Source organism: Lissotriton vulgaris, chromosome 12 (genome assembly GCF_964263255.1).
Source record: "Lissotriton vulgaris chromosome 12, aLisVul1.2, whole genome shotgun sequence".
Lineage (NCBI taxonomy): Eukaryota > Metazoa > Chordata > Amphibia > Caudata > Salamandridae > Lissotriton > Lissotriton vulgaris.
This window is the reverse complement of record NC_141700.1, coordinates 754,559,390-755,135,239: the sequence shown is the minus strand read 5'-3', so window position 1 is coordinate 755,135,239 and position 575,850 is coordinate 754,559,390. Positions and strand designations below refer to the sequence as shown.

The window sequence follows — 575,850 nt, the reverse complement described above, 5'->3', positions numbered from 1 at the left end:
CACTCGCTGCCCCATCCTGTGCGGCAGTCGTAGTGGGTAATCTATCTACCCTGGCTCGTAATTGTGAATTCTCAGCCCTTGAGGCAGCTACCTCTCTACTGGAAGCTGCCAGCTCCACCTGAACTAAAGCCAAAGCAGCCAAGACATCTTCTAAGGTAGTCATGGCGGAATCCCAGCACTGCCAAGAAGAGGCAAAATTCTTGGGCCGATAATTCTATCAGGCTCTGCTTTCCGTCTTCCTCGGGGCAGTGCTGAGAGTCCAATACCCGCCCCCTCTGAACTGCCTCAGAGTCCGAACGTATAATACAGACAACCAAGACAATTCAGACGTCGCGGGAAAGGAAGGGGACAGCGGGGAGGGAGATCTGAAATGACAAATAACAGGGAATTAGAACACCCTACCTCCCTTATCCTACAAGTGTCACCGTCCTTATGTTCTTTACACAAAATCCCCAAAGGTGATTAGGCTATACCTGTAAAGGAAAATACAACGGACCAAATCCAATGGAGACAGTTGCTTGAGGAGGTATTTGGAACTATACCCAACTGTGAATATAAAACAATACACATTCAAGATTCTCTGCTAATTATAGACAAGTCCAGACTCATATGTGAGGGTATAGTACACATACCATTTACTATGCATCAATTCCCTTAGTATAGGTACTTCACTGTTCCAATACTGCAATAACCCTCATGTCTCCTGAATAAACGAAATAAGGAAAGAATAATGAACCCTGCATATATTAAGAGGCCACAGGAAGAAAACAGTCGTGTAAGGTCCTTCGTGCTAGCGTATTGTATTACTCCATACAATGGTTTACTTCTCCCTGTGTAACATGAACACACAATAGTTCTATGTGCACATGCTCCGTTTTTGATGGACTGCGAGGCTCAATATTACACTCACACTTATGAGTCCTATCGCACCACTCTTCTCCTCTTTTCTATACAGTAAACAGTAAATATATATGATCTTTGGTCAAAAGCACGTTTCGCCGGGTGTTGCCACCAAAACAAGGGTCTCTATCCCTGTGGCCGGAATGCCCAAACAAAACCTCTTGGTAAGTCCACTGCTAGTCTGGTAACCGTGTCCCTCTCAGCCGAGAGAAACCCCAAGACTAAGCAGCAGGTGGGGTGCGCTGTTGGGATCGGTGGTACCAACGCCTCACACCCCAAACAGAACAATGTATTCACGAAATATGTAGGACTTGGGAAAAACAAGTCAGGAGTCCTACCGCGGCTTACTCCAGAGTAGACTCGAATTATCGGCGTTTCACCGCCGCTCACAGCCGCCCTTTATTTCCCGGTCTGCGCGCGCACCTCACGTTGTTGCGTGACGCATGCATGGCCTGCTGGGAAATGTAGTTTTTTGCGCTGACAGCCTGTGTTACCCGATGACCCCACGCCACCGAGGCTGCAGACCTTGACATTGTTTACCTAATCTCACCATAGCTGCATGCATTTCAAACATGCTTGTGAAAGCAATATGTTAAAGGAAATCTGTGAAGCTTAACAAGCATGGCAGGCTAAACATAAAAAGAAGCACTGCGCAAGCGCTGTGCTTTTTTTACCTAATCTCCCCGTGGCTGCATGCATTTCAAGCATGCTTTTTGAAGACGGTCTGTAAGGATCCCCCCTTTCTCCCACAGCGCCTTAAGACCCTCAGAGGTGTTTAGAGAAGCTTTATAAACCCCTGATTGATTGATTGAAACACTCTTAAAATGCGTGCAGCCCTGGGGAGATTAAGTAAACAAGCACAGCTCAAGTGCTGTGCACGCTGAACATAAAAAAAACATTCAGAAAAGTCCACTAATGCAGATGAACACAGTACTTGGACCTCAGGACACTGATAAGAGCAAAAACACGAGGAACAACAGGAAATAGTATGCTACAGCCAATAGAAACTGAGTATAAGTAAGTGGCAAGCACAGGAACCAATGAAAAGCAAGGGGGTGGGATGTAAGCCCCTTTTAAGATTTATATTGAATACAATAGATTTAACAAGTGCGCTGTGCAGGTGAAACCTAAAAAGTACCCTCCTTAAAGCCAAAATTATACATTTCACTTTCAAATAATGGCCAACCCATGCAAATTGTAGGTAGTTGTTCACGTTGTATATTTTTCCTGTTTATACTGGGCTATTAAAATAGTTTAAGATCATTTTGCATCTATGTGTAGTAAAGTACCTCCACTCTGAGATAGTTACCCAAGATAGATACACAAAGCATTAAAAAAAAAAGTAATTAAAAATAAGTTAATATCTAGAGGCATCTGTTTACGATAGAACACTTTGAAGTACATCTGTGCTATAACAATTTCCGAAAGGCAAAAACCTCAAAAAGAACCTAAAAATTAGCCCAAAGGGGGTCCGCTATGCCAACCGTGGTATCTAGCAGTACAAATTAGTTTGGGGGGTTGTTCAAGTGCTATCTGATGTGGGTAAACATTAAGTGCAAATTGCAAGTAATAAATAGTCTCTAAAATCATTAAAACGTGAACTCATCAGAGATCACCCATGGGGTGAGATATTTGCCCCAATCTTACCTCTTATATGCCAAATTGAGCGGAAGAAAGTGGAGACTGAATAGACAATGATACACCTATTGTCTGACTTACAGATTCTCAGGGCTGTATGTCAATTATCAATCTCAAGGAGTCAACAAAGAGGCACAATCCAGAAAGCGCGCTAGTTGGCATTTGCATGGCAAAAGAATAAAACATGTTCTTCATTTTCCACAGTTTGACAACTCATGTGACATAGGTCATTTGAAGTACCATTGGTTTTGCTCCATGAGCAAGTAAATTAAGCAATTGGCAAGGTCCCTAGCCTAAATTTAATAACTAGGGATCTTATGCATGGGACGTTTACATAATCCATACATTTCTCAGATTTTGGTGCACATTTGTGGGACAACTATAAATCAGTCAGCCTGCTAGAGCATACAGTCGATATTCTGCTTCAGTTAATAGCATTCCAGTAGGACAATTTAACTAATTCTTGGGCGCCTTTTGATATAGAGGCGGGGTTCAGCCAATATTTAGTTAACCCTAGCCTGATCAACCAGTTGTTTACATGGAAGACCTAGGGAATCATGGAAGCTGAACAATTGACCACTTTCTCCTGGAGGTGGTCTTTATACGGGACCAGATCCTCTGTCGTCCAGAGCCTAATCCAATATAGTATGGGTTTTAAAGAGGCGGTGTCTGAGATTTGTTTGAGATTTATATCAAACTTCAGTGGTAGTAGTGAGATGCTTTTCAGTAGGCTCAACAAAGATTCAATAACGGTATTTTCAGTTCAGTCAAGCTGGTCAAGGTTAGAGCAACCCCACAATTCAGCCCATATAGGGCTGCCCCGCATGCTTGGGCCTTGTATATCTCTAGTGCAGGAGAGGTTGGGTATGAAACTGCCCTGTTAGCAAATCTTAATCTTTATTTATGCATGATCGCATTATTGTATACGTCATTTTACATTTAGGCATAGTAAACTGTGTGAATCATATGTTTTCGATTAACTTTAGTTAGAAAATGCATCTTAACATTAGCATGAGTCGGTCAAGGTGATCTACTCCATTTTAAAGTTAAACATTGCATTTCTGCCTGCTTTGCATGATTTGTTTTTGTTTCAGGAAAAGATTTATTGTGTTCTTGCTAGAAATGTGTTTTTGTTAGCTTTTAGCTTGAAGGTCACAGAGTAGCAATTAACTGGCCTAGATAATGATTCCCAGCACATGTCTAGGATAGGAGACAGAGGAGGTGAATACTCCTTTGTGTGATATCGGGAAAGCTGAGCCAATGGAAGAAGTTGGTAACTGTGTTACCTAAAATATTTAATTGGGAACGCTGGTTTTTGCTTGGTCCTCATCTGCTGGGAACCTGTAGAATGTAAGAGGGTCTGCGATGGGTTTGTTTATTTTCAGAAATATGATGGCGCTCAACAGGTAGTGGATCAGTTGATGGTTATACTCGGCGAGACCCGCCTCCAAGTCAGACCTGAACCTTCGTCGAACCCTAGATGTGACCCGCGACGAGCTTTTCTACCCCACGGCTTTACCCGCCGTTTTCCTTACCTATCTACGCTTACCCAGACGTATCTGCATATTTAAGTGTGCCCTGTGGTAACACCCGAATAGGACCGGGTCGGAAGTATCACCGTTCAACCGACCCCGCTCCTCATGCCCTTTTGACAGCCCTGAAGAGTCACGGGTTAACTCCCTGCTTGACGAAACACGTGTCGGCTGGTTTCATGTTCTAAATATATATATCAAAAATAAACGACGACACAAAAAGAACACATCCGTGGTATTTCTTTCTCAACATCTGTTGGTGATAACTCATATCACATTGAATTGTTGTGTGCATTGGCTTTCCGCTTACAACCTGTAGAATGTAACTTTTGGATGAAATTTCATGTTTAATTGTTTGAAAATGACCTCAGTTAGTCTTGCCTTGAGAGTTGCGTTTTCCCTGTCCATTTTCCAAGTGGATGACTCTCCCCCTCTTCTGAGACTCAATGCTCCTTATACTTTAGCTCATAGCTTTACTTACTAGAGCAAGTACATTTCTCTTTTCCTGAGTTGAGCCTTCACCAGGTTCTATGTGAGATTCTATCTCTACTCACACCAGCTGCTTATGAATTCCCCAACTTTAATTGTCACTTAGAATAGCATAGGTATTTCTCGCAAGGGAAAATGTATCTTTATGTAACCGATTCTGCCTTTACATATCTGCATTTTGCACTGTTTTTTTGAAAATGCCTGGCTGAGTTATGACTCTGCTGTAATCAGGGGATTATTGATTTATGACTGAATTCACTGATTTGAGATTGCAACTCTACTAATGTGCTAATAAACCAGTATGTTTTGAAACGCATTCCTCTCTGTCATTACTGTGGGGCAGAATATGCCTCACTGTGATTGAAATGCTACATCTGATGATTTCAAGTCTTAGTTCAACACCAACGTCCATCTGAGTAAGTGGAGCGCGGACTGGAGTTTGCGCCTAGTTTGCGCGATGCAAACACCATCCTAATCATTCAGCGCCATCACATCTATCTATGTTCTCTTCCATGTGCGTAAAGCTTTGGGGTCATATTCTTTTGACTTTGATTTTAGTCATCTTTATTATGTTGGGGGAAGAGGAGAGACAGTCAGGGAGTGCGATGTGTAGGAAAGTAGGATCTTCTTATAGTTACCCCCACTTTTTGCTTGATGTTACACTGTTTTGACTACTCTGACTGGGATCCTGCTAATCAGGACCCCAGTCTATATGCTTTCTCCTTAACATGTTATGCCATGTACTTTGGTACACTCCAGATTGGATACTGGGTTATCTATTGCTAGCCTATGACTCTGAGGTAAAATTTTGACAGTTGACAGGCCACCATTTTGTGAGGGTAACTGCTCTACCTCCATTTTAAATGAGCACCTGCACATCACTACCAATAAGTGTAAATAAGGCGCCCAGAGACTTAAAAGTCAACATCCAGATACAAAAAAATATATAATATATAGTGGACACCTAAGTAAAATTCAGAGGCCAAAAAGGGGATAAAAAATAATACTGAGGAGGGACCACCCAAAGGGCTGACAGGTCTAACACTTTGGTACACTCCAGATTGGATACTGGGTTACACTTATAAGTCCCTCTATACACATGTACCCATGGCATTGGTACTCCAAAGGCCTCTCCTGAGCTGAAGCATGTATTATGCCACCCATGAGAGGTCATGCAAAATGGAATTACAGGTCTGCCATTGCAGCCTGTGTAAGCTGGTGCTTGCATCGCTTATTTTAGATATAGGTTCACTATATCTGTAGGTCACTACACGTAAAACATATAAGTCTCCCCTACAGCAGGCCTTACCAATTCTGAAGGCAGGGTGCTGGGTTTTACGTGAGAGGGTACTCCTGCATGAGCAGAGCCCCTCTGATGCCTTCGGAGACCATTCTCCCGGGTTGTCTGTGACTGAGCCAGACATATAGGTAGAGGTGCATTATAACCTTGCGGTAAATGCTATCTCGAAAATCGCTGAAACAAAACATGTCATGTTTGGTATCAAACACCTTGGAATCATACCTCTACACTGGTAACCGGTGTGGGAGGTATGATTCCACCCTTCTGAAGCGAGCTACATGGGGTCACTGGTCTTTCCATTGCCAGCCTTCTCGACCCAGACAGCACAAAATGGATGCTGCTGACCAGAGACACACTTCTGCCCACTTGCTGCTGAGCCGAGCTCAAGTAGAGGAAGGTAGCACAATAGACATCCTGTCACAAGGAGGTGTGACCACCTCCCAGATAGGCTTTAGTGTATTGGGGCTGGGTGGGTGCACTTTCAAAGTGCCTGAAAGTCTGCATCTGGGGCACACTTGGTGTCCCTATGCATAGTCTACCTCAAACCAGTTCTGGGAGCCATTGCCTCCTGCTTTGTCGCAAAACTGGACAAAGTACATGGGAGTAACCTTACCTCTGTCCTGACCCTCCCCTAGGAGGGTCCCCATAATCTGTACAACCCTCTCCCGTGGGTACGTAAGGGCTTACCTGGCTGTAGGACTTAAGATTTTACATGGACAATCTTCTGAAACAAGAAACCTCTGACCATCTGGACACTCAGGACTTCGCTGGACTTCGACTGGGCCCAACTTTGTCTCCCTCTCCATCCAAAGCATTGTCTGTGCCCTTGCCCCATACTTGCACTGTGCAGGACATGTGGAGCAGTAAGTACAACTGAAGAATCTCCCTTGGGGTGAAGGAGTCATCCCCTGCATCTGCAGGCACTGTAACACAACTGACAGGTCTGCTGATCCTGAGCTCCTGCAGACTCCAAAGGCTCTAGCAACACAGGAGGTGGGTTCCGAAGCTCCTTGACGTTGTGCTGCCCTCTCACCGAGTTTGAGGCCAGTATCCCTCGTGGGGACCGCATAATCCGTACCCCTGTGCACCGCATATTTTTGCAAGAGTATATGCTTGTTGGAGATTCCTGAGCTTGTGCATTGGACTCAGTGTAGTCCTGACCCTGAGCAGTATCTCCACCAAAGAACTCCGGCCTCTTTACACCAAGTTCTCCTTGTGCTGGTACTTTATGATCTTGCATGAGGTCCCCTCGCGATTCCTGGTCATTCGACCTGTGGGTCCTCTTGAAGGTCATCTTGGTTTCTTTTGGGCTTCCCTGGTTGCTCCAGATGTGCCCTGACTCCCCATTGCTGGTAAGTCTCCTGGACCTTGCTGGTCCACACCGTACCTGCTTGACCTTCCTGCATGGGTTGCTGTTACCAAGGCTTGTTGGTGCTCCCGCCGGACACTGACCCCTCTGCACTCGACATCCTTCGTGGGACAGCTCGTATCCAGCTCCTGGTCATCCTCGATGTTTCCTGGACCTCAGGGCTGCAGAGTCATGCATCCCTTCTTCGCATCTGAAGCACCTGACATTGGTGGGCATTCGTCTACCGAGCCCCTGGTCACCCTGAAGTGAACCAGGCTCTGTCCCCTCTGCTTTCAGGTTCCTTCCATCACAAATTCATTCTTGGATTCCAATGGACACTTTTTTCCTTCCCGGCAGCAGCTCTTCTTTGAAGCCCTCCATTGAAAACGACGACTGTTCCCGACACCACTCCAGACCTATGCATCCAGCTTCTCTGGGATAAGGAACTCGGGTACTCCGGTTTCCACGGGTGGGGTGGCTCTCCAACCTCCTAAGTTCCAAAGGGTTTCCTCGAAGTCCACCGAGAAAGGTCCTTAAACTTTAAAATTGTAACTGCGACTTCCCCATAGAATTGTACGGAGCCCGCAGGAGTGTTAGCACACTGCACCCATCCTACGTCCGGTCCTTTTCTACTCACCTTGGGTTGTTCCTTGGGGTCCCAGCGATTCTACGCGTTCTAGACACGGTCTCGACTCCAGTGGTGGTTCTTATACCACTATTTTAGTAATTAGTTTGGTCCCCCCTGGAGCCCACTGTGTATTGCGCTACTTATAACTGTTTCTTTGCTAAAGTATTGTGTGCTTTGTGTTGTAACCTCGAGTAGAGGATACTAGAGTGTTAAATAAATAAATACATATTTTCATAACTACTGTGTGGTAAAGGTGATATTCAGATAAAACAAGCTGCTTTACATTCCTTCAAGATTAAGCCTGAAGGCTGCTCTCCAAAGCTACCACTCGAATAGCGTTCTAAAGGTTATCTATGACCTCATACATCATAAGGGTCATTCAAACTGGTGCAAGGTGCCCACTTTAATTAGTAGACAGCATATACCAGGCCAACTGCTCACATGATCTGGCTGCGATCAGCTTAGCAAACACTAGGAGATGATGGATGGAGCGCTGAAACTTTTCATACATTCACCCCCAGTCACATATCTGGGTAGAATACATCATTCATGATTGTTCATTAGCTCACTTCGCCAACCCAGTTCAGACCTAGCCATATGCAAATCAGTTTTGACGATGTTCCTCATGGGAACAGTCCAGCCTGAACTGCCAAGCCAGGTCTTCTCTGGACCGGTAACAAAAATTCTGGGATCGGTTTGGGGGCAACACCCCTCATCAGCCAGGCTAGCTTGAATCCAGAGGCACAGTGAGCACGGAACCCACGTCTGGGCATATCCTTCCCACTTAGGGTGACAAAAGCAAAAAGAACAGTGATGGATGGAATGCTGAACCTGTCCCAGGATGCTTGTTTCCGGTCCAGGGAAGACCTGGCTTTGCAGTTCAGGTTGGACTGCTCCCATGAGTGACCGGGTCAAGATTGACTTGCATATTCAGCTGGGTCTGAACTGGGGTGGCGAAGTGAGCTAAAGAACGATGATGGATTCAACCCAGATCTGTGACTGGGGGGCGAGTGTCTGGAAAGTTTCAGCACTCCCTCCATTATCTCATTGTCTTTGCATTGTACACCCTAAGTTGGCAGGGTATGCGGAGACGTGGGTCCCTTGCTCACTTTGCCACTGTTTTCAAGCTTGCCTGGCTGATGAGGCATGTTACCCCGAAACTGGTCCCAGGATGCTTGTCTCTGGTCCAATACCATTGGAATTGGCAGAAGGCAATGTAAAACAAGCATTTGCAATGCAATAGGTCTCGCATTAGGAAAGTTTGATCTATTGGTATTGTAAATGGCAAATATTGTATTTATGTGTTGGTTTTGTTGAAAATAGCGTAATTAATAGCTTTGTCATTTACAATGCCAATATTTTTAACTTTCGCAAACGTGACACCTATAGCATTTATAATGCAATATGTGTTGTATTTACATGACTTAGATATATTAAGGTTACAAATAACAATGGCTTTTATTTTTTTTAATAATTAATACTTAAATAAAAGTTATTGTAATTTATAATGGCAATAGCTTAAATTTTTGTAAATAACTTTTGGGAAGATTATGTTAATTGTATTTTATTGTGATGAAAATTAAGCAGTGAAATATTAACATCTTTTTGTGACATTTGTAATAAAGCTTGAAACATTGAGGAAACATATTAGAACCAGTTGTTGTTGAATGGTTGCACAGAGTGATGCTGTGGCGTTCAGTGGTGCTGAGAGATGCTGTGGCCTTCAGTAGTGCTGAGTGATGCTGTGGCCTTCAGTGGTGCTGAGTGAAGCTCTGGCGTTCAGTGGTACTGAATGATGCTGTGGCATTCAGTGGTGCTGTGGCGTTGAGTGGTGCTGAGTGATGCTGTGCCGTTGAGTGATGCTGTTGCGTTGAGTGATGCTGTGGCATTGAGTGATACTGTGGCATTGAGTGATGCTGTGGCATTGAGTGATGCTGTGGCATTGAGTGATGCTGTGACGTTGAGTGATGCTGTGGTGTTGAGGGATGCTGTGCGCTGAGTGGTGCTGTGGCATTGAGTGGTGCTGTGGCGTTGAGTGGTGCTGTTGCGTTGAGTGGTGCTGTGGTGTTGAGTGGTGCTGTGGTGTTGAGGGGTGCTGTGACGTTGAGGGGTGCTGTGGCGTTGAGTGGTGCTGAGTGATGCTGTGGTATTGAGAGATGCTGTGGCATTGAGTAATGCTGTGGCGTTGAGTGATGCTGTGCGCTGAGTGGTGCTGGGGCATTGAGTGGTGCTGTGGCGTTGAGGGGTGCTGTGGCATTCAGTGGTGCTGAGTGATTCTGTGGCGCTGAGTGATGCTGTGGCGTTGAGAGATGCTGTGGCGTTGAGTGGTGCTGTGGCATTGAATGGTGATGTGGCATTGAGTGGTGCTGTGGCGTTGAGTGGTGCTGTGCTGTTGAGTGGTGCTGTGGCATTGAGTGGTGCTGAGTGATGATGTGGCGTTGAGAGATGCTGTTGCATTGAGTGATGGTGTGGCGTTGAGTAATGCTGTGGCGTTGAGTGATGCTGTGGTGTTGAGGGATGCTGTGGCATTGAGTGGTGCTGTGGCGTTAAGTGGTGTGGCATTGAGTGGTGCTGTGGCATTGAGTGGTGCTGTGGCATTGAGTGGTGCTGTGGCATTGAGTGGTGCTGTGGCATTGAGGGGTGCTGTGGCATTGAGGGGTGCTGTGGCGTTGAGTGGTGCTGAGTGATGCTGTTGCATTGAGTGATGGTGTGGTGTTGAGTAATGCTGTGGCGTTGAGTGATGCTGTGGCGTTGAGTGATGCTGTGGCGTTGAGTGATGCTGTGGCGTTGAGGGATGCTGTGGCATTGAGTGGTGCTGTGGCATTGAATGGTGCTGTGGCGTTGAGTGGTGCTGTGCCGTTGAGTGGTGCTGTGGCATTGAGTGGTGCTGAGTGATGATGTGGCGTTGAGAGATGCTGTTGCATTGAGTGATGGTGTGGCGTTGAGTAATGCTGTGGCGTTGAGTGATGCTGTGGCGTTGAGGGATGCTGTGGCATTGAGTGGTGCTGTGGCGTTAAGTGGTGTGGCATTGAGTGGTGCTGTGGCATTGAATGGTGCTGTGGCGTTGAGTGGTGCTGTGCCGTTGAGTGGTGCTGTGGCATTGAGTGGTGCTGAGTGATGATGTGGCGTTGAGAGATGCTGTTGCATTGAGTGATGGTGTGGCGTTGAGTAATGCTGTGGCGTTGAGTGATGCTGTGGCGTTGAGGGATGCTGTGGCATTGAGTGGTGCTGTTGCGTTAAGTGGTGTGGCATTGAGTGGTGCTGTGGCATTGAGTGGTGCTGTGGCATTGAGGGGTGCTGTGGCGTTGAGTGGTGCTGAGTGATGCTGTTGCATTGAGTGATGGTGTGGTGTTGAGTAATACTGTGGCGTTGAGTGATGCTGTTGCATTGAGTGATGGTGTGGCGTTGAGTAATGCTGTGGCGTTGAGTGATGTTGTGGCGTTGAGTGATGCTGTGGTGTTGAGTGATGCTGTGGCGTTGAGGGATGCTGTGGCATTGAGTGGTGTTGTGGCATTGAATGGTGCTGTGGCGTTGAGTGGTGCTATGCCGTTGAGTGGTGCTGTGGCATTGAGTGGTGCTGAGTGATGCTGTGGCGTTGAGAGATGCTGTTGCATTGAGTGATGGTGTGGCGTTGAGTGATGCTGTGGCGTTTAGGGATGCTGTGGCGTTGAGTGGTGCTGTGGCGTTACGTGATGTATTCAGATAATGTATGTTGCAGTCAGTCCATGCCACCTCTTTCTCCCACCAACTCATATATAGGTTGGCGTACGTTGGGGCCAAAGATGCCCCCAGTGCCGTACCCTGTTTCTGGAGACAGATCTTCCTATCAAAAAGAAATATGTTACGAGTAAGGCAAAAAAAACAGCACTGCTAAAAGCATGGTAGTATGTTGAGCATATGCCAGTCATCGAGATCTCATAAAATACCGACATGCCTCTATGCCAAATTGATGTATTATGGACGCATATAATGAATGAGCTCACATCCATTATAAGTATGATGTACTCTTACGCCATGGTATATTGTTAATCTTGCACAGAAAGTCATTGGTATCCTGTATATACCATTACTACCCCTACAGCCCACCCACCCCTGAAACCTAAAACCCCTTACTACCCCTACAGTCGATCCATCCTTGAAACCTAAAAACCCCATACTAGCCCTTCAGTCTAGCCATCCTGAAACCTAAAAACCCATTGCTACACTTACAGCCCATCCATCCCTAAAACCTAAAAATCCACACTACCTCTATACTCCAGCCACCCCGGAAACTTAAAATCTCCTTACTACCTCTTAACTCTACACACCCTTGAAACCCACAAGTCCCTTATTCTCGCATACACCAGCCATTCCTTAAACCTAAAAACACCTTGCTACCCCTATTTCCCAAACATTCCAGACATCTAAAAATGTTTACTACCCCCTACAGTCTACCCATATCTGAAACCTAAAAACCCTTTACTACCTGTGCAGCCCACTCATCTCTGAAACTTAAAAACCCAATACAGCCCCTTCAGTCCACCCCTACCTGAAACCTTAAAAGCTCCTACTACCCTACAGTCCACCCATACAGGAAACCTAAAATCCCTTTACTGGACCTACAGCCCTCCCACCCCTGAAACATAAAAAACCCTTACTACCCCTACAACCCACCAATCTCTGAAACCTAAAAATCCCTTACTAACCCTACAGATTACCCATCCCTGAAATCTATAAAAACATTACTACCCCTACAGCTCACCCAACCCAAAACCTAAAAAACGACTACCCCTGTAGGCCACCCAGCGCTCAAACCTGAAAAAACCTTGGTACCTCGTGAACTGTATACCACCCACCCATTAGCCCCAAAGCATCCTTTTTACCCTTATGCACTGCCCATTCATGAACCCCAGAACCCTTATGCACTACAGATCCCTCAACTTTAAAAACCACTTGCTATCCCTAAACTTTACCTATACCTAACCACCTTATTATTCGTATACACCACCAACCACCACCCACTCACCCTTAAATGTGTTGTAAATGTAATGAGTTGTAACTTGTCTCATTGTGGTGGTAAATGCATTATTGTAGATGCACTGTAGTGGTCGCTCATTGCAGCAGATGTGTTGTCCTAGTGTACTACCTTCCCATGAACTTGGAAATAGAGGACATACTGCTTTTCTCAAACTGGTTAACATGCTGTGATTCTGAAACTGGTGAGAGCGCCAGGAATGTAAAACTAGCATGCTTTCTTTGATTCCGGAACTTGAGGGCTTCCTTTCATTCTGGAATAGGTGGCCATGTTTGGAGTTTAGAAACTATCAGAAAATTGAGGGAATGCCAGGATTCTATTAAAAGAGAGATTTGGAGTAATTATGTAACTTGGACAACACACAATGATTGTGAAACTAGAGGAGCATGCAATGATTATGAAAATAGGAGGATATGACATCATTGTGAATCTTACATGCATGCTATGTGTCTGAAATGGGCTGAGTGGTAGCAGTGGCACCCAGACCCAGGGAAACACATGCCTCTCTGTAATCTCTGGAATCACAGGATGTTAAGCTGATGCCGAGATTCGAACGTAGCTCCCCAGCTCTAAAGTTCGCAATTCTAGAACTTGTGGCAGGAGGTGTGTCTAAAAGTGTATGTCGGTGCAGGCCATCAATGAGAGAGACCTGTGCATTTTTCAAATCGGTGGTGAAAAAATATGAGTATGTTGCTGGAGATGTGGGCCGCCGTGCCACCAATGTACTTACCGGGGGAGGGTAAACACCCATTATTCCGCAACTTTTTTTCCGCATACCATCACTCCACATACTTTCATTACGAAAGTACCATGACTCCGCAATGCCATTTTAACGCATGGCATTACATTTTATATGCTTTTACCACTCATACATTTACAACGAAATTCGATGTAAATGCATGAATGGTAAAAGCATGTTTTTTTTTATCTTTGGATAAGGTAAGTATGGGTATAGGGGTATATGTTTTGGGGTACTGAGGTATATGTTTTGGGGTGTTTGGGTATTTTAAGGGTTCAGATATAGTTTTGGGTTATGGGGTACAGGGGTAGTTTTAGGGTTTAGGGATAGGTTTGGGTTTTGAGGTACAGGGGTATTTTTAGTGTTCTGGGCTAGGTTTGGGTTTTGGGGTATAGGGGTATTTTTAGGGTTCAGGGGTAGGTTTGGGTTTTGGGGTACAGGGGTATTTTCGTGGGTTCAGGGCTAGGTTTGGGTTTTGGGGTACAGGGGTATTTTAGGGTTCAGGGGTAGGTTTGGGTTTTGGGGTACAGGGGTATTTATAGGGTTCAGGGCTAGGTTTGTGTTTTGGGGTACAGGGGTATTTTTAGGGTTTAGGGATAGGTTTGGGTTTTGGGGTACAGGGTATATTTATAGGGTTAAGATGGGTTAGTGTTTAAGGGTGTTGGGTTATTTTAAGTAGTAAGGGTGGATTATGATTATGGGGTGCAGGAGAATTTAAACGGAGCAGGGGGGACACCCGGAGCTGGAATGTACAAACCTGGGAAGAAAAAACAATGAAATATTGGGCACAACGCTCGCTTTTTTTTCCGTAATCCCGCGCCCCGCACATGCCCACGCCCCCAGCACACGCCCACAGCACATGATATGAGACATGGCATGAAGGGCGGAACGAACCACACGCCCCCGCGTTTGTCACGCCCCCAGCACACCCACAGCACAACGCAGACACGCCCACAAGGGACTACTTTGCTGACACGGTTCTTTTACCTTTTAAATGTATATGGTAGGCGTCTGCATAGCCTATGTCCTTCTGCTGCAACTGCCCTTTTCAACGCTGTATTAGGTGTTGTGATTGGTGCTGTGGTTCCTGAGATTACCCGTCTCAAATGTTTGGGCTCTCTCTTTATTATATTAGTATAGATGACTGCCAATGGGGGCGGAGCTGTAATTCGGGCTTCTAAGCAGGGGCTGATGAATTGTCTAAGCCGCTGGACCGCATTTTGAGTTGCGCAAAGGTATGTATGCAGTGCTTAATTTGAGCCCGTGGTTTCAGGTGCTCAGCACCAGCACTTAATTATCAATCGCAGCACTTATGGCAGTCTGCCACATGGTGGCACTGTCTGTTTCATTTTGAGATGGCATCAAAACAGCTGTTTATTAATTCAGTTTACATTAAAAAACGACTATTAACTGTCACCGAGCCATTCTTGCGGCTTTGTGGGCCTGGGAAAGTCTGAATTGTGCCATTAGTAAGAGTGTGATGGTTCTAAGTTGTGTTGTACTGTCAATGACAACGCTGGCAGTGAAAATCGGTTTTGCAAGCTGCAGTAGCCTCCTGAGGAGGGCCCTGGCACTTATTTATTTTTTTTACAAATTAAACACTTTAATATCGAGGTATCGTACGCCTGCACATAAGTCAACTCCAGAATATTGACTGTTGCCAGTGGAATAAAACCTCCTGACACTTCACCTTACCTGCGATTGGTTGTTCAGAGCGGAAACAGGAAGAGCGCAGGATGGACACGTGAACACGAGGTTTGTTGAGATGACCCCTAAGTGCTCCGGATCGCACCTTCCCTCGCCCCCTTTCTCTCAGTTGGGGGACAGCAGAGATGACACTTGAGCTCCGCATTCCCTTCGTTTCCAATTGGCCCTTTTTACTGCTTAAGAGTTATTTATCTGGTGCGTGTCTCTTTCAGACAACGTCTCTTGACTGCTAACCTGACATACTGCTGAAGTGATGTACATGTGATTAACAAAAAAATCAAAAAAAAGTTATTGTTTAAAAACAATAAAATAGAGCCTGTCATGATTCTGAAAGTGGTTGACTTGTACGCATCACGACTCTGAAACTTGCTGGCAATGCTAGGCATCTGAAATTGGTGGAAATATTATTCCTATAAAACAGGTAGGCATGCCGTGTTTTAAAAATAAAAAGTATAACGTGGAAGTCGACAATTATCGTGACATGACAGAAAGTGAGAAATGTTGTGGGGGTGGGGGCTGGGCACAATGTGAGGGCAGAGCACAGCGGAGCGCTAAGCTGCTATTTGTCCAGGAAAGTAAGCATCCATGCCCCAACCCCGAGGGTTTAATATCTCAGTGAAGGGAACGCAGGCGTCAAAAATCTGTTTACCCGGAACTTTACAGTTTTCAATCCAAGTAAAACAGCTCAAGGGGTGAACGTACCATGCAGGGATCTTTGTGCAACGAACGCCAATAGGATAGTTTAGGACGTAGAGCACTTGCTGCTGGCGATCGGGGTGTAACCTTTGAGTCACAAGTAGTTCTGGGATACACTGCCCTTCTCACAGAGAACTGTGTGTAACCTACAGGCTTCAGTTCCAACCCAAGATACCTGCCTCCCCAGGAGACCTGCTGAATCATTCACGACAATAAAGTTATGTAAATTGCAGTCTCTGCGTCGGATGAACATCCTATGATTCTGGGTAAATCACGTAATCTCCCCAAGCCCAATAATATGAACGTGACGTTGTTTAATGTAAACACTTCAATACTTTCGGCCAAGTTCACGCTTTATAAGAACTGCAGAAAAATGCACAAAGACGTAAAAAAAATCGTTAAAGGAATGACAAATAGATATCCATTTAGTAGCTTATTTGTACAAAGTAAAACCAGAAAACCTGGCTAATTTGCAGCTTCACTGCTTAAACTGTGTGATTTTAGGCACATTTTTTATTTTACCAAAACTCCTTTTTGTTCAATATTGTGCATGAACGCACTTTCAAATATGTAAGTTCAGAATTCCAGTTGTACGAAAACCTATTGTGTGTGATTTAATACACTATAATGTTGCTCAATTCAGTGTGCATCTGACTGACATTCTAATGGTAATTCAAATTGCCAAATGTTTGACCGTCAGTCTACACACTTTGCAGGGAAGCTCTGAATTAGAGGAGTGTGTTGTCAAACTGAGAGGCACTGTGAGAAATGTTCAGTAACTTCAGCCTCAACTCCAGAATTACCAATCGTGCACCATCACGCACACCCACCCTTAAACCGAACCTATCCAGATAACTAGAGGCGACTCTTCACAGTATACACTGTACAAAAGTCAGACGTTGCATGAAATGTAACGTGGATTACTATAAGGAAAGGTTTTACCATCATACTGAGTGCTCTGCAGAGAGGCCAATGATTGGATGAGCATATGGTCTGGCCACCTGTATGAGCCACCAACAGGCACTGTGAAAAGCTCCCACTGCTTTTATCCTCAATCCAGAGACTTCAATCGTGCTCCATTATCGACACCACCCATAAAATGAACTTACGGCGACATTTAGAGGCAACTCAGTTCACTTTTCATGCACTGTACGAGAGTCCTATGTTGAATGGAAATATACAATAAAAACACATGTGGTAACACTGTATGTTCATCTGCAATGCAAGAATAAGTAAAGCAGGGTCGGACTCGGAAATAAAATAGGCCCAGGCACCAAATTAAAAGTGGCCCTAGTTAGCGGATCAAATAGCTCAAAAGTGGCTCACATTTGCAAGTTGGAGTTGTTTTGTACTTGCAAAGACACTCTGAAATGGGTGTTTTGCAAGAATTGCGAGTGCATGCATTTGAGCTTGCTGCAGGCAATGTTTGCGGTCAGGCGCACAGCGCCCATCGGGGTTAAAGGACTTCAACCCACCGCAGTCCCCGCCAAGACCGTCAGGTTTTTTACACAGGGCTGCTAGCTTCCAAAGTTGGTAACTCTGGGTGTTACGCCACATCCACTCACATCAGTTAAGAGAGTGAAAGCTCAACTTAACTTACTGACCGGTCTTGTTACAGTAATGTTATTATTATTAAATCGGTTTTGTACAGCGCACGGTTACCCTAGAGCATCCCAGCGCTTTGCCAACAGAGAATATCAGAAGTAGCAAAGACAGAACAGGTTAGCAGAAGAGGAAAGTTTTGAGTTGTTTTCGAAAGCGCCGAAGACAAGGTTCCGCGCGTAGACCTAGAGGGAGGGCATTCCAGAGGGTGGCGACATTAACGGAGAATCTCCTTCCTCCTGATCGGGCCTTTTTTACCCTAGGGACAACAGTGAAGGGTGGACCAACAGCAGCAACGCCCATGAGAACAAGTCCTTGCTGTGGTAGCAGCAGCAGAATCATGTCTCTTCTGTATCGATTCAGCCATATTGGGAAAAGCCTGGTCGCGAGAAGTTGAATTTACAGCAGGCCAGCCCACCCTTGGATTGGAGAGTCTGTCTTGTGTCTCTCCCCAGAGACAAGCTGATTATTGTTTCTGGATGCACGGGCAGAAACAATGCACATACAATGTGACAAACTGTACCCAGAGTAGGTTTGCATGGTATCTCAAGTCACCTCTCTGGCCCGGCTCAATCAATCAATCAATCAATGTACTTGTAAAGCGCGCTACCTACCCGAGAGGGTCTCAAGGCGGTAGGTCTTGGGTCTGACGAAGGTGGGTTGGAAGGGTGTTCCAGGTTTTGGCGGCGAGGTAAGAGAAGGATCTGACGCCGGCGGCCGTACGCTGGATGCGAGGGACATCTGCGAGGGCGAGCACTGCAATAGGATTAAACAAAAGAGAACTGGCTGCACTCAAGCCCCACTCAAAGCAAAACACCTTAAGCAATGCTCAGAGGAGCTAAACATTTGTGGCTAATGCATTTTAGTGTAGGAATGCGGTGAGCTGCGCTAAAATGAGTTACAGTAGCCCCTGATGAGTGATATTTAGCAGTGCTGTCTATAATAGACTCAGCCAGGGCTTTGAAACTTTTTAGATGCACAAACCACTTTTTGGAACAACAAACTTTCGTGACCATCTACCTTTAATGGACATGTGGAAGGAACGATTTTTTAATGTAATAGTAGACATGCTATCAAAATGCTGTGAACTATCAAAATAAAATAATTTTTAAAAATATTTTGCTTTCCAGTAATTCTTTGTAAATGTCGCAACCTTGACCACGCCCTTTGATATGTCTTTATTGGATTGTGGTCAAGAAATTGATCTGCCCAATAAAGTAGCAGATGGTGAACTGCACTGGAGTTGGAACACTTTTCAAGGTAAGGCCTGTGGCATCTGTTCACTAAAATGAATCACAAGGCTTCTGAAAAATCTTAGTTTTGATACCAGTGATTTTAGCAAATTTGAAAAACCCCATCTGCAGTAGAGTATAGGGTTAAGGCCTCACATCCATTTCTGTGTTAAAACGAGACCCAGTAGTGAATTTTGGACTACGTGCATAAGGTCAGAGTCAATTTATTTTAAGCACAGAAGAGTAAGTGGTTTGCCCAGAATCAAAGGATGTTGAGCCAACACTGGGACTCAAGCATGGTCCCTCAAATCCAAAGTCAGCAGCTCTGCCCGTTAGGCCACATCCATGTTCAAAGTCATACATAAGTAGGATGTAAATGTAAATGTACAGGAATTTATATAGCGCAAATCACCGAGCGATTTTTAAGCGCTTGCTTAGGGAACCCGTCCTGGTATTCCCCTGTGAGATAACCCCAGCAAGGTATCCGCAAGGTGAAAGCCAGGCATCCCGCCGCGAGGGGCCGTTGTGGAGATTAAGCAAGCTATTGCCCAGAGTCGCAGAGTGTGAACCCGTGAATTGAGTAGGCACCGGAGCAAGAATTGTCGAGACCATGGACATTTTTAGGACTCAAGACCCCGCCGAGCCGGGAATTGAACCCTGGTCCCGGGCTGACCTCTGCTTCCAGGTCTGCCTCCTCTAACCAGTGAGCCACACTTCTCCATGACTGTGCATGATCACGTATAGTGAGCACAATGTTGAAATGGCTTTGTGAAGTTGAAAAAAAAGCAGCAAAAAATACTGGAAGGTTCACCTGGGTCCCGGAGCCTTGCTCTGGAATACCTACAAGAGTTTGTTTTAAAACTGGACTTAGGGTCATAGTTCAGCACCTTCCCACCAGTGGTGCTGGAACAATTTTCAGAGTGGGGCGCTGACATCAATGTTACATCTCTGAAGTCATAGGAATTGTGAAAAATCCTAGATTCATAAAAAGTGTTGTAAATGTACTCAGCAGTAGAGTAGTAAGGGTGCAGTATGTAGCTGATGGTGCATTTTGGAGAAAAGTATTGTAAATATATTACTAAAACATTGTGTGGTAGTGCATTGTCATTTACAGGAAGCACACTTTTCACTGAAATGGGCACTAAATTATCACACGCATACACTTTTATTAATCAAACTAAATAGCACACGAATAATAATGTGCGGAAATCGTGTTTCAGTGAATATTTATCATTTGTGCAACAATTACCAAGTAAAAGTGTCTTGGTTGTTTTAAGCCTATTAAAATCTTTGTTTCCATCACACTTCAAAATTACAAATAAATAAGCTTTGTTTTCGCTTTTCTAACTGCTGATTTTTTCTGGAATGTGTGCAGTTTATTTACAGGTATTTACATTTTGTTGTGAGTTGATGATATTTTACAGTCTTTCTTTTCACTCTCAGCATACCAGCAACACTGTTCACAAAGTTCATTTTATAAACTCCTCTCACTTTGTAGTCAGAGAAAGAAAAGTAAACATCATTCTCGATGTTAAAAGAATAAGAAGCAATTTGTTAGAAAACACAGCCTGACATTTGACCTCTGTCTCTGAGGCACAGCAAATGTGACAACATAAATTCAAAATGTAAAGGTATCTTTATTAATTGGTCTTCTGTGCCCCACCAGAAATTGGCTGGTGACGCACCAGTGGGTCGCGACCCACGGGTTAGGAAATTGATCTGGGCCATGTACGGGATTTATGTGACAACTGTCTTGCCTCATAGTTCACTATTGACACAGTCACCAGCGTGTCAGCAGGGGCAATAATGGTTTTAAGTTCACGTTTAACCCCTTCCATGCGGCCGCGATTCTACGCCTGTGCGGCAGAATCGCGAGTGGGCGGGTTTATGACGGCCCCCAGCCGTCATCAGCACACGAGCACCGTAGTGCATGACGGCTGGGGGGCGTCATCAGCATGCAAGGGGTTAAAAACTTTTAACAGGTACTTCTCAATGCAGTTCAACAATGTGACGTTCTACAGTCAAAGCTTCCACATGTTAAAGAAATATATATATTTTTTAATTTTGGGGAGGAATGAAATTCCCACAATGCCTGTCCTTCTAATCTGTTGCCCAATGCTGGTATGTAGTATTTAATTTATTATTAAATTGTCAGAGGCAAGGCACAGGTGCACGCACTATTCAAAATTACAAACAGCGTGATTAAAACACATAACATGTCCATGAACATCACGAAACGGCTGAGAGATTCAGTAAAGTCTCTTCCTAGCAGCCACATGAAAGAGGAAGTCCCCACGACCGCTCCTAAGGACGGTATTATTCATTCAGGGTGAAGGGTGAAGGCTCTCTCCATTGTGCCACCCTGCAGTTTCCCTTGAGGCCATTTACTGGAAGTGTCTTGTCCAAGTCGCGTGACCTGCAGGAAGCTGAACGATGCCTATAATTACCTTCAGACCACGCGCTCACTCCGCGGCGGTGGCCACGTGCTCAGCCGGCCCGCTCCTGTCCAGGGCTGGCGGCGCCGAGCCGCGCTGACGTCAGACGCTGGGCCCTGCACGCTTTGCGCAATAGGGCTGGAGGGTGAAAAGGAGGGAAATGGCCTTTCCATACAGTGAGAGCATCAATCAGAGTTTACAAGGACCGAGAGGCCTGTCAGGGTGTTTTGTGACTAAGGCGGCTCCATCCGAGTTACTAAGCGCTCTATCAATGCAATTGCAATGCAATTAAACCTTAAATAATTTAAAGTGGTCAATAAGCCCATGGTAAATGGGGCTTCATATCTATAATAACAAGGTCCGGCAGCTGAATCAAAACATTTTGGGCTGGAGCATTGGCAGCCACTCCCAAGGCTGAATTTTCATTTGTGACTTGGAGGTGGAAACAGGCTATTTCAATATCAGCAGCAGAACAAAAACGTCAGACCTGTTCTCTCAAGGGTGCAATGCAGCAGAACATTTCCCCTTTTCTATGGCATTTCCACACATCTCTCGAAATGGGTTTTTGTAGTTCAGTTGATCCGTGTATGTGATATGTGGCACAGGGCCACGTGTGACGTGACCAGAAGGCCAGTCTGGCACTGAAGACTTAGGGGGCGTTTCGATCACTAGGCCCTCCTTTCTTCTAGAACACTCCATCACAGAGCCTGGCAGACATTTTCCACAAGTACCACTCACCCAAGAACAAGCTATAATGCAGTGGGGGATGGTGAATTTTGAAAGTGGTGGGGCGAAAAAACCTGGCCCTAAAAGCTTTAAGCATGCTAGTGAGCCTCACGTTTTTGTAACCGTGTTTAAAGGAGTTCTCCACAAACGTTAGAAAAGACAGGGCCTAACTGCATTTCTAAGCACAATTTCTTTATAAATTGCCTAAGAACAAGAGATTCTCCAGAGGCACGAATAAATATTCCAATCATTTCACTTTGTGCCGGGCAGGCTTTATCCAGCACAATGTATTTGGGGATTCAACCTCCCAGCGAAAGCTTTGAAATAACTGTGACAAACTTTATTTTTACCATACTTTCTGAAAATTGCCAGCATATCCTAGATCAGTCTGTGATTTATGACTCGTCACGGGAATGGTTTTATTCTACTTTATAACACTCAAATGATTGGGTTTGCTATTTTTGTTCTGCTCTCTATAACTTTATACTTCCATGAAAGTACAGCAACTTTATAGACACAGCACCTGGCACCCAAATTGTACAATGCACTTTTTTTCCACTCTTCCAGCATATGCATCTCATTCTGAGCCAACAATGTGTTATTTCCACCAAGTCACATTTAACCCCTCAAGCATCTTGTACCCTTCCTCAGAACACTCACTTGTTGTCTTGAAGCCTTAATGAGACAGTCATTCCTTTGCTCAGCTACATTCGTGTTTTTTAATTTTACACAGTGATTGCATATTTGCGCACTTCGCTAACGCTTTGTGTTATTTTATTGTGTTATTTCTCTATGTGATTTTACGCTGTTTTTACGCTGATTTAATGATGTTAATGTCTATTTCATGGTGGTAGGATCCACCCTTTTATCATTTCAACAAATCAAATAAAGTATTATTATCTAAATTTTAAAGACATGTATGTGTTATGCCATATTGTGTGTATTTTTAGAGTACGCTATCACCTGTGAGGATATTCTAGCACTTTGTGGGTGTGTGAGGCCAGTCTTGTGGGACATGTTTGAAAAGCCAGGTCTTCAGCTTCTTGCGGAATTCAAAAAAGAGATGAGGAGGCTCTGATGTGCTGTGGAACATCATTCCATGCTTTAGGAGCGATGTGGAAGGCACGACCTCCTGATTTGCTATGGTGGTTTTGCTTCACGATCTTCTATCAGGCAAGGAAGACTGTGGTGATGTCTAGTGTTGATGCTGTGGCCAACCATGTTTCGGTGAGGAAAAGGTCTGTGGAGGCAGTGGTGTCCAGTAGGTCCCAGATGTCAGTAGCATGTTTGCTGAGTGAGCAGGTGTTGGGGAGCAAGCACGTTAATGAGCAGCAGGGCTTGTGTTGGTGTTGGTTCATGTGTGCTTGAGCATGTGGGCTGTTGGGGCCTGTTGGTGTGGTTGTAGTGGGTGTTGGAGCGGTGGCTGACACGGTGCAGGTGAAGCAATAGGAAGCTCAAGTGAAGGCTCCTTCCATGTTGCGTGGTGTGGCGTGGCGGCAGCATGGCGAGCTACGGCTAAGGTTGAGAGAGTGGAGGGACGCAGTGGGGTAGTGGTGTGGTGGGTAGGACCAGGGTTCCTGATGCTGGGCACGGTCCATACATGGACAGGCAAGGATGGGTTTGTTTTGGACATGCTTTTGGTGCACCAGCGGCTCGCCTGCTGCATGCATCCACTCGGTGCATTCACGCCCTGGCTGCCATTAAATAGCTCCAGGGAGGGTTGCTGAACCTAAGGGTAGTGGTCGACGTGGGAGGCGGAAAAGGGCGAGCAGCGACAAACAGGTAAGGAGCAGCGGAGAGGAGGGGGTGTGCAGAAAAGGGAGGAAAGGGAATGGAGGCAGGAGAGAATAGGCAAACAAGAAAAAAGGGCAGTAACAACACAGGCACAGTTACAGAAAAAGCAGCAAGATTAAAAGGTCACAACAAGAGAAAAAGGCAAAAACAACACTGGCACAAATGGAGAAAATGGGTGAGAACAGCGAAAAAGCAGGGAAAACATGGACACAAACAGAAACAAGCATTTACAATGCAATGGTCTCAGCATTATTAAAGGTAGAGCTATTGGCATTGCTCATGACATTTTTTTTCTTTTTTTTTGTAAACATAAATAAATGGTATTATCATTTACAATGGCAATAGGTGAGCATTAGAGAGTAGTAGAGAGTATTCGCGGACACAGAGCCACACACACAGAAAGCCACACACAGAGAGCCCCACGCACACACACAGAGCCCCACGCACACACACAGAGAGCCCCACGCACACACACAAGCAGCCCCACACACACACACACAAGCAGCCCCACGCATACACACAAGCAGCCTCACACACACACACACACAAGCAGCCCCACATACACACAAGCAGCCCCACACACACAAGCAGCCCCCCCACACACACACAAGCAAACCCCACACACAAGCAGCCACACACACACACACACACACAAGCAGCCCCACACACTCACAAGCAGCCCCACACACACACAAGCAGCCACACACACACACACAAGCAGCCCCACACACACACACTAGCAGCCCCCCACACACACAAGCAGCCCGCCACACACACACAAGCAGCCCCCACACACACACACACACACAAGCAGCCCCCCCCACAAACACACGCAGCCCCACACACACGCAGCCCCACACACACGCAGCCCCACACACACGCAGCCCCATACACAAGCAGTCCCACACACACAAGCAGTCCCACACACACAAGCAGCCCCACACACACACAAGCAGCCCCACACACACACAAGCAGCCCCACACACACAATCAGCCCCACACACACACAAGCAGCCCCACACACACACACACAAGCAGCCCCACACACTTAAATCTGAGCTCTTGCTCTCACAGCTCTTGTTTGTAATTTAAAATCTGTTTGTTTACTGCCAACACATCAAAGAAAATATGCCGCTTTTGGTTTATTCAAAGCACACATTGTGATATGGAAATCGCGTTTAGCATGTTTTTTTAGATGCAATAAACACTCTCAACTGAATCAAATAGGAAGACAGGACTGTGTTGCGGGGAATCTGCCTTTAGGGCCCCGGGCTGTTGACACGTTGGGGTCTGGGGTACTTAAACATTAGCTGCTCATATTTAAGACAATACTCTTTAAAGGGATCCCCTGAAGATAGCACCTCTTGGAGTAGCGGCGCCATTTAACTCATTGCATCTGTTAGTAGCAGACAGTCATAGACATAAGGAAGGAAGCCTGCTCGCGAGACAGTTTATTTGGTATTTTAGCCTCCGCGTCAGTGCTCTGTTTGATTTCTCCGAGAGTAAATCACTCAGTCGGAAATAGAAATCTGTGCCAGCGGTCCCATAAAACTGCCTCTCGAGCAGGTCTTTTAGTTTGTGAAGGGCAAAGCACCTGCCCCAGTTGCAAAAGGACCCCAGGTGGGAGCTGGCTCGGTTCCCACTGCACTTGTGACTAAGCGGAATAAAGCGCAGCTAGAAAATTAAATTGCTCCTCTTAAAAAAAAACAGAAAGAGGAAACAGTGGGACTTGCACATTTTCGAGAAGGGAGCACAACACTCCAACTCTGCAGCGTGCCTGCTCTTCGTGCACAGCAGTGTTTTAAGAGCTTTACACCCAATAAAATGTAATAGAAGAGACTTTACTTGGGATATGAGGCAAGTAAGAGGAAACACAGCCGAAAATAGAGCCCACTTTTGAGGCCCTTCAAAAAAAAACTGGGGGGGCTCATCCCCCCCACAGACCCCCCCCCACTTAAAGCCCTGCAGCTATGTATCAGTCACATAAAACGGTTATGCGGTTTATGGACATGCCTTCGTAAGTGCAGCCATGTCAAGATTCCCAGGTCCATGTGTGATGTGCTGCATCAGTCCAGGTATTTCCTTTGAATTCTGGGACTTGCAGTCTTGTTCATTTCATTATAAATCAGGACTACACGTCCCAGAATTCAAAGGAAAAAGTCTGGACTGGAGCAGTACACCCACACGGTCCTAGGAAACTTAGCAGCTGTGCAATTGAGTCCCGTGTAACTATTTGGTTCCATGTATGTCTAACACATGTTCGGGGACATGCATCACTGGATTTAGTGTCATGCACATTTCTTTGGGGGGGGGGTCTTCAGTGGTTTAGCCCCTTATACATTTTTGGCGTGGGGGAGGGCGGAGCGGGATGGACTGGAGTGCAGCTGCTGTCTCTCCTCTCTGGTCCTCGTGTTCTGTTCTCATAGAGACGGGAGAGTGGGGGTGGTATCACTATTGTGACCCATGGTTGTATTAGCGGGTCTCGTTGGTGGGGGCCCTTTAACAAATGCCCCCCTCCTCTGGAATGGGGCTCCGGCAAGCCACACTCGCTGGCGCTGTGTTCTGGATCCGGGGTAGAGGGCGTTTTCCCTGGACAAGAAGAGAGGAAAACAGTGAAGAGGAGGGAGAGATATTCTGATACATATATTTATGGGAAAGGGGGGCCTTGAGAGGGGAAGAACTGGTGTACACAAGAGAGAAAGACAGCGATAGAGCGGCGGGAGAGTAGTAACATACAGGAGGGATGGGGAACTATGCATAGGTGGAGGAGAGAGAGACACATGAAATGTGCAAGGGGAGAGAAAGGAGAGATATTGACACATAAAGTACAGGGTGGAGGAAGGTCAGAGGGGAGACACAGGAGGGTGGAACATTGATACATAGATAAGAGGGAGTTAAGTGACAGGGTGAGAAAGGTCAGGAAAGAAGGGGGCACATAGAACATAAATAAGAGATATTTGAAATATTAATATATAGCGGGGAGAACGGTTGAAATGGTAGTATATACTAGTGGGGGGAGCTGGGTCCAGAGAGAAGGGGAGAAAAGGAGGAGGGGCGACCATATCATAGATATTTATATAAAAGAGAAAGAGGGGGCAGACAGGGAAATATACATGGGAGATAGTGTCAGCCAAGAAGATATAAAATATTTTCGCGATAGTATGGAGAAATAATGTCTGAAGAAGAGAGAAAAAACAGGGAGAATTATTCATCTAAACGGCAAAGAGTCACTGGGAAGACCTATAAAGAGAGGGGAGGTAATATATAGGAGATAAGAGACTAAGAGATGCGAAATATGTACAGGAGAGGGAGACGCGAAGAGGCAGAAAGAATGTAAAATATATGGAGAATATAGCAAAAAGACAGAAAACCCTTGAACAGGGAGCAGAAGGAGGGAAAATATATACAGGAGTGCAAAAAGCGGGGGAGAAAAGAAGGAGAGAAACGGAGAAATGTTGATGTGAGATGCAGGGTAAGAGTGAGCGAATAAGAGAGAGTAAAGGTGAAGCGAGAGGGGGCCTCACTCAGGGCAGCGAGAGGTGGGGGTTAAATATTAATACAGAACGAAAGGGGAGCAATTAATCCCGGCAGTGGCGGGAGAGCCCGGCCCTCACCAGGCGGAGGCCGAGCCTGCGGAGGGAGGAGAAGGAGGAGGGCCGGATCTGGCCGCAGGAGGAGAGGAGGCAGCAGCAGAGGCCGGAGCAGGAGCCCGGGCCGGGGCCAAGCACCATTCAACCCCCGGGGCCGCACAGGTGGGTGCCAGGGGCCCTGAGGGGCCGTGGCGGGAGGCGCCGGCACCTCTGTCTCCCACGCCCCCGGCAGGACAGGTCGCTGCTGCGGGGGAGGGGAGATGCGAGAGGCCCGGGGACAGAGATGCGGGGTTGTGGGAGAGGGACTCTGGGAGCCGGGGAGAGGTAGGGTAGCAAGAGGCGAGCCCGGGGGTCGGGACGCTCGGTGGTGGCACTGGGAGCCGGAGCCTGGGGGGGCAAGAGAGGGGGCTCTGCGGAGTCCGGGGAGATGGGGGGGGGGGGATCTGACAGCCAGAGAGATCGGGACCCTGGGAGTTGGGAAACGAATGCACAGCCCGAGATAGTTACCTCATGTCCGACGCTGCTCGAGCAGCAAAATGGCGGCCCCAAACATCCGAAAATGTCGGATTCGGGTGCGTGTATTTGTTGTTTTGAGTGACGGATGACGTCACTGTCGAAAGAACAGCAAAATGTACGCCCCCAAATCCGAAAGAGACGGAGCTTTATTGGAGTGACGCCCCTCTCCTCCAATGGCTGGCCTCTGTTTAGGTAGCCAGCCAATGGAGGAGAGACCGAGGAGAGAGGCGGGTTCAAACATCGTACTAAAGAACATTAATTCTCCTCCCGGAGACTGCCTTCTCGGTCCTCGACCTAAAAAGCAGTAAGAACTAGGCAATAACACAGGCAAAACAGGAGCTAAAGACTGACAGAATATCTAGAGAAAAAGTAGTAAAACACAGGCACAATTTGAGAAGAGGCAGTCAGAACAGTGAGAGGAAAGTAGTAAAAAAATACAGGCACAAACGCAGAAAAAGACTGAGAACATCAAAAGCAAATGCAGTAAAAATACAGGCACAATGAGAGCAGGAAGCGGAGTGGAAGAAGGTGGTGAGACAATGGCACAAAAGAGATGTAGTGGTAAAGACAGAGGGCAATGAAGAGACAACTGTGGCATGAAAGAGAGAGAGAGAGAGAAAGAAAGAGAGAGAGAGTGTTGAAAGCCTTGAAGCGCTAGAGCAGTGGGTGCCTTTAAGCGCTGGAGCCGGGTCTGAAAGGGCCTTAGCCAGCTAGAGACATAGTCCCAGGTAAATTGACAGCTAGACCCGTACGCCTGATTGTGTACATAACATAACATGAATCTTAAGCCCTTTGCACACTGAATGTCTTTAAAGAAAGCTGTCAAAAGAACTGTAAGGTCTATAGAGCCTTTCACAGACAGCACATCTCACACTTCATCAATATATTGGGTTTTAGACAAATGTTCCAACAGCCCTCTGCAGATCCACTGCTTCAATGAGCAGAAATAGCACCATTACCTAGGAATTTACATAGCACCTCACAGACAGCCCCTCAAAACCATATCTAAAATACCTTACAAACAATACCTTTCACAAAAATTGTAAAGCATTTTAAAGAAACAGCAGCTTTCAAACTGCTTATGATCTGCTGTGGGTTTGGTGTGTACAGGTGAGAGGCGCTCAAACAGTGCGAGTAGAGTATGGTAATGGAAGATGATTAGATAAGACGGTGCAGACAGTATAGAGGAAAACCCTATAACCTCTAACTAATATTGAGGCGTGAGGTGCCTGAACATTATAGAACATACAAACAGTTACTGTGCACACGTCAGGTAAGTAAATTGGTATACAAGTACTGCAGGACAAACGAAAATGAAGCTGTTGGTTTGATGAAAGCTTTATGTAATTCTTTTTGGGAAATATACAGACGCCAGCCAGACGCCAGCCGACACGTGTTTCATCAAGCAGGACGAAGCCTGTGAATGATCAGGGCTGTATATGGCGTGATGAGTAAAAACTGGTAGGGTAAAGTATTGTGCTTAGTAGTCAGCGTACTTGGAGTACCGGGAAGTGTTGTCTTAGAGGAACAGTCGGGTCAGACTGCGGGCGGTAACCTGAAATGCAGGGTCGCGAGTTCGCTCTGTGAAGGGTGAAACGTGTCGGCTGGCGTCTGGCTGGCGTCTGTATATTTCCCAAAAAGAATTACATAAAGCTTTCATCAAACCAACAGCTTCATTTTCGTTTGTCCTGCAGTACTTGTATACCAATTTACTTACCTGACGTGTGCACAGTAACTGTTTGTAGCTTTCAAACTGCTGTCAAAGCACCTTTCAGAAATGTAATATTCACATACACTGAAACGAAATCACACCGTTCTTGTAAAATGTGTGAAGCACGTTACATGCAAGGTGATGGCTCGAAGGCCTTCCACCTGCACCACAGCTCCAGAACGGTATGTGTGCGTCTAACCATTCCTCTTACGTGGCAGCTCTCTACCTCTTGAAACATGTGGAGGCAGTGCAATGCTTGCAAGTGTGGACAAAAGGCTGAGAGCTCGCAGGGCACCAGTCCTGGAGAGGGACAGATCAGGCGGCCCCTGTACCTGGGCCCAGAAGCAGGTAACACAGACAGTAGGCCCTGGCACCTGATTTACGCTCTCTTGCTTAGCTCCAACCTCCTTCTCATATTGGCTGACTGACTTAAAGATCAGCCAATGTGAAAAGGGAGGAGGGGTCTAAAAGCCTCAGAATAGGCTCCACCATGGCACAGGGCGAGTCCAATTGCGAGCCCTGAGCAAGGGAAACCTGCAGCTTTTGCTAGTGCCTCCCTGTCTTCACTGGGGCCTAATAAATACACAAAAATAAGCTCTCGCAACTACATGTATGTTCATCAAAACAAGGTACAATGACCAAAATTAAGAAAGAAGCGCAGAAGCAGGTTCTTTGGTGTAAGTCCTCTTGTCACAGCAAGATGTTTAATTTTCTCCAGACTTGAGAATTACGTCAATCGCCGACACGTGTTTCGTCGTGTGCGGTTGAGTCACACGACTCCTCAGGGCTTCCACTCCAATTCCATTGTGTGGTTGGAGTAAGTCTGGGTCTTTTAAAAGCTCAGTTTCAAGCTCTCAATGGGTATTCTGTATGTATATGAAACAGTCGATGCTGTTTGACAAAGTAATTAGTTGCAGTATATGGATAGAATTATCGTATCCCACTGGTAATTTCCGTTTGAAAGTATAGCGCTGTGTTTCGCTATGCTGTAAAGCGGGGAGCCGGGAGGGGATTCTTATTAGCGCCAAATTGAGGAAACGAGTACGTGACCTCTGCGGTGGTGTGCCGCTGCAGGCAATCCCTCCTCTGTTGGTTCCCGGCGGTCGTCTCTCGTGTACCACACACGACGAAACACGTGTCGGCGATTGACGTAATTCTCAAGTCTGGAGAAAATTAAACATCTTGCTGTGACAAGAGGACTTACACCAAAGAACCTGCTTCTGCGCTTCTTTCTTACTTTTGGTCATTGTACCTTGTTTTGATGAACATACATGTAGTTGCGAGAGCTTATTTTTGTTAATTTGCCTTGTCTTTTGACTTGTTTGGACGGTTAAGGGTGTTATTCCGTCTGCTCTTCACGCACTACACAACGACACTTTTGCTCCTTACACACTCTGTAACGTTTTAACCCAGGCAGCGCGCCCCTATAGTCCTAATTTTCTAAAAAGCCTAATAAATACACATTGGGCATGTGTGATAGGTGCAAATTTGAATTTGCCCACTCTTGCATGTCCATTGTGTATCTGAACACTAGTTTGCTCCATACTTACTGCTGTGTATGCCAGTAAGACTGCAGCAGACCAGTTTGCCAATCTCCCACATGATGGGTGAGGCTCTGCCCCAAAGGCCCTTACGGAGGAGCCCCTCTGCTAGGGGACCTCTGTTATGGCCTGGATCGACCTAGCATCTAAATGCCTGCCTGTTTCTGCCCTCAAGGCTCTTTGGCACCTGCATGACAGCACCATGGGTCTAACACTCCCCAAAGAAATCCTTCTCTCACACCAGGTTCCCTTAAACAGACAATCTTTCTGTGTTATAGTTGGAGGGCAGCCCATGCCTACTAGAGTCTGGAGCCACTCAGGTTCGAGATACGTTATTTATTTCATGTTATGCTCATAGGTTACAGCAACGGCAGGTAGTTCCTGCCAGGGCTCCATCCTCCCTCTAATTGTGTCTGTCTTCTAAGTCCACTCCACATCATGCACCATCATTCTACTACATTGTTCACTTTCAGCACTTCAGTCACAAGCTCACACACACCTCCCTTTCTTAAATCAACAAACCAAAGAGTCATTCCCTTGCGCCGACAGCCCAAGGACAAACATTCACACTCACTCCATCTCCAACAAGTCCAGGTTACACATTCACCTGAAAACCTGTTGAACTCTAAAACACCCTCACAGACTCTCATGGACAACTAACATTCCATCTCCATACCTCATCAAACAAGAAACGGAGACATCTAGGTTGTGATTAACATTGCACAAAAGGCTCGAGATCTGCAAGTTTTGCAACCTGCTCGGACATAAGGCCCAACCCCCACATGTCTGCAGCAGCTCTCTTGCTATGCTTGCCCGCTTTGTTCGGTTTGGGGCTTGTATTAAACCATTTTTAGGGCTGTTTGTGGTCAAAAGAGTACAATGCTGCCAAAGAGGGAGTTCTGAGTATTTGTGCCAAACACTAAACTCCACTTAATGTCCAGTTACTGTTGAGCACTTGGATGTTTTTGGATGCTGCAAGCCTTCTATTTCCATTGGTGTTGAGCTGGTTGTAGTATATTTTGTGTCCCCTTTTCCCTTTATGTCTGAGCTGGCCTCCCAAGTAATGCGAGTGAATGATATAATATACATTTGACGTTATTGCACTAGCATCAGTGCTTGAAATGGAAAAATAGAAATGCCGGTACTCTGTAGCAGAGTACCTGCTTGTTTCTGAAAAATAGAAGTGCCGGTACTCTCCAATTAAAAGTATAGCATTTCTCTTGAGAAGTGTGGGTACTATCCCTCCCAAAATAAAAAAGTGCCTGTACTCCGTACCGGCCCATTTAAAGCACTGACTAGTATTGGCGCTATATAGCTTAGGTGATGTCATTTGACACCAGTTTTAGCGTTGATATGATATCACTGCCCCTCTACAGGCAAAGTGAGAGCTTTTAAAATTTCCGGATCTAGTCTGACACCTGGGATTATTCTACAGATGAGGAATTTTCAGGTAGAAGTAATCGTCAGAAAATAAGTTATTTTAAGCAAATCCTACAACATTAATATGTATTAAGCCCCTTTACCCTAAAAACAAGGGAAATTACATTACACTATTGAAGCAAACAAAACAATAAGCCATTTTAAAATGCATGAAAATATAGTTCTAGCTCAGACAGGAATAGCCTTGATAATTGCAACATGCTAGCAAGTATCAACATAGTTTCCTACTAAAGCACAAAGACAGATACAGTCCAAGAAAACAACACAATTAAATGAATCGCATTTCGACAATTTTATGAAAAAGAAAAACACAGAAGCCAAACATACAAACAGGATACCAAGGCTGCGCAGCGTCCAGTCCACCTCTTGTCTCTCTAACCCACTTCAAGACACTCCCTGCCCCTTTATCTCACTCTTGCAGGTTATTGCTTCCTCCCTTTGAGACATTTTTTTCGTTTTTTTCTTCCTCCTTCTTTACCTTGCGTGTATTTTCCATCTATTTCTCTCTGGAAATGTCGGATGACATCAAATAAGTGCAAGTTCCAAAAGATGAGTGTTGTGGCCCCCCATTGGCTCAAACTAAGCACTGTAAATAAACATTGTTTTCTATCTGATTTAGACAACTCAATAATGCCGTGTTTCCAGTAGATAATAAACTCTGCCACATACAGCAGAAAACGAAGACTGCAAGGTATGCTACTTTAGGGACGTCTTCATCATTGTGGAGAAGTGTGGCTCAGGGGTTAGAGGCGGCAGACCCAGAAGATGAGATCGGTCCTGGACCAGGGTTCAATTCCCCACCTCGGCGGGTCTTGGGCTCAAAAATTCCACGGACTCGATAATTCTCGTTCCGGTGCCTACTCGACTCATGGGTTCACACTCTGCGACTCTGGGCAATAGCTTGCTTAATCTCCACTACGGCCCCTTGAGGCAGGATGCCTGGCTTTCACCTTGTGGATACCCTGCTGGGGTTATCTCACAGGGGAATACCAGGACGGGTTCCCAAGGCAAGCGCCTTGATGCCTTCGGGTGATATGTGTGCTATATAAATCGCAATACATTTACATTTACATCATTTGCTATAAATGTCCCCTCGAACTTCACCTTCTGGAATTCAATTGATCCACTGCTTATGGTTGCATTTAGGGTTGTCACCTGGCCGGTTTTATGCTGGGATGACCAGCATTTTTATTAATGTCCTGGCCGGTACACAAATTAGAACAAGCATTTACAATGCAACGGTTTCGCCTTTGCAAAAGTTAGAGCTATTGGCATTGTAAATGACAAAATTTGTATTTATGTGTTGGTTTTGAAAACAGATAAATGGCATTGTCATTTACATTGCCAACAGCTTAATCTCTCGCAAATGTAATACCTATTGTACTCTACTGGACGAGCTCATCAGACAGCAATTACTACCACACACACACACCCAGAGCCACACACACACACACACCCAGAGCCACACACACCCCCACACACCCAGAGCCCCACACACCCAGAGCCACACACACCCACACACCCAGAGCCACACACACACCCACACACCCAGAGCCACACACACACCCAGAGCCACACCCACACCCACACAGCTTTAAGAGGTCACTCAGAGGTCGCCAGTGAAAATTACCTGGGGCAGCCTCTGTTTTTACCTTTGCGATCCCACCTCTGATAACACTGTTAAAGGACACTTGAAGTAAGCCGTAATGCATTAATTAGTAGAACATACCCAGAAAAGCCGGTGATGTAGCCTGGTTGATTAATGCACCCATCAGGGAGCTCTATGTGTAACCTGGAGCTACTGTATCGACATAACCTTTGGTTGAGTTCTTCCATAGTATTTAAAGAAAATGGTAGCTTTAATAACGCTACTGAGGATTTGATAGTTCCACATAGATCGTCATGTTATATTACCATTAGGACTCCCCCCCCTCCTCAAGGAAGACTGGAATGCATGACTGTTTACTTATTGCTTTGCTCTCCCAATAGTTCAGAAATCAGTTTCCTCAATGCACTTTACTTGGGGATTGAAATTCACTTTCTAACGTTCTATGAGGAGGATGGCACAATATGCATGAAAAGTTCTCTCAGCAATACACATTTCACACTTACTTTGTACTAAACTACAGAGACTTTAATGTTGCTACTTTTATAGCTTTTAAAATAACTTTCTTAATTTTGTTTACCTTAACATGTGCATTAAAAGCATATTGCAGCTTTAAATACGTCAGACACTTTAAGAGCAACAGACCCAAGGCCGAGCAGCAGTTTAAAACTCTGAGAAACCAATGTAAAGTTTTGTGATTTTTAACAGAAAGTCCAGCAATACAGCTCGTTCTCAAAGTGTAAGAATCTAGAAAAAACAAAGTACATAGGAGTTAAACCCGACTGCCCCACTTTAGACTGACATAAAGGGATTTCATGGCTATCCAAATCTCACTAAGAAGGAACATGGGGCACAGCGAAAGCTGGAGGGCTCGCGTGGAAGCAGAGTGGTCAGTTCTCGTCCTATGAGCTTTAAAGGGCATTGTGAACGAGTACATTTCCAAGGACTGCTCAGAGCGAGGCGGCCCACGCAGCAGCTACTAGGAGGCCTCACCCTGCCTACCAAGAGACGGAGCGCGCAGGAAGAGAGGCCATCTGCTCATACTATAAGCGGCTGGCAACTCCCCCTCACCTAGCCGGGCCTCTCTGCCCAACGGCTGGGCCAGACCGCGGACTCCTCCACAGAGCGCACCCTCCTGCCTCACACCGGCGCACGCCAGCTCTTTTTTTTATGAATGGAAAACGCTGTATGCAAATGAAGACGACTCTAGGAAAAAAATGGCCAACGCTTGCGCTTCCATTTAACGCGGGGGGGGGGATGTCCCGAGCCTCGGCCGCCGCAGGCTCGACAATGCAGGGGGGGCGGGGAAGGCTCAGAAACGCCAAAGTGTAAGGGAACGCTGTTGACACCTAAAATCTAAAGCACCCCCCCAAATGGTCCGTGCCAGGGGAGGGTGTCCCTGCCGAGACCGGGGCAACCCCGTTAAGTCCTGGGTAGCAACTGACGTGTGGCCGCCAGCGCGAGCCCTGCAGAAGTAAACACGGCTGCAGGGGGGCGTGCAGCAGCTCGCGTGAGCCCCTCAGGCTGAAATCCCATGCACCAACCACCTACCCCCACCCATAACACACAACCCATTCCTGCCTGAGCCCCCAACTCACTCGTCCGGTTGTTCTTCCTCGTTCATTTTCCTCCTCAGTGGCGGCCCGCAGCAGCGCCCTGCGGCTCCGCGCTCCACATCTTCTTGGTCACATTCTCGGACCTTCCTCAACTTTTTATTATGTTTCAATAGTTATCCGCGATAAGTCGAGGGGGGGTTGTCTCAAAGTAAACGAAAACCAAGGTGTAACTGCAAAAGAAGGGCCGTCCCAGAGAGAGCTGCGCAGCTCGGCCGTGTCAGAGCGCCTCTGCGGCAAGCTCCCGCTTACAGGCGCCGAGTGGGGAGCTGGGAGGGAGGCTGGCGGTGGCCCTGTCCGAACCCCATGGCTGCAGCCTCAGTCCATGTTGGATTCTCACCGCCGAGGAGAGGAAGTGGGGCGGAAGCGATGACGTCATCCTAGCAACCAGCTGCCAAGCTGCAGCACTGGAGGGAGGGGAGAAACCAGACACCGACAGCCGAACGCCCGAGAGCCGAACGCCCGCCCGCCCCTGTCACAGCTCGCAGCGCTGCCAGACCAGTCACTAGACGAACGGCGGACGCACAGTTACTACAATAGCATAGACATACTCCAGCACAGGCATTCAGCCGCCGTACCCCACCGTCTCCAAGCGACTCTAGCGGTTCATAGCCCCCCGTTAGACTTTTCAAGTTAGGGATCCGTGGCAACATACCAGTGCTGCATGTGTGAGGTGAAGACGCCCCAAGTGTTATCTAACATTTTGATATTTCGTTACTTTATCACCTTATTTTAAAACCCATAATTCAATCGCGAGGCAATTTAAAAACAAGTCAGGTCCCGGGCCGGCCAGCCAATCAGAGCGCGGCCCGGGAATGACGTCACGGGGGTGTCCCGGGCCGGCAGCCAATGGCAGCGCGGCCCGGGACAAAGGGGCGGGGCTTAAAAAAAGCACCAGAAACGCCCCCGAATCGCGTTTTCGAGAGAAAGCGCGATTGACAGCCTCTGCCTCCCAATGGCTATCCTCCATTTATGGAGCTAGCCAATGAGAGGCAGAGGCGGGGCCGACATCCCTACTGAAGACAATAGTTTTCAAACTGGAGGGGCACTTCGTGCCCCTCGCCAGGTTCGAAACCTAAAAATCACCTAACGCTGGTCTTAACTTCCCTTATCAATACATACTTTAAATAGAAAATGTGAGAAGGAAACACTATCACATGTGTTCCACAGCTGTCTTAATGATTTCTGAGTGATAATTAATTAGGGACACAAAAGCCATGTTAAACAAGAAGACAGACGATTTCATATACATTTCTACTAAAGAATAATTTTTGGTCCTTGTTTGCGAGATGTAAACGTGTGACTAGATGGTGGTGTTTGTCTCCGAGAAAGCAGACCACCCTAGTTGTTTTGCACCTGTATGGCAAGAATGTACTCCAAACTTCAAAATGTCCTGCAAAGCACTTGACACTTTGAGGGAGGTGTTTCCACCAACTAAATTTACACACTGCATCCTAAAGTTGGAGACATGTAGCTTGTGCAAGAACTATAACAATTGGCAGTTATGCAAGAGGCGCTTCCTGCTGGGATGTATTGACCTGATTCTATAGTGGGAAAGTCCCACTGACATTTGTAGAAGTCAGGGTGCTTGCAACAGACCACGTCCGGTAGAGTGAATCAGGCGACTGGGGTGGTGCAAACCGGTTCCTAATGCCTCCCTGGGAGCACAATGCCCACAGACAACACTTCAGGGCACAAGGAGAGGCGTGTGGTGGGATGGTGCTGAAGTCACACGCTGATTGGCTTGAGGGCCGGCACATATCTTCTTCCGATTGGTTCATCGTTTCTGGTGCGTCATTGATGCTCTACTGTTTCCTTCAGGTGAAGGATGCCTGCTCGCCCCGTTTCCATATCATCTTTACACTTGCTTGACAACTTAGCTCCTGTCCGGACGGCTTCGCTTCTTGTCTGGTCGGAAGATATTTTAAAGGAACCTGCCGCGACCGGCTGTCCGACAGTTGGACTCATCGGCGAGCGCCTGGCCGTACCCGTACGTCTGCTCCGCGTGCCTCCTTGATTGTGGTCTCGCGCTCGTCTCCCATTGGCCCCTGGCGGGAGTACGACAGTTGGGCTCCGCGAGCTACGCTGCTGGTGGTCTCGCGCTCGTCGCCCATTGGCCCCCTGGCCGGTCTCCCCTTGCCTGCGATTGGATGGATTTCCTCCTGAGCGGGGTGGCCGCGAGCGGCGCCTGCCTGTTCTCCAACCCGCTGGAGGTGGTGAAGACGCGGATGCAGTTGCAGGGCGAGCTGCGCGCGCCGGGCACCTACCGGCCGCACTACCGCAACGCCTTCCAGGCGGTGGCAGCCATCGCGCGCGCCGAGGGCCCCGCGGCGCTGCAGCGCGGCCTGGCCCCCGCGCTGCTCTACCAGTTCTTCATGAACGGCGTGCGCCTGGGGGCCTACGGGGCTCTGGAGAGCGCCGGGCACACCAAGGGACCCCTGCGCAGCACCGGCGCCGGCGCGGCCTCCGGGGTGCTGGGGGCACTGCTGGGCAGCCCCGTCTACCTGGTGAGATGCTGAGGGGCGCCGAAGTGGGCAGAGGTGGGGGGAAGGCGGGTGTGGGGTTGAAAAGTGTGTGAGGGTGGTGGTAGACACTTAATACATCTAATGTTTACGGTTATTAGAGGTTAAATTAAATTTGGGTGGGATGTGATGTAGTTTCAAAGAAGTTAAATACCAAAGTCTTTGAAGAAAAAGTGACACATGCAAACCCGCTAGATGTTGTGTTAATGAATACGGCGCCCTTAATTCATATTGTTATAAAAAAATGTGTTGCTGTGTGTTTGTGCAAACTGTCACTTTCAGTTTTTCCGCTTGGTTGTGCTATTTTTATTTTTCAAGCTTTCGATGCTGCAACGCACGCCTAGGGAATAAACAAATAGAAGCAGCAACACAAACTTGAGGGTGTGAAAATGACAGACAGCTTAGAAAGAGGTTACCCATTGTAGTATCGCACAATCTGCACATTTCTAGGTGCATAGGATTACGCATTACCCCAGACCTGCTGGCTTTGTCTGTGCTTGTAGTCCGCGGGTATTTAGTTCTTTGTTGTTTTCTATCAAAGAAGACCATGTTGTGTCTTCGTGGTAAGATAATAGTTTGTAGGCTAAGCAGAGACAGATTTCCATGAATGCAGTGGAGCCAAGGTCACAGACTGGGATGGGAGCGAATAAATAAATTACATTGGAGACGGTAGACCTACCGCCAAGGAAGCAGCTTTCATGTTATAAGTGGGAGAGGGGTTCGCTGGTTGAGAGGAAATGATTCTTTTGAGGTTGCCTGAGTAGAGTTCTTTTTGTTTAAACCCTGGAGCTTATGGTAGTCGGGTGATTTGTGGTCACAAAGTATTCAAGTATGTTGCATTACAGTAATGATTGTAGAAGAACACTGCCGAGTATTGGGCGTGATGTACATTTCGAGCTCCTCAGGGCGTGGGTGTGTCAACGGAGGATGGCAGGGAGGACAGAACCGGGAAAAGTGTGGTTTGCACTTTGTATCATGTCATGTCGGTAGTGATCCAGATTCTGTCTGTTTCCAAGAAATAATTTTGAGGGTGTGGATAACAATTAGTGTTATGAACTTGTTGTAAAGAAGTATGAAGTGAGTAATCTCAAACATGAATCATGCCTATGGCAAGGCCTTTTATGCTTTTGTTTGGGGTGGGACCAAAAGATTTGTTGATTGTGGGTGGCAGTATCAAGGGATGATGGTGCCTCCTGGGAGGGGCGTGGGTTTAGTCCTTCATGGTATTTTAGCCTATACACTGAATGATTATCCTTATTCTAAGTTATGGCCAAACGTCCCTTGATTCATTGTGGCATTATGTTGTCTGGCTTCGTTCCTTGAAGTGGGGGGGGAGGGGGGAGTGGAGTATGTGGCTGATAATCGGAAACTGACAAGAGGGGAGGAGGTGTAACTAGCAGTGTTGTAGTAGTGTGGTAATGAGCATTGTAGCAGTATTAACGTCTCTAGCCCTGGTAGCAACTTCTTGGAGCTTCAAAGTATTACATTATGTGGTGAAGATACGGCGATTAACATCTGAGAATTGGATTATGACCTTTCCATTTTCATTGTGGATGATGCAAATTCTCGTTTTCATATTTTTGGTTATGTTAACCTGGGATAGTACTTTTTGTCTGGAAGGGATTTCAGTATTCTTTGACACTAAGAAGAAAAAGCAGCGTGTATCAGTCCAGGAGATTAAAAAAACAGTTGGTCGTTCTCAAGGAGCCCTTTCTGAGATTGCCACTAATTAAAATTTCCAAAAGGCACTCGGGGTTCTGTGTGATGATGTTTGATGGTACTTTTGGGTATGGTGAGCACCTCTTTCCAAGTCTCCAATTCTGAAGTTTTGCGTCATGATTATCCAATTCATTCTAAGTGTTGAAATTTGCTTTGTTTCCATTGAACTAATTAGAATAACACACCTGCCAAAAATGATTTGTACTTGAAAAGTTTAGGACTGGAGATAGTGGCCATGATGAAGTGTGTTAGTCATCCAATTTTTGTGTTCAAACCAGGCCCGGTTCTAGCGGGTGGGCCGGGCCCACCCAAACTTTGGCCTGGCCCACCCAAACATAACCCTTGGCCCTGGCAGTGACATCAGCAAGGCCAGCAGAATATGGCCACTGCAAGTTAAAACGTTCTTCGAACTTTATCTTTCTTTAGGAGTTGCGTGATTGGGCCTGGGTTCGCACCCTCAATCACGCATCTCCTATTAGGCAGGTGGGCTGTGTCCCCGTCCACTCGTGCAGGTACATTAGGGGCACTGCGAAGAGGACAAAGCCTTTCGTTGGAACTGGATTTGTGGATAATTAATTCTTTTCTGCTGGTAAAGAGGAGTTTGTTTTGCCGTTTCGTTTTCCTGACCTTCCTGACCCCTTGAGCCGTTTGTTTAATCGATCCGGCTGTGACAGAGTTCATAAGGAGTAGGTAAGAGAATGTGTGGCTATTGGGTTTTTTAAATCTGTGAGAAAGACATACTTAGAACGCCGTGTTTATTTCATTTACATCGTGTGTTTAAATCGTTGGTATCATTCATGAGTGGTTCTGCAAGGATGCACGACAACTAAATGTCCAAATAACCTTGGGGATTGTTGATCTTGCTGGAGAGCGTTCTTTTTTTGGTTTGCAGTATTTAAATGCAATAGAACTGTACTTAACGTGGATAGCTCAGTGGGTTACTGCCTTTGTCACAGAGATCCTTTGATACATAGGACAGTGTGATCAAAGACGTGTATACAAACCAGAATGGTATAATTAGATTTTTTTTTTGTATTGCTAGTTAGTTCGAATTTTCCCAGTATTTCATTATTCTAATGTTGCAATACAGAGTTTGGGCAGATATAATTTTTAATCAGTACAGCCAACCACTGGGGTATGCTTTAAATCCTGTGTTTGTGGCTCTCCAGACCCAACCCTCTTAATAAATATTGCCCAGCAGCATGGATGAGATGTGATTCCTACACCTGGTAATCTTCATTAGTTTATGTGACATTCCCTATAGGCTGATTTGGATACTTTTATGAATCATTGTGTCTGCATAATGTGTGTGTGATGTACAGTACTGTAATACCCTACACTACGAGTAGCGCTATACAAGAAATAAAATGCATATGAGAGAGGGGCTATGGAGTGATGATGGCCTCTGTTGGAGGGTGACAATGAGGGAATCCGAGGGGGGCATCATGAGGGGTGGAGATACGGAGAGATGGGAGGCACTGGTGGAGGTTGTTTGTGAGGGAGTCTGAAGAGGAGGTCATGGGGGAGGGGCTTTGGAGTGATGAGAGGCACTGGTGGCGGGTGGTAGGAAGGGATTATGAGGAGGAGGTCATAAGGGGGAGTTGCTTGGAGTGATGATGGGCACTGGTGGAGGGTGGTAGGGAGGGAGTCTGAGGAGGAGGGCATGAGGGGCACTGGTGGAGGGTGGTAGGGAGGGAGTCTTAGGAGACGGTCATGAGGGGGTTGCTTTGGAGTGATGGGCACTGGTGGAGGGTGGTAGGTAGAGAGTCTGAGGAGGAGGTCATGAGGCAGAGGGGCTTTGGAGTGATGAGGGGCACTGGTGAAGGGTGGTACGGAGGGAGTCTGAGGAGGAGGTAATGGGGAGGGGCTATGGAGCGCTGAGGGGCACTGGTGGAGGGTGGTAGGGAGGGAGTCTGAGGAGGAGGTCATGAGGGGGGTTGCTTTGGAGTGATGGGCACTGGTGGAGGGTGGTACGGAGGGAGTCTGAGGAGGAGGTAATGGGGAGGGGCTATGGAGCGCTGAGGGGCACTGGTGGAGGGTGGTAGGGAGGGAGTCTGAGGAGGAGGTCATGAGGGGAAGAGGCTACGGAGAGATGAAGGCCAGTGTTGGAGGATGGCAATGAGGAAATCCGAGGAGGGGGAGGTCATGGGGAGGAGCTACGGAGAGATGAGGGGCACTGGTGGAGGGTGGTAAGGAGGGAGTCTGAGGAGGCGGTCATGAGGGGGGTTGCTTTGGAGTGATGGGCACTGGTGGAGGGTGGTACGGAGGGAGTCTGAGGAGGAGGTCATGAGGCAGAGGGGCTTTGGAGTGATGAGGGGCACTGGTGAAGGGTGGTACGGAGGGAGTCTGAGGAGGAGGTAATGGGGAGGGGCTATGGAGCGCTGAGGGGCACTGGTGGAGGGTGGTAGGGAGGGAGTCTGAGGAGGAGGTCATGAGGGGGGTTGCTTTGGAGTGATGGGCACTGGTGGAGGGTGGTACAGAGGGAGTCTGAGGAGGAGGTAATGGGGAGGGGCTATGGAGCGCTGAGGGGCACTGGTGGAGGGTGGTAGGGAGGGAGTCTGAGGAGGAGGTCATGAGGGGAAGAGGCTACGGAGAGATGAAGGCCAGTGTTGGAGGATGGCAATGAGGGAATCCGAGGAGGGGGAGGTCATGGGGAGGAGCTACGGAGAGATGAGGGGCACTGGTGGAGGGTGGTAGGGAGGGAGTCTGAGGAGGCGGTCATGAGGGGGGTTGCTTTGGAGTGATGGGCACTGGTGGAGGGTGGTACGGAGGGAGTCTGAGGAGGAGGTCATGAGGCAGAGGGGCTTTAGAGTGATGAGGGGCACTGGTGAAGGGTGGTAGGGAGGGAGTCTGAGGAGGAGGTAATGGGGAGGGGCTATGGAGCGCTGAGGGGCACTGGTGGAGGGTGATAGGGAGGGAGTCTGAGGAGGAGGTCATGAGGGGAAGAGGCTACGGAGAGATGAAGGCCAGTGTTGGAGGAAGGCAATGAGGGAATCCGAGGAGGGGGAGGTCATGGGGAGGAGCTACGGAGAGATGAGGGGCACTGGTGGAGGGTGGTAGTGGGGGAGTCTGGGAGGAGGGTGGCAATGAGGGAATCCGATGAGGTCATGGGGGAGGGGCTTTGGAACGATGAGGGACACTGGTGGAGGGTGGCAGTGAGGGACTCAGGAGGGTGTCAATGGGGGAGGGGTTATGGAGCGATGAGGGGCACTGGTGGAGGGTATTTGTGTGGGAGTCTGAGGAGGTGGTCATGGGGAGGGGCTTTGGAGTGATGAGGGACACTGGTGGGGGGCAGGTAGGGAGGGAGTCTGATGAGGAGGTCATGACTGAAAGGGGCTAAGGAGAGATGAAGTGCACTGTTGGAGGGTGGTAGTAAAGGTGTCTATCGAGTAAGAGGTCAGTGGTGGGACACCAATAAATACTTTTGCACCGGCGCTATAATAGACCCTGTAATGTTTTTGCTATTTTAATTAGCAGTTGGGTCATTAGGGCCACCGTGTAACATATTTTAAAGTGTGTGCTAATTATATTTACTCTTATATTCAGGGTTTTCAGTTTGAAGGTGATTTTACAAATCTTTTTAGTGGGATTATGGAGAATGAAACCAGGTGGTGCCTGATATGGGGCTGGGGACCAAGGTTAGCTGTGAGTTAAGGTGCACTGTAGAGAGATTGTAGAAAATTGATGATCAGGCCTGGAAGGGAGTGTACTGCAGAGTCTGGGGTCAGATGGAGGTATTAATGAAGAGATATTCTCTCTGAAGGCTGGCAACGAGGCAGGCTGAGTAGTGTTACTTGCCTGATACTCCCACCTCAGAAACCTCTTCTGCCCATCAAAAGGACCTTACATGGGGATCAAAACACTTTTTGAGAGTGTTAACGATTAGAAAGAGATTTGGAAAATAATGGAGGGCCCTGCATCTCCTGTTATCCCCTTCTATCACACGCAAGAGTACAGTTTTTTCTATTTGTAGGCTACCTCTAGAAGCGACACATTGAGCCCGCAGTGGCCCACCCAAATGCGCCCTTGGCCCACCCAAACAAAAATTCCTGGAGCCGGGCCTGGTTCAAACGCACCCTAAATGTAACAGCACAAGGGCAGACAACGTTCAGGAGCACAAATCATATTTTTGTGCAAAATTACATTTAGTGGTGCAAAATCACTATGAGATACTATCGCATTTAGATTTAAAAATGACATTGAGGTGCAAAGTTACCCTTGATGCAGCAACTCCTAAAAGAGAGTATAAAACTTTTAGGAGCAGCAATCATGTTAAGCTGCAAACTCACCCTTGGTTTGGCATCAGCATGAGGATAGGGACTCTTTTTGGTGCAAAATCATCCTGGATGCAAAGTCATCATGAATATGGCCTCACATTTTTATATAAAATCAGTCAGGACTGGAAGAAAATGCAGAGTTAAAGTTAATTGTAAAAGGTGCAACGTCATGTTTGCTTGACAGCACATTGATGAGCACAAACAATATGAGCGTCCCTTGTAAGGTCAGTTCTCAAAGCTTTTTTTTCAGCCCCCACCCCAACACCTTCTTGGGGCTTGTCCTCGTGGACCTCTCTTCCCCGGTCAATTTGGGCTTAAGTAGCTTTTTGGAGGGTTTCCTTATAGTTTTTGAGGGGTTTTGGTTCACTGGTAGCCTCTTTTTTTCCGAATTTCCTTCATAGTAGACTTATTTGGTCTGAATCCTGTGATAGTCTTGGTTATTGGATCCTTTGTGGTTTCTCCCATACTCATGATTGCTATCTTGAGCTCACTGTGGACCTCCACACAAACCTTTACACAAAATACATTAGTCTGGATGCAATTACGCTTGGGTCGTCATTTAACTCCACTAGGCTAACATCAAGTGGTGCTCATTTGACACCTTTACAAGGCAAGTTCACTTTTGATCTCTGATAAATGGGGCAAAAAATTGCAAGGTGCTTCGGCGTAGGGCCCTGCCAGGCTTTTAAGAATATGTAATGTGAGATGTATATGACGCTGGAAATAGTGAGGGAGAGGAGGGTGCTGTTGCTGAAAATAGCCTTTCACCCATCCCTCTGCTCTACCTGCAGAACTTCTTTTAAACATTTTTTTTTTTTTTTTACAGTTTGACCATTGCCCATCACAAATAAAATACTAACATTTGTTGCAGTGAGTGTCGGTGTGGCAGGGGTAGCAATAGGGTTAACAATGTTGGAGGTACTTACTGACGTTATGGAGCTGATCAAATGTGGTTGGCTCAATTCTAGTTCTCCTTTACCCAGAATTAACTTCTTTCTCAAACCTCTTTGATGGTGCAAACTTAGAAAGAGCGGGCTAAGTAGTCTATGGAAGAAAAGGGAGAGAACATCCTGCGATAGCAAGTTTTGACCAACTTTGTTGTGCAACAGCTGCAACAACTTCAAAAATGGATCTCCCTGTGCTGGTCGTTTTCCTGGTGTCTTTGAACACTGATCATCTGCGTCCTCTTGGTAAATAGATTACAACTATTGGGGCGCAGGGAGGGGGTAATTACACTTGGTAGTGTTTGACCATGTCTGCATTACAGATTCAGTGGGAATCAATGTAGTGTTGCAGGGACACAAGGACTGGCAGGTAGTGGAAGAGCTTCAAGACTTGTTTCCTGTCGACTCAGAAAATGAGTCTACCTAACCCTCTGCCCATGCAATGAGGTGGGTTTGCAGTTAGTCCTATTGACATGGCATGAAATAAAGAGTTGGAATCCTACGCGTTTCTTCTGGTTTTGTCTTGGGTATCTTTAAGTACATTAGTTAGGAGTATGGCTGACATTTTCCCTAGACTCATCACTCATTAAGCTATGTTTTGCTATGCTGCAGCCATGTGTATAAGTGCACGTTCACGTGTAAAGGTGTGTCTCAAGCAAGCTGCTGTTGTTCCCAGCGTCCGTTAAATGCTCACCCACCCCTTCAAGCGAAAGCGCCTTTCAGTCACAGCATTTTCCCCAAAACTGCTGTTATCGTTGCAATGTGTACTATAGCTGTTATCTTGCTAAAGGACGGGCTTTTGATTTAATGACAAGACCCCTGGGCTGCTTGTACACAATCCTCGTCCACCCTGTTTCTGGGTTGAGATCAATCTTAAGGGCCTCACTCGGCCTTTTAATCCATTGCATGCTATGCTGCTGACTCCGTGTTATCCTCGCTCTTTTCCCCAGGTGCTACCATGGGGTGCTGTGGGACCCTCTACCATGAATGCAAATGGGCCTGTCGCTGGGACTCAGCCTGTTTCTCCTGCCCTGCTGTCTTCGCATGCAGGTTGGAGATGAAATAATTAACACAGCTCCTACCTGCTACCTCCTTTTATGTGGAGCAAGAAAAGGTGTGAAGGTTGCATTGAAATTTCACGGGTACTATCTATATCTATTCTATACTACTATTATAAAGAGAGAACTGGGAACCTTTGAGGCGGGTAAACTCAAGAAGTACAGCACCAATCATAACACCCAATACACCATTGTAAAGAAGAGTGAAAGCAGATGGACATAGGCTATACATCTGGGCACCATGTACATTAGAAAGGTAAAAGAACATAGGGGGGTAAAGTAGTCCCTTCTGGGCGGTGTAAACGACAGTGGGCATCATTGGGGGGCGTTGCTTGTGCTGTGTAATCGACCCCAAACTTCTACACCTTCACTACAGTGAGCGGATTGTGTGCGTCGTGGCGTTATGGTGCATGGGTGTGTCGTCGGCGTCATTGGGGTGCGTGGCGTGTGCTGTCTCATCGACCTCAAACTTCGCCACCTTCACTACAGTGGGCGGATCATGTGCGTCGTGGCGTTATGGTGCACTACAACTACATTCTATTGTGGCCGTCAATATCGTGTGCATCAATAATATAGCCGGATAAATGGCCTGCCGCATACTAACATTACCATACAACGATGTCCAAACAATAATTCAGCCACAAGTTTCATTATATACCCATAAAAATCTACGCGTACTTACTTTCACATTAAAAGGAGTGCGGCTAACAGCCAACGTACGCTGACTGACTTGCAATAGCAGGAAGTTGAGAAAAAAATCGGCGCATTACTAAAATATGGACGATACGCCTGTATCGGAACATTTCAATGCTGAGGTAAACACTTGCAGAGTTACACATAACGGCTCCGTCACACGGCTAAACCTAGGCAGCCAGAGTAGCAAGGAAAAGGAGAAATTAAAAAATCGTCGCATTACAGAAATATGGACGATACGCCCGGACCGGAACATTTCAATGCTGCGGTAAACACTTGCGGAGTTGCACATTACGGCTCCGTCACACGGCTAAACCGAAACAGCCAGAGTAGCAAGGAAAAGGAGAAATTGATAACATTAAAACAAGCACAAGCAAACAGTCACACAGGCAAAAATTGACATTTCTACATTCAACACGAACTAACAACTACGCTGAGGCAGTGTAACAGGCACTCAACAACGCACATTGATGGCACAAAAATACAAAAACGGACAACGTGCAGGCACAAACAAGGACATACAAATACAGTGAACAAGCAGCAAATAAAAGCAGCCATCAGAAAGGTGCACAAACACATCAGCAACAAAGTGAATAAAAATACATTTTCAACCCTGGACAACGTCGGGACGGCTGCTAGTTGTAAGAATATTGTAAGAGTGCAGGCTTTTAACAAAAGTGACGTTGTTGTGCTTTTTTTTAAATGTGGGATCTCTTGAAGTTTCTGATTAAAGTTTTTTAAACGGCTATAACCCAATATTAAAGTCCATAAAGAAGCCAAAAAAGTTCTGCAACCAATTTAATAAAAGAGAACAACGTAATCAGGCAAAGGACACCAGAGTTTTAAAGTCTAAAAGTGCCAAGAAATTACAAAGCATCCATGGTTGAGTTTGACCTTGTCCTACTTATGGTTTCAGGCTCTTCGGAATGGAGATGGGATTGTGTAGGCTTAGTGCCTCTTATCCGTCAAGAGTTTGACATTCTGGCCTAGTCTTTACCCTTCAGCAGAGCAGTAGCCACCAATATACTCACAAAGTTGCAACTCCGATTTTGGGGTCCTTCTTGAACCTTTTTGTTTTGGCACCAGATGCTCCAAGAGGGACAACATTTCAGCAGACCTGCTCTACCCTCAAACATCTCATCAAAATGCTCTTACCGAGTCAAATCAGCTAATAATGACTGCCAAGGGTGTCTTTTTTTCAGGGAGTCTCACAGTTGAGCCTGTCCTCATTTATGACATTTTCTCTTCACTTACGGCAAAAGAGTCTCAGAAAAATACTTCTAAGATGGCTAAGAAGCCTGTTGGTGTGCAAAGCTCCGATTCCCCATCCAAGGGCTGCCTTCGAGAATTGAGGTGTCTTTCCTATAAGACCTCTCTTGGCTTGTTCTGAGGCCTGGTCAATTCTACTGTGAAAGGAGACCGATTGGGCGGAGCAAAACGGATTCTAATGGATCCATACAGCACTGTTTCCATAACCATGCTACCATAGAAGGTTCCAGACAGTTCTGCTCTTCATTTCCCAATAATTAATAGTGGATTTCATGTAATTAATTAATTCCTCTCTGCCTTCTTCAAGGAGGCCAAGATATTTCACACTTCGTCAAATAACTCATTATTTACGGAGGAGAAGAGAAGGGAGTACCTGGTCAGAAATGAATTTACTGTTGAGGTTTTCAGGCAGAGGAAAGCACGCTTTATAAAACCAGCCTTGCGACATATTTAACAAAAAAATCAGTTTTTACCACTGAATTAGCTTGTTAACAAATATTTGAACAACATGCAGTACACCTCTACAGATATTTCCTAACTTGACTTATTGAAACATATGACTTGGGCTTTTACCGTAGGAAAATGTTACAACAACCTATACAGCCATAAGTAAGAATCTTTAATAGTGGAGATATTCTAGTCTCAATAGTAGGTGTCCTATTTGCATACTATTGCAGACTTGGCTGGCTTCAAGGAGCCAATTATAGGTAGCTTGGCTAATGTCAAAGGTAGGCTTTTATACAGGTTGAACGAGGTTTCCTAATGACAAGTGATACGAGTGATACTTCTAAAGTGACTAATGGATGGTTAAGTCTACACTGGAGCCAACATGTAACATCTCACTGTTAAATCACAGGTGCGAGTTCGAAACAATTGTACATTGACCTTACCTAAAAGCTAGGCAAGCTAATCGGGGTTAGCCAGGCTTGTTCCATGTTTAGAGGTGAGGCTCATGCCTGTTTAGTTGTTTCCCAGTGCCACTAGAGAAAATATGCCAGTAAGTCCACTGTCATAAAAGCAAAACATCTGGGGCACCTTTATAAAAAGTCGAGTTACCTTCAGAAACACCAATTTCTGAGTGTCTGACTTAAGAACTGCAGGGCTTTCTTAAACTTGGCACAGTGTATCACGAGGTGAAGGTCAATTTATGACCATATTTTTTCATATTCATTCTTTTCGAAATTGTCATTTTGTCTTGGGGGCTCTCCTTCTAAAACAAGAAATTCACATTCATCTTGTCTGTTTTATCTTCCCTTTTAAGTAATCACATGCCGAAATTCTGTAATTATAGGCTACTAAGTTGGGGACATTTTAGGTAGTAGGTCAACTTTGATCCAGGTTAATGAAAAAGGTGACGGCAGAAATCTCAGTCATCTTTCTTTATTTGTTGCTTTTGTGTTCATGTACAACCTAACATCTGTTGGCCAGTCTCACCTCACAATAGATAGAGTAACCACGGCCTACAAGGTGAACATGCCAAGGGCGTTAAAAGTAAGAGGAGTTGCTTCTCGTACAACCTTGTTGGTATAGTCTGTTGCAAGTGACTCCGATTACATCATGAACTGTCGAGTCACATAGCAAAGGAAGGCCATGGGCAAGTCTTTGGAAGCCGCTCTTCTACAGCATACATTCACCTTCTGGTCTGTCTGGATTCCTGGACGTATGCGATTTTGGTGAAAACCTTAGCTGACTAAACCCTTTTGTCTAACCTATATGTTTTGATTTCACAGCTTAATTTACGTTTACTGGCGTGACTAAACCAGCCAAGTGAAATCTGTATTCCGTGAAATATTTATGGTTAGTCTGTTTTCCTTCATCCTTCTGCTGGTTTCTGGCGTTCCTTTCCATTGGGAGGAGCGCACTGAAGCCTGAGTGCTACAGGCCGGGGTCAGTACGGCAGCAACCAACATTCGGAGTTTGTGCGCCCTATGTGCCTCAATTTATTCTTATGTTTTGGAACAGCAACTTGATAGTGATTGTGCTTGGAATCTCTGTTTGCTCTTTCCTAAATCGTTTTAATGAGGATTTATCCTGTTTTTTTAAACGTAACGTTTAACTCCACGTCTGATCGTTTATAACTTGGTTTTAAACGCCACGCTTGTATTTGCACTCTAAAATCTAAAACGGTATGAAACCTGGTTAGGAGATGGCTCCGCCCCAGATTTGATTGCAGCACTCCCTGGGGAATTTGACGCTTTATGGCACAACAGGGAGGACAATGCCAGAGGAGGTGGAGTGGCTATCTTTTATTTAAATGTCTACGGGAGAGCTTTGAGAACGCAGACACTTTAGTGTTAAAATCTCGAGAAAATCCTCCTTCATCACACTAGTAGTGGCATACTGCCCTCCACGTCCAACTCCTAGGTTCAACAAACTCTTCTCTGAGTTAGTCAGTGATCTCTGCTCACGTGACTTTAACTATCACTGGGACGAAACTCCCAGAGAGTCGCAGGCTAGCCAATTCGAGATAGCCATGTGCTCTTAAGGGCTTTACCAACTGGTGAATACTCAAACTCACATTAAGGGCCACATACTCGACCTCATCTGGACTTCCCAGCGACTAACCAGGCTTACACATATCAGTACGTGCACCTGATCAGACCACTCGCTGATTAGGTGCTGGGTCCTGCTGGATAGCCTCCCATTGCAGCCCTCACTTGGTTGGAAAATTGTGCGCTGCTGGAATAGGTTTGAGGCAGATAATCTGGTGGGTACCTTACTCAGACTCCCCATAAAAGCACCCACTCCAGGCAACCTGGACTAGGAGTGCGCTGCCCTCACCAACACGCTTAAGAAAGCCATTGATCAGGTAGCATCGGCATGGAGGGAGAAAGTTAGAGATAAATGAAAGGGTGCCCCCTGGTTCAATGAAGAACTGGGGGGCAGGAAGCAAACCCTCCGCCAAGCTGAGAGAAGGTGGCGGAAATCAGACAGCCAAGCCGATCTCGTTGCCCCCCAACTCTTGCTTAGCTCATGTAAAAAGGCCATTTTGACTAGGAAGGCTGAATACTATGAGGCAAGAATCACGGGCGCAGCCAATAAACAGAAAGAGACTTTTAAAATAGTAAAAGAACTCAGCCAGAAGTCAACACTAGGATCCACAGCTTCACCAGTAGGCTGCACTACCTTCCAGACCTATTTTCTGCACAAGGACACGGACATCCTAGCTGAGATTAAGAGCACCCAGACCCATCGGGCCCCGCAGAACAGCACCCCATGCCCCTCACGCCTGCTAATCAGATCCCCTCTTTCCCTGATTTAGATCCTGCCTTCCTGTCAGGCCTGATGAGCCATATCAAATCAGGCTCACCATGCAGACCCCTGTCCTCCAAGGGTTTTTCGCATGGCCCCTCCCCGGTCTTGAAAGACAGATCCTCGCCCTACTAAACCGCTCCTTAGAGACAGGCTACCTTCCCTCCGGCCTGAAGGAAGCCAGGGTCACTCTTAAAAACTACAAATCAATTTCCCAGCTTCCCTACCTGGCGAAAGTCATAGAGCAACACATCCTAAAAACACTCTGTCTTCTTGGAGGAACATCAGTTACTCCAAGGGCGGCAGGCGGGCTTCAGACCCCACCACAGCACTGAGCTGGTAATGCTATCAGTACTTGACGAGCTCAGAGTTATGGCCGACAATAAGAAACCGTGCCCCCAGGTGCTGTTAGACCTGTCAGCAGCCTTCAACACGGTCAATCGTGCGCAGCTTCTAGCCCGCATTACCGAGCTGGGCATCTGCTGGGTGGCCCACCAGTGGCTTGAATTCTTACTTTCCGGGCGGTCGCAGAGGGTCCAGCTTGGGGAGCAGGTGTCTGACAGGGGCGCCCTCACGTGTGGCATCCCCCAGGGCTCAGCACTGTCCCCACTCCTCTTCAACATTTACCTCCAGCCACTAATAGCTGCCTTGGCGAGCATGGACTGCCAAGTCTTTCTTTAACTATGCGGATGACACGCAGCTCATCCTCCAGATCGACAACTCCCAGCAGGCCTCCTCATTAATTCAAAACATTCTTAGATACACCGTGAACTGACTGACAACCAACTCTCTGAAGGTCAACCCAGATAAAACTGAGGTCCTAGTCATCCCCTGGAAGACAAACCCCTGAAGTGACCATCTCTGGCCCCAAGAGCTGGGCGCAACCCCTACGCCGGTCACGACCAGAAAAAGCTTGGGCATCAAGACAGATGCTGACCCCTCTATGTCCAACCAAGTTGCAACCGTGACTGGCACATGCACCGGCATGCTAAGACGGATGCGGAGACGTGCCCCCCCTCCTCTCGACCGCATCTCTACAGATGATAGTATCAGCCACCATCCTGTCCAGATTAGATTCGGGAACGCCCTATATATTGGCCTACCGGAAAAACTAACCAACAAATTACAGGTAACCATGAATGATGCAGCTAGGCTGATCTTCAGGCTTCCCCGAAGGGCACTTGCGACCCCTCTCTTGCGCAAGCTTCGCTGGCTCCCCATCAAGCAGAGCGCTAAATTAAAGGGCCTTTGCATTGCCCAAATAAGGAATGGCCAGGCCCGACCTACATTAAAGAGCGTCTCCAAAACTATGTGCCAGGCCAGAAACTCTGGTCTGCCGAGAGCTGCCTGCTGGCAGTTCCCCTGTGTAATACGATATCTAATGGAGGCAGAGCCCTCTCTGTCGTGCTCCTGCAACTCTGGAATAAACTACCCGACGGCCTCCGCAAGGAATGCGCTCTCCTCCCTTTCAGGAAACTCCTCAAAACGCTCCTGTTCAGGGAGGCGTTGGACACTATCTAAATCATCTGTCACGCAGGTTCCTGGGGACTGCAGTGGTTATCAGACCCCTCTCTCAAAGCGCTAAGAGACCTAATGGTGATTATGCGCTGTAAAAGTAGCAGTTAACATTAACATTGTGAAAACCCAGCTTTCTTCTAGGAGCACACTGTATGAGACGTACTTACTTCAGATCTGCACTTTCTCACTGACCTCTATTATTAATGCGGCCTTTCTGTTTATTTTGTTTATCTCCTATTCTTAAGTGTGTTGCAACGAGGTATGGCCTCTAATTGACTTGCGCACTTGCTCTTCGGCAGGGCTCCTTAACCACATGCGCGCTGCTCTTATTCTGCTGGTATGCTGACATTTTAAAAAACCCATTGTTCATGACGAGCTGGGCTCGTCATCAGTGTGCGAGGAGGCTACACCATGACGAGCCCAGCTCGTCATCAGCCTCGAAGGGGTTAAATGTGGTATTGTGGGGCAGGAGGTGTTAGTTTTCTTTCATGCAGTTGTAGACCGTTAGCAAACCTGACGGAACAGATTACAGTAAACACTTAGGGGCACATTATGATGGCGGACGGACCAGAGTCCGTCCGCCACCATAGAGTAGGAGGGAACCTCCGCATGGGCTGCGGAGTTCCCTCCTGTGCAATTAGGATGTGACCGCCACCCTGGTGGTCACATCCTCTATTGTTAACATTGCGGCGGGTGCGGCTTCAAGCTGCACCCGCAGCAATGTTAAAAATGCACGCATTGCATTTGTATGTAGAAAGTGGCAGGCACCGCGCGGTGCCTGCCGCTTTCTGCATACAAATGCAGGGGGTACCATAGGTACCCCCCATGTGCACCCCCCACCCCCCCTTTCACCTACGGGGCCCATAACGGGCCCCCGCAGTGAAGTTACACATGCTTTTCCACGGCGGAAAAGCCGCCGCGGAAAAGCATGTTTCAGAGCCCATCCTAATCTGGTTGACGGTGTCTGAGAGACACCGTCACCATATTAGTGCTTTTCCGCCGTGGTTGTAAGCCAACCGCGGTGGAAAAGCTGCGGACGGAAACCAGGACCCACCAGCCATCCTAATGTGGCGGTGGGTCTTTGGTGTGTCCGCAGAGGATTTTCCGCATCCTCCGGGCCGGCGGTGGATTCCGCCGGCCCGGAGGATGTGGAAAATCCTCCATCCTAATGAGGCCCTAAGTCTTCTATCAGCTATAATAAACTCATGGCAAAGACGATGCTCTCTGCTGCATTTTGAATAATAACTTGTGGAGCAATGAATGTTACAAATATAATTACATTTTGCTGGATCCGGCCCAGCGCATGCCCTGGCCTAGCTCTTCGCACACCTCGAGCAGGTTCCTCCCTGGTTTCTGTCATCCTCACTAAAGCATTGCTTTTTAAATGTGTTTTCTAGCTGCCTTCTCGTTTCCTGTAAATCGACCTCTTAAACTAACACTGGTTACCGGACCAAGGACAAAGTCCTAACCATTTACTGAAATATAAACACTGCCCTGGTAATCACGAATGAGTTTTTTATTTAATGAATTATCTGAGTTGAGTCTTCAACGTGTTGGAAGATACATTGGTTGGCAGGATATTTCTGTATAGCCAAATAAGAAAAAAAGACTGACACTTACTGCTAAATCTCAGTATTAAGTACACAATTTAAAAGTGGAGAAAATAAGAATAGCAAAAGAACTTGCCAAAGTCACTAGTCTACAAAATGTATTCACCACCACTGTATTATCTGTCTCTCCCTATCCATCCACACACACCCTCCACATCAATCAATTAATCAATAAATATAACTTTATTCGATCTGATTGGAAATAGACCATAAAAGTACATAGAAATATTGCACATAGCCGTAATCCCACATAAAATAAAAAAAAATGATCTTGCGTTAAAGGGTAAAAAATATATATGTACATAAACAGCTTTAAAATTCCTCAAGTGCAAGCCGTAACAAAAATTTAAAACACCATTACACTCATACAGAGAATGGCTAAGATTGAAAAGGAATGTGGGGGCCTCTTATCGGGCCTCCTATGCACTCCTACTATCTCCCAAAATTAAGCCAAAACATCTTCATATATTAAACCATAATTCTAGCGGATTAATTTAACATGGATTTTCTAACCCTAATGGCTCCTTTCAAAAAGGCACAGACACTGAAAACAACTTCAGGTAAATTCAGAGATTGTAAATAAAGGAGAGCTGGTCTACAGCGCCGGAAACTTAGCCTCCCTAACAAAGGTATTAAAATGTGCGTTTGTGCTAGGCTGTGCAAATTGTAGAAAAACATAACGTGCAAATAGTGATTGTGCAGAGTTATTGTCACAACGACAAGTGCAAACTATATTTCCCTGTTGGTCTAAATATTTTTCCAGAATAAGGACCAATGCATTGACCTGTTCTGAAGCGGAAGAGAAGTGACCGCTCCCATCTTAACAAGTCCAAAGATAAATATAAGGGGGATTCGTCTTTGTGTAAAAGACTATAATAATGTAACGACGAGAGTTTAGATAACTCGTTTTTCAGTCTAATGTTTGCACAATAGTCTTTAAATAATATATTCACCTCCTTCTTGGCATTTTTGAGGATACAACTAGGATCAGTAAACCAAGAGAATATACAGAGGGATTCAAAAGTGTCCCGTGTGTAACTCTGCCACCGTATGAAATAGGCCTTATCCAAAGTCAGGCAATCAATATAATGTCTTTACAAAGCTTAGTTGCTGGGTTCAACCAGATAATGACGCATTAAAACGTGGCGCCAGCTGAATCTTGTTTTCTATAAAGCCCTGGTTCAACTTGAAGTTGGTAATGAGATTAGAGGTGGATGGCGGTAAGCTCAGCAACTGTTGCAAAAATCGGTTTTCATCAACCTGTAAAGATCATTTAGTAAAACCCCAAACTCCTGCACCATAGGTGGCTGCGCTAATGCACTGGCACGTATGTACATTCAGTGGAGGAGAGGGAACACAGTCCCCAGAATATCTGGTCTAATAAGATTGCAAACTGTGCCGGCAATTTTATTTCATTTAGCGCAAGCCTGAGAAAGTTGGGGATTCCACGACCCTGATGAACTAATGGTTAACCCTAGATAACAACAATTATCAACACTCGTGCCCGTTGATACTAATTTTGTTTAACCTTAGTTTGCCCAGGCCACAAGACATGACGTGTGACTTAATATAATTCGTTTTTAAGTTTAAGTTATGCAAAAAAGAGGCAAGGCAATCCACCTGATGTCTCGGTGCGTTTGGAGTAAGGGCTAGCAACACTGCCTTGTCGTCATACAATTTGGCAGGAATTGGGGAGCCTGCGATTCTAGGTATGTCTAGATGGGAGGAGGTTAAATGAGCTGATAGACCATTAATATATCAAATAAAATAATAAGGGAGCCATTAATATATAAAATAATAAGGGTGCCATTAAACACCCCTGCCTCACTCCACTCTTCAATAGAAAATCAAAAGAGAGCTCACAGTGAGAGTTTAAACTAACTCGAGCTGAGCGGTCTGGCTGTCCAAGCAGTAGTGCTTTGTGAACGTGTGGAGGGTCGCCCACATTAGTCGTGCAGGTGTTCAGGACTGGCACCAGCGCAGTGGTGGCAGCCTTTGCTCTTGTGGGATGAATATGCAAGCCTTCCGTAGGCTGTATTTTGTCTAGACCATAGCAGAGCTTAATAAAGTAACAGTCCACTGAGATTTGGTTCTTTTCTGCTTTTCCCCTTTCTTTGCTCCAAGGAAGGCCACAAAGAGATGATCGCCCAGTTGGTCTCTGGTCTGATCCATGTTATAAGTGAGAGCTCTGTTAGGGTCCTTACGGTAGAGCTGTTCCTTCTCCTTAGATGGGTAAGTGGAAGTGTAACAAGCATTGGAAATGCAATAGGTCTCGCATTAGGAAAGTTTGAGCTATTGGTCTTATAAAACATTTTTTTTATTATTTGTGTTGTTTTTTAAAATAGCTAAAATAATAGCTTTGTCATTTACAATGCCAATAGTTATAACTTTCGCAAATGTGACACCTATAGCATTTGTAATGCAACATGTATTGTATTTACGTGACTTAGATGTATTGATATTACAAATAACAATGGCTTTTAATTTTTTAAAATAATTAATACTTAAATAAATGATTTAATTTGTAATGTCAATTGCTTTAAGTTTTGTAAATAACTTTAGTGAAGATTATGTTCAGTGTTTTTTATTGTGTCGAAAATCCAATAACAGAAGTGAAAAATTAGCATCTTTTTGTGATTTGTAATAAAGCTTGTAAACTGCTTGAAACATTGAAAGAACATATTTGAACCAGTGATGCTGTGGTTGCGCTGAGTGATGCTGTGGTTGCGCTGAGTGAACCAGTGTAAAGGTGATGGGCCACAGCCCCCACTTACTTTTCAGCGAGAAATAAACACAAGGCCCTCAGAACATTTATCTATTCCTGAGGCAGAGTGAAATTTCAGGATGTGTAAAAATGATTACTGACTGCCAGGAGCAGGATGAATAGTTGGGCCAATCCACCTATTTGAAAGCTGGAGAAGGAAGGACGAATGCACTGGGCGGGTTCTCTGGAAACCAGGCAGTGAGCCCCAAGTTATCCTGCCTGGCAGAGTTGGTGGCTGCCCTGGTTTGACTGGCAGGGCTAGTGACTGAGCTAAAGTTCTGCCCATAGGTTTGCCCTAATTACGCCTACCACAGCTGGGAAATCTCCTCTGGTCCTGTGTTAAAGTCCTAATTCTATGAACTAACATATTATTTCTGGTCCCTCAGTCTTTACCCACTATTTTGCTTTAATAATATGCAGACTTTATTTAAAAACAAAAGAAAAAAAGCAGAATAAAGTGGCTCGCACTGTCATCTGTTATGTGTTTTTCTTAGTGATGTAGATGCTTCTCTGATTTAGGAAAGCTGATATGGTAGCAATGAGGAATTACTGCCACTGTTGTGTGTGCCAGACTGGGGGATCAGGAGTCACAACAAGGGATATTTGCGCTTATATGCAGCTTAACTGGAACTAGTCATGAAATGTATCTAACCTGCTTTTCAGATATACTGCGGATTAATCCACATTTTATCTTTACTTATTTTTAAGTGCCAAGGGATAATTCAGCGTTGGGTGTGCTGGACAAAAGGTTTAAACTATGATGGAACATTGGTGGGAGAGTTTCGCTTCAAGCCAATGCTACCTTTAAATATAAGGCTGAACGTACCCTGAACAACATGTTTCTTCTTTTCAGGTGAAGACCCACCTCCAGGTCCAGTCAGCCACCGAAATCGCTGTGGGGCACCAGCATTCTCATCGCGTACGTATGGATTTGTGGTGACTTCTCTCTGTGTGATGGTGGGATAGTAAAGCAGAGCGTGACTACCTGCATTTCCCTGGGTCCTTGCTCTTCAGAACCTATGCTCAATGCAACACAAGCTGCTTACCTGACTATCGCGTAACTTTCTTGTAGTGTATGAAACCATTCGACTTCCTCCTATCGCTGCTAAGATGTCAGCTAGGCCTGAATTACATATTTTTACTTGCAGGGCGGTGCCCTCTGTCTCCCGTCAGGAGACGAGGCCTGCCTGCTCCCTCCCTCCCTGTCGGGGACAGCTCCCACATTTTGCCACATCTCCTAGAGATCCGCAGGTGGCTGCTTCTTCTGATACCACCCAAGATGAAGCTAGAAAAGGGAGGTGCTCTGTGCGACATGGAGAGTACGGTGTAGGATTACTCTTCTACAATAGGGTGCATGGCCCACGTGAGGGCTGCCAGCAATGGGAGATTCCCTGGAGTTTGCACCACTGGGGATTAGAAACTGCAGGGATCACGCCCCCTTGCCCATGGTGTGATTCTTGAATCCGCGTCGAGTAACGTGGAACCGGCTGCTTTGCCAGCCCAGTCCCCTCCTTAGCCTTTGTTTTCAGCGACTTGAGCAGTCTGTTGCCAATCCTGGGAGTTGCAAGAAATATTCAAGCTTTGCACGGTTCCAATGGCCTCCACTGACTGACGGCTGATCTTGGAGAACCTGAGAGTACGATCGTTTGTGTCTGTGCTAGAGTCCAATAGACGCCAAAGTCTTTTTTTTTTTTATTTAATAAATTTTTAAAGATACAAAAAATATAAGTGGAATATACATTTGGCAGTTTCTGAATACAGTCCATTTGTGAATACGCGCTTATCTTTGGTTTTTCCCCAAGTGAGAGGGGGGAAAGGAAAGAGAGAAGGGGGGGGGGAGGGGTTTGCTGGGCTTTCTTCAGCTGCTCGACGAGTGGTTTCCACATGCGGACTTTTGGGTTGTGCTCCCTTGAGAGTTTACCTGTGATGTTGTCTGCTCCTCTTAGGAAGGTGACCCAATTAATCCATGTTTTAAAATTTGCTTTGGCAGTGTTCTTCCAGTTTGTCAGGATTATTTTTAGGGCCGCAGTGAGGAGCAGGTCTAGTAGGTCTCTCTCTTCTCTGCTGTTTAGGCTTGCAGTCACGTGTTCTGTTGCTAGGCTTACAAAGCTAATTGTTAGGTCTGCTTTGAGCATGTCGTTTAGGAAAGTGTTAATCTGTGTCCAGAACTTCTTGACTTTCACGCATTTGAAGATGAGGTGCTCGAGGGTGCCCTCCTCCTTTTGGCAGTTCCAGCAGTTGCCGGAGTCTGCAATGCCGACCTTGTGGAGCCTGGATGGGGTCCAGTAGGCCCTGTGGAGGAGCCAGAATTTAGTTTGTGCTAGTTGTGGGGTGACTTTGTTTGTTGTTGCTGAGCCCCACATGTTTGCCCTTTCTTTTTCATTTAGCTGCCTGCCTAGGAGTGTTTCCCATGTGTTGGTTATTTTCTTGTTCTGCGCCAGCGTGGAGGGGCTCAGGAGCTTATAAATCTTTGCAGTTTGGTGTCCTGCTGAGTTGAGCATTTGCATATATTTGATGATGCTTGGCTCTTCTCTATGTAGGTTTGCTTTGGTTATTGCTGTCTTGATCTTGAGGAAGTTGTAGAGTTCTTGGTTTGAGAGACCTGTAGTTGCTGCAGGTTTTGAAAGGTCAGCGGCTTCTGCTTGGTTTCCATCTGTTTGGGAAGACTGATTCCTTTCTCGATCCATGTGTCATTGTGCATTGTTGCCCCTTGGTAAGTTACTTTTGTGTTGAACCAGATAGATTCCCATGCTGTGCCTTTCAATTTCCGCATCATGCGTCTGTCTATTTTCATCAGAGCTTCCCTGGTGTGTTTAAGTATTGGGTTGGATCTTTTGGGGTGTCTGTTTGCTGTTAGAAGGGCTATTGGGTTGAGGCCTCCTAGGATGTCTTTCTCCACTTCTAGCCAGATTGGTTTATAGGTTTGGGTGTCTTCTAGCCAGGCGATGCCTTGCCTTGCCAGGCATGCTGTTTGGTAGGTTTTGAAGTTTGCAAGATTGAGGCCTCCAAGGTCTTTGGTGAGTCTAAGTTTATGTAGGCTGATTCTGGGTTTTGAGTTTGTCTAGTTTCTTGTGGAAGGCTTCTGTCATCGGGAGTGGCAGCATGCTTAGCGTGTAGTTGATTGCCGGCGTTATCATCATCTTAATCGTTTCTATCCTTCCCCACCAGCTTATGTATTTTGGAGACCATCGTTCTAGTCTTTCTTTTATTTTTTTCAGCGTTGAGTCCTCGTTGTGTTGTAGCGTGGACGTTAGGTCTCTCCCAAATTGCCGGCCTAGGTATTTGAGTGGTTTTGTCTGCCATGCCAGGCCTGAGTCCCCAAGGATTTCTCTTGTGGCGCCAAAGTCTTTCAATAACCTTTCCGCCCTGTGCCGTTTTAGCTTCATTTTGTTGAACAATCGGCCACGGGACCCTGTTGATATCCGTGCTCTGGTGAAAGTGACCATGTACATTTGCACAGCATCCTCTTTGTGCCATATTAAAGACACACTGTGTGCACTTGGACGGCTGCGTCAGCCCTCACCTCAAGCCACTTGTTTCAAACAGGAGACTGAAAACGCAGCTGTGTAGCTTATGCAATGCAAGCTTTTCTTTAATGCATATGGACAGTTTAGCTTTGTATTTTTACATTGAAATACATTTTCCCAAACTCAAATGTTAGGCACAAAAAGTATTTGTCCCTTAGTCCATTGATGCAAAGCGTGGGGCATATTATTTATTTTTCATGTGGTGGAACCGCAAAATACAGACCAGTTCCATTAATCGAGATCTGGCAGCTGTCGAAGTATGGCTCCGTAATTTAGCAAGTATTTTCATAAAGTTTCATGATAAAACCCTGTTTTCCCCTCTTGTACAGTTTTTACGTGTGTGGGTGTGTTTTTTTTTAATTAAAATAGCTAGATTACACTTTGATTAGCACTCTTATACCATGGGAACCAAATAAGATGACCGGGGCTGCTAATAAATACAAGGATGGATGACCGGAGTGTGACTGTAGTCTGAATTACCCAGGTTACACATTTATTTGTATTCGTCTAAAGAAAAGTGTAGTATCTTAGGTTGTATTTAGCTATGCTTGTTCTCCTCTCTGTCTTAGAGTCCTAGGTTGCCAGTGTTCTATGTGGTTCAGCTGCGCTGAGTATTCCACTGTGGACAGTTGGTGATCTCTGTCTCTACCTGGACTACGGATGGTCTGTTCTCCGCTTGGGTTGTCAGCTTATACAATAAACCTACGCTTTAAACATCATAGCCTGCTGGTGTTTACTACATCTATTTTTGGCGACGACGGCTGCTGAACAACCCACACGAACCCACCACTTCTCAACGCTTTCGGCAAGCTACTGGCTGTTCTACAATTTAAACCATCACCTCGTATCTTTCAGCACTGCGGCATTGACGATTTTATTACCGCACATTGGAGACACTTTCCAAGTATCCTCTCATCTTCCGTCATCGAAGAAACATCGTCTCATCAGTGTTTCCATCAGCCGGTACTCCTCTAGATGGTAGCTGTACTGCGGTAAGCCGCGCATGCTGTACGCTAATGCTTATTGACTATTTGGAAGCGGGGAACTGGATTTTTCTGTATATTTTTATCCAATGCGCTTTGTACTGCGCTGGAACGCAAGGCCAGCAGGTGCGTTCCAGCAACTGAAAATCTAACGTGACGTACGCACCGTCATTTGCGTGACTGTGACGTTGCGTTTCACCTTGAAACGCATCGCTCGCCCCACGTCATTTTAGCCAGAACGAAGCGCATCAGCTGTTCTACTTCACGCCGGTGTTCCATTGTCTACGTCACAAAGACACAATACTCTTGTTCAGAGGAGAAATTTCACGGAACAGTTCTATTCTCAGAGTACAATGCTGTGACATCATAATTCACACCTTTTTCAGTCAGGCAAAGTCACTCACACAAGACTTTGGCAATACAGTATTGATTTTTTTTTTGTTTCTTATTCTGCACCAGCTTTACCTCACGTTTAGCTTCGACTTTCCTTACAATTTTAATTCGTTCTCTAATATTTCTGGATCCATTCACTATGTCCTTGCAGGGAGTTCTACCACCTGCTCCCTTTCTAGAAACACCTGGAGATCCGCCTATCAAGTGGCGCAAATGGTTTGATGGATTTGAAACTTATATTGGCGCAATTGGAGCGTCCAGATATCGTGCAGAAAGAAAAAAGTACATCCTGTTACACTCACTTGGATTTGAGGGCAGAGAGATCTACAAACATCTTCCTGAGTTAGTACTAACTGAGGGAGAAATTCTTGATGAATATCAACAGACATTAAAAAAACTTGAAACTAGATTTGATGTCCAACCCAGCATTGTAGTTCTACGACACAATTTTTTCAAGCGCACGCAAAATACTGGTGAGGATGTTGACAACTTCATAACTGCACTGAGGGCACTTGCTTCAGACTGTCAGTTTGAAAATTTTACAGACCAGTTGGTAAGGGATCAGTTCATAGCGAAATGTACGGACAGGACAATCAAACAAAAACTGTTGTCCTTGGGAAATCCTTCCTTGGAAGAAACAATCAGACTAGCGAAAAGCATAGAAACGTCTCAAATCTCCGTAAAAGAGCTAGAAGAAAAGAAGAATGAGACTGTCACAGCAGTACAGTTGAAGGACACAAAACCCCCGTTCAATAAGTTTCCAGATGGACAACAGTCTACCGACAAGCAGAATTCTTTCTTTAACAGAACAAACATTTGTTTTCGTTGTGGTAACCGACCACATGGTTTGAATGGGAGGTGTCCTGCAAAATTCGTTACTTGCAAAAATTGCAACAGAGTAGGACACTTTGCTAAAGTGTGTCAGATGGGGAAGAACAAAGTTTCTTTTAAGTCGAATCCTGTGAAATGTGTGATTGATTCTGATATATCACAAACGGAAGATGAGTGTGTAACTAAAGACTTGTGCAACATGGTTGTAGTTGTAAGAGATGATGGGGTCATTACAGGTGATCCCGAGCTATGTGTAGACCCTTATGTAAACATACTAGTAGGTGACCGTGTTCTTTACCTCTTAGTTGATTCTGGTGCACGCATTTCAATGATCACTCTGGATCTTTTTCGTACCACTTGGCCAAACAAGGTTCTCCTTCCTCCTGATAGAAGAGCAGTCTCGTATGAAGAACGTGAGATTACAGTAGCTGGATATTTTGAAGACATTTTAGAATTTAAGGGGAGGAGGATTTTTGGGAAAATATATGTGGCTGAAAAGGGACTAAATATATTAGGTTGGTTCCACCAAGGCCTGTTTGGCATGCAATTAAGGCCTGGTACTAAGAATCAAGTAGTTGCCGTGAGAGACAGTCCTGAATTGGAGGCGCTAATAAATGAATTTCCTCATGTCTTTTCAGGAGAGCTAGGAAGAATAAAATCTTTTCAGCACAAAATAATTTTGAAGGATGGTGCCTGTCCTGTTAAACATAAACTTAGAAACGTACCTTTCAGCATTAGACAAGACCTAGAGAAGGAGTTAGAGACATTGCGTGATAAGGGGATCATTGAACCAGTAGAGTCCTCACTGTGGTTGTCTCCTTTGGTGGTTGCCAGAAAACAGAATGGCGAACTAAGAGTTTGCGTAGATTTGCGCTGCCTAAACAGGGAAATTTGGGTTGATTCCTTTCCCCTTCCTAACATTAATGAATTGTTGGCTAGTTTGAAGGGTGCCAAGCTCTTCTCTAAGTTGGACTTGGCATCCGCATATCATCAAATCAAACTTACACCTGAGTCCAGGCCCCTCACTGCCTTTGTGTCACCCTTTGGAACCTTCCAGTACGTACGGATGCCGTTCGGGCTGGCCTCAGCGGCGTCCGTATTCCAAAGAGTCATGACTGAGATGCTGAGGGGTATTGATGGGTTGTCAATTTTTCAAGACGATGTACTTATACACGCTCCTGACAAGAACACTCATGATACTATCTTAAAGCAAGTTTTATCTAAGTTTCAAGAGGTTGGGGTTGTGTTACGGCGCGACAAATGTGTCTTCTCTACTAGTGAAGTGGATTATTTGGGGCACATGATAAACGAAAAGGGTATCTTCCCAAAGTCCAGTCTAGTGGAGTCTATCACTAAGGCCAAGGCTCCGTCTGACAAGAGTGATTTGAAGTCCTTCCTAGGATTGTGTGAGTTTTACTCTAAGTTTATAAAGGATTTTGCGACCAAATTAAGACCTGTGACACGTATGTTAATGAGTGGTGTTCCTTTTGAGTGGAACAAGGAGTGTGATGAGATTTTTGCGTGGGTGAAACAACAACTGATTTCCCCGAATGTTCTAAAGCATTTTGATCCCTCGTTAATGTGTACCCTGACTGTTGATGCCAGCAATGTGGGGTTAGGTGCTGTCCTGTCACAGAAAAAGGATGGTGACCTCAATACTTTGGGTTTTGCATCTAGGGTTTTGTCCAGTGCTGAAACCAAGTATTCTGTCATCGAAAAGGAGTTACTAGCTTGCTGGTGGGCTGTAATGAAATTCAGGAACTTTCTTTGGGGGAAGAAATTTTGCATCAGGACTGACCATAAACCCCTTGTGTCTATCCTGAGTGGGAAGAATGTAAGAGGATTCACACCGAGAATCGCACGCCTGTCTTCCAAGTTACTTCAGTTTGACTTTTTGATGGAATATATCCCTGGGAACAAGAATGGGTGTGCTGATTTTCTTTCTCGTTCCTCTGTTATGACTGATAAGGATTTAGATGCAGATCAGGATGATAAAGACCAATACCTGGTCGCTTCTATTGATCTGCCCCAGTTGTGTGCGGTGACCGAGGATGAGTGGAGACAAGCCCTTCTTTCGGATGTGATGCTACAGAAGGTTGTCACCTTTATCAGGAATGGTTGGCCTAGAGAAAGGAATCTCACCTTTGATCTCAAAACGTTTTTGCAAGTTGCAGATGAGCTTACGCTTGAAGGTGGGTTGATTTTAAGAGACGACAAATTGGTTCCTCCAGTGGTCCTGAGGGAAAGGTTGATTAAGTGCGCACATGAAGGGCATTTAGGTGCAACATTGACCAAGAGAAGAGTTCGTCTTTCCTTCTGGTGGCCATACATGGACAGGGAGATCGATGAATTTGTTAAGCGATGTGTCATCTGCTCTAGCTGTGATAAGGTTGTAAAGCTACGTACTCAGCCCTTGTCCCCCATTGAGTTTCCTCCTGCACCTTGGGTGAAACTTGGATTGGACATTGTCGGTCCTTTCTATGCTCTTGATTTTTCCTCTAGGTTTGCCCTGGTCCTTATAGACTATTATTCTAAATGGCCGGAGGTCAAGTTTGTCAGAGAGGTCACTGCCAAGACTGTTGTTGACTTCCTTTGTGATGTCTTTTTGAAGGAAGGGTTTCCAGAGTTTTTGGTCACAGACAACGGCACTCAATTTGTCTCATCTGAGGTTGAAAATTACTTGGCCAGGTGTAGTATCAAACACCTGAAAAGTTCCCTGTATCATCCGGAAACGAATGGTCTCGTGGAACGGATGAACAAAGTCCTTGGGGAATGCATTCAGTGGGCTCTGAAGAATAGCTGTGTTGTCAGTAGCTCTGTAAGGAGCATGTTGTGGTTTTACAGGACCACACCTCATTCCACCACTGGGGTCTCTTCGTTTGAGTTGTTACGCGGTCGGAAGGCTTCCACCTTGTCCTGTCCCGGATGGATGTCCAGGTGGGTGAAAGGTGGGTGTTGGAATGATGAAGATGTGCGTTCCAATGTTGAGTCTGTTCAGTCTAAACAGAAGGCGTATTTTGATAAGAGGAAGAATGTTATGGTGACTGATCTTGCCCCGGGAGATTTCGTCTCCATTAAAAAACCTGTTCATGTAAAAAAAGGGCATTCTAAATTCTCTTCTCCTGTTCAAGTGTGTGAGGTCAGAGGGAACTCAGTTAAACTGACTAATGGGTGTTGGTGGAATAAGAGTCGTTTGGCCAAATGCTCCTTGCTAGGACAGCCTGGTTGTTCCTCTTCTGTCACCAATGTGTTACCGGCTGCACACAGTAGTTCCACCTCTCACACAAGTTCCTCTGCCGCCAGTCTACACCAAGATTGTACGGGACAAACGGTCCTGAGGCGCAGTTCTCGCACTAAGTCTGTTCCTCATAGATATAGAGTTTAAGTTTTCTCCTATTCTCAATGGTTCAGTTTCTGCTCGCTTTTTCTTCTTTCCTGTTGTTCTCTCTCTCTCTCTCTCTCTCTCTCTCTCTCTCTCTCCCTTTCCCTTTCCCTTTCCCTTTCCCTTTCCCTTTCCCTTTCCCTTTCCCTTTCCCTTTCCCTTTCCCTTTCCCTTTCCCTTTCCCTTTCCCTTTCCCTTTCCCTTTCCCTTTCCCTTTCCCTTTCCCTTTCCCTTTCCCTTTCCCTTTCCCTTTCCCTTTCCCATTTTCCCTCTTGCTCTGTTCCCCTTCTGTGCTCAAGTTTCTTTCTTAAGGAAAGGCATATGTAGTATCTTAGGTTGTATTTAGCTATGCTTGTTCTCCTCTCTGTCTTAGAGTCCTAGGTTGCCAGTGTTCTATGTGGTTCAGCTGCGCTGAGTATTCCACTGTGGACAGTTGGTGATCTCTGTCTCTACCTGGACTACGGATGGTCTGTTCTCCGCTTGGGTTGTCAGCTTATACAATAAACCTACGCTTTAAACATCATAGCCTGCTGGTGTTTACTACAAAAAGGCCATACCGGGGCAAGTGGGAGGTAGGGGGTTGAGGAGCTAGGGTTGAAAAAAATCTGATACTACCCAGATCTCTGGTCAACTGAAAAATAGCTAACTGAAAAAAACACGCAATAAAGTAAAAGCATCAACCTTGCACTACAGGTTAGTCTCAGCACCAAGTGACTGATTCCTGCATTAATCTGCTCAAATATTTACTTTTCGTTTGCCCACTTTATAGGTCTGTAAACACCCTGGGTAAAGGTACATCTCAACCGTCTGCGGTGCCTCGGTCTGCTCTTTCTCTGTGGTTGGTTAGCTGAATTCCCCCATTATTTTCCTCCTCTTCGAGTCTCTCTCTACTCTTATAAATATTTAGGTTTTCCAAAAGGACTTTGTAATGTCCTCAAGTCTCATGTTACTGTAAGAAATATCTTTGGGTGTCCCTGGTGTAACTAGATAGAGTGCAGAATGGCGCCCGCCGCCCCACTCGCAAAGAAAAAGGACATTTTTAGTCCTACCCGTTAAGTCCTTTTTAAGTCCACAATATTTTGATTTATGTTCTTACAAAATCACCATTTACCACTGCATTTGTCACCATATCCTACCATTCACACCTGCTGGTCATCTGTACCAACGTAAAGGGGCATAACATACTGCATACACGGCATGTCCCCTCTGCTGCCATTCTGGATACAACCCTGCTGGCGTGGCGCCTCTGGTTTCACTTTACACTGAAAAATGTCTGCGTTTTCAACGGATACTTTTCACTCTTCTCGAGTCCTGCTCTGCCTGGTACTTAAAGGGTACCCCCTTTGCCAGAGCCTCGTGTTAAATGTTGTAGGAAGCATATCAACAACGCCCTTTCCCCCAGAAGTAAAACTCATTCAAATGGGACCAGCTGCGAACAAGTCACAATTTAATATGACCCAAACCATACAACCTTTTTCATAACGCCTGCTTGGACACCATTTCCTCAGTGGGGAATAAGAATCATCGTTAATCCCTGGGTGTTGTCCTTTTTATCTTTTATCCTTCAGAAAATATTTGAATCAATACTGAGACTTTATTTGCTTACTTTTCCAACCATTATTCGTGGCAGTAAAAGTTATTGTACAAACCTTTCCCCGCAGTTCTTTTTCACTCTGGGGCTGTCACCAGCACAGCTCTTTTTGACAAATCCTTCTCCTTCAAGGTGGTTGTGTTGCAGTGTTTGAGATCTTCAGAGAGGAGTCCCCTGCTCAGAGGATCACGATTCCTAGGAACCAAAGGCACTGGCTGTCCTCTGTTCATTCTGCAATCACTCTGACACCGCTCAGTGTCGCTTGGAGGAACGGCCCATTGCAGCGGCACTTCATGGTCCATGTTAAAACACTCTCCAGGAATCGGCGGGCCATTTTTCACGGTCAAAGTGTTTTTGTAAATCGAGCGTATTGAAGACTCCCAACAGAACCAGACAGGGCGCCCCAGTCTCTGGCAGTTCTTCTTGTTCTTCCACCTGTCTATCCTTCTGGCCCTCCTTTCCCCGCTAATACTAGCAGACATCACGCCGGATCGAAATATAGAAGGGCCAAAGCAGAGGGGTATAGCCGATCCCCACATTATAGCCATACATTAGAAAGATCCAGGGGCTCGCCTTATTGAAGTCTTCCAAGGAGGTGTCAGAGTGCAGGTTCAGAAACAGACTGAATAGGATTGCATTTTCACCCTCCTCTTCAGGTTCTTTTTGCCATAAGGACCCCACTCTTTCATGGCATGACTGTGTCCTCTGATGTCTTGAATCGATATGTTAAACTTTTACAAAGTGATGCCTATGGTACTAATTCTATAAATCTTTATTAAGACAGATACCATGAATTAACTGTCTTCAGTTTTCCAACCGATATTTTTAGAATTAATCTAAATGTCACTCTATCTTGCCTCATCCATTCGCTATCTAAATAACTCAATAAATCAAATACAAAAAAAGTTGGTTTTTTAACTTCTTTTAGTCAACCTAAGGAATGATGAACATAAGTATAAAAAGTTCCCTTGGTAGCCTGCTCTTCTAGAGTTTGAGAAAGAACCCATTTTCAATTACCCAAAAAAGAATTCGCAGAAAAATGTTGCGGATTGTAGTGACATACCAATACAAGGTCTTGCAACTAGGCCGCAGGCCAGTTTCCCAACTTTGAGTGCATATTGTGGTAGTGGTCCAAAATAGGAAGATGAACATTTATGAAATCTTTGTTTATCCTTGGAAGTCCTGGAAGTGTTGTCTTCCTGGAAGGTTTTCTCTCTGTGTGCTAGGCTACAGAAGACCAACTTGTCATCCATCCATATTACCAGGACAGAGTCCTACATATGCAACAATTAACAGTACCACTAGGTGCGGTATTCCCGGCTCTTATATCTATACCACGTGTTATGCGTGCATAGTAAAGAGTCTTATAATGTGCCATAAACCCTCAGCTGTTCATCCACCAGCAGGGATATGAGGCCAGTACAAAAGGCCCAAGTCCTAAAATAGGAAGGGTTGCAGCTCATTCCTGAAGCTACCATAGTATGCAGCATCCTAATTCAAGCGCTTAGAGACCCCCGGGTGATAATGCGCTATATACATTTAAATAAATAAATAAATAAAATTATAGCTGGAGTGTATGGCACTCATTGCTCCACATTACATGAACCACCTGCCCTTCCGTGTGTTTTTTTTTCCTCCTAAAGGTTGTTAATCGTGACTGGTCTTATAATCTCAGTGCAAACTTTGCTCGGCACAGGATCTGCATACATCTCCAATTGTCAAAATGAGTCTTTCTTAGATCTGCACTGGAACCCTTTTACCTTCCCTTTGTTCAGTTCTTTCTCTTTCTCCCCCACCTCTTTTTCTTCTACCTCTCCAACTTTTTCCTATTACCCTCCGTCCCTCAAACTAACTTCTTCTGTCTTTTTGTGTCTTTGTTTTCCGTATCCTTATACTACCTTCTCTTCTCTCTCCCTCCTTTATATTTCCACTAAACCGCATTCCATCTCTAATTTGTATCTCCTTACCCTGGCTTTCTCTCTCTCCCTCCTTTCTCCTGCTCTTCCCACTCCTCTTTTTCCTATCCTGTACACTGGCTTCCTGTCTCACTTTCTATTCTCTTGCAGAGACCTTGTACTTCTCTTTCCCTTTCTGTTCCCCATACACCTCATACTGGCTCCTATTTTTGTCTCTCTCTCCTAATACAACTTTCTATTTCTCTTTTATTCCAGTCTACCTTTACTTGTGTTCTTCCCACTTCACTTTTACTCTGTCTCGCTCACTCTTTCACAGATCTATTCTTTCCTTCTCCCCCTATATGGGTTTCCTGTCTCTTATTCCCATTTCCTCCAACACTAGGGATTCTTCTCTTTCTCTTCCATTGCCACTACAAAGGTTTTCTTTCCTCATCTTCCTTATTCTCCTGTAGACTTGCTTGACCCCTCTCTAGCTTTCCTAACCCGGTGCATACATAAAGCGCAAACGTGTATTGAGTTCTGTAACCTCTTTTTCTTGTCTTGGGTGAAAACATGTGGGCTATATCAAGAACTTTCAGTGGGCTTAAAGCCTAGCCATGTCCCTGGTTGTACTTGATTTAGGGGAGGTCTCCTCCATTAGGAAGCCTCTCCCCCGTTACTTAGGCACCCAAATATATCACTCCCTGCAATCTCCTTGAACTCCTTGAACTAAAACAATCCAAGCCCTTAGAACGCAAATAGTTTTCGGAAAATCTTTGACCTTGTCGATTGCCAGCTGCTTAACTCCCTCAGAAATGATCCTCCTTTACCACTTTGCCAACGTACCTCTTTTTCTCACTAGCAGGATCTATTGAAACTTGCGTTATTTGCTTGGGGATCTTATGTGGCGCATTGGGACCCGTGGAGTTGCACTCATGTAGCTTCACCTCCCGGTTGACCCCTTGGAGGCCTTGTGCGCCCACCTTCCTCTATCTGGCAAAAAAATTACAGTTGGTCTCCTGCTGTCGGGTGTGAGAGACCTTGAAGTCCTTTCAACTAAGGGTGGTGACTGGAGCAGCCGCACCCTTTGCAACCTCTTGCTCCCAAATTGTCGCCTCCCCCACGAGGCACCCTGTTTTCTGATGGTAGTGCTGCAGTGCTACTCTAAAATTCTCGACATCACAGAACTACTGCCCAATATGCTCCCGCCGTTCCCCTTCAGGGGTTCCTCCAGATTTCAGGGCAGCAACGTAAGCCGCGACCTCCATCAATGGGATGAGACTGGTGTCACAACCTTGGGGGACTTGTTTCTAGACAGTCGGCTTCTCCCCTTCCCTAGTCAAAGAATTCAGACTACACAAAGGCCAGTTTCTCACATATGGCACCCTTTGCCATTTTTGCATGTGTTACTGTTTTCCTTCTCAAGAGAAGTACTCACCCAGTTGGCCGAGGTCAGTGACTTCCCTCCATTGCAATCAAGGGAATCCTGTGCACTGGGCAACTTTAAGCGCCCTAAGAGACGAAGAACTCTGCGCTCCCTGGATCTAGCACTCTTGTTAGAGAGGCTTGTTATCACTACCAAATGGCACTCTCCTCAGCCCTCCTCTCTAGTGAAGCAGAGATGCGACCTGCTTCACTGGACAGAGGCGGAGGGCATGGCCCACGGTAGAGAGGAGGCCTGGGGTCTTTGCAAACGCCTTATCGCTGCCGACTGGGACGCCCTGTAAATGCCACCCCCTATTATTATGGTTTCCAATTTCCTATATGCCAATGGGGGTGGGAATCTGGTGCAGATTATTGATTAATATTTGACAGTTCAAGATTATTTTTCATCCAGAGTTGCTCTTTGTTGTACATTTTTGGAAAATCCCATTAAAAAATGATTTAAAAAAGAATGGTAACTCCCATTGTAAGCGAGCTGTGTGCACACAAGCATTAGCAAAGCCAAAAGCTCAACGGGTAACCATTAAAGGCCCGATCTGTTTGCTTTGCCAGTGCTTGTTAATTAGTATGGGCAAGTCTTGATTAATTTAGATGGTGGAGAAACCTGATGAAAGTGGGGTCTGATCCAGCAGTTTTTCTAATTCAGTTAGCTCCATTCATTTATGTGTCTTCACTATAGAAGAGCTCTCCTGACCTGCACACCACTAAACAAAAGGGAGTGATGCAGTCACGGGGACTGGTCCTAGTCATGTCAGCACGTTCCACACTGATAGTGGGCAAGCATTCTCATTAACACAGTAGTAGTAGTAGTAGTAGCTCTTCCCTGCATAAGTGTGAGCTTTAAAACCCCTGTATTAGACTGACATTCACAGTTCATCCTGAATTGTGAAATGGAACGTCCATGTGTTACTTTCAACCAAATGTCATTTGATTCAGGCTTAACCATTTCTGTTTTTTTTCTGCAGGGAATGGTCCATGCTTTTATTTCCATTTACAGAGAGCATGGCATCCTGGGACTATGGCGTGGGGCCAGCGCTTCTGTGCCGAGGGTCATGGTGGGGTCAGCTGCTCAGCTCACCTCCTTTTCATTATCCAAAGACATGGTGGCAAATCTCCAGGTGAGAAGCAGATCCGATGTGAATCACGAAATGACCAGGGTATCGGCCCTTGCAAATGTGCACAATTTACAGAACCACTGTTTCACCTCGCATCACGCCCATTTGTATTTGTCATACTTCATTCATTCCTTCCTTCCTCTCCATCACTGCCTGTTCACTCACCTTCTGCATTTATTTCCTTTCATCCCTTCCACTTCACCATCCCACACAGAATAGCTGCATTTTCTTTTCCTTTGGCACTGTCCGTTTTTCGACAGTTGTGTACCTACTTCGCCACTTTCTTATAGAATCGTAAAGACAGTGATGCGTTAAGCTCGTCCAGTGTGCTGTGCAGAGAGGCGAAGGCCTGGGGGAGCATGTAGTCAGCACATGTTATAAGACGCAGGGATTGCCACTGTCAGAAACCTGGATTGCCTTCAGGTGCTTCTCACGAGTTTCCCATCGTGTCCCTTCACGTACAACCCGGTTTGCACTATATGCTTCCGAAGGCTCGTGTGTTGCATGAAAAATAGAAGTAAACCTCTATGAAACGGAAATTTATAGGGAGACACACCATACAGCATAAAGCCAAACATATGGAATGTAGCAGGGACTGCATCACTGACTACAGCGGTTCTTACATTCATTGTCCAGAAAGTGAACAGTGTTTTTGCTTGTAAAATTAAGGATATGAACGTGTGGCCCAATTATGACAAGTTTCTGTTTTAAATCTCACGTATCCAAGGCTAAAGCCTCTAGTGGACCATACCAACAACGTACAGCAAGCTTAGAGCCCACCCATTGCTTACCATTGGCTGGTTTTATTGTCACTGTCATTTACTTGCCTCTTGTTTGGTGGATTGTCTTTTATTTCCTCTTTCCCATATTTTCGATTGGCTGACATATCCTTGTGCTGCTCTCATTCTGGGAACCATTTTTTCTTTTTCACTGCTGAATGAAAACGCGTGCACACAATGAGAATGCATGAGGCTTCTTGCTCTCTTCCTCGTGTGATTGTCTCCCCTCTTCCCCTGCTGACAAATACACCCCCACGCCGGCACTCTGTTCCTCACCACCCCTCCCAGTGTGCTTGTAAAGGCACAGCAATAGGTATGTTTTTTCTAGGGTATGACTTGAAAGGGGACTTTAAGGTTTGTCTTTGTTTTACCCCCTGCATTTCACATACTGCACAAAGCTGAGGCCATGGCACACACAGGCTTCTAGTTCTGGAGAGGGACTAATTTCTGCACTCGCTCAGCTGGTGTTTGAGGGAGAACATGAAATTACAATGGCTGAAAAGAAGATGGCTCTCTCTTGAAGGCCCATAAATCTGCTTCCTGGGCTACGTCAGAGGATGAAATGGCTGGAGCATGTTTTAGGCTGTAGTCATGTATAAAAATAAATTGGATCGTTTTCCTTTAACCCCTCCCCTGCTGATGACTGAACCGCTCCGTCATCAGCTACAGTTGGGCTGTGCTGATGGCGGAGCGGTTCAGTCATGGCCCGGCCGCAGCGCCTGCGCGGCGCTGATTTCGCGCCTGCGCGGCAGTTTTAATGAGCGGGGCCGGTCATGACGGAACCGCTCCGTCACCAGCACAGCTCAACCGCAGCTGGTGACGGAGCGGTTCTGTCACCAGCATGCAGCGGCTGTCCCGCCCCTTTAGCGCTGCGGCGGAATAGCCGCCGCAGCGAAAGGGTTAAACTTCCTTATTGTTTTTTATTCTGTTTAGAGTTTCTTGAGTGAAAAGTATTTTGAAAAATAAACCATGCCGCTAACAAAGAGGGAACATATTTGAATTCAGTGTACAGTTTTGAGAGAACCATAAATATGTTTGCTTTTCTTCCAGTATTTTTAAATATATATATATAGCCGATCCACGGCTTCATAGAATTTGTCAGATGAAATGCGACTGCAAAGGGGTTGCTTAGCATTGGTACTTCTAGTGTTTTAATTAAGATGAAATACTTGTTTATGTATCAGGCAAAATGTGGGTGCAATGCTGATTTAATTATTATAATGCGAACAATGAAATATCATTTCATGAAGTGTTTACATGTGTATATATACATGCGGGATTGATCCATTACGAAATGGTGCTCACATTAGTTAGTGAGCGTTGGTCCTTTCCTTATCTCGATTGAAGCAACACTATTGAAAAACATGGCGTTTCCGATGTTCCGGTAACAAAGGTTCTGCTGAAACGCGTCTGTTGTGGGTCACAAAATAAATATGTGAATATCACCCCGGGAGTGCAATATCTTCTTTTTGCAAAATTGTAGAAGTGGAGCGAGAGATATATATATATATATATATATATATATATATATATATATATATATATATATATATATATATATATATATATATATATATATATACTGGCTTAGCCAATGCTTGTTAATTATTGCTGATGCTGAGCATTGGCAGGACCCACTGAAATCGCTGTCAGAGTTACATTTTGAAGCCCCTGTCTAGATTTTATACAGCTTTTATTTTGCTGTAACCCTGCACCTTCATAGTGATCTATGGAGAATTTGCAGTAGATCTTAGGCGACTGGGGGGGCCCCTCACAAAAGTTTCTCGGTAGGTCATTGGCTTAAACCATAATCTATGTGGCAGTCATAGCTGTCTTTTAAAGAAAGTTTTAGTATTATTGTCAATAAAAATCAAGTAAAAACCCTATAAGGTCATCTCAGAGGGTTGCAAAAGAAAGAGTGTGAATGGTTGAAAGGCTAAGAATGTGACAGACTAGCGACTTGGAGGGTCAGGTCTAGGCAGAGAGCTGAGCACTTGTTTGTGTAAGCATCAATGCAAGGCAATAGTATACAAGACCAGGTATATGAAATTATCATCACACCATGGATTATCCTCTGAATTCTGAAGGGACTGTAAAATGTGACTCTTACTTCTAAATAGATGTTTAGATTTTGATCGAGAAGATTCTAATCCTAGGCATCTGTCTAGGACTGAGGGAGGTTGGGGGGTCTAGGCCCTAGATTTCTTGTGATAGAAACGCGTTGTCTTTTCTAGGCGAGCATGTTGACTTTGAGTCTAGTAGCTCTTTGTTGCGCTTGTAAGATCTTTCTTATGAGATTTGTCTAAACAAGCCTACTCTGTTGTCATAACAGTGGCATTCTTTACACTGAGAGCATTTTCCTAATGAGAACATTGGCGATAAACAAGCTCCCGAAGGGATCTAGTTCATACCTAAGGACTCTTTTGTTCATCTCTCATGGGTATATCTATGTCTAGGGTTAAAATCCTGCCACAGTCGCAACATACAAATCTTCCTGTCTTGTGTGACTCGCTTTCTTTGGTCTTATCTACATAAAACGTAAGCGGAGCGGAGGCAGAGATGTACTGTACACATATAGAATTACAGTGGGGCAACAGTGAATAATGGGGATGCTTTTTGCCGAGGGGTTTTGAGTTACATTAAATAGACAGTGAGAACAAAGCTCAAGGTGTCTGTTTTTTTTTTTTTTAAACATCTGTTTATTGGATTCTCTGTTGCATATACAATATATAATGCCTACATTCATCACAGTATCACATGAAATATAATATTTCCTGCAGCATATAAATTGTGTGCTCATGCCTTTCGAGAAGCATGTGCTTGGTTCTTTCCCACTACCTTCCTGTACTAAGGTTTCTGTTTAAAGTGTCCAGTGCTCATTGGTTTAACAGCAATGTCCATGCTACATTTGTCAAATTTAAACGATGAGTCATGCATTTACAAGTCAGTAGACAGATCAGTCTTTCAACAATTTTAAACATAAAGGTAACAGTTGAGCGATGCAGCAATAGTTTCCCCTTGGATCTTAACCCATCTCTCCACGCCCCCAGTTTAACCTACAATGTTTGACTACAATAAATATTTACGCCCCCATACATACAGACTTGGAGAAAGCTGAGCAGCCGTTCACGTAGGTGACTGGTAGGCTGTGTCGCCGTATGCCTCACCCCACACCATCAGCCAGGTGGCTGCTCTTCCATGATTCAGTTGCATAGATGGAGGAGCTATCAATGGCAGGTTGCAACCACTGGGAGTTCGCTAACTTGGTGGGGTCACCTCGTTTGTATGTAAGGGGGGGTGCTCTGTATATGCCGACCACGATGAAGTCAATCGTATCACCGAGCATGTGTTTGTAGGGTAATACGATAGGCAGTAGGAAATGTAGAATGACTGCCGAAAAGAGCTAACCCCTGAGGGGTGCGCAATCGAGCGCCAGCAATGGTGACTTCGCTCCGCTTGGTTATGCCCGCAAACTCAAATATTTAAGGAGGGAGAGAGGTGGAGACAGTCATGTGTAAGGATTCCCTCCATCACACTACCCCCATCCTCTCAATGCCCCGGAGTAAGGTTTGTAATGTCAACTGCTGGTGCTACCACGACTAGGTTGAGGAGTTCTTCGCTTGTCACCAGGTTGTGTCCCCTGAAAATCATGTATGATAGCCTCCTATTGTGCTACAATTGGCTCCTTGTGGAGACCCTGGGTGTCCTTGGTTCGCAATGCCACTCCTTCCACCCTGGCCCACACCAGAAGCAACTGTCTGCAGGACGATATGGCGGGGGATCAGAGCTCTTCCACCTCTTTGTGATCAAGTGTTTGTCTGTCAGCATACCCATGTCCAAGAAACGGGAGGTGGCTTTCAGCCTTTTGCCTATAGGGTAGAGGTGCAGTATGCATTCCTCCCACATATGTTTTGGGGTACTGCCAGTACATGCCGCCAGAGCGTCACTAACCAGTTGCCAGTAATTGCCCAGCGATTGGCAGGCCAAGAGCATGTGGAGAAGGTCAGCATCTAGTTGATGACACCTGGGGCACTTTGCATCCGCCTGGTTGTAAAATGTGTTTATTTTCGCTGGGGTGAGGTATGCTCTCTGGATCATGTAATGTTGAATGAGTTTGAATCGCTCATTGTGTGGGACATAGGTAGGGCTGCCCAGTACCTCAGACCACTCTCGGTCATCGAAAGGACAACCCCTGATTGCCTTCAACGCCATATGTCACGAGTGACCCCTTGGTGTGGTGACGTAGCGGGTCAGCAAACCATTTAGAAAGTTGCCTACCCCTTCCGATGACATGTAAGTAGTGGATGGTCAGGTGTGTGGACATTACTGTGGACATGTCTCCCCATTTGTCTCTTAGGGCCGCAAGGAGGCAGTGATGACGTAGGAAGTGGCCAGGGGGCAGTCATTTAGTTCTGCGAGTGTGTTATATGGTAGGAGTTCACCATCTTGATATAGCTCCCCCAGCGTCTGCACTCCAGCTTCCGGCCAGGTCGACAACTCTGCAGCAGATGCGACACCACCTTCTGCGAAGTGCTCTGTAGTTGTAGCGCCAGTGCATAGGTCGGTACTGAGCGATTGATGCATAGACTTCTACGAAAGCATTGATGTGCAACTTTAAAGAGTAGCTGCTCGGGTGTTCTGCACTTTGGGCAAAGATGGAATAATCTAAGGATGTATGCCAGTGTCTAAGGTGGGTCATCAGTGGCAGTGTTGTATAGTTGTAGCCCTGCTAAGCATCTTGCCGCCCATTGCAGCTAGGAAGGCCAGGTAATATTTCTCCATGTTGGGGAATGTTAGTCCTCTCTGCCCGTTGGGAGATAAAGTTTGGTGAGTGCTACTGTAAATAAAAAATAAGGGCAAATTAGTAAATCCATAATACAGCCTGGGGAGTACTTCCATTTTCAGTAAAGCTATCTGGCCCGCAACCGACCGAGGAAGTGTGCGCCAGAAGGCCATCTGCAATCTCAGTGCAGTGATCACCCTCCCCATATTGGTATGCAGGAGATCTTTTTCTCTATTATAAATCCTGACACCTAAATAGCTTAAGGTGTCGGGTTGCCACCTAATGCGATCTCCGTTGAAAGTGGGCGCTGGGTTTGGGTGCCCATGTGTGAAGGGGTAGAAGGAGGACTGTAGGAGAGTAGGGTCTGCTTCCTATGGTCATCCCCACTTTTTGCTGTGATTTACTGTTTTTTTTTTACTTTAGTGTGGCTGTGGGTCTGCTAATCAGACCCACAGCCCAACTGTTCTCTCTCTAAATTCATACCATGTACTTTAGGTACATACCTAATTGGGTATTGGGTCACCTTTGTGAGTCTCTGTATAGTGTACCATAGGTACCCAGGGCAAAGGTGCATCCAAGGCCTACCAGGGGCTGCAGTACGTATTATGCCACCCCTGGCTAGCCATCCAAACTGGCACAACTGACTGATCACTCAGCTGGGGCAAGGTCGTGTAATCACCCCTTGCTTAGGTATAGTATTCCTATACCTACTATTATATATAGACACATATATACCTATAATTCACTCCTATGGCAGGCCTTGACAATCCTGGAGGCAGATTGCTTGTTTTTGTGTGAGATGGTGCTCTAGCATGAACTGAGCCTGTCTGCAGCTTTCGAAACCATGTCCTTATAGCGGTTTTATGATCTAGCCATACCATATACTCTTAAGTGCATTATAATCCTCGCGGTTAATGCTAACTTTGGTTTGGCTTTATCAAAACATGTTGTGTAAGGTTTCATACGCTTTGGAATACTAGTCCGTCCCTCCCCCCCCCCCCCTTAAAGTTAAAGTTAAAGTTAAACAGAGCCTCAGCATCACAAAATGGATGCTGCTACCACAGACACAAGTCTGACCTCCTGCTGCTGGATGAAACTCCGGCAGGGGAGGCCTGGACAATAGGTTTCCTGCCTTGGGAGGTGCTAGCACCTCCCCAACAGGCTATAGTGTATTGGGGCAGGGTGGGTTGAAAGAAATGACACTGCCTGGGGCACACAAGTTGCTCCATGCATAGCCCGGTACAAACCAGTTGCTGGGGAACTCCAGCCCCAGCTCTGGCGCGAAACTGGACAAAGGGAAGGGGTGTGACCACCCCCTTCCCAGGTTCCACCCATAGGAGGGACCTAGCAGGTAATCCAGACCCTTAGATTAATATAAAGCTAGGAGCTGTGTCTAGAGACATTAGATTATCCTGAACTGAAACTCTGAAACGAAACTCTGGACCTTCGACATTCTACTGCAACTAGAAGACTGAAGAATCTCCCTTGTGGTCAAGGAGTGACCACCCTGTGCAAACAGGCACCATCAGTGACTTGCAGGTTTGCTTTGTCGACGCTCCCGCCGGAACACGAAGACTCTGGACTTCCAGACTTCTCTGACTCCGACCCACATCGACCGCAAAGCTGAGACCCATGGCGGACACGAGAGACGTGGGACCAGACTACCTGCAGTACCTGCTTTTTGGTAACTGTGCAGCTCCTGAGGTGTTCTCAAAGTTGTGCATTGGGACTTGAAGCCCCAACCCCGAGCCGTAAGTGCATCGAAGCTCAGCCCTCCACACTCCACGAGTGCCGTGTGGGGCCTGCGCCTGCATTTCTCCTCGACGCGTCTTCGCGGTTGCTAGCCCATTGGCTAGTGGCCCTCCTGAAAACATCCTTTTGAATCAACACTGCTTGCCTGGTTGCTCCGGGCTTGCTCCTGCTTTACTGTAAAAGGGAAGCTCCCCAGACCTTGCTGGTCTGAACAGAAGCCGATCTTCCCTTCCTGCATGGGTTGCCTTTGCCAAAACTTGTTGACTCCAATCCGGAAGCCGATACCGCCAACAGCGAGACCCTTCGTGGGGTAGTCCGTATCCAGCTCCTGGTCGTCGTCGACGCCTCCTGGTCTACGTGGCTGCAGAGGCAAGCTTCACTTCTTCACCTGTTTGCATCTCAACATCGCCTGGTTCCTTCCTGGTCACTGGCTAGGGACCCAGACTCTGTCCCCTCTGCTTTCAGGTTCTTCACTACTCCGATCCACCCTTGGATCCAACCGGACATCTTCCTCCTGGTCGCCTGCAGCATCTGTGCCGCTCTCAATAGGATTCAACGACGAACCCCGACACGAAAGAACACCTATGCACCCGGCTTCCCTGGATGAGGTAACTAGAGTACTCCGGTGCTCCCGTGGGTAATACCTATCCAAGTGTCTTAGTTTAACTGGGTTTTCCCGTAGTCCATCCGGAAGTGCCCGAAATGAACTACTTTGTAAACTTTACGTTCCCATTGAAAGTCTGAGGACCCACGTGTGTGTTTAGACCCTGCACACGCATCCTGTGGGACTCCTACTTCCTAACCTTTGATTGTTCAGTGTAGCCTTAGCGATTTTCCTAGGCCCTAAGCCTACTCACCTTTCCTGAAGTGGTTCTTATACCACTTAGTATATGGTTCGTGAGGCCCCTAGGGCAGAATTGTATTTGTGCAACTTATAGTTTGCTTATTGAGTAACTTGTGATGTATCTCGAACTCTAAACTCATAAAGAGTGCAGAGGGGTTGTGTTAGTAATAAATACATATATATTTGATATATACCTTCTGTGGTGTCCTTTCATTTGGTATTCAAGGGGTTATTATTGGTAAAACAATTGGCTTCAAAATGCTCTCTGAAGTATTAGCCTAAGACTGCTTTGTCCATGCTACCACTAGGATAGCTGGTCTATAAGGTTGACTTTACAACCATCACCATAAGGGTTATTTGGACTGCTACAGGGTGCCCACTAGAATAGTGGACATCACATATCAGGCCAACTTCTCACATTGGTGTGCAGCGGTTGGGATAAGAGCTTGCTGATTGTTTTACCATAATATCTTGAGATATCATTTGAAAGATCACATTGAGGTACCTAGAGGTACATATAAATCAAGTCTTAAATACTTAAGTTCTACTGAACTTAGTTGTTGTAGAGCAAAGGGCCTAGCACACCCTGACTACAACTCCTAGAGAGGTTTAGTAGGTCACACTTAGTGTAGGTAGGTGCACACACCACACCTCACTAGATCATGTATCTGAGAGCAGAACCAAGTGGATCTCTCCCAGTGGAGGCAGATCCTGTCCTCTATAATAAAAGGGGCTAGGGCTTGGTCAATACCAAGGGAAAGCCACTTCTCATCGGCTTTTGTTTCATGCTGCGATGAATGCTCTGTGATGCTCTGAAAAGCTTCAACTTAATTGATCTATCCTTTTAGGACATGCATCCTAATAATAATCACACAAAATGTAAGAAAAGAAAAACCCCATGAAAGCCAGGGTTCAGGCCATCAGCACCATCCTTTTGCTCCTCGACCTCATGGAATCTTTCTAGTGATACTCGTTTCTGTAAAGCACTTGTTCAGCCTTCATCCCCAACTATGTCAAAGAGCCCTGCATATCGGTACGATTTACATCCAGAAGGCCAGCTCTTCTCGGACGCACAGCTCTTCCTTCCAGTTTCTCAGCTAATGTAAAATATAGAAAATTATGGCTTTTTCGATTGTCTGCTTTGGAAAATATACCTATGCTATACCCCCTAACCCCCCCCCCTTCTTTGGAAGATTAAGACAGAATCACCCCCTAATTCCTAGTGAACCCAACATGAGGAAGGCATTGTGGATCTGCTGAGCATGATTGCGGACATAACAGTATAATTTGTATCCGAACTCCAACTATTGGCTGGTGAACAAAAGTTATAATTTACCTTTTTTAGTTTTTTGTGTGTTTTTGTTGAAAGCATGACTGCTTGGTTCTTGTGACTTACTTGAGATTTGTAAACTAATTTGTAGACCGGATAGTGCAATATCTACATTAAACATGTATGCACGAAAATAGAACAGATTCTGCAAACATTCAAAGGGACATGATACTAAATTCATAAGCGCATGAATATTCTTCAATTTGAAGCAGGCGAATCTTTTTCTTTTGCGTCATTGACACTTCATTGAGTGGCCTGAAAATTTATATTGTCCCACACAGGATCGTGCACACATTTTTAATGCTTGTTGACCATATAGAATCGAGGAACCCAGAATGAAAGTGTTAAAATATGTTTTAGAGGTGAAGGTACAGGTGTTATCTTCCTTCACTTTTTCCATCGAGGCTCATTCCTTGAAGTGACATCAGGTGGCAGTGGTTGGCATGGGGTCTACATGTTAGCAGGAAGTCACAGAGATGGACCAGATACATTTGGAAGTAGGGGTCATCGATTCTGCAGAAGGAGGAGTTTTCCTTGATATAGGGCCTTCTGGAAGAAGAAATTGCTAGAATTGGAAGAGGAGTCTGGACCTTGTCCTCTTCCAGTATAATGTTTTTAAGGGTCTGAGGTCCACATGAAAATTTTGCTAGTGAAGGTGGTGTAGAAGGAAGTCTATTCTACATTGATCTCCTGTGCTTCAACTACACATGAAATGTTTTGAGACGAAGTGCCACGTCCTCAAAAGGCGCAAATTCGAATCGTGATTTCTTGATGTCTAACGGTTCCTCGATATTGGGAAGGTACATCTTGACGCTGTTGGTCTTAGGTGTGGAAGTGCTAAAGCCTTCAATATCTTTCTTCAGTGGGTGGAGCATATGCTTTGAGTGGTGGTGCTTCTTGCCTTGTCAAAAGTTGTGGCACTGAAGTAACTGTCAGGACGACGCGTGGTGGGTTGGGCAAGCTGCTGGTGCCTTGAACGGTGCAGTGTCCTGTTTTCATCTTTACAGGACTGTTGCTTATATGGCTCAACTTGCCTTCATTTCGCAGATTCTTTCACTGTAGTTTTAAGCAGCAATGTTAAGATAATGCTACAAGACTGCGCTATGTATTTTTGTCTCAGTTGAGCATTGTATTAAAAAAGATAACGCCAGGAATGTGGTAAATCTAGCCTTAGATGGACTACTTTATATTGCTATACACTTGAAATGGATGTGATTTTAACTGTTTCGTTGTGGTATTTGTGTACATATAGTATACTTGTTCTAATGGACTTCAATGGCTATTGCCACAATGCAGAACTAAGAGTACAAGTAACTTTACTTCCTCCATCATAGACTTTCATTCGCTATTCATGAGCATAGATTAGCCAGCTCAAAACTGGAAGGAAAGTCAAAATGATATTGAACACAGCGTAGTACCCATTTTCGAATCGGAGTGCTATAATAGCTCTGCGGAAAAATGTCCTTTACATTTCTGTAATTTGACCCTGGTGCCACCAACCCTTAAAGGCACTGACTTGAAAGTGGCTCCAGTTTGTGAGCCCTAGGACTGGGTAAGGGTATCCATAATAAAGCTGTTTACCTTGGAAACTGTGTCTGGATCTCGAAAGATCCTCTTTATAGAACTGGCTAGACCCTGCCAACTTGTTACTGGTTAGAGTGTGTCAGTGTCCTGGGGAAACCGTTGGGGTGGCAGGTGAAGCCGCAGCTCGCTCCGTCCAAGGGGCATTAAATTCACTATAAGAAATGATGTTGTTGTGTCCCCTCCACCTTCCGCCGTCAGCTCCCAACTAAGGGGGGGGGGGGGGGTTCATTCCTTTAATCTGCACTCCGACTGCTCCCCTCTTCCCTCAGCAAGTGTAACGTTGAAGACAGGCGAGCACTACAGTTCTGTGGCTTCTTTCTCTGACTATTGCTCGCCAAATGTACCACAACCAGATTTTACACTCCTCATTTGCTTTATATCTATCTGTTTGCTGTTCATATGCTTTGTATCTGTAATGCTCAAATTTCTCATGGACTGCAAAAGTTGTATTTCCCCGTGGTTGCTGGAAGTGTTGTAGGCAAGAGCTCTAGTATGGATACCACCGGAATTGTTGACCTTCTAATGGGATGAAAGGTGCTGTGACAGTCTGCTTCACTTGCTGTCCTTTCCTCTCCAGGTCTTCTCTGCGGATAGTTGGCTGGTGGCTCTGTGCGCAGCGATGATCAGCAGTGTGGCGGCGGTGGTGGCCATGACCCCGTTTGACGTGGTCAGCACTCGGCTTTATAACCAGCCAGTAGACCCGCAAGGCAAGGTAAAGAAACAGTGAACTTGTAATGTAACTACATTTCATTTTGGCTCCTGAACCATTTAAGCCCGTACCACAGCTGCCCCCATTGTGGGTGCTGCATCACAGTGCCAGTGAGGAAAGACGGTGCCGTCACCTCTTTACTTCTTTAAAATACATACCTCGGCCTGGGAGGTCATCCGTGTTTGCAAACTGCTGCCTCCTGCATTATCTTCTCCATCAAATGCACATATCGTGTGGTCCTAGCGTTCACTTGGTCCCCTTCGTAGAAGAATCGCTGCTCGAAACGACTTGGCCCTTCACAATGAGAAGATCATCACATCATCTAAAAGTTCATCACAATAATTCACGACGGTCCAGCATGATACTGGAAAACCTCTGACAATATTTTAAAATTATAAGTATATTAAGAAGAAAACTTTTTGTATTTTATAAATAACTTTGACTATGGAATTAGGTGCTGACCCCCCCTCCCCCCCCATATTTTTTTTTTAACTATTCAGCCACAAACGATCCCAAAAAACACTTTTTTTTTTTGCCATTGTTTTCAATCGGCTTTGTTCTCTTTTTTTTCCCCCTTTAACTCAAACTCTTGCAGAGTGTTCTTTCTGAATTATTCAAGTGCCTGCTCTGCTTAAAAATGGGGCAGGAAAGTAAAGAGCGTGCCTTCCTTGGTGCTTTCCTTACTACCATGATGCAGAAGATTGTGAGCAGTGCTACAATTGGAAAAAAGTTACTACAGAAACCAATAAATTGGGAGTTAAGAAGGGGGAAAGGAAAGGAGGTGGAGTCACGAATGGCTGAGCTTGAAAAGCAGAGTCTGATACATTTTTTTTTAAACTGCTGAAAACAAATTGGTAATAAGGATATATTTGACAGTAAAACTGTTATAATTTAATTGGTCATACAGATGTTGCATTTTACATTTTCTTACAGGGTTAAGACACCTGCTGCTGAGATCTTTGTGTGCCCAGCAATTTTGAGGCGATTATAATAGTGGTTAATGGAGTTCTGGAGAAATCTGCGTTTTGTCCAGTCACAGTTTGACTCCTAAATTGGGGCAGAGGGTTAACCCTCTGCAAAGATTAACATGTAACATGCAGATCAGATTTGCACTTTATGTAGAAGTGGGTTATTGCTTTTCACACCGACACAATGTTGTTACCTCCAGTTCTTAAGTTGCATTTCTGCTAATATAGCACAGCGCTGTATTTGCTAGCATCTAACAGCTGCATTCAAACTGTAGAAAGGTGACTTCAAACCTTCAGTTCCTACGCCAATGTCAAAACAAGACTATGCTTACTTTTACAGCCAGGCTAAATGTCCAATGTCCAGTGTAGAATACTGAAATACAAAATGGCAGTATCTTTGTGTGTTTTTGTACAATAATGTAAAGCACAATGAAATTATTTAAGCAAGGATAAAAGATATTTCACATGTGTTAATCCAAATATAAATATACTAGCAGCCAGTCCCGACCTTGTCCGGGAGCAATCAGGCTTCCCCGGCGCCCCGACATTGTCCAGCAGCCCGGGCCCCCGCTGCGATCATTAGTGCCCTTTGTTATTTGGGGTTCTTGGTATTGAGGACAGTGTACTTTTCTTTTGGAGCGATGTGACATTGCTGCTGTTTGGCTCTATCCATGACGTGACCCCCGCCCGCCCCAACATTGTCCAGCAGCCCGGGCCCCCGCCCGCCCTGACATTGACCAGCAGCGCGGGCCCCCGCCTGCCCCCGCCTGCCCCGCCCCCCCCCGCCTGCCCCGACATTGTCCGTGGGTCCCCCGGAGCCTTACCTCAGCCGCCGCTCCTCCCCCGCGCTCCTCAGTTCACCGCTCTGCTGCTCCTCACTGCTCCTCCCGCCTGTCCGCCGCTCCTCACTGCCTGTCCGCCGCTCCTCACCGCTCCACCCCCACGCCATGTCCGCCGCTCCTCCTCGCGCTCCTGGACGCCGCTCCTCCCCGCGCTCCTGACGTCAGCACGCAGGTCGCGGCCGGCGCTACTTCGAAGGGACTACTTTTTTTTAAATGTAAATTTTTTAAATAACGCATATTTGTATAGTTTATATAGCCTATGTCCATCTGCACACCCTGACGATTACAATGATGTATCGGGTGTGTGGAATGGCACTGTGGTTCCCGAGTTTACCCGCCTCAAAGGTTCAAAGTTCTTACTTTATAATAGTAGTATAGATAAATTATGTTCTCATAGTGCTTAACATTTCATTATGTGAGCTTTAATTCCACATTCAGTGTAATATAGAATTTGATTTGAGGTAGTGTGTGTTCTAAAATGGTGAAATGTTAATTGTCTTACACTGTTGCCTAAACAAATCAAATTTGCAGCCTTTAACAGTGATTACTAAATGTTATTGGGAATCAGAAAGTATGTGAGCATTGAGGTCTTCTGAAATTCCTCTGATAAAGTCGATGTTTATTCACAGTTGCTATTTTGTTACCCTGAATTTTCTCTTTCGTTTGCAGGGACTCATGTACCGGGGATTTCTGAACTGCTTTGCCCTGACCATCCAGAAGGAGGGGCTCCTGGGTGTGTACAAGGGCATTGGCGCCGCCTACTTCCGCCTTGGACCCCACACCATCCTCAGTCTCTTGTTCTGGGACGAGCTGCGAAAATACTACCACAGATGACCTGAAGAGGTGCTCCGAAGGAGGCGGCACTGGGGTAGAGGATGGGAGGGCAGAATCCTACCCGGGATTGGACCCTAGGCCTTAGTTTTCCATGACAATGATACTCTGTACTCTGCCAATCCACAAGGGTCTTAAAACTCCGAGTGCGTGTCATTCGCCTGGTGGAGACTGATGGGTGCATGTGGAAGCTGGGGATGACCTTCCTGCCTGGGTGTCCCAAAGTAGGCGCAGGAGAGCCAGACCCATGTCATGCTTTCAGATGTTCTAAATAAGATAAATGTACATAGCATCAATCTAGATAAAACCTCAGGTAGGTCACTTTCTTTTATGTCTCCCACTGACACTAAAAATGATTTATAAACGGATAAACTCTATGAAACATTTTTAAATTATTTCCCTTACAAATAAATTAATGAAACTTGGTAGATACGTAGTAGTCTTACTGAGAGGTGAAACTGTTCATCCCTTTGTTGGGGGGAGGAGCCATGTATGTCTATATTTTTGAGTAACTGTACACTCTGATTTTGTGAATAGCAAGTTACTGACAAGTATAAGAATATGTTACACATGTAAATTATTCACCACGTTTAGATTTTTGGTTACCTTTGTGAATAGGCCAGAGTATGTTTTTGTGCTTTCAGTCCACTGCACTTTTTCTTTTGTCTGTATCATCTAGTATTTATTGAAATGATTTAAAGTAGACATTAAATCTTTTTGCTGCCTTGCCTTTCCCTTGTCGCTGGGGCAGACTGGTTCTTGGCAGTCCATGGTGGGTGCTGTCATTTCCTATTGGTATGCCATGGGTGTACTGTTACATTCCAGTCTAATAAGCAACTTGTGCTCGTTGTACACTTCTCTCCATTAATGACAGACCAAGAAGACTAGACTTACCCCAAAAGATAGCGTGCTGGAACCTCCGGTTCAGAATACTACACCAATAATACCAGACCAAAATGTGCAAAAAGGGCTACATCATAAGAAAAAAAGATCTTTATTTACATATTGGAAAGATGAGGCAGTTAAAATAACTATCGCCACAAAAACAGACCCCTTAACACCTTCTGTTGCTTAAGATGGTACAGTGCTAGCATGGAAATAACAGCCATGGAACACGTTATCCTGTTCTGGTAGGTTCTGAGATTCTCTGCTGTCCTCAGAATCCTTTTGGTCTTAGTTCTCTTACTTAGGCTTTGTACACAGCACTTCAAGACTTTTTGTTTCTTCCAATTTTTTTTTAAAAACAAAGGTTTAAGGAAAGGCAACCCTTAATGTGCATGTTTTCCACAGAAATTTGCCTTTGAAAACTAGAGGCAATAAATAAGGCCGAAATCTGTATTTTGTTTTTGGATACACATGTTATTTGTGTCTGTGTATTCATTTTTTTTCATGACTTTATATGGAATGGTTAAAATAACTTATGATGCAACTTAACAGGAAAGATCACAAACATTCCAATGAGTGCTATGTCCCAGGTTTTACATAAAGTAGTGTTTACCTAGAGTGGTGCTGTGTAGGACAGTCTGAATGGAAATTAACCAGAACTATAACCATCTACTTCCAATAATATAACTTTTATGCCCAAATTACGCAAAGATTTAGCTAATCTGCTAAAGGGGGGAGTCGCCATTTCTTTTGATAATTTATTCACCCATCCGTAGCCTCTCTAATCTCCATTACAATGTGTTTGTTGCTGTCGCTAGCTGATGAAAAAACTAAAGTGACAACTTCCTCATCCTTAATTTGTCTTTCTTTGTTCCTTAAGATGTCATCTGTGTCAACCTCTTCCGAGAATGCTGATGCGTTAGGGATTTCCTTGTGTTTCTTAATAGCATTGGTGTCTGCACACTTCTTTGTCAATTCTGTGAACATGACAGCTGCTTCATAGACAGACGATATCTTTGTTAAGTCATTAGTGTTAAGTGTGTCTGAAACTACAGTGCCCTTCTGTTTTACTTTCCTCAGACACTACAGAGTTTTGTGTGTTGTTCTTCTGAGCGACAATTATTCCAGAGGTTTCAGGTTTGGGGGGGGGGGGGAGAGGCGGCGTGAATGGGCCTCCCCAGGTGGAGGCTCGTCTGCTGTAGAGGGGCGCCCCTTTACCGTTTCAGTTGCCATTCCGCCCGCTTTTGCTACACTGTGCCTCTTCTGCCATTCAACTGTTTACCGCCCGCTCTTGCTTTAAGCACTTGCTTTAGCCGGAAAGTCTGAACATCCCTAGCGTTGGGACTGGTGGGTCAATGGAAAGATCAGCCATTGCAATATAAAGATTAACCGCACACTCAAGCTACTCCTTGCTGTAAAAGCGCTAGATCATGGAATGCAAAAGCACCAAGTGCCATTGAAACTGCCTGCCTTAACCCCTTGCATGCTGATGACGAACCCCAGCCGTCATGCACTACGGTGCTCGTGTACTGATGACGGCTGGGGTTCGTCATGGCCCGCCCCTGTTCATTTGTTTACAGCACAGGGGCGGAAACGGGCCAGCAGTCAAGGGGTTAAAGTTTCACGGTTCAACTTACATATGTAGGACGGAACACGCACGTTTTCCTTTGGTCTTAATATGCACTTTATGGGGTTTCCAGGGACAGTTGTAGCTGCAACTGAGGCACTTTTTTAGTCCCTGTCCAAAATGCAAGAATCACTGGCTATAAAAATGTTGCCCCAATGCATTTAAATGAATCCCAGATAATTTTTATATTTATGATGTTTTTTATAAGAATGTTTCATTTTCTAAAATAAACAAAATATGTGAAGAGAATTGATGGTTTAAATAAAAGAACTACAGTAAATTCCTCCTGTGTCACATTTCTTTGCATTGAGCGGGGTTTCTCACGTTGAGAGCGCTAGGGCAAGAATCTATGCCACAATATTGCTTTTAAATGCAGCATTTCTGACGCTTTCGAATCTTTTAAATACGTTGGGGGCCATGGAAGGATGGTAAGTATTACTTACTTTCAAGTAGAGATGCTAAAAGATATTTCTAGTGAGTACACGCAGGCCATGCATTCCTCCTAAAAACCATCTTCCTGTCTAACCCCCAACAGTAGTGAGACTTGGCCTCCCGTCTCCCCCCTCAGCAAAATCTGATCATCAGCGGGTCAGTTCCACGTTTGGAGCCCTTTATGAACTCGGAAACAATATCAAAGTTGCTGGACCCATCCCTCCAAGCAAGGGCACCAGGGGCCACGGAACCCTAATTATTCCTGTGTTTCACAGTTCAAAAAGCAGCCACAGAGGGTCATTTCCTTCCGTGCAGTAGGGCCCATGACACATTGATTATTATTTTTTTAAATGCAGGAGGAGATTATGTGATTTTCTCAGAATCGCAGGATGTTGAGCACAGGACTGGATTGAAACCTGGTTCCCCAGTTCCGAAATTGACAATTCTAGCCACTAAGCCATATCTCTACATCGGTGTGCCTCTCACTCTTTCATGAGAAAGCGGATTCAGCCAGAGACCTAGACTTTTTCATTTTAAATTGTATTAAAAAATGTAAAAATTGGCTCCTTGGCTACAACCTAAGTTATATTCTCTCTCTCTCCCCGCCCCCCCATGCACTCGTAAATACAAACACCCACTCCCAACCCATCAGTCCTTTAATTCAGTGGTTTGGATGAGTCCAAGGTAGGTTTTATTTGGTCCTACACAGATAGGTCATCTGGGTTTCGCATTCCTTTCTGCAGCACCACCTGTAGCATTCGTTAAGTGTGAGTACTCCCAGGGTGTGTTTGCAGTTCCTGGGGCCTTAACACCCCTGCCCTGTGTCATGTGTTACTTGCTGTACTGCGGGGCCCAGAGTATGCTGCGTATTCATGGCCTCTTTCAGATGGATCGACCCAAGGCCTAGCTGTAGTTCACTGCACTGCAGCAATGGTGGCACATCCGGTCTCAAGCGAGTGGACCCAGTCACATACCCAAGACACTGCGACCTATTATTCTCAAAAGGTTCGTCCTGGCAATCAGTAGTGTTCAATGAGCTGTAGACAATCAGCACCAATCCCGCATCTTTAAATAATGTACACGTTGTCGAGCTTTTGAGAACTAAACGGTATGTTTTCAGGGAATGATGGTTCTGCATTGTAGGATCTTCACTCGTAGTCCTAAATGTTATAATAATTATGCATTGTGTGGGTGGACTGCGGAACACTGCATTTTAAAGTAGTCGTCCATGTAGGTAAACACACTTTCTGTATTATTCCATATGAAGAGAAGCACTCTTTGGAAGCCTATGCCGGGCAAAATGTTTCCAAAATGCTGACTCTCTTAAAGACTGCATTTCTGCAACTGAGGTGGAAAAAGGCTTAAAACCTGTCTACAATACTCCATAGCTCTTGCATAGGGGAGACCTATTGACCTTGCCAATGCTTGTCTTTTTGAGTAATGGCTACCCCTGAGTAACTGAATTTTGTATTAAACGTGCTTCTTTAGATGTTCCTATGTATTTATATTGCATTCTCATGAGTTTTGTTTTGCCAATACTGCATTATAAGCTGATATTGAGTCACGGTTGACGTGCAAAGATTGACTTGGCTCACAGAGAGGGAGAGAACATTGCTGACCTGTTCTTCTCTCATTCCTTTTTAGGGTAAAATGCAGGGATATGGATTGAGTCTGAGATGCCATGCCAGTGGGTGGGTGGCCAGTTTGGGTGGTGGTGGGGGCGGGGGGAGTGGAGTGGGAGAGAAGAGAGAGAGACTGACTACAGTGTGCAACTCATACAAACATGGAGTCCTTACTCAATTTACCCAGGTACATGATTATATATATATATATATATATATATACTTCACCCTCGTATTACAGGCAAGCACATTTTTTGCAGCACCGTTGTCCTAAATGGTGTTTCGACATGTGTGGATACTGCCCTGTGTTATGAGCCCTCAGTATGGCATGGACCTTGGGTAATAAAGTAGGCATTGCATTTTTATTTACTTAGGAGTTTGGAGGGTGGACAATGCCCTGTGGCTAATAAAGTACTATGCAACAACAATAAAAACATAAATATAATCCGAAGAAAAACGTGCAGAGTAACGTTATCATAGTAAGTGCAACATGGCAGGGATATTTAATAAGCCTATTTCCTGGTCTAGAGACGATAGGGTAGATTAGGAGAGTAAGACTGGAGGAGTAATGAGAATAGGAAGGGTATAGGAGAAAGGTTTATCCAAAGATGTACTGTGAGTTGCGAATGGTTTACTTAAGGAATAGACAGGATGTAAAGGCAATAGACAGATTTTATAGAGAAATGAGGGAAAGAGGTGGAGTGTTAGAGAGGAAGGGGAAAGAGATAGTAGCAGGGAGAGCCAGCCAATAGTTGAACTGAGGTGGATACATTCCAGTAATGTAGTTGTCCACAAAGTGAGTAGAATTAAGATGCAAGTTGCTGCCCCATCATCGTACCATTAACACTGAAGATTGCCAATTCCTCCCTGTGAATCCCGCCTGATCCCTGCCTCTGGGATGGTGTAGCACTTTATCCGTTCAATTCACCTGAAACCAGCATAACCCACCAGTGACCACAAACAGGAATGCAGATACTGTAGAGGATCTTTCACCCCTACACCTAAGGACGTCACTCACAGGCCTACGGAATAACCCCCTAAAATCACAAGCTGTATATAATTGAAAAGCAAAGAACCAACAAGATTTCCAGGCCATCAAATGTACTCTCTCAGTCAATACTATGCCAATGTAATATGACTCCCTGAAGCGGACAGAACTGGTGGTACGTGCCAGTCACATCAATGTGGAATGGGACCCAATAGTAAGCGGACTTTGTGGTGTGTTGTTCCTGCTGACACATTTCACCACCTGCCCTACTGGAGGTGGTGAAATGAAATGCCAATGTGGAGGGGAGTGGGGGAACAAGAGGGCACCCCTGTTGAAAGAATAGGCAATCACTACCTCCCTGGTGAGAGTGTCTGCCCAGCAATAAAAGGTCTTCAAGTCAGCCCCAGTGACTTCCCAGTAGGACACTCAACCTGACAGAATATTATGATCGTGGGAAAGAACACATCAAGATTTTATTTGACAATACAAGGATCTGGCACGGGTCAATGAAATCAGGCCAAAGGTACAATGTCTAGAGTTGTCACCACCAATAATCAAGACTTACAGCTTATCACCAATCCGTTTTTAAAAGTTGGAGGACACCCATCTATGCAGACCTGTAAGACATTCATGCAGTGCCCAATACTGTATTGTGACTGATGGATCCGTGCTTAATTTGAGCTGGTGGTTTCTGGTGTTTGGCACCGGCACTTAATTGTCAACCCCGTGTTTAGGCAGTCTACCACAAAGTGGCGCTGTCTGGCTAATCCATCATCTCCTTATGTTTTCTTTGTTCGCCCTAAGTTAGCATGCTATGCCCAGACGTGTGTCTCTTGCTCACTTTGCCACTGGATTCAAGCTTGCCTGGCTGATGGGAGCTGTTAGCCCGAAACCGGTCCCAGGATGCTTGTTTCTGGTCCACGGAAGACATGGCTTGGCAGTCCAGGCTGGACTGTTAACATGAGGCAAAGGGTCAAGACTGACTTACATATTGCGGTGCCTGCACTGGGGTGGCGAAGTGAGCAAAATAACAATGATAGATTCAACTCAGATCTGTGGGTGTCTAAAATGTTTTGGTGCTCTGTCCATCATCCTGTGTTTGCTTGGAACATTAAAACTTCCACATAGAAAAGGAAGCGGTAACAATATTGTGGTTGTGTTCCTGCTCTTACCTGTGCAATGATGAACAGTCATTTCAAGTCTCAAGAGACCACAGGCCTCTTTTGCAGGTGCTAGCTTCCAAGTCGCAACCCAAGATTGTGAAATTGATTCTTCACAAATATGCATTCTAAGTGTCCTACAAAGCCAGATCTAGTAGCACTGTTATGTGTTGCCCCTGTCGTCCAGCCACCAAGAGGGTTGCATAAGAGACTGAATGATACATACAGCTAGTAATGGTAGGGTCATGCCAGCTCCTGATGTCTCTGCAGGAAATTCTGTCAACTACGGAGCACAAAGCCTGCCTACAACTAGCCATACCTGCCTCTCCAGCAGGGATTTGGAGATCTCTTATGTCAGATTAGCCATGGTGAACCACTGTAGTTCTCCAAAATCTTTGGTCCTTCCACAGCATCAGCACTGAACTGTAGGTCACACTGGACTCAATAGCCTGCTATTGTGAGGAAATAATTCATCTATGCCAGCATCTCTTCCCTGCTTACGGGCGTCTTCCACAGCCAAAAAAACAGAATATTATCACTGCCACACTCACCAGGTCCCAGAGCCTCCCGGATACTAGCATGGCACCTGTGCCAGTGGATTCAGAAGCCAATCCACAAAAGCCCCAGGGGAACCTTCCAGGGTGGATCTCCAAAACATCCCTTAACCTTTCTGTTCCTCAGGAGGATATGGGGTCCAGCGCCACTGGTCCTTGAGAGACCCATTCTAGTCCTGGCTGCCAGCTGAAGTTTTAAGAGTCTCAAGGTTCATCCTTGCCGATGTGCAGGGGTCTTCTTCCTTTCAGCTGGGGATTATTCCAGCATTGCAGCCCCAGGTCCTGTGTCTTCTCAAGTGTCCCTCCCTTGTGAAAGGGTTTGGGGTGTATAGTTCTTAAATGTATGCATCTCTGCCTGATCCAAGGGGGCCACATCATCACTCCACCTCTGCCACAACTTTGCTGCACACCCTTCTGAGACATTTCAACATGGCAGCTTCACGTGGTCTGTGGAGAGACTTTCCATTGGAGCCTCCACCCTTCCCCCAACTAACACAGCTGCCTGACGCCTTCCCACCAAAACGTCAAAAGGGAGCCCTCTCCTGAATTTGGCTGCAGAGGTCTGTCAGTCCTCCTTTGTTTCTGTAGACCTGGGGTTGCTTAAGCCAGGTGTGTGTGAAGAGTTATTTAGCAGATGTACATTTCCTCCCCACCCCTCCTGTTGCCAGGAACTGGCCCAATCGCTCTTAAATGGCTCTATTGTATGGGGTGGCCTTGGATCCTCCAGCTGGCCAGCAACATAATTATTGTGGCCAGTAAAGGATAGGGTTGAGGGTTAAAGGCCTGCAATCAGTTTATGGCTGAGCCAGGGACAAATGACAGTTCTCAAAGTGCCATTAAGAGTACAGTTATCACAAACATTGCAAGTGGATCTGTACTCTTTGTACGTTTCTGATACCTAATCGGTATGTCTAGGTTCAGGATATGGCAAAACTGTGTTGTAGAATAAATTGTGCCCAGAATGAATGATGCAGGGATCTACAGCCTTTTAGTATGCACTAAAGATGTACTACTAGGAATGCCCACTTGCTTTAGAATGCCTACACCAGGTCAGCACCAGTCCCTGAAGGGTCCATTTTGTGACGTTCAACCTGTATGCAGACACCAGGCTTAGTAAGACAGCCATCTCAACATGTTTAGCCTGGCTATGTGTTCATATGTAAGTAGCCAAGGGCTTCTTACCCTAGCCTTGTCCAGCGGCCTTATCTTAAAAGGCAGGCCCTGGCAGTTAGCACACTCATTCTAGTGAGAATCACTCACAGTAAAAGTCCAAAACCGGGAAGTCAAAAATCCCAAAACAAAACTAGCGGAATTACATGGAAGGAACTAATTTCCTCCAATTTATAGTTCGTTTTTGATCTGAGGGCATATAAAAAAAAATATTTTGAAACTCACTGCATTTTCTGTAGAAGGGTATCTGTGTTGTAGTCATAATCTTCTGAATAGTCCTGCCGATGTGCGTGGACCCCGGAGCAATCGAAATAGTCTCTTACGTTGTCTTCTTCTGCAGTCCTGCATAGAAATCAAAGACAAATAATGCAGCCTAAAACTACAAGGCTACATTGGCCAGCACTTCATCTTGAAGTGAAAAGGACAGCCAAATAATACTAAAAATTACACCTTTTGCTAAGTTTCACACAGAGTGAAACTCCCCTTCACAAAAATCCTTGTCATGATAGAGAGGAAGGGTTGGACAAACAAGCCCCCATAGGCTGCCATTATGTGTCTGGAAAAGGGATACTTTACATTTAAGGAACTCTCCAGAGACCCTCAGTTTCCCAGGATGCACAGCCAAAGTCCTTTTACTTTCAGTTCTTTTTTCCGGCTCCTGCTAGCAGGACCCTGGAGCATTGAGCTCTACCTTTTTAGGTATTTCTTAAATTTTTGGAGCTTTTCCAGTTATTTGAGAGTTTCACTCGACGTCTGGGGTCTTCCTCTTCCAGTTGCTGTCTTTTTTTTTTTAACCAGTTTTGCCACCTCTACATTGTCGAAATGCCAGCTTTATTCGACAAGTGCCCTGAGTGTGATAGGAAGAAGGCTAAATCTGACCCCCACAGAGTGTGCATAATCTGTCTCCCTTCTACCCATGTCCCTGACTCCTGTGATATCTGTCACTCTTTCTCCAGGAGGACCCTGCGTGACAGGGAGGAGATTTGTCTCCAAGACTGGAGCAGAGAAGACATCAAGAACCAGGTGGGACTTCTGGGCATGGAGGGACTCTGTCATCATCCTCTGCCTCTGCATCGGCCTCTGGAGGGGCTCCCTAGTCAAGTAAAGGCACCGGTCCCGGTCGATGTCGATGGCTTCGACGTCGAGAGGTATGACTGCCATCTGTTCCCCGTCGACCCAGGGCTCTGGGTCGAAGCAACGTCAACGTTCGGTGTCGAGGGGTAGGACATCAAGACCTCAGACGAGGTCGACATCAAGGACATCACCGGTGTCGACACACCATCGACGTCTTGATGAGTCCTGAAGAGGCAGACGCTCGCCGTCGAGGCGACACCGCCGTTCGCCATCAACTTCGATGCGAAGGTCTACGTCGAGGAGAGGAAGATGGACGTTAAGGCAAAGACACTCAACGTCAGGGAGTTCGTCGACATCAAGAAGAGCGACGTTGAGGAAAGAGACGTCTAAGAGGTCGACGTCGAAGAGGAAGTCAAGGCCCAGAATGGTGTCTCGTGCCTCTGTGGCTAGCGTCTCATCCATTATCATCAGTGAGTCACTGGTCACGGCGCCGCTGGCACTCGACCTCCGAGAGATCTACCTCCAGAGCATCCTCTCCGAGGCCTGCTCGTAAGAAGAGGAGAGTTCTTAGGTCACCGGACTCTGATTATTCCCGGACCTATTCGCCCTCAAGGCCCTGGATGCCTATGCCTCCTGCTCTTCCGCAACTACCTCCTCCTCCACCACCACCTCCTCCTCCTCCACCGCCTCAGCCCCCACAACCAAAACCTTTGTTTCCGGATCAGCTTCTTCAGCTTCTGCAGCCTCCTGGGCCGGTGGCTCCTGCAAGGCCCAGAAAGCCAAAGTCAAGATCTAGAGGGAAGCATCGCTCTTGCAGTGAGCGTAGATCTTCGACGAGGTCACGTCATTGCCGGCGGAGGGAAAGGTCACGTTCCAGGTACACGGACTCGTCCAGTGACAGGAGAATTCTTCCACTTTGTCGGACTCTCCTCCTACGAGAGTGTCACCAGTGGATGACATTGTGACCTTCCAGGTTGTGCTGCTGAGGGGGGCAGCAAAGTTGGGGATCACACTGACGGTGCCCACCCCTTCCACCTCTGTGATCTTTGAAATGTTGCAGCGCAGGCACCTCTCTCGCCCCTTTAGTGCCAGGGCAGGAGGAACCGGCCATGGAGCCGTTTCTGACGCCGGCCTCGCTGAAGTCAGCGCCGTCTCGACTTCAGAAGAAGTACGGACCCCCGGATTTGGATCCAGCGTTCTTAAGATCTGATCCTGTCCCGGATTCTGTCATTGTGACAGCGGCCAAGAAGCAGCATTCTACTGCCCCTTCGTCTACGGTCCCTCCCGACAAGGAGAGCCGCCAAATGGATTCGGCAGGAAGGAAAGTCTGTAGTACAGCTGCTACCTCTATGAAAGCGGCGAGTTCATCAGCGCTTTTGGGTCGGTATGACCGCTCCTTGTGTAAGTCCCTGCAGCAATACATTGAGCTCCTTCCGAGGGACAGGAGAGAAGACTTCCAGGAGATATTGAATGAGGGCATGATGGTCTCGAATCAGGTCATCAGTTCGGTGACAGACGCCTCTCTCCTGGCTGCTCATGGGTACTGCCATGGCATAAACTTGAGACGCCATTCCAGGTTACGCCTTACCTCTCTTAAACCAGAGGCTCAGCAGCGGATTGCTAACTTGCCCTTTCTAGATCTACCCTCTTCGGGACTCATGCGGACGAAAAGATGGCCCGCATGAAGGTTGAAGTGGAAACGCTGAAAGCTGTAGGTTTGGAGAAAGCAAACGAACAGCGGAAGTCCTCCTGCCCCTTCCAGAGGCGTTACTCTTCCCAGAGATATCAGCGAGGGCAAGGTCGCCAATCTGGCCAACAGCAGCAGCAACAACAGCAATACCAGCGACAGCCCTTCAAGAAGCATCAGAGGGGCAGAGGCAGCCAGCAGGCCTCCTCGGCGAATAAGGGCCCGGCCTGGTCGAAGCCCTGAGGAGTTACCTCCCCCTCGTCCGTTACCCGCTCCGGTTGGGGGGGGGGGGAGGGGAATGGGGGGATTTGGGGGGGGAGGGAGTGGGTGCTGAATATTGTTTGCAATGGATACAGTCTTCGTTTCGTCAGCCCTCCTCCACCTATTCCACCGGTTCGGTCGCAATACCAGCTGCGAGAACTTCAAGTGGAGCCCGATACCCTGTTAAGAAAAAGGGCGATAGAAGGTGTCCCTCTGTCTCAAAGGGGAAAGGGTCTATACTCAAGGTTCTTTCTGGTACGCGAAAAGGACACAAACGAGTTCAGGCCCATTCTGGATTTGCGACAAGCAAACAAATGGATTAGCAGGTAGAAATTTAGCATGCTGTCCTTGCACCAGATTTATCCTCCGCTGCAGCGAGGAGACTGGCTTTGTGCAATAGATCTGCAGGATGCGTACTTCCATGTGCCCATTGCATGGAAACACCGGAAGTTCCTGCGATTCCTAGTCGGCACCAATCACTATCAGTACACCGTACTACCATTTGGTCTGAAGTCTGCTCCCAGGACTTTTTCAAAATGCATGGCAGTGGTGGCAGCGCACCGGAGAAAGAAGATGTTTGCCTACCTGTACCTGGACGACTGGTTGATCAAAGCCTCCACCTTCCAGGAAGCGCAATTGCATTTCAACAGGACGGCCGTTCTGTTGAATCAGCTGGGTTTGCACATCAACATGTCAAACTCCGTTCCGACTCATGCTCAGTGCCTGCAGTACTTGGGAGCCTCCATCAAAACTCTATGGGCAAGCGTGTCTCCTTCGGAGGAGCAACGCTTATCGATCCTTCGGAAGGCTCAGGCTCTCATGTCTGTTCCATCAACGACAGTGAGGACGGTGTCTTCTCTTCTGGGGTCGATGGCTTCTTGCATCTTTCTCACACCACATGCATGCCTCCACATGAGACCGCTGCAGGAATGTCTTGAGGATCAATGGGACCAGAAACTAGGGAGCTGGGACGACAGGATCCAACTGTCTCTGCACGCTCAACAGTCCCTGAGATGGTGTTGTTCAGTAGAGAATCTCCTCAAGGGTGTTCCGTTTCACAAGGACATTCCCATACAGACTATTGTGATGGATGCTTCTCTCCACGGCTGGTGAGCACATTCGGACCATCTACAGATCCAAGGAACGTGGTCCCATGCGAAATCCACGTACCACATAAGTTTTCTGGAACTCCGAGCTGTTCATTTGGCGCTGAAAGCCTTTCATCCATCCTTCCAGACCAACTCCTTGCTTGTACAGACGGACAATACGACCACAATGTATTGCCTCAACAAGCAGGGGGGCTCGAGATCGTGCACACTGTCCCAGGAAGCGCAGGCGACCTGGCACTGGCTGCTAGCCAGAGGACTGATGATAACGGCTACCCATCTACCGGGTGTGCAGAATGCTCAGGTGGACACACTCAGCAGGCTCGTCCAGGAAAATCACGAGTGGGTTCTAAACTACGAGGTGCTAGGAAACATCTTCGAAAGATGGGGTACTCCAGAAATAGATCTGTTCGCCACCGCCGAAAACAAAATGCAGAGATTTTGCCTCCAGGTTTTACCAACCGGGGACTCTGGGGGATGCTCTATGGATCAGCTGGTCGAACATCTTTCTGTACTCTTTTCCGCCAATTCCCCTGATTCCGGCAGTGTTCATCAAGCTGTCTCAATCCAGAGGTCGAATGATCCTCATTGCTCCGGAGTGGCCTCGACAGTGGTGGTTTACAGACCTGCTCCACCGGTCTCTCCAACCCCACCTGCGGCTTCCATGTCGTACCGGACCTTCTAACCAAGTTCGGGGGCAGATGGTGCACCCCAACCTCTCATCGTTGAGTTTGGCGACATGGCTTCAGAGATAGTACAATATGGACACTTGAACTTGCCTGACAACTGCAGGGAAATACTTAAGGAGGCTAAAAGACCATCCACAAGGACTTCCTATGCCTACAAGTGGAAAAGGTTCTGCATCTGGTGCGCATCCAATAACGCTGATCCTACCTCCTGCATGGAAGATGTCATCCTTCCATACCTCTTGCATTTGGCTCAATCTGGCCTTAATTTCCATTCTATTAAGGTTCACCTCGCATGCAATAACTGTGTATAGGAAATGCCCTTCACAAACATCCTGTTTCCAGATTCCTGTAATAAAAGATTTTTTGGAAGGGTGAAGGTATTTCCCCGTTAGGCGTCCTTCGCCTTCATGGGAGCTGAATGTGGTGCTGTCCAGGTTGATGAAGGAGCCTTTTGAGCCTATTCATTAGGCTTCGTTACAGCATTTATCTTGGAAGGCGGCCTTCCTTGTGGCTATAACATCGGCCCGCAGGGTGAGCGAGATCCAGGCTTTGTGTTGCCAAGAGTCTTATACTGTTTTTCATGCTTCCAAGGTTGTCATGAGAACTCGCCCTAAGTTCCTGCCTAAAGTAATTTCTAATTTCCATGTTAATCAGACGATCACTTTACCTACGTTTTTCCAACATCCTTCTTCTCCGGCGGAGTGGTCTCTTCATTCCCTGAATGTAAGTAGGGTGTTGAAGTTCTACTTGGTTAAGACCAAGGACCTTCGTAGGTCAGACCAATTGTTTGTCAATTATGGTTGGTCAGGACTGGTCTTGCCACCTCGAAACAATCCATCTCTAGGTGGATTGTGTCCTGTATCCAGTAATGTTACCAAAAGGCTAACAAGACCTTAGGGGGTAAGCCTAAGGCTCATTCCACCAGGGGCAAAGCGGCTACAACAGCTTTGCTACGCAATGTTCCCATTGGAGATATATGTAGGGCTGCCACGTGGAAGTCGGTCCATACCTTTGCCAAACACTTCTGCCTGGATTCTGATGCCAGGGCAGACGCTCAGGTTGGGCAGGCTTCATTGAGAAATCTGTTTGCACAGCAGTGGTTTTGTCTGTTTCCTCCACCGCTGGTTGGTTTTGTTGGGATGGGCTTGCCATTCTATTCACAAGATTATGACTATGCACAGAGATCCCCTACTACAGAAGGAGTAGTTTCTTACCTGTAAATCCAGTTTTGTAGTAGGGGTATCTCTGTTATAGTCATAAGCGCCCGCCCTCCTCCCCGGTGGATGAAACGATAATGTACTGAATGCTACAGGCCTGGCTTTATACACCTTAAAAAAGAACTGAAAGTAAAAGTACTTTTGCTGTGCATCCTAGGATACCGAGGGTCTCTGGAGAGTTCCTTAAAGGCACGGTATCCCTTTTCCAGACACATAATGGCAGCCTATGGGGGCTTGTCTGTCCAACCCTTCCTCTCTATCATGACAAAGATTTTTGTGAAGGGCGGTTTCTCTAAGTGTGGAACTTAAAAGGTGTATTTTTTTTTGGTATTATTTGGCTATCCTTTTCACTTCAAGATGAAGTGCTGGCCAATGTAGCCTTGTAGTTTTAGGCTGCATTATTGGTCTTTGATTTTCTCTTGAGTATCTATGCAGGACTGCATAAGAAGACAACTTAAGAGACTATTTCAATTGCTCCGGGGTCCACGCACATGGGCAGGACTATTCGCAAGATTATGACTATAACAGAGATACCCCTACTACAGACTGGAGTTACAGGTAAGAAACTACTCCTTCTCTTGCATTTATGTGTTTAAGTGACTGCTCACAGTGTACTGTACGATAATTGGTTGATGGACATAACCTCTCCATTCAAATGTTTCTGAGAGTTTGGATGCCTTCTGCTGTAGGACAAGTTCTTGAGAGAAGCTGATTAGGTATATTACACACTGTAGTGTTCGAGTTTAAATAATGAAAACAGGATGCAAAATGTAAATTGCATTATGATTCACTGTTTGTAGTCTGTAGGCACATGGGTTTTTAATGTTTATTTTTCTTGTGTGTATCTGTTGGTATGCCTGCACAACCCACTGTTGCTGGACTTCCTCTCATCTTATGTAAAGTCACACCATTCAATCCAATGTTTTATTTCTGGCACAGTACCGGTGATGTTGCCTACTGGGTAGGATGCAGATCTTCAATTCCATGTAGGACCTTCAGCAGCATCAGACATATGAGAGACACTATTCTGCTCCAGATGCACCACAATGGAGCTTACGAGAAGGCCACAGGGTTGTGGGAGCAAAGCTCCTAGACTTAAGCGCAGGGCAAATGGGGGTTCAAGCCAGCTCAAAAGGTGCTCCCTCAGCGGTACTGGGGCGGCCCAGTGCAGAGTGCTGTTTTGGCATCAGGTGCCCTGTAGCTTTCAATGGGGAGTCTCCGGTTTGCAAACACACTACAGGCTCAGGGACGAAGGTCTTCTGGGTGCGACCACCACTTGGATAGGTAAGTTGGGATGCTGGGGGTCGGTTAGGACCCGTCGGCTGGGCTACCCAAGGCTGTGGGGCATCTGGTGCAGGGGTGCCTTTTAGGATCGGCGCTTCTTACCAGCTCCTGGTCGCGGTTGGGGGGGACCTTCTGGTTTGAGGCTGCATGCGTTGGCTGGAGGCTTGAGGCAGGTCAGGGGTCACCGGATCAGAGGTCAGGATTGCCGGGGAGACCTTCTCTTGGTGTTGGGCCACTCGAACATGGGCCGTGGGCGTCGGGTGCAGAGTGGTGCAGACTTGCAGATCCTGCCGGAGCTGGAGTCTGTTGTTGAACAAATCCGGTGTTCACCGTAGACAGTCTTTTCTTTTGAAGGCAGGGCAGGTCCTTGGGGTTCTTGAGGCTGCTGACTGCAGGACACACAGGAGTTTCGCTTCTGCAGGTTCGAGGTGTGGACAGGCTGGTAGGGGTGGGGCCAAGTCAGTAGACATCCTCCTCTTGTGAGCTTCAGCACGGCTGTTCGGTCCTTCTTATTTTCTTCTTGTAGATTCTTATCTGAGGAAGCAAGGTTTTGGGGTGGCCCTAAATACTAGATTTAGGGTCGTTGCAGGTAAGTAAAAGGTTGGGACCAATGGGCCCCTTCCCTGGGGAGGGTACACCCCCTATTATGCCACCCTCCATTGGAAGGCGAGCATATGCCTCCCCCTGGTTGGCTGGGTCCCCCCATCTGCAAGATGGCGGGGACTGAGAGTTGTGCTTCACTTCGCCTCACCCACTTGAGGGGTGGGTTGGCAGAGGTGGGCACACCTCCCTTCCTCACTTGGTTTTCCCGCTGGTTCTCCCGCCCAAAGTGGGGGTCAGAACCGGTGGTGACCAGTTGCTGGAAGCAGCATAAGGCCTGGGAAAGCTCACAAAGGCAGCAAGCCTTTGAAGCTTCCCTTTTTGGAAACCTGCCCATCCTGGGGGAGAAGGCTTGACACCTTGTCCTAGGATGTGCATTGTTTCAGTCCCGCGAGAGCAGCAAGCTCTTGACCCAGGAGTCCAGAAACATGTCTGGTGGTGGCAGCTGAAAGCAGCCACTCACCCTGGACACTAGTGGTAGAATGTTTCACAGGGGCATCTCTAAGATACCCTCTGTGTGCAATTTTCATTAAATCCCACACTGGCATCAGTGTGGGTTTAATGTGCTGAGAAGTTTGATACCAAACTTCTCAGTTTTCAGTGCAGCCATTATGGTACTATGGAGTTAGTAATGACAAGCTCCCAGCACCATATGCTCTTAATGGCAGCACTGCACTTACAATGTCTAAAAATGGACCGTCCTAGACACTGTAGGGATGCAGGGCTCATACTGTGAGACTGTGGGTCAGTCCACTTTTCTTGCAGCTCCCTTCACTCTTAGTGACTGCACAAATCCTAACCACATTGTTCACATGCACCTTAAACAAAGCTCCCTTCTCTTCAGTGGCAAATCTGGTTCAAAGTGTGCATACATTTTTTATTTACCTCTAAGTATCAACTATTTGTTTAGCGTAAACACCTTTTTAAAGTTTATATTATAAAGTGTTTAAGTGGGATTGTAACATTGTAGCTGCATGAGATTTGAGTGCTTCGTTAGCCCCCAACTTTTCTCTCCCACTGGGTATACCGCACCGCAGCTTCGGGGACTCGGGGTTCCATTAGTCCCTGTGCCACCAGATGTGCTTAAGAGGCGCCAGGAGTCCTGCGGCTGTGTAGCCGCCAACGTTTCTCTCCCGCTGGGAGTACTGCACCACAGCTTCGGGGACTCAGTCCCATCAGTTCCCTGCGCCACCAGACTCGCTTAACGGGCACCAGGAGTCCCTTGGTGCAGGATGCATGAGGGGACGTGCCAATGCCAAGGTCGGGCCAGTCCGTGCCCGTCGTAGCCCAGAGAAGACTAGGCTGCCCCCCACCCTCCTCCCCCCCCCCCCCTGACATCTGGTGCTCACTCAAGGCACTATCTTTATATTTTGAGAGTTGCCCTCTGCAGTTCTGCCTGACTGTCCACAGCATTACACTGAGATATGGTGAAGTGGAAAGGGCACACCGAGAAAGTGGGAAGTGGGACTGGAGCCACACTCAACGCATTCTTGTCTAGAGCAGCGAGCGTACTCATGCACAAGATTGAATTAACAGAGAGGCGCTTGTCGCTGGAACCACTCTCGTTGAGAATCTCCCTAGGGGACCCAAATAATTGTCAACACCTTCACTCAGCTCTTGCAATTGCCATCAGCTGCACACTTGGTAACCTCCCCTGTTCCACCAGCCTCCACCGACATACCCAATAGGGAGCCTGACCACTACCCTCTCCCAGGACTCACAAATGTCCCTCCAGCGAAGAGACGTAGAGGCTGTGGTGGCCACAAAGCCGAAGCCCCAAAGAACAACAGAGCAACAAAACTAAAGGGGCATATATCAGGGCTACCACGGTAACTGGCATCACGTGTCCCCCTTAACCCCCCCCCACCACCAACCCTTGACTACTCTAGACATGTCCTCCTCGCCAGGGATTCTTGATGATGCACTGTTGTAAGGACTACAAAAAAATGATGGCCATCTTACTGGATCCAATCCCAGCAAAATTAACCCTTATTGAAGAAAGACTGTCCTGCATAGAGGCTCTGAGAACCTCCACTGAGTGCACCTTTGTACCCCGGGCCTGTACGTCAATCTGCAGAAAGCACTCAATTCCTTTCTTGCACTAACTCGGCTCGAGCCCCTCCTGCTAACTCCAGCATTGCAACCATATCTGCCGCACGGTTGAGCATGCCTAACCGAACGCCCCCCCCCCCCCCCCCCCCCCGGCTATGCCACCACATTAGCAGAAAACCCAACCTCATGACCAACTTGGCCAAGAAATTTGAATTCAGTGTTGGGGGGTGCAAGGACTGATCCTCGACCATCAGGCAGACCGGATAGCCCCATGGTGGGACAGAACTATCACTCACCGCAGGCACTACACCTCCCTCCAGCAGCTTCTCCGCTAGTACTGGTTTTGGCAAATGTACCTCCCCTCCGGGATAACCAGCCTGAATCGACTATGCAACTAATGGACAAACGCATGCACTGGCTTTCATGCAGTCAATTGACTTGGCCAGGCGAGTGGGGTGGCTGGCAGCACTATGAAATCTACTGCGGGAGACTGTGTGGTGATAAACTTTAACAATGCACAGGTGGCTAAAACACTCTTAGGCCAGCTCTCAAAAATCCCCGCAAAAAGTACTCCGGTTATCCCTCTTGCCCTAGAGCACTTTTACACTCGGGGTGGTGCCCACGGAAAGGAACAGAGGGCCCGGGCAGGGAGAGGTTCCCCCTTTGAACCATGGGTTGGGAACTATTAGCACCCCAGGGTTGAGGTTGGATAACTGGTATGCAGACCTCTCAGACCTGGAAGCCTGTGATTGACTAACCCTATCCGCTCCTACCGTTGGTGAGGCCAACCCAGTGCTTCCTATACTGGAGAGCCCTGTAAACTCTTTCACCAGGGGCGAGGCTTGCAGAAACTCGATCAGCTTAGCCTCCTGGAATGTGGATGGTATTACATCTAAGCTAGGAAACAAACAGTGGGACAAACTTTGGCATACACAGGAAATCATCTGTTTCCAAGACACATGGGCCAAGGAGCTCGCCTTTGTTACCGGGTATCACACCGTTCACACTCGAGCAGTGCTATCAGTGTCAGGCAGAGCAAAGGGGGGCTTTTAACTTTAATTTCGAATACCCTCCCAATAAATGTAAGGATGATTGACACTTGGTACACCCACTTTCATATACTTTTGCTAGAGAACACCCGCTTTTAATTAAGTACTACACAACAAATTATGGGTACATATGAAACCAGTGGTAGTAGAACTAAATAGTGAGATAGATAAATTCACTGTGTCCATCAAAAACGATGCACCTAACATCATTTGGGTGGGTGATTTTAAAACACACCTTTGTAAGTATAATGATGAGCGGGTTTGCGGGCTGGAAGACCCCCAGGGTAACCCAGTCCTTCATTTTGCCCATAACGACTATGGAGATCGCCTAAACAGGACCTTATACAATAGGAACATGGGTTTAGCTAGCAACACGAATGTCAGTCAGGTGGGGAAAACATTTAGGTGGCTCAATTAAGAGTCCACCATTGATTTTATTCGAGCTCCGACTCCCTTCATGGTAAAGGTGTCCCGCGTAGACTACGTATTCACAACTTATAGCGACCATGCCATCGTAACTATTCTCCTAAGCCTCCCTTGTAAGGTAGTGGAACATCAACAGAAAGTAGTAAACATCCTCCTATCTGGGATTAATGGGTACCACATAAAGTGGGCTCAAGTTGAGAAGCGAACGCTGGGTCCTGTGATCATAGTTAATATACTAGGCAACCTTTTTAATTGCTTGAATCAAGAGTCTAGTCCTCCACTACTTGTATCACAGTTCAGTGAGCTTTTACCAAAAATAAAAGTGGTCCTCACTCGCGACAAACAGGCATTGGGTTCATCAACTAAGAGTCTTCCAGAAGACCAGAGGGGCCTGACCAATCTCTTCGGTTGCACCCCACCTGTTCAATTGGTGATGCCTGGTTTAATGGCTGGTACAGTACTGGGTGATGGAGAAGACCTGTACCATTTATGGCTTATGTTTATGCTGGTAATATGTATGAGGTGATTTCATGACAACATCTGTGTACCTATAACCTTCACAATCATGTCAGACAATTGGATACTCTTACATCCACTTACTTCAAAAAGATCAAAACATCGAAGAATTTTCATTAAAATTGTATTTATTATTCAATTAAAATATGTTTTCAAACCTTAGATACATATAATGTAGACACTGCTTAAGACTGGGCAAAATAAAAATAAGATGTTGCCTTTAATCAGATGGGCAAGGTAAACCTGGAGTGGGGTGAGCACATTATAAAAACACATCTGGAACAACAGGATCACAGTTCATTTACAATAGCTTAAACATTTAGAAATAATATAAAAAGGAAGATCCAGCCTAAGAAACCCAAATGTATTTTTAAAAGCCCTAAAAGAAAATCAAGCAGGCAATAGCCCAAATTTTATTTAAATCTACTCCCCCAAACCAGATGGGGTGTCAGACCAAACTTTTAGGTTTGGGGGCAAAAGTTCCTGACCATCTTCAAGTTCACTCTACAACATATATATCCTCCTCAGACATAGATATGTAGCTGGCCATGGCAGGAGTGGACTCTCACTGAAAAATTCAATACACCGGGTTGGAGAGAGAAACAACCTCTGACTTATAAGAAAATCATTGCCTCAACTTCAAACCCTTGGGGACTGTTTTGTGCTTTAAAGCTACAAAAAGCATCTTACCCAACCGTCCTTATTGCCAGAGGTATGTGCATCTTACCTTAGGTGATAGCAAGAACAGTCTACCTTAAGATGACCCTATTACCTGGTGACAGAAGCACAGAGCTTCATATGTACCGTAACATCCGGCATGTGACAAGGAGGTTTTGGATGGTTCTGTGTGATGAGCTGGTTTTACTTGAACCCCCCCTTGGCTCCAGAGAACTTCAATTTCCCAAAACCTGCAGTCCTTGAGCAGAGTAACTTCTCCTCAACTACCGTCTTGTTAAAGTTCAAATTTCACTCAAACAAAATACCTCATTACTTTAAGATTAGATTTATGAACAAGGATCTTTGGTTCTGAGTATTGTAGTGACCATTGTGCTATAAATAAACACAGGCGGCACGGTCCTCTTTAGTAGAACCACGGTCAATTAATCAGCTACTCGCCCATGAGGGTCTCAAGGCGCTAAAAAATGGGGTTGTGGCTTTGTAGCGTGCTGGAGTCATCCGAAGAGCCAAGTCTTGAAGTCTTTCCTGAACTGGGTTGTTGCAGAAGCTAACTTCCTGTACCCTGGATAACAAGTAGCAGATTAATCCGAACAAAACAAAAACAAACATAAGCCAGTTGGATGCTGGAGTTTCAACAATCACAAATTAATCAAAGATAGTGAATATAAGTATCTTGGGATTAAGTTTGATACAAAATACACCTACCAGTGGCATAGGGAGCAAATTAAATCCAAAGCCGGATCCCTCCTTGCACCTTTCTTTCTTTACAGAAAAGGATAGAAAGTTATTCGCTTCTCTCAATCCTAGAGGTTATCAACGCAATTCTTTTGCCAAAAATTGACTATTGTAGTGAAGACCTCCAGGGTTGTGACTCCAAGTGGCTGGAAACACTGCATCTCAATCTGTGCAGGCAGCTCTTTTGGCTTCCTCATGATGCTTCTCCAACCCAAATAAGGTTGGAATTTGGGCTCGTAAAACAAATTCATGCACGACATGGAGCCTTTGTCAAACTGCCTGAAACTGTGAAGATCTAAAGAGAACGCTCTTGACTATGGATCTAACTACCAAATAATTCAGGATAAAGCCCTCACAGGGACTACCTACGGTCGTCTTTAGATAACCTGCAAACTAAGTGGCTGTTGGAGCTTCCAATGTCTTCTCAAGTCTTCAAGAAATACCTCAACAAAAGTGTGCACCCACTCTCTCTTCTTGGAGACATAAGCATTTTCTCAAAGTGAGCGCATTCAAGGATCATTCATTCTAACAAAACCCTGCGCCACAGACTTATCTAGGGTCCAGTTGGTCCTTCAGATCAAAACAAAGTGATGCACTTGCGTTTGGGAGATTGTCCAACAATAGATCTGGCTTGTAAAAGGTAATAATAACCTCTGTAGAGGTTGCAACTAAGCCCCTGAAACTGTTGCACATATTATCTGCATCTGTCCAACATTCCTGAATGAGCATCGAGATCTTCGGGGCCACCGCTTCAAACCCTGGGAGTGCGGACATGATGCCAAGCAGTCATCGCACGCTTTGATGGGGAAACGCAAGTCTAAACGTACAGATGATTTAATTCTTGATCTGTGTCGGAAACAAAATTCTCCATTTAGAAATCCAGGTGACGACCCAACCCACCCAGAGAAAGCCAGCCGGCTCCTTCTAGTAACTTAATAGTGCTCAACCGTGTGTTCATCAGAAAAGCCCTATAACTAATCATGCACCTTATGCCCATGGCATCTTGTTCGCCAGCGTCAACGACTACATCGATTCACATGACTCTTGTAAATTTTTATATTGTAATACAAACAACAAATTTGGTTGTGCTTTTTTATAAATTTTTAGTGGCATATTTTATGCAATGGTTTTTATTAACTAAGCATACAATAAATACATTCTAAAATTCTGCTATAAATAAAAGGATATGCTGTCATACTGTACGATCTTTAAAAGTTACAGAGGCAGGAATCATCCAAGAACCTCGTTTTTCCAAATTAGGAAATGCCATTGAATATAATGCACTTGTAATATAATCTAAATCAGGTCAAAAGCCCTGTCCCCAAAACAATACCTTGAGGCGTCTGGTGTGGGTAACTGGGCTCCTCCTGAAGGAAGAGGAAAAGCAAAAAAAGGTACATTATTGACCGTATGGCAGAAGATTCATGTGTGATTTGTAACAGTATCTGCTCCTTTTCACTGTTCACAGGTCATCATTGTGCCACAAATGAGAGACGATGACATGCTTGGAAGTACAACCTAACTGTGGACAAGGAAATCAATGCAAGTAGGAACGAAGCGATCAGGGCATTTCCGATTAAAGGGATAAAGGAGTGGATAAAGGAGCTGTCAAGGCTTGGCGGGACAGAAGGTGGTATTGTTTACCTGCCAGAGACACAGGACCAAAGTACATTCTGATTAAGGAGTACATAGCAGAGGTCTCCAGGTGCAAAGAAAATGCAAGATGGTCAATTACAAAGGATGAGAAAGAGTCTCAAAAATAATTCTTCAAAAATTGAAAATGTTCCTGTCATCTTGGGTGGTGCATGTCTTCTGAATGATCTGCCTTGTCTCTTTCTATTGAGAATTGCTTTCACAATTTAGAGAAAAGATGATGATACCCAGAGCTGACTTGTACTTGCAAGATGCACTTGGATCGGTCAACGACTCCGAAATCCCATAACAGCAGAAAAGACCATGGACCGAAGAGCAGTGCGGATGTGGATAAACCGGCTTGTGCTGGGCGAGCATGCCCCTCACACAAAGAATAATCCTACTTTCACATTTCTTTTGAGCCTACTCACACAGGCATTCTTCTTGTTCACCAAATGCCTCTTGGAGGTTGAAGTTCAGAAAAGGAATGGGGAAATTCTGGTTCTAGTTCATGCTGAGCAGAGGCTCAGTGACTCACAGAAAGAAAGTCTTCCCATGTCCCTCTAAGGGTTAAGGCCTCACTGTATATCTGATGAACTGAAACCATCCATGAGAACTTTGAGAATGGGTTACCTAGCACACAAGAATGAAGACCTTTCTACTCCGAGAACAGCAAGGAGTGATTTAATCAATATTTAGTCAGTCAGTCAAATATCTTTAATCGGTTTATGTGCAAACCATAAAAGCAAGGAAAAACATTATTTAGTCTTCACACTGAAAAATCAATTTTTATCTTTCGCCAACCTTTTTTGTTAGAAAAGGGGAACAAGTAGGGAATCAGTTGGGAAACTTACACGGGAAGAGGGAAGATTCCAGGAAAATCCTGTCAATTTTTGATGATGTAAAATAAATATTAACAGCAAGTGAATACCTCTTTGAAGCTTTTTCTGACTATTGTATTCATTTATATTAAAGGGGGGGGGGGTCACATCCCAGAAGCACAGTAATATTTCTGTAGGATCCTTCCTGATTCCTCCTTTCGGTTTGTAATTCTCGGATGCTGTAGATTCACTGGTGCAGCTGGCTGGAAGGATCCCCGGATGGGTATCTGTCTGATGTTTGTCTGAAATAAAATATATTTTGACAGTGTTTTAAGTTATAGAAATACTTACTAGAGGAGTGTCCCCTAAACTGTTACTAGCAAACCACTGGTGGGTCGTGAGCTGATTTTTGGAGGGTCAGAAAATTCCAATACATAAATACACCTTTAAATCCTGTATTTATCTTAATACATTTGCTGTGATTCAAAGACAAAGGTCAGGCTCTGCCTTCCCAAAAATTGCCCCTTATTTTTTGATACAGGGATCGGAGTTTACAAACTCCTCTCTCTTTACAGATAGAGAAAGAAAAGTAAGGTGAATTATGTGACAATCTTGCTTGGGTACAGGGAGTTTGAATAAAGAGGTTGTAGGATGTAATTTTTTTGTAACAAAACAATGGAAAAACATGTAAATGAGCGGTACACATTCAGCTGTTAGAAAAGCAAAAATGAAGCACTTTTTTTTGTAATTCTGAAGTGTGATCAAAACAAAGTTTTTAATATGAACAAAACAAAATACTTTACTTGGTGATGCATAAATATTAGATATTCCTTAAAACCTGATTTTCACAAACGTGTACAGTATCCTTTTGTAAGTAAAACTCTGTCTGCGCAAATTTAGTCCGATAACGGTCCTAGGATGCTTGTTTCCAGTCCAGTGAGGGCCTGGCCTGGCAGTTATGGCTGAACTGTTCCCATTGGGCGCAGGGTCAAGACTGATTTGCATATGGCTGTGTCCAAACTGGAATTGCATGGTGAGCTAAAAAACGATGGATTTAGGCCCAGATCTCAGTACTGGGGTGAATGTATAACATTGTTCTGCATTCTGTCCATCAATTGTTCTTTAGGTCTCGCCTGTCGATGCGCATGCGCATCGAGCAAGGCGAGAGTATTGGCACTTATCCGCTCTTTATCCACACTGCAAGGAATCGTGGCGATTCCTTGCAGTGCACGAGAAATTTAAGCTCAATGCGCATGCGCATTGAGCTTAAATGCGCGTGCCACATGCCCCCAGCCGCCTGCCTTGCCTACTCTCTCTCACAGCCTCCCCCAGCTCCGCCCCCTCACTACTTGATTGCACGGCCGCTAGGCCGTGCCTCCCCTACTCTCCTCCCCCCTCCTCCTCTCCTCCCCTGCCATGCCCCTGATCTAGATTGTCCCCGTGTCCCTCTAGCCCTCCTCTGTCGCACCGTGTGCCCCTCGGCAGCGGCCTGGTGTCTCCGCCGCCAGCTCTCCCGCCACAATCCGAGCCCAGAGCTTCGCAGGAAGCTGCGGCGGCACCGACTGCTCGGTTAAAATATCCGCTTGCCCTGTTCGAGGATTATAATTAAAAATAACCATTGCCTACGCGCGCAGGGCCGCCTTTGTTCTGAGCCGTCGCTTTGTGTGGCGCATTCCTCTGAGAGGAGAGGACGAGGTCCCACCCCGGGCTCAGGCAGGAATGACAGAAAACAAGTTTGCTCATCCTCTCAGAGAACATGTCTGAGGCGCTGCTCGTGTGAACCAGGAACAGGATTACCAGGCGACTGCGTCACCGCCTGCGCAGCCAGCACAGATTTGCATTTCTAGCACCCCACACTTGCAATGCAGAACGTTCATTTTCGAAGCACTAACTACAACTCCCAGAATGCAATAGATGTTCATATGCGTTCAGGAGTCAGAACAACGTATCCTCAGCTGAATCAGTCGTTCAGACGCAGCGTTAGAGAAGGTGCTGTACTGGCCTTTCACACGAACACAACAGTAAAGTGAAGGGCCTCTTGGCACACAGCCTCCCCCAGCTCCGCCCCCTCACTACTTGATTGCACGGCCGCTAGGCCGTGCCTCCCCTACTCTCCTCCCCCCTCCTCCTCTCCTCCCCTGCCATGCCCCTGATCTAGATTGTCCCCGTGTCCCTCTAGCCCTCCTCTGTCGCACCGTGTGCCCCTCGGCAGCGGCCTGGTGTCTCCGCCGCCAGCTCTCCCGCCACAATCCGAGCCCAGAGCTTCGCACGAAGCTGCGGCGGCACCGACTGCTCGGTTAAAATATCCGCTTGCCCTGTTCGAGGATTATAATTAAAAATAACCATTGCCTACGCGCGCAGGGCCGCCTTTGTTCTGAGCCGTCGCTTTGTGTGGCGCATTCCTCTGAGAGGAGAGGACGAGGTCCCACCCCGGGCTCAGGCAGGAATGACAGAAAACAAGTTTGCTCATCCTCTCAGAGAACATGTCTGAGGCGCTGCTCGTGTGAACCAGGAACAGGATTACCAGGCGACTGCGTCACCGCCTGCGCAGCCAGCACAGATTTGCATTTCTAGCACCCCACACTTGCAATGCAGAACGTTCATTTTCGAAGCACTAACTACAACTCCCAGAATGCAATAGATGTTCATATGCATTCAGGAGTCAGAACAACGTATCCTCAGCTGAATCAGTCGTTCAGACGCAGCGTTAGAGAAGGTGCTGTACTGGCCTTTCACACGAACACAACAGTAAAGTGAAGGGCCTCTTGGCGCTCTGAATAACAAGTGTTCTAACTTCACAGCGATAGACCTAGATAGAATGAATGCCTCAGCCAGGCCTGCTGGGATTCGAGCTACAGTGTGACCAGTGTGTTAGAAACACGGGTTTCTGCAGCATGTGCGCAGCCCACTGAGCTAACTTAATGGCATGTGCTCCCAGGGAACCCCTGTTTCAACTAATTCCCATAAGCGCCTTTTATTTCTGTTGCAACAGCACCGAGCATGCAACTATCTTTCTTCCCTATTTTCCCTCTGTCTCTCTCCCCATCACATCATCTCACTGGTGGAGAAGGCAGCATCATTGCTGTGTGAGGGTCGGAATTCTTGCACAGTCCCTGCCTATGCTGCCTGCATCCGTCGGCCAATCCCTAGGGCACGGAGTATTCATGTATGTAGTGTGCGCAGGTTTCTTCCAGAGCCGGCACCCTAGGCAGCGTCTGTGCTCACAACGCCAGAGCTGCGTTCAGAGGCAGGCACAACTCGCAGCCCTCGATACATACAGCCATGCAGTGACAGTGGTATTGCCAATTTAAAGGTACAGAAGCCTCGCCGAGAAGTGCTAGTACCATAACATTAGATGAACAGTCATGCAAAGTGATATCATTTTCAGGTAAAACGTATATGAGCGTTGCTACGTACTGCCAGTACAGACCCAAAGCCTCAGTATGCTAGCCCCAAGAAGTGCATGTCATGCCTAAGTTAAAGTGTAGCATCCAAGATGAGTAGTGGTGATACTGTGCCTTTATAAGTACAAGCCTTTCAGAGCAGTTCCGGCACTGCCCCGTCAGAAATAGAGCAGCCTTGGTGAAGTGCTTGTATTACATCGAGAAATGCAAACTCTCCCATTAAAAGCAAGCAGCCACGCTGAGAAAATCTAGCACCTGTCCCACTGATGAGTGTGATATACCGGGTGAGAAATGCAAGAACTGTCCAATTTAAAATACTTCCTCGTCGCAGAGAAGCGCCTCCTGTGCCAACAACACAACTAATAAGTGCCGACACTCGTCCCTGAAACCGAAGTGCAGTGTCCGAGCCTGCCAGCGGCTGTCATCTTCAAGGGATCACAACTGAAGAATCTACTTCCTTTTTTCCTTTTTTTAAATAGAAAAACCAAAGTACGCTGTTTTCAGCCTTGGTCTTACCACCAGGAGGATATATAACCCGCTGTCCCCTCACCCTCACTCTCACTCATCCTCACTCACCCTCAACACCACACACTCACTCACCCTCAACACCTCACCCTCACTCACTCACCCTCAACACCTCACCCTCAACTCCTCACTCACCCTCACTCATCCTCACTCAACCACCCTCAACTTCACTCACCCTCAACGCCTCACCCAACACCTCACCTTCACTCACCATCAACATCTCACCCTCACTCACCCACAAAACATCAGCCTCAACCCCTCACCCTCAATCACTCACCCTCAACCATTCACCCTCACTCACCCTCCCTCACCCTCAATTCCTCACCCACACCCTCAACACTTCACCCTAAACACCTCACTCATCCTCAACGCCTCCCCCTCCCCCTCACTCACCCTCACCCTCACTCACCCTCAACACCTCACCATCACTAACACTCAACACCTCACCCTCACTAACTCTCAATCCCTCAATCACCCTTCCCCTCACTCACCCTCAATACCTCACCCTCACTAACACTGAAACCCTCAATCACCCTCACTCTTACTCTCACTCACACTCTACACCTCAGCCTCACCCTCACTCACCCTCAACACCTCACCCTCACCCCCTCAACCCCTCACCCCCTCACCCTCACTCGCCCTCACCCTCAACCCCTCACCCTCAACACCTCACCCCCTCACCCTCAACTCCTCACCCTCAACACCTCACCCTCACTCACTCTCAACACCTCACCCTCACTCACTCACCCTCAACACCTCACCCTCACTCACTCACAATCAATCACCCTCAACCCCTCACCCTCAACAACTCACCCTCAACACCTCACCCTCAACACCTCACCCTCAACACCTCACCCTCAACACCTCACCCTCAACACCTCACGCTCAACACCTCACCCTCAACCCCTCACCCTCAACACCTCATCCTCACTCACTCTCACTCACACTCACTCACACTCACTCACACTCACTCACACTCAGTCACCCTCACTCACCCTCACTCACCCTCAACCCCTCACTCACCCTCACTCACCCTCACTCATCCTCACTCACCCTCAACCCCTCACCCTCACCCTCACCCACCCACCCTCAACCCCTCACCCTAACTCACAATCACCCTCACTCACCCTCACCCACTCTCACTCTCACTCACCCTCAACCCCTCACTCACCCTCAACACCTCACTCACCCTCACCCTCACTCACCCTCAACACCTCACCCTCACACAGTGCAATAGGTCTCAGAGGATTTTTAGTTAAAGCTTTTACAATTGTTTATGGCTTTTTTGATTTGTAATTCTTTAGCATTGGCTACAAAAAATAAAAATGCAAAAGATTTACAACAAAAAACCCATAAACAATTCTAAAAGCACTAACTCTAATGCTGCGAGACCTATTGCATTTCCAATGCTTGTTGCATTTGTCACACTGAGTGGGTCAGGGACTGGTCCTTTTGGGGGCCGGGTCAAGACTGATTTGCATATGACTGGTTCCAAACTGGAATGGCATGGTGAGCAAAAAACACAAGGGATTTAGGCCCAGATCTCTGTACTGGGGTGAATGTATGACATTGTTCTGCAGTCTGTCCATCAATTGTTCTTTTTGCATTCTCAAATGTAGTCGCCATTTCAATGGAAAATACGCTGTCTGTAAAGGCCAGTGCACTACCACACATTTTTTTTGTTCCATTAGAAAATCATTCCCTTTAATGCTCGGTGGGTTATGAACGTTTGTTGTTCTAAAAACTAGGTTGTGGTTCTAAAACGTTTGGGAAGCACAGCGCTTTGGCTGAAAACGGTATCACTTGAGCATAACATGGATGGACATGCATCAAACTGTGCTAAATGCAGCCCAATATTGTTGCTGAATCCTGACAGTACAATGTTAGTAAATAGATTTGTATTGTCACCTCAGTTGGAGAAAGTGATGTGAACACATGGATTATTCCAACTCAAACGTATACCCAGATAAGAGGCTTGTATTATTTGTTAAAGCCCAAGTTAGGATATTCCCGTACTAACCTTGATACTGAGGCAGAAAAGGCGATTGATCGAGTGAAGTGGTCCTTTAAAGAGCTTTAAGAGATCTTCCTTTTGGAAGTGGTTTAATCCGTCCATTTAGGACCATCCACGCCAAGAATGTCTAATGGAGTTTCAGCAGGTCTAGCTCCATGCCGGAATCTGAGTATATGAATTATTCCAAATGTGATTAAGGAAATATAAATTAATCTTTGTGAATATCTAGAAAGACTGGCATGATCCTCCCTGGCCCTACGCTGGAAATCGGGTTTTTAGTACTGGCTCTAGAAAGTCACATACATTCGACTACCCAAACAGCATCATCTGCTCTTACGTACGTATGCGAATGACTCACAAACCGTCTTCAGAACCAATCGAGATCTGGTTGTGTTGATAATCGCTTGGGAGAATGCGTGTCACCTGGACGTCAGTCGCTACTCTCAAACTGAGCTGTGGGCAAACTGAGGTCCTTCTTCTTGGAGGTTCTTCTGAACCAGGGATGTTGAACCTTTTGGCTCTTTGAGCCCTCGTCTATATCATCTGGGTATGAAGATGGAGCAGTCACTCCACTTGCACTTTCCAGCTTAGATTCTTACAGAAATTCTCCCACTGCTGCCCTCTTATACCCTCAAAAGAATACTTCAGGGGGATTTTTCACTTCCTGCCTAGACTGCAGTAGCCCCCTCTACCTATGGTATTTCCATCTATCCGAGCTGCAGTGTTCGGCTACTCTGGGCTGTAGGCTCGGCGCTGCTTTCAGAGCAGGGTGAACATCCACAACCCAACCATGGTCCACGAACCCATGCTGGCCACGGCCTCCTGCAAGCGTTGATGCTTTGAATATTTTTGCTTGGGCTGATTATAGATTCAAGCTCAACCCTTCATCTGGCTCACAAGCAAAGACCCTGATAGGTTGAAGACCAAGAGGCTGCTTTTAGGGGTGAATGGACGGAAGGATCATCAATTGTTCAGCCTGGACAATAGCCCTGAGAGAAAACACATAATTGTCTTGTAGATGCCTATTGAATTTGCCTGATCGCATACGCTTCATTCACTTGGTTCAGTATGCGGGCTGGCATGAACACATATCCAGGGCTGTTTTTAACTCCCCATCCCCACCGCCAAATGGATGCTGACACCCCACTGATTTTAGGTTTAAGGTGCAGCAGTTCCATGTCTTCACACCTTAGACCTATGCGTTGGTTGCCCTCGGTGGAGATGTCTTTTTCGAGGCTATAGGCATCACTTTCAAAGCCCTACCATGGTCTGGACCATTCTTTCCTATGTAAACGTAAGCTTTACTCCCCATCTGGTCAGGGGATCTCTTGACGCTCTTCTTACTGTCTCTCCCCAAATCCACTGATCAAGAATTGGCAGTCCATTCACGCTCCATCAGCACCTATGTGTTGAATGACTCCCGCTCTCCCTCTAGCTTCTTTCAAACTATCGGCACTTTTACAAGTTAATAAAAGTTGGACTTCGAGGTCTATTTATACCCTGTTACTTGCTCTCAAGTCAACTTTGGTTGTCGCGGAACCTCTTTGGAGTACCAGTTGCACTCTATGAAACCTCAAACACAAAACCCATTCCTCACCCTGAAATTCTATGATCATCATAAAGAAACCAAGCCAAGTGGCAAGTAGAACAATTTTTGACAGTTTTGAAAAAAAACTTTGAAGTGGGACAAGTTAATATTAATTGGTAGAGTGCAGTGGGGGAACGCTCTGTTACTTCTTCATATATTATTTTTATTTCAGAATCTAGGGCCAGATGTAGGTAGCTTTTTTGAGGTTGCTAACGGCCCGATTCACAGAATCAAGCCATTCGTGACCGCAAAAAAGCATTTTTATATACAAATGACAATTTGAGATTCTGTAACCTATCACCGAATTGCAAATTGGGTTTGGAATTCGGTATTTGGAATGGGCGTCCCTTCCTAATAGTGACTCTCAGTGGTACGTGTAAATGTTTGACGGAAATGCAAGCTCAAACCTTTCACATTTTTACAGCCTTATTAAAGTAGGTGGTAACCCATTTGCAAACAGGGAGTGGTCCCGAAGGGACCCCTTCCCCTTTGTGGATGTATGTAAAAAACGTTTTTCAAGAGCAGGCAGTGGTCCCACGGACTACCATAAAAAATTAAAAGAAAAAGTTATTTTTTATTTGTTATCACAGCCTGTTTTCCTTTAAGGAAGTCTGGTTGCATTTCAGAAAAAAATCATCTCTTTATTTGAAAGCAATCACAGACATGGTGTTCTGCTGACCTAAACAAGCCACCATCTCTGTAAATTTTTTGATTTTCCGTGGATCACAAACCGAGACCTATTTCATGAATTTTAATGAGCTAGATATATTTGTGACTCACTGTTAATCGCAAAATATGTGAAACACACATTAGTACAATGGATGTTTACGATTCCCAAATAGTGTTTGGCAAAAATGCGCTATTTGGCAATCACAAAACCAAACCTATATACATCTGGCCCCTACTTATTTGTTTATCATTACATATCAGTCAAGAACTAGCCTTTTAGTTTTGAGATGCAAAGCTTTCAGGCTAATTTGGCTGCAATGGATGTGCCCACCAAATACATAATCACATGACTGCAGTGATCTCTTCAGCAAATGTGGCATTTCTCTGAATCCAGAAGCAGTTTACCCTGACTCTGTGACTTTGTGCTGCTTCCGCAAAGTGGTGCCCCAGGTCTCACGCAACATAGCCAACTTGTACCATTACCTTGTAAACTGCACAATGCATGCTTATTCTATTTTGAATCCGTTCCACCCTTAAGAAATCTGTAAACTCCCACTTCAAAAAGAGAGATCCAACTTGAACTGGTAAGGAACAGGAAAGGTGTAAATTAAATCCCACGCCTCAGTAACCACGGGTGTTTGCAGTGGGATCGTCCTTCCCACTTACGATTATAATTCACAGAAGGGTACTGTAATGGAATTTTCACAACAATTCTGTCTTTGAAGCGTAACTTTAATGGCCTAATTACGAGTGGGTCGATATATTGCCACCCGCGTATACCAGTGCTTAATTTAAGCCAGTGGTTTCAGGTGTTTGGCACCAGCACTTAATTGTCAACACCGGCCCTTAATTATCAAAATCGGCACTTGTGACCATCTGCCACAAGGTGGGGCTGTCTGGCTAATTTAGAGGTTACCACAACAACAGTTAATTACTAATTCAATATACATTAGAAATGGTTATTACCTGCTGCAAAGCCATTCTTATAGGTTTGGGGGCCTGAAATAGTCTGAATTGTCACACTTGTAGGAGTGTGATGGTTGGTAGTTGTGTTGGTACTGGCATTGGCAGCATAGCAGGGGCAATGGGCAGTGCAAGCTGCAGGGGCTTTCTGTTGAGAGCCCTGGCACTTATATTTTTAAATACACACTGGTGTGCACGCCCCTGTTTCGCGATTGGCTCAGGTGAGGATAAAGAGGACATTTTCCTGCCATGGCGGCAACTTCAGCTCCAACTTTGTAGAGTGCACTGTTATGATTTTTGTTGTTGAATTCTGACGGTTTCCTTAGCAATGTCACTGCAGGCATCTCTCCCTGACTGATACCAGCAGGGGCAATGATGAGTCAATGGGCGGGGCTTAATTCAAAGGAGCTGTTAGACGGGAACCCGGAGGGTCGGCCGAGCAAGGGGGAGAGGCCTCCTGGCGAGGGCCCTCTCTTTCAATCGTACGGACGAGCAACTACCCCCCCACAGATGGACGCCAGACAAAGATAGGTTCTGTACACTTTTATAGGTATTCTTAGGCAGGTTAAACTTGACGATACAGCAGGACCAAGATACGATGATCCCTTCAATTCTAGTCTCTTGGGAAAGGGGGTAGCGGGACAGTCTCAGTACCGGTCCGGTACAGGGGTAGCTGGTGTATAGCTCTCAATCCTCGAGCTGGAGGGTTCGCAAGTAGGGGCCGCGGCCGCGCCAGCAGTCCAACGAAGATGGTTCACGAGGATGGGCCGCGGCAGCGCCAGCAGGCCAACGAAGATGGTTCACGAGGATGGGCCGCGGCAGCGCCAGCAGGCCTACGAAGCTGGTTCACAAGGATGGGCCGCGGCAGCGCCAGCAGGCCTAAGAAGATGGTTCACGGGGATGAGCCGCGGCAGCGCCAGCAGGCCTACGAAGATGGTTCACGAGGATGAGCCGCGGCAGCGCCAGCAGGCCTTCAAAGATAGTTCACGAGGGTGAGCCGCGGCAGCAGGCCTTCAAAGATGGTTCACGAGGATGAGCCGTGGCAGCGCCAGCAGGCCTTCAAAGATAGTTCACGAAGAGGAGCCGCGGCAGCGCCAGCAGGCCTCCAAGGATGAGTTCGTCTCGGTGTCTCTCGACTCCAGGATACAACTGGTTGCCTGCTCTGGAGCTACCCCAGTTATAGGTCTGGCGCCCTTTGATGTTCGGACCCTCACACTTGGAGGTCGGGGGGTCCGGGATGAGTGAGTCCAGACACCCAGCAGGGGGGTGGAGCCAGCGCCCAGGGAGGCTGGGGGCGATCGAAACCAGGCGGAGGGGAGCCATCGACACTCCTTCTCCCATTGACTCGCCAAGTGGTCGCGTTACCCCCTGGGTGGATGGTGGTGCCTCGATGTCGGGGCCTGGCTGGGCCTGAGGCTGAGGTCGTGGAGGGTCCAAGATGGCGGCTGGGCCGGGGCCGGTGGTTCGGGAAGCGACCCGGGCCAGCCGAATGTTGTGGTTACGAGCCTGGGTTCCGTCGGGGAAGAGCTGGGGGTTGACCCGGCGGGCTGCAGGTGTAGTTCTTGTCCGGGGAACAGGGGTAGTAGAAGTCCGAGACCCGCCATGCGGGGAGGGGTCGGGCATGCCACGAGGCCTGTCCAACATGCGTCCCCCCCAGCTGAAGGCAGGGAGAGTCACCCATCCTCTTGGGTAATCTCCTCGCCGAGGCGGAAGAAGTGGGACAGGCCGTCTGCATTGGCGTGGTCTTGGCCTGGGCGATGCTCCACAGTGAAGTCCATTCCTTGCAGGGAGATGGACCAACGTAACAGCTTTGGATTCTCTCCCCGCATCTGCATCAGCCATTGCAGAGGTCGGTGGTCTGTTTGCACCCGGAAGTGGGTACCGAAGAGATAGGGCCGGAGCTTCTTGAGGGCCCACACCACGGCGAAGGCCTCTCGCTCTATGGTGCTCCAGCGCTGTTCTCGGGCCAGCAGGCGTCGGCTGATGAAGGCCACTGGCTGGTCAACTCCTTCTGTGTTGACTTGGGAGAGGACGGCCCCAACGCCATGATCGGAGGCATCCGTCTGTACTATAAATTCCCGGCTGTAGTCGGGGGCTTGGAGCACTGGGGCGGTGCACATGGCGGACTTGAGGTTCTCAAATGCGGCCTGACACTCAGGGGTCCAGTGTACTTTCGGGGGGTTCTTCTTGGACGTGAGTTCTGTGAGGGGCCCCACAATGCTGCCATAGTCTTTTACGAAGCGCCAGTAGTATCCGGTGAGCCCCAGGAAGGCTCGGACCTCTGTTTGGGTGACCGGGGGCTCCCAAGCCTGAATGGCAGCGATCTTGAGTTGGAGAGGGGCCACCTGGCCACTTCCCACCTGGTGCCCCAGGTAGGTCACGGACCCTTGGCCGATTTGGCACTTGCTGGCCTTGATTGTTAGTCCTGCCCGCCGGAGGGCAGTCAGGACCTCCTGAAGGTGTTGGAGGTGTTCTGCCCAGTGGCGGCTGTATACGGCAATATCGTCTAGATAGGCGGCGCTGAACTCCTCCAGCCCCGCCAATACTTTGTTTACGAGCCTCTGGAAGGTGGCGGGGGCGTTTTTCATTCCGAAGGGCATCACTTTGAAGTGGTAGTGGCCATCCGGGGTGGAGAAGGCGGATCGCTCCTGGGCACCTGGGGTGAGGCCGATCTGCCAATAGCCGGCGGTCAAGTCAAAGATGCTCAGGTAGCGGGCGGCCCCCATGCGGTCGATCAGCTCATCCGCTCGGGGGATGGGGTGAGCGTCTGTTCAGGTGACGGCGTTCAAGCCCCGGTAGTCTACACAAAATCTGAGCTCTGGGGCGACGCCAGGGGCGGCGGCCTTGGGGACCAGCACGACTGGGCTGGCCCAGGGACTGTCGGAGGGCTCGATTACTCCTAGGGCCAGCATCTTGGATACTTCTGACTGGATGCAGGTGCGTACTCGATCAGGTACTCTGTAGGCCCTGTGCCGGATAGGGGGGCTATCCCCGGTGTCGACATCGTGGAGGCACCAGGGGGTGACCCCAGGGATGAGAGAGAACAGGTCGGCAAATTGCTGTAGCAAGTCTTGGCAGTCTTGGTGCTGGGCTGCGGACAGGGCAGCGGAGAGGTGGACTCCTTCCACGGAGCCGTCTTTTTCGAGGGTCCTCAGGAGGTCGGGGAGGGGCTCGGAGTCCTCTTCAGCCCCACTGTCGGTAGCCATCAGGAGGCTAAGTTCAGAACGCACAAAGTGAGGCTTAAGTCTGTTGGCATGGAGGACCCGGAGAGGGTTCCCGGGGGATTCCAGGTCCACCAGGTAGGTGACGGGGCCCTTGCGCTCTACCACCTTGAAGGGTCCTGTCCATTTGTCCTGGAGGGCGCAGGGTTCGACCGGGGACATGACCCAGACCTGTTGTCCTGGCTCGAACTCAATGGATGAGGCGTTTTGATCGTACCAACGTTTCATGTCTTCTTGGCTGGCTTCGAGGTTGGCCTTGGCGAGTTCCCTGACCCGTCGAGTCTGGTTTCGGAGGGTCAAGAGGTACTTGTACACATCAGGAGGAGTCTTCTGGGGGGTCACCTCCCACCCTTCCTTGACCAGGCTGAGGGGACCCCGGACGGGGTGCCCATACAGGAGCTCGAAGGGGCTGAATCCCAGGGACTTCTGTGGGACCTCCCAGTAGGCAAACAGGAGGCATGGTAGTAGTACGTCCCATTGGCGGCGTAGGGGCTCTTCCAGGCCCATGATCATACCCTTGAGGGTGCGATTGAATCGTTCCACTAGTCCGTTTCCTTGCGGGTGGTAGGGGGTCGTAAATTTGTAGGTGACCCCACACTGTTGCCATAGGGACTTCATGTATCTGGAGATAAAGTTCGTGCCCCGATCACTGACGACCTCTCGGGGGAAGCCCACTCGCGAGAAGATCCCCATCAGGGCTCGGCCCACCACGGGCGCTGTCACGGTCCGGAGAGGGATGGCCTCGGGATAGCGGGTGGCATGGTCCACCAGGACGAGTATGAACCGGTGACCTTGCGCTGTCCGGGGCTCCAGGGGCCCTACAATGTCGATCCCTACCCGCTCAAAGGGAGTGGTGACGATGGGAAAGGGCTGCAGGGGGACCTTTAGTTTCCGGCCGCTCTTCCCGCTGGCCTGGCAGGTGGGGCAGGCCCGGCAGTCGTTCATTACATCGTCCCGCATTTTAGGCCAGTAGAAATGGGTCACCAGGCGGCTGTAAGTCTTGTCCTGCCCCAGGTGCCCGGCGAGAGCCACGTCGTGTGCCAGGTTCAAGAGGAAGTCTCTGAATCGGAGGGGGACCAGCAGCACCCGGCTGGCCCCCAGTTCGGCAATCTTTTGCTCACTGTAGAGGAGCCCGTTGTCCCAATAGATCCAGTGGGCCCCCGAGGCATCCCCTGCGCTCTGGGCTATGGCTTGCTGTCGGAGCCCCTCGAGGGAGGGACACGCTCTTTGTTCCTGGCGGAACTGTTCCTGAGTGGGGCCACCTTCTTGGCGCCACTGGGCCAGCTCCGGGAGGTCTTGGAGTGGGTCAGGGTCTTCGTTGTTGGGCCCGGGTGGACCAGGCTCAGGGGTGGTCTCTTCTGTGACGACCGGCGGTGGAGGTTCGGGCCACTCAGGTTCTTCCGTGGTGAGGATGGCGCGGGCGGCCATGGATCGGGTCGTGGCGCAGACCCATTCAGGGAGACCAAGCATCCCCAGGTGCTCTCTTCGCTCAACGGCTGCCCAGGGGGAGCTCTCGAGATCGTTCCCCAGGAGGCAGTCCACAGGGGCATCGTCTCGGACGGTCACTTTCAGCATGCCCGACACTCCCCCCCCACTCGAAGGGGACGCGAGCCATCTGGCACAGGCTTTCGGAGTTGTCCGCAGACCGTACTGGACAAAGTACGTTGGGCAGGATTTGATCGGGGGTCACCAGATGGCAGCGGACTGCGGTCACACTGGCCCCTGTGTCGCGGAGGGCTTCAGCCCGGTGGCCATTAATGGTGACCCACTGGCTGTACTTCTGCGTGTTGGCTGGGATGGGGGCCCGCGGGACCATGTCCCGTTCCCCGAGACATACCAGGGACATGGCTGCGGGTTCCCACTCGGGCTGGTAGTGTTCGCACTCTTCGGCTTCTTCTTCGCCTTGCTCCTCTCCGAGGGCGACGGCGGTGATCTGGCGGCTCACTGGACCCGGGGCCTGGACTGACTGGTTTCTCGGACAGTTTGGATCATTGGTGTAATGGCCGGGCCGCTGGCATTTGTGGCAGACCAGGTTGGAGCAGAACCCCGGTCGCGTCGGAGGGCTTCCTCTTCCGGCCGGAGACGGGGGGTTGCTAGTGGGGGGCACTGGGACGGTGTCCCTGCCCCGACCCTGGCCTCCTCCTCCCCCTCGTGGATGGTGGGGCCCCTGGGAGGCTCTGTTTTGTTCGCCCGGCCAACTCCGGGGGACCCGGGTGCTCTCCCATCGATCCGCTTCGATGGCGAGTTTCCGGGGTTCGGTCAGCTTGCTATCAAGGAGATGCTGACTTAGTTCCACGAAACAATTATTGGAGAGGTGCTCCCACACGATGAGATCGAATAATTGTTCGTAGGTGGTGAACTGGCTGCCTTTGATCCATCCCTCTAAGGCTCGGCTAAAAAAGTTCACATATTCCACCCAGGTGGTACCGGGGATTCTTTTACATTCTCGAAATCGCTGCCGGTACATCTCGGGGGTGAGCCCATAGCGAGTGAGAAGGGCGGCTTTCATGTGTTCGTAGGAGGTCATCTCGGCGTCGGGGAGTTGTAGCAGGGCATCTCTTCCTTCGTTGACGAATCTCCCCCACAACCCGGCTCCCCAGTCTTTTCGCGGAATTCGGTGGGAGATCATGGCTACCTCGTAGGCCTTGAACCATTGCTGGATTTCGTCGTTCCGGTAGTATTCTCGGACGACGTCTTTGGGAATGTGGACCTTGGTGTCCGTAGGGAGAGCGGAGCTCTGGTTCTCGGGGATGCCGAGGTCCTTGTTTTGTCGTTGAATTTCTAGCTCTTTTAGACTGCGCTCGTGTTCGTATGCTAGTTTCTTCTCTTCCAGCTCCCTCTGGCTTTTTTTCTCTTCCCGTTCTTCCCGTAGCCGTAAGTGTTCGAGGGCTATCTTTTGCTCTGCTAGTTTTAGTTCTCAATCTAAGCGGAGTCGAGCCAGTTCCAACTCGTGGAGCTGGCTCCTCTCCCGTTCTCGGGCCTCCTCGGACGAGAGGCCCGCTCTTCTTTCTTCTACGGGGGTTGCAATTGTTTCTGTGGTCTCAATGCTTTCGTTTTGGGGTGGGGGCGCTCCCGTCTCCACCCACGACTCCAAGGCGTGCTTGAGGTCATCTTTGGTGCTCAGTCCCGTGGTAGCGATGCCCAAGTCTATGCAGAATTGTTTCAATTCCTTGTGGCTGTATTCTTCCAGCCGTTCCATCTGAAATTTTGGGGTTGTTCCAATCTCTTTCGTCGACATTGTTGCTGTGCGTCGTGGGGCGAGTTACTCTCCGTACGATTATGCGTCGGCTCGGATCCCGCCGCTGCCACCAATGTTAGACAGGAACCCGGAGGGTCGGCCGAGCAAGGGGGAGAGGCCTCCTGGCGAGGGCCCTCTCCTTCAATCGTACGGACGAGCAACTACCCCCCCACAGATGGACGCCACACAAAGATAGGTTCTGTACACTTTTATAGGTATTCTTAGGCAGGTTAAACTTGACGATACAGCAGGACCAGGATACGATGATCCCTTCAATTCTAGTCTCTTGGGAAAGGGGGTAGCGGGACAGTCTCAGTACCGGTCCGGTACAGGGGTAGCTGGTGTATAGCTCTCAATCCTCGAGCTGGAGGGTTCGCAAGTAGGGGCCGCGGCAGCACCAGCAGGCCAACGAAGATGGTTCACGAGGATGGGCCGCGGCAGCGCCAGCAGGCCTACGAAGTTGGTTCACAAGGATGGGCCGCGGCAGCGCCAGCAGGCCTAAGAAGATGGTTCACGAGGATGAGCCGCGGCAGCGCCAGCAGGCCTACGAAGATGGTGCACGAGGATGAGCCGCGGCAGCGCCAGCAGGCCTTCAAAGATGGTTCACGAGGATGAGCCGCGGCAGCGCCAGCAGGCCTTCAAAGATAGTTCACGAAGAGGAGCCGCGGCAGCGCCAGCAAGCCTCCAAGGATGAGTTTGTCTCGGTGTCTCTCGACTCCAGGATACAACTGGTTTCCTGCTCTGGAGCTACCCCAGTTATAGGTCTGGCGCCCTTTGATGTCCGGACCCTCGCACTTGGAGGTCGGGGGGTCCGGGATGAGGGAGTCCAGACACCCAGCAGGGGGGTGGAGCCAGCGCCCAGGGAGGCTGGGGGCGATCGAAACCAGGCAGAGGGGAGCCATCGACACTCCTTCTCCCATTGACTCGCCAAGTGGTCGCGTTACCCCCTGGGTGGATGGTGGTGCCTCAATGTCGGGGCCTGGCTGGGCCTGAGGCTGAGGTCGACCCGAGGCCACGAGACCTGGTCGTGGAGGGAACAAGATGGCGGCTGGGCCGGGGACGGTGGTTCGGGAAGGGACCCGGGCCAGCCGAGAATGTTGTGGTTACGAGCCTGGGTTCCGTCAGGGAAGAGCTGGGGGTTGACCCGGCGGGCTGCAGGTGTAGTTCTTGTCCGGGGAACAGGGGTAGTAGAAGTCCGAGACCCGCCATGCGGGGAGGGGTCGGGCATGCCACGAGGCCTGTCCAACAGGAGCCTTTGTGATTGGCCCTGGCAGAGGATAAAGCAGACACTTTGCTGCCAGAGTGATGTGACAGTGGCGCAACATAAAGTCCAAAAAGTGAACTGGTCCTCGTGCAATTGTGTCATCAACTCCAAGACCTGGAGGACCAATGGCCACAAATGCTGGCCGGTTTAAATCGAGGCACAAGCAGTGAGCGCTGTAAGGGTGTCGCTGCTAGGGACAAAAAAAGTGCCAAACAAGGGTTTGACACAACTGAAAACAATTGACACTGAGTTCAGCGCTGGAAGTCATTGACTCATTGGCCCGGATTCATCAACAACTTTCACTGGTGCAAAGTCACCTAAAGTGACACATAGTGGGGCAAAGTGTTGATTTGGCATTTACTTTCAAGCACATATCGCGTTTTGTGCTATAAAGTTGACTAAAAGTAATGTAAAGTAAGACTAAGTGATACTTTGCACATCATGGGGGAGAGCACATCATGGGGGAGAGCCATAGGTGGTATATGTGCATGCCGTACAACCATCAATGGTCTTTGACGCAAAGCTCTATCTACTAACATTTGTAAACAGGGCATTATGTCAGAAATGAAGTGTCTTTGAGGTAGGTGATAAGAAGGAGAAAATGTATCTTTTCTCCAAATCTTTCTAATTTTGCACGTGTGCTGCACTGTACAGAACACAAGCAAAGTAGGGAATGTTTAAAAGTAAATCTAAGCATATTATTTTGTACTGGAAGAGTATTCATCCAGTACAAAACCTATGCTAATCCTGTGCATTATTGTGCAAAGGTGAGTGCATGGTTCTAGGCAGCAATAAAGTGCTTCAGCGCTTGGGAAGAGAGCAGCAGAGACAGATTTTTGTAGATATGGTACTGCCCTGTTCCCTCCCTTTCACCCAATGCAGGGCAGCACTTTGGTTCATGCACAGTGTTGTATGTAAAAATAGTCGTTTTGCCTCGAGAGTCACGCGGACACAAGATGTGCATTGGTACGATAGTGGTGTCGTGTCATTTGAAGGGTGGAACCCTTTTGACAATACCTGTCAGACACGCAAAACCTGCGCCAGAATCTGCGCAATGTATCACTTTGGCAGTTTTGGGAACTATTTGTAAGTGATTTAATCTGCAGAATTGAGCACAGCCAAATATCAGACACATAGACACGGTCTTGAAGGGCAGATCATAAACAAATCACACCCGGAGGGCACTCTTAAAAGACGTGTCAAGACTGCAGAATCAGAATGTAGCCGGCAATGAAGAGCACTGCACCTAAAGAGGGTGCAAAGCTAAGAGGGAACATCGAGAGAGACCGTGGACCACAATATTAGAGGTCCTTAAATATAACTCTTCCAGAAGACCGGGGCCATAATAAATGGAGTAGAGGAGCCAACTCGTGCGAAGCTGTTTCGGCTGAACTATGGCCGAATATAGGATCTAATCCTGCAGCCTTTTTCTCTGCGGGGAATCACAACGCCGTCGTTATCACGACCGCGTTGTGATTACGCATACCTTTACTCTGCAAGTCGTAACAACGACTTGCGGAGGGGGGGCGCTGGAAGTTAAAATAGTATAATTTACTATTGCAACTCCAGTCTATGCGGCCAGTAGGGAAGGTGTTGGATTTTAAATCCAACACCTCCCCCCTATCCTCCGCAAGTCATTGTTCCGACTTGCGGAGTAATGGTATGCGGAATCACAACGCGGTCGTGATAACGACCGTGTTGTGATTCCCAGCGGAGATAACATTTCGTTATAAACGTTGTTTACCCTATGGCCCGCTCATATACTCCTTATATGAGCCTATTTGCCCACTCCCTATATGTTGCAGAGAACATTCAGAAGAAGAGTTAAGGACAGGTTTGAGGCAGAAATTGAGAAGGCGGAAAGTAGGATAGGATGCAGCCTTGATAAAGATGGGGAGATTAATGAGGAGCCCCTAATGTATGTCCATGTAATTATATAGGTAGGATCCAGCTTTCTGGGGTTGGTTGCGGTCTCTTCTGGTTTGCCTCCCCTTGCAAAGTTTTGATGTTCCTAATTCTTGACGCGAGGGCGGTATAGACCTCTGTCTACAAACGGTGACTCTAGCATTCCAAGATACTGTGGAGGGTAAACCTTTTGTCAGGGCTTTTTTCAGGGGAATTACGGAAAATGGCAAAGGATTTTCAGTCACTGGCACCCTTCTCCATCTGGCTTCAAGGAAGGCCAATGCCAATGTGATGGTGATTCTTTGTAAATTCAAAGAACACTTGAGGTAAAGCATGGAACACTGCATTTATAGTCAATAGAGTATAATATGGTTTTTGATGGTAAATGTAGGGACATTCTTAGGGAAAAGTGGTGAGGTGGGGGATTTCAGTACACCTTTCAAAAGCTAAACAAGCATTAAATACTCATTAAATATGTAAAAGTGAATAAAGGGGGTCTCGAAACAGCGGGATTGGCCCACTATTTGGGAATGCACTGTACCTGGGCGCCCCACAGTCCACCCTTCAAAAACTCCTAGTGGCTCAGAATAGTGCAGCCCGCCTTCTGCTCCAAATCCCCCGTAGACAATCGGCCAAACCCGCTTTGAGGACGCTGCACTGGCTCCCCATCCGTGCCAGAGTCCAGTTCAAATCCTTGTGTCAAGTCCACAGAGCCATGTGGAAAACCCGCCCAACCATCTTACATTCTCTTATTACGCCCTATAAACCCCTCAGGAACCTCCGGTCTAGCTCAGCCTTTCTCGCCACTACCAGGAAGGTCCGCCAGGACAGATGGGGCGGCCGTTATTTCTCCCTGAATGCTTCCAATCTGTGGAACTCTTTGCCTTTTCCTCTGCGCAGTGAACCCAACATTTTGATCTTTCGCAAGCTCCTCAAGACTCATCTTTTCTGCAATCTCCCTTGATTCCTTCGTCCCTCTTCCGGTAATCCATAGCGCTACGAGGCCTTAGGGTAGAATGCGATTTATAAATATAATTTTCATTTCATTTAATTTCCTTTTTCAGTGTGCACACAGATAACTTGGGGAGGCAATAGCAAACCCACAATGTGTTCTCTAGAAATAACTGAGCCAAGCCCTTTATAATGTATCAAATTTACTACAACTTTGGTTAATCCGCAGTCGGGTTACAGTACACTTACAGATCACTGCAAGACTTCAACAGAGTGAACTAGTTAAAAATGAAAGAGTCTAAGAAAAAGATCAAATCCTTTTACAGGGAGATGGCGTGTTTTTCGCAGCAGCTAGGAAATGTGGAATTTGGCAGATTACGCCTACATGGGTGTGGTGATTGACAGAATGGCCAGACACAAAGCATATTTTGGGTAAGCAAGAATCCAAGACATCTGCTTTCTCACACACAATGTGGCATTTGCATGAGAAATTACCTTGTCTAAAAATAGAACCCCACCCTACCACAATCGGTGCCAAATTCATTCTTTCAATTGCATGCAGGACTATAACGAGAAAAGTTTGAAAGTTGGGTGTGTGGCTCAACGACAACCTACCTGGTTGTCTTCACAATGTTTTTAACGTGATAAAATATAGAACCCTTCCTCATACCTAGTCTTATGCGAGAACCTGCATTTGTAAACCACGTTTTCAATCTTCGCAGTGCGAAATATTCTTCTGTCGAGTAAGTCATTTGGTCCAAAATGTGTGTGTATTTGAGCTCAGTATCCTCTGAGTGATGCTGCTCTTTAACTGACACCCTGCACAAGCTGGGACTCACTCATAAATGGATTTCAAATATTGAAATTAAATAATTTAAATTCCTGCTGAAATAGAGTGCAGCAGACTTTTCGCCAAGGGAGGATATGGTCCACGTGGATAAATCTAAGAGATGGAACTATTTACAACTATTTATTTAGTGGAGAAGTGTGGCTCAATGGTTAGAGCGGCAGACCCTGATGCAGAGGTCTAGCCCGGGGACCAGGGTCCAATTCCCCGCCTCGGCGGGTCTTGGGCTCAAAATTCCACGGACCTGATAATTCTCGCCTCGGTGCCTATTCCAATCATGGAGTCCCACTCTGCAACTCTGGGCAATAGCTTGCTTAATCTCCACAACGGCCCCCACAACGCTAAGGATGCCTGGCCTCCACCTTGATGGTACCCAGGAGTGGACGCCTCACAGGGAAAGCCAGGATGGGTTCCAGAGCGGTATTCGTACAAGTGCCTTGAGACCCTTGCGGGTGAGTAGTGCGCTATACAAGTATCAATTTACATTTTTACATTTACAACCCTGTGGATAGGTAGGTAACCTATTATTTCTCATACTTAGAACCAAAGTATTATCTGGCCAACCCTCCCATTCCTCCCACTTGACTTACATTCCTATGTCCCGCTTTTGGAGTCCAGAATCCCATGGAAATATGTTCCAAGGAACTCTAAAGCATGTGGGTTTTCAAAAGTACATTTATTATATGCTATTGTGTGTCTGTAAAGTTTTCATGTATGACAGACCGCAGTGTTGAGGCCCCTCTTTAGGAACTTGGGGGCTCATTATGATGGCGGGCGGACATCAGTCCGCCCGCCATCATAACGGGGATCGGACCGACCGCCAGACGTGCGGCAGTCCCACCGGCCCAATTAGGATGCGCCCACCATACTGGCAGGCGCATCCTGCCTTTTTACCAATGCGGACGGTGCTGCTGGCTGCAGCACCGTCCGCAATGGTTCAAGGGCATGGACAGCATTTCCCTGCACCACGTGGCAGGCACCACGCGGCGCCTGCCTCCTGGTACAAGGAACTGCAAGTGGGTACCATGGGTACCCCCAAGTGCAACCCCCATAACCCCCCACCCCCTGGGGCCCGCAACAGGCGCCCAAAGTCAATCCCCACCACCCTTTCCATGGCGGCATTGCCGCCATTGAAAGGCTTTGAAAATACCCACATCATAATATGGCTGGCGGTGCCTGCTGGGCACCACCACCATATTACTGCCCAGCTCCGCCCGGCCAGCAATCGGAACGATTGCCAACAGGCAGAAAAGCGGCGGACAGACTTTGCGTCTGCGGCGATACCCACCGCCATTATAATATGGCGGGGGGCTTTTCTCATTACAATAATGTGATGGTCGACACCGCCGGCTCAGCAGTGGCAATCGTTACCCCATCGTAATGAGCCCCTTGGAGTCAGGTGCACCAGGGCAGACCTGGACTGTGTTGTGGAAGAAAGAAACTTTGAAATGGTTAGAATGTTTGTGGAATATATGCAATAATGTAAAATAAATGCAAATGCAAGACTATTTTTTGTGCAACAGAATAAAAAGTTTGAATGAGCTGTTGGGAAGCCAAGTTGCACAGTTCTACAAAAAGGTTTATGCATGACTAAGGCCTTAAAATTCTTAACAAGAATTTAAAAAAAATTAAAAGGGGGTTACGCATTTATGCATTTAATACAAAATAGGATTACACACTCCAAACCACAAATGGATAGGAAAATCAATGAGTTTAACTGGGGTGGGAATATGGGTGTCTGGAGAAAGAATGAAAGGGAGAAAAGGGTTTTTAATTCCATAATTAGAGAAACCTGGGACCACATTAAATGGGTACATTATGCCCCTTTGTCCCTGAGGTAAATTTATGCCTGGTGTTTACCACACACTGTGGAGTAATGCACATGGTCATCATTGGCCTTTGTCTGCAAAGAGCAGTGTAGGAAAGTAGGATCTGCTTTCATGGTTATCCTCACTTTTTGCCTGGTGCTATGCTGTTTCTGATTAGGATGGATCAGTGGCAGTGATCCTCCTGGACCTAAGCGCTGCCTTCGACACCGTCAACCACTCTACTCTGGTCCACAGGCTCGGGGACCTTGGAATTGCAGGAACGGTCCTGACCTGGCTCAAATCCTTCCTAGAGAACAGGTCTTTCCGGGTGGCTGACGGAAAATTCACGTCCAAGCCTACGGCCGTCGGATGTGGGGTCCCTCAGGGCTCCTCCCTGAGCCCGACCCTTTTTAATGTTTACATGTCCCCCCTTGAGAAAGTCGTCGCCCCTTTTGGGATCAAACTCCTAACATACGCCGACGACACTCAACTCGTGGTATCCCTCAGCCAGCAAGATCACTCTCTTCCCAACCTTCAATCCTGCCTCACCGAAATAACTAAGTGGAGAACCTTTCCCACCTCAAACTGAACAACGACAAAACGGAAATCATGATCCTAGGAAACAAATCTCTCTACAACCCCTTTTCCCTATGGCCTCCCACCATGGGCCCTCCCCCCGCCCCGAAACATGAAATTAAAAGCCTGGGCATATGGCTAGATGAAGGCCTCAACTTCTCTGCCCAAGCAAGGAAAACAGCGGGAACTTGCCATGGCCTCCTAAGATCAGCAAGAAAGGTCCTACCTCTTCTCCCTGTACACTCCCGCAAACTCCTAGTCCATGGCCTGGTGCTGTCCCGCCTGGACTACGGTAATGCCTTGTATCTGGGGGCCCCCAAAAAAGTACTGTCTAAACTTCAGACAGTACAAAACGCGGCAGCGCGCATTCTCACAGGAACCAACCGCCGCTGCTCAGCCAAACCAGCCCTAGCTGCTCTACATTGGCTCCCCGTCCAGGAACGAATAAAGTTCAAGGCTCTTTGTACCACTTACAAAATTCTCCATGGCAAGGCCCCTCCAATATTACAAAACTTGATTACACCCCATACTACCACTAGAACTCTCCGCTCCTCTAACTGTAACCTTGCCTCCATACCCAGAATCAGAAAAGCTCGTTCAGGTGGGCGACTGTTCTCATACAACTCATCCAAACTCTGGAACACTCTTCCCCCTAACATCAGAGCCCAACCCAACCTGCTCTCTTTCCGTAGAGCGCTCAAAACATGGCTATTCCCGTAAGACCCCTCTACAGTAGGTTCTTGTCACTTAGCGCTGGGACGCTCACGGGCAGCCATGCGCTCTAGAAATCTGTTAAATTAAATAAATTAGTCTGACTGGAATCCTTCTAATCAGGACTCCAGTCTCTGTGCTTCGTCCCTAAATTGGGAAGCCATTAAAGTAATGGGGTAACCCAAAAGGTGCTGGACCTGGGTATCAATCGGTATTAAACAACAATGGTCCAAGACCTCTATAGTTAGGTAAATTGAATCAATCAGGAATCAATCCCTTGTTATATAAATTTGAGCATATACACATTAATCAGCTCTGTCCAATGTATGCATATATTCATAAAAACATATAAAGGCAACAGCATCCACTTCAGATACAAGGACAATATTTTGTCTCAAGGTCAATATAGTTTGTCTCGAATTACCTATGAGAGAGTTCTTTGTACTAATTGAGTGGCCAGGTTATGCAGAACGGTTGATTGTGGATCCGCTACTGCTCTATACAGATCAATTTGAATTTTATGTCACTTCTTTGAATTTCTTTTTCTTTCTAAACTACTTCACACATCTTACTGCACCCTTTGCTATGCTGCACGCTTTGTTCGGGGCAACCAATATTTTGTATTGAATTATAAACTGAATTATGTATTTTTGCTTGACCTTGAGACAATAGATTAAAATATTGTCCTTGTATCTGAAGTGGATGCTGGGCTAGACCTCAAACAGAACAGAACAGAATGAAATCCAAGCCTCCCCCACTCCAGCCCCTGCAGAAGGCAGCACATCTCAATTAAATTCACTTATCAACGAGCCAAACTCTCTGACGAACGTGAAAGAGCTAAGTGGCTTTATAGCGAAACTAAAGTCTGAGGGAGCGGCCGGGCCAAACGGCATTCCTAATGCAATTTTTAAGTATAACCCAGAGCTGTGGTCTTCCATCCTCACCCCACTCTTCAATGAGATTTCTATTCAGTCCAACATCCCGGCTTCCTGGAGGGGGACCATCATCCACCCCATATTAAAAAAGGGAGATCACCGTAAGCCGGGAAACTATAGACTAATCTCACTGATAGACGTTGAAGCAAAATTGTATACTTCGTGCCTGCTGATCCAGTTGCAAGGTTGGATGGAGGAAAAAAACATTATTCCTAAATTCCAGACAGGATTTAGGCACGGTATGGGTACTATATCCAACTTTGCCACTCTAGCACTTTTGACGGAAAAAGCTCAAAAAAGGAAACTCCGCCTGTTCGCCTGCTTTGTAGACATTAAATCCGCATTTGACAGAGTGAGCAGTAGTCAGTTATGGAAAAAACTCAACAGATGGGGCTTGCCGATCATACTGCTTAATGCCATAATCTCTTTGTATACTGAAACCTGGGCAAGAGTCAAGCTGGGTGATGGGTTGAGTACCACCGCAAGCATCTACACACAAAGCGGCCTGAAACAAGGCTGTGTCCTTGCCCCCAGCCTTTTCAACCTGTTCTTATCTGACATAGCTCCATACATAGAAAAACCAGATTGTCACCCCCCGAAATTGGCCAACGAAACAGTTGCTATCCTACAATACGCGGACAATATAGTCTTGCTGAGCCAAACCCCAGTTGGGTTACAGAGATCAATAAACAATCTAGTATCCTACTTTGACAAGGAACAGCTGGAGCTAAATAAAGAGAAAACAAAAATTGTACGGCTAGTCGATAGCAAAAAATCAAAGTTCAAATGGATGGTCAACGGGTTAATGTTGAAGAAAACAGCTCATACAAATACCTGGGCGTAATAATCCGGCAGGGTACAACGTAAAAAAATGGACTGCCCGAACTATTCCCACTTGCTAAAAGTAATGGCTGCCAAAATCCAACCCAGTTTGTCCTATGGTTTGACCCCTTGGTGTGGCAAAGACTCGGACCTATTGAATCAGTTGCAGTCAAAAATTTACAAAGCTGTCTTTGATCTGCCGAAATGTGCCTCGCCCGCCCAGGTCAGATTGGAATTCGCCCTCCAACATCAGAAGTACAGGGGAATGAGTAACTTTATAAAACTCTGCCACACTCTCCGCTCCTCTGACCCGGGCATTTTGAACAGCCTATGCTAGGACGAAATCAAGTCTCAGAGGGAGCAGGAAATGCCAAACTCCTGGGCAGTTTCCTGAGTAACTCTCTGGTCAAGATGGAACTAGAATCAGTGTGGGACAAAGGGATGGATAGAGGAACTTTCATCAAAATAATAAATGTCGCAGCCAAAAATAAATCTTTAGTGGAGGACAAAATGGCGCTCACCAGGAGGCGGCACGGATGGACAGTTATAAACTCGTACAGGTTTTCAAAGCCACAAGCTTATTTATCCGCCCATTTCAGCTCTTATCTAAAAACGAGCTTCATAAAGTTTAGAATGGGAGTGCATGACTCTAAGGACCTATACCCCTCATGGAAACCAGCTTTCAATTCAGAATCCTGCGACTTTGTGGATTTAAAAAAGAAACCCTAATCCATCTATTATGCGCCTGTCCAGCCATCCAAATCCAAAGGGGACGGTATCTGAAATCCATTTGTAATGAACTGAACATCCGGTCCAGCAGACAAGCAGTGATACGCTGGTTGGAGGGCTCATCATGTAACCTGGCTTGTTGAGGAGTTAAATTCATGAAATTTGTCAATAGTCTCCTATTGCAAGCTGACGTAGACTAAATACAAATTCACGTTAAATCACCCTCACACCCTTTTCAAGGGGTATATTTTGTTAATTTTGCTACTCAAGTTTTAATATCGGTAAAGCAATATTTTTAATAATTGAATTCTATTGCCATGTACTTCTTGTAATATAAAATAGTGACGTATATCGATCCTTTTATTGCACGATAATGCTATTCGCCTAGGCAGCTTTTTATTCCTTTTTCTAGGGGGGTCTTTGTAATGATTTTAACTAATCAAACAATAAAACTTGAAACTGAAAAAAAACTGAAACATTAGATATTTCAAGATGCATTTTGTGACAAATTAATCAAGCCAGACAGATATATGTCTGGAGTGGACGAGGCAGATTAATCAAGCCAGACAAATGTACTGCCCCATTTTTGGGGGGCAAGGTTTTTAAAAATATATGTGCAAATTGACTGTCAGACTCCACTCCTGGTGACTCAGCCCTTTGTGACGCCACCTCCTTTCTGCTTCAACCTTGACCACCATGACTGGTTATACCTTAAATAGTGGGCACTCGCTCGTGCAGACACTCCGAGATGCGTTTATAAATGGCGTCTAAGATGTTGCTTTTTAATTTTTACTAAAATGTGATGCTTTCTCTCCGTAAAAGAACATCCAATTTCTGTTGTCTGACAAACCACCAGAGCAACGGAGTTGTATTCTCCTCAAAGGTAGCAACAACGTTAAATAAATGTTGATCGTATTATTAAAAGTTGTCAGAAAAGGTGATGTACAGTTTTTGTCCACTTGGTGGCAGCATTGTTTCAGAAAAAGTTGTTAAAAACCAGCGCATAGTTATTTCGAGTGGTAAAACAGGCGGAGTACGACAGCTGCCGTACAGTAAAAGGAAAATAGCCCCCATGACCTTAGACACCCGTCTCCACCCTACACCCCTCCGTAGCCCCCAACATGACCTATCATCACCCCAAAACTCAACACAGTATGGCGTGACGACATCAATTCTTTATTGCTTAAATTACTTAGCACATCCGACAAAGGATTTGGTAGCATTCATCCCCCCTCATTCTTAAATACTGTCCACTGTGTACCAGGTGGGACAAAGAGTTTTCTGTGATTATTGAACCTTTTTTGGAGATGACTTGACTTGGGACACAAGCTTGAGATACTTGCTTAATTTGTGCCAGTGTTTCTCTTATTTCTCTAAACCAGCAACACATGGTGGCGCTGTCTTTCTATTTTTAAGCACCATAAATCGGCATAATTTAAAACATATCAATATACAATACAATCAAAAAAAAATTCGATTTTTGGGTGAACAGAAAAGACCAAATTAACACATTTGTTAGAGAGTGATGGTTAATGCACAACAGTGATACCGGCGTTTGGCAGCGCTGGCAAGGGCAGAGGTGATTCAGGTTGCAGGTCCAACTAGACCCTGCACTCTCTCAAAGTCCATGTTTGTACCCTTTAGGTCACCAGGTTACTCTTACACAGTGACTCTGTAGCTGCAAACTCTGAAAGGCCACCAGTTAATGGCCAGAACAAAGAGGCCAGACAAACAGCCACCATCCCTAAGTAAGCATCTCTACAGGAAGTGACATCACTGCAGTTCCCAACATTCATCGCTACAGGAAATGAAATCAATGCATTTCCCAGCATCCATCTGTACAGAAAGTTACATCACTGGTTCCTCGTGTAAACCTTTTGCCTCCTCTACTAGTTGACATCTCAGGATGTCCCACCGCCAAGCGTTCCCAGCTATAGGCAGACACAGACAGAGCATTAAATCTTAGGGCCTATCATGTCGTGTAGTTCCTATAGTACCCATGCAGGACCTGCACGTTTGGATAACATAAACTGTGGGATTGATGGCAGACGAGTGTTATTTGTGTGGGCATGTTAGATCCAGGAAGGGCCTAGAGCCAGAACCCATGCTCAACTGCAGCCTAATTAAGTACCTATCGGGTAAGGTTTCATCTTGAGCCTTGACCAGCAGCCGAGCTATACCCATCCCCACATTCACACCAAGACTTACACCACACACAGCATCCTTATAACACATAGTGCAAGCCGTATACACATCCAGCCAACCACACACCCTCAATCTACTGAACACACACTTCAAGCCATGCTCATTAAAAGCATACTCTGTAGTTCTCTGTGCTCAGACACTGCAGACCTCATCAACTTTCAGAGGCTTGACACACATCCAGCCAACCACACACCCTCAATCTACTGAACACACACTTCAAGCCATGCTCATTAAAAGCATGCTCTGTAGTTCTCTGTGCTCAGACACTGCAGACCTCATCAACTTTCAGAGGCTTGACACACATCCAGCCAACCACACACCCTCAATCTACTGAACACACACTTCAAGCCATGCTCATTAAAAGCATACTCTGTAGTTCTCTGTGCTCAGACACTGCAGACCTCATCAACTTTCAGAGGCTTGACACACATCCAGCCAACCACACACCCTCAATCTACTGAACACACACTTCAAGCCATGCTCATTAAAAGCATACTCTGTAGTTCTCTGTGCTCAGACACTGCAGACCTCATCAACTTTCAGAGGCTTGACACACATCCAGCCAACCACACACCCTCAATCTACTGAACACACACTTCAAGCCATGCTCATTAAAAGCATGCTCTGTAGTTCTCTGTGCTCAGACACTGCAGACCTCATCAACTTTCAGAGGCTTGACACACATCCAGCCAACCACACACCCTCAATCTACTGAACACACACTTCAAGCCATGCTCATTAAAAGCATGCTCTGTAGTTCTCTGTGCTCAGACACTGCAGACCTCATCAACTTTCAGAGGCTTGACACACATCCAGCCAACCACACACCCTCAATCTACTGAACACACACTTCAAGTCATGCTCATTAAAAGCATGCTCTGTAGTTCTCTGTGCTCAGACACTGCAGACCTCATCAACTTTCAGAAGCTTGACACACTCTTCATCACAGGATCATGGCTCACCACCACATCCTAGAGGTCTTTGTTTCCACATGTTATAGCATCCAGATGTGGAGGAGGAAGACATCATCCATAAGGCCTCCTCCTGGTCTGCACTCAAGACAAGCAAAACTCAGCTTCATGGAGCCCATTCACTTGCCACTTATTCTTTGCAACTTAGGGCCAGATGTAGGTGAGGGACATTTACCGGTTCTAAAATACCGAATTTTACCGATTCAGTATTTTAGAATCGGTAAATGCTATGTAGGGAAAAATTCGGTAAGTATTACCGAATCGTTAAGATTCGGTATTTACCTTTCACTAATCGGGACAACCCTTGTGGAGATTTTAGTGGTCTTAGACCACCTTAGAAAGCTCTCTTACTGGTAGTGGTGGAGAGAAGCCTTCAGGCTTAGCCCAGAAGGAGTGTGAAGCAGCTTGTTTTACCAGAACCAATCATATAGTGTAGGTTAAATGAAAAACAACCACACAGTGTAGTTATAAATATAATGTTATTTATTATACACACACTCACACATTGGTATATCTCCTACCCAGAGATACAATCACAATACACACAATAGTAGAACAGGTAAGTAGCACAAATACACAGTGGTCTCCAGGGACAGACCAAGCCATATACTGATAAAGTGGAATGCGAACTGCAACTGAAGTTGTGACTGGACCCAGAAGACTTAGAAGAGTCAGGGACCCAAGGAACCACCAAAGGTAAGTACCCAGGAACCCCACGGATGCCGTGTGCGGAGTGAATATAGAGCCACATGGTCAATAGAAGTCAACGGGATAGTTGCAGTTTTCAAAAAGAAGGACCCTTCCAAGAGGACCCTCAAGAAACCCCGTGGAAGATGGAAGGTTGGAGAGTCACCCGCCCCCCCCATGGGTACCCCGGGAACCAGAATACCTACACCAGGGAAACCGGGTGCATAGGTACGAAGTGACATAGACCACAATGGAGGATGAGAAAAGATGCCGCTGGCGAAGAAGGTGAAAGAGTCTGGTGGAATCCAAGGATGGATTCAGGATGAGAGGTACCTGCAAGCAGAAGGGACAGATTATATGCCACTCAGGAGTGACCAGGAGGCACGGAAGACGAATGCCCGCCTATGTCGGAAGATACAGGAGAGTTGACGCTGACCTTGTCGCTGCAGCAGTGTGGACCAGGCGACGCTGTTGAAGACCAGGAGCCGTTCACAAGCTGTCCCATGTTGGATGTCAAGAGCCAGGGGGTCGGTGTCTGGCGGGAGAACCAACAAGCTTTGGCAGCGGCAACAAACATGGCATAGAAAAAAGGTGCAGTGTTGGAACCAGCAAGGTCCAAGGGACTCACCACGAGCAGGTAAGTCAGAGTAAGCTCCGAGGAAGCAGGGGAGCACTTGGAAGACCAAGAGAACCCTCAAGAGGACCCACAGGCTGAAGGCACAGGACTTGCAAGAGGACCCCGAGCAGCTCACCAATGATGCTGGCCCACGGTGCAGAGGATGTGGTGAGGACAAAGATCTTGATAGCAGGAGAAGATGGAGGCTGGAGCTTGATGGAGCCCAAAGATCTCTGGTGAAGAGAGTCAACAAGCCTTGGTAATGGCAAGTCAACGCCGTGCACAGGGGGCTGTTTCAGCGGTTCCTACGAGGGAAACTGGCCTCAAACTCGTTGAGAGGACAGCACAGGCCTCGTGAGGATTGCAGAACCACCACCTTTATTGCTGGACCTCGGGAAGTTCGGAGGACATCGGTAGCAGCAGACCGGTCCGCTTAGTTATGGTGCCTGCGGATGCAGGGGCGTGACTCCTTCACTCCAAGGGAGATTCCTTTGGGTGTCTTTAATGCCCACAGGCCTACAGAAGAACCTGGATGGATAACAGGCACAGACAACGCAGAAGACTGGCAAGACGACGAGACCAGGAGCAGCAGGAGTCTTCCACTTGCAGTCCCGGTTCCCTAAGCGAAGTCCAACGCGGTCCAAAGTGCGCAGATTGATGAAGTGAAGTAGCTTCAGATCTGAATCCTGTTCCACGATGAATCTGAAGAGCCACCCACAGGTAAGCCCTTAATTACCCTAAGGAAACGGTTGAGACGATTCAGGGGTCTATCCCAGAGGAGGGGCCGCACAGTGGGGAGGATACTCCCACGTCCTTTGTCCAGTTTCACGCCAGAGCGGGAGCCAACGGCTCCCTGAACTGCTTCCAACTCTAGTATGCAAGGAGGGCACCAAATGTGCCCTTCGAAGCAGTCTAGTGGCACTGGGAAGCGACTCCACCCTCGTGCCTTAAAATGTCCCTTTCTAAGCCTTCAGGGTGCAGAGCTGACCTAATGCAGGTGGAGTGACCTAATCTTCCATGTGAGTGAATTCTAATCGAGGTGGAGCAAAAAGGCTGAAGGATTTGAATCACGCCGAGGCGAGGTATCAGAACTTACGGGCACACTGCCGTCAGTTTAGTGCAGATTGAAGGAGGGATTATGGTAAGAGGGTTTTAGAAAGGTAAGGCAAGAAGAGGCGGTTGATAGCCATAAAGTGTAAAGAGATTGTTGAAAGCCCTGTTTTTTGACACTTGAACAATTAAAAATAAGATGAGGCTCTTCAGTGCTTTTTGAGAAAGAACAATATTATGACAGTGCCACCCTTTTAATTGTTGTGTTTGTTTTTATTGTAGCAATGTAAATTCCATTGTTTCGTATCTGAATAATGTGGGATCCATTTAATTCAGTGCATGTGATGTCCCGATAAAGGTGGAGTGAATTTAATGTGACCACTGAAAAGCGCCGTTAATGAGTTATAAAGTTTCGACGACTGTCTACATAAAAGAGAGCAGAATTAATTAAATATATCACATGTTCCTGTTGATGTTTATGTACAGTGTCCATGTGTATGTGAACCAGTATGCTTGTATAAGAACTGCATGTCCTTATATGGATGTAAAGTTTTGGAGTATTTATTTCTTTGACTAACTTTTTTTTTTATATAGTGGGTATTATTGTATGCTGTATCAAGTGAATATATTTCATACATATTTTTTTATACATATGGGTGTCTATCTATGGATATTGTTTATTTACAAAACTCAGTCATAACAGCCTTTTCTATATACACCTCATTAGACAGTTTGTGGTAGCAAGGGGAACTGAACTTGGTGTGCAGAGAGCTACACGGCTTGGTGTCAGTAAGTAGTCGGCGTGTAGTTACGGAGATTGAAGTGGTGTAGGAGGCTGGCTTAGTATATGGTGCACATTTATTGAAGTGGTGCACCTTGCAATAATCCAGGCAACCCTTATGGTGATTGTAGTGGTCTTAGACAACCTTAGAAAGCTCTCTAAGTGGTAGCTGCGGAGAGCAGCCTTCAGGCTTATCTTGAAGGAGTGCAAAGCAGCTTGTTTTATCAGTTTAATTTGTAGTATAGATTAGATTAAAAGAAACCAGCAGTGTTTAGCAAAAATAAGTCTATTTATTACAAAACAATATCATAATCACATTGATATATCTCTTACCCAGAGATATCAACACAGTACAAAAAATACTTCAAAAGCTATCAGGTAAATAGCACAAAATACAGTGGTCTCCCGGAGGAGACCAAACCACATACTAAGAAAGTTGAATATGAACTGCAACGGACGATGGAATTTGGACCAGAAGACTCAGAGGAGCCAGGGACACAAGGAACCACCCAAGGTAAGTACCCAGGAACCCCATGGAGGCTGTGTTTAGAGTGGAAACCCGACCACATGCTCAATACAAGTCAATGGAGAAGTCGGGTTGCAGTTTTGGAGAAGGACCCTTCCTGGAGGACCCCGAATAAACCCTTTGGAAGACAGAAGGTTAAGGAGCCACCCCATCTGTGGATGCCCCAGGAATCAGGATACCTACACCAGGGAAGCCGGGTCCATAGAGGTGAAGTGATGTCGAAACATGCCATAGACAGCAACGGGAGACTTCGAAGAAGATGCCTCTGGAGAAGATGTTGAAGATGTCCAATAGAATCCAAGGGTGGATTTTGGAAGGGAAGAAACTGCAAGCAGAGGGTACAGAGTCTACACCACTCGAAGGTAACCAGGAGGCAAGGAGACACAATGTCCACTGATACCGGGAGGTTCTGGAGAGTCAACGGTGACCTTATCGCTGCAGCTGTGAAGACCAGGCATTGCTGAGGAAGACCAGGAGCCATGCACGAACTGCACCACGTCGTATGTCAGTGACTAGGTGGTCAGTGTCTGGCGGTAGCACCAACAAGCCTTGGTAGCTGCAACTGGCATGGAAGACAAAAAAGGGGCAATGTTGGGACCAGCAAGATCTAAGGGAAAGAAGGGGAGCCCGTTGAAGCAGTAGAAGACTTTCAGGAGGACCCACAGGCCGAAGGCACAGGAGTCGTAAGAGGACCTCAAGCAGTTCACCAATGATGAAGGTCCACGGTGCAGAGGATGCGGTGAGGATGCTGATCTTGGAGGGAAGAGATGCTGGAGGCTGGAGCATTTTATAGCCCGAAGATCTCTGGGGTAGAGTGCCAACAGGCCATGGCAACTGCAAGTCGACACAGTGCACAGTGGTTTGGTCCCAGTGGTTCCGATGAGGGAGACTGCCCTTAAAGTTGCAGAGAGGACAGGTAAGGCCTCAAGGGAGTTGCAGAACCACCACCTGTTTGCTGAGCTTAGGGAAGTCTGTCGGATGACAGGAGCAGCAGGCCGATCATCTCCGTCGCGGTACCTGCAGATGCAGCGGAGTGACTTCTTCACTCCAAGGGAGATTTCTTCGGGTGGCCTTCATGCCCATAGGTCTGTTGAAGAACCTGGATGAAGCAGAGATGACGAAGAAGACTTGAAGGACAGCAAGACCAGGAGCAACAGGAGTATTCCTAGATGCAATCTCGGTTCCAATCGAAGTCCAGCGAAATCCAAGTGTCCAGACAGTTGAAGAGAGACATAGTTTCAGTGTTGAGTCTTGTCTCTCAAGAAATCTAAGGACCCACCCACAGGTAAGCCCTTAAGTTCTCTGAGGAAAGGGTTCAAACAACTTGGGGGTCCCTACCAGAGGAGGGGCTGGACAGAAGGGAGAATACATGTCCTTTTTCCAGTTTTGCGCCAGAGATGGAGCCAAGGGCTCTCTGTACTGGTTCAAAGTGGAGTATGCAAGGACGGCACCAAATGTGCCCTTTAAAGCAGTCTGGTGGTGCTGCAAGGGCCCGAGCCCAATACACTAAGTCCTGTCTGGGCGGTGGTCACACCTCCCTGCGACAGGAAACCTATTGTCCTACCTTCCCCTGCTCGAGCCTGGCTCAGCAGCAGGAGGGCAGGATCGTTTCTGTGGTTGGCAGCAGCACTAGCTTGTTTGCAGACCCTGAAAGGCTGTTACCGGGAGTACAGTGGGGTCTCCTAAGGAGCCCCCCCCTCCAGTATATGAGATCATACTTCCAACACTGGAATTAGTGTTTGGGTATGATTCCAACATGTTTGATGCCAAACATGACCAGGTTCAGTGCAGCCACTATATAGTTAGACACCTTGAATGACTGATCTGTACTATATATATCTTTAAAATGGCTGATTGCACTTACAACGCCTGGAGAATTGACTCCGCAGTTTGATGCCCCTGCTCATGCAGGAGCATCCTCCCACTCTGCCCTCAGGACTGGAGGGCCTGCCCTAGGGGTGACATAGGTTTTAAGGGGAAACATCCTTTACAACGCAACTATAACAACGCACTACCATTACAACGAAACTATTACAACGCAGGATCCATTACAACGCATGCCATTACAACGCAGCTGCTGTTACAACGCATGCCATTACAACGTAAGTATGGGTAAGTATTTAATTTAATTTTAACCCCTACGCCATCCAACACTTACCCTACAATTGCGCCCCCCTGGAGTTAGAATAGTAATTTCAACCCCTACACTATCCAACACTTACACTACTATTACATTCCCATTAATTAAAAAAAAGTACTTACCCATACTTACGTTGTAATGGCATGCTTTGTAATAGCAGCTACGCTGTAATGGCATGCGTTGTAATGGATCCTGCGTTGTAAAAGTTTTGTTGTAATGGTATGCGTTGTGAAAGTATGCGTTGTAACGTCATACATCCGTTTTAAGTGCAGCGACCGCAGATATAAGGAAATGTATATCTGTTGTAAGTTGTGTTAGCACCAGCTCACACAAACTGCAATGAAGGCCTGTAGTCACCGTTTAGGTGGGCTCCCATAGGTGGCACAATACATGCTGCAGCCCATGGGAGACCCCTGGTGTAACTATGCCCAGGATAACTTAGTACCATATACGAGGGACTTATAAGGACACATCAGTAGCCAATTGTGGAGGTACCAAAGTAATTACCGTAACCAATATCGGGGACAAACCACAGTTGCTGGGGTCCTGAATAGAAGGATCCCAGCAGACTAAGTCAGAAACACACTGACACCAGGCAAAAAGTGGGGGTAACCATGCAAGAAGGATTCTACCTTCCTACAAGGGGGGTTATTCATGGGGGCTGAGTCTGCTCATTACCAAGGTATTGAGGAAGGGTTTGGCTGCCTGGTAGAGGAGGCGGACTTCAGAATCTGACCCCTGGCTGCTGTTCAGGAGATGAATTAATTCAACCACATGCTGGAACTCAGCAGGACAAGAAAGTTCCTTGCGAGGGGGGTGGATGTGGCAAAATTAACTTGTCAGGGGGGGGGGGGTGAATGGTATGTCAGGGTAGCAATACCTGAGGAAGCAGGGATATTACTGACCTCACAGTTACAAGAATTAACCATAAAAGAGAAGAACTTCATTCACTATTGATTGTCAATTGCTGCCACTTAGTTAGAAATTCAATTCTGGAGGTGATACAATAGTGATGGAGAAGTGAAGAATATTTGTTTGTCATTGGCAAAACAGTGATATGTGAAACGGAAGTAAGAGATGACATTAGATGGCGTCACTAAGAAATGGGGGTGTTTGGAGAACAAAGGCGAGAAGCTAGTGATGAAACCTGGTGAGATACGTTTATTAAGGGGTGTGGGTGCCGTGAGTGAGGACCCCAGCAGACCGAGAAAGAGTGATGGGAACTACGGGGTGAGAGCCGGATCAGTACTGTTCCAGTACAGCTTGTCTTACACCACTCATCACAGCTTCACAGCTCCCAGCACATCTGCACAGAGGTCTGCACACATGGCAAAGCCATTAGCAGTCTTACAACCCTCATCACAGCTACACAGCACCGAGCACACCGACACAGCAGTCAGCACACACAGCACAGCTCCCAGCAGTCTCACACCCCTCGCCACACCTACACAGCAGTCAGCACACAAGGTACAGCTCTCAGCAGTCTCACCCCACTCGCCACACCTACACAGCACCCAGCACATCTGCACAGCAGTCAGCACACACAGCACAGCCCTCAGTAGTCTTACACCCCTCAGCACACCTACACGCATCCAGCACATTTGCACAGCAGTCAGCACACACAGCACAGCCCCTGCAGTGCTACACCCCTCATCTCATCTACACAGCACCCAACACATCTACACAGCAGTCAGCACACACGGCACAGCATCCAGCAGTTTTATTCCTACTCATCCTATCTACACAGCCCCCAGCACATCTACACAGCACAGCACGACCCAGCCCCCATCACCCATACATCCCTCATCACATCTACACAGCACTCAGATTATTTACACAACAGCACAGTCCCCAGAAGCCTTACACCCTCATTACATCTACACAGCAGTCACCACACACGGCACAACCCTCAGCAGCCTTACGCCCCATATCACATCTAGACTGGACCCAGCACATCTACACATTCGCCACCACACATGGGTACAGCCCTTAGCAGCCTTATACCCCTTATCACAGCTACGGAGCACCCAGTTCACCCACACGTCAGCAGTAATAGCAGCTACCGGGCGGGTGTAATGGGGTAGCTGGAGTGTGGGGGGAGAGGGAGATGTAATGAAAGAAAAGAGAAAAAACTCCCTGTCCTCATCATCTTCCAGTCTCCAGTCCAAGCCGGCAGCAAGAAGCCCCCGGCACACAGGCTCCCCTGAGCCAATCACAACGCGGTAAGGCAGCATTGCGATTGGTCTGAGTGCCGTGATTCAGCTCTCAGACGGGAACAGGGAGTCTGCACATGTTCCTCACCAGGCTTTGTAATGCAAACTGGAATGGGATACTACATATTCCCCTTTCTTATATAACAGAAGCATAAATATGGTACCGGAAAGAAACGAAAACAATGTGAACCAGGGAAAGGAAATACATGAGAGGAACACAAATGCAGCTGAACATATGCAGAGAAGAGAACAAAGAGGAGAGAGCAGAAAGATAGGCGGTAGTAAAAGAAGAGGCAGTAATAGAGAAATATACACAGATATAAACCCTATCCATCCCTTCTATAAATATCACAGAATATTATACAAATGTAGGGCACAAGGAACAATGTGGTAAAAGATAGACATGAACGCACCAATTACTACCACCAAACACACCCACTGGCCAGACAGGCATGCAGGAAGGAAAGACATAGCACAGCACAGACTAAACACTAGCCTCCAACTGACAGGGATGGTGGTCAACAATGGAGAAGTTGCGCAGGTGGGAATGTACAAGATGGTCAAGCGTCTATGTGTGACCACAGATTAGAACTTGCTCGAAATTCTACCCAACGTGCTGCCTTAACTGAGTCTGTCTCTGAAGGAAATTTTTTGAGTGATGTTTTGTCTGGCATCACAATGACGTATTGTTTTTTTATGCGCATTACATTGTTTACGTTATGGTCACTGGGACCTGTTCAGCATTCACTATGTGTTGCGTGGTCTACTGGCAGCTGGATCAGGCCGCATGTGGAAGACAAACACTGTGGTGAGTTTCGTGTATTTTTCCGTTAGCAACCACTGTTGCGGGACAGTTGGGCCGGTTTAACGGTTTGGCAGTTGCGCACTTATTTTCAAACTTTGACTGGGGTGCGGACTCCTTACCATGGCCAGAATAAAATAAAGCTTTAAAAAAACACACCAACAACCAGGTCCCAACCCTGCAAAGTACCCAATACGCCTCTGGGGTTAAAATCCTTGTGACCCTTGTATCTGGTCAACGGGTGCCCGCAGTGGTCGCAAACGTGAAGGGTGGTGAGATGCTACTGTTTTCACAAGAACTCCTACAGTGGATACAGGGTCTTCTTGCATATTCACAACTCTGCCTGGCAGGGTGAGCGATGATTGTTGCAAGGTTGGTCTACTGCAGCGGATTTTTGCAGGGTCATCAAAAACTTTCTTATGTGGCTGTAATAGGACGATGGACGTGACTCAACCGCAGAAGATGTAAAAGTACATTAATTTTCATTCATACAGTGTTTAGTGACACTCCAACATGGTTGACTGCTACTCGCCGGTTCCTTCACCTTTTCTCTTGAAATGGGTTCTTAGTTTTCTCCTCTGGGACAGCAGGTGGAGGATACCCTCGGGGAGGAAAGGACATAGGCCTTACTAATCAGGCTCCTATCAACCTTCCGATCCCAACACCACACCATATTGTGATTGTCTCTCCTCTTCTATCGGACAGAGAATAGGCAGTTACCATTGGTCTATAGTCTTTAGTGCATCAAACCAAGTCCCAGGGTTAGACACGTGACTAACTTCAGAAGATAGTGAACTCATATGTGAGAAAAGGAGCTTGCAGATGTAGTGACCGTTTAAAACCCAGCCACAAAGCAGTGCTTAATTTGAGCCAGTGGTTTCAGGTGCTCTGCACCAGCACTTAATTGCCTGAACCTGCACTTAGGACAGCTGCCACATGGTGGTGCTGTTTGTATGATTTAAAGTTAAGCAGGAAAACAGTTGTTAATTCCATATACAATAAAAACAACTAATACCTGCCACCCAAGCCATTCTTAATGCTTTGGCGGCCTCAAACAGTCTGAATTGTCACACTTCAGTGTGAAGGTTAGTAGTTGTGTAAGTGCAGTGGCAATGTGTGGTGAAAACTGCGGTGGCCTCCTGACGAAGGCCCAGCACTTATTTGTCTGCAAATTAACCACTGCCACAAAGAATGCCCGCCATGTTACACCCCCATTGCCGCTTGAGGCCACTCGACTGACGCCACAGCTCTGATCTAGAGCCGTGGTGGCCTGGTCCAAAACACCTTTCCCCGGGAAGCCGCCTGCTCCTCTACTCCCAATGAACCCAACCTCGCCTTCTCCTGAATTTCTGCCGAAGTCTTCTCGCCTCGCCAACTTCCCACGGTCAGCGGTCTCTTCCTGCTAGCTCTGGACTCCAAAGTACATCAGGAAGGGTTCTCTGGTCCAGCTCTGGTCCTTCAGGGCAGCCTGCCCCCTTTTGCTGTAAATCGCCTCTCCCGCACGCCACTCTCCTCCCCTACTAGATTCTCACTCGCCTTCTTCCGCCGGAACTTCGCCCAGGACTCGTACGTCGCGCGTGGCTGCGGGCTTTTCATCACAGTGACCTCTAGATTTTCCAAAATGCAACTGCATGATTAATTGCCAAAGGCCAATGGCATGCCCATATATCTTCTGCACCACCACTTGCAGCCAATCAAGCATTGAATGAGGGTTAAGGCCCTATGGATTGAGCAGAAGGCATGCAATGCCTAAACGACCACAGTTCCTAGTCTCCAAAATCCGTACCCTGTGTTGCAGTACACATGCAGAACACAAGCCCCATTCTGCTAACCATGCACTCCTGCAACATCAGCCCTTCAGCGCCGTTCTTTCCTGGTCTGGAGCCTTCAGTATCTAGGCTGCTCGTCTCTGGGAATCTCTACCCCTCTGCCTCCTTATACAATTGTACCATCTTGCTCACTGCAAGCAATTAATGGCTGAGGTCTGGTCGCCGGGTGTTTTAGAGTTCGTAGGACGAGTTACTTCATCACAAACATGATGGGTATCCCATCCATCGTATTACAAGTGCCATTAAATATAATTTATTTTTCCCAATTTTACTTCCTGCCTGGTCAGCATGGATTGTATGGAGTCAGTTCAGCCCCAAGAAGCCTTCAGGTAATCAGACATCATACAAAGTGAAATAAATGGATAAAATAAATAGGACAACCGAGGACTTTCCTCCCCACACAGGTCCAGCATCAGCCCCTCAACATTCTAGTGGTGACTCACTAGGTGGTAACCAAGGAACAAGGCTCGGCAACACTAGAACTCTGAAGGAAGCATGTCACTCATCCCCCTTCCTAACTCTTTGCATGAAAAGTAATAGCTTTTATGTTTACACCACCCACACACACACCCACACAATCAGAAAGCACTGCAGGAAAAACTGATAACTGTTCTTGAAGCAACTGTAGGGATGATTGCTTTTGTGCTGGAAGGATGAATGCTCTGTTTGAGGCATGTGCAATGTTTTTGCACACGTCTCTTGGCAGTCACTGTTAGTGGGCCCAGGAGGAAACCTAATCACTGTGTTTCTAGATCAAAGAAAGGATGCCCTGCAGATCCTGGAGAGGAAGGAACCCAGTGGATGTGGCCTAATGGTTAGAGCGGTGGTTAAGAAAAGATTGGTTCTGTTGGGTAAGACCCATTACTTTTGTTATTGCTGATAAATGCAATCATGAACAAGTGCTCTCTGATACACACCTAACTTGAGAAATGAATACTCAAATTACAAAATCGTGAGATCAAATGTTTGTATTGTGTAATTTATAACAGAATTCATTCAATTTACATCTGAATTACTTCATTCAAAAGTAACATACAATGCATGATAGGACTGTCAGAAAAGTGCAAATAGGGGACTTTGAGTGAAGAGTGCTCAATGAGTGAAGGAATATTCAAGACAGGATAAATCCGCAGCTACTGATTTATGCAGCTGGTAGGAGGGACGATGCACTACCTCCCCACTTGATTGATTCCTGATTCATAACCCGGATACGACTGGCCATTGCGCCACACTGACACAGGCTAAGATTCCCCAGTCTGAAACCCAAACTGTCATCAATATTCACCTGTATTCCTGTCTTGAGAAAGACCCGCCGCGACCAGCTACTGGGGCGCAAGAGGGTCGAAATGTCGACGCATGTCATAGGTCCAGAACCACCAGGATCCCAATAGGAACACTAGGACACCTTGGTTGAAAACCAACATCTGGCCAATGAAACACTTGTATATATCTGTATATAGGAAATCCCCTTGCACTGTATATTCCTTCACTCATTGAGCACTCTTCCGACCGGTCACTTTGATAGCACTTCTGGTCGCAAGAAGCACCTGCAGAGGCCCTTTCCAGCGAGCCACCAGGCTCCCTCGCCTCTGAAAGTGCTGTACGAGAACAAAATCCCCGGGTCGGATGGTGTGTTCAGGCCCCTCTTTTGGCGGTGCCAGCGCCTTGTGTATACGTTGATGAATAGAACACATATTTTTAGTCAACTCAAAAAGATAGTCCCCTAACAGTGGGTACTCAATATCTGAGAAGTGTTTCGGTCGAGGGACGCCCCAAACATTTACTGGGTGGCTGAACACAACTTCATATTGTGACAATCCTGTTCTAGTGTGTGCCGTAGCTCTTGTTGACAGAAGAGCTAATTTTAAAACATCTGGCCACTTCAATCCTGTGCTTTCCTGAATTTTTGCCAATTTCAGTTTGAGAGTACCATTGTACTTCTCAACTAAGCCTGCTGATTGGGGGTGGTGTGTGTAGGAGAGTAGGGTCTGCTTCCTATGGTCACCCCCACTTTTTAGGTTTTGACTGGCGATGCGCACGTAGTGCGCATGCGCCAAAAAACCTTATGAGTTGTGTGTGCAGTCGGGTATACGCCCCCTCCTCCCATTGGCTAGCTCCATAAATGGAGGCTAGCCATTGGGAGAGGGCTCTGTCCGTCAATCTCAGACCAGATTCGGGGGCGTTCCCGAGAATTTTTGGCTTTTGGCGACGTCACGCTACGTCAGCCAAAAGCCGAGAACGCCCCCGAATCTGGTCCGCCATTGACGGCACTCGGCACCCCCTCCACGAGTCCTGGGACCAGGTCCGCCTCACCTCGCAGCGCCCGATGGCAGCTTTAGGCAGAAGGGGATGTCCGCTGCACGCCTTCTCTCGTTTGCTTTGTTGCCTGGTGTAGCACTGTGATGTCGGCACCCATAGAAAGGTCTCGCGCAGCCAAAAAAGCGCTGCATTCCAGGAAGAGGCAACACACTGCAACAGAGTCAAGATGGTGAGATACAGGCGGGATCTGTAGAGCTTGGGAGCTGACTGCAGCCCGGCGGGAGGGGACCCAGAGCGCACAGGAAGGCCAGCGAGCTTAAAGGCTGTTCAAACACGGCACCCCAGAGAGAAATATCTTTATGGCGTGTACGATTAAGGTTAGTGTAGGGTGTGGCTCTTCAAGACAGAGGGCAGTACACCGGAGCTCGGCCGACTGACATAGTTGCCTGTTCCCACCCCCTCTCCCGCTCTCCGTGTCTCCGGACCCCGTTCCCACCCCCCTACCGCTGCCTCGCTCTCCGTGTCTCCCCGTTCCCGCCCCCCTACCGCTGCCTCGGCTCCCAGTTCCCGCCCCCCTACCGCTGCCTCGCTCTCCGTGTCTCCCTGGCCCCGTTCCCGCCCCCCTACCGCTGCCTCGGCTCCCAGTTCCCGCCCCCCTACCGCTGCCTCGCTCTCAAACATGACACTTTGCCATCACTGCTACTGCACGTAATGTGTGTTAATTCGCGGCGTCATGTAGAACAGCACTGCATCATTGCAAGAGCAAGTATGCTTCGGCTTCGCCATACTCTCCGACCATGTTCTTGTGGTGATATTCACCCTGCTTGTATTTGCGAGTAGCACAGTAACCGCTATTAATTTAGTCCTTTTGAAGTATTTATAGAGGCCTTTATACGTAGTTGTGGGGCGCTGAGGAGTATTTTCGGACAGTACCCGGTTGAGGAGGTAGTTGTTAGCAGAGTGTTGCATTTGTTGTGAAAGTGTGCGGCGAGTGTTGCATTTATAGGGAGATATAATGTTAGGCTTGTGGATTTTAGCTGGTCCATGTGGTGAAACACTGGGAGGTGTGGCGCGCTAAGTAGGTGTGGCATTCTGAACTCTTCCACTGAAAGCCGGGAAAGTTTAAAGCAGAATTACCTAAACAGTTTGAACACGGAAAGGCTGAAAGGGGTAGCTGTTTCCTAGGTTCTAGTGCTTCGTCGCAGTCGCCTCGTCCTGTGCCGGTCCGTGCAGTCCGACGGTGTTCAGAGCTTGGGGCGGGTGAGGAGCTGGGCCGACCCTGTCCCGAGCTGAGAGGTATCACCAACTGTCGCTTTCTCTCTCGCGAGATCGCCGGTACTTCCGTGAAGATGGCAGCTGCAGGCTGGAGAGTATGTGGGGGCCGGGTTGCCCGCTTGTTCGGCTCTACCCTTGGAAGAACAGGGAGCCGGAGAGTTCTGTGGCCGAAAGCCCCCGTGGTGGGGGGCGTGCTCCTCGGCATGGGGGTGACCTGGTACAGCCTCACGAGTGCCCGCGGCGGGGAGAGCCCGGGGAGGAGAGCCACAGTCCGGGCACAGGTAGGAGGCTGACAGAACTCTACTGAAACCATTGCAATGGTTCGCACTTCACAGCACAAACAAACCCAGTGCACACACTGGCCCTGCAAAACACTGCGGCAAACCTGCCAGCGATACCATACTTTGTTTTTAAGTAGTGCTGTACAACTTCAGCCAGCCCCAACTTTTTAGCCTAACACGCTCTCAGTTTTAAACTATTTTAAAAACATGATGGCGAAACGAAACTGTGTCCTGGTTGACAAACATGACACTTTGCCATCACTGCTACTGCACGTAATGTGTGTTAATCGCCATACTCTCCGACCATGTTCTTGTGGTGATATTCACCCTGCTTGTATTTGCGAGTAGCACAGTAACCGCTATTAATTTAGTCCTTTTGAAGTATTTATAGAGCCCTTTATACGTAGTTGTGGGGCGCTGAGGAGTATTTTCGGACAGTACCCGGTTGAGGAGGTAGTTGTTAGCAGAGTGTTGCATTTGTTGTGAAAGTGTGCGGCGAGTGTTGCATTTATAGGGAGATATAATGTTAGGCTTGTGGATTTTAGCTGGTCCATGTGGTGAAACACTGGGAGGTGTGGCGCGCTAAGTAGGTGTGGCATTCTGAACTCTTCCACTGAAAGCCGGGAAAGTTTAAAGCAGAATTACCTAAACAGTTTGAACACGGAAAGGCTGAAAGGGGTAGCTGTTTCCTAGGTTCTGGTGCTTCGTCGCAGTCGCCTCGTCCTGTGCCGGTCCGTGCAGTCCGACGGTGTTCAGAGCTTGGGGCGGGTGAGGAGCTGGGCCGACCCTGTCCCGAGCTGAGAGGTATCACCAACTGTCGCTTTCTCTCTCGCGAGATCGCCGGTACTTCCGTGAAGATGGCAGCTGCAGGCTGGAGAGTATGTGGGGGCCGGGTTGCCCGCTTGTTCGGCTCTACCCTTGGAAGAACAGGGAGCCGGAGAGTTCTGTGGCCAAAAGCCCCCGTGGTGGGGGGCATGCTCCTCGGCGTGGGGGTGACCTGGTACAGCCTCACGAGTGCCCGCGGCGGGGAGAGCCCGGGGAGGAGAGCCACAGTCCGGGCACAGGTAGGAGGCTGACAGAACTCTACTGAAACCATTGCAGTGGTTCGCACTTCACAGCACAACCAAACCCAGTGCACACACTGGCCCTGCAAAACACTGTGGCAAACCTGCCAGCGATACCATACTTTGTTTTTAAGTAGTGCTGTACAACTTCAGCCAGCCCCAACTTTTTAGCCTAACACGCTCTCAGTTTTAAACTATTTTAAAAACATGATGGCGAAACGAAACTGTGTCCTGGTTGACAAACATGACACTTTGCCATCACTGCTACTGCACGTAATGTGTGTTAGTACGCGGCGTCATGTAGAACAGCACTGCATCATTGCAAGAGCAAGTATGCTTCGGCTTCGCCATACTCTCCGACTATGTTCTTGTGGTGATATTCACCCTGCTTGTATTTGCGAGTAGCACAGTAACCGCTATTAATTTAGTCCTTTTGAAGTATTTATAGAGCCCTTTATACGTAGTTGTGGGGCGCTGAGGAGTATTTTCGGACAGTACCCGGTTGAGGAGGTAGTTGTTAGCAGAGTGTTGCATTTGTTGTGAAAGTGTGCGGCGAGTGTTGCATTTATAGTGATAGTATGTGGGAAGCTTTTTAGGTTTTGACTGGCGATGCGCACGTAGTGCGCATGCGCTAAAAAACCTTATGAGTTGTGTGTGCAGTCGGGTATACGCCCCCTCCTCCCATTGGCTAGCTCCGTAAATGGAGGCTAGCCATTGGAAGAGGGCTCTGTCTGTCAATCTCGGACCAGATTCTGGGGCGTTCCCGAGAATTTTTGGCTTTTGGCGACGTCACGCTACGTCAGCCAAAAGCCGAGAACGCCCCCGAATCTGGTCCGCCATTGACGGCACTCTGCGCCCCCTCCACGAGTCCTGGGACCAGGTCCGCCTCACCTCGCAGCGCCCGATGGCAGCTTTAGGCAGAAGGGGATGTCCGCTGCACGCCTTCTCTCGTTTGCTTTGTTGCCTGGTGTAGCACTGTGACGTCGGCACCCGTAGAAAGGTCTTGCGCAGCCGGAAAAGCGCTGCATTCCAGGAAGAGGCAACACACTGCAACAGAGTCAAGATGGTGAGATACAGGCGGGATCTGTAGAGCTAGGGAGCTGACTGCAGCCCGGCGAGAGGGGACCCAGAGCGCACAGGAAGGCCAGCGAGCTTAAAGGCTGTACAAACACGGCACCCCAGAGAGAAATATCTTTATGGCGTGTACGATTAAGGTTAGTGTAGGGTGTGGCTCTTCAAGACAGAGGGCAGTACACCGGAGCTCGGCCGACTGACATAGTTGCCTGTTCCCACCCCCTCTCCCGCTCTCCGTGTCTCCGGACCCCGTTCCAGCCTCCCTACCGCTGCCTCGCTCTCCGTGTCCCCCCGGCCCCGTTCCCGCCCCCCTACGGCTGTCTCGGGTCCCAGTTCCCACCCCCCTACCACTGCCTCGCTCTCCGTGTCTCCCCGGCCCCGTTCCCGCACCCCTACCGCTGCCTCGGCTCCCAGTTCCCGCCCCCCTACCGCTGCCTCGCTCTGTGTCTCCCCGGCCTCGTTCCCGCCCCCCTACCGCTGCCTCGGCTCCCAGTTCCCGCCCCCCTACCACTGCCTAGCTCTCCGTGTCTCCCCGGCCCCGTTCCCACCCCCCACCGCTGCCTCGGCTCCCATTCCCGCCCCCCTACCGCTGCCTCGCTCTCCGTGTCTCCCCGGCTTTGTTCCCGCCCCCCTACCGCTGCCTCGGCTCCCGTTCCCGCCCCCCCACCGCTGCCTCGCTCTCCGTGTCTCCCGGGCCCCGTTCCTGCCCCCCTACCGCTGCCTCGGCTCCCAGTTCCCGCCCCCTACCGCTGCCTCGCTCTCGGTGTCTCCCCGGCCCCGTTCCCGCCCCCCTACCGCTGCCTCGGCTCCCGTTCCCGCCCCCCTACCGCTGCCTCGTTCTCCGTGTCTCCCGGCCCCGTTCCCGCCCCCCTACCGCTGCCTCGGCTCCCGCTCCCGCCCCCCTTCCGCTGCCTCGCTCTCGGTGTCTCCCCAGCTTCGTTCCCGCCCCCCTACCGCTGCCTCGGCTCCCGTTCCCACCCCCCTACCGCTGCCTCGCTCTCTGTGTCTCCCCGGCCCCGTTCCCGCCCCCTACCGCTGCCTCGGCTCCCGTTCCCGCCCCCCTACCGCTGCCTCGGCTGCCGGAGTTGCAGGAGAACCCCACTGGCTGAAAGAAGATGCTAGGTTTAGCTTTTTTTCTCGTGTCTTTTCTTTTATTGAGCCATGGGGAGGGGTAGGGGGTAGGTGGAGAGGGTAAAGGAATAAGCTCTTTCAGTGCAATGCAGTTCTCTCCAGTCATCCATCATATCTACGCTATCCATCAAGTCAGCCAACTACATTCGAAAATATGTGCTCTGTCCCTGTTCATTGAGGATATCCATTTTACCCGTCATTACACAGTTACCATTGCTTGTCCGTTTCATAGGGCTCTTGCTTATGAAACATCTATCAGAAGTAATCTTCCTGGTCCATGTTTATCACTTCTAGAACAAATAGATAGCCACCCCTCTGTTGACGGTAGAAGACACAGAATAATATCACTGTCCACCCCATTTCTCTGCTAGCTTGGAATACTCCATGTGCATTTTAATGTGTTTCCTGCTGGAACTCGATTCCTACCCTGTTCTGTTTAAGGAAAGCAAAACAAGTGATGGGTCGACTTCATGAAATAATGTCAGCCACCAGTAATCGTGTGCCCCTGTTGCCTGCGTGTGCCTCCGTGTGCCCCTGTTGCCTGCTTGTACCTCCGTGTGCCCCTGTTGCCTGCTTGTGCCTCTGTGTGCCCCTGTTGCCTGCTTGTGCCTCTGTGTGCCCCTGTTGCCTGCTTGTGCCTCTGTGTGCCCCTGTTGCCTGCTTGTGCCTCCGTGTGCCCCTGTTGCCTGCTTGTGCCTCCGTTTTCGTGCCCCTGTTGCCTGCTTGTGCCTCCGTGTGCCCCTGTTGCCTGCTTGTGCCTCCGTGTGCCCCTGTTGTCTGCTAGTGCCTCCATGTGCCCCGTTGCCTGCTTGTGCCTCCGTGTGCCCCTGTTGCCTGCTTTTGCCTCTGTGTGACCCTGTTGCCTGCTTGTGCCTCCGTGTGCCCCTGTTGCCTGCTTGTGCCTCCGTGTGCCCCTGTTGCCTGCTTGTGCTGTGTGGGTGTGTGTGGAGGGCTCTGTGTGGCTGTGTGTGTGGGAAGCTTTGTGTGGCTGTGTGTGTGGGAAGCTTTGTGTGGCTGTGTGTGTAGGAAGCTTTGTGTGGCTGTGTGTGTGGGGGGCTCTGTGTGGCTGTGTGTGTGGGGGGCTCTGTGTGTGTGTGTGGGGGGGCTCTGTGAGTTTGTGTGTGTCATTTGCGAGAGATAAAGCTAGTGGCATTGTAAATGACAATGCCATTTATTTATGTTAAAAAAAACATAAATAAAAATAATGTCAAGAGCAATGCCAATAGCTCTAACTTTAACAAAGGCAAAACCATTGCATTGTAAATGCTTGTTGATTTTGCTTTACTGTTTTCGACTTAGATGTGGCTGTGGGCCTGTTAATCAGACCGACAGCCCAGATGCACTCTCTCTAAATTCAAGCCATGTACTCTAGGTACATACTCAATAGGGAATTGAGTCACCTTGTCAGCCCCTGTACCCTAGGTACTCAGGGCATAGGGGTAACCAAGGCCTACCAGGGGCTGCAGCATGTATTATGCCACCCCTGGCTGGCCACTCAAATAGACACAACTGGCTGATCACTCAGCTGGGGCAAGGTCGTGTAACCACCCCTTGCTTAGGTGTAGTATTCCTATACCTACCTACATATAGACACACAATAACCTATAAGTCACTCCTATGGCAGGCCTTAACAATCCTGAAGGCAGAGTGCTTGGTTATGTGTGAGATGGTGCTCTAGCATGAGCTGAGCCTGTCTGCAGCTTTCGGAACCATGTTCTTATAGCTGTTCTATGATATTGCCATACCATATACTCTTAAGTGCATTATGACCCTCGCGGTTAAACGCTAACTTTGGTTTGGCTTTATCCAAACATGTCGTGTAAGGTGTCATAGGCTTTGGAATACTACCCCCTTGCCAATTCTGGTGACGGGGGTAGCATTCCACACTTCTAGAGGGAGAAGACATGTTAGTTCTGACTATCCCGGTTAAAGTTAACCAGAGCCCCAGCATCACAAAATGGATGCTGCTGCCACAGACACAAGTCTGACCTCCTGCTGCTGGGAGTCCTTCCAGTCACGGAGGTTTGCACAATAGGTTTCCTGCTTGGGGAGGTGCGAGCACCATCCCAGACAGGAGGATGTGTATTGGGACAGGGAGGGCTGAATAGAATCAGACACTGCCTGGAGCACTCTAGGTGCTCCATGCATACCCCAGTTCAAACCAGTTGCTGGGGCACTCCAGCCCCAGCTATGGCGCGAAACTGCACAAAGGAAAGGGGGTGTAACCACCCCCCTTCCTGGTCCCACCCATAGGAGGAACCTATTGACCAAACCAGCCCCCTTTAATTGTATAAAGGTAGGAGCTGACCCATTAGACTTTAGATTAATCCTGGAATCGATTGAAGACGAAACTCTGGACCCTTCGACATTCACCTGAGCTGAAGACTGAAGAAATCTCCCTTGTAGCCAAGAGTGACCACCCTGGGCAACCAGGCACCATCCTGCAACTCGACTGCTTGCTTTGTCCCCGTTCCCGCCAGAACCTGAGCACAGAGCCTGACAAGACCTCGACTCCCGGATCCCTCTGACCCCACTGCATGACTCCAGCACAGCTGAGCCCCGTGGAAGGCGTCGGGACCCGTGGAAGCATTTAACTTGGAAAGTCTTCGACTTGCTAACAGCCCAGCTCCTGAGGCCTCCTCGAAGCTGTGCACTGGGGACTGAGACACCCCAACACCGAGCTCCACCTGCACCGAAGACCAGCCCTCCACACTCCACGAGATCTGTGTGGGGCCCTTCTGCTTGTGTTCTGCTCAACGCGTTGTCCGGTTCCTGGCCTGTTGGCTAGTAGCCCTCTGGCGACGATCTTTTTGTAACTCCATCGCTGGTCTGGTTGCTCCAGACTGGCCCTTGCTTTCCTGCAAAGGTGAAGTACCTCAGACCCTTCTGTGTGTATCCTGCATGGGTTGCCTTTGCTTAGGCTTGTTGGCTCCGATCTTGAAGCCGACCCCTCCATCTGCGAGAACCTTCGTGGGACAGCTCCTCTCCAGCACCTGGTCATCCTCGACACCTCCTGGTCCACGTGGCTGCAACGACAAGCTTCACCCCAGCACTTGATTGCTCCTCGACGATGTCTGGTTCCTTCCTGGTTCCACCCGGTCACTGGCTAGTGACCTAGACTCTGTCCCCTCTGCTTTCAGGTCTTCTTCGACTCCGATCCACCCTTGGATCCACCCGGACATCTTCCTCCTGGTCGCCTGCAGCATCTTTCTTCACAGGCTCCATAGACTTCAACAGCGAAACCCGACACATCTTCACACCTATGAACCCGCTTCCTGTGGGTGAGGTAACGCGAGTACTTCGGTGCTCCTGTAGGGATTGACTATCCTAGTGTCCAGTTTTGCTAGTTGTATGTTCCTAGTTAGACCAGAAGTGTCCTAAATCTTCATTTACGTACCTTCTAAGTTCCCATTTATTTATTTATTTTCTATTTACTCTCGCGTGAGTGTACTGACACTGCACGCGCTGCCTGTGGGCCTCCTACTCCTAACCTAAGAGTCAGATAGTGTAGCCCCAGCGATTCCCGAGGCCCTAGGTGTCTTCCTTTCCCAAGTCGTGGTTCTTATACCACTTACTTAGTATATGGTATTACGCGCCCCTAGGGCCTAACTGTAAATTGTGCTATTTAAAGTATTTCTAAGTGTAACTTGTTATGTGCTTTTGCCTCTGACCTCATAAAGAGTTCAGAGGAGTGTGTTAGTGAATAAATACATATATATTTTATATATATCCTGTGTGGTGTGCTTTCATTTGATATTCAAGGGGTTACATATGGTAAAACAGCTGGCTTTACACGCCCTCAAGAGTCTTTTAGCCTAAGACTGTTCTGCCCACCCTACCTCTAGGATAGCTGGTCTATAAGGTTGACTTTACAACTATCAACATAAGGGTTGTTTGGACTGGTGCAAGGTGTTCACTAGAATAGTGAACATCATATACCAGGCCAACTTCTCACAGTGTGCAGCATGGAACTTCTGTTTATTGTGCAACCCATCACACACCAACTGGATAACTTTTGAATTAAAGTGACTGCCATTGTCACTCCAAATCAAACGAGGCAAACCGAAACGGGGAAAGAACTCCTGCAGGAGGGCTTTCGCTGTCGCTAAAGCTGTTCTCCTTAGTGGGGTAACCCTCATTCCATTTACTGAATGCGCAAAAAACCACCAACACATATTTCAAATTGTTAACCAGTTCCATTTTGAGATAGTCCATCTGAAGTCCTTCAAAAGGGAACAAAATGGGTGCAAAATTGCCAGGGGGCATAGGAGTCCCCTTCCCAGGATTGTACACCATGCAATATTTAACCAAATGGGCAGCTACCTTTGGGATATTATCATTCTGCCACACAGGGTCCAATAGCTTGCCTATGCCCATGGCCCTATTATGAGCTGGGCCGTGCACCATTGTGACTAAAGGGAGAACATAGTCATCCGGTAACATCCACCTTTGCTTTCCTGACTTATTCATCCAGCACCCATCTTTGTCTAAACGTGCTGTGCTTTCCTGTCATACTGCTAGCTCCTCAATTGTTACCTCACGCTGTATCTCCTGTGTATCCTCAAACATAGTAATGTCGGGTACCCATCTGGCAGGGCCTACCACAAAACATTCTTTTCATTTTTGTTCGGGCTGTCTCCTTAGCTGTTAGGTCTGCAAATGCATTTCTCCTTCCCACATCATCAGTAATTTCCTTGTGGGCACTGCACTTCACTATTGCTAACTTCTTGGGAAGTGTAAGGGCTAACAAAAGCCTGTGTATCAATGGGCCATTCTGGATCTATAACCTGTGTGAAATCAGGAATTCTCTCTCCGCCCAGGGCCGCCCAAAGTTGTGGGCAACTCCAAAGGCAACTCCAAAGGCCTACTGACTGTCAGTATAAATATTGACAGTCAGTCCCTCACTTAGCTCACACGCTCGAAGAAGGGCATCTAACTCTGCAGCTTGGGCAGATTGATAAGGAACTCGTTATATCTCAACAACTGTGTGAAAGGTGGTTATGGCATATGCCGAAGTTGTTGTGCCATCCGGTTATTTGAAAAAAGAGCCATCAACATATAGCTCCCCTTTGGGTTCGGATAGCGGAACACCAGTCAGGTCTACCAGTCCCTTTGTCTCCTCCTCGGTATGAAAAATGCAATCATGCACGTCTATTTCTTCACTTTCAGAAGGGAGGGGTAGTAACGTGGCTGGGTTCAGAGTGGCACATCTTTTGATGGTGATGTGTGGTGCTAATAGGGTCAGCTCATAGCCAGTCAGACGCACACTGGTAAGTTGCTGCGTCTTGATTCTGTTCAAAAGTGTATCCACATAAACCGATATTAAACCATTTGCCCCCTTACAGCTACAATTCTAATGAGCAAATTCCAAATTTTTCTGCTACACACAGGTTCGACACTCCTTGCGTGCCCATCTGCAGTGCGGTAGCATCGTCCCCGAGTCCTCTCCACTAGAAGACAGAGTTTTACATGGCCTCATCCCTGATAACACCATATCCTTAATATATAAGAAACTAGCAGCCCGTCTAGACGTTGTCCGGGTATGAAATAGAATGTGTGCAATCTGTGTAATAGGCAAAGGAAATGTATTTTAAAATCTCGTGGTAGACAACATTTTTAGCATGAAGTGTCACAATAGTTAGGCATGTGTGTGCAGATACTGTGTGTACCTCGGAGTAAGAAGTATTAGCAGATGTCTCTAGTGTGTATGTACTCCAATTCCGTAGGTAAGCGTGTGTGAAAGTGCATTCTGTTGTAAATTTTGTGTCCCCGCAGGCACGCTGAATCGCGTCATCCCCCGCTTGAGGCCCGGCTCCAGTTTTGTTTGATGTTGTGCTTGTGGTGTAAAGTCGTTGATGCAGAGAGTTGAGTGGGTGACAGCGCGTGCTGGAGACGTTGCGCGTGTGGGAAAGTGCAGTCAGTTCAAAGGTTAGTGTCCCAGCAGGTGCGCTAAGTCGCGTCATCCGCCGCCTGAGCCTGGCTCCAGCCCTGGTTGATGTGTGCGCCTGGTGTCAATTCGTTTATGCAGAGAGTTGAGCGTGTGACAGGGCGCATTAGATGCTGCAGTTAGTGTCCCCGCAGGCACGGTCCTTTATGCAGTCCTTTATGCAGAGAGTTGACTGGCTGACAGCGGGCAGGATACTGTGCAGTTATTGTCCCCTCAGGCACGATCAGTCGCTTCTGCCCCCGCCTAAGCCCCGGCAATTGCTGCGCCCATTGGCCACTCCCCCTGCTCCCGCGCAATTGCCGCACCCATTGGCATTGGCCACGCCCCCGGCCCAACACACACGTTTGTTTTCCACACGCCCTCAAGGCACGTTTTTTTTTTTTGGGGATGTGCTGCGCGATTGTTGCTGTTTGTCGCGCCCATTGGCCACACCCCATGGTGCAGTGCAATTGCAATTGCCGCACCCATTGGCCTTGTTCACGCCCCCAGCACACGCCCCCAGCACAATGCACACGTTTAAGGAACTATTTTTTTTGTCGTCATGCCGCGCCCCGCCCACGCCCACAAGGGACTACTTTGCTGGTAAGGTTCTTTTACCTTTCAAATGTATATGGTGGGAATCTGTATAGCCTATGTCCTTCTGCTGCAACTGCCCTTTCCAATGCTGTATTGGGTGTTGGGATTGGTGCTGTGGTTCCTGAGATTACCCGCCTCAAAGGTTTGGGCTCTCTCTTTATAATATTAGTATGGATTAATAAACAACACACCAGACCCCCTCCAGTCGCTCTGGGAGAAGTGGTCCAGTGATGGAATTGAGATTAATGATGAAAATGGCAGGAGGCGGTGCCCTCGCCCAAAGTCGTGGCAATACCTGCACGCCTCCGACTTGTTCAACTCAAAATACTCCATTGGGTGTATGTGACTGGTCCCCAACTGGTGCGGATGGGGAGAATGGATGAGGGAAACTGTAGACGTGGATGTGGCCAAACGGGTACCTTCATACACATAATCTGGTACTGTGATAGTATTCAGTCTTATTGGCGTTGTGTACATGATGTTATAAATGATGTCCTGTTTACACAACTCAACGTGAACGCGCGTAGATGTCTTTTGAATATTTGGGAGCCGAATGACTTAAACGATTGCTTGCTACAGTGGGCCACTCTCGGACTTATGCTTGCCAAAAGGAACATTGCTCAGAGATGGGGAGCGTCTCAGCCTCTGGAGGTAGGCGATTGGGAGAAAGACTTAGACTGGGCTATTTTCAGAGAGAAAACTGTATATGTGGCCCATGGTTGCCCTAAGAAGTGGGCTCGTGTGTGGGGCTTGTGGAACTCGTATTGTGGAGATATAGGTCAGCCACCCCTTTCCCCTATTGGAGATTTACCCCCCTCGCCCTGCACCTTCCGAATGACACCTTTTTGTACTACTTGAAGTAACCTATTGTCAACATGTGATCCCATTCTTACTCCTCTGTAATGTGATTGATACGCTGGTACTGATTAATAAAAAAGTTTTATAAAACAAAAAGTGTATTCACAGTATGTGGTACCATGACTGTGAGATCAGTATCGAGGACGAGCCCAGCCGATTGTTGAATAGAGACGGCCACGGCCATGACCGCTCTTAGACAGCTCAGGAGGGCTCGAATGACATTATCAGGAAGTGCTGAAAAATAAGCACACGCCCTCTGCTTACCTCCAAAGGCTTGTGTTAAGACAGAGAGCGTGCAGCCAGCTGTCTCATGTACATACAGCAGGAACAGATTCTGATAATCAGGCGTGCCAAGCACAGGCACATATCAAACTGCGACCTTTAGTTGCTCAAAAGCTTGTTGACATTCATGCATCCAGGGCAAGGGTACATGCACATCTTTAGTGGTTAGTTGCAACAGCGGCTTTGTTAGTAGAGAATAGTTCGGAATCCAGTGACGACAATACGAAGTAATGCCTATGAAAGCTCATACATCCCGCTGAGTCTTAGGGATGGGCCGTTTGACAATAGCCTATTACGTACAGGTGTTAGTCTCCTTCAACAGTAGGTAACCTAAGTAGGTGACCTCGTGTCGACAATATTGGAATTTTTAAAGGGACACTTTATATCCGTGAAGCGCCAAATGTAGCAACAATTTAACCGTTGCATCTTTGCAACCCTCTTCAGCGTCAGAAGTGATCAGGAGATCATCCACATACTCCAATAATACATTACCTGGGGGAAGTATGAGGGAATCCAATTGGCCTTTTAAAGCTTGATTATAGATACTAGGGCTCTCAGTATAGCTCTTAGGAGCCTGACAGAATCTAAAACTTCTCAGAGCAAGGGCAAATCCAAACAAATGCCTACTATCTGGATGAATTGGAATGCTAAAGAACGCATTCTTCAAATGGATGTACGTTGTTACAACGCATGTTGTAACAACGCATGCCTTTACCACCCAAGTCTTACAACGCATGTCGTTACAACGACTTGCGTTAGAGGGCATGGATTTAGGAATCTTATAATTTTATATTCCAACACCAGTCCCCGTAAAAGTAGGGAAGTGTTGGAATATAAAATTGCAAGATTCCTTATCCCACAGCGCCATCCAACGCAAGTCGTAGTAACGACTTGCGTTGTAATAGCTGCGGGGTAAAGGCACTGTGGTGTAAAAAACGCAATGTAAACGATGTTCCCCTCTTCAAATCAATGACAGAAAAGCATTTGGTAGAGGAAGGAATCATAGTCAGAAGGGCAGTGATTCTGGGGACAACTGGGAACTGAGGGACCACTATCTTATTAACCTCACGCAAATCAATCACAAACTGATAGGCATCTGGATGATCATCAGAGGAACCAGAGGGTGTCCTCTTAAGAATGGGAAGAATAGGGCTATTACACACATTCGCAGTCGTCTCTTCAACTACCCCTGACTTAATCAAATCCTGTATAATCTGCAATAGAAATTGTCACGTGCAACTTCTTTAACAAGTCCAAACCCATCAAATTTTCTCCACAGTTAGATGTCAGTAGAAAGGGCGAATCTACAGTAAAAGGAACAATAGTCAGAGCAAGTGGCTCGGAAATGGGGTTCAAAACCAGTATACCTGCAAAGCCTACCGAAAAATGATTTTGGCTGGACAGAGCTGCCCCAGGGACCTGTGAACGAGAAACAAAGCTATTCATTGCGTCTGTATCCACCAAGAATGTTTTAGCGGAGCCCTGCAAATCGGCAGTAACATAAGGTCCGCGCTAATCTACAGGGTTCTAAACTGATCCCTCACCCTGTTCATGGCTGTCCTAACCATCAGTTAACCCGTCACTTTATCCACATCGTAGTCATCATGATAGTTCTGTCACCCCCGAGAGTCATCAAAATAGTTCTGATCAGAGCAACCTTTCTGTTCATTTCCCTAGCCTCCGTCATGGCCACCTGCCCCACGACCCCGTCCACAAGAAACCCGTCCTCTACGGACCGCAACCTTTTGCTACATTGTCCGGCACTCACTGCATCAATGTCCCTCCTCCTTACAATATGCACACTGGTTCGGCCCCACAGACGAGGCATTTTTCCCATGCTAGGCAACTGTTGAGCCGGACCAATGCCTCGTCCTCTACCGTTCCAATGCCTTGCCCTCTACTGTTCCCCCTGGACACCTGCTGCATCAACACCTTCGTTTTCAACTCCTTATTTTTCTTCTCTACCTTACCCTTCACTTTGTTCTCTCTATGCTCATAATACTGTGCCTTGCTTAATATCACTGATGGGGAGGAGGTAGCCCAAGTACTCTCCGAAGCCTGCAACCAAGTTGTGATCTTGGAAAACAAAGTTGTAATAAATATGTTAACAAACAGCCAGACACCTCCCTCCATCGACAAGTCCTGTCAACTGAAATCCCAAAACACACCTGAAATCAGATACACTTTCATTTTTCTTATGACAACATGCTGTTAACTTGTCCCAATCTACTCTTCCAGGTGGAATTAGAGAGTGCATGTAATTGATAATTCGACCTGGCAAAGCTAGTTTCTCAGCCTTAGGCTTCTCACCTGGCTTCCTCTCTTTATCCCATGCCCTGATCTCATCCCAAGTGCCACCCAACTCCACAACATGGTCCTGCGTATGCACCTCCTGCCAGATGTCAACTGGCACCAACAAGCCAAAAAACATCTTAAAGTCTGCCAACGTAATTACAGTTGACGACGCAGCCTCTTTATAGCATGCAGTTAGATTTTTTCTCGGGTCAGGTAACTAACTGAGTTTTAAGAGCCAAGATCTCACTCCTCTTCCAAGGAGTATAAACCCATTGTTCTTGGAAGGGGTCCTCTACTCGCTGCCTGACGACAGCATCCCTCTGGTTTCGCAGCTCCGGTATCTCAGGGTGGAAGATCAGATGTACCTCCCTCCCTCATTGGAAACTGGGACACTGTTGTTGGGCTCTTCTGGCGCAACCTGCCTCTATATACAATCAAGGTTCCAACATTACTAAAAACGTAATCAGGGGCCATATCAGCAGCATACACGCAGTCCCAGACATCATAAATATTTTAGGGTGCAACACCATTAAAGCACTGTTCCCACAACCCAATCAAAGTAGCTGACATATGTTTAAAGGTTTGCTGCTGTACAAACGGCTCATACTCTTTCAACACGCTCCACACGTCTTCCACACTGTAAATCGGACTCCGGGTCCACTAGGCAGCTTGGTTAGATGGTAATCTTCTCTGTATCCCCCACATCAGACCAAATCAGCACTGGCCCCACTCGTTCCCTCGCAGTCCCTGTCATCCAGTCCACGCACAAACGTTCCAATGATCAAAAACGTCGGGGAGAGGAGATGTGGAGAGGGCACAACAGTCGAAGAAGCAGGCAGCAGAGTTACCAACGACTGTGTCGTAGGTGTATGTGATGGAGAGAGGGAAGAAATTGGAGCAATAGGTGTAGTAGAGAGACCTGCAGTCGCTGCAGGCGTGGCAGGCGAAGTCGAGGAAGAAACAGGAGGCGCTGTAGCCAAAGCAGCAAAGTCAATAGCAGGAGAATCAGAGGCAGTAGCAAGAGAGACAGAAGACTGGGGCTGTGGAACAGCTGGATATATTCTCTGCTGGGCATATGGAGGTGGGGGTCGAGTATCTAACAGATCCTCTGCGACGGTATCAACTTCTTCTTGAGAAACATCGGATTTGTCACATTGCAACCTAAACTTTCTGTCAGCTCACTCTATCCCCTTCTCTATTTTCTCTCTATCATATGCTACTGCCTTCTGGGTTACTGTTTGCATCATTCCTCTTCGGGGCTCCTATTCTGCTCTCGTTCATCTCTGCTTAGCTTCCTTTTGCCATATCTGGAGATAATCAAACATTGACAGCCTACGTCGTCTTGCAAACAATTTACCCTGGAGGAAATTCAATTTCCATTCATCAAAGGTACCTGTTAGCGGAATTGTCCCTCGTATATTTGCGCCATAGTGTACTAAAAGTAATAGGGCCAAGACCGTGCTTCACATACATATCAAAGTTCGGGGTGCCCTCCGGAGGTGCAGGCTGCCTCTCCTCCAATCCAGCATCAGCCGGACAACAACGTCACCCCAAACAACACAACTTGCTCCAGCAGGGCATTTTAAAAGGAAAATAAGTTCACTATTCGTACCAGATGAATAATTATCAAAAATCTTGTGAAAGATCAGGCCTCAGCCCGTCACTCAGTCCTCAGTCCTCAGATGCACCAAAGGGACAAACCAAAGTCGATTTCATGAAACCAAATATCAGCCAAATTCCAGGCCTTTTCAAAAGTAAGCCAAATCCATTACTTTGCCTGGCAAAGTGTCCGCAGATACTCTGTACCCAATCGGTCCGCAGACCTATCAAGTGCAAAGCAAATGGTCTGCAGACCATGCCAAATATTATTCAAAGGGGCGCCCGGGTCACCTGTGACCACCTCTCAGCCTTCCAAACAAATGAAGAGTCAGTCAGACAGTAGAGTTTACAAACCAAAGTTATTTATTAGTATTGCGCTGCAGCGGTGCCAGTCTGACCAGCCTCATGCAATAGCTGCGGAGGGACTGACTCCCCCCAACATAATATCAGTAATTATACATTATACATTTCCAATTCCTCAAGAACACGTCCAGACTGGAAAAATCTTGTTCAGGCAACAGCGAACAAAAGAGGCACAGAAGGCACAGAAGGATGAGCTATGGTCCTGGGACCGGGTACATGCTATCTCCATCTCAAGGTCACACCCACCATTATAGAAGGTGGGAACGGGCCTATCTAACAGCAAAGGTATGCCATAACATAGCTCGGCCTTGGAGAAATATCAACCAAGGAGACATTGAGGCAGTTTTCTGCTGAGGCAAGCGATGTGGGACAGAAACTCCGCTTCCATCATGGAACAAAATGGCGGCTAATAACAAAATGGTGCCATGAATGCTAACTTAATACAGAACGAATTATGATCAACAAGGCGATTACATTTTCAATTCTAACCGCTTAGCCACTATCTCGCCAGCCGTTGCAGCTGAGCTGCTAAATAATAATGTTTGAAATTTGGTGCGCCTAGACCGACACCGGTCTGATACCTGACAGGCGAGGACAGACATACACCTGGAGGACAGAGAGACGATTGGAGCATGGGCAGACACCTCGAGCACAGAGACACCCTGGGTACTGAGAAACATCTGGAACACTTGAAGACCCCTGCAACATGGACATGCTGACAGACACGTGGAGCACGCACAGAAATCTGGAAAACACAGAGACACCTGATGCATGGAGTGACATCAACAGCACAAGGAGACATGAGGAGTATGGACAAACACCAACTGCAGAGAGAGAGACATGTGGAGCATGGACTGACACCTGGAACACAGGGAGACGTGTGGAGAAAGGACACACAACTAAAACACAGGAAGACATCGGAGCATGGACTGACACCTGGAACACAGGGAGACGTGTGGAGCATGGACTAACACCTGGAACACAGGGTTCCATCTGGAGCATGGACTGACACCTGGAACACAGTGATCCATCTGGAGCATGGACTGACACCTGGAACACAGGGTTCCATCTGGAGCATGGACTGACACCTGGAACACAGTGACCCATCTGGAGCATGGACTGACACCTGGAACACAGGGTTCCATCTGGAGCATGGACTGACACCTGGAACACAGTGATCCATCTGGAGCATGGACTGACACCTGGAACACAGGGTTCCATCTGGAGCATGGACTGACACCTGGAACACAGGGAGACGTCTGGAGCATGGACACACAACTAAAACACAGGAAGACATCTGGAGCATGGACTGACACCTGGAACACAGTGATCCATCTGGAGCATGGACTGACACCTGGAACACAGGGTTCCATCTGGAGCATGGACACACACCTGGAACACAGTCATCCATCTGGAGCATGGATGGACACCTGTATCAGACGGAGACGTGTGGAGCATGGACTGACAACTGGAACACAGTCATCGATCTGGAGCATGGACTGACACCTGGAACACAGTCATCCATCTGGAGCATGGATGGACACCTGTATCAGACGGAGACGTGTGGAGCATGGACTGACAACTGGAACACAGTCATCGATCTGGAGCATGGACTGACACCTGGAACACAGTCATCAATCTGGAGCATGGACTGACGCCTGTAATAGAGGGGTCCATCTGGAGCATGGACTGACACTAGGAGCACACGGAGACATGTGGAGCATGGACTGACACCTGGAGCAGACGGAGACATGTGGAGCATGGACTGACACCTGGAACACAGTCATCCATCTGGAGCATAGACTGACACCTGGAACACAGGGAGACATCTGGAGCATGGACCAACACCTGGGACACAGAGAGACATGTGGAGCATGGACTAATAACTGGAACACAGGGATCCATCTGCAGCAAGGACAGGCACCTGGGACACACGGATCCATCTGGAGCGTGGACTGACACCTGGAACACAGGGATCCATCTGGAGCATGGGCTGACACCCGGAACGCACAGAGACATCTGGAGCATGGACTGACACCGGGATAACAAGGGAGCTATCTAGAGTATGGACTGACACATGGAACGCAGGGAGACATCTGGAGCATGGACTGACACCTGGACCACATGGAGACATCTGGAGCATGGTCAGACACCTGGAACACAGGGAGACATCTGGAGCATGGACCAACACCTGGGACACAGGGAGACATGTGGAGCATGGACTGACATCTGGAGCACAGGAAGACATCTGGAGCATGGACTGACAATTGGAACACAGAGAGACATCTAGAACATGGCCTGACACCTGAAACACAGGGAGACATCTGGAGCAGGGACTAACACCTGGAACACAGATATACATCTAGATCACAGACAGACACCTAGAACACAGGGAGACATTTGGAGCATGGAATGACACCTGGAACGCAGGGATTCATCTGGAGCTGAGACTGACGTCTGGAACAAACAGAGACACCTGGAGCATGGACTGAGATCTGGGACACGGGGAGACCTCTGGAGCATGAACTAACACTAGAACACAGGTAGACATATGGAGCACTGATAGACACCTGGAACACAGGGAGACATATGGAGCATGGTATGACGCCTGGAACACAGGGAGACATGTGGAGCATGGACTGACACCTGGAACACAGGGAGACATCTGGAGCATGATATGACGCCTGGAACACAGGGAGACATGTGGAGCATGGATTTACACTTGGAATACAGGGAGACATCTGGAGCATGGAGTGAGACCTGGAACACAGGGAGACATCTGGAGCATGGACTAAGACCTGGAACATAGGGAGACATTTGGAGCATGGGCTAACATTTGGAACATGGGGAGACATCTGAAGCATGGACTAACACTCTCAACACAGAGAGACATGTGGAGCATGGACAGACACCTGGAACAAAGGGATCCATTTGGAGCATGGTCTGATGCCTGGAACAGAGGGAGACATGTGGAGCACAGACTAACACTTGAAACACAGGGAGACATGTAGAGGATGGGCTAACACTTGACTTACAGGGAGCAATCTAGAGCATGGACTGACACCTGGAACACAGGGAGACATCTGGAGTATAGACTGAAACCTGGAACACAGGGAGACATTTGGAGCATAGACTGAAACCTGGAACAAACGGAGACACCTGGAGCATGGACTGAGACCTGGGACACAGGGAGACCTCTGGAGCATGAACTAACACTTGGAACACAGGTAGACATATGAAGCACTGACAGACACCTGGAACACAGGGAGACATCAGGAGAATAGACTGACACCTGGAACACAGGGATCCATCTGGAGCAGGGAGTGACGTCTGGAACACAGGGAGACATCTGGAGCATGATCTGGCAATGTCAAAGAAACCCTCCTCACATACCAATCAAAGTCTCAAAGGATTCATTATCAAAAGGAAAATTAATTATCAGTGAATCAGGGTTTAGACTGACCAGTGGGTTCCCTAGAAAATCATATTCAGGTCCACGGGAATTATACAACTGTGAAGCTGCAGCGTTTTTTGCATAATTATGGATCTGCCACATAATCCATCATCTACTGCATGATCTGCAGATTTTAACAAAAACTAAAGTTGTTTCTAGCTCAAATGGTTCAAAAGTTACTAAAAACGCAGCGACACGTGTTGCCACGCAGTGGAAGGCCCTTTGCAAAGGTTTACTGTTTAACTTTCTGTTGCTTATTGTTGTGTTTGGAGATAAATCTAAAGTAGGGCTGGGCGGAATTTGCGTAACCCCGGTACGCAAATCTCTGCGAAACGGTAAAAAATCTCCGCGAACAAGCAGAAATTCAGCGAACACGCGGTATTGCTTATTCGTCATGCTTTATTACTGTTCGCAAACGCTGTTTGCGTGCTCGCGGGGAAATATCTCGCAAACACGCATTCTAAGAACGCGAACAAGCAAAGATTTCGCGAAGTTGCGGAACACAGAATTTTGGGCAATTTCGCGTTCTCCGCGGAACGCAAAATTACCCAAATTCCGCGAGCGGAACGGAATTCACCGCCCGAGCCTAATCTAAAGTTTTGTCAGATGGGCAGCGGTGAGGTGGTGGCCATGCAACTAATGCAATGTGTGACAGTAGCAATGCTTCATGCCATGGTAGCCTACACATAGAAAGGTGTTGTGCTGTGCTTTTGTGGTCAACAGTAATGCAGCAACAGGGACGGGTGACACAAGTGCACACTTTTCTGATACTTCAACACCGTGGTTAAAGGTCACCACAATGCAGAGGCAGAGAGCAAGCCCTGCTGCCACAGCATCGTGGGCACAGGAATAATAAGCTGTAGGAGGCTTGCTTGGTAAATGGTGCTCACTTATGTAAGTGTAGCACCCTTCACTATTACAGACAACCGGTATGGTGATTTTAATGGTCTTAGACAACCTTAGATAGCTTTCCAGGAGGTAGCTGTGGTGAGCAGCCATCGGGCTTAGTCCAGAAGGAGTGTAAAGCAGCTTGTTTTACCAGAACGCAATCTGATATGTGTAGATGAAGTGAAAAAGAACCATACAAGGTATTTATAAAAATATGTATTCATTTTACTATACTCTCTAACATGTTTAGATATCTCCTGGAAATATGCACAATGTGCACAATACTTTGCAAAGAAATCAAGTAAATAGCACAGAATACACCGGGGGGGTCAGACCATATACTGATAAAGTGACATAACAACCACTAATCAGGTGAATATCAGGAGGACATAGAAGTGCTGGGGACCCAAGGAACCACCCAAGGTGAGTGACTAGGAACCCCACAGAGAGCGTGTGCAGTGTGGGAACACGACAGCGTGCTCCGTACAAATCAACATGCAAGTCGCGGTTAGATTTTTAAAGATTAAGGACCCTTCCCAGTGGACCCTGAAGAACCCCTGTGGAAGACAGAAGGTTGGAGAGCCACCCCACCCATAGATACCGTAGTGCCCATGTTCCCTACACCAGGGAAGCTGTGTGCATATGTGTGAAGTGTTGTCGGAATCCATAGTTGAACCCAATAAAGGACTTCAGGAAAGTGCTGCTGCTGAAGAAGGAGAAAGTGTCCGGTGGAATCCGAAGGTGGATTATAGTTTAGAGGTACCTGAAAGCAGAGGGGACAGAGTCTATGTCACTCAGAAGTGACCAGGAGATCTGCCAGATGAATGCCCACCAATGTCGGGAGTAGTAGGAGAATATACAATGACCTTGACTCTGCAGCTGTAAGGACCTGGCAATGCTGAAGAAGACCAGGAGCAGTGCACAAGCTGTCCCACATCAGATGTCGAGTGCTAAGGGGTTGTTGTCTGGCGGGAGCACCAACAAGCCTTGCCAAATGCAGCCAATGTAGAAATCGAAGAAGGTGCAATGTCAGGACCAGCAAGGTCCAGGGTACTCGCCATAAGCGGAGGAATCAGGGCAGGCCCTGAGCAATCAGGGAGCCCAAAAGAAATAAAGATAACCCCCAACATGACCCACAGGTTGGAGGCACTAGAGTTGCGAGAGGACCTAGATCAGCTCACCAAAAGATGCAGGGCACGGTGTAAATGATGCGATGTGGATGAAGACTTTGGTCACTGGAGACGCTTAAGGTTGGGGCAACTTGAAGTTCAAAGATCTTGTTGAAAGGTAGCCAACAAGTCTTGGCAACGGCAAGCAGACGCAATACACAGGGATTCGGTGCCTGCGGCTCCCACGAGGGATACTGGCCCCAAACTTGGTGAGCGGACCGGGTAGGCTTCGAGAGCCGTGGACAACCACTACCTGTTTTGTAGAAACCTTTTGGAGTCCCTAGGAGCTCAGGATCAGCAGACCGGTCAGCTTAGTTGTGGTGCCGGCACATGCAGGTAAGTGACTCCTTCACTTCAAGGGAGATTCCTTCAGGTGTCTTGGATGCCCACATGCCTTGAAAGGTTCCTGTATGGTGAACAGGCACAGACGATGCAGCAGACTGAAAGAGGGATGAGGTTGAGCGCAAACAAAGTCCAGCGAAGTCCAGAGTCCCCAGACAGTAGAACCAGAAGTGGTGTCTGACTTGAATCTTGTCCCACAACGAATCTAGGGACCTTCACTCAGGTAAGCCCTTAAGTACCTTAACCAAAAGGGTTGGGACAAGTCAGAGGACCCTTCCAGGGGAGGGTCTGGACAGGCGGGAGGTTACTCCCATGTCCTTTGTTCAGTTTCACGCCAGAGCGCGAGCCAATGGCTCCCAGAGCTGGTTTGAACTGGACTATGCATGGAGGCACCAAAAGTGCCCCTCATGCAGACTTAGTGGCGCCGGCAGCACACCCACCCGGCCCCAATACACTCAATCCTGTCTGGTAGGTGGCGACACCTCCCTGTGACAGGATACATATTGTGATGCTTTCCCCTGCTCGAGCTTGGCTCAGCAGCAGGAGGACTGAATCGTGTCTCTGGTCGGCAACAGTCATGTTGTGCTATCCGGGTCTAGAAGACTGGCACCGGAAACACTGAGAGCCTAATGGAGGGCTCTTCCAGTGCTTCTAATCATACCTTCCACACGGTATACGGTGTGGGGGTATGATTCCAACATATTTGATACCAAACATGATAGGATTCATTGCGGACAAATTTGAGATGGTCATCGCGTAATTACGCGGTGCCCCTCTATACGGTATATGGCTTCTTCACTTACAACCTGGGAAAATGGACTCCATAGGCTGTAGGGCTGTCCTCTTCATGCAGGGGCACCCTCACACTTAGAACCAAGCACCCTGCCTTCAGTATTGTAAAGGCCTGCTAAGGGGTGAGTTACAGGTGCAGTGCAGTGACTCTATTCAACATGGAGCTTAAGGGGTTCTATACAGATCAGGTCAAACCCCCCCCTCAATAATAAAATATACAATGTGACCTGACCCTACTGCTTGAACAGAGTCACTTGGACTTCATGTCTATCCGTCGCCACCCCAGTGTTGTGTGCTACACGGGCAATTGTTTATATCCTTGTGTCCCACCATGAATCCCTGTTCTCTTACTAATTATGTTCCCCACGTGTGCACACCCTGACGGGCGATGCAACACAAATCCTGCTGAAATAATGTGAGAAGAGGTGAAAAAAACGTGATAAAATGTGTGCACAGGTATGGAGTGCCTCACGGAAGTAACACCATGGGAGCCCACTGGCAGGTTCCACCAGTGGGCTCTGGTCCTCATCATTAGCACTACCATACCAAACCAAAAATAAATGTAAACAAAAATGTATAAACAAAGTGTGCAGATATAGTGAACAGACAGTAAACCAATCAAAAAAATATTATTTACTGGTATTATAAGTGGTAGGACATATCTCCCTATTGCTTATAATTCCTGACCCAAACTAAAGTGGGATCTGAAACTTTAGGGCCACATTATGTGTAATAAAAACGAGCTAAACCTACACTAGCTGTCTTCTTTTATTCTGTGCCGTGGGTTTGCTCACGTCAAAAGACACCCAGTTGCCTTCTATCTGCGTAGAGGCCAACATGTTTCATTGCCATAAATTGTTTTCTGGCAATTTCTTCAGGGCAAGGGTCAGTTCTCACCACTCTGCATTCATTTCGTATTTTGATGAATAACGCTTAGGTGCCCTACTTGGGCATACCGGTGATCCCCTCTCGTAATCACTGTAGCGGTCTGAACCCGTGCCACCTCTTGTTAGCCGGGTGCATCTGGATGCAGCATGCTTACTCGTACGCTCAGGAGTTTAAGTGCAGTGACCCTTAGATATAGGACACCTATATCTTAAGTAAGTGGTGCTAGCACCAGCTTACGCAGGCTGCAATGGTAGGCCTGTAGTTCCATTTTGATCGGTCTACCATGGGTGGCGTAATGCATGCTTAAGCCCATGGGGACCTCTGGGGTATCTATGCCATGGGTACCTTAGTACCATATACTAGGAACTGATAAGGATACCTCAGTATCCAATCTGGGCTGTACCCAAGTACTTACCATAACAATTTAAGGAAGAAAGCAGGGAGATTAGCAGGATCCCAGTCAGACTTGTCAAAAACAGCTCAGCACCAGGTAAAAAGTTGGGGTAACCATGCAGAAGGATCCTACCTTCCTACAAACACTCACTAACACATTGCAATATCTCCTCCCTGTAGATATAATCACAATGCACACAATACGTCAGTAATAGAACACGTAAGTAGCACAAATACACAGTAGTCTAAAGGGGGAGACCAAACCATATACTAATAAAGTGGAATGCGACCCACGACCGAAGTCGAGACTGGACCCAGAAGACTTAGAAGAGCCGGGACCCAAAGAACCACCCAAAGCAAGTACCCAGGAACCCCATGGAGGCCGTGTGCAGAGTGAAAACACGACTGTGTGCTCAATACAAGTCAATGGGGAAGTCACTGTTGAAGTTTTTACGAAGAAGGAACCTTCCCAGAAGACCCTGAAGAAACCCCATGGAAGACAGAAGGTTGGAGAGCCAACCCACCCACCAAGTGCGACTCTACTGAGGGGCCCATGAAAGAAAAGAACACTAAGCACGAATACTGAGGGGCCCTTGAAAGAAAACACACCAAGTGCGACTCTACTGAGGGGCCCTTGAAAGAAAAGAACACCAATGATGAATACTGAGGGACCCTTGAAAGAAAACACACCAAGTGCGACTCTACTGAGGGGCCCTTGAAAGAAAACACACCGATGATGAATACTGAGGGACCCTTGAAAGAAAACACACCAAGTGCGACTCTACTGAGGGGCCCTTGAAAGAAAACACACCAAGCACGAATACTGAGGGGCCCTTGAAAGAAAACACACCAAGTGCGACTCTACTGAGGGGCCCTTGAAAGAAAACACACCAAGCACGAATACTGAGGGGCCCTTGAAAGAAAACACACCAAGCATGAATACTGAGGGGCCCTTGAAAGAAAACACACCAAGCACGAATACCGAGGGGCCCTTGAAAGAAAACACACCAAGCACGAATACTGAGGGGCCCTTGAAAGAAAACACACCAAGCATGAATACTGAGGGGCCCTTGAAAGAAAACACATCAAGCACGAATACTGAGGGGCCCTTGAAAGAAAACACACCAAGCATGAATACTGAGGGGCCCTTGAAAGAAAACACACCAAGCACGAATACCGAGGGGCCTTTGAAAGAAAAGCACACCAAGCACGAATATTGAGGGGCCCTTGAAAGAAAACACACCAAGCACGAATACCGAGGGGCCTTTGAAAGAAAAGCACACCAAGCACGAATACCGAGGGGCCTTTGAAAGAAAACACACCAAGCCCGAATACTGAGGGGCCCTTGAAAGAAAACACACCAAGCATGAATACTGAGGGGCCCTTGAAAGAAAACACACCAAGCACGAATACCGAGGGGCCTTTGAAAGAAAAGCACACCAAGCACGAATACCGAGGGGCCTTTGAAAGAAAACACACCAAGCCCGAATACTGAGGGGCCCTTGAAAGAAAACACACCAAGCACTAATACTGAGGGGCCCTTGAAAGAAAACACACCAAGCGCGAATACTGAGGGGCCCTTGAAAGAAAACATACCAAGTGCGACTCTACTGAGGGGCCCTTGAAAGAAAACACACCAAATGCTACTCTACTGAGGGGCCCTTGAAAGAAAACACACCAAGCGCGAATACTAAGGGGCCCTTGAAAGAAAACACACCAAGCGCGAATACTGAGGGGCCCTTGAAAGAAAACATACCAAGTGCGACTCTACTGAGGGGCCCTTGAAAGAAAACACACCAAATGCTACTCTACTGAGGGGCCCTTGACAGAAAACACACCAAGCATGAATACTGAGGGGCCCTTGAAAGAAAACATACCAAGTGCGACTCTAATGAGGGGCCCTTGAAAGAAAACACTCCAAGTGCAACTCTACTGAGGGACCCCTGAAAGAAAACACACCAAGTGAAACTTTACTCATGGGCCCTTGAAAGAAAAGCACACCAAGCATGACTTTACTCGGGGGCCCTTGAACGTAAACACACCAAGTGCGACTTTACTGAGGGGCCCTTGAAAGAAAACACACCAAGCGCGACTTTACTCAGGGGCCCTTGAAAATAAACACACCATGCACTAATACTCAGGGGCCCTTGAAAGAAAACCACTAAGTGCGACTCTACTGAGGGGCCATTGAATGAAAACACACCAAGAGCGACTTTACTCAGGGGCCCTTGAAAGAAAACACACCAAGTGCGACTTTACTCAGGGGCCCTTGAAAGAAAACACACCAGGCACTAATACTCAGGGGCCCTTGAAAGAAAACACACTAAGTGCGACTTTACTCAGGGGCCCTTGAAAGAAAACACACCAAGGTGACTTTACTCAGGGGCCCTTGAAAGAAAACACACCAAGCGTGACTTTACTCAGGGGCCCTTGAAAGAAAAACACACCAAGCGTGACTTTACTCAGGGGCCCTTGAAAGAAAAACACACCAAGGTGACTTTACTCAGGGGCCCTTGAAAGAAAACACACCAAGGTGACTTTACTCAGTGGCCCTTGAAAGAAAACACACCAAGCGTGACTTTACTCAGGGGCCCTTGAAAGAAAAACACACCAAGGTGACTTTACTCAGGGGCCCTTGAAAGAAAACACACCAAGCGTGACTTTACTCAGGGGCCCTTGAAAGAAAACACACCAAGGTGACTTTACTCAGGGGCCCTTGAAAGAAAACACACCAAGCGTGACTTTACTCAGGGGCCCTTGAAAGAAAAACACACCAAGCGTGACTTTACTCAGGGGCCCTTGAAAGAAAAACACACCAAGGTGACTTTACTCAGGGGCCCTTGAAAGAAAAACACACCTAGCGCGACTTTACTTAGGGGCCCTTGAAAGAAAAGCACACCAAGCGTGACTTTACTCAGGGGCCCTTGAAAGAAAAACACACCAAGGTGACTTTACTCAGGGGCCCTTGAAAGAAAAACACACCTAGCGCGACTTTACTTAGGGGCCCTTGAAAGAAAAGCACACCGGCACCTGAACGAAAAGTGCAGTGAAGTCGCTATCATTTATTCACTGGATGGATCTTTCCAGACCTGCCTAGTCTGAGTCACGAGCTAAGGGGTTATTAGTAGCCATCACTCTTTTGCTGGGTGCACTGCCCCTCTTCCCCAAACCAATATCGAATGAATACTAGTGTGTGTATTTGTTTAGGGTTCCATATGGCGCTGCGTGCGCACAAGTGCAGCCTCGCAGCGCTAAAGCGCGTCCGTTCTTTTAAAAATAAACTTTGCTTTTGAAGTAAGAATCGTGCTCGCCCCTTTGAATATAGACTCTGGCAGATTCGTGGCAACTTTCATCTGATTGAGTCATGCACAGATTGCATTAGATCACGGTTTTGTACCATCTCCAGCCCCCTCCACTGCTGCCCACCTCCTCAGCTTCCCCCGTTCCCTCTCCCCCTCCCGGCGCCACCTCTCCTGCCTTCGCCCGGCCCCTTCCACCCAGGCCCGGCCCACCCCTCCGCATGTAGCCCGGCCTCTTCCCTCCCCAGCCCAACTCTCATCCCATCCCCTGGAGTTCTCTCCATCTCCGGCCCCCAGCGCCCTCCGTCCAGGCCCCCGTTCGTCCTCCTTCCTGCCCTTTTACCCCATAGCCACCCTCATACCCCCCCCCCCCCCCCCCACCTCATCCCCACCCACCCACCTCTCCCCTCCCTGTCTGCACCGCCGTCTCCAGCTGGACGCAGAACCCCCATCTGTAACCCCCTTTTCTTCGCCCTCTGTCCCACATTGGAAGCCTTGTCCCCCCCGCCCCCCCACGCTGGAGCCCCCACCCGACTAGACTGGAGCCCCCTTCCTTCGGGCCGGATCCGGACCCCGTGCCGGAACGCTCACTCCCAGGCTGCAGCAGGTACGGGGATGCGGGGCTCGTTGTGCATGCGGGGAGAGCGGGTGCGGTGCATTTTGGGGGATCACGGTGGACATTGTGCAGTGTGGGGGCTGTTTTGAGGTTTATGTGCGGGACAGGTTTGGGGCGTTTGTCTTTGCGGAGGAAGAGACCCCCGTGCGGGGTTGTGTGCGCGTGACAGCGCGAGGCATTGTCTCTGAGACGGACGCGCTGTGGGGCACTGCCCTGGGGGTGAGAGGGGGGGGGGGGGTGCACTGACCATTGGCTGGAAAGACACTGACCGATGGGGCACTGTTAGTGAACGGGCAGCGCTGGGGGAGGGGGCTGGACCTTTCTAGGGGTGCAGGGGTGGGGGAGGGGGTGCCTCGGTACCGTAAATGCAACTTGGGGAGGGGAGCTGTGCATAGGGGGCTGCACGAGCACTTTGGGGAGGGGGCAGGGGGGTGCGATTGTCCAGTGGGGAGGCAATTTGGGGGGCACTGCGGGCGCATTGTTAGCACGGACGTTGGTCATTTGTGGGGCGCAGGGAGGTGTCACGGTCTGTCCATGGTGTGGGTGGTTTGGAGAAGCCCCAGTCCTTGTCCGTGATGGGGGTGGAGAGCTTGAGGGGGCAGTGCCACTCGGGTGGATAGAAGGGGCGGTGGACTTGCCCAAGATGGGTAAGACACAAGGTTTTGGGGGGTCACTGGCGGTTGAAAGGCCCCAGGGCCGGGGGACGGCTAGCCCCCCCCCCCCCAACCCCCCCCAATAGAAACAGCCCCCGCCCATTGAAATCAAACCACTCGGCGCTGCCCAGTGGGGTGCGAAGCGCTGAAGACAGATTAAGGAGGTACTGGCCTACTAAAGAGGTGCAGGCACTGATGGGGGCGGGAGGGGCTCTGAGACGGTAGGGGTGTCTGCACTTTTCATGGGTGTGGATCTGATGATCACAAGGGGCACTAACTCGTGGGTGGCAGCACAGAATGTTTTACAAGCATTACGCTTTTTTGGGGGGGGCAGAAGCACTATGGGGGCGTGGTCTTCAGAGGCTCAAACCAGTGTTGAGGTGGGTACACTGCTCAGGCGGGTGGTCTGAGTCCCGCGTGGGTTGTAATGTGTAGAGTGTGGAGATGCTGCCGGTGAGCGGGCACTGCCCATGGTGGGGGCGCCGCAGCGGGGACCTGTGCATTGGAGAGGGGCTGCAGGTGGGTGGGATAGGGGGCAGTGGATCATCGCTGGGCAGTCTCCATGGGTGGAATCGCCCTGGGCAGGCACTGCCCAGTGGGCGGATGCGTTCACCTGAGCGGCTCGGGGGCTCTCCGTGATTGTACATTTGTGCCCATGCACCGGACTGTGTATATCTAGTGCTTGGGATGGAATTCTGGGCGTACAGGCGCCCTCTCCAGAGTGCAGCGCCAAGATGCTCCTTGGAGTGGTAGTGCGCTATAAAAATGCCCTTTCACATCACAGAGTGCCTGCTCGCTTCCGAGAAGCGCCGGCACCCTCCCTTTAAAGTGCTTCCCCTCTGCTGAGCAGTGCGCCCCCCCCCCCCCCGTACCTGCCGGTCCCGGCCCCTCTGGAGCCTGTGTGTTTCCACCGTCTCTGGCCTCTCTTCGCACTCCTCGTCGCTACCGCAGGGCCGATGCGTCACTCCACACACATGAGCCGGGGTTCAAGACCCTTAAATCACCCGTCTGCGAAGCACAGACCCTGTTGTGGGTGCAGCGTGTCGGCCCTCCAGTGGCACGAGGTGGTCTGTGGTGGCAGCAATGAATGCTGAACACAGGCCCGGGTGTGGGTGCAGTGTGTCGCCCTCCAGTGGCACGAGGTGGTCTGTGGTGGTAGTAGTGCATGCTGAACACAGACCCTGGTGGGGGTGCACTGTCGGTACTCCAGTGGCACCAGATGGTCTGTGGTGGTAGTAGTGCATGCTGAACACAGACCCTGGTGGGGGTGCACTGTCGGTACTCCAGTGGCACCAGATGGTCTGTGGTGGTAGTAGTGCATGCTGAACACAGACCATGGTGTGGGTGTGGTGTGTCGTCCCTCCAGTGGCAGGGGGTGGTCTGTGGTGGTAGTAATGTGTGCTAAGCACAGACCATGGTGTGGGTGCACTTTCGACCCTCCAGTGGCACCAGATGGTCTGTGGTGGTAGTAATGCATTCTGAACACAGACCCTGGTGAGGGTGCAGCGTGTCGTCCTTCCAGTGGCAGGGGGTGGTCTGTGGTGGTAGTAGTGCATGCTGAACACAGACCATGGTGTGGGTGCGTTGTGTCGTCCTTCCAGTGGCAGGGGGTGGTCTGTGGTGGTAGTAGTGCATGCTGAACACAGACCCTGGTGGGGGTGCAGCGTGGCGTCCTTCCAGTGGCAGGGGCTGGTCTGTGGTGGTAGTAATGTGTGCTAAGCACAGGCCCGGGTGTGGGTGCAGTGTGTCGCCCTCCAGTGGCACGGGGTGGTCTGTGGTGGTAGTAGTGCATGCTGAACACAGACCCTGGTTTAGGTGCAGGGTGTTGGACCTCCAGTGGCAGGAGGTGGTCTGTGGTGGTAGCAATGCATCCTGAACACAGACCCTGGTGTGGGTGCACTGTCGGCACTCCAGTGGCACCAGATGGTCTGTGGTGGTAGTAGTGCATGCTGAACACAGACCATGGTGTGGGTGCGTTGTGTCGTCCTTCCAGTGGCAGGGGGTGGTCTGTGGTGGTAGTAGTGCATGCTGAACACAGACCCTGGTGGGGGTGCAGCGTGGCGTCCTTCCAGTGGCAGGGGCTGGTCTGTGGTGGTAGTAATGTGTGCTAAGCACAGGCCCGGGTGTGGGTGCAGTGTGTCGCCCTCCAGTGGCACGGGGTGGTCTGTGGTGGTAGTAGTAGTGCATGCTGAACACAGACCCTGGTTTAGGTGCAGGGTGTTGGACCTCCAGTGGCAGGAGGTGGTCTGTGGTGGTAGCAATGCATCCTGAACACAGACCCTGGTGTGGGTGCACTGTCGGCACTCCAGTGGCACCAGATGGTCTGTGGTGGTAGTAGTGCATGCTGAACACAGACCATGGTGTGGGTGTGGTGTGTCGTCCCTCCAGTGGCAGGGGGTGGTCTGTGGTGGTAGTAATGTGTGCTAAGCACAGACCATGGTGTGGGTGCACTTTCGACCCTCCAGTGGCACCAGATGGTCTGTGGTGGTAGTAGTGCATGCTGAACACAGACCCTGGTGAGGGTGCAGCGTGTCGTCCTTCCAGTGGCAGGGGGTGGTCTGTGGTGGTAGTAGTGCATGCTGAACACAGACCATGGTGTGGGTCCGGTGTGTCGTCCTTCCAGTGGCAGGGGGTGGTCTGTGGTGGTAGTAGGGCATGCTGAACACAGACCCTGGTGTGGGTGCACTGTCGGCACTCCAGTGGCACCAGATGGTCTGTGGTGGTAGTAGTGCATGCTGAACACAGACCCTGGTGAGGGTGCAGCGTGTCGTCCTTCCAGTGGCAGGGGGTGGTCTGTGGTGGTAGTAGTGCATGCTGAACACAGACCCTGGTGGGGGTGCAGCGTGGCGTCCTTCCAGTGGCAGGGTCTGGTCTGTGGTGGTAGTAATGTGTGCTAAGCACAGGCCCGGGTGTGGGTGCAGTGTGTCGCCCTCCAGTGGCACGGGGTGGTCTGTGGTGGTAGTAATGCATGCTGAACACAGACCCTGGTGGGGGTGCAGCGTGTCGTTCTTCCAGTGGCACGGGGTGGTCTGTGGTGGTAGTGCAGTGATAAATGCTGGACCTTGTGTGTCTGCAATACGGATGCCCAGGGGAGGAGTGTGCAGGGAAATGAGACGCATTGAACAGCCAGCCTTACTGACAAAGCCAATGGGCTCGGCTCTGGTATAATGCTGTGCAGAGAAGCCCAACTCAGACTAACCAGAAAGAAAGGTCAAATAATCCGCTTCTCTTGCCTCTACTGAGAGGTGTATGTCTTGACATTCAGCACATCTGGGTCACAAGGACACAGTGCGTCTGAAATACACAACAGAATACACTACAAGAATGCAAGATGAAAACACACTAAGCACCTGACTCGAAGAGAGAGCAACACCGAGGAGATGGGAAGAAGCACAGAGGAAGAGAGAGCAACACAGGAGGTGGGAAGAAGCACATGGGAAGAGAGAGCAACACAGGAGGTGGGAAGAAGCACAGGGGAAGAGAGAGCAACACCGAGGAGGTGGGAAGAAGCACATGGGAAGAGAGAGCAACACAGGAGGTGGGAAGAAGCACAGGGGAAGAGAGAGCAACACAGGAGGTGGGAAGAAGCACAGGGGAAGAGAGAGCAACACAGGAGGTGGGAAGAAGCACAGGGGAAGAGAGAGCAATACCGAAGAGGTGGGAAGAAGCACAGGGGAAGAGAGAGCAACACCGAGGAGGTGGGAAGAAGCACAGGGGAAGAGAGAGCAACACAGGAGGTGGGAAGATGCACGGGGGAAGAGAGAGCAACCCAGGAGGTGGTAGGAAGCACAGGGGCAGAGAGAGCAACACCGAGGAGGTGGGAAGAAGCACAGGGGGAGAGAGAGCAACACAGGAGGTGGGAAGAAGCACAGGGGAAGAGAGAGCAACACCGAGGAGGTGGGAAGAAGCACAGAGGAAGAGAGAGCAACACAGGAGGTGGGAAGAAGCACAGTGGCAGAGAGAGCAACACCGAGGAGGTGGGAAGAAGCACAGGGGAAGAGAGAGCAACACAGGAGGTGGGAAGATGCACGGGGGAAGAGAGAGCAACCCAGGAGGTGGTAGGAAGCACAGGGGCAGAGAGAGCAACACCGAGGAGGTGGGAAGAAGCACAGGGGGAGAGAGAGCAACACAGGAGGTGGGAAGAAGCACAGGGGAAGAGAGAGCAACACCGAGGAGGTGGGAAGAAGCACAGGGGAAGAGAGAGCAACACAGGAGGTGGGAAGATGCACGGGGGAAGAGAGAGCAACCCAGGAGGTGGTAGGAAGCACAGGGGCAGAGAGAGCAACACCGAGGAGGTGGGAAGAAGCACAGGGGGAGAGAGAGCAACACAGGAGGTGGGAAGAAGCACAGGGGAAGAGAGAGCAACACCGAGGAGGTGGGAAGAAGCACAGAGGAAGAGAGAGCAACACAGGAGGTGGGAAGAAGCACAGGGGAAGAGAGAGCAACACCGAGGAGGTGGGAAGAAGCACAGGGGAAGAGAGAGCAACACCGAGGAGGTGGGAAGATGCACAGGGGAAGAGAGAGCAACACAGGAGGTGGGAAGAAGCACAGGGGAAGAGAGAGCAGCACAGGAGGTGGGAAGAAGCACAGGGGGAGAGAGCAACACAGGAGGTGGGAAGAAGCACAGGGGAAGAGAGCAAACCAGGAGGTGGGAAGAAGCACAGGGGAAGAGTAGAGAGAGCAGCATGGAACAAGGGAGGGGAGAGACAAGCAAACAAGGCAAACAGCTGGAAGACACCAGTAATAAGGCTGTGCTCCAGGGGAGGGACAAACACAAGAAGAGGAAGGAAAACCCACTCAAGCTAACAAATAAACATCAGGAAATGAGTGGCAATAAAGCCAACCAAGGGTAAGCAATAGAGGCGGGCCCTAAGCCCACTGTAAACTGAAAATTGGTATTTTCTCAAACCAGACCGCCTACCCTGTTTGGTAGGTGAGACCTAAAGAACCCTCTGAGCACTTGATGCAACAAAAACATTTGTATCCACCCTTTAGTTTAGGGGTAAAAGTCCTGGAACGTCCCATTTCCCCAGACGTGCTTCACAGGAGTGCACACCTCGGGTCTACGGAGGCAAGTCCAGAAGTTCCTGTCAAGGTTCGTGAATTGTGTGCAGTCCCTACTGAACGTACTACACAAGCCTACAACAGGGTCGGCCCCACCTGTCAGCATCACACCATGGAAAGCCACAGACAGGAAGCGGTACCTCTCAAGATCCTCGAACCGCATTACAGCCAAGAGAGAGACAGCTGAGGCTCTACAACACCACAGAATGCTACACAACCGTCCACAACCAGACTTCACATTCACTCAATGTGTGTCTATTGCCTGATGCACAACGGCCTGCGAAGGCTCACCAAGTACAGACTCGGTGGCCACACACTGGAGCCAAATACAGACTAGGTGGCCACACACTGGAGCCAAATACAGACTCGGTGACCGCACACTGGAGCCAAATACAGACTAGGTGGCCACACACTGGAGCCAAATACAGACTAGGTGGCCACACACTGGAGCCAAATACAGACTCGGTGGCCACACACTGGAGCCAAGTACAGACTCGGTGGCCACACACTGGAACCAAATACAGACTCGGTGGCCACACACTGGAGCCAAATACAGACTCGGTGGCCACACACTGGAGCCAAATACAGACTCGGTGGCCACACACTGGAGCCAAATACAGACTCGGTGGCCACACACAAGAACTGAATACCTCAGTGACCCCACACTGGAACCAAATACAGACTCGGTGGCCACACGCTGGAACCAAATACAGACTCGGTGGCCACACACTGGAACCAAATACAGAGTCAGTGGCCACACACTGGAACCAAATACAGACTCGGTGGCCACACACTGGAACCAAATACAGACTCGGTGGCCACACACTGGAACCAAATACAGAGTCAGTGGCCACACACTGGAACCGAATACCTCAGTGACCACACACTGGATCCAAATACAGAACTCGTGGCCAAACACTGGAACCAAATACAGACTCGGTGGCCACACACTGGAACCGAATACAGACTCGGTGGCCACACACCTGGAACCAAATACAGACTAGGTGGCCACACACTGGAACCAAATACAGAGTCAGTGGCCACACACTGGAACCGAATACCTCAGTGACCACACACTGGAACCAAATACAGACTCGGTGGCCACACACTGGAACCAAATACAGACTCAGTGGCCACACACTGGAACCAAATACAGGCTCGGTGACCACACACTGGAACCAAATACAGACTCGGTGGCCAGACACTGGAACCAAATACAGGCTCGGTGACCACACACTGGAACCAAATACAGACTCTGTGGCCACACACTGGAACCAAATACAGAGTCGGTGACCACATACTGGAACCAAATACAGAGTCGGTGACCACATACTGGAACCAAATACAGAGTCGGTGGCCACATACAGGAACCAAACACAGGCTTGGTGACCACATACAGGAACCAAATACAGGCTTGATGACAACATACAGGAACCAAATACAGGCTTGGTGACCACATACAGGAACCAAATTCAGGCTTGTTTACCAAATACAGACTTGGTGACCACATACAGGAACCAAATACAGGCTTGGTGACCACATACAGGAACCAAATACAGGCTTGGTGACCACATACAGGAACCAAATACAGGCTTGGTGACCACACATAGGAACCAAATACAGGCTTGGTGACCACACATAGGAACCAAATACAGGCTTGTTTACCACATACAGGAACCAAATACAGACTTGGTGACCACATACAGGAACCAAATACAGGCTTGTTGACCACATACAGGAACCAAATACAGGCTTGGTGACCACATACAGGAACCAAATACAGGCTTGGTGACCACATACAGGAACCAAATACAGGCTTGGTGACCACATACAGGAACCAAATTCAGGCTTGGTGACCACATACAGGAACCAAATACAGGCTTGTTTACCACATACAGGAACCAAATACAGACTTGGTGACCACATACAGGAACCAAATACAGGCTTGGTGACCACATACAGGAACCAAATACAGGCTTGGTGACCACATACAGGAACCAAATTCAGGCTTGTTTGCCACATAGTAGGGCCAAATACAGGCTTGGTGACCACAGGCCTGACCAGGGGCCCAGAGAGGCCTGGATTATCCAGCAATGGAGAGACTGAGCGGTACTTTGCCTACACTGCCCGGAATAGGCACTCCTGCCCCCATTTCTGGAAGTAAATAAGAATAGTAGAGTCTAGATTCTGCCCCATTCTAGGTGAAATGTCAACAGCAAGAAGGGACGTATCTGATGTCACCAGGAGAGAGAGGGTACAATAAACAAAACATCATCACAGGAGGCAGACCAGAAAACCATTGTCCAAAATGTTAATATATGCTCTGGCCACCGTCTGAATTGTCATGGCAGAAGATTATTTTTGGATTGCATTAGTGTGATCTAGAGATGATTGTTTGAGGAGAGTGACTGCAAAACAGGGTGACACTGAAAGATGCGTTCCTCCCAGGCAGCGAGATGGTCAGGAAACGGCGTCGCTGAGAGAGGTTGACCCTAGGAGTTGCTACATTTGCTGGATGACGAAGGCTGCACTTTGCTACTTACTGCTGCCAGGGCCGGCTGAGTTGCATCCGAGCAAACACTGTAGAAAGTTACTGTAATTTGACATTTGTACAGCATGGGGGCTCCACTAATGTGCATGTTTAAACTATGCGGCTGCAGTGGCTGGCGTGGTGCTCTCGCAACATACATGAGGAAACTTTGGGAAATAAAAAGTTAACATACTCCATTCTTGTCAGGCACTGTTTTGGTTTGGACACAATGTTTTACAACAGTGCCTGACCCCATCATGGCCACCGCGACGACCGGTGCACTTTCAGCATCACGCACCAATAACAATCGACTTCATATGCCACTCATGCAACAGCCAAGCTCCCCAAGCAATGCACGTCTCCTGCATTCTTCACCAACAACCATGCACAAAGTCTTCAAATCTGCATTTTGTACCCACCCCTGATCTAACATACCACTTTAAAATTTCATATGTATGATGACGTCAAAGGCAAAGCTGAAATGGTTCAGTCTGTTCAGCCCTATTGTTCCAAATGGCCGCGGTACTTCGAGTGTTGTCCAGCTGGGGTTTCGCTGACGTCACCAGCCTCAGGCAGGGGCCTTCCAGGCTAACGCGCCTTCAGCGCCTCTCTCATCTGCCAATAGGAAATCAATACTTTTATTAGCTTGTTTTGGACGCATTAAAACTCACTTTCGCGTGAGCTCCTTGACCCTCTGAGTTATGATTGACATCTGAGCAAGTTTTTTTAATATCGCACTCAATGGTGACTTTTTTAGTGAAGCAATATTTCCGGTCCCATCTTGCCCCTCCCCCACATTAAATAAAATATTGCAGTACTGAAATGGGATGAGAGGCGAGGGCCCTAAAATACATTTACAGATTCGTGGAACCAGTACACGAAGTCTCTGTTACAAGGAAGGTTTCCAGTTCTGTGGTCCTGATTTTTTTTTTTTTTAGGTCTTGCTTGAAAGTGCATCAGTCCTTACCTTATGTGATCAACAGAGCAAGAGTTTTCAGAACAGTAGCAAGTGAGGGGCTTGGTCTCCACCTACATGTTGACAACCTTAACTACAAGCATTTGATTGGACAGCAGTTGTATGCTTTCACCTAAAAAGAGTGCTTGGATTACACTTTATTGGGTTTTGGGCTTCCTTACTCCCTTTGATAAACCCTGTGGGTTGAAGATTCGCACACTGAAAATCTTTGTCTATTGTTGTGACATCTCCAAGTTTGTACATATTTACGATGTTTTGACTACGCCTGTTTGTTGCCTTGCAAGGAAGGCTATGCTCAATACTGTAGGCCTCAGATTTTTTTTTTATACTAAGAAACCAGTATACAGGCCTATTGACCTAGTTGGTTATTTGTTATGTAGTAAACCTGTGTTGTATTTAACTGGTTACTTACTCCCTAGCTGCTCAGCCAGTGTGAATGTGATGCTTGGAATGTTGGTGTGAGATTCCTGAATGGAATGTTTGGGTGCCTGAGCGTGTCAGCTGGAGTATGGGCTGACACTATGGATTCACGTGGCTTTAAGACTAATGTACATAGCAACTTGCAACTAATAAACCTACAAAACTCTAACTGGCTACCTGTCTTAGGATACAACATTATGTTACGTGTATTTGTAAAGCACGCTTTCACCTGTGAGTGCAGTGAACAGATGTGTGTTCCTAGCTCTGCCAGGTTGGTTAATTGAAAAGTCAGGTCTTGAGTTCTTGTGGAATTCAAGCAAGAGAAGCCGGCTCTGGTGCAGAGAGGGAGGCCGTTCCACACTTAAGAAGCGATGTAAGAAAACGCCCGTCCTTCTGATCTGGTTCTGTGTGTGAGTAAGAGTCCAGCGAAGCTGAGGAGTCTGGGCGCTTGGAGAAAGGAGATGAGTGTTCAGGTAGCTGGGACTTGAGTTGTGTAGCGCCTTGAATGTGTGTGAGGAGCTTGTTTGTGTCAGGAGCACGTGTAGTTCCCTCCAGTGTGGTGTGATGTGAGTCCTGTGTTTGAGGATACGCCTGGCTTCCAAGTTCTGGCTAGTTTGTAGTCTTCTAGTGAGTTGCTTGGTGATCCCGGCGTAGAGGGTGTTCCTGTTGTCTAACGTGCTGGTGACTAGGCTGCGAGTGATAGTTTTTTCAGCATTGCTTCGGAGCCACCTGACGATTTTCCTCAGCAACTTCAGGGTGTGGAAGCAGGATGCAGTGGTTGCATTGACTTGTGCTGTCATGCTCAGTGTGCTGTCATTTGTAAATATTATCTCAGTTGCCTTCTGTCAGATATGTTCGTTATGACAAAGTGAATAGGCCTGAGTTCTATTTTGTGAAAAGCCTTTGATGACGGCAGTAGGTTTTTAAGAGCGGGTTGTCATTACTCCGTTTTAGTTTTGGCTATGTATTTTGTTACATGGATTTGCACAGATTACCAGAGTACGCAATGGTGTTGACGTGCAGTGCGCACCTCTAAAAACCAAAAACCTGGAGATAGATTTGAAAAGTGATATTCCTGGTTCGACTATTCTAGGAGGGGTTATATATTGTTTTGCCAAATGTAAATTTGTACTTTTTAGTCATTTGTTTACTGTATGCCTGATGAGTTCATTGTGGGAAAGCTTCAACTCAAGACAATAGGGCTCACTTGGTTATGATGAAGGTTTTAATCCTGATTGGTTCATTGGGAAAAGCTATGTCAAATGCCATATATCCAATCTGTTTATAACAAAAAGTTATGATAAAGGCAGTAGGCCTGCCTTTTGTGTATTGTGAAATCCTATGCCATTGGGAATCTAAGGGATGGGTTGTCATTACTCTCAATTAAAGCCTACAGAGAGTTTTGTTTTTACAAGGAATCTCACAGATTAGCGTAGTAGGCAAAGATTTTGGTGTTTGGTGCCCCCTGCCAAATCCCGGGGAAGAAAATTGGCATTTTCAGAATCGCTTCTAAAACTTCTTCAGAGTTTTTTTTTTTGTTGCCAAACATCATTTGTAATTCTATTGAGAGTTTTTATCTGTGTGTGTTTTAAGATCATTCTTAGATGTGGCCTGATAGCTTTAGCTGTCTATTATTATTATTATTATTATTATGCTTCTTATATAGCGCCTGAATCGACCCCCAAAGGGGTATCTCCGCGCTTGCCTTGGGAACCCGTCCTGGCTTTTCCCTGTGAGATAGCCCCTACAGGCAATCCCCAAGGTGAAAGCCAGGCATCCCGCCGCGGGGGGCCGTTGTGGAGATTAAGCAAGCTTAATGCCCAGAGTTGCAGAGTGTGAACCCATGATTAGAGCAGGCACCGAAGCGAGAATTATCGAGTCCATGGACATTTGAGCTCAAGACCCTGCCGCGTCGGGAATTGAACCCTGGTCCCGGGTCTGACCTCTGCTTCAGGGTCTGCCTGCTCTAACCAGTGAGCCACACTTCTCCACCTAACCAGTGAGCCACACTTCTCCACTTCAGGCTTCAGTAAAAGATAGAAGGGCTTTGGTTAGCCCCCTTCAGCCATTGATAGTTTAAGTGTCACTCACATCCAGTTTCTACCCATGGCAGCTTATAGACTGCGAGCAGCTTATAGACTGGGGCAATAGGTCCGACAGCTTCAGCCATTGCCACTGTTGTGTTGTGAGTGACGGTACTTTGCTTGATCACAAGTGCACATCTTACCGAGATGCACTTGTGCGCCTGTAATTTAGGGTTCCACTTCCTCTTTCTTTAGGTCACCTATTTTTCTTTCTTTCTCTTTTTTTTTTTTTCCCATTTTATTTTGAGCCACACAACAATGCCTCAGAAAACGCTACCAAGCGGCTTGCTTGCCGCTCAGTTCATCTGCAGTGGACCCTATTCCTTGCAACCAGTGCTCTTAAACTAGGTGGCCATCTTGGAATGGTATTGTCCATAGTTTATCATTGTTTACATTTCCAAGATCTTTGCCATGTGGGAAAGATATGTCTGGCAACTTTGAATCTGCACTGTAAATATGTTCTCCATGTGCACTTACATTCTAAGATGCCTCCCACTGTTGTGTTTTTGGCTTGTTTTCTTATTCCACATAAACATGGCAGGCGTATGCTTGGAAGTAATATTTGTTTTGTATACTTTTTTATAATTTTAAATTATCTTGCATATACTTGTTAAGCTTGTGTGTTTGATTTTGACTGGTCGAGTAGGTGAATGCTAAAATGAGTTAGTAGGTGGATGAACTGGTGAAAAAGTGCAAAGATGAATGACCGAGTGAATGTATGATGATATATTGAATAGACAAATTCACCATTGGTTGGAGAGGCACTTCACTAATAAGCCAGACCTATTAGCATTGTCAATCCTTGTTTGGCATTTACGGCTGCATTTATCTCTCTTTTGTTTTTTGTTCATCTTATCAGTATTTATCCATTTATTTTTCTTGCACTGAGAAATAGTGAAGCCGCACTAGCATATTTCAATTAAATTAGTCGATGTATGGACACTCCACTTTGTAGATTTATAAGGGTTTAGAGCTAGATGAAAACACATATTTTGCATTAATACTCGTTTTCAAACACCAGTGTTTTGGTAAAAAAAAAATGCATGTTCACATCTTTAGGATTTCTGTCGTTTTTAGGTATGGCCTGACAGCTTAGCTCTCTGCAACACCTTGTGATCTGTAGTGTGAACATATACAAACATAAAGCTTCATGGAGTAAATGCCTCTCACCTTGTGTCATTGGCTGTATCATGCCACCTCTAGGGAAGTGTTTCCATTGCAATCCTCCTGCAGGCATGACATACTTTCCTGCAACTTTCAGCGCACCATGCATGCCTTCACCTTCCAAGCAGCCCTGGGACAATGGCGGCCGAGGTCTCTCATTTACAGGAGTTTGAGCTATTGGCTTTGGAAATGACAATGCCTTTTATTTATGTGTTAATTATCAAAACATAAATAAAAGGCATTGTCCTTTACAATGACAATAGCTTAAATTCTCGCAAATGCAAGACCTATTGCATTGCAAATGCTGGTTATACTTGTTGTAATGTCAGTCTGCCCATCTACTGGATGGGCAGACATGACTGACAGAACCGATACAACACGAAGCCTCACTTTGTTATGTTATGTTAAGTGGTATTTGTAAAGCGCACAGCTACTTGGGAAGAGTGTCCCGGCGCTAATGAACCTCGTAGCTGGACTGTTGCTGTCCCTAACGGGGAAAAGAAACCTTAAGGTTGTTGCTGGAACAGCCATGTTTTCAGCAGTTTCCTGAAGGTCAGTAAGTCCGACACCTGTCTAAGTGTCGCCGGCATGAGGTTCCAGACTCCGGCAACCTAAACCTGGAAAGAGCAGCCTCCAGTACGGCTGCGGGAAAACATAGGGACAAACGCCTGGCGCCGTGATGAAGACCTCAACATAGTAAGTGGCTCTCCTTCTAAGATCGTGTGCACCTGTCCCTTGTAATGCCTTCAACGCCAGGACCAAGGCTTCAAAGCAGATTCTTTTTCGGACAGGAAGCCAATGCAAAGCCTCCAGATGAGGCGAGATCCGAGCTATCGTTCCAAGCATGACGACTGCCCGGCGGCTGAATTCTGGACCACCTGTAGTCTGTTCAATAGGTACTCTGGGAGGCCTAGGTATAGGACATTTACATAGTCCAACCTTGAGACAATGAGGGCTTGGACCGCGGTCTTCCAGTGGGTGCGAGGCAGGCGGGGGAGTCATTTTTTGAGCATCCGCAGGTGGCCAAAACAAACTCCTGCGACTTGGGCTTTCATGGACCGAGTATCATCCAACTTAACACCCAGGTTCTTGACCGTGTTAACCGTGTTCTTTTATATTTTTTAAATATCTGCAGGAAATGCATATTTTCCGTCTGTAGTTATATGTTGAAATTAGTAAACACAAAAAACGGCACCGTAGTTAACAGTGAAGTCTTTGTTCCCAAATACCCCCATGATGTGGACGTTCTTCCCAGCCAGGATCTGTCCAGTGGCATTTCAGGTGGGCTGTGGGGGGCAGATGGGGGCATGGGTCTCTGCTCTTGTGGCCCTGACTTGTGCCCCACCGCCACAGCTGCTAAGTGTACAAGGAGGAGACACAGAAAAAACAAAGACACTGCACCTTCCACACACATTAATTTGTCCAACCACCTTTCATTGAAAAGCAGTGGCCTTTGTTTAATATGTTTAAATCTGACTTTGTATGTGGGTATATATTTATCTGTATCTGAGTATACGAATATAGATATATATGCTCACATACATACAAAGTCATAGTTAAAAATGTTAAGCAAACCTGCTTTTATTAAGCTTGAAGCCCTAATGGCAATGTTGTTCTAGTGGGGTATGACCTTCCATAGGAAAGGCTCTTTAAGTTTTTTCTTTAATATGTTTGGTGCTGTTTGATGAATCTGCACAAAACCTTTAAAAAAAAAGTTCACTTACTTAGTTTGGCTGCTTTATGGGAAGTTTTGTGCTGGTCCATCAAGCGGGACCAAGAAAAAACTGGGTGTCCCAAAACATACATTTTCTATGTTAATTCCCATAGGAAATTTTGCTCATCAGTACAGAATTACACCAAATTTGTCATAAAGTTAGAACTTTACTCTGAAAGTTTGCTTTAAATATGTGCAGTCGTTTTTGACAAATTTGCATTTAACGTGGTGCTCTGTGTGGTCATGAAAGAGTTAATCTCCAAGTAAAGTTATTGACCTCTTGACAGTTGGGTTCAGAGGGAACCTTTTCTCCTGTTGGCCAATGGGGTCCCATAGTACCGAGAACTGTATCACAGGACCTCTCACGCGGATTGGCCAACCGCAACATCTCAGAAAAGTGTTGTAGCAGGCTTTAGAGATCTCAGGAACTTGATGCCCGTGTCCTGAAAAAACAAAAAAAATTACAAATAAGGCGACAGGGTAGGGACACCCTGATCCTCAGGCACTTTTGGGGAAAGGATAGAGAGGGATTTTGTCCTTTGTGATTAACATTTTTTTTTAAACTCATATTCTGGGCCACGGGTACCAAGATGCTCTAAGGGACCCAGGGCAACCCTACCGTGAAGTTCTCCAGTACTACAGGGTAGCCGCTGTACAAGCGAACGACCCATGGTACTGTGGTACTTCCTCTTTAGGGGTTGTTCAAATTATAGAAAGTTGAATAATCTATAAACCCTTCGCTGCTGGCCTCGGCCAACAGCCGTCGCATGCACTACCTTCGTAGTGCTGCGCATGTCCATTGGCCGACCCGGCCCCGCCCACTGCGCTAAACTGCCGCACCGCGGCGAAATTGCCGCCGCGGTTAATTAGTATATTTCAGTGTTTTTTTAGGGTTTTTAACATTGCTGCATGTCTTATTCCAACCTCTAACTATAATGTCAGTTTAACCTTTATAGGATGCCTCACCAGTTTTATCTGTGGCCCAATGTGTGCCCATAAAATCCTAGCAATGCCATTGGATCTACCAAGCATCTTAACTCTGCCACTTCAGGAGCAAGCTGAAGACCTTCCTCTTCAAGCAACACGTCTCACCACTTGATGGCTGCATTTGATTGGCTGTCATAGTACTCCTGGGTGTGTTTTCTTTAGTTAAGATTACCCAGAGTGAGAAGTTTCAGAGACATGAGTTCCATTATCCTGGCACTAGTTATGTGAGCTCTTACCAACTAGAGCTGACCCTCTTAAATGTGTGTGCTGCTAACAGGCACTGATTGGTGGAGGTGTGGAAGAGGAAATTATTTTGGAGATACTCAGATACACTCCCAAGATTTCTCTCGGGCACAGAAGGCTTGATGCCTGATACAGAAGGCCTTCAACTGGGGTTGGGCAGCGAAGAGGGTAAGTCAAGGCACCAGGTGGGCATCAATAACACTATTACTTTCAATAACCCCATCATGGCTTGACCGTTTTCCTGATAAAAATCACCACACTGTCTATAAACATGTTCTGAAAACTCCATTGATTATTTCTGCAAACAATAAAAAAAAAACCTAGCAGAAAAATGGAAGTCACTCCTGATTGGGCACGTTCTAACCTGATCTCATCTGATTGGACACGTTTTCACCTGATTGGGCACGTTCTAACCTGATCTCATCTGATTGGACACGTTTTCACCTGATTGGGCACGTTCTCACCTGATCTCTTCTGATTGGACACGTTCTCACGGTCCGTCTCTTCTCACTACTCCCCTCTCCTTTGCACTCCGAAGTAACTCTGGCTACACATAGCACATCCGAAACCCCTCAATAATTAAAAGGGCGCCACGCCCTGCCCGCGATGCATTATGTTCTGCGACTAACAGGGTGAGGAGCTTCCAGAAATGATATGCAATTTAGAATCAAAAATTTGCTAGCATTCGCGACAAGAATTTTCAATTCTATTAAGGACACGGAGGCGAGGATTATGCTTCTCAAACTTTACTGCATCAACACAGCAGCCAATGAAAATATATTATTTTCTCAAGTAAACAATAAATTACTACATTTCACATGAACACCATGGTTATAGGCACGCCCCCACAGTCCATAAGAACCCCTTGCGTGCACATCACTTCCTCTTTCTTTGAGGCGATAAGTCCATAACGTGAACCAAACAAAACAGTCCATAACATGAACCAAACAATCCTCCAACGTGGAAGAAGAACTTCAGGTCGTCATCTCGACGTCAGTCGTCTGTCAGTCCGACTTTTTCTCAGCTCCTGAAATAAAGGAAATAATACCACCGTAATCACTGAAATACTTGGGTGGGTAAGCGTTTGATATACAATACATTACGCCGGGTGGGATAATCCTCGCCTCCGTGTCCTTAATAGAATTGAAAATTCTTGTCGCGAATGCTAGCAAATTTTTGATTCTATTACAGGACCGGAGGCTTCAGATTATGCTTGGTTTAACGCTGAGTAAACACAACAGAAGTAATGTCACCCACCGGCTTATAATAAAAGGTTTTAAATGTCGATTCAGACGACCAATCTGCACAACGCATGATATCTTGAATACTGGAACCTAAACCATATGATTTGGACGCCATAGCGCCTCTCACAGAATGAGCACCAAAAAGTTGTGTATCTACACCAGCTTCTTTCATTACATCTCGAAGCCATCTTGCTATAGTGGCTGCTACCACTGGTTTAAAGGGTTTTTTAATACCAATCAATAACTGATTACAACCCTGCGGCCGCAAGGCCTTAGTACATTCCTCGTAACATTTCAAACATTGAACCACACATAATTTTTCATTTGCAGGAAAAGCATTGTATGAAAATTGTCTCGATAAAGTTTTTGTGCGACCTGTAATATGAAAAGAAACCCCTTCCGGGGAAAACACTCTACCTGTAACGTCGAGCGCCCTCACATCCGAAGTCCGTCTGCAAGATGATAAACACAGCAACATAGCCAGCTTTGCCGACAACTGTTTCCTAGAAAGAAGATCATTGACCGGCCATTTGTTGAATAAATCCAGAACCAAGGAAACATCCCACAACCCAGAATACTTGGGTTTGGGAGGGTTGGCTACCCTGACTCCCTTTAGGAGTTTGCATACCAGTGGATGCATACCCACCGGTTTGCCATCAATCTGTCTATGACCCGCTGAAATCGCTGAACGGAAGTTGTTCACCGACCTGTACGCCAGGCCGACACCCGCCTTTTCGGTCAGAAAATTCAAAATTTGGGGCAACTCTGCCCCCACGGGATCCAGGTGTTGTCCCATGCACCAATCCACCCAGCCTTTCCAGGCCGAGGAATAACGCTTCCTTGTGGAAGGCGCCCATGCCTGTTTGATAAGCTCGGCAGCCTGTCCCGAAATGCCCGGCAAGTGCCACTGTTGCCGGAAAGCCTCCATGCCATCAGCGACATTCTGCCCTCTACCAGTAACGGGTGTTGTTCCTGTTGAGGGCCCTGCAATAACCAACTCGAGTCCGGGAGCATCCTCGGACTGTCGCAGCTCCACTGAAGGAGTTTGGGAAACCACGCTTGCGACGACCACCACGGCGTCACCATGACGATTTCCGCCCTTTGTCTGATCACTTGCGTCATCACCCTGGGGATCAATAAGAACGGGGGAAAGGCATATTGGGTCCCCCGAGACCAGTCTTGGAGAAAGGCATCCGTCGCCGCTGCCAATGGGTCCGGTCTCCAGCTGAAGAACCGGGGAATCTGAAAGGTCAGTCTGGAGGCAAACAGGTCCGTGTGAAACGGTCCCCAAATCTCCTGCAGCCAATGGAAGACACGAGGGAACAGCTTCCAATCGCTGTAATCCCGCAAGTGTCTGGAATTCCAGTCCGCTACCTGGTTCGCTTGGCCCGGAATATACTCCGCTATCACCGATATCTGGTTCTGCAGACAATAGTGCCAAAAATCCTTGGCTATCTGAACAAGCATGGATGACCTCGTGCCGCCCAACTTGTTGATATACCTCACCGCCGACACATTGTCCAGGCGGAGGAGGATGCAACAGGATGTCTGCTTCGGGGATAACGTGCGGATCGCGAACGACCCCGCAAGTAGTTCTAAACAGTTGATGTGCATCTCAAGCTCTTGAGCCGACCATCTGCCGCCTGTGGAAACCTCTCCACAGCGCGCGCCCCAGCCCCACCGGCTGGCGTCGGACTCGATCACTACCTCCGGTTGGGATCCAAAGATCGCCCTGCCGTTCCATGCGTCTACGTGACTGAGCCACCACTGTAGTTCCGTCCGAACCTCCACCGACAGGGGAACCGAATCGGTATATGAAAGACCCCTTTGCAGATGTTGGATCTTGAGGCGTTGTAGCGCCCTGTAGTGCAACGGCCCCGGAAATATGGCCTGAATGGACGATGCCAGTATACCCACAACTCTGGCCAGCGTCCTGAGGGTCACCACTTGACTGTCTAGCAACTTCCTTATTTCCTGTTTTAAGTCCCGCAGCTTGGCCTGGGGCAGGCGTAGTTGCGAGGTCTGGGAATCGATCATGAATCCCAAGAAGTCTATCATTTGTGTCGGAGACATCACAGATTTCTCCAGATTGATCACAAACCCTAAACTTTGCAGCAAGGCTGTAGTCCTGTTCAGATGTCGGGAGAGGCTGATCTGATCCTGTGCCATGATCAAGATGTTGTCGAGATATATAATTAGTCGTATGCCTCGTTCCCTGAGGTACGCTACCACCGGCTTCATCACCTTTGTAAAGCACCATGGAGCCGAGGAAAGACCGAAGGGAAGAGCCGAGTACTCGTAACACTGGTTCTCCCACATGAATTGTAGAAACCTGCGATGAGGAGGAAATATCGGTATAGATAGATATGCATCCTTGAGGTCTAGGCGTACGAACCAATCTCCTTCTTGGAGCAAGTCTGCCAGGAGGTGAATACCCTCCATCTTGAAATGGTTGTACGTCAAGTATTGGTTGAACTCTCTCAGATTTAGCACCAACCTGTTGCCGCCCCCTTTTTTCTGGACAAGGAAGACGTTGCTGAGGAAAGTACGGGGGCCCTGTCTGCAACGAGAGATCGCCCCTTTCTTCAGTAATTCTTCCACCTGCTCGCTTATAAAACTGCGCTCTAGTAGGGAAAAATGGAGAGGTGGAGGGGGAAACGTCTGCGCTGGGCTGGAGTAGAACTCTAGGTGAAACCCCTGAACCGTCTGTAGCACCCACGCATCCTGCGTCAAAGTCCGCCACTGCGCTATGCAATGCTGCGTGCGCCCCCCCAATGGAAGAAGGGAAACATCTGAGGCACTCACCGGTATTTTGGTGTGATTTGAAGTTGGCTCTATTGTTTCCCGACTGGAAACGTCCGCGGTTGAACTTCCTTTTGGACGGATAGAAGGTGCCGCCACGGGTGGAGTCCCACTCACCACGACCGCGTCCAAAGTCACCGCGTTGGGATCCTTGCTGGAATCCTCGGCCTGACGAGCGACCCCCGCCTCGTCCGGCCCTGGTGAAAACCCCTTGATTAAGGGCCCTCTTTATCCCACTTTGGGCCTTGTCCAAGGCGGTAAAAGTACCGACGTACTTTGTGATGTCTTTGACAAACCTGTCACCAAAAAGGAAACCTCCGGCCAGATGTCCCGGTTCCGCATCTGCCAATTCCGTCAAATTCCTGTCCATCCGGAGCAAGAGTGATTTGCGCCGCTCCGAGGAGATTGCGCAGTTGGCGTTGCCAATCAGACAAATGGCGCGCTGAGCCCAGCCCGCCAGGATATCCGGGTTCACTGTCCCTTGACCCTCCTTGGCCTTCAAGGCCATCTCCAAGATTTTTGCCAGGGGCCCCACGACGTCCAACATCTTGTCTTGGCAGCCCCGCCAAGCCCTGTCCAGTCCCCTTTTGGGATCCTTGGAGAATTTCCGCAAGAAAGTAAGTATACTTGCGTCGATCTCGGGAGTGTCTGCCACACCGTCCGGAAGTTCAGGGCGTGGGCATTCCGACCGCAAGCGGGTCAGGACTTCTCTACTAAAGCCCTTTCGGAGATTTTCGTGCAAGTACTCACAGACCGCCGGTGGCGGGATCCAATCCGAAGATCGGGGATGGACAATCTCCGTAGGGTCAAAATTGAAGGTCTTGATCCTGTCCTCATCCGGCTTAGGATCCACTTTGGCTTTCTTCGGGGGAGGAGGGAGTTCCTCCGATGTATCAGTATCGGTCCCCGTGTCCGTGTCAGTAGTGGGAGTGTCAGTGTCCACAGGGATAGGGCGTTTAGCCTTGGCCTTGCCCCCCATATACTGGGAGCTATACGACTCTTTCGGCGGTAGAGAGGCCAATGATTGAGCGTGCGGCCATTGAATAGTGTCTGCCGAGGCCGCCGCTGAAGAAGTGGCTGCTTGCTTCTTCCTCTTCTTCTTATCCCCATAACCGTGACGTTTCGCAAAACCTTCCAGTTGTTTTCTAATGGGTCGTAGCGCCTCCGCTAGTGCCTGCTGCACAGTCTGTGGGACTTTCGTCTCCATTGCTTTACTTACAGAAGCTTGGACCGAGGCATCCAATGCTTCGACAATATTGTCCTCAAGGACAGCCTCCTGCCGTCCTTCCATAATTTCTTCCCCATCATCGTATTCCTCATCAGGATATTTCACCCAACCTTCCATGGTGAAGGCACACAACCTGCAGGGCAGTCCAAGAAAACACTGAAACACTGGGTGTAGATGGGGTAATGGGGGGGGTCAGCCCAAGCACACAGAGTAGTAAATAAGGCAACGTTTCCCAAACCCCCTCAGCAATGCTGTATGCAAGAGGATCAAAGATCCTGGCCCTGTAATCCCTAGAGCGTGTGCGCACTCTGGGCCCAGTATTTTACAACCAACCGCTAAATGCAGGCTGGCGATCACACAGGGGTTCACACCGGACTGTGGAGAGCGCGAAAATGCGCTCTCAGAATGCCGAGGAATCGGAGCGAGGCGCGCCGCCCAAACGCTACCAAAAACCTACTAAAAAATAGCCCAATTTGGCAGCGTTTGAGGCGCGCGCGTCGACCGAGAGCCACCCGGCCTGAGCGTCAGGGCCGACTAGGGAAGCCTCTGCGCGCCGTCTAGGCTGCCGGTACCGGGCTCCGTGAATAACGCGGTGGACCCCCGCCGGTCAAGGACCGTAAGAAGCGGCGCGCCGTAGGCGCGATGTCAAGCGGGCTGAGCCCGATCGGCGGCAAAGAAATAGTGGTTACTCTAAAACAAAGAACGAGCTAAGTGCTGAAGCGTCAAAATGTAAACATATAAATAACAGCAATAAAACAACTCGAACACAGCAAATGGAGCGTTCCGCTCCGCGTACACAAGCGCCCAAAACGGGACAATCAGCAATAATTTAACCCCACAGGGAAGAACCCAAACACAAGCAGAGTGAGGGGACCCAAGGGGAGGTGCACTTAACTCTGGCTTGAGCAGCAAAGAAAGAGGAAGTGATGTGCACGCAAGGGGTTCTTATGGACTGTGGGGGCGTGCCTATAACCATGGTGTTCATGGGAAATGTAGTAATTTATTGTTTACTTGAGAAAATAATATATTTTCATTGGCTGCTGTGTTGATGCAGTAAAGTTTGAGAAGCATAATCTGAAGCCTCCGGTCCTGTAATAGAATTCGGCTACAACAGGTGATGTGGCTGCAACAGGTGGCAAAAGAGGGGGGCGTTCCGAGCGTTAAACGAAGCACTTCTTTCTGGATAATAGGCCTCTCCGCAAACGTCATTTTTTGGCCTCAGGAAGGGAACAATAATCAATAAATAAGCAAGCATTGGCAAAGCCATAGGTCTTGCCTCTGAGAGATATTGGCTTTGTCAATGTTTTTTTTGACGTATTGTACAGAAGGGCGACTGCTGTGCAGCATGGCTGAAAGGTTTTTCTTTTTTTTAAAGTGCTATCATGCTGCAAGTGCTGGTCGTGTCCTAGTGCTTTGAGGGAGGACTGGAGGGGCAGGAGGCAACACTGACAACTGCCAGCACTGCCCGGGTTACAGCACTTTTTTAATTGTGGGGTAGGGGGCAGCACGGATAGAGTCTGGTTATCAACTTGGGCAACGAAGGTGTTGGCGCAAATAAGTGTTCTGATGCTACTAGCGGTCCCAGTGTCATAGCACTTTTAGGTATTGCCGGTGTGGGGCAACACAGACAACTGAGGGAGGGAGAGTGGGTGGGTGGGGGCAAGCAACACGGATAACGGAAGGAGAGAGGACAGGTGGGGGCAAGCAAAACGGACAACGGAAGGAGGGAGAACAGGTGGGGGCAAGCAACAAAGAAAACGGAAGTAGGGAGGACAGGTGGGGCAAGCAACAAAGACAACAGAAGGATAGAGGACAGGTGGGGGCAAGCAATAAAGAAAGCAGGAGGGAGGACAGGTGGGGGCAAGCAACAAACACAAAAGAAGGAGGGAGGACAGGTGGTGCAAGCAACAAAGACAACAGAAGGATGGAGGACAGTTGGGGGCAAGCAACAAAGAAAACAGGAGGGAGGACAGGTGGGGGGAAGCAACAAAGAAAACAGAAGGAGGGAGGACAGGTGGGGCAAGCAACACACACAACAGAAGGAGGGAGGACAGGTGGGGCAAGCAACAAAGACAACAGAAGGATGGGGGACAGGTGGGGGGAAGCAACAAACACAACAGAAGGAGGGAGGACAGGTGGGGGGAAGCAACAAACACAACAGAAGGAGGGAGGACAGGTGGGGCAAGCAACAAAGAAAACAGAAGGAGGGAGGACAGGTGGGGCAAGCAACAAACACAACAGAAGGAGGGAGGACAGGTGGGGCAAGCAACAAAGACAACAGAAGGATGGGGGACAGGTGGGGGGAAGCAACAAACACAACAGAAGGAGGGAGGACAGGTGGGGCAAGCAACAAAGACAACAGAAGGATGGGGGACAGGTGGGGGGAAGCAACAAACACAACAGAAGGAGGGAGGACAGGTGGGGCAAGCAACAAAGACAACAGAAGAAAGGATAGTGTGTGGGGGCAAGCAACACGGACAACAGAAGGAGGGAAGGGTGAGGAACACAGATGGGGAAGAGTACACAAGGGAGATGACTGAACAACACACACTCGGAGAATGCTTAACCAGAAAGAAAGAAATAGTGCATAAAACAACAAGCAGAGGGAGGACTCCATGCATTCATGCTCTAGGGTAGGAGAAAAGACACGAAGAGGATTGAAGCATATGTCAGCTGACCAATAAGAAGCAAACAAATGAGCGGGACAATGGAGCCAACCAATGGAAAGCAATGGACGGCCTCTAAGCCTACTGTTAGAAAACAATGTGTCATGCAAGAGACTGTGCAATGTGCTGCCTTTGGCAATACCTAAAAAACCTTTCATAAATGATTGTGGCGGTTTACTAAATGACGGACTCATTCACACCTCAAGCAGAAGGCAGGCCACAGTTAGCACCCTTGTCTGTCTCAGTAACCCTGAGACGTTTGCTCAGTGCAGGGTGTCAATCATGTATGAGGTTCATCACTGCTTAAATATTTTTATTTCAAAGTAAATACCACCTGCCATGGACTCCCATTGCCTTCTTGTAAACTGTCTCTCCTACATTGTGCCCTTGCTTTGTAGGCGTTTCCACTTTATAAATTCAGTACACAGGCTTGCACCTCGTTGTCAGCATTGAATCACTGTTGAATTCAAACATTCAAATGTATTTCTTTAAAATATTTAACCCCTTCACTGCGGCGGTAATTCCGCCGCAGTGCTAGGGTGTGGGGGGGTCGCACGGCTCACCTGCGCTTGTGACGGAACCGCTCCGTCACGCGCCTCGGGTGAACTGTGCTAGTGACGGAACGGTTCCGTCACGAACACGCCCGCTCAATAGAACGCGCTGCGCAGGCACGAAATCAGCGCCGTGCAGGCGCGTCGAGCGGGCCATGACGGAACCGTTCCGTCACTAGCACAGCTCACCCGAGGCGCGTGACGGAGCGGTTCCGTCATAAGCGCCGAAGGGGTTAAAATATGGGTCCCTAAATGAAGTTCGCCTACTGATTGTATAGCATTCGTGTTTTCCGGGTTCTTTTTACTCACCGCTGCAATCTTGGCATAGAAAATGATTTATTTAATTATTGCAATTTTGTGAGCTACAGCAATTTCTGAGTTAATTCCCCTTGTACGAGCCAACATTTTCTAAACTTCCACAGAGGTCTCATTTGCATGATTGTGTCTCCAGATCTCACAGCCCTTTTCAGGAGTCATCCTTTCCCTCAGGCTGCTGATCTGCAGCGCCCAATAATTAGAGCTTTGAAGTGAAATGCAAGGTGTGTGATCTTCCAGGAAAAGTGTTTACAAAGCCAGACACCAGCAAAACAGGGCTGAAGGACGCCCTCTTGCTTGTGAGCTGCAGGCATGTCCGGGAGCTTGGCTTGGCTCTGTGTGGTCACGAGTCGACTGGACTATGGTAACACTCTTTACGCCGGAATCACAACAAAACTACAGAAAAAACTGCAGCGCATCCAGAACGCGTCAGCGAGACTCATATTAGACATCCCGCGCCAAGATCACATCACCGGACATCTAAAAGACCTCCACTGGCTTCCCGTCAACAAAAGAATTACCTTTCGCCTTCTCACCCACGCACACAAGGCCCTCTACAATCTAGGACCCGAATGCCTCAATACTCGACTGTCCTTCTACAAACCCACCGCCAACTAAGATCGTCCAATCAAGCCCTCGCCGCAGTCCCGCGCATCCGGAAATCCACCATGGGTGGCAGATCCTTCTCCTTCCTGGCTGCCAAGACCTGGAACTCACTCCCCACCAACCTCCGCCTTACTCAGAACCACATCTCCTTCAGAAAAGAACTTAAAACTTGGCTATTCGACAAATAATGAACCCCTTCCCCTAGCGCCTTGAGACCCTCTGGGTGAGCAGTGCGCTATACAAATGCCTGAACCTGAACTTGAACTAGTGGCAGCTGGACTCTGTGATGGGGAGATGTCCCACCCTCCCTCACCTGCATGGATCCCTTCTGATCATATCTTCTGTGAAGCCAGTAGGAAGGTAGGACCAGGGAAACATGAGTGGGTGAGAGGGACTGGGGGTGGAGAGACAGGTGAGCAAGAAAAAAGCAAAATTGAGCAGAAGGGGTCATTACTAACAACATATACAGAGTGGACTTCCGACCCACCCCAAACCATTGGCTTTGTCCAGCTGGTCTTTTTCAGCCACAGGCTAGCGATGTTGTCAAGTATATCTTGGTTCAGCACAGTGGAATATGTATTTCTTACCTAAAGTCTATTGGGTCTTTAGTGGTATGCTTCCACCGACAATCCAGGGCATGCATTGAACTGCACGAGGGACTACTTTATGTCGATGACCCTCTTTGTCCATGCTTGCTTCGCCTGTTAAGTGTCTTGCTCTAATGTGCCACGGCTACACCTGCAACTAAAGCCTGACCTATGAGCTTTGCAAATGCTTGTTGCCTTTGCAGAGAAACCCAGGTGGCCTTGCATATTCGACGCCTCATCAGGGGTAGGAAGCGCTATATAAATGCAATTACAATACAATACAATATTTTCCAGAATAATGACTCTTGTACGCGATAGAAACATTTGAAAAGTCTCTACTTGGACTACTGAAAACGCTGCGATGCCACACTAAGGGCAGGTTGTGCACTATAGAAAGGCAGCACAACCTCCTGGTTCATGGCATCTGCTATCAAGGCCTGTGCTAGCTTATGCGCCATCTCATTGGTTTAAACAAGCAAGGCGCTTCAGATGAAGCAGCTTGGTGTGATAATAACATGAAATATACAGCTCTCCCTATCAATCTGTTGTAAACTTGTCTCTTTACATCTGTGGCATTTGATGTACATGATGTGCTTTAAAAATAGGCGATAACTATACTTAACGGGCTGTTAACAAGGACAAACTGGTCTGTAGGGCAATCTAGCCGTGCCAGAATGGCTGGTTCTATAGGGCAGAGTGTGGGTTGTTTTTCTGGCTGTTTGTGGGCCTGTTTTGTGGTCTAGTGGACTGGACTTTACTGTTGATTTCCCTTCTATTACCACTAGCATCGTCTGCAGGAAGCACAATAGCGTGCAGTCTCCCACACCAGGAGAAGGCGCTTTAGGAGTTTGGGTGGATTGGTGTCCACTACAAGTAATAATGTCACTGTCTTGTTATGTCCAGGTATAGGTGTCAGTAATTTAACCTCTTGCATGCTGATGACGGCAGGGAGCCGTCATGGCACACAGTACTCGTGTGCTGATGACGGCTCCCGTCCGTCATGACCGCACACGTGATCGGAATGTGCCGCACAGGCGCAGAATCGCGGCAGCATGCAAGGGGTTAAACTTCATCTCAACCCCTGGTAGCGCAGAGCAGACCGGCTTAACATAGAGAAAATGTGTAAAGCATTTAGAACAGATAAAAAGTCCAAAACACAGCACAATAAAACTCCCTTTCCAATTTATAAAACAATAGAGAAAAAAGTAATGAACAAAATTGGACCAAGACAACAAAAATGCAAGAAGGAAACCAGATATAAGCTTTTGTAAAGCGTTTTAAGTGGAAAAGGTGCCAAGAAGCGCACAGCACCGATGGTAGTCAATGGGTACTGTAGATCCGAATCTAGGCGCGGTTTGAGGCTGACTGCGATGGAGCGCAGGACAGATGTACCAAGTAGATTGGCCCGCTAGAACCTGAAAAGGGATATTGTCATTTTTCTAAGGAAAAACTGTTCTCCACGCAAGACAAACTTGAATTTCAACCGGACACCACGGAACGACAAGTCGGATACTTTTCGTGGTCGGTCCCCTGGAAGCCCTTGACCAAAGTGTTAAAAAAGGTTCCCAACCTTATTTTGGTGCATAAACAAGACCAGGAGTACACTTCCAGGGCCCCCGGGGCCTCAGAGGAAGCACTCTGAGAGTCTCTAGGTGTCAGGCAGAGGTCAAAAGCAATGTCCAGTCCAGGTCCAGTTGACACTGGTCTGTTGGGATTCTTGACAGAAATGCCTTTTTTGGGCTCCTTGAGCCAATCGGGGAATTAGAGCTATGATCCTCTGAAATCTTTCTCTCCTTGGGTTTTAAGTTGTAGGGGGTCCAACCTCAGCGGGTGCTTCTCACAGGTCACGGATGCCAAGTGCAGAAGGTTCAGTCTGCCTGGTGTGCTCTTGCATGTCCAGCAGGGTTCTGAGGAAGGCTGTGAGAGGGTTTATGTTTGTTTTGTCAAGCACATGGCTATCTGAAGGCTTCCGAGTACTAGTGAGTACTGTGCTGAGAGTAGGGCCTCTGGTACATTAACGGGGAAACAGCCATGTCTTAAGTTTCTTCCTGAAGGAAAGCTGAAGGGTTTAGCTTTGTTCACCCCCTGCGAGTGGGGAATACCCTAAGATGCTCCTGATTCCTCTTTGAAAAATAAGGGAACAGTCCCCAGGCCCTGACATCCATTTTGCAGTAGTTCCCGTTAGCTTTACTGCAAGCACACCCAAAATGCAATGTTTCAGGGCAATAGTCTTCCACCAAACTCACCCTGGGCTCTGAGGCTGGGGGTGTGAGTGGGGAGTGGGGAGTGTTCTATGGTAATCCTAGTGCCCTCCCACATCTAACAGTAAAATCCAGTATAAGTCGGGCACTGCACCCACACCAAACCCAGAGGCAGAAGTCTGGTAGGACAAAAGCAGGGTCCTTCAGCAACCAGATAGGCGATATACACAAATTGTCCTGGCATCTTGTTCTCTTATTTTCAAGTGTGCCGAAGTGTTATATGTGGCTTAACAGACCTATTAAACAGGATTTGGCAGTGTAGTGCCAACAGAATCGCTACAACCTCTATTCTATTCAGCTCGGAGGAGTCTTCTCTGCGAATTAAAATCAGCCTATTGTGTGCTCATGGGAGGAATTTCACACCTCTTTCACTCCTCTTCCCGGGAACCTGGGAGTCAGCAGAGGCTAATGTTGATTAGTCTTGTGATAGCTCATGCAGGTAAAGGGTAACATTCTAAAAGTTGCTTTTCCTTCTTATTTATTAAAAAAACAACTTCGTCATTGAGTTGGATTTTCAATACTATTAAAAATAGTGATTTAATTATTTATCTAGCTGGTAACATTCCTAAGATACAGTATTAGTATTTTAATCTGTACTCTGGTTTTCTACATGGAACATCTAAGCCTGACATGGTGAAAATAGCTTTTTAGGGCTGTGTCACTGTAGGGGCACGTTAACATTACTTTTCTACATGTCCCACTTTTAAATAACATGCATTCTACCTGGTGGCCTTCAAGGCCTACGTAGGGATGATTTACTAATATTCAAAAGGGAGTTTTTTTAGTAGTTAATTTAACAGGTTGCACTGGAGGTTTTACACTGTGGCAGTCTTGCTACAATGGTAGGCCTAAAGCCATGTTGTTCTTTGTCACACTAGTGAATGGCTTAATAAGTGCTGAAGTCCCCAGGTGACATTTTAACTTTCTATTCCATGGGTGTATTATTTCTGCACCCTGTAGTATGGCTTATGAAAAAGTTAAATACACCAATTGGGGAGTAGCCAACATCTACGTTTTCGGGATCGGAGCATATGTAGTGGGCACTGGACAGCAGCGCCCCAAGATGCAGCCTCTAAACACCTGCAATAAAATTCAGCAAAATAGGGTGACCAAGTAAAAAGGTGCATTTTCTCACCTATACCTTGCAAAACACTTGTACAGTGTGTCTTTACAAGAAAAAAACTGCCTACGTTTGCAAGTGTGGGACACTTTTCAGCTATCTGACTTGCTAATAAGGGGATCTTTTATTTTGGCGCCAAAACCTCTTTTCTGCCCAGTTCGACCCTGGCTGTTCATATTACAAAGTGAAAATTAACTTTGGTGCATTAAACCCTTAATCTGTAACTGTTGCCTTTAGGCTGTTGTCTTTCTCCGCCCCTTTTCACTCTCTTCACAATTCCCAGTACGGATGTTCTCAATCTTTTCTCCCGTGTACCACCCTTGGGTGTGATTCCAGGCAACCGCGGCCCGTGCAGGTAAGAACGGTGGGACCGGGTAGGGCGGGCGGGTTCGACAGATGACGAGGGAAAATTAAATAAATAATTAACATTGCCTCGTAGTCATCTGTCAAAATCCCTCCCACCTGGCCCCGGCTGATTCTGGGAAAGGACGCGCTTACTGAAATCATCAGATGGCCTAAAATATGGCACTTTATATCTGGAGTTATCATTATTTTTGAGAAAACTGTTAACAATACCCACTACAAATAAGTGATTTACAAAAATACCCTTTCATAAACATCTACATTGCACTTGAACATTGTGAGACCAAAATATCACCCTCCATTATGAAGGCCATAAATATCTGTACATTTTGCTCTTTCCCGCCACTACCATATTCTCTTTAATGAACCATTAAAAGAAAATGTATATTTTTGCCCAGAATTTTATTTAATCTTTGCTAAGTATTTACAAACACATCTGCATGGTCTTGTTTACCTCAGTGTCTTTTTACAGTACTAATTTCCCTTCTTTTTCAAAAGGCATTAAAAAAAATTACAAAAAAAAGAAAAAAGTCTTAACCTGTTCAAATATTCTTTATTAGCAGTAAAGTTCACAATTACACTTCCCTCTGAATACATTATTCTAAAGATTGTGTAGGGTTTTCAATTAAGATTGAAGCGCTGAAAAGTATGGATATGGTATTTTCTTTCCTCTCATTCAACTTTCTCTCTCCTGTGGACTGTGCTTTGATATTCATCCCAAAAACTGAGGTTTTCTTTGAATTTGACAAACTGCCCCAATTGTGTCCATTTTCCCTTCAATTTCATCTGCGTCCTTACACATTGCAAAGTGATCTTGAAGCCATTTGCCCAGATTTACTCAAAATCTGGAAGCCCTGCATGAACATCTGCATTACCGGCTATGCGAATGTTTAAAAAATATGGTTGGAGCGCCGAATTTAGAAAGAGCCCTACTCGATTCAAAGATGCCTTTTTGGCGCAATGCTGAATGTTGCGTGTCCATGTAAAGGTGAGCCAGCATGGTCTTGCGTGACACTTGCACTCAAGCGCTATTCCAAGCACAATTTTTTGCTTGATGACAACTACCAAGGATAGGCCATGTAAAATGCATTATTTTGCAGAGAGTTTGCATTACGTGTAGGAGTGTCCTGCAATACTCCGCTTGCCAATTGTTTATTTTTGGTTTAAATTGAAAGTGTTCTTTTATGCAAAGCGAGGACGTACCCTCTTTTTAGGTCTCGGCTAGACAGCACTTGCGGTGTCTCTCGAGACATATTGTATATGCTTTGTGGGCTTCAGCCCGCCCATAGGCTTCCCATTCGCTGGCTCCATCGTCCATCTCCTATTCTTTCTCCCCATTTGTCCCTGGCATGCATGCCTCTTCCTGTGTTTAGCCCTCTCCGAGAGCAGGGACCAATTACTATATCAATGCGCTGATCACATTTTAGCATCTGTTTTTAAGAATCACTTTTTCTTTGCTGAAAAGCAATTCACACGATCGGTCCTGTTTTCACTTGCTCCGAGCACGCTCCGTTTTTGTAAACAGGCCTGTAAATCTTGTTCTTATCTCATCATATTTTCTGAAAATTTTAAGGCTGAGATCAAATTTCAGATTCTGTTTCAGAGGGTGTCTGTACCGTGCCCCAACCACCTCTCTCGTTGCTGCTCGTTTTCCTTGCTGCTTATTGTAGTTTTTCTTTCTTTAATGCAAGACTGTTAAAACCAACGTGCTTAGATAATATAAGGTCTCTGTAAGCTTCTTGAGTATGAGAATAGAAGTTGGACAGCTTGAGGGGAAGAAGATGTGTCAGTTAATATTTACCTTCAAAATAACGCTGTATTTTTTTGGACTGAATAGGGGGTCATGCAACGGACCCAGAGCTGTTCTCTCGGTGAGAAGAGTTTCACCACTCAAAGGCAGCCCGTATGATCACGCAAGTTGCCTGGGTGACGTCAGACAGCAACGCCTGCAGCAGATGAGCGAAGTGCTGGGAGCGGTGGCTTCCTCCACTGCTTTTCTCTTCCCTCTTGACCTGCGCGCTCCGAGAAGGTGCTCCTGCGCCGTGAGAAACGCTAGTGCAACCTGACTCGTGCCCGGCACAGTGCTGGATGCCTCGATGGCCACTGTGTGGGAGAAAGCGGTGGCTCTGAATTTATGCGCGACTTACAGCCCCTCGCAGAAGCCCCTTGATAGGCAGCGTAGTCCAGCGCATTGCTTTCTGTGCTCATTTACTGCGGCTGAAGTGTGTGCTTAATTAATAGAAAAAAAGAGGGCTGCCTATCCTCGCATAACTGCATAAAGCTTACCAGAGGGCTGTGTTGTGACAGTCCTAGAGAGTCTACTGGTGCAACACGCCTAAAGGCTGCTGTTAAGGCATTATAACCGTTCCTACGTACATTCTCGGGGGACGTGAGAGACATTGGAATAGAACTCACATGGTTAAGATCACCAGACACTCATGTCACCACGGCTATTCTCTTCATTCGGGGTACAGATTTCAGGTAATTGATTCCACTTATTAGTTCACTTGTTTTTTCTGTAGTGGAAACAAGTAATACAACCCCAGAGTGCAGTATGTTAACGGAAAGCTATGGGCAGGAAGTTAGTAGCCTTGAGGACATGGAGTCCTCTAGTAACTATAAGGTTGGTATCTTGAGAGAGAAGTTGCTATACAGGCGTGTAAAAATACCGCGTTTGGAAGGTCAGGAAAATCCACTCCAAGATTGTGGTATTGACTATGCTAATCATGCCGGTATGTAGCCCGCTTAATGCTTCATTTACTCTGTTTTCATCAATGTAATAATTTAAAACATAACACAAGATCCGAGCAAATATCAGACTCCATTTCTTGTTCTGCATAATACCTCTTCCGTCCCTGGGAATTTTGCTTTTCACCTGCAGTGCTGTCACACGCAAGCCATGTGTGAGGAATGGAATGTAAATGAACCAACCCAGTGGTAAAGTAAAAATAAAACTCTTTAGCCCCTCCCACGCTCATTACGAGCTCAGCTCGTCGTGAGCCACGGTTCTCGTGTGTTTATGACGTGCTGAGATCGTCATGACCGTTAGAACGCTCACACGCGGGGCTAATTCCCCTGCTGTGCTGAGCGTTCTAAGGAACGGGCGTGCTCATGGCGAGCTCAGCTCGTCGTGAGCGACGGTTCTCGTGTGCTTATGACGAGCTGAGCTCGTCATGACCGTTAGAACGCTCACACGCGGGGCTAATTCCCCTGCTGTGCTGGGCGTTCTAAGGAACGGGCGTGCTCATGGCGAGCTCAGCCCGTCATGAGCACACGAGAACCGTGGCTCATGAGGAGCTGAGCTTGTCATGAGCATGGGGGTGCTGTGCGCGCCCCAGAGGAATCGCCCCGCAGTGAAGCGGTGAAATGCTACGTGTGGACTGTGTATTATATAGATTTCACTTGCATGTGTTCAGCAGAGACCTTGTCACAAATCCTCGCCGCATAATTCCACTCCACATAACTGCACTCAACACCACACAATTCCATGCCACATTAAACAATTCCAATCCAACCAACATAATTCCACTCCACATAACATCCACTATACTCCTTCTCTCAACTTTTTACCTCAAAATATAGTTCGCGTGGAAACACACATGGCCGCTCCTGTTTGCGCCTTTTTGCTCTGCGTCACACCATTCCTGCACAAACGCGCAGGAAGTGCGGGGCTTCATTTTTAGGTCCATTGACGATCTTTTTAGCAGTTGCCCCGCACCCAGCCTCCTTCCCCTATCTGCTTAGCGCAGTAATGGGAATCTGGAGTGAACTGCCAGTTTTGTGTCCTTCCAAGAAATGGTGAGACACCGTTCCAGCCGTGGCTGGCGCAGCCGGGAGGAGGCTGTGAGTGAGTGGGGGGGAGGGAGGCAGTGACAGATGGGGAGTCCAGGGAAGCAGGCCCGTCTGCCCTTCTGCTCCTCTCACAGCGTGCCTCACTTCCTCCTCAGAAATTCAGGATTCCAAAGAGAGGACGAACAGGAAGTGACCTTTTATTGATTGCAAAAAAAACACACACTATGTAGAATCGTCAAAGTTGAGAAATAAAGTGAGAATCATTTTTGCAAAGAATGAAAAAATATTCAGCTGTGCGAGGGAACGTGGCCTTACGGACAGAGCTGCTGACTTTGGAGCTGGGAAACCCGGTTGGAGCCTCGGCGTCGGCTCAGCATCTTGTGATTCTGGGCAAATGACCTAGGGCCATATGTATGAAACAAAATTTCTTTCGAATTTTGGCGTTTGCGATCGCAATTCAGGTAAGTGGGATGTAACCGCCTCGCAAAATAAGGAATCGTAAAATAGCGATTCCCTATTTTGCAATTGCATTCAAGAGGCACAGAAAATGTGCAATTTGGCCATAAGGAATCGCAAATTACCATCAACTTCAAGTTGGTGGTAATTTGCAATTTCTTTGAAAAATTCACTTTTTTGCATTTTACAAAGTGCCATGTGGCACACATGCATGCCCTTAGGGCATGTATGTGTGCCACATGCGCACACAGGTACATTTCAGGGGTGCAACAGGGTGTCCTTTTGGCACCCTGGCACCCTTGAATTTGTGATGCAATTTGTGATTCTCAAATTGCGAATATCTCCCCATTCATTCCTATGGGCCTCTATCGCAATTTGCGAATCGCAATTTGCAATTAAGGAATATGTAGGATTCACAAAATTATTTGCTAATCCTGCATACATAGCATTTTGCAAATCTCAAATAGCGATTCGCAAAAAATCGCTATTTGAGAATCGCAAAATGACTTTTTTATACATATGGTCCTTAATCTCCTCGTGCCGGACAAAAATGAACGTGTCCTTGTGTAATGTAAGTGGTGCACGTGTAAGGCGCTCCAATACCTTTGGGTCGAGTTCGCGCTATATAAATCAGTCCGCAAAAAAAAAACATTGAGTCAACCTACGGTGTCGTGCAGTGTCATCGGCTCAGCGCTTCAACTGTCGAACAGGAAGAAGGTACGCTTGTGTACTAGTAGCGTAGCAAGGAATGCCATGAAATGCCCCCTTTGCTGTTTGGGTAGTACAGTACAGCAATTGTCAGGGTTCAGTGGGCGGCTCTGGCCCTGGTGCCACTGCACCTGCTGCACCAATGCTAGCTACGCCCCTGTGGGTACTTGGGTAGGTGGAGTTTGGGCGTGGTCAGTCCCGTCCTGCACTTCAGGTCTCGAGGTGCGTGCAGAGATGTCTCCTTCCCTCTGGCTGGGGGCAGGGCCGGCGCTAGGCATGGGCAGCGGGGGCGCCCGCACAGGGCCTCGCACTCAGCCCACCAGCATGGGGCCACGCACTGGTGATGTGTCCTATTGTTTCCCTGGCGATCTATCACAAAGAAAGGTGTCGCCTGCAATTAAGGTCCATTGGTGGGGGCCCCCTCCCTGGGCCTCTCATGGATGGTGTCAGGAGGCATAGGGGAGGAAAGAGACACTCCCTCAATTGCAAGGAGACCATTCACAGACACTGTAGGGGGCCCATTGTCCTGCATTTTGGCGCCCCCACAGTTTTAACTTTTAGACCACAATCAATTCTCACACCTATGAAGGTGTAAGAAATGGTTGTGGAGTAAAAGTTAAAACTGTGGGGGCGCCAAAATGCTGGACAATGGGGCCCCCACAGTGTCTGTGAATGTTCTGCTTGCAGGGGGCCACTTATGTAAATTAGAGGGGGCCTTGCACGTTCTTTAGCCCAGGGCCGCGGGAAGAGGCTCTCGCAGGACTTTCGGGGCCAGAAGTGGGGCCGGTCCACAGATGCGGCCTTAGGCATGTGCAAGCTGTGCACCTGCACAGGGCCACCCCGCCAATATATATCCTTAATATAATAATCCTCTGAGGATGGATACATATTTGCGTGGCGGCCCCTGGCAGGGATTTGGCGGCCTCTGGCTCTGTTCCACTTCCTAACACCCTGACCCCCCCCCCCCCCCCCTCTTCACTGGCCTCCGCGCTCCACCCCGCCCAGACCCCCTCTTCCGGGGGCCCCTACCTACGCTCCCTGCCCAAGGACCGCCATGAGCCTAGAGCCGCCCCTGCGGTCCAGTTCTATCCAGCGCCGGGGATTGTCCAGTGGAAGACGCAGGCTCCTTGAAGGAAGGGATTCTAGCCACACAATGAGAGCGCTAAGGCCGTGGATTGTCAATGAGTTACAGAAAAGAGGTAGAATAGAGAACTGGGATTCACAAACGGGCTACAAAGAGAAGATGGCGCCTCTTGATGGATTGGTAAATTAAATGCTCACTGCTGACATCTGGTGCTCCCTGCTGACATCAGGTGATCTGCGAGTCGAATCGCATCTTGGGCTTCTGAGCTTGGTAGAACGAGGGCCCTTTAATTGGTTGACAGTAACACCTGCTATCTGCAGCACTTAGAAACGAAAGGACTGTAGGTCGAAGCGCTATATGAAAAAAATGTTGACATTATTATAAGTAGAGAGTCTTTCGTAAAGCTTTCCGACACGGTGGGGCCCAGAAGAAGCTGCGTTAACCCCCTCCCTCCCCCCACACGCCTGGGAGGAACGCTGGGGCAGGACAGCTTTTCATCTTTCTTGCTTTTGACAACTTTCTACTGGAATGAGAAGTCTCTAAGCACTCCGCAACACAGCTCCCACTCAGCATCTAATGCGAGGGTCCCTGCGCTGATCTGAGGCATGACTAAAGGGGTCGGCAGCCGAGGCCGCAGGGGGCGAGGCGAGCTGTCCAGGGATGATGAAGAGGGCGAGGGGGCTGCTTGGCTGCAGATGAAGGGCGTGCCTTGGTTGTGTGGTGAAAGAGGTATCTGGAAGAGACAGCTTGGAATGTACTGTGTAGGAAAACATAATGAAATCCTGTGTAATAGCTCAGTGGGTGATGTGCCTGCTGTAGAGATGTGTGTGCTTCCATCGGGCCATAGTTCTTTGTCTACTCGGATAGCTCAGTAGGTTAATAGGGCTGCAGCTGCTACAGAGATATGTTTATACCCTGCATGTCAGTGTTCAATCTCCGTAAGATAGCTCAGTGGGTTAACGTGGCAGCCATGACATCTGTCACCTTCGAGCAGTCCTGTCTTTGTATCCAACACCACTCTATTCTGACACGTCTAGGCCCGCACTACTGACGGAGTATCAACTACAAGTTCCAGCATGCAATTCGCTTTTTACTAAAAAGCCAGGTCTGCCTCGCCTGACACGAGACAGCCGTGACAGGCTCGCTGCTGCGGAGATCTATCCTTTCGAGGGCCCTTGTTGCCAAGGAGATCTTTGATGTTATAGAAACAGACTTCTGCACTGATCATCTGACATTATCGATAGCACATTAGAAATGTTTATCTATTGATGTTGACATTCGTGTTTACCTCGTACACATGAGTGTCACAGAGAGGGGTGCCGTGGACAAAACCCCATTAATCCCTGTTTGTTTCCCCCCTCCTCCTCCCCATCTGTGCCCCCGGCCCCCCTCTTGCCCCATCCCCCCCGGCAGCAAACTTCCGGGGACCATTGCCATGACGGAGGCCGAGGATGCGGCCCCTGACCGAGCGGGTCTGACGAGCCCACCGCCGAATGGCGCCCCCAGTCACCGCCCGCTTCCGGAGAGCGCCGAGCATTCCTCCTTTGATCCGACACCTCTTCCGGGGTCCCCCTGACGCGAGTGAGCTTACCCCTAACCAGCGTGCGTCCGTCACTCCAGAGAGTGAGCTCTGGTGGCAGTCACTCCTTTTATATGCACTCTGTCGCTGCAGCACCGTCTTAATTGCACCGGCTGCCGTCATCCTTTTGAAGGGTCCTTGCCCTAGTCCAGTTCATACTGGATTATGTGCCCTTTCCCAGCTCGTTTTCTTTCTTGCTTTTTTTGCCTCTATTTTGTAGCGCTCCTTCACTTTACAGCTAGACTGGCGCTACATCAGCAGGTCGTAGAACATGTGTTGAGCCTTGGTGATGTATTCAAGACGCACATAAAGAAGGCACCGTGTGTTTACTTTACCTTCTGGTTTGATGTCACCGTCTGATGTCTGGTTCCTGGAGTGATGTCACAGTCTGATGTCTGGTTCCTGGAGTGATGTCACAGTCTGATGTCTGGTTCCTGGAGTGATGTCACAGTCTGATGTCTGGTTCCTGGAGTGATGTCACAGTCTGATGTCTGGTTCCTGGAGTGATGTCAGTCTGATGTCTTGTTCCTGGAGTGATGTCACAGTCTGATGTCTGGTTCCTGGAGTGATGTCACGGTCTGATGTCTGGTTCCTGGAGTGATGTCACAGTCTGATGTCTGGTTCCTGGAGTAATGTCACCGTCTGATGTCTGGTTCCTGGAGTGATGTCACAGACCGATGTCTGGTTCCTGGAGTGATGTCACAGTCAACTGTCTTGTTCCTGGAGTGATGTCACAGTCTGATGTCTGGTTCCTGGAGTGATGTCACAGACCGATGCCTGGTTCCAGGAGTGATGTCACAGACCGATGCCTGGTTCCTGGAGTGATGTCACAGACCGATGCCTGGTTCCTGGAGTGATGTCACAGACCGATGCCTGGTTCCTGGAGTGATGTCACAGACCGATGCCTGGTTCCTGGAGTGATGTCACGTTCCTGGAGTGATGTCACAGACCGATGCCTGGTTCCTGGAGTGATGTCACAGACCGATGCCTGGTTCCTGGAGTGATGTCACAGACCGATGCCTGGTTCCTGGAGTGATGTCACAGACCGATGCCTGGTTCCTGGAGTGATGTCACAGACCGATGCCTGGTTCCTGGAGTGATGTCACAGACCGATGCCTGGTTCCTGGAGTGATGTCACAGACCGATGCCTGGTTCCTGGAGTGATGTCACAGACCGATGCCTGGTTCCTGGAGTGATGTCACAGACCGATGCCTGGTTCCTGGAGTGATGTCACAGACCGATGTCTGGTTCCTAGAGTGATGTCACAGACCGATGTCTGGTTCCAAGAGTGATGTCACAGTCTGATGTCTGGTTCCTAGAGTGATGGCACAGTCTGCTGTCTGGTTCCTAGAGTGATGGCACAGTCTGCTGTCTGGTTCCTGGAGTGATGTCACTGTCTGATGTCTGGTTCCTAGAGCGATGTCACAGTCTGATGTCTGGTTCCTGGATTGATGTCACAGTCTGATGTCTGGTTCTTAGAGTGATGTCACAGTCAAGTGTCTTGTTACTGTAGCGATGTCACAGTCTGATGTCTGGTTCCTGGAGTGATGTCACGGTCTGCGGGTGGTCCCTTTGGGTCATGGTTTGATGTCACTGTCTGATGTCTGGTTCCTGTAGCGATGTCACAGTCTGATGTCTGGTTCCTGTAGCGATGTCACAGTCTGATGTCTCGTTCCTGTAGCGATGTCACTGTCTGATGTCTGGTTTTTGGAGTGATGTCACCGTCTGATGTCTGGTTCCTGGAGTGATGTTACAGTCTGATGTCTGGTTCCTGGAGTGATGTGAACAGACCGATGTCTGGTTCCTGGAGTGATGTCACGGTCTGCGGGTGGTCCCTTTGGGTCATGGTTTCATGTCACTGTCTGATGTCTGGTTCCTGGAGTGATGTCACAGTCTGATGTCTGGTTCCTGTAGCGATGTCACAGTCTGATGTCTGGTTCCTGTAGCGATGTCACTGTCTGATGTCTGGTTTTTGGAGTGATGTCACCGTCTGATGTCTGGTTCCTGGAGTGATGTTACAGTCTGATGTCTGGTTCCTGGAGTGATGTGAACAGACCGATGTCTGGTTCCTGGAGTGATGTCACGGTCTGCGGGTGGTCCCTTTGGGTCATGGTTTCATGTCACTGTCTGATGTCTGCTTCCTGGAATGATGTCACTGTCTGATGTTTGGGTCGTGAAGTGATGTCATAGTCTGATGTTTGGGTCGTGAAGTGATGCTTCAATCTGATCTCTTTTTCTTGTGATGCCACAAGTTGGCATTTGAATTACGAAATGTTATGAAAATATGACCCCTCGGCTAGGGACAGATGTCATTGCCTCATGTCTAGTTTCTTTTGTTCCATGCATGACGTCATAATCTAAAGCCTGGTTGCTGCAAGAATATTACAGTTAGAGCCTGATTCCTATTGGTGTTACAGTCTGATCTCTGGTTCATGGAGTGACGTCACCATCGGATGCCTGAGCCTCGGAGTGACGTCACCGTTTGATGTCTGCTTCCTGGAGTGATATTTAAAACTCAAACTGTGGCCCAGTAATTTGCAGGTCTTTCGGGATATGTGAAGTTTGGCAGTTAGCAAATTTGATTTTTTTCGAATTTCGCAAGCCTCACAAACTGCGAAGCTTCCCTGTTGAAACAAACCATGTTGGTTTCAGGGGCCCTTTGCGACATTGGGAAAGCGATGCTGCTGCTGCGAGGGCCCCTCAAGGGGGGTGGGTGGGGTGCCCTGCTTGGCAGCAGTCCTCTGTTGGGTCATACATCCCCAACAAAGTGGTAGGAGGGGGCAGGGAGGGTAGAGTTTGAGGCCAAGGAGAGTGTGTCGGAGGTCACACAGTTCAATACCTGGTAAGAAGCGCTGTGCTGTGCTCAGTTGCATGCAGTGAGGAGGGAGGGAGCTCCTTAATTCTGCTGAGTGGACCAGACTGGGCGGTGGGCGGGGCCCTTGAAGCTGGTCTTCATCAAATAGATGTCTTTCCTGCTCATTGGAAGTGAAGGAGTGAGTCTCATTGGTGGGAGCATGTCTCGTGGCCTTTCCTTTTGCGTCTGTTGTTTTGTAGTCTGGTGTGGTCATTGCTTGGCTTGTTGGGCTCACCTCCTGAGGTAGGGACGTTTTTAGGTCGAACCTGGGCAGCGCCTGTGCTGCTCTGCGTGCCATGCTGTATTGGAGTATGTACTTGAAGCCCCACCCACTCTCCGCCCATATTTGTCATTGGCTTGTGTCATTGTCCTTCGTAAATGCTGGCTTCTGATTCGTTAATAGGCTTGTTAGTCCCTCCTTAATAACATCTTGTCTTCATTTGTAATCTCCCATGAGGACTGGCCCTTTTACTCAGGATTTTACAGGGTACGTCTTATTTAGTCTGTAAGCATTATTTTTTCTTTCATAGATTTCTCGTACTGCCGGCACTACATGCTGTCCTGCAACATTCAGCCCGCCGTGCGCGCATTCATGGGCACCTTTACAAAAAAAAAAGTAATTGTTTGTCAACTTGACAAAAAAATTATTTTTTGGTATAAGCACCGCATACCGCGCTTTCACTTTAATAGCAGTCGCATACCTCTCTTTTAGACACGGCTCGTCTAAAGTAAGGGGTGTGACCTCTATTAACGTGAAAAGCGCTGCATGGAGCGCTTGTAAACAACAAGCATTTGCAATGCAATAGGTCTCACATTTTAGAAACTTTGACCTATAGGTATTGTAAATGACAATTCCTTTTAATATTGCATGTTTTTTTTTTAAAAAGAGGGGGGCGGTTCTTGCAGGATACGGTTCAGTGTGGTCAAGTGGGGAGGCCCGTGTCCAAGGCTTCATTCAATCAATCAAAATGTATAATGCACGGCAAATCACGCACGAGGGTCTCAAGGTGCCGGAGTTGCAAACTGCTTTTTATTTATTTATTTTATATACAAGGAGACAGCAAGGAGAAGGCACTAAAAAAATGGGGGGGAAAGCAAAGAGACGGCCGGAGCAAGAGCGCTGCAGCAGCACGGCGAGAGCTGGGCCTGCAGTCTGGGTGGGAGAGGCCAGGGCTTGTAGAGTGGCTTGGAGGAGCGCGTCACGCTAGTCAGGTGTTATTCTGCTGATGGGGATGCTTGCTACCAGGCAGTGTGAGGTTTGAGCGAGAGATTGTCTATCACGAATCCGAGTGATGCTACCTTTGGGACAAGTTGTGGTGCCGCTCCATCCAGGTTGGTAAGGAAGAGCGTCTCCCGGGGCGGGGCTTGTGTGCAGCTCTTGGTGATGATTGGATGAGCTCCATCTAGGAGAGTTCAGTTTAAGGTAGAGTGGTTCCGATATTTAATTAAAAAAAGACAGCCTAAATGCACCTATGTTTTTAAAAATTGTATTTTTTGACCCCCAGTTGTTATGAATTGCGATTCTCCTATTAACATGACCAGAGAATCTGGATTTTGGAGGCTGACATTATGCATTATCCTTTAATAGCAACTCACACAGCCGCACTACATCATAAAGGATAAAGCTCTAGAGTTTACCAACAGTGGACAAAGGATGTATCCAGGAGATGATCTGCCTCTTTTAAAAGAATCGCAGCAGGAAAGAACTTCATAAACGGAGAAATCCAAGTAGAGCTTGAAAACATCATGGAATAAACTTCAGTATCTCAAATGGAAAGGATCAGACGGTTAAACGGAATTACCTGAAAAGAGAAAGAAAGGATTAAGAACCAAATCCATAGTGAGGAGCCTAGAGAGCCAAAAGACTTCATTACATTCAATAAAGATAACAGAAGCATAGGCATAAATCATAGAATAACAACAATTGAAGTAATCAATAAATTCATAAAAGACATATGAAAAGTTGTAAAAGGGAGGAGGGAGGGATAATATCAGCCTCTGTGTCTTTAATGAAATCCAGATTCTCTGGTCATGTTAATAGGAGAATCGCAATTTCATTACAAGACCGGAGGCTACATTATGCATGTTCGTAGCCCCGAAGGACAACATCCGACATAAGCTCGATAGGCTTACAATAATGACGAGCAAAGGTGTTAACATTTGACCCGTCATTAGCTTTCACGATCTCATCCAGCTTACCACCTGACCAGAAGGATTTACTGGCCATAGCTCCTCTGATAGAATGTGCTTGAAACTTAGAGAGGTCAATACCAGCAAGACTCATGGTAGACTTAACCCATCTAGCTATGGAGGTGGATGAAACGGGTTTAAAAGGTTTAACAAAGGAAACTAAAAGTTGATTTGCGTTAATAAATAGACAGGACACCTACATGCAAATAACTTAAATGAAATGGATGAAGAGACAAGAAATGGATGTACCCGACACTATAAGAAAGCGTACATCCTTTCTCCAGCCCAAGAAAACCTTAACACACCTGGCACCACCTTGCGCCATAACCTCTCCTTGAATTCCAAAACACCCAAATAGAAACAAAAGTCCATAGAAGAGACCCCCACCCATCTTTTGAGAGCCACGTTAGACATACCTATAATCTTTTCAGGATGGGCCCATTAAGGGTCGCCTGGCCTCCTAAAATCTTCCTAATCAGACTACAGCTTGTACCAAACCTGTGGGAACTAACCGGAGAGCAGTGCGCACCGCTAACACCGTGCCGCTGATGTGTGTGGGCTTAACACGGCTCCCCCGAAATAACTCAACACCTATTAACTGATCTAGAAAACTATGGAGAAGTGTCGGAGGAGGGCTTGTGAGGGGGTCTTATCATTAACGCAAACCATCAATCAATCAATCAGCATTTGTAAAGCGCACCTAATCATCCACAAGTTTACCCAGGCGCTGGGCAGCAGGGCTCAGTCGAAAAGCCAGGTCTTAAGTCTCTTCTTGAAATCTGTGGCTTCGGCGGATGCACTGAGGTCTGAGTGAGGGCCAAGTTGGCTGAGTGAAGGTTTTTGGATGATTGGTGGAAGTTCAGGAGGCAGTTGATGTATGCTGGCCCTTGGTTGTGGAGGACTTTGTAGGCGTGTTTCACTATCTTGAATCTGCATCTTTTCTGGACGAGGAACCAGTGGAGGTTTCTAAGGTGTGGGGTGACATGGGTCCATTTAGGCAGACTAAGGATGGGTCTGGCTGCTGAGTTCTATATAGTCTGTATTCTATTTATGATTAGGGTGGTGGTTTCTGCGTACAGTGCGTTGCCTTTGTCCAGCTGGCTTGTGTTCACGGCTTAGTGACAGTTTTCCTCGTACCGATAGGGAGCTATTTGAAGATTCTTCTGAGCATGCGGAGAGTGTGGAAGCAGGCAGAGGGGGCTGAGTTGATCTGTCGCTTCATGGTGAGCTTGCTGTCCAGGTTGATGCCAAGGTTGCAGGCGTGGTCTGTCGGTGTGGGTCTTAGTTCGGTGGGTCAAAAGGGAGGCGTTGTTGCTAAAGATCAGCATTTCGGTCATTTCAGTGTGAAGCTTTAGAAAGTTGGTCTTCAGCCGATCAGCGTCATTCTTCATTCAGTTGAGGAAGTTGGTCTTCGTGGTGGTGGGGTCTGCTAAGTGCAAGAAGATGAGCTGGGTGTCGTCTGCGTAGGATATGATGTTGAGGTTGTGGGTTCTGACTATGTCGGCTAGAGGTAGTTGTTGAAGAGGGTGGGGCTGAGAGATGAACCTTGAGAGACGCCACAGATGGTGCTCTTGGGTTCTGAGGTGAAGGGATGTAGGCGGATTTCCTGAGTTTTTCCAGTGAGGAATGATGCTATCCATCGGAGGGCATCTCCCTGAATCCCGATGTGCTTTAGTCTTTTGATGAGCGTTTGGTGGGACACAGTGCCGAATGCTGCAGAGAGGTAGAGGGGGATCAGGACTGCTGATTCTACTCTGTAGATGAGGGTGCGGCTGTCGTCTGTGGCGGTGATTAGGGTGGTCTGTGCTGTGGTTGGTGCAGAAACCGGACTGGCATTCGTTGAGCAGGTTGTTCCCCTCAAGGTATTTGCTGAGCTGCTGGTTGATGGTCTTTTTGAGGACTTTGGCAGGGAAAGGGAGCAGCGAGATGGGACTTTAGTGCTGGAGTTTGCTGGGGTCGGTGGAGGGTTTCTTGAGGAGCCGTCTGACTTCTGCATGTTTCCATGCGTCGGAACAGTGACGTAACAAAACTTGAGGGGGACCTCCTGCAAAATACATGGAGGGGGGCCCCATGCTCCAGACCAAGTCAGGAGATCTCCTGCCAGGGACCCTCTGCCCATGCACAGTGCTGGAAAGGGCACTCTGGAGCTTGGGGGCCCCCCCTGCACCATGGGGGCTGCAGGGTCTATTGTTACACCACTGCGCCTGGAAAGGTGGCTGTGGCCATGGATGGGTTAAGGATGGTGGTGAGTTGGTGGGTGATATCCTTGCCTCTGAGGTTGAAGCGGTGGTGGGGTGGGAGTCCGTAGTTGCACTAGAGTGGATGGAGTTCATGATGTCTGTGGTGAGCAGTACCCAAGCAGTGTGTGGCTGATCGGGAGCGACTTCTGTAAGGGCTCGAAGTTCTTGAGGATGGTGGATATCTTGTTGTGGAAGTGGTCTACTAGAGTGTCGCAGAGTACCTGTGGGGGAGGCATCTAGTTCTCTGTGGCCGTAGGACAGGAGAACTAAAACTAGGCTGAAGAGTTCTTGGTGTGGTTGGCGCTTCCTTCAATGTGGTTTGCCAGGGTGTCTTTTTTCATGTCTTTGAGTAGCTTGTGGTATTTGTTGAGGACTGGTTTATAAGTGGCTCGGTCTGTGGTGTGTCTGATAGTGTGCCATCTTCTTTCTGGTTGTTTGCAGCTGCTTTTCATCATCCCGATTTCTGGTGTGTAGAAGCTGACTTGTTTTGTGGCTCTTCAGGTTTTGACTTGTTTGATGGGGGTGACTGTCGGCTGCGTTTGTGATCCAGATGTTGAAGTTCCGGACTGCTTGCTCGAGGTTGGTTGCGGGGTCCGGCTGGGTGGTGTTGAGGGCGTCCCTCCATTGGGTCTGTGTCACTTTGCTCCAGATATGGAAGGTGGCATTGGGGGGTGGGTGGTGGTGCATGGTGATCCTGCAATGGTGAAGCGGACAATGGAGTGGTCAGTCCAGGTGAGTTCTGTGGTATTTGACTCTGTTGCTGGCCCTGAAAATCAGGTCCAATGTGTGTCCTGCTCTGCGTGTCGGGTCGGTGACCAGCTGGGTCAGGCTGATGTTGCTCTTGCGTTCCAGGAGGTTGGCGGAGTTTGGTACTTACTTGGCGGAGTAGCTTCTCGGTGCAGCTATTTTGAGTCTGAACCAAAAAAGCAACGATTCACTACTCCTGAACCTCTCTCTCTCTCACCTACATTCATCACAGGAACAGATCGGTGGTTGCGAGCCTTGTAACGACACCTGAAGTGTAAGAACTGCAAGTCTGTAACACCAAGGACCTGCAAACTAGCGTATAGCCCTACGGGATGTACATGTTGCTTCTTCATGGTACCCACCCTGCTGTATCCCAAGAACAGTTAGGTTACTTTGATACGTCTGTTCCCGTACCGGCCCCAGGGATTGGTTGTAACATCTGCCTTTCCACTGCTGTCTACCCCCCCACTCCCAGATCTAGTAAACAGCTTTTTGTTACACCACTCTATCTCCAGCCATCTCCCCATGTTCGATTACAGACCTGTCCTCCACAGCACTTTAATATAACCTGAAGCACCCAGCGCCCCTGCGAAGCTTCTCCCCAATGTTCCATCATTCACTGTATTGATTTTATTCAGTGTTGCAAGTCCTCCAGGCATCGCAGGGCTTTCTAGAGGAGCCGAGACCCTTTTTCAGAACCTCACCCAGTGCTTCTCCGCAGCAGATGCCGCCGCAGGCTAGCGGATGATTCAGCATCCCTCTAACACGGTTGAAAGGTCTACATGTAAGATACCTCCTTGTAATGACCCGTTAGTGAAGCGACTCCAATAGAAATAGTCCATCTCCAAAGGCGAACTCCAAAGTCTCTGGTACTTAAGTGTGTGTGGTCCGTACGACTGATAAATACACTCCATACTTATTCTGACAGTGTAAAACCTCCATCTTCACAGCGCCCCCACTTGGAGGTCCCAGTATTGACACCGTCTCCGCGGGCCGCTCTTTGATGTCAAGCACCGTCAACGAACACAACAGATCATGCTTGGTGCAACAATCATACACTAATCACAAGAATTCAACCTTATTTTCCAAAGTTAATTGCTCTGACGGTGTTAGGTGTTGTTTAGAAACACACAAATATTTGTGGTAGGTGTGTCTTAATTCGTGAAACATTGTCTCTTCAATTAATTTCCAATATTTTGTTATTAGCAGAGACATTCCCTACTTTAATCTATGTGATTTTTCTTTGTAACTTGTAAAAGGAGCTAAAACAAGCAGTGGGAGCGCTGCTCAGTCTGGAATGCATTTTGATGCCTGACTAAACATTAAAAATAAGGCTCCTAGTTTTCCGTTTTTACTGATTTTTACAGGTAAAAACAGACAGAAATCATTCATTTTCTTGTCTGTATATATTTTTTAATGTGGATAAAAACGGAAATTGGGTTGCTTTTTGAGCAATTCTAAATACTGTCTGTCAAGACTGCCAGGCCAATAGATGTGTGGATAGATAGATAAGCAGGTTAAAAAAGAAATGATTTATAGTAATGAGGCTGAAACAGCAGTAGATATGCACAAGGTTGATATTGAAATTTGCACTTTTTCATATAAGTGCACCGATTTATCTTCTGTGGGTGCTCACAGCACCGAAACCTGGCAGACCTTCAATCATGAGTGAATATTTATCGGTTAAATAAATGTGGAAATATGCACATTTTGGCTTACCTTTTCCACAAAACCCAAAATAAATATGGATAAATACAGTTAAAATTTACAAAAAATAAATATGGATAAATACAGACCGAAATGGCAGAAAAATAAATACCATAAAACCGGGAGCCCTAATTAAAAAGCATGCTGCACTGAACTATGTTTATAGAGTGCATCTACTAAATACATAATCTTTGTGATCATTGTGTACTTTTGAAATGTAAAATAGTCCCTCATGCATTGCTATGCAAGCACTCATAAGAGGTGGAATGATACACCAAGCAGCCAATACGATAAAGCGAAGAGGCTGATACTCCTGTGGGTGTAGCCAAAGCCCACTTTTTGTATATTTGAAAGAATTGTAAACAATAGGTCTTGCAGACAGCTGTGCAGTGAAGCCAGACCCAACAACCCAATAACCTGCTTTTGCAGTGGGACATGTTTGACATCAGACAAAATAAATCCAACCGGCTGCATCAATCGTTCCGGATGCAAGGGAAGAAACCACCGCAAAGTGTCACTTGTGCATGATTTGAACCGCTGCACGTGGGAACTGCCACAATATGGAAAGGAAGCCGAGAGTTACGGGTCGAGGAAACGCGAGCTTTGATTGTCAGCCCTGAAAGGGAAGCGTGTTCCAGGCGATAAGAACATGTTTATTCAACAGGGAAGATAACTGCGCGGCCAAATAAAATAGGGGTCAGTCTAAAAGCAGTTGGAAAACATTTCACAGTTAGATTACTTTCATGTGTGCCTGTGCACTGTGGGGTTCCAGGTCACCAAACAGAGCTAAAATTGGACTTGCTAGAGATTAACTGACTCTATTCGTTTTATTTTTTGACATATGTTTATGACAAAAATACTCTGTACAACATCAACACCCAATTCAATGGCATATTGCTAAATTGTAATTCGCCTCAGAAATTAGTGTCAATTATTTGTTTTACAAAATTAAGTTGTATAAAATACAAAATGAGAACCACGCTCAACTAATATTATGTTTAGGAAGGTTCAAATCTACTTGCAGGTTCTGTCCAAGCTGTAGCTCAATGTACAGATCATTTTTAGGTGCCATTGGCATTGGCGCATGTGCTTCCGCTGGTGAGAGATATTGTGTTCCTCAAAGGGCTTAGAACACGCCCATTGCTTACCATTCGCGGGCTTCTTTGTCATTCTCATTTGCTGCCTTCTAATTGGGCAGCAAGAGGTGGCTTCATTGACCAAGTAGTGTTTGCTTCATCTGAATTAGGATGGTTCTGCTGCTGCTGCTGTGATTGAAGTACTGTTTTTTTTCTGGCTTTTTCCCCTCCCCCTGTCCATGTTGCTTCTATACCTTCCGCCCATCTGTATTGCTTCTTTCCCTCCCACCTCTCCCACCCTCATCTGTGTTGCTTCTTCCCATCCTAAACCCCTCTGTGTTGCTTCCTCCACTCCCACCCCTACATGTTGCTTCTTCCCCTCCCTCGCCAGGGGTAGTAAGCACTATATAAATGCAATTACAATACAATACAATACAATACAACATATCCCCTAAAATTCCTTCACAGAGCCTCCAACAGACCATCACACAACCTTCAAATGATATAGCAGACAACATGTGCATATAACTCGCAACACACATTAACATAATCTGCAACACACCCCTCTTACCTTCCAATATGCATCTCATAACAGTTCATAGACCCTCATACAGCCCACACCAGGCCCATAAATACAATTCCCTTACATCAGTACACCCACATGTAGGTGGGACTCACGGTTTGAAAGCCAGGAGTGAGTCACAGCTACCCACACTTTTCAGGTCGCGCCTGGGCAGCGCATGCGCTGCTGTGTGAGGCCGGCTGTATTCAGGAAGGGACTTGAAGCTCTGCCCAGTCTCCGCCCATATTTTTCATTGGCTTGTGTCATTGTTTTATTTTATTTATTTATTTATGGCATTTATAGAGCGCACTGTTACCCATGGGTGTCCTGGCGCTAAGTGAAATCTCTCCAGAAGGGCCAAGCCAGGCAGATACCTGGTCCACTTATTCTAAACAAGCATTGGAAATGCAATAGGTCTCGCATTAGGAAAGTTTGAGCTATTGGTATTGTAAATGACACTTTTTTTTATTTATGTGTTGGTTTTGAAAGTAGCAAAATTAATAGCTTTGTCAGTTACAATGCCAATAGTTTTAACTTTTGCAAATGTGACACCTATAGCATTTGTAATGCAATGTGTGTTGTATTTACGTGACTTAGATGTATTGATATTACAAATAATAATGGCTTTTAATTTTGTAAATAATTAATACTTAAATAAAAGTTATTGTAATTTATAATGGCAATAGCTTAAACGTTTGTAAATAACTTTTGTGAAGATTATGTTCAGTGTATTTGATTGTGACAAAAATCCAAGAACATTGCATTTGCACCTACACACACACAGAGCCACACACATATAGATGTGGTGGTGGATGTGGTGGTGGTGGTGGTGGTGATGGTGGATGTGGTGGTGATGGTGGTGGATGTGGTGGTGGATGTGGTGGTGGATGTGGTGGTGGATGTGGTGGTGGATGTGGTGGAGGTGGTGGTGATGTGCTGGATGTGGTGATGTGGTGGATGTGGTGAAAGTGGTGGTGGATGCGGTGGTGGATGTGGTGGTGGAAGTGATGGTGGTGGGTGCGGTGGTGGATGCGGTGGTGGATGAGGTGGCGGATGAGGTGGCGGATGAGGTGGTGGATGTGCTGGTGGATGTGGTGGTGGTGGATGCGGTGTTGGATGTGGTGGTGGTGGTGGTGGATGTGGTGGTGGATGTGGTGGTGGTGGATGCGGTGGAAGTGGTGGTGGATGTGGTGGTGGAAGTGGTGGTGGATGTGGTGGTGGATGTGGTGGTGGATATGGTGGTGGATGTGGTGGTGGATGTGGTGGTGGATGTGGTGGTGGATGTGGTGGTGGTGGATGTGGCGGTGGATTTCATGGTGGATATGGAGGTGATGGTGGATGTGGTGGTGGATGTGGTGGTGGTGGATGTGATGGTGGATGTGGTTGTGATGGTGGATGCGGTGGTGGTGGTGGAAGTGATGGTGGTGGGTGTGGTGGATGTAGTGGTGGTGGATGAGGTGGTGGATGAGGTGGTGGTGGATGTGGTGGTGGATGTGGTGGTGGTGGATGCGGTGGTGGATGTGGTGGTGGTGGTGGATGTGGTGGTGGTGGATGCGGTGGAAGTGATGGATGTGGTAGTGGATGTGGTGGTGGATGCGGTGGATGTGGTGGTGGTGGTGGATGTGATGGTGGATGTGGTTGTGATGGTGGATGCGGTGGTGGTGGTGGAAGTGATGGTGGTGGGTGTGGTGGATGTAGTGGTGGTGGATGCAGTGGTGGATGAGGTGGTGGATGAGGTGGTGGTGGATGTGGTGGTGATGTGGTGGTGGTGGATGTGGTGGTGGTGGATGCGGTGGAAGTGGTGGATGTGGTGGTGGATGTGGTGGTGGATGTGGTGGTGGATGTGGTGGTGGATGTGATGGTGGATGTGATGGTGGATGTGGTGGTGGATGTGGTGGTGGTGGTGGTGGATGTGGTGGTGGATGTGGTGGTGGTGGTGGATGTGGCGGTGGATGTGGCGGTGGATTTCATGGTGGATATGGAGGTGATGGTGGATGTGGTGGTGGATGTGGTGGTGGTGGTGGATGTGATGGTGGATGTGGTTGTGATGGTGGTGGTGGTGGTGGAAGTGATGGTGGTGGGTGTGGTGGATGTAGTGGTGGTGGATGAGGTGGTGGATGAGGTGGTGGTGGATGTGGTGGTGGATGTGGTGGTGGATGCGGTGGTGGATGTGGTGGTGGTGGTGGATGTGGTGGTGGTGGATGCGGTGGTGGTGGATGCGGTGGAAGTGGTGGATGTGGTGGTGGATGTGGTGGTGGATGTGGTGGTGGTGGTGGATGTGATGGTGAATGTGATGGTGGATGTGGTGGTGATGGTGGATGTGGTGGTGGATGTGGTGGATGCGGTGGTGGTGGTTGTAGTGGATGTGGTGGTGGATGCAGTGGTGGTGGGTGTGGTGGTGGTGGTGCATGCGGTGGTGGTCGATGCGGTGGTGGTGGATGTGGTGGTGGTGGATGTGGTGGATGTGGTGGTGGATGTGGCGGTGGATGTCATGGTGGATGTGGAGGTGATGGTGGATGTGGTGGTGGTGGGGGTGGTGGATGTGATGGTGGATGTGGTGGTGATGGTGGATGTGGTGGTGAAAGTGGTGGTGGATGTGGTGGTGGTGGATGCGGTGGTGGATGAGGTGGTGGATAAGGTGGTGGATGTGGTGGTGGTGGATGTGGTGGTGGTGGATGTGGTGGTGGTGGATGCAGTGGTGGTGGATGTGGTGGTGGTGGATGTGGAGGAAGTGGTGGATGTGGTGGTGGTGGTGGTGGTGGATGCGGTGGATGTGGTGGTGGTGGTGTGGTGGTGGTGGATGTGGTGGTGGTGGTGGATGTGGTGGTGGTGGATGCGGTGGAAGTGGTGGATGTGGTAGTGGATGTGGTGGTGGATGCGGTGGATGTGGTGGTGGTGGTGGATGTGATGGTGGATGTGGTTGTGATGGTGGATGCGGTGGTGGTGGTGGTGGATGCGGTGGATGTGGTGGTGATGGGTGTGGTAGTGGTGGATGTGGTGGTGGTGGATGCGGTGGATGTGGTGGTGGTGGTGGGTGTGGTGGTGGTGGATGTGGTGGTGGTGGTGGATGTGGTGGTGGTGAATGCGGTGGAAGTGGTGGATGTGGTAGTGGATGTGGTGGCGGATGCGGTGGATGTGGTGGTGGTGGTGGTGGATGTGATGGTGGATGTGGTTGTGATGGTGGATGCGGTGGTGGTGGAAGTGAGGGTGGTGGGTGTGGTGGATGTGGTGGTGGTGGATGCGGTGGTGGATGCGGTGGTGGATGCGGTGGTGGATGCGGTGGTGGATGCGGTGGTGGATGAGGTGGTGGATGTGGTGGTGGATGTGGTGGTGGATGTGGTGGTGGTGGATGTGGTGGTGGTGGATGCGGTGGTGGTGGATGTGGAGGTGGTGGATGTGGAGGAAGTGGTGGATGTGGTGGTGGATGTGGTGGTGGTGGTGGTGGATGCGGTGGATGTGGTGGTGGTGGTGGTGGTGGTGGTGGTGGTGGTGGATGTGGTGGTGGTGGTGGGTGTGGTGGTGGTGGATGTGGTGTTGGTGGGTGTGGTGGTGGTGGATGTGGTGGTGGTGGATGTGGTGGTGGATGCGGTGGCGGATGTGGCGGTGGATGTTATGGTGGATGTGGATGTGATGGTGGATGTGGTGGTGGTGGATCCGGTGGTGAAGTGGTGGTGGATGTGGTGGTGGATGTGGTGGTGGATGTGGTGGTGGATGTGGTGGTGGATGTGGTGGTGGATGTGGTGGTGGATGTGGTGGTGGATGTGGTGGTGGATGTGGTGGTGGATGTGTTGGTGATTGTCGTGGTGATGGTTGATGTGGTGGTGGATGTGATGGTTGATGTGGTGGTGGATGTGGTGGTGGATGCGGTGGATGTGGTGGTGGTGGATGCGGTGGATGTGGTGGATGCGGTGGTGGTGGTGGATGGGGTGGTGGTTGTAGTGGATGTGGTGGTGGGTGTGGTGGTGGATGCGGTGGTGGTGGATGTGGCGGTGGTGGATGTGGTGGTGGTGGATGTGGTGGTGGATGCAGTGGTGGATGTAGCGGTGGATGTGATGGTGGATGTGGTGGTGGTGGATGCGGTGGTGAAGTGGTGGTGGATGTGGTGGTGGTGGATGTGGTGGTGGTGGATGTGGTGGTGATGGTGGATGTGGTGGTGATTGTGGTGGTGATGGTTGATGTGGTGGTGGATATGGTGGTGGATGCGGTGGATGTGGTGGTGGTGGATGCGGTGGTGGTGGTGGATGCGGTGGTGGTGGTGGATGCGGTGGTGGTTGTAGTGGATGTGGTGGTGGGTGTGGTGGTGGATGCGGTGGTGGTGGATGTGGTGGTGGTGGATGTGGTGGTGGTGGATGCGGTGGTGGATGCGGTGGTGGATGAGGTGGTGGTGGATGTGGTGGTGGTGGATGTGGTGGTGGTGGTGGATGTGTTGGTGGTGGATGTGGTGGTGGATGTGGTGGTGGATGTGGTGGTGGATGTGGCGGTGGTGGATGTGGCGGTGGTGGTGGATGTGGCGGTGGTGGATGTGGTGGTGGTGGATGTGGTGGTGGATATCACTGCACTGGGCTGATATGATCTTTGACAAAAAGTATTTTTCATTTCTTCTCTCCTAAGCCTGGACTTTAAGGTGACCCTATGGTGGCTTATAATGCTAAGCACATAAACAATTTAGCATACATTCCATAGCACAACATAGTAAAACATACCACAACACTTTAAATATGTATTTGTATGTGGTCGCTGCACATCCTGTTTTTTTTGCTTTATTATTTTAGAGTTTACTAATGTTATTGTATTTAATTATCAAACACAAATTATCTAGAAAAGAGGGCCTGATTTTCCTTTGTTTTAACTTTAAGATAGCTCAACGGGTTAAACACATTAGCGGAGACTGACGTTTTGCTATTAATTAACAGGTTCCCCGACATTATTAATGCAGCCTAAGCCATTCATCCTTCTGAGGTACGTAACTTTCATTGGCAGTGTTCTCTACATGAATATGCAGTTTTACAGAATGGGTCTATCATGTGAACTGTGGAACATTATGGAGAGGTGATTATTACTTGAAGCAAAAATACAGCCAATCACAGCAAAATGACTGCTACTGGCTAAACTGCTGTGACGTTTCTTTAGTTCCAAACAAGGAATCACGAGAGAGATTTGTTAACAAAAAAAAATTTGAAAAGAAATAGAACAGTGGAAGCAAACAAGGCATCCAATTTTTTAAATCCTGAACAGAGACAGTAACGTATTCATTGTGTAATAACGTAGTCATTGTGTAAGAGAAAAGACAGTCAGAAAACAAAACGAAATACAAACCTACAGACAGCACAGAAAAGACAAGACGGAGGGCATTGCTGTGGGGAGGGGGGAGGAGAAATGCGACACGCGGCATGAGGGTGTGAAGCAGCAGGGGCCTGAGACGCGGCCGCCTTTGATGTGGTAATGCGAGGCAAGCGGCTGGTGGCATTGTGCACGCGCTTTCACATGCACTGGAAGAAATCGCCTGGGAATCGCCTGATCTCGGTAAGCTCTGGTTAAGTGCCTATATATCGAGCTCCCGCTCTCAATGCGCATACGCATTGAGATAGGTCGCTCGACCTAAAACAGCCAGGTTTTTAAGTTCTTTTGAAAGATGAAAAGTTTTGAAATAGTTCTGAGCTGAAGGGGAAGTTTGTTCCTTTCCTTGGCATTGTCCACTGTAAACTGTGGCTGTTCATTGGTCAAAAGGCTCAGTAGACCCTCCTTAGTACCGCCTGCCTTGTCTCATTTTGTAACCTCCCACGGTACGTGTGTTGTTACTTGGTAGGCTTTAATTACAGCCTCTAAGCACTGTTTTCTCAACTAGCCGTGGCAGCAGGCAGGACACGCTCTCTTAACGCTTTTCTTTTTATAATGCCTACGTATTTGCAATGCAATAGGTCTCGCATTTGCGAGAGTGTAAGCTATGGGCATTGTAAATGGCAATGCCTTTTATTTGTGTTTTTGTTTAAAGACATGAATAAATAAAAGGCATTGTGATTTGCAATGCCAATAGCTCAAACTTCCGCAAATGCGAGACCTATTGCATTGCAAAGGCTTGTTGTGAATGTGGCCGTAAATGTTTAGAAGTGAAACACCAGATCCTACACTGAGCTTTGCGTACGTCCATACAACTGCACTGTACAGACACAGCTGAAGACGAGCGCATGCGCACTCGGAGCCGCGCAGCTGGCGCGACTGGTGCCCCCGCGCCAGGCAAGCGCACTCCACGCTGGTGCTGACCCTGGACTGTACAGACACAGCTGAAGACGCGCGCATGCGCACTCGGAGCTGCGCAGCTGGCGCGACTGGTGCCCAGCGGTGCCCCCGCGCCAGGCACGCGCACTCCACGCTGGTACTGACCCTGGACTGTACAGACACAGCTGAAGAGGCGCGCATGCGCCCTCGGAGCCGCGCAGCCAGTGGGACTGGTGCCCAGCGGTGCCCCCGCGCCAGGCGCGCGCACTCCACGCTTGGTGCTGACCCTGGCGCAAAGACCGACCCGTCGGGGCTCCCTGTCCTCCTCCGAGCATGGACAGCTGCCTGCAGCCGCTTGCCCTGCCCTTGCAGCCTGCAGGAAGCGCCACGTTTCCGGCCCCTCTGGGAAACTTCGCCGTTTGTTTGTGGAGTGGGCGGCCTGGAAAGTTCCAGGTCCCGGAGCTGGGTCTGGGATCGGAGGGCCGGGGACGCGCACAGGGCCCCTCTGTTCTGCCTTCAGTCCCAGCCAAACCACTGGCCACTGCAGGGGCCGCAGCTCGACCCAGTTTATTTCTTCAAAAGTTCTGTATCTTTCTCAGCTTTCCATGTTGAGGGGGAGATTTTATGCGTCAGGCAAAATGACATTTTGCTATTTGGGCCCTCAGGCTGCCCTAGCAACAAGGCCGTTTAAAGTTGTTTCTCGCATTCTGGAGGGATCTTGTACCCTGTTATTGAGGCGGCCTGTAAAAAATACCTGTCGCCACCTTCACATGCAGACAGCCGTGTGTCTGAGGAGGCATGGAGGGGGGGGGGGGGGGGGGTCATGCACCTGCAGCTGAGAGCCGTGTGTAACCAGCTTCAACCTCGGGGTTAATGCACCCCTCGCAGAGACCTGTGGGAATCCTGCAGCCACGGGAACCAGTTCCACTGAGGTAGCTCAACAGGTTGGCTGCCGGCTGCACAGATGTGTTTGCAGCTGCAAGGCCACAACCCGAAGTTAAGGGGCCTGGTACATAGATATTCCTGCTGTACAGATCTGTATTTACAATGCAAGCTGTGACCTCGAACCCTAGTAAGAAAGCTCAGTAGGTTGAGAGTCCACTGCAGAGAACTGTCTGTAACCTGCATGCCGTAGGCATGAATCCTCCTCAGGGATTTGTTGTGTCTATTTTTTCAAAGGATGATTCAATGAATACGATTGGATTGCTGAAATAATTCGTTCTTAAATATAGCTTCGTTTGTGGTGTGTACAGTGCAAACTGTGAGGTGCCTGGTGCACATGGACAAGACCGCACGAGGTGCTTGGGCACGGTGTAACCTGCGAGGTGCCTGGTGCACATGGACAGACAGCAGGAGGCGCTTGGACACACCATGTAAACTGCGAGGTGCCTGATGCACATGGACAGACAGCAGGAGGAGCTTAAACACAGTGCAAACTGCGATGTGCCTGGTGCACATGGACAGGCCGCACGAGGCGCTTAAACACAGTGCAAACTGTGAGGTGCCTGGTGCACATGGACAGACAGCACAAGGTGCTTGGACACACCGTGTAAACTGCGAGGTGCCTGGTGCACATGAACAGACAGCAAGAGGCGCTTGGACACACCATGTAAACTGCGAGGTGCCTGGTGCACATGGACAGACAGCAGGAGGCGCTTAAACACAGTGCAAACTGCGAGGTGCCTGATGCACATGGACAGACAGCAGGAGGAGCTTAAACACAGTGCAAACTGCGATGTGCCTGGTGCACATGGACAGGCCGCACGAGGCGCTTAAACACAGTGCAAACTGTGAGGTGCCTGGTGCACATGGACAGACAGCACAAGGTGCTTGGACACACCGTGTAAACTGCGAGGTGCCTGGTGCACATGGACAGACAGCAGGAGGCGCTTGGCCACAGTGCAAACTGTGAGGTGCCTGGTGCACATGGACAGACAGCAGGAGGCGCTTGGCCACAGTGCAAACTGTGAGGTGCCTGGTGCACATGGACAGACAGCAGGAGGAGCTTAAACACAGTGCAAACTGTGAGGGGCCTGGTGCACATGGACAGACCGCACGAGGCGCTTGGACACACCGAGCAAACTGTGAGGTGCCTGGTGCACATGGACAGACCGCACGAGGCGCTTGGACACACCGAGCAAACTGTGAGGTGCCTGGTGCACATGGACAGACAGCACAAGGTGCTTGGGCACTGTGCAAACTGTGAGGTGCCTGGTGCACATGGACAGACAGCAGGAGGCGCTTGGACACACCGTGTAAACTGTGAGGTACCTAGTGCACAGGGACAGACCGCACAAGGCGCTTGGACACAGTACAAACTGCGAGGTGCCTGGTGAACATGGACAGACAGCACAAGGTGCTTGGGCACTGTGCAAACTGCGAGGTGCCTGGTGCACATGGACAGACAGCAAGAGGCTCTTGGACACACCATGTAAACTTCTAGGTGCCTGGTGCACATGGACAGACAGCAGGAGGCGCTTGGACACACCATGTAAACTGCGAGGTGCCTGGTGCACATGAACAGACAGCAAGAGGCGCTTGGACACACCATGTAAACTGCGAGGTGCCTGGTGCACATGGACAGACAGCAGGAGGCGCTTAAACACAGTGCAAACTGCGAGGTGCCTGATGCACATGGACAGACAGCAGGAGGCGCTTAAACACAGTGCAAACTGCGAGGTGCCTGGTGCACATGGACAGGCCGCACGAGGCGCTTAAACACAGTGCAAACTGTGAGGTGCCTGGTGCACATGGACAGACAGCACAAGGTGCTTGGACACACCGTGTAAACTGCGAGGTGCCTGGTGCACATGGACAGACAGCAGGAGGCGCTTGGACACAGTGCAAACTGTGAGGTGCCTGGTGCACATGGACAGACAGCACAAGGTGCTTGGGCACTGTGCAAACTGTGAGGTGCCTGGTGCACATGGACAGACAGCACGAGGTGCTGGGACACAATTAACCTGTGAGGTGCCAGTGCACATGGACAGGCAGCAGGAGGCGCTTGGACACACCGTGCAAACTGTGAGGTGCCTGGTGCACATGGACAGACAGCACAAGGCGCTTGGACACTGTGCAAACTGCGAGGTGCCTGGTGCACATGGACAGACAGCAAGAGGCTCTTGGACACACCATGTAAACTGCTAGGTGCCTGGTGCACATGGACAGACAGCAGGAGGCGCTTGGACACACCATGTAAACTGCGAGGTGCCTGGTGCACATGAACAGACAGCAAGAGGCGCTTGGACACACCATGTAAACTGCGAGGTGCCTGGTGCACATGGACAGACAGCAGGAGGCGCTTAAAGACAGTGCAATCTGCGAGGTGCCTGGTGCACATGGACAGGCCGCACGAGGCGCTTAAACACAGTGCAAACTGTGAGGTGCCTGGTGCACATGGACAGACAGCACAAGGTGCTTGGACACACCGTGTAAACTGCGAGGTGCCTGGTGCACATGGACAGACAGCAGGAGGCGCTTGGACACAGTGCAAACTGTGAGGTGCCTGGTGCACATGGACAGACAGCAGGAGGAGCTTAAACACAGTGCAAACTGTGAGGTGCCTGGTGCACATGGACAGACCGCACGAGGCGCTTGGACACACCGTGCAAACTGTGAGGTGCCTGGTGCACATGGACAGACCGCACGAGGCGCTTGGACACACCGAGCAAACTGTGAGGTGCCTGGTGCACATGGACAGACAGCACAAGGTGCTTGGGCACTGTGCAAACTGTGAGGTGCCTGGTGCACATGGACAGACAGCAGGAGGCGCTTAAACACAGTGCAAACTGTGAGGTGCCTGGTGCACATGGACAGACCGCACAAGGCGCTTGGACACACCGTGCAAACTGTGAGGTTCCTGGTGCCCATGGACAGACAGCACAAGGTGCTTGGGCACTGTGCAAACTGCGAGGTGCCTGGTGCACATGGACAGACAGCAGGACGCGCTTGGACCCACAGTGTAAACTGTGAGGTACCTATTGCACATGGACAGACCGCACGAGGCGCATGGACACACCATGCAAACTGTGAGGTGCCTGGTGCACATGGACAGACAGCACAAGGTGCTTGGACACACCGTGTAAACTGCGAGGTACCTAGTGCACATGGACAGACCGCACAAGGTGCTTGGACACTGTGCAAACTGCGAGGTGCCTGGTGCACATGGACAGGCCGCACAAGGCGCTTAAACACAGTGCAAACTGTGAGGTGCCTGGTGCACATGGACAGACAGCACAAGGTGCTTGGACACACCATGTAAACTGCGAGGTGCCTGGTGCACATGGACAGACAGCAGGAGGTGCTTGGACACACTGTGTAAACTGTGAGGTACCTAGTGCAAATGGACAGACAGCAGGAGGTGCTTGGACACACCGTGTAAACTGCGAGGTGCCTGGTGCACATGGACAGACAGCAGGAGGCGCTTGGACACACTGTGTAAACTGCGAGGTGCCTGGTGCACATGGACAGACAGCAGGAGGCGCTTGGACACACTGTGTAAACTGTGAGGTACCTAGTGCAAATGGACAGACAGCAGGAGGTGCTTGGACACACCGTGTAAACTGCGAGGTGCCTGGTGCACATGGACAGACAGCAGGAGGCGCTTGGACACACCGTGTAAACTGTGAGGTACCTGGTGCACGTGGACAGACTGCACGAGGCGCTTGGACACAGCGTGCAAACTGTGAGGTGCCTGGTGCACATGGACAGACAGCACAAGGTGCTTGGACACAGTACAAACTGCGAGGTGCTGGTGCACATGGACAGACCGCACGAGGCGCTTGGACACAGTACAAACTGCGAGGTGCTGGTGCACATGGACAGACAGCACGAGGCGCTTGGACACAGTACAAACTGCGAGGTACCTAGTGCACATGGACAGACAGCACAAGGCGATTGGACAAAGTACAAACTGCGAGGTGCTGGTGCGCATGGACAGACAGCACGAGGCGCTTGGACACAGTACAAACTGCGAGGTACCTAGTGCACATGGACAGACAGCAGGAGGCGCTTGGACACACCGTGTAAACTGTGAGGTACCTAGTGCACATGGGCAGACAGCACGAGGCGCTTGGACACACCGTGCAAACTGCGAGGTGCCTGGTGCACATGGACAGACAGCACAAGGTGCTTGGGCACTGTGCAAACTGCGAGGTGCCTGGTGCACATGGACAGATAGCAGGAGGTGCTTGGACACACCGTGTAAACTGTGAGGTACCTGGTGCACATGGACAGACCGCACAAGGCGCTTGGACACACCGTGCAAACTGTGAGGTACCTGGTGCACATGGACAGACAGCACAAGGCGCTTGCACACAGTGTAAACAGCAAGGTGCCTGGTGCACATGGACAGACAGCACAAGGCGCTTGGACACAGTACAAACTGCGAGGGGCCTGGTGCACATGGACAGAAAGCAGGAGGCGCTTGGACACACCGTGCAAACTGCGAGGTACCTAGTGCACATGGACAGACAGCACAAGGTGCTTGGGCACTGTGCAAACTGCGAGGTGCCTGGTGCACATGGACAGGCCGCACAAGGCGCTTAAACACAGTGCAAACTGTGAGGTGCCTGGTGCACATGGACAGACAGCACAAGGTGCTTGGACACACCGTGTAAACTGCGAGGTGCCTGGTGCACATGGACAGACAGCAGGAGGCGCTTGGACACACTGTGTAAACTGTGAGGTACCTAGTGCAAATGGACAGACAGCAGGAGGTGCTTGGACACACCGTGTAAACTGCGAGGTGCCTGGTGCACATGGACAGACAGCAGGAGGCGCTTGGACACACTGTGTAAACTGCGAGGTGCCTGGTGCACATGGACAGACAGCAGGAGGCGCTTGGACACACTGTGTAAACTGTGAGGTACCTAGTGCAAATGGACAGACAGCAGGAGGTGCTTGGACACACCGTGTAAACTGCGAGGTGCCTGGTGCACATGGACAGACAGCAGGAGGCGCTTGGACACACCGTGTAAACTGTGAGGTACCTGGTGCACGTGGACAGACTGCACGAGGCGCTTGGACACAGCGTGCAAACTGTGAGGTGCCTGGTGCACATGGACAGACAGCACAAGGTGCTTGGACACAGTACAAACTGCGAGGTGCTGGTGCACATGGACAGACCGCACGAGGCGCTTGGACACAGTACAAACTGCGAGGTGCTGGTGCACATGGACAGACAGCACGAGGCGCTTGGACACAGTACAAACTGCGAGGTACCTAGTGCACATGGACAGACAGCACAAGGCGATTGGACACAGTACAAACTGCGAGGTGCTGGTGCGCATGGACAGACAGCACGAGGCGCTTGGACACAGTACAAACTGCGAGGTACCTAGTGCACATGGACAGACAGCAGGAGGCGCTTGGACACACCGTGTAAACTGTGAGGTACCTAGTGCACATGGACAGACAGCACGAGGCGCTTGGACACACCGTGCAAACTGCGAGGTGCCTGGTGCACATGGACAGACAGCACAAGGTGCTTGGGCACTGTGCAAACTGCGAGGTGCCTGGTGCACATGGACAGATAGCGGGAGGTGCTTGGACACACCGTGTAAACTGTGAGGTACCTGGTGCACATGGACAGACCGCACAAGGCGCTTGGACACACCGTGCAAACTGTGAGGTACCTGGTGCACATGGACAGACAGCACAAGGCGCTTGGACACAGTGTAAACAGCAAGGTGCCTGGTGCACATGGACAGACAGCACAAGGCGCTTGGACACAGTACAAACTGCGAGGGGCCTGGTGCACATGGACAGACCGCACAAGGCGCTTGGACACACCGTGCAAACTGTGAGGTTCCTGGTGCACATGGACAGACAGCACAAGGTGCTTGGGCACTGTGCAAACTGCGAGGTGCCTGGTGCACATGGACAGATAGCAGGAGGTGCTTGGACACACCGTGTAAACTGTGAGGTACCTGGTGCACATGGACAGACCGCACAAGGCGCTTGGACACACCGTGCAAACTGTGAGGTACCTGGTGCACATGGACAGACAGCACAAGGCGCTTGCACACAGTGTAAACAGCAAGGTGCCTGGTGCACATGGACAGACAGCACAAGGCGCTTGGACACAGTACAAACTGCGAGGGGCCTGGTGCACATGGACAGAAAGCAGGAGGCGCTTGGACACACCGTGTAAACTGCGAGGTACCTAGTGCACATGGACAGACCGCACAAGGCGCTTGGACACTGTGCAAACTGCGAGGTGCCTGGTGCACATGGACAGGCCGCACAAGGCGCTTAAACACAGTGCAAACTGTGAGGTGCCTGGTGCACATGGACAGACAGCACAAGGTGCTTGGACACACCGTGTAAACTGCGAGGTGCCTGGTGCACATGGACAGACAGCAGGAGGCGCTTAAACACAGTGCAAACTGTGAGGTGCCTGGTGCACATGGACAGACCGCACAAGGCGCTTGGACACACCGTGCAAACTGTGAGGTTCCTGGTGCCCATGGACAGACAGCACAAGGTGCTTGGGCACTGTGCAAACTGCGAGGTGCCTGGTGCACATGGACAGACAGCAGGACGCGCTTGGACCCACAGTGTAAACTGTGAGGTACCTATTGCACATGGACAGACCGCACGAGGCGCATGGACACACCATGCAAACTGTGAGGTGCCTGGTGCACATGGACAGACAGCACAAGGTGCTTGGACACACCGTGTAAACTGCGAGGTACCTAGTGCACATGGACAGACCGCACAAGGTGCTTGGACACTGTGCAAACTGCGAGGTGCCTGGTGCACATGGACAGGCCGCACAAGGCGCTTAAACACAGTGCAAACTGTGAGGTGCCTGGTGCACATGGACAGACAGCACAAGGTGCTTGGACACACCGTGTAAACTGCGAGGTGCCTGGTGCACATGGACAGACAGCAGGAGGTGCTTGGACACACTGTGTAAACTGTGAGGTACCTAGTGCAAATGGACAGACAGCAGGAGGTGCTTGGACACACCGTGTAAACTGCGAGGTGCCTGGTGCACATGGACAGACAGCAGGAGGCGCTTGGACACACTGTGTAAACTGCGAGGTGCCTGGTGCACATGGACAGACAGCAGGAGGCGCTTGGACACACTGTGTAAACTGTGAGGTACCTAGTGCAAATGGACAGACAGCAGGAGGTGCTTGGACACACCGTGTAAACTGCGAGGTGCCTGGTGCACATGGACAGACAGCAGGAGGCGCTTGGACACACCGTGTAAACTGTGAGGTACCTGGTGCACGTGGACAGACTGCACGAGGCGCTTGGACACAGCGTGCAAACTGTGAGGTGCCTGGTGCACATGGACAGACAGCACAAGGTGCTTGGACACAGTACAAACTGCGAGGTGCTGGTGCACATGGACAGACCGCACGAGGCGCTTGGACACAGTACAAACTGCGAGGTGCTGGTGCACATGGACAGACAGCACGAGGCGCTTGGACACAGTACAAACTGCGAGGTACCTAGTGCACATGGACAGACAGCACAAGGCGATTGGACAAAGTACAAACTGCGAGGTGCTGGTGCGCATGGACAGACAGCACGAGGCGCTTGGACACAGTACAAACTGCGAGGTACCTAGTGCACATGGACAGACAGCAGGAGGCGCTTGGACACACCGTGTAAACTGTGCGGTACCTAGTGCACATGGGCAGACAGCACGAGGCGCTTGGACACACCGTGCAAACTGCGAGGTGCCTGGTGCACATGGACAGACAGCACAAGGTGCTTGGGCACTGTGCAAACTGCGAGGTGCCTGGTGCACATGGACAGATAGCAGGAGGTGCTTGGACACACCGTGTAAACTGTGAGGTACCTGGTGCACATGGACAGACCGCACAAGGCGCTTGGACACACCGTGCAAACTGTGAGGTACCTGGTGCACATGGACAGACAGCACAAGGCGCTTGCACACAGTGTAAACAGCAAGGTGCCTGGTGCACATGGACAGACAGCACAAGGCGCTTGGACACAGTACAAACTGCGAGGGGCCTGGTGCACATGGACAGAAAGCAGGAGGCGCTTGGACACACCGTGCAAACTGCGAGGTACCTAGTGCACATGGACAGACAGCACAAGGTGCTTGGGCACTGTGCAAACTGCGAGGTGCCTGGTGCACATGGACAGGCCGCACAAGGCGCTTAAACACAGTGCAAACTGTGAGGTGCCTGGTGCACATGGACAGACAGCACAAGGTGCTTGGACACACCGTGTAAACTGCGAGGTGCCTGGTGCACATGGACAGACAGCAGGAGGCGCTTGGACACACTGTGTAAACTGTGAGGTACCTAGTGCAAATGGACAGACAGCAGGAGGTGCTTGGACACACCGTGTAAACTGCGAGGTGCCTGGTGCACATGGACAGACAGCAGGAGGCGCTTGGACACACTGTGTAAACTGCGAGGTGCCTGGTGCACATGGACAGACAGCAGGAGGCGCTTGGACACACTGTGTAAACTGTGAGGTACCTAGTGCAAATGGACAGACAGCAGGAGGTGCTTGGACACACCGTGTAAACTGCGAGGTGCCTGGTGCACATGGACAGACAGCAGGAGGCGCTTGGACACACCGTGTAAACTGTGAGCTACCTGGTGCACGTGGACAGACTGCACGAGGCGCTTGGACACAGCGTGCAAACTGTGAGGTGCCTGGTGCACATGGACAGACAGCACAAGGTGCTTGGACACAGTACAAACTGCGAGGTGCTGGTGCACATGGACAGACCGCACGAGGCGCTTGGACACAGTACAAACTGCGAGGTGCTGGTGCACATGGACAGACAGCACGAGGCGCTTGGACACAGTACAAACTGCGAGGTACCTAGTGCACATGGACAGACAGCACAAGGCGATTGGACACAGTACAAACTGCGAGGTGCTGGTGCGCATGGACAGACAGCACGAGGCGCTTGGACACAGTACAAACTGCGAGGTACCTAGTGCACATGGACAGACAGCAGGAGGCGCTTGGACACACCGTGTAAACTGTGAGGTACCTAGTGCACATGGACAGACAGCACGAGGCGCTTGGACACACCGTGCAAACTGCGAGGTGCCTGGTGCACATGGACAGACAGCACAAGGTGCTTGGGCACTGTGCAAACTGCGAGGTGCCTGGTGCACATGGACAGATAGCGGGAGGTGCTTGGACACACCGTGTAAACTGTGAGGTACCTGGTGCACATGGACAGACCGCACAAGGCGCTTGGACACACCGTGCAAACTGTGAGGTACCTGGTGCACATGGACAGACAGCACAAGGCGCTTGGACACAGTGTAAACAGCAAGGTGCCTGGTGCACATGGACAGACAGCACAAGGCGCTTGGACACAGTACAAACTGCGAGGGGCCTGGTGCACATGGACAGACCGCACAAGGCGCTTGGACACACCGTGCAAACTGTGAGGTTCCTGGTGCACATGGACAGACAGCACAAGGTGCTTGGGCACTGTGCAAACTGCGAGGTGCCTGGTGCACATGGACAGATAGCAGGAGGTGCTTGGACACACCGTGTAAACTGTGAGGTACCTGGTGCACATGGACAGACCGCACAAGGCGCTTGGACACACCGTGCAAACTGTGAGGTACCTGGTGCACATGGACAGACAGCACAAGGCGCTTGCACACAGTGTAAACAGCAAGGTGCCTGGTGCACATGGACAGACAGCACAAGGCGCTTGGACACAGTACAAACTGCGAGGGGCCTGGTGCACATGGACAGAAAGCAGGAGGCGCTTGGACACACCGTGTAAACTGCGAGGTACCTAGTGCACATGGACAGACCGCACAAGGCGCTTGGACACTGTGCAAACTGCGAGGTGCCTGGTGCACATGGACAGGCCGCACAAGGCGCTTAAACACAGTGCAAACTGTGAGGTGCCTGGTGCACATGGACAGACAGCACAAGGTGCTTGGACACACCGTGTAAACTGCGAGGTGCCTGGTGCACATGGACAGACAGCAGGAGGCGCTTGGACACACCGTGTAAACTGTGAGGTACCTAGTGCACATGGGCAGACAGCACGAGGCGCTTGGACACACCGTGCAAACTGCGAGGTGCCTGGTGCACATGGACAGACAGCACAAGGTGCTTGGGCACTGTGCAAACTGCGAGGTGCCTGGTGCACATGGACAGATAGCAGGAGGTGCTTGGACACACCGTGTAAACTGTGAGGTACCTGGTGCACATGGACAGACCGCACAAGGCGCTTGGACACACCGTGCAAACTGTGAGGTACCTGGTGCACATGGACAGACAGCACAAGGCGCTTGCACACAGTGTAAACAGCAAGGTGCCTGGTGCACATGGACAGACAGCACAAGGCGCTTGGACACAGTACAAACTGCGAGGGGCCTGGTGCACATGGACAGAAAGCAGGAGGCGCTTGGACACACCGTGCAAACTGCGAGGTACCTAGTGCACATGGACAGACAGCACAAGGTGCTTGGGCACTGTGCAAACTGCGAGGTGCCTGGTGCACATGGACAGGCCGCACAAGGCGCTTAAACACAGTGCAAACTGTGAGGTGCCTGGTGCACATGGACAGACAGCACAAGGTGCTTGGACACACCGTGTAAACTGCGAGGTGCCTGGTGCACATGGACAGACAGCAGGAGGCGCTTGGACACACTGTGTAAACTGTGAGGTACCTAGTGCAAATGGACAGACAGCAGGAGGTGCTTGGACACACCGTGTAAACTGCGAGGTGCCTGGTGCACATGGACAGACAGCAGGAGGCGCTTGGACACAGTGTAAACAGCAAGGTGCCTGATGCACATGGACAGACAGCAGGAGGCGCTTGGACACACCGTGTAAACTGTGAGGTACCTGGTGCACGTGGACAGACTGCACGAGGCGCTTGGACACAGCGTGCAAACTGTGAGGTGCCTGGTGCACATGGACAGACAGCACAAGGTGCTTGGACACAGTACAAACTGCGAGGTGCTGGTGCACATGGACAGACCGCACGAGGCGCTTGGACACAGTACAAACTGCGAGGTGCTGGTGCACATGGACAGACAGCACGAGGCGCTTGGACACAGTACAAACTGCGAGGTACCTAGTGCACATGGACAGACAGCACAAGGCGATTGGACACAGTACAAACTGCGAGGTGCTGGTGCGCATGGACAGACAGCACGAGGCGCTTGGACACAGTACAAACTGCGAGGTACCTAGTGCACATGGACAGACAGCAGGAGGCGCTTGGACACACCGTGTAAACTGTGAGGTACCTAGTGCACATGGACAGACAGCACGAGGCGCTTGGACACACCGTGCAAACTGCGAGGTGCCTGGTGCACATGGACAGACAGCACAAGGTGCTTGGGCACTGTGCAAACTGCGAGGTGCCTGGTGCACATGGACAGATAGCGGGAGGTGCTTGGACACACCGTGTAAACTGTGAGGTACCTGGTGCACATGGACAGACCGCACAAGGCGCTTGGACACACCGTGCAAACTGTGAGGTACCTGGTGCACATGGACAGACAGCACAAGGCGCTTGGACACAGTGTAAACAGCAAGGTGCCTGGTGCACATGGACAGACAGCACAAGGCGCTTGGACACAGTACAAACTGCGAGGGGCCTGGTGCACATGGACAGACCGCACAAGGCGCTTGGACACACCGTGCAAACTGTGAGGTTCCTGGTGCACATGGACAGACAGCACAAGGTGCTTGGGCACTGTGCAAACTGCGAGGTGCCTGGTGCACATGGACAGACAGCAGGACGCGCTTGGACCCACAGTGTAAACTGTGAGGTACCTATTGCACATGGACAGACCGCACGAGGCGCATGGACACACCATGCAAACTGTGAGGTACCTAGTACACATGGACAGACAGCACAAGGTGCTTGGACACACCGTGTAAACTGCGAGGTACCTAGTGCACATGGACAGACCGCACAAGGCGCTTGGACACTGTGCAAACTGCGAGGTGCCTGGTGCACATGGACAGGCCGCACAAGGCGCTTAAACACAGTGCAAACTGTGAGGTGCCTGGTGCACATGGACAGACAGCACAAGGTGCTTGGGCACTGTGCAAACTGCGAGGTGCCTGGTGCACATGGACAGATAGCAGGAGGTGCTTGGACACACCGTGTAAACTGTGAGGTACCTGGTGCACATGGACAGACCGCACAAGGCGCTTGGACACACCGTGCAAACTGTGAGGTACCTGGTGCACATGGACAGACAGCACAAGGCGCTTGCACACAGTGTAAACAGCAAGGTGCCTGGTGCACATGGACAGACAGCACAAGGCGCTTTGACACAGTACAAACTGCGAGGGGCCTGGTGCACATGGACAGAAAGCAGGAGGCGCTTGGACACACCGTGCAAACTGCGAGGTACCTAGTGCACATGGACAGACAGCACAAGGTGCTTGGGCACTGTGCAAACTGCGAGGTGCCTGGTGCACATGGACAGGCCGCACAAGGCGCTTAAACACAGTGCAAACTGTGAGGTGCCTGGTGCACATGGACAGACAGCACAAGGTGCTTGGACACACCGTGTAAACTGCGAGGTGCCTGGTGCACATGGACAGACAGCAGGAGGTGCTTGGACACACCGTGTAAACTGCGAGGTGCCTGGTGCACATGGACAGACAGCAGGAGGCGCTTGGACACACTGTGTAAACTGCGAGGTGCCTGGTGCACATGGACAGACAGCAGGAGGCGCTTGGACACACTGTGTAAACTGTGAGGTACCTAGTGCAAATGGACAGACAGCAGGAGGTGCTTGGACACACCGTGTAAACTGCGAGGTGCCTGGTGCACATGGACAGACAGCAGGAGGCGCTTGGACACACCGTGTAAACTGTGAGGTACCTGGTGCACGTGGACAGACTGCACGAGGCGCTTGGACACAGCGTGCAAACTGTGAGGTGCCTGGTGCACATGGACAGACAGCACAAGGTGCTTGGACACAGTACAAACTGCGAGGTGCTGGTGCACATGGACAGACCGCACGAGGCGCTTGGACACAGTACAAACTGCGAGGTGCTGGTGCACATGGACAGACAGCACGAGGCGCTTGGACACAGTACAAACTGCGAGGTACCTAGTGCACATGGACAGACAGCACAAGGCGATTGGACACAGTACAAACTGCGAGGTGCTGGTGCGCATGGACAGACAGCACGAGGCGCTTGGACACAGTACAAACTGCGAGGTACCTAGTGCACATGGACAGACAGCAGGAGGCGCTTGGACACACCGTGTAAACTGTGAGGTACCTGGTGCACGTGGACAGACTGCACGAGGCGCTTGGACACAGCGTGCAAACTGTGAGGTGCCTGGTGCACATGGACAGACAGCACAAGGTGCTTGGACACAGTACAAACTGCGAGGTGCTGGTGCACATGGACAGACCGCACGAGGCGCTTGGACACAGTACAAACTGCGAGGTGCTGGTGCACATGGACAGACAGCACGAGGCGCTTGGACACAGTACAAACTGCGAGGTACCTAGTGCACATGGACAGACAGCACAAGGCGATTGGACACAGTACAAACTGCGAGGTGCTGGTGCGCATGGACAGACAGCACGAGGCGCTTGGACACAGTGTAAACTGTGAGGTACCTAGTGCACATGGACAGACAGCACGAGGCGCTTGGACACACCGTGCAAACTGCGAGGTGCCTGGTGCACATGGACAGACAGCACAAGGTGCTTGGGAACTGTGCAAACTGCGAGGTGCCTGGTGCACATGGACAGATAGCGGGAGGTGCTTGGACACACCGTGTAAACTGTGAGGTACCTGGTGCACATGGACAGACCGCACAAGGCGCTTGGACACACCGTGCAAACTGTGAGGTACCTGGTGCACATGGACAGACAGCACAAGGCGCTTGGACACAGTGTAAACAGCAAGGTGCCTGGTGCACATGGACAGACAGCACAAGGCGCTTGGACACAGTACAAACTGCGAGGGGCCTGGTGCACATGGACAGACCGCACAAGGCGCTTGGACACACCGTGCAAACTGTGAGGTTCCTGGTGCACATGGACAGACAGCACAAGGTGCTTGGGCACTGTGCAAACTGCGAGGTGCCTGGTGCACATGGACAGACAGCAGGACGCGCTTGGACCCACAGTGTAAACTGTGAGGTACCTATTGCACATGGACAGACCGCACGAGGCGCATGGACACACCATGCAAACTGTGAGGTGCCTGGTGCACATGGACAGACAGCACAAGGTGCTTGGACACACCGTGTAAACTGCGAGGTACCTAGTGCACATGGACAGACCGCACAAGGCGCTTGGACACTGTGCAAACTGCGAGGTGCCTGGTGCACATGGACAGGCCGCACAAGGCGCTTAAACACAGTGCAAACTGTGAGGTGCCTGGTGCACATGGACAGACAGCACAAGGTGCTTGGACACACCGTGTAAACTGCGAGGTGCCTGGTGCACATGGACAGACAGCAGGAGGCGCTTGGACACACTGTGTAAACTGTGAGGTACCTAGTGCAAATGGACAGACAGCAGGAGGTGCTTGGACACACCGTGTAAACTGCGAGGTGCCTGGTGCACATGGACAGACAGCAGGAGGCGCTTGGACACACTGTGTAAACTGCGAGGTGCCTGGTGCACATGGACAGACAGCAGGAGGCGCTTGGACACACTGTGTAAACTGTGAGGTACCTAGTGCAAATGGACAGACAGCAGGAGGTGCTTGGACACACCGTGTAAACTGCGAGGTGCCTGGTGCACATGGACAGACAGCAGGAGGCGCTTGGACACACCGTGTAAACTGTGAGGTACCTGGTGCACGTGGACAGACTGCACGAGGCGCTTGGACACAGCGTGCAAACTGTGAGGTGCCTGGTGCACATGGACAGACAGCACAAGGTGCTTGGACACAGTACAAACTGCGAGGTGCTGGTGCACATGGACAGACCGCACGAGGCGCTTGGACACAGTACAAACTGCGAGGTGCTGGTGCACATGGACAGACAGCACGAGGCGCTTGGACACAGTACAAACTGCGAGGTACCTAGTGCACATGGACAGACAGCACAAGGCGATTGGACACAGTACAAACTGCGAGGTGCTGGTGCGCATGGACAGACAGCACGAGGCGCTTGGACACAGTACAAACTGCGAGGTACCTAGTGCACATGGACAGACAGCAGGAGGCGCTTGGACACACCGTGTAAACTGTGAGGTACCTAGTGCACATGGACAGACAGCACGAGGCGCTTGGACACACCGTGCAAACTGCGAGGTGCCTGGTGCACATGGACAGACAGCACAAGGTGCTTGGGCACTGTGCAAACTGCGAGGTGCCTGGTGCACATGGACAGATAGCAGGAGGTGCTTGGACACACCGTGTAAACTGTGAGGTACCTGGTGCACATGGACAGACCGCACAAGGCGCTTGGACACACCGTGCAAACTGTGAGGTACCTGGTGCACATGGACAGACAGCACAAGGCGCTTGGACACAGTGTAAACAGCAAGGTGCCTGGTGCACATGGACAGACAGCACAAGGCGCTTGGACACACCGTGCAAACTGCGAGGTACCTAGTGCACATGGACAGACAGCACGAGGCGCATGGACACACCATGCAAACTGTGAGGTACCTAGTACACATGGACAGACAGCACAAGGCGCTTGGACACAGTACAAGCTGTGAGGTGCCTGGTGCACATGGACAGACAGCAGGAGGCGCTTGGACCCAGTACAAACTGCGAGGTGCCTGGTGCACATAGACAGACCGCACGAGGCGCTTGGACACACGGTGTAAACTGTGAGGTACCTAGTGCACATGGACAGACAGCAGGAGGCGCTTGGACACACCGTGCAAACTGCGAGGTGCCTGGTGAACATGGACAGACAGCAGGAGGCGCTTGGACACACCGTGTAAACTGCGAGGTGCCTGGTGCACATGGACAGACAGCAGGAGACGCTTGGACACACCGTGCAAACTGCGAGGTACCTAGTGCACATGGACAGACAGCACAAGGCGCTTGGACACAGTACAAGCTGTGAGGTGCCTGGTGCACATGGACAGACAGCAGGAGGCGCTTGGACCCAGTACAAACTGCGAGGTGCCTGGTGCACATAGACAGACCGCACGAGGCGCTTGGACACACCGTGTAAACTGTGACGTACCTAATGCACATGGACAGACAGCAGGAGGCGCTTGGACACACCGTGTAAACTGCGAGGTGCCTGGTGCACATGGACAGATAGCAGGAGGTGCTTGGACACACCGTGTAAACTGTGAGGTACCTAGTGCACATGGACAGACAGCACAAGGCGCTTGGACACAGTACAAACTGCGTGGGGCCTGGTGCACATGGACAGACAGCAGGAGGCGCTTGGACACACCGTGTAAACTGTGAGGTGCCTGGTGCACATGGACTGACAGCACAAGGCGTTTGGACACAGTGTAAACAGCAAGGTGCCTGGTGCACATGGACAGACAGCAGGAGGCGCTTGGACACACCGTGCAAACTGCGAGGTACCTAGTGCAAATGGACTGACAGCACAAGGCGCTTGGACACAGTACAAACTGTGAGGTGCCTGGTGCACATGGACTGACAGCACAAGGCGCTTGGACACAGTGTAAACAGCAAGGTGCCTGGTGCACATGGACAGACAGCACAAGGCGTTTGGACACAGTGTAAACAGCAAGGTGCCTGGTGCACATGGACAGACAGCAGGAGGCGCTTGGACACACCGTGCAAACTGCGAGGTACCTAGTGCAAATGGACTGACAGCACAAGGCGCTTGGACACAGTACAAACTGCGAGGTGCCTGGTGCACATGGACAGACAGCACAAGGTGCTTGGGCACTGTGTAAACTGCGAGGTGCCTGGTGCACATGGACAGACAGCAGGAGGCGCTTGGACACAGTGCAAACTGCGAGGTGCCTGGTGCACATGGACAGACAGCAGGAGGGGCTTGGACACACCGTGTAAACTGCGAGGTGCCTGGTGCACATGGACAGGCTGCACGAGGCGCTTAAACAGTGCAAACTGCGAGGTGCCTGGTGCACATGGACAGACAGCACAAGCCGCTTGGACACACAGTGTAACCTGTCAGATGCCCGATGCACATGGACAGGCTGCACGAGGTGCTTGGACGCACAGTTTAACCTGTCAGGTGCCCGATGCACATGGACAGACAGCATGAGGTGCTGGGACACAGTGTAAACTGTGAGGTGCCGGTGCACATGGACAGACTATCAAAAAAAAAGAAGGGAGTGAAGAGATATATATCAGTCATGGACTCAATCTACACCGGCGGTATGAAAAAACAAAAAGATTCCACTCAGAATTTCCTAATAAAGTGCTTAACCTTCCAAAAAGTGACTAAACCCAAATGAACCGTTTGGTTACTAGCATGGGGAAGCAATAAAGTTTTTTAAATAACCCTCACCCACTAAAAGGTCCCTTGGTGGCATGCTTCATCATCGGGTTCTTACCGCCCCGCTACGGGACGGGGCGTGCTACGACTGGCGAATATGTGGGAGCACCTTAAAGTGAAGTGAACTATGTATATTGGTGTGAGAGTGGAAGGGTCAGGAATGAGTGAGTTAAAAAAATAGCGTGAGGCGCTTGGGGCTCATGGACAGGCAGCGTGAGGAGCTGGGGGCTCCTGGACAGGCAACGTGAGGAGCTTGGGGCTCATGGACAGGCAGGGTGAGGAGCTTGGGGCTTGTGGACAGACAGCGTGAGGAGCTTGGGGCTCCTGGACAGGCAGCGTGAGGAGCTTGGGGCTCGTGGACAGGCAGCGTGCGGAGCTTGGGGCTCGTGGACAGGCAGCGAGAGGAGCTTGGGGCTCATGGACCGGCAGCACGAGGAGCTTGGGGCTCGTGGACAGGCAGCGCGAGGAGCTTGGGGCTCGTGGACAGGCAGCGTGAGGAGCTTGGGGCTCCTGGACAGGCAGCGTGAGGAGCTTGGGGCTCATGGACAGGCAGCGTGAGGAGCTTGGGGCTCGCGGACAGGCAGCGTGAGCAGCTGGGGGCTCCTGGACAGGCAGCGTGAGCAGCTGGGGGCTCCTGGACAGGCAGCGTGAGCAGCTTGGGGCTCCTGGACAGGCAGCGTGAGCAGCTTGGGGCTCCTGGACAGGCAGCGTGAGCAGCTTGGGGCTCCTGGACAGGCAGCGTGAGCAGCTTGGGGCTCCTGGACAGGCAGCGTGAGCAGCTTGGGGCTCCTGGACAGGCAGCGTGAGCAGCTTGGGGCTCCTGGACAGGCAGCGTGAGCAGCTTGGGGCTCCTGGACAGGCAGCGTGAGCAGCTTGGGGCTCCTGGACAGGCAGCGTGAGCAGCTTTGGGCTCCTGGACAGGCAGCGTGAGCAGCTTGGGGCTCCTGGACAGGCAGCGTGAGCAGCTTGGGGCTCCTGGACAGGCAGCTTGGGGCTCCTGGACAGGCCGCGTGAGCAGCTTGGGGCTCCTGGACAGGCCGCGTGAGCAGCTTGGGGCTCCTGGACAGGCCGCGTGAGCAGCTTGGGGCTCCTGGACAGGCAGCGTGAGCAGCTTGGGGCTCCTGGACAGGCAGCTTGGGGCTCCTGGACAGGCCCGCGTGAGCAGCTTGGGGCTCCTGGACAGGCCGCGTGAGCAGCTTGGGGTCTCCTGGACAGGCCGCGTGAGCAGCTTGGGGTCTCCTGGACAGGCCGCGTGAGCAGCTTGGGGCTCCTGGACAGGCCGCGTGAGCAGCTTGGGGCTCCTGGACAGGCCGCGTGAGCAGCTTGGGGCTCCTGGACAGGCCGCGTGAGCAGCTTGGGGCTCCTGGACAGGCCGCGTGAGCAGCTTGGGGCTCCTGGACAGGCCGCGTGAGCAGCTTGGGGCTCCTGGACAGGCCGCGTGAGCAGCTTGGGGCTCCTGGACAGGCCGCGTGAGCAGCTTGGGGCTCCTGGACAGGCCGCGTGAGCAGCTTGGGGCTCGTGGACAGGCCGCGTGAGCAGCTTGGGGCTCCTGGACAGGCAGCGTGAGGCGCTTGGGGCTCCTGGACAGGCAGCGTGAGGCGCTTGGGGCTCGTGGACAGGCAGCGTGAGGAGCTGGGGTCTCCTGGACAGGCAGCGTGAGGCGCTTGGGGCTCCTGGACAGGCTGTCTGGGACAGAGCGCACATGGCAGTGTGAGAGCCGGGAGTCCCTGGCCTTGGTTCCTTGCATTACTAACGCATGGTCAGTTTACGGGATGTGGTTAGGAGGCCTGGACGCTGTCACCACATTCCAGGGCCAACGAGGTGGCCACAGACAAGCGGCCATTGTTGGCCAAGCTGTGCCTGTGGCTGGAAACGACCACAGTTTTCGGGCACAGCACTGGGCTAAAAACACGGAGAACCGTGGCCTCCTTTTTGAATGCCATAAAGAGCGGATGAGGAGGCACTCGGAGGGCTGAAGAAGACCCCCGCCCTTCCTGGGACCCCCCGGGGGCCTTAAGATCTCCCCCTGTAAAACGGCCCGTCCGGGAAGGGGCAAGATCTGTCTATGCCCCCTTGATGACGCAAGCCTTCCCACCAGCAACCATTCAGACACGAATCCAGGTGACCCGCTCGGGTGAGTGAATCTCCCAAGTTACCCTTTTGTACTCAGACCCCTTTAGATGTGGGGGTGACCGGGGGTCTTTGTTCCCCAGACCCTGCTCTTTTCTAAGTCCCCACACTCTGGCCGCAACATTTATTTATAGATTTGAAAACAAAGTGGTACTAATGATGACTGTCAAGGCAGCCAACACTGCAAAACGGTGGGGGAGACACAATAAAGCCGGTGGGCGGGACAGTCCAGTAACCACCCATCCTTGATGGTCAGGTGAGTGGGAGGCAACTAGGTTATCCGAGTCTAGGTTGGTAGACCTTGGTCTGTACATAATTTGTTGAGGAAATGGAGTTTCAAGTCCCTTTTGAAGCAGGAGAATGAGGGGTTTGCCTAATTATTATGTTTTTGCTTATATTTCCCTGCTTCCTTAGTCCATGCTATATAATGCAACCTTCCATCTTTCACTGTTTTTGCATAAGTATTATGCTTTTGCTTATATACTTTTTGCTTCCTTAGATCATGTTATGTAATGCAAACTTTTTCTCCTGTGTATATGTAAAGCGCTGTGATACCCATGGGTCAAGCTCGCGCTGTATAAAAGATTTAAAATAAATAAACACTACCGCATGGCCCCCGCCGTGGCCTGTCCTGTGTTCCGGTCCATGCAGGACCTGTTTTTAAGGTTTATCCCAGATCACGAGGGGCCCCACTCCAGTTTGTTGACTCCTGCCCCGCAAACACCTCTTCCGTGACTGCTTGTCCCTCCCACACCGCAGTCCAGGTGGGCCACACCAGCCACTGTTCATGCTAAATTTGGCCAAAGTGACGCAGCAGTTTTTAATTTTTGCATAATATTTTGGTCTTGGTGAGATTAGCGCCCCTGCCCCAGTAGAGCCACTGTGCCGCCCTTAACAGGTTTTGTGCTTTAATGTTCTGTTAGTCAACCTGTGTCATTAGGCCTGGCTTTACATTTCATTTATATACATGGTTCAGCAGTAAATGTGTTTAATTGTAGAAGAAGTTAGGAGATATTCTTTCTTTTTACTTGCATCATTCATAATCTGTGGCCAATGACCTTTCCCCGTCCACCATGCGAACTTCCGTCCTGGTCACTGCAGAAATCCTGACCATTTCCACATTTAATCTTCCTGTACCTGTGTTCAAGGGAGCTGCTGGTGCAAGTTTTTCCTTGGTTTTCAGCATTTCTCTAAACATTTAGCCTAATTTAGGTTCCAGAGTACCTTGCCCTGCCTTGACAGCCTTGGAAATAGAGCTGCTTGGCTGTGGGTCTTCTGAAGTGGCTGCAGAGATGGTCCCAGAGTCTAGAAGGATGCCTTCTCGTGGGGTAGATTGCCCGAGCAGATAATGCATCTAATAACTTGCTGTGGCCCCCCGTGGACTGATAGAGTAGATGCAACTTAAAGGCAATCAATACCCCTCCAATGCACATCTTCCATATTAATAATTCAATCTCTTTAAGTCTCCATTAGACGCACCTTGACTTCCATGGAAATAATTATTGACCATCACGAGTGTCAAAGAACTTTTCTTTTTTTAGTTTAACCTGTGATGTTTTCTTTTGGAAGATTATGCAATTGAAATTGATCCATCAGCTGCACTGTGCACTTGATGCATAAGCCACCTGGGCGTTACCCTGGGAAAAATGCCTTTCATTTTAAAGGTCTCTGCACTGGGGCTGGAATGTGGGAATATTAGCCGTGTTCTATTATGTTTGATTATACTCTTTGTTACAATTTGTAACATACATATTATTTTTTTTTATATTACTTCCTGAGGCGATATTTCTCACAGAGTTCTGGCCGTCTGCCTATTTCTATGATTCAACACGTCTCCAGTTCTGTACTGCCTTCAATAATTTTTTTTCAGATGCATACATTTTGGCCTCAAAAAGTATTCCCTTGCTTTGACATTTGGGATTCCCTACGACACTCCAAGATGGCACCCAGCTATGCACCTCGGTCATTACTTGTTTCTTCTCACTTTCACCTTCTCACTCGTGATCAAGACACTCTTCCTGTCGAAACGCGTTGAGTGTGCTGCCCAATAAACTCTACTTGCATCATCAACTTGCTTGGAGTGAGCATGACATTTCTCAGTGATTTTGGAGTTTCTGTGTATATATGTGTGTGTGTGTATATATATATATATATATATATATATATATATATATATATATATATATATATATATATATATATATATATATATATATATATATATATATATATATATATATATACTCACTCACTCTCTCTCATGGTTACCCCCACGTTTTGCTGGTGTCAATTCTGTTCTGTTCTGACTAGTCTGACTGGGATCCTGCTAATCAGGACCCCAGTCACGCTTCTTCCTTAAATTGGACCATGGTAGGTACTTGGGCACCACCTATGTGGGCTACTGACGTACCCTTCCTTGTAAGTCCCTAGTATATAGCACTAAGGTACCCAGGGCATAGGTACACCAGGGGTCCCCCATGGGCTGAAGCATGTATGGTACCACCTATGGGAGACCACTCAAATTGTGACTACGGGCCTGCCTTTGCAGCCTCTGTAAGTTCGTGCTAGCACCACTTACAACAGATATAGCTTTTCTTATATCTGAGGTCACTGCACTTAAAACATATATGTCACCCCCAAAGCAGGCCTTTGAATCCTGAAGGCAGGGTGCTTGGTTTTAAATGTGTGGGGTGCCACTGCATGAGCAGGACACCTCTACACACCCCAGAGTCCATTCTCCAGGCGTTGTAAGTGCGTCAGCCATTACGATACATGAAGTGGCCATATATCATTACGAGATGGCTAACTCTATACTGGCTGTAACAAACCCTGGTATGTTTGGTATCAAACATGTTGGATTCATACTCCAAATCCATAAACAGTGTAGGAGGTATGATTCTATGCACTGTGGGGCTTCTCCGGGAAGCCCCCCCCCCCGCATGCTCTCGGTACCAGTCTCCCAGAGTCTGACAGCAAGCATGGCTGCTGCTGACCAAAGACACGAGTCGTGGGACAAGATTCAGATATGAAACCCCTTCATCTTCACCCATTGGGGCACATTGGACCTCACTTTGGGAACAGAGATTGCATCTGGAAGACTCCTGCTGCTCCTTGGCTCGTCGTCCTGCCAGTCTTCAGCGTTGTCTCTGCCTGTGCTCCATACAGGTTCTTCTCCAGGCCTGTGAACGACCAAGGCACCCGAAGAAACCTCCCTTGGAGTGAAGGAGTCACTCCCTGCATCTGTAGGCACTGCAATGAGCCTCCATTAGCCTTATCTAGCCTTGATTTATGTTCACCTCAACATCCCCCTACCTCCGAAAGACTGCCCTGTGTGTAGCTGCAAGGTTGGAGCAGGACGTCAATGATACAACCATATAATAACTTGCTTTTACATCGCAGCTCAAACCGCATTTCCGCTGTTTCTAAGCACTGTGCATAACAGATCTTACTATTATCCATGTATTGGAACGTATAAAGTAATAGGGCTACTGTAATTATGCGGTTCTGTGGCGGTGTTTTCTGCATAATTAGGGCTATGCCGCATTTGCCACTTAATCCATCATCTGCTGCACAATTTGCAGAGTTTAAGAAACCTAATTTGTACTAGCGCTTTTGGAAACGTTGAGTGGTCACGTTGGTGACCAAGGACCAGCATACATCAGCCACCGTCTAAACTTCCACCAACCCTCCAGACACCTGTGCTCCACCCCGATGCTCACATTCCCTGCATCCGCCGAAGCGCCAGTGGAGGACGCGCCTTCTCCTACCTCACCGCTATGCCCTGGAACGACCTTCCCCTGTACCTCAAAACCTCTCTCCTGGTATTCAGAAACAGACTCCAGACCTGGCATTCCTACTGATCCCACCTTTTTAACAGCAAGAGCCCAGCACCTGGATACCCTTGCGGGTGATTCACCACCCTCTACAAATCTCAATTAGTTAGTAGTCATTTCCATTGTTTATTGGTGTATTTGGGTGATAAATTGGTACTAATGAGGTAAAACCTTTGCACAGACCGTGTTCAATTATGTAAAAATTACAAAATAAATAATATCACACAAGTGTCTCATACTGCAGTACAATTTGCCTTTCTTGCCACATAATTTAGTGAACGATGCCACCTAAATTGGTCCTCGCCTGTTGCATAATTCCAGTGCCCCTAGTAAAAGTATCCGCTGTCGTTTCTCTCTATATTTACTCCAGTAACTTGTCGTTCAGCAGACCTGGATTGTAGTTAGAGCAGAAGTAAACTCTCGGGAGTGATGGGACGCCGGTCTCTGGTGAGCTCACTCACATCAATGACCCCCTGGAAGAGTCGCAGAACAGGGAGGAATGTTCGGCACTACCCAAAAGTGGGTCTGCTAGGTTTGGGGTTCGTCCCTCTGAACTGCCCAACTTCACACCCCCCAAACCCACACACATTGACTTCTACATCACTATTCAGAGAACAGCTGAGAAAAAGAATTGTGTAGCTGTGGTGAGGGCACTGACTGTTATTAAAGTGATACTAAATGCAATAAAGTTTAAACAAGTGTTATGTTTTTTTAAACAAAGTATATTTTCTTCTCCGTGTAGGTGATGGCTCTTAAACCCTGAGGTCCGCGGCTTCTCTATGGAAAGCTCAACACGCTTGGCGCTACACCTCACTGCGAAGGGGCGGATAAAATTGAACTGGGCAGAGGACAGGTAAACACTATTCTAAAAAAAAGTTTAAATATATATATTTTTTGGCAAAAGGTGTATGTTGACCTTCAGGATTCTGAATATGTGCCCCGTCACTTGGAAATCCAATATTTTCTCTGTGGTCAGTCCTGGAGTGAGAGCATGTAATGGCAGAGCGCCAACCTCTAGTTTTCGTCACATTTCTCTGACCAGCGCTCTGCACAGCCTGCATCTGTCTGCGATGAATCTGTCACCGGATGACAAGCCTAGAGCATCAGAATAGGGTGCATAGCAGGCCTGGGCATAGTTTGCGGAGGTCCGCTATGCGAAACTCCGGGAAGTGACAAAAAAACTCAGCTGAGTTCCGCGAGTGGTGGAGTGCAGTGGGATCGGCCATTCGCGCTGATCTTCTTGCCACTCAAGTAGAAATTCTACCAGAGTGGCCGCTCGCGCTCGCAAACTTACCATTGGCAAGCGTGAGCAGGGAAAACACTTCTCTACCCAACTCGGAACATAGTTTTCTGCACTCTGTGAGCAGCGCAGCGTGTAGAAAACTCCACGAACGGAGCTGAGTTCACTGCCCAGGCCTAGTTCAAAGCTGTCCTGGATGTCGGGATGTTATAGACGAAAAAAAAAAACTAAGTTATGGATGGAATGCTTGAATTAATCTCATCCACTGGTACTCACTCTGGGCCACAGCCCAGTCCATGTTTTCTCTGCTTGCTTTGCCACCTCAGAAGGGAAGCAGCCATATGCAAATCAGACTTGGTCCTTCTCCAATAGGAACAGTCCCACCCGAATTGCCAGGTCGAGTCCCCTCTGAGAGGGAACACAAGCAGCCCCAGGCTGGTTTTGGCCTTCTTCCACCTCATCAGTAGTGTGCAGCTTCAGGCCTCTGGCACAGTGAGCACGGGATCCACGTCTTTGCATATGCATCACACTTAGGGTGTCCCACTTAAGACAATTCAAAATTGTGTGGAATGCTAGAATTCTAAATCAGTAATAATTACTCTGGGGCACAATCATGTGCACTGGTTTTTATAAAGGTGCAGGAGTGAACAATATTACCCCTGTAGTATTCAACAAAAAAATGCATTTTCACCCATATGTTTACACCTTGTTTTTGGATTAGAAATACGCGTTTTGGAATTAGCAAACAATTCAAAAGTACTCTCTAGGTATGCATGCGGAATTGTACATAATATTGAATTTTGCATTTGAAAAAGCTTGGCAAATTTGAATTTTCACTCCTAATTTCTTTTTTCCTGTGTAGAAATCCCTTCAACAAATTTAGTGTGGGGTCCTTGACCATTACTACCCTCGAACTTGATTTATTGTTGTCCTTGGAAGGATTAATCTCTGACCTTTTCCAGCACAGGATGCAACCTAAATAAAAGTGCATATTCACAAACTCACAAGTTTGTGGCTTTGTGCAAACTTTCCAGGGCATTCTCACCCTAGAAGGTCCGCTCTCCATGAGGCAAGTTGACTACCAAAATCATATTACTTCACAGTAATGGAGTTTAAAATTCATATTTTGTAAAAGCGAAGCATAAATGTGTACTGGTGAACCAAGCCATACATACGTGTAAGCTGCACTCGCACTCACAAATGGTTTGAAACAGGGCTCCCTGTCTTGAAAGTATTTTGGGATCTTTTCTGGAACAAAAGTCCGTTTCCAGTCACCTAAGAGCGGAATCGCCTGAGCAAGATTTCCAAAATCTCAGGAGTAAAGCACTGGTCCATTGATGGCACCTTCCAACAGGATGACATTTGAGAACTATTTGAGAACAATAGTGAAGGGATATATTGGTCTGCTGAGGATAGGCCCAAAACCATTGCTGAAGCTGGACGCTGTGGAACAGAACAGAGAACCTGTTGCAATATCTGTCGAGGCGTGGAAAGCACCTAATGCGCCTGAGTAGGTTTTAATTCATGTTGTAATTACTTAAAAAAAAAAATATATATATATATATTCCAAACTCAACCTCAACACGAAAGTATGGAGGGGAGAAGACATCCAATGTGGTGAAACTTCTTTATTTTCTTTTCACGCCGCTTTTCAACGCGTTTCGCCTGACCCAGCAGGCTTGGTCACGAATAAAGTTTACAAATGACAAACAACATTTAAAGTGCATTAGTGTCACGTGATTCATCACCTGACCCATAAAACTATTGAACTGAACAACAGACTAAAGATACGTCCGTTATGCGTAATTCCATCATACAAGCAAAATTCATTTGCATATAAAAAAGGAGATAAATTAGAAAATGGTTACATAACCATTTTAGCTAGAAGAAGAATATTGTTCCAATTACAACAAGGAATATTCACGCAGTAGAACGCAAATAAACACAAACATCTTTACAGCACAGTATTCAAAGAAAAGGATAGCTGTAACCTATCGTTAAAGGCAATCAAGCCCAAGTGGGCATAACATCTAATCTTATATATATATATATACACAAATATGTGTGTGTGTATATATATGTGTATATATATATATGTATTTATATATATATATATCGGCCACTAGGCCTAGTTTGTCCTTTGTTTGCAAAATCTCTTTCGAGAAAGCTTGCACAAAGCCACTTGGCTGAAATGTTCTTTTTCTTTTCCTTTACATTTCACCTCCTGTGCTGTAATATGTTTTAACAGCACCACTTTATGAGCAGGCTGTTCTATTCCTGACCAGGACTCAACCGTCTTATAATTGCCAAAGTGAACATGTACTATTTACTTGCAATTTTTTCATGATAACGTATGAAAGACACCATGATTTGATTTCCTTTATTCAATTTTGTTTCAAGGAACGAACCGCCTTTTTTACCATGTACATTGTATACATAGCGTAAGCTGGACAAGACTATAGTCTGTTTTCCAGCTCCTTTGTTGCTTTCTCGAACACTGGTCCTTCCTCACTTTTTATCACTGTGCACTTTAAAATGGTGGATTTGACTGTATGCATTTGGCTATTGAAAAAAATAGTCTGGTCGAAACGCGTCGCCAATAAATACTATATCTTGAAACACGGACCCTGGAGTGCGATTCGTTTGTCACCTTGGTTAACAACACCGGGAGAACTTTCGTGAATATATATATATATATATATATATATATATATATATACACACACACACACACAGATGGTGTTTTGCATATATATAGGTACATCTTTAGAGGTATATAATGTTGATTTTATGCACGCCATACTCTCCTCCCGGCACATAGCATATGGAAAGTGTTTGGGGCAAAAGAGGGCTCTGTCCTGGGCATAAGAGAACCAGCTGCAGCTAAAGGCTTCCTTTTAAGATTTCTCATTGGAATGTCTGCTACTTGCTTGGTTTGAATAGTTCCAAACATGTGGAGTGGCCCATTGCTGTGGTTCATAGGTACGAACCAGACCTCCTTTGCTCACATTGCCTGGTAGGAGCGCAAGCCTGCTTGATTAGCTCGCTTCTTGTTCAACGGGGCTACTTGTTTCAGGTCTACACCTAGAAATGTATGTTCTTTGTGCACCCCGGTAGTTATCCATTTGATTTGTTTTGTTCTGCGCAATGTTTAAAAATGTGTTCTCCCATGTTTAGCTCGTGACTTGTACCTTGTTTTAGCTCATCGCTTGCACGCTTAGGCACAATAGTTTAAAAACAGGGGCTTCTTTGTTCTGCTCAGTAGAAACTTTGTTTTGTACGGCTTGATAATGACAAACCCGCCTCCTTTGTTCAGGTTCCTAGCCCCAAATCTATTCTATTTATATCCGCTCACTAGTAACGACATTTTTGGCTACTATGTTCTGCTCGCTTGTTACAAATCTTGCGATGACCTGCTCAGTTTATTCATTGTCTTTCTCTGCCACTTTTGTGAGTTGATTGTGGTAAAACCTGGGCTCTGTAATTGTGTTTGTTATTAAAAAAAAAACTGTGCTACACTGTTCTGCTCAGTTGTTACAAAGGGGCACCCCTGTGTTCTGCTCACTGTTTACGTACGTGTTGTCCTTTGTTCTCCACAATGGCTTCTACGCACCGAAGACTGGAACAACTCCCGGTATGCATCGGGCCGCCCACACACATCTTCAATTTAAGAACAAGAGTGACACAATTGTTTAAAGAGCACGACGTCATGACACCATAACAATGCACTTTGCCTCTCAGAAAGTAACACCTCTGCCTAGAATCACTCTCTGATGGTATCACCACTTTTTACCACGTACAGGCCTGTTTGTCTCTTGGCTAGGTTTGTGTGCTACACAAATGTCACCTCACCAGGGGTAGTCAGTGCTATATAAATGCAATTACATTACATTAGTTACTGCCATAGAGAGTTACAAAATTATATCACCTCGTTGAGTTCAAAAGTTACAATCTTCGCCACCTTTGTTTGGCTCAAGAGATACAAACCCTGCTATTTTTAGCTCAAAAATCTAAACCGTTTAAGCTACTCTTTTCTCCAAAGTAGTACAACATATTTCTTCTTTGTTCGTTCTGCTCACTAATACAAAACTCCGCCTCCTTGTTCTACTCAATAGTTACAAATGTATACTTCTGTATTCCGCCCAGTTACAAGCTTTCAGAAGTTACAAACATGTGCCCTATTGCTGCTCTGCATAGCTACACATTGTAACTCCCTTGTTCAGGTTGCTAATTTGATTTCTGTTTTAGCTTCTGTTGTAACAAAGCGGTCCTTTGTTCAGCTTAAAAATACATTGGGTTCTGTTGTCGCGTGTTTCATTCATGAGATAAGCAAGCGTGCTCCTTTGCTCGACTTGCTAGCTACAAACTTTTTTTGGTCGTTGTTCGGTCTGATGGTTACAAGTGTGTCCATCTTTCTTCAGATTGATAGGCGCTTCCTTTGGTGCTTTTGTTCGGCTTGCTAATCGCAAACGCCTGCTCGTTTGTTCAGGTTATTTTGTCGCAGACTCGCCTACAAACTGGTGTGCTTCGTTCAGCGTGCTAGTTGCACAGATGTGGCTCTTTACTCAGATCCATACTCAATGTATCTTCTTCCACTTAGCAGTTACCAACTGTGGTAATTCGCCAGTTGGATCATTACTAACGTCTGCAAGCACGCGGATGATGCTTGCTTGCAAAATTGTCCTCCATTGTTCACCTTGATAGCTAAAATCTTAAGTGTATAAACCCGAGTTGGTTTGTACAAATCAGCAGGTTCATCCTTGCAGTCTGTTGTTGAGACCAGTAGCCAAACACGTTTGATCAGGGGATGGTTAAAAATCTGGACTACTTCTATCGACCTCAATAGATACTAACATAGTCTACTGTGCTCTGCTCCCTAGTTTATGCCATGTCAAAAAAAGTATCAATTTAAAAACAAAGTCTGACCGTTTGTTCATCTGCCTACTTCCAAAAGCGTGCAATGTCGATCCACTCGCTAATTACAAACTTTCACTTTAGTTAGTAGCAATCTTACGCCTGCTTGTTCGGATCTCTAGTTGCGATCTTGTGCTTTCTTGTTCAGCTAATTAGTTACCATCATTTGCTATGTTGTTCTGCTCTACAGCGGAACTCGTAACGCCCATTCCCAGCTCCAGACTGGGGTCTGGCAGTGAATGTCTGGGGGGGTGGAGTCTCCTCTTCTCTGGCAGCCTCCTTGTGCTCATATTCATGTGCGCACATGAGGGAGCGAGCGGGGGTGGTGGGCAAAAAAAAGAGTGTCATAAGGTCAAACTTCAAAACCCCTGGATCCAAGCTAGCCTGGCTGATATGGGGTGATACCCTGAAACCGGTCCCAGGATACTCGTTTCTGGTGCAGGGAGGACCTGGCTTGGAAGTTCGGTCTGGACTGTTCCCATGGGTAGCACAATCAGGACTGATTTGCATATGGCTGGGTCTAAACTGGGGTGGCATGGGGAGCAAAAGAACAATGTATTTAACCCAGATCTCTTGACTGGGGTGAATGTTTGTTTGATTAGTTCAGCAATCCGTCCATCATTTGTGGATAGCAGGACTGCAAGAAACATTACAGGATTGCAGGTTTTATTCCTTATGCCTCCTCACCCAGGCTTTGTGGCACAAAAGCACGCCCCATAAAGGCAAGGATTGCAACTTGGAGACAGGAAGAAAGGTACCTTGTAGGAGTACTGCACACAACTGTTCACCAAGTTACCTACACGTGTGCTAAGACCTCTTACCTCGGGCTCACACTTGCCTCTGATCATACTATAGATTGTTCGTGACCGCCTCAAACATCTTTGACCATGGACCAGTGGCATCAGACAACTCGCGGTGGCTGTGCCATTTGGACCCCAAAACACCACGACAGACATCCGGCTCTACGACTCACCCACTTCAGAAAGAAGCATAAGGGACACTCTTCGGGGAGCACCATCTCTGCCATTTGGGAAGGAGTCCATGTGTCTTGTGTCCGGGTGACCCAAGTGTGTGTAAATGTAAATGTAGGTATACTTATATAGCGCAACCTGTCACCACAAAGGGCATCCTGGCGCTTGCCTAGGGAACCCGTCCTGGTATTCCCCTGTGAGAAGCCCCGACAGCGTGTCCACAGGGTGAAAGTCAGGCATCCCGCCGCGAGGGGCCGTTGTGGAGATTAAGCAAGCTATTGCCCAGAGTCACAGAGTGTGAACCCGTGAGTCGAGGAGGCACCGGGACGAGAATTATCGAGTCCGTGGAATTTTTTAGCCCAAGACCCGCCGGGGCGGGGAAATGAACCCTGGTCCAGGACCGATCTCAGATTCCGGGTCTGCCGCCTCTAACCCCTGAGCCACACTTCTCCACAAAGTATATGGGTAATAGCCACACCCCTCACCCTAAGCCCACCCGCTTATTGAACCACATCTCGAAATGTTCCATACTCCCTTACTGCATACAAGACCCCCTGCTCCTGACGTGGGTTTTTACTAGTGTACCAAATATATACATGCCACCAATTTGCATCTGGACTACATTAATGAACAACCATTTTGCAGCTGACCATCTTAAAATAGTGTCTTTGGGAATCCGGCCCCTAGTTACATGCAAACATTTGAAACCTGGACCTAATTAATATCCAGCTGTTTCCATTTGACCTGAATTAGTATACAACCCTTTGGGGTCTGTATCTCATTAACATGCACCCGTTTGCATCTGGAGCTCATTAAAACGCATCAAATTCTCTCAGCCAGTTGAAAGCCCTAACTTCTTAACATATAGATAGGAGCATGCACCTTACCACTATGGAACTGTTTTTAATTTAGCCCTCATTTATATGCGCGCGTTTGTAAGTAATCTAATAACGAGGCATCCTTTCAGAATCTGAACTCCACTATCGTGCAGCTCTTTGCCAACTGGGCTTAATATGGACCAGTTTTACTTCTGGGTCCTACTAATTTGCTTCCAGTTTGACCCTGAACCTCAATGACATAAACCCATTCTGAGTTAGTGTCTCTTTAATATTCACCGATTTATAATTTGGACCTTTTTGATCTGTAGCCATGCAGAGTCTGTAACTCAGATTTAGAAAGACGGCAGCTTTTCTTGATAAGGGGCCTTATTTACTGCAGTGACCAATGCAGGGAAACCAGACATTTTCATAAAAGCCCGAAGAAGTGATGTCACTCTGTCGAAGGCCTTCTCGGCATCTAATAATTAACTTGTGCAGACAATAATGAGAAATAACAAAATCCATATGAGACTTGGTAAGATTTTGGATGGTAAAACGTGTTACAACCACGGACAAAAACATGTTTATTCTGACATATTAGCGGTTATTAGTTGATTTTTAATCTTCTTACTAGAATTTTAAGAGGATATTGGTTGCTAGGTTGAGGGCCAAGTGTTATCTTTGGTATGGATAGATAACTGCACTGGTCTGACTCTATATTGTCAGACATTTCAGCTTCCAAAAACCATAAAAAGAGGGTAGATAAACTCCTTGCATTTATTTATTTATTTATTTATTTTTTCAAAACTTTTATTTGATTAACGCTTGGATAATCATGAAAAGTACATCATACAATTTAAATACAGTTGCATAAAAACACATTATTACAATACAAAGTGGCATTTAAAAAGACTTTACATAAATTCTATTTACAAGTTGATTCAGATAAGCATAAGATCAAAGAGACGGTAGCCCCATTTTGCTACGAGTCGTCAAACATGATTTTAGGAAAAGAGCTACATTTTTTGCTACGAATTGTGAATCTAACAGCTGGAGTGCCAAGAATGCTGGTCGACAAGTCCTCAACCCCATTTGGCGTAAAAGTGGAATAATCCAACGCTTGTGCGCTTGCTCATTTATTTTTAGATTCTGCTTATATTTCATTTTCTCTCTGCAGTCTTACCATCGGCTAACGAAACAATCCCAGCAGGGACTTCATGAAAATAAGTGGTCTGGGTCAGTTGTCCTTTCTTGGGTTCAGATAGTATATGACAATCAAACTTTTAAAAATATTAATGGCATTCCCCAAGACCTATCACAATTCTCTTAAGACATCATTGGGAAGAGTATTCCCTAGATAATCCGCAAATACCTCTCTGATAGCCCCTCTGTGGTTATCTTTTTTTTTTTTTTATTGTATTCATACTTTCTTTCCTAAAGAGCGTCATATCCCGTTCAGCATCTTGACACTGCAAGCTTGTAAATTTTTTATAAACATTTCCTTCTAAAATGTCTTAAAATGAAGATTCCCTGTCTGGAGCTTGTCTTTCAGGTACGGAACGACAAAATCCTCATTAGCAATTGCATCCCCGGGTTCATGTATGTGAATTATTGGATCGAATGGCTGGTTCAGATCCCTCTTATGAAAGCCTTGAGAGACTCCCAGACAATAGCAACACGTGCTATGATAAAGTTTTGGTTTTCAGTCGGACCCATTCAATCTCTTCATCTCTATTTGCGATGTAAAAGGAGCAGATTGTGACGGAACCGGTGTGTATCGTGCTCTTGCACAATAAATCATCAGCTCCTAAGCTCTCTAGTGCTCTGCCAAGCAGTAAGTGCAGAGTGATGGCCCTTAATTGCAACACTGGCATATTACACACTCGACTCGTTATCCGGAAGAGATGTAAGCCAAATGTCTTAGATGCCAACCATTGAGAGTAGGGTAGGTGTTTGTTGCTTTCTTGCAAACAACAGGTTTCGGTGTTTACCTGTCGTACGTTATGCGAAATGGGAGCTAGTTACCTAGAACTTTGCAGACAATGGTCTTGGGGCCCGTCAATACAACTTAGAAGTGCCAGAAGTAAAAGCGCAAAGCCGTACAGAACACCAGACATTCTAATTCCTCTAAATGGTCTAAAATCACCCGTTGATTCGGGTTTTCTTAATTCTAATCTTTTTCTTTAGGTCTGGCATTAGCAAAGTGTGACGGAGTCCCGGCGTCTTCTCCCCCCCCAGGATTCTTTCCCCCTGTGTCTCTACCTCATCCCGGGAACGTCCACACGAACTCTGGCCAGCCGGTCCCTCGGGTCCGCCCCTGAGACGGAAAAATAACATTGACCCACAGTCCCCCGCCTCTCTCTTCAATACAGGAGCCAATCACGGACCTGCAAACACCGGAAGCACTACCCTGTGAACCCGGAAGTCCCGCCCCGGAAGGAGCGTCAGGACCGGTGAAAAGCATCCCAGATCATGGAAGCAGCGTCGGAGAATCGTGGCAGGATACTCAGGCTGGTGACAGAGGAGAGGAGCCAACCGAAGCAGACGAGTGGTCAGAGGAGTGGTGGAACCCTTAAGGAGGAAGCTGAAGAGCGGCCGTAGCTCACCTGGAGAGCTACGGCAGACCGCGTGAGTACCTGTAAACCGCCCCTGGAGCGCGTTAGGTGCTCTCTGTATATATTGTATATAATCTCTATCTTTGTAGGCACAACGCACTTAACACTGTAAAATATTGTAGAGCATTTATCACCGAGCACGGCCCGAAGTCCCCAACACGCCCCGTACACCCTTGCGGTCTCGCTATCTTGGTCCTGGTCTGTCGTCCCTCTTTTCCCCTTCCCTCCTTCCCTCACGACCTTCCGCTCCGCCCTTTCACCTCCCGGTATTGGTAGTGGCATAACTGCCGAATCGCGGTTCGGACTAACGGTCCTTTTCTCTCTTCTTGCCCTCCGAGGTATCTCCACATCCCACGAGGACCTACTACCCGGCAAAGAACCTTCCGGAGAGAGCTGCACATCAGAGACGCCGGATCCGAACATCAGGACCCCTTTTTCGTGACATCTTGTATGACTGTTGTACTTCGAATAAACTACCTTAAAAATAGCACACTATCTCCGGCCTCCTCGCCTGATTTACCGGCCCGCGGGCACCCCACCACCACATCTGGTGTCAGAAGTGGGATCAGCCGGTAGCATGGAGGCCGTTATGAAGAGGATGGCCGAGTCCCAGGAGCAGCTGGGCAAGCTCATGGAACAATTCTTGAAAACGGCCGAGGACGACAGGAGTCAGCTCCATGATGTCCTGAAAGGTCATGGAACAGTACAGGAACAAGCTTTGGGGAAATTGACAGATGTCCCGGGACAACCTAGACCCACGACCTCTCTACCGTCCGTGGTGTTACAGAAATATGTCCCCGGTGAAGACCCCGATTACTTTTTCACCAATTTTGAGCGGTTGTCCCAAGCAGCTAACTGGCCTGAGGATCGATGGGGACAGTATCTGGGTCCCCTGCTTACAGGAGACCTACAGGCCGCATACCAGCAGGCCAACATCCAAGGCACCACCCCATATCCGGACATAAAAAAGTGCATCCTTGAACGTCTGGGCGTAGATGATGATACGTATAGGATGAAGCTCAGACAGACCAAGGAAGGACCCCAAGAAAATCCACGAGCACTGTCCTTCCGCATCAGAGATCTTGTCAACCGGTGGCTTAAACCGGAGGCTTCCACAAAAGAGGACATCATCGAAAAAATCTGTCTGGAACAGTTCCTAAACTCCCTTCATCCCGCCACACAGAGATGGGTACGGCAACACACTCGGCTCACCTTGGAGACCGCTGTCGAAATTGCCTGTGCATACGGACGGGCTCAAGATCTACAACGGGGTAAGGACGAAGCTACCCACAGGCCACAGCCCTCCAACACCAACCGATTCTCAAGGCCACCTCAACCCCGAAGACAAGAACCGGCTCCTCTCTTGCCCTCCCCGATCATATACCGTCCACCCAACCCTGGACCGCAATGCTATCATTGTGGAAACTACGGCCACATAGCCCGTATGTGTCCCCAAAAGGAAGTACCTATGGAAATTGGAATGGTACGGAACTATGTCTGCAACACCCCCGGGGCTGCTCCCCCTCCGTTTCATTGTCCCGTGCACATAGACGGACAAGAAGTTATGGCCCTCGCAGACTCAGGGTGCCGTCAAAGCGTCCTTCGTCCTCAGGACTTGGGTCTCCACCAGAAGACCCCAACAGGGGCAGTGGCCATTCAGTGCGTGCACGGCGACACTAAACGGTATCCCACCACCCGGGTTCGGGTACAGCATCCCGGAGATACAGGAACCGACCTCACGGTTGGACTCATACCAGCCTTACCAGAACAGGCAATCCTGGGGAGCGATTACCCAGGTCTCCCGACGTTACTCCAGGACACGACTGACTCCCTGGCCCAGTGGTGGAAGGAGGTCCCCTACCCTCAGACACCGACCGGAAGCTCGGGAGAACTGAAACCCCACAAAAGCAAGAGACAGAAAAGACAGGAGAAGATGTCATACGCCTCTGCATATCCAGTTGAGGTGGAGGAGCACCCATGGCAGACAGACCAAGAGTTCCGCGGGGCTCAACAGGAGGATCCGCTTCTGCTGGAAGCCTGGGGAAGGGCCCTAGAAAACGAAGACCCTACACAAGTAGGTCCTTATTTCTTTAAGAAAAGGGGTTTGCTGTATAGAAAGGGGGGCCCGCAACAAATCCCTCAATTGTTGATTCCTAGCGCCTTCAGAGACAAAGTCCTTTTCCTGGCCCACAGCCACCTGTTGGGAGGACATTTTGGGGAGGAAAAGACTAGCCAAGCCATCCTTGACCGGTTTTACTGGCCAGGTATACATCAGCACATAAAAACCTATTGTCGTGAGTGCGCTGTTTGTCAAAAGAACAGTAGGTACAGACCTCCTCGGGTACCCCTGTGTCCCTTGCCTCTCATCGACATACCATTCAGTCGGGTGGGAATGGACATTATAGGACCCCTATTGCCCTCCCGCAGTGGTTGCCGATATGCCCTTGTCATCGTGGACTATGCCACGCGTTTCCCGGAAGCCTTTCCTCTACGCCAGCCCACCGCCCAAAATATCGCCAAAGCGCTCATCACTCTGTTTTCCCGCATAGGCTTTCCCCGTGAGATCCTTACGGATCAGGGTACCCCCTTCGTTTCTGCCCTGATGAAGCAGGTCTGCTCAAGGCTCGGGATCAAGCAAATCAGGACTTCAGCCTACCACCCCCAGACAGACGGCTTGGTCGAACGCTACAATGCCACCTTAAAGCAGACGCTAAAGAAGATGTTGGGACTGGAGGCCAAGCGGTGGGAGGAGCTCCTCCCGCTGGCCCTTTTTGCCATCCGGTGTAAACCCCAGAGTAGTACTGGCTACTCCCCATACGAGTTGCTATATGGAAGACCCCCTCGTACCCTGCTGGAGATGGCACAGGAAGCCTGGGAGGCTGACCCGGACCGTACACGCCCTTTGCCTGAGTATGTCAACAACCTGAAGACCCATCTAGCCCAGATCCGAGAGATAGTAAAACAAAACATGGAAAAAGCGCAAGACAACCAGAAAAGGCAGTACGATAAGGGCACCAAAACCCGGACATTTTCCGTTGGAGACCTGGTCCTCCTAATGATGCCCTCATCAGACCACAAACTCCTCGGACAGTGGCAAGGACCCTATGCCGTCCTACGGCAGGTGACCCCGGTCACTTATGAGATCGAGCTCGACCCCACTAAAAATATGACCCAGATCTACCACGTCAACCATCTGAAGAAATGGGAGGGACCCCGTCCTGTCCTAGTCGGAGACAGTCATCCGGTTCCCTGTGCCTTTGCTCCCTGTCTAGACCCTGCCCTGACCCCGGAACAGATACATACCCGCCGCACAGCCCTGTTCCCCGTACAGAATGTGTTCTCTCCATACCCCGGTAGAACCACCGTCACCAAACACGCAATAGACACTGAACCAGGGAAAGTAGTACGGTTGCGTCCTTACCGTGTCCCTGAAGCACGAAGGGCTGTCATAAGACAAGAAATCGAGGACATGTTAAAGATGGGAATCATCGAGCCATCGATCAGTGAGTGGAACTCCCCGATCGTTCTCGTTCCGAAACCTGACGGGTCTGTCAGGTTTTGTATTGACTTCCGCGAAGTGAACAAAGTGTCCAGATTCGACACATACCCCTTGCCGAGAGTCGACGAAATGGTCGAACGGATAGGGAAGGCCAGATACATCTCCACCCTCGACCTCTGCAAGGGCTATTGGCAGATTCCCCTCCGAGACCAAGATAAGAAAAAGACCGCCTTCTCCACTCCGGAGGGGTTGTTTCAGTTTATTGTCATGCCTTTTGGACTCCACGGGGCCCCCGCCACCTTCCAACGGGCGATGAATCAGGTCCTGCGGCCACACACGGAGTACGCAGGAGCTTATCTCGATGACATTGTCATCTACAGCGACAGCTGGGAACAACACCTGATCCACTTACATGACGTTGTTTCTTCCTTGGGCTCCTTCGGCTTTTCCATTAACCCCGCCAAAACAACCCTGGCGGCCCAAACCGTCCAGTACCTGGGGTTCCTGTTGGGCGAAGGTATGATCAGACCTCAGAGGTCCAAAACCGAAGCCATAGAGAACCTTCCCTTCCCAAGAACAAAGAAAGACCTCCGTGCATTTCTCGGGCTCCTCGGTTATTACCGGAGGTTCGTGCCTAACTTCTCTCAAAGAGCCGCGCCTCTCACAGATCTTCTTAAAAAGGCTACCAACACCGAACAGGCCCTGAAGCATCCTACCCCTCTCCTATGGCAAGCGTTTTCTGACCTGAAGGGAGCCCTAACCTCCAGTCCGGTTCTAGTGAGTCCAGACTACGTCCGACCCTTCATTCTCCAGACAGACGCCTCCGACAAGGGATTAGGGGCGGTTCTGTCACAAAAAGACGAACAAGGGAACGAGAAACCCATACTTTACCTTAGTCGAAAACTGTTCCCCAGGGAACTTAACTATGCTGTGGTTGAGAAGGAGGCCCTTGCCATTAAGTGGGCTATCGAAACCTTAAGATATTACCTGGAGGGCCGGGTTTTCACAATCTATACCGACCATGCCCCCTTGGAATGGATGGCCCGGAATAAAGGACACAACGACCGGGTCCTCCGCTGGTTCCTTTCTCTCCAGCCCTTCCATTTCCGTACCCAACATCGAAAAGGGTCGGAACAAGGAAATGCTGATTTTCTATCCCGGTACCCCCTCTCGTCCTCTCCTGCCCGTACAAGAAGGACAGCTAGGGGAAGGGAATGTGACGGAGTCCCGGCGTCTTCTCCCCCCCCAGGATTCTTTCCCCCTGTGTCTCTACCTCATCCCGGGAACGTCCACACGAACTCTGGCCAGCCGGTCCCTCGGGTCCGCCCCCGAGACGGAAAAATAACATTGACCCACAGTCCCCCGCCTCTCTCTTCAATACAGGAGCCAATCACGGACCTGCAAACACCGGAAGCACTACCCTGTGAACCCGGAAGTCCCGCCCCGGAAGGAGCGTCAGGACCGGTGAAAAGCATCCCGGATCATGGAAGCAGCGTCGGAGAATCGTGGCAGGATACTCAGGCTGGTGACAGAGGAGAGGAGCCAACCGAAGCAGACGAGTGGTCAGAGGAGTGGTGGAACCCTTAAGGAGGAAGCTGAAGAGCGGCCGTAGCTCACCTGGAGAGCTACGGCAGACCGCGTGAGTACCTGTAAACCGCCCCTGGAGCGCGTTAGGTGCTCTCTGTATATATTGTATATAATCTCTATCTTTGTAGGCACAACGCACTTAACACTGTAAAATATTGTAGAGCATTTATCACCGAGCACGGCCCGAAGTCCCCAACACGCCCCGTACACCCTTGCGGTCTCGCTATCTTGGTCCTGGTCTGTCGTCCCTCTTTTCCCCTTCCCTCCTTCCCTCACGACCTTCCGCTCCGCCCTTTCACCTCCCGGTATTGGTAGTGGCATAACTGCCGAATCGCGGTTCGGACTAACGGTCCTTTTCTCTCTTCTTGCCCTCCGAGGTATCTCCACATCCCACGAGGACCTACTACCCGGCAAAGAACCTTCCGGAGAGAGCTGCACATCAGAGACGCCGGATCCGAACATCAGGACCCCTTTTTCGTGACATCTTGTATGACTGTTGTACTTCGAATAAACTACCTTAAAAATAGCACACTATCTCCGGCCTCCTCGCCTGATTTACCGGCCCGCGGGCACCCCACCACCACACAAAGACTGTTTGATTTTAACAAAATTATATATTAAATAGTCTCATCTATCTGGGCTTTCCACCATCTCTCTTCATCCATAGGTCTATCGGTGTGTCATTCACTTTTCTGTTCCGCATCCCACAGCAACACAGCATGGGCGAATGGGCCAGCCCACTTCAGCCAATGGCTTCCGTTTTGGCCCCGAGGCTGTGGAACACTCTCCCTCTGGAATTAAAAGTACAACCCTCTATTGGTTCTTTTAGGAAGGCATTAAAAACATGGCTTTTCGCAGAGGCTTATCTGTAAGTTGGTTTCCGGTACATATGTTTTTCTTTTATTTCTGTTAGGCGTCTTGATGCCCATGGGCTAAGTCTGTGCCATACAAGATGTCCTTCATTCATTCACTTCTCTGTGAGTGACAGCATTCTACTCTTGCACAGTGTGGTCTTGCATACCAAAAGTAGCCGCCTTGTAAAACTTTACAAATGTTGTTCACAAGCATTTGCAAAGCCAAAAGTTAGCAGCCAACCCTAGACCTGCTAGGTTTTCCATTGCTTTTTCAGATATGTTACAACACCTTGCTAGGACAGTCCTACGCAGCATCGCGCTGTTACCTTCCCTCTACAGCGGTCTCTTTGTTACCCCTATGTTGTATTGTCTCCAACCTGCAGCACGATCCTCCCCCAGTGATACTGGTCAGCAGGGCTGAAGCCAAAAGAAGAGCCCATTCAAAGCCACTGACAAGGAGGTAAACAAAGAGAATAACATAGATACTACCCCTGTGTCCAAAGTAGAAACACTTCATGACCCATGACCCCCAGTGATCACGGTTTAGCTGTCCATCACAACCCTTTGTTCCTTGTGTGTGCCATTTGATGTGGTGTTAGTGGTGTGTGCTCTGGTATGGATGAGTTGGTGCTCTTAATTTTACTTTCCTTTACTATAATATACTAGTTGGATTTATAGAGCGCATGGCGACCCGTAGGCATCCCAGTGCTACTTGAACAACCCTGATTGTGAGAATGCTCCGTCGGGGTTAGTTCTCGAATAACCATCTTTTGGTAGTTTTCGGAAAGAAGGTTCATTGTCCGATGTACAAGGTGCCAGGGGAAGGGAATTCCAGAGCTTAGAAACATTGAAGGACCGCCCCCCACTTCTTGCTCTTCGAATAGGTGGAACCAAGACCCTATGTGTGTTGGAGGATCTGAGACCCCTCTTGGGGGTGTAGTGGGCAAGGAGTTGACGAGAGATCGGCGTTCCTTGCGTTCGGATTGCTCTGTGTGCAATGCACAAGGCCTTAAATGTGATTCTTTGGACGACTGATAGTCAGTGTAGGCCCGCCACACCTTTCCCAACTGAGGTGTGTCTTGGTATCTTTAACATGGTCGATGCAGCTGCGTTCTACAGGACCTGTAATTTGCTAATGACTGCTTTGGGCACGCTCAGGTGATGCGAATTGCCATAATCCGTTCTTGGGTGTATGTGAATTATGATGTTTGTCAGTTAAAGAAGGTGAATCTGTACCTTATTAATATCTCCTTTCTAGACCCTGACCCTCTTTAAATGCACCTGATTTCATGGATTGGGGGACCCGTCCACATGCAGGGCCGGCTTTAGGGCAGTATAACAGGTACAGCTGCACCAGCCGCGGACTTTGGTGGGGGGTGCTGGGTTTGAAAATAACCTGTTTAAAAGCATGTGAACTTCCTTGTGAATTCAGCAGTTTTCAGGCAACAATAGCAATGTCAAGATAACTCTGGTGATTAATGTTCCTACAAGAGATCGAATTTTGTCTGGTGGCAGTTTTGACTCATCCTAAAGTAGCGCAGAGGGTTCATGTGCCTGCTGCAAGCAACGTGTACCATGCAGATTGCAGAACTGAATTAGTGAACTGAGTAGCACTATAAAAAATGAAATGTGTGTCAGATGGGGGCTATGGAGAGATGAGGGGCACTGTTGCTGGATGGTAGTGAGGGAATCCGAGGAGGAGGTCATTGGGGGGCTGCCATATAAGACAGTCTCACCGGGCACCACCAGTGTGAACACCGGCCTTGCCCATGTGTTTAGGGTACTTGCAGTTTGGGACATCGCCCTGTCCCACACTTTTAATGTTGAAGTTCTGCATGAATTCTGTCTTGAAAGTTCCGAAATCCTTTTAGAAGACGACATTAAATAGTTTGGGTAACAATTTTATCGCAGGAGCACCGGAACAATGTGAAAGAACAGAACACAAGTGGCTGTTGCTCACAGCACTTTTTCTAACCGTTAATTTTTTTTCTTCTGTCCGAAATGAATATGAGGATATATTTTGCACTAAAAAAATAGCAGTAAATGCCACATTTGCATAATTTCACGTAAATTCACATTTTAAGAAATTTCACCCACAAAAGGAAATTACTCAACTTCGTGCACCTGTTCTAATCCTGCCTTCATATGGTTTACACCACAATTGTTTCTTCAATGATAATCCGGCTTGTTACCACTCAATGGTTCACATTGTATACACCTTGGAGGGAGATAAAGCATTGTCGACCCAGCTGTGATCCTATTTATTCCGTGGTGCTAAATTCAACTACCTCTGCTGCATGTGCATTAACCAATGCGCCATCTTATCTGATAAACCAGGGGTGTACAGTGGATAGATTCATACCAGATAGTTTAAATAATCCCTTACTGTATAACAGAGACGTTTTAAGGCAAGGGCAAAGTGGGCTCTGGCTCGGGGCCCCAGCCTTTCTGCCCCCCAATATAGAGCAAGTTCTGTTCTGCAGAGTCTTGCCCTGATGACCTTGAATAATTCTTAAAGAGATTGTTTAAAATATTGTTTTCCTTTAATTTATTTATAATGTGGGTGATGTGCAGAGTCTGACTCAATCATTCAACAACCATAAAAAAAGTTTCTTTTAGATCAAAGAAGGACCTCACATACGAGAAATAGGAGGGTGTCAGATTATTTGCAGTAATATTAACCCGTTCCGTGCTCGCGTCGGCCAACGGCCGTCGCAAGCACTACCTTGCTGGTGCTGCGCACGTCTGTTGGCCGACGCAGCCCTGCCCACTGGTTAGAACTCCTGCGGCGCAATTTGCGACGCGGTCATGGAGTTAATGAGCTGCTGCTGTGTTACTATGTTGAAAACACACCTCACTATCCCTGAATATTAGATGTAAACACATTTAGAATTTGGAGCGCGTCTGTGCACCGTCAGTGACCTGGACAAAGAGGGCGTAAAAGAGCTGAAACTGGATCGAGAATTCAAAGCTGTTCTGAACAGGGGCCCCCGAAATACTTTTGGCTCAGTCATGGCCCCCAAAATCCTTAAGATGTCCGCGCATAGGCTCATTGTATGCAAATGTCTCGTGAATATTCTGCCCTGAGGCCTCGTGGAACAACTTTGACCATCTTTGAGCTGAGGAGGCAGAGTTGTCTTAACGCAGCATCCCCCACCCACCCCCCAGCTGCCTGATTCCGTAACTGGACACCCACCCTTTTGTTCAGAAAGATGTGACGGATGACTCCCAAGCTGCTGTGACAAGACATTAGCCGACGCCCCTCCTTGTAATGAACCCCCGGGATGGGTGGGGCAACGATTTCCGTGGCCTGATTTACCCGCCAGCTGAGGACTCTCTCTCTCTCTGTCTCTCATTATGGGTTTACAATTCTTTATATAAAGAACAACTTATTTAAGGTTCTAGGGCTGCAAGCCTGTTGTCTAATAAGCACAGCAACCCATTGATCCAGGTTCACCTCATCAGCTAGACCTGCTTTTTTTAGCCACCACCTTGCATTCTGGGACTTGTCGTTTTTTACACATTGACCAGAAAGTCCAGGAGTGGGAAATGCTGCTGGCTGAAAAACACAATACTGCTTGAAGGTGCCTCACGTGACCTTGTGACCCGAAAGCTTCCTGTGCACTACACCGTGTGATCTTTGTGTTTTGTGGCTCCGATGGTCCCGCTCGCAGTGCACGGAGCTGTTGCTGCCATAAACTGTTTCCATATGTCATTGACCAGCAAAACCATGTGACGTCAGATGCGGGTGTAACCAACAGCCCAGAGCATCGGAGTGGGACGAGGTCTGATCCGCATTTAAGGAGCAACAAAAAACATGACCCCATGCCACAGGGCACACGTCTTAAAAAAAGAAGTGGGGGGACGCTGACGTCACAACAGGCAGTGACGTCCCAAAAGGTGGCTTGCACCATCAGACGCATTGCTTTCCCTCGCTCACCCCTTAGATGCGATTGCATCAGAGATGCCAGCGCGTGAGCAACGTTCTTAATGAGCTCCGATCTCGCCCTAGAGAGGCCAAAGAGTGAATGTGTGGCTCCATTTGCTCCAGTTATTGAGCTCCCGGTAAAATAAGTGGGGGGCGCCGTCCACCCGCGTGGTACCACGACTCGAGCCCTGCCATGCCACGGTGAGGAGTATCCCATGTTCTCAAACCTCAGCAGGCAGCACATTGCCTACTCAAACTGTGAACGTGAGGTAGCCCAACCACGCAACTCCGTCAGCGCATTTATAGCTAGGAGGGCAACCCACAATATTGCCCTCAATTGTGTCACATTTATGACTGCTTTGATACCCCACTGGCGACCCGACATCGCTTTGCTGTGGACATTTGCCGCAGTTGGTGTACCGTGATATGGGACTTTGGGGCAGGCTTTGGGTTTTCATTCGTTAGTTCTGATCCTTAGTTCAGCAGCGACGCCATCTTGATTCCTACTCATTCACTACCTTGTAAATCTGGGATTCACTCCCTTCCTCCTAATGTAATATATAGTGTCATGAACATATTGTGTTATTGACTACTTCAATGTAAAGTTAATTAAAAAAACAGTTTGGGGAAAAAGCATGGCTGAAATGATAAAAAGCTGTCAACGTTTTTCAGAGGCCTGCGACCTCTGGATAGCTGGAGTTTGAGGTTCTCTTCCTGTTCTTTCTTAAACCTTAGGATAGGTGTGACATACAGCATTCAGAAAACTATTACAAACCTTTCATTTCTGATTCACATGCCCTGGCAGGATACTCCCTTGTCACACCCCTGAGAGGCCCATCTGGGTAGCCACAGGCTCAAGAAATCCTTGTGAATAGAATAGAATATTATAGGTACAAATGCACCGTGTGGAAATCTATATCCATTCGGGAGAGCGCCCCAACCTGTGGTCTATCCACTCTTTGCCGGTAGAGGGCGCTCTAATCCAAGAGCCTCTGCATCTCAAAACCTGAGCCTACCATGCCCAGGATTCCTCCAGAGCATGGGAACTCACAAACTTTCTCTCGGGGCCAAATGTACAGTGGGGTTTGTGGTCAAGGGAGGCACCGGTGGGGGTGGGGTCAGTGGGGGGGGCGGGCTAGAGCAAAAAAAACTGTGGCCATGAGGTTGAACACAGGCCCCTGCAGCCGGGGCCGGACTGAGAACCAAAACCGGCCCTGGCAAAGTGCTCGACCAACCCCTGGGGGTGCGACCAAGCTCTTTGCCGGGGCCGGTTTTCTGCCGATTTTGTTACAGGGCCGATTTTGCAGCTATGCTGCAAAAACGGCCCTGTAACAAAAACGGCCCCCAGGGCCCTAAACCGGCCCCCACCCTTGCAGCGCACCGGGGGATTGCCCGGTGCCCACAACGGCCAGTCCGGGCCTGCCTGCAGCGGACGCATTAGTCAACTGAGCCACCACACCCGGCATACACACATCCATATATCTCTATCTCTACCTATCTCTCTATCCTCCGGTGTGACCTCCATCAACATTCGCTCAACACAGGACCTTCTGGCATTGAGGAAGGCTCCCAGAACAAGCACTGTGCCAATAACATCTACTCAGATTTTTCGACCAAAGCGAAAACTAATGAAAAGCAAACCATCCTCATACCACATGATCATTGCTTAATGCAATTCAATATGGTCAATGAACAAAATATAGCCGAAATAATGAAAACGATAACATCAGGATCTGTCACAGACCCATGCCCTCCGAAAGTGTTTGTCCCGGTTATCAACTCAATAGCCCCCGTGATAACACAAATTTGTAACTCCATGTTTGCTGCTGGGATTTATCCAGACGCGCTGAAAAACACCTTCCTTAAACCACTCCTAAAACAAGCATTTGCAATGCAATAGATCTCGCATTAGGAAAGTTTGACCTATTGGTATTGTAAATGACAAATTTTGTATTTATGTGCTGGTTTTGAAAATAGCGAAATTAATAGCTTCGTCATTTACAATGCCAATAGTTTTAACTTTCGCAAATATGACACCTATAGCATTTGTAATGCAATATGTGTTGTATTTATGCGACTTAGATGTATTGATATTACAAATAAATTTTTTTTTTTTTTTTAATAATGAATACTTAAATAAAAGTTACTGTAATTTATAATGGCAATAGCTTTCGTAAATAACTTTTGTGAAGATTATGTTCATTGTATTTTACCTCTTGAAACAACTAAAGACTATTATCCTGTCAATACTCCAACAAAGCAAAATCATTTCTGATGAACAAGTTTTTACCCTAAGCTATCACCTCTGTATCTATTGAGTGTAAACATACCTGTGACTCTTTTTATGATGCCTGACCTTTTCATTGCGGACTACCTTTGAAAACAAGCTTAATAATTTGTGTATTCTCAAGGCTCTTTACTTCATTCATATATGTGATCATTTTACTTGGTTCAATTATACCCTACCTTCCCTTCCTGTAAAGCGCTCTGAAACCCACTAGGCTCATGTTCGCGCTACAGAAAACATTATGAATAAATACAAAAATTAGAAGAAAAAAAGCATCATCATCGAACAACCAAAAAGTATCATCCTTTCAATACTTCAACCGAGCAGCCTAGTCAAACAACTAAAAACTTTCATTCATTCAATACTACAACCAGCCAACCTCTTGAAACAACTAAAGACTATCATCCTGTCAATACTCCAGTGAAGCTGCCTCTTGAAACAACTGTGGACTATCATACTTTCAATAGTCCAGTCAACAAGCCTTTTGGAAACAACGCAAGACTCCTCATTCCCTCTAACAATCTAAAATACAGACTTTTCTTAAATAATTCAAACCCTTCAATAATCCACCTATCAGCTTTCAAGAAACAACTGAAGACTTTCTCGTCCTTTCAAAACTCCAAACCTAATGGCCTCTTGGAAAAAACTACAAACTTCATCATCCCTCCAGTACTACAACAGACTGGTCTTAAAAAAAAAAAAAAGGAGGACTCACAGCCTCCCATGCCCTCTATATTCCAACCTACGGGCGTCTCCGACACAATATACTACTTCGAAACGCAAACTCTAGGCCCCTCAGAAACAACTTCAGACCTTCCCGTCTTTTCAATATTCCGACCTATCAATAGCTTTAAACAGCATGAGACCCGCTCTACCTTCAACACTCCAACCAAGCAGTCCCTCAAACAAGGCAAGACTGCAAACCAATAGCGAGGTACGAGCCAGGTGTCTGACTTGGCTCTAAGAGCCTGTGCTAGAGCAGATGCAGGAAAATGTTTAAACAGTTGATGGACAGAATGCAGAACAATGTCATACATCCACCTCAGTACAGAGAAGGTCCTAAATCCATCGTTTTTTTTCTCACAATGCCATTCCAGTTTGAACCCAGCCATATGCAAATCAGTCTTGACCCTGTGCCTCATGGCATCAACTGTTTTTGCATTTGCCACCCCGAGTTTGATGGGAATGCCCAGACATGGGTCCCATGCCACTGGAATCAAGCTATCCTGGCTGAAGAGGGGTGAAACCCCAAAACACGTCCTGGGATGCTTGTTTTCGGTCCAGGGAGGACCTGGATTGGTAGTTCGGTCTGGACTGTTCCCATGAGGCACAGGGTGAAGACTGATTTGCATATGGCCAGGTCTAAACTGGGGTGGCATGGTGAGCAAAAGAATGATGGATTTAACCCAGATCTCTTGACTGGGAGGTGAATGTTTTGATATGTTCTGCATTTCCATCCATCAATTGTGAATATTTTGCATGAAAATGTTTGCCATGTAATTTGTGCAACAAACATCATTAAAAACAGGAAGCCTCTTCAAAATGTAAACAAGTGTATTGCTTTAAAATTCAGAAGTGTTTGAAAGTACTACATCAGAGCATAATCACTGCATTGAGAGGCATTTATTAAAAGCCATAGGTTGAACTTAGTTTCAACTTCGAAATAGGCACAGGGGAGATTAAGTGATTTGCCCAGAAACACAGAATGTTGAGCCGATGGCAGCTCTGGCCGTTATGCCACATCAAATTATTTGGTAAAGCAAGTAAGACTGGTTTGGGCCCAGATTATCTGGTTTCACCCTGTCCAGTTAAGCTACTAGATGGGTACCCCTTTCAATCTCCTATTTTACATAAAAGTTTGTTTTACCTTAAATTTTTGGTGCATGAGGTTATATGGCGGGTGGCTAGCATAAGTCGCATGAAAGCTTGCTTCACTGTAGCAGACTCAAGGTTCCAAGAGGACCTCGAGCTGAGCCAGAGCCAGGAATCTGGCTTGAGCTTTCAGTGATTTGCCAACCTCTACATCCCTTCAACACTCCAACCAACCGATCTCTTGAAACGGCTGGAGACTGTCCCATCGCTCCAGTTGTCTAACCTAGCAGCTGTGAGAAAGAGAACTGTTCTTCTATTACGCCAACACAACAACCTTTAAACACAGCCCCCCAGTCTACACTCCCTACGTGCCTAGCTGCCTCATCATTACCATATCGTTGCCTTCAGTGGTAAAGTTACCCCTCGGGGAGGATTATTTGGCACTACAAAAGAGTGTATAGGTGCTACACACATTCATCTCAACAAGGCACTGATGCCTGTCCCTGTGCACAAACGAACCATAAAACGCTACACACGTCCGCCTCGCAGAAGGGGCCTGGTCACACTTTCCAGGGATCACTGTAAACACAGCTTTATATTTTTCAGTCCTTTGCGAAACAAGCCAGCAGAGATGAATGCTTTAATTAACATTTCACTTCAGAGCGCTTACAGACAGGTGCACTGGAGAGGGCAAAGAAGCATACACCAAGCTATGGCCCTGCAGCGCAGTTGTGTCTTGCACCAATGGGTATGTCCACCCAAATCACATTTACCATCCGATACCGACCACAATATATGGAACGGAGCATTAAAAAAAAAAAAGGACAAAGTTCATGTGACCTGTGTTTTTTTCCCTGAGAACGCTGAAACCGAACTTGAATATCAATTTCGGGATAGCTACATTATTACCCACTGTTCTTAGCCAATCAGACGCAGGAGCCCGTATTGCATTTTGAAATCACGCGGACATTCTAAAGGCACATGGAAATCAACGAGAGATCCGCACACCTGGTTTTCCACAACCAAACTTGTATACAGCACTTGGGTAGTGGGCGCGCGCTTGAAGTTCCTCGAGACAGCAATCACAGAGAGTGAGGAAAGGGAAACGGGTTGCATTATAATAGAATACAAACACTTTGGACCCATTGATTATAACATGACAGCACGTAACTGCTAGGCACGTTTGTAAGGGATTGCCGCCCGTATTTGAGACACGATAATTAGGTCTGGAACTGCAACAAGAATGGGATGTGGGAGCCCCTCATGTTTGAATACCACAGAAACATTTTATTTGCAAAGCATGGTTTTGGAGACGCGCTATTTTTACGAATTTTCCCAAACGTTCTCACTGCGGCCTCTCGAAATATTTCATCGCTCGAAAATTCTGACAACAGAAAACCCTGCAGAGGGAAAGGGTTAGTTAGAAGGCGTACCTAGAAAAATACCCAACGAACATAACAGAAATCAGTAGTGGAACCTCCTTGAATGATGACAACACTCAAACTACAATGCAAGGACAAGACGTGTGCGTGCGGAAAACTGCCGTGGGGCGGGACTTCCGTTTCCTGCTGGAAGCCCGCGCCCACGGATTGGCTGGCTAGGACAGGAGCAGTGGTGACGCGGGGCTCCCATGGCTGAGGGAGAGCCACGCGGTGGCGGCTGAACTCCGGTGTTGCACCGATGCGGTAAGTGGGGTTGGGGGGGGGGGGGGCGCGTGTGTAGCTGTGCGTGTGTATGTATATGTGTGGCTGTGTGTCTGTTAGCTGTGCGTGTGTATATGTGTGTCCCGATGCATTGTGCCTGCGTGGGTGTATGTGTGTGTGTGCGCGCATGTGTGAGTGTGGCTGTGTGTGATTGAGAGAGGCTGCGAATGCGAGGCAGGGGATGTGCACGGCGCCGTGCGTGCCCTCGAGGAGGAATCTGAGACAGCAGAGGCGCGTGCCCGAACGCTGTCTCAGATTCCCCCGAAACCGCCGACAATAGGTCCTTCACTGACGCTCGACCTAAAAAACCCACATGGACCCGGAGGAATTGAAAAACTATAGACCCATAGCTAGCCTACCTTTTTTTGGCCAAGGTGGCAGAAAGAGCGATGAACCTACAACTCTCTGAATTTATTGAGGAACATCATCTGCTGGATGATACGCAGTTTGGGTTCCGCAAGCTCCACGGCACGGAAACAGCTTTAATTAAAGCTACCGAAGACATAAGAATTTTTAGAGATCAGGGAGGTACAGCTGTGCTCATACTGTTGGATTTATCAGTGGCATTTGACACGGTCGATCATTCCACCTTGATCGACCTTTGTCTCGGCCATGGGCATTCAACATAGAGCAAAAAAACTGCTCTCCTCCTTCCTTTCGGATAGAACCCAGGCAGTTACCTTAGGACCCTTCCAATCGGCCCAACTGACCCTTCCATGTGGTGTCCCCCAAGGCTCATCCCTAAGTCCGACACTTTTTAATATCTATGTGTCTGACCTAGCCAGAGTTATAAAAGCTCATGGGATGGGCCTCACATCCTACGCGGACGACACCCAGTTGGTGTTGGCAGTTAATAACGACGGAGAGAAGGTGGCTGAGTGCTTTCAGGAAGGCATGCTGGCCATCAGCGACTGGATGGCCAGTAATTGCCTCAAACTGAACTCAGAAAAAAACGGAGGTGGTTATTTTTGGAAAGCTATCCGCCTCGTGGTCCAGTTCCTGGTAGCCACCCTCATTGGGAACTCTGCCCAACCCGGTCACTAAGGTCAGGAACCTAGGAATTCTGTTCGACGACAATATGAACTTTGTTTCCCACGCCAATCAAGTAGTATTGACAGCATTTCATAAACTCAGATTGATCAAGAAAATAATTCCTTACCTGCCAGAAAATGCAGGAAAAACTCTGGTTAGCACTCTGTTGATGTCATCACTGGACTATTGCAATGGATTGTTTGCAAACGCACAATGTAGGGTAATCAATAAAATGCAAACGGTCCAAAATGCAGCCGCTAGAATACTATCCGGGACGCCCAAATTCAAACCTATCTCACATGTTATCAGAGACTATCACTTGCTGGCGGTTAGGAATCGCATAAAATTTAAAACTTTAGGCATCTCCTTTAAAGCTGCACATAAACTAGGCCCCCAGTTTCTGATAAACCAGTTGACCACCTATTGTCCCAATAGACAACTCAGATCCACGACTGCTCATCAGTTAGTGGTGCCACGAACGAAGACAGTGTCTTGGGGAGACAGACGTTTCGTGGTGACAGCAGCCACACTGTGGAACGCTCTACCCTTGCAGATCCGTTCTTGTCAATCTCTACTCCATTTCTGCAAATTGATAAAAACATGGTTGTTTAATCAGTAAATGAGTCGCGAATCCTGCTAGTCCACAGCCCCGAGGCGCCCAAGGGCATTTGTTTGCGCTCTATAAGTTTCAAAAATAAATAAATAAATAAATAATGGCTCTTGACTCCAGCAGGTTAAAGACCCCACTCGTTACTATCTATGGACCGTGCTTTATGTAAAACACCCGCTGCTCTCGGGCTTTGTACGCACTACGTAAAAACACTAAATAAAGAAAAAAATCTTCTGTTGAGGGTAACTCCCTTACAAGTGCTCAGCTCTGAAATTTAAGCTCTGACCTCCACCACTACCTCCAACGCCCGCCCCTTATCACAGCTTTTCTGTCCAGTTGATGTCATCTCCCACCACTGAGCAGTAGTAATGTTCTCACCACACTCGGATACCCTGTATACTTGTAATCCAATCAATTTGCACCGCACACAGCGGATCCTTTCAGGAGGATCCGCGAATCACAACGCCTACCTACAAGGACTTATCAATCACTGGCTAAAAATATCTCCACACACACAATCACCTTTCTTCACACGTCACCAGGTGCTCAAAAGATATCTAATCTCACTCGTCACCCGCTGCTATTGCTACACTAAGAGTGGAAACTCCGAGCGAACAAGACCAACCCCGGAAGCACAATTTGGAGGATGCCATCATGGGGTCAAGGTGCGTTCTGCATTAAAGGGGCCGTCCAGTGTAGAGAAAAAAAACTGTTCTTTTTACCTGGTCCTACATCACTAACGGTCACTAATGTTCAGAATTCTAGAATGTTCCTTTGTTTGATGATGTCAGCCTAGGTTTTGATACCTCAATCGATCAAACAGGACATATAGAGCACGGCTGATCACTCGTGGGAGTATCCAGGTGCTGATAACCTCCTGCTGAGGGAGGGGTCCGTTGAACAGACATATTGTGACCTCATTCACCCGTTGGCCGCTTTGAGGATGAGAACGTCCTCTGCTCACCCAGGGTGTACGGAACGAAAACCCAATCAGACACACGCACCGATAAATTTACCCCATCGACAACCATTGGTACAAGTTGGCCAAATATTGCAAGACCGACCCTCAAAAGACTTCCTCTTGGATAATATAGGGTAGAGATTCAGAGGGCTACAAACAAAGAAGGGAAGAAGATGCTCATACTACTTTGGCGACCAGTTGCAAGACCGGATCCTCCCCTTTGGGTCACCCTACATTGTGGTAACCACAGAAACACAAATGGACATACCCAGTAGACACAACACTATATGAAACGTGTTTTGCTTATTTAAAAAAAAAATTAAACTACCCTTGGGGGGCTTGGAATTCTTGTTCCAAAGGACTTTGGTATCTTGCTACATGAGCAGGACACTGTGCCACTGCTGTGTCCCCATCATGCTTTAAACATTTTATTTTTTACTTGATTTTTGCATTTTATTTAATTAGTTGTAGAGCGCACAGGAACCAAAAGTATCCTGGAGCTACGGGACCAACAGCTGATGGACAGATAAAAGCTCTGGAAATGAGGCTTCCGGGGCCGTCGCGCAATCCGTCGCGGTGCCAAGCCGAGTCCCTTGCCTGGGTTTAAAGTGTTGGATTTCCCAAAGCTGTGCAGGAAACCAAGAAGAAGCCTGAGCGACAAATGGGAAAAGTGAATTAAGGAGGACTTCTCAAGCTACCCCTTTCCTGATTAATAGTGGGTCTGGAGCCCTGGCTTTAGGATTAAATACACCTTTTTTGTTAAATTTTATTTTATGAAGGATAAACAATATCATAAACAAGGACAGATCTAATCAGGGCCGGCTGTAGGGCGGTGCAACCTGTGCGGCCGCACTGGGAGGACCTCGGGGGCGCTGTTTTCAGCAATAACTTATAATATAAAAACACCTGCTGAAGAGTTCAGTGCATCCAGCTTTCAGGCAGCAATAAAAATGTCAAGATAACTCTTGTGATTAATGTTCTTGCTAGAGAGAGATAGCATCTTATCCATTGGCAGTTTTGACTCGCCATAAAGTAATGCAGAAGATTAATATGCCTGCTGCAAAGAACGCGTACCGTGCAGATCACACATCTGTATTTTATGCTGTAAGCTGAGTGGATGACTACTTTTGTTTTGTCACAGAGATCCTTTTTGTTAACTCAATTCATAAGATACAGCCCTAATATAGAACAGTGACTTGTACGAACTGTCATCAAAGAGCTGCATGCAAACTGCATAAATAATTTAGAACGTTGTTTTTTTCCTCAGTCTTTCATTATCTCTTCCTAATGTTGCTAAAAAGGGTTAGTTCTTATTAGTAAAGCAAGCCTTTACCATTAAAAAAAAAAAAAATGAAATATATGAGAGAAGGGCTAGGGAAAGATGAAAGGAATTGTTGCTCAGTGGTAGTGACAGAATCCGAGGGGGTTATCGGGGAAGGGGTGCCAAAAATTATTGTAGCACAGCGCGCCACCAGCGAAAGGCCGGCCTGGATATAATGGGAACGCATTTGAAGACAAGAAAACCATGAGATGTGATTACAAAAACATTAACAAAATACAATAAAATGTAATATCGTAATATGAGAATGAAAAGCTATCTAAAAAGATATGGAGACACAGAAAAGACAGAAATTGAGAGAAGAAAAACACACAAGATGATGGACGGAATGTTGCACAATGGCAAAACATTCACCCCCAGTCACAGATCTGGGTTTAATCCATCGTTATTTTGCTCACCAAGCCACCCCAGTTTAGACATGGCCATATGCAAATCAGTCTTGACCCTGTGCCTCATGGGAACAGTACAGCCGGAAATGCCAAGCCATGTCCTTCCTGGACCGGAATCAAGCATCCTAGGGCCGGTTTCTGGCTATCAGCCGTCATCAGCCAGGATAGCTTGACTCCAGTGGCCTAGTGAGCAAGGAGGGATTTAGGCCCAGATCTCTGTACTGGGGTGAATGTATGACATTGTTCTGCATTCTATACATCAACTGTTGTTTTTTCATTTGTCACCCCGAGTGGGACGGGTATGCTCAGATGTGGTTCCCGTGCTCACTAAGCCACTGGAGTCAAGCTATCCTGGCTGAAGACGGTTGATAGCCAGAAATCGGTCCTAGGATGCTTGATTCCGGTCCAGGGAAGACATGGCTTGGCAGTTCGGGCTGGACTGTTCCCATGAGACACAGGGTCAAGGCTGATTTGCATATGGCCATGTCTGAACTGGGGTGGTGTGGAGTGCAAAAAAATGATGTATTTAGGCCCAGATCTCTGTACTGGGGTGAATGTATGACATTGTTCTGCATTCTGTCCATCAACTGTTGTTTTTTCATTGAGAAAGAATGGCACACAAAAAGGGAAGAAAATCGGAAAACGTGTAATAGAAATGTATTAGAATTCATTATTTGCAGCAAAATAGCAATGTAATGTAATGAAACCAAATTTCAAATTCCTTCTTACTCCTAGATATAACCAACATAACGTAACATTGTCTTCGAGGAGGTTTAACCACTTCATAATTTGCAATTGTACATGGATTAGAAAATGTTTTTTTTTGTTAAGTATTCTGTCAAAGGTAGTTACTCTATTTTATTTTTAGTAAATAACTAAGGTAAAAACAAATAATAGCATCAATTGTATGTGCATAACATCTCCCTTCCTGCCATGCATTATAAGAAAGATTAAAGCTTTCTTTCCGAATCAGTGAAATTTGCTGGAACACAATAAATAGATCTAATAATTTACCTTTCATTGGAAGAGATTGAGTATCAGCTCAGCTTCCAAGGCAAATGTTTCACAAAGATTGGGGTGTATTGGTTTCTCTGCTGCAGAGTTAGAGAATTCTGCAAAGCAAACCATCCGACAATCTTGCTGGGACACATTGAGTGTGAAAGGAAATTCAAGAGGATGTCAGTATTTTTCATAAGTTTTAGAACACAAGATTTAAATACCTGCAAATGAACTGTGCAAATATTTCCTAACATATCAGCAGTTAGGAAAGCACAAATGTAATTCTGTAATTTTTGTAATTCTGAAGTCTGACGCCAACAAAGATTTAAAGGGATCAAGGCAAACCAAGACACTTTACTTGGTGAAGCCCAAATCATAAATATTTGTTGAAACCCGATTTCCACACATTGTTTGTGCGCTTTATGGTTTTATCAGAAACTGCATGTCCGTGTGAATTTTTTTCCATTTCAATGGAAATAGTGCTTTTTATAAATTAAAATGTGCTACCATACCATGCTTTAGTAATCTATTCGCGACAGAGTGCTATAAAATGCAGTACTAGCTACAGACCACACCCGCACCACTCTCCTGCTGGACTGGCGTGGCTTATTTGCGACACTTGTTCTTTGTGTGATGCTTGATTTTCTCACAATCCCTACGACTTTTGTGCTGAAACATTGATGCCTGTGCCTCTACTACGAAACTTGTCCCAGCGCCATTGGGCTGCTGCGCTGACGCCTGTTCTGAAAGACTGAGGGCAGAGCAGGTGACTTTATTACAAGTAGATAACTGAACAATTGCCAATACTGTCACACCAATTATTTACACTTGAATATTTATTACAATTTTATACAACAACCATAAACATTAAATTTGTCTAATTTCCTTAAGTTTGGAGCGATGTTTTTTGATGTGAAAGTCTTATGGCTCTACAAACACTGGTCTACGCGTTTCGAACTCCTACTTGGTTGGGAGTTCTCATCAGGACCAAAAGCTTAACTGAGGAAAGCCTGGCTAGATTTTTGCCGACGCTCAACATAAAGTCCAATTGCAACCATATCCTTCTGACTTTTCAGAACTCCTGTCCGAGACTTATTGCCCAGATCGTTAGTCTCAGGTGGCTCGTAGATGTAGGCACTCGAGCACACCTTAAAATGACACTCGTCCTCCCGGCTCCGTGGGGTCGGCGTGTGCATAGAAATTGCACACTCGGGGAATCGTTGCGGAAGTGAAGTGAAAGACTCACATCCACATTGCGTTTAATTCAAATGTGCAGTGAAAAAAGAAGGATTAGAAAAAACAGTATTGGCAATTGTTCAGGTATCTATTGGTCAGTGGCTTGGCCTTACTGTTGGGAGCCCAAACCCAGTGGTGCTTTTTTTTCCTTACAAGTAGGCACCTGGGTGTCGAGGTGTGCTCCCGTTGCATCAATGTGCGGCCCTTGGAGATAGGATGGCAGATGTCAGGACTGCCTCCTTCCAGGGCCCAGCCAACCTCACTCAATGCTTCTGTTATGGAGCGTTTCTCCCCTCCATATTAATCATGACATTTGGGCTTTTTTCCCCCAGTACGGCTTTCTTTCCAATGATCTGGTATGTCCTGTTTCACACGACACTTAATTTGAGCCTGTGGTTTCCGGTGCCCGGCACCGGCACTTAATTATCAACACCAGCACTTATGACAGCCCGCCAAATGGTGGTTCTCTACGTCCTATTGAGAGATGAACACAACAGCTGTTGGTTAATTCAATATACATTAAAAATAACACATTTGAGCCGCCCAAGGCATTCTTATAGCTTTGGGTGCCTGGAATATTCTGAATTGTCATTTGCAGCTCTGGCAGGGGCAATATGTGGTGCAAGCTTCAGTGGCCTCCTGGCGAGGGCCCTGGCACAGATTTTTTTTTTTTTTTTAACTAATTCAGCACTGGATATTTCTTGCTCCAAGCGACCCCATACCGCCCCTACTGTGGATTTGTCATCTCCCTGTGGCCCTTGCCTCGGTGCGACCTCCATACGCCTTTAATTGACACCACATGGCATCATGAACCGGACCTCCTGATACCCCTGGCTAATACAGTGCTACCTGCTACCCCAGCTCACCCAAAACTGTAAGAATGGCCTGGCGTTGTGGTATTCTATTTTTAATTTTTATGTACAGTAAGTTGTTGAACACTTCGTTAATGTGCTGTGCTCAAAAACAGGCAAGGCAGAGAGCGCCACCATGTGGTAGCACGTCATAAATAAGTGCCAGGGTTGAGAATTAAGAGTGGTGCTGAGCAAGGGCAAACTCCGTTACAAATTAAGCACTAAAAATAGAGGATTGTTTGGGCGCTAAAGGTGGGTCGAGAGAGGGTAAATACTGTGATGTCAACAGGATGTGAAATACGGTATGAAAAGGTATCAGTTCTGCTCCCCCTGGCATTTTAATGAATGGACGTCATAGTGTCTCTGCCTCGTTTCCCCTACCCTATCTTCCTCGCTTGCCATCACAGTGTCCACGTTCATTAGTCTGTGTACTTCCGTTCAGTAGTCTGTGTACTTCCGTTCAGTAGTGTGTGTACTTCCGGCCTGTGACGCGCCATGCCAGGACCTGCTGTCCCGCACTTTCCCTGCCCCCTCCGTTATTTGTTGTCCTTTCCACGCTGTCCGCATCAGGCGTCTTCCAAAGCCGCTAATTATCGAATTCAAACAAAAGCCGCACGTGAAAGGCGCCGCCGAGTGAAATTCTCAAACTCCGCCTGACCTGCCTGACGTTGGAAATGTCACTCCTCATGCTGGGTCACGCTGACACATTTCCACCTCCTCTGCACCTTTTACGGGAAGGAAATGTGAATTTGAGGTGAAAGGGGAGGTTTTAAAAAAAATTACAACTCGTTTTCTTTAGTACCTACTAAGCCTTGTAACCTTTTAATTATACGTTTACAAAATAACCACAAGGCGCGTAACCTGCGGTCTCTTGCTCAGGTGCCCCGGGGATGTGCATGGAAGTTCCCCGGGTGCCTTTGTTAGGCCTTCCTTGCTCTCCCCGGGTGCCATTGTTAGGCCTTGCTCTCACTCCCTCGGATGCCATTGTTAGGCAGGTTTGGGATTGATTGTCTCGGCTGACATGTGCCTTCTTTGTCAACAAAGCGCTAGGGGGCTCAGGCCACATCTGTGGTCCCTGGCAGTGGAGGGGGCTGGAATGATGGGTATTTTTGCAAAGCAGACACTGTTATTAATGGATCTTCGCAGGAAACGGGGTCCCTCGGGGAGGGCTGCTCCCTTCAGCGCCTCTCTCCTCACACCCTGCGGGTTGCAGCAGGGCAAGTGCTTGAAGGGGGGACGGGGGGGCTTCTGGGGGCCACAGAGGCTATTCTTAGCCTGCAGTATTCCTGGGCCCTTCCTCGCTGGCTGGGGAGGGGTCGTCGCCGCCTTCCATCTGTGAACTCCAGGAAACCCGGGATAAAAATACAGACCAGGAAACGGGCCCCATGTGCAGGAAGCACGTGGAGTCTGTGCCCCGGCCGCCACCACGTCACGTCAGACACGCCTGACGGGCCCAACGCGGGCGTCATTTCCTGTCGGAGCATTCCAAAAAGGTGCTGCCTGCAGATAGGGAGAGGGCTTGGGAAAAACACTCGGCAACAGGGGAGAGGACTGGAGAAAAACACTCGGCTGCAACAGGGGTTCTAAACAACAGATGGGGCCCCGGTCCGTCCCCTTCCTGCAGCGGACGCCCCCAGCGTTGTCCGTGTGTCTCTGTTTTTACCTCATACATTTCGAAGCTTTGTCTCCTGAGACGCTGAAATGGAGTGGGTTTGAAGGGTGATCCCAATGACATCACTGCACATGAAACATTTCTTGGAGAACCAGGAAGGTGTTCCTGGGGGGGGGGATGGGGGGGGTAGTCCCATCGAACTCTCTGGTGGCATTTGCCTTTTTTGGAGGTGAAGGTGGGTCCAAGGAAAGCGATGCCCTGAGTGAGTGGAGAGACATATTTTACTAGGTGCTTAATTTGTAAAAAAAAAAAAAAAAAAGACATGCCACGACCCTTGTCAGGAGGCTCATCGATTGCCTCTGCCGCCGCGGCCAATAACCGAACCAATAGAACAACTAATCGTAACACTTCTACAAGTGTGACAATTCAATAATTCCTGGTGACCGAAAGGTATAAGATGTTTTGGGCGGCTGGTTTTACTCATTGGTAAGGTTTAGAATTATTAGAGAGACAGCGCCACCATGTGGCCAACTGTCATAGGTGCTGGTGCCAATTATTAGCTAACCGTGTCGAGTACCCGTAACCACAGGCGCAAATTAAGCACTGGTTTCACTCCCATGTGCTACACGACATCGATATCTGACAATAATCTTCTTTACAGCACAATATCTAATTATCTGCTGACCTAGCCAGCCTTGAATCTAGTTTGTCAGTCTGTTATTGATCATTTTACCTAACCATTTTAAGTAACCTATTTCCAAATATCCGCAAACCTTGATCAAAACTTGCAAACCCGCACTTTTAGGTGCTGCCGACCATATTGTGGGTTTACTAAGAATATAGAGTAGCCTGGAGTCCGCCTATAGTTTACCGCTGGTTGGCTTACCATGTCACTCTTGTTTGCCTACTTCTGATTCGTGTCCCAGCTCGTCGATCTTCTGTTTGCCTCTTCACAGTCTGTTTGATTGGCTGGCATTTCTACTTCCACTGCTTGCTTTTCAAGTGCTACATTCTAATTTTTAGTTTAGCACTCCATGCGAGTGCATGTGTTTTCGAGCTGTCTTCCTTGTGCACTTCTCTCCTCCCACACTCGTGTTTCACTCTGTTTCCAGAGTGCCTCCACGTGCCCTCTGTTGCAACAACCCACACGTGCCTTCCTTCTTTCTCTGATGTTCTTTCTGCCCACCCATGCCCTCTATGTTGCTTTCTCATAGCCCCTGTTTTGCTTCCCTGTCCCTCTGCCCTCCCCCATGTTGCTTTCGCCTCCCTTCCACTTACCTCTCACCCTCCCCTTTGTTGGTTCCGCCTCCCTTCCACCCTCCCAATGTTCTGTCCTTCCCCCATGTTACTTCAGCCTCACTGTTATTTCTGCTCCACCTCGCTCTGCTCATTCAAAAAACAAAATAACTTTTTTGTGCATATTCTTTTCTACTTGGATCAGTAATTAAAACGAAAAAAAGCACCTATGTCATGTTGTAGGCACTCACTTGTGTGGTTATCGTACTTACAAAATGATGCGGGCAGGAAAGTCTTTTTAAAAATTTTTTTTTAGACCTTTAGGCATGGGGCTAAAAATCAATGGCAAAGGAAGCTGATCACACAGGCAAGAACACTTGAATTTGCCAGTGCTTGTTGTTTACCGTTCCAGTTTTGGCACTAATGTCTCAGGGAGAGACGGAAACTGTGTCTCTCTTGTCGTCGTCCTGTCTCTGATTTGACATTAAAGTTGACCCCTGGGGCAGTGGCCAAGATGGCGGATGAGTGGGAAACGCTTCTCTCCCCTTTGCCCCGTTGCACCAGTCAGGAGACCTCGTACCTTGGGTGTCGCTGGTTGCCGTGGGATGCAGCTATCCACCAAGAGCTGCATGGAGTCGAGGAACTCGACTTCCACAGTGGATACCATTTAACAGACTCACAGGGGCAGCAAAGACAGAAGAGGCCCGTGACCGAGCTGCGACCTCCGACTGTTGGTTGTTTTTTTTTTTTTTTTTTTTTAAATTAATTTATTGAGCGCGCTAACACCATTAGGTTTCTTGGCGCTGTACAGAGGGAGCAGGTAGGAGAGACAAACAATAACCCAACTGAAGATGAAGGCTAGTGATAGGCTATGGTAAACAGATAAGTTTTAAGAGAAGATCTGAACATAGGATAAAGGGAGGACAACCTAAGAGAGAGGGGTAAAGAGTTCCAGAAAGACGGGGCTAAAAAGGAAAACCTAAGGCCACCGTGTTTCTTACGCTTGAATCTGGGGGTGGAAAGTAAAGCCAATTGGGATGACCGAAGGGTGCGAGAGGGAACATAAGGATGAAGCAAAGAAGAGATGAAAGAGGGGCCCTGACCAGTGAGGGATTTGAAAATAATGCAACCAAGCTTAAAGTTACATCGGGCAGATACCGGAAGCCAGTGAAGACTTTTTAGGAAAGGTTGGACGTGCTGATCTCTAGGTTGGTGGTAGATCAAGCGGGCAGCTTGATTTTGGATCAGCTGGAGTCTCCTAAGTTGGTATGCAGGAATGCCTACGTATAGTGCATTTGCGTAGTCAAGCCGAGACATGACTAACGCAAGCAAGGCCACGGTAAGGGCATCAGAGGTGAGTAGGCGGGAGATCTTACGTATTTTCCTGAGCTGGAAATGGCTAGAGGAAACTACCGCGCTGATCTGGGGTGTCCTAGATAGGTCGTTACTTATGACAACTCCCAGACTTTTTGCTGAGTTGACAGGGCAAGGAGGGTTGCCAAGACTGACAGGCCAAAAAGATGAGTGCCAGGGATTGGAGGGCCCCCCGACAAGAACCAGCTCTGTCTTGTCGGGGTTGAGTTTCAGATGGTTTGTGCCCATCCAATCACTGATAAAACAGAGGGTATTTTGAAAAGTGGAAATGGATTGATCACCGGAGTCAATGGTGAAAACCAGTTGAATGTCATCTGCGTAGTTGAACGCAGAGACATTGAATCGACGGAGGGAGCGGATTAACGGGGCCAGGTATAAATTAAAAAGGAGGGGGGATAAAGAGGAGCCCTGCGGGACACCACAAGTCAATTCGACTTGAGAGGCAGAGAACTGGGACAGCCTGACAGTTGGTTGTGGTGCTACTGGCCCAACGCAAGCCTCTATCTATCTGTTGAAACTGCCTGAAGAAAGGAGGGAGTCCAGATGAAAAGACCCGGGAACCAGGGAGAGCGGTGTGCACTCCCTCAGTGCAGGATCACTGAGAGGACTGGTCAAGCACATGGGGCAGTTGAGGTTACCAGATGTGTGCCAGGAGGTCGCATAGTCCAGAGGGGCTCCCGGCATGAATCTCAATCCCAAGATGTCCGCCCTGCGCAATGGGACCACTACTGAATGGGACCAAGCCTGCATCAGTGGGCAGGACATTCCAAAGAAAGGGTAGAAGGCACCAGCGGGATGCTAATGGGTTGGTGTCATCCTATTCTAGAGTGAAGTGTAAGCCACTGGATAGTCTTACTGGCATTGAACTCCTGATAAGTGAGAATGAATTCGCCTGCTCCGGAGAACAAGGGACCGAGAGGGCAAACCGTTCTGCTTGAGGTGCAGCAGACATAGGGGTTTGTCGCCAGGGCCCTCCAAAGTCCTGGTAGGAATAGACACTTGTCACTAATGCCGTTCTGGGCCCAGATACATACAGAAATACATGTTGATATTATGGAGCGGTCTTGATTGGGATGCTTGACTGCTCTTCACTCCTGAAGCGGAGCTGAAACTAGGTGAACCTTGAGGCAGTGGTCCTGATAGCTGCATTGGGCAGAGAGATGTGAGACCCTTGGGCGCGGCTGGCCTAATACTAGACCGATCCACGTGATACAGTAGTCAGTTTTTCGAGCCCCTACCGGGAGATGTGGGCTGGCCTCTAAAGCTAGACTCCCTTGGTAGCTTGTAGCTGTGTCGGACTTTGAAGAAGGATGGTGACGACTAAGCCATAGCCATCACCCCTCATGATGGGTGAATGCAGGACTTGCAAAGCTCCCTGAAATGTCTCCAAATTCGGATCCCTCAGACAAAAGACACCACCAGATGACCTTGGGGGGTTTCGCGGAGACAGTTCCTTGATGTTGCTGAACTAAGTCCCTTAGGGAACTACCAACATGGCCTCTGGGAATGGAAAAACGGATCAACCAGTCAAACCTATGCTTTCCAAATAAGCCACATCGAAAGCAGATCCACACCACAGGAACAAATTCCCTCCCACAGACTGAAGCTACTGCAGTATCTGTGAAAAGAGACTTTATATAGTAACTCTTTTGAGGACTGAAAAACACCTTTTCTTCAAAGGGCCAGTGAGCTCAAACAAGACCTTCAGGAAGTCAAAAAGACCTGAACACCTTAGTGTAGCAGGTGGTCTCCCTGGAGGAGTCTAGTAATGGCTAGACAGATGAACGAGAGGAATTCATTGCTTCGAAAGAGCAAAACTTAATTCTCAGGGGCATGTGGAAGATCTGGAGAACCGCTCCAGACACAACAATGTCCGGGTCCAGGGTCTTTCTCATGGAGTGGAATTAAGCAATATTGTGGGGAACCTCTGTCTGCTACTACTGCTGCAGCCAGTTGAGGGATAAATAATTGAACTGGACAGAACCCACTGTACAGCAGCATCAACTTTTAAATGTAACAAACCACCAGACATCCTGCTAAAAGTTCACCATTTTCAAGCAAGAGAGGATAATTACAGTAGCAAGAAAACAAGGTTATGTCAGCTTTGAGGTCCACACCATCGTCCTGTTCCAAGATCTTTCAGCTGTTATTCTGCAGAAGAGGTAATCTTTTCACCCTGTAACAGACAGGTGAAAAGACTTTTCATTTTCACGAGGTGTCCTACAAATAGGGCAGTTCTTTTTCTCCTCTTGTTCCATTAGCAAGGTCAGATGTGCCAGCCAAAATCCCTAATGGAAGCAAAACAGATGCTTGGATTGGAAAGGGGACACAAGAAGAAGAGTGCATGCTCAACCCTAAATCTCCCCCCACAATCAGAAGAATTGCACGGGAACACACCTAGAGAGGTAGAAGAAAGGCATCAAGAACGTGGAAGGGAGTTGAACGGAGTGCCACAAACATTGAAATAGATAGGACTGTAGTCATGGATTTGGTTTGAGGAGGTGACCACTCTCGGAGGAGAAGAGGACCGCGTCTATTTTGTTCGCTCGGTTTGGGATTGTTGATGCTTCCCCAGTTAGGTGGTTGAGGGGGTCTGTGGTAGATGGCTAGTGGATGTCCATTTTATGGCTTTAGATTCTCCTTGAAGGGCTTGTTGTTCAAATGTGGAGGTTGGGAAAGAGACTAGAGGAGATGCCTATCAGGTTTGGGGGGATTGAGATGGAGGGCACTGGCCCGACTCCAAAGACGTAAGGTTCCTAACTGGCCAGACATCAAATTCAATGAATTACTGCAATGGATATGACATTGCTGTGCATTTACCTCAACATACAAGCCTTGATGCCCCTGTAGGTTGACTATGACCCTCCAGGGCCTCAGGAGACATCTGTTTATCTTTAACAAAGACCAAAACAAAAGGAGTTGGGATACTGCTTGCCCTACAGACTGGAGTCTCTCTGTAAGAATCTGTTGTAGACCAGGAAGGAGGGTGTCGGTTACTAAATGGGCCAATGAGGGGAAGGCCGGTTGCATTTGCAGCAGTGAATTCACCAAGGTTCTAGTGAAAATGTCGGAACGAGTAAGGATAGTAATCAAAAGTTCCTGGAGTAAAATCCAATTTATTGTTGTCGTGTATCATAGCCTGGTGAGAACATTTTGTAGCCAACACGTGTTTCGCCCCCTTACATCGGCCGTCTGGCCTGGGGCTTCCTCAGGGTGTTTAGTATATATAGGCTGCGATATAGAGGGAAATCAGCCCTTTCCCTAAACACACGTCCCTTGCAGTTAATCGGCATGTCAGCCAAGGTTCCTTTAGTTTAGGAGATCACTAGTCCTATTGTACCTCCGCAACTTCATCTCACAGAAACCAAAGCAGACTGTCTTGGTCCTACACTATAAAGACTTGGAATCACAATGTACCTGTCGACGTAGCGCTTTGAGTGCTTGAGGAACCATAGGCACCGTAAGTCCTCTCCCATTGAGTGGTGGTATAGCCTTCTGTTCCCACTGTATATGGCAATCCGTATGTTATCAACCCTCACTTGGAAGTCAGCCTCTATGGAGGACGACATTCAGCTGCGGCGGAAGGAGGCTGTGCGCTTTGTGCTGGCTGAATTCTATTGTCTTTATTTTCATATAAAACATCTTTTTTTGTAAAAAGGTCTGTAGCTTTCACTGGTGAACTGTCCAAGTTGCACATCCACAGGGCCACTGGATTTATGTGATTCTATGTCCGCAGCGATTTTCACGTAATTATTTATTTGCCGCAGTTGACACGCAATTCATCCTCTGTAGTTTATAGCTCAAACGGATCAAAAGTTACAAAAAATATAGCAACTCCGGTTCCGGTGCACCGGAACGCTTTTCACAGAGTTTGACTAGTCCTCTTTAAGTTGCTTATTGATCTATTTGGGTGTTACATTGTAACTAATAAGGTGCACTCGATTCCCAGACACTATTATATTACCAGGTGTAAAAATGATAAAATAATGACGTAATACTATTATAAAATGTTCCACATTATGCTGCATAATTTGCCTTTTCTTGCCGCATAATTTGTTCAACCATGTCGCATAATTTGATCCTCAGCCACATAATTCCAGTGGCACTGCACATACCTCAGGTTTCGGATAGCAAAACTATTCCTGGGCATGGTGGCCAGATTGCTCCATGACTTAAGGCTCGCCACTGACATCTGCTGTGATCTACTGGCCGCCAATTCACTGATTTGAATTCCATTAACCACAACACTGCCTTCCATCTTCTGGGGTCGATCAATTCAGAACCATTCAGTTGTATATTATGTATTGCGCTTAAACACTGCAAGAGTGCTACAACACTGCCTGGAAACAAAATGCTACTAAGAGGTTACAGAGATCTCTCCTTTGCAGACCTCAGATTTCAAAGCAAATACATGTTACAGTTCAGGTTGCAGACAGCAGACCTATCTCTCATGTTAATCGGTAAGGATCTCCGATAGAAGAGCCATACATCAATTTGCACAAGTCTCAGGGGTTCAGATTTTGGACTGTAAGGATATTCATTTGGGTTACAGAAATCTTAGAATCTTAGCCTCCGATGGCAGAGCTATCACTCAAGTTACTTAAAAAAGTAAGTGAAGTTGTTCAGTTGTGGAGCGAGGCTGAAAAAATGCGTACTGCACACTTGATCTGGCCTCAAAATGTCCCTCGGATGTACCATAAACCATGCTTAATGTGTGCCGGTGCTTGCAGGTGGTGGGTCCTGGCACTCATTTTTGGGGACCAGGACTTTATTTTCTTCATCAGACTTTGATACAGAGAGAGGCAGAAAAGGAAGGAAGAGAAAAATAGGAAAACAGTCGCAAGTGAAGAAAGAAGGGATGAAAAAGAATCCGAAAGAGTGAGATAACGAGACCAAGTGTAGGGTGGTGTAAGAAAAGCATGAGGCAGAATCCAGATTATTTAGCCTTTTGGTTGGCAATACCGGCTCCTAGGGAAAACTTTGGAAATCTGCCCTTTAGGAGAAAAAAACAAGCGCTAAATGTGGAAGAGTGGGTTACATTTCAACTGCTTGCACAAGAGTTGGGTACATCAGGAAGTGTGAACTTTGAGCACTAGATAAGTGTTGAGAATCAGACACAAGGCAAAGCCAGCATTTGGACATGCCTCTATTTGAGACATTGCTTGTAGGCTGAGGTGCAGCAGTACAAGCTCGCCTCGCGCACACAGACAGGCACAGGGGCAGGCAGAAGAAGATTCCCTCACATACAATATATAAACCAGAGGCAACTACCCTGTCAGAATCTGTCACGCAGAAAATCTTCACACATGAGACAGGGACCAGCGATGCAATCTTACTTCACATCAGACAGAGAGCAGCAGTGCAAGCTCACTTCACACATCAGAGAGCAGCAGTGCAAGGGTATTTTACAAATCAGACAGGGAGCAGCGCTGCAAGCTTACTTCACACATCAAACACAGAGCAGCGGTGCAAGCTTACTTCACGCATCAGTGAGCAGCATTGCAAGCTCACTTCACGCATCAAACAGAGAGCAGCAGTGCAAGCTTACTTCAAGAATCAGACAGAGAGAAGCAGTGCAAACTTACTTCACACAACAAACGAAGCTTCCGTGCAAGCTTTCTTCACACATCAAACAGGGAGCAGCGGTGCAAGCTTACTCCACGCATCAGACAGCATTGGTGCAAGCTCATTTCACATATCAAATAGGGAGCAGCAGTGCAAGCTCACTTCACGCATCAAACGGGGAGCAGCAGTGCAAGCTCACTTCACGCATCAAACAGGGAGCAGCAGTGCAAGCTCATTTCACATATCAAACAGGGAGCAGCAGTGCAAGCTCACTTCACGCATCAAACGGGGAGCAGCAGTGCAAGCTCACTTCACGCATCAAACAGGGAGCAGCAGTGCAAGCTCACTTCACGCATCAAACAGGGAGCAGCAGTGCAAGTTCACTTCACGCATCAAACAGGGAGCAGCAGTGCAAGCTCACTTCACGCATCAACCAGGGAGCAGCAGTGCAAGCTCACTTAACGCATCAAACAGGGAGCAGCAGTGCAAGCTCACTTCACGCATCAAACAGGGAGCAGCAGTGAAAGCTCACTTCACGCATCAAACAGAGAGGCTCAGTGCAAGCTCACTTCACGCATCAAACGGAGCAGCAGTGAAAGCTCACTTCACGCATCAAACAGAGAGCAGCAGTGCAAGCTCACTTCACGCATCAAACAGGGAGCAGCAGTGAAAGCTCGCTTCACGCATCAAACAGAGTGCAGCAGTGCAAGCTTACTTCAAGCATCAGACAGAGAGAAGCAGTGCAAACTTACTTCACACAACAAACGAAGCTTCCGTGCAAGCTTTCTTCACACATCAAACAGGGAGCAGCGGTGCAAGCTTACTAAACACATCAAACAGAGCAGCAGTGCCAGCTCACTTCACGCATCAGACAGCATCGGTGCAAGCTCATTTCACATATCAAATAGGGAGCAGCAGTGCAAGCTCACTTCACGCATCAAACGGGGAGCAGCAGTGCAAGCTCACTTCACGCATCAAACAGGGAGCAGCAGTGCAAGCTCACTTCACGCATCAAACAGAGAGCAGCAGTGCAAGCTCACTTCACGCATCAAACAGGAAGCAGCAGTGAAAGCTCACTTCACGCACCAAACAGAGCAGCAGTGCAAGCTTTCTTCACACATCAAACAGGGAGCAGCGGTGCAAGCTTACATCACACATCAAACGGAGCAGCAGTGCCAACTCACTTCACGCATCAGACCGCATCGGTGCAAGCTCATTTCACATATCAAATAGGGAGCAGCAGTGCAAGCTCACTTCACGCATCAAACAGGGAGCAGCAGTGCAAGCTCACTTCACGCATCAAACAGGGAGCAGCAGTGCAAGCTCACTTCACACATCTAACGGGGAGCAGCAGTGCAAGCTCACTTCACGCATCAAACAGGGAGCAGCAGTGCAAGTTAACTTCATGCATCAAACAGGGAGCAGCAGTGCAAGTTCACTTCATGCATCAAACAGGGAGCAGCAGTGCAAGCTCACTTCACGCATCAAACAGGGAGCAGCAGTGCGAGCTCACTTCACGCATCAAACGGGGAGCAGCAGTGCGAGCTCACTTCACGCATCAAACAGGGAGCAGCAGTGCAAGCTCACTTCACGCATCAAACAGGGAGCAGCAGTGCAAGCTCACTTCACACATCAAACTGGGAGCAGCAGTGCAAGCTCACTTCACGCATCAGAGGGAGCAGCAGTGCAAGTTCACTTCATGCATCAAACAGGGAGCAGCAGTGCAAGCTCACTTCACACATCAAACAGGGAGCAGCAGTGCAAGCTCACTTCACGCATCAAACAGGGAGCAGCAGTGAAAGCTCACTTCACGCATCAAACAGGGAGCAGCAGTACAAGCTTACTTCACTCATCAAATCGAGAGCAACGGTGCCAGCTTACTTCTTACATCAAACAGGTTTCAGCAGCGCAGCCATACTTCACTCATTAAACAGAGAGAAACAGTGAAGGCTTACTTTACACATCAAACAGGGAGCAGCGATGCAAGCTTACTTTACACTTCAGACAGAGAGCAGCGATGCAAGCTTCACACATCAAACAGAGAACAGCAGTGCAAGCTTACTTCACTCATCAAACCGAGCAGCAGTGCAAGCTTACTTCACTCATCAAACAAAGCAGCAGTGCAAGCTTACTTCACTCATCAAACAGAGAGCAGCAGTGCAAGCTTACTTCACTCATCAAACAGAGAGCAGTGGTGTATGCATACTTCACACATCAGAGAGCAGTGGTGCCAGCTTATTTCCCACATCAAACCGGGAGCAGCCGTGCAAGCTTACTTCACACATCAGAGAGCAGCAGTGCAAGCTAAATTCACGCATCAAACAGAGAGCAGCAGGGCAAGCTTACTTCATACATAAAACAGGGAGCAGCAGTGCAAGCTCAATTCACGCATCAAACAGGGAGCAGCAGTGAAAGCTTAGTTCACACATCAGAGAGCAGCGGTGCAAGCTTACTTCACACATCAGAGAGCAGCAGTGCAAGCTTAGTTCACACATCAAACAGAGAGCAGCGGTGCAGGCTTAGTTCCCACATCAAACAGGAAGCAGCCGTGCAAGCTTACTTCACTCATCAAACAGAGAGCAGCAGGGCAAGCTTACTTCATACATAAAACAGGGAGCAGCAGTGCAAGCTCAATTCACGCATCAAACAGAGAGCAGCAGTGGAAGCTTAGTTCACACATCAGAGAGCAGCGGTGCAAGCTTACTTCACACATCAGAGAGCAGCAGTGCAAGCTTAGTTCACACATCAAACAGAGAGCAGCGGTGCAGGCTTAGTTCACACATCAAACAGAGAGCAGCAGTGCAAGCTTACTTCACTCATCAAACAGAGAGCAGTGGTGTATGCATACTTCACACATCAGAGAGCAGTGGTGCCAGCTTATTTCCCACATCAAACCGGGAGCAGCCGTGCAAGCTTACTTCACACATCAGAGAGCAGCAGTGCAAGCTAAATTCACGCATCAAACAGAGAGCAGCAGTGCAAGCTTACTTCACTCATCAAACAGAGAGCAGCAGGGCTAGCTTACTTCATACATAAAACAGGGAGCAGCAGTGCAAGCTCAATTCACGCATCAAACAGGGAGCAGCAGTGAAAGCTTAGTTCACACATCAGAGAGCAGCGGTGCAAGCTTACTTCACACATCAGAGAGCAGCAGTGCAAGCTTAGTTCACACATCAAACAGAGAGCAGCGGTGCAGGCTTAGTTCACACATCAAACAGGGAGCAGCCGTGCAAGCTTACTTCACTCATCAAACAGAGAGCAGCAGGGCAAGCTTACTTCATACATAAAACAGGGAGCAGCAGTGCAAGCTCAATTCACGCATCAAACAGAGAGCAGCAGTGGAAGCTTAGTTCACACATCAGAGAGCAGCGGTGCAAGCTTACTTCACACATCAGAGAGCAGCAGTGCAAGCTTAGTTCACACATCAAACAGAGAGCAGCGGTGCAGGCTTAGTTCACACATCAAACAGGGAGCAGCCGTGCAAGCTTACTTCACACATCAGAGAGCAGCAGTGCAAGCTTAGTTCACACATCAAACAGAGAGCAGTGGTGCAAGCTTAGTTCACACATCAAACATAGAGCAGTGGTGGAAGCTTATATCCTACATCAAACAGGGAGCAGCCGTGCAAGCTTACTTCACACATCAGAGAGCAGCAGTGCACACTTATTTCACACATCAAACAGAGCAGCGGTGCAGGCTTCACACATCAAACGGGGAGCAGCAATGCACGCTTACTTTACACATGAAACCGAGAGCAGCTGTGCAAGCTTACTTCACACATCAGAGAGCAGCAGTGCACACTTATTTCACGCTTCAAACAAGGAGCAGCTGTGCTTCACACATTGAACTGAGCAGCAGTGTAGGCTTACTTCATGCAACAAATGGGGAGTAGCGGGGGAAGCTTACTTCACACATCAATCCTAGCGCGGCGACGCAAGCTTACTTCGCACATTAAACGGAGAGCGGCTGTGCGAGCTTCGCTCACATTAAGAGGTTCCAATCTTCAACCAGGTTGGACTCTGGATGAGGGAGAGCAATGCCTCATGTTTTCGTTGTAGAGGAGTCTGGGTAAAGCCTCTTCTTCAAGGCCCCTGTGCCTGTTGGTGGACATCTTATCCTTAACAGGCTGCCTTTAAAGGCTTTCCATAAAGTGAACAAGACCCCTTTTTCCTACAACATGACATCACTAGTGAGGGGGTTTCAGGCTTGCCGGATTTCTTACGATAATCGATTAATTTTTTTAAAGATTGTATGCTGTGCTTAGGCTAAGGCCCTCTGACCATCTGTGCCTCCTCCTCTCTGCTTTCAAATGTGAGTTGTTGTTGAGTCCGAACTGAGCACCAATCCATAACACAATTTACCACAGGAGCACTTGCACTTTCGACTGATCAGCAGTGAGAAAAGTGCGCAGAAACACTACACCAGCAACAAGCATTAGAAATGCAATAGGTCTCGCAGCATTAGAGTTAGTGCTTTTAGAATTGTTTATGGGTTTTTTTGTAAATCTTTAGCATGAGGTTGAGGGTGAGTGAGGGTGAGGGGTTGAGGGTGAGTGAGGGTGAGTGAGGGGTTGAGGGTGAGGGTGAGTGAGGGTGAGTGAGGGGTTGAGGGTGAGTGAGGGGTTGAGGGTGAGTGAGGGTGAGTGAGGCGTTGAGGGTGAGTGAGGGTGAGTGAGGGTGAGGGGTTGAGGGTGGGTGAGGGGTTGAGGGTGGGTGAGGGGTTGAGGGTGAGTGAGGGTGAGGGTGAGTGAGGGGGAGTGAGGGGTTGAGGGTGAGGGTGAGTGAGGGTGAGGTTGAGGGTGAGTGAGGGTGAGAGGGGTTGAGGGTGAGTGAGGGTGAGTGAGGGGTTGAGGGTGAGGGTGAGTGAGGGTGAGTGAGGGGTTGAGGGTGAGTGAGGGGTTGAGGGTGAGTGAGGGTGAGTGAGGCGTTGAGGGTGAGTGAGGGTGAGGGGTTGAGGGTGAGTGAGGGTGAGGGGTTGAGGGTGGGTGAGGGGTTGAGGGTGGGTGAGGGGTTGAGGGTGAGTGAGGGTGAGGGTGAGTGAGGGGGAGTGAGGGGTTGAGGGTGAGGGTGAGTGAGGGTGAGGGTGAGTGAGGGGTTGAGGGTGAGTGAGGGTGAGTGAGGGGTTGAGGGTGAGTGAGGGTGAGTGAGGGGTTGAGGGTGAGTGAGGGTGAGGGGTTGAGGGTGGGTGAGGAGTTGAGGGTGAGTGAGGGTGAGTGAGGGGTTGAGGGTGAGTGAGGGTGAGTGAGGGGTTGAGGGTGAGTGAGGGTGAGGGGTTGAGGGTGGGTGAGGGGTTGAGGGTGGGTGAGGGTGAGGGGTTGAGGGTGAGTGAGGGTGAGTGAGGGTGAGTGAGGGGTTGAGGGTGAGGGTGGGTGAGGGTGAGTGAGGGTGAGTGAGGGTGAGTGAGGGTGAGTGAGGGTGAGTGAGGGGTTGAGGGTGAGTGAGGGTGAGTGAGGGGTTGAGGGTGAGTGAGGGTGAGTGAGGGGTTGAGGGTGAGTGAGGGTGAGTGAGGGGTTGAGGGTGAGTGAGGGTGAGGGGTTGAGGGTGGGTGAAGGGTTGAGGGTGGGTGAGGGTGAGGGGTTGAGGGTGAGTGAGTGTGAGTGAGGGTGAGTGAGGGTGAGTGAGGGGTTGAGGGTGAGTGAGGGTGAGTGAGGGGTTGAGGGTGAGTGAGGGTGAGTGAGGGGTTGAGGGTGAGTGAGGGGTTGAGGGTGAGTGAGGGTGAGGGGTTGAGGGTGGGTGAGGGGTTGAGGGTGAGGTGAGGGTGAGTGAGGGGTTGAGGGTGAGTGAGGGTGAGGGGTTGAGGGTGAGTGAGGGTGAGGGGTTGAGGGTGGGTGAGGGGTTGAGGGTGGGTGAGGGGTTGAGGGTGGGTGAGGGTGAGTGAGGGTGAGTGAGGGGTTGAGGGTGAGGGTGAGGGTGAGTGAGGGGTTGAGGGTGAGTGAGGGTGAGTGAGGGGTTGAGGGTGAGTGAGGGTGAGTGAGGGGTTGAGGGTGAGTGAGGGTGAGGGGTTGAGGGTGGGTGAGGAGTTGAGGGTGAGTGAGGGTGAGTGAGGGGTGAGGGTGAGTGAGGGGTTGAGGGTGAGTGAGGGTGAGGGGTTGAGGGTGGGTGAGGGGTTGAGGGTGGGTGAGGGTGAGGGGTTGAGGGTGAGTGAGGGTGAGGGTGAGTGAGGGTGAGTGAGGGGTTGAGGGTGAGTGAGGGTGAGTGAGGGGTTGAGGGTGAGTGAGGGTGAGTGAGGGTTGAGGGTGAGTGAGGGTGAGGGGTTGAGGGTGGGTGAGGGGTTGAGGGTGGGTGAGGGTGAGGGGTTGAGGGTGAGTGAGTGTGAGTGAGGGTGAGTGAGGGTGAGTGAGGGTGAGTGAGGGGTTGAGGGTGAGTGAGGGTGAGTCAGTCAAGTCAAGTCAAAACATTTGTATAGCGCACTACATACCCAGAGGGTTTCAAGGCGCTTAGGAAGGGGAGTTGGATTATTTGTCAAATATCCACGTTTTAAGCTGCTTTCTGAACGCTAGGTGATTCTGGGTGAGGCGAAGGTAAGCGGGGAGTGAGTTCCATGTTTTGGCAGCCAGGTATGAGAAGGATCTGCCTCCCATGGTGGTCTTGTTGATGCGAGGTACAGTGGCGAAGGCTTGGCTGGAAGAGCGAAGTTGGCGGGAGGGGGTGTAGAAGGACAGTCGAGAGTTGAGGCAATCTGGTCCGATGTCGTAGAGTGATTTGTGTGCGTGGGTAAGCAGTCGGAAAGTGATCCTCTTATTGACGGGTAGCCAGTGGAGGTCTTTAAGGTGACCAGAGATGTGTTCGTTGCGTGGGATGTCTAATATGAGCCTGGCTGAGGCGTTTTGGATTCGTTGTAGTTTCTTCTGGAGTTTAGCGGTGGTACCTGCGTAGAGGGTGTTTCCGTAGTCCAGTCGGCTCGTGACTAGAGCGTGGGTGACTGTTTTCCTTGTTTCGGAGGGGATCCAGCGAAATGTTTTTCTGAGCATGCGAAGAATGTTAAAGCAGGAAGAGGATACGGCGCTGACTTGTCTGTTCATTGAGAGTGAAGAATCCAGGATGACGCCAAGGTTCCGTGCGTGGTCTGTCGGGATGGGTGCATTTCCGAGGGCTTCCGGCCACCAGGAGTCGTCCCATGCAGAGGGGGATTTACCTAAGATGAGGACTTCTGTTTTGTCTGAGTTCAGTTTCAGACGGCTTTGTTTCATCCATTCGGCGACTTCTTTCATTCCTTCGTGTAGGTTAGTTTTAGCGGTGCTGGGGTCCTTGGTGAGAGATAGGATCAGTTGAGTGTCATCCGCGTAAGAGATGATGTTGAGGTTGTGTTGTCGGGCGATGGCCGCGAGGGGGCTCATGTATACGTTGAAGAGGGTGGGACTGAGTGAGGATCCTTGTGGTACGCCGCAGATGATTTCAGAGGCCTCGGACTTGAATGGTGGGAGGCGGACTCTCTGGGTTCTTCCGGTGAGGAACGAGGTGATCCATTCCAGTGCCTTTCCTTGGATTCCGATGTTTCTGAGGCGTTGTAAAAGGGTGCTGTGGCAGACTGTGTCGAAGGCTGCAGAGAGGTCGAGGAGGATGAGGGCGACTGTGTCTCCATTGTCCAGTAGAGTTCGAATGTCGTCTGTTGCTGCGATGAGGGCGGTCTCAGTGCTGTGTTTGGCTCGGAAGCCGGATTGTGAGGGGTCGAGTGATTTGTTGGCTTCGAGGAAGGCGGCGAGCTGGTTGTTGACCGCTTTTTCGATGACTTTGGCCGGGAATGGAAGAAGCGAGATGGGGCGGTAGTTTTTGAGTTCGGTGGGGTCTGCTGTTGGTTTTTTCAGAAGGGCGGTGAGTTCAGCGTGTTTCCAATCTTCTGGGAAGGTAGCGGAGTTGAGGGAGCAGTTGATGACGTCTCGGAGGTGCGGAGCTATGACGGAGTCAGCTTTGTTGAAGATGTGGTGGGGGCATGGGTCTGTGGGGGATCCAGAGTGGATGGAATTCATCAGGCGGATGGTGTCCTCAGTGGAGATTGGGTTCCAGGCGTTAAGGGTGTTAACGGGGGGAAGATGGTCAGTTGATGGTAGGGTGGGTTGGTCTCCGGGTTGGTTGTCAAAGCTGTTGTGGATGTCAGCAATCTTGTTGTGGAAAAAAGAGGCTAGGGAATCGCAGAGGGTTTGAGAGGGGGTGATGTCGTTGGAGTTGGCCGAGGGGTTGGAAAATTCCTTGACGATGTTGAAAAGTTCCTTGCTGTTGTGGGCGTTGCTGTCAAGTCGATCTTTGAATGCTGTTTTCTTGGCTTTTCGGATCAGTTGGTGGTGAGTACGGATGGCGCTTTTGAAGGCGTCCTTGTTGCTGGTGGATGGGTCTTTTTTCCAGGCCTTTTCAAGGGAGCGGCACAGTTTCTTGGATTTCTTGAGATCATCGTTGAACCATGAGGCCTTCTTGTTGCCATGTTTGTGTTGACGTTTTTTCAGTGGTGCTAAGGTGTCGGCGGTGTTGGATAACCAAAGGGTGAGGTTGGAGGCGGCTTCGTTGGCGTTAGAAGAGAGGGCTGGGGAGGTTTGAAGGAGTGATGTGGAGATCTGCTCTGTGGTGATTTTGTTCCAGTTTCTTTGTAGAGTTGGTTGGAGGTGGATGATGGGTTTCGGCTTGTTGTAGGTGAAGTGAACGCAGCTGTGGTCAGTCCAGAGGAGATCTGTAGTGTGGCTGAAGGAGACATGGTTGCTGGAGGTGAAGATGGGGTCGAGAGTGTGACCTGCGATGTGGGTGGGGGAAGTGACCAGTTGTTTAAGTCCGAGGTTGGCGAGGTTGTCTAAGAGGGTGGCGGTGTTGCGGTCGTTGGTCTTTTCAAGGTGGAAGTTGAGGTCTCCCAGAAGGATGTAGTCTTTGGAGGGGAGCGCGTGTGGGGTGATGAAGTCCGTGATGTCTTCACTGAATTTTGCGCGGGGTCCTGGTGGTCTATAGAGGAGGGTGCCTCTGAGTGTGGTCTTGGGGTCGATGTGGATCTGGAAGTGAAGGTGTTCGGAGTTGGCGAGGTTGGCATCAGAGCTGGTTGAGATGCGGATTGTTTTCTTATGGACGATAGCGATTCCACCTCCTGTATGGTCGGTGCGGTCCTTGCGTGTGATCTTATAGTCATCAGGGATAGCGATGGCGATGTCCGGGGCGGAGGAAGCGTTCATCCAGGTTTCCGTTAGGAAGGCGACGTCAGGAGAGATGGTGTCTAGTAGGTTCCAAAGGTCAATGGCGTGTCTGTGGACCGAGCGGGTGTTGAGAAGGATGCAATCTAGGTGGTTGGGGTCGGGAATCTGTGGTGTGGTCGTAGCGGAGATGTTGTTGGTGCCGCTAAATTTGCAGGAGAAGCAGGAGAACGGTCCATGGGTGCGTCCAGGAGCAGCTTGGACGCAGTTGGGGGCGCGACCGGGGTTCAGGGCTAGGAGGGTGGCGGCATCGTAGGTAACGCGGGGGGGCTGGGCAGCGCGAGGGGCAGGGGGTCTGGCGCTGGGCGCGGTCCAGGCGCTGACGGGCGTAGACGGGCTTACCTTTGGCGCACCTTCGGCGCGGCTGTAGCGCGTGGACGCTGCGCGTAGTACCATCTGACTTAAATGGATAGTGGAGGGGGCGGAGCGTGGGAGGGGCAGCTGGGAGGCTGGGAGGAGACACGGGCCACAAGCACAACAAATGGAGGGAGGGAAAGTGAAACTGGGGCACGGACACACAGAAGGGGACAGCTAAAACCCAGTGAATGCAGCGCTATGTAAGTAAAATATGCTGTACAGTAAAACGAAATTACACAGGGCAGGCAATGCAGCGCTATTATAATAAAATTAAATAAAATGTAATATGCCCTAAATAACGATACCACACAGGCAATGCAGCGCTATTATAATAAAATAAAATAAAATGTAATATGCCCTAAATAACGATACCACACAGGCAATGAGCGCTAGTCCGGCGTCGAGGCGCTAGAACTGCAGGCGATGTCTGGCAGTAATTAGCAGGAGTGTTTCCAGGTGGTAGGGGAAGTGAGGCAGGGAGCGAGAGGGAGCGACCATCGAGGAGAGAGTCCAGCTGGTCACAGAGAGCCAGGGGAGGAGCGCTCTGACTCGGCCAGTGCGTGGGAGGGGCAGCTGGGAGGCTGGGAGGAGACACGGGCCACAAGCACAACAAATGGAGGGAGGGAAAGTGAAACTGGGGCACGGACACACAGAAGGGGACAGCTAAAACCCAGTGAATGCAGCGCTATGTAAGTAAAATATGCTGTACATTAAAACGAAATTACACAGGGCAGGCAATGCAGCGCTATTATAATAAAATAAAATAAAATGTAATATGCCCTAAATAACGATACCACACAGGCAATGAGCGCTAGTCCGGCGTCGAGGCGCTAGAACTGCAGGCGATGTCTGGCAGTAATTAGCAGGAGTGTTTCCAGGTGGTAGGGGAAGTGAGGCAGGGAGCGAGAGGGAGCGACCATCGAGGAGAGAGTCCAGCTGGTGAGGGGTTGAGGGTGAATGAGGGTGAGTGAGGGGTTGAGGGTGAGTGAGGGTGAGTGAGGGGTTGAGGGTGAGTGAGGGTGAGGGGTTGAGGGTGGGTGAGGGGCTGAGGGTGGGTGAGGGTGAGGGGTTGAGGGTGAGTGAGGGTGAGGGTGAGTGAGGGTGAGTGAGGGGTTGAGGGTGAGGGTGAGTGAGGGTGAGGGTGAGTGAGGGTGAGTGAGGGTGAGTGAGGGTGAGTGAGGGGTTGAGGGTGAGTGAGGGTGAGTGAGGGGTTGAGGGTGAGTGAGGGTGAGTGAGGGGTTGAGGGTGAGTGAGGGTGAGTGAGGGGTTGAGGGTGAGTGAGGGTGAGGGGTTGAGGGTGGGTGAGGGGTTGAGGGTGGGTGAGGGTGAGGGGTTGAGGGTGAGTGAGGGTGAGTGAGGGTGAGTGAGGGGTTGAGGGTGAGGGTGAGTGAGGGTGAGGGTGAGTGAGGGTGAGTGAGGGTGAGGGTGAGTGAGGGTGAGTGAGGGTGAGTGAGGGTGGGTGAGGGTGGGTGAGGGTGAGTGTGGGTGAGTGTGGGTGAGGGATTGAGGGTGAGGGGTTGAGGTTCTGTCATCAGACTTTGACCCAGAGCAGGAGTCAGAAATGCAGAAAACAAAGAAAGCAAAAATGGCAAACCCTGCACGATTGAGATCGTCACAGGAGTGGAAGGAAGAGGCGTGAGGTAGAATCCAGAGTAAGCAGCCTTGGTATTAAGCAGCGATCTCTTAAGAAAAACTTTTGGAGTTACACTTTCAATTTTTATAATCGAATTAAGCACTGGGGTTAGATAGATGTGTGTGTGGGCCGAAGGGCGTTATGTTGCGATGGCCTTGCATGACGTGCAGATAAATCAGTTGTGTTTAATCATCTGTGGGCTGTCTGACGTGTTCTGGCGTTTGTTTGATGTTGGGCTGCTGATGTGTCACATGGGCGGGCAGGCCAGTGTCTCACAGTGGATTCTGCTTGTATATCCGGGTTTTCCTTTGTGTTGTTGGGGGTGGCTTTACATGGCACTGGGAGGTGTTTGCATTGAGCGGCTGCCTGGACGGACAAAAGGTGGTGCTTAGCGGGACAACGAATGCTGCCTTCTCTTTTGTTTTGGTGCTGTCATGTATGATGGTGTCCGCCTGAAATGACGTTGTTAGGGACGTGTGTACAGCATCGGTGAATCGACTACCATGGTTGAAGATCTGGAAGGCTTTCCTTCTCTGACGCTGGTTCTGGTCTCTGTGGCGGCTCCCTGTCCCTCGGAGCGAAACAAACAAGGCATCTTTGTGCTTTTTCCCTTGACCCAGTAAGCGCAGCACGGCTTATTATGGCGGACTTAAATGGCGCTCTGGATTGAGGTATTGAGAGCAGAGGGGGAGGGGCGGGGGGACCTTATGCAAGATCCGGATTCGTTGTAGGTGCAATTGGCGTTGGAAGCAGAAAGGAAAGATTGTTGATGCCTTCTGGTTAAGGGCCCCATCAGGATGTGTTTGGGTGGTGAACATGGAGGAAGTGCCGCCCGAGCATGAATACGTGTTACTGGGTATTCTGTTTACCACTGTGCCATGCCGTTCTCAGGCGGGGGAGGGCGGGTTTGGAATGACGAGCTCGCGAGGCGGTGTTGGCGGGGAGGGGGCGGAGCGGGGGAGAGGGTGTGTGTGAACCGAGACGGAGGGGAGAGAGGGGAGGGGGAGGAGAAAGAGAAATGCGACACGGCGGGAGGGGGCGGAGCGGGGGAGAGGGTGTGTGTGTGTTGTTAGGAGACGGACGTGCACGCGCCCGTGACTTTTAAGGTCAATGCGCATGCGCATAAGCTTAATGCGCATGCGCATTGACCTTAAAACTCACGGGCACTGCAAGGAATCGCCACGATTCCTTGCAGTGCAGATAAAGTGTGGATAACTCGCAATAGTCTCGCTTTGCTCGATGCGCATGCGCATCGACAACAGGCGAGACCTAAAAATGGAGCCAAAACAAGGAGGTCGGAAAGCAAAAACTCAGGGGAAACACGCCAAAAGATGCTAAGTCTAACAGTAGAGGAGGAGGCAAGGAAGGAACACGAGCACAGGGAGGACTTGGAAGTCGGTTGTGAGGTCATAATGAGGCTGGCCCACATCCTGGCCAGTCCCAAACTGGTGTTCCCTGGAAGGCCAGTTCTCAACACTGTCATGACTCTCTGTATTTCACCTGGATGAATTATCGCAATATGTTTATCCTCTGATTTAAAACCATGTATAATTTAGTAGATAGCCCTTGACAAACTCATTTCAGAACTAGGAGAAGCTATAACAGTTAGGGTTTAACTTTTTTAGTGTTCAGATAAATCTGAATTGCCACCAAGTTGATCTTCAAAAATACTGATTTATGTTTCTCAGACACATGTAGGCTGTAGGGGTCATGTGAGTGGACAAAGTCCAGAGCACAGGCAAAGCTGGGTGCGGCTGCAGATTGGCATTTCAGAAACACGTAAGAGGTGCCCTTTTAATAAAATCAATATCCCCGACTAACAGAACCTTTGTTCTGTCTGCGATCAGGCCACATTTGGTTTATTTTACTGTTGTGGAATGTAGGCGGGGTAAAGGCTTTATTTGATTTACATTTCAACCTGAGAAATAAGGGTATATTACAGGCCTCAGTCAACGTTGGGGGAAAAACACCAAAACTTTTAAGGGTTCATTCCAAGAAGATGGGCGCTTAACTCCTTGCGAATTTTGAAACCGCAACGTCATTCAAGAGTACCATTTGTCAACTGGATTTGCAACTCCATATCGGAAAGTCAATTGGCCATCGAAAACTGACCCGACCTATGTTACATTTATCCACGAATGTACTCTGGAGCTGGCACTCGTGGCATGAAACTAGAGGGGGGGGGGGGAGAAAGAGGGTACAACGAGAGGCTGGACAGAAAGACCCAGCTGTGACCATAAGATGTATTAGAACATTGGAATGTTGGGAGCTCTATTGAAGACAATGTCGTGCTCTTGGCTTCTAATGGCCGTAGAAGCTCAGAGCATCATTCACAGCCGTTGCTGTGAACAAAGGCCTCACGGAGCCTGCGGGAATTTATAAATTAGAACATTCTGCCCTCTAATGTTCTAATAGCCTTAGAACCTTCCGTAGCGGGCTCTACCGGGTGTTAACCCTGGAGCGGTCCTTTAATGGCCGGTATGGCCTGCTACAGCGGGTTCTAAGGCTATACTCTGTCACTGAAAAAGGGAAGCAGGAACACAGAGAGGCACAGATAGGGGCAGGAGCAGGACATTAAGCCAAAGTTCCGGGACTGATGCGGGTAAGCGATTGTGCTAAGAAACCTAGTGTAAAGCCGGCGACCATGTAGGGCCTGTGCGTCAAGCGCATGCAAGGCAGTGGGGTGACGACATTGTCTACAAGCCGCCATGACGCAGATTGTTAAGACACCACATCAAGTGGTATTTCCAAAGCATTTATGCTCCAAACCCTATGAGGACGTGGATGGAACAGCAAGAGCTTAGAACACAATTACTTGCAGCGTGAGAAATGACAACTCTTTTTTGTGGAGAAATTTATTTACAAGTTTATTGATTTTCATTGGGTGAGTTAACTTACTGGGGACCCTGGTGTCAGCAGTGAGTTCACCCATCCTGAGAAAACTGGAACTGTCCTGCTGGTACTCAAACCAATGCGACTTTATTCTCTTTGTAGCTCTTTCAGGGATTGGGCGTGAAACTCTTTTTAACAACAAGCTCCAGACAAGTCAGAGCGAACCCAGGGCTAGTCACACAATTTCTCAAGAGTACAACTGTCCCTTGGGGGATGGAGGAGTACCACCACTTCATCTCAGGTCCCCTTAATGGCTACTGATGATCTAAGGAAATCCCTTTTCACCTCCAAGATCCTATCTGGACACCCTTGTTGGATAAAGTTTTGGAATCACCTTTTAACTCCGACAAGTCTCTGGGATGGCACCTTGCGATAACCGAGGTCCCTTCCTCCCCCACCTGTACTTTCTTCGTTTGATCTCAAAATGAGGTACCACTTGTCTCTCCAAGACCTCTGGGATACTCAACTTGAAAATGTCTGAACCTGTCGTCGGGCAAAAGGCACGCTGTCTGGTTCAAAGTTCCCACTCGTTGTCGGATTAGAAGGCCATGTCTAATGAAGCCAAAGCCATGTTTATTTATGAACTTGTACATGGTGAGGACGATCTGCTTCTGGGTAACTCAATGGTCGTTGGAGACGAGCACCGCCCTCGGTCCCTGAATTTGATGATCTCGGACTGGGCTATTTTGCTTTGCCCCAGTCGGCCGCCAGCTTGTGAGTATCTCCAACAAGGTTTGAGGTAGCACCCAGGCATAAGGAGACTCTCGCCACGTAAACTATTAGGATGTCTAGTTTCTACACCCCCCTCTTCGAATTATTGGCTGAATTGTGTTTCCTGCATGACCGCTCGATGTTGCGAGAACCCATCGTTCAGTTTCCTGGACATGGCCCGTTGGACTACCGAGGCCTTGACCGAGTGAACCATCGCCTGTATTGTTCACCCTCATGGGTAATAACAAGAAAATACTGGATTTATACAAATGCATTTAAAGGTCCAGGTATGAGTAGGCGTTCGACCCAGAGTATCTCCGCGTTGAGGGCATTACTTAGTTTGCTCCAGCAGATGAGCAGACTGTCCTCCTTTAAGGTTAGGACGTGTTTAGTCCAGAATATGCCGAAGTCTGTGAGGACAGCCCTCTTTCGAGAATCCAGTTTCAGTTTATGATTTAGAATAGGATTAATAACTCTTTCTGGACTCTTCCCGCCTGTGACTCATCCCAAACCCCATCTAACATGAATGATTTCCCAAATAACCCTCTTTAGACTCTTCCCTCCTTTATCCTATTTGATCCAACTAACAGACTTGCCTGTCCATCGCTCAAATTAACAATTTATATTTCCCTCAAATAATCCACTTTGGGTTCCGGAGTAGCATGCTACTCGCCGAAAAGTGCTTCAATGCTCCGTCAGGGGTAGTCAGCGCTATATAAATACAATTACAATTAATTTGTGCATTCTTTGCAATTCCCCACAGAAAAGCACTGCACACAATACCTTTAGATAGAAAAGCTAGATGTCCAGGTAGGATTCATTCAAAACACACACTTTACATTTATGAGTGTCACCTGAGTGATCACACAAATCAATAGAGTAACCAAAGGGCTTATATCAAAAATATATTCAATTTATTTTTGATTCGCATTTTATGTTTTTGTTAAATACATGAAAGAAATCTCAGAACTGGCAACAGACAGACTAACATAACATGTAAACTGAATGGTAGTCTACATACACCTACAGCATAGTATGTGGCTACGTTCCATAAACCACATGAAAGTAAGTGTTTACACATAAGAATTCACAAATCAATTTGTACAGTGAATTATACAGTGTATTGCATGTTAGGTGTTTAAGCGTCGACGTTTCGGTCCATGCTGGTCAAGTCGATCCGTCGGACCATCTTCAGGACAGAGACGTTGCACAGCAATGTCTAGTATAAACACAGTAATAACAATCATAAACCCTGAGGCACACGGAGACCAATATCCAGCTCAGCACAAAAAACCAACACAAAAGACCAGCAAAGTGAATTGCGAATTGAAGGCTGACAACCACACCACATAAAACATGCACCGCATGCAACCAATGAGCATGCGGGTTCAAAACTGCGTAAGATGATGTACGACTAGTGCTATACATTACGACGCATGCAACAGTAATCACATGCAACCCCAAGTGAACACGAGGGTGTATCAATATCTATAACTATAACAACAATTATAAAAAACACCATAAGGTCTGTGCAATACTCACAAGAAATAAAAACGCCACAAAGGTCGTTCTGTTTGTAAAAAAATCAAACATAAGGCATTAATTCCAGTGGGCCTTTTCTAATTAGTGCCTGCCACCACGTAAACCTGCACCAGTATATCAAATAGTAACGGTCAACTCACATGTCAGATAGTCGCCACGCAATCTATAAATAGGTGACAAGGGGAAACATTAGAGTATTCGCCTGCACAGTCAGGCATATACTAATTCGAAAATCGAAACACGGACCAGGCTCCAAAACCGGAGCAACCCGATGAAACTTACTAAAGCAGCAGCAATGCGCCGGCTCTTCACAGTCCGTGCTCGTTCACCGGTAACTACTCGGGACGCCAGGAAATCTCGACCCCTAACGTGGTTAAGTATGATGGCAACGCGGCCGGTTACAGCGGCGGCCATCTTAGCCTAGTAAATGGCCGGTGTAAAACTCAGAATTACCTTCATAATCATTAACATAAACAATGAATAAAGTGCAAGAAAGCCGTATTAATAATCGGCATGTGTCCACCACCGTTTCTCAAACCATAAACAAAAAAATAAAAAATGTGAAAAATGTCGGAAATTCCAGAAAGAAGACAGCCCATTAGGGCTAACTATTCCTACACACTTGAATCAAAAAGTAGGGCAGTAGTATCAGAGGTAGATAGTAAGGCACAAATAATCTTCAGACAGCATATACAAATATGAACAGTAGGCGGGAGGCCAGTCAAGTCAGAGTGGCTAAATTATGCCATTCAATAAGGCTATTTAACCCATTTTCTACTGTATCACACAGCCAAATCAGTTTGTTTTCCCTTTGCGTCAGTAATTTTTCGACATTGGGTCTTCTCCTTGTGCCTCTTACACATTCTATTACATACCATTTCATATCAGTAGGAGCATGCGACATGTTAATAAAGTGCTCAACTAATGGTGCTGTCACAACTTTGCATCTGATACGTGATTGGTGTTGGGTAATCCTTTTTCTTATTTCTTGCGATGTTTTTCCTATGTAATAGAGGTCACATGGGCATTGGATACAGTAGACCACATTTTTGGTCAGACAGTTAGAGTGATATTTAAACACAAGTGTTTTTCCGTTGATGCAGCAAGTTTTCTTAGCCTGAGTGGTGGCGCAGGCAATACAGCCACCACAAGGGAAGTGTCCCACAATAGGGGCCAGACCCCACAAGTTAGGGATGGTGTTCGGTTTAGGCTCAGTGTAGGCCCTAACCAGATGGTCCCTTAGGTTTCTTCCCCTTTTGAACGCAAATCTTGGCATAGCCAATTGGGGTTCAGCTTTTTTAATAAGATGCCAGTTGCTTCTGATAATTTTGGTTATGGCTGTAGATTCCGTACCAAAAGTCAAAACACATGTAATCTGATCAGTGTTGGGTTCAGAAATTCTAGGCTGCTTTGTCTGAAGTAGGGCCTGTCGGTCATAAAACCAGGCACGCTTCATTGCGTGTTTTACCAGACGGTAGGGATATGCACGCATCACCAGTTTCTCTTGTAGTACTTTGGCCTCCCGGAAGTAATCCTCCCTTCTGGTGCAGTTCCTCCGAATGCGGAGCCTAGAATTTCTGAACCCAACACTGATCAGATTACATGTGTTTTGACTTTTGGTACGGAATCTACAGCCATAACCAAAATTATCAGAAGCAACTGGCATCTTATTAAAAAAGCTGAACCCCAATTGGCTATGCCAAGATTTGCGTTCAAAAGGGGAAGAAACCTAAGGGACCATCTGGTTAGGGCCTACACTGAGCCTAAACCGAACACCATCCCTAACTTGTGGGGTCTGGCCCCTATTGTGGGACACTTCCCTTGTGGTGGCTGTATTGCCTGTGCCACCACTCAGGCTAAGAAAACTTGCTGCATCAACGGAAAAACACTTGTGTTTAAATATCACTCTAACTGTCTGACCAAAAATGTGGTCTACTGTATCCAATGCCCATGTGACCTCTATTACATAGGAAAAACATCGCAAGAAATAAGAAAAAGGATTACCCAACACCAATCACGTATCAGATGCAAAGTTGTGACAGCACCATTAGTTGAGCACTTTATTAACATGTCGCATGCTCCTACTGATATGAAATGGTATGTAATAGAATGTGTAAGAGGCACAAGGAGAAGACCCAATGTCGAAAAATTACTGACGCAAAGGGAAAACAAACTGATTTGGCTGTGTGATACAGTAGAAAATGGGTTAAATAGCCTTATTGAATGGCATAATTTAGCCACTCTGACGTGACTGGCCTCCCGCCTACTGTTCATATTTGTATATGCTGTCTGAAGATTATTTGTGCCTTACTATCTACCTCTGATACTACTGCCCTACTTTTTGATTCAAGTGTGTAGGAATAGTTAGCCCTAATGGGCTGTCTTCTTTCTGGAATTTCCGACATTTTTCACATTTTTTATTTTTTTGTTTATGGTTTGAGAAACGGTGGTGGACACATGCCGATTATTAATACGGCTTTCTTGCACTTTATTCATTGTTTATGTTAATGATTATGAAGGTAATTCTGAGTTTTACACCGGCCATTTACTAGGCTAAGATGGCCGCCGCTGTAACCGGCCGCGTTGCCATCATACTTAACCACGTTAGGGGTCGAGATTTCCTGGCGTCCCGAGTAGTTACCGGTGAACGAGCACGGACTGTGAAGAGCCGGCGCATTGCTGCTGCTTTAGTAAGTTTCATCGGGTTGCTCCGGTTTTGGAGCCTGGTCCGTGTTTCGATTTTCGAATTAGTATATGCCTGACTGTGCAGGCGAATACTCTAATGTTTCCCCTTGTCACCTATTTATAGATTGCGTGGCGACTATCTGACATGTGAGTTGACCGTTACTATTTGATATACTGGTGCAGGTTTACGTGGTGGCAGGCACTAATTAGAAAAGGCCCACTGGAATTAATGCCTTATGTTTGATTTTTTTACAAACAGAACGACCTTTGTGGCGTTTTTATTTCTTGTGAGTATTGCACAGACCTTATGGTGTTTTTTATAATTGTTGTTATAGTTATAGATATTGATACACCCTCGTGTTCACTTGGGGTTGCATGTGATTACTGTTGCATGCGTCGTAATGTATAGCACTAGTCGTACATCATCTTACGCAGTTTTGAACCCGCATGCTCATTGGTTGCATGCGGTGCATGTTTTATGTGGTGTGGTTGTCAGCCTTCAATTCGCAATTCACTTTGCTGGTCTTTTGTGTTGGTTTTTTGTGCTGAGCTGGATATTGGTCTCCGTGTGCCTCAGGGTTTATGATTGTTATTACTGTGTTTATACTAGACATTGCTGTGCAACGTCTCTGTCCTGAAGATGGTCCGACGGATCGACTTGACCAGCATGGACCGAAACGTCGACGCTTAAACACCTAACATGCAATACACTGTATAATTCACTGTACAAATTGATTTGTGAATTCTTATGTGTAAACACTTACTTTCATGTGGTTTATGGAACGTAGCCACATACTATGCTGTAGGTGTATGTAGACTACCATTCAGTTTACATGTTATGTTAGTCTGTCTGTTGCCAGTTCTGAGATTTCTTTCATGTATTTAACAAAAACATAAAATGCGAATCAAAAATAAATTGAATATATTTTTGATATAAGCCCTTTGGTTACTCTATTGATTTGTGTGATCACTCAGGTGACACTCATAAATGTAAAGTGTGTGTTTTAAATGAATCCTACCTGGACATCTAGCTTTTCTATCTGATATTACCCAGTCCCGGGTGGGATTATTGGGTGGCTCTATTCCACAATACCTTTAGGCACCAAATGATAGTCTTGGGATGAAATAAACTTACAGCATCACTGACATTTCCCCCTTCCCTTCAGACGATGTCATGGCACCCTCGGGCTCAGTCATACTATTTATCAGGTCGGACTGCCACCACTGTCTTCGCCCTCTCGAAAACCTCCTTAAAAGCTGTTGTTTCAGACACAGCAAAAAAGTGGGTCGATAAATTGTATTAATCTGGCACAATGTGGGGTAACCATCTGCCTTAATTTCATGGCTGTTTGTTTGGCCTCGGGTCAGTTTGGAACAGATTCACGTGGTTTGACCAAGCCTTGGCCTCCCTTTCTGCCAGTGACGTCAGAAAGGTTGGCAATAGCACCTTCCTTGATGACGTTCTTGCCAGGGCTAGCCAGAAACTGGTCCTTGGATGCTTCATTCCGGTCTAGGAAAGACATGGCTTGGCAGTACGGGCTGGACTGTTCCCATGAGGTACAGGGTCAAGGCTGATTTGCATATAGCCAGTGTCTGACCTAGGGTGGTGTGGAGTGCAAAAAAACGATGGATTTAGGCCCAGATCTTTGTACTGGGGTGAATGTAAGACATTGTTCTGCATTCTGTCCATCAACTGTGTTTTTTGCAAAAGGCAGTACCTAATGGCAGGCCTTCTGTAAACCGGAGGCTCTTTACATGGTTCTCGCCCCTGAATTTTCTGTTTTCTAACCAGCTGGGATTTCACAACAATAAACTTGTCCGCCCCCGCAGCCAGCTCGCTAAGACCACTCGAGTCCGTCTCTGTTCTTCTCTGGCGGTCAGATTCGATCTGACTGGTGTTTATTTATTTTTTAATAGTACCGCGGCTTGAGCCACATCACTTTATATTCACATTGAATGTTAAGTCGCAGTTTTGCTTTCTTGTTGATCTGACACACATTATCGCGGCTGTTTTGGTTCACATGGTCAGCTCTGCGATTCCCCACCTGCTGGCTCCTTGCTTCCTGCCTGTGCCACGCCCCTATGACGTCACTGGAACAGAAGAAGTGGGGGTCACCCTTGTTTTCCCGTGGAAACAATTGCTGCACAAAATTGCTCCTGCATAACCGGCAGGGGGCAGCGCTGCGCTGCCGTCCTCTGTATGACACCCTTCGGGTGACGCTGCAGGCTGCTTCTGACCACTTGCAACCGGGGAAATATTTATTTTTAGGCCCTTTTCTACAATCTGGCTCCTGTCATTGGTGGCACCCTGAGGCAGCTGCCAACAATTGCCTCGATAAAGCGGTCTCTGTGCCGTGTGTTTGTAAATGTGCCAAGCCTCGAGAAGAGAAGGCAAAGTTGCAACTCTGCTAAAAAGGTGACGTGTTTTCGGCAGTTTAAGCCCCGCCCTCCTGGGGTGAGGCAGAGTCTACACCTTGCACCGCAGCACATGGTGGTGGGGCAATCAACCCCCTCCCCCCCCCCAGTCATAAAACTTGCACGGGGTGTGGTGCAAGAGTGCAGGGCAGGGGTAAAACCTGCAAGGAGGGCACTGACAAGTAACAAGCATTGGCAAGATCTATTGGCTCTTGCAATATGTTTTAGCAATGCTGTACACCAGAGTGGCAGCTGTTCAGCATGGCTAAAAGTCAGTAGGGTAAAGGAGAGTGGTGTCGAGTGGGGTGTTCTGGAGTGGTGTAGATTGGCGTGGAGTGGAGTGTGGTACAGTAGAGTGGAGTGCTGTGGAAAGGAGTGAAATAGTGTCATGGAGTCGCATACAGTGTTGTGAAGTGTTGTGGAGGGAGTAGTGTTGTAGAATGGAAGGGCGTAGAGTTGAGTGGCGTAGAGAGGAGCACAGTGTCAGTTGAGTGGAGTAGCATAGAGGGTTGTGGTTCAGTGTGGAGGGCCGTAGGGGGTGTTGCGTAGAGTGTTGTAGAGTGGCATACAGCGGAGTAGATTGTCATAGTGTGTAGTGGCGTAGAGTGGAGTAAAGTGGCATGGCGTGGCATAGAGCGAGTTGCATAAAGTGGAGTAGTCAGTGGAGCAGAGTTGAATAGAGTGGAGCATCGTGGAGTGTCATGGAGTGGCCTAGAGTAAAGCGGCGCAATGTACAGTGGTGCAGAGTAGATTGGCGCAGTGTGCAGTGGTCTTGAGTACATTAGTCTTGAGTAAAGTGGTGTAGAGTAGAGCTGCATAGAGTGCACTTGCATAGAGTAGAGCAGTACAGAGTATATTGCAGTTGCATAGAGGGTAATGGCATAGAGTGAAGTGGCTCAGAGTGGCGTAGAGAGGCTTAGAGTGAAGTGGAGTTTACAGAGTGTAGAGCAGTCGCATAGAATGCAGTGGCATAGAGTGCAGTCATGCAGAGTAGAGTGTCTAAATGCAGGGTCCTAGAGTGCAGGGTAGAGTGGTACAGAGAGTGCGGTGGTATAGAGTGCAGTGGTGTAGAGTGATGTAACATGCAGTGACATAGAGTAGAATGTTGTATAGCATAGTGGCGTAAAGTTTTGAGGAAAGTGGTGGAGTGATGTTGAGTGGCACAGAGAGCAATCGAGTGGCCTAGACTGCAGTGGCAGAGTAGATTGTTCAAGAGTACAGTGAAGTGGCGTAAAATGCTGCATGGTGGATTGGCGTAGAGTGCAGTGGCATAGGTAGAGTGGCAGAGAGTGCAGTGTTGCATAGTATGCTGTTGTAGAGTGCAGTGGTATATAGTAGAGTGGCGTACAGTGGAGCAGGATAGAGTAGAGTAATTTGGTGCAGATTAGATTGGAGTAGAATGCATTGGTTTTGAGTAAAGTAGTGTAGAGAGCAGTGTTGCACACTGCGGTGGCATGGAGTGGTGTAGAGTACAGTGGTGCATAGTAGTGTGGGGTAGAGTCCATTGGCTTAGAGTGGAGCGGTGCAGAGAAGAGTGCAGTGACGCAGTGTGGCGTGGAGTGGCGTACTGCAGAGCGGTTTTATGCAAATGTTTATTAAGCGGAACAATAAACCACAGAGCTGCCTTCCCAGGATAAGAAACTGCAGGTGACACAGCTATCACACATAACATATGGTGTTTTTCTAAAGCACATGGCGCTAAATAACAGATGTTTATTGATATCCTGTGTTACAGCAAACAAATGATGGACAAAATGCTGACAATGCAGACATTCTCCCTTGTCAAAAGATCTGTATTGAATCCATTGTTCTACTACGCCACCCCAGTTTGGACCCAGCCATATGCAAATCAGTCTTGACACAGTCCAGATCGAACTGCCAGGCCAGGTCTAGGTGGAATTTGCGTAATCGCATGACGCAAATCTCCGGGAAACGGTAAAAAATCTCCGAGCACGCGGAAATTCTGCAAACCCGCGAAATTGCTTGTTCGCGATGCAATTTAACTGTTCGCAATCGCTGTTTGGTGCTCGGGGGGAAATATCTTGCGAACAAGCATTTTGAGAACGCGAACAAGCAAAAAATTTCGCGAAGTCGCGGAACACAGAATTTTGGCCAATTTCGCGTTCTCTGCGGAACACAAAATTACTCTAATTCCGCAAATTCCACGAGCGGAACGGAATTTGCCACACGGGCCTAGCCAGGTCCTCTCTGGACCGGAAACATGCATCCTGGGACCGGTTTCAGGGCATGTCACCCTTCTTCAGCCAGGCTAGCTTGAATCCAGTGGCACAGTGAGCAAGGGACCCACGTCTGGGCATACCCATAACACTTAGGGTGAAAAATGTTACAGCAAACAAATGATGGACGGAATGCTGACAATGCAAACATTCTCCCTAGTCAAGCTATCCTAGCTGATGAGGGCTGAAAGCCCGAAACCGGTCCTAGGATGTTTGTTTCCAGTCCGGGGAGGACCTGGCTTGGCAGTTAGGGCTGAACTGCTCCCATGAGGCACAGGGTCAAGGCTGATTTGCATATGGCTGGGTCCAAACTGGAATGGCATAGTGAGCAAAAAAATTATGGATTTAGGCCCAGATCTCCGTTTTGGGGTGCATGTATGACATTGTTCTGCATTCTGTCCATCACTTGTTCTTTTTGCGTTTATTGTTATCCGCAGCAGGTGTTAAACCCACAAAGCTACCTAGCTGGGACTGGTACCTTTGCCTCGAATATACACAGATCTGAGCAGCATGCACACCGACTAGCGAAGTCATCTAAACGTAATGGAGGGTGCAACCGCAGCACTGGTTCAACCCCCTGAGCTGTCCGAGTGGCTTCCACCGTCATAAGCCACTCCGTGTCAGCCGTTCTCGGACAGGCGGGACCCCAAGCGTGACATTCCTAGCGTGCACGTGAGGACACGTACTGCGGAAAGTATTCATTTAATGTGCATTCGGCTGAAAGGCGGAAGCAGCGCCTCTACTTCGAGAGTCAGTGGCGGGAGAGCAGGAGTCGTCTCAGTTTCGGTTCTCGGGGTGAAATTTGAAAGCGCGTTTGGATGCAGCGCTTAAAAGCGGAGTCGGGCGCGCCTGAGTCTAAGCACTTGCGCTTTCAGTAGATTGCAGAACTGAGGCACGCACGGGGAAGTGAGACACTTGGCCAGGATCACACGTTTCTGGTGACGCAGGGAGGCCGGGACTTGTGCTGTGGCCAACCTGTTTGAGTCATCCATCTGCTTCACCATCCGGAGAGAGCGCGGGCACCCCTCCATCCCACCCCCTGGAGGAACGGGGCCGGTGCAGAGTCGTGCCAGTGGGTGCTGAGGTTGGCTCTGGAGAATGGTGAGGGTGATCAGAAGTGCATACAGCGCCAACTGGCCCCTTCGCAGCGCTCGGAGGCACTAGACACGGGGCAGGTTGCGCCCCGTGCACTTGGCTGCCACCGGGTCCTCCGCATGGAGTCAGGGGAGGGCTGGACCGGACCGGGGGCTGGGCGCCGCACCCTCCCTGCCCTCTCCGCCAATAGACGGGCGGAGGTGAGGGGGGCGGGGAGCCGAGGTGTGGGGGTAGGAACTCGGCGTACAACCCCCGACTCATCCCGCGGCGCTCCCGGGCCAGGAAATGAAGTCACCCGGCTGCAGGCTGGAAGTCTCCCGCCCAGGGCTCTCCAACGGATCCTGGGGAGGGCGGTGAGCGCGGACCCCGGGGGAGGGCCCCCCTGGACCAGGCGTCTTTGGGACCCACTGGACACGGCGGTGAGTGAAGCACCTTTGACACCTGGGTTAGGAGATGCGGTGGGTTGGGCTTTTTCAACAGTTCAGTGCATTCTGGGTCTTGTAGTCCTGGTGCATTACAGGTGGCGCGTGGTAACGGAGAGCCCCAGATTCAACCAGATGCCCCTCTCTAGTGAGGCGTGTGACCTTTTCCCTGCCACCCTCCGCAGTTTGTGGGATGTACATGCCCCAACTGACGTCAAAAATAGCCAGTACAGTGGATTGTTCTCTCTGACCTCACTCGCTGTGCAAGTTGCGTCAGCATGACGTCTCAAACTGTGCAATGCAACGTTTCGTCTGGGTAATAACCACCAAGCCCCTCCTCTGACTCTGACAACAGCAATGGGGCGCATCCTTTTAAGCTTATGACGTCACAAACAGGCGAGGGAATGACGCGGTCTAGGCTCGTGACATCACAAGCACCGGTTGGAATGAAGCACGTTAAGCTCATGACATCACAAATAACCAGTACAGTGAAACGTTCTAAAAGCATGACATCACAAACAGCCATTACAATGAAGCGTTCCAATCTTATGACCTCACAAACAGCCGGTGGAATGGAGCGCTCTAAGCCTATGACATCACAGCCAGTGGGCGGGACGGTGTAAGCCTGCCTGACATCTCAAAGCCAGTGTCATGCAGCCTTGTGAGCTATGACATCACAAGCCATTGGAATATAGCGCTCTAAGTCTATGCCTTCAGTCATTGGAATGTAACGCTCTAAGTCTATGCCTTAAGTCTATGCCTTCAGTCATTGGAATGTAACGCTCTAAGTCTATGCCTTCAGTCATTGGAATGTAACGCTCTAAGTCTATGCCTTCAGTCATTGGAATGTAGCGCTCTAGCCCCCTTGCATCACAAACAGCCACTGTAACACGGTACTCTCCGTTTATGACGTCACATCCAGGCCACTGAATGTAACCCGCACTGCCCGAGGAGTGTAAAAGCCGCCTCGCCACACCCATACCTACGCTTTCTGTCACGCTCGGTGGCCACGCCCCTTCCGTAATCTCCGAAGATCCACCTGCAGCCGGGGATGTTTCCACTGAGGGCCGGAGCAGACCGGAGCAGGGCGGGCGGAGAGCCGCCCCATGCCGTGCAGTATAACACCCGCGGGGTCCGGACACGGACTGCAGAGGATCGTGACGTCAGCACGGTGGGGTGAGTGGAAAGTTGGCTCTGGGAGGGAAGAGACCTGCAGTGCTGGGGCCTTTCTATATCACTGAGGTCTTGGCCACCGACCCCTCGGGCAGAGGCGTGTGAAGGGCAGCAGAATGTTTACCCCACAGCCCAGGCTTGTGCAACCCTCCCTCTAATCCAGACAGCGAAGCAGCTCAGTATATCCATGCATCTGTGGCAGAGAACTTTGATTAATCTCACCATCTCGGCTGCTGCATCCAGCAGGGCTGGCACGGCGTTTCATCCTTCCAGGGGCACTGACACCCATCCCAAGCAGCGCCTGTTTTATAGCGCTTCACCGCTGAGGCTGCAAGCGCTGTATAAAACAGCTAGCAATGCTCGGGTTTCCCTCTTGCCACCGTTTGAGCGGGAGTCTGTCTTTAGTCCAGACTGACATCACATTTTCCCTCAGAAGCCTGGCCGCAGAGGCGAGTAGAAAATACTTATTTGAAAACATGAATAGGAAAAAGCAATGCGGAAAGAACTTAAAATAGAGTAAAACCAAATGCTGCATGAAATAATGGAGAGGTCGAAGCCAAAAAACTTGGTTACCCTGACAGACTCCCGCGCTGGAGAACTGACGCGCAGATAGGCGCTTGGTCAGACTCTTGGCACTTATTCCGCCTGGCAGCCATCGGATTCTGTGTTAATTTTTAATCTATTTATTTTAGACCTGAGTAAGTCTTTCTATATGTATTTTTGGGCGCAAGCGCCTATTTATTGCTGTCCCCACGCTGCAAATCCCCACAATGCTACATATTAATGGTATACCCCCTCCCAACCAGGCGAGGGCGCCAAGTGGTGTGCGCTTGGAGGCTGGGGTTCCCACCTTTCTCAGAAAAAATACCTGTTATTTGTTAACCTGTGGGACTGGATGGGCCAAGACCTAATGACTAAAAAGTGATTTGTGTAAAATTCCCAATATTAATTTGTCAATCTGTCTGCTTTAATGATTATTCAGAAATAATTTAGCTTTCACATACCTTTAAGTGATTTGTTCTTGTTTTCGCTGTTTTAGATTTATAGTTGAAAAGTGAACAAAAGCCAGATTTTGTACGTTTTTCGCTCCTTTTTATTGGCTGACCATAACCATACTGACCAGGCCGGTTAAACACCGGTCAGTTCAAGGGAAATTCCCCGGGTCCTGGTCAGTCCGTCCCTGACCCGAGCAGCCGCCCTTCGTTACGAAATCCTACAATAACCCCAAACGTGTGCACGCATCCCGTTCCGAGAGCCTAGAAGCGCCAAGAATTGGGGCGCTATACTATGCAAATGTATCTGCCAGCCTGTCGTGCCAGTCATCACAAGGGTGAGGGCAGGTGAGTCGGTGCCAGTGATGGCAGGAGGTGCCCAAGATCACGCGGCTGGCGTGAGGATGACTCGGCAAATAAGCAGATGTTTGTTTTTCCGTAGCAGAGCCCGGCATGCCTGTACTAAGAGGTACCGGAGGCCCCGACTTCCTCGTTGGACACATTCTCATGCGACCGACGCGAGAAGGCAGGTGGCTGAGCGCAGCTCTGTTTCCAAGCGCTAGAAAGCACGGTTGGATTGGGGCAGAAAGGCGGCCCAGGCAATAACATGAAAGCGACCCCATTAGCGAGCCAGGTAGGTAGGTAGATGAAAAGCGACCTACATTTGGAAATCGGGGCAGCGGTGAACCTGTAAAGACGCCGTACAGGTGTTTACGAACGCTGCACGCACCCGTGTTTGCAGCGAGCAAGGTTTGTTTCCAGGGCCGGCTTTAGCGCCGCGGGCGAAAATCAGTATTGGCGCCCCAAGGCCACCTCCTCGGATTCCTGGACGACCACTAGGTAAAAGTGCCACCTCTCCGTAGCCCCTCACATACATTTCATTTATTTTAATGTGCTGGTGGAGGCTGGCTTTACTAATAAGAATGCATATTTACCCAAACTAACCCTTTTTAGCAACATTAGGAATAGATAATGAAAGACTAATGAAACCCCAGAACATCCTGACAGCTTCTAACAGTCACTGTTCTATATCAGGGTTGTATTTAATGAACTGCAGCAACAGAAGGATCTCTGTGACAAAAGCAGCAATGCACTCCGCTATCCACATAAAATACAGACCTGGACGGTACACGTTCTTTGCAGCAGGCACATCAACCCTCTGCGCTACTTTATAGAGTCAACACCGCCACTAGACAAAACTCCGACCGCTCTCTCGAACAGGAACATTAAACACAAACTTTATCTTGACATTTTTATTGTTGCCTGAAACCTGGATGCACAAGGAACTCTGCAGAAGGTGTTTGGAAATGGTAAGTTATTGCTGAGCAGAGCCCCCTCTCCATCCTTGCCCCCACCACCAGTCGCACTGCCCTAAAGCCGGCCCTATTTATTTCAATATTGGGAAAATCCCCGTCAGGAAGTTCTTCCGGCACTGCCCGACCCTGGGCAAAGTGGGGTGGAAATGTCAACACTTAAAGGTCTACCCCCCCACCCCTCCGCCAGAGCTGGGCTATCAGGCAGGGCGGTCTGAACATCGCAGGCCTTGTATGAAACTTTCTGAGCTCTCTCCTATGGGGGGGGGGGGGGGTCTCGCTTGAGTCCAGAACCTATCTTGAGAATGTGACACAATTTGTAAAGCGCCTACCGCCTCCCGGGGTCTTTTGTGCGCCTAGTTTCCACAGCATTGCCTTGCCTGTTACATGTGATGTGTTTGGTACCCGGGCTCACCCTGCCCCATCATGTCTGTCAGCTGGGATTCTCCAGTGACGACCCCAGGACCAGAGGACCGTGTTCCCCCTCAGTGACCCCCAGGCCACCCCCACCCCCACCCACACACACGTGTTCTCCCATATTCCCTGCCCTTCCCTTAATCCGTGTTAGTCTCCTGACTGTACCATGTGACAGATGACCTATTTGAGCCCGCCGATCAAAACTCAACCCAGTTTAATGTCTTCCCATCGGCCCCTCCCCGTACTGTTTGTGCTGTGCTCTGTTACCCCCACCTCCTCCTTCTTCTTCCCCATGTCACGTTCCTGCCCCTTCATTCCCTTTCCTGCCCCCTTTCTTGCTCCCTGCTGACATCAGTCTTAGCACCTTGTGGGAAAGCTGTACTCTTACTCCGCCTTACATTACATTACTCAATTTATTTTTCCCGCCACTGGGTTTGGATTACAGAGCTCCACGTTTCCGTTCGGACATTCAACAGTAGCGCCTAGACTCTGGTGGTTAGCAGGTTCACCCCAACCAATAGAGGAGGACCCCGCCCCCACCCCGCCCAATAAACTCACTGGGTTGCCAGGCGACTGCTGACAAATGATGATGGGAGCCTAAAACCACGGTTCCATAGGACAGATGTGAACAGGCCTTGGAAATCTCTGCAACCTGTGAGAACTAATAAACATAGAGAAACACAAAGCAAACCTATAGAAATCTCTCCTCGTAGAAAGAAAAGAAGTTCTGTGGTCGTATAGGAGCTCAAAACGGTGCAGGGGGTGCAGGACTGAAAGGTGAGTTTAAAATCAGCAGTGAGTGCACAAGGAAAGCAAGGCTTGGTACACAGTAGGTGACAGAGGAAATCCTACAAACCGTGTCAGGCCTCCATGTTGAACATTGAATAAACAACTCAAGGTGTGTCGTCAACGTTTCGACCCAATGAGTCACTCTGTGGCTTTCATCAGGACACAGTCCATCGGTCAGCCTGTGAACTTAGTAAAAGTGGGCCCAACTGACTGTAGTTGCATGCGCACAAGTATTTTACCTATACCCATGGAGGGCAGAGCACCTTCGTGGCATTTCTGCCTGTGCTTCTTTCCTTAATCTTGCATCCCCACTCTTGTGCCTACCTTAACCCTACATCTGTTTCTCTCTTTAACCCTGCATATGCTTCCTCAGGCATACATCTGCGTTATGAGTTAACCCTACATCCATGTCTCTACTTCCCCGCCAAACCCTGCATCCCTGCACCTGCCTTCTTGCTCAACCCTGCATGTCTTAATCTGCTTCCCTTATCAACCCTGCATCTCTGCGTCAGTTTCTCTTCTTTACCCTGTATACCTGGGTCTGGTTCCCTTCTTTTACCTTGCCTCTCTACATTTCTCTTCATTACCTTGTATGCCTGTACCTGCTTCTCTCCTTAACCCAGCATCTGTCTGTTTCTCTCCTTTACCCTGTATGCTTGTATCTGTTCTCCTCCTTAGCCCTGCGTCTCTACATCGGTTTCTCTCCTTTACCCTGTATGCCTGGACCTGCTTCCCTTAACCCTGCATCTCTACCTCAGTTCATCTTCTTTACTCTGTACGCCTTCGCTCAATCAATCATTCATAGAGCGCTGGTATATTACCCGTGAGCGTCTCGAGGCGCTGGAGCTGTCCGCTGCTGCGCGGAGGTGATGAATCAAACATCCAGGTCTTGAGCTCTCTTCTGATTCGCTGGAGGGGGGTGTGGTCCGGAAGTGCAGGGGAGGCCGTTCCAAGCCCCCTCTGCAGTTACGGGAAGGAACGCCCTCTGCTGTTGGCTTGTGGGATTCGCGGGGTGTCTGCGATGGAGATGAATCGCGATGTCTGGGCCGTTGGTGGAAGGTCGTGCGTTTGTTGATGTATGCTGGTCCTACGCTATGTAGGGGTCAGCGCCTTGAACTGGGAGGGGAGGTCGAGGAGGAGTCTGGCCGCTGAGTTCTGTATTGTTTGGAGTCTCTTCAGGAGGCGCGCGGAGATCAAGGCGTGCAGTGATCGCTGCAGCGAGCGTGTTTCCATAGTGCAGTCCGATCCCCTCCTTAACCCTGCGTCTCCACATCTGTTTCTCTTCTTTGTCCCGTATGCCTGTCTCTGTTTCCCTCTTTAACCTTGCCTCTCTACCTTTGCTTCTCTTCCCTACCTTGTATGCCTGTACCTGCTTCCATTCTTAGCCCTGCATCTCTATTTCTGTTTCTCTTCTTTACCCTGTATGCATTCATCTGCTTCCCTCCTTAACCCTGCATCTCTACCTGTTTCTCTTATTTGCCCTGTATGCCTGTATCTGCTCCCCTCCTCAACCTTGCATCTCTACCCCAGTATCTCAGCTTTACTCTGGATGCTTGTATCTGCTTTCCTCCTTAGCCCTGCATCTCTCCCTCTGTTTCTCTTCTTTACCCTGTATATACAGCCTGTATCTGCTCCCCTCCTCAACCTTGCATCTCTACCCCAGTATCTCAGCTTTACTCTGGATGCTTGTATCTGCTTTCCTCCTTAGCCCTGCATCTCTCCCTCTGTTTCTCTTCTTTACCCTGTATATACAGCCTGTATCTGCTCCCCTCCTCAACCTTGCATCTCTACCCCAGTATCTCAGCTTTACTCTGGATGCTTGTATCTGCTTTCCTCCTTAGCCCTGCATCTCTCCCTCTGTTTCTCTTCTTTACCCTGTATATACAGCCTGTATCTGCTCCCCTCCTCAACCTTGCATCTCTACCCCAGTATCTCAGCTTTACTCTGGATGCTTGTATCTGCTTTCCTCTTTAGCCCTGCATCTCTCCCTCTGTTTCTCTTCTTTACCCTGTATATACAGCCTGTATCTGCTCCCCTCCTCAACCTTGCATCTCTACCCCAGTATCTCTGCTTTACTCTGGATGCTTGTATCTGCTTTCCTCCTTAGCCCTGCATCTCTCCCTCTGTTTCTCTTCTTTACCCTGTATATACAGCCTGTATCTGCTCCCCTCCTCAACCTTGCATCTCTACCCCAGTATCTCAGCTTTACTCTGGATGCTTGTATCTGCTTTCCTCCTTAGCCCTGCATCTCTCCCTCTGTTTCTCTTCTTTACCCTGTATATACAGCCTGTATCTGCTCCCCTCCTCAACCTTGCATCTCTACCCCAGTATCTCAGCTTTACTCTGGATGCTTGTATCTGCTTTCCTCTTTAGCCCTGCATCTCTCCCTCTGTTTCTCTTCTTTACCCTGTATATACAGCCTGTATCTGCTCTCCTCCTTAACTTGCATCTCTACCCCAGTATCTCAGCTTTACTCTGGATGCTTGTATCTGCTTTCCTCCTTAGCCCTGCATCTCTCCCTCTGTTTCTCTTCTTTACCCTGTATATACAGCCTGTATCTGCTCTCCTCCTTAACTTGCATCTCTACCCCAGTATCTCAGCTTTACTCTGGATGCTTGTATCTGCTTTCCTCCTTAGCCCTGCATCTCTCCCTCTGTTTCTCTTCTTTACCCTGTATATACAGCCTGTATCTGCTCTCCTCCTTAACTTGCATCTCTACCCCAGTATCTCAGCTTTACTCTGGATGCTTGTATCTGCTTTCCTCCTTAGCCCTGCATCTCTCCCTCTGTTTCTCTTCTTTACCCTGTATATACAGCCTGTATCTGCTCTCCTCCTTAACTTGCATCTCTACCCCAGTATCTCAGCTTTACTCTGGATGCTTGTATCTGCTTTCCTCCTTAGCCCTGCATCTCTCCCTCTGTTTCTCTTCTTTACCCTGTATATACAGCCTGTATCTGCTCTCCTCCTTAACTTGCATCTCTACCCCAGTATCTCAGCTTTACTCTGGATGCTTGTATCTGCTTTCCTCCTTAGCCCTGCATCTCTCCCTCTGTTTCTCTTCTTTACCCTGTATATACAGCCTGTATCTGCTCTCCTCCTTAACTTGCATCTCTACCCCAGTATCTCAGCTTTACTCTGGATGCTTGTATCTGCTTTCCTCCTTAGCCCTGCATCTCTCCCTCTGTTTCTCTTCTTTACCCTGTATATACAGCCTGTATCTGCTCTCCTCCTTAACTTGCATCTCTACCCCAGTATCTCAGCTTTACTCTGGATGCTTGTATCTGCTTTCCTCCTTAGCCCTGCATCTCTCCCTCTGTTTCTCTTCTTTACCCTGTATATACAGCCTGTATCTGCTCCCCTCCTCAACCTTGCATCTCTACCCCAGTATCTCAGCTTTACTCTGGATGCTTGTATCTGCTTTCCTCCTTAGCCCTGCATCTCTACCTCTGTTTCTCTTCTTTACCCTGTATATACAGCCTGTATCTGCTCTCCTCCTTAACTTGCATCTCTACCTATGTTTCTCAGTTTTACTTTGTATCCTTTTATCTACCTCCCTCCTTAACCCTGCATCTTTACCTCTAATTCTCTTCTTTACCCTGTATGCATTCATCTGCTTCCCTCATTAATCTTGCATCTTTAGCTTTGTTTCTTTGCATTACTCTGTATGCCCCTATCTGCTTCCCTCCTTAGCCCTGCATCTCTACGTTTCTCTTCTTTACCCTGTATGCATTCATCTGCTTCCCTCATTAATCCTGCATCTTTAGCTCTGTTTCTGTGCATTAATCAGTATGCGTGTATCTGCTTCCCTTCTTACCCCTGCATCTCTACGTTTCTCTTCTTTACCCTGTATGCATTCATCTTCTTCGCCTCCTTACCCCTGCATCTCTACCTCTACACCTGTTCCTCTTCTTTACACTATATGCCGGTCTCTGCTTCCCTCCTTAACCCTGCATCTCTATCTGTTTCTCTTCGTTGCCCTGTATCCCGTTTCTGCTTTCGTCCTCCCCTGCATCTCTACCGCTGTTTCTCTACTTTACCCTGTATGCCTATATTTGTTTCGTTTCTTAATTTTACATTCGCCCTTCTGCTTCCATACTAAAGCTTGCATCCCCATCTGCGTTCCCTCTGAGCCTTGCATCCCTTCATCTTCTTTCTTGCTTCATCCTGCACCTGCTCAGCCCCGCATTTCTCCCTTTTCCCCTTCACCCTGCATCTGCTTCCCTGCTGGGCCCTGCCTCCCTGCGCCTTGTTCCCTCGTAACCCCCACTCCCCACACCTGCTTGTATTCCCCATGCCTGATGCTCCCTCTTATCTTCGCGTGATGGAGCGTTGCCTGGCAACCGGCGGCGCCCTGGTTGAGGGTGCTTGGGAGAGTCCACAGAACACCTGGAGAGGGTAGACCCAGGCACAGCTGTAGGAGGCTGGCCGGGCTGGGGAGAGGCGTCCCGTCCCGGCCGGACCAGTGTTCAAACGTGCAAATAAAGCTGGCCTCTGGGACGCCTGGCCTCCTGCCAGAGGCAACACTCTCAGATAAAGGCGCCCCCCCCCCACCCCCCTGGGGGCCGGGGTTTTGTAACTTTTCTGGACTCTGAGGAGATTGTGTGCACTGGCCTGGAGCAGATGTGTGCCAGCGGCGGGCGCGCAGCTCTCTGTGCGCTGCAAGAAGCCAAGCTTCAGTGAGCTGACTCGGGTGAGAAGATAGTAACAAACCCCTGCCCAAGAGGTCAAAGAGCAGGACCCGAACTCAGCTGACCGGGTCAGGGGCCACGAGGATCAGAAACCAAGAAGTGGCCGTTCAGCTGGATGCTGGGGGCCTGCAGAGGAGCCCCCCACCCCACCCCACCCGCGGCGAGCTGGAGAGCAGCAATGAGAGAGGATGTGGTCTAACGACTAGAGCTGCCGACTTTGGTGCTGGAAACCAGGGTTCGAGCCTCAGGGTCCTACTCCTCCACATCCTGTGATTCTGGGTAAATCACGTAATCTCCCCGTGCTGTACAAAACAAAACAAGCATTGGCATAGCCAATAGGTCTCACTTTTGGGACCTTCTACGTATTTAGTTATGCAGAACAATATCCTTGGTGCAACCACATCAACTGTTGCATGGCTAAACACTTATAAGGTTCCAAAGGAGAGACATATTGTCTATGCCACTTCGTTGGGTTGTGTGGTGGGGTTGTGTGGTGTGTGTGTGTGGGGTTGTGTGGGGTTGTGTGGTGTGTGGGGTTGTGTGGTGGGGTTGTGTGGTGGGGTTGTGTGGTGGGGTTGTGTGGGGTGTGTGGGGTTGTGTGGTGTGTGGGGTTGTGTGGGGTGTGTGTGTGGGGTTGTGTGGTGTGTGTGGGGGGTGGTGTGTGTGTTGGGTTGCGTGTAGTTGTGTGGGGTTATGTGGTGTGTGTGTGTGGGGTGGTGTGTTTGTGTGGTGTGTGTGTGGGGGGTGGTGTGTTTGTGTGTGTGTGTGGGGTGGTGTGTGTGTGGTATGTGTGTGTGGAGTTATGTGGTGTGTGTTGGGTGGTGTGTGTGTTGGGTTGCGTGTAGTTGTGTGGGGTTATGTGGTGTGTGTGTGTGTGGGGGGTGGTGTGTTTGTGTGGTGTGTGTGTGTGGGGTGGTGTGTGTGTGGTATGTGTGTGTGGAGTTACGTGGTGTGTGTGGGGTGGTGTGTGTGTGTGTTGGGTTGCATGTAGTTGTGTAGGGTTGTGTGCTGTGTGTGTGGGGTTGTGTGGTGTGTGTGGGGGGTTGTGTGGTGTGTGTGTGTGGGGGGTTGTGTGGTGTGTGTGTGTGTGGGGTTGTGTGCTGTGTGTGTGGGGTTGTGTGGTGTGTGTGTGTGTGGGGTTGTGTGGTGTGTGTGTAGGGTTGTGTGGTGTGTGTGTGGGGTTGTGTGGTGTGTGTGTGGGGTTGCGTGGGGTTGTGTGGTGTGTGTGTGGGATTGCGTGGGGTTGTGTGGTGTGTGTGTGGGGTTGTGTGTGTGTGGGGGTGTTTGGGAGGTCTGTGTGGGGATGTGGGGGTGTGTGTGGGTGTTTGTGGGGTGGTTTGTGTGTGTGGTTCTGAAGGGGGGTTGTGTGTGTGTGGTTGGGTGTGTGGGGTTGTGTGGTGTGGGTGTGTGGGGTTGTGTGCATGGAAGGTTTAGGTTTACTTTATTGTACAGTTAATTAAAACTCACAATATAAAACGTACATCATTAAAATCGTTGTAAGCTTAAAAACGCGCGTATTATTAAAGGAAAAAAAGGTATAAAAACCATATTGAGTTATCGTTCTCGATTACAGTGTCTCTAGCCCACTTGTGAGAATTAAAAGTATGAGTCAATCTTCTCAGCTTGCTTTGGCTTGGCTGGACCTTGGCAGACTATTTCTTGATTGGCGAGTTATTAGATGCTGTTGATCACTGTGCTGTGTAGTTGAGCAAGTCTTGTGGATACAATGTCAAAAAACTTCGTCAGTCTGCAATTTAATTGGACCTCTTCTGGGTTGAAGCATATCATCACGGCTTGCCTGCAGCTTTTTACACCTTTTTGATTCCAAAGTGGTCGAAATAAAGCGCGCCTTATGTCTATCAGGATAGGGCAAATACAGATTATGTGGATTAAATCCTCATTCCCTGATTTGCAAAGACGGCAAAGATGTTCATCTGGCCTCCTTTTCCATGGTGCCAAGTGAGGTAGAATTGGTAGAATTCCAAAGCGCAGATTTAGAAATTTATCTTTTGTCTTCCGCGTGAGGCCCATTTTCAGATATTTATGCGGTTTCAGGGAATTATAATCTTTCAGCACGACCCACCCGTGTGCCCTCTTGGCCAGGGTTTCTTTATCTTCGATAGATGATATTAATTTAGTAACTTTTGTTACCACCTTTTTGAAGCTGTTGTTGTCAGCTGATGACTCCCAAAGGCTGATTAGGTCCAGATATTCCAAAGAGTTTAAAAGGTATTTCTTAGCGGGTGAGTTTGATCGTATTGACAATTCTGTCCATAGGTGAGCGTTTAGGGTTCCCCGTTCCGAGCATTTGATTTTGCGCCAGCATTTTATATAGGCGCCTCTTCTCTCTACCGTTTGTTTTTGGATGCCAAATTCGAGACGTATTTGGGCAGGGGAGACATAGTTTGGCAGACGGAAGATTGCCCTGTATGCTCTGCTGATTATTTTGTCAAGGGCATTAGCGTCCTTCCCTTGCATGGGTTCGCTACCGTATGTGAGCATAGGCTGGAGGCGTGCATTAATCACCTGTAGGAGGGGGCCAAATGATCGTTCAGGGAGAACTTTTTGTAGCGGCTTCATTGTGAATTGAAAAGTAGTTCCCTTCCGTGCTGTAGCCTCTAGCTGGGGTTTGAACGAGCCTCTACTGTCTAGAAGTACGCCAAGGTATTTATAGTTGGTAACTTGGTCCAGCCTTTGACCATCCAAGGACCATGCCAATTTCTTTAATTTGTTGTAATTCACTGACATGACTTTAGTCTTGTTTAAGTTAATCTTCAAAGCGTTTTTTATTGAAAATTGGTTGGTGGTGTCCAAGAGATGTTGCAGTCCAATTGGGGAACGACTTACCAAGACAAGGTCATCGGCATAAAGAAGGTTTGATAGCAAGATATCTCCCAGCCTTGGTGCGTGTGAAATGGTTTTGTCCAACTCTCCAGGCAAGTCTGCGAGGAAAAGATTGAACAACATGGGAGCGAGGACGCATCCTTGTTTTAGACCTTTAGTGGTGTTGATTTGCCTGGAAAGGTGCGTCCCGCTACCAAGTTTGATCTTGACCCAGGTGTTGGTATGCAGTAGTATCAGCTGCTGCAGTAATGGCCCCGGTATCCCCCACTTGTCTAGTTTCAGCCAAAGTTTATTTCGGTCAACGTGATCAAACGCTGCAGTATAATCAATAAAACATAGAAATAGTGAGCTCTTGGTTGTCTTGGCAGCGTCTGTCAGTAGGGTTAACGCCATGATATTTGTGATTGTGCCCTGTCCTCTGCAGAATCCAGTTTGGTTAATGGGGATGATGTGTTTTAGGGTTGCCCACGATGTTAGTTCCTCCAGGAGGAGGCCCGCGTAGTACTTTGCCTCTGTGTCAATTAGGGCGATGAGGCGATAATTACTTGGGGTGCTCCTGTCACCCTGTTTGTGGATCGGACTAAGTATTGATCCGCTCCAGGTTGAAGGGCACATCGCTGTTTCCCTAACTTCCTGGAAGAGTGGCACCAGTGTCTCGCTCCAGAAGTTGGCTTCGTGCTTATACATTATTGGTGGGACTCCATTGGGCCCAGGAGCTCCTTCCGGTTTCCCTTTGGATATTTGTTTCTTAATCCTAGCTGCTGTTATTGTATGTTTTTTTTCCTCACTGCCTAAGGGTGGTCTAAGGCTTAATGTTCCGTCTATCTCCAGCGTTGCAGAGTTCCATGATGTCTTCACCGGAATTGTGTCTTTGTTTTCATTTGCATTTATTCGATGATTGGATGTCATTTTCATGTTGCTCTTTATGATCTTCGTAGTTAGATTTTTTCCTCTAGATAAGCCCACCTCAGTTGTTTTGTCATTGAAGTGTGTTGATAAGTAGTGGGCCCATACGGGTTCGGATACATGGGAATTTATGCCTTTGTGGCTTGGACGTTGGAGGCTTTGTATTGTTTTCCAAAACCTGGCACTGTTGTTCTGTTTAGAGTCGTATACGATTTTCGCCCATAGGTCCTCGTTGATTTTCCTTTTCCTTTCCCAGATTGTCTTGTTGAGCCGAGTCTTTAGGGATCGCAGTTCCTCATGCAGGGGGTCGTTGTTTGGTTGTTTACGGAGTTTCCTAAGGATTATGGTTATTTCCCGTTTTAGTTTTTTTATCTCCTGTGTAGTTACTTTTACTGATGTGTAGGTTGATGAGGTCGTGGTATAGAATTTTTGCTCTGTGGCGAATTTTGTTCAGAGTTCTGCTACAAAATCTTCCCAGGCCTCTAGTGGGTTCCTTGACGAGCTTGAGATCTGATTCAGGATTACTCTTGCATTGATTGTAAGCTCTTCTACTTCATCAGTCTTGCACCTTATCCGTCTGAGATTGGTGGAGTGCTCAGTGCCAGCAGTTTTTCTTTCTTCCAGATCAATCCCTCTGGTACTGTATAGTTCCACTTCCTGTGGTTGATGGTCGCTTTCACCATTTACACCGATCTTGAATGAGCAAATTGCGTCAAACAGAGGGAGTGTTACGAGGGTAAAGTCGAGATGCGAAGAGGTAGATGAAGAAAAGTATGTGAATGCTGGAGGTGTGTCCTCTTCAAATCGACCATTTAATACCCTCAGATTTAGTTGCTCTAGACCTCTTAATAGCTGACTTGAGCATCTTGTTTGCTTTTTGGGAGTAGGTGCGGCTTGATTGGGAATTCCCCAAGCGATGTTAAGGTCTTGTACCATTTCGTCTTCTGATTTATCTCCGAAGAGTTGAAGGTTGAAATCACCTGCCAGGAGTAAGTTCTCTATTTCCCTTTCTTCCATCAATCTTGCCACCTCATTGACCAATTCTCCCGCTCCTTTTGATCTGTGCTTAGGATGTAAATATGTATTTATTATATGCAGTTGTTGGGCAACCTGGTTTATTATGATAGTTATTACTATAGCCTGTATGGCACTTGTAGGTGTTATTTTTGCCTTTATTGCTTCTATTTTTCCTATGGTGAGTATCGAAGCTAGCGATGCCAGACCTCCTGAGCTGTGACCATAGGACGAGTTTCTTATGGCTGGGTGAATTTGGGTTGAGTATCCTTGAAGGGAGAACTCTTTCTCCTCCCAGGTTTCTTGGAGCAGAATCAGGTCGAATGATTTTAGGTGGTTTAGTGTGTTTGGGTCGTCTAGTTTACCAGTCAGACCGTTTATGTTCCAAATGCATATTTTTATGTTTGGTGCGTCAGCTTTTGTGGAGGAGTGGCTTGGTGACCTTTGTCACTTTGTGGCGCCTGCGGTTATTGTCCGCCGTATGTTTGCCCAGCTTGGGTTAAGTTGGTAGGTTGTCGAGGATGTTGAAGTGTCGTTCGGTCCTGGTGAGTTACTGCGTGCTCCTTTTAGAATCGAGTTCACTTTTAGTGGGTGGTCTTTATTACTTCCTTCTAGGAGTGGGGTGGGATAAGCGGGTCTCTTTCCCGGTACCAATTTTATTCCCCATGTGGAGAATCTGAGTGTTTCCCCTAAAATTCGACCTGCTATTTCTTTTGTTTTCCATACTGACTTTGTTGTATCACTGTCTCGTCGGTCAGTTGGTGAGTGAAATTCAATTGATAGCAGATCTGCTGTGTTAATGTGTGATAGACTTTCAATTGAGTGGATGAGTCTTAGTATATTACCCCTGTTTAGGGTGTCCACTCTACCTCTAGATTTGAATTCGGGGATGAACAGAATGATGTCTGTCTCATTTGTTCCTGGGGACTGTCTGCACGGATAAGTGGGTGTCATGTGTTGGTTGACACTGTTTGGGGGTTCGGCACTATGTAACGTGTCCTTGTAGGTAGTGGTGATTCCATGTTGATTCCGGGTGGTGGTGTTCTTACAAAGTTCAGCTTGGATTATTGACTGATTAATGTTTATATTATCTTTACTGAAGTGGGTCAAAACCCCTTGGGCCTGATCTTTGTTGTGCGTTCCACATTGCGTTTGTTGTGACAATACTGTTGACTTTTTAACTTCTGTTATACTTCCGCTACTCCGTATGTCGTGTGCGGTATCTGTTGCAGGGGTAAGCTGTTTTGTAATGACTGGGCTGGTGACTTCCTGCTCCATCTGTTTGCCTGCTCCCTCTTTTACTTGTTTCAGTGTTGAGGTCTCTGCTAGTTCCAGAGTCGTAGTGTCGGTAGATTGGATATCTGTGGGAGGTGACTTTGTGTCCTCCATGAGCTTCTCGTTTTTTCGTTTTTGTTCTTTATCTCCTGGCGTTGTTATTGACTCAATCTTATTGATACAACAAATGTCTATTGTCTTTCTATTCCTGCCCTTCCTTTTTTGTTTACGGCGGGCACGTGCATTTGTAGATGGCTCTGCCCCTTCCCTGCCGATGGTGGAAGTGGTCAGGAGGGAATCATCTCTAATGCTTATGGGTTTTGGGGATAAATCGCCTTGCTTGCTGGAGATGGGGTGGATCTTGCCACCTGGTGTTTTTTGGCTGGGACCTGTGCTGCTGGTCTTTGCCTCTGTGGCTAGCTGTGTTGTGATGTTTTCTTTTAAGTCCACCAGGAGGTTCCCCAGAATTGTCGGTAGTGTTGATAGCTTATCAATTATCGGGGAGCAGATGCACTCAGTTCTTAGTTTTGCTGATTCTTGCCCTCTTTTTATAAGGCCATTAAGATCTGATAGTTTGTTTTCTATCCCTGTTGTGGCATCTGCTAGCGCCTGGAGGACGGTTAGCTGCAGATCCAGTTTGTCTGATTGATACTGCAGTGCTGTGGCTGACAGTTGAATTGTGTTCAGTAAGTTTGCCCAAAATATGTTGGTGGGACCGTTACTCCCTGCAATGGACGGGGAGGCGAGGTCTTCCGTAGAGCTGTTGTGGGTAGGCTTTACGCTGTATGAAGCTACTAAGTCCTCCCATTCTTGTGTTGCCAGAAAAGTCATGTCTGGATTACTGAGGTCCACAGGTGGGAGTTGTGAAGGGTGAGTTGGTGGATTGGAGCTCCTTTGCTGTTCCTCGACTATTAGGTTTTCATGATGCGTAACTGGTTGCATGTTTGGGTTGCAGTATGCTGCATGGCGAGTTGTAAATGGTCCTTCATGTTTGCTCTGGGAGTTCTGATGTGTTTGAGGATTTTGGGAAGAGGGGGAGTGTTCTCTCAGGTCGTTGGCCTGCTGATGCTCAGATAGATCATTAGTTTGTAAGGCCCCATTTTTCTTGTCTGGGCTCTTTTCATTCACGGGCGTGAGTTTCCCAGAACTCTGTACCGGGTGCCCTGCATGTGGTGAGGAGTTGGCGTGGCGACTAAGCTGGCCGCTGTCCGCATCGGAGGCTTCTGCACTGTTACCATTTTGTCCCCCTTGTGCTCCGTCCCCCCTTTTGGTTTTCCAATGGGCTGTTGTCTCCGTTTCAGTTTGGGAGTTATGAATTTCAACTACTGTTGTTCCAGTTACTTGGAGTGTCTGACGTTCTGCTGCTGACTGGCTTTCCGCTGCCTCCGGTCGCAGTGGGGATTGTAGACCCGTAATGATTTTATTGTTTGAGTAGATTATGTTGCCAGGATCTTTGAGAAAGGTAAATTTTGTGTAAATTTTAGGCTGGTAAAGACTTGAGTGCTTTTTTGTTGACTGTTCATCTGTATCTATGTCTATGTCAACAATCTCGTCCTGCTTTTTCCTTTTGGCTCCTTTAACTCTTATTGGGGTTCCTTTTGGCTGTTTTTCACCTCCTAGGACCATTGTAGGTTGCAAGTTCATTGCTCGGCTTTCTATTGGGCCGTCTGTTAGACGGACGTTTGTTTCCAGGGTGTCGCTTATGCTGATGGTACCGTTGTCCTCGGTGTTGCGCCCAGTAGGGTCATCTGTTTCTGAGGTTTCTTTACTCCCATTACTCCCATTGAGTGGCTGTAGGGCTGCCTTCTTTTTGGGTTTGAGAGAAGGCCTTGTGAGGGTTCTTCTTATTCTTCCAGACCTCATGTCGGTATTCTATTCACCGTCTACTGGTGCCTTTATTTCTCCTCCACTCTGCCTTATGCCTCTTTAACGTTTAATGTTTTTCTAACCCCCCCCCCCCCCGGGGATCCGTGAGCTGTTCTGGGCCTCTGGCAGTGCTGATTCCCACTATGAATCAGTGGGGTCTCTTTGCGGTTTCCTTCCACCGCTGGTGCTGGTACTGGTGGTGTGGTGTGCTGCTGTATCCACCTTGTGCTCTTTCTTGTGCCTCCTTGTCCCCCTGTAGCCCCTTAATGGTGAGGTGCTGGGGTCTTGATGTGAGCCAGGACAGACCAACACGACAACGTGACAGTGTGTAAGTGGGGGGCAGTATAGAGCTAAAAGCTTGATGCTCTTCCTCCTCCACCTATGACTATTTCTTTTTTGCTGGGGGCTTCCGTGAGTTTTTTTTTTTTTTTTTTTATGGCTGTCGGCTGTACGTGGCACCTCTCTGCAGTTAGAGTGGGGGCGAGGCGGTTGGGTGGCAGACCGGCGCTGGGGTTGAGGTGGTCGATTCCCCCACTCTCGCAGACTGCCCCCGGGGGCTCACAACTGATCGCCGCCGCCGTCCGCGCTGGACCGGGAGCACTGTTAGTGGAGCAGCTTAGCAAAAGCAGCAGCAGCCCCAATCGCCCTGCACCCCCGCTCGCCACCAGGGAAAACAGCAGAGATGGCGGATGGTGGAGGACGGGCGGGCGGGCGGCGGCGTGCTCAGTGGGCTCGGCGGATCACGGCAGTACTGAGGATGCCGAGAGGGTGTCAAAGCCCGGTGTGCAAGTGCCAGCAACTCCGGCTCCCCGTGCATCAACGCCGACGCCGACACCACTCACCGCCGCTGCAGCCTTCCCGCAGCCTCCCGCGGTCTCCCTCGCTCCTCGCTCCTCGCTCAGCAGCAGCTCCTCTGCAAAACACGGACTGCGGACTCTGCGGACTGCGGACTCGGGTTGTGTGCATGGGGTTGTGTGGTGTGGGTGTGTGGGGTTGTGTGCATGGGGTTGTGTGGTGTGGGTGTGTGTGTTTTTGGGGTGGTGTGTGGGGGTATGTGGGGGGTTTGTGTGCGTGGTTGTGTGAGAGCTTGTGTGTGGGGGGATGTGGGGTTGTGTGGTGTGGGGTTGTGCGGTGTGTGGGTATGGGGTTGTGTGGTGTGTGTGGGGTTGTGGTATGTGGGGGTGTGGTGTGTGGGGTTGTGTGGTGTCTGTGTGTGGGGTGTGGTGTAGTGTGTGGGGGTGTGTGGTGTGTGTGTGGGGTGGTGTGTGTGTGTTGGGTTGTGTGGGGTGGTGTGTGTGTTGGGTTGTGTGGGATTGTGTGTGAGGGGGGTTGTGTGTGTGAGGGGGGTAGTGTGTTTGAGGGGGTTGTGTGTGTGAGGGGGTTTGTGTGTGAGGGGGGTTTGTGTGTGTGAGGGGGGTTTGTGTGTGTGAGGGGGGTTTGTGTGTGTGAGGGGGGTTTGTGTGTGTGAGGGGGGTTTGTGTGTGTGAGGGGGGTTTGTGTGTGTGAGGGGGGTTTGTGTGTGTGAGGGGGGTTTGTGTGTGTGAGGGGGGTTTGTGTGTGTGTGGGGGGGTTGTGTGTGTGGGGGGGTTGTGTGTGTGGGGGGGTTGTGTTTGTGTGTGGGGGGGTTGTGTGTGGGGGGTTGTGTTTGTGTGTGTGTGTGGGGGGTTGTGTGTGGGTGGGGGGTTGTGTGTGGGTGTGTGTGGGCTTGGTGTGTGGGCTTGGTATGTGGTTGTGTGTGTGGGGTTGTGTATGTGTGGGGGGGTTGTGTATGTGGGAGGGGGTTGTGTGTGTGGGAGGGGGTTGTGTGTGTGGGGGGGGTTGTGTGTGTGGGGGGGGTTGTGTGTGGGGTTGTGCGGGGGTTGTGGTTGTGTGTGGGGGGTTGTGTGTGTGGGAGGGTTGTGTGTGTGGGAGGGTTGTGTGTGTGGGAGGGTTGTGTGTGTGGGGGGGGTTGTGTGTGTGTGTGGGGGGGCTTGTGGTTGTGGGGGGGGTTGTGGTTGTGTGGGGGGTTGTAGGTGTGTGGGGGTTGTAGGTGTGTGGGGTTGTAGGTGTGTGGGGGTTGTGTGGATGTGGTTGTGTGTGTGTATGGAGTTGTGTGGTTGGTTGTTTGGTTGTGTGTGGAGTTGTGTGGTTGGTTGTGTGGGGGGTTGTGGTTGTGTGTGGGGGGTTGTGGTTGTGTGTGGGGGGGTTGTGGTTGTGTGTGTGGGGTTGTGGGTGTGTGTGGTGTGTGTGGGGGGGTTGTGTGTGTGTGTGGGGGGGTTGTGGCTTTTTGTGTGTGGGGGGGGGGTTGTGTGTGTGACAGTAATACTAAAAGCATCTCAAAATTAAGGAACCCAAACATCGAGTTTGTGGAAATAGAAAGTACATTGTAAGTCAAACGGGCGCAGCAAACCATCAACACAACAACATGTCCTTTGATTGGTGTTCTTTGAAGGAGAACATCAAAGGGGTGCATTTAAAGTGATCGCAGGCGAAAGTGATCTCTGGGCTTAATGAGTATGCAGAGATTTGCCATTTGGCGCCTCGGCTCCTAAGCGCGCGCCCGTGCACATGCACTGTAGCTCTAGGCTGGCCAGGCTGGCCATGGTAGCATTTTTTGAGCCCTCACTAAATGTCTCGCCAGTGCAACGCAGGCGCTGGGGCAGGCGAGACCTACAAATTAAATTGTCCTTGTGTAACTAACGTAACTGGTACTCATGTAAAGCACTGCAATACCTTCGGGTCGAGTTCACGCTATATAAATCTGCAAAAAAAATAATAAATCCGGCACTGGCCGTGGTGAGCCTGCAGAGGAGCACTTTGGCACTGACTGTGGTGAGCTGCATCTGATCCCACCTGTCCGACACTATCTGTGGTGAGCTACAGCCTACCCCTTTGTCCATCGCTGTCCGTGGTGAACCTGCAGAGTAGCACTCCGGCACTGTCCGTGGTGAGCTTGCAGTGGAGCACTCTGGCACTGTCCATGGTGAGCTGCATCCTACTCCTCTGCCCGGCACTGTCCGTGGTGAGCCTGCAGAGGAGCTCTCCGGCACTGTCCGTGGTGAGCCTGCAGAGGAGCTCTCCGGCACTGTCCGTGGTGAGCCTGCAGAGGAGCACTCCGGCACTGTCTGTGGTGAGCCTGCATCCTACCCACCTGCCCGGCACTGTCCGTGGTGAGCCTGCATCCTACCCCAGCTGCCCATCACTGTGTGTGTAGAGTCTGCTTCGGACCTGGACTTTAAACATGTTACGGCGCTGTCCTGTCCCATCCCGACCACTGCGCTGCCCCTGCCTGCACTGATCCAACGGTGGGCTTCTCAGTGCATACGCTCTGGATGTATAATGTCCATTCCTGTGGTATCCTGCACTGCTGCTCCTGTGTGGACTTCTGTGCATGCCCGGTGGCAGGTTGTATAATGTCCAATCCTGTGGTATCCTGCACTGCTGCTCCTGTGCGGACTTCAGTGCATACGCTGGGGCTGGTTGTATAATGTCCATTCCTGTGGTATCCTGCACTGCTGTTCCTGTGCGGACTTCAGTACATACGCTGGGGCTGGTTGTATAATGTCCATTCCTGTGGTATCCTGCACTGCTGCTCCTGTGCGGACTTCAGTACATACGCTGGGGCTGGTTGTATAATGTCCATTCCTGTGGTATCCTGCACTGCTGCTCCTGTGCGGACTTCAGTACATACGCTGGGGCTGGTTGTATAATGTCCATTCCTGTGGTATCCTGCACTGCTGTTCCTGTGCGGACTTCAGTGCATACGCTGGGGCTGGTTGTATAATGTCCATTCCTGTGGTATCCTGCACTGCTGCTCCTGTGTGGACTTCAGTGCATACGCTGGGGCTGGTTGTATAATGTCCATTCCTGTGGTATCCTGCACTGCTGCTCCTGTGTGGACTTCAGTACATACGCTGGGACTGGATGTATAATGTCCATTCCTGTGGTATCCTGCACTGCTGCTCCTGTGTGGACTTCAGTACACACGCTGGGGCTGGATGTATAATGTCCATTCCTGTGGTATCCTGCACTGCTGCTCCTGTGTGGACTTCAGTACACACGCTGGGGCTGGATGTATAATGTCCATTCCTGTGGTATCCTGCACTGCTGCTCCTGTGTGGACTTCAGTACACACGCTGGGGCTGGATGTATAATGTCCATTCCTGTAGTATCCTGCACTGCTGCTCCTGTGTGGACTTCAGTACATACGCTGGGACTGGATGTATAATGTCCATTCCTGTGGTATCCTGCACTGCTGCTCCTGTGTGGACTTCAGTACATACGCTGGGACTGGATGTATAATGTCCATTCCTGTAGTATCCTGCACTGCTGCTCCTGTGTGGACTTCAGTTCATACGCTCTGGCTGGATGTATAATGTCCATTCCTGTAGTATCCTGCGCTGCTGCTCCTGTGTGGACTTCAGTGCATACGCTGGGGCTGGATGTATAATGTCCATTCCTGTGGTATCCTGCACTGCTGCTCCTGTGTGGACTTCAGTACACACGCTGGGGCTGGATGTATAATGTCCATTCCTGTGGTATCCTGCACTGCTGCTCCTGTGTGGACTTCAGTGCATACACTGTGGCTGGTTGTATAATGTCCATTCCTGTGGTATCCTGCACTGCTGCTCCTGTGTGGACTTCAGTGCATACGCTGGGGCTGGTTGTATAATGTCCATTACTGTGGTATCCTGCACTGCTGCTCCTGTGTGGACTTCAGTGCATACACTGTGGCTGGTTGTATAATGTCCATTCCTGTGGTATCCTGCACTGCTGCTCCTGTGTGGACTTCAGTACACACGCTGGGGCTGGATGTATAATGTCCATTCCTGTGGTATCCTTCACTGCTGCTCCTGTGTGGACTTCAGTACACACGCTGGGGCTGGTTGTATAATGTCCATTCCTGTGGTATCCTTCACTGCTGCTCCTGTGTGGACTTCAGTACACACGCTGGGGCTGGATGTATAATGTCCATTCCTGTGGTATCCTTCACTGCTGCTCCTGTGTGGACTTCAGTACACACGCTGGGGCTGGTTGTATAATGTCCATTCCTGTGGTATCCTGCACTGCTGCTCCTGTGTGGACTTCAGTACATACGCTGGGGCTGGATGTATAATGTCCATTCCTGTGGTATCCTGCACTGCTGTTCCTGTGCGGACTTCAGTGCATACGCTGGGGCTGGTTGTATAATGTCCATTCCTGTGGTATCCTGCACTGCTGCTCCTGTGTGGACTTCAGTGCATACGCTGGGGCTGGTTGTATAATGTCCATTCCTGTGGTATCCTGCACTGCTGCTCCTGTGTGGACTTCAGTACATACGCTGGGACTGGATGTATAATGTCCATTCCTGTGGTATCCTGCACTGCTGCTCCTGTGTGGACTTCAGTACACACGCTGGGGCTGGATGTATAATGTCCATTCCTGTGGTATCCTGCACTGCTGCTCCTGTGTGGACTTCAGTACACACGCTGGGGCTGGATGTATAATGTCCATTCCTGTGGTATCCTGCACTGCTGCTCCTGTGTGGACTTCAGTACACACGCTGGGGCTGGATGTATAATGTCCATTCCTGTAGTATCCTGCACTGCTGCTCCTGTGTGGACTTCAGTACATACGCTGGGACTGGATGTATAATGTCCATTCCTGTGGTATCCTGCACTGCTGCTCCTGTGTGGACTTCAGTACATACGCTGGGACTGGATGTATAATGTCCATTCCTGTAGTATCCTGCACTGCTGCTCCTGTGTGGACTTCAGTGCATACGCTCTGGCTGGATGTATAATGTCCATTCCTGTAGTATCCTGCGCTGCTGCTCCTGTGTGGACTTCAGTGCATACGCTGGGGCTGGATGTATAATGTCCATTCCTGTGGTATCCTGCACTGCTGCTCCTGTGTGGACTTCAGTACACACGCTGGGGCTGGATGTATAATGTCCATTCCTGTGGTATCCTGCACTGCTGCTCCTGTGTGGACTTCAGTGCATACGCTGGGGCTGGATGTATAATGTCCATTCCTGTGGTATCCTGCACTGCTTCTTCTGTGTGGACTTCAGTGCATACGCTGGGACTGGATGTATAATGTCCATTCCTGTAGTATCCTGCACTGCTGCTCCTGTGTGGATTTAAGTACACACGCTGGGGCTGGATGTATAATGTCCATTCCTGTGGTATCCTGCGCTGCTGCTCCTGTGTGGACTTCAGTACATACGCTGGGGCTGGTTGTATAATGTCCATTCCTGTGGTATCCTGCACTGCTGCTCCTGTGTGGACTTCAGTACATACGCTGGGACTGGATGTATGACGTCAATTCCAGTGGTATCCTGCACTGCTGCTCCTGTGTGGACTTAAGTACACACGCTGGGGCTGGATGTATAATGTCCATTCCTGTGGTATCCTGCACTGCTGCTCCTGTGTGGACTTCTGTGCATACCCTGTGGCAGGTTGTATAATGTCCATTCCTGTGGTATCCTGCACTGCTGCCCCTGTGTGGACTTCAGTGCATACGCTGGGGCTGGATGTATAATGTCCATTCCTGTGGTATCCTGCACTGCTGCCCCTATGTGGACTTCAGTGCATACGCTGGGGCTGGATGTATAATGTCCATTCCTGTGGTATCCTGCACTGCTGCTCCTGTGTGGACTTCAGTACACACGCTGGGGCTGGATGTATAATGTCCATTCCTGTGGTATCCTGCACTGCTGCTCCTGTGTGGACTTCAGTACACACGCTGGGGCTGGATGTATAATGTCCATTCCTGTGGTATCCTGCACTGCTGTTCCTGTGCGGACTTCAGTGCATACGCTGGGACTGGATGTATAATGTCCATTCCTGTGGTATCCTGCGCTGCTGCTCCTGTGTGGACTTCAGTACATACGCTGGGGCTGGTTGTATAATGTCCATTCCTGTGGTATCCTGCACTGCTGCTCCTGTGTGGACTTCAGTACATACGCTGGGACTGGATGTATAATGTCCATTCCTGTGGTATCCTGCACTGCTGCTCCTGTGTGGACTTCAGTACATACGCTGGGGCTAGTTATATAATGTCCATTCCTGTGGTATCCTGCACTGCTGCTCCTGTGTGGACTTCAGTACATACGCTGGGGCTGGTTATATAATGTCCATTCCTGTGGTATCCTGCGCTGCTGCTCCTGTGTGGACTTCAGTACACACGCTGGGGCTGGATGTATAATGTCCATTCCTGTGGTATCCTGCACTGCTGCTCCTGTGTGGACTTCAGTGCATACGCTGGGGCTGGTTATATAATGTCCATTCCTGTGGTATCCTGCGCTGCTGCTCCTGTGTGGACTTCAGTACACATGCTGGGGCTGGATGTATAATGTCCATTCCTGTGGTATCCTGCACTGCTGCTCCTGTGCGGACTTCAATACATACGCTGGGGCTGGATGTATAATGTCCATTCCTGTGGTATCCTGCACTGCTGCTCCTGTGTGGACTTCAGTACATACGCTGGGGCTGGATGTATAATGTCCATTCCTGTGGTATCCTGCGCTGCTGCTCCTGTGTGGACTTCAGTACACACGCTGGGGCTGGTTGTATAATGTCCATTCCTGTGGTATCCTGCACTGCTGCTCCTGTGTGGACTTCAGTGCATACGCTGGGGCTGGTTGTAGAATGTCCATTCCTGTGGTATCCTTCACTGCTGCTCCTGTGTGGACTTCAGTGCATACGCTGTGGCTGGATGTATAATGTCCATTCCTGTGGTATCCTTCGCTGCTGCTCCTGTGTGGACTTCAGTACATACGCTGGGACTGGATGTATAATGTCCATTCCTGTGTATCCTGCACTGCTGCTCTTGTGTGGACTTCAGTACACACGCTGGGGCTGGATGTATAATGTCCATTCCTGTGGTATCCTGCGCTGCTGCTCCTGTGCGGACTTCAGTGCATACGCTGGGACTGGATGTGTAATGTCCATTCCTGTGGTATCCTGCACTGCTGTTCCTGTGTGGACTTCAGTACATACGCTGGGACTGGATGTATAATGTCCATTCCTGTGGTATCCTGCACTGCTGCTCCTGTGCGGACTTCAGTCCATACGCTGGGACTGGATGTATAATGTCCATTCCTGTGGTATCCTGCACTGCTGCTCCTGTGCGGACTTCAGTGCATACGCTGGGACTGGATGTATAATGTCCATTCCTGTGGTATCCTGCACTGCTGCTCCTGTGTGGACTTCAGTGCATACGCTCTGGCTGGATGTATAATGTCCATTCCTGTAGTATCCTGCACTGCTGCTCCTGTGTGGACTTCAGTACACACGCTGGGGCTGGATGTATAATGTCCATTCCTGTGGTATCCTGCGCTGCTGTTCCTGTGCGGACTTCAGTGCATACGCTGGGGCTGGTTGTATAATGTCCATTCCTGTGGTATCCTGCACTGCTGTTCCTGTGCGGACTTCAGTGCATACGCTGGGACTGGATGTATAATGTCCATTCCTGTGGTATCCTGCACTGCTGCTCCTGTGTGGACTTCAGTGCATACGCTCTGGCTGGATGTATAATGTCCATTCCTGTAGTATCCTGCACTGCTGCTCCTGTGTGGACTTCAGTACACACGCTGGGGCTGGATGTATAATGTCCATTCCTGTGGTATCCTGCGCTGCTGTTCCTGTGCGGACTTCAGTGCATACGCTGGGGCTGGTTGTATAATGTCCATTCCTGTAGTATCCTGCACTGCTGCTCCTGTGTGGACTTCAGTGCATACGCTGGGACTGGATGTATAATGTCCATTCCTGTGGTATCCTGCACTGCTGCTCCTGTGTGGACTTCAGTGCATACGCTCTGGCTGGATGTATAATGTCCATTCCTGTAGTATCCTGCACTGCTGCTCCTGTGTGGACTTCAGTACACACGCTGGGACTGGATGTATAATGTCCATTCCTGTGGTATCCTGCACTGCTGCTCCTGTGTGGACTTCAGTGCATACACTGTGGCTGGTTGTAGAATGTCCATTCCTGTGGTATCCTGCACTGCTGCTCCTGTGTGGACTTCAGTGCATACACTGTGGCTGGTTGTATAATGTCCATTCCTGTGGTATCCTGCACTGCTGCTCCTGTGTGGACTTCAGTGCATACGCTGGGGCTGGATGTATAATGTCCATTCCTGTGGTATCCTGCACTGCTGCTCCTGTGTGGACTTCAGTACATACGCTGGGGCTGGTTGTATAATGTCCATTCCTGTTGTATCCTGCGCTGCTGTTCCTGTGCGGACTTCAGTGCATACGCTGGGGCTGGTTGTATAATGTCCATTCCTGTGGTATCCTGCACTGCTGCTCCTGTGTGGACTTCAGTACATACGCTGGGACTGGATGTATAATGTCCATTCCTGTAGTATCCTGCACTGCTGCTCCTGTGTGGACTTCAGTACACACGCTGGGGCTGGATGTATAATGTCCATTCCTGTGGTATCCTGCGCTGCTGTTCCTGTGCGGACTTCAGTGCATACGCTGGGGCTGGTTGTATAATGTCCATTCCTGTGGTATCCTGCACTGCTGCTCCTGTGTGGACTTCAGTGCATACACTGTGGCTGGTTGTATAATGTCCATTCCTGTGGTATCCTGCACTGCTGCTCCTGTGTGGACTTCAGTGCATACGCTGGGGCTGGATGTATAATGTCCATTCCTGTGGTATCCTGCTCTGCTGCTCCTGTGTGGACTTCAGTGCATACGCTGGGGCTGGTTGTATAATGTCCATTCCTGTGGTATCCTGCACTGCTGCTCCTGTGTGGACTTCAGTACACACGCTGGGGCTGGATGTATAATGTCCATTCCTGTGGTATCCTGCGCTGCTGTTCCTGTGCGGACTTCAGTGCATACGCTGGGGCTGGTTATATAATGTCCATTCCTGTGGTATCCTGCACTGCTGCTCCTGTGCGGACTTCAGTGCATACACTGTGGCTGGTTGTATAATGTCCATTCCTGTGGTATCCTGCACTGCTGCTCCTGTGTGGACTTCAGTGCATACGCTGGGGCTGGATGTATAATGTCCATTCCTGTGGTATCCTGCACTGCTGCTCCTGTGTGGACTTCAGTGCATACACTGTGGCTGGATGTATAATGTCCATTCCTGTGGTATCCTGCACTGCTGCTCCTGTGTGGACTTCAGTACATACGCTAGGGCTGGATGTATAATGTCCATTCCTGTGGTATCCTGCACTGCTGCTCCTGTGTGGACTTCAGTACATACGCTGGGACTGGATGTGTAATGTCCATTCCTGTGGTATCCTGCACTGCTGCTCCTGTGTGGACTTCAGTACATACGCTGGGACTGGATGTGTAATGTCCATTCCTGTGGTATCCTGCACTGCTGCTCCTGTGTGGACTTCAGTACATACGCTGGGACTGGATGTATAATGTCCATTCCTGTGGTATCCTGCACTGCTGCTCCTGTGTGGACTTCAGTGCATACGCTGGGGCTGGATGTATAATGTCCATTCCTGTGGTATCCTGCACTGCCGCTACTGTGTGGACTTCAGTACATACGCTGGGGCTGGATGTATAATGTCCATTCCTGTGGTATCCTGCACTGCTGCTCCTGTGTGGACTTCAGTGCATACGCTGGGGCTGGATGTATAATGTCCATTCCTGTAGTATCCTGCACTGCTGCTCCTGTGTGGACTGCAGTACATACGCTGGGGCTGGTTGTGTAATGTCCATTCCTGTGGTATCCTGCACTGCTGCTCCTGTGTGGACTTCAGTGCATACGCTGGGGCTCGTTGTATAATGTCCATTCCTGTAGTATCCTGCACTGCTGCTCCTGTGTGGACTTCAGTACATACGCTGGGGCTGGATGTATAATGTCCATTCCTGTGGTATCCTGCACTGCTGCTCCTGTGTGGACATCAGTGCATACGCTGGGGCTGGATGTATAATGTCCATTCCTGTAGTATCCTGCACTGCTGCTCCTGTGTGGACTTCAGTACATACGCTGGGACTGGATGTATAATGTCCATTCCTGTAGTATCCTGCACTGCTGCTCCTGTGTGGACTGCAGTACATACGCTGGGGCTGGTTGTGTAATGTCCATTCCTGTGGTATCCTGCACTGCTGCTCCTGTGTGGACTTCAGTACATACGCTGGGACTGGATGTATAATGTCCATTCCTGTAGTATCCTGCACTGCTGCTCCTGTGTGGACTGCAGTACATATGCTGGGACTGGATGTGTAATGTCCATTCCTGTGGTATCCCGCACTGCTGCTCCTGTGTGGACTTCAGTGCATACACTGTGGCTGGTTGTATAATGTCCATTCCTGTGGTATCCTGCACTGCTGCTCCTGTGTGGACTTCAGTACATACGCTGGGACTGGATGTATAATGTCCATTCCTGTGGTATCCTGCGCTGCTGTTCCTGTGCGGACTTCAGTGCATACGCTGGGACTGGTTGTATAATGTCCATACCTGTGGTATCCTGCACTGCTGCTCCTGTGTGGACTTCAGTGCATACGCTGGGGCTGGATGTATAATGTCCATTCCTGTGGTATCCTGCGCTGCTGCTCCTGTGTGGACCTCAGTGCATACACTGTGGCTGGTTGTATAATGTCCATTCCTGTAGTATCCTGCACTGCTGCTCCTGTGTGGACTTCAGTACATACGCTGGGACTGGATGTATAATGTCCATTCCTGTGGTATCCTGCACTGCTGTTCCTGTGTGGACTTCAGTGCATACGCTGGGACTGGATGTATAATGTCCATTCCTGTGGTATCCTGCACTGCTGCTCCTGTGTGGACTTCAGTGCATACGCTGTGGCTGGTTGTATAATGTCCATTCCTGTGGTATCCTGCACTGCTGCTCCTGTGTGGACTTCAGTACATACGCTGGGACTGGATGTGTAATGTCCATTCCTGTGGTATCCTGCACTGCTGTTCCTGTGCGGACTTCAGTGCATACGCTGGGGCTGGATGTATAATGTCCATTCCTGTGGTATCCTGCACTGCTGCTCCTGTGTGGACTTCAGTACATACGCTGGGGCTGGATGTATAATGTCCATTCCTGTAGTATCCTGCACTGCTGCTCCTGTGTGGACTTCAGTACATACGCTGGGACTGGATGTATAATGTCCATTCCTGTGGTATCCTGCACTGCTGCTCCTGTGTGGACTTCAGTACATACGCTGGGACTGGATGTATAATGTCCATTCCTGTGGTATCCTGCACTGCTGCTCCTGTGTGGACTTCAGTGCATACGCTGGGGCTGGATGTATAATGTCCATTCCTGTGGTATCCTGCGCTGCTGCTCCTGTGTGGACTTCAGTGCATACGCTAGGGCTGGATGTATAATGTCCATTCCTGTGGTATCCTGCACTGCTGCTCCTGTGTGGACTTCAGTACATACGCTGGGACTGGATGTATAATGTCCATTCCTGTGGTATCCTGCACTGCTGCTCCTGTGTGGACTTCAGTACATACGCTGGGACTGGATGTATAATGTCCATTCCTGTGGTATCCTGCACTGCTGCTCCTGTGTGGACTTCAGTGCATACGCTGGGGCTGGATGTATAATGTCCATTCCTGTGGTATCCTGCACTGCTTCTCCTGTGTGGACTTCAGTACGTACGCTGGGACTGGATGTATAATGTCCATTCCTGTGGTATCCTGCACTGCTGCTCCTGTGTGGACTTCAGTGCATACGCTGGGGCTGGTTGTATAATGTCCATTCCTGTGGTATCCTGCACTGCTGCTCCTGTGCGGACTTCAGTGCATACGCTCTGGCTGGATGTATAATGTCCATTCCTGTGGTATCCTGCGCTGCTGTTCCTGTGCGGACTTCAGTGCATACGCTGGGGCTGGTTGTATAATGTTCATTCCTGTGGTATCCTGCACTGCTGCTCCTGTGCGGACTTCAGTGCATACGCTCTGGCTGGATGTATAATGTCCATTCCTGTGGTATCCTGCGCTGCTGCTCCTGTGTGGACTTCAGTACACACGCTGGGGCTGGATGTATAATGTCCATTCCTGTGGTATCCTGCGCTGCTGTTCCTGTGCGGACTTCAGTGCATACGCTGGGGCTGGTTGTATAATGTCCCTTCCTGTAGTATCCTGCACTGCTGCTCCTGTGTGGACTTCAGTACATACGCTGGGACTGGATGTATAATGTCCATTCCTGTAGTATCCTGCACTGCTGCTCCTGTGTGGACTTCAGTACACACGCTGGGGCTGGATGTATAATGTCCATTCCTGTGGTATCCTGCACTGCTGCTCCTGTGCGGACTTCAGTGCATACGCTGGGGCTGGTTGTATAATGTCCATTCCTGTGGTATCCTGCACTGCTGCTCCTGTGCGGACTTCAGTGCATACGCTGGGGCTGGTTGTATAATGTCCATTCCTGTGGTATCCTGCACTGCTGCTCCTGTGTGCACTTCAGTACATACGCTGGGACTGGATGTGTAATGTCCATTCCTGTGGTAACCTGCACTGCTGTTCCTGTGTGGACTTCAGTACATACGCTGGAACTGGATGTATAATGTCCATTCCTGTGGTATCCTGCACTGCTGCTCCTGTGTGGACTTCAGTGCATACACTGTGGCTGGTTGTATAATGTCCATTCCTGTGGTATCCTGCACTGCTGCTCCTGTGTGGACTTCAGTACATACGCTGGGACTGGATGTATAATGTCCATTCCTGTGGTATCCTGCACTGCTGCTCCTGTGTGGACTTCAGTACATACGCTGGGACTGGATGTATAATGTCCATTCCTGTGGTATCCTGCACTGCTGCTTTTGTGTGGACATTGCAAAAAACACAGTTGATGGACAGAATGCAGAACAATGTCTTTCATTCACCCCAGTACAAAGATCTGGGCCTAAATCGATCGTTTTCTTGCACTCCACACCACCCTAGGTCAGACAATGGCTATACGCAAATCAGCCTCGACCCTGTGCCTCATGGGAACAGTCCAGCCCGAACTACCAAGCCATGTCTTTTCTAGACCGGAAACAAGCATCCAAGGACCGGTTTCTGGCTATCAGCCTTCTTCAGCCTGGATAGCTTGACTCCAGTGATGTGGAGAGCCTGGGACTCACGTCTGAGCATACCCAGCCCACTCGGGGTGGACATTGCAAAAAACACAGTTGATGGACAAAATGCAGAACAATGTCTTGCATTCACCCCAGTACAAAGATCTGGGCCTAAATCAATCGTTTTTTTTGCACTCCACACCACCCTAGGTCAGACAATGGCTATATGCAAATCAGCCTTGACCCTGTGCCTCATGGGAACAGTCCAGCCCGAACTACCAAGCCATGTCTTTCCTAGACCGGAATCAGGCATCCGGTCCTCGGAAGCTTGTTTCCGGTCCAGGGAAGACCTGGCTTGGCAATTCGAGCTGGACTGTTCCCATGAGGCACAGGGTCAGACTGATTTGCATATAGCCATGTCTGAACTGGGGTGGCAGAGTGGGCTAAAGAACGGTGATGGATTAAACCTTGATCTTTTGACTGGGAGTGAGTGTTTGATTGATTCAGATGCTCTGTCCATCAACACCCCCTTTTGTACCGCTTTTGGCCGCCACAAGTGTGGCAGGGTATTCTCAGACGTGAGTCCCTTGCTCACTTTGCCACTGGATTCAAGCAAGCCGGGCTGAAGATGGCTGGAATGCCAGAAATCGGTCCTCGGAAGCTTGTTTCCGGTCCAGGGAAGACATGGCTTGGCAGTTCGGGCTGGACTGTTCCCATGAGGCACAGGGTCAGACTGATTTGCATATAGCCATGTCTGAACTGGGGTGGCAGAGTGGGCTAAAGAACGGTGATGGATTAAACCCAGATCTTTTGACTGGGAGTGAGTGTTTGATTGATTCAGATGCTCTGTCCATCACCACCCGCTTTTGTACCGCTTTTGGCCGCCACAAGTGTGGCAGGGTATTCTCAGACGTGAGTCCCTTGCTCACTTTGCCACTGGATTCAAGCAAGCCGGGCTGAAGGCGGCTGGAATGCCAGAAACCGGTCCTCTGAAGCTTGTTTCCGGTCCAGGGAAGACATGACTTGGCAGTTCGGGCTGGACTGTTCCCATGAGGCACAGGGTCAGACTGATTTGCATATAGCCATGTCTGAACTGGGGTGGCAGAGTGGGCTGAAGAACGGTGATGGATTAAACCCAGATCTTTTGACTGGGAGTGAGTGTTTAATTGATTCAGATGCTCTGTCCATCACCACCCCCTTTTGTACCGCTCCTGTGAGTTCCGCAACCATATCCTGTGCGGACTATAAGGCCCATGCCTATGAGTTTCTGTCCTGCCACCCATCGGTGGGCTTCTGAGAGCATTCTCCGGGTTCTTGCGGTGTGGTTCCCGGATGGACTTCCTAGGACATATACTGTGTCTGTAGTACAGTTACTATTGCTATGAATTACTACTCTGCTATTAGAATATGGGCCCCTCGCATCATATACTACAGTCATTGGAGGATTGCTCCTTTTACCCCGGGCACTTTCATATGCCCTTTTTAAGATGGTTTGAACTGACCACAAACCTCCCCAAAAACACTGGTACCTACCTACATGTGCAGACACATCTATTTTCCCACATTTCTCTTACACCCCTGCATAGATGCAGGTATACACTTGTGGCGACCCAGCTTTATTAGTCTCTGCCATACAGACGGCACCGAAACACTCCCCACTTAGGTTACACTGCAGACAAAAGGGCTATTCCATACACCAGCATCTAATACTTAAAACATACTATCTCGAGTTCCTTTGAATCTCTGTTCACTTCAATGCATAGCGACCAGTGGCGTAGCAAGGGGGGGGTGGTCCGTCCCGGGCAGCACTAGTTTTGGGGGCAGCTGCACTACTTTTACCGTCATCCGTTTCCTCGCCACACCGCGGTCTTTGCTCTTACCTTCTGCCATCGAGGGGTGCAAACGCAAGGACCACCACAGGTGGCAAAAGGTCTAACTTCGCCACTGATAGCGACAAATCATGATAAACACAGAACTTTGCTAATCACACACAACATAAAAACACTACCTACGTAGACCCTCTTTCATCCATGGGTCACCCAAAGAGGATGGTGCTACCCAGGGCTTTAAGTGGGATGAAAAAACTGGGGGTCTCTAAAAGGGGTATGGCCAAGGCATTTAGTGTCGTGGGTTTAAGCATGTAAGCAAAAAATCTGTGCTTAGTGTGCCGCCCGACTTGTATTTTGCTGTTTCTGTCATTGCATCCAGATATATGATACAACAAGTAACATCATACCTTGAACAAGTCAGGTCTATTGGCTTTGTCAATGGTTGTTAGTTGCATAAGATAAATAAGCAGCAACTATTGCTTGTACATAATATTGAAACCGCTTCCACTTAAAGCCCAAGTGAAACCACAACAATGTTGCTGCTCCTTCATTTAAAAAAGAGAAGGGAAATCCAGAGAGAAAAAGACTCTTTAAAGGATTTCCCTTCCCCTACAACCTTACCTTACCTGACGTGACGTCATGTCGTAACTTCTCCACTAGTGAGAAGTGAGCAGTGTGAGCAGCGCCCATCGATGTGCCTCTGTCCCTGCAGTCCGGAAAAAAAAGCGGAATGCCTGTGTCAGGGCACAAAACAGATCCTGATAGAGACTCGTTTCGAGGCCCCCTTTAAAAAACTGCCGGTGCTCAGACCCGGTGAGACCCGGCTCACTTAAAGCCCTGGTGCTACCCACCAGCAAATGTAGTTCATACCTTGTCCGTGGTATAAAATGATATATAAATGCCACAGCAATACATCTAAAAAAAAAAAAAATATATATATATATATATATATATATATATATATCTATATATATATATATCTTTTCCAATTTTTTTTATATCTCCAGTTGATGGAGTAATTAAAGAGCTTTTGTCTGATGCAGGAAACAAAATCTTTGGATATTTAAATGTAAGATGGCAACAATGGCCCTATCTACAGCATGTTCTGTTCCTTTGTTCATGCAAATTCATGTTTGCATTCCAGACAAAGAAATCAGCAGCTATTGTAAGAGGGCACTCTGAGTTTAGAAACCGTTTTTGCATGTTTTTAAGGTCTGATGTCATGATTCTAAAGTGATTTCTAGAGACATACACTATATGGCATGCAGTACTGTTCTGCAAAGATGTCACTAAACAGAAAAGGATGTGCCAGAGAGACTACAGTGTGATCACAGTGGCCTTGAAAGTAAGAAATGATAAAGTCTAAGCAGGATGTGCAGAATAAGAGGTGCTCCTTTTATTACAAGAGTCATGAACATATAGACTTGTTTTTTGCTGAGTGCAACACTGTATATAGTTTACACACACTATTTTAATCTGGGACATAGAAATTTGTGTTAAGTAAATGAACTTCTGGGCTTCAGATAAGACTAAACCAGTAACAATTTCAATTGGTGTTATGGATCGGATTTTCTGAATGAGTACAGTTTTCTTTCTTTGAAAATAAACTATGGGCTTGATTTAGATTTTCGTAGTCCGGATACTCCGCAACAGTTGTGGTGAGGTACCCAGTCCGCCAAACTGACAGTCCCCCGCTTTATTGAGAATCAAACGATCCATCATGCTTCTGACTGCGGTGCACCCATTGGCTCTGCTGTCAAAAAGTGACACCAATGGAGGTGGGATAGAGGGTTTACGGATTTCTGACCTCCTGCAGTATTTAGAGTGGTAAGTCTGATGGGCTCTTTCCAGTTCAGTCCTGACAGGGAAACTTGGGTGGTCCCAACATGAAAAAAATAACATGCATTTGCAATGGAAGAGGACTCGCATTAACACAAGACCCATTGCAAACGGGAGTGATTAAGGCACGAACAGCGGGAGTGGGGGGGCGTGAGAGAAGGCATGGACAGCGAGAGGGGTGGCATGGGAACAAAGTAGTGCCCAGGAAACAAGCAGTAAAGGGGCCAATAGCCATGGAAGGAGACATGGCAGTCGTAAGGAGGGACTAGCAGCCTCTAAACCAATCAGAAGGCAGCATTTAGCAAGGAAAAAGCTACAAGCCAAGGAAAAAGTGGGCGGGGGAGTTGGCAGGGCTTCCCTCGCCTATTGTGTATACTGCATGCCTCGCAAACCGAGTAGCGCATGCGCTGCACCGCTAGGCGAGACCTAAAAACGACCCCTAAAAACGACCCCTACACCCTGAAAGAAAATGTCCAGGGTGTTGGGGTCATTTTTTCCCCCCCTAAAACAAACTCCCATTTGCAAGTTTGTTTTGGAAAACCAAAACGTATAATGAGTGGCCGCCTGAAACGTGGCTGCTCTCAAACTTTCAGTACCTGCAGATGTTGGCAGAGATCTCTAAATGTGGCAGGTGGGGGCAGGAATGACCTTTGCCACCCTGATGGATGGCAAGCCACCCACCATACTTTAAATCATAACCTATGTATTTTTAGGTTTGACATGTAAGGTGAATCAGCCATTCATGGTGAACCTATTGAATTCTGTACTTAATTTAAGTGGCTTTGGGTAAGCCTACTTCAGATCTCGGCTTCCTTTGCCTTGGAAACTTCACCTAAAGGCTTGAGACATTGTGAAACCCATATTGGCTCAGCCCTTGGGTGCATATCAGTTTCACCATCTCTAGCTCTCGCCTATAATATGAGATAAAAGTTGTGAGACCCCTTTTGTGGGCTATACCAAGAACATAATGGTTTGGCTTAGAGCTCACCCACGGCCTCCATTGGTTGGCTCTGTTGTCACTCTCATTTGCATCTTTCTAATTTGATGGCTTGTCTCCGTTTTCCTTGTGTGATTGGCTGACTTGTATCATTCCACTGCTCCCTTTCAGGGAACTCCTTGTTTAGGTCTCGCCTGAGCCAGATCCCATTTTGAGTCAACCTGGGTGGGTTGTTAGTAAGTAAGTATATATTTATTGCACAAATATTTTAACTCATTTCAATATAAAATGCAGAATATCATTAAGCAATATGAATAACTTAATAAATAATATAATTGGTACTAAAGAACCCTCATTATTCATTTTTAGCCAATTCATTTTCTTTCATCATAATTAAACGTTTTTAAATAGTTAAAAAAAAAAGACCAGCCATGTGAGGATCTACACCACTCAAGAAGGCTTTTACTGCCTCCTTAAAGTTCCTGAGTTTAACCTTAAACAAGCATTTGCAATGCAATAGGTCTCGCATTTACACAAGTTTGAGCCATTGTCATTGCAAATAACACTGGCTTTTATTTTTGTTTTTAAAATATAAATAAATGGCCAATAGCTTAAACCTGCGTAAATGCGAGACCTATTGCACTGCGAATGCTTGTTCTTTTTGTTAAGCGTTTGCATGAGAGTCCATGCCTTTTGTAGCTCTCTCCCTCTTGTGTTTCTCCCTTGCCAAATACTCATCTCCAGGTTGCTCTTCCCTTTGTGTTTTGCGGTCTGTTGTGTGCTTCTCCCCTCACCAAACCTCCTTCACCCACCGCGCTCCGTGTTGCTCTCTCTCTCTCGAGCGCTGCTTTTCCCCCTCCTCTTCCAACCTGGCTTTATATTTTATTATTTACTCCCAACTACCCATTGCTTCCTCCCACCCACTCCTTCGTCCCCACCCCTCACGGGTATTTAATTTTTTTATTTTTGCATTGCATGCCTTTGAAAGGCTCAGTAGCTGCCATTTGCTGCCCGCGCTGCTCTACAGAAAAAGCACTTTTACGCACTTAAAATGTCTTTTTTTTAAATTTACTGATCAACTTATATGTGTTAATTAAAAAAGAAAATGTTAGCGTCGTTTTGTTGGTGTGCGCATATGTAGTGACGCATGTTAGTGCTTACATCATAAGGCAAGCACCTACAAAATGACACAAACTGCAACAGCATTTTTTAACACCATGTGTGCGGCGGGTTTTCCCGCTGTGCGCTGACTTTTTTTTAAAAACGCGTTTCATGACGAGCTCAGCTCGTCATGAGCGTACGAGAGCCGTAACTCATGACGAGCTGATCTTGTCATGAGCGTCGAAGGGGTTAAGTTGCTGCACACCATTGTCATAGTGAGCAGGTCTGTTACAAACAAGCATTGGTAAATCCTATGGCATACTATACAAACTTTAAACCTGTTGGCTTCGCCAGTGCTTGTTAAAGCATTGAGATCTCGGATGGTTTAGTTTGTCTCTAAATACCTACATAAGAAATGGGAGAGAAAATTCCACATTCTTTCCCTTTAAACAGGTGGTATCCCACAAAATGTGCCTTCCTGTGATGCATAATTTGCTTTTTATTTGCCACAGAATGTAGTCAAACATTCCATTTAATTTGGGTCTCTACTGTGGAATAAATGCAGTGGCCTGGGTTACAAATGTCAGTTTACCTGCTATAACAATTCATCAGCTATGTGAAAAAATGGTAATAAATCTGATCTAACACTATTTCACATTTTGTAACACCTGCCAACACATGACTTGCTGGAAGCCCCCCTCGTGACCTGGGACCCACCCATAGAGGTGTTTCAGGCAGAAAGCCATGCCCCAGGGAACAAGAAACCCAACACCTGACTCTGTAAATGGGTCATCGGTTGAATGATGTCACAAAGGTTCTCACAACCCAAACAGACGTCATGAAACAAAGGCACACTGTCGTGCTCGAAGACTGATCAGGTGTCCGGAATGCTGCTAAGCATGCATCATTCCTTGATCTAGTGTCGATAAAAGACCTAACAACAGTTTTCTAGGGGGCGGAGAAGACGACACCGAGTTGCTGTGTTTTGTGGAAGGCAGGATGCCTGTAAGGGCTAGAGCGTTAACAATGAGAACAGATGTTGAGTCATCGGCCTCCCTCTTGGGACCGGAGGCAGCCTCGCTAAGGTGTCCCCGGCAGCCATTTTGAAATGGGCTTGCCCTGGTTTCTCGGGTGTTCCTTGTCATGAGAAGAGACTAGTTCATTGAGAAGAGCTGTGTGATGGGTGGCACATGCTCCTAGGAAGGACAAGTCAAGAAAATATGTACATAATGGGGTAGTTCACGTCTGATCCACTTTGGGACACCGCACACTGACCCATCGTACCCCATGTAGTATATCACTTTAAGATCTGTGTAAGTATATCACTTTAGGATCTCTGTATTGTGTGGAACATTGAGTATGTTCCAGAATTGTTTATATGTGTATGTGCATTCTTAGAGAGCTGTTATTAGAGAAGCGTTGACATTCATGAGGGTGTTCCTATATCTGGGGATAGTTCTCAGGTTAAGGAAGGTTCACAAGTGTCATCGGATGTACCTAACTTTGTGCCTAGTGAATTTGTCATCAAAACTTCAAGTGGAATAATTGTTAAAAAACCTAAAGGTTTGGAGTTGTTTGATTGTACTTAATATTATTATTTTTGTTCTTTTCTGTGTTTTTTTTTTTTAAGAAGGGGGATTGTGTAGTATATCACTTTAACCCCTTCCATGCTGCCGTCGGCCAATGGCCGACGCGGCGCCGCCCGTTTTGCGGAAGTGACCCACTGCCGCAAAATCGCGGCAGCATGGAAGGGGTTAAGATCTGTGTAAGTATATCACTTTAAGATCTCTGAATTGTGTGGAACATTGAATATGTTCCAGAATTGCATATAAGTGTATGTGCATTCTTAGAGAGCTGTTATTAGAGAAGCTCTGTGTCTTGATAGCTGTATGATTTATTCCTCTGTGCTGGGGGTTTAATAAAGAACCTAACTACAAGGATCTACTGGTGTATTTTCCATTGCTACACCGTACTGGCTCTCCAGGTGAAAAGATTTCCTTGACATTGGGACTTGGAACTTTTTCAACACTTATTCTGCATCCAAAGGTCATTGATAAAGCTTTTTTTATATACTTCCAAATGGCTGATTCTTTGCATTTAAAGCAGACGCCTTAATAAGTAAATAAATACAAATTAAGCATTTCATTTTACCACAGGGGGAAACAAGCAAGGGGAGGGGTTGGGTGAGTGTATGGGAAGCAACAGGGGGGGGGGGCTATTTGAGAGGAGGAAGGCTGCACAGCACTCTCTTGGAGTGCTTAATGAAAAAGCAATGAAGTAGTTCGGTAAATAAGAGCAACAGCCAATACATGTGAGCCAATCAGAAGCATAAGTGAGCCAATCCGAAGCATAAGTGAGCCAATCAGAAGCATGTACAAAAGCTATGCTCCAGGGGAAGGACAACCACAAGGAGAGGAAGGCAAGCCATCAAATAAGAAGCAAGCAGATGAGTGACAGTCTAATTAACCAATGGTAAGCAATGGGCGGGCTCTAAGCCCAGTGTAAGCTTTGGTATGGTGCACAATAGTCTTTTCAGTACAGAGAGCTAACAGTTGCCTGGTACCAGACACCTAATACATGGTCCCTGTAAAAACAGCTGAAGGAGGTTTTGGGTATACAAGTCTGAACCTCCTTCCCACTGTTCTTAGTCAATTGAGTTTAGCCAAGCACTGATTCCCTACACATATGGACTGCTTATGACCTCACAGGATACCTCCCTCATGACCTCACCAATGACATAATTCCCAAACTCACTAGTCCATACCATGTAGGTTTAGTGCACACTTGGTATTGCTGGAAATATGCAACGGACATGCCCATGTGCACTAAATAAATGCTCAGAACCCCGTCACCATGGGACCATGTGTTGTGTTAAGCACCATGGCTAGCTGCACACTAGGCGTGGCCTCGTATTTCCATTATGTCTACAGTGCTATGGACATAATGGAAGGACTGCAGTGCAAAAGCTAGACCTTCTATTAGTCTGTAACACATTAGATCTAGAAGAAGGACTATCACCTTCTGTTATGGCCCCTGGTGATGCGTGGTGCGGGGGGGGGGGGCATGCTGGGCGTGGTAAATTATGGGGGAGGCTGAAACGCTTATGCATAGCTCTAGGGGAGAGGGCCTTTTTCTCCAGGACAATAATTTGCATACATAATGTGATTTTGGATGACTAGTGTGGGCGAAAGATTGAGCCTAGAATATTCACGGATTAATTTAAAAACAATGACTGGACCCACAAAAGACCACGCCCTGTGTACTCGACACACAAGCGTAACCTTTGCCCTTTCATGTAGAAGCCTTTGACTGTGTGACATATTGGACCTGGTCGACAGGCAGTGAATGCGCTCTTCCCTGTATGTACGTAGAAGGCCACGTGCCTTATATGCTGCATACAGAACTTACATATAGGGGATACATCGCGTACACTTTGTGGCTCTATCAGTATTTCTTACCACCTAGTGTCATGTGATATTTGTTAACAACTGATATCTGGCCTTCCACTCGAATTTTGAGAACAGATATGTCTGCCTGGTGGTGGCATTTCACCCGAGCTGCCTTATCTCTGTAAATAGTGCTCTTAACACGCTTGCAATCTCAGGTACACAGTCCAGGGCAGGTGAATGGGAACCGGATTATTTACTCAGGGCGGATGTGTGCACTGCAGCTCCTGCGCTGTGTGTTGAGGCGCGTGTTTATGTACAGTCCGTCATCTGTGTTCATGCCTTCTGTTTAGGCTCCGCTGTGTGCATTTACCCTCTACAGCCACCGTTGTATATATTCTATTCTTTTCTTCAAGATTTATAAAGCGCATAGCTACCCTAAATCGTGCTTCCCAGCTCTATTGGACTGGTTGGAGTGAGGGAATTAGCACACTGGACAGTCACAAGCGTATGTGTATATTCTGTAAATCTTATGAGTGTACTCTATGGTCACACCTGTATGTACTTTGTACAGTCACAGCTGCATTTACGTTCTCCGTTTAGTCCCAGTTCTACATATTCTGTCCAGTCACAGCTGTACAAATGTGCTCTGGACAGTCACAAGGGTATATGTATACTCTTAAACAGAGCGAAAACGCACAAGACCATAATGTCTTTATTCATTTTTAGGTTGAGCCTAAGGGCAGCGCGCATGCGCTGCTCGCTCTGCGAGGCATGCTGTATTAGGGTATGCACTGGAAGCCCCTCCCACTCTCTGCCCATATTTGTCATTGGCTTGTGTCATTGTCCTTCATGAATTCTGGCTTGTGATTCGTAAGTAGGCTTGTTAGTCCCTCCTTGGTACCGTCTTGTCTGCATTTGTTACCTCCCATAACGACTGGACCTTTTACTTGGCTTGTTACACGGAATGCGTTATATGTGGGTGAGCACTATTTTGTTTATTGACTATGGGTACAAACAATGGCAGCTACTTTTTTGTTTGTATTTGCAGCGTGCCCGGTGCTTTTCGTATAGAGCAATATACCACTCTAACTTTAAAAGCGGCTGCCCCTACTCCCACAGATCTCACTGCACAATGGCAAAGCTTTTTTTTATTATTACTACTTTGTAGAAGAATGCGGTGTCCACTTTAGGGACACCGCGCATTCCTCCCCACCCCCCCCCCCTATTTGCATGTAGAGCGAGGCACCCGCTTTCGGGACACCGTGCTCCATTTTATTGTATTTTTTTAACTATAATGGTGAGTGTGGCGCCCACTTCAGGGACACTGTGCTTTGTTCTTTTTTTTGGTTCTACTTTATTAGTGAGCGCGGTGCCTGCTTCAGGGACACGGAGCTCTACAATACAATAGTTCTTGCTTTTGCTAAAGTTTGACCTATTGGTATTGTGACTGACAATGCCATTTACAATGTCAATAGGTCAAAATCTCGCTATTGCACGACCCATTGCATTGTAAGTGCTTGTAGTTTCTATGTGATAGAACAAAAATGCCTATGTATCTGTTTCCTATCTATCTATCTATCTATCTATCTATACAAACCAAAATAATTTGCTAATAACTAATTAAAAAAACAGAGTCTACCTTTCAGCTATTAAGAAAAACTGTCAGTTGTGTACATTATTTACTTTGAAGGTTTTGTATAGCACGGACAAGGCCCTTGCGGGTATCAGAGTGCTTTACAACAAATAAGGCAATAGAGGAAATAGACATATACATACAAATATTGTTGATTATATTAGTCCAAACAATGGTAACTGATACGCGCTATTCACCTGTATAAGTAGAGGTCGCACAAGGAACCATATTGTCACCCTCATTTCCCCTGCTCATACTGAACACCACCTAATTCATTCATTCATTCATACACCCAGTTATTAAAAGATCCCTGGAGAAGCATTGAAATTCAGGTATGTTGACTTCCCATTTTTTGTATAGATCCACGCTAGAAGTCTCCTTCCAATGGACCAATAGAAAGTGCCAACAAGCGTTTCAGTGGAGGAAGCCAATCAGAAGACCACCTTCTTCAGGACTCCTAAAATAATGCTTCCTTCAGGCAAGGGAAAGGGGGAGCCATAGACAGATTAAGATCACAATTCAGAATGATTGATTCTTCTCTTAGTACTTTACAGGGCAATGTAGTACCATGGCTTGAAAATATCTCACAGTTCGAAGAGGTCTCTGTCAAGACCTTCAGGATATAAACCACATTATGGCCCTGGCCACTGAGTTTAGTAAAGACGCTTCAACATCCAACCTGTAGGATTCCAAACGCGATGCTCCTTTCAGTGCAAATCTCAGGATATAAAGTCCTCCTGCTAGCTGACGTGGCCAATACATGATCTGTCGATTCTGTATCACGATCATATATCGACATAATCGCAGAGCACAAGCCAAACGACCCACATGATATCTACAAGAGCAGCCGCCACCCATCCAGCTCTACAACCAATCATTGTGTCAGACACACATTCTGTAAACAGAACCACTCATGCGTTGAGGATCCAACGTCAGAAACCAGATTGGATTTGCTCTGTGCTTAAAACATCTAAACCAGGATTGCAAGATACCAGGCTCTGCTAGCGCTGCAAGTCCATGCGAGTAGTAGACTATGAGCTATAAAATACAGTTTGGTGGCCTACCAGAAGTTTTCGAATGAATGAATGAAACGTGTATATAGCCCAAAGGATGAACATCATTGGCTATGTAGGTGCTGTGTGGTTGATCCGTTCGATGAGGTTATCCGGCATGTAAATGCTGCCCCCTGCTGAGCCAGTGAGTACCCAGCATGCAATAGGATAAAGGCGAAAGAACAGTCGGGTGCAGTATGCAGGGCATGAGGGGTGGGCAGTGTTAAGTCAGTTTGGACAGGTCAGTTCTTGGTAGCGTTCTAAAGACTAGCAGAATACTGATGCAGGGTAGGGGTGAGTTCACGGTTGACAGACTAGCGCCATGAAGTGACGCATGTGGGTGTGGCCAATCTGTGCTATTGGGTGGGCAGTCTGTGCTATGCAGGGTAGCTGTGATTAAACCCTTGGGTTCTGGCCAGCTCTGAGTCTTGCAGCCTCCACAGATTCCTTGTCGTGGAGTGTTGGGTTGGCGAAGCCGTGGGAGCACCAGGGCTTGGTTTGGCTCTCTTCGGGGGAGGTCTGCAGGGGGGGTGCTCGCAAGCGAAGCTTTCCCAGGAGACGAAGGTGCCCCAGCGTCACCCTCTGACTTCTTTCAGGCGGTGTTTGAGCAAGAGCTGGAAGTCCGCCATGACTCCCACAGTAGTCGTCTGGGGTTGGTGTCTCATGTGTGCATGAGTGGGCTTCAGGCCCACCATAGGAGCTTGTGTTTGCATTGATGGGCTCAGCACCCGTCGGCTTGAATTGTGCTTTGATGTCCTTGAGGTATGACCAAATGGCAGGCGTCCACTCTCAGGTGTGGCCGAGGATTGTGGCCAGCAGCTGTACAAAATATAAATATATAAATTAATGGCAGGCACTATGCCTGAACAGCATGGGAGAAATTGGAAATAAAAACACTGCAACTTTCAAGAAGCCGTTGTGAATTGTGTATTTTAAGCGTGAAGAGGTCCGTACCTGGGAGGTCTTACTGGGAAAGAGATGGGCCAGGAGTGTGCTCGAATGATATATATATTATACAATCAAAATGTCTGGCTAACACCAAACCTAAAAATGACATCATGAAGGCCCACTTTAAATAACTGGAAGTAAACATCCTACACCAGCTGTCCTTAACTTTTTGACTTCTGTGGCCCCCATTGAATCACTACTGAAAGCTGGGTCCCCCACCCAGTGCTCAATTTGTGCCGGTGTTTACGGTGCCCGGCACCAGCATTTAATTGTCTATACCGGTGCTTGTGACAGTCTGCCACAAGGTGGTGCTATCTGGCTAATTTAAAGATGACCACAACAACAGTTCATTATGAATTCAATATACATTAAAATGACTATTATCTGCTGCTCAAGCGATTGTTATAGGTTTGGGGCCATGAAATAGTCGGAATTGTCACACTTGTAAGAGTAAGATGGTTAGTAGTTGTGTTGCTACTATCATTGGCAGCATAGATTTAAATGTAAATGTGAATGTTCAGGAGTTTATATAGCGCAAATCACCAGCGGTTTCTAAGCGCTTGCTTAGGGAACCCGTCCTGGTATTCCCCTGTGAGATAACCCCGGCAGGGTATCCGCAGGGTGGAAGCCAGGCATCCCGCCGCGAGGGGCCGTTGTGGAGATTAAGCAACCTATTTCCCAGAGTCGCAGAGTGTGAACCCATGAATTGAGTAGGCACCGGAGCGAGAATTGTCGAGTCCATGGACATTTTTAGGACTCAAGACCCCCCAGCCGGGAATTGAACCCTGGTCCCGGGCTGACCTCTGCTTCCAGGTCTGCCTCCTCTAACCAGTGAGCCACACTTCTCCACTAGCAGAGGTGATGTGTGTTGCTAGCTGCAGTGGCCTCCCGCTAGCACCAATTATTTTTTTTTTTACACAAATTAAGCATTGCCCTCACTTAAACAATTTATACAACTTGAACCTCAAACACTACAGAAAAATAGAGAAGCAAGCATACATCAAACCAGTAAGCCAGTTCAGAAATATTTTATTTTGTTCACAAACAAAAAAATGCAAAAATCAAACTTATAATGGGAAGGTTGGATCTTTTCAAAAAGTACTTAAAAAAAAAAAGACGAAGTGATATGTTAGGCTCTAGCAATTGACGTTGTCTTTTTTGCTCTAATGCATGCTGTTTGGTCGGCGCATACCAGTGCTTCAATTAAGGCCACCAATCGCCCCTATTAAATTCTGTCTGCTGCTCCCACAAATCGAGAAGATACCTGCCTACTTTTTAACCTTCATGTGGCAAATGCCTTCTAATTTACAGGTGTCCTTAAACTTTTAATTTTGCTTTTTTATGTATATATATTTTATTAATCTGCTAATATTATTTCATTTTAAAGACAGTCACCGACCCCACCCCTGACCCCTCCCCCCCCCCCCCCAGACGCGTCTAGGTGTCCCCGGAGTCCATGGACCACAGGTTAAGAACCACTGTCTAAGAAAAATAAATTGAATGAAAAGGGATGGAGGAGGAATAATTTATAAAAGCCCATGTTGCACCACACCAATAAGAATAAAAAACAGAGGGAAAAAGATGTAACCCCTTCGGTGCGTCTGACGGCCAGGGGCCATCTGACACACCAGTGCTCAGGTGCGTGCTCAGGTGCCCTAGCACATGGCACAGGGAATACCTCTGGTGCGGGAACCAGATGGATTCCCTTTCACCCCAAACAACCTTGGGAGCTGGAGAGGAGTTTCCCCAGCTCCTGAGGCTGCGCTGCATTTCGGTGAAACCAAAACTGAAATGAGCCAAGAGGCTTATTTCAGTTTCGCTTTCTACGTGCTCAGAGGGCTATCTCAGCCCCTTGAGCCCGTAGAAATACAGGAGAGGTGTCATTGGAAAGGGGAGAATGTAACTACCGCGGGGGGTCGGGTACCGGCCACATGGGCAAGGGCCTTTGCTCCCTCCCAGAAAATTGAGTACATTCAGTCTTTGGGTAGAAAGCTCACTAGATACCAGGGATTTTTTTCTAATTTGAATTAGGGGTGGGGGCCTGCCCAATATGGGCATGCCAATGCCCCACCCGATGGTACAGTCTTTCTGCCCCTACTGGGGGGCAGTAGCGCCCAATTTGCTCCCGGGGGGCAGAAAGCCCACCAGACACCAGGGGTTTTTCCCCCCGATGAATTTAGGGGTGGAGGTTGCCCAAGATGGCCCACCACTCACCCCCACATAATTCCACCACATAAATGTGAGGAAAATGTTTTTGTTTTACAAATTTTTAGGTTTGCAACGTATTCTGGGTAACAGAACCTGGTGAAAGCCAGACAAGTCACCCCATCCTGGATTCATCTGGGTGTCTAGTTTTAAAAAATTTATAGGTTTGCTAGGTTTCCCTAGGTGACGGTAGAGCTTGTGTTCAAAATCTACAGCTAGGCACTTTGCAAAAAAAGGGTCAGTTTTCACTGTGAAAATGTGGTGTGTTCACATTGCATTTTGGGCCATTTCCTGTCGCGGGCACTAGGCCTACCCACACAAGTGAGGTTCCATTTTTATCGGGAGACTTAGGGTAAGACAGATTTGTAGAGCAACTGTTATTATCTATTGACTTTCGATGCATTTCTGCCTTCCAAATGAAAGTCCATGTGTAAAAAAGAAGTCACTTTGAAAAATGTCCTATAATTCTCATGCTAAAATGGGTACTCACAATTTAGGAAATGTGCTAATAGCTACTGTTTCTAAACTCTATATTTTGTTCCAATTTCAGAAATACATAGGTGTCTTTCATCCAGATTTTTCACTGTATATATTTTTCGAATGAACTGCTATATACCCGGTACATAATAAACAAGCATTTACAATGCAATGGTTTCGCCTTTGGAAAAGTTAGAGTTATTGGCATTGCTCATGACATTTCTTTTTTTTTTTTTACTTATAAATAAATGGCATTGTTATTTACATTGCCAACAGCTCTCACAGCCCACACAGCCCACACAGCTCTCTCAGCCCACACAGCTCTCTCAGCCCACACAGCTCTCTCAGCCCACACAGCTCTCTCAGCCCACACAGCTCTCTCAGCCCACACAGCCCTCACAGCCCACACAGCTCTCACAGGCCACACAGGCCACACAGGCCACACAGCTCTCACAGCCCACACAGCTCTCACAGCCCACACAGCTCTCACAGCCCACACAGCTCTCACAGCCCACACAGCTCTCACAGCCCACAGAGCTCTCACAGCCCACACAGCCCACACAGCTCTCACAGCCCTCACAGCCCACACAGCTCTCACAGCCCTCACAGCCCACACAGCTCTCACAGCTCTCACAGCCCACACAGCTCTCACAGCCCACACAGCCCACACAGCCCACACAGCCCACACAGCTCTCACAGCCCACACAGCTCTCACAGCCCACACAGCCCACACAGCCCACACAGCCCACACAGCCCACACAGCTCTCACAGCCCACACAGCTCTCACAGCCCACACAGCTCTCACAGCCCACACAGCTCTCACAGCTCTCACAGCTCTCACAGCTCTCACAGCTCTCACAGCCCACACAGCTCACACAGCCCACACAGCCCACACAGCTCTCACAGCCCACACAGCTCTCACAGCCCTCACAGCTCTCACAGCCCACACAGCCCACACAGCTCTCACAGCCCACACAGCTCTCACAGCCCACACAGCTCTCACAGCTCTCACAGCCCACACAACTCTCACAGCCCACACAGCCCACACAGCTCTCACAGCCCCATAACCTATTTGGCAAATGTCAGGTTTGTGTAGCACCACTTGATCTTTCAAACTCCTAAGAAATACTTCAGTCGGGATAAGGGTAATCTTGGCTCCTGTGTCACAGAGACTGCAAATGACTGCTCAATCTATACAAACTGACTCGAAAGGACCATCATCCTCAACATCCATACCTTGTAAAACAATGTTGTCCTCTTTGCCATCATCACTCTCTGCATTGTACAGAGCTTCCTAGACCTATTTTTTAATATTGCCACTTCTACAACATTTCGATACATGACCCTTCTGTCCACACTTTTTGCACTTGGCCTTCCACCCAATACAATCTTTGTTAATGGCCACATGACCATACTCGCCGCATCTATATGTTCCCTAGAATTTCTAATCACCCTTAAGCTTATTAGCCTTTGCTCTGTTGTAAGTCACTTTCCTTCCCTTTCTTATAGGTTTGCCCAACATGTACCTCCTCATCTTTGCTACTTCAAACATCTCCCTTTTTAAGTTCCTCCGACTATATTTGCATGTTTTAGCAATTGTTAGAGCCTCTGACAAAGAAGGATTGCCCTTCTGCCAGCAAACCTCTTTTGCTTTTTCAATGCTGCATCCCAACATAAATTGGTCCCTCAAATGCTCATCTCAATTCCACTCCAAATTACACATAGAAGCAAGTTTTCTCAAAACAGTTATCTACTCTTCAACATTCTCCCCTTTTTCTCTGCATGCTCCCGCCAAAATAATATCTTTCGAGAAACGTTGAAGTCTTGGGCAAAGAATGCAGATCATGTTTTTTAAAACATATCTCAAAATCATTCAACTCCCCTGCTTGATCCGCTGTCAGGGTAGGCAAGTATTAAAAGATCTCTTGCCCTTCTGGGCCTAGCCAATGTAAAAGAAGGGAATTCTTCTGATCAACAGAAAGAGCAGTACCACACACAGGCGCATAGTGCACAAATACATTCTTCCATATCTTCCACTGTATCTCTTCACCAGGCAGCATGAAACATTTTTTTTAAAGGTAGAGGTACAATATTCTGCATGGTCTTTTGCCTCCTTCGCTTACAAACATTAATTACACAAAAAGAAATTTAACCAACAGTGAAATTGAAACAAAAATGATATCATTTAACATCGTCCACAGTACACCAGTGACAACTCCAAGGCTTCGTAAAACAAATGCAAGAAAAATACTAGAAAATGCGCAATAAACAGAAAGAAACAAAATAAGTCTATGCGCTCACTGGATACATCCAGCACGTGTCAAATGTACCTTTTGTTACATGCACACCTGTGCATTCTAGTGTTGAGAAAGCAGACAATGCCAAGGGCCAGTGAGACACCACAGTTTACTTAGACGTGCACATCTGTGTCGCAATCAATGGCAGTCGCCGTGGTTAGCTATGCACGTCAGCAGGACAGGGTAGAATGTGGACTGGTTTATTGTGAATATCTCTTCTTCCCCTTGATGGGTCCATACATCTGTCAGTCCCAAACACACAGGGTGCAGCAGGGGCTCAAACTCTGTATTATTTCACCCAATTAAAGAGCATGTTCCTGTGGTTGCATCACAGAGGAATACGTTTAAGTCAAGGAACCCATCTTCCCACGCGGGACTAGTTACCTGTCTGCACTGATTCAACATGTGTTCTGATACTGCACAAGATTTTTAAAGTCCGCTGTCTTTGAAGGATGCTCTAAATACAAAACGAACATAATGATTCTTTACTCGTAGCCTGATATGTGTATAGGGTACTGATAGTGGCGGCTGCTATTGAACGGCGGATGTGGGGAGGGCAAGTGGGTGGCTGACTAGCGGAGAACATTGCACTTTTCACCTCACGTTGCCAACATCCAGAGGCGCAACTAGAGCCAAATTTGGGGGGGGGGGGGGGTCGGGGGGTAAGAAAATAATCGGGGGGAGGGTGTAATTCTTCCAGCAGTAGGTAGAGAAGAGATACAGGGGCTCTAAGAAGGGGTGAAAAAACAACACAGCCTAATGAACAAGCAAATGGTCTTTTAAAGACCTGTGAAGTACTCGGGTGCAGTGCAGCTGTGTGTGTGCCCGGGAAGCTGAGTCAGCCGGGGCTGGCGCACACGATGGGGGGGGGGGGGTTGAACGTAGTGCGCCTGCCAACATATGCTCACTGTACAATGTACAGCAAGTTTCTGTCTCAGACAGTCCCTTGGCCTGATTTAGGAGTGTGGCGAGCACTGGACAGATGCCACAGTACAATACAGAACGGTCTCCTATTTTTACAAAAAAAAAACAATGGCAACTGTTCCACAGTGGCACCCTTGCTGCAGTCTCAGCAGAGAGGGCAACGATTGAAAGAGCGCGGAGTCTGACTCCACCTCAAGGCCGGTTCGGTGTGCGTCGCTGGTGTGGACGAAGTCGTGTTTCAGTGTCCATCTTTCAAGGCAAAATTAACACAACTTTCTAGCCATGATCCATTATGCAGCTTCGCTATTTACACAAAAAGCCAACCGGCCTCTCTGTTGTCAGGTGAAAGGATGCGATGCTTAATAGCACTGATATGAGCTCGAGATCCGAGCCATTAGTACTTTGAGGTTTTACGAAATTGCCCCCTGAGGGCAAACCAACATTCCTCCGAGACCAAAGTACTTAAAATACCTGCGTCACGGTGCAACTTCGACAGACATTTCCAGATATCGCTCACCAGAAGCATTTTATGAGCAACACTGCATGACTTAATGAATCAGAAACAAGCATATCTCTCGGCCAAAATCAACGCAGAGAGATAGCCTGGTGGGTACAGTGCAGGGTGCAGAGATCTATCAGTCACGTTTCAACCAATAGCGGATCTTATTTCCTTGATAGTAGCACCCACGATAAAGGGAGCAGCATATCAACATTCAGCCTGCGGTGGGCGCCATTTAAAATATGAATATATCCGGAGCGATGCCCGCTCTGTCGGCGCTGGAGGTATCGGCTCTTACCTGTCTCGGCCTCCACTGGTTGGTGCCAGGCAGCTGACAGGCTCCCGACGCCCTGGCTCCAGGGACACGCTGGCCGTCAGGGACAGGCGCAGCCCTGCGCCAAGAGGCATTCCATCAGGAGGCCGGGACTGTTGTCGGGTGCCATGGTGCGGAGTGTTGGCACGACAGGTACAAACGGAGGGCGAGGCTGGGGTGGGGTGCAAACAGTGAAGCAGGCGTTCTCAGGAGCAAGCCGCTCCATGACACCCTGCCCGGGGCCTGCCTCCAGAGGGATGGTGTGTGGGCGCGGCAGGGGAGCCCTGCAAACCGGCTGCCAGGCTTCTTCTTTCTTCCCCCCGGGCTGCGGGGGCGGGCACTTCCGGCCAACCACTTCCGGGTCGCTGCGGGCAGCGCAGCGGCCCTTCTCCTTAGGCAGGCAGGCGGGGGCTGATTTAAAGCAGTGGCGGACGGCGGCAGGGGGCGGGAGAGGACACAAGGGGCGTGAGGGGGGCGGGAGAGAACACGAACGGCGGGGGAACGTGCCGGGGAAAAACACAGAGGACACAGGGGGCGTGAGGGGGGCGGGAGAGAACACGAACGGCGGGAGAACGTGCCGGGGAAAAACACTCACGATGCCCAGGACAGCAGCAAGCACGGCCCGGCCGGAGGAGACTCGGGGGCGTTCCCGGCGTCGCGTGACGTCGGCAAAAGCCAAAGAATGTCGGGAACGCCCCCGTGTCTGGTCCGGCATTGACGGACGCCTCTCTGTTCCAATGGCTAGCCTCCATTTATGGAGCTAGCCAATGAAGCAGAGGGGCGTGTTCCAGAGTCACTACTGTACTCAATAGATTTCTCTGGAGGAGGAGCCTAACGGCTCCGCCCCCCAGCGAAACCTAAAAACCATTGCAAGACGCTGTTCAGTTATTGGCTCTGGGTTTGTCGGGTTCTTGGTGAACCTAAAAGTCCTATATATCTCCACAACCAGAAAGGTCCAGCAGATGTAACGGTATATTGCTTTCAAACAACTGTCATAATTAGAAGTTGTAGAAGTTGTTACAGGTGAAAAAGTTGGCACAAATTACTGTTTTTTCACTCATTTTTAAATTTTTTCCTATTTTTAACTGTTCTGAAGGATCTACACAAATGACCACTTGCTTTATTCAGAATTTTGCCTATGTTTTAAAAATGTATAGCTTTCCAGGATCCATATTTGCTTTTATACCCATTTCTACAATTAACTGGAAGAAGGTTGAAAGCACAAAAAATAGCAAAAATGGGATATGTCCCACTAAAATGTTGAAACTGTGTAAAAAGTTGGTTTTCTGACCAAAGTCTCTCAGTCCCTGAAAGCTGGGAAAATTGTGGTTTCAGCCCCACAAACCCTTTGTTGATACCATTTGCAGGCAACAAAACAGACTCTTTCATTTGCAGCACTTTTTTCCCATCCCCAAAAAAATATGTAGCTGTATTTTGGCTAATTTCTATGTCCCCTCCAGAGGGATCCACAAACCCTGGGTACCTTTAGAATCCCCATAATGTTGGAAGAAAAGGACACAAATTTGGCGTGGATACCTTATGTGGTCAAAGAGTTACAGGGGCCTAAGTGCGAACTACCTAGAATAGCCAAAAAGGCTTAGCAAAGAGGGGAAAAGGCCTAGCGGCGAAAGGGTTATGGGTAGAATGGACAGACGTTCCCAGAAAAAGTCAGGTTTGCTGACCTGGGCGCCAGTATGCTGACTTGGTCGCCAGCGCAGCTGTGCATGTGTTTCCCGGAAGGGGTGCAGTTCTCGCGCTGCTTACTCAAGCACGGACACACATGTGACCCAGAGTTCAGCCTGTTGTAGAGCAGGGCGTGGATCTTTCGTTGGGTTGCATGACTCAAGCATTGTTTGCGACCAGGCCAGATGTACTGATCCGATTCTCCAAGCACCACAGAAAAGCTGGAAATGTATGCAGCACAGAATTCCTCCTTCAGTTTGAGTAGATTTCTTACTTTGAGGTTTCGCAAAAAAACCTTAAAGTGCGAAAAGCCTGGATTTTTCATGCCTGTTCCTGCCGCGCATATTCCTAAGGATTTGCTGCAGACAAACCTTTTGTACTAGGTGTGGTGGTAAAATGGGCATTTGCACATGTAACCTTTGTTCCTTTTTCCTCTACATGGAAAATGTTTCCGTGTGTAGTAGATCTGGCTCCCCCAGCACCTCCAAAACCTATGGAAGTGTTAGGGGCTTTTTTTGACCAATTTGCACACGTAGTCACTTAGGTTTACGGGTAAATATAGGAGTGGGTCTGTGGGATGGACACCATTCATTGGGGTGTTGATGAATCCGGATAAACGTATGGGTATGTGGGTGTTCTCCACATTTCCCTCTATTTCTCGCCCCTGCACCCAGAAGAGCCACCCATAAAGGGGCTGCACAGGGCCAAACACAGCAAATGTGACGCGCACAGCAGGTGGCGTACAAACTCACACCACACGAAGGAGAAGCAGGACGCAGCTCTCTTCATCCTCCACTTGTCACTATCTATAAACCTGCACCCTACCTTTTCCCAGGTTCCTTTAGGTGATCTAGTTCTTACTTTACACTGCGGCAGAAACCTAACCGCCAGCTTCCGCATGACTTTGAATGCAAAACCATTAGAACGAAGACTCTATTGGCTGTCTTCTGCGTACCCTAGACGAGGCATCCGTGCTACTGGGTGGCCGGTAAGAGGCTAGCTTGTGTGTTGTGTAGGCCTGGGCAGAGTTCAGACAGTTTTATTTCACAGAACTCTGTGAAGTGCCGGAAAAACTCTACCTCGCTCCCCGGAGTTCCGCCAGTGATAAAGTCCAAGTTGGTCTGTTCGTATTGATTTTTGAGTTTGTCCTGCGCTGTAAAATCCGGATGAACAACACTTTTGCCGGGCCATACAGCTTTGCTACTTTCTGCCGCTCGAGTAGACATTTTACTCAAACTAAAGCTTCCTTAACGTGAGCAGCAGATTCAGGCCCGGACTGGCCATAGCGGGCACCGGACAATCCCCCGGTGCGCCGCACGGGTGGGGGCCGGTTCTGGGCCCCTGGGGGCCATTTTTGTTACAGGGCCGTTTTTGCAGCTTAGCTGCAAAATCGGCCCTGTACCAAAATCGTCCGAAACCGGCCCCGGCAAAGAGCTCGGCGGCACCTCCTACCCCCCCCCCCCCCGCCCCCCCCCCCCCCGAGTGGGGAGGGGGGGCTGGCCGAGCACTTTGCCAGGGCCGGTTGTTGTTCCCAGTCCGGCCCTGAGCAGATTTCTCAATGCGAGTGATCACGACCTGCTGCGACCACCCGCATTTGAGAGATCTCACCGGGAGGAGGTCTAGTGTGCAATTTTTTCTGTTGAGCGCTCACTAACTTAACGTTGCCGAGCCGCTCGAGAGAAAAAACTCTTTGCCCACCCCTAGTGTTGTGATTGGTTGGTACATGGTAGGTCTATAGAGTGTCCTGTGTGCGGTTCGGAGGGATACTCAGCGTGGGTGATGGAGTTCTTATTGCTGCAGTTATGCATGGAAGGTGGTAGGGTAGTGTAGGATGGATTGAGCCTGCTTGCATATACAACCTTAAGTCTTTAACCAGACCCTTGCACCACCAGGTAATCTGTCTGGGAACAGTAGTTATTGATTCAGCTACCCCCTCCAACTCCATGAGGAGATACCCCAACTTTGAGGCGAAAGTTGAAAAGTGAAACACCCATCCCTGGCCGCACCATCCTAAGTAGGAGAGCGAGCGGACCACCACATATCTATACTCCACACTTCAAGAGGCACACCGTATTAATACACATTGCCATGTACTACCTCCAGAAGGCAAAAAAAGTGGTACAGTTTTATTGTTTGTCATTGTTATCTAGAAGCTCAATGACTTAAGCTTACTTATCGATGCCAACGTTCTTCATCCCAATTGACACAGCCGGTCCACTGTGGTTGTAGGCGGCTTGCTGTGTATTCCCTCCCCATCCTACCTGAGGACTAACATGCTATATTGCTTTGCCGGCCCACTCAGGGATGTAGGCCTTACGCTGTGTTTAATGCTTCTTACCTCTAATAAAGGTGTTTTTAAAACAAAAGAAAAAGTTTTGATGCAGCTGCAGCCTGCTCAAGACACGTGATCGGTAATTAAATACAGGTGATGAGGACAGACGCGCCGCTTCGATCAAAATAAAACCATGTGCTTTTGCAGCTGTGGGGTATGATCATCATCATTATGGCCAGTAAAGAAATATAAGGAATGTGATGTGTGCTGTATTTTAATCTCATGCATGCAGCTCTTCATTCAATGAGGTGTAGAAGTGCATTAGACGACCGTTCACGCGCGACTCTGACGTTGCACTTGGTTGGAAGGGCGTGTTTTTTAGTGCGGCCTCGGTAGGAAGTGCTTTTGTGTTGTGTAATGACCAGAGTTGTGCTCTTATGTCGTATGGTGCTGCACTTTAGAGCACCGAGAGGAAATTGAATGCTTAAGCTTAGGTGTGTGTGGTTGGTGGAGCGTGGTTCGCGTGTGTGGCCAGTGTGGGAATGGCCTCGGGTTTGTGCGTGGTGAGCATTGGCTTACATGTATTGTGTTGCTGTGGTTCTGGAGCTGTACCTGTGCATGGACTCCAGCCTGGAGAGTGAGATAGTTGTGTATGTGATCATATCCACCATTATTGGGCTTATCAAAGGCCCCCTGAACTGTAAGTGGTTCAATTCCTAGGACAGGGAAAAACAAGTGTGATAAATATTTCCTAGGCAACTAACTTATGATTTGTTAGTTGCCTAGGAAATGTTTATCGCAATCATATCCACCACCAGCATGTTGGAGGCTTGGTTCTGGCTCTTGGATGGTCGTGGCCCAGAGTCCTCTCTGCTGCTTGTCCTCCTTGAGAGGAAGATCCGTTTTGGATCTGTTAGTTCAGATTTCAACAGCTCTTGCCATCTTTGCTTTGGTATCACAGAGCGTTCTCTATCTGGAAGCCCTTGTGTGGTGATCTGGGCAGGGCATTAATGAAGGTGGAAGAACCATCATCTGATGGTGTCTGTTGTCTTAATGCCTGGTTTTGTATAATTAGTGAATTGTTTGTTCAATGTTAACTCTAAAACTGGTTTGTGTGAGCCAGTATGAAAGTAAAATGAGTTTGATTCAAGAAGATGTGTGTGATGTTTTAAGAATTTATTTGAGTGTGCTTTTTCGGTTTTCTTTGGATTTGGGATGGGGTAGGTTTTTTGACAGGAGTGTGGTGTTTCGTGTGTGTGCATCAGAATCCAGGTCATACGATCTGCGAAGTCAATCGCACACCTGTCTGTAAGATCTGCAAAGTCACTCACATACCTGTCTGTACAATCTGTGAAGTCACTCGCACACCTCTCCGTACGATCTGTGAAGTCACTCACACACCTGTCCGTATGATCTGTGAAGTCACTCGCACACCTGTCTATACGATGTACGTCACTTGTACACCTGTCTGTGCTATCTACGAAGTCACTTGTCCACCTGTCTGTTCGATCTATGACATCACTCATAAAATGTAAATGTAAATTGATACTTGTATAGCACACTACTCACCCGCAAGGGTCTCAAGGCGCTTGTACGAATACCGCTGTGGAACCCATCCTGGCTTTCCCTGTGAGGCGTCCACTCCTGGGCACCCCCAAGGTGGAGGCCAGGCATCCTTAGCGTTGTGGGGGCCGTTGTGGAGATTAAGCAAGCTATTGCCCAGAGTTGCAGAGTGGGACTCCATGATTGGAATAGGCACCGAGGCGAGAATTATCAGGTCCATGGAATTTTGAGCCCAAGACCCGCCGAGGCGGGGAATTGAACCCTGGTCCCGGGCTAGACCTCTGCATCAGGGTCCGCCGCTCTAATCGTTGAGCCACACTTCTCCACTCATACACCTGCCAAAACGATCTGTGAAGTCACTTGTACACCTGTCCATATGATTTGCAATGTCACTCACCCGTATGATCTGTGAGGTCACTCGTACACCTGTCTGTACGATCTGCAGTCACTCCTACACCTGCCAAACGATCTGTGAAGTCACTCGTACACCTGTCCATATGATCTGCAAAGTCACTCACCCGTATGATCTGTGAAGTCACTCGTACACCTGAAAGAATTTCTGGCTGTGAGCCAGGTGTTGATGCTGCAAGAGACACAAAGCTGCTATGACCTTTAGGCAAGTGTGAGATTTCTAGACCGATGGGTCCTGTGGATGCTAGGATTGCAGGAGAAGAGTCAAGAACATGTTGGGCTTCGGCACTGTAGAAGTCTTGACCTGTTGAGGGGTCTCTCGATCTCTTCCTGTGCCACTCAGGCTTCCGTCACCACTGGTGCGAGGAATGGAAAAATTGAAGTGCAGGCACTTTATGCCAGAGGACTTGTTCCTTCTCAGAAAATCTCAAAATAAAGAAGTGCAGGTAATCCACGCCAACAGGTTCTGCCATTTAAAGCACTGGTCACCTCTTCATGTGAGGATTTATAATCTACTGGCATGAAAAATGACGAGGACGTTGCAGTGGGTTCCTCGTTCTGCTTGCAGTCGTTGGGTATTCTGTGGTCCATGTTGCACCCCCGAAGAGTCCTTCCCTGCTGCTGGCATCTCACCCAGAAATATTAACCAGTTCTTGAGCGCCCACCATACACCAGGCTGTCTCTAGGAGCTGGGCAGACAAGTTTGCAAATGAAAGAGATCCATAGACACATCAACAAAAACAGTAGGAGCCAGGAGGCTGATCAGTAGCTGTGTGCATCCTACCACTGTCCGCCTACCACCCAGATCGACCCATCATTATCCTCCCACTTACCACTTATCCACGTCCTCTAAGTAACTGCAGTCCGAGTTCATACTGGTTGCTGATCGCTATTTCTGTTTCTATATCCTAGCCATAGTATTCCTTGCTCACTAGTAAACCACTGTCATGTATGTTGATGTTCTAGGACATGTCTGAAGGACAGCATGTGGGCACTGTCTAAAATGGAGACACTACAGCACAGTTTAGTGGTGGTCATTTTAACAACGCATTGAATCCACAAGATACCATTGCATCGACACAACCACATTGAATTCATGACAACGGCATACCAGTAGGTAGACGCCACTGCATCGACATTCACCACATCAAATCCACTACAACAACATACCATTACATAGATAACATTGTATTCACACTGGCGACAGTGAATCGGCTACACCGACACGCCATTACGTAGATGCCTTTGCATCACCACTCGCCACCTCAAACCACTGCAACAATATTCCATTCCCTATGTACCATTGCATCACTATTCCCCACATTTAATCAGTTACACTGACCTACCATTACGTAGGCATCACTGCATCAATACTCACCATATCAAACCTGCCACATCCAAATCCGTATACATACACTTTTGCATCAATACTTATTATTTTGAATCCGCTACATCGAAATTCCTTTAGGTAAACCCTATTCCAATGATGTTCAACACATCAAATCCACTTCACCGATATTAGATTACATAGACACCCTTGTATTGATGTTCACCACATGGAACCCAAAACATCAACATACTATTATGTAGACCCCATTGCATCGACACCCACCACATCGAATTCACTACATCGAGATTCCTTTCGCTAGACACCATTGCAATGTCATTCACCACATCGAATCCACTATGCCAATATTCCTTTACGTATACACCCTTGCATTGATGTTGACCACTTGGAATCCAACACATCAACATACTATTGCGCAGACCGCATTGCAGCGATACCCACCACATCGAATCTACTACATTCATATTCCTTTACATAGACACTATTGCACCGACACTGACCAGTCAGCGAATCAGGTACAATTACATTAATGCATAAACACCACTATATCAACGCTTACTACTACTCACTAAATAAACTACTTCAATATATGTTCACATTGACACCAGTATCAAATTCTCTACATCCACATACCACTACATAGCCAGTATCATTTACACTCATTTAGCCAGTAGCATTTACACCCTCCACTACATTAGTATACCACGGCTCAAACTCCACTACATCAACATTCAGTGCTACACGCTAAATCAACATACCATGACTAGACATCGCTGTGTCGACATTCGCCACTGGATCGTCATACAATTACATGGAACCCACTTCATGGACACCACTTCAAAATACCATTGCACAGGCACTTCATCGTGGACACTTGCAACTACATCAGCATACCATTTAATTGGTACCACTTCATTGACATGCACCACTACGTCTACATACTATTGAATAGGTGCCACTATATTGACATACTGTTACAAGGACTTCACTTCATGGCCACCACTAAATGGCCACTCACCCCTACATCAATATTACCATTGTATGGCTACCACTTCAACATTCGCAGCTACATCAACATAATATTTTATAGGTGCCACGTCATGGATATACTTCATGGACACTCGCCACTACATCAACATACTATTGCATTGTCATCATTTCAACACTTGCCGCTGCATCAACATACTATTGCATAGGGGCCACTTCGACATACTGTTACATGGATACCAGTTCATAGACACTCGCCACTACATCAACATTCTATTGCATTGTCACCATTTCAAAACTTTCTGCTGCATCAACATACTATTGCATAGCCGCCACTTCAATACTCGCCGCTACATCGACGCACTATTGCCTAGCCACCACTTCAACACTCGCCGCTACATCAACAAACTATCGCATAACGACCACTTTAACACTTTCCGCTACATTGACACACTATTGCATAGCCACCTCTTCAACACTCGCCGCTACATCGTCAAACTATTCCATAGCCGCCACTTCAACACACTGTTGCATAGCCACCTCTTCAACACTCGCCATTTTGTCGGCACACTATGCATAACCGCCACTTCAGCACTCGTGGCCAATTTGCACACTATTGTATAGCCACCTCTTCATCACTCGCCACTTTATCGACACACTATTGCATAGCCACCTCTTCAACACTCGCCGCTACATCGACAAACTATTGCATACCTGCCACTTCAACACACTATTCCATAGCCACCTCTTCAACACTCGCCACTTCATCAAGACACTATGCATAACCGCCACTTCAACACTCGCGGCCAATTCAACACATTATTGCATAGCCATCTCTTCAACACTCGCTGCTACATTGACACACTATTGCATAGCCAGCACTTCAACACACTATTGCATAGCCACGTCTTCAACACTCGCAGCTACATCCACATACACTTACATGGACATCACTTCATGGACACTCACTATAGGTCTTATTGACACAGGGCGAAAGGGGTCAAGGAGAAGTGTTTCATATAGGCTCTGTGTTGCTAATGTACAGTGCAGATCCTGAGTATGTTGTATACTTACCTGTGCGATGTATTGTCTAATAAATAGTGGTAGTTGAGGCCCTGGCATTCAGGCTAGTAACCTAACCCATTTTGTCAATTTTTGAAGGGCTAGTGAGCCTGACGGAGATCAAACCTGCTAAAGAAGGTTAAACTGATTGCTGCAGCAGGAGCTGAACCTGTTGAGCTGGGTTCCTTGTCATCCCATGATGCTCTGGTGCATTAGCACCCTGCGCCTCAGGATCGCCCAAACACTCCAGCAATTGAGGAAAGAGCTCAAGACCTGGATGTTCGGCTGAAGCCCCCCACGCAACAGCCGACTTCCCCAGCGCATGGAGATCCCCATGGGTGATTTGCCGCACTTTATAAGCGGTTGATTGAGCGATCAGCCCACGGTGCCATATTCTTAGGATTGGAGCTAGCAAAGGCCGCCCCCAAAGGGGGCCTCAAGGGCCGGTGCCATAATGGCCGCCAGAGCCCAACAAGGAACAGATCTGGTTTACGCCGCTGGGTAACGCTGCACGGCGAAACGCGCCTGAGGCCACCACCCCCTTCCAGGAACAATGGGAAAAGAGGAAGGGGGATGATATAAGGTGGCGTTCCCCCCTGGGGCAACTCACTTTCACATCAGTTAGCTGTGGGAGCGGCGCCAACAATTTTCAAGTCCCACCCACCCACACCTAGGAAACAGCAGCGCCGCAGTGCTGACAGTAACAAAAGGTGTATTGGTTTGGTTATGAAAACACACGGACAAGCTGGTGTGTAGAAGGAGGGCCACTCACTGTGGGATGCCTCACGGCACAGTGAGTACGCCTGACGAAATGAGGGTAGCAAACCGACTGCACTCGCAGCCCAGCCCCCGCCAGACGGCTGGGCACAAAAGAGACTAGCAAGGTCGCGAGTTGGGGCCTAACTCCAGAGAAAGGCTACCCCCACACGGAAAAGGGCATGGAAAACAGCAAAGAACAATCTACGAGCTGTCAGGGGGTAGCAAACGGAGAGAGCACACGCAGCCCAGCCCCCACTAGACGGCGGGGCACGAAAGAGACCTGAAAGGTAGCAAGTTGGGACCTAACTCCAGGGAAAGGTTACTACCCACATGCAAAGGGGCGTGGAAAACAACAAAGAACAATCTACGAGCTGTCAGGGGGTAGCAAACGGAGAGAGCACACGCAGCCCAGCCCCCGCTAGACGGCGGGGCACGAAAGAGACTAGCAAGGTCGCGAGTTGGGGCCTAACTCCAGAGAAAGGCTACCCCCACACGGAAAAGGGCATGGAAAACAGCAAAGAACAATCTACGAGCTGTCAGGGGGTAGCAAACGGAGAGAGCACACGCAGCCCAGCCCCCGCCAGACGGCTGGGCACAAAAGAGACTAGCAAGGTCGCGAGTTGGGGCCTAACTCCAGAGAAAGGCTACCCCCACACGGAAAAGGGCATGGAAAACAGCAAAGAACAATCTACGAGCTGTCAGGGGGTAGCAAACGGAGAGAGCACATGCAGCCCAGCCCCCACTAGACGGCGGGGCATGAAAGAGACCTGAAAGGTAGCAAGTTGGGACCTAACTCCAGGGAAAGGTTACTACCCACATGCAAAGGGGCGTGGAAAACAACAAAGAACAATCTACGAGCTGTCAGGGGGTAGCAAACGGAGAGAGCACACGCAGCCCAGCCCCCGCTAGACGGCGGGGCACGAAAGAGACTAGCAAGGTCGCGAGTTGGGGCCTAACTCCAGAGAAAGGCTACCCCCACACGGAAAAGGGCATGGAAAACAGCAAAGAACAATCTACGAGCTGTCAGGGGGTAGCAAACGGAGAGAGCACACGCAGCCCAGCCCCCGCCAGACGGCTGGGCACAAAAGAGACTAGCAAGGTCGCGAGTTGGGGCCTAACTCCAGAGAAAGGCTACCCCCACACGGAAAAGGGCATGGAAAACAGCAAAGAACAATCTACGAGCTGTCAGGGGGTAGCAAACGGAGAGAGCACATGCAGCCCAGCCCCCACTAGACGGCGGGGCATGAAAGAGACCTGAAAGGTAGCAAGTTGGGACCTAACTCCAGGGAAAGGTTACTACCCACATGCAAAGGGGCGTGGAAAACAACAAAGAACAATCTACGAGCTGTCAGGGGGTAGCAAACGGAGAGAGCACACGCAGCCCAGCCCCCGCTAGACGGCGGGGCACGAAAGAGACTAGCAAGGTCGCGAGTTGGGGCCTAACTCCAGAGAAAGGCTACCCCCACACGGAAAAGGGCATGGAAAACAGCAAAGAACAATCTACGAGCTGTCAGGGGGTAGCAAACGGAGAGAGCACACGCAGCCCAGCCCCCGCCAGACGGCTGGGCACAAAAGAGACTAGCAAGGTCGCGAGTTGGGGCCTAACTCCAGAGAAAGGCTACCCCCACACGGAAAAGGGCATGGAAAACAGCAAAGAACAATCTACGAGCTGTCAGGGGGTAGCAAACGGAGAGAGCACACGCAGCCCAGCCCCCGCCAGACGGCTGGGCACAAAAGAGACTAGCAAGGTCGCGAGTTGGGGCCTAACTCCAGAGAAAGGCTACCCCCACACGGAAAAGGGCATGGAAAACAGCAAAGAACAATCTACGAGCTGTCAGGGGGTAGCAAACGGAGAGAGCACACGCAGCCCAGCCCCCGCCAGACGGCTGGGCACAAAAGAGACTAGCAAGGTCGCGAGTTGGGGCCTAACTCCAGAGAAAGGCTACCCCCACACGGAAAAGGGCATGGAAAACAGCAAAGAACAATCTACGAGCTGTCAGGGGGTAGCAAACGGAGAGAGCACACGCAGCCCAGCCCCCACTAGACGGCGGGGCACGAAAGAGACCTGAAAGGTAGCAAGTTGGGACCTAACTCCAGGGAAAGGTTACTACCCACATGCAAAGGGGCGTGGAAAACAACAAAGAACAATCTACGAGCTGTCAGGGGGTAGCAAACGGAGAGAGCACACGCAGCCCAGCCCCCGCTAGACGGCGGGGCACGAAAGAGACTAGCAAGGTCGCGAGTTGGGGCCTAACTCCAGAGAAAGGCTACCCCCACACGGAAAAGGGCATGGAAAACAGCAAAGAACAATCTACGAGCTGTCAGGGGGTAGCAAACGGAGAGAGCACACGCAGCCCAGCCCCCGCCAGACGGCTGGGCACAAAAGAGACTAGCAAGGTCGCGAGTTGGGGCCTAACTCCAGAGAAAGGCTACCCCCACACGGAAAAGGGCATGGAAAACAGCAAAGAACAATCTACGAGCTGTCAGGGGGTAGCAAACGGAGAGAGCACACGCAGCCCAGCCCCCACTAGACGGCGGGGCACGAAAGAGACCTGAAAGGTAGCAAGTTGGGACCTAACTCCAGGGAAAGGTTACTACCCACATGCAAAGGGGCGTGGAAAACAACAAAGAACAATCTACGAGCTGTCAGGGGGTAGCAAACGGAGAGAGCACACGCAGCCCAGCCCCCGCTAGACGGCGGGGCACGAAAGAGACTAGCAAGGTCGCGAGTTGGGGCCTAACTCCAGAGAAAGGCTACCCCCACACGGAAAAGGGCATGGAAAACAGCAAAGAACAATCTACGAGCTGTCAGGGGGTAGCAAACGGAGAGAGCACACGCAGCCCAGCCCCCGCCAGACGGCTGGGCACAAAAGAGACTAGCAAGGTCGCGAGTTGGGGCCTAACTCCAGAGAAAGGCTACCCCCACACGGAAAAGGGCATGGAAAACAGCAAAGAACAATCTACGAGATGTCAGGGGGTAGCAAACGGAGAGAGCACACGCAGCCCAGCCCCCGCTAGACGGCGGGGCACGAAAGAGACTAGCAAGGTCGCGAGTTGGGGCCTAACTCCAGAGAAAGGCTACCCCCACACGGAAAAGGGCATGGAAAACAGCAAAGAACAATCTACGAGCTGTCAGGGGGTAGCAAACGGAGAGAGCACACGCAGCCCAGCCCCCGCCAGACGGCTGGGCACAAAAGAGACTAGCAAGGTCGCGAGTTGGGGCCTAACTCCAGAGAAAGGCTACCCCCACACGGAAAAGGGCATGGAAAACAGCAAAGAACAATCTACGAGCTGTCAGGGGGTAGCAAACGGAGAGAGCACATGCAGCCCAGCCCCCACTAGACGGCGGGGCATGAAAGAGACCTGAAAGGTAGCAAGTTGGGACCTAACTCCAGCGAAAGGTTACTACCCACATGCAAAGGGGCGTGGAAAACAACAAAGAACAATCTACGAGCTGTCAGGGGGTAGCAAACGGAGAGAGCACACGCAGCCCAGCCCCCGCTAGACGGCGGGGCACGAAAGAGACTAGCAAGGTCGCGAGTTGGGGCCTAACTCCAGAGAAAGGCTACCCCCACACGGAAAAGGGCATGGAAAACAGCAAAGAACAATCTACGAGCTGTCAGGGGGTAGCAAACGGAGAGAGCACACGCAGCCCAGCCCCCGCCAGACGGCTGGGCACAAAAGAGACTAGCAAGGTCGCGAGTTGGGGCCTAACTCCAGAGAAAGGCTACCCCCACACGGAAAAGGGCATGGAAAACAGCAAAGAACAATCTACGAGCTGTCAGGGGGTAGCAAACGGAGAGAGCACACGCAGCCCAGCCCCCACTAGACGGCGGGGCACGAAAGAGACCTGAAAGGTAGCAAGTTGGGACCTAACTCCAGGGAAAGGTTACTACCCACATGCAAAGGGGCGTGGAAAACAACAAAGAACAATCTACGAGCTGTCAGGGGGTAGCAAACGGAGAGAGCACACGCAGCCCAGCCCCCGCCAGACGGCTGGGCACAAAAGAGACTAGCAAGGTCGCGAGTTGGGGCCTAACTCCAGAGAAAGGCTACCCCCACACGGAAAAGGGCATGGAAAACAGCAAAGAACAATCTACGAGCTGTCAGGGGGTAGCAAACGGAGAGAGCACACGCAGCCCAGCCCCCACTAGACGGCGGGGCACGAAAGAGACCTGAAAGGTAGCAAGTTGGGACCTAACTCCAGGGAAAGGTTACTACCCACATGCAAAGGGGCGTGGAAAACAACAAAGAACAATCTACGAGCTGTCAGGGGGTAGCAAACGGAGAGAGCACACGCAGCCCAGCCCCCGCCAGACGGCGGGGCACGAAAGAGACTAGCAAGGTCGCGAGTTGGGGCCTAACTCCAGGGAAAGGCTACCCCCACACGGAAAAGGGCATGGAAAACAGCAAAGAACAATCTACGAGCTGTCAGGGGGTAGCAAACGGAGAGAGCACACGCAGCCCAGCCCCCGCTAGACGGCGGGGCACGAAAGAGACCTGAAAGGTAGCAAGTTGGGACCTAACTCCAGGGAAAGGTTACTACCCACATGCAAAGGGGCGTGGAAAACAACAAAGAACAATCTACGAGCTGTCAGGGGGTAGCAAACGGAGAGAGCACACGCAGCCCAGCCCCCGCCAGACGGCTGGGCACAAAAGAGACTAGCAAGGTCGCGAGTTGGGACCTAACTCCAGAGAAAGGCTACCCCCACACGGAAAAGGGCATGGAAAACAGCAAAGAACAATCTACGAGCTGTCGGGGTGATTTTAGACCCTAGGAGATGCAAATGAGCAAAAGACAAACCAGTGATTTATGACCAGCTGATGATTTATGGCTGATGATTTATAATGCTCAGGCTGACTGATTTATGACAACAAAAGGATGACAGATTGTGACAGATAGATTTATGACATCCCAATGATTTATGACCCATGATTTATGGCGGCTGATTTATGATGATCAGGCAGTGATTTATGACAACAAAATAATGACGGATTGCGGCAGAATGACGTATGATAACCAATGATTTATGATGTCCAACTGACACTGTGTGATACCCAATGTGCAACACTGCATGATAATGATTTATGCCCCTGCCCCAAGGAGGTGTCCAGGGGAGTGGCACTGGTATGGCGTATGCAGCAAGTAATAAAAAACTTCGGCCAACCTCGACCACCAAATACGACGCCTGTTGGCTGTGTTTTGTACTGCAGATACAGAAGCAGGGTCCAGTTCCTGGAGTGGGCGCAGTGCGGCCGTTAATGAGACCCAATGGTTTGCACTCAGGTCTCCGCAGCAGGCGCCTGAATGTGCTGAGAGATCTGACTAACATGTGACCTTGAGTTCACGCTCTCCCTTCCAGTCGGTGAGATCCTGTCCGTGCGCACGTGCGTGCACGCACCCCCATCATGCCATTGCAGGTGAGCGCGTGCTGGTATGAGCAGAATGCTGGTGAGTCAGTGCGTGATTTCACCAGTGCACTTCCGGGGTGCCTGCGGTGCAGATGCAAACATCAGCCCGCTGTGCCGAGGGGTGCCTCACTGCGCGGACCCGTCCACCACGAGGGGGGCCAGTATAGGCCCAGGCGGTGCCTCGGGGGGCTCACGCTGCCAGGATCTCCCAAGGACCTACCTGCCCCAGGTGCAAACCCACAGCCTGCCAGGTGATGCCTGACAAGCCTCCCAGCCCGTGCCAAGAAGATGCCACCCGAGTGTGGCAGGGCGCCATGCATGGGTGAGTTCAGGTCAGTGGGTCGAGCGCCTGCACTACAAATGTAGGCGCTAATTAAATAGCCTATCTCAAGACACATTTTTGAAGCCTTTGCTCCAAAAAGCTGCAGGTCGTTTTTTCTACTCACATGGTCTTTGTACCCAGGTATTTCTAAATGTACCATTGATAATCTGTTTGAGAACCTCACAATCGCGACGCCGTGCCGTTTACAGGACGCTGTTCCAGCGCCTGGAGCTGTACTCGTCGTTTCAACCCGCTCTCCTCGCTGGCTTGACGCTCAACGCCGCGAAGGGCAAGGCTGCGTGCCCTGAATTATTCGTGTTTCGGATTCGGGTCTCGATTCTGAACACGTCTGTCTTCTAGGCGCTTGAATGTACTTCGTGAGTAGTTAACTGCCCCCACCACGCACTGCTGGCTTAGCGTAAAATGCGAACCACTCTCGTACAAGCAGGGACCATCCCGGTATTATTTTAAATTGATTAAAGTTTAAAGTAAAAAAAAATCAAAAATGTGAATGCAACAAATAGGGTCCATGGTCATAACAGACTTTATTAATATTGTATGCGTTAGCGCGTGTTAGGTAGATCCGCAAACGTTCAGGCTGGTAAGGACAGTGTGTCCTAGCAGGTCCCAAAAAGAGTGTTTTTGTGTGTGTGGGGGGGGGGGGGGGGGGGGGGGGGGGGGGGGAACTTTTGGAAATCTCGGCTGCTGCTTTTATTTCTGGTTGCGACAGTGTAATCCAGTTAGTTTTGGAAAAAATATCAGAAAAATACATTAAAAATGCGATATTTTGCAAAGGGAGAGAACCTGGCCGAGTGAATGAACATGGTGGGAGTCACTGGCTTCAGTTTCAGTGTTTGTTAGCCCCCACCCTGTCTTTTCTTCAGTTCCTCCTCCTGTACCTAGCGCCTCGATGACCTCTTTGGTCAGAATGTGCCTGTGAGTGCGTCATGGTGCTGATGGCTGGTAATGGGAACTCTTGGAGTCTGCCAGGTGGGTGGGCAGGCCCCCACCTGCCTGGAAAACACACGAATGAAGTAAGTGAACGCAGGGACCAATGAGGTTTACAGAAAAAAGGTCCTGCCAAGGTGCTTCTTGGCAGGGAGTGGGCATTGTTCACGGTGGCACACCCTCACTCTCACCCCTAAAACTGCAGTCGGCGCCAACACTACAAAGTTTGCTGTAGACTTTATTCTTCTGAGTAATGTCAGGGACTTGATGACGACATCTCGTGCCGTCGAACAAACTATACATTGTTCCTGCACCGAAACTGCTGAAACGGGAGTCAAAAAGCTAAGTGGAAACTTTCCAACATTTTCCTACTATAAAACATGGTCAGGAAATATGACTGACCCTGCCCCATCCCTATTGTCCTTTTAGAGAAACTGGCATGCAAGTAAGTGTGTCAATTCCCCAGCATGGCTGTGCGGCCCCTGGGGAAAGGGTTGCTGGGGTCTGAATGCAGCGACTTCTTTCCCTGGGATTTGTGTCTAGATCATGGGTACTCACAAACTTTCTCTCGGGGGCCAAATTTACAGTGTGGTTTGTGGCCGAGGGCCGCACCGGTGGGGGCGAGGTCAGACAGGGAGGGGGCGGGGCTAAAGAAGGAAAAAAACTGTGACCATGAGGCTGAACTCAGGTCCCTGCAGCAGACTCCTATGTCCACTGACCCACCATACACACATCTCTCTCTCTCTCAATGTTGCTTCCCCCTCTGTCTTCCTCCCTGTGTCTCCCTCTCTCTCTCCCTCCCTCTGTCTCTCTCCCTCCCTCGGTCTCCCTCCCTCTGTCTCTCTCCCTCTCTCTCTCCCCCTCCCTCTGTCTCTCTCTCCCCCTCCCTCTGTCTCTCTCCCTCCCTCTGTCTGTCTCTCTCTCTCTCTCTCTCTCTCTCTCTGTCTCTCTCCCTTTCTCTCTGTCTCCCTTCCTCTCTGTCTCCCTCCCTCTCTGTCTCCCTCTCTATCTTCCTCTCTCTGTCTCACTCTGTCTGTCTCCCTCCCTGTCTCTCTTTCTCTGTCTCCCTCTCCCCCTCCCTCTCTCTGTGTCCCTCTCTGTCTCTCTCGCTCTCTGTCTCTCTCAGTATCTCTCTCTCTGTCTCACTTCCTCCCCCTCCCCCTCTGTCTCCCTCCCTCTTTGCCTCCCTCTTTGCCTCCCTCTTTGCCTCCCTCTTTGCCTCCCTCTCTCTGCCTCCCTCTCTCTGCCTCCCTCTCTCTGCCTCCCTCTCTCTGTATCCCTCTCTCTGTCTCTCTCTCTCTCTCTCCATCCCTCTGTCTCCCTCTGTTCTCTCCCTCTCTCCCTCGCTCCTTACCTCTCTCTCTCTCTCTCTCTCCCTCCCTCACTACCTCCCTCTCCCTCTCTGTCTCCCTCCCTCTCTGTCTCCCTCTCTCTCTCCCGGTCTCCCTCTCTCTCTGTCTGTCTCCCTCTCTCTCTCCCGGTCTCCCTCTCTCTCTGTCTGTCTCCCTCTCTCTCTGTCTGTCTCCCCCTCTCTCTGTCTGTCTCCCTCTTCCTCTCCCACTCTCCTTCCCTCTCTCTGTCTCCCTCTCTCTCTGTCTCCCTTCCTCTCCCTCCCTCTCCCTCCCTCTGTCTCCCTCCCTCTGTCTCCCTCCCTCTCCCTTCCTCCCTCTCCCTCCCTGCCCCCCTCCCTGTCTCTCACTCTCTCTCTCTGTTGCTCTCTCTCTGTCTCCCTTCCTCTCCCTCCCTCTGTCACCCTCTGTCTCCCTCCATCTCTGTCTCCCTCCCTCTGTCTCCCTGACTCTGTCTCCCTCCCTCTGTCAACCTCCTTCTCCCTGCCTCTGTGTCCCCCTGACTGCCTCCCTCTGTCACCCTCTGTCACCTCACCCTGCATTTGTGGCAGCCCGGGCTGAGACAGCTTCCCCGGCGCGCACACAAACAGCGGCACCCAAGTACTTCACAGGTCTTTAAAAGACCATTAACATGTTAATAAAGCATTGTTATATTTCCCCTCTTCTCAGGCCCCTGCAGCTCCACTCTGACAATCACTGCATTGGAATTGCCCTGCCCCCACAGAGCAGAGTCTCTCAGAGTTGGGTTCGGCCGCTGCACCTGCAGTGTCTGCTGACACACTTTAACCCCCTCGCTGCGGCGGCTATTCCGCCGCAGCGCTAAGGGGGGGGGGGGGGGGGCGGTCGCGCGGCGGTCCCGTGCCCGCGACGGAACCGCTCCGTCACAAGCCACGGGTGAGCTGTGCTTGTGACGGAACGGTTCCGTCACGAACCCGCCCGCCCATTAATTAGTCAGCGCAGGTGCGGAATTCAAGCCGCGCAGGCGCGGCGAGCGGGCCGTGACGGAACCGTTCCGTCACAAGCACAGCTCACCCGTGGCTTGTGACTGAGCGGTTCCGTCACAAGCATGCAACGGGTTAAAGAAAATGCAAATAATGTCTGCAAGGTCCGGGGGCCACCAGGGAAGGCCCGGGGTCCTTACTATGAGTTCCCCTGGTCTAGATGGTGTTATTGACTGGAGGAAGTCGGCCTCCATTGGCCCTCATGGGTTGTTGGGGCGGGGATTGGTGGTCCAATAGCTTGCACCAGTTCTCTGCATGCTCGGTTCGGTGTTGTACTTGTTTGATTGATTTGCTTGCTTCAGAAAAGGAGCGGGGAGCGGTGTCCTGGGTTACACTGACGCAGGTAGACAAGACAGGGCCGGTGATGATATAAATCCAGTATTTGTAAAGCGCGAACAATTACCCGAAGGCGTCAAGGCGCTGGGGGCCGTGGGGAAGATTGAGCGAGCTATTGCCCAGAGTCACATGGTGCTCGGCTGACCTGCCGCCGGCACTGGCGATCGAACCGTGAGCCCCTGTGTTCCGGAGTCAGCCATCCTGGCCTCTTCCATTACAGCTAAGATGGAGGTGGGGTGTTTGCAGCTAGCCAGGAAGCGTGCTTGACTATGTAGAATCAGAAAAAGAGAGGGGAGGCCAACCATAAGTTCCTGCCTAAGGTAGTATCACTCTTCCATCTCTGTCAAACCATAGAACTCCAGTGTTCAGTTCTAAATTTGAGCTAATGGTTTCCGGCACTCTGCACTTATGACAGCCCACCATATGGTGGCGCTGTTTGTCCAATTTTGAGATGAGCACAATAACAGATGTTTTTTGATTCAATATACATTAAAAATGACAAATGCCAAGCCACCATTACAGCTTTGGGTGGCATTGAACAGTCTGAACTGTCACATCTGTAAAAGTGTTACAGCGCCGCATTTGCAGCGCTGGCGGGTGCAATGGGTGGTCTAAGGTGCAGCGGCCTCCTGACAAGGTACCTAGCACTTATATATTTGTTTTAGTTTTTACAAATGAAGCACTACCAGTGTTCTTCTCAAAGCCAGATTCCGCAGAAGAAAGAGCATTACACAGCTTAGATGTCCAGTGGTCCCTCCTGCACTAGATAACCAGGTTCAAACCATTCTGCAAATCTGACCAACTAATTGTCTCACAGTGGGCAGGCTCTTTTGGAAGCTGGCATAGCCAGGTGGATTGGCAAATGTATTCAAACTTGTTACATCAAGGCCAGAAGGGTACTTCAGACTCCCCTTAGGGCGCACAAAACTCGTAAAAAACGGGCCACTGTTGCCTTCCTTAGCAACATCCCCGTTACGGATATTTTGAAAGCGGCCACATAGTCCATCCCACACGTTTACAAAAAAATTGTTTGGATATATTGACGAGGCAACAAGCCTTATTTGGCCAAGCCGTATTAACCCGTTCTATGCTCATGACGGAGCGGCTCCGTCATGAGCCTCGGTTGAGCTGTGCTCATGACGGAGCGGTTCTGTCATGGCCCGCTCGGCGCGCCTGCGCAGCGCGAATTTCGCGCCTGCGCTGGACGTTCCATTGAGCGGGGCGGGCCATGACGGAACCGCTCCGTCACGAGCATAGCTCAACCGCGGCTCGTGACGGAGCGGCTCCGTCACGAGCATGCGAACGCCGCTCGGCCGCCCCACCCCCTTAGCGCTGCGGCAGAATTCCCACCGCAGTGAAGGGGTTAAGACTAGAATTCCACCCGTGCATTATCCGCACCCTTGCCAGCACGTCTGATAGGCTGGAAGGGTACTGCTATACAGTCTATGCACAGCATGAGTATCTACAGCCACACATGCTACGAACGGAAAATGCTACTTACCCTGTAAACATCTGTTTGTAGCTTGTAGTGCTGGAGACCTGTGCTTTGCTGCAGATCTCTTTACTAGAAGTCACTTCATTATACATAGCGCGAATGAACCAAATTCTCTCATTCACACTCCATGCAGCCTCACCCGCGCTGCGAGGAAAGCAATCTACCATGGAGTTGGTGCCCATGCACAATGTGCAGCGCGAGGAGGAATGAAAACGGCATCTTGTGACTTGGGAATCATCTCAGAAGAAAAACAACTTGCACATGCCTGAGACCAACACTAGGTGGCAGGAGTATGCTAAGCATGCCAATGAATGAACAGATGCCTACAGGGGTAATCAATACTATATATATATCTATATCTATATCTATATCTAACACTGACGAAGGAAAACCTTTCCGAAACGCGTCTGTTTGGAATAAAATTGCTGCTATAAAACGAAGCCCCGTGAGTGCTGTTTTTTCTCCTACACACGGAGGGATTGGAAGCTGGATATATATATATATATATATATATATATATATATATATATATATATATATATATATATATATAGATAGATAGATAGATAGATAGATATATGAATATGGATATAGATATGGATATATATATAGATATGGATATATAGATAGATAGATATTTTTTCAAAAATCCAGTGATCTCTCCAAATAATTACATTAAGCTCCTGGGTATGCACTAACTAGTTCTTAGGACTCTATTTTAGAAATGTTGACACGCAACTTGCACCTGTGAGCGCTGCACCTGCCCCGACTGGGTGCCAATTATTGTATAAGTGTTTAGGGACAAACACTCACTCTCTCTCCCGCACTCTTTTCTTCTCTAAATAGATCTGAACATCCTAACACTCCTTAACAGGCATTAATTCCCCTAGCAATAGACCACTTTTTTTTTTTTTTTACAGGAAACCTCGTTCTTTATTATTTTTTTTACTTGTTTTTTGGTTTGATCAGTTACAGAGTAAAAGGGATCATTTTACAACCATTTAAAAAAAAGTCTAGCGTACACGCACAAGAACAACGTTAACAACTAGAAAGCACTAGAACAACCAGAAAGCAAGCGGCTACTGTTTTCAGCAATTGTGTGTTTGGGGCAATTTTCCAGCACAAAACTCATAATTGCATCCAAAGTAGACACACAGATGCATTTTGTGCTAAACTGGCATTTTGCATAATTATAATTGTGCCTATTTTTTTTCCAGAAATTTGATATAATCGTGCGAAAACCAATGACACAGATTTCGCACGACACCAGTTATAAAGACAATTTGGCACAGATTTTGGATACACCTAGGTCTTCTCTGTTTATGTGGATAACAATCAGGAGAAAAACTGCTCACCTCTGGCAGAAATGCATCAAAATAACGTGAACAGCACAGCAGTAATTACTGTTTCGTCTGATTTGCTAATTGGAAACTTCCCGAAAACTTTAACTGCATTTGTCAAAAATATAAAGGAAAAAAATGTTTTAAAATGATATGCTGGTGTATTCCCTAATCAATTGAGTTGCTGATGACCTGTAAATGTTGGCCTCATGTTGATCATAAACTAATCAGATTTGGTTTCTCATTCTTCTGTAGGAAATGACAAGTGAGCTCTGATGACCCAGCAAGGTAAGAAAATGTCTTCCGCCTCACCTTTACCGCCCCCGACCCCGCCGGTCCAGAAGCCGACACGAATCATCAAGGCGAGGCCGCCCATGAGACCGCGGCCTTATTTGCCTCCCAGGCCCGTCTCAGAAAAACTGCACCCTGGGAACCATGTCGGCACCGCTCCATCTGACCCCGATACGAAGGCGCCGGAACCCGTGCCTGAGTCGGACACAACGTCTTCACGAGGGTCCATATCCAGTGAAATTAGTCCCCCAGCAACCTCCCCAGTGCTTGCATCCCCACCAGAGCCTGCCCCGTTGCAGAAACCAGCTTCTCCTGTGGATCTGCCGGTCTCGCAGGAACCGGTGAAGGAGCATCTGAACTCCATTAAGCACTCCGGCAATGTGAAGAAGATCGTTGGGCAGTTTGACCAGGCTGTGGGGCAACAGGACAAGGAGCCCCTCCAACCGCCGCCGCTTCCGGAAAAGCGACCACCGACACAGCCTCCCAAGCCCATCAGGGTACCCAGACGCTCATGCGATAGTGCCTTGCCTCTGCTCAAATGCAAGGCTGTGAACTTTGCCTTAAAAAGCACTGAAAATGGAGTTGAGGAGGGAGCGCCATCGATTGGGAGTCAGGGAGGAGTGGAGCACGTGGACACGGCGAAGGAAAATCACTGCCGCCTGGAAGGAGGCAGCCATCTTGGTGAGTGAAAGGATTGTCCGCGAGAAGTAAAAGTATGTGCATGCGGGGCTAAAGGGCGCATACCTATATGGGAGCTTGTGTCATAAGAGGGGTGGAGGTGTAGAAGGTTAGTTGGAATCTGCTAGAGTGTGCCTCTTATTGATGTGATGTATTATTCTTGAAATGTGCAATACAACTAAATGGCGAGATGGGTTCCCAGTAGAGTTGCCATATTCTTCTAGGCCAACCATTATGTTTGCTGCCCAGGGGAGACATTTAAGCCAATCCCTGCTCAGTACTGTCTGCCTTCAATCCTCAGGCTCACTTGCATCCCCCCGCCTATAACCAGAGCGCAGAGCGAACCCTTATCCCCTTTCACCTCCAAGTCCATGTTCTGGCTTTCATTTCTCTTAACTTTCAGTTCTTTCCAATTCATGCTAAAAATGGAACTTGTGCTGTAAAACAGAATCTTCTGAGCACTTCCTCATACCTGCAGGTATCTTCTCAACCATGGGCAGGTGAGAACGCCGCCCCTGGGTGAGGGGCGGGCAGATGGGTTTGTCCTGACTACAGTAATCCGTGTCATTTAAAGTATAAATACCTCACGCCAGGGGGACATTCCTCTTCCATTCCAGTGCTCTCTGATGATAATAGCCGCGCTGATGCATTATGCCTGCACCTGTCTCCGAGAGGTAAGTCTTTGGAAAATACCTGTTGATTTACTGCGCATCAGCGCTCGCTTTGTGCTTGATGGCGTCTTGCTTCCACCCACATGAACCACTTTGAGCTCCAGGCAGAGAAGAGGCTTCGTATCGATCAACATCAATTATTTACTGGAGTGAATTGAGCTCCGGCGATGTATCCTATAGCGTAGACCACCAGCTCTCATCTGGACCGCAGATGTGCAGTTCAACTCCTGTTTGGCGGCCCACCTTAATGCATTGGCGCCAGAATCGGAACCGGTCTACATTAGGAGGGCCCACTGTGGTGATGCGAGCCCATGGCCATCATTGCCCGCACCGCACCGAGAGACAATCTCAGCGCTGTTCTTATGCAAACCGTGCCTAGGTGGTCAAGTTTAGCAATGCATAAGGGCAGATTGGGTCTTTAAACAGAAAATGGGGCATTAGTGGCAAATAAGGAAGATAATAATTAAATTAGACAGTTGTGCCAAAGGAGCACAAAAGGTGGCTAGATGGCACATCACCCACGACCGATAAAATCTTAAATCTGCCCTTTGTGTCCTTTGTCAATGCTTCTAGATCAAGAATGCGCTTTGAAACCTGCACAAACTTAGGGACTGATTTTCACATTGCTGCATCATCAGTGGGACAGGCCATCTAATGACGGTAGTATCAAAAAGAGAGAGGGGACTAGGAGCAGATAAAGGTTTAGTGCCAGTGTTCAAAAACTACAACCAACTCAAGGCGAAAGCGGTGGGGGGAGGGGGGAAAAGGGTGGGGGGGACTGTTTCTAATAGTGAGGTGTTGACCGATCAGGAGTGACGAGGAGCGCCCGCCCGATGATGAAACATGACAACCCCAGGGATGTGTGAGGGCAACAAGAAACAATCTAGTTGACTGTCTCTCTTGATCTGTCTACACCTCACTATTAGGAACAGTGCCCTCCCCCCGGCCTTGATTTCGTCTGAAGACTGTGCCAATAGCCTAGAGACAAACTGTGCCAGGAGGCTGGAGATGGCCTATTGCATTGTGCCGGCTGGCGATGAGTGATCACATTGCTGTGTTGGCAGTTTGGGTACATAGTCATACATTGCACCAGTAGCCTGCAGACAGTGATCGAATTGTTGTGCCAAAAGTGAGGTGTTAGATCCTGAAATTGTGCCAGGAGTGAGGAATCATGTGATCCATTTTTTGTGACAAAAGCATGGAGACATGCTATCTAGTTACTGCACAAGCGGTCAGGAGACTAGCGTACATGCAAGGCCAGAATATTGGCGAGAGTTTGCCAAGTTGTTGTGCCGGGAATGAGGAGGCAGGTTAACATTATGCCAGGATGGAGAAGACGCCTCATCAAACTGATGTGACAGATGCAAGGAGACCAGTTACCTAATTATTGTGCATGTAGCGTGGAGGCCGGTGCTCTTGCTGACCCTGGAGGTTTGAGAGAGTATAACAAATTGTAGTGCCTGGTGGATACTTGTTGGCTCTTCAATGCATGTACCAAGAGCCTGTGTAGGAAATGACACCGCATTGAACCTCGCTTGGAAGCAGTGGAAAGATAGACGACGAAGCACTCAAGTGGAGATTGAACGAACATCAAGTCAAGGATGGACGAGGCTGGCAATCCGCAGTCTTACAGAAGGCATCAGTGTTGCTGGGCTTATCCGCTGAGTATCTGTCGGCTGTGCATGGTGTGCATTATTGGTTGTGCAGCGGATGGCTGTGCTAGGAACACAAGGAAGGATATTCGATTGATCTGCGTGAAGCCTGGAACTCGGGTGATCAAAGGGATTTGCCAAGAGTTGGCTGCTTTGCTCAGATGTCTGGATCTCCACCACCAGCATCTCCCCTAATTTGGTTGCTGCTGTGGACTTTGGGATGTAGTGGGAGTGGAATATTCTTGCTATAAGCCTTGATAAGCTAGTTCTGTGCATGTGGCTTAGTCGAACTAAAATTTGTATCTGCCACATCTCTTGCCCATGATCATGCCTAGTTTGCAATCTTTGTAGGACAGAAAGGTGATCGGTTGTGTTGTGTGGATGCAACACCAACTCCGGATGAGCTTCGTGACCATGACTGGTCAAGCGATGAATAGCAACATTGACCATTTATACACCTCGCGACGCAAACTGAACTGTCCTTAGGTGCTCCATTTGATCTCCGAAGTAATGTTACGTGAGGGTGGTGTGTACAACCCAGGCACAGTCCTGTGTATAGCAACACAGCATTATTATACTCAAGGAAGTAATACTCTCTGGCTCTCACCCACAAAATAGGATTTAGAGGAACTGAGCATTGCCTGCTGGGTGGTGGCTGATGCTACTAAGTGTGTAGGGGGAGCCTCAGTCAGCCCCCCCCAGCAGAGGGCTACCACCGTGACGCTACAGAGCAGTGGTGCTTTATACGAACAATCGCAGAGCCGCTACACTATGTTTATCCTTTTAAACTATGTTTCTTTCTCGATAGCTCATCCCATGCCACCTTTAGCTGTGCCAGAGGACCCCCCTAAGCATTTTCAATAGAGCGAGACTTCTTGACGTAGATTGATACCACACTTCTAATGCATGGCTATTTTTTACCCCGAGGGAGCAGGTTACGTCTGACCTGACTCCAGTCTCTCTCTTTCTTACACTTTGGGGCGGCATATTGTGGGACATCTGACCACATGTGTGTTTTCGTATGAAGGAGTGAAACTGTGAATGGCATGGGTATCCAATTATTTTAAAGATATGAGAGAGGTATGTGGTAATTAGCATGATATGCGTAGTGTGTGAATGTGCCAAAATTAGGGGTTTCTGTGTGTGTGCTGGCTTCGTGGTGTTTGCGATCTATTGACAATGACTGGTGGTTTTCACTCTTGCTGTAGAGCAAAAAGTGCCTCTGATTGGTGGCTCTCTTGTAACGGAAATCTTAGTGTATGTGCAGTCGGTACGGCATCCCTTGCGTGCGAGAGAGTACTGCAGCGGGTGGAGCAGTGTTGTCAGGTAGGCTAGCAGAATTCCAAAGATCTTTCGAGGGTCTGGCATGTGATATAGTATGCAAGTACCTAGAGACTGTGTTGAGTTATAGGAGAACAAACCTTGGATTACAAATAGTCATGTTCGCTACTTTGGATGTCAATGCTAGCATTGTGAAAGCACCGACTAGCAAGCTGGTACAGCCAGCATTATAGTGGGGGCAGCTCCAGTGACATATTGTGCCACAACAGCCCAGAGAGCCAATATGCATTGGGCACTGTCGTACGACTCTAGGGGGAGCTATTGCATTGTGAAGGAGAGCCAACCAAGGAATGAACCTGGAAACTGTTTACCAGAGATACTAGGATACTAGGTTACAACTAGCAGCAAAATTCCTGATCCCTCTGACAATTCTGAAGGAATGTTTTTATGCATGATTCATCACACATCACTTTTGTTTCTCGAGGCATTTGTTTGTTTTGCATAATAAGTGCCACCTACTCTTAGTCCATTTCATTTCCAAAAATTGCACAGAAGATCCCCTATATCATGGAAGTCATGGAGAACTGGCTTTCAAACCAATTCAATGACCTTGAGTTGGCTTTGTGTGTAAACTTGCCCTCCAAGTGGAAAATGGATATTTTCACTATGTGTTTATAGCATATGTGCATGTTATGTTTTCAGATGCAATCTCTTCTTGGACCTGAAATATTACAACTCGTTGTACTCCTCTTTTGTTTCAGCTTCAGCCATGACTCATGACCACGTAAACCTGAAGCACACAATAAACTTGCTGTATAGTGGGAGATTTCAAAATGTGTGCTTTACAAGAGCAGCTTGTCTCAAAATAGCAAGAACACAAACTTGGAATGATATATAGATCTTTTGAAAACACATTGAAACAGGAAAGGTATCATATGAAGTTGGATACTGATAATAGCATCTATTTGATGGGGCGGAAAAACATAGCATGAAGCATTGTAAAGCCCTTCTACCATCCTGAAAGGAATGGGCGGGTTGAAAGTTTGAATCCATTAGTGGTAAATAGTTGTGTTTGCGTGGGTTGGTGATCACCTTTATTTGGGTGCACATGGCATTGCTTAATTTAACCACCGACATGTACTTAAGAGAACCATGGCAAACATTCAATTGTGTCTTGTTTAGTTTTTAAAGTTCAAGAGGTGGGTTGTTTACAATTACAAGGCTATGTGAGAGCCTTAGGAAAGTTTAGGATGTGAAGCAGGGGTAGAACCATTTTGTCACAATGGCAAGCATTGAGTTAAAGATGTTATATTTTCCAAGTCTGGAAATATTGAGGTTAAACTTCTAGTGTTGGCCAGAAACAGTTTATCTGGGTTAAAACAAATAGAAGTCCTAAGGAGTTGTATAGATGAAAGTGTATGGACCCTGATTTACTTGAAATCTCAAGGTCCATGGTAGAAGGTGGAAGCATTGGGCAGAATGTGTACTCAAACAGGAGGCTGCTCAAAAAACATTGTGCATGTGTACCTCATATAACCTGTATAATCTAGAATTAGACAACTACATTGAAATCTCAACTTACTAGAAAGCACACCTGGCCATGGTGTAAGCGATTGAGTTGTTTAGGAGTGTGACACCCAAGGTGGTGTCACCACTAGCTCAGTGGTGCTGTTACAGTTTTATGAGTGTGGAATGCTGCCATTAATGTCATAACACTGAAGTCACATGGATTGTGAAAAATGTGAGTGGCAAACAAAAATAAACAGGGGTAGCAAATGTTCCACGACCATTCAGCAGGTGAATGCTAAGAGAGGGGTTTGTAGCTGGTGGTGCATTTTGGAGCAGTGGGGTGGTGGCACACTGTCATTTACAGACCTCACATTTGCATTGAAATGACCACTACATTTGCATAGACATGCACTTTTATTTGTAAAATTATATAGAGCAAAAATGATAATGTGTGGGAATCGGGGATCAGCGACTATTTATAATTTTCATATCACCAAGAAAAATGCCTCGATTTGCTTTGATAGTATTGAAATCTTTGTTTCCATCACACTTAGAATTACAAGAAACGGACTTAATTTCTGCTTTCCAATTCCTGATATAATACCTGTATAGTTAACTTACTGCTGTTTAAATGTTCTTGTGTGTTAGGCAAAGACTGTAGGATCTCAGTTTTGTGTTGCTATAAAAAGACTGTATCGCAGAAATCGAGCCTGGTGTTACTCAATTAATGTATCCGAGGGAATAGCACATCGGCTATTCCATGAGCTAACGTGTTCATTGACTATTTTTAGGGCCTACATATATAATAAACCTTCTAAAAATAACCTCATTGAAAGCTTTTAAATTGTTTGTATTTCCAAACAATAACAAAACCTATTTTTGAATTGTTGTTTTTGGCATTCAGTGCATGAACTTGCAGATGAGTATGTAATATTTATTTATAACTTGAAGTGTAAACAGTACAGTTGTATATTTGGACCAGATGTGTTAAAATAAACTGCATTTATGTTAACTTGTAAATGCAATGAGGAATTGAGGGGAAGCTCGAGTATTCACCTGGGTAAAAGTGTAGACGGCAGAGAGGAAATTAAGTGGGTGAGAAACATCTGATACAGCAAGCAATCAGCTCTGTATCGCCTTCAAAGCTAGTATGGCTGTTTTTTGTTTTGTGTAGTATGAGGCTGTTGGTTATTGAACTGAGCCATGGAAAGCTGGAGAGTGGTCAGAAAGTACCAGGTGCGCCTAGGAATGATGCGGAGAGTAGAAAGTAAAAGGTGGTTTTGGTAGAATAGTGATAGAACGTCTGGATAAAGAAGACATTGTACTGTGAAATGTTCATTTAGATTTTTCTTCTACATCCTTTGTGTGGCGCATTCAAAGTCTTCCATGGAGTAACTTGCGGCAGTAAACTTGCCACAAAATAAGAACATCTTTAGCCGGGGTACCCAAACTGCAGTGGCACTTTCAGCCTTCCATCTCAGTTTAACTATATTTTATTTTGGGTAAAATTCTTTACATAGATTGTTTTTATTGTAAAGGTACCTCTGGTTTAAAGTTCTTAAGATGTGCAATGATATCTGGCCACAGGCCATTTGAGCATCCCGTTTCCCAGGGCAACAATTGCATTTTTTGAGTTTGTGTGTTATCTGCTGCCATCTAGTGGCGGTTTGTAGTGATGTTGAAAGGTGGCTGTCCGCATAAGCCTTAATAGCGCTCTGACCATGGCTGAACATGCTTTCACACACTCGCTCTCTCTCAGGCCTCCTCAAAAACCCTCTTCTGGACAGGCAGTGGTCTTGCCTAATAATCCTACAAGATCACTACCTCTCCAGTCCCCACATGTCCATGCACCAGCCTCTCCCTGTTTTCCCATCCTGACCTATCCAGCTGTTAAAGTCCGAGGCCTGGCCTGATCCACAGAAGGTTCTAGAAGCAGTCGCCGCCTCTGACGCACCCCGGCTCTCCCTACCTCACCCAGCCTGACGCTATCCAGCTGTGAGTGTTATCATCCGAGGCCTGCTTCTGGTGTTCTGGAATAACAAACCCCCTGTGAGATCTGCTCTGAGCCTCTATATCTCCAGTTTCCTCCAAGACTCGCAGCCAATCTGATCACAGGGGGCTGAGGGTTTCCAGGGCCCTGTTTGTTGTACTGTGAAACAACGAGAGCTGCTTTATGACCAAAAACGGAAAATTAGTCTGGCTGCTGGAGATGGTGTGCAGTAAAATAATACATGTAACATAGAGGGGGAGAGAGAGAGAAAAAGTGGATTCGTTCTCCCTAAATAAATGTATCAAAAACAAAATAGAATCCACCAGGGGGTTGGAAGTGGTCCCTACTCTGGTATACTATACCCAGCGGAGCCGCGCAGGGGGAGATACAAGGCGGAAACAGCTCTTTGTAATCGATGCATAATGGCTCGATTGAGTCCCCTATGACGCATTCAGGCTCATGAGGTACAACCACCAGTAGGAAAGAGTTCGCGAATCGTGAAAACCTCTACTATAATTTAATTAGGTACAATATAGTCATATTATTCACTTTTCTGTAAAATACAGTTTCTTAGTATATGTGAGTAAGGTGGGGATTTGTGCCACCCGGTCCTGAAGAAGGAGTCTTGGACTCCGAAACATGTTGACGCACACAGGAGGTTAATGTACATCACACTGCATTAATAACCTTAATTCACACCTTTTAATAGCACCAGCCCAGGGGCCAATTAAAATTTTTTGTATCACCCCATGAGCCAGGTGCTTTTTAAACTTCCACTTAACACTTCAAACCTCACTACTCACTGACCATTACAAAAACCCACACACACCACACATAGTCTGTGTATAAGTGCTCCCGCGAAGTCGCAGGTCGTAGCATGCCGCATCCCGTAAAGGGGTGCGAAGACCCCTATGATGAAGCATGACACCAAGGGTCCTTTTGGTGTGTGAGGGCTTTTAAAAACACATAGTGCTCCCCACCATAGTAGGGACAGGTTAGCTTAAGAGAGGGTACTGGAGAGACTCCTAGATCAGTGCAAAGCATCATGGTCGGAGAGCGGGACAGGTCGTTGCCCACTCCTATTTTGCCCCCCATTAAATGTGAATAAACATATACATTTGAAAGTTTATCTGATTCTGCCCGCCTCGGTCACAGGCCAGTTGTCTGAGGTGGCTCCTGGAAGCCTGTGAATGGGGTCCTGAGGGGGGTGGGTCTTAAACAATATCAATTTGACAGACACCATACTCATGCGCGAGTGAACCTGGGCCCAGAAAGTGTGCATGTTGGGTTGGACGGCTGCTTTTCTCCGGCTAGCCCGACATGCATACTACAGGCCTCTCTCCAAAACTCTCCACCTACGCGTTAGTGAGCTGGGGTGAATCAAAGCTGCAGCCGCTGATCTCCTAATGTTTCAAAAGCAACAGGGATATACCCAAATAACCCTTCTAAACCTGGGTATTCAGTATAATAGGAGTAACCAACAATCATTTCCCCCCCCCACAACACCCTCTCTTTTACACAATTCCCTCTCCTAGATCCTACATCTCTGGCCACTCTGGCCTCCCGTACTAAGTCTGGATCTCCAGACGACTGCTGCCCCCCTTCCATACTCCGGGACATCTGCCATTCTCTACCCGACTGCATCCTCCCCCTGCTTCTCTTTCTTCCAGTATGGTGCCCAGCTCCTTCAAGGAGGCTGTGCTGGTGCCTCTTTTGAAGAAACCTGGGGCTGACCCCGCCGTCCCGGCAAACTACCGCCCCATCTCCCTCTTGCCCTTCTTTTCTAAAATCCTGGAAGCCCACGTCACCGCCTGTCTCTCACAGTTCATCGAGAGCTCCAACTTTCTCGAGGCTAACCAGGCCGGCTTTAGACCCGGCCACTCTACGGAGATAGTGATCTTGGCCGTGCTGGACGCCCTGAGAGACGGCGTTGACAAGGGTACCCCCAGGCCTTGATATTATTAGACCTGTCAGCCGCTTTCGACACGGTGGATCATAACATCCTCCTCCACCGTGTCGAGCAGGCTGGCATCCAAGGCCTGGCGTTGGCTTGGGTCAAATCCTTCCTGACTGGGAGGTCTCAAACCCTCAGCCTGGGCACTTTCAGGGCTCCTAGGGAGCACTCGCCCTGCGGGGTCCCCTAGGGCTCCTCCTTATCCCCTCTTCTCTTTAATCTTTATCTTCGACCCCTTCTTTTCTCTCTGAGGCAGTGGGACGTCACCGTCTTCAACTACGCGGACGACCTGCAACTCATCTTTTCTCTCAACTCCCCTTCTGCTATTCCTAATTTCCAGGCAGCTATGTCCCACATTCTCCAGTGGATGGGCCAAAACCAGCTTAAATTGAACCCCGGAAAGACGGAGCTCCTCCTTCCTGGCAGGAGCTCTACCTACTGGGGGCCGCACTTCTGGCCGGCAGAACTTGGCCCCTCTCCCGTCCCCGTGGCCTCGGTGAAGAGTCTCGGGATCACTATTGACTCCGGTCTATCTCTTGGGCCCCAGGTGGGGACGGTGGTTTCCTCCTGCATGTACCAGCTGCGCAGGATCAGGAAAGTGGCTTACCTCCTCACACCTGACGCCCTCCTGCAAGTCATCATGGCCCTCGTCCTCTCCCGCTTAGATTTTTCGAACGCTATCTATCACGGTCTGCCTAAAACATCTCTTTCCAGACTGCAATCTGTTCAAAATCAAGCTGCGAGATTGGCCCTTGGGATTTCGAAGTGGCAATCTGCCAGGCCCCTCCTTTCCAAACTGCACTGGCTCCCTGTCACTTCGAGGGCGGCCTTTAAGATCGGCTGCCTCACTTTCAAGTCCCTAGCTGGTCCCTGCCCCGCCTTTCTGAAATCCCTCATCAGGCCCTACTGTCCATCACGTAACCTGAGATCCTCCCACCTTCACTTCCTGACCATCCCCCCTTTTAAACTTTGCAGATCTGGAGGCCGGAGATTTGCTTACCTGGCCCCCAAACTTTGGAACTCCTTCCCTCTCTCTCTCAAAACCTCCAATTCTCTTATCCTTTTCCGTAAATCCTTAAAAACATGGCTCTTCCCCCAATCTAACTAAGTCCCCCTGTCCCCTCTGCATCCGACCAGCGCCAGGAAACCCATGGTGTCAGCGCGCTTTACAAGCACCCCTTACAATACAATACAATACAATCGGTAGGAAGGAATTAATAATACACAAAATTTGGTGAAGGTATTTTTAATTTACCTTCCCTGTGTTTTTTATAGTTCACTATGAATATATCATACATGCATTGTCTCCTCATAGCCAATAACACCTTATCAATGAATTACACAAATTCTCATATAATCACATTCTGTACAATGACTTAGAAATTACGTCCTTGTACAGAATGTAATTATATGAGAATTTAACTATAAAACACAGGGAAGGTAAATTAAAAATACCTTCACCAAATTTAGTGTATTATTTATTCCTTCATACCGATTGTTTGCTAATCACCTAATGAGCAGTGAGTTTGCATGCCTTAGCCAATCCTGGCGCTGCTCTCATACTGTGTAACACCAAGGGAGTATCGTCTGGATTGGCTGAGAGACACGGTTACTAAGCCTCTGGTGCTGTTGTGTGCACATGAGGCAGGGGGTGGTAGACTCCTGTCCACAGCACGCATGACCAGTCACTCTGTGACTTTATTGTGAAGCCGCGCAGTGATTGGCCATTTCTGCCCTTGCTTAGTCCCTCCCCTCTTCATGCAACGCGCATTGCTAACGGCACACATTGCACAAGAGAGCGGTGTAGAGATGACGAGCGAGACCACACCTGACCTCGTGGACTTGAATTCAATTGTCCTGACTCTGAGCTTTGTGATCACATAGATCTCAGCGCACATCCCCTTTTGTCTGAAGTGGAGTCGAGTGGACACATCTACATCCTGTCTGAATTGGTCCGTACATTATGGTTTGCTGCTAATTGCTAAGGTGTTTGCAGTGTAAAAGAAATATATATATATATAGCTAGAAAACGGGCTAAGAAAAATGAGGACTCTGATTGTGGTGACCTAGCATGTGGCACTGGTGCTGACAGAGTTATAAGTCGACTTCGATGCTGGTGTACTGTACGGTAAGTAACTCAAGCGCCAAGTGTGAGGCCTGTATTTCCTTCCGTTAGCCTGGTTCCTTATTTCCTCTGTCTTTCGATTTTTACTTTGGATGTATGACGTTACAACGCATACTTTTACCACGCATGCCTTTACAACGCGGTTTTTACATCGCAAACCTTTACAACGCATAGCGCTTTGGGGTGCTGGATAGTGAAAAGTTTAATTTTACTATTCCAACTCCAGTCCCCGTGGACACTAGGGAAGGTGTTGGATAGTAATTAAACTTATTCCCTATCCTAGAGCGCCCCCCAGCGCAATGCGTTGAAATGGTTTGCGTTGTAATGGTTGCGTTGTAATAGTAGTGCGTTGTAAAAGTTTAGTTGTAAAGGTTGTTCACCTTTTACTTTATCGTGATAAGACCTTTTGGCTCTTGCGTGCATGAGAGCCGAACCCAAGTCCTTTCTCCACTCTCAATACAGATTAAAACACTGTTTAATTTCTGCTAAACCAGGCGAGGGGGTAGGGAGTTGGGAGAGAACAAATATTCTCTCAGCCAGGAAAGCTGCTGTGCACATTGACAGCCCCGTGAGGAGCCGTGCACACTAGAATCCCTGCACACGTGCAAGGCTGTCCTGAGCACAAGCTGCATTGAGCACTGCACCCCGCAGACTGCTCCGCTTCTGCACTCGTCGTCCCTTGCACTGGCAGCTCGGCACATTTCACGGATTGCATTGTGCAGGGTCCTTTGTGTGCTGATATAGTTACGTACAACTTGTTAACATTTTGCACAAAACATAATTTACATTTTCATTTTGAAATACCCATGGTTATTGTTATAAGATATTCAATATGGGAGGAAGATTCTCAGCTTTAATTACCAACCAGATGCAGTGCAGAGACAACCCTGTTTCCAGGTAAGATAATTACAAACCTTGCTTGTCGCACTGTACAATTTGAATTTACACACTACACTAACCATTGAACAATATAGATTCAGTAAGATATGGAGCATTTTTATGTGTTTCAATATTTTAACCCCTTTGCCGCAGGGGTAATTCCCCCACGGTGCGGGGGAAGGGGGTGGTGGGCCGCGGTGCTCGTGACGAGCCCAGCTCGTCATAAGGCACAGTGGAGCTCAGCTCGTCACGACTTCGCCCACTGATCCTGCACAGGCGGGGAATCTATTGTGTGTGGGAGTACCGCAGCCTTTATGACGAGCCCAGCTCGTCATGAGCACAGCTCCACTGTGCCTCATGACGAGCTTGGCTTGTCACAAGCATGGAAGGGGTTAACTATACACTTTCACAATTGCTTTATAGACCTTGCTTTCTCAAATGTTCTTGAAAATGCACCATTTGCCCACTTTTTAGGTCTCGCCTGTCGATACGCATGCGCATCGAGCAAGCGAGACTATGGGGGCTTATCAACTCTTTATCCACACTGCAAGGAATCGTGGCGATTCCTTGCAGTGCCCGTGACTTTTAAGCTCAATGCGCATGCGCATTGAGCTTAAAAGCGCGTGCACGTCCGTCTTTGTTTACCCGCTCCGCCCCCTCCCCTTCCCGCCGTGTCGCATTTCTCCTCCCCCCTCCCCTCTCCTCCGTCCGTCTTGTTAGTTTAATTTAACCCGCTCCGCCCCCTCCCCTTCCCGCAGTGTCGCATTTCTCCTCCCCCCTCCCCTCTCTTCCCTCCGTCTTGTCTTTTTAATTTCTGAAGTGGTTCGTTTTCTGTTTCACCTACTATTGGGCGTGCTGTGAGTTTCAGTAAGTATCCCTGCATTCCTCCCTGGCTCCAGAAACAAGGAGGCGCATTCGAATAATACTGGGTGGCTAGATCATGCAATCTCAATGTGCTAGTACTCAGAACTGCCTCGCGTCAAAGAGCGTGTCATATAGTTCCAATCGATGATGGACAAGAGCATTCACCAATCAGAAAACACGACTGTGCGATTGCGTGATACGCAGAGCGTCAGACAGTGACTCACACACCGCGCGGACGGGAGCAAGCTGCAAGAAAGATGGCGGAGCCTGACTCCTGGGGTAAGGCGGATTCTTGGACCTCGGCCTTTGCTTCTTCCCTTAACCTCAGTGACTCTTTCGGCATGTGACTCTTTACTCCATTGTAGCCGTTAATGGCCACGGACTTGCTACTTTCTGTCTATCTCTGGTCTTGCTTCCTCGGCCTTCTGAATTCAAGCTGTCTCCCGCCTCAAACTTACACCTTTGCTCTTTCTCTTCCCATTTGATTGCTTCTGCCGTTGGGACTCAGAAGAACAGCTGTTAAGCATTGCAGAAAAACATTATCGGGCGATGTATGTGCATGTTAAATGCCAGCGATCATTTCAGATTACAAAAGGGTGCAACCAACCCTCACGCGTTTGTATTTGCAAAGCCTTTGGTGCGCATATGGTAAGCATACGGTCAAAAACGGGCTCGTTCAGACGAAGCTGTGCTCAAGGAGTTTGCGGAAAGTGCCTTTCGCTTTTTCCTGTTTATTATTCAATTGCTCCAACAAGTATTTTCTATACCAGCTTTTGGGAATTAATCTTTATCTTTGGCAGCAAACTCTTGTGTTTTCTTTGGGCCGGCGCCGTGTTTTTGCTTCACCCATCACCCCCCTCGTTCATCCCGCCTACTCTCTCCCCCACCCCAGTCAGTTTACCTACTGCTAAATTTGAAATGCTTGCAAATTCCTGCAAGAGCTGGGTGCAGCTTCTGTAAATAAAATAGATATGAAGTTTGGCGGTTTGTTAAATCCAGTTTCTACCCATAAAGTTAAAGAACGCCAGTTTCATAACTATGAAGAAATGTGCCGATCATGTGGCAAACCCCTCCACCCCTACCCCTCTTTCTCTCTGGTCACTCATTGTTTGGAGAACATACCATATCTAACTTATAAGTAAACCGCAGATTTGTACCAAAAACGTCACGATAGCATAGTTTCTATCTAAGGTGAGGACAGGCACTGTATATGTGCAGACAAATTGCTCTCTGCAAAAGGCTAGCAGGAAACCCCGGGCTGCGCAACGTGTTTGTTCTCTGTTCAACCAGCAAGCACGCCCTACACAAGAAAACCTTAAAATAGCAACCAATATGAGTGTGCCAGCAAAGTATTTGTAAATGCATTAAAGAGCACACAGTGACACTAGTACTGCACCTTTTTTTCCTGCTTTGTGCTTTTTTATTTTTTATTGCTTATGCTACTGCTAGTTCTCTGAACAAGCCACCAGTTTGTTTCCGAAGAGCTATCTGACCATACGGGTATGCAACTTGCTTGTCACACAGTTACAACACTGAAGAAGAATAGTCGTAAAACTGCACTATAAAATAAATTACTACCATGCATATTAACCACCAAGCATATAATAAACTTGACTGTTTACTGGGTCGTGATTTATTGAAACCGATTCGCTTGTTAATTATATACAACCAAGTATTCATTTATTTGGGAACATTTGCAAAATAAAGCTTGCTGGACATTTCCTGAAGGCCCTGGCATCTGCTACTGAATTTGCTGTAATGCTGGCAGAGCTAGTGAAATAAGTTATAATCTACTTTTTTTCCTGAGATTAATTGTCTGGTTTTAGGGCAGGTGATATTTACTAAAATTTCATGTCAGACAATTATAATCGCTTCAGTGTTCTAGATAAAAAAAATAAGCTGTATCTCCAACACATTGGGTCTGGATCCAAATCTGAGGACAGGAGCTGAAAACATTTTTGGCTGGCCCTATTTTTAGTAAAGTGAAGCCACTGTAATAGTTGTCTGTTTTGTTGTTTTTTTTTTGTTTTTGCTGTGGTGATATGCTTTTTTTGTATTGCTGTGTTTTTGTATTACATTTTTGTAATACGATGTGTTGTACTGTGGTTTTTATCTTGCATTCTTGTGCTGCATTGTTTCCTGTATGTTTTTGTTGTGGTATTTTCTGCTTTTTACTTCACAGAAAAAAAAGCTTTATTAATTTACCTCACCCACCCTCAACATCAACCCCTCACCCTCACTCACCCTCACTCACCCTCACCCTCACTCACCCTCACTCTCACTCACCCTCACCCTCACTCACCCTCAACCCCTCACCCTCACTCACCCTCACTCACCCTCACTCACCCTCACTCACCCTCACTCACCCTCACTCACCCTCACTCACCCTCACTCACCCTCACTCACCCTCACTCACCCTCACTCACCCTCAACCCCTCACTCACCCTCACCCTCACTCACCCTCACTCAGCGCAACCACAGCATCTTCACTAAATATATTTAATAAACTTTAAGCTATTGGCAATATAAAATAAAATCCATTTTATTTACGTATTAATTATTAATTGTTTTTTAAAGCCATTGATTTTTTTATATCAATACATATAAGTCACATATAAGTCCCGTTAATACAAAACATGTTGCTTTACAAAGGCTAGAGGTGTCACATTTACAAAAATTATAACTATTGGCTTTGTAAAGAAGAAAGCTATTAATTTAGCTATTTAGAAAAAACACATAAATAAAAAACAAAAAAATAATTAACACCTATAGCTCAAACTTTCATACTGCGAGACCTATTGCATTTCCAATGCTTGTTTCAATTTTTTCCTGGAGGAGAACCCCCCAAAGTTCCTCTAATGACGGTCGGGCTCACTCGCTCACCACAGGGCGGTCATCCCAAACTTTTACGCCACACCACTTACAAATTTCACCAGCCGCCATTGATACTCACAGCGCCTGGCAGAGCGAGGCACTGCCAAGAAAGTTCACAAAGCACCCGGCAGAGTCACATGGAGTTTAGCAGAATCTCTCAAGCACCCGGTACGTTCACACCGAACCTGGCAGAGTGAAGCCAAGCCTAGTTCATGGCAGACTCAGCCGGAGCCTGGTAGAGCTCTACAGACTCTGGCAGAGCCCCGCAAGGTCACACTAAGCATGACCGTGCATACAGAATACAGCAGGCCCACACAGGTCTCAGCAGAGCCCGTCCGTATCATAGTACATGGCAGACTCACACAGGTTTGAGCAGAGCTCATGCGTCTCATGGTACATGACAGATGACTCACACAGGTCTCAGCAGAGCCCGTCCGTATCATAGTACATGGCAGACTCACACAGGTTTGAGCAGAGCTCATGCGTCTCATGGTACATGACAGATGACTCACACAGGTCTCAGCAGAGCCCGCCCGTATCATAGTACATGGCAGACTCACACAGGTTTGAGCAGAGCTCATGTGTCTCATGGTACATGACAGATGACTCCCACAGGTCTCAGCAGAGGCCGTCCACCTCAGAGAACATGCCAGACTCACACTTGTCTCAGCAGAGCCCGTCAATCTCATATTACATGGCAGACTCGCAGGTCTCAGCAGACCCAAGCAGTCCCATATTACAAGGCAGACTCCCACAGAGCCTGGCAGACTCGAGCAGACACCGCCAGAGTCCCAGTAAGCCTGACGGAGCATGTAGAGCCAAGCGCTCTCCCACAGATTCCAGAGTCCTGCAGACCCCAGCAGTCCCATGTTACATGGCAGATGCACACAGAGCCTGGCAGACCTCAGCAGTCACACAGAGCGCAGCAAAGCTTTCTGGACACAAGGTTGCAGAGTCCAAGGTATCCCAGCTGAGGTTCTGCGACCCGCCCAGAGCCAGTGAGAGGTGTCAGTCACACACACACCCAGACTGTCAGGGTCACACAGAGCCCAGCAGTGCTTCTAGAGTCTCTCTCTCGCTCCCTCTGCCTCTCTCTCGTTCACAGGGGCTGATGGAGCTTCTCAGAGATGCGCACAGTCCATCAGAATACCTGCCAACTTGAAGAACAATCTCACCTTGTGAGGAGGGGCGTGGTCCCGTGCCGACAAGTACCTAGGAGGCACTTTTGAACTCCACCCCACTCCCAAGCCAACTCCTCCCCAAAACAAAAAGGTCCTGCTGGGGCTGGTGCCGATGTCCTGGGGTGTTTTCACACCCTTTAATGAATGTCGGCAGTTCAAAGCTTTGGAAAATGAGAAGAAAATCCATTGTTTACAGTGGTTTCCAACTCGTTTTCCCTGCTACCGTGTGATATCGGCTCCTCACCGGGAGACCGTGTGGTGGGAGCCGACATTGTGTGTCACATGGTGGCACCATGTGAGTTGGCAGGAATGCATCAGAGTTTCACAGAGCCCGGCAGAGCTCCTCCGAGTCACACAGAGCCCGGCAGAGCTCCTCAGTCACGCAGAGTTTTTCTAGTTCTGCAGAGTCAACCAGAGCTCAGCAGAGCTTGGAGTCGCACCAAGCATAGACAGAGCTTCTTCGGAGTTACACCGGGGCCAGTAGCTCTTTTCTTAGTTCCGAGGAGTCCTAGTCCAGCGTAGTCTCACAGAGCTCAACCAAGATTCTCAGAGCCTGCAGAGCCCGGCAGAACTTCTCACAGACATCCACAGCTCAGCAGAGCTGCTGAGGGTCCCACACGGCCTGGAAGATACACACAGAGCCTGATGGAACTTCTCAGAGACACCCAGAGCTCAGAAGAGCTTCTCATGGTCACACACAGCCTGGTAGATTCACACAGAGCCAGACAGAGCTTCTCGGAGTCACACACAGCACAGTAGAGTCACATAGAGCCAGATAGAGCTTTTCATGGTCACACACACATGGTAGATTCACACAGAGCCCGCCAGAGCATCTCAGGGTCACACACCACCTGGTAGAATCACACAGAACCCGCCAGAGCATCTCAGTCACGCATAGCCTGGTAGATTCACACAGAGCCAGACAGTGCTTTTCTGAGTCACACACAGCGTGGTAGATTCACACAGTGCCTGGCAGAGCATCTCAGAGTCATACACAGCCCAGTAGATTTACACAGAGCCAGACAGAGCTTCTCAGAGTCACGCACAGCCCAGTAGATTCACACAGCGCCCGACAAAGCATCTCGGAGTCGCGCATACCCTGGGAGATTTACACAGAGCATCTCAGGATCACACACAGCCCAGTAGGTTCACACAGAGCCAGACAGAGCTTCTCAGAGTCACTCACAGCCCAGTAGATTCACACAGAGCCCGACAGAGCTTCTCAGGGTCACACACAGCCCAGTAGGTTCACACAGAGCCAGACAGAGCTTCTCAGAGTCACTCACAGCCCAGTAGATTCACACAGAGCCAGACAGAGCTTCTCAGAGTCACTCACAGCCCAGTAGATTCACACAGAGCCAGACAGAGCTTCTCAGAGTCACGCACAGCCCAGTAGATTCACACAGCGCCCGACAAAGCATCTCGGAGTCGCGCATACCCTGGGAGATTTACACAGAGCATCTCAGGATCACACACAGCCCAGTAGGTTCACACAGAGACAGACAGAGCTTCTCAGAGTCACTCACAGCCCAGTAGATTCACACAGAGCCAGACAGAGCTTCTCAGAGTCACTCACAGCCCAGTAGATTCACACAGAGCCAGACAGAGCTTCTCAGGGTCACACACAGCCCAGTAGGTTCACACAGAGCCCGACAGAGCTTCTCAGGGTCACACACAGTCCAGTAGGTTCACACAGAGCCAGACAGAGCTTCTCAGAGTCACTCACAGCCCAGTAGATTCACACAGAGCCAGACAGAGCTTCTCATGGTCACACACAGCCCAGTAGATTCACACAGAGCCCGACAGAGCTTCTCAGGGTCACACACAGCCCAGTAGGTTCACACAGAGCCAGACAGAGCTTCTCAGAGTCACTCACAGCCCAGTAGATTCACACAGAGCCCGACAGAGCTTCTCAGGGTCACACACAGCCCAGTAGGTTCACACAGAGCCAGACAGAGCTTCTCAGGGTCACACACAGCCCAGTAGATTCACACAGAGCCCGACAGAGCTTCTCAGGGTCACACACAGCCCAGTAGGTTCACACAGAGCCAGACAGAGCTTCTCAGAGTCACTCACAGCCCAGTAGATTCACACAGAGCCCGACAGAGCTTCTCAGGGTCACACACAGCCCAGTAGGTTCACACAGAGCCAGACAGAACATCTCAGGGTCATACACAGCCCAGTAGATTCACACAGAGCCCGACAGAGCCTTTCAGACTCACACACAGCCCAGTAGATTCACACAGAGCCCGACAGAGCTTCTCAGACTCACACACAGGGTGGTAGATTCACACAGTGCCCGACAGAGCATCTCATTGTCACGCACAGCCCAGTAGATTCACACAGAGCCTAACAGAGCTTCTCGGAGTCGCACACAGTGTGGTAGATTCACAGAGAGCCAGACATAACATCTCGGAGTCGCACACAGCCTGGGAGATTCACACAGAGCATCTCAGGGTCACTCACAGCCCAGTAGATTCACACAGAGCCAGGCAGTGCATCTCAGAGTCACACACACATGGTAGATTCACACAGAGCCCGACAGAGCTTCTCAGAGTGACACACAGCCCAGTAGATTCACACAGAGCCCGACAGAGCCTTTCAGACTCGCACACAGCCCAGTAGATTCTCACAGAGCCCGACAGAGCTTCTCAGAGTCACACACAGCGTGGTAGATTCACACAGTGCCCGACAAAGCATCTCAGAGTCACGCAGAGCCCAGTTGATTCACACAGAGCCCGACAGAGCCTTTCAGACTCTCACACAGCCCAGTAGATTCACACAGAGCCCGACAGAGCTTCTCAGAGTCGCACACAGCCTGGGAGATTCACACAGAGCATCTCAGGGTCACATACAGCCCAGTAGATTCACACAGAGCCCGACACAGCTTCTCAGAATCGCACACTGCCCAGTAGATTCACATAGAGCCAGACGGAGCTTCTCTGAGTCAGACACAGCCCAGTAGATTCACACAGAGGCCGACAGAGCTTCTCAGAGTCACACACATCCTGGAAGATTCACACAGAGCCAGACAGTGCATCTCAGAGTCACACACACATGGTAGATTCACACAGAGCCCGACAGAGCTTCTCAGACTCACACATAGAGTGGTAGATTCACACAGAAGCAGACAGAACATCTCAGGGTCACACACAGCCCAGTAGATTCACACAGAGCCAGACAGAACTTCTCGGGGACCCCCAGAGCCCAGCAGCGCCTCTCACAGCCACGCCCCGAGGCCGGCGGTCCCACAGAGCCCAGAGGAGCCACTCGCAGGCCTGCGTAGGCCACAGCGCTTCCACGCATCACTCGCTGCCTGCAGGAAGCGGCTCGGCAGATGTGTTGATCGTGTTTTGGGGAAAACATCTCCTGTTTGGCAGTCCGCACAAAGGCTGCCTGCTCTGGATCATCCGTGCCCGAGTGACATCCACGCGGCGAGGGGCCCGCCCGCCATTTCCTTCCTGTAGATCCCATTCCAGAGTCCGCGCATGCGCAGCAGTCGTCATCCCTTACCAGGCGCAGAGCCGCCCCGGGCGCACACCTGTCCAGTGCCCGGATCTCACCGGAGAGACGCTGCTGAGGTTTGGAGCCAGACATGTGAGTCTTCGAAGTAAACTCGTGATCCAATGGTCTGAAGCTTTTTGGAAGCCTTCGACTGGCTGAGGGCACGCAGTGCTCAGAGGCGCGAGACTTGTAAGGTTCAAAGCTAACCCTCTCTTGGCGCGGCTGCGCTCCGAGTGAGACTCGCATCCTTTCAGTTGGAGTCAAATCATTTGAGCGAGACTGTGCTCCAAGGTGCAAGGCTTTCAGTCCTTGGGAGAGGCTGCATTCTAGAGTGAGAGACCGTCCCCCAGTGGGAGACCCTGCGACGAGGGCCGAATCCACTCATCTATGAATGAGGCTCCATTCAAAGTATGAGACTCCATTCAAAAGTGTGAGACTGTCCCCCGGGGAAATACGCTGCGACGAGGGCGTAGTCCGCTCTTCTTCGAATGAGGCTCCATTTTAAAGTGTGAGACTCCATTCAAAGTGTGAGAATGTCCCCCGGGGGAAGACGCTGCAACAAGGGCCGAATCCACTCATCTATGAATGAGGCTCCATTCTAAAGTGTGAGACTCCATTCCAAAGTGTGAGACTCCATTCAAAGTGTGAGACTCCATTCAAAAGTGTGAGACTGTCCCCCGGGGAAATACGCTGCGACGAGGGCGTAGTCCGCTCTTCTTCGAATGAGGCTCCATTTTAAAGTGTGAGACTCCATTCAAAGTGTGAGAATGTCCCCCGGGGGAAGACGCTGCAACAAGGGCCGAATCCACTCATCTATGAATGAGGCTCCATTCTAAAGTGTGAGACTCCATTCCAAAGTGTGAGACTCCATTCAAAGTGTGAGACTCCATTCAAAAGTGTGAGACTGTCCCCCGGGGAAATACGCTGCGACGAGGGCGTAGTCCGCTCTTCTTCGAATGAGGCTCCATTTTAAAGTGTGAGACTCCATTCAAAGTGTGAGAATGTCCCCCGGGGGAAGACGCTGCAACAAGGGCCGAATCCACTCATCTATGAATGAGGCTCCATTCTAAAGTGTGAGACTCCATTCCAAAGTGTGAGACTCCATTCAAAGTGTGAGACTCCATTCAAAAGTGTGAGACTGTCCCCCGGGGAAATACGCTGCGACGAGGGCGTAGTCCGCTCTTCTTCGAATGAGGCTCCATTTTAAAGTGTGAGACTCCATTCAAAGTGTGAGAATGTCCCCCGGGGGAAGACGCTGCAACAAGGGCCGAATCCACTCATCTATGAATGAGGCTCCATTCCAAAGTGTGAGACTCCATACTAGAGTGTGAGACTCCATTCTAAAGTGTGAGACTGTCCTCCGGGGTAAGAGGCTGTGACGAGGGCGAAGTCGCTCTTCTTCGAATGAGGCTCCATTCTAGAGTGTGAGACTCCATTCTAATGTGCGAGACCGCCCCTCAGCAGAAGGCCCTGCAACAAGTGCCAAATACACCTTTCTTTGAATTGGCCTCTATCCTAAAGTGTGAGACTGTAGTCTAAAGTGTGAGACTGTATTCTAAAGTGTGAGACTGTCACCCAGTGGGAGACCCTGCGACAAGGGCCGAATGCACTCTTCTTTGGATAACGCTCCATTCTAAAGTCTGCCAGCGGCGGCCCCTCCGTTATGGCAGAGAAGCGCCGCCCCGCTGCCTCAGCAAGCAGATAAAAGCACGTCAAATAAAATGATAAAGCAGTTGTCTTCTTTTATTTTACATGATGGAGCCTCAGCCGAGTCTTGAGGGCGGGCGATTCTCTCACAGCTCCAGGAGTGGGCACAGGTCACTGCAAGTGCGCATGCCAGTTTGTCCGGCCGTCTTAGACTCGCTAAACCATCATGAGCCCTTCGATACCTCCAGGCTACGGCCTATATCCTTGAAAAGAAGCAGGAACAGGCTCCAGACCCTCTGGGAGCGTAAAACCAGCCCGTCCCGTCCAATCCCAGGGCTGCTCTCATGCTGGGTAATAGTATTGCCATCATGAGAGCAGCGTCTGGATTGGCGCAGGGGAGTCTGGGAGCCTGTGCTCAGGAGCAGGAGAGCACTGAGGTGGACGGGTGAGTTTTCTTTTTAATTTATTTTTTATTGTCCTCCGCACTGCCCCACCACTTTACCCTGCTGCCAGCCACCACTGAAGTGTGGGACCTTCCCCCATTGGAAGACCATAGGAAAATGGGCAAATCCACTCTTTTTTTCAATGAGGCTGTAGTTCAATTGATCCTTGCACTGTATAAGTGGGTCTGTGCCCCAACGTGTGGGATTTACACCCTTGTAGCTGCTCAGCCTTTCAACTGCTAAACACTCCTCCATTCAGCAAAACCAGGCTACAAGGTTGAACCCCAGCCCTCTATGAGGGTGTGCCCCCAGTGAGACCGAGCGTCTAGGAGTGAGAATAACACCCTTTGAGTGACACTCTGCGGCAAGGTATGAAACTCGTGACCCAGTGAGCGAGTGTGCTGAAAAGAGGGAGGTTCACACCATTGGCTCAGTCTGTGTTGAGCGTGAAACTCCTTTGAATAAGGCTGTGCTCCCAAGTGTGAGACTCCACCATCTTGGAGTGACTGCAAGGTGTGAGAATCACACCCGCTGGGAGCCGCTCCGTTTGCGTTCTAATGCGTGAGACTCTCACCCAGCGAGCGAGACTTTGATACCTGACTCAAAACCAGTCCCTTTGAGTTAGGCTGTGGTGTGAGACTCAAGCCCTTTGAGCGAAGTTGTGGTGTGAGTGACACTCGCTGCCTTTGAGTGAGGCTGTGGTGTGATACTCGCTGCCTTTGAGTGAGGCTGTGGTGTAAGTGACATCGGGCCCTTTGAGTGAGGCTGTGGTGTGAGTGACCCTTGCACCCTTTGAGTGAGGCTGTGGTTTAAGTGGTACTCGCACCCTTTGAGTGAGGCTGTGGTGTAAGTGGTACTCACGCCCTTTGGGTGAGGCTGTGGTGTAATATTCGCGCTCTTTGAGTGAGGCTGTGGTGTGATACTCATATCCTTTGAGTGAGGCTGTAGTGTGACACTCGTGTCCTTTGAGTGAGGCTGTGGTGTGAGTGGTACTCGTGTCCTTTGAGTGAGGCTATGGTTTAAGTGAAACTCGCGCTCTTTGAGTGAGGCAGTGTTGTAAGTGACACTTGCGCCCTTTGAGTGAGGCTGTGGTGTAAGTGGTACTCGTGTCCTTTGAGTGAGGCTGTGGTGTGAGTGGTACTCGTGTCCTTTGAGTGAGGCTATGGTTTAAGTGAAACTTGCGCTCTTTGAGTGAGGCAGTGGTGTAAGTGACACTTGCGCCCTTTGAGTGAGGCTGTGGTGTGACTGGTACTCGTGTCCTTTGAGTGAGGCTATGGTTTAAGTGAAACTCGCTCCCTTTGAGTGAGGCTGTGGTGTAAGTGACACTCTCGCCCTTTGATTGAGGCTGTGCTGTACGTGACACTCTCGCCCTTTGAGTGAGGCTGTGATGTAAGTGACACTCGCACCCTTTGAGTGAGGCTGTTGTGTGAGGCTTGCACCCTTTGAGAGAGGCTCTGATGTAAGTGATACTTCCTCCCTTTGAGTGAGGCTGTGATGTAAGTGACTCGTATACTTTGAGTGAGGCTGTTGTGTCAGTGACACTCCCACCCTTTGAGTGAGGCTGTGGTGTAAGTGCACTTGCGCACTTTGGGTGAGGTTGTGGTGTGAGTGACACTCGCGCCCTTTGAGTGAGGCTGTAGTGTGACACTCGTGCCCTTTGAGTGAGGCTGTGGTATGAGTGACACTCCTACCCTTTGAGTGAGGCTGTGGTGTAAGTGCACTTGCGCACTTTGGGTGAGGCTGTGGTGTGAGTGACACTCGCGCCCTTTGAGTGAGGCTGTGGTATGAGTGACACTCGTGCCCTTTGAATGAGGCTGTGGTTTAAGTGGTACTCGCATCCTTTCAGTGAGGCTTTGGTGTGAGTGACACTCACGCTCTTTGAGTGAGGCTGTACTGTGACACTCGTGCCTTTTGAGTGAGGCTGTGGTGTAAGTGGTACTCGCGCTCTTTGAGTGAGGCTGTGGTGTAAGTGACACTTGCGCCCTTTGAGTGAGGCTGTGGTATGAGTAACACTCGTGCCCTTTGAATGAGGCTGTGGTTTATGTGGTACTCGCACCCTTTCAGTGAGGCTTTGGTGTAAGTGACACTTGCGCACTTTGGGTGAGGCTGTGGTATGAGTGACACTCGTGCCCTTTGAATGAGGCTGTGGTGTAAGTGACACTCACGCCCTTTGGGTGAGGCTATGGTGTAAGTGACACTTGCGCCCTTTCAGTGAGGCTGTGGTGTAAGTGATACTCACGCCCTTTAAGTGAGGCTGTGGTATGAGTGTCACTCGTGCCCTTTGAGTGAGGCTGTGGTGTAAGTGACACTTGTGCCCTTTGAGTGAGGCTGTGTGTAAGTGACACTCGCGCCCTTTGGGCGAGGCTGTGGTGTAAGTGACACTCGCGCCCTTTGAGTGAGGCTGTGTGTAAGTGACACTCGCGCCCTTTGGGCGAGGCTGTGGTGTAAGTGACACTCGCGCCCTTTGAGTGAGACTGTGTTGTAAGTGACACTTGTGCCCTTTGAGTGAGGCAGGCTGTGGTGTGAGGCTTGCACCTTTGAGTGAGGCTGTGGTGTAAGTGATGTTTGCGCCCTTTGAGTGAGGCTGTGGTGTAAGTGATGTTTGCGCCCTTTGAGTGAGGCTGTGGTGTGAGTGACACTCGCACCCTTTGAGTGAGGCTATGGTGTAAGTGACACTTGCGCCCTTTCAGTGAGGCTGTGGTGTAAGTGATACTCACGCCCTTTAAGTGAGGCTGTGGTATGAGTGACACTCGTGCCCTTTGAATGAGGCTGTGTGTAAGTGACACTCGCGCCCTTTGGGCGAGGCTGTGGTGTAAGTGACACTTGTGCCCTTTGAGTGAGGCTGTGTGTAAGTGACACTCGCGCCCTTTGGGCGAGGCTGTGGTGTAAGTGACACTCGCACCCTTTGAGTGAGGCTGTGTGTAAGTGACACTCGCGCCCTTTGGGCGTCGCTGTGTTGTAAGTGACACTTGTGCCCTTTGAGTGAGGCAGGCTGTGGTGTGAGGCTTGCACCTTTGAGTGAGGCTGTGGTGTAAGTGACACTCGCGCCCTTTGAGTGAGACTGTGGTGTAAGTGACACTTGTGCCCTTTGAGTGAGGCAGGCTGTGGTGTGAGGCTTGCACCTTTGAGTGAGGCTGTGGTTTAAGTGATACTCGCGCCCTTTGAGTGAGGCTGTGGTGTAAGTGATGTTTGCGCCCTTTGAGTGAGGCTGTGGTGTAAGTGATGTTTGCGCCCTTAGAGTGAGGCTGTGGTGTTATACTTGTGCCCCCTGCTTGAGGCTGTGGTGTAAGTGGTATTCCGTCCTTTGAGTGAGGCTGTGGTGTCATACTCCAGCCCTTTGCTTGAGGCTGTGGTGTAAGTGGTATTCCGTCCTTTGAGTGAGGCTGTGGTGTCATACTCCAGCCCTTTGAGTGAGGCTGTGGTGTAAGTGACACTCGCGCCCTTTGCTTGAGGCTGTGGTGTTATACTTGCGCCCTTTGCTTGAGGCTGTGGTGTAAGTGACACTCGCGCTCTTTGAGTGAGGCTATGGTTTGTGGTACTCGCGCCCTTTGAGTGAGGCTGTGGTGTTATACTCACGCCCTTTGAGTGAGGCTGTGGTGTAAGTGACACTCGCACCCTTTGAGTGAGGCTGTGGTATTAAACTCGCGCCCTTTGAGTGAGGCTGTGGTGTAAGTGACACTCGCGCCCTTTGAGTGAGGCTGTGGTGTAAGTGGCACTCGCACCCTTTGATTGAGGCTGTGGTGTATGTGACACTCGCGCCCTTTGAGTGAGGCTGTGGTGTAAGTGACACTCGCGCCCTTTGAGTGAGGCTGTGGTGTAAGTGACACTCGCGCCCTTTGAGTGAGGCTGTGGTGTAAGTGACACTTGCGCCCTTTGAGTGAGGCTGTGGTGTAAGTGACACTCGCGCCCTTTGAGTGAGGCTGTGGTGTAAGTGACACTCGCGCCCCTTGAGTGAGGCTGTGGTATAAGTGACACTCGTGCCCTTTGACTGAGGCTGTGCTCCAAGGAGTGAGAATGACCATTTCAAATGACCAGGGCTGCTGCAACAAAAGGGCCAGGTGGAGCATAGTTCTAAAATACACATATACCATTTTCATAATGTTCTTAATACAACCATCCAATGAGCAGCTGGCGGGATCTGTTCCCCGAGGAATCCCTAAGGGCGCATACGTACAACTCTAGGCTCCTTCCTCTCCCGCGTTTTGGGCCTTCAGATAAAGTGCATCTCGGCGTGTTTCGGAAACGAATCACGCCGAGATGCACTTCGTTTGAAGTGCACATGACCAGGTGGGTAGGTTCCATCAATATGTGCTAGTCTTCTTTGAACCTGCACGCCCAACTCAGACACATGCCTACTTAACCATATGTTGCATTGACGTGTACTTTTTGGGCATTGGACTTCGCCAATCGATTTGTATAGTTTTGCTAGGATTATCACTTTGAAGTACTGAACAGATGTCAGTGAACGGCATATAGACAGGATAGTACCCTCAACCAAGGTGCAAACCATTGATTTGGTTTGCTGCCTTACTGTGCCCTGAAGAAGTCCTACTGTAAAAGGACGAAACGCGTTGGCTGCAGGTTTTTATGAACAGTACAATAAAGAAGAAAGTAATATACACTTCATATTAGCAGCCATTCTTTCTATTGAATCATGATTTCCTAATGTCTGTTGGACATGTGTTTATTAGTGGTGCAGCTTCAATCCAGTTTCGAGTGTTCCGTATCCCCTCGGTAGGGGAGGTGCTTCTGGGCAGGGGGCACATTTGGGGATTTGCACACAAGATTGCTCAGTCTTCAAAGTGTGTTGGTAATTTAGGGTACGGGTGCTGCACATGTTTCTTTGGTCCTCTGTCCACACCTCAAGTTTCCAACCCTCTGCGCGCACCGCTCTTGTGTCAGTCTGACCTCGGCGGTTTAGACGTGCCGCCGCCCTGTGAGTGTTGTCACTGCACAGGTGCTTGTGGAGACCGCCGCCATCTTGTTTCTGCACGCAGATACATGACCAGGGTGAAGGGAGCCAGGAACAGCAAGGCGCGGGAGGCTGGCACAGGAGCCAGGCCTGGCAGGAGTGGCAGCGGGTGGGCGGCGAGTCGTGGCTTCTGAGGCAGTGAAGACAGAACGGCGCACGTGGGACGAGGCGCGGGGGTTGGGAGGGGGGTTGAGAGTAGTGTCGCATGCACCCATCAGCCAGGTTCTGTGGGGTGCTGTTTCTCCTTGGAGGGCAGCATCAGCACCCCCCCCCCCCCACACACACACACACACACACACACACACACACCCTTTCCCCCATGCAGGTGACTCTGTTCATCTCTTGTCGCCATTGCTGATCACACGCATGCTCTTTCATAGTGCCTGGAAGTGCCCAGGAGCACACATTCAATCCCACACACACCTGGACCCATGCGGTTTTATTATATTGGTGGGTGCTCCACCGGGACTATGTTTACAGTCTCGTTTGTATATGTCGCTGCGTGTTTACTTTCATTCCTGAAAGGTGTGTATTTAATTGCAATGTATTTACCCATGCCGGGGCACAAGTCGAGGGTACATGCGGGCAGATGGCGTTCCTCCACTATTTTCACTGGGTGGACGCCGTCCACCTTTCCAAGACGTTGCCCCCCCCCCCCCCCCCCGAAATATGCTGAACTCGTCCCGGTGTACAGTGCCGGATTAAACCCCGTGGAGGCCCCCAGGTAGTCGAACTTTTGGGGCCCCCTCGCAAATGATCTTCTAATACATTTTTAATTTTACCAACGCAAATGGTTGCCACAGGTCCCAAACAGGAGTGGGGCCCATAGGCCTCTGTGGTAATCCTTACCTGCTAATGTAGGTTTCAGACACCCAGACACTTTCAGCAACACCTGTAGGCTGCCTGCTTTCCTTCTGAGCAGCAACGTGCAGGCAGGGAGGGGGCTTTCTTATTTTAAGTTCCTACTAGCCCAAGTCAAAGGCTGGAGTTAAGGGGCCAGCAGCCCTTCTTTTGTTAAAGTCTCCTGTCTGGGAGCTTCCTGGAGCTGCACAGCTCGGTGTAATGGAGGAGAAACAGAAACACGTATGCTTTTGACTTTGTTCTGTCGTTGTGTATAAGGGACATGCATGCTCTGAAAGAATGTCGGATGTGTTGGTCTGTCCCAGTATTTACACAAATAACAATTTAAATGCCACTATTTTGTTTTGTTTCTTTTGTAGCGCTAAGCATCCCAACGCAGGATGTCGGAGCGCTTTACATTATAGGTAAACATTTCACATTGTCAATAAATCATGTGTGTGCAAATCAAGGTGTAGGTAGGATGTGTCACATAAGACAGTGCCGTTACAAGGTGCAGGAGACACATGTCCTCCATAGCTCACTACGGTATATTGGAAGATTACAACAATGTATGAACTATAAATAACAAAAGGATCATTTGTGTTCAAAGCAATAGCCCACTTACCTAGCTCCATCAATAAAAATCTGTTGTCTGCATATTACATAATGTGCTTTGCAGGAGACACATTGACCCTCTTGATTAAAAACCGGGGTAAACAAAACTCAGATCTCTACAGCACTGTGTTAACCTTCAGAGTTACCTTACCACTATTATCACCCGAGATTTACTGGGCAACGATCTCTGCAGCAGGTGCCTTAACCCCAAAAGATATTTTAAAATGCAGACTCTTCTACCAACTAAGTAGAACAGATTTACTGCCACATGTCTCCCTGCTGCCAATGTTTTTTTGTCAGAGTTTAAAAAAATAAATGTATAAGTTGAGACCCAGCTTTTGTGTCGGGTTGTGTCACTTTTTTTCCACAACCCCATGCTAAATTTCACTTGTTAAACCCCGTACTGCACTCACTCATGTTAGAACTGCTAAACATATGTCTGAGGTGTTAAGATCTGATGTCTTGTGATGTCACTTCCTGTGAACTATGGGTTTGTGATGTCACTTCCTGTGATGCCACTTGCGATGTCACGCACCATGATGTCACTTGCCTACTACCTAAATTGGTTAGTTTTCCCCCAGACCCCCACTTTTTTTTTTTTATTTTAGCCCTGCCTCATGCTTTGGGTGAAAGACAGTTGGGGGTTAACTCGGTTTAGAGGCCTCTTCCATTTTAGGGAAAAATGAGCCATGTAACCCAGCTCCTCACATACCTATCCACGAATTGTGTCCCTTCCTACTGCACCCCCTCTCCCGCGGGTCACCAGATCCACTGCAGCACTCTCCCACCCATCAATTCAGAACTGTCCTGTGACCTCTATGGATGCCAACTAAATTCTGAGCCCTCAGGCTGCCTGCCTCGCTACACAGTGGTGGCTGGCAGGTAGATATATTGGTGGGCCGGGCAATAGCGTGGTGGGTAAGTGCGTGCATGCAGGCAAGGCGAGTGGCTACGAATATGAAAAAAATAGTCACTTACCTTGCTTGCTGCGCGTCAGACGTCCTCCTCGCCTGGTCCCTCGGCTCAGAGTGCTCAAGCCAATTCCATTAACCAATCCTGGTGCTTCTCGCATGCTGGTGTATGGTTGGTTCTTACTGTGGCACCAAGAGCCCCAGGCCCTACAATCAGGGCCTAGGGTGTCGCAGTGCAGGAGGTCAGACCCTCCGCTTTCTTTCTCTGAAGAGCACAACTCCCTCCGGTGACAGGTAACACCGGCTGTGCTCCGGGCCTCTCCTGGAGTCTGCAGAGTGAGGGCTGCAGATGAGCAAACCGATCTCTTCTTCTTTCTTCTGTTCAAGTTTTTGATTTGATGCCAAGGACTCCAGAGTTTTAGGTCTTTCCTACGTGACCGCTTTTAAATGTTTGTAGGCAAAAGCCTTGTATGGACCACAGTTCTTTAAGTGAGATGAAAAGGGTGGGGTTGGCGCTCGAAAGGGAAGTAAGGGTGTGACTTAAAACGTGTGAACTACACAGCATGCCGCTGACCAGCATTTACCTTCCTGTTTGTGGGTTCTCTGCTATAGCACCCCGATATATCACCCAACATCCAACATATGGCTAAAACAAGCCAGACATGTGTTGGCTTTGCGAGTGCTTGTTTGCAGCTTGATGTAAGCTCCTAACAACTATGATTTAGTTGTAGTTAATCAAATTTAGTAATTATAAATGGTATTTATGTGACCATATGTGTGTGCTCACTGGAGAGAGGCCAAGGACTGGATGAGCATGTAATCTGAACACTGATATGATTCACTGACTCACACTGCCTTCTGCCTCCGCTCCGGAGCCCCATTATGAACGCCCTCCCACAACCAGCACTCACCCTGACATATGTATATATATGCCGCTCGGCTCACATGTACTCTGCAGGCATCGGAAAATCCAATCGCTCACCCTTTTGGAGACTAGACCTCTTGGCTTTGCCAATACTTAGTAACATCAATTCAAAATATAATACAAAATGGCACCAAAGCAATGAGTTTACAAATGTTAACAAATTTAAAGTATTTCCTTATGTTAAATATGCAATATATATACTGTAACGTATTTCTAAAAACATTGGCAAAGCCGGTAGGTTTCAAAGGGGAAACGTTTTGGCTTTGCCAGTGCTTGTTGTTGAAAGGTATGTTTAGCTCACTTGAGAAAAGAGAAACTGGACCCTTTAAGATCCATTGTGTTTGGGCTTTACCGGGATGGCGTAAAGATAATCGATGCCACAGTCAAAAAATGTATCGCACCCTTGGGCCCACCCCATACCTGGGCAAAAGAGCTGTATTTGTAGTTCCCATCTGAAATATGGAGCTCTTTGCTGCCCCCGCTGGTGGCACCTGGTACTTATTGTGCCCAGTGAACATGCCAATTTATGGGCAGCACACCTGTTGAGCGAATGCTCAGCTGCAAGGATCTGCACGCGTGATGGAGGCTGGAAGGGTTGGGCCGGTTTTCCAGTGATGAGGGCTGGGTTTGCAGCAGGGCTGCAATATTGGCCCCCAGTCACAAAAGCAGCAGTGGTTCACACTTACACTGCCCCACCCCCCCCAGGGGGAGGGAGGGCTGATCCGGCAAAATTGCCAGGGCTGCTTTGGGTTCCCAGACCTGTATAAAAGCAAGAGAATTTTAAATTTGAAGACAAAGAAAGAGTATATTTATAAACAGGGATTCTGCAACCCGGAGTATGGGAGGAAACCAGGAAGCAATACAGAACTGGGCTCTTATGCTTACGTTGTTGTCTTCACATCCATGTTTTGTTCTTGTCACACGAGAGCAGTGGTTTCCAACTGTATAATTCACCAGCAGGATTTCATAACTGGGAAATGTTTTTTATAATTCACCGGAATAACATCATTCCTGTGCAGTGTGATTTCAACCAATTGTATACCACAAGTTGTGATTTTATATGTAAAATGAAAAACGTATGAAGAGTAGAGTGTTTATGATCCTAATGCAATGTCGAGGTTGTGGCGACTCTTGCAAATGGCCCTTTAGCTTATTATCAAATGCCCTCAAAGCCTAATATTTATCTTATGATAAACTACAATACACTACAGCGCAATAATCCGATATTTCATGTAGTGTTTTATAAAAAGTGCAAAAAAACTACAAGTACTCCAGAACATGTTTTTTTAAATTCAGTGTGACTTGTACGTTAAATATTTTAGTAACTTCAAAGCACAAATTGCAATAAAGTAGCAATAAATTCAAGGTTAATTTGTGGTAAAGCTGCATGAAGATACGCCTGTCCGTATCCTCTTGTGAGAAGTATGTCTGTAACAGCAGGTCACGTGAAGAGCTGCCATGTTTTTAGATTATTTACACTTTTAAGGTTGCACAAGGATCAGACATTAGATTTTAAAAAAAATGTGAATAATGAAAAGGTGCCCTGGAGCGCAGCAAAAAAACAAAACAAGTAGGCTCTGACCGCCTCGTCAGCAGACAGCCCTGTTAAAGAAGCTGAGAGGACGCCGAGTATAGCAGGAGAAAGAAAAATCTGAGCATCGATGGGAGGATGGAAAGGCCAAAGGGCATAGAATTGGAGAGAGCAACTGCTGGGTGTGGGCAGATTGTACCAGAAGCAGGGATAACCGAATGCGACGGTAGCTGGGGACTAACTAACGTGAGGGTATTGATTAGGAAAAAGACCTACCCGGTGAGAAGAGAGGTTGCATAGGAGGGAAAAAAGTTAAAAACCACATTGGCGGAGATTTCACAGAGGGGAAAATAATGATAAGTCCGCACTACAGGGAAAAAGAGAGATGACATTGGAGAGATAAAGTGGCAGGATTGAGATGAACAGATTATGAGGGCAAATATCTAAGAGAGACCACACTAGACAGAAAAGGATGAGAGGTGGTGTTTAGGGGTGACCATAACTAGAGACAGTCTAGGGAAGAAGAGAATGAGAGACATTTCTAGTGCTAAACGAATGAGTGAACAGTGATGAGCCGATGAGAGACAGCATTTAGGAAACAGACAGCACAGGGAAGGAAATGACACAGAACAGAGGAGGCAATAACTGCAGAGACTACACTAGGAACAAAGGGATGAGAGCTATAACGTGTGGAATAAATGAGTCATAAGCTGGAGAGAAAAGGATGAGGAAACTGTTTTTAATATAAGATGAAGGCCTTTCGGAAGCAGGGTAAGTAATGCTATGAAAAGGGGTACATCTGAAATATCCACATTTTAAAATGCTAATTTGTGCTAGGGCAGTCGCTGAGCTAGGGTAGACTTGGCAGAAGGATTTTGGAAGACTTGGCTGGTTTTTGGAAAATCTTTTCAGGGTGTGATACCGTACAGCGAAGTAACAGAAAAAAACACACACACATGGTACGGTGTATGTAGACAATCACATGGCAGAAGTCAAAAACTATCTTTGAGTCTAGGTTTTTGTCACAAAATGTCTTGGGTGGCGGCAGATGTGATCCTCTGTCATGTTACTTTGCAGAGATCTACATAGCACTTTAGTGATCCCATTGCCTCGCAGCGCTGTTGAAGATTAGAGAACTTTACGGCTTGGTGTCAAGGAGTCTAACACAAACCATAATCTGAACACAAAGTCCTGTGCACTCAAATCAAGTATGCGAAGTAGTATGTAACTATATGTAATTGAATAGAAGAATGTCCAACGCCGTTTCCTGGAGTTTCATATATATCTCCTTTTATTTGATCATCACACCATTGATAATTTACAGCCAGACGACACGTGCTTTGTTGTAGGTCTGTACATGCACAGATGCTACAACTCTTCAGGGCTCAAAGGCTGAATCCTTAGTGATAAAGCCCAATTCCGGTGATATTTCCAACCCGGCTGGGTAACCTTTTATAGGAATGGTGACGGTATATGGAAATCCGATATTTAGAATTTAAAATGTAGCAGACGACGCCAGTGTTCCGCACAAAAGTGCAACAAGTATTAAATATTCCCAATTTCGTGGCAGGTTGAATTTCCTTCCAAAAGCAACACACGGATAAGTGTAGTTTCTCTCACTCTGGGGCCGAATCGCCCTCGCTAGCCTGGCGTCTGAAACTTCCGGGTTTCCGGGCGAGGAAATTCAACCTGCCACGAAATTGGGAATATTTAATACTTGTTGTACTTTTGTGCGGAACACTGGCGTCGTCTGCAACATTTTAAATACTAAATATCGGATTTCCATATACCGTCACCATTCCATTAAGAGGTTACCCAGCCGGGTTGGAAATATCACCGGAATTGGGCCTTATGACTAAGGATTCAGCCTTTGAGCCCTGAAGAGTTGTAGCATCTGTGCATGTACAGACCAACAACGAAACACGTGTCCGCTGGCTGTAAATTATCAATGGTGTGATGATCAAATAAAAGGAGATATATATGAAACTCCAGGAAACGGCGTTGGACATTCTTCTATTCAATTACATATAGTTACATACTACTTCGCATACTTGATTTGAGTGCGCAGGACTTTGTGTTCATTGTATTAGATGTGTATCTTGCACATTTAAATTGAGGGGTTCTTTTGGGTACCCCCTCCCTGCTAGCACCAGTACTTTTTGAATCTACAAAACATCCACGTTAATACTGTTTGAGCGCCCGTGGATCCCGTAAACTTAATACCCTCTCTCTGTTGTGTACAAACCATAATCTGTTTTCTGATTGTTTGATTTAGTGCTTGTATTGAAATATTTGACTGTGTTGTAACAGTTTGTGTTGTCTGGTGTGTGTGTGTGGCTGGAGGTTTTTCCGGGTTTGTTACTTGCCACCTGGGAAGATTGTTTGAGCATTCCCTGGCTTGAAGTGCTTTTTGAAGGTAATTGAAAGTATTCTGTTAGATTAGGGTCAACGTTATATCTTTAAACCTACGTGGTTTGGGGGGTGGGGGTAGTATTGGTTTTAGTGCTGTCTTGCCATGGAGGCTACACTGGTTTGGAAAGAGTGGAGTGCTGTTGTGCGCTTCAAGATGGCGAGGGTCTTGCGGTATAGCTATTTTGAGCAGTGTTGGCTCTGTTGGTTGCTGTGTGTTAGAAATGAGGCTATTAGTTGCGAGGGATGGAAGCCCTATTCAAATAATAAACACAGTCCTTGTGAGGGTGAACCACCAAAAGTCACTGAATTAACCTGTGCGTAACCCTCTGGAAGCCTGGTGAAAAAGAAGTCATGCTTAACCCCTTGCATGCACGCGTCGGCCATCGGCTGTCGCGAGCGCTACCTCGGTAGTGTTGCGAATGTCTGTTGGCCGACACGGCCCCGCCCACTCAATTAAACTCCTGCACTGCGGCGGAATTTACGCCGCGGTTCAGGAGTTAACTTAGACAATGTGTAAAGTATTTATGCAGCACACGAACAGGACTAAAGTGAAAACCCTGCACAATTGCTTTTAGAAAAATTGAGTACATTTTAATAAATAAAATGACACCATAATTAATTACATACTATCAGTAGAACCAGAGTTTTTAAGTGTTTACTGAAAATGGCACCAAAAAGCAGAAAGTGCCTACCATGAGTATCTGGTCTCGATATACTGGGACAAACTCTAAACGTAAGCCTGACCATGGTGGAGTGTGGGTCAGCTACAGGAACCATGTTCACCCCAGTCAAAGAGTTCCCTTCGGAGTTAGAAAAATGATTGAAGAATTCCTAGAAAAGGGTAGAGTCTTCAGTGGGGCAGGTTAGCAGGCTGTACCTGAGAAGGGGTCATCATCATCAGGCTGTACCTGAGAAGGGGTCATCATCGTCGGGAGCCACTGGACGAGGTCGCAGTGAAGAGTTTTACTTTCAGACTTAGGCTATAGCCAAAGAGGGCTCCACAAGGCCAGACATCTTCATCGAGAGGCCACTCTGGAAAGGATTTGGGGCTGCAGAGAAGAACGTAGCAAGAGCTATGTATCGCAAAGTCAGGGCGACTGGCCGTGGGCAAATCGGCTAGCAGGTATGGTCCGGTCTTCTATCGGTTCTCAGGTAGTTTTGGTTGAAAGATTTTCTACATCCCAGCTTTTAGGGTTGGGCAGGTGCAGTTCCACCAACACCACATTCATGGTTCAAGTCCTCCTTCTGAATCCAGAGGTTCAGAAGTGATTGAAGAGTGGTTCTGGCGATCTAGTATTTAAACCTGGTTGCTAGCTTTTGTGTGGGGGGACTCACTGTCCTACCCCCACATCAGGTTCTGGAAAGTTCGCCCTGTCCGGGCTCCAAACGGACTGGTGTGAAAAACTTTATTAATAAATAGGTTGGTGCCAGGCCCCTTTGTGTGTGCTGGAGGCATAGCCCTTTATAGTGCAAGTGGGAAAAGGTACAGCTCCGCCCCGAGCCCTCCTGCCAGGATGGCCCATGCTGTCCAGGAATGAGCCCCTCTTGTCTCACTGTCTGGCAGCAATTCCCAACCCTCAACATCAGAGCCAGTCAAAGTCATGTGACCCAAGGTAATGGTAGAAGGAACAAATGGTTAAGATAAAAAAATCAAACTTTCCAGAAGTGCCATTTTCAGAATTGTGACTTAAAATCCGACATTACCATGTAAGATGATTTTGAATCGCAATTCATTTCAATCTAAACAGCATAGCTCTATCTGCTCCCAATCCAATGTTAGCACTTCTCAAATCTAATAAGGTAACCCAGCCTTATTCAATGGAAGACATAGGCCTTACAACAGTGAAATACAACTTTAGGATTTTTTCACTGCCAAGACATGCAAAACTTAAGTGCATATGTCCTGCTTTTTATATACCATTCGACCTGCCCTAGGAGCTGTTAGGACCTACCTCAGGGGTGACTTATAAGTGTTAAAAAGGAAGGTATAGGGCTGGCAAAAGGTATAATTTGCAGGCCCACTATTGGCATTGAATTTACAGGCCCTGGGTACATGTAGTACCATTTACTAGGGACTTACAAGTAAATTAAACATACCAATCCGGTGCAGGCCAATCTTATCAAGATTTAAGGCGAGATCACAAGCACAGGTTAGCAGTGGTAAAGTGTACAGAGTCATAAAGCCAGCAGAAACAAACTCAGCAAAACAGGAGGGGTGAAGGCAAAGTTTGGGGGTGACCCTGCAGAGAGGGTAGGTCCGGACTGGCCGTTGCGGGCACCGGCCAATCCCCCGGTGTGCTGCAAGGGTGGGGGGCGGTTTTGTAACAAATTCGGCCGAAAACCGGCCCTGGCAAAGAGCTCGGCCCGGAGGGGGAGGGGGGCCGACCGAGCACTTTGCCAGGGCCGGTTTTGGTTCCCAGTCCGGCCCTGAGAGAGGGCCAGGTCGAACACTGCGACTAACATGTTCGGTTGGGGGTATGATTGCTTAATACTGCTGAGAGCTCGGAGATAGCCAGCCTTATGGAATGTCTGAGCTGTTTGTGTGTAAACTCTGTGGCCTGTGTAATGTGTACTGTTGCAGCTGCAGCTTGTTTTCCAGTAGACGGTGCTGTGTGCCCTTGCTGTTTACTGTCATACATAAAGTTTTCATCTTGATAGCCATTTATAGGGCATACCCGAGTTGTGCTGCACGTGTGTTCAGTGTTCTGCCTAATGTGTACAGTTGGGTGTTGGTTTCCTAGTGGGTGTTGGGTGCATCTGTGGGGTGCTGCGCATCTGTTCAATGTGCGCTGTTGTGAGTTTCTATTTGTCGAGCGTGTAGTTGTAAGCTTGTTGATATCCAACTGTATGGAATTGCTGTGCTCTGTTGTATCCATGCTTTGTGTACTGTTGTGGTTGTGCGTCGTTTCCTAGTGGCAGGGCCTGTTGGGGACACAGTGCCTTGAAGATGCAGGTTGCTCCTGTAAGACACTGCATGTGTAGTGTACCCCATCCATTGCACCCTGTTTTTTGTTTGCGCTGTTTTGTGTGGTGTGGCGGGCTACACAGAGTATCTGGGCTGTGTTGGTGTGGGTGCAGGGCCCGGTCTGATGTCTTGTGTTGAAGGCCTCGCTTCCTCTCTGCGCAGGGGTGAGTTAGGTGAAAGATGGGCCCGTCTCTATCTGGAAGCCCAAAGTCCTAGCGGGCTCTTGCCATCCGCTTTATTGGCCGCTCTGGTAAGGTTTAGCTTTATTACAAAACACCAGGTATTCGGTAAGGAGGTTTAAGAATGCCCACCCGTGGAATAAAAAAAGAATGCCCCCCCCCCCCCACCTCTTCACATCTTCAGACCTCCCAGGTCAGAGCGCTGCCTCCAGGAGCAGGGACACGCACCACACACATGTCACATGCCACATGCACTCACAACCCCATTCATAGTCACGCTGTCAGCCAACCTGTCACACAGCCGGGACATGCAGGGTCAGCTGGCATGGAACTCCTGTGGCACAGACAGCCGTGTGGCACACTAAGGAAGGGTCAGCCGAAGATCACACACCAGCCTTGCCTGGCCACCTGTTTGTTGCAAGAACTTGTTTGAAATCGCTTCCACCAGGCCGAGGCTCGAGAGCAGGCCCTGCTGGGGCAAGGACTTAGCATGTTGGCCACAGTGCCAGCCAATTACGTCACATGTTGAGCACAGTGCAAGCCCAGCCAGGCCGAGGACTTAACATGTTGGCCACAATGCCGGTCAAAGACTTCACATGTTGAACACAGTGCAGGCCAAAGACGTCACATTTTGAACACAGTGCAGGCCAAAGACGTCACATGTCGAACACAGTGCCGGCCATGTTGGCCAGAGTGCCTGCCAAGGACATCAGTTGACAGTGCCGGCCCAGCCAGGCCCGGTTCTCCGCACGCTAGCCCCAGCACAGGTGCAGCCCGCCCGGGTCCCTCTAGCGCTGCACAGCTGCTCCCGCCGCTTCCAGGCGCATGCATAGTTCAGTCGTCTGTGCAGCGCGCCCTTGTTTGCGGCCCACCCTGCGCCGCCCGCCTCCTTTGACATTTGCCCGCTAGCCTTGGCAAGTCGCTCCGTTGGACAAACCTTCGTAAAAGTTGTGCCGGAGCCAAGGGTGCGGTATCCCCACTGGCGGCCGGCTGCGCGCCCAGAAAGGGCAGCGGCCCGCCCGGCACATGCTTTCCTGCAGAGCAACGAATCCAAAGCAGTGAGGTCAGAGGGAACCCGATCCGTGCAGGCGGCGGGACGCGTCAGGCTCGGCGGCGGCAGAGAAGTGGGGAGAGGCCGGAGCAGGGCGAGGCGAGCGCGGAGCGAGAGAGGAGGAATCCCGGGACTTGAGGACGGAGAGCCCCGATACACGCGACTTCCAAGGAGTAGAACCTTGTGGTTTAGCGGATACACGCTACGTTCTAAGAGTAGAACCTTGCGGTTTGTTTGGCGGATACACTCCACGTTCGAAGAGTAGAACCCTGCGGCTTCGCGGATCACTCCACATTCGAGGAGTAGAACCCTGCTGTTTAGCAGAATGCACTCAACGTTCGAGGAGTAGAAACCTGCACTCAACGTTCGAGGAGTAGAACCTTGCGGCTTAGCGGATGCACTCAACGTTCGAGGAGTAGAACCTTGCGGCCTAGCGGATACACTCAACGTTCGAGGAGTAGAACCTTGCGGCTTAGCGGATACACTCATCGTTCGAGGAGTAGAACCTTGCGGCTTAGCGGATACACTCAACGTTCGAGGAGTAGAACCTTGCGGTTTGGCGGATGCACTCATCGTTCGAGGAGTAGAACCTTGCGGCCTAGCGGATACACTCAACTTTCCAGGAGTAGAACCCTGCGGCTTAAAGGATGCAAGCAACGTTCGAGGAGTAGAACCCTGCGGTTAAGCGGATGCACACGACGTTCGAGGACTAAAAGAACCTTATGGCTTAGCGGATACATCGCAGCGTTCGAGGAGCAGTACCTTGCAGTTCCTTGAGGCTTAGCGGATACAGATCAGCGTTCGAAGAGTAGAACCTTGTGGTTTAGCGGATACGCAACGTTCTAGGAGTAGAACCCTTCGGCATAACATGGGCATCTACAATGTTCCAGGAGTAGAAATCTGCTGGTTAACGGATACACCACACAGTAACGAAAAGAAGAACGCCGTTGCATAAGGGATACGCCGCAATGTTGAAAGCGTGAACCGTGCTACTTACCAGAGCAACCTTTCGCAGTAGGACACTGGAGTTTAACGGAGACAATTGCAGCTTTGGACAGGTGGAACTCTGCCACTTAATGGATACACAGTGGAGTTTAACATCTAGAACCTTCCTGCTTAATGGGATGTGTGACAAGTAGAAGAACCCTGGCAACTGACGCATACTGCCGACACTCAACAAGCAGGACCTGCAGCCTAACAAATACAACCGCAGCAACCGACAATTGAAATGACGCTGCTTGACGGATACAACGGATTAGCACAAGTAGAACTTTAACGCTTGACAACCCCCTGATTCTCAATGGATACAAGTGCGAAGATCAACAAGTAGAACCTTACCTCTCAAGGGACACAAACCGAGCCCTCTACAAGAACTACCCTTCCCTCTTATCAGATGCAACTGAAACACAGCACAAGTACAGCCCTGGCGCTTACGGTGCACAGTCAGTAAGTATGCTTGACAAGTACAGACCGTCCGCTCAACGGTTACAAATGCAATAGTGAGGTGGTACCGCGACGCTTAACGGATACCACAGCCCTGCTTCTTAACGGATACCACAGCCCTGCTTCTTAACGGATACCACAGCCCTGCTTCTTAACAACAGCCCTGCTTCTTAACGGATACCACAGCCCTGCTACTTAACGGATACAACAGCCCTGCTTCTTAACGGATACAACAGCCCTGCTTCTTAACGGATACCACAGCCCTGCTTCTTAACGGATACACCCACAGTGCTCCAGAGCCCTGCTTCTTAACGGATACAACAGCCCTGCTTCTTAACGGATACCACAGCCCTGCTTCTTAACAACAGCCCTGCTTCTTAACGGATACCACAGCCCTGCTACTTAACGGATACAACAGCCCTGCTTCTTAACGGATACAACAGCCCTGCTTCTTAACGGATACCACAGCCCTGCTTCTTAACGGATACACCCACAGTGCTCCAGAGCCCTGCTTCTTAACGGATACAACAGCCCTGCTTCTTAACGGATACAACAGCCCTCCTTAACGGATACAGCAGCCCTGCTTCTTAACGGAAACCCTGCTGGTTTAGTAGTAATCTACCACTGACAGGAAGCAGCCACGACTCTCACCTACCGCAGCCCCGCTGCTTGAAGACCACACATACAACCTCGCAGCTTGGCACATGCCACTGCCATGTTTGGTAACAGCAGCCTTGTCATTTAACGGATACAACCACGAGCTTTGAGAAATACAACCCCTGACGAGTACAATGTTGTGCTGAGTGAGAAGCGTCACTACAGCATTCAACGACAACACCAATCTTCCCGCTCAAGAAATACTCCTGTTTCCTTGGCACCAAAGATTGAGAACAGCTCCTATTGGGTCACATGCTCTAGACCCACCACAATCCACCTACTCGACGCCAAACACAGCCCTGCGGTTCAAGGACTAGTACAGACCTCCCTGCAGCGCGACAACCAGTGTAAGACATCCACGCGAGGACGAGCACGACTAGGCCGCTTACTCTCACCTACAACCCTTGTCATCGACAAGTACAACCATATCAGTCAGTGTGTATAAACGTATTCCTCAGCAATAATTCGACCAAAACTACTTCCAAGTAGATTTCAGCCGACTTACCACCCAGCTTTTGATAAGAAAAGCAGTTCTGATCTCCAGCTACAAGCCCGACACTCGCCTACAAGTGCAGCGTTGAGTAAGTCACTCTTTCTGTTTTCGAACAGTTGATGGCGTGTTGGCCTCCCGTGGTGGTTTATGACTAATGATGGTGGGGTGCTGCCTTATGCTGTGTGGCAGCTTAGTTTTTCAGATGCTATGACTATTTTCATGGAAGATCACCCTCCGCGGTCCATCCACCCATGTCGTTGCCATGCCCACTACTTCGCCATAGACTTTACATGGTCTACAGCTCTGTCTTTGTCTTTCTTTGCGCCCAGAGGGTCTGAGGTGACTCTGAAATAGCACTGGACTGGGTGTAGAATGTTTCAGTGGCGGTGTAGGGTTGAGTGAGGTAGGCCGCCGGCCATGGGTCCGAGCCAAGAGCAGGGCGTAGACTGCACGCATACTCTGTTTACCCTAGGTAATGCTGTAAAGGCTGTCAAGGGGGGAGAAGGGGGGGAGGGGGTGTCAGGAGAGATGAACCATGTGTGGTATTGAGGGGTGCTTTAAGGGCTGACCGGGGATCCTGGGTTATGTAGTGGTCTGTAGGCCAGTATGAACTGTGGCGTAGCTCCAGGGAGGTTGGGGTGTGACAAACCCTAATACATTGATTCTGGTGTGTGTTCTTTTTTTTCTATTTTTTTTTATTCTGGTGTGTGTTCTTTTTATTTTTTTCAATTTTTTTTTTGTTTTGTTTTTTTGATTCTGGTGTGTGTTGTACGTTCCAGTCGGGCTAGCAGTGTCTGTGGCCGGGTTTCCACTTGGATTAGCCATTGCACTCCCACCCCTCCACTTCCCTCTCACACAACAGCCCAAGAATAAACAAAGGACCCGGTGGCCCTTATGTGGTGCTCACATTTATGAATTTGCCATTGCAATGGCAGTGATGGTTGGGAAATGTGTCTCACCATCCTGAATCTAACGGAGTAAGCCACGCCCCTGAGGGGGAAGGGCTGTAGAGTATGTCGGCTCTTGCTTGAGAGTATGTTGGGGCCTGTGAGAGGTTCTGCTGGCTGTGGGGTGAAAGGAGGGCTGGTCTTCTGGTGGACATCTTAGGGGTTTTAGTAAAATTTGCAGTCTTCTGATTGACTGACTTTCTCCCTTTCCAGGGACATGCGCTGTCCTTTCATAGACGCTCTTTAGCACACAGGTGAGTCTATTTATTAAGTAACTCCTTTCATCTAGGAGTGTGCAAGATTTCATAATTTATTTTTGCATACTTAGCAGATTTTTGGGAAAATTTCGAAAAATGCAAGCCTGGCATTTAGTGCTATATTTTAACGCAAAATGCGTTCTTCCGCACAAGGACGCATTTCGATCAAAAAAGCTGGTGTTGTTTTCAGATTGTTTCTGGGCTCCCACAGTAGAATTTGTACCCGTACCTGAATGGACTTGAAATTTCGTGTCGTGGGATAATAGCATAAATCCGCGCGTTTCGCGTAAAAAGCATAAAGTGAAATGTAGGAATTAATGTGAGATTCGCCGACGTTATGAACATTTCGCCCGGGCGTACTTTTAGTGCTGCTGGGACTGCAAAGAGTATCAAAAATTGTGCATTCTGAACCAAACGGGTTTAGAAAAAAGTGGGCTATTTAAAATAAAAATTAAAATAAAAAAAAAATATTTTATATATATATATATATTTTTTTCTGCTTAAGCTGGTCTGAAAGCTTGGTAGGGTCTGCGCCTTGTGCGGGTACCTGTAGCGGATTTCTATGCCCATAGAGTAGCTCTTAGAGGTGATGTGCCCTCTGCAAAGGCGCTAGTATAAACTCCACCTGGCGATGATGCCCCCGCTCCAGAGATCTACTTTCGGTCTGCACGTACAGTGACCAATCCCTGTAAATTAGCTCAGAGGGTTAAAGTGAATGCTTTGGAGATCTGTGTGTAGTTTGCTCATCACAGCTTCCAAAGCAGGTAACCCAGCTACACTGGTTATTGATTGGACCCCCGACCGGTGTACGGCCCTCAGACCACTGGTCTTGACCCCACCAACAGTGCTCAGTGGGTTAGTGCCAGGCCGCACAGGTGGGTTTTTTTAGGCGCTGAATTGCATTCTGGTAACTCCTGTTTGTTATAATTCTATAAGATGCAGTGCTGCGGTCGAGGCGCTATGTAAACGTGTGTATCCCCATCATGGGCCCAGTGACCTCTGTGCCCCCTGAAAGAACGCCCCCCGTGCGGGCTCTGGCCCTATAAGGCCTCTGTAATCGGAGCGATGGATTTCCTGCTTCACGCCGAGGTCTGTGGACCTCGCACGAGCTCTGCTGCGGACTGGAGTAACCTGGGGGATAGCCCTGCTGGTCCGCGGCCTCGCTGATACCACACTCTGTAATGTGATGGGTCTCTCTGTTGAGGCGTTGCCTGTGTCACCTGATCAATAACTCTGCTTCCGACGCCCGTGCCTGTTCGATCTCTGTAACCTGAGCGACAGCTCTGCTGTCTGAGGACTGACCCTCCATCAGAAAACTCCGCATCTCCTGCAGTTTATCGGGAAGAAATGTGTCTGTAGAGTAGACAATCCAGAAAAACGTTCAATAACAACCTCTGCACCGTCAGGGGAGGTAGAGGGTGGTGCAGACCCCGTAGGGGGGGAGGGGGGGGAGGGGTGTGCAGGCCCCGTCAGGGGAGAGGGTGATGCAGGCCCCGTCAGGGGAGAGGGTGATGCAGGCCCCGTCAGAGGAGAGAGGGGTGCAGACACCGTCAGAGGAGAGGGTGGTGCAGACCCCGTCAGAGGAGAGGGTGGTGCAGACCCCGTCAGAGGAGAGGGGTGCTGGCACCGTCAGAGGAGAGAGGGGTGCAGACCCCGTCAGAGGAGAGGGGTGCTGGCACCGTCAGAGGAGAGAGGGGTGCTGGCACCGTCAGAGGAGAGAGGGGTGCTGGCACCGTCAGAGGAGAGGGGTGCAGGCACCGTCAGAGGAGAGAGGGGTGCAGGCACCGTCAGAGGAGAGAGGGGTGCAGGCACCGTCAGAGGAGAGAGGGGTGCAGGCACCGTCAGAGGAGAGAGGGGTGCTGGCACCGTCAGAGGAGAGAGGGGTGCTGGCACCGTCAGAGGAGAGGGGTGCTGGCACCGTCAGAGGAGAGGGTGGTGCTGGCACCGTCAGGGAGGGGGTGGTGCTGGCATCGTCAGGGAGGGGGTGCTGGCACCGTCAGAGGAGAGAGGGGTGCTGGCACCGTCAGAGGAGAGAGGGGTGCTGGCACCGTCAGAGGAGAGAGGGGTGCAGACCCCGTCAGAGGAGAGGGGTGCTGGCACCGTCAGAGGAGAGAGGGGTGCAGACCCCGTCAGAGGAGAGAGGGGTGCAGACCCCGTCAGAGGAGAGGGGTGCTGGCACCGTCAGAGGAGAGAGGGGTGCAGACCCCGTCAGAGGAGAGAGGGGTGCAGACCCCGTCAGAGGAGAGAGGGGTGCAGACACCGTCAGAGGAGAGAGGGGTGCAGACCCCGTCAGAGGAGAGAGGGGTGCAGACACCGTCAGAGGAGAGGGTGGTGCAGACCCCGTCAGAGGAGAGGGGTGCTGGCACCGTCAGAGGAGAGAGGGGTGCTGGCACCGTCAGAGGAGAGAGGGGTGCTGGCACCGTCAGAGGAGAGGGGTGCAGGCACCGTCAGAGGAGAGAGGGGTGCTGGCACCGTCAGAGGAGAGAGGGGTGCTGGCACCGTCAGAGGAGAGGGGTGCTGGCACCGTCAGAGGAGAGGGTGGTGCTGGCACCGTCAGGGAGGGGGTGGTGCTGGCATCGTCAGGGAGGGGGTGCTGGCACCGTCAGAGGAGTGAGGGGTGCTGGCACCGTCAGAGGAGAGAGGGGTGCTGGCACCGTCAGAGGAGAGAGGGGTGCAGACCCCGTCAGAGGAGAGGGGTGCTGGCACCGTCAGAGGAGAGAGGGGTGCAGACCCCGTCAGAGGAGAGAGGGGTGCAGACCCCGTCAGAGGAGAGAGGGGTGCAGACCCCGTCAGAGGAGAGGGTGGTGCAGACCCAGTCAGAGGAGAGGGGTGCAGGCACCGTCAGAGGAGAGGGTGGTGCTGGCACCATCAGAGGAGAGGGTGGTGCTGGCACCGTCAGAGGAGAGGGTGGTGCTGGCACCGTCAGAGGAGAGAGGGGTGCTGGCACCGTCAGAGGAGAGAGGGGTGCTGGCACCGTCAGAGGAGAGAGGGTGGTGCAGGCACCGTCAGAGGAGAGGGTGGTGCAGGCACCGTCAGAGGAGAGAGTGGTGCTGGCACCGTCAGAGGCGAGAGGGGTGCTGGCACCGTCAGAGGAGAGGGTGGTGCTGGCACCGTCAGAGGAGAGGGTGGTGCTGGCACCGTCAGGGAGGGGGTGCTGGCACCGTCGGAGGAGAGGGTGGTGCTGGCACCGTCAGAGGAGAGGGTGGTGCAGACCCTGTCAGAGGAGAGGGGTGCTGGCACCGTCAGAGGAGAGGGTGGTGCTGGCACCGTCAGAGGAGAGGGTGGTGCTGGCACCGTCAGGGAGGGGCTGCTGGCACCGTCAGAGGAGAGAGGGGTGCTGGCACCGTCAGAGGAGAGAGGGGTGCTGGCACCGTCAGAGGAGAGAGGGGTGCTGGCACCGTCAGAGGAGAGAGGGGTGCTGGCACCGTCAGAGGAGAGGGTGGTGCAGGCACCGTCAGAGGAGAGAGTGGTGCTGGCACCGTCAGAGGCGAGAGGGGTGCTGGCACCGTCAGAGGAGAGGGGGGTGCTGGCACCGTCAGAGGAGAGGGTGGTGCTGGCACCGTCAGGGAGGGGGTGCTGGCACCGTCAGAGGAGAGGTTGGTGCTGGCACCGTCAGAGGAGAGAGGGGTGCTGGCACCGTCAGAGGAGAGAGGGGTGCTGGCACCGTCAGAGGAGAGAGGGGTGCTGGCACCGTCAGAGGAGAGGGTGGTGCAGGCACCGTCAGAGGAGAGGGTGGTGCTGGCACCGTCAGAGGAGAGGGTGGTGCTGGCACCGTCAGAGGAGAGGGTGGTGCTGGCACCGTCAGAGGAGAGGGTGGTGCTGGCACCGTCAGAGGAGAGGGTGGTGCAGACCCCGTCAGAGGAGAGGGGTGCTGGCACCGTCAGAGGAGAGGGTGGTGCTGGCACCGTCAGAGGAGAGGGTGGTGCTGGCACCGTCAGGGAGGGGCTGCTGGCACCGTCAGAGGAGAGAGGGGTGCTGGCACTGTCAGAGGAGAGAGGGGTGCTGGCACCGTCAGAGGAGAGAGGGGTGCTGGCACCGTCAGAGGAGAGGGTGGTGCAGGCACCGTCAGAGGAGAGAGGGGTGCTGGCACCGTCAGAGGCGAGAGGGGTGCTGGCACCGTCAGAGGAGAGGGTGGTGCTGGCACCGTCAGAGGAGAGGGTGGTGCTGGCACCGTCAGAGGAGAGGGTGGTGCTGGCACCGTCGGGGAGGGGGTGCTGGCACCGTCAGAGGAGAGGTTGGTGCTGGCACCGTCAGAGGAGAGAGGGGTGCTGGCACCGTCAGAGGAGAGAGGGGTGCTGGCACCGTCAGAGGAGAGAGGGGTGCTGGCACCGTCAGAGGAGAGGGTGGTGCAGGCACCGTCAGAGGAGAGGGTGGTGCAGGCACCGTCAGAGGAGAGGGTGGTGCTGGCACCGTCAGAGGAGAGGGTGGTGCTGGCACCGTCAGGGGAGAGGTGGTGCTGGCATATTCAGGGGAGAGGGTAGTGCTGGCACAGTTAGGGGAGAGGGTGGTGCTGGCACCGTCAGGGAGGGGGTGGTGCTGGCACCGTCAGGGAGGGGGTGCTGGCACCGTCAGAGGAGAGAGGGGTGCTGGCACCGTCAGAGGAGAGAGGGGTGCTGGCACCGTCAGAGGAGAGAGGGGTGCTGGCACCGTCAGAGGAGAGGGTGGTGCAGGCACCGTCAGAGGAGAGGGTGGTGCAGGCACCGTCAGAGGAGAGAGTGGTGCTGGCACCGTCAGAGGCGAGAGGGGTGCTGGCACCGTCAGAGGCGAGAGGGGTGCTGGCACCGTCAGAGGAGAGGGTGGTGCTGGCACCGTCAGAGGAGAGGGTGGTGCTGGCACCGTCAGGGAGGGGGTGCTGGCACCGTCAGAGGAGAGGTTGGTGCTGGCACCGTCAGAGGAGAGAGGGGTGCTGGCACCATCAGAGGAGAGAGGGGTGCTGGCACTGTCAGAGGAGAGGGTGGTGCAGGCACCGTCAGAGGAGATGGTGGTGCAGGCACCGTCAGAGGAGAGGGTGGTGCTGGCACCGTCAGAGGAGAGGGTGGTGCTGGCACCGTCAGGGGAGAGGTGGTGCTGGCATATTCAGGGGAGAGGGTAGTGCTGGCACAGTTAGGGGAGAGAGGGGTGCAGACACCGTCAGGGGAGAGGGTGCTGCTGACACCGTCAGGGGAAGGGGAGGGGGTGCAGGCACCGTCAGGGGAGAGGGTGGTGCAGGCCCCGTCAGAGGAGAGAGGGATGCTGGCACAGTCATAGGAGAAAGGGGTGCTGGCACCGTCAGAGGAGAGAGGGGTGCAGACCCAGTCAGAGGAGAGGGGTGCTGGCACCGTCAGAGGAGAGAGGGGTGCAGACCCCGTCAGAGGAGGGGGTGCTGGCACCGTCAGAGGAGAGGGTGGTGCAGACCCCTTCAGAGGAGAGGGGTGCTGGCACCGTCAGAGGAGAGGGTGGTGCTGGCACCGTCAGAGGAGAGAGGGGTGCTGGCACCGTCAGAGGAGAGAGGGGTGCTGGCACCGTCAGAGAAGAGAGGGGTGCTGGCACCGTCAGAGGAGAGGGTGGTGCAGGCACCGTCAGAGGAGAGGGTGGTGCTGGCACCGTCAGAGGAGAGAGGGTGGTGCTGGCACCGTCAGAGGAGAGGGTGGTGCTGGTACCGTCAGAGGAGAGGGTGGTGCAGGCACCGTCAGAGGAGAGGGTGGTGCAGGCACCGTCAGAGGAGAGAGGGGTGCTGGCACCGTCAGAGGAGAGGGTGGTGCTGGCACCGTCAGAGGAGAGGGTGGTGCTGGCACCGTCAGAGGAGAGGGTGGTGCTGGCACCGTCAGAGGAGAGGGTGGTGCTGGCACCGTCAGAGGAGAGAGGGGTGCTGGCACCGTCAGAGGAGAGAGGGGTGCTGGCACCGTCAGAGGAGAGAGGGGTGCTGGCACCGTCAGAGGAGAGAGGGGTGCTGGCACCGTCAGAGGAGAGAGGGTTGCTGGCACCGTCAGAGGAGAGGGTGGTGCAAGCACCATCAGAGGAGAGGGTGGTGCAGGCATATTCAGGGGAGAGGGTATTGCTGACACCGTCAGGGAGAGGGGGGTGCAGGCCCCGTCGCGGGGGGGGGGGTGGAGGGGGTGCAGGCCCCGTCAGGGGTGTGGGGGTGCAGGCACCGTCAGGGGAGAGGGTGGTGCAGGCCCCGTCAGGGGGGGGGGGGTTGCAGGCCCCGTCAGGGGGGGGGGGGTTGCAGGCCCCGTCGGGGGAGAGGGGGGTGCAGGCACCGTCGGGGGAGAGGGAGGTGCAGGCACCGTCGGGGGAGAGGGAGGTGCAGGCACCGTCGGGGGAGAGGGAGGTGCAGGCACCGTCAGGGGAGAGGGGGGTGCAGGCACCGTCAGGGGAGAGGGGGGGTACAGGCACCGTCAGGGTAGAGGGGGGGTGCAGGCACCGTCAGGGGAGAGTGGGGTGCAGGCACCGTCAGGGGGGAGGGACTGGTTTCGGGCTAACAGACCTCATCAGCCAGGCTAGCTTTAACCCAGTGGCAAAGTGAGCAAGGGGTGACTGGCCCTGCCAACTTAGGTGGAACAAAGCTAACACAAGTAGATGGTGGCTGGAGCGCTGAAGCTTTTCAGACACTTGTCCCCATTAACCCCTTGCTCACTTTGCCACTGGATTCAAGCTAGCCTGGCTGACGAGGGCTGTTTGCCCGAAACCAGTCCCAGGATGCTTTTTTCCGGACCGTGTCGGTTGCTCCTCCTCGCTCCCTGCCTCCCTACCTTACCTGCACCCCTCCTGCAGATTGGAGATTGCTTTACCCATTGTTGCGCCTGACATCGCCTGCAGCCCCAGCGCCTCGACGCTGACATAGTGCCCATTGCCTGCCTGTGTGAGAGCGCCTCGACGGTGACACAGCGCCTGGTATCGTTATATTGTACTTGTGATTTTAAGACAATTGCGCTGCATTGCTTTGTAATTATTTGAGCCTCATCTTTGTGTTTGTGTCCTAAGTTTCACTTTCTGTCCTTCCATTTTGTTGTGCTCGTGGCCCGTGTCTCCTCCCCGCTCCCGCCTCCCAGCTGCCCCTCCCACGCTCCGCCCCCCTCCACTCTCCATTTAAGACAGATGAACCAACGCGCAGCGGTCGCGCCGAAGGTCCGCCAAAGGTAAGCCCGTCTACGCGCGTCCACACCTGGACCACGCCCAGCACCAGACCCCCTGGTCCCCGCATCACCCATTCCTCTCGCATTTCATACGACGCCTCTACCCTCTTAGCACTTAACACCGGCCGTCTCCGTACCTGCTACCAAGCCGCCCCAGGACACACCCATGGACCATTCACCTGCAATTCCTGCAAGTTTGACTGCATTAGGACCCTCACCAAATCCACCAACACCAAACAGAATCCCGACTCCAACCACCTTAAATGTATCCTTCTCAACACCCGCTCAGTCCACAGACACGCCATTCAACTTTGGAATCTACTCGACACCACATCACCGGACGTCGCCTTCCTCACAGAAACCTGGATGAACGCCTCATCAACACCCGACAACGCCATAGCCATCCCTGACGGCTACAAGATTATCCGTAAGGACCGCACCAACCAAATAGGAGGAGGCATTGCCATTATTCATAAGAACACCATTCGCATCACGACCAGTTCCGACGACAACCTCGCAACCGCCGAACACCTCCACTTCCAGATCCACATCGACCCCAAGTCCACACTCAGAGGCACCCTCATCTACAGACCACCTGGACCCCGCACACAATTCAGCGAAGACATCACTGACTTCATCAGCCCACACGCCCTCCCCTCCGAGGACTACATTCTACTTGGCGACCTCAACTTCCACCTGGAAAAGAACAACGACAACAACAGTGCCGCCCTATTGGACAACCTCGCAAATCTTGGACTCAAACAACTTGTCGACACCCCCACCCACTGTGCCGGACACACGCTCGACCCAATCTTCACATCCAGCAAATACATCTCCTTCAATCACACCACAACTCTCCATTGGAAAGACCACAACTGTGTGCACTTCAACTACAAAAAGACTACGACCCACAACCACTCACAACAAATTCCCCGTAGAAACTGGAACAAAATCACCACCGACCAGCTTTTCACATCGCTCCACCAATAACCTCCTGCCTATTCATCAGACCCAAACCAAGCAGCCACCAACCTTGCAAAATGGATCACCCGCAGCGCTGACTAATTAGCACCACTGAAAAACAACCCTTCCAAGCAAGACCACAAGAAAGCCCCCTGGTTCAATGATGAACTTAAAAAATCCAAGAAGACATGCCGCACCCTCAAGAAAGCCTGGAAAAGAAACTCAACCACCGAAAACCTAGCCACTTTCAAGAACGCCACCCGTAAACACCATCAACTAATCCGTTCCATTAAGAAAACAGCATTCAAAGATCGACTCGACAACAACGCCCACAGCAGCAAGGAACTGTTCAAAATAGTAAAAGAATTTAACAACCCCTCAGCCGGCACCAATGACATCACTCCCTCCCAGTACCTCTGCGACTCCCTAGCCTCATTCTTCCACAACAAAATAGCTGACATACATAACAGCTTCATAAACCAGTCGGGTGACCAGTCCACCCCACCCACCTCGGAACTTAATCCCCCTCCTAACAACCTCTGCACCTGGAAACCAGTCACCACTGAAGACACCATCCACCTGATGAACTCCATCCACTCAGGATCGCCAACTGACCCATGTCCCCACCACATCTTCAACAAAGCAGACTCCATCATCGCTCCCCACCTTCGTGACGTCCTCAATTGTTCCTTCAACTCTGCTACCTTCCCGGAAAGCTGGAAACACGCACGACATTTCCAGTCACCTGAAAGACCTCCACTGGCTCCCCGTCAGCAAAAGAATAACGTTCCGTCTCCTCACCCACGCACACAAAGCACTATACGATCTAGGACCCGAATGCCTCAACACACGCCTTTCCTTTTACACCCCCACCCGCAAACTCCGATCGTCCAAACAAGCCCTCGCCGCAATACCACGCATCCACAGGTCCACCATGGGGGGAAGATCCTTCTCCTACCTAGCGGCCAAAACCTGGAACTCCCTCCCCACCCATCTCCGCTTTACTCAAAACCACCTCTCCTTCAGAAAACAACTCAAAACCTGGATATTTGATAAGTAATTCCCCCCCTCCCTCAAGCGCCTTGAGACCCTATGAGTGAGTAGTGCGCTATATAAATGCCAAAATTGAACTTGAACTTTATGGCTCTCTAAGCACTGATCACTTTGCCGACCTAATTGTCCATTGAACCAGCCAGAGGGGGCGCTTTCATGCCAGTAGCAGGGTGACGCTGACAAGCGCGTGCACATAACCCCAGAAAGCCCTGCACCAGCGATTAGCACTCTCTGCACATACTTAAATTCAAGTTTTGAAAAGTTTAACTTGTATATCGAATTTGCAATACTTATGTTTACATTTGAATGCACTGTCACTTTAATGAGAAGATCCTCGCAGCTTTCACCGGACCATAGATACGTCCCGGGACAACATATACTGGCCCCAGTAAGCATTGAAAACAAGAATAAGCCAGCACCTACCAGCTAATAACCCTTTGCTTCTGAATAGAATCTAATTGGTGTAGTACTCAGCAGGAAAACTGCCTTGATAAATGTTTTATTTTTGCCCTAAATTGATATTTGCGTCTGAAAGGAAAAGTTTTAACTACAAAAGTGTCATTTCAGGGAAGGTACACATGTAACGAAGTCAGTCTGCCAGATCTTCCGGTCACATTGATAAAAGACATTGATAATACGACTCTGCCTTCGTGGTGCCAAAGAACTCTACATTTTATAATAAGCATGGCATATAGCACTTTACGTGCCACTTTTTTTAACAGTGATGACTCTAAGCACTGATCCCTTTCCCGGTCTAATTGTCCATTGAACCAGCCAGGAGGGAGCACTGCCATGCCAGCAGCAGGGTGACGCTGACGAGTGCGTGCACATCTTCTGTCCGTCCGTACACGTGCACATTACTGTGGAGTCCGTATTGATTCCAAAAGGCCCTCGCATGGCGAGAGTAGCGCATGCGCGCTGCTATTAGGTGAGACCTAAAAAATTTGTTGTATGTAAAGAGCGAAACACCGCATTATAGAAAATACCTTGTTACTGACGTCACCAGTTATGGTTGTTGTGGAATGGTCTGTTTTGTTTTACAATCTCAAATTTCAAAATGTGCAGCATGGTATTGTCCAGTACTTCATTATTTTCTCCCATTTTTTGATTTTTGCAGAACTAAGAGAAGACCAGCCTCTCTCGCCCCTTGTGGATTGTTCGGAAGGCAAGCATGCCAACATGCAGACTGTGCCCGTTTGCCAGAGAGACTGCCCCTGCAGTTGCCATGCCAAAAGGCCGGGCATGGTGATGGTGTGGGTTCCTGAGTCAAACGTACAGGTAGTCGACAGGGAAGACGAGGCTGCTACCCTTTCGGACTCCTCTTCTTCTGCGGACGACTCGCCACCCTTTCGCCAGGTTTTTGTGGTCAACCGAGAGGACCAGGAAGTCACGAAACGTGGCTCTTCGGAAGATGTGAACGGGAACGTGGCTGGCGTAATCCCGGACACCAAAAATAGGACTCCTAAGGCAAGTATGGCACTACCCAGTAAGCCCTTTGGGAGCTACCCTGTGAAGCGTCAGAACTTACCAAACGCCACTGGTATGGCCAACGGCTTGAAGGCCCCTGGCATGACCAATGGCCACCACAATGGGATACCTCCAGAAGGATCAAGTACGGGCAATGTTGTCCTAACCTACTACCGGTCCGTGTCTGACAGGAGTTTCAGTGAGGACGAAGCTGGCGCGCCCACCACAGGGGATTACGAATGCGGGTCTTCGGACTCGACTCCTGTGTCCGACACCGTGCAGGAGCCACTGTTCGAACCAGCCCCTGTCCCTAAACCCCCTAGGAAGAGCAAACTTGGGTCACAGACCTCACTTGAAAATGAGGCTCTCCCTCCAGCTGTTCCCCCCAAGGCTCCCCGTAAGCCACCCCGGAGCTCACTGGCACCCTTGCCCTTCTTTCGGAAAGGCTCCCTTAAGAAACAGCTGGAGCAGGACACTTTGGAAGAGGAGGAGGAGCCGTCGAGGACTCGCACTCAGCTTCGTCGCCATCATGCTATGAAATGCTTCCGGGAGCGGCCATCTTCTTACTCGTCTTCAAAGGAACAGAAAGAGGACTTGGATGACTCGTCTTTGGACGACGCCTCTACAGGTACCCCGTTTATACCCAAGTACTTTGACTCGTGGCACATGGTTTGTGTTTGTTAGATTTGTCAAATCCCATGTGGGTAAAGAGAATAGAACTCTAATTGTGTTTTTTCTGTATTTGTCCATTAAATGTTTGTGAGTGGGGACCTGAAATATTAAGGTAATTTACAGCGCGAGAGGGCTGATGGAAACTAGATGTTTTCTTTGAATTATGTACAACTTGCAGAAATTGTTGAAAGAGGACTTTGTCTGTCTTTCTGCACCAGTATAGATCATCTAGAAGTGTAACTGAACTGGTGAAAAAAATGTCAGCTCTTTCAAGCATACTGTGGCCCAACTGCTTGAGAAAAATGAATGTTTATGACCCTACAACTTCCAACATCATAGGCCCACCCATTTATGACACTACACATATTATCCCTTCCCAAGGGTCAGGAGAGTTTGCCGGGGAGGTAGTAGTTTTCTTCTTAACACTGTTAAATTGTGGAATTCACTTCCTTTACCCATAAAAAATTGCCCAACATTACTATTGTTCAGAAAGGCGTTGAAAACTTGGCTTTTTCACTATAAATGTTTATTAATTTCTCATTTTTGACATATTCCTCCGCTGTAGCGCCTAGACGCCTTCGGACTTTCGATCGCAACATAAATTTTAAATTCAAATCAATAAAGTCCTTTCCTATAAGGTGTGACATTGCTTAGGAACAGGCCTGTGGCCACAGAGGTTGAGGCTGGGTAAGTGTGCTGTGGAGCACAACTTGCTTTCGTAAGATGTGTGCACAGGTCTCCTTCTTAACCCCTCTGTGCCCCGGGTCACTGCTACATTAATTGCACTGCAGGCAACTGCCTTATGGCGCCACCATAAATGGCCACAAGAGGCCACCAGGTTGCAAGAAATTGAAAAAAAAGAATGGAGGAAATACTTGCATTAATCTCAGCCACTGGAAATTGCAATTCGAGCTGTATTCCAGTCCATTGTTTTTGCTTTCCGTGCAAACAGACTGGGGCCAGCCGCCTGCAAATCAGCCTTGCGCCCGCTTCAATAAAAAGAGCACAGACCAAACCTCGGAACAGCAACACACGCAAACTTTTCTGGGGATTCTTCAGGGTGCGCCTGGGCTTTAGTTCTGTCTGGATCGCTCCTTGTGGGTTGGCTCGAAGACTACAGATTTGCATATGGCTGGTCCAGGCCCGCAATACAACAGATGAGCTGAAAAACTCTGAACAGGAGAAGTGTGGCTCACTGGTTAGAGCAGGCAGACCCTGAAGCAGAGGTCAGACCCGGGACCAGGGTTCAATTCCTGACGCGGCAGGGTCTTGAGCTCAAATGTCCATGGACTCGATAATTCTCGCTTCGGTGCCTGACCTAATCATGGGTTCACACTCTGCAACTCTGGGCATTAAGCTTGCTTAATCTCCACAACGGCCCCCCGCGGTGGGATGCCTGGCTTTCACTTGGGGATGCCCTGTTGGGGCTATCTCAGAGGGAAAAGCCAGGACGGGTTCCCAAGGCAAGCGTGGAGATACCCCTTCGGGTGTCGATTCAGGCGCTATATAAGAAACATAATAATAATAATAATGTGGCCTGAAATGGTGAACAACCTTTACAACAAAACTTTTACAACGCACTACCATTACAACGCGGTCATTACAACGCAAACCATTACAACGCATTGCACTGGGGGGCGCTCTAGGATAGGGAATAAGTTTCATTTTCTATCAAACACCTTCTCAAGTGTCCACGAGGACTGGAGTTGGAATAGAAAATTAAACTTTTCACTATCCAGCACCTCTAAGCGCTATGCGTTGTAAAGGTTTGTGATGTAAAAACCGCGTTGTAAAGGCATGCATGGTAAAAGCATGCGTTGTAACGTCATACATCTGCCCGAAATGATTACCAGTGGCTGAGATTCATCCACGCATTCCATCCTTTATTTTTTAGCCATCGAGACTGCACAAGTGCGTCATGGAGGTTTGCGACCAGTGTGTCTGCGAGCATCCTGTGTCTACAGAGGCGATTCAAGGTCATTGGGGGCAGATTTTGTAGACATCAGTAATGCAAATAACCCATCAAAATGTCAGAAGTTCCATCTCATTCTAAGTGCCTATCAATACACCTGCATTGCAGCTTATTCTTTTTGCAAGTCACATGGCATGGAGTTTTTTTTCACTTCAAAGGGCCAGATGTACAACATGATTTTGCATGTGGATACGGGGTTGCGAACTCGGTTGCGCATGCAAAATCAATGTTAGCCATGTACAATTCCAAAATAGCGAGTCACGATTTATTTGAGACTCACTATTTAGGAATTGCGAGTCACAATTAGGAAGGGACGTTTCCTTACTAATTGCATCCGCAATGCTATGTGTGAATGTTTTGTGACCACAATTGCAAACACTCGCAACTTACCACCCTCTTCAAGAGGGTGGTAATGCAGTCGCAATTTGGAAGGGGTCCCCAGGCGACCCTTTCCGCTTTGTGACTGTCTCCAGAAATATCTTTTAAGGGCAGGCAGTGGCCACTGCCTGCCCTCAAAAAATGAAACAAAAACATTTATTTTTTATTTTTTTAAATGCATCCTGTTTTCATTTAAGGAAAACGGGCTGCATTTTTAAAAAAATGCTGCTTTATTAAAAAGCAGTCTGGTGGTCTGCTGATCCCAGCAGGCCACCATCCCTGGCAGGACTGGCATTCCCAATGGGCTCGCAAATTGCGAGAGGCTCATTAATAATAATGAGCCTGGCGCTTTGCGACCCCATTGGGAATCGCAAAATAGTGTAATAACACTGTTGTACATTTCATTTACCACCTCACAATTTACGACTCACAATGAGTCGCAAATTGTAAGGCTCTAAATGAAAGGGTCATACATCTGGCCCAACATCTTTTAATTACGATTAATCAACTAGAATGTTCAAACCCAAATCTATTAATTGCAACCGATCAATGCAAATATCGAAGGCCAAAGGCTGAATTCGGATGAACCAGTTGGCATGTCTTCTTGGCAATGTTGATGGACTCGATGCAATTTCTAAATTCAAATATGTGAACTGCAGTTGAATAAATTGTTTAAATCTGAATTCTGATGGACGGGCTGAAACGCCTCAACACACAAGCCTGAACTTCATTTGGCCCACTGGATCATCTAAATCCATAAGTCCGAGTTTGAGTTTACCAGTGGCAACGTTTAATTGTGTATCTCTGAATTCTGGCCTCCGGCTTGGAGTATCCGAGCCCGAATGTTTGAATTCTGGCCTCCTGATTGGAGTATCCGAGCCCGAATGTTTGAACTCTGGCCTCCTGATTGGAGTATCTGAGCCCGAATGTTTGAATTCCAACCGACCAACTGGCAGGACTAAAGCTAAACATCTGAATTCCAGTCACTCAACCTGAATGTGTATATCTGAATGATAGGCCAATCAAAACGACCCACCTCTCCTCGTGGACAAATGAGTTGAAGTCCCTTCGGTTTCAAAGCATGTCCAAGCTTGTCTTCAACTTCTATACTTCCTCCATTTTTAACACACTGGATGCTTCCATCTTCCACTTTGGAATATCCGAATTGGAACATCCCTTATTGATCTCTAGGTTTCCACGTCGTTTTATTTTAGGTCACTTATTGCTCGTCTCTTTTCTTTTAGTCATGGAGTTCTCTCTCCCCATTCACTTTCCCTCTCCCACTTACCTCTTCCAAAATTTTGTGACCCTAATATCATCACAGAACCTCTTCCCCTATCGCCCACCTCCTCGTTTCTTGGCGTTCTGCCGCGGCGTAGTGAGGGCGGGTGGGGCGAGGTCCGCCCTGTGGGGCAGGACGGTAACCTCCTCCCATTCTTACCTGCCGAGGCGGCAATGTTTTTGGTAGTTATTAAGCGCATATATCACCCATAGGTCTCATAGCGCTAACTCATACTAAAAAAACAGAAGGACCGCGCAACAGTGCTAGAATAGCCAGGTTTTAAGGGATCTGCAGAATTTCTTGTGACCGATTTCCAATGTGGATGTGTTCCATATTCCAGGAGCAATTCTGGAAAAGGATCTGCCACCGTTTCTGATTTTTTTTTTTTTTTTTTTATATATAGCGCAAACTAGACCAGAACCGAATAGGGTATCAGAGCGCTTTACATAGCACCAGTTGCGTTACTGACAGACACATTCATTTTTGTTAGGCACGGGGAGATTAAGTGATTTGCCCAGAATCACAGGAAGTTTGGCGTCGTTACCGAGACTCGAACCCAGTTCCTCTGTTAGGAGATGTTTGCTGGTAGAGCGAAGGGTTCTTACTTGTTGGTGTTTTGTTAGTTTTTTAGCTAGCTATTGTGGTCCTTTGTTAATGAGGGTTTTGTGTACCAGACAGCAGAGCTTGAAATCAATCTGCTTTCTGATGGGGAGCCAGTGGAGGGTCTTTAGACTGGGCGCCGAGGGTGATTGGGGGGGGAGGTTTAGGACCAGCCTGGCCGCAGTATTCTGCAGGACCTGGAGCTTTGCTAGAAGCTCGTCGTTTATGGAGGAACATCCCCAGCCCCCCCTTCAATCGACGGCCGCGGGCCGGCAAATATAGGTACTGCCACGGGCGGCCAAAGTGCTTGCTCGCTACTGAGTTCTGTGCAGGTCAGTGGGTTACTTTTAGCCCAGCCACCAGCGCCATTTTTTTCTCCCTGGTTTGCTCCTCAATACTGGTGAGCCAGAGGCGAGCCCAGGGCCTGGCTGGGCACTATGATCCTGGGACAAGCTATGAAAAAAATTGGCATGTAAATCAGCCTGAAAAAAATTGCATAAAAATGATAGTCTACCCAAAATTTAAAAAAAGTGTATTTCTTTAACACTTAAGCAGTTTACAGTTTAGTAAATCAGATTATATCAGTGCTTTGAGAGGCATTTATTAAAAAGTGATAGTTTGTAATAGAGGTGGGCGAGCTAACACATTAGAACGGAGAGCCGAGCCAAGGGTCTGGCTCGGATCTTCGTGCACATGCCGAGCCCTGATAATATATGTGATGTAATTCATTTAAATAACAAACATCATGTAAAGTATGATAAAGTCTCTACAAAATTCAAAAAAGCGTATTTCTTTAACATGTCGAATCTTTGACATTAACCCTATCGCTGCTGCCGTCGGCCGTTGCGCGAGCTACCTCCCTGGTGCTGCGCACGTCCAACAGCCGACGCGGCCGCACCCGTTTCTTCGAACGTTCGCAGCACTAAACAGGTTAATAGGGCATATTGCAACACTGCTCTGAGAAGTACTTATTCATCATCATACTTATTAAAAGTGATAGTTTTGTGCAACTGGAATTCTGAACTCGCATGTCTGAAAAAGCTTTCATATCCAGCAATGAAGATGAGTTTTGGTAGAATAAAATATTTGCCTAGATCCCACAATTTAAGTGGGATAGCTGCAATTTATCCAGGTGTTCTGGTTTCACTTTGTACAAATCAGCCAGTAAATTGGTATCTGTTTGTCTTTCCTTATGTTAAAGCTTTGTTTTTACCTCTTAGTGCATTCTTTAATTATAAGGCACACTACCAGCAGTTTACATGAGCATCATTTTCATTAAACAAGGTCACATTCATTGTTTATAGGCAGGTGTAAATGATATGATTTTTTTGGAATCACAGGATACTGACCCGCACCGAGACTCAAATGGTTCCCCAGTTCCACGGTCGACAATTCTCACCATAACGCCACATCCCAGGTAAAAGGAGGGAAGCCGGCTGAAGCCACATGAAAGCTCGACTCGTCATGGGCTCGAGGTTCCAACAGGAACTCGAGCCGAGCCAGGGTAAGACTTCAGGCTTGAGTCTGGCTTTAGCTTCCAGTTGCTCGCCCACTTCTAGTTTTTAAACATGAACTTGGGAACATCCATGCCTCCCCCGTCCTGATGACACTGGCATTAGTGACTTAAGAGGCACGCCAGGTGTCATAAGCACCCTAAGTGCACACTACATGCATATATATTATAGATTTTAGATGGAGAAACAATTGCAGTCTATTAAATCAAAGAGCGCCCACGCATCCTGAACTCTCGTCTTTGATCAAGAAAAAAAATGGGGCGTGGCGAAATATTTGCCTAAGATCCAGGCGCGGTGCGTCCATTGGGGCGTAGGGGCGAAGCCCCACTAAGCCCCATGGACCCACCACGTCGTCACTAGAAGCCAAACACAATTATTTAAAAAAATCGCGCTATCTGCCGGCCGGGAAACCGGGAGACACCCGACCTTCCCGGAGTGCGCAGGGGGTGGGGGGGAAGGATCGGGCTGCTGCAGCTGCGCAAGTGTATTTTTGGGCACAAACATGCCCGCGCATGCGCAGATCGTTTTCTTGTGAATTCCCCCTTAGAGAGAGGACCAGGGGGCGGGCCGCAGCCCCCGGGGTTACACAGGGCAACTGGGCGATGAGTCATGGTGCCCACCCCAGCCAATCCTGGCGCAGGATTGGCTGGTCACTACATAGCCCTGTTACATAACCCCTGACGGATAGCACGGCCGACTTTGGTGATGGGAAACCAGGTTCGAGCCTCTTATCGAACCATAAAAATGTATACATGACTTACACTGGTGTTAAATAAATAGATATTTTAAAAAACAAATAAAAATGATGTTCCGACTAAGGTGTGAAATTGGTGTCGAATAAATACATGTTTTTAAAAACAATGAATATTAATCATGTATCATTGGTGCTGGAGTACAAGGTTCGAGACTGGTATTAAACACTGACAAGCTGTGTGCAAGTTATAGGGTCATAAAAATACATGAATGATGGATGGATGCATGAATGGATGCAGGATGAATGATGGGTGGATGAATGGATGGGTGGATGCATGAATGAATGATGGATGCAGGATGGGTGGATGGGTAGATGAATGCATGATGGATGCAGGATGGATGCAGGGTGGATGGATGGGTGCATGAATGAATGATGGATGCAGGATGGATGGATGGATGGATGCATGAATGGATGCAGGAATGGATGCAGGAATGGATGATGGATGGGTGGATGGATGGGTGGATGGATGGATGCATGAATGATGGATGGATGCTGGATGGGTGGATGGATGGATGGATGGGTGGATAAATGAATGATGCATGCAGGATGGATGGGTGGATGGATGGATGGATGGGTGCATGAATGAATGATGGATGCAGGATGGATGGATGGGTGGACACATGAATGGATGCAGGATGGATGATGGATGGGTGGAAGGGTGGATGGATGGGTGGATGGATGGATGCATGAATGAATGATGGATGGATGGATGCAGGATGGATGGGTGGATGGATGGATGGGTGGATGCATGAATGAATGATGGATGCAGGATGGATGGATGGGTGAATGCATGAATGAATGATGGATGCTGGATGGATGGGTGGATGCATGAATGAATGATGGATGCAGGATGAATGCAGAATTGGTGGATGGATGGATGGGTGGGTGGGTGGATGGATGGATGGGTGGATGCATGAATGATGTATGGATGGATGCAAGGTGGTTCGGGCTCGCTCGCTCGCTGTGCTCGCTCGCTGCGGTGCAATATGCAAATTAGTTTACGCCTCACCACTTTCAAATGTCACCAGCCGCCCCTGCTAAGATCACACAGTTTAGTGAAGTGGGGCAGCCGGGCATGATCCCGGCTTTTCTAATTTCACATTGTGCAATTCAACCACCAGAGGTGCATCCTTTTCCATCTCTGCTTTTTACATGAAAGGTTATGTTTTTATTCTTTTCTTCTTGGCCCATGAGATTATAGCCTGGATGGCAGGCAGAAGCCGCTTGAAAGCCCGACTCGTTTTGGGCTCGAGGGCCCAGTGGACCTTGAGCTCGGTCAGAGCCAGATGTCTGGTTCGAGCATGCATTGAGATTTCAGGGGCTCACCCACCTCGAGGCTCTCTGTTTTGTAACCTTTCTGTTCTAACACAAAGTGCAAGAACGCCCTTGGACATCTGCTGCTCAGGACACTGCATAAAAAATAAGTTAAAAAGTCTAAACCCGAACATATGCATGCCAGCCAGCCGCCACTAGAAAGGTCAGGCTCCAAATGTTGAAACTCCAATCGACTGTTAAAATATGTAACACAAATGTGTGAATACCGACCGACCAATTGGAAGAGCGAAAGCCAAACTTGAATTCTGATTGGCCATTTCCATTTCCTCATGCCGAATGTCTAAACTGCGATTGAATATCCTGAATGACAAGTTGACATTTCAAATGTAAAAGTATCCACATCTTGAAATGTATCCAACCGTTATTGCGTTTGTCTTTTTCAAATTTTTGCAAAATCTTATTTGAGGCGATGCCCTGGCATTTCTTAATGAAAGCTGGCCCACGAATCTCGGCTGATCCTTGAAGCAGGAATTCTGAAATGATTGGAATAAGTAATCTCACCTCAGGAGGATGAAAGGCGGAGTCGGCCCCTCTTGCTGCACCTTTGACCTGAAGGCTGCACACAGATGTCTGCCTTGAGTGCTTGTAGAAGTCGGGGTACCGAGACTAATGAAGAAAGCAGAAACCTGCTTGTTTGCAAATCCATTTTATTGAAAAACAACGTTCGCTTTGGCGGGTTGTCACCAGACGGACCCTTGCCAGGTGCGAGGGGCTGAGTTAGGACTGCAAGTACCAGAATGCAATGCGTGGATGAGCTGCCCCCACCTGACATGGCGTGCCGCGAGAGTCGAGTTCTGCACGTCCGTGTCATTCCTGCAGGTGACGCCCCATGCAGGTGCCAAGGCATGCGGCCGGGCCCAGACAGGCTGCATTCTGCGGGCGTGGAGGAGGTGGTGTTCCTACCGGTAAATACCTGGCGCGGTGCCAGGAAAGTCGAGGAAACAATTAGGCGGCTCATCTCTGTACACCGAAAGATACCTCTGTGCTAGAGGTGGGCGAGCCGAGCCAAGGGTCGGGCTCGGCTCTGAGAGCCACAACACCAGCCGAGCCGTCAGCATATATAGCATGCCACTTGTGTACGAATCGGCACGTTCAATTATCATAAGGAGTTTTAAAAAAACGTATAGAGCTTTGGACAGTATCACTGCGCTGAGTGACATTTGTTAAAAGTGATAGGTTATCCACATGAAGTTACGAATATTCATATCTCCCCCCCTCCCCCAACGATGCAAAAACCATTTGAATAGTCGGCTCGTTTTTGGCTCGAGGGCCCAAGATCAGCAGAGCCAGGCATCGGGCTCGAGCCTTCTGTGGCTCGTCAATCTTCGCTCAGTACATGATCCAGAGCGGCAGCAGCGTAAACCACTGTCTGCCCAGAAGGAAGCAGCGTAAAACCCCTCTGTCTGACTGAAGGAAGCAGGGTAAAACCCCTCGGTCTGACGGAAGGAAGCAGGGTAAACCACTCTGCATCTGAAAGGAAGCAGAGTAAACCACTATACATCTGAAAGGAAGCAGACTAAACCACTATACATCTGAAAGGAAGCAGTAAACCACTATACATCTGAAAGGAAGCAGCGTAAACCACTATACATTTGACAGGAAACAGCGTAAACCACTATACATCTGAAAGGAAGCAGTAAACCACTATACATCTGAAAGGAAGCAGCGTAAACCACTATACATTTGACAGGAAACAGCGTAAACCACTCTACATCGGAAAGGAAGCAGCGTAAACCACTATACATCTGAAAAGAAGCAGCGTAAACCACTCTACATCGGAAAGGAAGCAGCGTAAACCACTATACATCTGAAAAGAAGCAGCGTAAACCACTCAACATCTCAAAGGAAGCAGGGTAAACCACTCTGTACGTCTTTTAGGAAGCACGGTAATCCCCTCTGTCCGTCTGGCAGAAACCAGCGTAAACCACTCTGTCCGTCAGAAAGAAGCAGCATGCCATAAAATGCTCTGTACGTCCGACAGGATTGGAAGCAGCGTAAACCACTCTGTCGGAAGGAAGCGCGTAAACCGCTTTGTACTTTTGCAAGGAAGCAGCCAGTGTAAACTGCTCTGTACACCTGGAAGGAAACCTTAGTGTAACCAGCGATTGAACCCTCTTTGGTCTTCTGGGCAGAGCCCTCACTACACAGTGTTGCAATGGACAGAGCTCTGAGTAACTAGAGTGTAACCCAAAAGTGAGCCTTCAGCTCACTCAGTCTAATGAGGAACCGACCCCTCACCCAGCAGTGTAATCAGGGAGATGGCTCTCGCCTCACATTGTAATAAGGAACTAAACCCTTACCCACCAATGTAATCGGGGAGATGGTTCTCACCTCACATTGTAATAATAAACTAAGCCCTTACCCACCAGTGTAATCGGGGAGATGGCTCTCACCTGACATTGTAATAAGGAACCATGTCTGTACCTACTAGTGTAATCAGGGAGATGGCTCTCACCTCGCATTGTAATAAGAAATTATGGGCCATATGTATCAAAAGAGTTTTGCGATTCTCAAATTGCAATTTTTTTGCGAATTGCAATTGGAGAATTGCAAAATGCAATGTATGTAGGATTTGCAAATATTTTGCGTATCCTACATATTCCTTATTTGCGAATCGCAAATTGAGATTCGCAAATAAGGAATAACTTCCCATTCGTTCATATGGGCTAGGATGCCCATAGGAATGAATGAGAAGACATTCTCAATTTGCGATTACCAATTAGAGAATCGCAAATTGAGAATGCAATTTCAAGGTTGTAAGGGTTCCAAAAGGACACCCTGTTGCACCCCTGAAATTTGCATGTGTGCACATTTTGCACACATACATGCCCTAAGGGCATGTATGTGAGACATATGGCACTTTAAAAAAAAAAATCAAAAAAGTGTTTTTTTAAAGAAAATTGCAAATTACCACCAACTTGAAGTTGGTGGTAATTTGCAATTCCTTAAGCCCAAATAGCAAATTTCTGGAGCTTCAAGAATTGCATTTAAGAATCGCAATTTGCAATTCCTTATTTGCATTAGCAAAATAGAGTATCACAAATTTTGCAATTCTCTATTTTGCGATGGCCTTTTGGGATGACATCCCAAAATGCTTTTTCCAATTCGCAAACTGGCAGATTCTGAGAATCTGCCCATTTGCAAACTGGAAAATGGCTTCGTGTATATGGCCCTAAGCCCTTACCCACCAGTGTAATCAGGGAGATGGCTCTCACCTCACATTGTAATAAGGAACCAAGATCTTACCTAACACTGTGTAAATGGAAACGGAGGCCAAACCTCACACCATGTAATCAGGACCCAAACCCACACCTAACACTGTGTGACCCAGACACAAGGCCACACCTCACACCATGTAATCAAGGACGCTGCCCTCACTCAGTACCGTGTAATCTGGTACCAAGCCCTCTTCCAAAACAGTGTAATTGCAAAGCGAACCCTCATATACTGTGAGATCCTGAACCAAGCCCTCACCTCACACCATGTAATCATGAACCAAACCCTCTCCTAACACAGTGTAATAGCCTATACTCTGACCTTAGGGGGATGTTTGGGGGCTGTAATGCTAAGCCGCTCATAAAGTCTCTCAAAGTGAAGACTATGTGCAGAGAGGAAATATCATTTAATGAAGGTGATGATTAAAAAACTCTTACTGGGTAGAAATTTTGTTTTGTTTGAATCCCCCAGGGGTGTCATTAAAAGGAAAAATGGGGAATATTTCTACCCACTAAATGAAGGTCGACATGTTTCTGCACTTTTTTCTTTTTATTAGGTTTTGCCTGGGGCACGGAGCTTTAGCTCCGCCCCCAGGAGAAATCTTTAGTTTTCAGTATGGGGGCACTTGAATACGCCCTCTGTTCCATTGGCTAGCTCCATAAATGGAGGCTAGCCATTGGAACAGAGATCTGTCCGTCATTCACGGACCAGATTCGTGGGCGTTCCTGCATTTTTTTCGCTCTCCACCCTTTTTGCATCGTCATTGGGCGGTGGGCGGAGTTTCGTTTTTTTGGGGGGGGGTTTGTTTTCCTCATTTAATGCCGACCACGGCCGCCGGAAGAAGTCCAGGTGAGTGCGTTCCTTTCCCGCGCCCCCCTCTCCCGCTGACCGTGTGCCCGGATTCCCCCCCCTGCCCCCGCTGTTCGTGTCCCCATGTCCCCCCGCCCCGCTGTTCATGTCCCCATGTCCCCCCCCGCTGTTCGTGTCCCCATGTCCCCCCCCCCCGCTGTTCGTGTCCCCATGTCCCCCCCCCCCCGCCCCCGCCGTTCGTGTCCCCGTAGGTGCTTGTTTCGTAATTCTTTCAGTCTTTGCTTCGGCCTGTAACGGAAGTGCAATTTTCCAATCCTTCATGCTCTCGCCTCCCCCTTATGACCCGGAACAGGAAGCAGAGAGAGGGCAGGGAGAGGCGGTAGGAGATAGCAGCTGACAGTTTCCTCAGCATGTACTAGAATGAAAATCTATTTACCAAAGTGCTAGATTGGAATGACGCATTGCTCTGGGGTAAGCAGTCCATATCTAGGCATTTTCCTCTCTGGTATAACCATCACCGTAACCCGGAGAAGAAAAGAGCTGTGTGCTTATGCGATTTTTATGTATAAAGCGAAAAGCGAGTTGCTAGATGCGTGTCACTGTGAGGGATGACGGAGTGTTGAGGTGTATGTGCGCGCGCTTGTGTGTGCTGCGCGTTTTTTGCTGCCGGATGGAAGTGCGTGCTGTGCTGTTTACGGCGAAAGATGCAGCTGAGTCTATGGACTTTATCCAACAATGGCAAAAAGTGCTGGTCAAAGGTTGGCTAACATCGGCTTTGTGTCTGTAGGCTCATGGCACCTATTCTGCTCTTCATGCCGAAAAAAGAGGACGAGGTTTGTTTACGAACTGTGCTTTCGGTTCTGTTCATTGGTAATGGAGGGAAGCAGAACTTAGAAAGCAGTGAACTCACAGGTCATTTGGGTAGCACCATTTTTTCAGTTTGATACACAGCTGAGGTGTTCTGTATTCGAAAACAAATGTAAAAAAAAATAGTGAAGGTGCGTTTATTTTTTAGTAATTTTGCTTAACGCACCTAGGCAACGGAGTGCTTTACAGGTAAGTGAGAGAAGGAAAACATGCATACCTAGAACAATAGGACATTGATTCTTCCCTCAAAATGGTTTGAAGGTAGTCTTTCTATTACGGCCACGATACAGATTCTTCATGCATAGTGCATTGGAGATAGTCATTCTTTTACCGCCTCCCGGTCCACCTGTACGGTATGTATTAGTATTTATAGAGAGTAACTCTAACTAGGAAGCAGCGAAGCTCTGTATATTACATGGGGTGAGAAGCAAGCCGACCGTGTAGATCAAGTTGGATATGGTGCATTGGGATCTGAGTAGGATATGTACATCAAGTCGGCATTACACAAATATATTTCACGGCACAGGCAGATTAAGTGTCTTGCTCAGAATCACAGGATATTGAACCCAAGCCAAGATTAAAACCTGGGTTCCCAGGTTCTAAAGTGCAACTCTAGCCACTAGGCCACGGCCACAGCATCTCCTACCTATACAGAGTGGTATTGCATGGGTCCACCTTGAAGACCAACGGTCATGAAACTAGAAAAACCAAAACTGTCTACACAAAAACTCTAAAACATAGCGGTATACAGTTTAGCTGCATTCAGTTTTTGCAGCCACAGTGATGATATTGCCATTGGAAAATGTTGTCGGGAAAGTAAGATTTTGAGCTCCCTCTTGACGGTTCCGGAAAGAGGTGATCGTCTCAATCAAGAGTAGAATGCTATTTTAGACATGTTGTTTGAGAGTTCTTACTTGCTTGAAACCTGGCGCTTCAAGCTGGAGATAGTCTGCCCGCCGGAATGCTCCCGATTGACCAGAGATAAACAGTCTATTAGCTAGATCTTTGTGTGCTGCACAAACTGATGCATGAATAAAAACTTTCATGTTGATTTCCCTAGTGACATTTGGTGCTTTTTGTATACTTTTTTTTGGGCTTTGCTTCGGCCTGTAACGGAAGAAGAGATTAAGCTAATGGCAATGTAAATGACAAAACCAACACATAAATACAAATTTTGTCATTTACAATGCCAATAGCTCAAACTTTTCAAAAGGCGAAACCATTGCATTGTAAATGCTTGTTCAAGGTGTCACCGGCATTCCTCAGGACTATAAACACCCTCTCTGCTTTAAATGTATAGTGAAAAAACATTGAAAAGTAATACAACCCGCAACTGTCGATAGCAATGTGACGTTGGGTACTCGCTCGCGTTGTCAGCGATATAGAACCCTACAAGTATTCCTATAGGATTTATGACGTTACAACGCATACTTTTACCACGCATGCCTTTACAACGCGTTGTAAAGGCACTGCGTTGTAAAAGTTGCGTCGTAAAGGATGTTTCCCATTCCTATATTGTGGCATTGCCCAGTGTGAGAGTATGTTGGTCACAACCCTGCTTGGGTTTCTGCCCGCTGCTCATTAACCTCTCTGTGCATCGTGGGAAAGACTTCACTTTTGAGAGTCCATTGAGTGGCATAGTATTACAGCCATCAAAACATTCCCCCAAAGCTCCCCAAATAATTAGATTTATTGGGTAGTAGCTTGTACCATAGGACCCTTTTGGGATGGTGCCAGGAGGGCCCCGATGATGAAGCATGCCACCCAATGGGTGGGTGAGGGCCTTTGTCCTTAAACTTTATTATTTTCCACCTTAGAGTACTTTTTTAGTGTTCGTCCCGCATGGGAGACAGTCAGTTATTTTGTGTTTATTAACACCCTCACAAAAAGTCCTCAAAAGAATAAATCTTTGTCATCTTGAAACATCAAGCAATAAAAGCCTATACTGACCGCTAAGCAGCCTTTACATTTGCCGATTAACCAATTGCACACATTTACATTTCCTGAAGGTAGGAAACGCCCTCGCAAGAAAGGCTTGTTTCTTCTTTAGCTGCCTGTTCCTCTTCCCGCTTCACAGTACAGGAGAGTCCCTTCCACTTCAGCTGAGCATCTCGACTGTCGGAATTACCCCTCCCCCCCGGGAAAGTCACCTTTTAACAAAAAGTAGAGGGGACTGTTTTTGTTAAATTGAAATAATCATGGGAACGTCGTGCCCCACAGATCCCGCCCCCTTCGACCTCTGCCAGTAAATGTTTTCTGGAGCAAGGTTCATGTACTACAAAATGGTTACTAGAGGAACATTGTCACAGCCTCTCAGCCATTCAAATTCTTTCATGTTCCTGACCATTATGACGCCGTTTCCAGCAAGCTATGGGCTCTGGGTATTCTCTTCTGCCATAACTTTTATGCACTCCCCTTACCCCAAGGGCCACGCCACCAGATCCCTCGCTCTCCAGCCATGACCGTACCCACTGCTCCTTCCTGGGCGCCTGATCGACCCACTCCTTCGGAGCCCCATTCCCTGATGGACATGGCTTTTGTTTACGCCCACCTACCACTAGGTGGATCCTCAAGTCATATCCTGCTGTCCCAACCCTGGCACCCAGAGTTCACTGCCTCTCTGCCAGTGCTGCTGGGCATGGCTCTTGTCCATGCCCTTCTACCATTGGGTGGCACTTCAGGCGGAGTCCTGGAGTCCCAACCCTTGCACCGAGAATCTACACCTCTCCCACAGTGCTGCGGGGCATAGCCCTTGTCCATGCCCACCTACCACTAGGTGGCGCCTCAGGCCGTATCCTGCAGCCCCAACCTTTGCACCAAGCGTCCACTGCTTCTCCCCCACTGTTTCTGGGCATGGATCTTGTCCAAGCACCCAGGTCCCAGTGACTATGTTTGGATAAACCCCCCCTTTATATACCATGCCCACCAGAAGCACAACTAGAGCCACATTTCGAGTTTTTTTCCTCGCTCGTGTTCACCAATGTCAATTTAGCGAGCACGAACGACAAATCCACCTCCCAGCGAGATTTTTCCTCGTTTGCGATCGCCAACATCAAGTTGGTGAGCGTGGAAAATAAACCTCCCGGCGAAATTTCTCCTCAACGCGGGGGGTCAGGTTTCTCATTGTGAGTGGTTGCGTATGCTCACGACTGCTAACGTTGAGAAACTGCCTGTTCGTGTTGAGAAAGCTACAGCTCAAGTAAAAATGTACTCAAGCAGCATAAAAGGTAAGCTTGCGCTGTGCATGGTGCTGTTCGCAATGAATGCACAGTGCGGACAAGCATCCAGCACTGTGCAATCACCCCGAATAGCATTTTTCTACCACACTCCGCCGCTTGCGGAGCTCAGCGTCGTGCAACAAAGTTTTTTTGTACTATGTCCTAGGCTTCCTTGCATGTCTCCACCTGAGCTGTTCTGCCTCTCCCTCCTTTGTGTGTTCCCTGTGCTGCCTCCCGCCTTCACCCCTTAGTTTTCTAACTTTTACACTATGGAAGCAACCCCGAGTTCCTACAAGGGGTTTACCCACCCTATCTAGTTTCTAACACTTACTCCGAGCCTTTCTTAACCAACCTCGAGTCACGTGACTGACAGAGGTTTCTTTTTAGTTCTACTAACGTTTGTACTGTTTTATTCTGGTCTTCAAAGCTTGGGATAAAATTACTGTAATAAATTAATTAAAATTCAAATAACCTTTCGGGTAGCTGAAAATTCAAGACTCGCAACAAATGCACCCACCAACAGGCTTTTTCTGCACATGGGTCGGGGTCTGGGATCCCCACCCCTGGCACTTCAGGCTTGCTTCCTCATTGGTTCAGTTCCTGAACAACCTCAAACCCACTTCCGCGAAACCTTCCTACCACCCTGGACCGCGCCCTTCATCCCTCTCATCTCCGCGACGCTAGGCGTCTGGTCACCTATGTCTTTTTTTGCGCCTACTATCCTCCGTTCTTACGCCAAACATATCTGCATGTCTCAGTGTCATCTCATTTTGATCACCTGCTTGCCCTTTGGGACTGGAGTTCTGCTTTTAAACCCTTTCAATTAAATACATGTATTTGGCCATGCGTTTGCTACACCCTGCCCGGCTGGCAGAGATGCCCGGCGTGTGCCAGTTCTGGACCTTGGTGAACCATGCACCCACACCTCTGTTGCTTTTCTTTATCATGTTTTCTTCTAGTCCATAAACTATTTGACAAGTCTGTAGACTCATTAGCACATTTAGTAGTCTGTTTTACGTATTCTGTCCAAAATTTGCATATTTATCCATGCTTATGGTTTCTGAGGCCACGTACACACGTTCACATTTGAATGTTTAAGGTCAGAGGAGGTACATTTCTTGATGTGTGCCCTACTCTCCTGCGGGTGCAGGTATGGCCACCGTATGAACAGGCTGTGGCGACGAAAAGCCCAGCTTGGTCAACACAATAACCACACTCATGAAGTGGGTGGTTCATGGGAAAGACCAATCAATGAGTGTCTATTGTACACTCCAAGACTGTTGCTAGCCCAGTGCTTATGAAGTTTGCATAGGACCACCTGCCAGCACTGGTCACCCAAGCGGCACCCCTTTCGCCTCAACGAGTAGAAAACAAGTCACTGGGAAAGAGATGTGGCCTAGTGGCTAGATGTGCCACCTTTGACCATGGAGAAACACATTTGAATCCCAGCCTCTACTCACCATACTGTGCTTCCGTGCAAGCCGCCCAATATCCCTACACCTAACAATGGGTAATTGTATAAAATAGTCTGGTTCTGTTGTTAAACACTCCAGGCCTTGGCCTAAGTTTGTGCTATAAAAATCTGCAGAAAAGTCCTTCAAAACAATAAGAGGAGGTCTAATTAACATAGAAAGTAATGTCACTTCATCATTGTAGGGTCTGATTCAACCATATCATATGTCAACACAATGGATGGTATCTACTGCTAAGGAAAAAATTATTCTCTACAACCTATTCTGGTTAAGATGTAGTCTGTCCAGGGAGAAAATATGTGGGTGGGATCGAAGTGAAGGTGGGAATTTCTCCTTTTAGAATTAGTGCCCTAACACACCCTTGCGGACGTCGTGCTTCATCATCGGGCTTTGCTCCTCATGGGGGTGGCGCTGCAGTCCCCCACGGGCCCCGCGAGAGGGCTCTTTATCATAGATATTTTTAAGGAGGTGCCGCAGTTGTGCATGCAGGTGTGTGGGCTTTGTAAAAGTGGGTGTGTGTGATGATAAAATGACCTAACCAGATCCCAAGGCAATTTTATTCCGGGGGCCGGAAGACAAATTAAAACATTGAGGACTGGAACTAATCCTAAACAACAAATAAGTGGGGGGGATAAGTATGCTCCTGCTGCTCTCAGTCCGTGTAAGTGATGTGCAAGTGAAATGGGGTCAACATGTTTCGGGCATATGGCGGATCCCTAGTGGATCCTCTGTGCACTTCATCAGGACCGTGCGAGACCCAGCGCAGACCTCCTGTGAGGTACCGCGTTACTCCCACAAGAGCAGCTATTCAAGCTTCAAACCCATGAGACAGCGGTATCATGCAAGCGTCCCCAAAGAAGCTTGCATGGTACCGCTGTGCCATGGAATTGAATGTTGCGTACCACGGAGTACTGTGGTACCTGGAAAACATTAAAACAAAAAAGGAGAAGGAGCTTTGGCCGCTAAGGACGTGAGCACCAGATGTTGGCTGCCCACTTGTGCATGGAGGGCCAGGTGCAGGACCGGTAGCAAAGTCCGGCTATGGGGAGCCGAAGGCTGTATGCAGTTCAAGTTCACGTTCAAGAATTTATATAGCGCACTACTCACCCAGAGGGTCTCAAGGCGCTTGGGGAGGGGGTTCATTATTTATCGAATAGCCAGGTTTTAAGTTCTTTTCTGAAGGAGATGTGATTCTGTGTAAGGCGGAGGTGAGTAGGGAGTGAGTTCCAGGTCTTGGCCGCCAAGTAGGAGAAGGATCTACCTCCCATGGTGGATCTTTGGATACGCGGAACTGCGGCGAGGCCTTGATTGGATGATCTTAGTTGGCGGGTGGGTGTGTAGAAGGATAGTCGAGAGTTGAGGCATTCGGGCCCTAGTTTGTAGAGGGCCTTGTGTGCGTGAGTGAGGAGACGGAATGTTATTCTCTTGTTAACGTGAAGCTAGTGGAGGTCTTTCAGGTGGTCGGTAATGTGATCTTGTCGAGGGATGTCCAAAATGAGTCTCGCTGATGCGTTTTGGATGCGTTGGAGTTTTTTCTGTAATTTGGCTGTAATTCCGGCGTAGAGGGTGTTTCCGTAGTCAAGTCGACTCGTAACCAGTGCGTGGGTGACAGTCTTTCTTGTCTCGGCAGGAATCCAATGGAAGATTTTTTTGAGCATACGAAGTACGTTGAAGCAGGAGGATGAGACGGCGTTGACTTGATTGGTCATCGAGAGTGAAGAGTCTAGGATGAATCCAAGGTTACGTGCGTGGTCCGTGGGTATGGGTGCTGAGCCCAGATCCGAGGGCCACCATGACTCGTCCCAGGCAGAGGGGTTGGTCCCAGGATGAGCACTTCCGTTTTGTCTGAGTTAAGTTTGAGGCGGCTTTCTTTCATCCATACGGCTACTTCTTTCATGCCTTCTAGAAGATTGGTTTTGGCGGTGTTGGGGTCTTTGGTGAGGGAAAGAATCAGTTTGGTGTCGTCAGCGTAGGAGATGATATTAAGGTTGTGTTGACGCGCGATGGAAGCGAGTGGACTCATGTAGACGTTAAAGAGGGTGGGACTGAGTGATGATCCTTGTGGTACACCGCAGATGACTTCGGTGGCTTCTGATTTGAATGGGGGAAGTCAGACTCTCTGAGTTCTCCCAGCTAGGAACGAGATGATCCAGTCCAAGGCTTTTCCTTTTATGCCGATGTTGCTGAGGCGTTGTATGAGTGTACTGTGGAAGACAGTGTCGAAGGTGGCAGAGAGGTCGAGTAGGATGAGGGCCACTGTTTCTCCGTTGTCCAGTAGTGTTCGGATGTCGTCTGTTGCTGCGATGAGGGCGGTTTCGGTGCTGTGTTTGGCTTGAAAGCCGGACTGTGAGGGATCGAGGGAGTTGTTGGATTCGAGGAAGGCGGCAAGTTGGCTATTGACGGCTTTCTCAATGACTTTGGCCGGGAATGGGAGGAGGGATATGGGGCGGTAGTTTTTAAGTTCAGATGGGTCTGCTGTGGGTTTCTTCAGGAGGGCGCTGACTTCGGCATGTTTCCAGCTTTCTGGGAAGGTGGCAGAGATGAAGAAGCAGTTGATGACATCACGGAGATGGGGTGCGATGATGGAGTCTGCTTTGTTGAAGATGTGGTGGGGACATGGGTCGGTTGGCGATCCAGAGTGGATGGAATTCATGAGACGGATGGTGTCTTCAGTGGTGATTGGGTTCCAGGCGCTAAGGTTGTTAGAGGGCGGTTTAGGTTCTGAGGGGGGTGGAGGGGATTGTTTGTTGGAACTGTTTTCGAAGCTGTTGTGTATGTCGGCAATTTTGTTGTAGAAGAAGGAGGATAACGAATCGCAGTGGGCGTTGACTCTACGTGTTGGCTTGGTTCCAAGGCCAAGCCCTGTGGCCAACCCTTGGCTGCGTACAGCCTTTGGTTGTGCGCCGCAGGGGCGTTGGCTACAGGCTGTCTAAGGTGGTTGGGCATATGCTATATTTTTAATATGATCAAAAGACCTAGAAATTCACTGGATAAAAAAGGTTAACGTGACGTTATAGCTAGGGGTTGAAATGAGATGAAAACCTGCATTTCCAAACTAAGTACAAGGTATAGTTTACTGAGCCAACTGGAACTTGTGCTCCTGACATGCTCTGCTCATGATCTTGTAAATTATATTCGTCATGAAATGTTAAATGACATCATTGATGACTTAACTTAGGAGAACTCAAATTATATGTATGATGACATCATTGCTGACATCATTCAGTAAATGACAGCATCCTATAGGGTTTGTGGACTTAAAGTAATCCAACACGCTACACCTGATGTCAATTCCATATCTCCGATCATGTGATAATGGACATAACGTTTGACAACATGTGGGATAAATAACATATCTGTCAAGGCACCTACATTTAGTGGATGTAACCCTATTTGTACTGGCATTCACACACCTAACAGACAAAATGATTCCATGGTGTCTAATGTGGTCAAACAAACAACTTGACTGTCAGCGGTCTGTAAAGTAAGAGGACTAAGTGTCTGAAAAGCAATGAATGTCACTATGTGAAGGAAATTAATCCCATCAGCCCACCCAAATGGCGGAGCATCATCATCTGGGACTTCTCTGGATACTCGTATGGATAGGGAGATACACTTGTTGGAATAGTGTGTTAATCTTTCGACAAAAAACAACCTAGACAACTGTTGTTTTGAGACATAAAATAATGTAGTATATATAAGGACAATTGGCTACAGATTATTACAAAAATACATGTTTTATTATAAGTTTATAAACATTTTAAGAAAACCAATGACAGAAATGTAATTAAAAAAGACAAGTTAACAAAGTTTGAATCATATATCACACAATATCAATAGAATTCATACATTCAAAACATTTTATATAAACAAAGATTTAAAAAGATTAAAAATCTAAGTGGCAAAATAGGTCTCTACGCGAGTTTCGGCGAACCCGCGCCTTCTTCTGGAGTAGCCACATAAACTAAGCAATAATGAAAATACAGCACAAGTTGATAGTGAGTCAGTTTGTTGGCCGAGTATTCTCTTTGTTGATGGAATGTTCTAGGCGCTGATTAGATGCAGCCTATCAATATAGTTCCCGCCAGCCGGAGACTTGTCGCAAGCTGGTTATATAGACTTTGATAGTTTGGTCTAGTCTTCTTTTTTATATTCAAAAATCCATATATCCGATTATCTTAGGATTAAGGAAGGTACTCCAAAAATCGTAGGTAATGAATATGAGGCGTTTGTTTAAAAGATCTCCCTGCCCGAGATATTCGGCAGAGCTCCGTATATTGGTTGTTTTAAAAGGTCTCCCTGCCAGAAGATATTCGGCAGAGCTCCGTATGTTGGTTGTTGTTGGTTGTTTTTAAAAGGTCTCCCTGCCAGAAGATCCATATGTCCGGCGGCGGGACGTCAAGGAAAGCGGCTCGATCGTAGCCAAGGGGGGGGGCTTGGGACGAGGCCAGAGGTACCGACGGAGAGAGCGGGGCCTCCAAACCCTGAGCAGTGGCCAGGTGAGGTGGGGCTTACTCCCAAGGATTATTGGGAAAGAATCCAATAGATTTTGAACTGGATAAAGAGACGTAGGAGACCTTCCACGCACAACTGGATATCCGGTATCATGTATTTTGGTGTAAATACTTTTGTTTGCACTTTCTTCTTACTTTTGCAGTAGTGTATTATTAGGTCCTGATGAAAGCCAGAAGGGAATTTCCCTAGTAAATGGCAGAAACATGTTGACCACGATACCATCTTCTCCGGACAGTTATTCTGTCAAACTGTCATACACTTTGTTTTAATGTTGACACCTTGATTGCTCCCTATTTAAGTTTCTCTTGCTGTCACGGTAGCCAATTTTAAATTATTCACTTTTTGTTCACACGATTTTCGCACTGCAATTTAAATATCCCACACCACTTTATCCCTCCCTGTCATTCCATGGTTGGATCCATCGCTGGTGGTCTCGGTGAAGTGAAGATTAACACACTATTCCAACAAGTGTATCTCCCTATCCATACGAGTATCCAGAGAAGTCCCAGATGATGATGCTCCGCCATTTGGGTGGGCTGATGGGATTAATTTCCTTCACACAGTGACATTCATTGCTTTTCAGACACTTAGTCCTCTTACTTTACAGACCGCTGACAGTCAAGTTGTTTGTTTCTATATGGTATATGGGGGTGTAGATTATCTGGCAGGTCTATAAATATGTTTTCCCCTTAGACCCTACTCCAACCGTTTTGTTATATGTCTAATGTGGTCACCCATTTTTAAACCTTAAACACCAGGCCCGGACTGGCCATTGAGGGCACCGGGCAATTCCCCGGTGGGCCGCATGGTTAGGGGCCGGTTTTGGCCCCCTGGGGCAGTTTTTATTACAGGGCCGTTATGCTGCAAAAACGGCCCCGTAACAAAAACGGCCGAAAACCGGCCCTGTCACAGAGCGCGGTCGCACCTCTCCTCCCGGAGGGGGGGAGGGGGGCCGGCCGAGCACTTTGCCAGGGCCGGTTCTGGTTCCCAGTCCGGCCCTGTTAAACACCCTCCCCCAAAAAATGTGTACACTATTTATCTTCACATGTTCACCCTCTTAAAATCTTCATATGACCCACAATTTTAAATCAAAAGGTTGAGGGTATGCATTAACCACTGATGAGACCTCTTTGACTAGGCCCTTTGGACAACTCTCCATAGTTTGCTAACATGCACTACACGCATTCCTGTGATGAGTGGCATGGTATATGATCTTAGAGCCAAGATTTCAACCCCATTGTGAGTTAAACCTCCTGTCAGTGGTTCACAGCTGCATTTGACATTATTGAACAACCCTCAAGGCCTTAAAATCTTCAGCAAAGTTCTCAAAAGAAACATCCATACCCTATAAGCACCCTTGTTGCATAGAATTTGTCTTCTGCATTGTATTACAACTATTTGACGTGGGTAGGTGCCCAATCGATCAAATAGGACTTGTAAAGCGCGGATAATCACCCGTCGGGGTACCCATGCAGCTGAGAACTCCGCTGCTAGGGATGGATCAGTTGAACAGACAGATTTTTATGCCCAGATGCATCAAGCTTTTTTGGAGTCGCAAACGGTGCGATTCCTTAAAATCGGCCGTTTGCGACTCCAAAAATGCTTTTTGATATGCATCATTAGTTTTTGTTCAAATTCGCTAATTTTGCGAATTTCTTAAATGCGATTGCATTTAAGGAATCGCAATTTTGCGATTCCTTAAATGGAATGCATCATTGTCCAAAAATTAGCGAATTTAAAAATTGCAAGTGCAAATTACCACGAGTTTGAACCTCGTGGTAATTTGCAAAATTGTTTAAAAAAGCACAAAAATGCATTTTTAAACTGTTAAGTTACAGACACACATGTCCTTAGGACATGTGTGTATGTAACTTACATGTAAAAGTGCATTTCATGGGTGCAGGGGGGGTCCTTTGGACCCCCCTCTCCACCCTTGAAATGCTTTGTTGAATTCCGATTTGAAATTGCGAATTCGCAATTCCCATTCATTCCTATGGGCATTTCAGCCCATAGGAATGAATGGGAATTGCGAATTTGCTATTTGAAAATCGCATTTTTTATGCGATTCGGTAAAAATTGCGATTTTGACCGAATCACAAAAAAAATGCGAAAAAATGATGCATACCATTTTGAGATTCCTAATTTGCGATTCGGTAATTTTCGCAAATTAGGAATCCCAAAACAGTACTTTGATGCATCTGGGCACTAGTCCTTTCCTGAATTCCAATAGAGAGAATGGGGTCCAGAGGTGAAGGGGGAGGTCGCTCCAGGCCTTCGCAGTGAGGAAGGAGAATGAGCGGCCTCCACTGTTACTTCGGCGAGTGCGGGGAGTGTGAGCGAGGGAGGCGGAGCGCAGGTGTCTGGAGGGTTGGTGGAAGTTCAGGCAGTGGTTGATGTATGTTGGTCCTTGGTTGTGTAGGGCTTTGTGGGTGTGGATCAGCATAGCTCATATTTTGATTTTATGGCTGAGCCTGGTCCAGCTTGTCTCGCCCCTTGAGTTTGTTGCCTTGACCCCCCTCTAGAGAGCCAACAAAACCACTCAATGGCAGAGGGTAAATGCAGGCTCATATCTACTGTTGTGTACCTGCCAACTTACAAAATATTTTCACAGCGCGAGGAGGGGACCGGGCATTAGAGGGCGCAGGGCCTGGTACCAAGAGCTAAGTAGCACTCTGCACCTCACCAAGCCCCCCTCCCAAAAAACTAAGGATTACAGGGCCATCACTCATGTTTTGGGGTGCTCTCACATCTTTTATGGACATTGGCTGCTAACAGCCTCCGAAAACAAGCTGGAAATCTACTGTTTATATCAGGGGTCTCCAAACCGGTCCTGGAGGGCCGGATCCATGACAGATTTTTAAAATTACTACATGTATCTCAATGGGGATATCCCAAAAATCTGGCATGGATCCGGCCCTCCAGGACCGGTTTGGAGACCCCTGGTTTATATTGTTAGTCAGATCGTTTTCTCTGCCACCGTGTGATTTCAGCTCCTCACCGGGTGACCGTGTTAAGGTAGCCCCGTGTGAGTTGGCAGGTATGATATTACTCCAGGATTTCACTGTTTCCCCTACTTTTTCTTCCCATGTCTCCCTCGTTATTTTAAGCGAGACAGGCCTTCTCTCCTCTGTTGCATGCAGTCACCTCCAAGTTTGGTCTGTAACTCTAGTACAGGGCATGTAACAACTGGTATAGCCCTCAGCAGTGGATTATAATCCTCATTAACTAACTGGAATACGAAACACGTGCTGGAATTCTGAATCAGCAACTTGATTCCTATTGGTCAATCAGGAATGGACGTGTGCTCCCAAGCTCCTTTCTGCTGCGTTTTCGACTGGGCCCAAAGCGTGACCCGTTGTAGCGGCGATGATCCTAGCGGCCTCTCAAGGACCTGGTTTGACTCTGCGGTGGGTCTGTAGACCTGTTTCTCAGGCCCTCCATTGGTGTTGCAGAGTCAAAACATGACTGAGCAGATCGCTCAAGGCCCTGGAGATAGGGTGGGAACTGAGCCGGGTGGGGCCCGCTTCGCAGGAGTACCGCCCTGGAGAGAGCTGACGTGAGACTCGAGATCCATGCATCCCGGAAATAGCGCTGCGAGAACTTCAGTCTGAAACCTCCTGGAGAGAGGTGAGGTGCTGGGGAAAGACTGCTGGCCATGTGAGCTGGCTGGAAATAGTTCTGTGAGGCTCCATCCGGGCACATTCTGCAGAGAGCTGGAGGGAGGCTTCCACCTGATGCAGCCAAGACATGACTGCAGTGTGGCGGCTTTCAGGTGCAGCTAAGAGCCAACGGAAGAGAGACGCCAACCTGCCTAGAGTCCGTGGTGAGACTCCATCTTGATTCTGTGCGGACCTATCTTCCATCCTTACGCATTTCGGGCCCACCTGCAGCCCCTCGAGAGGCTCCACCTGGACACTTGACACACCTGAAATGATATAGCATGTGGACTCAACCAAGAGACAACTGGACTAACATTGCATCCTGACGCAACCAACAACTAGAGCGATACGCCACCTTGAGGCAGCCAGAGACCGCTTTCTAACACAGACTGGAGACCGGTGCTGTGAGAGTGCACCCACACATGCACACAACCCTGGGGGGTTCCAGACAGCTGCTTGTGCCTGGGGCGAGAGTGCAGACCGACACCAGAGTCTCCAAAAGCAGTATTAACTATTCAACAACATTGCGTGTGGGTGCCTTGTCGGTGATCGGAGACCTGAAGTGAGGCAGTATTCTGGCTGACCACCACAATATGTGGTTTTAGAACACAAGGTCTCAGATAACCATCCATGTCGAAGGAGAACCCAACTGGAAAACGCAAACCTTTCAAATCGTTCCTGTACCCCGGGAACCTGGAATTACCTGGTAGGATTTGTAAATCTCACACAAGCTGCCTCTCTAGAAGAGGAACATTTACGTCCACACTCACCTACAAAAGCACATCTGAACTATATGTTGTACAGACTCTGCTATCCTCATATGAGCAAACTCCAGCAGATGCCATCGATCGAGGGCTCCCAGAGGGCAATGGGCTAAGATGCCATAGTAGTGGTAGTAAGTTCTACGCTTATGCAGAAAACGTAACTTTTAACCAGTACCAGATTGTGTGTACACATTACTCTATGGTTTGTGGTTCCTCAGTGCTTACCTTTCATCAAAGCCTACCGTGCTCCACTCACTGAAAGGGGGCGGTGCTAATCCTCGTCTTCCAATCCCATTCCCGTATTTAAGGCGTTTGTCTGGTCCTTTCAATTGCTATTGTTTGCAGACATTCCAATCTCAATGTCATTTCCTGATGCCGGTGCATGTAAACAACCATTGCTAATCACACCGAAGGAAAAGTCCATTCCACAGTTGTGGCGGCTTGACGTATACACCCTGATTGACTTCCTGGTGCCTATGCTTGTTTTGGGCTTGGCCTGGCTTTTGAGGATAGCTGCTTTGCACGTATCCCTGGAGTAAAAATAAGAAACTGCTCTGCGTTTGAGGGTAAAGGGACAGCAAAGGAAGCCATGTCATCTTCTAAAAATCTACCAGGGACCCGCTTGCACCACATTCCTCCCCCAGAAGAGCAGCATTTCTATTCAATTATTTGTAAAGTGCTGCAGAGAGCTGGTGGTCGTCTCAGAGCACCTTGAACAAAGGATGCAGCTCCCACGGCACCAAAGAACAGTGAGGTCCAGAGATGTTAAATTCTCACTTTGCCAGAAAATGCACTGTATAATGGAACTAGATAAACTGAGGTCTGCAAGAGGAGGGAGTTAGCCTAGCAGTCCGGCAAAGTGAGACTAGGTGGCAATGTGTCCATTCGAGACCACCCTGAGGCCGGCTGTTGAAGGATGCGCATTGCCGAACACTTGATGTAGGATCGAGAAACTGTCGAAACACCATCCACCTGGTTGCCCGGCTGGTATTGCGTGTCATTTTGCGTGTCTGTGCAGCTGTAGTGTGTCTCGGAGTTGAGGTCTTTCTGACTTGTGTTTTAGTGGATCTAGATGCTCCTAGTCAGAGGCATTCTGGAGAGGTGGGTCTTCAGTCCTTTGTGGAACTTGAGGAAATCCCCTTCAAGTCACGCATGTACAGGGAGGGTATTCCGCAGCGAGGACCCTGACCATGTATGGAGCTTCTCTACGTGTCTTGAATATGGCTGGTGGGATAGATAATTTATTTCTCATTGCAAACTTACGTATCTGGATGTTTTATAGGGCCCAGAATATCTTCAAGTGGGATTCTAGAGTGTGGCTGTGAGTTGCCCTACGATGGTCTTGAAGAGAGATTGTGACTTCAGAAGAAGCCATTGTGGGGGGGTTCAGAGCCAGCTTGATATGATCCCGGTGGCTCGTGCAAAGATGAGCTACGCTACCCGATCTGCTAGTCCTAGAAACCAGAAGAGGGTTCTCTTCAAGGCGTGAATGACTTTGCATTAAACAAGCCTAGCGATTACCTTTGCTAATGTCAATGCAATTCTGTTAGGTGTTTGTCGCAAACGCAATATCCAATAAAGCTGTAAGAATGCATTTTTCGGTAGAATTGGTTTGAAAAAGGAAGGGCGAGTTCACCACCAAATATTACATCCAAATGACACCTCTTCTTGTCAGTGGTGGACCCAAGGTTTCAGGCTAGATGAACAGAAAAGGGAAGGGTCAACTGTGCCAGTAACCAAGACACCAGTGTTCTGACCATGATGAATGCCTTTTATGCACTGGCCACATGATGGTATATCCCATCCCTCCTTCCAGCCTAAGGTAGACCTGGGCATCGGTGGCCAGTTAGTGATACCCCGTGTGGTTGCCTTCCAGTATGCTGGTCCTCAGAAGGGTGTCGAATTAAAGAGGATGGGCGAGAGGGCGGATTCTTGGGGAACACTACAATTGAAGGAAGTGGGTTTAGAGATGAAAGAACTTGAACCTGTTTAGTTAGAGAAAAGCTATGCACTTGGCAAGGATGTCCATACAATACCAACACAAGCTTTAAGACACTCAGTCAACAATGTATGTTCTTTAGCCCTGAATGTTACTGGAGATTCAGTAGAAAGAGTGCGCCTGCCCGGACTCGGGGAAGCGGCATTTCTTCCACATGGTAGTAGTGTTTTCAGTGACTGAAAGGTACACTATAGGTTCTAGGAGAGTTGTGTGCATACCATGGAGTCCAAGACTTTTGTGATGCATAAGGGTCCCAACATTCATGTTTGCCTTCCTAGGATTCTGCTTGATGACTGCCTATAGGAGGTTGTATGAGAAAATACATAGGTAACAACATAGAATGGGGGCATTAAAGTATAAATACAAAAACCCAGATCATAATCAGCAATGGCGTCTATTTATTTATATCAAAAAGGGAATTAGAAATTCTTCATAAATATGCATTTCAATAATTATATCAAACCGATTCTTTAAAAGTTGCTTTCGTATTGAATGACGAAACAACCCTTTTACTCAGTCATACTTATTCATCCCACCTTCAATTTTTTTCAAAACATTTATATAGACTGCCCATAGAGTTTATTATTACATAGACATAACAATAAGGTCGCAGATCTATTAAATATTCTTAATTATATCTCATGCAGGGAATGTTGTCATCTATATATTCATACGTTGATGGACACAGAGTTTTCATGTAAGATAACATTTGTTCTTGTAGGCATAATAGCAATAGAAAGATCACAATCGTTTTGTCAATCGTCAGAAATATTGGAAACTATCAGCCACATGCATCAACAGAAGGATTTGCGATTCCTAAATAGCGATTTTTAAGGAATCGCTATTTAGGAATCGCAAAAGTGTATGCATGTAGGAATCGCTATAAAAATAGTGATTCCTACACATTCCTTAATTGCTACTCGCAAATTGCGAGTCGCAATTAAGGAATGCCGTCCCATTCATTCCTATGGGCCTGGAGGCCCATAGGAATGAATTGGAGATTGCATGAGCAATTTGCAAGTACCAGTAGGTACTCGCAAATTGCTCATGCAATGTCAAGGGTGTCAAAATGATACCCTGTTGCACCCCTGAAATTGATCTGTGCACATACGTTGCACACACACATGCCCTAAGGGCATGTGTGTGCACAGCATGAAACTTTGGAAAATGCACAAAAGTGCATTTTTCCTAGTTTTTGCAAATTACCATGAAGTTCAACTTCATGGTAATTTGCTACTCCTATTAGCGAAATCGCTAATTTTTTTACTTTGATGCATTGCATTTAAGGAATCTCAATTTGGGATTCCTTAAAGGCAATCGCAATTTAAGGAATCTCAAGTTAGAGATTCCTTAAATTGCGGTTTTTGCATTTGGGATGATGCATCCCAAATGCAAAAATACCGGTCACAAAGTCTGCCCGTTTGCGACCGGTTTTTAGCTTGATGCATGTGGCTGTAAGTTTTCATCTTCATCATGGCTTGTTGAACTGCGAATATGAGGTTAGTCAGAGATTTCTGGTGGACAGATGTGTGGATGAAGTCGGTGACAGTGAATCGGGGGGGAGTCGCACAATGCTGCTCGCCTTTGTTTTTGAACTATTTGTTGGAAGGGCTGATTGTTTAAGCTTCTTCACTCATTCTAGCTGAGCCCAGGGGAATGAAAGCCATATCTCCTTGCCGTTATGTCTTTCTCTGGCAGAGGAGGAAACAGGAAGATTTTTTGATGGTATCCTTGCTCTGATAATATCAATGTAGTTGCCAAAAACCGTATATGTTGGATTCGCTGTAGGGATTCGGGGCCACCAGGTCCTAGATTAAGAAGCATTCTTTGAGTGAGCATGCAGGGTTGTGCTCTACAAGGGCAAGCATCCCTTGTTAGCATTGATGAAGGCATGCTTCCGCGTCCTGGCTATGAATGCAGCACAGCGATTTCTACGAAAGCTCTCAATTTTTCATTCAAGTTCGTATCCTTTTTTTTCATCTCATCAGCGGTGGCTTTGCTGCGAAGGCGGAGGAGCGTCGCGCCTCTGCTCTATGAGCAGTGCAAAGTAAAATGATAATAACAGAACGGTATTATAATTTTATTTTTAATACAATGGAGCCTGGTTAGGGCGGGGCTTAGATTGCGACAGATGGAGGACTGGTTGGTGCACCATAAGTGCTTATGACCGTTTGGCCGACTGTCTTGGGCCGGCCAAACCGGCGTGCAGCACTTAGCACGTTCACCACCCGGCTGTATTGTACAGCCTGGATGGAGAACATACACAGGCTCCGAGTCCCGGTCTGAGCACCGAACCAGACTGCTCAGACCAATCACAATGCTGCTGACATGTTGGTGATAGCAGCGTTGTGATTGGTTACGGGAGTCTGGGAGCCTGGGTGCTACCAGGAGCCAGGAAAACAGAGAGGACGGAGGAAAGGCAGCAGCTGGCGACCAGCAGGTAAGTCTTATTTTTTTTCTAATCCCCCACCACGGCCTTTGCCTTTCAGCACCCACTGCATCTCATGAAGATTGGTTGTTGATCCCAATTGTTAACCTAGGTAGGTAGATTAGTGGTCCTTCAGGATTTGAGGGATCAGTGGTCAAGAGTTGATGACCGTGTTTTGTTTAAAAGGGAGCGACTGCACTTTCGGTGGTCTAAGGTGGATATTTGAACAAATCGGCACTAGCAACAAACAAGTGCACAGCAAGACGATTTTCTAGACTTCTGGTTCCTGGTTTAATACGGGTTATAGCAGATTCCAAGCCGCAGTTTCTTAGGCTTATTGTTGGAAACCGCAGATTCCAGGATGCAGGTAACACTTGCTGGTTGAATGCTGGAAATAGCAAATTCCAGGGTTATTATCTGTAAAAGCAGATTCCAAGCTGCAGGTTAAGGGATTTATGTTGATAACAGATGATTCTAGACAGCAGAATCCTTGGTTTATTGTTGGCATCTGCAGATTCCACTCTGTAGGTTCTTTGGTTTATTGTTGGTGTCAGCAGATTTCACACTGCAGGTTCTTTGGTTTATTGTTGGTGTTGGCAGATTCCACTCTACAGGTTCTTTGGTTTATTGTTGGTATTGGCAGATTCCACACTGCAGGTTCTTTGGTTTATTGTTGGTATTAGCAGATTCAACTCTGTAAGTTCTTTGGTTTATTGTTGGTGTCGGCAGATTTCACTCTGCAGGTTCTTTGGTTTATTGTTGGTATTAACAGATTCCACGCTGCAGGTTCTTTGGGTTATTGTTGGTATTAACAGATTCCACTCTGCAGGTTCATTGGTTTATTGTTGGTATTAACAGATTCCACTCTGCAGGTTCATTGGTTTATTGTTGGTGTCGGCAGATTCCACGCTCCAGGTTCTTTGATTTATTGTTGGTATTAGCAGATTTTGGTCTGCAGAATAATTGGTTTATTCACTGTAAGGGCAGATTTCAAGCCACTGTAGTCTTGGTGCGATGTGTGCTAACTTCGCCATGCATGTTTTACCTCCTCAACGGACTGCAGCATAATGTTCATGATGGTCTGGGCCAATAACCTCAGAAGGTGTCAGTGGGATTGCTGGTCATGTATTCGTCCCTGAGTCAGCATTACCCTCACTTGTTGCCATGGGCCTGTGAATCACATTTCAGCTGCTCGCCTGGGTGAGTGCGCTTGTTTACACCGCAATGTCATCATCTGCGTAACCTGGACAAGTCAGCTGACGTGTGTCTAATTATGGCTGTACAACCATTTGCAGTGCGCTGAAAATACACAAGCAACTGTTGTGCAATCCCAGACCAGGAGTAAATCACGACACAGATTACAGGGTAACACAAGCCGAGGCTTCAGGTCACCGTGCCACTGAAACCTCAACGCCGTCTCATTGCGCTGCTCATCGCGCACTCTTCCTTTATGCCAATTGTGTGCTAATATGCATATGTGTGATTCTATATGTATGTGTGTAAACATTTAAAGATAATATTTTTGCAATGCCTGTTCTGATTTCAGGAGAATGTGACCCCCACTCCAGTCAACCCACGAGGCAGGATTTCGATGGCGCTTCAGAGACGGACAGGTCAGTACCTTCCACATTTTTAAGTGTTGAATAGCCCACGCAACCCCAATTTATTTTCATAACCAGATTCCTTTCCATTGGCACGCTAGGGCATTGGAAGTCATACGTTATTGTCCTGTTAAGTGGCTCATGTGGGCCAGAACCCAAGGGTGCAGGATATTCCTAAATAAAACAATAGGGGCAGGTCCTTTTCAAGAAATAATTGGAGTTTGAAGAAGGGGAGCTACAGAGGTACAGAGAAGCTGCTGTTATGATGAGGGAGACTTGCACAGAGAGAGTCTTGCTAAAGAAGACCTGCGTATGCAGAAGGAGGCAACCGTGTGGGCTAGCAAAGGAGGAACAAGGTAAATGCAATTTAATTTAGGGTTGTTTCTAAAATAAAACAAAACACATGAAAAAAAATGGTTTTATTTAAAAAATATATATATATTCTCTACTTTTTAAAACCCTGAACATATTAGGTCTGGTTTTAAGGTGGAAGACTTCATTGAATAATAATGCAACACATATGTGCAGGTATTACAACATCATGACACACATACGTTACTTATGAGTAGTTATTGCGTTTCTGCAAATAGGCATGCAGTAGTTAACCAAATATAGGCCGAGGTCCTATGAGGCCCACACCTTACAAGGACCGAAAAGAAAGAATAAAAAGTCTTAATGTATGAATCGGAAAAATAAATCCTTGCTCGGTTTACTGCAATATTGGAGTTGTTTGGATTTTCTTTGGTGGTCGCTAAGAGGTCCGTGCCTGGTGGTTCTGTCTAGGATTTGGCAGGCCAGGAAATAAATATATATTTATATATATATCCAGTAGAAGGCAACTCCTCCGAAATGCGTCGGTCCATCCTTTTATATGGATAAAGGATTGTTTAAATGCCTTGATCAACAAGCATTTGCAATGCAATAGGTCTCGCATTAGGAAAGTTTGAGCCATTGGTCTTGTAAATGACACATTTTTTATTTATGTGTTGGTTTTGAAAATAGCAAAATGAATAGCTTTGTCATTTACAATGCCAATACTTTTATCTTTTGCAAATGTGACACCTATAGCATTTGTAATGCAACATGTTTTGTATTTATGTGACTTAGATGTATTGATATTACAAATAACAAAGGCTTTTAATTTTTTTAAATAATTAATACTTAAATAAAAGTTATTGTCATTTATAATGGCAATAGCTTAAACTTTTGTCAATAACTTTTGTGAAGATTATGTTCAGTGTATTTTATTGTGACAAAAATCCAAGAACAGAAGTGAAATATTAACATCTTTTTGTGACATTTGTAATAAAGCTTGAAACATTGAGAGAACATATTTGAAACAGTTGTTGTTGAATGGTTTCACAGATTGATACTGTGGTGGCGCTGAGTGATGTTGTGGTGTGATGTTGTGGCATTCAGTGATGCTGTGGTAGAGCATAGTGATGTGGTGTGCCCCTGAGTGATGCTGTGGTGGTGCCATAGATAGAGTGAGGACGATAGATAGATAGAGTGAGGGCGATAGATAGATAGAGTGAGGGCGATAGATAGATAGAGTGAGGGCGATAGATAGATAGAGTGAGGGCGATAGATAGATAGAGTGAGGGCGATAGATAGAGTGAGGGCGATAGATAGAGTGAGGGCGCTAGATAGATGTGTGTGGTTGTGTGTGTGTGGTTGTGCGTGTGTGGTTGTGTGTGTGTGGTTGTGCGTGTGTGGGTGTGTGTGGGTGGGTGTGTGTGTGTGTAGTTGTGTGTGTGTAGTTGTGTGTGTGTGTAGTTGTGTGTGTGTGTAGTTGTGTGTGTGTAGTTGTGGGTGTGTGTAGTTGTGTGTGTAGTTGTGTGCGTGTGTGGTTGTGTGTGTGTGTGGTTGTGTGTGTGTGTGTGTGGTTGTGTGTGTGTGGTTGTGTGTGTGTGTGGTTGTGTGTGTGTGGTTGTGTGTCTGTGGTTGTGTGTCTGTGGTTGTGTGTCTGTGGTTGTGTGTCTGTGGTTGTGTGTGTGTTTGTGTGGTTGTATGCGTGTGGTTGTATGCGTGTGGTTGTGTGTGTGTGGTTGTGTGTGTGTGGTTGTGTGTGTGTGGTTGTGTGTGTGTGGTTGTGTGTGTGTGTGTAGATGTGTGTGGTTGTGTGTGTGTGGGTGGTTGTGCGTGTGTGGTTGTGTGTGTGTGGTTGTGCGTGTGTGGTTGTGTGTGGGTGTGTGTGTGTGTAGTTGTGGTTGTGTGTGGGTGTGTGTGTGTGTAGTTGTGTGTGTGTGTGGTTGTGCGTGTGTGGTTGTGTGTGTGTGGTTGTGCGTGTGTGGTTGTGTGTGGGTGTGTGTAGTTGTGTGTGTAGTTGTGTGCGTGTGTGGTTGTGTGTGTGTGTGGTTGTGTGTGTGTGTGTGTGGTTGTGTGTGTGTGGTTGTGTGTGTGTGTGGTTGTGTGTGTGTGGTTGTGTGTCTGTGGTTGTGTGTCTGTGGTTGTGTGTCTGTGGTTGTGTGTCTGTGGTTGTGTGTGTGTTTGTGTGGTTGTATGCGTGTGGTTGTATGCGTGTGGTTGTATGTGTGTGGTTGTGTGTGTGTGGTTGTGTGTGTGTGGTTGTGTGTGTGTGTGTAGATGTGTGTGGTTGTGTGTGTGTGGGTGGTTGTGCGTGTGTGGTTGTGTGTGTGTGGTTGTGCGTGTGTGGTTGTGTGTGGGTGTGTGTGTGTGTAGTTGTGGTTGTGTGTGGGTGTGTGTGTGTGTAGTTGTGTGTGTGTGTGGTTGTGTGGGTGTGGTTGTGTGTGTGTGGTTGTGTGTGTGTGGTTGTGTGTGTGTGGTTGTGTGTGTGTGGTGGTGTGTGTGTGGTGGTGTGTGTGTGGTTGTGTGTCTGTGGTTGTGTGTCTGTGGTTGTGTGTCTGTGGTTGTGTGTGTGTTTGTGTGGTTGTATGCGTGTGGTTGTATGTGTGTGGTTGTATGCGTGTGGTTGTATGCGTGTGGTTGTATGCGTGTGGTTGTATGCGTGTGGTTGTGTGTGTGTGGTTGTGTGTGTGGTTCTGTGTGTGTGGTTGTGTGTGTGTGGTTGTGTGTGTGTGGTGTGTGTGTGTGTGTGTGTGGTTGTGTGTGTGTGTGTGGTTGTGTGTGTGTGTGGTTGTGTGTGTGTGGTTGTGTGTGTGTTTGTGTGTGTGTGTTTGTGTGTGTGTTTGTGTGTGTGTTTGTGTGTGTGTTTGTGTGTGTGCGGTTACAGAAGGATGTATGTGGAAGAGAGCAGTACATCAGCACAGGAGAAGAGAACAGGGAGTTAGAGAAGGAGGCGGTGGAAGGGAACAGCGGATCAGCACGGGAGAAGAGAACAGGGAGTTGGAGAAGGGGGCAGCGTGGAAGAGAGCAGCAGATCAGCATGGGAGAACAGAACAGGGAGTTAAAGAAGGTGGTGGGGTGGAAGAGAGCAGCAGATCAGCACAGGAGAAGAGACAAGGGAGTTAAAGAAGAAGGCGGTGGAAGAGAGCAGCAGATCAGCACACGAGAAAAGAACATGGAGTTAAAGAAGGAGGCGGGGTGGAAGAGAGCAGCAGATCGGCGCAGGAGAAGAGAACAGGGAGTTAGAGAAAGAGGCGAATGGAAGAGAACAGCAGATTAGCGCAGGAGAAGAGAACATGGAGTTAAAGAAGGAGGTGGGGTGGAAGAGAGCAGCAGATCAGCACAGGAGAAGAGAACAGGAAGTTAGAGAAGGAGGTGGATGGAAGATAGCAAAAAGATCATCACAGGAGAAGAGAACAGGGAGTTAGAGAATGAGGCGTGTGGAAGACAACTGCAGATCAGCACAGGTGAAGAGAACAGGGAGTTAAGGAAGGAAGCGGGTGGAAGAGAGCAGCATAACAGCACAGCAGAAGAGAACATGGAGTTAAAGAAGTAGGCGGGTAGAAGCGAACAGGGAGTTAAAGAAGGAGTTGGGGTGGACGAGAGCAGCAGATCAGCACAGGAGAAGATAACATGGAGTTAAAGAAGGAGGCGGTTGGAAGAGAACAGCAGTTCAGCACAAGAGAAGAGACCAGGGAGTTAAAGAAGGAGGTGAGGTGGATGAGAGCAGCAGATCAGCACAGGAGAAGAGACCAGGGAGTTAAAGAAGGAGGCGGGTGGAAGAGAGCAGCAGAGCAGCACAGCAAAAGAGAACAGGGAGTTAAAGAAGGAGGCGGGTGGAAGAGTGGAGCAGATCAGCACAGGAGAAGAGAAGAGAACAGGGAGCTAGAGAAGAAGGCGGGTGGAAGAGAGCAGCAGATCAGCTCAGGAGAAGAGAAGTGAACAGGGAGTTAGAGAAGAAGGTGGGTGGAAGAGAGCAGCATAACAGCACAGCAGAAGAGAACATGGAGTTAAAGAAGGAGGCGGGTGGAAGAGAGCAGCAGACCAGCACAGGAGAAGAGAACAGGGAGTTAGAGAAAGAGGTGAGAGGAAGAGAACAGCAGATTAGCGCAGGAGAAGAAAACAGGGAGTGAAAGAAGGAGGCGGGTTGGAAGAGAGCAGCAGATCAGCACAGGAGAAGAGAAGAGAACAGGGAGTTAGAAAGGAAGCAGGGTGGAAGAGAGCAGCAGATCAGCACGGGAGAAGAGAAGAGAACATGGAGTTAGAGAAGGAGGTGGGTGGAAGAGAGGAACAGATCAGCACAGCAGAAGAGAACAGGGAGTTAAAGAAGGAGGTGGGGTGGAAGAGAGCAGCAGATCAGCACAGGAGAAGAGAAGAGAACAGGGAGTTAGAAAGGAAGCAGGGTGGAAGAGAGCAGCAGATCAGCACGGGAGAAGAGAAGAGAACATGGAGTTAGAGAAGGAGGTGGGTGGAAGAGAGGAACAGATCAGCACAGCAGAAGAGAACAGGGAGTTAAAGAAGGAGGTGAGATGGAAGAGAGCAGCAGATTAGCAGAGGCTAAGAGAACAGGGAGTTAAAGAATGAGGCGGTGGAAGAGAACAGCAGATCAGCACAGGAGAAGAAAAGAGAACGGAGTTTGAGAAGGAGGTGGGTGGAAGAGAAGGAGGCCAATAGATAGAGGGAGGGAGGGCGATAGAGGGAGGCCAATAGATAGAGGGAGGGAGGGCGATAGATAGAGGGAGGGAGGGCGATAGATAGAGGGAGGGAGGGCGATAGATAGAGGGAGGGAGGGCGATAGATAGAGGGAGGGAGGGCGATAGATAGATAGAGGGAGGGAGGGAGGGCGATAGATAGAGGGAGGGAGGGAGGGCGATAGATAGATAGAGGGGGGGAGGGAGGGCGATAGATAGATAGAGGGAGGGAGGGAGGGAGGGCGATAGATAGATAGATAGAGGGAGGGAGGGAGGGAGGGAGGGCGATGGATAGAGGGAGGGAGGGCGATAGATAGAGGGAGGGAGGGCGATAGATAGATAGAGGGAGGGAGGGAGGGCGATAGATAGAGGGAGGGAGGGAGGGCGATAGATAGATAGAGGGAGGGAGGGAGGGCGATAGATAGATAGAGGGAGGGAGGGCGATAGATAGATAGAGGGAGGGAGGGAGGGCGATAGATAGATAGAGGGAGGGAGTGAGGGCGATAGAGTGAGTGAGGGTGGTAGAGTGGTAGTGAGTGAGGGCGGTAGAGTGGTAGTGAGTGAGGGCGGTAGAGTGAGTGAGGGCGGTAGAGTGGTAGTGAGTGAGGGCGGTAGAGTGAGTGAGGGCGGTAGAGTGAGTGAGGGCGGTAGAGTGAGTGAGGGCGGTAGAGTGAGTGAGGGCGGTAGAGTGAGTGAGGGCGGTAGAGTGAGTGAGGGCGGTAGAGTGAGTCAGGGCGGTAGAGTGAGTCAGGGCGGTAGAGCGAGTCAGGGTGGTAGAGTGAGTCAGGGCGGTAGAGCGAGTCAGGGCGGTAGAGCGAGTCAGGGCGGTAGAGCGAGTCAGGGCGGTAGAGCGAGTCAGGGCGGTAGAGCGAGTCAGGGCGGTAGAGCGAGTCAGGGCGGTAGAGCGAGTCAGGGCGGTAGAGCGAGTCAGGGCGGTAGAGTGAGTGAGGGCGGTAGAGTGGTAGGGTGAGGGCGGTAGAGTGGTAGGGTGAGGGCGGTAGAGTGGTAGGGTGAGGGCGGTAGAGTGAGGGCGATAGATAGATAGAGGGAGGGCGATAGATGGATAGAGGGACGGCGATAGATAGAGGGAGGGCGATAGATAGAGGGAGGGCGGGCGATAGATAGATAGAGTGAGGGAGCAACATTGATTGTGGGTGAACACGTACATGGACAAAAGAGAGAGCACAACGAGGAATGGGGAGAAGCAAACCGGCAAGAAAGAAATGTAGAGGATAGAAAAGACACACAAGGACAAGGACAAGCACAACACCGAAGGGGTGGAGACAGTGCCATCTTAACGCATGGGCACCCTGGGCAGTTGGCCGGGGGGCTGGTGAGCATAAGGGCACCATGCACTCATTTTGCATTAAACATTTTCATTCCTGTGTGTGTGGTTGTTTAGGCAGGGCCCAGTGCCCTACTTTGCCTGTGGGCCTATAATGCTGTTAAGACAGCCCTGGTTAAGAGAGAAGCACACACAACTTGGATCACAGTGGAGAGGCGAAGAGAAGTATATGAAGGAGAGGCGAGGAAGGTATATGCACTCATGGAGATCTCTACAGCCAGCACATCAACCCAGTGAGCTGTCTGCCGTAGGCCTGCATAAAACCTAGCTAGTTAGTTTTGGGTGTTTAACTTTCAGGAGAGGATGGAGAAGAATGCCTTTGTGTCCCACCTGTTCTTCAGGAAGCCAAATGCAGATTTTAGAAAATCATTAATGAATATGCAGATATTAAAACAATAACGAAGACTTTAGTTGGAACCATGTCTGGGCGGGGGTTGAACTTCCCTTCTTTGCGTATACCCACAACATAAGAGATATGCACACACACACACAAATAAATGAGAAGAATGCAGGCAGCATTTCACACACATATTTGTGAGAGAGATGGACACACATAGTTATGTTTGCGAGAGGGTTAGAGAGGAATTAATTTACAAAGACAGAAATATATGAGAAGAATGGCTGGTCTATCAGAAGTAGGACAGAGACACTCAGAGGAAGTCGAACGAGGTACATAAATGCATACAAGAAAACACAGACATATGTGGGACAGAGAGACCAATGGATGAGGTGAAGGAAGGCACAGTAACTGAAGAGAGACAGCAACAGCCAGACTGGAAATCGGGAATGGACCAACAAACACAGAGGGAGAAGAAAAAGACAGAGACAAAACACACACACGCACATGAAACAGAGACATGTAAAGACAGAGAAAGAGCGATGAAGAGATGAAGCAGTAAACAGGCAGAGAGATGTGCTGAAGTGACGCAAAGACACAGGGGAGAAGAAGAGCAGAGAGAGGAGGTGCAGAGATAGTGAGAGACAGACACACAGGAGGAGCGAGGGGTGGGACAGCAGCGCACATACAGAAGCATGCAGGAGAGAGATGGCAAGAATGAGTACACGACCAGGCAGCTGAACAGATGGAGAGGAGGAGAGAGGCCGAGAGAGACACAGACCGAGAAGGAAAGAGACAATAACTGAAAAGGGGGATAGAAACATGCACGGACGAAAATGTGGATGAATAAAAGCAAAGAGGGAGAAACTCCCATGTGGGCTGTAATGTGGAGACAGAGTGTGAGAGGGGGAGGGGGAAAAGAGGGGCAATACAGCGGGGTGGAGAGAGAATGGAGGTGATCGAAAAAAAAACAAGGAAGAGAGAAAGAAAGGATGGAGGCTGAAGGCACGCTGAAGGGCGAGGAAGGCGAGGGAGGGAGGAGAAATGCGAGAAACGTGTGAAGCAGGGGGCGGGGGTAGCGGATACCTTTGAAGTCACTTCAAAGGCTTGTTGGCACAGCGCACGCTGGGGGATGACTGTGGGAGGGAGGCTGGTGTTTGTGCACGCGCTTTTAATGGCAATGCACATGCGCATTGAGCGAGCTTTCACGGGCACTTCATGGAATCGCCCGATCTCGGTAAGCTCTGTTTAAGCCCCTTTATATCGAGCTCCCGCTCTCAATGCACATGTGCATTGAGATAGGTCGCTCGACCTAAAAACAAAGATGGAATAAATAACAAGCATTTACAATGCAATGGTTTTGCCTTTGTTAAAGTTAGAGCTATTGGCATTGCCCTTGACATTATTTTTATTTATGTTTTTTGTAAACATAAATAAATGGCATTGTTATTTACAATGGCAATAGCTTAATCTCTTGCCCCTCTTCATGAATGATGAGATTCTTTAAAAGATGTCGGTATTTGTCTAACAAGGTTCCTTTTAAAGTTAAACTGACTGCTTGGAGCTAAGGAGTGGGTGTTCCCCATTGAAGTCGATTCACTTCTGCGGTTCTGGGGAGAAGCCGTTCAATTACTGGTTGCAGGGCACCATTTATGTATTTTGTCATTTATGTTTCTGCTGCATGCAATGCTTAATTTGAACCAGTGGTTGACGGTGGGGCCCACAGGCTCTCATTTTTGCAGACCGGCACTTATTTTCTTGCATCAGACATTTACTGAGAGCAAGAGAGGGGAAAATACACAAAAAGGAAAGAAGGAGGAAGAGAAAGAAAGAAAGAAAAACATTGCAAAGGGATAAAGCAGGAACCTGCAAGAGTTGCACTTTACAAATACTGACTAAGATACAGGGGGCGGGAGTGCCACGTGGTGGATTAGAGAGGCATGAGCTGGATTTAACACTACGAAGCCTTGGTGATTGGTGTACCACATTTAATAGCGCAGGCCACAGACATCCGAGCAGAGCTTTGGGAGCCCGCACTGATTCTTTTACAAAATAAGCACTGGCTGCATGTGGTTGGATGACGCCATAATGCTCTTAGAAGTCTTCAAAGCTTTGAGCCTGGCTTGCTTCCTGCTGCACAGTGCAGCGCACACTGCAGGCCTGCAAACCTCAAGCACTTCAGAGACAGGCACTTTGCTACAGGTGAACCTGATTTTGGGTGGTGCACTGCCAGTAAACAGAGTGCTCAGGAGTCCAGACAAAGTGTGCAAACAGCTGTTTAAAGCAGCACCGGCTGCGGGCTTCCGAGCAGACCTTTGGGCACCGGCACTCAATCTTTTACAAATTAAGCACTGATGGTGGTCCATCAGGAAGTGGGATTTTACCATTACTGCTGCAATGAAACCGAGTACTGGGGGTCTTAGCCTGATAACGGGGAATAATTGAAGCTTGTAAATGCATAGAAGATGCGAAGCCTAGAGAATATTTGTTAAAGGTAAAATACATTTTTATTTTGTGTATAGTAGCTCCCGTTGGCTGTGTCCAGCTGGCAGTACCTACTTTCAATCCCTGATTAGGCTAGGTTTAAAGACTGTAGTGGGTGAGAAATACGGAATTTGTGGGAATGTGCATGGAGAGTAGGCTGTACTCACTATCCACACCCTTTGCAAGTTGCTGCCGAGTTCAAAACTGAAAGGCAACAAGCATGTTATTAGCAAAAGGGGGTATATTTTAAATGCGGATAGTTGCTGTAAAACGTAGTTCAGTGACACTTTCCGTCACGCCTGCCACAATATGATGAAATGAACGCAACCATAAACTGAAGGGCCTTACTGCTGTCTGAGATTAGTGGCGCGGAGGGACGAAGACGAGAGGAGGAACGGAGGGAGAGCACGCAGGAGAAGCCGGAGAAAAAGGCATCTGGAAAGCAAACATCTCACGGAATAAACGGGGGTCAGAGCCGGACATCTCTCCGTATCCCAAATATTCATCTTGGTGTGCGCGCGCTTCCGAGACGTGCCCCGAGCTCTTTCTGGACATTGCTTTTCTCCCCAGTAATGCGCTTAATCAATAGTGCTATTAGCTTTCATTTTGCTACACAAGCAGTGCTGGGAGCGCTCTGGCTTTTATTTTTAATAAGCCGGAGTTTCCTCCAGGCTGTTTAGTACTCATTGCTTAAAACCCTATTATTTCCCCTGCATTTTATGGATCTTAGATCTGTGTAGAATGATGATAATAGTTAGGTTTCTATCGGGGGAATTTGCACAAGGAGAACCTTTTTTAAATGTTATTTGTATTTCCTTTCAATGAAAAAAAAAGCTGTTTAAAACCATTCTGGTCAAAATAAATATTTCTTTCTCTTCTCAAATACCATCGGGTAGCAAACATGCTGGTACATTTATTCGAAAATATGCACAGAGTAATGTCATCTGCGCTGTCGTCCTGTGAGTTTTAATGGCATCATGGTAGGTAAAATAACGCAATATTTATTTTCGTAATCAAAATATCTACACTCCTGTCAGATACACGCATTTTCAACGCGCCGAGCAGAACAGGTGAATCAAGTGTCTACACTCTCAAATAACAGTTCTGTTTTTTTGCCGCTTTGAGTTCAACGAAGTTTTCAGAAGGGCCCGACCGGAAGTCCAATTGGCTTGCCATCTGTAAGGTCCCAAAGAGTCCGAGGTGTTCCCCTTCTTCCTTCCGTGATCCCGCGGTCGAAATGAAATACGATCCCTGAGGAGTGCAGCAGTTTTTACAAGAAGTGGAATAACTCCATTTTTTACCTCATTAGATTGCACATCTGAGGCTGATCAGCCTTCGTGAAAAAGAAATTCAGAATTCACCAGGCACTTTTTCTTAGAAAATGTTTCTCTAGTGTTGAAAACATAACGGTATACAGCGGACATGGGTAACGAGATAAGTATAGGTGTCAGGTGTTCAACATGCAGTGGAAATAGTGTGCCAGGTGGGTGTTTGGGGTTTCCCCCTAGGCTGCTGATGGCATCTGCACCCAGTGTGCCAGGTCCTAAACCGAAGAAGCTTCAGCGTACTCTACGCTGTCCCCACTAACTAATCCACTAAAACATTTTTCCATACATATTTTGTTTTTTTACTATCTGTATTGTATTGTTTGAATTGTGTTTAGGGCTGTATATTAAACATTGCAAGCATTGGCCCTTTAGATGCGTATAACATACGAGTAAAAAATAATGAAATATAAGAAACCGCCCACACTCACCGTGAAGGGTAAGCCTGTACCCGCCCGCTCTTTTAATGCCGATGTATGTACAACGAAAAAAACGGTATACAATATATATATATATATATATATATATATATATATATATATATAGCTTTTTTTAATGAGCTGTACTTAGCAATTGGGTTTAAGGTCGAAGAAAACCCTAATACACATTATTAAAGAACTAGCACGGGTACACCGAACTCGCTTCGCTCGAGCTGTCCCATCTCTTAGGAACAAGGGGCTGGGGTTACAGAGTCTATTGCGTTCGTTGCTTCTGCCTCCTGGTGCACCTCTCTGCTCAGTCTCCTGACCCACCCCCTGGCTCTGGAGGGACCTTCTGCTCTGAGAACCACTGCTGGGTACAGATCTCGCTGCTTCCGCCTGTCTCCGTGTTCCTTCCTTAACATACCGGCTGCAGGCAGGGTGGATGCCTCCTCCAGGAACACCAGGGGAGCCCGCTCAGGATAGCAGCAGCCGGGGGTAGAGATCCCGAGTTCTAAATCTGGGGTCAAGTCACGAGCTGCCGGAGGAGTGGGATCATCATTGGAATCCCTGCAGTTGTATTCACTGTCTGAGACTGTAGCGCCCAGAAGAGTAACGGAGTGCACGTGCATCAGGAGACGACGATTGCAGAAACAGATTGGGCTGCGGCTGTTGTTCCCTGTTCTGCAATGCACGGATTAGGGGTAAACAGTGCGAAATTCAGCTCTCGGCTCCTTTCACAAGGTTGACAAGAGCCACGTCGGAATTCTCAAAATATTCATAATTGGTGGTGCCGGCCTTTTGGTACTCGTGGGGCCACTCTCTGTTTTTCCTGATTTCTGAGCTGACGAATGTAGTTATTGCAATGACGATAATAATGACAGAGTTGACCATAGAGTCCAACAAGGGATAAAACGAGGCAGCGGTAGGGGGGCGGGAACGGGAGCCGAGGCAGCGGTAGGGGGGCGGGAACGGGTTCGTGACACGGAGAGCGGGAGAGGGGGTGGGAACGGGCAAAAAAAAAAAATGCACAAAAAAAAAAGCAAGCACTTACCTGGACTTCTTCCGGGTGCCTTCAATGCCGGAGCAGATTCGGGGGCGTTCCCGGCTTTTGGCTGACGTCACGTGACGTCGGCAAAAGCCAAAGAATCTCGGGAACGCCCCCGAATCTGGTCCGGCATTGACGGACAGGCCCCTCGTCCAATGGCTAGCCTCCATTTATGGAGCTAGCCAATCGGAGGAGGGGGCGTTTACCCGACCCACACACACAACTCAAGAGGTTTTTTGGCGCATGCGCAAAGCGCATGGCCAGGCAAAACCTAAAAAACTAATACCTGACCAGCAGAATTGTTGCAGTATTTCAATCATATTCCGCTGGGTTTGGTGCTTGTGAGGAGAACACCCACGGAGACATAAATATATATGTATATATATATGTGTGTGATCAAGGCTCACCCCATGCCGAAACGCGTTAGGACCGAGCAGGCGAATAAAACTTACTTTTTGGCACAATTCAAGTGGTCCGTTTCCGTCCAAGCGTGCATGCTGAGGAGTGACGGAGTGCTGCAATATATATAATCTCAATAGCAACATTAGTTTACATTTCAGCGTGTTTCTTTTATGGGCATGTATGTTTGTTTTGATAGACCGAGTTGAACTTCCCAGTGTTGTAAGTAGTAAATTGCCCTTGAAGGATCAAATTTACCCGATTAACAGTGGTGTTGGATGTAGGTTATTTCTTAAAAACTGAATAGTGCTTTCATTTTGATACAATACAGTTCTTTCAAACACCGGAGTAGCCGTTTATAAGTCACTCAGTCCGTACTGCTCTAAAATTTGTAGAAATTATATTTGCATAAGGGTGGAGTAGCCCAAAATGAAACACGACCTACATAGGATTTATAGCTAGATTTCTTTAATAAGTAGTGCCCGCAGTGGGATTTATTTTTTAAAGCAGCACTTACTGTCTCACCCAACTTGATTCTGCAGTATGCATTATTTTTGTTAGATATGTCAAGCTACAATAATAATTAACTTTTGTCTCTTTCAATGCTTTTCAGCTTTCCTGCTATAACCTCTCCGAAATCCATCGACTGGGAGTCCCGCCTGCAGGATGGTAGGTTTGAAGGCCTGAATAGGTTACAACAGTGTGGCTTGCAGTAGTAGCAATCAAGAGGTCGACAGATGCTCCCATACCATCAGATTGAACAGTTGTTCGTAGGTCGTGACGTTGCTTCCTCTGATCCAGCCCTCGAAAGCTCGGCTAAAGTACGTTACATAGTCCACCCAAGTTGTACCCGGGATGCGGGTGCAGTCTCGGAACCTCTGACGGTACATCTCGGGTGTGAGGCCATAGCGGGTGAGGAGTGCCGCTTTCATATGGTCATAGGAGGTCATCTGGTGGTCCGGGAGCTGTAGCAGGGTATCGCGGCCCTCATTGAGGAATCTCCCCCATAGACCGGCTCCCCAATCGCTTCTATCGATCCGGTGTGCAGTCATAGCGATTTCATAGGCCTTAAACCATTGCTGGATGTCGTCCTCTCGGAAATATTCTCGGACAACATCCTTGGGGATGTGTACCTTTTTGTCTGTGGTCCCTGAGGTGTGGGGTCGCTCGGGCACCCCTGCTTCTTTATTCTGCTTGCGCAGGTTGATCTCGGCTAGGTTCCGTTCGTGTTCGTACGCCAGTTTCTTTTCCTCGAGCTCCCTTTGTCTCTGTTTCTCCTCTCTTTCTTCTCGGAGACGCAGGTGCTCTAAGTTGATTTTTTGTTCGGCCAACTTGAGTTCAACGTCCATCTTGAGTCGGGCCATTTCTAGCTCGTGTAGTCGGGTTCTTTCTCTTTCCTGGATCTCGTCTTGCGAGAGACCCGTTCTTTGCCCTTCAGGGGCCGTGGTGGTTTTTTCTGCGGTGCTTTGATCGGGGGTTCCGGCAGCCCCGGTCTCTGCCCAAGATTCTAGGGCATGCTTAAAATCGTCTTTGGTGCTTAGTCCGGTGGTAGCGATACCCAGTTCGATGCAGAATTGTTTTAGTTCACGATGGCTGTACTCCTCCAGTTTCTCCATTTGGAACTTCTCGGTTGATCCGCTTTCTTTGGTTGTCATTGTGATTTCGTCGTGGGGTGAGCTACTCTCTGTACGTTATGCGGTGATTCGGATCGCGCCGCTGGCCACCAATGTTAGACGGACCGGGAGGGTCGGCCGAGACTACGGGGAGAGGTCTCCGGGGAGAGCCGTCTCCAACGACTGTACAGACAAGTAACTTCCCCCCCACAGACGGACACCACACAAGATTGAAGGTTAACGAGACTTTATATGCAATTCTTAGGTTACGATGATAGGATACAAGGAGGTCTGGACTCAGGGGTCCCCTCGGTTCTAGTCTCTGGCTTAGGAAAGGGGTAGCGGGACAGTCTTTGTTACCAATGAGTGGAAAATAGCTCTCAATCCTCGAGCTCGGCGTTCTAGATGATCGGGCCGCGGCGGAGCCAGGCAGGTCCCGAGATGGACGAAGGAAAACGACGGTCCGCGGCGGAGCCTGCAGGTCCCGGTGAAGATGACGGTTACAACGGTCCGCGGCCACGCCAGCAGGTCCCGACGACGATGAAGGATATGAAGGTTGCGAAGGCTGTGGCAGCGCCAACAGGCAGGACGATGGTGCACAAGACAGAGCTACGGCAGCGCCAGTAGTCCGTCAAGGATGAGTTCCTCTTTACGTCTCTCGACTCCAAGATACAACTGCCTTCCTGCTCTGGAGCTGCCCCAGTTATAGGGCTGGTGTGCTTTGATGTCTGGACCCTCGCACTTGGAGGTCGGGAGGTCCGGGATGAGTGAGTCCAGACACCCAGCAGGGGGGTGGAGCCGGCGCCCGGGGAGGCGATGGGCGAGCGGCACTTGGCGGGGGAGAGCCATCGACACCTCTTTCTCCCATTGACTTGCCAAGTAGCCCGCTCACCTCCTGGGTGGATGGTGGTGCCGGGATGTCTGAGGCCTGGCCAGGCCCAGGGTTGAGGTCGATCGGGGGCCAGGCGGCCTCGTGGTGGAGTGTCCAAGATGGCGCCCCAGGATGGGCGCGAGGGCCGGCAGTGGATCGGACCCACGAGGTTGACATGCTCGAGGGCAGGGGTCTCTGAGGGGACAGAGGACGTGCAATGGTGGTGTGTGGTACTTGCGGGCCCGGACTCGGGCCTGGTTGGGCCGGGGGAGAGCGGCCCTTCATGGGGCCTGTCCAACATCTTTGTTATGGACGCAGGTGCCGTACTTATACCGACTAGCTGTCTCGTGGACTTTTGCGGGGGTTGAGCTCTGGTAGTCAAATAATCTGGTCCACACCTGCCTTCAAAGTCTGTTGATCTCTGCTGTACCACAGATTCCTTTACTGGTTACCTATGGGGTTCACTAGAGCAAAAACTAACCTCTCCTCGGTATCCACTTAATATGCAGGTAATATATAATAATAATAATAATAGGGAGGTTTATAAAGCGCCTGGTTACGCACTATAGTAAGTGGGAGTAACAGAGTCACAACAAAGAAACGGAGCTAGTCTACTGGATAAACAGATGAGTTTTGAGTTTCCCCCTGAATCTGGACTCTGATGATTCAAGGGGGAGTTCTAGCGGGAGCCTATTCCAGCTTCTCGCTGCTAGAAACCGGAAGGACCTCCTGCCCGTCCCCCCCCCCCCCACCCCACCCCCATACGTGCCTTTTTTACTTTGGGAATTTTTAGTAGCTCCGAGCCCGAAGATCTCAAGGCTCGGGCAGGCTCGTAGGGAGTAATAAGGTTCTGTAATGGCTTCGGTGCCTTGCCGCATATAATACGGTGGCACGTGCACTGAGCCTTAAACATATCCATCATACAATATCTATATCAACATTGTCCCAACACAAGAGTTCTTAAGAAAAACATATTCTTATTTATTCATTGTATAATCACAAAATTCATCGCATAAAGAAACATCAAAAAAAGACATCATTATATACACTATCAATCAAAATGTCTTTATTTAGATATAACACAAATATCTTTAAAAGAATGCTAAATTCACATTATAATACAAATATTAAAAGAAAAAAAAAAGTACAGAGACACGATAAATTGTTTAACAGTCGTATAAAAAGTAGAGGTTATCCACAACTTGATCCTTCTTATTGAATGACATTATGAGATGAACGCAACCAATGATAGCTTATTATATACAATACAATCAATTCTGTACAACACTATCTACAGCAGCCCCACCTGAACTGAAGAAAAAACAGTATATATCATTCATTCAGAAAGTTGATACCAAACATCCAAAGCATCCAATCACAACTATCAGTCACACTTCAACTACCATACCATAGAAGAAACAATAAACAAAAACACCCACAAATTCATATAACACGACAACAGATGGGGTTCAGTCTTACAGTGTGTCAGTGTAGCACCCTTGTGGTGGGTGTGATGCAATGAACGTCTACTATCCAGGGACAGCTCTACCTCAAAGAGAGTGTCCCAAAATCTTTGGCCTCTTGAGAGATCTGGCGTATGGAAGGGGCTTAAAGCCCAATAAGAGATCTCATTCAGATGCCACTGTGGGCGTGTACTGTTGTGAGTGGGTTTTCCGAGCAGACGACTGTTCCAGAACTCTTGCTTTGGAAGATATCACATGCTCAGAAGAAGAAATAGAAATTACGGCCCAGACAGAGCTTGGCTGACCCATTGAAGCCAGCACTAACTTTGAATTTGTGGTCTGAGGGTGTTGGGGCTGGCTTCATTTCCATTCCTATTTGTAGGCAGCTGTTTTATGGTCATCACACATGTCCTTAAGAAAGCTGCAGATTGCTACAAGAGGCTTAAAATATGGCCTTTAAGTGAGGAAAAATAGAATTCCTGACCAGCATTTTATCCTTTTGCCTTGGGTAAAAAACACTCCTAGCATCAGAGATTGTCGGTTGTGCCACAACCTCCTATATCTCTGGATGTTCCAATTTATAATTCACTTTTTATGCATGATTATCTGTGTCAATATTCTAATCTGGCAGAGCTATGCTGCTCTACACATCTGGAGTTGTTATTTTTAAGCAACTGATGTTCGTGCTGTCGGTCTGGTTTGAAGTCTGTTGTTACCGTGCTCAGGCCAATGGGCAGAAGTTTGGAGGTGAGATGCTTCTGCAGAGCTGTCCTCTCTCAACAGCAGTAATGGCAAGGCATGCATCTGTAGGCTCCTTTGTGTCTTGCAAATTACTGAGCTGTTTTTTCTTCTTTCTTTCAGAACCCTTGTACCAAACGTATCGGCAGGCGGTCATTCGGAAGGAGATCAAGCGGCAGACGGTGCCCCGAAACAGCAGCATCACCAGTTTCGATGTCAACTACGAGAGGTCACCCACCTCCTCGGACTATGGCGGGAACTCGCCCAGGAGCCGGAGGTCCATCACCCCACAGAACACCCTGTGGCAGGAGCTGCCCGCCGTCCGGGAAAGTGGGATCTTGGATCAGATGAGCTTAGATGATCGCAAAATGCAAGAGGTAACTGCGACTGCTCTGCCCATGTGTACAGTCCGCATTTAATGACACCGGTGCACAATATCTGGAGACATGCGCCAAACAAAGATGGATTGTATGCATGGACAGCTAGTTCTAGGGTGCAAACCTGGCTTAAGTGGTAAGCGGAACAAGGGCAAGAGCACCAAGTTACGATTCATGTTCTTTTATAATAGATTTTAAAGAGCAAATTAACGAATTAATTGTGCTAGCTGGCCTAGGCCAGACCACCTACATGCTTGGGGAATCTGAGGATAACCGTGTGGACCAAAGCCCAGAAAAGGTAAACATCAAGTTTAAGGGGAAGAGAACAATAAAGTATTCCAGGTTGCAGGAGCTTGTCTCTGAAAGTAAATGAACCTAGAGTGGTGGTGACCAGCTGGAAATGGCAGTCTCTGCTTCGGTGTCTGGTCAGCTGGTATAGCATGCGTGCAATAGTGAGGTAGCACAGTGCCCGACCAAGGAGCGTTTTGATGGTCCGGCTGAGACTCGTTAAAGTCAGTGCATGGTGTAGATGGTAGCCATTTTGAGTTTTTATGGCCTGGAAGATGTGGGCACATCATTTTAGACCAAGGAGAAGGCAGAGGCCTTAGATTTGGGCCCACTGCAATGTTTTGGCCCTGCGTCCATCAAAGATCCATCGGGTCGAGCCAGAACATATGATCTGAGAGTCACAATGTAATGTCATCTGTTGTGTAATGTCCCATAGTAGAGCCTCGGGTGATAATAAAACTAGAGAGAAAGAGAGAAAATATCAAACAAACCCACCACTCGCGTATCTCAAAAATCAGTAAAATGGCATTCCTGAGATCTATTTAAAAATCTCATCAAAAACTAGAAAGAAGCGAAACTGATGTCGGTGCTCAAACTCATCCATGCCTATGACCTGGAAACCAATCTACAATGAAGAAGTACCTTTGAGTTTGAAGAGATGGCAGCCCCCAGCATGGGGTCCATGTTTTCTACACTCATGATATGTGGGACAACCATTGCCGAATGTGCCCCAACCTGGAAACCCTATTCCTGTTGGTCCAACTCTCCTTGTGTTGGTCCTGATAAGCTTGCATTTGTGTCCAAGAGAGAACTCCATGTCCCAGATGGAGGTGAAGCCTGGGTGGCACTGGCTGCAAGTATGAGGATTGAAACCTCTGAGGCCAATGTTTGTGAGGGAAAGATGGAGACCATGGACAATTGTAGTGTGAAAGGCAGAATTTTTGAGAGTGGTGTTGACATGCAAAATGGGAGAAATATTGTGCAAATGGGAGTCCAGGAGTAAACTTTTTGGTAGATTTACTGAAGCGCAACGCTAGTCTTGGATCTGTAATTTGCAGATGGTGTATCTTTCGGTCCTGACTAAAAGCCCTATCCAGGGGTGTGGAATTCTTATCGCTCTGCGTCCAGGACATATTTTTGTGGGTTACAGGACAAGTTTTCATGTTCACTTTGTCCAATGGACAAGTAGGCCAAGCTCCCTGAAGCCCAACCCTTTTGGCTGCCAGTTTATTGTTCTGATCTGTGAAGGGGTTGTCTGCCTCTAAAGCAAGATTTGTATTTATATGTGTAAATGGTTCAAACTTGTATGTATGATTCATTAATGCACAGCAGAGTAGGGTCAGTGCTGTATGGCAATGCCGTGGGCTCAGTTTGCATTACTGGCAAAGGGTCTGCACAAAACACACACAAGTTTGCAAAAAATATAAATTTGTGGCTACTTGTAGTGCTCACAGAATGTTCCCAGATTATATGCAGAACCCTAAAAGGAAAAAGATAGGCGATTTTTTCTTTTAAAATTAAATATGCACATGAAGAATTTCAACTTTAAAGAAAGTTTTTTTTTGCTGAACTGAACTTCAGATGCCATTATTCTGAGGCAATCTTTAGGAAAATGTGCTTGAAGCATTTCACTATTATTTTTTTTAAAAGGGGGAGAATCGGTGTAAAACTATAATGAACAACATGAAAATAAGTTAGGGTTTTCATGAATTCACAAACGTTTATTGAAGTATGCCTGGAAATCATACTGCTAGCAATCCTTGTGAATTCCATGAAACACCCCCACGATTCCCGCTACTGTTTCAACCGTATTCCCAGCTGCATCCTGCAAGTCACGTCTTTTTTGTACAGACTCCTTTACTCTAAGCCTCTGTGCCAGGCATCGACCTGTAGCTTCGCCATATTCATATCTGTCCTGTTTATAAATGTCATATTGGTAGGCAATTTCCCTACACCATATCGCATTTATTTTAGCTGTACAGCATGCTATCTTAGTATGAACATCCCTACCTTCTAAACCCTGCACAGGCACCTCTATCAACTCTTGTTCTGCCTTCCTTGAATCCCCCAAAAGTCGTATCAGAATTTGTCCTTGTTTCTGTTTGGCCAATCCAAAACTAAATGCCTCTCCACGAATTCCCACTTTAAGAGTGTTTCATACTATAGGATTAGAAAATGGTTTACCCCAATTAAGCATATGATCAATAAAACCTTTATCCATTAACAATTTCCTATTGAACGTGAATGTCCTCCTAACCTTTGCCTGCCTTAAGCTCTATATATCTAACAATAATGGGCCATGATCTGCCGTTATCGCAGGCCATACTTGCATTTTTGCTCCAACTATGTAGGACCTGGGAATAAATACATAATCCAGTCTCACTGCTTTATGATGAGGATATGAATAGAAAGTAAAACCTGGATCAACATCATACAAAGACCTCCACACATCTACTAACCCATGGTCCTTCAATAATTGTTTTAAAGCTCTAAAAACCTTGGGTTTTCGACCCATATATTTGACGTTTTTATCATCAAAACCTTGCCCATGCGTATGTATATTGCAGTCCCCACAACCTTGTGAACTCCATGTGTATATGAAAAAATATGCATGGTCACAGGTTTGAATCCTGAGACGTCTACTTAGCTTTTCATCCTGCCAAGGTCAATAAGGTGAGTACCATTGAGACTGGTAGCAATAAACCTGCTGTTTCATTGCCAAGAGACCCTAGGGTGAACATTTTCTTTACAAATAAACATGCTATATTATAATTACTCATGTGAAAATCTGCTTCTGGTTGACATTTCACTTTTTTTTTAACACCCCCCCCCCCCTTTTTTTTTTCTCCACCCTGCAGAAAGTTCTAGCTCCTACCTTTGTCAGGAGTAAACTTCCAACCTTTACTAGTGTAGAAAAAGCTTGTAGCGGAGTAGGTGAATACCCATCAACATGCAATTTGTTGGGTGTGCACAGGTTCATACGCCAATTCAGCCCTTACCACCTACTTAGATCCCCTGTGCGTAGATTTGAAACGTGGGAAAGTCTGAGGTTTGTGGGAATTCAAACCATGATATAATATTAGCATAATTTCATATAATATCAGCATACTCTCATACAATGAGAACTCTGCTGTAATTTGCTACCTCATTGTATGGCATTCGAAGTGACAAGTTGATTCTTTGACGGGACAAGTAGATTTCTGAAGCTTCTTGTCCCGTGGCAGGTAGACATTTTATAAAATTCCACACCCCTCCCTATATTACTAAATATTCCATTCAATAACTTTAGGCAGGTACCAAGATCACATGCCGGGCTAGTAGACGTTCCTTAATGAGTGTTAGTCAACTTCATTTCCATGGACTGGATTACCAGGGGGTTATTTGTCTTTCAAGCCAAAGGTTGTACTGCACCCTAAAACGGACGAAGCGTCACCTCTGAGAAGTTTGTTAAATTTATGAGGAGTCTCAAATGTAACGAGGAATGATGTTCATTCCCCAAAAACGTTCACATTGGGGTAGTAGAGTTGGAACTAGAAAGGGTAACCAGTGGGAGAAAAGTGTTAAGTGAGACTTGAAATCTTCTGAAGGGGTTTTAGACTTATTGGGTGGACACCTGCCGCTTGGGTATCCACCTTCTGTTACTCGCTGAAAGACGAATGATCATGAGAGCCGTGCTCCAGCTGCTGAATATCACCCGCTAACATGTCTGGATCCCTCATACCACCTCTTTTGTCCCCTCCTCGTTGCAGAGCATGTTTGAGGTCCTGACCTCCGAAGCCTCCTACCTGCGGTCGCTGTCGGTCCTCACCGAACACTTCATGGACTGCAGGGACCTGGACGATACCATCATCATCCGGGAGAAGAAGATCCTCTTCTCCAACATCCTCAAGGTCAAGGAGGTCAGCGAAAGGTCAGCCCAGGGCGGCGGGCACAGCATTGACCGGATGTAGTATGTTCATGGGCTATGTTTTGAATATATGTTGACGTGTGCATGAAACATCGGCCCGCCAACTCCTGGCACCCCCAGTTTACTGCTTCTGATCATGATGGTTAGCCGCTCTGCCCCAAGGCGGGTCTGGTAAACATACGTACATGCAATAGTTTACATAGTTCTTAAGTGCTGCATGTAGGCCACTAATAATCCTATACTTATGCCTCCTACACCGTGCAATCGCCCAAGTATATTAATTCGGCCTCACCTAATGCCCTGTGTGCTTGCACAATATAGTGAGTGCCTCAATAATAGAATGTATCACTTTATCAATGAAAAGCGTTCCAAGCATCCATGCTGGCAGCGGGGACGCTGAAAATCGCCTGTAAACCCGCACAAAGATGGCGCTTGCATCGTATACAGACCAGCAGGCCGGTGGTCTTTTCATAAAGATGGGAGATAATGAAATGGTGAGCACTGGCAAAGGGACGAAAATGCAGCATTCATTTAAACAAGCACAGGCAAAACCATAGGCCTTGACAAGCATGCAATGTTTAAGTTATACATTTTTTACAAGTAGTGCAATGGAAATTAAAAGATTAAAATTGAAAAGGAAGAGTAAGACCAGAAATAAAAGGAGAGATTGGCTCACCTGGCTCTGAATTGTGCTCCTTTTTGGGCGCACATGCAGCTGTGATCAGGAAAGGTTCAGTCCTGCACAGTGCGAGACAAGTGAACCAATACCTGAAGAGGACTGACCCATCGCCCTATACTGTATGAAGTGGTGAGAAGAAAAACAAAATGTGAATGGAGCAGAGGATGAAGAGTGCTGACCTAAAACCCACCTGTTTATGTATCTTTGTTTATGAAACTGTTATGAATACATGCGACTGCCAGACAGCTACAGCTGGCTGTAGGCCTGACCCACAAAGCGCCAAGAAACCCAAGGGTGTATGTGCGCTCAAGAAATTGTTATTAACATAACATAACATAACAAAGAGAAATGCATGCATAGATGTGCTAAAGCACGTAACAGTATTTATAGCATTGGAATGTTGAGATCTCCATTAAAGTCAATGCATTATAATGGCGGGTATAAGCCCGGAGCTCCAACATTCCAAGGTTTGTCTTCATGTTGCTCCCTTTATATTTTAGAACATTCTACCCTCAATGGGTAGAATGTTCTAATAGTCATACAGGCCTTCTGCCTCAGACTATACTGGTTGTTAATGGCCCTCTCCCTAGTTATAGGCCCTCGCTTCAGGTTCAGGCCTGTAACTCTGGTTCAGGACCTTTAACAACCGGTATAGACTAGGTCGAAGGGCTATGAGGCCATTGGAACATTCCAAAGCCTTTAGCTTTGCCAGTGCTTGATTAAATGAATGCTGCATTTTCGTCCCTATTAGCCAGTGCGCACCATTTCATTATCTTCCATCTTGACGAAGAGTCCACCAGCCTGCTGGTCTGCATATGATCCAAGTGCCTTCTTTGTTTGTGGTTGTTAATGGCCCTCTCCCTGGTTATAGGCCCTCCCCTGTGACTCAGGCCTTTAACTCTGGTTCAAGGCCTTTAGCAACCGGTATAGCTCTTGGCAGCGGACAATAAGGCTATATTGACACTATGTGAATGATCTCTGAGATCAGTTAAGTATATCTTGGAAACTTTTCAGTGGCCACCAGACAGAGGCCCCCCTTTTCTGATGCAAAGCAGTTGCCCTAATCTTGGACAGTTACTAAAGTGACAAGTTAAAGGGTTCATCGAGGCAACAAAGAGAAAGTTGACAGACTAGAGGGGCTGAAGTCACGAGGTCTCTATTTGGAAAGCAGCATATTGCTCACAGATGCCATTCCCAGTGGCAGCTGCTGAGTTGTCCTGAGTGACAATACCCCCTTTAGTTCAGCCTATGACTGACTTCTATAGTAAGGGACTATTTTTCAGAGCCTGTAACTTTTCCTTCAGACTGACCTTCACCAAACTGTCCACAAAAGTTGGTCTGAAGTTTTTTTCCAAACTTTTCTATAAAATCAGTCGGGTTGCCATAATGTGGGTGTGTAAGTGTATTTTCCATTTAATCCTGTAGGGGGCCTGTCGGTCAGTGGCTGCCACAATAAATGGACGTTGAATATACTTTAGTTTGGAGGTTCACACTTGGTTTCATTTGCAGCCCATAGCAAAAAGGGTAAACACTTCAATGGTTTTCAAAATATCCAGCTTTGAAGAGAAGTGTGTGATCTACGCACTGTTGGTTGTAACAATCCTGTCCAAAATGTGACGGCAGCTCTGAAAATTGAGGTAAATTCTAACTGAAATTCACTGAAACAATCAGACGAAGGAATATTAGATTTATCATATAGATGCAAAAGATTCTTGGGTAAAATGTTTGGATTCCCCACCCGGTGTGTATGGAGCCTCCAAGAAGCTTGGACCATTGATGGAGCAATATTGGCCTGTTCTAGCCTGACGCAGCGCAGGGACGGCCCTAGGCATGTGCAAGCTGTGCACCTGCACAGGGCCACCAAACCCCAGGGGCCACCGCGCCAATATATATCCTTAATATAATAATCCTCTGAGGATGGATACATATTTGCGTGACGGCCCCTGGCAGGGATTTTGCGGCCTCCGGCTCTATTCCACTTCCAAACACACTGACCCCCCCCCCCCTCTTCACTGGCCTCTGCGCTCTGCCCCGCCCGGACCCCCTCTTCCAGGGCCCCCTATCTACGCTCCCTGCCCGGGGCCGCCATGAGCCTAGGGCCGCCCTTACGTAGCGGGCTGAAAGGTCAGTTTCTATGCGCATGCAGGACACACCTTGTACAGTATGGTCCTAGAGCACATCAGCAGGTGAAGGTAAGACACCATATACCAGGTATCTAGACATAGGAAAAAGCAAGGTTTGGACCCCGCATCCCTCAGTCCAGTAGTAGTAGGTGGAAACGCACAAGTCGTTCTGCTGTCGCTAGGGCTCTAAGGGCAGCTTTTCCTGCCTAGGGTGGTACCCTTTGGTACCATTGACTTGGGTAACCATGAACATCTGTTATTAAGCGCCAAGATGCCTACAGGTGAACGTGCGCTACAAATGCACATGTTTTGCAGCATGAATCCTTTTCTGGATTCACATGCTGTGCATTATTCCGCCATCTAGTGGTTGGGTCCAGAATTGTCTTTATTTTCACAGTCGATAAACCATCCCAGGCTCTTTCTTGTTCCCACTGTATGATGATGCCACGTGCAAGGTAAGCACCAGAGTGTATCGGATACGGTGACCCTTCTTACCCCCGGCTATGACAGAGGCCACTCCAGAGGTCATGTGTGCTGTCCTGCTGCACACCTCAGTGCAGAGATCTGGGTGCAGCCTGCAGCTTCAGAGGTGGCCCTAGACCAGCTGCTTGTACCTGAGACTCTCAACCATGAAATTGGTGGTCCAGCTGTTTTTTTTAACTAGGTTTGTTTCTTCAAATGTGGTGCCCCGTCTTAACTCGGTGTCATACGCGACACCTAATTCACCTTTGAGGATGGGCCATCCCTTTGTACGTTACCAGGGGACGCCTTAGGCATGTGCAAGCTGTGCACCTTCACAGGGCCACCAAACCCCAGGGGCCACCATGCCAATATATATCCTTAATATAATAATCCTCTGAGGATGGATACATATTTGCGTGGCGGCCCCTGGCAGGGATTTGGCGGCCTCCGGCTCTGTTCCACTTCCAAACACCCTGACCCCCCCCCCCCCTCTTAACTGGCCTCCGCGCCTGCGTTCCTCCTGGTTCCTGATCGGCTTCTTTTTTTTCCCTACCTACTGCTGGCCGGCTGGTACCTTCCTGAGCTCCGGGGGGCTCCGCCTCGCCCGGACCCACTCTTCTGGGGCCCCCTACCTACGCTCCCTGCCCAGGGCCTCCATGAGGTTAGAGCCGCCCCTGACGTTACACATTTGAAAGTTAGCCCACCTGCCTCCGCCTATGAGCGCTGTTGAGGTGGTCACTACTTGTTTCTGTTATTGAATGCACGAAGAGCTAAGATAATCTTGTGTTTTTTTCTGCATCAATGTTTAGGTTGAATTGCATGATTCCAGTGTTTGTCTTTCTAATGCTAGTGCTTGTGTTCCCCGTGTGCAGGTTTCTCAAGGACCTGGAGGAGCGGGTGGATGAGAGCCTGTACATCACCGACATCTGTGACATCATCTACCACCACGCCCAGCACGCCTTCCTGGTGTACATCGACTACGTGCGGAACCAGGTGTACCAGGAGAAGACGTACAGCTCCCTCATGTAAGAATGAGTTGCAGCACCTCCGACAACTGGATTCTATAATGAAAGTCTCTTCTAGTATGCCAGATTTTCGAGGCCCCCTATTTCCTGTGCAGAATGAACCTCTGCCATGACAACTGTACCTATCGGGTACATTTACAGGCCTCGCTCAAGCCTTTGTGCAGCCGTTTGTAGAACGCCTTCTGTCTGGATGACTGGGTTATGTATCTTCATCTTTGTTGCTAGGCAACTCTGAAATTCAGATTGGCCTGGCAAGGCCAGCCCATGGCATATTCCGAACCCTTCTTTGGGGCAAGTGAAAGATAGTTTTGTGCCAATTGGAGGCCAGTTCTGTTACAAGGCTGTGCAGCCTTAATGTTGGCACCTGGGCACCAAACACACAAATGATGGAGGAAGATTGCGGTTTGTCAAACCACTAACATTTGCTTGGGGTAGCATCAGAACCCATCTTTCTTTTCCACCATGCCACCTCAGTTCGGACCCCATCATAGGCAAATCGTTCTTGATTTACTGCCCTAAGTGGTTAGGGTATGGGCATGCGTGGGTCCTGTGCCCACTGTGCCACTGTATCTAAGCTACACAAAACTGACGAGCCCCAATTAGGGTGAAACTGGTCCCAGGAGGCTTGTGTTCAGGCAGGCCCTGGCCTGGCAGTTCGGGCTGGACTGTTCCCATGAGGAGCAGGGCTAAGACTGATTTGCATATGGCTGGCTCCAACCTGAGGTGATATGGTGAGCAAAAGAACGATCTGTTGGAATGCTACCCCGAGTGATTGCCAGTGGTTAGACAGATTGCAAGCATTCCTCCCATCCCCTTCTGTGTGTTTCATGTACCACCCTAAGTGGCAAGGGTAGGCCCAGATGTGAGCCCTGTACTCACTGTATCACTGGAACCAAGCTGTACCTCACTGATGAGCCCATAACTAAGGCGAAGCCAGTCCTGGCTGGCTTGTGTTCCGGTTCAGAGAGGACCCGGCCTGACAGTTCGGACTGGACTGTTCCCATGGTAGTCAGCTCTGGAACAAGGCAGAACCAGGCCCCCCCTCCCCCCCCCACATACCCCAGCCCACCCCCAATGCTTTCAAACAACCGCGTCTGCCCTGGTGATCTTCTGCTGCAGTGTTGTGCTCATTGGCGGTCTGCTTTGGAACAAGGGTGGCCAGTCTCGCTGGTCGCCTTCAGTTCCATTGATGGGTGGACGGTCCCAGCTGAGCTCACCATTCACCTCAATGTGTCCAAGGCTCGGGTGAAAGACAATTCTACAAACTGTCTTCCTGCCCTGCTCCATCAGACGAAGAGAATCCTTGAAAGCTGAATCTAGACAGAACTGACATTCTCCTGGAGGAGGCCCCAAGGAGGTTTTGGCCAATGGTTGGTGGCCATCCGATCTTGGTTTCCCTCCAATCCCAGTACAGTGAGTCAAGAATTTGGGAGTCACTTTGGTATAGTCTTATCTGTTAAAGATTATGTCATCAAAGTTGTCGCTTCCTGTTTCCAATATTTAAAGAAAGTTAGAAAAGCCTGCCTTTTCTTGGCCCTACCATATCAAAGGCAGTGTTTCAGGCAGCCGCGGCCCGTGCAGGTAAGAGCAGTGGGGCCGGGTGAGAGGGGCTTTCGACGGACGATGACGAGGGAAAATTAAATAAATAATTATATTTCCCTCTTCATCGGTTGTCAAAATCGCCCCTCACCGCTCTTACCTGCACGGGCCGCGGCTGGTTTCAGGCTTCAGTTCTATCGAGAATAGACTACTGGAATGCACTTCATGTAGACTCACCGGAAGGTCTGTTAGTAGCAATGCAGCTGATCCAGAACTTAGCCGCACGCGGGCTCCGCGGCCTTCAAAGCTGCACCCATATTTCAACATGTGTGGCCCGAATGCACCCGCTGCCAATCGAATGGAGATTTCTATTAAAAAAAGTATTTTTTTTCCCCACTGGGGTTTCCTTAAGTTTGGACTGATTAATATCCTATCCAAATTTCAATCTGTACACAAAATAGATTGCGTCGTTCCATCTCGCGCTAAAATGACCAGTCCTCACTATAAAAGGGAACATAATTGCAGCCGCTTCCATTCAGTTTTTGCCACCAGGGAATGGAACGCCCTGGCCGGGGTCCTAAGAGTAGAGACCAATCATTAAGCATCTAAGAAAACTACTCAAGACATTTCTTTTGACAGGTCATAATTTAACGTCTAACCTATTGGTGCGCGGTGTCCTCTCATCGCGTACAGGTGAGCGCTTGCTTCATAAATAATTAACATTTACGATAATGTACATGGACAAGGCTGAGTGATCTTTCTCCTTGGTCAAGGCTGGGCACGTGTTGTTCTCTCCTTTTCCCGAAACAAATTGTAAATCAAAGTAAATGCGCAGCTGGCCATCATTACACAGCACTTCAACTCAGTCGCTTTTTAGTTCAGAGTGATATGACTTGTTATGAATAGATTTATGAACAAAAAAAGTTGACCCGTAGCAACAAAAAAAAAATTTAAGACAAAAACATTAGTTTGCGTTAAAAATGCATGGAGTACAAAAAAAAGTGGTTAGCATAAAGGCTATCCCTTTAACAGAGTAATTCATTCAAAACAAAATTATTTGGGGTAAGAGTGAATCAATTCTAAAGCAAGAGATACATTTTGTTTAAAATATTTTTTGAGCACAAAACTGTTTTTTGAAACCGGGTGTTTCATATCTGCTCGAGGAAACCTTGCTCAGTTTTCTTTTGGTCAAAAACAAAAACTCCCCAGCCCGATTTACATACATGGATTCCACTTCTTCGATCAGGGTAGTATTTTTGTTCTCAACCGGTGAGCTAACTCCAGAAAATAAGCAATCGTTGCGAGCAGTGAGTTGGTGCCTGATGGTATTTACATAGTACTAGGCAAGGGCTGTCAAAATCTGCAAAAAAATAAGTGGAAATCTGAGGAAATATATTCACATCTGCGGGAAAAGGAAGTCAGATTTGCAGAAAGGACAGTGAAAAGTCATACTAATATTTCTGTGGCCAGTGGTAAAATAATGAGAACATTATATTGAACTGCAGTAACTTTACTTATTTTTAGTTCAGTTTCTCAAATGCTTTTCAAAATATATAATGTATAGGTTCCGCACATCTCTTTCTCTAACCTTCGTGAGGTCTCCGCCTACCTGGCGCGTAATCATGTTGCGCGCGTTTTTCATCAGCCTCTCTATGTCCTAATTCCAGAGTATTTGGTTCCACCCGCTTACCATGTTTGTTAGATAACAGCGCACGCGTGTTTACTGCATTGAGTTGAATTTCCAAATTCCATGGAATATTTACAAATTGTCCAAAATCTTCAGGGAACTATGAAATCAGAATTTGTATCATAAAAACACCTGTGTTGCAGATTTGGACTGTGCCACACTTCAGGCCTTCCAGAGTCCTGTCAGGAAATCCTCTGGTATCTTTGAGCTTCACTTCCTGTTCTCAGAGTCTCACATCCGGTCTCCCACCTCCGATCCGGTACTGGGGCAGGAAGCTTACCCCGTTCATCTGACGGGCTTTTCAGGCTAAATTAGTATTCTGGGTGCATTCCCAGAAAGCATCTTGAGGTCACCTACCCAGGTACTGCACCTACGTGTCATTGCACACGATGCTTTTTTGCAGCACTGCAGTTGCCATGGTGATCATTGGGTTTCCATGGAAACTGAGGCACTTCTCAAATTATAATTTGGCAGTGAAGATACAAACGCTGAATCTGAACAAAAAAGATCCTGTCAAGCTGTTAGTTGCACATATAAGGTCATTTTTTAATCTTGATTTTTTTTCGCCTTTCAGGAATACTGTGAAAGGCGCATTTGTGTACAGATTGCAAGTTCCTCGGGCTTTCTAGAATAGAGAAGCATAAGAAGAAAAACAATCATTTAAAAAGTAAACCACATTCTCAAAACCTTTAAATCTTGAGCTTGTGAAACGTTTTACGTTATGCAAACACTCCAGTGTCTTGAGAAATGTAGGGGTCGCCATCAAGTCTTTTAAGGTCTCGCCTGCCAAACACCATTGAGCTGTCTGGGAGGCGAAACGACCTTGTGGACTATACCAAAAATGTACAATGGGCTTAGGCCTGCCCACTCGAGCCATTGGCTGGCTTAATTGTCCCTCTCATTTGCTTGTTTGTTATTCGATGGCTGGCATTCATCTTTTGGTGTTTGGCTGTTCCCAGGAGCAGAGCCCCTCTACCATTTATTTGATTGGCTGACTTGTATCCTCCCACTGATCAAAATAGGGAACTACTTTTTTCTTTTTCATTAATCACTCTATTAGACTGCACGTGTTTTCCTGCACTCTCCCTCATGTTGCTTCTCCTCCGCTCAAAAAACACTTCCCATTGCTTCCCCTTCACCTGCTCTTCGATGCTCCACTACCCCTTGCCGTCCTTAAACAATACTTTTATTTCCATTTTGAATAGCCCGGCAGCTGCATTTGCTGCTGAGCCAGTCTGCAGTACAGAAAGTGCTTTTGAATGAAAGGAATGAAAGGAGACTTAACACCGCGCAACTTAGCCCAAGGGTATCAAGGTTTGTTCCCAAGCCCCCAAGAGCCCCCGGCGGTTCACTCCCCGTTGCCTGTTCATCACCATTACAGTCCTTTCATTTTTTTAAATTTTAACTTATTTTTTTTTTGGGGCAGGTGCAGTAGCTATTTGCTGCTGGGCCACTGCACATGGCCAAAAGAGCTTTCACGCTAGTAAAATATAATATTGTATTTACCTATCCAACTGGCTTCTGCCATCTTGGATTGGTGAATAAAAGAAAAATATTGGTGTCTGTGTCATTGTGAATGCGCCGTATGCATGATCGTATATGTGTCACTACCCGCTCACACGCCTACGGATTGATGCTGGTACAACACAGCCAAAAACGATTGGCAAAGCCATGAGGTCAACATTAGTTCTTCTGGCTTTGCAAATGCTTGTTCCACTAGGCAGCTCTGCAGGGCCACCTGGTGAACCAGGGGCACCCGCAAGGCATTCTGTGATCCGCCACCATATTATGTTGCAGTTTGGCAGCCCATGTGAACAAGGACGGTGACTGCGGGTGACTGTGGTTGGACAGTAGAGGGGTGTTAGGAATGGGTTGAGTCGTAGCGTCTCCGTCCGGATCATTGATGCCTTTGGCACTTGCGGGTTTCAGGCCCCAAGCCCAATGTGATAGCTCAGGAGGTTTGGTACGTGCTGCGGTAGTCTTCAGAACCTAGAGGTTACCAGTTCCAGGTCAATAAAGTTGACTTGGCGCGGTAACACACCTGTTACACAAAAGTGTGTGTAAATGTGAGTGTAACATCAAGGATACTTTTTATGTTGAGTATTTGGCATAGGCCCCGGTTACAAGCAGGGCACTGATCCTCTTGTGGGCACAAAATGGGATTACAGCACCTTGCACGACTTGTGCATCCCAGGAGCTATTACATGCCTGCTTTGTCACCGGCTCAACATGGTGCAAACCAGGCAGACAAACTCATGAACTTCTGTTGTGCAAACCACTGAAGAGAGAAAACGTATGTACATCTCACATTATCAGTCTTTCTGAAGTCTGAAACCTGCGCAAACAGTGAATACCAGGGGCCGTATTACATAAAGTGACCCAGGGGTGCAACTGCTACTTGCGCCTGCTTTGTGCACCACGAGGCACTTTGGTATTGAAGAAGGCGCCGCAGACGGGTGTGCGGCCCCTTCTGTAAAACCAAAAGCACTGGCGCACATAAGGTACCAGTGCCATCTTCAAGGGGGCGTGCCCTCATTTGCATGGGGCGTGTGCCATGCAAATGAGGGAATGCTTTTGCGCCATATCATTGACGTGGGCATAGATGCAAAGAAGCCCCCAGGAAGCGCACTAACAGTACGCCACCTAAAAGGTGGGGCACTGTCGGTGTGCCCCCTGATGTCAGCCCTCTGGTGGGAGGGAAAGAGGGTCCCTTGGACACCCCAGACATCTCCTAGCAGGCGGGTCAGCCACTGACTGAACCCAGCTGCCCTTGTAATGTGGCCCCAGGTGAGCAAACTGCACATTAGATAAGAGTAAAGTTATTTGTGGACCTACATCTTTGGATGTTTGGGGCCTTCTACAGAGGACATCACTGTAGCAGGAGCATCCAGAATTGCGGTGAACTCGTAGACCTGTATTGTGTGCATAGACCCAACTGGAACCAGATCACAAAAGAAACAGAGTATGGTGAGGAGGTGGGGGACAGTATCATGCTGGGACATTACAAACCATCCGCTCTCTTGCTGTCCTGTTTCCTTAGTTTTCTCCTGTCCTGTTGTGTGTGAGTGGGAAAGGAAAAGAGTGGAGTTCCCAGATTTTTGACATATTTCCTCCAAGTGATTGTGTTTTTTCCCTACGTTTCTAGGTCTGGTTCTAGACCAGACCTTTTGATTTTACAAAAATTGTAAATATATGATATACTTATAGGGTCTTTCATCAAACCCTCTTCATCCATTTCCCTCTTGTTGTCAGTACCATTTTCTTCCATCCATTAAGGCATACATCATAGGGCAATGGGTCTGCCCACTTCTACCATTGGCTATCTTCACTGATTGACGTTGTTTCTCCCTTTCACAGAAAGAACTTCCACACAAAGCAGTTCCTTTCTGTACTAGGGACTGTTATGGCAAATTGTCCTTTTTGAGACCAAAAGAAAATTGCTTTGAAACAGTGTTTCTTTTTTATGTTTGTATGGGCCCCCGCAGCTCCTCAAAAATGAGATTTAAAAAAAAAATGCCAGAGCAAGCATTGGCAAGGACAAAATGCGGGCCACCAACTCCAGACATATTGTTTTTGCCAATGCTTGTTTATGCAGGGAGCTCACTGTCATCAGCCCCACTAGTCTGCCTTACTTACTCTCCAGCTTTGCCCTGGCTGACCCCAAACCCCATTTCATTTTTGTGAGTCTTATGTCAAACATCATGTTTCTTTTCCCGCCACCACTTTTATATTTGGTCCATATACAGTCTCAGTTTCTGTAATTCATATACTGCCCCCTGCTGCTAAGGTAATGCCATTTCAGAGGAGAGGTTCATGCCCTGGGGTGAAATACCACCATGCCTGTCCCAGGTTCCTACCCTGCTTCACCGGCTGTGCTGGCATCCTTCCATGGTCTTTGCTGAGATTGGGGTCAAGAACCAGGCTGGGGGCCCATGTCTTTTTTTACTCCGATTGCTAATGATAGCTCCATGGGTTAATGCACCAACCACAGGATTAGTGATTTGATATACGTTCCCGGGAGGTTGATTTTAGCCCATTCCAATCAGTGAATATGGGGCCTTAGTTCTGAATGTAAGACTATGCTGGTCCAGCTTGTAACGTTTGTGTTCTTTTGCAGGGAGCGGAACGTGCAGTTTGCGACGGTGATCACCCGCCTGCAGGAGCTCCCGCAGTGTCAGCGCCTGCCATTCATGTCCTTCCTGCTGCTTCCCTTCCAGAGGATCACACGGATAAAAATGCTGATCGAGGTAGCCGTGCTTGGCCATCCACTTGTAGTTAATGTTACTCATCCCATCTATCCCTTAACCACTTGCCCCACTGTTCACTCAAGCACGTCGACCAGTGTTCGGGTAAGTGGACCACCCTGGTCAGCACGTCGACCAGTGTCCGGGTAAGAGGACCACCCTGGTCAGCACGTCGACCAGTGTCCGGGTAAAAGGACCACCCTGGTCAGCACGTCGACCAGTGTCCGGGTAAAAGGACCACCCTGGTCACCACGTCGACCAGTGTCTGGGTAAAAGGACCACCCTGGTCAGCACGTCGACCAGTGTCCGGGTAAGGGGACCACCCTGGACAGTCGTGCGCAGCGCCAAAAGGCTTCCGACGGACGACACTGCAATTCAGCACTCTTCCAACCAAGCACAGCCTACAGTACAGCCTGCCAGCTGTCTGCTAAAGCGCTTGAGCGCTCAGTCATGGGTATGAAGCAGTGTCAGGGGGTGCCACGCCTAAACCCTGTGCAATACTGTGAACTCCTATCAGGTCTTCAAATGATATTTGTAAGGTTGTGGCCCACATTTCTTGTTGAAATTCTGCAAAGTTTTAATAAAAAGTACTGGGTTTCGTTTCCCCTAACTCCACTCCCTTGAGACACCAGGGAACTATACATAATTTGGGATATCTTGAAATGTCTTCACTCTTCTGGAACGCGTTATATCTAGCCCAGACCTTTTGATTATACTTTTAATTTGACTTTTTTATTTTGCCCTAAACCTCTCTGCAAATAAAAAAGCATAAAGGGCTGCAGTCAAAAGGAACCGGAAAAGTTCAAGGAAAGGAGGGTCTGAAAAACCCAAGAGAAGTTGAGGAAGCCTGATGAAAGAAAGCAACAAAACGTGTCAACTTCTGATTATTGATCAGCAGTGTAAATTCATGTTTCATCCTAGTGTTAATTAGTAGTGAGTGCAGAAGCAAAGATTCTGCTCTGCAGATTTCACAAAGATTTTTGAAACTTTGCAACCTTCATGAAATTTTGCAAAGGTTGCAAAATTCCAGGTGCAAGGAAAGAATCTGACAGAAGAGCATGTTTTTGTTGGAAACACACCCCACTTTTAGTAGGCGAATGTTCGAGAGAAGGTTTTCTGGAAGAAAAGTTGATAGAAAAAACTTTTTTGCATCACTGTTTACCCATATGCAAAGTATTTGTATTTAATGTGATATTTAAAAAATATTTATTGATCAAGTTAACACCTAAAATGTACAAACTAATTACATAAAAGTGACAGTAAGCCTTAAAAGGTCCGTCACGACCGCAGTGCACCAGTGTGGAGTTGATCGTAGGGCAGGCCTATATTAGCACAGATGAGCCGAATATTGAAGTCCTACTTTTTAAAGAAATAAATGAATGCAGGAGGGAGAGTTGGCTAAAATAAGTATGTAGTGCAATGTTATCTGTACTTCTTCATTTAAAAAAAAAAGAAATTGCTAATCTGTGTACATCTGTTTTTGAACTGGTATTCATTGTAAATTGATACTTGTATAGCGCACTACTCACCCGCAAGGGTCTCAAGGCGCTTGTACGAATACCGCTGTGGAACCCATCCTGGCTTTCCCTGTGAGGCGTCCACTCCTGGGCACCCCCAAGGTGAAGCCAGGCATCCTTAGCGTTGTGGGGGCCGTTGTGGAGATTAAGCAAGCTAATGCCCAGAGTAGGACTCCATGATTAGAGTAGGCACCGAGGCGAGAATTATCATGGCCGTGGAATTTTTAGCCCAAGACCCGCCGAGGCGGGGAATTGAACCCTGGTCCCGGGCTAGACCTCTGCATCAGGGTCTGCCGCTCTAATCATTGAGCCACACTTCTCCACACTTGTGAGGGCCATTTCTGCTGCGTCACTAGGGTGGTATTTGTTTCGTAATAATTACATCTAAATTTGTGTTTCTACTTATTTTTGGATCAATTACCCCCTTCTCTGTCGCCATTTCTTCATGAATCTATTTTGAGTCACCTTCCATGCGTGTCTGTAGTTTCTACACTGGGGGTGTGTATAGAAGCTCTTCTGTCTAAAGGTGGTGCTTGTCCAGCCTCCCTTCTGCCTCTCCGCCTCTATTTATTATCACAAATCCCTCCTGAAGGTACCTTGTGCATGCTTTGCCTCAAACTCTTTGCTTCCAGCCCCCTGAGCACAGTTACCAACAGAGAGTTTAAAATAAACCCTCCCGGGAGGCATCTTTCACTGTGTCCCGTTACGTCCAAGGAGGCAGGAGACGCGGACGCTGTATGGCCAGAGAATGATGGACATTTCAGTTTTTCATATAAGGCTTGGCTCGCAAAGGTTGAAGCCTGCCTAACCTGGAAAAAGCTGTAACCACAGATTTGTAATTTGCGTCTGACTCACAAAGCATGAAACAGGTGTACGTTTGTGGCTGCTGCCTGGATGGGGCAGTGGCAGCTCAGCCAGGGCCTGGAGGGATGCGCATGTTCTCTTCGCAGGCTGTAATGCTGCCTGCATGGAGAACAGGGAAAGTGTGCATGACTGTTTTGGGCGGCCCGAGAGGGCCGGCTAAAGAATCATTGTGCACTTATGAGTGTTCTACCCCTCCTCCCCTGCACTGCAGCCCCGCCCAACCCCCTCACGCAAGCTGCCGCAGCAGGAGGACAAAATTAAATGATAATATGCAGGTGTACACAAATCTGGTATACAACTGAATAGTCTACTCACTCCTAGGTAGGTTTACGCACTCGTAGTTATGCGCTTAAGTAACACCAGTAGGCCTTCCCAGGGGGGTGCCACGCCTAAACCCCCTGCAAACGCCATGAACACCCATCAGATCTGCAAGTGATCTTTATAAGGTTGTGGCCCACACTTTTTAGCACATCTAAGTTTCATCTGAAAGATCTGTTTGTAAATGTTGTAGAAAGTGTTGAAACCTGTGCCGAGGGAAGACATGTCCATGGCTGCCGAGGGACCTCATGACGTGTAAAAAGCATCAGTGTAGCACTTTGCATATCTGACAAGTAAGGTCCAAGGCAGTAGCACACCGGGGCACCGCGCCCATTGTCGGCTGCCTAGCAACAATCTGTTCAAGAGCACACGTCACTAGGGTGTGCAACGTCACCCACCACCGCTACACCCAGGGTGATTGTATCATATGTTGATGAATGTTTCTTCGTTAAAGCACCAAAGCATGTTGGGAAAGGATGGAATAGGAGTCGTTTTACAGTTTGAAGTACATTAATTTGAGCTGTTTTTCTTCTGGACACAGAACATACTGAAGAGGACGGAGGAAGGGTCAGTCCAGGAGCAGAATGCATTGAAGGCGCTGGATTCCGTATCGAAGGTGAGAACAAGGCCAAGAAGGGTAGGAGGCAGCAACCTGGGGAAAATTAAAGGGTATTGGTGTGTAATCTTTCATCATATTTCGAAAATTAGAATTGTGAACTAAGCATGAGGTCTAAGTGTCCAGCAAATTGATGGAACTATAATTGAGTGAGATGAAAGTTGAGGTCAGTAAATCATTATCTGAGGGTAAAATATACTGGGAGATTTTTTATTTACTTTTTAAATCTATTTATTGTTTGCAGAAAACAAAAATAGGTTTCAAACCTACACGTTCATACCCTCAAATTCTGTTCTAGGACACAGTCATCATACACAACCACATGAAATTCCAGGGATTTTTAAGTGATAGAAGTCCAAGGTAGAATGAGCTCCAGAATAGATGAATGATGGCGCTTGAGCTGGTTATGAGTGTTTGAGGGTAGAATAAACTTCAGGATGGACGAAGAAAGGGAGCCAAAGTAGACGAGTGTCAGGTTTTAGGACAAACACCAGAATGTGTACAAGAGTTATCACTTATGGTCTTTGCCTTACTTTGGACAATTCCCAAGAATTGATGACTAAGAGAAATGAAATTCTGGTGCTAGGATCTTAGAAATGAACATTCTCTGGTGGGATTTATATCCGAGAGAAGCCGTAGATACAGTTTATTGCGAGTGCTTGATGGTAGAATACATTTTGGATTTATCAGAGAGAGATCAAAGTAATTAATTTGGGCTCAGTGCCTGAAGCAAGGAAAACATAAGATCTGACGTTAAATTGAGGATTCAGGAAAAGTGCCCTGTGATCAGTGGCTGAGGTCAGAATACATTTTAAGATTTTGCAGTTGAGTGGAAGGATCTAGGCGCTGTAGTCATCTGGTCTTTTAAAGCCAGTTTGTGGTCAAATGAAGACATTTTGCTTAGAAAATGTTTTTTAGAAAGAGATCAGGAATCTATTAAGAACAGCGACACTTTATGAGCGGTGCCCATCCGGGTGCTCCCACTTTGGAATTGTACTGAATTCTTGAGGAATTAAATGGGTAGGCACAGAATTCTTTATTTTAAGTAGATTATTGGTGCTATTGAATTTCATTAGGGCGAGTAAAACTACAGTGAGTGCTTTGCGCGTCAAGTGACTCTGCTTATGTACAAGCATGCTGCTGAAATAGAACCGAAGATTGAACGACAAACTTAGTCCCCTTGGGAGTCTCCTGTGTGTATACAAGAACTAGAGGGGTGGCAGGTCCTGTTACCCCACAAAAGATATTGAGCTAGAGGTGAGAACAAGGATATTGTCCCGGTGCACTCTGGGAGTAAGGACTGGCCTACGGAGGTGCAGTTCCTTTTGGAATCTAGGGAGAAGCTTTGTCCATTTCAGTGAACCCCGTTGGACTCTGAGCTGACGTAGTGGCTTACAGCTGTGTCGCCTTCGTCCTGGGCTTAAAGTTGACCAGTTGGACATGTTACTCCTGGTCTTTAGGCTAAAGAATTCACCATTTATAAAGAAGACCAGTGGACATTTGTCCAAAGTTTTGGCCAACAGAGAGGGCACTGAACTCTACGTTGCACCGCTGACCAATGATAGCATCCCAGTCAGTTCTTGCGTGAACCTTTCACTGATATTACGCATCGTTGTTGGACTCCAGTATCAAGAGTTGACTAGAGGCGCACCGGAAGGAGTTTTGGGGACCCAGGTTGGAACACCGAGGAGTTTTAGGGGTAGGGAGAAGATATCCAGTCTTAAAAAGAGCTGGTTAAAGCCAAGTGAGTGCAGGAGTCCTGGCCCTCCCACCTGATTGGACACCATCCTTCTACGCATCCTCTACCTGCATCCCATGGTTCATACGATTCTCTCCCTCTGCCCCGCAGATCATCGAGGAGTGCAACAGCGAGGTGGGGCGAATGAAGCAGATGGAAGAGCTCATCCACATCACCAAGAAGATCGAGTTCGACAAAATGAAGGTAGGTGGGGCGAACGTGCCAATGAGATGTCATCGAGAAGCATCTAGCGCAAAGCGAGGATTTCAGGGTAGACCCTGGCAGTGCAGCCCTGTCCTGCCCATGAACACCTATTACCCGGAGTTGGGGCCACTCAAGCTATGTGGCAGTAAAAGACCAAATCATGTAATGAGGCCAAAAAGGTTCTTGTAGCCACATTTGATTGGCCACTGTGTTGAAGTCTGGGATTTGCTCATCTGATCAAAATGTTAGAAGGGTTGTATTAACTAGTGTTATTTGCGTGCAGTCTTGCGTTCAGTAAGAGCATGAATCGGTGACATCCAATGCAGGAACACTTGACCTACAAGTCTGCCTGTGTTTGGAAGAGTAAGGGGACAAGTTTTTATAGCGATTTTTGTCCACCTGCTACCGGGCATTACCAGTTGATAATTGCCTGTTGCCTCATTGCGGAGAGTTGGCACGGATGCATGATTTCGATGCAGGCAATGAATGGTTAAAGCCCTCTTTAGAGTGATTCGATTACTGTTGATGCTCTGAGCAGCGAGTGATAACGTTTGTTTGCCACTTCCCTTCAGACAGTATTTCAAGGCAACATTTGTAGTACGAAAAATGCTTTTTAGGTCGAGCCTGGACAGAGCTTGCGCTGCTCTGCGAGGCATGCTGTATTGAGGTAGGTACTTGAAGCTCCGCCCAAATTTTTCATTGGCTTGTCATTGGTCAAAAGGCTTAATAGTCCCTCCTTAGTACTGACTTTTCTCATTTTGAAGCCTCTCATGGTGACCCCCTGTTACTTGTGTTGTTACTCAGTAGGCTTTAATTACAGCCTCCAAACACTATTTCTTTCAATGGTTGTCACCTGCCTGCTGTTGCAGGCAAGACATGCTCTCTCATAACACTTTATTTATATATTTTTTTTAATAGCACGGCATGCCACAGATGCGACCACATCTTTGTTTTATTTGCGGTGCCGAACGCAGCCGCATGTTTCTTTTCCCATTGTATTGACTGTTTTTTGTTTTGTTTAGAAGCACCCCATGCCTTGCTTTCACGTTAATCGAGACCACGCCCCTTTCTTGAGATGAGCCGCGTCTAAGTAAATGTCTGCAGCCGCTATTAAAGTGAAACCGCAGCATGGGGTGCTTTTACGCAAACAAACAAATTATCTTTTTGTAAAATCGCCCCATACCGCGCTTTTACTTTAATGGCGGCCGCAGACCTTTCTTTAGACACGGCTCGTCTAAAGAAAGGGGCGTGCCCTCTATTTACGTGAAAGCATTGCATGGGCGCTTTTACAAACAAAGTATTTGCCATGCAATTGGTGTCGTATTTGCGAGAGTTCAAACTATTGCCATTTATAATGCCAGTAGCTCAAAGTTTCGTAAATGTGAGACCTGTTGCATTGCACATGCTTGTTTTCCATGTGTTCAGATAAAGTCAGCGTCGCCGCTCTCAACAGGTATAACACTGTGCGTGCTGTAAAGCTTCCAGGTCAGCCCAAAAAACCGATCGCGTGTGAATAAAGCCATAGAACACCCACTTATTAATGTCAATCAGGTCAGTTTTCCCAATGATTGTAACATTAAAACATTCATTTTTAACTCCTTACAAGTGATCTTAGTGCCTACTGGTGGTAGGACCCAAAAAATGAATCCGGGAATTAACCGTACACTTCTTCTAAAACATTGCAGTTTTTGATTCGGGTCGGGGCAGAATGTATATAGTAGAAACTACAGCCACAGGTCAGACATAACTAATAGATGGCGACGCAGAAACCAGAAAAGAGGAAGCAGCAATAGTGGGCCTTTGGCGCCACCTAGTGACTTATAGAAGGAATAAACACTCAGCTTTGTAGTTTCATATTAAGTCCCCTAAGGTTACTACAATTCGTTCTTTTCAAAGCAAATAGATCACACCAGTGAGCCCCAAAAATGACCAAAAATGCGTTTTTCATTGTTGGAGTTTGGCTGTCCAAGTATTGTGTTTGAATTGATGCTGTTTGCAGAATATGGATACCAGTCCATGTCTACACCCGACATCTGACTTTCTGTTTATTTAAAAAAGGAGTCAATTTTTTCATCTAATTTATAGACTGGATTGATTTTCTTATGTATTGATGGAATGATATTGTCGCTTCCTTATACCTAAGATTTATTTGCAATTACTTTGATTATCAACTCTTGTAAAATTTAAATTTGATTTGAAGATACAAATAATAAGTTTCTTTACAAATATTTTTTCCTGTGTTGCTTCTCATTATTTTCTGTTTCTGAATTTCATTTGATTAACAGAATTGCCATTTCAAAACGGTTTTATTTCCTCGGGGCTAGTGTGGTAGTTTCCATGAGGTCTTAAACTGTATCAATAATCACAACAGTGACTGATTTCTTCAGTTGAGGAGTCTTAGTAAGTTAGACCCTATCACACTGTAAAACTTTGATTCTCAAAACAAAACCCTTGAAAGCGCCTCTTCCGTCACTGGAGAGTTAAGGCGCTCACGCCATGATGCATGTACTCTGTCACTCGTGCATGTATTCATCCTCCCACTGACTCGGTCTTGTCTTCACCTACTCCTCTATCCACTTACCCCTCCACAATGTCAGACACAAAAACACAACACTCATAAGGAAGATAAATGAAAAGAATAAAAGTACTAAAATAAACCATGCCGCCACCTGAACTTAGCGGGCAGATGCTTGCAATGCAAAAATAGCGTTCAAGGTAGCCTTTCCTCCTGGACCCCGGTGTAATACGCGTCTGCTCCTGTATATTTGTCCTGATTTCGGATCCGCATCACGCTCCAGTGCTCAGATTTCTCTCTTATCTTTGCATTTTCCCTCGCCCTCTGAAACTTGTCAGCAGTGGAAATAGCAAAACTGATGTTTTTTTTGGTCACTTTTGTCTGCTCCTAGCGCTGGGGTGCAAACATTGTTGTACAAATTGTACTGGGAGCTGTAGACATGATGGCGCATGATAGGATCACTGTCACTTGCAGCATGTCAGCGCCTGGAGACACTCACTGGTGATTAGCGCGCTCTACAAACTCACATAACCTAATGACGAGTTCTGTTCGCTATTTACTGAACACCCACATCTCTTGCAGGCCGTGCCAATCATCTCCCAGGCCCGCTACCTGGAGAAGCAGGGGGAGCTGTTGGAGGTCATCCAGAAGGGCAGCCTCTTCGGCATCAAACCCAAGTTTACGCCCGTCTACTTCTTCCTTTTCAATGACTTCCTGCTGATCACGCACAGAAAGAGGTAGGTGGCACCAGGCTTACTGTTGACCTTTCTACATTTGGGCCACTGGAAGGATGCAACGGGGGGATTAAATTATGTAGCACCGTTCACTAAATTATGCAGCAAGAAAAGGCAAATTATGTGGCACATTACTTGAACATTTTGTAATTTTTATATGGCAACACTGTTGGGGCAAAAGTTTCGCAACATCGGTATCAGTCGAACACCCAATACAGCAATACGCAACTGAGATGTGAACCAGTCAAACTTTGTGAAGTGCATTCCACGGTGCAGCTCAATTGTAAGAACAATTTTAGGAAAGCAAAATTTAAATTCTGGAACTGAAGCGCATACAGAATATATTATAGATACAAATACAACCTGTCAAGTTTGATGAAGAAATAATATATTTTTATTTATCTTTTATATTAATTATAGAGTGTATTGCATTTCTATATGGCTTAAAAAGAACATGCTGAGAGGATAATACTCTCTGCAATTAGGAAATACATAATGTTAATGCTTTTATAATCCTATTTTCCATTATATATCTTGACACTGTACTGTAAATATGTTTCCTGTCACAGTATCAACCATAGATATTTGTCCCTAGAATCAATTGGACATTCAGTACAAAACCATTATGTATAAAATTTTATTTCATGATATGAAACGGATATTCATTTCTGGCATGGCTCTGAAGATTTCAATTCCTACGTGCGTTTCAGCTGTATGCCTTCATCAGGAAGCCATGTACATTGACCATGAAAACCTCATCATATGTACTAGGTACTTTAGCCACAGGCTTGTTCTGACTTTTTCACCACAAAACTGGTGTAATACAGCACATGCTCTAAAAGGGAGGTGCGAAAGAAAATAGTTGAAGAAATTCTTAGTGATGAATATCGTAGGCCGGAAAGGAGCCACTTGAGAGTCTGATGTGTCAAGATCTTAAAGTCGATGGCTGGCAAACTATCCTTGTACTCACGACAACACCGTGCAACGTATGTACTGTGGGCAAAATAGATTCAGATGCTATTTACCTTGATTTTGTATGAAGTTTTAACAACATTTGTGAGTAGGATAGGACAAAGACCACATCCCCATGCCGGGAGCAAGCCTACCAGGGCCAGCAGCAGGTATTTCACAAGTCCAAGGCAGGCAGAGCATACTAAAGGGAGGTTTATGGGGGTAACCGCTCCAAAGCACTGACTCTCAGACACCACTCCCCATCACACAGCACCTGCCGAGTTAGACTGAAAGATTTCTATCCTCGCAGGAAGGGAATCACCTCAGACCAATGGATGCTAGCAATACTTTAGCTGGGTTACTGCTTAGAATTCCACCTGCTCGACTTAACGCCATACCACTACATCATAACCGGACAGTCTCACTCTCATTGAGGAAGAGATTCAAGCGCTCACCCAAAAGGGCATAATAAAGCTTGGTCGCCACACCTGTGCGGCAAAGGTGTCTACTCCCTGGACTTCTCAACCCAAAGGATGGCTCCCTCTAGCCCGTCTTAGACCTGAGGCCACTGGATTGATACATCCTGTCGGCGCACCATGCAGGACGTCACCCGGTTACTCCGCCAAGGGGACTTTATGATGGCACCAAACCTGCAGTATGCCTCCTCCCATATCCCATCCACCCCGCCCATCATCAGTAGCCCTAGTTCATGGTTATTGGGCAACCCTACCAATTCACAGTTTTACCCATTTGAAATCATTACAGCTTCAAGGGCCTTTACCAAGTGTCTGGCAGTGGGGGGCCACTCATTTTTGTCCCCTTGTCTTCCTAGAACTCGATGACTAGCTGACCAAGAGCAGCAGGAGGCAACTGTGCCTAGCACCCACTCAAGACGCTGCAAGCCTGCCTTACAGGTTCACCATAAATGCAAGATGCCCCACCTCCATCCCCAACAATTGCAGCCCTTCTTCAGTGGCGGCGGAGGAGCATCGCCCACTGTTTTTTTGCAGTGACACAAAGGGAAAATAAAATTATAATAACTTGTGTTATTATCATATTATTTTCTCCTACTTCAGTCCGCTTTACGTTAGGGAGCGGGGCCATGAGAGGAGTGGTGGCACCCTCCTAAAGTGCGCAGTGACTGCTTGGCCTGCCCTCTCGGGCCGCCCAAAACAGTCTTGCACACTTCACATGTTTTCCATGCAGGCTGCATTACCGCCTACCTGGAGAACATGCCCAGACCCATAGTCAGCGTCTAAGCGCTGAAACACTGCTTTCAGACCAACGCAACCCTGCTAAGGAAGCGTTGTGATTGGCTTAGTGGTCGCTTGGGCGTGCTTCCAGTAAGGCCGAGTGAAGGACTACGGAGGCGAGGAAGCAACGAGAATGTACTTTTTTATTACATATTTTCTTATTCACGCTTTGTCCGCATTCTCCCCCTAACTCCCGCGTCCTCCCCTCCCCCCTCTACCTCCGATCAGTGCCGGCTGCCGCAGCCCTTCTTTGGCTCAATGTTAAACGCTGTTGCAGGGAAAGCATATCCGAATCAGCAGAGGGTGATGGCATTTCAGAGCAGCTGCTGCCTCTTTTTCAGTTCACTCGTCCGCGTCCTGTAATGAAGCTGTTGGGTACGGAGGCATCCTCATAGCGACTGCGGCACACCAGGTTACAAAGGCACCCACTCCAGCAGTATCTTGTGATGCTATGGCCACAAGCAGAGGGTCAGGGGAAGATCTAATGTTGATAAGCAACAGATTGTCCCACCATTGCTTCTCTTCAATCGTTGAACAACCTGTTGCCCGACAGGCCTGCCTTGGGCCCCCTTCTGCAGGTGACCATTACTACCGATGGATTACTCTCTGGGTGGGGCACACATCTCGGCAGCATGACTGTGCAAGGTACTTGGATGCTCCAGGAACAACTGTGGGAGGTACTTGGGACCTCATGGGGCAAAGGTTGTTGCTTCAAAGTCTGCACAGTACCACATAACCAGCAGCAGCCGGGAGTTTGTACACAGGCATTCCCATGTTCAGCTTTCTGTGTGGTTGCAGACGCATTGCAGTCTTGCAGCGTTGTACGGGCGGGCTGGGAGGGCCAGTTTGGATGAGGTAGTGTAGATGCCGCAGGTCGGGTTGCATTCAATGCAGATCTACCGGACCACACAAAAACTATACGTATGTTCTTTCTGCTAGCGATGCTCTAGTCATCTGCCTAGGTCTTACTAAAGGTGCCATCCGGTGAAAGAAAACAAATACTTCTCTTTATGCTGTCTTGCACTGCTAACAATAGGCGTTCTTCAATGTTGCTTTAATTGATGTCACCTTGGGCTTTTAGATGTATTGTCACATCATTCAGTGGGTGGCCCCTTTAACTGAATGTGGGCTCTGGCTCCCTGTAGACACTAGTGAAAAGGCAGCTCGCAAAGGGCACCTTACGTGTGGTCGAATCCGGCCCAGCTCTGATGGCATTACACAAACATTTGCCCCAGTGAATCCCCGAGTTCTCCTATGAACCTTTTCAACCTGTGGAGTGCAGGCGGCAGATCTGAAGAGTTTGCTAGGTGAAGGGACACATGACTTGCGAATGACTCCCTCTTGTTTCTTCTTTTCCTAGCTCCGAGCGACACGTGGTGGTAGATTATGCGCACCGTTCTCTGGTGCAGGTCCAGGGGTGCACGGATTACGCCCATGGTGCCTCAGTGGAAAATGGCTTCTTCTTGACGCTGCTGGAGAACCACCAGGGGAAGACCTGTGACCGGCTGTTCAAGGCTCCAACTCAGTAAGTGCCATCGCAGGGGGTGGGACTTGGAAAGCGAAGCGCAGTGTTAAAAGTCGTGAGTCTCTTTTACGGCGTCCTACTGGGTAACGATGCCTGTAGAGGGTGCAAGTTCCACCCTCAATAGAATATCTCAGCAGCCGATGAGGCTGCCTACAGTCACTCCATAGCAGCAACTACTCCTGCCCCAGGGCGGGAAAACACAACATTAGCAAAATGCACAAGAAATTCTAAGTGGCACCAGGCAGACAGGCTTTTTTGGGCTGTGATAAGAACACCCAAGTTTGGGTGTTCTACACAAACAACCTGACATAAGTGTTATGGAAACATCAGCAAAAAATACATGATGAACATAGGATTAACCGCGGGCGAAGTACTACGCTACGCTCGCGTAGTTTGCGCTACTTCGCACTACGCGAATTGCACGTAGCACAGTGCAAACACACGTGCGGTAATTTTTTGCTTGCTCGCGGTCCTCAACGTCAAGTTGGTGACCGCGAGCGAGTAAAATGACATCCCAGCCAAACTTGTTCCCCGTTCGCGATCACCAACATCAAAATGGCGATCGCGAGCGTGGAAAATAAACCTCCCGACGAGATTCTCAACTCAGGTAAGGCAGGATTCTCATTGCGAGTGGTCGCGTATGCTCGCGACCGCTCGCAATGAGAAACTACCAGTCCGCGTTGAGAAAGTTGCAGCTCGAGTAGAAATTTATTAGAGTTGGAGAAAACGACCACTTGCACTGTGCAAGATGCGGTTTGCACTGATTGCACAGTGCGGACAAGCATCCGGCACTGTGTAATCAGTATGAACAGCATTTTGCATAGTGCACTACGCGTAGCTCGCGTAGTGCAAAGTGCACTTCACGTAGCTACACGTAGCGCTACTATGCGAACTACGCCCAGGATTACATAGGATCACACACTAAAGAGATTATAACTGGGAATTTATGGTCTGAAATGGCACATAAGATCTGTGAAAGGGAATTGTGACATTTGATAAGATGTATACCTTGCTATGTTAAAGTTCAAAACCGAATAAAATATATTATAAAATAAAAAGGAAATATGGTGTTGTACACAAAGTTTAACCTGGCTATCATTAATGCACAAGGGTTATTTTATTGTGTCTAAGTGCTCCCTTTATGCCGACTCTGAGCATTTTAACACATTATAAAACTATAAAAAAAAATCAAGGAATTCGGTAAAAGGACCATTGCAGCAAACAGCATATGTTGTGTGTCTCATACAAGTAACAGGAGGGTGAGCTTTGGGTGAGGATTACTGGACATGCATTAGGCAAAGTGGCGTTGGACTTTAAAGTCCAACGCTTTCCCTACTGCTGCGGGGACTTCAGTTGGAATAGTAAATTATACTATTCCTAAAGTCCAGATCCCCCTAAAGCAAGTTGTTGTAACGACTTGTAACGACTTGCATTGTAAATGGATTCCGTGGTCAGACTAATTCGTTGTTCCGCCCGCATTGTTAAGGAGCACATGGGAAAAGAAAGCGTGTTTGAGTCATACAGATAGCGTGTTTGAGTCATACAGTATGACGAGAGTTCAAGGTAGAAATTACTCAGCGTTCTACATTGAGAATATGTTACTTTATAGCTCTGGAGGCTGGCCGTGTGTAGTGTGTCCTTCCTGGTCAGACGTGTGACTTCCTGTTAGCATGTCAGTCTTTCTAGCGGATGGCATAGGAGTGACACATTACTTACACTAAGCTTACCTGATGGGACATCCGCAGAGGCTTTGCTCAGACTTGGAAGGTGGGACTGCATGACTGTGTCCACTTCCAACTCTGAGCAACAGGCTCTTCCCTCCTCTGAGTGGAAGAAAAATAGAGACCCCTAAGAGGCCTGAAGTGAAAAAGACTCCAGCTGAATATGCATCAGTTGCCACTGGATATACCAGATAATAATTTGGGGGCATTTTGTTTGGACTTTAACCTGGACCGGATGAGATACTAATAGGAGTTGAAGAAGTGAATAAACATGTGCCTGTGTTTGATCTGAGCACATCCCTGCCTCTCTCTCTGGACCTTGCAGGTCAGACATGCACCGGTGGATGGGCGCCTTCCCCAACAAGAAGGACCAGACAGAGTCCAGCGACGAGACCATCTACGAAGACTGGGGCAAGTGTTGACTGCGCGTAGATGCTAGCTCTAGGCGCCACATAAACCAATGAATGAATGTATGGCATGGGGCACTAGTAATAAAAACTCTGCAGACTGCATGGCTTCTCAAGAAACCTTGGGGTTGGGCAAGGGTAATTGAAAGGGTGAGATTGGAGTGGTATGGTGGGCATAGGCAGAGAAGAAGGGTACATTGGACACATTGTTAATGGAGTGTGCAAGAGCGTTGAGGACTCTTTGAACGAAGAGTTTGGAGATGCTGTCTCTCAAGCCTCGAAAAAGCTGCTTTCTATTGCATTTGCATGTGTGGTCCTGCTCTCCAATGCCTGATTGGTGATGAGGGGAGGATGGCCCTCTTTCCCTTTGCTGCTTCACTTGAACAATAATTCTTGATCTTTGATAGGAAGCTCCAGTGCTTGACTTCAACTGGGTTTCACTTCGTTTCTTGCAGACTGTCCTCAGGTGCAGTGTGTGGAACCCTACACTGCCGTGCAGGCGGACGAGCTCAGCCTGGAGCCCACCGACATCATCAACGTCCTCCGTAAGACCACAGAAGGTAAGTGGGCACAGGGTGTTTGACGGGACTGGTAGATGGGAGGGGGGGTTGTACTAGGGTAGGTAACGGTCAAACTAGGATGTCCCTATGACCTTTATTTGTGTCTGCGATTGTACATAGAAGAGTTACAAAGTATGTATAGGGTACTCATGTGGCTTTGTGCCACTAGTTTCCATTTTTCTACGTGTCCATCACAAGTAACCGCAGGCTAGGAAGAGTAGTCTAATTTACTCGCTGGGGTGCTACAATGTTATAACTCCCAAAATATCTTTAGTTTTTTTTTATATAAAATAAATGCTCAGATCATGGAACCCTGCATCATGTGACATGGAGCCATATGGTCACTTTGCTCAGATTAGCTACAGGAACAGCAGTCTACCTACTTTTGTGAGCACAGGGGTAAATCCCTGAGCAGGTTTCCTGTTACCGAGATCACAACTGTCTCGTGTGCTCTGCTGTGTGGCTGTAGAGCCACTGAGTGGAAACAAACACTTTCCAGACTTAAGGCCCAGTGGTTAGAGTTTCTGCTCTAGTATCCCACACCCTTTTCTCTGGCGAGGATCTTTAACATCCCACTAACGCGGGCATTAGCTGGCCTGAAGTACTGGAGGAGAGTGTCTGAGAGGCATGTTTACGCCGAATGCTGCATCCCACTTTACGCAAACCCATGGGCGAGGCTTGGCGGACACACACAGGGCTTGTTTGTGTGAGCCTTTCTGCTTATGTAGCCGAAAAGGCTGTGCACTTCGGTAAAACACACGTGGTCCCTCTCTGTAGGACTTCCATCTTGCTAAGCTAAGCTTGAGGCCAGAATGGGTGTGTGTCCCCAGCTTGACTGTGATTTCTGTCTGCTCTCTGTTCCCCACAAGTTATGTCAAAAGTTGAGTGCACTCTCGGTTCTCTCACGTGTGGCCAGAGAAAAGAGGAACCCGACTAAAATAGGGGAACCAGAAAGAAAGGCCACATACACCTCCAAGTGTTTTCAACTCGGCTGTTCATGGCTTCGACGACCATGCACAGTGTCTGCAGGTCGAATTTCCGATAACAACGTAGGACATTTTGCTTCTGAAGGACGGGAATCTGAGCTTTTATTGGAAGCTGAACTAATCCCTTCTTTAAACTTAAGAATTTCACACACCCATATATGGCTGAGTCTGCAGTATACAGAGCAAACACTCTATAGGGATATATATTACCTACTGGCGGTCGCCAGTAGGTATATATAGTTAGGATTTTTTCTCTATGGGATTTTTGAAAATTCTATGTCTAATAACTTTGGCGTTTGTGGACGGAATTGGCTGAAATTTTCAGGAAAATGGAACATTTTGTTTCTGAGCAGCCCCTGACAATTTGGGGGGGTTTCATCAAGGGGGGGCCGAGAAAAAAGGGGGGTCCCAAAACGCGTTTTTCCCATGTTAATTTCCATAGGGCGGTTGGCCTCACTTTTAGCTCGAACGGCTGAATGGATTTGCACGAAACTTGGCAAAATTGTAGGGACTGTTAGCCCGATGTGCCTTTGCTATGTCTCAATATATGTGCTCCAGTGGATTTTGAGTAATTTAGGTTCAAAAAAAGATATATATCTGGGCGGAGCCTAACCACACATCTGATCTGATTGGCTGTCAGCACTTCATCCAAGAAGTGTTGGCAGCCATCTTGGGACCAATATACATGATAGCACCTCATTAAAAAGCATTGTAGTTTATAGAGGGTTTTAGGACTTTAGTTACATTATAAATCATTTGTTGATGGTACCATACTCGTTTTAGGAATTGTGGTGGGTTCTAAGGTGATTTTACCATGTGAAAAAACCTTCTGCTGTGATATCATGAATATTGTTTGAAAGAAAACTAATATCTCATGATTTTCCCACAGTGGTTTGGAAGGGGATCTATAAGCTAAACTGAAAGCATATTTTCTGTAAATTCACATTATCTTTCTCAGTCATGTGAAAATGAAGTCTGACATTCTCAGTAAAACATGTACATCCAACAAGGACAGAGACTGTCAGTTGATTCCTTTGTGTTCTACTGCAGCCTCCTAGAGTGTTCTAAAGAACAACTAGAGCGCTAACAGTCCTACTTATTACAAAGGTATGGCACACCTGAAGCCATCTTGATTGGAATAAAGTGGTAACTCTTAAAACATTTAATTTAAAAAGAAACAACATGAGGGGGTATATTTTACCATAGAAAGTATGATTAGTGCTGCAGAATGAAAAATTAGGGCACATTTTGAGTGACTTCTCAAATCCTTTTCTATTTCATTAAAACATTCTGACATGCAGTCTCCCAAAATGGCCACCAGAGACAAAAGAGCCCAAATGTAGCCCAAATATCACCCAGATGTAGCCCAAGTATAGCCCAATGACAGAATGTCCCAGAGTGTTCTAAAGAACAACTAGAGCGCTAACAGTCCTACTTATTACAAAGGTATAGCACACCTGGAGCCATCGTGATGGGAATAAAGTGGTAACTCTTAAGACATTTAATTTAAAAAGGAACAAAATGAGGGGGTATATTATGCAATAGAAGGTATTATTAGTGCTGCAGAAAGAAAAATTAGGGCACATTTTGAGTGACTTTTCAAATCCTCTTCTATTTCATTAAAAAATTCTGACATGCAGTCTCCCAAAATGGCCACCAGAGACAAAAGAGCCCAAATGTAGCCCAAATATCACCTAGATGTAGCCCAAGTATAGCCCAATGACAGAATGTCCCAGAGTGTTCTAAAGAACAACTAGAGCGCTAACAGTCCTACTTATTACAAAGGTATGGCACACCTGAAGCCATCTTGATTGGAATAAAGTGGTAACTCTTAAAACATTTAATTTAAAAAGGAACAAAATGAGGGGGTATATTTTGCCATATGAATTATGATTAGTGCTGCAGAAAGAAAAATTAGGGATCATTTTGAGTGACTTCTCAAATCCTCTTCTATTTCATTAAAAAAATTCTGACATGCAGACTGAAACATGCACTTTGAATACCAGCAGCAGACGTCCCTGGTGAGCAGTAGCATTACTACAGTAATCTAATGTGCAACTAGAGTGCTAACATTCAGAATTTATGGCAAATGTGTGACACATCTGAATGCCTTCTTGATGGAACCAAAGTAAACAAGCATTGAAAATGCAATAGATCTCGCCCTCGTTTAAGTTAAAGCCATTCTGTTTGTAATGAGGTGGCTTTTTAGCTTTGCTTTTATTAGTGTTTTTTCAACTTTCATGTAAATAACGCACCGTTTTCACCAAATCGACTTTGCCCAAGCACACCCTTCCCTTCGGCCAACAAATCCCAAAAATTCGGCACACCTGCCGATCTACTCTCCCTACAGCTCACCCAAGCCCCGTCCCTCTAGCGCAACTGGAACACCCCAAATTCACCTTCTCCATGCGCACCAAAAACTCCCATTGAATAACATGGCAATTCGCTACTCCGCACAAAAATTGCTCTTTAAAGCACTTCCACTGCTCCGATCCGCTTCAAACTTGGCTGGACACTAGTTCCAACGATTCCCTAACATCTCACCAAAAATCAGCCCAATCCATCCACTGGAACGGGGACGAATTTCAACCCGAATACGCGCCCCCCGCAAACACAAAAAAAAGCCATAAAACGGCCAAATCTCGACCAAAAACCGCCAAAATCCCTCAAAACCTTGCCAACACCAATACGCACGAAACTGAACCGGCCCCTCAGCCCTAGGCTCCGGGAACCCTACTTAATTGACCCAAAAGCCCTAAAAAAGCAACATAATACACACGAAAACGCCCTAACAACCCTAAAATGCATATAAGTATATGTATGCATGCATTTATGTTTGTATTTATATAGATATACCGATGATATATGTTTATATATGTATGTATATATATATATTCACTGAAAAAACCATAGGCTATAGACCATATATAGTTAGGAATTAGCATTTACAAAACCTTGAAAATTCACTGAAAAAACCATAGGTTATAGACCATATATAGTTAGGAATTAGCATTTACAAAACCTTGAAAATTCACTGAAAAAACCATAGGTTATAGACCATATATAGTTAGGAATTCGCATTTACAAAACCTTATTTTACTCACACAAAACCATTGAAATTCCATATATAGTTAGTTGCACTAACTATATATCGCGCACCCGCAATCCACTGCTGATGATGTCACTTATTACATCATTCATGACATGGTCAGTGACATCACTGATGACATCACTGATGACATCTCAAATGACATCACTGATGACATCACTGATGACAACATCCAGTGACTGTATGTTTCTGTAAAGTTAAAATATGTCTTACATATTGAAGAATGAGTGGATGTATAAGTGTCTGGATGAAGGATTTAGTAGGTGCATGACTGACTGTATGAGTGAGTGATTAAATGTGTCTCACTGAGTGCATGGGTTAGTGACTAAACTGTCTTAATTTGTGCATCATTATGTCTGTTGTTCTGTAAACTGTTGCATGTGTTGATAAGTAGCTATATGAGTAACTATATGGGTTATTGATTGGTTGCCCAAGTATTTGTATGGGAGACTGAGTGTGTGTGTGGGTGGCTGGGAGGTGTATGACTCTGTGCATAGATGTGTGAGCAGTTGATTCACTAGATGTATGGTTTCAAAAGTGCATGTGGAAACAGCTGTATGGGTGGTTGACTGTGTGCATGAGTGTATTGGTGAGTGAATGGATATCTCAGTGCTACATGTCAAAGTAAGTACATATGTAAAACACAGTACATGTGAGAGTTGACATATATAAATAACTGTGCATAAGAGCCAGTGAATGTGTGAGTGGCTGTATGGATCATTGTGAACTTGTATAAGGGAATGTATAAGAGAGTAAATATGTGTTAGTATATGTTTGAATATGTAAAGTTTGTATAACTGTATAGTTGAGGAAATGGAGGTGTGATTGATTCTTTGCATGACTGACTAGGTGTGTGAGTAACTCCATGGATGAGTGACAGTCTGTGAGTGTCTGTTTACACTGATTGTATCTAAGGTTATATTAGAGTCTGAAGAGGTTCATCGTATTATCACATGAATGATATCATCAGTGATGTGATCAGTAATGTCAAATGAGATGTCATCAGTGATGTCATCAGTGATGTCATTTGAGATGTCATCAGTGATGTCATTTGAGATGTCATCAGTGATGTCATCAGTGATGTCACTGACCATGTCATGAATGATGTAATATGTGACATCATCAGCAGTGGATTGCGGGTGCGCGATATATAGTTAGTGCAACTAACTATATATGGAATTTCAATGGTTTTGTGTGAGTAAAATAAGGTTTTGTAAATGCGAATTCCTAACTATATATGGTCTATAACCTATGGTTTTTTCAGTGAATATATATATATATATATATAGGGATATATATATATATATATATATATATATATATATGTATATGTATATGTATATGTATATGTATATGTATATATGTATATGTATATATGTGAAAGAGGACAAGAGAAGGTGAGCCTTACTGGACACAGAATATCAGGGCACTTTATGGGAACTGGGGTTACCTCCCCTTACTCATCACTGACTTAACTAATTGGTTATGACCTCCCCACCCTGGTTCATCTAATCTTAACATTCTATCAAGAGCACAGCGTGTTGCAGATGGTACTGGTGCAATAAAAGATTCTAGGTAAGCGAGGTCCGCATTGTAATTAAGGCTCTCTGTTTTTCGATTTTACTGATTTTTATAGATAAATACAGACAGAAAAACATTTATTTTCGTGTCTGTTTATTTTTAAATGTGGATAAAGATGGAAATTGGGTGCTTTTTGAGAGATTCTAAATACACTTTGCCATGAGTGCCAGGTCAATAACTGTGTGAGTTGATAGGTAAGGGGGTAAAAAAGAAAGGATTTTTATTAAAGAGGCTTCATCAGCAGTAGATATGCACCAGACTGATACTGAAATGTGCATATTTTCATATAAGTGCATTGATTTATCTTCTGCGGGTGTTCATTTAACTGAAACCTGGCAGGTATTTAAGCATGACTGTATGTTTATTGGTTAAATAAATGTGGAAATATACCATTAGCAGCGTATTTTTTCTTTTACAAAACCCATAATAAATATGGATAAATACAGATAGTTGACAAAAACTAAACATGGATAAATACAGACAGAAATGTAAAAAAGGAATGCACAAAAAGAAGGGGGTACCCCTGACTAGAGTTCCTAATTCGGGATATACAAATGAGTTTGAAAAAACAGGTAATTAGGAACAATATTTAGTAGATGGACAAGACCTGACATCAGACAGCAATAAATCTGATTAAACACCATGCATGGTACAAAAATATATATTTGTTATTATTATTATTTTGTTTAAAGATTTCTTTATAGTTAAAAGGCACACAATTTGTTGTCTCCTCTATATATGTGACAATTGATTTACATATATCATATGCTAAACTGTTTGGTTCATTTCTAATTTTCAATACAGTTTGACATTTCACAATTCGGAGACTATAGTGGTGGTGCTGATCAATTACAATCTAAAAACATGGCTAGATGTTACAACAACAGTTGTTGTAACATTTGTGAAATGTCAAACTGTATTGAAAATTAGAAATGAACCAAACAGTTTAGCATATGATATATGTAAATCAATTGTCACATATATAGAGGAGACAACAAATTGTGTGCCTTTTAACTATAAAGAAATCTTTAAACAAAATAATAATAATAAAAAATATATATTTTTGTACCATGCATGGTGTTTAATCAGATTTATTGCTGTCTGATGTCAGGTCTTGTCCATCTACTAAATATTGTTCCTAATTACCTGTTTTTTCAAACTCATATGTAAAAAAGGAATACCATAAAACCAGGAGCCCTAATTATAACAAATGCCTATTTTTTTTTTAAACATTAAAGTGCTGTTCTATCACCAAGAATGAATAAAAAACCTTCTACTTAATGACCTCTCCTGTTGTTTTCCTTCTTTCTTCCAGGATGGTATGAGGGTATCCGGCTGTCGGATGGCCTGAAGGGTTGGTTTCCTTCTAAGTATGTGCAAGAGATCACCAACGAGCATGTCCGGCGTCGGAACCTGAGGGAACGTTACCGCGTCTTGCAGGCGGCGCGGCACATTCCGCTCGCCAGGCCCTACGATCCCAAGAAGAAGTGCTACTCCACGTAATGCTTTGCCCCTGCGAGACATTAAGGCTCCTCATGTTGAATCGATCAAGCGCTGTCGCTGAGCGTTCTTGACAGAGTGGAGTTGGCGAGAGAGGTGTGTAAGAAAGGCAAGTGGGTATTGGAAGAACACATCGCGGAAGTGGTTCGTTGTTGACTGCACGGTTACATTACAATTCCAACCTTCGTGGACAAGACCACGCCAATTGAATAGTCTCTTGATCTGCATCCGCCGGTACCTAAAAGTCTATGTCTGACATTACTGTGATGCTCGAAAACTTCTCTTTAAACTCGGGTGACCAGCTGGCTGGCAAGAGAAGTACCTCTACTGGCCCTTGCATACGATTCTCAGCCGATCAACATCTGCGAAAAGTGCTACCTCAGCTGACACCACTGCAAGTCCCAGTTGAAGAAATGAGACAGAGAAAGTGTGCAAACTGAACCACAGTGTTACTTGCCAGGCATCTGCAAACGCACTCCCGGGAGAAAGCCGAGCAAGTGGAAAAGTCCTAGAGGGACTGTGAGCCCATTAGGTGGCCAAGTCAGGAAGAGAACAATTTTGTCCTGCATGTTGGATCATTTAATGAAGAATGTATTGCACCCTGGGGGGAAGGGACAGAAGACAGTCCCCCCCCTCTCACAAGCACAAGTACAAATGCGCAAACACACATTCATCAATATTGTGTTTTTAGTGAACTGTGTTGGTTTTGTGGCATTTCTTTGAAGGATAAAAGCTTTCCGTTGGCGTTTTTGTTGCTATGGACGTGTATTTCAAAGCACTAATCAATGTAATACTTTGCGGCGTTTGTGTGGTTAAGACTTCAGAGCTGGTACCACGTTCCCACAGGTGCATGCATGATTTTCATAGGTTGATGGAGGCTGGAAGCACACTGGCAGCTCTGATGGGGTAAAGAAAGCTCCAGGGAGCTGCCAGCGTCTGTATGGGACGAGCTGATGGGATCCTCTGCAGACCTAAATCCAGGGCATTACTGTGACCTCATCTGCCAACCTGCCTCGGTGAGGCCCAGCATACCTCACTGCCAACCTCCAACATAGGAACTGTATCATCAAGGTTGTTGACTGCCTTGCTTCAATGCCAGGATGCCCAGTCAGGACTGAGGAAGAGGGCTTGAGCAACACAGCTGCCTTGAAACTCGTTGATGGTTTTGTATTTTCTTCACGGTTTCCTTCACATTTCTAGTAGGATCTCAAATCGCGCCCAGGAAGGTGTGCCTCTGCGGAAAGAAAATGGTTTTCTTGGGCCGCGCGGTTGGGAGTCTTTGAATGGATATTTCAGCCTGGTAGTGTACTGGGATGCTCACTGCTGTCTTGTGGATAATCTGGATGTCATTTGCTCAAGAACTGTAAGGTGTGTGTGGAATTTGTCTCTTTAAGGGGTAACTGCAAACAAAGCTTTGTGTAGTTTGGCTGGAGCGTCCCCCTCCATACCTAAGTCCTTCCTTCTCGTTTGCTTTTTTGACCTGATGGAGGAGACATTCTGGTCACGGAATCCCCCGTCTCCTTGTTGGTCAAAGTCTGACTACCTGCATAAATGGAAGGGGCAGAAAGGCTGTGTCAGCTCCCAGATTCACCCCTAGCCCACCCAGGACACTAGATCTTCTATTAAAGACTGGGCTGGTGAGTGGGATAGACTCTTGAAGGCTGGAGCAGTCTCTGTCCAGACAGTTATTTTCCTATTCTTTGCACAAGAAGGCCCATTTTGTCCAAGATGGCTGCCATTGCTTTAAAAGTCTAAGCACCTCCTTAGGTCCTCCTTTCTATAGCCCACAAATCTGCATTCAGTGAGGTAGAGAGGAGATGCTACAGCTGAACTAAGAACTGTGGTCAGTGTCCTTTTAAATACTTGCTTGAAGCCGTAGCATAAGAAGGTAATATTGTGGAGGCCATCTTGTGACTGGAGCTGACGCCACCCAGAGTTCCGATCAAACAATGTCTTGGACTGCCCACAATCCACCTGGAGTTTCCAAAGATGGCGGAAACGTGTCATTTCTGATATTGTGTTTTATCATAAACGTGGTGCTTCAGTACAAAGGGATATCTTTATTTCATCAGAGACCATCACTTTATGGCTGCACTTGGTTCCCTTTTTTTATTTTATTTTAAAAAAGCACATTATATTGCTCCCTTTTATTTGAAAGTCTATTTAGGTTTATTTGGAAGATTTTTCTATTTATGTGTATTCAGACCCCTACCCCCACACCCTGTGCCAACCACGCTTCTGTGTTAATGGAGGATGGGTTATATTTTCAACCCTGAAAAGGCAGCAGGCTGACTGTAACTATTTATTTTGTACATTTGTGTCTGAACTTATTACTTTTTGTATTTTAATTGTTGCCATTTTTCTCTTTTAAAAAAACAATACATTTAAAAAAAATTGTGCCTGCTTGCTTCTTGATTGAGACATAGTTACAAGAACGACAAAACGATCATCCTTTTCACCAGTTCATTAGATGTGATGATAGTGAGTAAAGAACTCTCTTTGGTTGTGTTGAAGGGTCTCCGAGAGGCATTTCTTATCCCGCCTCCTCCCCAAGCATCCAAAATTTCTTCGACTTACTCAGCCCGTCAAAAACAGGAAATTGCTGCCTTTGAGTCATTGTCTCTTTTTATATTAACAAAAGTGTAAAAATAATTCTACATATCAATACCAACTTCAAAGCAAGTATGAAGCCCCTGGGAATTCACATGTCCTAGCCCGGAGATGGCCAATTCAATGCCAAACTTTCAGGATATGCATGTATGATACATTTAAATACAATGGGTGACTCTCCATGCTGTCTTTCGTACTTTCCAGGACAACAACTGAGCAGATAGACAGCATGGAGAGTTAGAAAAAAGGTTTAGTTTTCCCTACAAGGAGAATCCTACTTCCAGTGTACACCACAGGGTGGGGGACACTCAGTGTTGTGTAAAATACCCCTCACACACCAACAGGCCCCTTGGTGTCATGCTTCATCATCGGGGTCTTCGCACCCCGCTAGAGGAATGCGGCATGCTGCGACTACGTGGGAGCGTTGACAAGGTTGACTATGTGTGGTGTGTGTCAAGTGCAGGTGAGGGGATATATGTGAGTGAAGGGTGTGGTGAAAAATTAAAAAGTACCTGGCTAGTGAGTGGTGTGAAAAAACTTTATTCAGGACCCCTAGCTGGTGCTATTAAAAAGATGTGCAAAAAGGCGAGGTCAGTTGTCTTAATTAGGGACAAAACCTCTGGTGTGCGTCGACATGTTTCGGAACCGGTGTTCCTTCTTCAGGACGGGGCACAACTTCCCAACCCTACTCACGTATTTCTATATAAAAAAGTGTTATCTACAAAACTTATTACTGAAAAGTGATAACGATCTCACGGAGGCTAACAATGTGCCTACAGCGGTATTTATCGGTTCATGCAATTGCATGCCTCGTAATCACTGTTGTATATTGCATCATGAGCATATCCAGAACATCAAGGTAGGTAGGTGGATCCACAATGAAATCCGCCTGAATTGGCCTCCTTCTACCACCCTGTGCTGCTCCGCTGTCAAATGACATTTAATCATCTAAATGAGACATATTACCTTGGGTAAGGTGCATTACTGACTTTGAAATGCTTTGTATGGAAACCTCAATATTACTTTTGCACATATTTTCATTTTATGCCACATGGGAGTGTCTGCCTGATGAGCACAGTAGGGCCAGTTGCCATTGTGCCTATTTGGAACATCATGCTCAGTTTTTAGGTCTCCGCTAGGCAGCACTTGTGCGTCTCTTCGAGACAGGTTCTATATACTTTGTGGGCTTCAACCCGCCCACAGGCTTCCCATTTGCTGGCTCCATTGTCACTTTCCTATACTTTCTCCCCATTTGTCCATGGCATGCATGCGTCATGCCTCTTCCTCTGTTTAGCCCTGCCCGAGAGCATAGACCAATTACTACTATACATCCACTGCTTCCCATTTAGCAACTGGTTTCAGAACTACTTTTTTCTTTAATTGGGAGCACTTTAGATGAGCGATCATATTTTTAGTCTCTCCAAGTTCCACTGTAAACAGGGCTGTAAATCTTGGTTTTATGTGAACACAAATGCTGCTGCTCCTCTGAGTCGATGTGCATGATACAATTCTGAACATTGGGGGGGGGGAGGGGGGAGAGGGTACTAAGCTTGGTCCCTACCTCCTCAGGGTTCACACAGTTCCTCAGCTACCCTTACAGATGGTTGTTGTACATGGTCTGCCAGCAGCTTCTGCCCTTAAGTTGACACTCACCTGTTCTAAAACCCACAATACTCCTAGGACTCAGCAGCTGCACTCGAGTGCCGTTCCTTCCCCCTTGCAGACACAGATAACGGACTAGCAGACCGAAAGCGAGTGGAGCCGCCATCTTGGAGTGTCTCATTCCTGCACCTATTTAATACTCTGAAATGCCCAAATTTTTGCAAAATGTTTCTTCTTATAATGTATATAAAATTGACTTGCTGACCGCTTTTGATGTATTTTGCTGTAACATAAATGAAACTAGATGAAATGCTTCCACATTCAAATATAGTACAAACAGCCGATTTAACATGACAAAGAAACAGTGCTATCGACCGCTGTTTCCAGAATCCAAAAACCCAGTTCAATAAACTCACTTTCACAACTTGGAAAGATGATGGAATTAAGTAAACGTATGCTGGGGAAAGAGACAGATCTTTGCAGGAAGTGCCGTCCGCTCACTCCCTATACCTACAATCTGTCACCTCTCCATTATTATCCTGATAATAGTCATTATTTTCAATCAATTATGTGCTTGTGTGTAGCGCTACAGATCATACGGGTGACGTCACAGGGCATGCCTGTTACTGCTCCTGCCCCGAATCTATGTAGTCTGCTGGCCAGGCGTTCACATCTCAGCAAAAGTGTGAATTGAACTAGCATTCATTTACATTGTCCGTGCATACTATTGTGTAGTGGGCGATGGGCTTCGGGTGGTGGCCGAAGGTACTACCTGTCAGCAAGACAGCTTGGTGGGTGACAGCACCTGCATACATGTATGTAGTGAGCGAGAGTTTGTTTCAAACCAATGATCGGTTACCATTTCAGTAAAATGACTCAGTTGAGAACTGCGCCTACTGCAGAGATGAGTATGGGGGTAAATGGAAGTTGTTGCAGGCCCTCATCTCAGGCAGTGGAGTTCAGTTAGTGAGTGTGCCAACGGTGTAGAAGTATGTGTGGTGTCTTACCTGCAAGCCACAGGTTCTCATCTTTTTAGCTGCTCCTGCTGTAAGGAGCGCACCCGCAGAAGTCCAAGGTTCTGGCATCCGCACTTTGGATGATACTAGTGATCGCATTGCGTTCTACAACTGAGCGTGCTTGCCTTCATCGCTTCCTTGCATGCTCTGCAAGCTAGCTGAAGCTGACCTACAGCAACTTGCGTTTACAACAGTTCTTTTCGTTGCAGCTTGCTGGGGTCTTAACCTAGAGCTGCTAGCTGGAGCCTGTGACGTTCCACTTAGATACCAATCATGCTGATAAGTTTTCTTTGAGCAGAACACATAGTTTGCATTTGACTAAAGGGAAGATATACCAGTGGGGGGGGGGGGGGGGGGGGGATTGTCTGTCTCACCGGGTGCAGTTCACTCATAGCCACATGAAAGTTCCAGAATTAATGCCCTACCTCTCTGCGTGATTGCGATTCCATCAAGGTAATCCTGCGTGCATGTGGGTGTCTGCAGGCGAAGACCCACTGCAGACCACACCGCAAAGCCAGGTCTTAAAGAACAGACCACTCCGAGCTCTCTTCAGGCCACATCTAACAAGCATTGGCACAGCCAGTAGATATCGCCTTTGGGACCTTATAAGTGTTTAGCCATGCAACACTTGATGTTGTTGAACCAAGGATATTGTGCTGCATAATTAAATACTTAGAAGGTCCCAAAGGCGAGACTATTGGCTATGCCAATGCTTGTTTACTCCTGTTTTCCTGGACAGCTTCCACTAACAAGCATTTACAATGCAATAGGTTTCCCATTTGCGAGAGTTTAAGCTATTGGCATTGTAAATGAAAATGCCTTTTATTTATCAGTTTTGATTTTTTTACACAAAAAAAGGCATTGTCATTTACAATGCGAATAGCTCAAACTCTTGTAAATGCAAGACTTATTTCACTTCAAAGAAGCGGCTGCCATTGTCCCAGGCTGTTTGGAAAGTCAAAGCACACATGGCATAATGAATGGTGCAGGAAAACATGCCGTGCCTGCAGCAGGAGACACTCATGAAAGAAAATAGTGCTTACAGACTAAATAAGACATACCATGTAACAACAGAAGTAGAAGGGCCCTCCTCATGGGAGGTTACAAATGAAGACAAGGCGGTACTAAGGAGGGACTAACAAGCCTATTAATGTATCAGAAGCCAGCATTCACATAGGACAATGACACAAGCCAGTGAAATATGTGGGCGGAGCTTCAAGTCTGTACTCCAATACAGCGTGGCTCGCAGAGAAGCGCATGCACTGCCCAGGCTTGACCTAAAAAGCTGAAAATTCAGAGAGCTGATGCTCCAAAACATAGACAAAGTGGTACAAAAGGGGGTGGTGATGGGCAGAGCATCTGAACCAATCAAACACTCACACCCAGTCAACAGATCTGGGTTTAATCCATCATCGTTCTTTAGCCCACTCTGCCACCCCAGTTCAGACATGGCCATATGCAAATCAGTCTGACCCTGTGCCTCATGGGAACAGTCCAGCCCGAACTGCCAAGCCATGCCTCCCCTGGACCGGAAACAAGCTTCCTAGAGCCGGTTTCTGGCATTACAGCTGTCTTTAGCCAGGCTTGCTTGAATCCAGTGGCAAAGTGAGCAAGGGACTCGCGTCTGAAAATACCCTGCCAACTTATGGCGAACAAAGCGGTACAAAAGGGGGTGGTGATGGACGGAGCATCTGAACCAATCAAACACTCACATCCAATCAACAGATCTGGGTTTAATCCATCACCGTTCTTTAGTCCACTCTGCCACTCCAGTTCAGACATGGCCATATGCAAATCAGTCTGACTCTGTGCCTCAAGGGAACAGTCCAGCCCGAACTGCCAAGCCATGCCTCCCCTGGACCAGAAACCAGCTTCCTAGGATAGGGTTTCTGGCATTACAGCAATCTTCAGCCAGGCTTGCTTGAATCCAGTGGCAAAGTGAGCAAGGGACTCACGTCTGAGCATACCCTGCCAACATATGGCGAACAAAGCAGTACAAAAGGGGGTGATGATGGATGGAGCATCTGAACCAATCAAACACTCACACCCAGTCAACAGACAAAGCAAGAGTTATTTTGTTTCGTCACAGACACTGTTTGATTGAGAACTGACTATAATTATCTATGTTTTTCATTGATATACCCAAGTAGCCTTCTCACAGAGGGCCAGATGTAGGTCGCCAATTACCGGTCGGTAACAGCCGAATTCGGCCGTTACCGACCGGTAATTGGATTTTGAGAGGTAGGGCCCTTTATTTTACAGATTCAGTAAATTTACCGAATTAGTAAATTTACCGATTCTGTAAAATACCAAGGGCCAGATGTAGGTAAATCCGATTTACAGACTCTTAAATACCGACTCATACCGATTCAGTATTTAAGAGTCGGTAAATTGGAAGGAGGCAGATGTAGGTAAAAAATTACCGATTCTGTATTTGCCGATTCGGTAAATACCAAATCCTGCAAGGGTGCAGGGGGTGTCACTTTGACACCCTCTAGCACCCCAATTCCGGACTTGCGTGCCATGTGGCACACAGACATGCCCTAAGGGCATGTCTGTGTGTCACATTGCACAGGTGTGCATGCACACATGTGCATGCACACCTGGATTCGGTATTTTACCACCTAATTGGATTGGGTGGTAAAATACCGATTCTGTGAGGCCTGTGGGACTCAGAAGAGTCCCACCTACATTAGGAAGTTACCGAATCGGTATAAATACAGATTCAGTAAAATTTACCGAATCGGTAAAATAGGGCCCCTACATCAGGAATGACCATTTACCGGTCGGTAATGGCTGAAATCAGCCGTTACCGGTCGGTAAATGGCCACCTACATCTGGCCCCGAATCGGTAATTTGACCGATTCGGTATATTCCAGATATAAGTAGCACTGTTTACAGTGCTACAGGCCTTCAGAATTCGGTATTTTACCACCCAATCCAATTGGGTGGTAAAATACCGAATTCAGGTGTACAGCACATCTATGCATGTACACCTGTGCCATGTGACACACAGACATGCCCTTAGGGCATGTATGTGTGCCACATGTCACACAAGCCTGTATTTGGGGTGCTAGAGGGTGTCAAACTGACACCCCCTGCACCCTTGCATGATTCGGTATTTACCGATTCGGTAAATACCGAATCAGTATTTCCCATTGATTCCTATGGGCTTCATGGCCCATAGGAATCAATGGGCGGTAAATACCGAATCATACAGAATCGGTAATTCAAAAATTAGAATTACCTACACCTGCCCCCTTCCGATTTACCGACTCTTAAATACCGAATCGGTATGATTCGGTATTTAAGAGTCGGTAAATCGGAATTACCTACATCTGGCCCTATATCTCTTAACTGCAATATGTATTAACAGTCACAAAGCGCCACCTAGTGGATATTATTGAAAGTGCGGGTAAAACCTTCCGTTATTTCTAGTGTGTAGTCATTTAGGACAATCTACCACTGGCAATGGTACCAAAATAATATGGTAAGAGGATTTATATGGCGCTTAATATCCCTGAACAGGCGTTAAGCACTTTGCTGAGTGGCAGCCCTCTACTGATCAGAAACCGCAGAGGAGCACATCCAACAGAGCCCCTTTTCTTTTCGTCATTTTTACCACATTTAATGGGAGAGCTGCTCTTCACACAGTCAACAGTAATAATTATGCGTAAATACGCTAATAATAAGTACTGCTCCACGCAGTTTGGATAATGCTTGCTATGGCCACCCTCTGTGTGTTCAGCCACGAGCTAGTGTTTGCAAGTCACCTGCAAGGACCAATGAAAATATAATGTGATCTCTTGTAATGTCTGTTTTAATGAGCACCCGTAGCTACCAAAAACAATTTTTTTAACAGTTTCTGTACTATTTTAAAAATATTGTACTTTCTTTGTTGGTACGATCTTCTTCTCAGTCTTTTAAAAATGCAAAATCTTAGTAATTCTGGAGAATTTTATGAAAAAGAAATACTTAAAAGCCTACATGTGCTGCCCAGCAGGTAGTCCGGCATCTTAATGAAAGCACAGCTGTCACAAAAAACAATACTTCTAAAGAATGAAATATTCAATAGCATAATCTCAGTGGCCACTTTGTGTCACAACTGTTTCAATTCCCTTTCTGATGTTGCCGCTTTTTATACGAACTTTGCAAACCCCGCCCTTCCTTGCATGAAGAGACAGACCCGCAGGATCAGAGGACTGCTTTGTGAGTGGTTTTTAAAGCCTGCTTAACTCTTTCAATACATGTTCCTCCTTCACTTTGTCTGCAGCCACAGTGTAGTTTATTAGAGTTGCATGTTGTCACTGTATATGACTTCTTCAGTCTCGGCTAGACAGCGCATTTTTCAAGGACTTTCAGCCATACTGAACAGCAGCCGTGCTGCTATAGAACATGGCTAAAATACATTGACAACGACAATAACTCTCACATTGCCAAAACCTATTGGATTTGCCAATGCTTGTTAGTTAAGTCCACTAAGAGCATAATGGCCAGGATTCCACATGCCCTGTTCACAAACCATGAATAGTTTCCTACAAACGACCCACCATGGACAGTTTCCCTTATGCGAAGGTAGCGGAACATCCCGATGAGTTCCCATCATGCCAGGTTACGGTACCATTTGTCGTTATGTGCAGTGTAGAAGAGCCTGTTGCTCCCAGTAAGCACATGGTAGCCCCTTTCCACAGTACCACCTTAGCATGCCCTGGAAGGTGCATTATGCATAGTTAGTACATCATGACCACTTGCAATGAAATCCGGTTAGAATATCATTACCAGTTGCCATTTAACATATCCCATCCAGTCGCCATGATGCTCAGGTAGGTACGTCATGCCCATTCTGCTCAGCACCTCCTATCCTGTATCGCGTGAGCTCATCACAGGTAGTTTCCGCCATGCCAGGGAGCACATCCGGTTCGCTTTCCACTCTTCTCACTTGGCATGTTCCGCTCATTCGATAATGTAAAGTTGCACATCGTAGCCTTTTCCCATTGCATCCATTAACAAATCTCTGTAATAATCCATCAGAGACAAATAAAATATGATGTGGAGATTCTAATACGGTTGCTCAGTAACGTCCTCCTACAGGGAATGGACAAACTCACACAGCACTCAATGATGGCGATAAAATCGCGTTTGAAATGTCCATCAAGTAGACACACTTATTACATCCTGAACCATTCTCCATAATGCCCTAACCCATCCCTGCCATCACGCCTGGCTTGCCCATCAGGATGCCATCAATGGATGAGACAGAAGGAACTAATGGAGCTACTACTGACAGCTGCGGTTAAACTGGGGCTAACCAACTGGAAAGACACTAGCAAAACTAGCTACCAAGGATGGATAAACTGGGTCACTCACCTCAGAGGAGCGGATCTTATGGCGTCGACCTACTACTGACAGCTGCGGTTAAACTGGGGCTAACCAACTGGAAAGACACTAGCAAAACTAGCTACCAAGGGTGGATGAACTGGGCCACTCACCTCAGAGGAGCGGATCTTATGGTGTCGACCTACTACTGACAGCTGCGGTTAAACTGGGGCTAACCAACTGGAAAGACACTAGCAAAACTAGCTCCCAAGGATGGATAAACTGGGTCACTCACCTCAGAGGAGCGGATCTTATGGCGTCGACCTACTACTGACAGATGCGGTTAAACTGGGGCTAACCAACTGGAAAGACACTAGCAAAACTAGCTCCCAAGGATGGATAAACTGGGTCACTCACCTCAGAGGAGCGGATCTTATGGCGTGCAGTACTCCCCCTGGAAAGCATAATCTAGGGGGCTGTGGGAAGCTCTGGACAGGTCCCTAGACCCCTACAAGCCTCCATAGACAACTGAACCTAAGTATGAACCTGGGGAGACTCGAAAACGAACTCAATAACCTCGAGTTGAGATACACGAAATGCAGTTGATATATCGGACGCTAATGTTAAGCCAAGAATGTACACCTCTCTAATTGCCTATCCTATCTCCTTCTCTCTTTCATTTCTAACTTTGCTGTCCTTACATCTCCTTCTCTATCAAAATCAAACCAGCAAGAGGGTAATAACATATATAGCATTGTACTAACGATTTATGCCAGTAGCGGTGCACCCTGCAACAGTATTGATGATTGTATACAGTATATAAAAGAAATAATAATTTAAAAAAGGGATGCCATCAATGGCCTTCATCCTTAAATGGATACTTACTGCCCTACAAAGAATACCCCGACCAGTTTTCAGCTCCACTTCCAAATGTTCTAGCTCGTCACTAACACCTATTTCCCTATATTTCGCCAGCACGAGCTCACTCCCCCACGGTGCTGATATGCATTTCCCAACAAATCTCATTAATGTTTTGTGATTTCCACTTATACTCCCTTCTCAATTCCCATAACCTTTTTTCTTCCCTCTTATTCAGCTACTATTATTGTCTTATTGAAGCATTGTGTGTTGTGTAAACACAAAAACAAACACCTGCATTCTAGTCGAAGACATAAAAAGGGGCTTTCAGTTCAAATTTAAAACAAGGCACCATACTCTGCATAGGGAAGCTGACTGCCCTTGCTCAGCCTGGTGCTGTCCCCCAACATGAGGAAGAGCTCCATGGGATGTCAACTTTGATGAGGGGGAGCATGGACCATTCAGGCAAACAAGCTTCTCTTCCAGGGGATCCTCATCAAAGTCATAAGCATTAGAATATTCCCGTCCGTGTGCGGGACCCCGGAAACACTACAATATATGTGCTCCACATATATATAATTATATGTATACACATATATATATATATATGAAGTAAATCCAAAAGTACAACTCGCGCTGCTAGGTATTGAGCGCCCCTCTCTGCAAACTGGACACAGACCCAAGTTAGTGCTTCAGAGTTGTTTATTAATCCCGTATGCCAAGACGTGTTTCGCAGCCCACAGCCGCTTGCTCACTCGACCAAATATATATATATATATATATATATATATATATATACACACATATATACACACACACACACACACACACATAAGCAGCTGCAGCCTTATGCACATCAGAGCTGAATCATGCTGTGAGGACTTCCCATCATAACATGAGAAAGATGCATTAGAAATAGGGAAAAAACAACAATAAAACATGTTTTGAAACTGTTTCAATGCTCAGCAGACAGTAGAAAATCCCATAAAGGACTGAAAGCATAGACAGCTCCCAGGCTGCATTGCAAACCACAGTCTAAAAAGACTGAAAAGCTAACTCATAGCAACATAGAAATAAACTGACACCGTGCCTTTAAGGCACTCCTGACACCCAGCTTCCCATCATGCCTCAGGGGTGACAGTTGGGTCAGTTGTTCTTTGTGGAGACTGAAAAAAGCCATGGCACAAAGAATGAATATTTCCAAAAAGGAAAAGTCCTTTGCCCGGGGAGGCGGGAGGGTTGCTTATGACTTTGATGAGGATACCCCAGGAAGAGAACTAGGATTACAGGTAAGTAACTAATCCTTCTCTTCCAGGGGATCCTCATCAATAGTAATAAGCCTCACCTCATCTCCCTGCGGTCCAAGGAGCAAAACAGTAATATAACCAATAAGCTTAGAAGAACTAAGCTTGGACAGATAGTTGGCTATCCAAATAGATTACTCAAGGAGGCCTGGCCTACTTGAGTATCAGCCCTGGAATCGGATTCTAAGCAGTAGTGCCTCGTAAAGGTATGAACCGATCTCCAGGTTGCAGCCTTGCAAATTTCTGACATTGGGACATCATGCAAGAAAGCCACTGTGGCCGCTTTCCCCTTAGTGGAATGTGCCTTAGGCGACAACAGTAAGGGTCTTTTCGCCAGTTGATAAGCTAAGTTAATGCAGGATACGATCCATCTGGAAATGGATCTCTTAGCGGCTGGGAAGCCTGTTCTCATGGCACCATAATTGACAAATAACTGATCCGTCTTCCTTATGCCATTGGTACTCTCTAAGTAGAATGTAAGCACTCTTTTGAGGTCCAAGGAATGCAGCGACCGCTCAGCAGGGGTCGCAGGGTTTGGGGAAAAAGATGGAAGGGAAATGGACTCATTAATATGAATATCAGACACAACCTTCAGGAGAAAAGACGGATGTGCCCTCAAGACTACTTGCGCTGTAGGGTGCTGGACTTAGGAATAGTATAATTTACTATTCCAACTCCAGTCTACATACAGTGGGGAAGGTGTTGGAATAGTAAATCTACTATTCCTTAGTCTAGAGCGCCCTCCAGTGTGGGTATCATCTGGTGGTTGTGTTGTGGTTGCTCCAGATGAGTTTGATGGAGTTTTTCTTGGTGGTCTACTACAAGTTCTCTTTTAGGACAGGGCCAGGACGAAAGAGGAGACCCCGGCGGAGCAAAATCAAAAGAAAAAGAAAAGGAAGGCCCGAACACGAGGACCACGGCCCCTCTAAATAAAGACCAAAAGAAAAACATCTTGTCATAAACATATCAGACACTAAATTAGATCCCCATGCAATTAAGTTACTTGAGAAAGGTACATCTTTCATTCCCACAACAAACACACAACAACTGGAACTGGAGGTCAGCACTTTCAAATTTTTACGTAAGCTAAGACTTAGACATTTTTTTGAGAACATATTACCGAGTCAAGATGAACAACCTACGGATCAACTTTTGGGACTACAATTGAATAGCACTTTTCAAGCTCCCATAAGCCATAAATGCCTAGACCTTTATGAAAACCTTGTGAAACAAGACTTGTCCAAACTGAACTATCACAAAAAACACAAGAAAAACATCACTCAGAAAGACATGGATACATTAAGAAAGATAGCCAACAACAGGAACATAAAAAGTATCAAGGCTGACAAAGGAGGCGCACTGGTGATCCTCAACACGGAAATGTACGAATGGAAGGTGAAAGAGCGCATCAACGATGGAGAAACATACATGAAACTGGAAAATAATCCCACCAATGCCTTCAAGGAGATTCTTCTAAACATACCGAAGACCGCACTAAACGACGGCAACATCACCACAAAAACTTTCAAATACTTGCTACAGACTCATCCAAAAAGTCCAAAAATGCACATGGTACCTAAGATACATAAATCAGTGGTAGACCCACCTTTCAGGCCTATCGTATCAACCAGAGGAAGTTTGCACGAACCGATAGGCAAATTTATTGATAAATACTTACAACCAACAATCCAAGAGATGAAAAGCTACATAAAGGACACAACGATTTTTTGATACGCCTACAATCTATACAAATCATGGAAGATGACCATCTAATCATGTAAAAGCGTTATACACCTCCATACCTCATGCAGGAGGGATAGAGGCGACGGAAATGGCCATAGTCAATACCAGTTTAAAACCAGTGATGCAATAGTTCCTCATGGAATTACTTCTGTTTACCTTATACCAGAGCTACTTTGAATACCAAAACGAATGGTACCTGCAACTATCCGGCACGTCTATGGGGAATTGTGCGGCGCCCATATACGCCAATACATATATGAGGCAATATGAAGAAACAAACATTTACTCTAATCCAACATGGCAAGAGAACACGAAACTCCTAGTAAGATATATCGATGATATCTTCATATTGTGGAATAACACCAAAGAAAAATAAATGAAGCCCTCACAGCACTCAACTCCATCAATGACAGAATACAACTCACCTGGGACATACAAAATAAAAAAATAACATTCCTAGACGTTGAAATCACATTGACCAACACAGGCATAGAAACAGATCTATTCAGAAAACCCACGGATAGAAACAACAGTCTACACTACACCAGCTTTCACCAAACACCCCTAAAGAATCACCTACTGTTCTCACAAATGTTACGAGCGAAGAGAATCACGTCTAATGAACGGCAAGCCCAAATCAGGATAGAAGAAATGGCCCAAAGATATGAATAGAGGGGTTACCCCAGGAAACTCCTGGAACAAGCAAAGGAACGATTGACATCAGTATCCAGGACAGACTTATTGAAAAAAACTACAAAAACGTTAGACCAACGCATGGTCATGGTTTCAAAATTTTCAACTATGAGCATTCAATTAAAAAAAATCATACTGAAACATGGCCAATCCTCAGCTTGGAACCAGACTTTAAATCAATATTTAAACAAACACCAATCTTTGCATATACCAGGAATAAAAACCTAGGTGAACTTCTAAAAAAGGAACAACCAAAGCAGACAACATACAGAGGAACTCAAGCCTGTATGAATTGTAACAATTGTAACAACGTCATGAAGGGGAATACCATAACCCACCCAATGAAATGCTTTGACATTAAGCTAAAGACCAATACTACATGTGATTCCACAAACGTTGTTTATCTCATAAAATGCCCATGCGGAAAAACTTATGTTGGAAAAACTGAAAGGAAAATAAAGGTTCGCATGAACGAACACAAGTCTAACATAAGAAACAAAAATGAGAAGTCATCAATTGCAGTGCATTTTATTGATCATAAACACCAGATCTCACAACTAAAGTTCCTAATCTTGGAACAAGTACTTAAAAAGGAGGGAAGAGACAATAACAAATTCTTACTGCAGAGAGAAGGCCATTGGATATTTAAACTAAACTCCATGTAGCCATTTGGCCTGAATGGCCGTTTGGAATTCACCTGTTTTCTTTAATAATGTAATGTTTTAATGTCCATTGGACAGATGATGTAATGTCCCTGTACTGCGACTTAGCACTATCAGAGCACATTTTGACTGTTTATCTCACTACCCGTCATGAATTTCCAACTGTATAATATATACCCTACATAAGACACGAAACACCACACCCACGATGACCATGGTAGCAAACACAACATGAAGTTTAAACACTGTTTATTCACTTTTTCGTTTTACTCTGATCACTCTAATATGGCCGCCATTGGCAACCGACCGTAGCCATTCGTTTATCCCATTACGTTTGCAGACGCCCCTTAATATCACGTGGTTACATAATCTTATTGAAACCACAGACACAGCAAAGCTGTTACGAACAACAACATTAAACTCGACTGATGCACACCGTTTTCTAAAATTAAGTTTACTCGTACCGCACCAAACGTAAATAGACTCTTGTCTGTTTGGAGCACAACATCAGAATGCTCACTAACACTCGTTTAGTTATTGTTCCACAGTAACCAAGACGCCACGGCTACTTAAACACGTGAGTGAACGTCCTTTTCGCTACCATTTCACCCTTATGGATAGTTACTAACATAGACACACGGGGTAGAGATCGATACATTTAAATACACAACCAGAGATTCGCATTGATGGTATCTCGTAAAGAAATGTATGTTGATTGCTCATTTATACACTGGTTTGGTTAAGATGTATAAAATGCTAAGACACAATATCCTTTCATTGACAGGAAAGCTCCCGGAAGAAGGCCACTATGGCCGAAATGCATTGGAGCAAAGTGTAAAGATTCAATGTGTAATTACAAACAGACAAACGTGAAAATGGAATGAAAAAGAATTCTAAACTTCACAAACGAATGAAATGAACAAAATAAATGATACTTATGTTTGAAAACAAATAACTGGAGGAGTCTTATTTTCTAAGAACCAAAGGAGTGCCTCAATAAAGGATGCTTCCAACGTCTGGAAGCACGTTTTCAGTATAATGCATGGACGTATAGTACGGATACGCCACCTTGAGAGCACCCTATCGCTCAAAAACCATTGGATTGAACCAACTAATACAACCAAAGGAAATTATCTTCACAACCCATAAGCTGTGCACCTGCCACATCAATTTGAATTCTCATCTTTATTACACATAAAGCAATTCTGTTTGTAATCATGTGCCTTTTTAGCTTTAGCTTTATTAGTGTTTTTCACACTTTCATGAACATAACATGCATATATATGCGTAGATATATGTATGTGTATATATATGTATATATACATACATATATAAACATCGGCATAACTATATCAATACCAATATTAATGCATACTTACGTATACATAGATGCACACATATGCATGTTATGTACATGGGATTTGAAAAAACACTAATAAAAGCAAAACTAAAAATCCACCTAATTACAAGCAGAGTTGCTTAAGCTTAGCTAAAGCAGAGACTGTTGCATTGCAAATGCTTGTTATGGTATTGAGCCTAAGAAAGCAGTGGCCCACCCTCTGAACAACACAAAGCAACTCCTTGGTCTCTCTGGAGACATGGGAGCCTTCCTTGGTAGCTGGATGGTGAACTGTGCACCCCTGGTATAGGAGACGGCCCTTGGCCCTGCATCCAAAAGATCTACTCAGACCCAACAGTGGCTGGACATAAATGTTGAGAACTATAGGCAGGGCCACTGGAATTATGTTATTGTGCTGCTCCAGCAATTTTTGCATGATTATAGATGTGCTGTATTTGCCACATAATCTGTCATCTGCTGCATAAGAAAAGAAGTTACTTACCATGCACGCAACCTGGGCTTCATCCTGGACTCCTCCCTCTCCATGACCAGGCAAGTCAACAACGTCTCCTCAGCGTGCTTCAACATCCTACGCATGCTACGGAAGATCTTCTGGTGGATCCCCACCGAGACCAGGAAGACCGTCACCCAGGCCCTCGTCACTAGCCGACTGGACTACGGCAACACCCTCTACGCCGGTACCACCGCCAAGCTCCAGAAGAGACTCCAGCGGATCCAGAACGCCTCTGCCAGACTCATCCTCGACATCCCACGAACCAGCCACATCTCCGGACATCTGAGAGACCTACACTGGCTCCCCATCAACAAAAGAATCACCTTCCGCCTCCTCACCCACGCACACAAAGCCCTACACGACCAAGGGCCGAGCTACCTCAACAACCGAATCAACTTCTACGCTCCCAAACGCCACCTCCGATCAGCCAACCACGCCCTCGCCGCCGTCCCCCGCATCCGAAGAGCGACTACAGGAGGAAGGTCCTTCTCCTACCTAGCCGCCAAGACCTGGAACTCCCTCCCGACCGACCTGCGCCTGACCCAAGACCACCTCTCCTTCAGGAAGAAGCTGAAGACCTGGCTGTTCGAGCAGTAGCGGCACCCCCCTACCCCCAGCGCCTTGAGACCCTACGGGTATGTAGTGCGCTCTATAAATGTCTTTGATTGATTGATTACCTGTAACTGCGGTTATCAAGTATTGGGGTATCTTTCATAGATTTGCATGCTTGAATCATTCCCTGTCGTCGAGATCCGAGTCCCACACCATGGGACTCCCACCTCGACGACGGGAATGATTCAAGCATCTAAATCTATGAAAGATACCCCAATACTGGATAATCTGCATATTTTAACAAAAAAAGTTTGTTTCTATCTCAGATGGTTCAAAAGTTACAAAACATTCAATGACACATGTTGCATCACTGTGGAAGAACCTTTGCAAAGCTTGACTGGTTACCTTTCTGTTGATATTTGCTATATTTGGGTTTAAATTGGTACTAATGTAATGCAACTAATGCCCAGAAAGTGTTACCAAGTTTTAAAATGCCAAAATAATGAAGTACTAATATTACAAAATGTGCCGCGTGATGCTGTATAATTTGTCTTTTCTTGCTGCATAATTTACTCAACCCTGCCGCATAATTTGGCCCTCTCCTGTCGCATAATTCCAGTGGCTCTGTCTCTAGGGGATGGGAATAAGGCCTGGGGCACTCCACACAGAATGGCCGACTTGCCTGATACGAAGGGGGGAGTGAAAGTCTGAAAGCCTCCTCCTAGCAGTGACTCGCCCCGTTACAACACCATCATCCTATGGCCAATCTCAGAGAGATGCAGCAACGCTTCACGGTGAGACGATCCAAGGGACCGCTGTCGCGGTAGTGCCATCGTCATGCAAAGACCTCATCTGATCCAGGGCCAGGATCAATGCAAATTTGGAGCTGTGATGAGGGTGCAAACCTAGTTGACAAGTGCAAGGATGCTAATCTCTTCCAGATAACTTGCAAGTTGCTTGGCAGCCGGCGTTTCTAGACATTTCTGCGCTTTTTTTGGCTGTTATTGCTAGTCTGGCAAAAAGACTGTGCAAGAAAGAGCTGGAAATATGACCGAAAGGTAGACGGGTGATGAATGGTTTTATCAACGGAGGTGGGCCAGTGGGCAAACAAAGTTTACTTTTTTTACGTCTATGCAGGTTTCTTTGACCTCGCAACTGCCTTACATCTAAACCTTTAGACCAGATGGTGCTGGTAAGGGCCCTTTCAGTCAATCCATTACTCAATTAAGGGCCCACTGGGTGCACAGGAATGGCGCGTGGACCAGCAGAGCTATCTGCAATATGGGGTCATCACTAGGCAAATGCCTTTGGAAACACTGCCCAGGGGGATTGATTTGGCAACATAACAAAGGGACCTCACAAAGCAATAGTAAAGGACCTGACATTTCTTTACACGCCTTTATCATCTTAAAACCATTGCAACTTGCTGTTCTGCCAACTCTACAACAATGCTGCCTCTTCTGATGCCCACTCTAAATGTCTATGCCAGGGGAGTAGCTTTCCACTTACGACCGATATATGTTTTCTTATATCTGAAGTCACTACACTTAAAACCTATAAGTTACCCTAAAGCAGACCTTTCAATCCTAAAGGCAGGATGCTTGGTTATAAGTGTGAGGGCACCCCCCCCCCCCCCGCCTACAAGCCCCGGAGTCCATTCTACAGGCGTTGTAAGTGCATCAGCCATTACGATACATAGAGTAGCATGTGTCACTACACTATGGCTAACTCTAAACTCGCTGTAACAAACCCTGGCATGTTTGGTATCAAACTTGTTGGAATCATACCTCAACACCATAAACCGTGTTGGAGGTATGCTTCCCGGTGTTGGAGGTATGATTCCATGCACACACACGATTCTGCCCACCTGCTGCTGAGCCAAGCTCCCGCAGGGGAAGGCAGGACAATAGATGTCCTGTAGCAGGGAGGTGTGACCACCTCCCAGAAAGGGTTTAGTGTGTTAAGGAATCTGCAGCTAGAAGTCTCTTTCAGATAATAATATCAGACAACTAGACATCTCACCTCATTCCTCACCCCGGTTGGTGCATTTCATTACAAACTCACGCTCTTTGGCCTGGCATCCGTATCTTCAGTTTTTCAAAGGCTCATGAGGTTAATGTTCCAGGATTACAAAGGGGTGCTATATTTCCAGGATGATATTCTGCTGATTGGGGGCAGTGTAAGAGAACAAGAAAACAGGCTCACAAATGTGTTGTCTGTGTTGAGAGAAAGAGGTTTAACATAACATGCTAAAGAAAAAGTTACTTACCTTCAGTAATGCCTTATCTGTTAGAGACTATCTAGCCATAGATTCCTTACCTTAGAATTATCCCCAGGCATCAGACTGGACCTGAAATTTTTTCGTGAGAAGTACCCCTGCTCACCGGTATGTGGCGTAGTTTGACTGTGACATCATCATCCATGCCAAAAGTGATGTTCACCATGCCCATATAGGGGCCACTCCAGCACTCTGAAGTCCGTTTCTTTTCGCAACATTCCACACCAGTAGAGTGGAGCCATAAAGAACACTGACCTCTGGTGTGTGGAACTAGGGACCTGAAAAGGGAATAGCCCTGCACCTAGAAAATCCGTTTGCAGAGAGGAGAGGATGGGTGGGTCGGTAAGGAATCAGCAGCTAGATAAAGCATTACAGAAGTTATGCAACTTGTGCATCTGATAGAGACTCCTAGCAGCAGATTCCCTATCTTAGAATAGATACCCAAGCAATACCTCCACAGAGGAGGGTCTGCAAATTCGATTTAGAGCAGAACGTCCTGCAGGACCGAAAGGGCAATGTGCCCATCCTGACTAACCGGACTGTCCAAGCAGTAGTACTTGGTGAACACAATGCCGCCCGGCAGATATCCAGGACCGGAGCGCCACAAGCGAATACAGTGGTTGCAGCTTTTGCTCTGGTGGAATGAGCACGCAAGCCCTCGGGGGGGTTGCTTCTTGGGTCTGACATACCCGACAAAGAGTTGATTGTCCACCGGAACGGTTTTGTATGGTCGCAATAGAACAACAATGCTCTTTTTGGGTTCAACTGGTGAAGTCTCTCCTCTTCCCTAGCGGGTGAGGCAGAGCGTTAAAGGTAAGCAAGGTGATGCACTGGCCTATGTGGAATGGGGTGATCACCATCTGCATGAAGGATGCGCAAGTCCAAAGGACCAGTCTAGCTCAGGGAAAAAAGATGTACAAAAGCTGATATGACATCGCCTGCGGTTCACGGTACCTCCAGGCAGATGTAATTGCCACCAGAAAGGTCATCTTGATAGTGAGGAGCCTAAGAAGGTTGGTATGAAGCAGCTCAAAGGGAGCACATATTAGAAAGGTAAGTACCAAGTTATAGTCACATTGAAGCATAACAAAGGGAGCAGGGGGAAACATGCTGCAGACTTTAAGGAAAGCATTTGCAATAGGGGACTTAAACACAGAGGAGTGAGCTGGCAGCCACAGAAAGGCAGAGATAGCAGACAACATTTCAGCATGCCCAATGCAGAGCCCTGCTGGGTCAGGGTAAGGATAAACAAAAGAACTTGTGAACGGAGTGCAGATAAAGGGGCAACCTGTTTGACCATACACCAGGCTACTAACTTGTTCCAATGGCCAACGTATACCGTCTTGGTGAAGGGACAACAAGATAACATTACAGACTTCAGGCGGAAGGTCGAAAGCTGTCAATCTCCACGCATGATGGAGAGCTTTGACAGGTTCTAGGGGGAGAACCCTCCCCTCCTGCTGTGACCCCCTCAACAGGGAAGCCTTATCGGAGGACCGATGGACATGCTCAACAGCTAGGTTTACCAAACTCTCCGATCCCAGTCCGGAGCCACAAGGATGACTTGGGTCTGGTAATTCCTCATCTGAAAATTCTGGGCAGGAGTGGTATTGGCGGAAAGACGTCAGAAGGCCGAATCTCTACTCGAGATGAAAATCGTCTCAGAGTAAGAGATGCCTTGGAAACTCCATAAGCAGAACTGCTGACATTGCACATTATCGGCTGTGGCAAACAGATCTAACCAAGGCTCCCCCCCACTACTGAAAGAAACCTTGCACCACATTCGTGATCGCTAGGCATCTGCGGCTGGGTTTGTCTGCCCTGGAATTCAGAGAGTCCACCAGTTGTTGAACCACCAGGGAAATGCCTTGACATCTCAGCCATGTCCAGAGGTACAGAGCCTTCTGACAGTGGCTTTGTCACCCAACCCCACCCCACTCAGTGTATTGCAGTGCCATATGCCAATGTTTTTTTCTGTGAGCAAATGCTCTATCCCCCTTGGAGGGTAGAAAGGCTTTCAATGCCAAATGGATTAAACGGCGCTCCAACAAGTTGATGTGGAGTCTGGAATCAGCTGAAGATCAGTCCTCTGATCTCTACCTCTCCCAGATGGTCGCCCCATCCCAGGAGTGATGCATCTGTTACTACCATCAGATCTGGATGGGTGTGACGGGGCACGGGTTTCAGAACCTCAGACTACTGCAGAATGGTGGACAGCCACACCTCTTTTACCATGCCCCTTGTCCCCACAGAATACTCCTGCGTCATGGACCGAGGAGGACGAGTCAGTCTGGATCCTGATTAGTAATTCAAATGGTCCCTTTAAAACTTCGGACCAAGGAAACGAGTCTCCACCCCCTGAGAGCGTAACAGCGTCAAAAGCCGGAAGGACAGAAACCTCGACGGACGGCGTTTCCCCAGGAGTGGAGGTACACGTGGAAGACGACGGGAGTTACCAGGACTCAGACCAGAAGGAGAACGACACGCCTGGAGGCCAACGGTTCCACGTTTCCTCCCGCCACGTTCCCACGGGAGGAGCGTGGCTCCAAGAGGTACGGGGCCGGGTAGCGGGTTGGGTCGGGCGGAGGAAACAGCAGTGATTGTTCCTGTAGAAAAGCCCTAAACCCTCTGCCCCTGCACGAGCACTTCCTTTCCCCACCTTTTAGGGATAGATTTAATCAGTGCACGAGCTCACGGCGGTTCTTCCCTCACTCCCGGTCCCTTGAGAAGTATCACTCCATTTCTTTGTCCTGACCCTCGTTTCCTTTTCTTTGCCGGTACCGGAGGGGAACCAAAAAGACGACTCCCGGTGTGGAATACGGCCACCTGAAGTCCCGAAGCCAAAGAATCGACGCAAGAGAAAAACACATTTTCTTTGCTTAATTTTCCAGGACTGTGTTTCATGAAAAAAACTTACGTCCCAATAAAGCCTTCGTTAAAACCACTACTGAAGGCGCCTGTGTTCCTCTTTTCATCAGCTCCAACTGTAGAACCGACAGTACCCAGTTCAATTCCCAACGTTCCGACCCCCTCGGGACAATGGGGAAGGGAGAGGAGTCTGCCACTGACACAATCGCGGTCCATAAGCTACCACTGCAGATCTTTTACAGTCCCCTCAGGGATCTGGACCATGTCTGAATCGATGCTCAACCCACCAGAACTTCAAGTCCCACTGCAGAGCCGGTGTATGCCAATGGGCATGTGTCACTAGAAGGATGTAGGAGGTCATGATGCCCAGCAGCTTCAGAGTCAGTCCCACCAAAACCCAGGATAAAGGCTGAAATGTCAGTATTGTAGTCTGAATATCCTGGTCTGGCTGTTTGGGAGGATAAGTCCGAAACTGCACAGTGTTCTGAACAGCTCTGATTAAAGGGAGCGTCTGAGAAGGGATAAGGCGTGACTTTGGCACGCTGCTAGTGAACCCCAATGAGTGCAGGAGGTCAGCCATAGTCGAGAGGTGGGAGACGATCGCAGGAGGAGAGCTCTCCTTTAACAGCCAGTCGTCGATATTGGGGAAGACTGGTGCTCCTGATCTCCGCAGATGAGCTGCACCCACCACTATCACCTTGATGAACACCCAAGGCGTGCTGGTAAGCACAAAGGGGAGCACAGCAAACTGAAAGTGCTCATGGCCTGCCATGAACTGCAGGTAACATCTGTGGATAGGCAGGACAGGAATGTGGATGTGTGTGTGTCCAGCAAGTTCAACGCTACCATCCAGTCTCCCGGCTCCAGGACAGACCAGACTTGAGCGAGTGTAAGCATTTTGAATTTCTCCATTTTCAGGAAGAATTTCAAAGGGTGCAGGTCTAGGATATGACTAAGGCCTCTGCCCTTTTGGGCATCATAAAGTAGCTGAAATAACAACTACAACCTACTTCTGATGCCAACACCCTCTCTATGGATCCCTTGGCAAAGATAGCGATCACTTTCTGGAACAGCAATGAGATGTGGTCCTCCATCAGCCTGTTGCAGGAGGGTGGCCTGGGTCAAGGGGTAGTCATAAAGGGGAGGGAGTAGGCCCTTTGGACAATCTGTAGAACCCAGAGGTCGGATGTTATAGACCTCCAGTGGTGCAGGTGAAAGTGTATCCTGCCTTCCACTGGATGCCACGAGGGTTGGAGGGCAAACTAAAGAAGCTTGGAGGCTGTGGCTGCACGGGGAGGAGAGGAGGACTGGCCCGATCTCTGGATACCTGACCCACGAGGTCTGTAAGTTCTGCATCCTCGACCAGAAAAGGGCTGGGAAGCCTGCAGGCCATGGTGGCTGGGCTGATAGAGACAAAGCTGGAAGTATTTTCCGTGGCCACTAAAGGAGAGAATGGCGGACTGATGTTGGAGCGGGCTATGGAAAGGCCTAAAGACCAGGCCATATTGCTGCTGTCCTTTAAGCGCTCATGCGCTGAGTCCGCCTTGTCTCTGAAGAGACAGGGAGGATTCAGAAGGACATCGAAGGGCATGTTCATAAATCCAGTCCTTCTCAAACAGGCATCGCCTAAGGTCCACCAACAATGATTCTGCTCTGGCTAGGAAGGGAGTCATCTCCAGCCCACAGAGTATGACGAACTTAGCTGCGTCTCTCCCTTCAGCAATAGCTTGGGCCTTCAAGACCATAGGCAGCATCGGCCCAACTGAGTCCCAGAGCGAGTAGGTGTTACGGCCCAAAAGGCACGCAGTGTTCACCGACGGCGGTGCTAGGGTGGAAGAAACCATTTTCTTTTTCAAAGCATCCAGCCTCATAGATTTGATGTCCAGTGGAGTGGTAGGGAATGCACCAGGATTTACTCTGTAAGTAGAGGCTAGGACCACCAAGCTCCCCAGTGCAGGATGCTGGGTGAGGAAATTGGGGTCCCCTAGGGCAGGGCGATGGTAATTGTCCTGTTCATAGGAACTCCTGCGCAGGCTTTGGACCAAGTCCCGAGTAGGACATCCGTGAATGCTTTATCAACGAGGCAAGCAGTTGGGATGCGGTGATTCACGGCTGAAGGATTTCCGTCAAGAGGTGAATCATGACAGCCATGGAGGGTAGCTGAAGGTCCAGAACCTCGGTTGCTCTACTCATCACCATAGCAAATGAAGCTCTCTCCTCTATAGCCTCGGTAGGAGGAAAGACCAAGCCAGTATCTGTAGATGTATGAAGTCTACTGGCATCGGCCACATCCCCACACCAGGTGTCATCTAGGGGCTGGTACTCATCAGGGTCCTGTGGCCCCTCCCAATCATCCCCAAGTCCTAGCCCAAAGAACAGGGCACAGGCACCGACCTGGGTGGAATGCCTCGACATGGGATGACCCCTACCGAGCTCTACGTCCGAGTAAGGGATAAGAATGGGGACTGCGGCTCCGGGGGAAGGTCAGAGTGGCACGACGGGTCTGAATCCATCCATCCATGGATCCAAGGGACGCGACTTACCACAGAAGAACCTGCTGGTGAAAGACCAGTAGGGGGCCCTCCTAAATCCACAGGGCACAAAGGTGCTCCAGCAGGAACGGGCCATCCAAATATGACATGCATAACGTCCTAAAATTCACTAAGTTGGACAGGGTTAGCTCGGGCTCCCAGAAACTCTGGGAAGCCTGGAGATGACCCAGGCTAAACCAAAGTTCCAGGCCTTGAATGCCGATGCTCCCTTGTTGAATGGCTGTGCAGGATGGGGAGAAGTCAAAGAACATCTTCTTTTTCTTATGCTTGTGGGACTTAACTGAATGCCCAAGTGACTTCGAAGATGAGCACGTAAAATGGCTTTGTGACCGATCCCAGGACCTTCCTCTCAATTGGGATCGAGACGGTCATGGCGTCGCACGTCGAGCTGCAAGAAGCCTGAGGGACCGCTCCCTCAAGGCTTTGGGTACATGACGTGACAATCTACACAGGTCCTGGCTCGAGACACCAAAGGCAGGCGAGGTGTGGATCCATCACCATCATCTGCCAGTGACATCCATCATAGGGCTTGAAATCAGCCTGCCTCGTGGACATCCCTGCCACACCAGGAGACAAGGCCACAAACTTCTTTGGCAAAAGGGTAAAAAAAAAAGGTCAATCAAAAAGTGACTGGGGGTTCTACCTGGGTCTGTGGTGACTCGAGTGGAAAGTAAAGAACTGATGTCAGCGCACTGGGATAACGGTTATCTAGGCGTCGTGCATATCACTTCCGGGGTGGATGCCATGAAGACGCCATGTTGACCCAGATGACATCACCTACTGGCATGCATGGGGTACTGCTCACATAAAAACTCCAGATCCAGTCTGACGCCTGGGGATAATTCTAAGATAAGGACTCTGAATATAGAAGTCCCTTTCAGATAAATGTATGTTTGAAGTGAGTGGGGTGGCCTACCACATAAATGCCAAGGGTGTTCAACCGAAAGTTAAAATCTTGAAGGCCATCAAGGAAGCTCCATTTCCCAAGAATAAGGAGCAGCTTAATCTTATTTGGGTTTCAAGGAGTATGAGTTCAAATCTGTTCTTCACTTTGCCCAAGACTACACCATTAAGAAACCTTAATAAAAACGGAAGTGTGTATGTTTGGAGTGGGTTGTGCCAATGTTAGGTAGAGAATATCAAGTCAGATATTGGAGGGGGCTGGCTGCTAGGGGGTTTTCCCCTCCTGTGCTGCTTTCTAAGTTTTCCCATTGTTCATGACAAGGTCAACTCGTCATAAGCACAGCTCAACCGTGCCTCATGACGAGCTGGCCTTGTCATGAGCATGGAAGAGGTTAAAGGCGTTTTACCCTCGTGATTCCAATATCATTATCACTGATGTCAGTAACGATGGTTGGGGCTGTGTTGTTACTGAACAGAAAAGATGGTATGGAAGAAGTGATTGCATTACAGCACTTCCAGGGTCAGAGTTAATCTATTCCACCATTGAGACGAAGCAATGCCATTGTGGTGGAGTACTCCGCATTTTAGGACATTTGTCTGTGGTGTTCAAGTTGTATCATGCTTGGACCACAAACGCCCCCTTTGCATTTAGTTAATACAAAATATGGTGTTAGTACTACGCCTAGGGTTGCCAAATGGCAATGCTGTTTGCAGGAGTACCACTATTGCGTGAATTATGTGCCTGGCAAAAGGAATGTGGTAGCAGATTATCTGTCCAGAACGCCACTGAATACTGAAGATCGTAGTGAGAAGGAGAATGAAGATGTAGTGTATTCTGTGCACCAAATGTTGGCAATGATGAGTGGTGCAATTTCTGAGCAACAATGTAGAGATGCTCTTGAATGTGATACCGTTTTGTCTCAAGTGAGGATTTGGGTGAGTAGTGATTGGCTGGATGCTAAGCGCCTGGGTTTGGAATGTGGTCCCTACTTGCAATTAGCAGCTCAATTGACGTGTGAAAAAGGTTTGGTGAGAAGAATAAAGCAGTTGGCGGTACCAATTAACTTGAGGAGGGGCATTTGGGAATTCCAGCAATGAAAGGAAGAGTTCAAGAAGATTTTTGGTGGCATGGGGTTGGAAAATCTGTGGAGTACTTTGCGCATGATTGTGAAAAGTGTGTTCCAAGTGGTAAAAGCCAAACCACAAAATCGTCACCATTAATTCCAGTGGAATCGGACATGTCTCACTGGTCATAGTTGGGTTTTGATATTTCTGGCCCATTAAAAGTCTCCTTGGTGAGGTGTAATATGCTTTTTTTGTTGATTGACTATATGTCTAAGTGGCTTGAACTTTTGTCAACAATATTGAGACGCAAAGTATTATTGAGCTCCTACAAGGTGTGTTCAACTAGGTAAGGTTATGTCAACAAATTGGAACAGATAATGGCACGCAGTTGGTCTTTGAAGAAATTAATTGCTTCTTATCTGAATACGGAATAAGTCATACACACCATTATATCATACCAGGAACAATGGGTTAGTGGACAGTTTCAACCGCCCTTGAAGGATCAATTGCAGCTTGCCTTTCTCAACAAGTTGAACTTGAGGCAAGCTATCAGTTAATTGCTGTGGTCTATGCAGTCAATGTCGAATGTAACAACTGGCCTCACACCTTTTGTGCTGTTGAGGGGGAGAAATCAGGAGTCCCGCCCACACTTTCTTGTCAGTGTTTTCGCCCATTCCTTTGCCGGATACTCTGGCCATTCTCAAGTCGCTTAAATCAGGCTTCCCAGCAGATCCCTGTCTTGCCAGGCAGCTGGCAGCTGCGGCGGAAGTAGTTAATCCCGAAGTCAATAACATCATCAACCTGTCTCTGCAATCAGCCACGGTGCCCAGTGAATGGAAACAGGCGGAACTACTCCCCCTGCCAAAAAACCCTCATCTAAACCCGACATTTTGGCCAGTTACCGAACAATCTCACTCCTCCCGGCTGTGGCAAAGGTATGTGAGAAGGCAGTCTACAAACAACTGTCGTTTGTCGAAACGTCTGGCGCCCTGCATCCGGCCCAGTCCGGTTTCAGGGCCTCATACAGTACAGAGACTGCTCTGGTCGAGATGACGGAGGCTATTAGGGAATGCTATGATCCTGGCGGCAGAGCGGCCCTGGTATTACTGGTCTTCTCTGCCGCATTTGATACGGTACCTCATCGTCAGTTACGTGTCCGTCTATCCTACATTGGAATCTCAGGCCAGGTGTGGAACTGGATTGAATCGTTTTTGGCTAACAGAACACAGCAAGTATGGCTTGCGCCCTTTTCATCCACTCCGAGAAGTATTACTACGGGTGTTCCACAGGGCTCAACTTTGAGCCCATTACTCTTCAATGTTTATGTGACTCCAGTGATTTTTCAGGCAGAAGGGCTGGGCACAAAAATCATAGCCTACGTTGATGATACCCAGCTGATCTTTATATGGAAAAAAGGTGAGGTATCTCTGGACTCAGCTAAAAACTGCCTGAAGGTTTTTAAATCGTTAGCATGGTCCCAACTTAAATGTAACAAGGATAAGACTGAGGTTCTCCTCTACGGGTTCTTCCAGCAGAATTTTAGTGATGACCTGTGGCCCGAGGGCTACCCTATGCCAAAAACCATGGGTAGCCAAGCTAAAAATATGGGTGTATGGTTTGGCGAGGACCTCAGATTCCTAACACAGATTAATAAAAATAAATCTGAAACTCCTTAAGAAATTTCTGCCGCTACTGCCTTAAACGGCTAAAGAAATTGTGACTCGTGTTCTCATTCTTTCACGGCTAGGCTATGCCAATTCTCTCGTCATCGGTCTTCCCCGTAATCAGCTTAAAAAGCTACAGATCATTCAGAATGCGGCCGCTAGAATGCTACTGGGTACTCCGGGTAGTTCCAGCATTAAGCCTTCTCTTCGTGATTTGCATTGGCTTCCGGTTGACCAGCGCATTCTGTTTAAGGCACTGACCATTGCCCACTGTGCCATCTATAAATCAGGACCTCTATACCTCAGGAGGCACTTCGAGTTCTACGCGCCATCCAGACATCTCAGGTCCCGGGGACAATGTCTTGCTGCTATCCCTTGCCTTCTCCTCGCCAGAATGGGAGGTAGATCCCTCTCTGTAAGGGCAGCTATGGCCTGGAACAGCCTGCCTTTTGACTCAGGAACAACCAAGACCATAGGCAGTTCAAAATGCAGTTAAAACCCCTGCTTTTTGATTAGTCTTTTAGCGTCATCTATCACTTCCACTCTCCTCTTTACAGGTGTTCGCGCCGGGACACTTCCGAGTAGCCGCATACATTATAAATGGTGGTTAACATAACTTAACATAACATAACATAACAAATTTAAAAAGAATTGGATGG

General features: G+C 48.1%; 2 protein-coding genes across 3 annotated transcripts; both read left to right on the top strand.

The window, feature by feature from the left end:
* The first annotated feature begins 37,791 nt into the window (after positions 1 to 37,791).
* On the top strand, positions 37,792 to 87,978 carry SLC25A35 (solute carrier family 25 member 35). The gene is made up of 5 exons (XM_086946048.1): positions 37,792 to 38,304; positions 58,277 to 58,342; positions 72,434 to 72,586; positions 84,233 to 84,367; positions 86,844 to 87,978. The coding sequence occupies exons 1-5, from the start codon at positions 37,948 to 37,950 to the stop codon at positions 87,006 to 87,008; spliced, it is 876 nt and encodes a 291-aa protein (XP_086802174.1). The 5' UTR covers positions 37,792 to 37,947; the 3' UTR covers positions 87,009 to 87,978.
* A 94,012-nt stretch (positions 87,979 to 181,990) lies between these two features.
* ARHGEF15 (Rho guanine nucleotide exchange factor 15) lies at positions 181,991 to 547,769 on the top strand. 2 transcript variants are annotated; one of them, XM_086946046.1, is made up of 17 exons: positions 181,991 to 182,096; positions 261,991 to 262,101; positions 403,044 to 403,760; positions 456,778 to 457,755; positions 490,129 to 490,195; positions 503,151 to 503,206; positions 507,346 to 507,599; positions 511,637 to 511,797; positions 515,931 to 516,083; positions 523,427 to 523,556; positions 526,794 to 526,868; positions 528,718 to 528,810; positions 531,908 to 532,062; positions 535,624 to 535,788; positions 537,835 to 537,920; positions 538,372 to 538,476; positions 545,468 to 547,769. In XM_086946046.1, exons 3-17 carry the CDS (start codon positions 403,064 to 403,066, stop codon positions 545,653 to 545,655), a joined length of 3,363 nt encoding a protein of 1,120 aa, XP_086802172.1. In that variant the 5' UTR covers positions 181,991 to 182,096; positions 261,991 to 262,101; positions 403,044 to 403,063; the 3' UTR covers positions 545,656 to 547,769. The 2 variants fall into 2 exon arrangements, with proteins under 2 accessions (XP_086802172.1, XP_086802173.1); XM_086946047.1 differs by lacking the exons at positions 181,991 to 182,096; positions 261,991 to 262,101 and adding an exon at positions 329,670 to 329,829.
* The last annotated feature ends 28,081 nt before the right edge of the window (positions 547,770 to 575,850 follow it).

What these genes read in the sequence shown, in the direction of transcription:
- ARHGEF15 (XM_086946046.1), top strand. Translation starts at nt 403,064, where the DNA reads ATGACCCAGCAAGGTAAGAAAATGTCTTCCGCCTCACCTTTACCGCCC. An exon ending in ATGATCGCAAAATGCAAGAG is followed by an intron (nt 507,600 to 511,636) that starts GTAACTGCGACT and finishes TCCTCGTTGCAG; the next exon opens with AGCATGTTTGAGGTCCTGAC. An exon ending in GACCATCTACGAAGACTGGG is followed by an intron (nt 537,921 to 538,371) that starts GCAAGTGTTGAC and finishes CGTTTCTTGCAG; the next exon opens with ACTGTCCTCAGGTGCAGTGT.
- SLC25A35 (XM_086946048.1), top strand. Translation starts at nt 37,948, where the DNA reads ATGGATTTCCTCCTGAGCGGGGTGGCCGCGAGCGGCGCCTGCCTGTTC. An exon ending in GGCACCAGCATTCTCATCGC is followed by an intron (nt 58,343 to 72,433) that starts GTACGTATGGAT and finishes TTTTTTCTGCAG; the next exon opens with GGAATGGTCCATGCTTTTAT. An exon ending in CAGTAGACCCGCAAGGCAAG is followed by an intron (nt 84,368 to 86,843) that starts GTAAAGAAACAG and finishes TTTCGTTTGCAG; the next exon opens with GGACTCATGTACCGGGGATT.